The sequence below is a fragment of the Staurois parvus genome, unplaced genomic scaffold, assembly GCF_062004578.1.
Source record: "Staurois parvus isolate SC_StPar_1 unplaced genomic scaffold, SC_StPar_1.0 ptg000114l, whole genome shotgun sequence".
Taxonomy (NCBI): domain Eukaryota; kingdom Metazoa; phylum Chordata; class Amphibia; order Anura; family Ranidae; genus Staurois; species Staurois parvus.
Window position 1 is genome coordinate 304,456 of NW_028317910.1, and position 574,023 is coordinate 878,478.

At 42.6% G+C, this 574,023-nt stretch overlaps 3 protein-coding genes and 1 pseudogene across 7 annotated transcripts; 1 reads left to right on the plus strand and 3 right to left on the minus strand.

The window, feature by feature from the left end:
- Positions 1-4,329: 4,329 nt before the first annotated feature.
- Positions 4,330-468,509, minus strand: ITPR2 (inositol 1,4,5-trisphosphate receptor type 2). Of its 4 annotated transcripts, XM_089671684.1 has the most exons (59): positions 468,084-468,509; positions 394,425-394,495; positions 351,148-351,263; positions 327,205-327,291; positions 326,634-326,792; positions 323,378-323,476; positions 323,211-323,294; positions 318,973-319,119; positions 318,562-318,657; positions 318,376-318,408; positions 297,183-297,224; positions 281,488-281,639; positions 280,058-280,157; positions 266,433-266,593; positions 264,172-264,313; positions 262,734-262,895; positions 260,472-260,644; positions 257,935-258,054; positions 255,150-255,335; positions 253,764-254,015; positions 249,475-249,619; positions 248,286-248,436; positions 241,618-241,805; positions 238,436-238,574; positions 236,869-236,926; positions 234,904-235,069; positions 231,933-232,109; positions 223,088-223,177; positions 222,867-222,992; positions 222,472-222,594; positions 221,485-221,685; positions 215,836-216,087; positions 214,418-214,543; positions 210,366-210,494; positions 204,169-204,289; positions 199,613-199,800; positions 199,121-199,263; positions 194,946-195,054; positions 168,401-168,514; positions 160,706-160,814; positions 159,307-159,494; positions 158,143-158,323; positions 151,569-151,828; positions 149,537-149,737; positions 148,108-148,218; positions 144,681-144,776; positions 142,836-142,955; positions 128,659-128,766; positions 122,222-122,414; positions 107,341-107,466; positions 76,064-76,239; positions 71,474-71,638; positions 70,507-70,702; positions 64,599-64,688; positions 55,034-55,164; positions 49,798-49,963; positions 44,005-44,165; positions 13,353-13,514; positions 4,330-8,021 (listed from the first exon to the last, which is right to left on the minus strand). In XM_089671684.1, exons 1-59 carry the CDS (start codon positions 468,173-468,175, stop codon positions 7,935-7,937), a joined length of 8,247 nt encoding a protein of 2,748 aa, XP_089527810.1. In that variant the 5' UTR covers positions 468,176-468,509; the 3' UTR covers positions 4,330-7,934. The 4 variants fall into 4 exon arrangements, with proteins under 4 accessions (XP_089527810.1, XP_089527811.1, XP_089527812.1 ...); XM_089671685.1 differs by lacking the exon at positions 318,376-318,408; XM_089671686.1 differs by lacking the exon at positions 168,401-168,514 and having other exon boundaries at positions 468,084-468,508.
- Positions 200,665-200,782, minus strand: LOC149467346 (U2 spliceosomal RNA; annotated as a pseudogene).
- Positions 468,510-489,333: 20,824 nt separating the features above from the next.
- INTS13 (integrator complex subunit 13) lies at positions 489,334-534,751 on the minus strand. Of its 2 annotated transcripts, XM_089671688.1 has the most exons (18): positions 534,344-534,751; positions 528,505-528,734; positions 527,075-527,149; positions 526,603-526,805; positions 524,304-524,384; positions 522,314-522,404; positions 518,128-518,256; positions 517,984-518,007; positions 504,553-504,637; positions 504,217-504,294; positions 501,006-501,095; positions 499,639-499,817; positions 498,216-498,386; positions 497,985-498,139; positions 495,954-496,178; positions 493,162-493,301; positions 491,318-491,453; positions 489,334-489,622 (listed from the first exon to the last, which is right to left on the minus strand). In XM_089671688.1, the coding sequence occupies exons 2-18, from the start codon at positions 528,727-528,729 to the stop codon at positions 489,583-489,585; spliced, it is 2,127 nt and encodes a 708-aa protein (XP_089527814.1). In that variant the 5' UTR covers positions 528,730-528,734; positions 534,344-534,751; the 3' UTR covers positions 489,334-489,582. The 2 variants fall into 2 exon arrangements, with proteins under 2 accessions (XP_089527814.1, XP_089527816.1); XM_089671690.1 differs by lacking the exon at positions 517,984-518,007 and having other exon boundaries at positions 534,344-534,749.
- Positions 534,752-535,104: 353 nt separating this feature from the next.
- Positions 535,105-566,928, plus strand: FGFR1OP2 (FGFR1 oncogene partner 2). Its single transcript, XM_089671691.1, has 6 exons — positions 535,105-535,226; positions 543,082-543,224; positions 549,927-550,044; positions 551,431-551,573; positions 558,500-558,613; positions 562,335-566,928. The coding sequence occupies exons 2-6, from the start codon at positions 543,090-543,092 to the stop codon at positions 562,470-562,472; spliced, it is 648 nt and encodes a 215-aa protein (XP_089527817.1). The 5' UTR covers positions 535,105-535,226; positions 543,082-543,089; the 3' UTR covers positions 562,473-566,928.
- The last annotated feature ends 7,095 nt before the right edge of the window (positions 566,929-574,023 follow it).

A 574,023-nucleotide genomic window follows, 5' to 3' on the forward strand; every position in this document is an offset into this window, starting at 1 on the left:
ATGGGTGGCACAACGTAATAGGAATCAGGGGTTCTTGGTATGAGGCTTTCAGAGCAAAAAAAAAAAGTCAAATAAAGCTCCCCCAAGTATTTTTTAACTCCAATTTATCCCTGTTAAGTAGACCCAGAAATTTGACGTTTCTGCTGCCTGAACCTTGCCACTAAACATAACCATTACAAATAGTGTATCCTGTGAATTGTTACAGATATGGACAGCATACAACTTATTTCCCTTCCAGTGATGCAGTGCCGGGTGCCCGAGTGATCAGTCGCTAGGCCTGAGGATTGTCATATGGTGGAAGATTGAGAACCTGCACAAGCTCTGTCTTGGCTTTTACACAAGGTTTTTATTCTCCACTCTTGTAGGTGAAAGTAAGTATACGCAGCTAGTCAAGTGAACCTGTTGCTTTGCTCTGCATGAGAAAAGCACACATTCATTTTGAAGAGACCAGGCCATTCATTTCAACAAACATTCAAAAGCCCCAAGACTGCTGCTGGGAGCCGCCATCTTGGATGTGATATCAATGCCAGCAGTTACAGAAGACTCAGAGTTGTCACTCAAATGACACTTTAGAGTATTCCCCTTCCATTCCCCCCCATTAAATTAAAGATAATGCTTGAAGATAAGGGGAGGGGCATAAGAGCTGGACAGGCACAGACAGTAATTAGACCCTCCCAGAAGGGAAAAGGCTATAATGTGCAATATACGTTGTTGTTGTTGAGTTTATATAAATACTAACCAACTCTCTGGTGTTGTAGCAAGCACCCGAACACCTAATCTCAACTAACCAACCCTTGACCCTAGCACTAACCTCAACGTCTCAATTCCTAAGAATGAATGCACTCCTACAGCAGCACACTTACCATATCTGGTGACTTAAGTATCGGTGCTAAATGCTTCCATGATCTACAAATGATTCTTTCATATAACAGGGGTCCTTCTTCACTCAAATGTTACTAAACCCACAACAGTAAAATCAGTCTGTATATGCAGTAAAGCATGCTTGTTATACTCACTGTGGAACCTAAGGGGTTAATCTTCTGCATTTATCCTGACGAAGTCATGTGTTACAGTGATGCAACGCATAGATACGCCGTGAAGCAGCTTCCGGTTCGCGGTGACGTACATCCGGTACGGCCGCCATCTTGGCACACCCAGAAAAGCCTGAAACCCATGCAGTACACCCGTGCATGGGGTCTGAGAATGATGTGAACCACTTCATTATGTGAGTGAGCATATTTTATCTAATTATTACGGATTGCCTGCTGAGGATATCTACCATTATTGGAGCAAGATCCTACAGTGATCTTAAAGGCGTGTTGGCCCATTGGGTCGCAGAGTGAAGGTGAGGGGGCATTTTAGCCACAGGAGGAGTGTGTTTACACCATCACTGGAGATCCCGTGTTATCACTTCCTGCATGAATTTTTCCTAAGTGGAGCACGAATACCTACCATTTACGAACTTTTTGGCAAAAATTATTTGTGGTTGGTCACTCTTTTATGTTCACTCATCACGCATATAGAGTGTGATTTAAGGGGGCCACTAGTGTAGTGAATAGTTCTGAAGCAGCAACAGGACTACAGTTCACTTATTTGCACATATATTATAAGCACGTGTGACATTAGTTGTTTGACTATTCTTTTATATCTCTGCATATTTATATCATACATCCCAAGAGTCTTATCTATATTCCCATCGCACACATTCCTGGAAATACAGCTCATCAATGGCAGGTACTGTAGTGACTACCAGCTGGGACTGGAAACGGCATAGGCAAATGTACATATTCGCCAGCACACCATGGATCTCCAATATCACGATCACATGCCTGATGAAGGGGTCCTGTGCTGCTCTGAAACATTGCACTTTCTTTTGTGATCTGTTCTTTTTGTAATAGAAACCTCTTTGGACTATATTGGAGATCCATGGTGTGCTGGTGAATATGTACGTTTTTCAGGAGGGAGGGTTCTCAGCTCAGCCAATGCCTGAGCTAAGGGCAGATGGATTCCAGAAAGTAAATGCTACATGAATCATCTACCCTTACCCAAGATGGCCACTGCCAGAAATGCCAGGGGGTGTTTTTCAAAATGATTTCTTAGCAAAATAAAGCATGGAGACATGGATGGATGGATGAGATTGCTCTGAATATTAAAAATGAATTAAATAGCATTTCTAGTTTGTGGTGCAGTGCAGTTCCACTTTAAGTTGGGTGTACACTAGTAAAATTTTCTTTGCCACTTTTTTTGTTGTAAGAATGTTGCATTAGCAGGGTCGAATTGACATTTGTTTTTTTACCATGGTGACAAGAAGGAGCGGGATGGAAATTTTCTCTTGAATGTATGAACTTCTAACAGTGTATGTGGTTTTCGTTCAAAAAAGTCCAACAATTCCATTCAGTTGAATGTTAAAAACAAACAAAACCTTGAACTACTTTTGAATGACATATGAATGTACTGAGAATTTGTATCCATAGTAAATTTTTTTTGGTTTATACCCAGCTTTACTCCTTGAGATCCCTGCTTACATCATAAAACACAATATCCTATTATTACCCATGATATCAGTTATGAAGTATGATTTAAGCATTACATCACTGGGCTTTGCCTGCCAATTGTTCTTATGTTCTTCCGTCTGCCACAATTTTCTTTTTTTTTCCCAAGAAAGATGATATTTTCTTCTAGTGCAATACGCTGGTAGACAGAAAACACATTTCCCTTGGCCATCTTAATACATATGTTACAAAATAATTGACATCATTAGTATTTTCCAGTTTCCTGGTAACAAAATTGAAGAAAATATCTACTTTTTAAATACAAAACAAAGCTGACAGGAAGGAAAGTGGTTCTAGATAGAAAAGTTGTATTCAGTAAAGAACCTTATTACTCTATCCAAATGCCAACTGAAGTCAAAGGGATCAGGCGACCAGGGGACCGCCGCAAGCCAGTTATTAAAAAATAAACAAAACCCACAACAACTTGGATCTACAGTATGTCAGCAGTGGCAGCAGATACATGTTTTTTATGACTTGGGTGGACTGTGGATATAATGGATTACTTTGGTAGAATGTTCACACACAGTTATGGGGCATTGCTAATACATGTATTCATGTCAAGTGAAGGGTGAGTTAAGATGACCCACACTGACAGTGCCTAATAAACACAGATGTTGATAAAATGTGTACTACAAACTGTCAAAAGTTTTTAGTTTTGAATAAGTAGGGAACAGATAGAACCTCTGTCTGTTTTTTATTGTCTGTCTGCATCCCTGCTGGGGAGATTTCCCTTTACTTCCTGTCTGGCTGCCCACTGAACTAAGGAGATATCTCCCCAATGGTGATATACACAGGGATGACACTGATGCTTGCCTATATATTCATGGATTTTTCACTAGTTCAGCCAATCAATGCAATCATTTTAATAAGATGAAATAACTGTTTGATGCACCGTGAGCACAACTTCACCATATTTGCCAAGCTAAGTGAAAATTCCATTTGCAAAATGTAAATTGACTTAACTTAGTGAATGAGGTGAAGCTGTGTTGATTTAATGAACAGTGTTCATTTATTAATTTGAGCGCAAAAATCCTGCTTTTTTTTTTTCTTTGCCAACCTTTGCAAAATAAAACTTGCCTTTCAAACTGCAGGCAAAAATCACAGAAACATCAAGTATCTTTTAATGCTTACTTGCAGTGTTTTTCTATTTTTCGTAAATTATTTTTTTCACTTGCCTGTGAACTTGCTAGAAAGTTTGACTACTCCAGGAAGATTCAATACCCTAGCACAGGGGTGGGCAAACTGCGGTTCTCCAGCTATTGTGGAACTACATTTCCCATGAGGCATTGCAACATTACAAAACTGACAGTTACAGCTATGACTTGCAGAGGTATGATGGAACTTGTAGTCCTGCAACAGCTGGAGAGCCCCTAGCATAACCCCCTTCCTCCTTACACAGCATAGCTCTCTCCTCTTCTAGGTGTGTCTAATTACAGTATGTGCTGGCCCAGCTCCTCTGCCCCTACATAAGCTTTTAGATAGCTGCTGGGGTTGGAGTGAAGGATAATACTATAGAGTGCCACATGAGTGACAGCTCTGAGCCTGCTGGGTCTTCTGACATGAAGATGATGGTGCATATCTACTCAAAGGGGGTTTTTACAGGTAAATATCATGCCTAAAATATGTTAAATGCATATATACATTTTAAGGGAAGAATTGTTGAAATGAAATGTCTGGCATGGAGCCTCCTTAAGAAAAGAAACCCCACAATCTGCAGCAGTCAGTGCAATTTGTAAAAGTGAGTGGGGCTGAACCAAACAGAAAAATGAAGAATATATACAGAAATACAGTTTATTGAAAATGCAGCTTTGTTAGTGCAATGCCACTTATACGTTGTGGGCTACACATAAGGCAGCCCAGATGTACAGACACAAATATTGTTTCTATTTGTTCATTACACTGATACAGCCAGTCCAGTTAATTTGGTTACAAACCTCTAAAATTATCAGATCGGCAAAAAATATTAAAATTGACAGCTGTCAACATATTCATATTCTCCCTGAAATCTTAGAATTTCCCCCACTAAAATATCTCCCTGTCCTATTATTTTCAATAGGAAGTTCCAGTTGACAAATATTGCAAATGACATTCTCAGCTACTTTTCCCTTATGAGTTCATCCTAAAGGGATTTCTCACTTATATGGATACAAAGTCCTAATTTAAGGATCATGAAGGCACAAGGGCTTTACCATTGGCTGGTACCATAGGCAGGCAAGGAGCGTTCACACACATCTGCCAGCGCACAATTCTTCAAGTGGTTCTAAAGGCTGAAGGTTTTTTTTTACCTTAATGCATTTTATTGCATTCAAGTGGTTGTAAAGGCGCAATGTTTGTACCTTCATGTATTCTATCCATGAAGGTAAAAAACCTTGTGTGCAGCAGCCCCCACCAATCCTTACCTGAGCCCCCTTCTTCCAGCAATGATCTCAACAACCTTTGCTGTTTGGGGACACTTCCTCCTCATTGGATGAGACAGCAGTGTCTTATGGACGCATAGCGCAGGGGCTCGGGAACAAGCACGCAGCTTGAGTGGCTTTCCCTGGGGTCACTGCTCGACCTGGGTGGACCCGAGAAGAGGAAGATCTGGACTTCTCTGTGCAAACTCACTGCACAGAGCAGGTAAGTATAGACATGTTGTTATTTAAAAAAAAAACCCAAAGCTTTAGTGTCACTTTAAGGTTAAAACCCTTCTGGGTGCAGCTTCCCCCCAGCCCCCCTTATATTTTCTTGAGCCCCAGTGATTTGTATGAGCGCAGTGGCTCTCCTGGGTCTCTCCCTCTCCTCATTGGCTCACACAGCATTGGGAGCCATTGGGTCCTGCTACTGTCAATGACAGCCAGTGAGCCAATGAGGACAGAGAGAGTGGGGCAGGGCCAAGCTGTGCTCGGTGTGTGAATGCACAATGTCCATTCACAGGAGTGCGGCTCAGGGAGAGAGCCTGCTTGAGTGCCCCCATAGCAAGAGGCTTGCTATTGGGGGCACTCGGCAGGGGGAGGAGCCAGGATCACCAGCGGGGGACCCAAAATGAAGAGGATTGGGGGTTCCGTGCAAAACCATTGCACACAGGGGGTATGTTTGTTATTTATTTATTTTTTAATGACAACCTTTAGGAAGAGTTGAGTTAGATGAAAGCAGGAGATAAGAGTTACACAGGAGCAGAGTTCTCCAGTAGTAAAGAGTAGTTCAGGAGAGTAAAGTGAAATAGAGGAAAAAGAAAAGGACTCCAGCAGTGCATAGTATTTAAAGAGAGGAGAGGTAAATAGAGAAAGGAGACGATTCCTCCAGTAGTAAAGAGTATTAAAGGAGAGAAGAGATGGATAGAGGAAGGAGCAGAGTCCTCCAGCAGTGCAGAGTATTTCAGGAGAGGAGAGTTAAATAGAGGAAGGAGCAGAAATCCCCAGCAGCGCAGAATATTACATGAAAGGAGAGTTAGAGGAAAGAGTAGAATTCTCCAACAGTGCGGATCATTTTAGGAGAGGAGAGTTAGATAGAAATAGGAGAAGAGTCCTCCAGCAGTGCAGAGAATTTCTAGAGAGGAGAGTTAAATAAAAGAAGGAGCAAAGTCCTCCAGTACAAGAATATTTCAGGAGATGGGACTTAGAAAATAAAGGAGCAGAGTCCTCTAGCAGTGCAGAATAATTCAAGAGACGTGAGTTAAATAAAAGAAGGAGCAGAGTCCTCCAGCACAAGAGTATTTCAGGAGATGGGACTCAGAAAAGAAAGTAGCAGAGTCCTCTAGCACTGCAGAATAATTCAAGAGAGGTGTGTTCTCCAATGGCACAGATCATTTTAGGAGATGAGAGTTAGAACCAATGAGGGCAGAGAGGGTGGGGCAGGGCCAAGCTGTGCTCGGTGTGTGAATGCACAATGTCCATTCACAGGAGTGCGGCTCAGGGAGTGAGCCTGCTGGAGTGCCCCCATAGCAAGAGGCTTGCTATTGGGGGCACTCGGCAGGGGGGAGGAGCCAGGACCACCAGCAGGGGACCCAAAATGAAGAGGATCGGGGGTTCTGTGCAAAACCATTGCACACAGGGGGTATGTTTGTTATTTATTTTTTAATGAAAGAAAAAGGAGAAGAGTCCTCCAGCAGCGCAGAGAATTTCAAGAGAGGAAAGTTAAATAGAGGAAGGAGCAGAGTCCTCCAACACAGCAGAGTATTTCAGGAGATGGGAGTTAGAAAACAGAGTCCTCTAGCACTGCAGCATAATTCAAGAGAGGTGAGTTCTCCAATGGCACAGATCATTTTAGGAGATGAGAGTTAGAAAGAGGAGGGAGCAGAGTCCTCCTGCAGCACAGGGTATTACATGAAAGGAAAGGTGGATGATGGAACAGGTGGTAAAATACATGTACAGATCTTTCAATGTTTTATAGTGACATTAGTTTACCTAACATGATTAACTTTCACTTATAAACTTCAAAACAAATTGTCATAAACATCCAGAGACCATTGTATACGTGATTGACCCTTCTAACCATGACAGATAGCTCATAGTATTCCTAGTTGGTTGTATGGATTGGGAGACTAAGCCCCACACTGGACTTACAGATAAAACTACAAAGCCCAATAAATATAAGAAAAGCAACTTGTATATCTGTACAAATGTTTCCTGGATACAGACATTCTGATATGAGATGAAGACTTATCTCTGTGTATAAGGCACAGATAAAATGGAGGCTCCTTTGTCAAGTGTCAGGCTTACCGGCTTTCAGTCTCTCCGAGTGCAAACATGATACAATCCTAGAAATGGAAAGCATAGTTCATCTTCACAAAACACATTTTGAGTTTGTATTGGAAAGTTCAGCTGTAGAAGATTTTGTGGCACATTTCAGCATTTGTACATGTTTGCTGTCCCATATTTACATATTTTTCAAGCAACTGGATTGATTCTTTTTTTGAGACAGGAGCTGTGCTCAAGAGCTCCATTGATTAGGCCAGTTTTATGATAAGGTGTTGCTTTCAAGCAGGCTGTAGTCCCCCAGTTTTGTCTTGAAAGAAGGAAAAAGGCATAATCATTGTGCTGCAATAGGAAGCAAAGCCTGCCTATGTAATAAACACATATGGCTGCCCCATGTACATAAATAACAAAGAACTATAAATAGAAAAATATCTTTTCTTAAAAAAACTTTAACATTATAAGATTCCCTTTAAAGGAACCAATATGCAATTATGTCTCAGAAAGTGATCCCTCTTGAAAAGTTCATGTAGCGGTTCCTTGAAAAGTGCAGTCACTGGTCCCATGAAGAGGACTCTGGTCCTGCTGGTCACAGACCATGTTAGAAAAATCGCACATGACTCAGATCCATCTAACAAGGCCACCTATTTGTCTCTCACTCCGTGCCTGATCATACATAGATACTACTCTTGTCATCATCTGTGCCAGCTCAGTGTGGTGGGAGGTGGTGGTTCACGTGGGTCGGATTTGAGCCAAGGAAACCCAGGCGTTGCTTGTTTTTCCTCTGCTCCGTCATCTGGAAAAATGAAGAGTTTGAGAAAAATATAAATTGGTTACAATATAAATTGTATCATATTTATTATTATCTTAAAGGACAACCCATTGAGTGTGGTCTGCCTGGTATAATACTTACCTTCCTGCCTGGCCCTGAGATTGTGGGCCCTTCCTGGCCTTGTACAGTCTTTCCAACAAAACTGTCCTTTTCTTACAGCACATGCATATCACGGCCTCATTTATTCCTATGGATGAGCCATACTCATGGCAGCCTCCAGCTATTTAGCAGAGTATGTCTCATTCATAGAAATGAATAGGGGCATGGCACACTAGTGAGGCAATTACTGGAACATGGCAGAGCTTGGCCAGCCAGTCAGAAGAAGTCGGGCCCCAGTAACAAAGGAAAACAATATCAGAGAGGCACAGAAGAAGCTTTCTGGGTAATAATGGTATCTTGGGGTACATGCTCTTAGTCAGCACATTTATTCCAAAACCTAAAGTGTGACTCTGGGCAAAACAGAAAAATGGCCTATATTCTGCAGTCTAGCATTAACACAGCAGTTTTTGTTTTTCTGAATTCCCCCATAACATAATTGTATTACCTGTTCATCCTTGCCAATAGATTTGTTGTTTTCCCACATCCTGCAAGAGGCCAGGCTATCCAGCAAAAGTGACAGTTACAGGGGCTAGGACAAACCATTCAACAGTGCTTACAATGGTCACCTTTTATTATTTATAAGGCTTAAACCTTGCACCTCTGTTTGTCTTTTACCTAAAGTCCATCTAAGACTACCCAGTTCAAAGGGTGACCTTGTTACAGGTAGTGCAAAAATAAGGGAGGAGGGACAGGGCCGACCACACACGTTCAAAGTATTTAGATGAAGGTGTCTTCGGGCGTTTGTGGTATGCCCAAAGTCTACAACTGGTTAAATGGGCTTTAAAGCGGAACTAAACCCATTCATTTATCACTTTTGAAAACAAAAGTGACATCTCCAGTCTGTGCTGGGAATGTAAATGTTGCATTTGCTTGTGTTGTCAAGCAAACTGTCATATACCATCAAATGGCTGGCGTCATAACTGATCACATGTGCAGCAGCATGGCAATTGAAGATCGCACAGAGGCTAAGATGGCAGTTTCCTCGGCTGAAAACGATAGGAGTGTAGTACCGGTGTAAGAATCTAACAAATTAAAGCCAGCTAACGCTTTTTAGCTGTTACAGTAACTGTTTGTTTTTTTTGGGGGGGAGGGGTAAAAGGTTTGAACCATATCAATACATGCTGACTATTGTAAGCACCTCAGGCACCTCTGCTCTGTAACTGTCACTTTTGCTGGAGGGTCCTCACTGTTACAGGAAGTGGAAAATACCAGATCTACTGACAGGATCAACAGGTTATAAAACTATGTTATACAGAGTCTTAAACAAAGACTGCTGTGATAATGCAAATGACAGACTCCATCATAGATGTCCTTTTCTGTTTGGCCCAGAGATATACTTTAGCTGATGCTTTCCATGATGGTTCTGGCAGATGGTTATGTAAGTGCATCAGGTGGGTAATAAAATGCTGATTACAGACACTATTGTACTGAGAAGACAGAAGTTTAGTAAAAGAATAGATGACCCCTATAAATTGAATGCATTTTCTCCAGACATTGAAGAAAGAAAGACACTGGATAATCTGTGTGGGCTGCAGGCAGCCGTTCCCGAATCTCTCCCACGTCTCACAAGGTCAAGCTGCTGCACATACACAGCGAAGTTTAGTAGAGAGCTTTTCTGCGCAGACTGTGCATTATCATACCGGTCAGCAGGTTCGTGGTACAGATATATTTAGCGACTATTAGTCAGCTTGTTTGGTTACATCTGACTGTGCAGACGCTTTCTTTTCGTTTTTAACATTAACCTTGTATTTGGTCAAAGTACTACATTTAATGAAAATGCAGAAATAAAGTTTACTTGGTTCTGCAGAATGCTTTTTATATGTAGACTAGGTCCAGAACATTTTATTTATGAGACAAGTAATATCAAGTCTGTAATGGGAAGATAAAGGCCCATCCACCCAAAACTTTAGTTTCTGGTAGATGTTGGAGAGTTTACCCTGACAGTCTCCTTCATCACAGGGACTCTTATTGGTGAGATCTCTGTGAGTTGCCAGCTCTATACACCTGCTGTTTCCATTATATGGGGTTCCCACCATCTTTGTGCTGAGTTCCATGGTCTGCACACCTCCTGTGCTCATTATGAGGGATTCCCACAGTATCTACTCTGGGTTTCCAGGTCTACACACCTGTTGTATTTATTAGGAGGGGTTCCCACCATTCCCTGCACTGAGTTTCTGGGTCTGAACTCCTGCTGTCCCCATTGGGAGGGATTCCTACCATCCCTCTGTTGAAATATTGGGTCAGAACAGCATCTATGCCTATTATAAGGGGTTCCTATCATCTCCATGCTGAGTTCCAGTGTCTGCTCACCTGCTGTGCCCATTATGAGGGATTCCCACAATATCTACTCTGGGTTTCCAGGTCTACACACCTGTTGTATTTATTAGGAGGGGTTCCCACCGTTCCCTGCACTGAGTTTCTGGGTCTGAACTCCTGCTGTCCCCATTGGGAGGAATTCCTACCATCCCTCTGTTGAAATATTGGGTCAGAACAGCATCTATGCCTATTATAAGGGGTTCCTATCATCTCCATGCTGAGTTCCAGTGTCTGCTCACCTGCTGTGCCCATTATGAGGGATTCCCACAATATCTACTCTGGGTTTCCAGGTCTACACACCTGTTGTAGTTATTAAGAGGGGTTCCTCCCATTCCCTGCACTGCGTTTCTGGGTCTGAATTCCTTTTCCCATTGTGAGGGATTCCCACCATCCCTCTGTTGAAATATTGGGTCAGAACAGCATCTATGCCTATTGTAAGGGGTTCCTATCATCTCCATGCTGAGTTCCAGGGTCTGCACACCTGCTGTGTCCATTATGAGGGATTCCCACAATATCAACACTGGGTTTCCAGGTCTACACACCTGTAGTATTTATTAAGAGGGGTTCCCACCATCCCTGCACTGAGTTTCTGAGTCTGAACTCCTGCTGTCCCCATTGTGAGGGGTTTCCATCATCACTCTGTTGAAATATTGGGTCAGAACAGCTTCTATGCCTATTATAAGAGGTTCCTATCATCACCATGCTGAGTTCTCACCCATGCACACCTGCCCTTCCCAATTTGAGGAGTCCCCACCATCCAAGTGATGGGTTTCTGCATTTGTATACTTGCTGTGCCTAATATAAGGGGTTCACACCATCCCTGTGCTAAGTGCCTGGCTCTGCACACCTGCTTTGCCCTTTATGAAGGATTCTCATAATCCCTGCTCTGCGCTCCAGGTCTGCACACTAGCTGTGTGCATTATAAGGTGCTCCCACCATCCTATTACTGATATATTGTATATTCTGACGAAGCCCACGATGTAGGTGAAATGTGTTGATACGTACAGCCACATTGGGATCTCCCAGCTTGTGTTCCCTGGCTTAATGACTTGCCCTGCAACTGATGAATACTTTTAAACCACACGCAGAGCAGGAGGAAAGCTGGATTTATCATTATCAAGTATTGTGGGCAGTCAGCATTATGAGATGCTCGGATGAGTATTAAGTCCGATGAACTATGTATACATACTGGAGTGAAGTAATACATCTATCTATATCTGGAAATGTGCTATGATGTGTATGTGGCATTGCGATGGTATATAGAAGGAACATACTTTACACATTTGCATGTTAAAGTTTCAATATGAGTGGATTTGATGAATAACTGTGTATTGGGTTGAAGTGGAACACAACCCCAGCGGGATGTAAAGGTGATCACAAACAGAAGGGAAAGCTTGATCCCCTATATATGGGAGGAGATATGAAATATTGTTATGTTACACTCACTTCTGTTTGCATGGAACCGTGGATAAAGGGGTACCACCAGTCCTCCTGTATGGGCCCAGGCCAGCAGGGGGGCCCAGGCAGCTGGGTGAATCTGATGTGGGCAGGGAGGGTGATCGGCATGGTGTGTGGGGGGGGAATTACTAGAACCGACCCCCTGTATGGCTCTCTCTCCCGCTGGTTTTCAGCTGCAGCAGAGAGACCCATACAGGGGATCAGTTCCAGTAATTGCCCCCCCACCCACTATGCTGCTCACCCTCCTTGTACACAACTGATTCACCCAGCTGCCTGGGTCCCCACAGTGCCAGCTTCCCTCCTCTCCTTCCCACCGACAGATGCAAGCACACAATAGGATCCTTCAGGATGGAGAGTGGGGGAAGGGTCTGATAATTATGTCACATTAACCAGCCCCTTCCTTTCCTGAAAGAACACAATGAGTGATCGGTACTGATCACTCACTGTGTTCATTCATAACTGAAGCATAGTAAACTGTGTTTTTTTCTTTTTGAACAGGGCCCTTTCAGGTTGGCTGTATGGGGCCCCGTGGTTTCTAACAGCAGCCCTTCCTATAGGAGTGGGCCTGCCAGTCTCAATAATTATATGGCTTTATATACTGACCTCTTTGCTGAAGTCGGAACTGTGGTTATATTTTGATACATCATCTATACTTTGTTACATCATCTACACGTCTATCAGTCCATGTAGATGATTATCAGCCAATATTGTCCCATATGGCATGTCTCATATATATTTTTAAAAATATATATTTTTTAAAATATATTCTTCAGATTTTTTTAACATATAAAAAAGTCATTTTAACATGTATTTTTACATATATCTGTAAATGCATTCCAAAAATGTAGATTTGTATTTTTAAAGACATACAGTATATTTGAAATGTATTTTTAAAAAAAAATTTCATATATTTTGTAATAAAAAGGCATTTCAACATACAGTATATATATATTTATTGAAATATATTTTGAAATATATTGAATATGGCCAAAATTGTAGTATTTCAAATATATGTCAATATATTTGGGAAGAATATTTCTAAAATATATTTCAAATATATTTTTCTTCCATATGGGTATGTAGGTGGATATAGTACTTATTGCCAGGGGTTCCCTGAGACCTAAAAGTTACTTCAATGGTTCCTACAAATGGAAAAGGCTGAGAAAGGCTGGGCCAAAGGCACATTTAAACATGTATGGCATTTTCTTATTAGGATCACAAGGGAAATGAAGGGAAAAGGTTTGGTTTTAGATATACTTTACCACTATTTTTTTTTACTAAAAAATTTTTTCTGACAGTTACTCCACCCTAAACGTGTCATGGTTCATTATTTTCACTGGAGGGAAGCTTATGAAGGATCTGGCTCCCCAGACTCACACAGAAGTGGTGGTGGTCACCCCTCAGGTGTACGTCTGCCCTTACCTGCTCTTTGAGTTCTGCCAGCTGGCCGGACAGTTGCTTCACCAGACTCATGGTGGACTCCAGCTTCTCCTGCAGGTTGCGGATCTCATTCTGTTCGTTTTCGCCTTCGCTGCTGACAAGGGACATGGCCCGCATCCGAGGGAACCAGTCCAGGTTCTTCTCCTGGAAAACAGCGAAGAGGAGATTCATTTATCACACCGGTTCCCCAGCAGGACAATGCAGTCACAGCATCAATCAACACAGCAGCTCAGCCTGAGAAAAATCTCTTTTTGAACGCTTCATTAGTAAGTGGTAACCCTTATCAATCAGCTGGAAACCAGCTTACTGCAGCACCGGCGGATAATTCTGATTGGTCGCCAGGGATTTACAGACTTTAGACTAGTAAAGAGTACCTGTCAGACGTAAAACAGCAGATGCTTGAATGGTTGTTCTTAGTCCAACAATAAAAAAAAAAAAAGAATCATTTATCGTAAGTGTTGCATTTATGTTGTACTTGTAGCAGAACTAAACTGTTTCTGACCACCACAAGCTGAAAACACTATTAATTCATTTTTATTATTTTAAGTAAACTCACCCATCAATCCATGTCTCCATGCTTTATTTTGAGAAATCACTTTGAAGAGCATTCCCTTCCCCCCCATCCCAGCATTTCTAGCTATGGCCATCTTGAGTAAGGACAGATGATTTATGTAGCATTTACGTTCAGAAATCCATCTGCCTTTAGCTCAGGCATCCAGGCGAGGAGGTGGTTAGCTGAAAAAGACCTTCCTCCCCTCAACCTGGGATGGGTGACTGGGATAGATGATGGATAATTTTGTCCTAGGTCAGAAACCAGGAAGGAGCTGAACAAAGGTAAAAAAGAAGCTTAAAATAAGTAAAAATCTATTTACTAATGCTAGAAGCACAAGGATTAAAAATAGTTCATGTTGATTGAGAGAGTTTAGTTCCACTTTAAAGAGTCCCTGTCTCCAGACCATTCATTTTTACAGCAATCTTCCCATAACATTATACAGATGTGTCCAAGTAATGTTTTTTATTCATGTTATTTACTTGTAAAAGCCACCCTTGATTAGACATCCAAGAGCTCCTAAACTACTGCTGGGCACCACCATCTTGGATTAGATGTTAGCAGCCCCAGCAGACTCAGAAATGTCACTCAAAGGACACTGTGTAGAATTCTCCTTCACTCCATCCCCGACAGCTACATAAAGGTTATGTAGGGACTTGAAGGGAGGGGTGGAGGAGCTGGGCCAGCACAGAGAGTAATTAGACACAAGAGAGGGCTATGTTGTACAAGGAGGGAGGGGCAAGTGTTAATGTATTGACTGTTACTGGAGAAGTCAGATTTTCTAGAAACTTCAGAGGCACATTACCTACATTAAAATAATTTGTGGAAAGCTGCAAGTAAGCATTGATTTTTAGTTTTATCTGCATTTTTTAAAGTTGGTGACACAGTCTCTGTAGGTAGACTTGCCTGTACAGTAAAGCTTTAATACTGACATATACTGCTGTCCACATAGCCAGTCTTTGCTGTCTTAAAGAGATACCGCTGCCTAATAAATCTTCCATATCTCACATTTCCAGGGGTGTTGGAAGATTGCTCCCCCTCTGCAAACTGTGGTTCTGTCTGCTGGACTCTATTTCACTGCAGAAAAGAGTAGAGAAAAAAGGGTGGAACCACAGGGGGAAGCAGTCATCCGACACTCCTGGAAGTGTCAGTTACTGATTTTTCAAGCAGTGGTATCTTTTAAAGTCAGCAAAGATCAGCACCAGAATAAAGGTTGCCATACATGGATTTCAATCTATGTATGGGCACTTTGGGTGTACAGAAATTGATCTACTCATCCACTTCTGTACACCCACTCTGTTGGATTTTCCTGCCGGCAGTGCTGATAAGTGTATTCTGATGGCGGGGAATACAATAGGTCAGTGGGGAGGATTCCTCCAACCACACTGAGCGTGTGGATGAGGGAATCTAGTCAGTTTTATTTTTTCATTCAACCTACTGGCTGAACAAAAAAAAAAACCTGTCTCATCTAAGGGCGGCTTAAGTCAGCTTTTCTTTACAGGCAGGCCTTATGTAGAACAAGAGGGATGTGCTAACTGACAGGAAAGTCTTGCTGACATTGTCATGTAGTGTACTTTGTGTTCCATGAGTTCACTCTATACACTGGACAATAACTGGCCAATTAGTTCTAAAGCCCCTGAGCATGGGAAGTGGCCATCTGCGACTTGCTAACAAACGGATTTGGGTGACTCACAGCACAACATTCCTGCAGAAATGCACAGAGCCTGGTCTCCCACCTGTAACGTGCGGTTTAGATGTAGCTGAATGATTGAAAAGAAGCAAATGAGATAGACTGTGTAGGCATGGACACAATGGGGTTTATTTACTAAAGCTGGAGAGTCCAAAATCAGACTCCCTTCTGCATAGAAACCAATCAGCTTCCAGGTTTCATTGCCAAAGCTTCATTGAACAAGCTGAGGTTAGAAGCTGATTGGTTTCTATGCAGAAGGGAGTCTGATTTTGAACTCTCCAGCTTTAGTAAATAAACCCCAATATGTACTTGGGAGAAGGACTGATCTTTCCGATGGGCTGGTATCATGTGTGCCACATACAGTACGTAGAATATACAGTACAAAGCTGTGATCTCATGGGAAGATTCTAGAGACCTATAAAGGAAACCCAAAATTAAATCTATTTTCCATGTTAAAGGGAAATTTTATTCCCTCAATCAACATTGGTGGTTGAAATCTCTTCAAAAATCTCCCCTGAAGAAGCCCGTGAGAGTGAAACATGTAGGGAGTAACTACTATTATATTATCAAGTCTGATTTTAGGTTCCACCCCAAGTACTGAAATTGTTTTTATGTTTCTGTATTATTTTCTTTGTTTTAAAAAAATATATGAAATAAAATTATATATCTTTTTAATATGATTGGTATTCATGTTCATGCACCCTGAAAGTCCTATCCTTCCTATTGAATATCCTTTATTGTTAATCCTTATGTTGCCAACATTAGTAAATAAATAGGAAAATAAATAATATTTACTTGTTTTAAACGTTTTGTTTTATGTTTCTTCAGTTACTTCCCGGTATCTTGCCTACAGTACAGTAAATTATGTAATACATCCCAGGAACCTCCTGAAGAGGAACAGGGGTTTTCTCAGATAAGCATACCATCCTGCCTGCATGCCTGAGCTAAGGGCAAATGGATTCCCAGAAGTAAATTTGACATGAATCATCTGCCCTTACTCAAGATGTCCACAGCAAGAAATGCAAGCGGGTGTTTTTCAAAGTGATTTCTCAGTAAAATAAAGAAAGGAGACATGGATGGATGGATGAGTTTGCTTTGAATATTACATATAAATTTAAAGTGGTTGTAAAGGCTGAAGGTTTTTTACCTTTGCAGGTAAAAAATCTTCTGTGTAGCTCCCCTAGCCCCCTCAATACTTACCTGAACCTCACGCGATCCTCGGCTGCCCGGGTCTCTGCCTCCTCATTGGCTGAGACAGCAAGCAGGAGCCATTGGCTCTCGTTGCTGTCAATCACAGTCAGTCAGCCAATGAGGAGCAAGAGGGGGTAGGGCCAAGTCATGGCTCCGTGTGTGAATGGACACACGGTGCAGCGGGTGCCCCCATAGCAAGCTGCTTGCTGTGGGGGCACCTGACAGACAGGAGGAGCCAGGAGAGCCTGTGAGGGACCTGAGAAGAGGGGGAACTAGGCTGCTCTGTGTAAAACCACTGCTTATAGTAAGTATAGACATGTTTGTTATTTAAAAAAAAATAACCTTTAGAATCGCTTTAATAGCATTTTCACTTTCTGGTGTGTAGTTCCACTTTAAGTACTGCATGCTAAGTAATATGTCAGTGAAAGACTTCCAGTTATTTATTACCTCTGACAAATCACATACACCCCCCTTCCCCCATAAAAGGTGTAGCTCTTGAGAAAAATGATACAGGCATGTCAGGAATTTATTTCTGCAGATTTGTAAAGTCATTGAAAGATCTTTACAGAAGAGAGTACTCACAAATTAGAAAATCACTTTGCTTTTCACATGCAGGAATTTACCTACTTAAACTGGAAAACACCACTTAGGGAAGGGAGAGGGTGATAAAAGGTGGAAAAAATACAAACAATGAGAATTCTTCAAAAGGTTTCCAAACTTTTTTATATATAATAAAGTTAAAAAAGTGTGGAAACCTTTTGAAGAACCCTCATATTTTGCATGGCTTACGCTGCACCTCTAAAAGGTATTATTATTCCATTGTATTCCTGTGCTACAATCAAGTGTGAAGTTAATACTAATAGATATTAGCATGCAGAATGAAAAGAAACTCCCAAAAAACAGTTTCCCCCCCAACAGGACATTGTATTCTGACAGCGGGACCCAGCACTGTCAAATTACACTTAGCAGCACCAGCAGCTGATTGGCTGCAGTCGCTGGTCGACAAACGTTTCCCCAACTTATGTGTATAAAGTGCAGTAAAGCATCCAAGAGTTTACACATAAGTGCAAACAAAGCATAAAAATCAGAGAAAAAATAAATAAAGTCCATACAGTGTAAAATATAAGTGCTGGTGCAAAAAATGGTACAAAATATAGTCCATATATGTGCCAGTGATACTGCAAGACACAAAACAACAATGAATCCAGCTCCAAAACAGTGCCAAGGGATCCAGTGAACCCTCCACCACCACTACGCACTCACCAGAATACTACTGGTATAGTAGCAATGATCGATGGTCAATATTCACAATCCTGGGCTGAAGATTTTCCTAGAAAGAAAGCTCACCACAAGGAGCCCAAAATAACATTTATAGTGTAGTATTTATTTAAAAGATGAAATAAAACTTTCCACGTAGAAACAGAATGTACATGTGTAAATACACACTAAAATGGCCGCTGCTCCAGATCATGGACATGGCGGAGTGACATCAGCACGTAGGCTCCACCCCCCAACTTGTCTGTTTGACAAAAGCCAATCTAATTACAAACAGGGTTGTCACACATTGATCAATATTCAGTCAGTCCCTGCTGACTTGGCCAAATTTCGATCCATCTATGGCCAGCCTAAATTTGGGTACACAAACCGACAGATCACTGTACTAACACAAGCAATGTTAGTGTGGCGATCTCCCCTGCTTTACTATTCTATTCTGACAGGGGGACTCCCCCTTCCAGAACACACTGATCAGCACTCGCAGCCATTGGCTGCGAGTGCTGATCGGATGCTGGCCAGAAGCTGGTTTCCAGCATGCCCATTTGACAGAAGCCGGTCATGAGACTGGATTTTGTGGAACAGACAGCTGCACACAGGCCTACTCATTTCAGCCAATTTTCGCTCTGTGTACAAGGCTTAGCACTGTGACTGCACAGAGCTCCTATCAGTGAGATCTTACAACACCCCAGGAAAAAAGCTGTGAAGTTATTCAAACTACATTTGTCAGGCCTTAAATGGAAGATATTATCTTTGCAGTGAAGCAGTTTTCTGGGAATAATCTACGGAACAAGTCCAGCAACTTCACAGTACTGAGACACTTGCTTAACCTATTACGATCTTGTGATAGCGGAGCTACATCCTGATGAGAGGGGCTTTCCAAAACATGACACAGATCTACTCCTTCTATTGTATCTCAGCTTGTGCTTTATACACATTTCCCATGATACCTGCACACAGACAAAGCTGGGCTTTCATGGCAGCCTCTTGACAATTGTTCTAGGCAAAATATTTTTTTTAAGTGTCTGCTTTCAGATTTTTTTTTTAATCTTTGGACAGAATTGGGATTGGTTTAAATCTTTGTCAGATTTGTTTGTTGAGTGTCTCTGTTAGGGAGATTTTTCTTCACTTCCTGTCCTGGAGACACAACAGGAAGTGAAACTAAATCTCTCTATAGTGAGGGAAACAGGTGGCCCCATTAGAATATTTACAGTCACCTTCTGTATTGGTCACAGTTGCAAAATGGGGGATTTGCCGTCATTATATGCCCTAATGACAACGGTCATAAGAGCAAATAAGGAGATTGAATCACCTCCCCAAAGAAACAGACAGAAATAAAAGCCTGATGGGAGATCTAACCCCCCACCATTCTAAAAGTTTAGGCTGGAAGTACTGTACACTTTAAAGAACGCCATCTCTTTTATTTATTATTATTTATTTTGATTATTTCAGGTACTTATACAGCGCTGTCTATTTGTGCAGCGCTTACATATATATATTGTACATTCATATCATCCCTAACCCTCTGGGGTGTACAATCTAAAGTCCCTAACTCACATTCATACATACTAGGGCCAATTTAGACAGGAGTCAATTAACCTCCCAGCATGTCTTTAGAGTGTGGGAGGAAACTGGAGTACCCAGAGGAAACCCACGCAGGCACAGGGAGAACATGCAAACTCCAGGCAGGTGGTGCCATGGCTGGAATTTGAACCAACCACCCTTGTACTCTTCATGTAAGTCCTGGAGCCCGAAAGCCTGGTAGGTGAAAAAAAAAAACTGTTTAAGCTGCAATACTCACCTGCAATCTGGCACTACTCCAACAGTACCTCTTCATTGCCACAAGATGTCCTTAGTCCTCAGGGCTGAATAACACCCAGCCTAACACTACCCAGAAGACTGAGGAAATACTGTGAGTACAGGGTGTCATGGTTCTGCCACCATTGAACACGACACCCTGCACTCACATTTTATTAATGCAGAACGTTGCACAGATGTCAAAAAAAGAAAAGGACCTTCTGCATCATAGGACTGGCCAGAAGACATCAGAAAACAATAAGTCAAAAAAACATAAAATACTGTGCAGGAAGGGGGGAGCACTGGGGGAAAGGGGGCACAAAGGCCTTAAAGACCCTTAAACTAAAACCTATACTACCACGTTGCCGGAAAGGAAAGAGGAACTCCGCCCAAAAAACAATTCCTCTGCAAGGTAATGTCATGTGCTAGTATGCATTGCATACTAGCACATTATATAAAACTTACCTTAAAACGAAACCCTCCAGCAGTCTACTGTCAGAGCAGCAGAGGCTTCCATCTTCACCTGTCTTCCTTCCTGGTTCGCAAGCTCCAGCCATCTGACAGGCCAGGCCGCGATGACGTCACTCCCACACATGCGTGCAGGAGTGCTGGGCACAGCAAGGGTATGCGGTTCCTTCAGAGCACATGCACTGACTCTAAAAAAGAGAGAATATCTCCTAAACAGTGCACGTGTAGCAGATATTCATTTTACTTACAGGTAAGCTGTAATATAAGCTGTAGGTAACAGTTGAAAAAACAAGTTTTCTAACACGTTACTTCTGATTTTAAACTCTTCTTGCTTTGTTTGCTGGGATATTCTGAATTCGCCAGCCCAGAAAATTAAACATTGTCACTACTGAGGTTATTTACTAAAGCTGGAGAGCGTAAAATCTGGTGTAGCTCTGCATAGAAACCAATCAGCTTCCAGGTTTTATTTCCAAAGCTTAATTGAACAAGCTGAAGTTAGAAGCTGATTGGTTTCTATGCACAGCTGCACCAGATTCTGAGTGCTCCACTTTTAGTACATCTCCCCCAATGTGAGCCTCATGCCAGGTCCCACGCCACGCAGCTCAGTTTACATTTTGGCACAATGCCTGTGTGCTGGGATGACTGCACTCCTGTGCATGCACGGGACTGAGGTCATTCCATGCTGGCCAATTAAGATGGCTGGAGAATTGCCACCGGAAGAATATATATATATTATTATTTTTAATTTTTTATTACATTTTTTTTTTTTTTAAGATTTTTTAAATATTTTACTATGACCAAGTAGTACAATGTTACCATAGTAAAATTGTACTACTTTGGGGAAGTGATCAGTATTTTTTTTTTTTTTTACACAATTTGCTTATAGCAAAGAATTACTTTGCTATAAGCAAGCATTTACCTGAATGAAATCGATTCATTCAGGTTTTTTTTTTTTTGCTTAGCTGTGATTTGGCCACAGCTAATCACATGACATGTGCATGTGACCTGCTGTGACCATTCACAGCTAGGCACTAGTATACAATGGATGGCATGAATGAAGCCATCCATTGTATACAACTGTCATGTGACCTGCTGTGATTGGTCACAGCAGGTCACATGGTACCGGCAACGGGGGCTGGTACTCACATCTGTCATCGGCCGTGTCCGAGGTACACGGCCAGTGACAGATCGCGCCGCTGCGCGGCTCTGCAACCGCACGAACTGCGCATGTGGCGTGCACCTGGACAGCTAGAGCATTTTTGCGGCCGCCAAACGGCTATAGGCCGGGCGGCTAATGGTTAAACTACTTGCATTTAAAAAATACTTTTAGGGCCCAGGCACACTATTGTGTTACGGCAACACATGCTGTCATGCACTTTACTGCAATGAATGTACATAGCTCCCAACAGTCCCTCAGTTGGAGGGACTATTCCTTTTTTGACACCAAATCCCACTGTCTCTCTATCCTCCCAATTTGTCCATCTTTTTTGGTCTGATCGTTGAATGTCTATAAAAATGCATTATTCAACTACCATTTAGCCTCTATATTATTGCATTTCTAACATTTAAAACTAGTACAAAGGAAAAGTAGCGGTGAACATGTTGTATTTGTGGGTTTAATCAATAATTTTGTTTTTATTAACTCTTCCTGGTCTGCATAAACGGACAATGTCTTATGCCTACATATTTTCTGCTGAAAAAATGGTGTCCTTTCTCATCTTGAAAGTTTGGGTGGTATGCATGTTAAATGTGTTGGTGCAATGCAGTACCATTCAGTCCTAATGGCATCTCAGTGCAACTTGCTGACAGATGTGCACTGCAGCACAGCGCAATACATTCATGTGCATTATGGTATGCTTCCAATTTCTGGTAGTGGACTGCAATGCAACACACATCTGTCAGCAAGGTGCACTGGGGTGCCATTCACAATGAATGGCATTATAATCCACCAAAGCATGTAACTTGAGTTGCCATGTGTTACTACATCACGGGAGTATAAATGAGTCTTTAATGATGTAATACTAATTACAGAGCCATATTAATTTGTTTCTTGTTTACTTGTCTGGAGTTCAGCTTTAGGAAATCCAACATTTCTAAATAATATTATTATAAAGAGGATTTATTTCCATCCTGTGTTACAGACTCACGTTACAGTCAGGATGACGTGCGCCAGCCTCCAGGATGAGGAACGTGACGCAGTTTTGGCAGGGGAGACAGAGTTTATGCTCGGCGAGCAGATGCTATTGATATAAATAGTAGAAAAGAGTTTCTCAAACTAAACAAACAATTTCATAAACCAAATGTGAGAACAGTCTGGAGATTATTGCATCAGCCCGACAAGCTTCTCTTCTCTGTCGCTCTGCGACTTCCATTCCCATCTGGTTGTGGCTGAATGCACGCCGCTAAGTGGAAATAGTTCACCACAATAGTACAGATTATGTATCAATGGGCTTATTCAACAGTGTAGGAAGCAAGGCATTGTGTGTTACTGAATAAACCCAGACAGTAAAGAGACCCTGTCACCTACTTACAAAATCACCCATAAAAGCACAGAAAAATGAAGTATTATAATCGATTTCTTCCAGTTTTTTTCCTGTTTATAATCAATTATTCACTTGTAATGTGCCTTTGAAATTGCTGACAATTCCAGGAGTGTAAATTCCCTAACTTAGCCCCCTCTCCCCTTGCATGTCATAGTTTCAGGGGGGCTAAATAATCTCCGTGCTGGCCCAGCTTTTATGCCGCTGCTTTCACCTCCCTACTTAACCTTCTATGTAACTGCCAGAAAAACAGTGACTGGGAATACCATAGCACCCTGGTGCCTATGCTGCGACCCAGGGGCCACATGTGTCCCTTAGGTACGTAATGTTTTTGATCTTGGTCCCTGCAGATAGTAGTTTGTGTTTTCCTTATCCTAGCTGATTACCTGGCAAGTGAAGAAATAAATATACTGTAGACTAGGTTTTAGTCTAATAGGTAAAAGTCTTGGTTTATGGCTTTATACTGTACTTTTTTCTTTGTTATTCACGGATTTCCTCTTTTTATGCTTTTCTTCCCAGAAGTCCGACACCATCTTTGTTCATGCATTACCCATGGTCATCATCTACTTCCTGTATCTGTCCTTTCAGTCCCAAATCCAATCGCTGTCCAAATCTTGTAGACTTCACCTCCTCAACATCTCCAAGATACGGCTGTTCCTAACCACGGAAACCACTAAGCAACTTATTCACTCCCTTGTTATCTCTCGCCTTGACTATTGTAACTCCCTCCTTATTGGCCTACCTAATCGCAGGCTATCCCCTCTTCAGTCTGTCATGAATGCTGCTTCCAGACTCATCCACCTTATTAACCGTTCTGTATCAGCCACCCCTCTCTGCCAATCCCTCCACTGGCTTTCCGTTGCCCAATGGATAAAATTCAAAACATTAACAATAACATATAAAGCCATTTATAACTCTGCCCCAAATTACATCACCAATCTTGTCTCCAAATATCACCCAAACCGTACTTTCCGCTCCTCGCACGACCTCCTGCTCACTAGCTCCCTTGTCTCCTCCTCCCATACTCATCTCCAGGACTTCTCCAGAGCTTCCCCCATCCTCTGGAACTCTCTACCCCAATTTATCAGACCATCGCCTACTCTGCTCACTTTTAGGAGATCACTGAAAAGCTATCTCTTCAGGGAAGCCTATTCTGCCCTCAGCTAATAATGGAATCTTCTACTCCTCCTACCAGTCCATCCCCCACAGTTACTACCTTTTGTACCACTAGCCCCTCCCTCCTCCCCAACACATTTGGGGGGGGGGGGGTTCTATTACCTGTGTTGCAGCTTACATTGAATATACAAAGACTACTCAAGCTTGATGACCCCCTTGATTGAGGAGACCCCTACTCTGTGGAGAGTTGCCAAACTATGACTGTTTTTAGCCCACCTAAAGATCTTCTAGTATCTACAAAAAAACTTGGGTGCAGTACTTCGTACCTACCCTAAATTGGATCATCTTCTTCCTGGACTGAGATGCCATCTCAGAGATAACACAATCACATAAATCTTGGTGCTTGTGCAGTTCTTGGCTGTGTTCACAAATGCCTGACACAGGTGCTGCAGCCTCTCATCTTGTGACTTGCTACAAAGTTAAAAGTTGCAGATTCTGATCACTGGGGGAGAGGAGACTGAGGAAATGCTTCTCCCTGCCTGCAGAAAACTGATGACATAATCTTAGCCTAGGCAAACTGACTGGACTGGAGGCCAAGGATGGCTTTTGAAAAAAAAAAAAGGCAAAGATTTGTTAGAGAAATGATATCTTTGACTTATATTGTGAAATGTCAGGAATGTATTAATGCAGACCTATAATCCACTTTAAGATGCTCATAATACTATGTAATTAAATAGTGTTAGGCTTGTGTCGGTTTACATCTGCCTACCTCCGATTCTGATCTAAGTAAAAAAAACAAAAAACGGAAGGGTCCCCCTCTGTCTAGGTGGGCTGGATCAGAGGGTAGTTGAGTGCAAATGGACAGCGGAGTGCATTTACATCTGGCTTCCCATAGAGCATTGTGGGCTCTGTCCGTGTCCGCTGTGCATAAACTGAGCAGACATGGACTGCGCATCTGCCCACTCTGATCAGCAGGGGACCAGCGGACAGATTCCTTGTTGATCAAAACAGCAGTCTTTCCCATCCCACACTTTAGACATTGAATTAAAAAATACAGGGCTTTTTTTCAGCAGGAACACGGGGGAATACAGTTCCAACACCTCCAGCACTGAATTTATGTAATGGCAAGGGGTACTGACAGATCTATTATTTCTGGCTTCTAAGAATCTATTTTCACTGAAGGGGATCTATTTTTGTGTGATGGTCTATTGTTGCAGGGGAGGTCTATTGTTGCTGTTGGGGTATTTATTGATCTATGGTTGATGGGGGTCAGTTGTTGCTGGAAGGGATCTACTGTTCAGGAAGTGATCTATTGTCTATTGTAGCTGGCTGCTGATGAGCCTATTGATGCTGGCTGCTGGGAGATCTGTAGTAGCTGCTGGGGGTCTCTTGTTGCTGGGGTGGTATTTTGTTTTGGGGTCCAGTGTTGCTGGAGGAATTTATTGTTGCTGGGGAAGGGGGGGCTATTGCTTCTGGCTGCAGGGGATCTTTTTTTCTGCTTTTTTGTTATCATTAATGATACTTGGCTCTGCATTCTCTAAAAGGAGAGGTACTGGGAGGTGGGTAGGGGATGGAACCAAGTGACAGTGTTCAGAGGTGGGTAGGGGGCGGAGACAAGTGACTCAGAAGGGGGGAGTTCCTGCACCTCTTTTTTTTTAGTAAAAAGGCCCTGAAAAAATATATGTGTGGCAGTACAGTGGCTAAATGGTTATGTCTGCAGCAGTAGGGTTGTTGGTTCGAATCTCAATCACATCAGCACCTGCCTGGAGTTTTCATGTTCTCCCTGTGCCTGTGTGGGTTGCTCATGGTACTCGGTTTTCCTCCAACACTCCAAAGACATGCTGGTAGATTAATTGGATCCTGTCTAAATTGGCCCTAGTATGTATATGTATGAATGTGAGCTAGGGACCTTAGATTGTATGCTCCTTGGGGGTTAGGGACTGATGTGAATGTATAATATATATATCTAAGGCGCTGCATGTACCTGTAATAATTATATCCGATACAATTTTAAGGTGCTTTCCACTTTTTAAGAGGAACTACAGTTATTTCTCAAACAAATACTGTAGCTCCCACGCGTGAGATGTGCTGTGCTTTGAGAGTGATCCCGCAGGCTCCTGGGACATGTGACATATCCCAGGAGGTTGCAGGCAGAACTTCTGTAGTTCTCTCCTAGGCAAGAATTGCAGAAGAAGAAGTGAGTACCTGTCAAAAACAGGTACCTACTCCCAGAAAAAAAATGTATATATAAAATGGTGGAGGGGATGGAGGATGAGTAGAACTTTTATCAACATCAGAAAAAAGACCAAGAGGTCCATCAAGTCTGCCCAATTTTTTTTTTTTAACTTTTTTTTGTCTGCGTATAGATCCACAGTATGTTTGTCCCAAGCATGTTTGAATTAACTCACTCTTGACTGACTCACTACCTCGGCTGGAAGTTCCAAGCATCAACTACTCTTTCAGTAAAATGATACTTTCTAAAGACTGCTTCACACCACAGAAACACAGTTGAGATGTGCTTCTGCATGTGCGTTTTTCACACGTTTTTGATATGGTGCATTTTTCCCCTCTGTTTTTCTTCATCTTAAATAAGAACATGTGCATTCTGGTGCGTCTTACTGCACTTCAGTACAGTTCTCTGCAGAAAAAATGCATGTTCTACTTTTTCCGCACTGGAACACACTGGAACTGACTGCGCTGGTGTGAATTATGCCATTAGAACCCAAATAACCTACTCTCCATGCGTTTTTGACGGATAAAAAAAACACACCTTACTGCATCTGGTATAAACCGGCCCTTATTCACATCCCATATGTACTTAAATTTTTCAATCATGTTTCTTCTTTTCCTTCTTTCCTCCAGACTGAACATATTAGCGTGGTTGTAAGGGCTGAAGGTTTTCTTTAACTTCATGCATTCTATGCGTGAAGGTAAAAAAACCTTCTGTTTGCTGCTCTCTCCACAGCCTCTCCCTTATACTCACCTGAGCCCCTTCTTGATTCAGCACGGTGCACGGGAGCCTCAGATGTACCGAATTTCTCTCTACTCATTGGCTGAGACATAGCAGTGGGAGCCATTGGCTCCCTTTGCTGTCAATCACAGACAGTAAGTCAATGAGGAGAGAGTGGCAGCAGGGCATAGCCACAGCTCTAGGTGTCTTATGGACACATAGAGCGGGGCTCGGGAGCAATCACGCACCAGTGTCCCCATAGCAAGCAGCTTGCTATTGGGGGCACTGGTCAAGGGCTAGCAGCCAGGAGCGCCTGCAAGGGACCCAAGAAAAAGAGGATCGGGGCTGCTCTGTGCAAATGCATTGCACAGAGCAGGTAAGTATGATATGCTTGTTATTGAAAAAAAAAAAACAACTGTTAGAATCACGTTAAGTTCCTAATGTCTCTGTCGATAGGTTTCATCTGTCAGACCTTTCACTGTTTTTGTTACCCGTGTCTGGACTTGTTCTATCATCAATATCTTTTTGCAAGTGAGATCTCCAGAACTGGACACAGTATTCTAAATGAGGTCTCGCTAAAGATCTGTATAGTGGAATCAGGACCTCCTTCCTCCTGCTGGTGACCCCTCTATTGATAACTAAAGATCTAGATAAAGGAATCAGAACCTTCTTCCTCCTGCTGGTGAACCCTCTAGTGATAACTAAAGATCTATATAGGGGAATAAGGACCTCCTTCCTCCTGCTGGGTATCCCTCTAGTGATAACTAAAGATCTATATAGGGGAATAAGGACCTCCTTCCTCCTGCTGGGTATCCCTCTAGTGATAACTAAAGATCTATATAGGGGAATCAGGACTTCCTTCCTCCTGCTGGAGACTCCCCTAGTAATAACTAGAGATCTATATAGGGGAATCAGGACTTCCTTCCTCCTGCTTGTGACCCCTCTAGTGATAACTAGAGATCTATATAGGGGAATCAGGACCTCCTTCCTCCTGCTGGTGACCCCTAGTGATAACTAGAGATCTATATAGGAGAATCAGGACCTCCTTCCTCCTGCTGGTGACCCCTAGTGATAACTAGAGATCTATATAGGGGAATCAGGACCTCCTTCCTCCTGCTGGTGACCCCTAGTGATAACTAGAGATCTATATAGGAGAATCAGGACCTCCTTCCTCCTGCTTGTGACCCCTCTAGTGATAACTAGAGATCTATATAGGGGAATCAGGACCTCCTTCCTCCTGCTGGTGACTCCCCTAGTGATAACTAGAGATCTATATAGGGCAATCAGGACCTCTTTCCTCCTGCTAGGATTCCTCCAGTGATGCAACCTAGAATTCTAGTCACTTTTCCCACTGCATGGCCACACTGTTTGCTTATTTTGCAGTTATCTGAAAAAAGTACCCCCAAAATCATTTTCCTCTGTAGTGCTGGCGAACACTGTATCCCTAAGATTGTCCTCTATCAAGAGTTTTTTTTCCTTTTTCTTGAGTGAAACCATGCAGTAGCTTTTGGGAACTGACATACAGGCATACCTGTGTTTCCCCGAAAATAAGACACTGTCTTATATTTTTTTGGCTCAAAAAAAAGACACTAGGTTTTATTTTCGGGGTAGGTTTTATTTTTTAAATGTCCAGGTGTGGACAGGGGGTGCAGAGGTGAGCTGCAGGCAGGTGTGGATGAGGGTTACTATAGAGAGGGCCGGCTGATGACAGTTGTGAGCTGCAGTCAGGTGTTGCAGGGGTGACTTGACAGGTGACTTTCAGACAGGGTGCAGATATCAGCCACAGATAGGGTGCAGGATGAGTTGCAGACGGGGGGATGCAGAGCTGAGCTGAGGCCGGGGGGGGGGGGGGGTGCAGAGGTGGGATGCAATTCAGCTCACCTCTGCACCCCCCAGCCACAGCTCACCTATGCACCCTGTCTGCAACTCACCTGTCAATTTACCTCTGCAACACCTGACTGCAGCTCCCCTCTGCAACACCTGACTGCAGCTCACCTTTGCACATCCTCCCCCCTCCCGCTCCCCCTCCACTGCCCTCATATGGTTAGCTAGCTTTGCAAAACACAGCTGTCAGCAGCCGACCCCTCTCTATACTAACTCCCGTTTGGGGTCCTATCTTTCCACACAGTGCACCAAGCACACTTACTCACCATTCCACCTCTTCCCCACTGGCCAGTGATCACCCCTGGGGCATCAGCTTCCATGCATTAGGCTTCAGGAGGAGATGCCCCGCCCCTAAACACACTGCATACTGCACCCGCAGATATCTGTTCCTTCCCTGTCTCACACTGAGTACAGAGGTAGGGAGGTTCTGTGGGAGCGGATGGTGCTTTCACTTCAGCCGCACTTCTGTGTTTATAAGAGACAGTAGATATGGGTGTGCGCAGGGCCTGTGCCGGAGGTGGCGGAATGGCGTTCCGCCATGTTCCGGCTGAAAAAAAAAGCCCTGATCACAACTAGGTCTTATTTTCAGGGTAGGTCTTATACTTTAGCAATTCCCAAAAATAATACTAGGTCTTATTTTCAGGGTAGATCTTATTTTAGGGGAAACAGGGTACCTCGGTTTACGAATTTAATTCGTTCTGCGGGACTTTTCGCATAGCAAAAAATTCATAAACTGAAACGCTGTTTCACATAGAAATGTATTGAAAACCAATTAATCCATTCCAGAGGTCAGAAAAAAGCAGTAGATCCAATGTCAATCAATGCCGCCAACCCAAAAAAAAATAAAAAAAAAAGGCTCAGCTTCCGACGATGGCTCCTGCCGTCTACCTGCTCCGGTGGTTTGACAGTTCTTAAATATGTAAGGAGCGGGGCCACCCGGGGACATCACCCGAGTGACCCCGCCCCATGTGACATCATTGATGTCACCTGGGGTGGGGTCATATGCCTCATGTACCCAGGTGGCCCCGCCCCTTACATATTTAGGAACTGTCAAACCACCGGAGCAGGCAGACGGTGGGAGCCATCGTCGGAAATGGAGCCTTTTTTTTTTAATTCTTTTTTCAGGTCAGCGGGCATCATGATTAATGTTGGATCTACTGCGGGGGACATTCTTTTAGTTTTTTCTTTTAATAAAGAACTTGTCAAAGACCGTGTCCTTTTTTTTCACACTACACTTTTTGTTTTTTGTGAATTAGTAGCGGGACCATGTACCCCATGCTCATTCACATGGGGAGGCAGGATCTGGGGGCCCCTTGTTAAAGGGGGCTTACAGATTACGATAAGCCCCCTGCCCGCAGACCCCCACAACCACCGGCCAGGGTTGTGGGGAAGAGGCCCTTGTCCCCATCAACATGGAGACAAGATGCTTTGGGGGGGGAGCCCCATGCCCCAAAGCACCCCCCATGTTGAGGGCATGTGGCCTGGTATGGTTCAGGAGTGGGGGGGGCACTCGCTCACCCCCCCCTTTCCTGACCTGTCAGGCCGCATTCTCGGATGAGGGTCTGGTATGGATTTTGGGGGGGACCCCCACGCCATTTTTTTTAAATTTTGGCATGGGATGGATGGGAGGGGGGACCCCACGCCATTTTTATTTATTATGGTGCCAATTTTTAAATGTAATTACTGCTTCTTCTTTTTTTCTTCAATATAGCTCAGAGGTTCAGCTGTCATTTCCCCCCAGCTAAAAGAGAAAGTTTCCTTTTAGTTTATTTCCCGGAGTTAAAAGAAACAATGTTTCCTTTTAGTTTTTTAAAAGAAACAAAGTTTCCTTTAACTCCGGGGAAAGTGACAGCTAATTCTGTGAGCTATAGTGTAGGAAAAAAAAGCCGGCAATTGCATTTAAAAATTTGCACCGACATACACTTCATATTGCAAAAATAATTTGTAAAAAATTCATAAACCAAGGCATTATTTTCAATGGATTTTCATTCGTAAGCCAAAAATTACGTTAACCGAGATACACCTGTATATGTAAATATTTTCCAGAACTCAACATTACAAGAACAGCATGTGGAGTAAATAAGCCAGACCGGTGTTTAAAAACCTTTTGTACATTTTCCCACTGAAACCCTTCACAAAGAATGCACGGTGGTAAAATAAACGCTATAATTTAGCAAAATGATGACCGTCTTTGCAACAAGAGATACTACGCAGTGTATTTACACCAAGATGAATATACTGTAGGTCATTCTGAATAACTGCCCAGCATGCTCAGGAACTGTGTTGAGCAACAACTCAGACAAGAGATAATCTTTACAATGGAGATACATAAAATGCTTTTTCCATACGTCACTGCTCTGTCCACGTGTGATCCACCTGCCCGGGGACAGATAAGACTGTATAACACAGTTTATCTTCAGGTGGAAAGTCAGGCATCTACAGTCAAGGGGTCAGAAAAGTTTAATGGGCTGTAAAAATAAGGTTACAGCACGTGAGGATATTGTAGGCTCTGGAGTGAAAATTGTTTTATAGTCACTTGCAATCTCACTGTCCGTGTAGAAGTTACCTAAGTAAAATCTTAAAATAAAGGGCAGTTCCTGGAGGAACTACACTTAGACCTCCACTAGAAGGGCCACCTTCTGCAATCTCCAAATTCATCCAGGCCTTCAGCTGTAGCTTCAAACTGTGCATACAGGTAAAAGTGGTATCGTCATCTGTCTATGAAAGAGTTTTGTTCCTCTGCTATCTGCATGAGTCATCTCTGACAGGCTGTGCTGACTCCAAGGGAATGAAGGAGGCAGGAGCTCCAGCACACAACAGGCAATTAATAGCCTTAGCTGTGCATGTTTTTCTATGAGATTGGGATGGGGGTGTGTCCATTACACTCAGGGCTCAGATTACACTCAGTTCTCTATGATCTGTGCTTTGTGTGACATCAGATCCCCACTCCCTGCCTTCTGGAGCTTAGAAAATCTGTGTAAATTCCAGACTTTGAACTGTTGTAGAGGAGAGAGGACTGCATATAAATAGGTAAAACTTATGTAGGTTTTTTTTACATCTCTGTTTATCACCTGAAGCCAGTCCCTTTACTGTGTATATGTAAGGGTGTACAACCACTTTAAAAGGTGAACATGTTGGCACCCACCTCCCCCAACACATGCCATGTTTGGCATGGCAAGGCTCTAATTCGCAGGTAAAGTGCAGTCTGCGCTCAATAACTCACTGAAAACAGTTGTCTTAGATAAGAAAGTTTACAAGCCTGCCTAAGTAAATAACTGATATATCACAATATACACCTTTTATTATTAAAAATCAATCCACAAGTTCTAGTCCAGCAACTTTGCCTAGGCTGAGATGAAGTTTATGAGTGTTTTTCAGGCAGGAGGAAGCATTTCCTCAGTCTCTTTTCTCCCCAATGATCAGACTACAACATTGTAACTGTCTAGCAGGTCACAAGATGAGCGACTGAAGTAGGGGCTGATCTGCGTCAGACATTTGCAAGCACAGACAAGAACTACATAGCCACCATAATTTACATGACTGTGTCATCTCTGAACCTGCATCTCAGTCTAAAAATAAATATGGTGATCCTGTGTGATGCCTGAACAAATAAGGTGCTGTCTTTCTGGAGCAAAAAGCAAATGAAGGCATTGTCAGGAGGAGTACTGCAATCTCTGTGAAAGGTAATAAATACCTGGAAGTCGTACATTGAATATGAATGCAATTAACAATATAAATATTTGTTACTAGGTTCTTTTTAATTTCAGTGGATTTTTCTACAACTTTCCATTAACAGCTCTGTAATTTATTGATACTTTACTGTGGGGATTTGGCTTTGCTATAACCTTTGCCTTTTTAAGCATTTCATATAGTAGCAAGCAATCTATTGAAATGCCACAGCTTGCTCTGCATTTACTGGAAAGAAAACAGCTCAAGGTCTTCATCATATGAAAGAACACATTCTGCTGTCTGGCTCCAGTATGGTCTTATAATGATATAACTGAAAATGACACATTCTATTCCATCAGCAGACATTAAAGCAAGGCCCTAGAAGTGGCTGAGCAAACCTTGACACACCTACTAGGAGTGACCCAAATATTTACTATAAATTCTGACTTAAGCTTGAAAAGTCAATCTCTAGCACTCCCATTGGTTTTGGATGAAGTGCCACCTTGAAGCAGAACTCCAGGATAAGCAAATATCATCTAAATACAAGAGTTTTGTATTCTTCCTTGAATCTTGATGAGCTATGTGTATTTCTTCTAGATCTGTGCAGTAATCTAGTGTAAAACGTTGCCTCTGTGCAGCAACTTCCTGTAATGAAGACCGGTCACTGCTGCTCCCTTTTTTTGTGCAGGGTGACTGGTCTTGTCTCCACCCCTCCTATAATTTTCTGCAGGCAGTCTGTAGTGGGTTGAGCTATGGGGTCCCTCCCACAGCTCTGGTATCTGCAGAGGCTATATACAGCACAGTGATTATGTCACCATTACTTTTAGAAGGTAATATCTAAGTTTGCAAAGACATTTGGTACTGACAAAATGGATTTATATCCTTTTGGATTGGTTAAGAGAATTTGTAAAGCAGAAGTCCAGCCAAAAATATTAAGAGGAAAATTGACAGCCCATTAACCACTACAAGTCCAGACACTTTTACCCCCAATTTTCAGCTTTCAGCACTAGCACACTTTGAGTGACAATACTCAGTCATACAACACTGTACCCATATGAAATTTGTATCCTTTATTTGAGACAGATAGAGCTTTCTTTTGGTGGTATTTGATCACCACTTGGCTTTTTATTTTTTGCTATATACATGAAAAAAATACTGAAATTTTTAAAAAACAAATAATTTTTTGCTTAGTTTTTGTTATGAAGTTTTGCAAATAGATAATTTTTCTTCATAAATTTAGGCCAATATGTATTCTGCTATATTTGTGGGGTACAAATAACCCAAAACAGTTTATAGCTTTCACACAAACGAAATAATATAGAGTATCCAAACTATTGGATATATATTTGAAAATTGATCAGTTGAGATCCTAAAATTCCGGACGCTGGTATGGCATATGGCAGTGATCAGGATGCTGGTATGGGGTATGGTGATGAACAGGACATTAGCATGAGGAATGGCAGTGATCAGGACGCTGGTATGGGGGCATGGTGATGATCAGGACATTAGCATGAGGTAAGACGGTGATCAAGACGCTGGTATGGCAGTAGCCAGGATGCTGTTATGGGGTATGGGGGTGATCAGGATGCTGGTATGGGGCATGATTGGTCACAGCAGGTCACATGGTACTGGCAACGGGGTCGGTACACAGATCTGTCATCAGCCATGTCCGATCTACACAGCCGGTGACAGATCGCACCGCAGTGCGGCCCCGCGGGCATGCGCAATGCGCGTTCCAGAAGGGACACCATATGGCGTCCACCCGGAGGGACGAGCTGTTCACCCGGCCGCCATCTGGCTATAGGCCAGGCGACAACTGGTTAAAGTGTTACTAAACCCAGGACTCTGCATTCACTATATCTGGTCTCCCACAGTACGCACAACATGGAAATGCAATTATTTTAGTAAATCTTAACTGCTAATTCCTTTTCTCATCAGCAGTTACAGCAGTCTTGTGACTTCCATCAGTGTCCAGCCGAGCACTGGTTAAAGTTTGTAGGAGGCGTTTTCTCTAGGAGGATGCAGAACCCTTGACCTCTGTCTGGACAGTGATGATTGGTCCTGTGATGATCACATGCACTCTCCGAAGAAAAAAAAAAAACCTCTCTAGCACTACACACCAAACTGAGATAAGAGGGGAGCACTGGAAGAATGGGAGGATCAGAGAAGTCAGGATCAAACAGCATTTTTACACAATGCAGAGGATTAACCCCTTAGGTTCCACAGTGAGTATAACAAACATGCTTTGCTGCATATACAGACTGATTTTACTGTTGTGGGTTTAGTAACACTTTAAAGTCCCAGTGAGTGATCAACCAGGGACTAAAGATTGAAGAAATGATTCCTCCTGTCTGCAACAAATTACTTCTTAATGGCAAAACATACAAACATATGTATAGTTTATATGTAATGGCACACCTGTAATTTATTCACACAAACTTCTTAAAGTTACTGGCAGGACAACTTTAAAGGTGAACTCCAGGCAGATATAAACGGCAAAACATGAATACATTCTGTGCTCATTAATAGACCATTAAATGTGTTTTTGAATTTGATTTGGTATCAGCTTCTTGCAGTTCCTGTACAGCAGAACTTAGACTGGGAAAGGGAGAATCAGCAAAAGGAGCCAACCAGCTGTGCTGCAGTGTTCATATGCAAACAGGACAGGACATACAGGATGATAGAAAGAGAGAGCAGAGGGACAGAGAAATTAGCTCATCAGTCTACTGCTTCCACTTCACTGTCCAATCACAGGGCGGGGTGGACAAGACCTGTAAGTGCTAAAGAACCGCACCAAAGAAAATCCAAGTCTCCTATTCTGCCAGACCGGGCTATGCTGTGTGTCAGAGTTATGCAAACCTCAGAACTAGAAGGACAGAAATACAAATCCTACTGTAGGTAAACAGCTCTCCTGTGCATTTTATCTGTGTATTTAGCCCTTTCCATTGGGTACAGCTTTAAAGTGATTGTTCACCTCAGACATGAAGTATGAACAAAGCATATCCCTCTATAGTGTGTACTTGTTTCAGTTAAGAGCACTAAGGGGGATATTTACTAAAGCTAGTTCACTCATAATCTGGTGCACCTGTGCATGGTGGCCAATCAGATTCTAATCACAGCTTGATCAATTTAACTTTAGTAATAAGACCTGGAAGCTGATTGGTTTCCATGCAAAAGTGCACGAGATTCTGAGTGAACCAGCTTTAGTAAGTAAACCCCTAAGTGTCATTTCTGCCTGCTGCATAAATCACGTCTGAGAAGTTTTCATGACACCAGGAGAAAAATGGTGACAGGTGAGGGATCATCAGCAGATTGACAGCCTCAGCTCTGTTTCTGTGAGCTGCATGGAGGGGGGGGAGGGTCTCTTCCCTCCAATCAGCTCTCAGAGCTCTCCTTGCTGAGCTGTTCAGTGTGATTTCAGCTCTCTGTCCCCCTTTTTCTGAATTCTCAGACAAGTTTTTATAAATTTAGCAGTTTGAATGGATGAAGAAAGAGAAGACTCAGATAAACAGGTACAACTTATGTAGGAGAATTTGTTTAATCTCTGTGTATTATCTGAGGCCAGTCACTTCACTGGGTATATGTACGGGTTTACAACCACTTTAAATGTATTTCAAAGCGTTTCTGTGCCAGACAGCTCCAAATATAAAGGGGTTGATTTACTAAAACTGGAGAATGCAAAATCCAGTGCAGCTCTGCGTAGAAACCAATCAGCTTCCAGGTTTTATTGTCAAAGCTTAATCAAACAAACTGAAGTTAGAAGCTGATTGGCTACCATGCATAGCTGCACCAGATTGTGCACTCTCCAGTTTTCATAAATCAACCCCAATGAGTTCCCCACATTTTTCATAAATTAAATAAAAAGCCTTTAGATTTTTTTTTTGGATCCTTTCCTTCCCACCAGTAAAAAAATTCTGTGAAAAAAAGAGGTTTCCCACTTCTGTATTTTCCCTGTTTGTTTCAGAAAGTGTGAGTTATGTCAAAGCAAGATCACGCCAGTACCAGGGAATAGCAGACTATGCTCTTTGGTACAGTGAAGACCTTGAAGCTCTTCTCTTTCCAGGAAACTTGCAGAGAGTGACAACGCTCCAATGGGCTGAGAGCTGAAATACGGCAAAAGTTTAAACCTGGCAGACGACAAAGGTTACAATGCTGTGCAATCCCAGGAGACTAGCAACAGTAAATTCCGAGGGTGTTTTGTTGTGAAAAAGTTATTGAAAAATCCACTGACGTTAAAGCAGTGCTGTTATACAGAGTAAAGTTTACTTCCACAGCAACTAATGTTACAGTTGACTCATATTTCAACTTCTTGAAGGTAAACTCCACCTCCAACCCTTGGCCTTTCTAGAACTCTAATCTGGAATTAGGAACTTTAAAGCTGAAGTTTAATAAATTTATATGTTACTTCCCCCATTCCTCCTTTCATCAGCATGTTAATGAAATGTTTAACCTCTTCCCCTCAGGCAGGTTTCACCCCCTTCATGATCAAGCCATTTTTGCTATTCAGCACTGTGCTACTTTACCTGGAAATTTATATAATTTTTTTACACAAATAGAGCTTTCTTTTGGTGGTATTTGATCACCACTGGGTTTTTCATTTTTTTATTATATAAACGAAAATATACTGAAAATTTGGAAAAAAAAGCCCATATTTTTCTTAGTTTGTTATAAAGTACTGCAAGTGATCTATCTTCAGAAATGTAGGCCAAAATGTATTCTGCAACATTTCTTTGATAAAAATAACCCAAATCAGTGTATATTATTTAGTCTGGGGGAAAGTTATGGAGTCTAAAAACTATAATATATATATATATATATATATATATATATATATATATATATATGAAAACTAATCACTCCTGATGTACGGACTCATTTCTTGAGGCCCTAAAATGCTAGGATGGTACAAATAACCCTCAAATGATCCTTTTTTGGAAAGTAGACAGTCCAAGGTATTTAGTAGGAGGCACGGCAAGTCTTTTTTTAAGTTGTAATTTTTTTCACTTTTTTGTGCATACTGTCACCAGTGGAGTACAGCGTCATCATATAACTGGTTTGGCGGTGACCATGGATACTGACTGGTGGTAGTATGTAAAAAAAAAAATGTATTGGTTTAAACATTTTTTTTTCTTTTTTTAACATTATTTTACATACTTTCATCAGAGTAATTCAGTGTCACCATAATGACACTATAGGGGGTGATCAGGGATTTTTTTTTCTTTACACTGTGATTGCTGTTACAGTGATGATCACTGTAACAGCAATCATATTAAGTGTCATGAATGGATTTCATTCATAACAGCTGTGCTTATTCTAGTGATGATGTGATTGACCCACAGCTATCACATGGTACAGGGTGCTGTGACTGGCCCAGGTACCATGTGATAGGTGTGGGCCAATCACAGCATCACTATAGGAATCACAGCTGTTATGAATGAAAATCATTCATAACAGCTTTGCTGACACTTTGATCATGTGCGGCTGGGTACCGGGAACTATATACCACTGTGTCCAGTGTGGATGTGATCAGCAACGTATATTTATGTTGCTGAGCCTGGCTATGCTGCCCATCCACAGTAAAAGTACTGTGAGTGAGCAGAAAGCGGTTAAACAAAACCTGTTTTCATTGCATAGCTTTAGTCCCCTGTCATCACCGGTTCTCTTTACTTCTATATGCAATGCAGGCAGATCATATCTCTTGGGCGGTTATGTACATGAAAATACTGGTGCTTCCTGAAAACATCACAGCACTCTGCCTCAGTAACCCTCTCAAGAGCTTTCAGGCCTGATGTCTCTTGAGAGGACCCAGCATCAGATATGTTTTTCATGTTAATTGCAGTTTGCATTTCCAGGCATTTATTACTCACATAGATCACATCACTTCTAGGTTAATGCACTGGAGGAACAATCAGTAAAAAATCAACGCAACTTTCTGGTGGTTGTAGAAGTGATCATTCAGCTATAGCAGCCAGGAGTGTGTATGAATACTCCAACAGCTGCCAGTGTAAACCTTACGCTGGTGGCAGTGAAAGGCTTAAAAAAATCAAATGAAAAATCAGCTTTGATGCAATAATTTACTTCAAAGTGGAGATTTGCCCTGCAGTATTTCTTTTCCTCCACAAGATGTCTCCAGTTTTCTGGGTTTAATAATGGTCAGCATCATTCAACCCACTTCCTGTGAGCCCAGGTTGTCATGAACCTACTGCCAGACTGTATTAGACAGTGAAGGTGAAGCAGCACAGGGATAAGTGATTCAGTCTGTGATCTGCTCCTGTCAGACTCCTTGTACTGCTTCTCTCTCTCCAAGTCTAAGCTTTGCTGTACAGAGACTGCATGTGGCTAATACTAAATCAAATGTAAACCATATGTATTTAAAAATATATATATTTAATGGTATGTTAACAAATACAGAGTCCAGAATACAGAAATAATTCTGATTGTAATATTGTGGATACCCTCCACAGTGTAAACAGCCAGGTACGATAATAAATAGTAAGCTATTAAAAATTAAAATGTGTTAATTGCAGCAGAGAAGAAAAATGACAGACTGCAACATCAACGTGTTTTTTTTTTTCATTTTTGGGAAAATTGCGTTCTGCCATTGACACCACCAATTCTGTTCGCTGTTTCAAGCGCCGTTTAACATAATTACAGTTACTCATAATGTGACGAGGGGTCGCATCAGTCTTTAAATATAATTACGCTGAGAAGAATCTGGCTGTTCATATGTCTCCCTCCTACACGACGCAATTATAGAAACCCACCAGAAAAGACGTTTACGCCTTGTAGGACAGGCAATCTGCGAAGTTTCTCCAAGTCGCCGTTAACTGGGTCAGTACGACGACCAAAAATAACTCAGAAGCACGCGATTACACCAAAGTTCTCTTCTGTCTTGCATAATCAGAATTTGTTTGCTTGTGGCTATATTAAAGCTGAACTCCAGGCAAACAATTAAATACACCGATAAAATAAATATAAGGGTGCTGTTTACCTAACAAAGGATCTGTATTTGTGCCCATCCAGTCCTGAGATTAAATAGCTCCGTCACACAGCACAGTTCTGTCTAACAGGGCAGGGTACTTGATTTTTTCCTAGTGTTTTCTGATTTTTACACAGTTTAGTAACACTTAATTTGGCGATAAATGGATCGAAATTTGGCAAGTTCAGCAGGGACCATGTATGGCTATCTATCGGTCAGCTGATTGACATGTGTACAATTAGTCTGCCACGTCTTTTATGAACAATCAGTGCTGCTTGCTATGACTGGCAACACTGATCATTGCTGTCTTCCGCAGGGAACACAATAGAGCAGCAGGAGTGATTTCCCCCATCCAGATTAATTGTGTGGATGGAGGAATCGGTTCATTTTTTTCGTTCATCCAGCAGATTGAAAAAATGAATCATGTATGGCCCACCTTACGAGTCTCCTCCCCACCCCCAGCTTGTGACTGGATCGTAAAGCTGGTCATACAGGCATCAATTTTTTTAGATCGGCCAGAGGCCTGATCGAAAGAAACTGTACGGATACCCCCATCTACACATTTGAAGTCCTTGCTGCACTATTGTATTCTGACAGTGGGGACTCCCCCGATTGGCTGCAGCACTGATGGAACACAAATTTTCCAACAAGCCCATTTGTGATAAGTCGATCATTAGATAGACTTCTCATGAATGAAAACAGCCATAGATGGATTGACATTTGACCCATCCCTACTGAACTGGCTGAATTTTGATCCATCTGTGGCCAGCTTAAAGGAGAAGCAACAGACCCATGAGCTCATTTCTCTGTCACCCTGCTCTCTCCTCCTACCTCTTTCCTTTTTAGCATATGAGCACTGCAGCACAACAGATTAGCTCCATATTATTTATTTCAGGTACCTATATAGCGCTGTCAATTTACGCAGCATTTTACATATATATTGTACATTCACATCAGTCCCTAACCCTCAAGGGGCGTACAATCTAAGGTCCCTAACTCACATCCATACATACATATACTAGGGACAATTTAGACAGGATCCAATTAACCTAGCAGCATGTCTTTGGAGTGTGGGAGGAAACCGGAGTACCCGGAGGAAACCCACACAGGCACAGAGAGAACATGCAAACTCCAGGCAGGAGGTGCCGCCGCTGGGATTCGAACCAACGACCCTAGTACTGCCAGGTTGAAGTGCTAACCCTTTAGCCACTGTGCTGCTCTGTTTCTTCCTCCCCAGAGTTCTGTACAGGGACTGTAATAGGCTGATATCCGGTAATTTAAGGTACTGATACAAAATTCAAGTACTAAAGCTGGCCATAGATTGAGTGATTTTTTTTTCCCCCTGCAACCACGGGTTGCAGAAAAGAAAATGCTCGATTTCCCCATCAACACAGTTAGTGGTAATGGAGGAATCCCTCCACCGGAGGGACTGTGTTCTCCCAGCGGGGTAAGCTACTAGCAATAATAGCATGTAAAATCAGACAGGCTGGTTGTACCCAAGTGGATTGATCGATCAACTTGGACACATTCAGCCTGCCCACACATGGTGCAAATCTCAGTTGGTCCCTGCTGAATCAGCCAAGATTGTAACCGCCTATGGAAGGCTTTAGAGTGAACACGTTATTAAATATAAGTATATACAAAAATACATTTAATGATCTACTCGGGTCTGTTCACAACATTGTTGCAGCATATTGCGTAACCATGGCAATGCTCATTAAATGCATTGGTGCAGTGCAGTGCCATTCATTCTAAACCTGCAGATGCAATGCACAGCAACACACTCACTACAATGTGAATTGCAGTGCACTGCCAAAAAATGGTGCATGTGCAATTTTTTTCACAATGCTGCTGCAACAAACATATGTCGGCAGGTGCATTGAGATGCCATTCAGAATCAATGGCACCGCATCACACCAACACATTTAATGTGCGTTGCCATGCATTACCATTGCGAACAGCACCCCAATGCACCTTGCTGACAGGTGTGTGTTGTGTTGCAATCCACTGCTAGAAATATCGTATGCACCATTTTTGAAAGCATACCATAATGCACGTGAATATGTTGCCATGCGTTATGTTGTGCTGCAGAGCACATTTGTTAACAAGTTGCAATGAGGTGGCATTCAGAATAAATGGCACCACATCGCACCAAAACATTTAATGTGCATTGCCATGTGGTTCCGCAACAAGATCCTCTAAGCTGGCTACAGATAATTACAGGGCTGCATTTATTTGTGCCTTTTATATCTGCCTGGAGTTCAGCTTTAAGAGCCTCCGTGAGATTTTTTTACCTTTATCTCAGTTGTCAAAATCTCTCTTCCTGCCAGGACAGGAAGTGGTGAGACATCTCTCCAACTGATACACATTTGTAGTAGAATCAGAGAATGGGGGGAATTTATCAAAACTGGAGCAGCTGTACATGGCAACCAATCAGCTTCTATCTTCAGCTTGTTTGAAAATGATTGAAGTATATGTACATGGCAACCAGCAGCTTCTGATTCTGGTTGCTCCAATTTAGATAAATACCCCTAAAAGCTTTTACTGCTGTGCATGCCTTTCTTTTCTGGGAACACATGCTATAAGAGAAAATTAGATAAAGAAAGTTAAAATAGTTTTAGTTTTCATTGTCTCTGGTATAAGCCATCATCCATGCTAAAATTGCACTCCCCCCCACACACACATATACTCCTGTATAAAATAAATATTGCCAGTAGTCACTTACCGTCTCCATGCTCCAACTGTCCCTGCCCTCCTCCTCGGTCCGGTGTCAGTGGTCAGCTTCAAGCACAGCAACACTCTAACCCACGTCCTGACAGCCCAGCCTGCGTGGGCCTGCTTAGTCTTGGAAGAATACCCACCCCCTACTACTGCCAGAGGAGGGGAAGTTTCATTACATAACCTGACCAGCTGGATAACGAATAAAAAGGTATGTACACCTTTTTTTTTTAATTAAAGAAAAAAAAACAAAAACAAACTGGGAGGACTTTAGGGTTGGGGGAAGGTAGGTGACAGGGGGTGCTTAAATGATGGGGTTCTGCTTTATTGCATTCTAACTAGTATTAAAGTCATGCTGAAATTACATACAATAATAATGCCTGAGAGACTTTAGCGTGCCGTAGCCTCCCTAGCGGTCTGATTATGTCCATATTTCTGTGCTCAAGTGGTACATTTTTTTGCATGGAAATATGTATTTTTTATTGTAGGCCTGTAATTTTTAGGAATAACTCACTGATATCTGTCCGAACAAGAGTCTAGTAAACATTCCGGGTATGTTAAAATTTGAAACACGAAATCATAAATTATAATTTAATAAATAATCATAAAAAATAACAATATAATACTAATAAATTTAATTAAATAATATAATCAAACCAAAACACTGAAATTTGAAATAGAGCGCCAAGTTCGCACATCACTGAGCAAAGTCGCAAAATCGTTTTCAGTGTCTGATGACGAATTTCCCCCACTAATCATTATCACTCAATTCTGCAAGTGGTTCTGATTTACTATCGCTGTTCTCTAGCTGATCTAAACCCGCTTTTGACCTAAAAGGGACGCTTTTTGGATGCCATGGACATTTCTCAGTTTCCAGGCAGAAAGAACAGTAAAAATGCAGGCAGGGCACAGGACAAAGCACTCGGGACAAAATGTATGTGAAATGGTTTGATACAGTAATGTTTTACTATGTGATTTTAGTGAATGTCACTTTTACAACTTTCAAATTTCCCGCCAGTTCCGTCCCCGTATGTCCCGACGTTGCAGAAGACAGATGCCGACATCCGCCGGAGGAAATTGCAGGGGACACTGCAGGAGGGACATCGCGGGAGTGAAGAACAAGGTACGTGAAGAAGAGATCCCGGAGCAGTGCTGCAGGTTATTCCTGAGTGTAGCTCGGGGTTACCGCTTGTGGTACTGAAACTTTACCCCGAGCTACACTCAGGAATACCGCCAGGGAGGTTAAAGTGGTTGTGAAGGCTGTTTTCTTGTCTTCAAATAATGTTACACATGTTATATGAATGTAATATGAATTGCACAGAGCAGTCCCTTATCTCTTCTTCTGGAGTCCCCTGCTGGCACTCTCCGCTTCTCCTCTCCTCCGCATGCCTCCTCACAAAGCCGGCTGCTGTGGGGGCACCTGTTTGGGGATGTGCTCCAGAGCTGGGCTTTGTGCAATAATAGAAAGACACACACAGCCCAGCTAGGCCATGCTCCCATCCTCCTATCACAGGATTTGACTGACAGCCTATGACTCCCGTTGTTCTCACAGTTTCCTCTGAGACCAGGAACAGTGAGAAATGCTGCTTCCCAGGAGACAACACTGGATCCAGAGAAGGCTCAAATAAAGTGTTTGAGAAGAGGCAGGTTTGGAGGGTTTTTTACTTTAAATACAAAAATGCATTACGATAAAAAAAACTTCTGCTTTTAAAACCACTTTAAGCTCAAATTTAGGTGCCTTCAGTTCTTCAGTTAACTTGATGAGCTGAAAAGATATGGTGGTCTGAAAATAAAGGTCCAAACTACTTACAGCAATCATTTTAGCCACAAAGCTTTCTGGTCCTGTATACTCCGTTGGGTCCTTCACCTTGATCAGTACGATAAAGTACAGGTAGTGCCACATGCAATGCTCTGACAGGATGTGCTCTTCAAAGGAAACTGTTTTGTTGTCAAACTTGTCTCTCTCCAGACCTGCAAAAAAGGAGAAGGCAAATCATAAAATAAAAATAAAATATCCAGATTAATAACAAAATATCAACAGACTATTTATTTCAACAATAGTCTTCCTATAAGAGTATATGTGCATGTAACTTGTTTTATACATGTTATTTACCTGTAAAAGCCTCTCTTTATAGACGTCCAAACATCCGGAGACTGTTGCTGGGTGCCACCGTCTTGGATCTAATGTCAGCAGCCCCAGCAGACTCAATGGTCACTTAAGTGACACTCTATAGCAGGGACGGACTGACAACTCATGGGGCCCCCGGGCAATAGGGGATCATGGGGCCCCTGTGTTCTCACCCACACCCAAAAAAGCCTATGAAAAAGCAAATGAAAAGGTACCAGGGGCATCTCATCGGGCCCCCTACTGACCCCGGGCCCTCGGGCAGTGCCCGAGTGTTCAAATGGTCAGTCCGCCCCTGCTCTATAGTACTGTTCACTCCTCCCATGGCATCTACATAAAAGGTTTTATAGGGAGGTGATGGGAGGGGCAGAGGAGCTGAGCCAGCACCAACAGTTAGACACTCCTAGCAGAGGAGAGGGCTGTGACACATAAGAAGGGAGGGGGTTCTGCTTGGGAATTAACTGCTCATGGAGTATTCGTATTATCAGCAAGTTCAGGGGCACATTACAAGTGATTAAAAAATTATTTATGCAAAGGTAAAACACTGCAAATAACCATTTCAAGTGCTTGATTTTTATGTGTTTTTATCTGCAATTTTCTTCTTATAATTATTAGTGATAGGGTCTCTTAAAACAGCAGCAGCAAGTGACAAACGTGAATCTACTACTATCCAGGGAATACTGCATTTGTATTATAATAAAAAAACCTCACTCGGTTTACTTTAAATCTCTGGCTAAAGCTCACCACACATGATACAATCTGATTGTACAATTATTTTAGATCTACCAACAAGGCTCACAATTGATATGATCCAAAAATATTTAGACACTATAAAGGTGAATAAAGCACCTGGACCAGATGGCATGCACCCACGGGTCCTTACAGGATTGAGCTCTGTCATTTCAAAGCCATTGTTTCTAATTTTTAGGGACTCTTTAATGACTGGCATGGTACCACTGGATTGGCGTAAGGCCAATGTGGTGCCAATATTTAAAAAGGGGTCAAAATCATTACCAAGTAATTATAGACCTGTTAGTTTAACTTCTATAGTTGGGAAGATACTGGAGAGTTTAATAAAAGACCACATAGATGAGTTCTTGCTGGAAAAAAATATTTTAAGCAACAGACAGCATGGATTCATGAAAGACAGAAATTGTCAAACAAATCTGATTTCTTTTTATGAGGCGGTGAGCAAAACCTTGGACAGAGGGGTGGCGGTGGACGTGGTATACTTGGATTTTGCAAAAGCGTTTGACACAGTTCCCCGCACATGGCTAATGTGTAAGGTAAAGTCTACGGGCTTGGAAAAATCAGTATGTAAATGGATATAAAACTGGCTAAAATATCATATATATTCAAAGAGTAGTGGTTAATAATTCATACTATGAATGGTCTAGGGTTGTCAGTGTTGGGGCCCTTACTTTTTAATATATTTATAAACAATATAGGGTCTGGGATTACAAATCCCATTTTAGTCTTTGCAGATGACACCAAGCTATGCAGTGGAATAACGTCCTTACAGGATGTCTCCAATTTACAAGCCGACCTCAATGCACTGTTTAATTCGGCAACTATGTGGAAAATGAGGTTTAACGTTGATAAATGTAAGGTTATGCACTTGGGGGCTAAGAATATGCATTCATCATACATACTAGGGGGGTACAACTGGGGGAATCAATGGTGGAGAAGGATCTGGGGGTTCTGGTAGATCACAAGCTTAATAATGGCATGCAATGCCAAGCTGTGGTTTCTAAAGCGAGCAAAATCCTCTCTTGTATTAAAAGTGGTATAGACTCCAGAGAGAGAGAGATATCATTCTACCCCGGTACAAATCATTAGTGAGACCAAACTGATAAGTGGCATGGAGGGGCTCAGCTATCAGGAAAGATTAGAGGAACTGAATTTATTCTCTCTTGAGAAGAGGAGATTAAGGGGGGATATGATCAACATGTATCAATACATCAGTGGTTCATATAGTAAACGCGGTGTAGAGCTATTCACCCTGAGGTCATCACAGAGGACAAGGGGGCACTCTTTACGTCTGGAGGAAAAGAAATGTAATCTCCAAACATGGAAAGGTTTCTTCACAGTAAGAGCTGTGAAAATGTGGAATAGACTCCCTCAAGAGTTGGTTCTGGCCAGCTCAGTGAATTGCTTTAAAAAAGGCCTGGATTCTTTCCTAGATACACAGAATATAACTGGATATATCATTTATACGTAAAGTTGATCCAGGGAATATCCGATTGCCTCTCGGGGGGCATCAGGAAGAAATTTTTTCCCCTGCAGGAGAAAATTGGATCATGCTTTGCTGGGTTTTTTGCCTTCCTCTGGATCAACTGTGGGTGTAGGATTATAACTTTTTTTTTTTTTTTTGTGGTTGAACTGGATGGACTTTTGTCTTTTTTCAGCCAGACTAACTATGTAAGAATATAATACTGTTTGATTGGATAGATTAGGTAGGTCAGTAATATTCCATGGTTTTGGTAGATATAAAGTGGATTGTACAAAGACTGTACACTCAGATTGTAACTATGGTTAGCCTAACTGTTTGATTAAAGTAATTTTCTTGAGAGGGGATCTCCCCAAGAGGGACAAACAGCAAAAAAGGACCTAACGATTTCCCTCTACCCAAGGCTAAACAAATTTCTAACTGGAGTTCAGCTCTCAGGTAAATTGAATGAAATGTATGATGCCTCTGCTCAGGTTGTGTAAAGCACAGTAATGATGGCCCTACTGCATTTACAAGGTAAATATCTGGGTTTGCAAAGACATTTGGAATACACAAAGCGGGTTTATATCCTTCATGGCTATTGGCCAATTAATTTAAATTAAAGTTTTTGTGCCCAGAGATCAACTTAACTAATATGCTAACACAGAGACAGACATTGTGATGATTCATGGAGGTGATTCACAGTGCTGAATATCCAGGCAGATATTCTATATTTATATATCAATAAATTCCTCTAATCCCAGATAATGATTCATACCTATTACATGTAATCACTTTTGTCCTGGCAATTATGTGCAGCTGAGGACAGTAGTGACATTGCTACTGCCAGCAAAGCGGTGCTCAGGTAATAGCGGAAAAATCCCCAAAATGTCTGGCTAGATCCCGCAGCTGCAGACTCTTATCACCATCTAAAAGCTCACCACACATGGTAAAGTTTGAGTGTATAATCTCCTTTAGATCTACCAACAGCTATATAGTGCAAAGGCCTGCCAGATTGGATACAAATTGAAAAGACAGTTTAGGAAGGACTTCATGTTACAAGTTTTTATATTAGGCAAAAGGTTAATGATAAAAAGGTTGTACTGTCAGATTGCGAAATGTATGGGGGCCATAGAGGTGCCAATACAAAATGCAAGATTCCATTCAAGAGCCCCAAAAATACAGACACGTGCATATTTTTCCAATAGTTTCTTAGGCTAAAGTAAACAAAAATGATTGGACAGAATATTTTCTCATTTACTTTAACCATTTCCATACCGGGCACTTTTACCCCCTTCCTGCCCAGGCCATTTTTCAAGTTTCAGCGCTCTCACACTTTGACAATTGCGCAGTCATACAACATTGTACCCAAACTAAAATTTTATCCTTTTCTTCACACAACTAGAGCTTTCTTTTGGTGGTATTTAATCACCGCCGGGGTTTTTATTTTTTGCTAAATTAACAAAAAAAGACAGAAAATTTTGAAAAAAAAACACGTTTTTCTTTGTTTCTGTTATAAAAGTTTGCAAATAAATAATTGTTCTTCATAAATTTAGGACAATATGTATTCTGCGACATGTCTTTGGTGAAAATAACCCAAATTAGGATGTATTTTTTAGTTTGTACGAAAGTTATAGAGTTTACAAACTATGGTATAGATCTGAATATTGATCAATCCTGAAGTACTGACAACCAATCTAATTTCTTGAGGTCCAAGAATGTCAGAATAGTACAGATATCCCCAAATGACCACTTTTTGCAAAGTAGACAGTCCGATGTACTTCATAAGAGGCATGTCGAGTTTTTTGAAGTTGTATTTTTTTTTAATTTTTGGAAAATTAAAAAATGTAAAAAATTATTTTCACAATTTTGTTTTTACATGCTGTCACCAGTGCAGTACAGTGTCATCATATAACTGGCATGGCGGTGATCAGGGACACTGACTGGTGACAGTATGAAAAAAAAAATATATTTGTTTTTATTTTTTTTATTATTTTAAATTTTTTATTACATTTTTTTTCTTTTTTTTTCAGATTTGTTTTTCATATTTCACTATGTCCAAAGTAGTACAATGTTACCATAGTAACATTGTACTACTTTGGGGAAGTGATCTTTTTTTTTTTTTTTTTTTTTACACAATTTGCTTATAGCAAAGAATTACTTTGCTATAAGCAAGCATTAACCTGAATGACATCGATTCATTCAGGGTTTTTTTTTTTTTTCTTTTGTGCTTAGCTGTGATTTGGCCACAGCTAATCACATGACATGTGCATGTGATTGCTGTGACCATTCACAGCTAGACATTAGTATACAATGGATGGCATGAATGAAGCCATTGTATACAACTGTCATGTGACCTGCTGTGATTGGTCACAGCAGGTCACATGGTACCAGCAACGGGGGCCGGTACTCAGATCTGTCATCGGCCGTGTCCGAGGTACACAGCCAGTGACCTAACGTGCCGCTGCGCGGCTCTGCAAGCGCGAAAACTGCGCGTGCCCGGGAGAACGCCATATGGCGTCCACCCGGAAATCTACAGCACTTTGCCAGCCGCCAAACGGCTTTTGGCCGGGCGGCTATTGGTTAAGCTGCTGAAATCTTTAAAGTAGATGTGGCCACTAAAATGTCATATAACATATTAATATTACAAACATAGTTACATAGTTAGTCTGGCTGAAAAAAGACAAAAATCCATCCCGTTCAACCATTAAAAAAAAAATGTAATGTAATTTAATAGTAATTTGCATTTGTTGTTTAAATCTGCAGCTTTCATTAAAAATGCATGGTGATCCTGCCACAAAGGTCCTTGTTCGGGCCCCCCCTGTTATAGGGTGACAACTCTCTGCCCTGGTCTCCCAATTTTGTTCCTACCAAGTGGCCCTGCCATTTGGTGTTTTGATTGAGACAAGGGATGAGTGGATACTAATCTGAACCCTTCTGAGCTATCCTGTCAGGAAGCTGTCACGGCGGACCGCCAATCATAAGCAGACAAAGCATCCCCTTCCCCAAAGTCGCATGTATACAAAGGGTGGGTATATGTGCATTTGCAGGGTGGGAAATGCGGTTCGGACATAAACAAAGTCAGTTGGAGACTTACAACTGTTTTCAGACACAACACAAAATGGTAATTCTATAGATGGGTTGTAAAATCCCTTTAAAATTATTTATTTGACAGAGAAGCAAAAAGTTATCTAAATTTAAAGGCCATCTATAATAAGGGTCCCTTTATAAACAGCTCCTCCAGGAGCCACTCCACATCAGAGGCTCACCGCAGATGAAGCAAGTTGTTTTCAGAATTTCCTCCTTTTTCTGCTTCTCACTTCTCAGATCAGCAAAAGTGTCAATGATGACACCAAAGATGAGGTTCAGGACGATGATGATGACGATGAAATAGAAAAGGAGGTCATAAACAACTCGTGCAGCAAACAAAGGCTCCTGAAATATAGGAATGGTATGGCCGTGATTAGGAATGTTTATACAGTATATGATATATTTATATATACAGTATAGTTTATATTTGGGCAGTTTAGACACAAAACAGTTGTATTTGGTACTGTGATATGCAGAAGGTTTCAGATGGAGGCCCAGAGCAAGTTTTACATTTCCAGGCTTTCTTTTTGTAATATTCTTTTGGCAAAATTATTTTCTATGGATTCTCTGCACAAATAAAAAACATAAAAATGCATTTGTTTGTGTTTTGACCAGTATTATTATTAAAAAAAAAAAAAAAAAAAAAAAAGCTTTACTGTTTATAAAAAGTGTGCATTTTATTTTGTAATTTCTGCCATTTAAAACAACCCCTAAGTTTCTGGTGGGAAAGCATGGCAAAGTCATTTGTATAAGAAAAAGACTTATTTTCAATTTTGTGCATTTTCCTGTTTTGTGACACTGAAAAAAAATAACAATTAACACAAATGAAAAAAAATGTATATTAATGGTAAAAATTAGAAATTGAAAAAATTATAATAGTAAGGAAAAGGGAACAAAAGAGTTAATTAGGGTTGAAAGTTACTAAGGGGTTTAATAAGAATGCATTTTATAAAAAAAAAACAAAAAACTGTAACTGATGGCATATGCAGATTTAAAGTCATACTTTTGATATTCACATGAAAAAAAATTGTTAATACAATAAAACAATCCATTGTTACATTGTATTAACTCAATGACACCTGCAGACTATCTGCAAGTGTTGTTTTACATAGGGGGGTCTGTAATTTGCCAGATGGTAATTGTCAGTAATAGCGGTGGGGGAGTGACAGCAAAGGGGAGGAGCTCAACATACGACTTACATCCTGAAAACTTTGTTGAAATATTTTAGGACATACATCTTGCATGCTAAAATCCTTGCTGTGAATGCCTCATTCATGGCATGCCTTAAATGCAACTGTTTTGGGAACCCATTAAGAGCTGGTTCACAATATATGCAGTCCAGTGTGTTTTTTTTTCCTGCATTAAAAATGCATGCACAGTGTTTTCCATGTATTACAATGACTGTAGTTCACAGCAGAGCAGTCAGTTCCAGTACAGAAAAAAAGCAGAACACGCTACATTTTTTCTGCACAGAGCTGTACTGGAACACAGCAAAACGCATCACAAATGGAGTGTGGTGTGAACGGTAAGCAAAAAAGCATCCGAAATGCATCTGGAGTGAGTTTTTGTGGTGTGAACTGGGCATAAAGCAGAACTAAACCTATCGATTTACCGTATTTTTGGCTCCATAAGACGCACCTAAGTTTTAGAGGGGAAAAACAAGAAAAAAAAATATTCTGAACCAATGGACTGCAGACACAGTACAGGGGATGACCAAAGACTGCGGACACAGTACAGGAGATGACCAGAGACTGAGGACACAGTACAGGGGATGACCAGAGACTGCGGACATAGTACAGGGGATGACCAGAGACTGAGGACACAGTGCAGGAGATGACCAGAGACTGCGTACACAGTACAGGAGATGACCAGAGACTGCGGACACAGTACAGGAAATGACCAGAGACTGAGGACATAGTACAGGGGATGACCAAAGACTGCGGCCACAGTACAGGAGATGACCAGAGACTGCCTACACAGTACAGGAGATGACCAGAGACTGCGGACACAGTGCAGGAGATGACCAGAGACTGCGGACACAGTGCAGGAGATGACCAGAGACTGCGGACACAGTGCAGGGGATGACCAGAGACTGCGGACACAGTGCAGGGGATGACCAGAGACTGCGGACACAGTGCAGGGGATGACCAGAGACTGCGGACACAGTGCAGGGGATGACCAGAGACTGCGGACACAGTGCAGGGAATGACCAGAGACTGCGGACACAGTGCAGGGAATGACCAGAGACTGCGGACACAGTGCAGGGAATGACCAGAGACTGCAGACAGTGCAGGGAATGACCAGAGACTGCTGACCTTTGGGGAGGGAGGGGGAGCGGGTACCTGAATTTGACAGGTACCTGCTCCCACTTCCGCGGAGTTGTCCTTCCTTCCTTCTTCCTGGGCCGGCTTCTGTGACAGCCGGGTGCCCACTGCGCATGCGCGAGAAGCGCTGCGCTTTGTGAATGGCCCGGCACCTTCTGGGACCTGTCGTGTCCCAGAAGACATCGGATCATTCACAAAGTGCAGCACATGCGCAGTGGTCACCCAGCTGTCACAGAAGCCAGCGCGGGAAGACTGTGCAGCGCTGGAGCGAGGAACAGGTAAGGCCCTGCAGGAGAGAACAGCTGAGCGGCCGGCCCGGTATTCTGACATGGTGGCGGCAGAAATACCGGACCGGCCGCTTTATATTCGCTCCATAAGACGCACTGACATTTCCCCCCCTTTTTTGGGGGGAAAAAAGTGCGTCTTATGGAGCGAAAAATACGGTAATAGTTGCAAAAAACAGTTCCATTCCCAACATGCTGGAGATGCCAACTGTCACATTTGCTTGTGCTGTTAACCAAACTGTCAAACCATCAAATGGCTGGTGTCATAACTGATCACATGTGAAGAATCATGGAAGTTGCAGAACAAACAAAGGCTAAGATGGCAGCTTCCTTGGCTGAAAATGGTAGGAGGGTTTAATTCTGCCTGAAAAGCAAAAAAACTAAAATTTAATACGTTATAGCTTATCAATCACTGGATGTGGTGGCTGCCTTAGCTTTCTTTTTTTTAAGTGTTACTAAACCCACAGCAGTAAAATCAGTCTGTATATGCAGTAAAGCATGCTAGTTATACTCACTGTGGAACCTAAGGGGTTAATCCTCTGCATTGTGTAAAAAAGCTGTTGATCCTGTCTTCTATAACCCTCTCCTTCTTTTACTGTCCCCAATCCATCTGCAGATAGTACAGAGCCCTAGGAGGGATGTGATTTGCATGTGATCAGCACAGGGCCAATCCGCACTGTCCAGACAGAGTGTCAGAAGTCATGCATTCTTATAGGATATTCAGAGGAGAATGACGTCTCCTCCTACAAGCTTTAACCAGTGCTCTGCTGGACACTGATAGAAGTCACAAGACTGCTCTAACTGCTGATGAGAAAAGGTATTTAGCAGTTAGAGCAGTCCTGTGACTTCTATCTGTGTCCAGCAGGAGAGTGCATGTGATCAGCACAGGACCAATCAGCACTGTCCAGACAGAGGTCAAGGGTTCTGCATCCTCCTAGAGAATACGCCTCCTACAAACTTTAACCAGTGCTCGGCTGGACACTGATAGAAGTCACAAGACTGCTGTAACTGCTGATGAGAAAAGGTATTTAGCAGTTTATATTTACTAAAATAATTGCATTTTCATGTTCTGTGTACTATGGGAGACCAGATATAGTCCTGGGTTTAGTAACACTTTAAATCCCTTTTTTATCTGGTGATCGGCTGGAAACACAACTCTTGTGGCTACATTCACTCCTTCACAGTATCTATAGTGGAGCAATATAGCCACCCCTTGACAGCAGCAATGTCAAACAATAGAGAGGGTAGTATTAGACTTTATATAAGTGACTTACACTTTAAAGCCAAGCACCAGCTATCATCAGAAGTTACAACTGATTTTTTTCCCTTTTGGGATAAAAGTTTTACATAAGTGAAAAAAAGTTGACCATTGTAAGCACCCCTGCCAGTGTGAAATGATTTGTCTTAACCCTTTAACTGCCACCTTTGCTGCACAGCCTGGTCTGTTAAAGTTGAAAAAACACCACAATTGGCCACATCTCCAGGTAAAAAAAAAACTATGTCACAGGAAAACTCAGGAAAATAAAGACCGCTGTGATACTGCTACAAACAGTCTGTATCATATATGTCATTTTTTTTTGGCCATAGTTACACTTAGAGGGTTAGATTAAGTGTTAAAGGCTAATGTTAAGGGTTAGGTTTTGTTTTAGAGTTTGGGTGACAGATTACGGTGAGGGATCAAGGCATAAGGTGGGGGAAGGGGGGGGGCGGGCATTTTATCTGCTGAAAGAATCCATATCAAGAACTAACAGTACAGAATTCCTGGTTCTGAAACCACCATAACATGATATGCATACATACACTCACCAGCCACTTAATTAGGTACACCCGTTCAACTGTTTGGTAACACAAATTGCTAATCAGCCAATCACATGGCAGCAACTCAATGCATTTAGGCATCTAGATGTGGTGAAGACGACTTGACATTCTTGTTCAAACAGAGCATCAGAATGGGGAAGAAAGAGGATTTAAGTGACTTTGAATGCGGCATGGTTGTTGGTGTCAGACGGGCTGGTCTGAATATTTAAAAAAACGCTGATCTACTGGGATTTTCATGCACAACCATCTCTAGGATTTACAGAGAATTGTCCGAAAAAGAGAAAATATTCAGTGAGTGGCAGTTGTGTGGATGAAAATGCCTTGCTGATGTCAGAGGTCAGAGGAGATTGGGCAGACTGGTTCGAGATGATAGAAAGGCATGCTCATCATGTCAATATGGACCAAAATCTCTGAGGAATGTTTCCAACACCTTGTTGAATCTATACCATGAAGAATTAAGGCAGTTCTATAGGCAAAAGGTGGTCCAACCCAGTACTAGCAATGTGTACCTAATAAAGTGGCCGGTGAGTGTATCCCAGGTCTGATCACCTTCTGTGTCCATTGTGAGGGGTTTTCACCATCCCTGTGTTGAGTTCTTGGGTCTACACACCTGCTGTACCTATTACGAGGGGTTCCCACCATCCCTGCTGTATGTTTATCTATTTTATGTTATTTAGAATGTAACAGGAGGCGCTGAACCACAATAGGGAATAATTACTGTTGGCATATCAAAAACTTATAAGAAGGTGGGTTGACTCAGCTCACAAGGCTACACCTAGAACTAAACTATCACTTTTGGGTAGACTGTCAATTTACCTATTATTTTTGGTTTGATTATTATTATACAGTATTTATATAGCGTCAAAAGTTTGCTCAGCACTTTACATTATAGTAGATTAAAATGAAATATGAAAGAATCACCTTACAACAAAAGAACAATAGGAATGTTCCACCCTCATTCAGTGCACCCCGGATACTTTGTGACTTACATCTTTGGAAGGTTTCCGGAGGACGTCACCCACACCTCCACCGTTGCGCAAGCCCTGGTTTAGGACGGTCACTATGCACATGAGCAGTGTGTCACACGCTCGCTCCGAATCGTCTTCCTCCTCATCCACATCTGTAAGAGACAAGAAGGACAAGACTAAGGCACTGCTGTTCATTTTAAGGGGAACTTGTTATGACCATAAGTAGGTAGGCTGCCATTACTGACCTTTCTTTTTTAAAGCCCCCCTTTTTGTTTGTACGCCAATAAAGCTCAGTTGCACTGAAAGGTGATTTTAAGTGGAGACTGCAAAGGATGTTCTGGAGATGCTAAAGTTGTAAATGGTGGTGTGGTTCCTTGGCTATGCATTGTGGCGCCATGTGTTCAGTGGTGATTACAAAGACTGCGCTTTACTACTTTTACTGTCTCAGTGCAACCCGGTGTATCAGATGTTACTGAAGAAAACAGCAGCTTTGCTAAAAGGCTAACTGAGCTTATCTCAGCAGTCACTGTAGAGTTCCTTTGGTGATGACATATGCTATTGCAGCTTAAAGGCACAGGTTGTGGTGCTGTCATCTTCATCCTGGCTTTACCACAACAAGCATGCAGCCAGTGAAACTGAAAAGTCTGAACTTTCCAGACAGTATTAGCAAGCCTAATAATAGTTCATACAGTATAAGGGTGATGATAAACAGCAAATGCGTGTCGTGGGCTCTGGCATTCCCCATTCATCAGGACTTGGGTGTTGTGTGAACTTAGAATAAGAGGATCCACTTCAGGTTATTATAGGGTGGGACAGGCTGACACTCACTAGGTGCAATAAATGGCTACATGAAGCAGCATAACCCTAATGCACGGGTGTCAAACTGGCGCCCTCCACCTGTTGGCCAAACTGCAAGTCCCATGAGGCATTGCAAGATTGACAGTTACAAGCATGGCTCCTAAAGGCAGAGGCATGATGGGACTTGTAGTTTGGCAACAGCTGGAGGGCTGTCAGTTTGACACCCCTGTCCTAATGGCATGACTTCTGTTTACTGCCTCCCTTAAAGAAGAAAATACAAGCAGCATTCCCTGATCTAGCTATAGCCACTGCAGACAACATTTGTATATGAATTACAACAATCAAAATAAGCATCTAAGAAAACAAGTGAACGTATTGTTAAAAAGTTTGTAAAGAAGCAAATGTTGACAAAATCAAAATACGGCAACATTCCCCGTTAGAGGCATTCGTTACCAGATAAGAAGATTGCAGGAATAATTTACAGCACATGTGAGTGACAGGATGGCGTTTGGATCCACAGCCTACGCCAGGATAAATATAAAATCTATTCAGCCAGGTGACTTTCAGACTATTAATAAGTGGAGGATACATGGATCATGTCTGTTTCACAGGCTCTATGCCACAGCCACTCAGGCGGGGTAAACATATGTGTTTACTGTGAGCAGAGAACGTGGGATGAGAGTGATGGGAGACCAGACATGTGATCGCCGACTTCAACTGTCAACTCCAGCTGACTATCTGGAATATGTTGGAAGAGCTTTGTAACATTTATCCGTAATTCTTTACTAAGGAAGTAATACACCAAGAGTGCTGGTCACCAATCTCTAGGCTGCATTCTCAGTGATGTCAGTGGTCTCTAGTGAACGGATAGGCTGCATTCTCAGTGATGTCACTGGTCTCTAGTTAATGGATAGGCTGCATTCTCAGTGATGTCACTGGTCTCTAGTGAATGGACAGGCTGCATTCTCAGTGATATCATTGGTCTCTAGTGAATGGACAGGCTGCATTCACAGTGATGTCACTGGTCTCTAGTGAATGGACAGGCTGCATTCTCAGTGATATCACTGGTCTCTAGTGAATGGACAGGTTCCTATCTCAGTGATGTCACTGGTCTCTAGTGAATGGATAGGCTGCGTTCTCAGTGATGTCACTGGTCTCTAGTGAATGGACAGGCTGCATTCTCAGTGATATCACTGGTCTCTAGTAAATGGACAGGCTCCTTTCTCAGTGATGTCACCGGTCTCTCGTGAATGGACAGGTTGCATTCTCAGTGATGTCACCAGTCTCTCGTGAATGGATAGGCTGCATTCTCAGTGATGTCACTGGTCTCTAGTGAATGGACAGGCTGCATTCTCAGTGATATCACTGGTCTCTAGTAAATGGACAGGCTCCATTCTCAGTGATGTCACCGGTCTCTCGTGAATGGACAGGTTGCATTCTCAGTGATGTCACCAGTCTCTCGTGAATGGATAGGCTGCATTCTCAGTGATGTCAGTGGTCTCTAGTGAACGGATAGGCTGCATTCTCAGTGATGTCACTGGTCTCTAGTTAATGGATAGGCTGCATTCTCAGTGATGTCACTGGTCTCTAGTGAATGGACAGGCTGCATTCTCAGTGATGTCACTGGTCTCTAGTGAATGGACAGGCTGCATTCTCAGTGATATCACTGGTCTAAAGTGAACGGATAGGCTGCATTCTCAATGATGTCACTGGTCTCTAGTGAATGAACAGGCTGCATTCTCAGTGATATCATTGGTCTCTAGTGAATGGACAGGCTGCATTCACAGTGATGTCACTGGTCTCTAGTGAATGGACAGGCTGCATTCTCAGTGATATCACTGGTCTCTAGTGAATGGACAGGCTGCATTCTCAGTGATGTCACTGGTCTCTAGTGAATGGACAGGTTCCTATCTCAGTGATGTCACTGGTCTCTAGTGAATGGATAGGCTGCGTTCTCAGTGATGTCACTGGTCTCTAGTGAATGGACAGGCTGCATTCTCAGTGATATCACTGGTCTCTAGTAAATGGACAGGCTCCATTCTCAGTGATGTCACCGGTCTCTCGTGAATGGACAGGTTGCATTCTCAGTGATGTCACCAGTCTCTCGTGAATGGATAGGCTGCATTCTCAGTGATGTCAGTGGTCTCTAGTGAACGGATAGGCTGCATTCTCAGTGATGTCACTGGTCTCTAGTTAATGGATAGGCTGCATTCTCAGTGATGTCACTGGTCTCTAGTGAATGGACAGGCTGCATTCTCAGTGATGTCACTGGTCTCTAGTGAATGGACAGGCTGCATTCTCAGTGATATCACTGGTCTAAAGTGAACGGATAGGCTGCATTCTCAATGATGTCACTGGTCTCTAGTGAATGAACAGGCTGCATTCTCAGTGATATCATTGGTCTCTAGTGAATGGACAGGCTGCATTCACAGTGATGTCACTGGTCTCTAGTGAATGGACAGGCTGCATTCTCAGTGATATCACTGGTCTCTAGTGAATGGACAGGCTGCATTCTCAGTGATGTCACTGGTCTCTAGTGAATGGACAGGTTCCTATCTCAGTGATGTCACTGGTCTCTAGTGAATGGATAGGCTGCGTTCTCAGTGATGTCACTGGTCTCTAGTGAATGGACAGGCTGCATTCTCAGTGATATCACTGGTCTCTAGTAAATGGACAGGCTCCATTCTCAGTGATGTCACCGGTCTCTCGTGAATGGACAGGTTGCATTCTCAGTGATGTCACCAGTCTCTCGTGAATGGATAGGCTGCATTCTCAGTGATGTCACTGGTCTCTAGTGAATGGATAGGCTGCGTTCTCAGTGATGTCACTGGTCTCCAGTGAATGGACAGATTCCATTCTCAGTGATGTCACTGGTCTCTAGTGAATGGACAGGCTGCATTCTCAGTGATGTCACTGGTCTCTAGTGAATGGACAGGCTGCATTCTCAGTGATATCACTGGTCTCTAGTGAATGGACAGATTCCATTCTCAGTGATGTCACTGGTCTCTAGTGAATGGATAGGCTGCGTTCTCAGTGATGTCACTGGTCTCTAGTGAATGGATAGGCTGAGTTCTCAGTGGTGTCACTGGTCTCTAGTGAATGGATAGGCTGCGTTCTCAGTGATGTCACTGGTCTCTAGTGAATGGACAGGCTCCATTCTCAGTGATATCACTGGTCTCTAGTGAATGGACAGGCTCCATTCTCAGTGATGTCACCGGTCTCTCGTGAATGGACAGGTTGCATTTTCAGTGATGTCACCAGTCTCTCGAGAATGGATAGGCTGCATTCTCAGTGATGTCACTGGTCTCTAGTGAATGGACAGGCTGCATTCTCAGGGATGTCACCAGTCTCTCGAGAATGGATAGGCTGCATTCTCAGTGATATCACTGGTCTCTAGTGAATGGACGGCTCCATTCTCAGTGATGTCACCGGTCTCTCATGAATGGACAGGCTGCATTCTCAGTGATGTCACTGGTCTTTAGTGAATGGACAGGTTGCATTCTCAGTGTTGTCACTGGTCTCTAGTGAATGGATAGGCTGCATTCTCAGTGTTGTCACTGGTCTCTAGTGAATGGATAGGCTGCTGGACAAAGTTCGATCCATGTATGACCTAGCTGGTTGTACACGTCTATCTATGGATGAGTGTACAATAAGCCTATCAGGTTGTTCCTGAATGATCAGTGTCACCGGCTATAGCTGGCAACACTGATCATTGCATTCAGCTAGAAGGGAAGGCTCCCCGCTGGCAGAATACAGTAGCTCAGCAGGAGTGATTCCTCCATGCACATCGAGTGTGTGAATGGGGGAATCAGGTCATTTTTTTGTTGAACCGCTGGTTGAGCAAAAAAAAAGAATCATTTATGGCCTGCTTTAATCTACAATACTGTAATCATTTAAGACTGGTTGCCTTTAAGAAAGTGAAAAGGTAATGTTCTCTGCTGAGGAAGGTAATGGAAAGAGATATTGTAGGGACTGAAGAAGACTGGTGTCATAATTCGGATAGAAATCCAAAGTAGGGTGGCCTCTTTTCCTGTCAGGAAGGTGTTAACGTGTTTTCCTGCCGCTTCTCCACACTTTTTACATAACGGAGCTCAGCAAAGTCACATGTAAAAGTCATCTGAGTACTATCAATTACTCATTGTGAGAGAGAAACCACAGGCAGCGTGCAGAATCCCATCTGTGAAGGTGACTGGAGGAAGATGCGGTCCACAAACAAAAAAACCCCATAAGCCCTTGAGAGGAATCCTAATTTACCCCTGAGCGTCTCGATTCACTCTGCCTGTCAAATTATCTTGTTTATGTCGTTTGCAAAACAAAAAACAAACTCGGATAAAAACAGGATTAGAGAGAGGGAGGTTAACCCCTTCACAGCCAGCGGTCAAAATGGTGACGCTGAGGCTGTTGTACTGGGAGGAAGAAGTCTCTCAAAGCATGAGGCGTTGCATGCCTCATTCCTGTGGCTTTAACACCCACACGCCACACATAGGCATTGCTGGGCAGTTGACGTGTCCATGCTGAGAGTGCAATCACTGCGTGCTCCAAGCAAAGAGACCGAGTTGTCATAGACAGTCCTCATTATCCATCACTGGCGGGACCAGCTCCCAATCATGTGACTACTGTGACAGCCAGAATACAAGTGTACAATCCAAATGCACACGTTCCTGCGTTAAAAATGGCTGTGTATATAAGTGGGTGCTGCAGCGACCGTCGGCTGGAACGGAACAGAATCAGCAAGGCAGAATGTCACCAGCACACCGAGGATCACCAATATGGGTCCAAAAGTTTTAATGAATGATCACATAGTTACAGCAAGACAACGTTTCGGAGTCTTGCAGGACCCCTTCATCAGGGATGTCTGATGAAGGGGTCCTGCGAGACTCTGAAAACATTGCCTTGCTATATCTATGTGATCGTTCATTAAAACTTTTGGACCCATATTGGTGATCCTGGTGTGCTGGTGACATTCTCCCTTACTGTGACAGCCAATCACACTAGTCAGATGATCTCCAATCCTTCTTGCCCCTGGGAAGACCTTTTTAAAGGACGCCAGGGAGAACGGGAGGTGCAAAATGCTTGGTAATACGTCAGGGGCCATTAAAATCACTTGCGGTGCAAAGGCACCTCAAACGTATTTATCAAACATGTGCATTTGCCACCACAAAATGCTTGGTATCGCAATTAATATGTGGTTTGGTGCGGCATGACTTTAAAAAGCTGTGCCTGCCGTACTTTTTGGCATGTTCCATTGCATTTGGCAGCCCAATAAATGAGGAAGGGTTGTAACAGCGCAAACACTGCAAAGTCCTGGGAAATGGTAGTATGGGATGATCTTGGTATTAGTGGCTACTGTATGAAGAGCGTAAGTGTGGCACTGAGGGCAAGGCTTCCAAATAAGCTGTAGCAACTTCTGTAGATGAGAAAAAGGAGAGAAAGGATTTATTACATCCTCTCTTTTTTCCATTTGGTTTTTTTTTTTTTTACCCCCCCATTTAACATCCATGACTTTACACTATTCACCTGACAGCAATGGTCAATCACTGGTTAATTGGTTAATTGATCAATTAGATTCACGTTCCCTATATATTCACCCCTGTTCATCCACCTCCCCCTGCTTGAAAAAGGAGTGCACTTCCGCCTTCCACGGCCAGTGCATGCTCCGAAACGCGTTGCAGTGCACCCTGGGATCTGAAGTCATCACGGCCATGCCGCCGCTATTTCCAGAGTGCGTTCCATCCGGCTCTGAGGGAGGACGTGCATGCAGGCCGGCCTCACCGCTGTTCCCCCTCCAGCCACCATGCTGTTCCAGCCGAGAGCTGACCTCCCCACATCGCAGTAAGATGACGGCTCTTCACCCGGGTTACCACCCCACCGTTAACTATTGCTAACCACGGTTTTTAAGCTTATGATTACTTCACTCATGTGAGTGTTTCTACATTTAGACTTGAATTAAAAGACTTATTGCACTTAGAGGCGCTTCTCTCCTTTTTCTCATCTTTTTACCCAATAAATGAATGGGCTGCCATAAATGCAAATCTGACCATGCAAAAACGCACATGAAAACTTGCACATTGTGATGCCAGCTGGAATCTTGTCCAGAATAACTGGTGGCTGGCTGTGCGGATCTCCTGAGCCGTGCATCCTGAAGTACAAGTCCAATGTATGGATCGGGACACAATCTGTCTGTGCTCTTATCCATGCACTGGACCCACGTGGCTGTACACTTGTGTTTGGAGATGTGTGCGATTGGCTCCATCTTTGATTTGAACAGGCTGTCTGCATGCTCCTACAAGGAACACCTGTGCATCCTGGGCAGCTAAAGATGGCTCTTCATACAGGTGAATAGATCTGTACTACACCCATGTGAATGGGGCCATACTACTCACAGTGATCACAGTACAACCTCTGACAATGCCTTCATATGTGTTTTTTTTTCTCCTAAAGGAGCCATCATTGTTCTGGCATCACCATCATATAAATTCTGTTACCTGCACAGTTCTTTCCTGTGTTCACAAAATTCTGACACCGATTAGCCACTGTTCCAGCCTCTCACCTTGTGACTTCTTACAATGAAGTCTGATCACTGGGAGAAAGGAGATGAAGGAAATGCTTCTTCCGGCCTGCAGCTGACTGGTGACATCATCTCAGTCTAGGCAAAGCCACTGACTGAAGCTTACTGGTGGCTTGTTCATGATAAAAGGTGGAGCTTTTATGAAAAGAGGATTTATGCAGGCTTGCAAAGTTACTGTAAGGTCCACTTTTATCTGCCATCTATGGTGTCTTGCTACTGAATACAAGAGGGACAGTGTCTGTGCCGCTAATTAGCTGGTCGCGGGAAATGCGTAAGAAGACTTCTGGGACATTTCGCTGATTTACAGCGTCAGTCACAGCTTGTGGTGGAGCTTATGAACAAGCTTCTAATTAGGTTGTCCTCTCTTTTGAAACGGAGGCTTAAAGTGACTGTAACATCAAATATGTGTTTTTGATTAACTGTCTCTGGAACTGATAAAAGCAACGAGGTCGTAGGCGGGGGGGGGGGGGGGGGATGGGATAACAGAACAGTAATATGTCACCTATAAAGTTTATTTAAAGACATAAGGCTTGTGGCATCAACCCCTGACTGCGATGTCATAGAGGTGGGTCCATCTCAGGCACAATCATTCCCATTGTGAGGTCAGAAGAATATAACAGAACAGTCCAGTTTCCAATCACTGGAGTGGATTCACAAGAAAAATAAAACCAGGAAAAAAGCAGAAGCCACAAAAGTCACAAAAGATTTAAAGCAGAACTCAACTCAAGCCAAAAATGAGATAAAAATGAAGAACTTATTAAAAGATAAAACAACAAAAGCTTCTTTAGCTGCAATATTCAGCTTCAATTCAGAAATTTCCCATGAATTTTTCTGTCACTAGATGTCCTTAGTCTGATGGCCAACATCATTCAATTCATTTTCCCTGAGCCCAGGTCATCCTGGTCAGCCTGTGAATGGACATTGAAAGGAGAAGCAGCACAGTGATGAACTCATCTCTCTGCCACTCGGGTCTTCTCCTTCCATCAGCATGTTTCAGTATATCAATGCCTTGTGCTGCTTCTTCTTGTCCCAGTCTGAGCTCTCACTTGAATGGACTATAACAGGGCGATTCCATTTAAATAAGGCACTTAAGTGGCTTGTATTTCATAAAATACATTTAGTGATGTATTAGAGATTACAGAGCTGTGTTCATTTATGTATTTTATATCCTTCTGCAGTTCAGCTCTAAAATTTCTTTGCATGGAAAATTTAACAGAAATTCTGATTGGTTGCCCCTGGCAACAAGCTTTCCATCTATGTAAGCATTTGTGGCACATCAGGGTATGTTGCACTGACCATTCATTCTCAATGAACCATCAACATGTACCCAGGAGCCAAAAACATGCATCTACCCCCATTTGTTTTTGTTAAACGCACCTATATAAACGCATGCATTCTTATGACACAGCAATGCTCCCCGGTGCACAAATGGGGCATGTGCACAATGTTTCAGCAGGTGGCACTGCAGCAATTGAAATTAAAGGGTAAGTGATTTTTCAGATGTGGGTAGATGTAACCTACCAGCTTGTTAAATCATCTAGGGACTCTCAAGCACACCTTCAGTGACTTCCCAAGGGGTCCCACTCTTTCTTTTGGATTTCTAATATATGTTATATCCTGAGGATCCAATAGTATGAGTTGGGAACACCCTAACCTGGGCAGAAACACCAAAAACCACAAGGTTGCCACAAACTGCACTAACATCCCATTTATTACATTTTACAGAGCTAACAGTACTCTCATTGGTAATGTCTTCATCTGCATTTCTCTCCAGAAGAGAGCAGCTATTGTTTAGGCATCATCCAGGGTCCATCTACTTCCTGGACTGAGATGACACAATCCTGTCAATTCTGGTATTTGTGCAGTTTTGGCTGTGTTCGCAAATGTCTTACACAAATCAGCCCCTGCTGCAGACTTTTACTTTGTGACCTGAAGCAAAGTTTCAATGTTGCAGTCTGATCATTGCAAGAAAGGAGACTAAAGAAATGCTTCCTTCTGTTTGCAGTTCTTTCTATGATAAAGGAGCCTTTGAGAAAAATTATACTGTTTCTGTATAATGGACATGTCAGGAACGTATTCATGCAGACTGGTAAAGTTACTGACAGGTGCACTTTAAAAGCAGAAAATGTTAGAGATTGTCTTGAATTGGACAGCTAAGGAAATTGAGAAAAGGATGGCTGAATTCTGAGTTCTGGGTGCAGGACGTATATTGGAACTGACCTGTGATGGATATGGTTGGTGACGGACAGTCTTCCTTTGGACAGGAGCTCATCATTGCTGTTACAGAAGAGGCGCGGAGGCCACCGTTATCTGTTAATGGGAGAATGTGAAGTGGTTAACCTTTTCTGTGCAGAACAGGTCCTGAGTAAAAAGCTAAAAGAGGAACACTGCTAAAACCATTGCTCTTCTTTTCTTACTGTGTTATGTGTTTTCTGTTTACAGGCTTCTTTGTTCAGCGGTTATTTTTTTTTTCTGTTGCTGCAAGATATTACTTTACTATACGGAGTTCCAATTTTAAAACTGTTATTCTGCTTATATTGACCTTTCCCCTCAACAACATGTAAATGACATTTTAAATAAGACCTTTCTGATTGCCATTACATACCTTATTTTAGACCCAGTGACATCATCACTGGGTTTCTGTGCTTCTTTATAGAGTGCAGTCAGATCATGGCTGGTGGGAGGGGCAAAGCTTCCTTAAAACAACACAGCACCCTGTCTCAGTACTGCTCACAAAAGCTGTCAGCTCTGATACAAGCAGTTGGCTGGTTCTTGGGAAGGATTATGCAAACATCAAAATGCAGTGATGAGAGGGTATCAGTCTAGAGGAGTGGGCATTCCTAGGCAGGCTTCATTTGCATGCAGACTGTGCTAGATAATGCCCACATTTATTGCTAAGCCTCTAAGATTGAAAGAATAATATGTACCTGGCCATCCTTTGACATTAGAATGCTTTGTTGCTTGTGTTTAAAGTGGAAGTCTGGACAAAAATAAAAATTCATATTCTCGACATCTCTGCACTACAAGCAAGATTTCCCATGTTTTATCCCTTTAAAATGCTGTGCTGCAAGTACAGAAAAAGCCTGTTGAACCACCAGAAATCCAGTAACTTTCAAGCTTCCTGCAGTAAGTTGACAACACAGTGCCTTGCTACACTGAAATCCCAAGCAGTGTTGTCAGTCCTGTCTGCTCTGGGTTCTTTAATTTGCACTACAGAACACCTCCCTCTTATGTTAAGGAGATCAGTAGAGGGAGACATGTTCTGTAGTCCAGCAGGGTAAAACTGAGCAAGACTGTCAACACTGCTTGGGATTTCAGTCCAGCAGAGGCATTGTGCGGTCAGCCAAAATAGGAAGTTGGGAGTTCAGTGGATTTCTTGCAGAGGTATTTTTACGTACTTTAATTGCTTTTAAAAGGTAAAATGTAGGGAAATATAAATGTATTGCAAAGCTGTACTAAATATGTTTGTTTTTGTATTTTGCCCTGACATACACTTTAAAGTGGTTGTAAGCCCTTACATATACCCAGTGAAGTGACTGGCCTCAGGTGATACATAGAGGTGAAACAAATCATCCTACATAAGTTGTACATGTTTATCTACTGCTGTATGTCCCCTAAATCCATCCAAAGTGCAGAATTTGCATAGGATTTCTCAGCTCTGAAAAGCAGGGGGAGGGAGATGAAGTTACATCAGTGAGGAGAGCTCTGATAGCTGACTGGAGGGAAGGGACCCCTTCACACAGCATACAGGAACAGAGCTGACGCTCCAACAGACTGTGCCCTCTTTTGTCACCATTTTTCTCTGGGTGTCAGGAAAACTCATCAGAAGTGACTTGTGCTTAAGAGAGGAAGGAAGTGGCACAGAGAAATTACACTTATGGGTTAATTTACTAAAGCAAAAATCAGGCTCACTTCTGCATAGAAACCAATCAATCCAAGTTTTATTGCCAAAGCTTAACTGAACAGGCTGAGGTTAGAAGCTAATTGGCTACCATGCACAGCTGCACCGGATTATGAGTGCTCCGGTCTTAGTAAATCTACCCCTTAGTGTTCTGAATTGAGACAAGCACACACTATAGAAGGATATGCTTTGTTCATATTTAAAGCGGAGGTCTAACCTTCCGCTTTAAGGTCTCGGGGAGTGGGGGGGGGGGGGTCACCTGAATTAGACAGGTACCCACTCCAACCTCCAACTTCCCAGGTTCCACCTAGGCGATTGGAAGCGGAAGTGCTACCCTTCCTTCCCCATAGTCTTCTGGGACACATGACGCTACTCGCACATGCCCAGTAGGCACCCGGCTATGAAGCCGCAAGCTGTCACAGCTGGGTGCCCACACCGAAGATTCCAGCGCCAGGGACACAGGACAGTCGGTAAACCCAGCTGTGGTGAGAATACAGCTGGATCGGGGGACAGGTAAGTGTCTGTTTTCTAAAAGTCAGCAGCTACAGTTTTTGTAAATGCTGACTTTTATTTTTTTACATTTTGACTAGAGCTCTGCTTTAATGTCTGAATTTTACAACCACTTTAAGGCAAAGTATGTGCAGTAACCCAAAGTAACCACATTATTGTTTTACTGATATGAATTTAGTAATCTATATTCTGAATGGCTGGCATATCACCATTACTCTTTGCACTGGTTATTGGAACAATTCTGTATGAATATTCTGTTTCAGCAAAGCCTGAGTGGTGGAGTTCTACATGAAGGTCTTAGGGTCAGATATAAATCTGGATTAGATGGAGAGAGCAAAATTCCTGATAAAATACTTTTGTTTTCTATTCACTTGTCATTAGGCTATTAACAAGTAATGGCTGGATGTCCTGCTGGTCAGATGAGCCTGCGATTGTAGCGCCTCTGTAATAGATGGTGTTGTAGGAGCACACTGGCGGGCAGACTACACAGGGGTCTCTGTCTGCCCCCTCCAAGCTACCCACGGCATCTTGTAAAATTAGCTCTCAGACTGCTGTTATTGGAGCGGCTGCCGCTGGCCGGGGGAGTCCTCTGGAGAGTTCTAGGATTAAAGAACTTCTCACAAGACTGGTGTACTGCAGAACAGAATGACCCAAGCCTGAGGTTAACCTGTTCAATGCCAGATGATGAAGAGTACCTGTCAACTAACCCCTCAATGCTGGATAATGAAGAGTACCTGCCTACTAACCCCTCACAGCTGGATTTTGATGAGTACCTGTCTACTAATCGCTCACTGTTGGATAGCTATAGTTAGCCTATGGCTGTGAATAAAAATAGTTCCTGTCTAAAAACACACTTCCTGTTGTGTATTAAAGAACTCCTTAATACTATGGTTTCAGTGCCACAGATTTTAATGTGGCACATCTTCAACACTTTCTATTCTAAAGATCCTAATATTAGCCAAGGCTTAGCACTCCCGCCTTGCAGCACTAGGGTTGTCGGTTTGTATCCCAACCATGAAACTCCATTCCTGGATGTTCTTCCTGTGCCTTTGTGGGTTTCCTCGGGTACTCTGGTTTCCTCCCACATTCCAAAGATATGCTGGTAGATTAACTGACCCCTGTCTAAATTGACCCTAGTATGTTTATGTATGAATGTAACTTAGGGACCTTAGATTGTAAACTCCTTGAGGGTTAGAGACTGATGTGAATGTACAATATTGTTATTATTATACAGGATTCATATAGCTCCAACAGTTTGACCAGCACTTTACAACATGATATATATGTGTAAATTGCTGCATAAATTGATGGCGCTATATAAGTACCTGTTATGAATAATAACTAAATTAGCCCCATTGCCATGAGCCAGAGGATTTAATAACGGCCTAGTGGTCTGTGGGTAATATAAAAGCCTGGACTCAATGGAAGGGACAATATAAGAGGAAAAACATTGTGGTAAATGAAAAGGAAAGGTCTGGAGATTACAAGATGAACTGATTAGAAATCAGAAAAGGATATATTTGTAAGTCTTTATTGGGGCCTAAGCCCTACTCCATAGAAGTCCTAGTTTTCATACACTGCACTGCTGATGGCCAAAAAGCCTGAAACAGTTGTATGCAGTTCAGAATAAATGGCTCTATAATATTAGACCATACACCAGTGGTTCTGGATGTGCATAAGGCTGATGATCTATACAGGAATGAATTGCATGGCTTTGCCCATTGGAAAAAATCTAACTCTTAGTATAAATCTTACTCTTATTTTTGAATTTTGTGATAAAATAAGAGATGTAAAAACCTTCTATTCTTAAAAAGGCCTCACTGCGCTATGCACAGATTTACTTGGAACACTTTTTAACTTCTTTGGTCCCTTCTTACCATAACCTTTATGATTCTGCTATCTCAGTAAGCAATCAATAAGAAATGTATCTTTAATTACACTGTGATTTAATAAATTACTATATATATATATACAGTCATGGCCGAAATTGTTGGCACCCTTGATATTTTTCCTGAAAATCAAGTATTTCACACAAAAAAGGTATTGCATTAACACATGTTTTGCTATACACATGTTTATTCCCTTTGTATGTATTGGAACAAATATAAAACAGAGGCAGAAAAGCAAATATGACATAATGTCACACAAAACCCCAAAAATGGGCTGGACAAAAGTATTGGCACCCTTAACTTAATATTTGGTTGCACACCCTTTGGAAAACATAACTGAAATCAGTCGCTTCCTATAACCATCAATAAGCTTCTGACACCTCTCACCCGGAATTTTGGACCACTCTTCCTTTGCAAACAGCTCCAGGTCTCTCTTATTGGAAGGACACCTTTTCCCAACAGCAATTTTAAGATCTCTCCACAGGTGTTCAATGGGATTTAGATCTGGGCTCATTGCTGGCCACTTCAGAACTCTCCAGCGCTTCTTTGCCATCCATTTCTGAGTGCTTTTTGACGTATGTTTGGGGTCATTGTCCTGCTGGAAGACCCAGGATCTTGGACGCAAACCCAGCTTTCTGACACTGGGCCCTACAGTGCGACCCAAAATCCTTTGGTAATCCTCAGATTTCATGATGCCTTGCACACAGTCAAGGCACCCAGTGCCAGAGGCAGCAAAACAACCCCAAAACATCATTGAACCTCCACCATATTTTACCGTAGGTACTGTGTTTTGTTCTTTGTAGGCCTCATTCCGTTTTCGGTAAACAGTAGAATGATGTGCTTTACCGAAAAGCTCTATCTTGGTCTCATCTGTCCACAAGACGTTTTCCCAGAAGGCTTTTGGCTTACTCAAGTACATTTTGGCAAACTGTAGTCTTGCTTTTTTATGTCTCTGTGTCAGCAGTGGGGTCCTCCTGGGTCTCCTGCCATAGCGTTTCATTTCATTTAAATGTCGACGGATAGTTCGCGCTGACACTGATGCTCCCTGAGCCTGCAGGACAGCTTGAATGTCTTTGGAACATGTTTGGGGCTGCTTATCCACCATCCGGACTATTCTGCGTTGCAATCTTTCATCAATTTTCCTCATCCGTCCACGACCAGGGAGATTAGCTACAGTGCCATGGGTTGCAAACTTCTTGATAATGTTGCGCACTGTGGACAAAGGCAAATCTAGTTCTCTGGAGATGGACTTGTAACCTTGAGATTGTTGATATTTTGCCACAATTTTGGTTCTCAGGTCCTCAGACAGTTCTCGTCTCCTCTTTCTGTTGTCCATGCTTAGTGTGGCACAGACAGACACACAATGCAAAGGTTAAGTGAACGTCTCTCCTTTTTATCTGCTTTCAGGTGTGATTTCTATATTGCCCACACCTGTTACTTGCCCCAGGTGAGTTTACAGGAGCATCACATGCTTGTAACATTCTTATTTATCCGCAGTTGTGAAAGGGTGCCAATACTTTTGTCCAGCCCATTTTTGGAGGTTTGTGTGACATTATGTCGAATTTGCTTTCTTTCCTCCCTTTTTTTGTTTTGTCCCAATACACACAAAGGGAATAAACATGTGTATAGCAAAACATGTGTTAATGCAATACGTTTCGTGAGAAATACATGATTTTCAGGAAAAATATCAAGGGTGCCAACAATTTCGGCCATGACTGTATATATATATATATATATATTAAGTCAAAGAAGTGTTCTTAGCAAGCCTTTAAACGAGTCCCCTAACCATTCCTAAATTAGGAAGAGATACACCGTCATGTCTTCATACCGAGATCTGGTGTCCTGTTCTTCAGTCGGTCTACATCCATGATAAAGTCGTCTTTAAGAAAGAGGAACCCAATAATTGAGAAGAGGTACACAAGAATGAGTGCCAATACTGCGGTCAAGATGATGGAACGGCCATTTCTGGTGACACTCTTGATGACGTTCAGCAAGGTTTCTTCTCGGTATACAAGGTCAAACAACTGTAGAAAAGTCAATATTTCTTATGTTATCCCTGGAAAAATAAATTAGCCTGTATGGGGATAACTGTTATGTCTTCATAGATATGTCACCCAAAACATGTAAAAAACCAGGGGCTGACTCACCACCAGGCCGCACCTACAATAAATTACACTATAGGGCCAAACGTTTGTGGGCACCTGATCATCACACCTATAGGAGCTTGTTGGGACATTCTATTCCAAAACTTTGGGCATTAATATGGATTTTCTTTGAGGTTACAACAACCTCCACTCTTCTGGGAAGGGTATCCTCAAGATTCTAGAGTGTATCTGTGAACATTTGTGTCAAAAGCATTTGTGTGCTCAGGCACTGATGTTGAATTAGAAGATCTGAGGTTAGGGTTCTGTACAGATTGCTCAAGTTCCTCAACACCAAACCCATCAAACCATGTATTTATTGAAATGGCTTTGTACAAAGGGGAACACATCATGTTGGATCGGATAAAGGACCTCCTCTAACTGTTGCCAGAAGGTTGGAGGAATACAGTTGTTTAAAATGTCTTTGTATCCTGCCAACAGTACCCATAACCATAAACAGCTGAACTCAAGGACTTGGGGGGGTGTACTGCACACTTTTCACCACATACTGTAGTTGTCATGGTAAGGGGTAAACAAACTTGACCATATAAATTATAACTTTTAGGTGGTGCAAACCTTTAAACATAAAATATTCATTCTTGATCAGAGTGCAACTGTGGTTCTGAATTCACATATCCCACACAAAATACATACCAAGAAGCTATAGAAGAACTCGTGCACAAAAAGGCCCAGCATGCACACGATTACATAGACCACGTGATATAAAAACGCCATGTCCATTATAACAGCTCGGTAACCTCGGGTGAAGGTGCCACGGTTTCCCACGAAACTCACCAGGAAGACCACTTTATTGCACAGCTGTCGCAAAGAAACAGACAATTACCAGCCTGGATTAGCCACTTAAAACATTTGATAAAAACAACAATCGGCTTTATGCACCTCGGAACAGATCACCGCACAGAAATAATGGCTGTTTCCAGCATGTTTATCGCTAGCCCGTCACGCTGCCAAGGCACAAATAATGGTGATTTGACGGATTGAGCAAGGAGCCGGTTAGAATCCATTTAGCTAAAATAAAAATGTAATAATTCTATCACAAATCCTGTGTGACAGTTTAATATCCAGGTAGGGCACAAATTCTCTGACGCTCAACAAAAGGCACCAATCTGTCTTATTCACTCCCCAAAACTCCGATATGACTGTGTCGCCGGGCTTTAAAGTTCTGGACAACGCAGTGAAAAATGCATGTTTTGTTTACTGAAGCTGTATCGAAAGTGTTTGTATGTGACATTTACTCAATAAGTAATCACGGAACAGAGCAAAGTGAGACAGCATGAGGCTGAGAGTTAATATCAAACCACAGCTTGCTTTCCGCGAGCCGAACAGCCGTGGAATTTGCTGAATCTGTCTAGAAATAAAATCATGGCTAAGACACAGAAATACATATTATACAGTTGCAGCACAGAAAGTTGGGCTTACTTGATCAAGCTGATATCACAGTTTTTATTTTGTTTAGTTCAAAATAATTTTGATCCTGGGGCTGGCTCTCTTATTAAGAGAATGCTAAGAGTTTTGTCCAGGTAGGAGTAGTGACAAGTGCTCTCTTCATTTGCTAGTTGGGAATGACAAAGGTGGGAAAGTAAGCACTGAGCAGGAAGTCAGACCTTTGAATTCCGACTGTGAAGGGGATTCAGCAGTTGCTTGTTCTTTTAAAAAAGAGAATCCTCATTATCCCTTCTGGTATATCAACAAATTCTATATGTATTTTAGAGGCTGAGGGGCAACTGTGTGGGAAAAGTTAAAGCTGGCAATTAGCATTTGCATAAACGATTAAAGTATAGCTAAAAGCAAAAGCTTTTTTTTTAGTTTTGGATAGATGCCCCCCCATTAGGGAGATTCATCCTCTTTATTTGTCCTGTTTACCATTATCATTGAAAGTGAAATTAAAAGAAAATCCCAAATATTGGGTTGTCCCCAGAAAAGTAATAGGGAAATCTTCCAACAATGGGGGCACTAGTTCTGGTGACCTGGGGGTTCCCAAGTAATTCCCTTCATTTGCAGGGATTTCCTCTCACGTCCTGCTTGGCTATGGGACAGGATGTGAAGGAAAATTTCCACAATGGGACACACATGGCCAAAAAAAAAAAATAATGACAAGGGTTATAAACCTCCCTTGCTCTATGCAAAATGAAAAAAAGGTTTTGCCTATAGTTCTACTTTAATACAAAAATGTGAAAAAAAAGAAACTACTTTTGAACATAGATAACAGTAAAAACCGAGGATAGGGGGTGGGTGGGAAGGAGAGGGGGGAGGGATAGAGATAGAGAAAGCAAAGGGGGGGGGGGGCAAGAAAAGTGTGGAAATTCAAGCTGAGCATATCATAAAGAAGAAGAGACAGTATAACCATACAGGCTATGGTGAGAAAGGTCTAACACAAACAAAAAGCCCTCCAACAAGATCTACAAAACCTTATTGAATCAGAAGGGATTCACATGTCTCCTTCCATCACATATCTCAAATTTAAGTGGGACTTTAAGGGGAAATGGCTTGTTGGGTCCCGACTCCACGAGTTCTAGTTCTACTAAGAAACCATGCACTGCATTGATGATGTCAAAAAAAGCCTGAAACAGCTGTATGCAGCTTGGAATAAATGGCTCTATAATATTAGACTATATTTGCACCATACGCCAGTGGTTCTGGATTGGGCACAGAGCAATGATTTGCATGGCTCTGCTCACTGTCCTGAAATGAGGAATAATCCTCCTATTTTTGGATATGTGATGGACATGTGAATACCTTCTGTTCTACGGATTCTTTACTTGCAATTCTACGAAAAAAATAAAAAACAATGATGCAGTCAGAGGTCACCATTACTGAAAACTGCATCTCAAAACAGGAAGGCAGCTAAAGTTAAATTAAGTTTTCCCATAAAAAACTAAACTTGACCCCTCACCCTTCCAGCCCTGAGCCTCACTGTTGATCAATGAGGCCGCCATTTACTTTCAAGGACTAACAAAGAAGTCTAAAAGACACAACTGGGCCAGACTTGAGTTTTGCAGGAAAAGTCAGTATCTGCATATAAATTTAGCTGCCTATATTTCATGGTTTGCTGATCATTTTGGCATGATGTTATAACCAACAATAACCTCTGCCTCTGGATCTTTGCCTATGCTCAGTTTTAACTGCCCAGAACTATGGCTAGTTTGCTTTAAAGTATATATAAGCCCAAACCATTTTTTTTAATTTTTGTTCAATGTACAAAAATGTTTTAAAAAAATCCAATTGACACTTAACAGCACATATTTTTGGTATATTTTTTTTAAATGTCTGTATTTTAGACATTGACACCTTCTGGCTGTACGTGTCAAAGTGCCTTTCTCTGTGTGAGTCAAGGTGTTGAGCTGGCAGGTTTGTTTTGTAAACTAACCAATGTCTTCAGTCCTATTGCCTGTCATAGTAATTACATGATCAGCATGCAATCAGACCGAAGTCTGATCACTATTGTGATCAGTGACTGCACCATCAGAAAACTTGACTACCATACTTCTGTATGGGGCATGGTCCTGTAAATGTAAATCCTAACAATGAACTTATCTTATTTGCTCCCTTTTGGTCTCATAAATAAACCCTTAGAAGTACTTTGTTCTATCTGTTCAATAAATGCAGAAAAATACCTGTTGATCCTGCCAGAAATATTGTGAGCTGATAAGTTCTCGTGCTCTCTGCCTGAGCTGCACTTTTATTGGTTCCCATCTATTAAGCAAACTGCACCTCCCCCCCTCCATGTTATGGATGAGGAGAAAGGGAGGTGCTCTGTAGTCCTGCCCTAGGGTGGCAACGCTGCTACTCTTCAGTGTGTTGTCACCCCAGGACAGGAAGTGTGTTACTGGCAGGATCATACAGCAAAAATAAAGGATGGAAAGCCTGAAAAAAGAAAACAAATGCAGCTACCTCATTTAAAGCTGAACACCAGAAAAAAATAATATTGTCTAAATACAAGAGGCAAGTGTATTCTTATTTGAATATTAATGTACTTTGCTGTTTTTTAGAGATCTGTGCTGTAATCCAGTGTGAAAAGTTGCCTCCTGTACTCATCCTCCAGGGTGACTGCTCTTGTACCCGCCACCTCCTATAGTTATCTGCAGGCAGCTTGTAGTGGATGGAGCTGGTGGTCCCCTCCTAAAGCTCTGCTCTCTGCACAGGCTATGTACAGCACAGTAATGATGTCACTGCAAATATTATATTGTATTAACTGGATTTGTAAAGGAATTTGCTGCACATAAATTATTTTTTTGTTCTTGGATTTAGAAACACTTTAATCAACAGATTGCAGCAGCCAGACAGGTTCTTAGTACACAAATAAAGCCTCTCCCCTTCTTCTCCCATTCATTGTGTCATGGCAAGGAACTGAGATTGCAGGATACATGTCCCACAATTGCTAGGGATGGGACTGTAAGGCTACGTTCACACTAGCGTTGTGTGCAGGCGGCAGAGAGGCGTTTGGGAAGCGTTTTTACCGCTTCCCAAACGCCTCTGCCAATTCTGCACATTACAGCACATGGTGCTGTTCTAACAGGAGCGTTTGCGTCGCGTCGCGTTGCGGCAAAACGGACGCCTCTGGTCGAGTCAGGAGGCTTTGAAGCCTCCTATTCTCGTCTATGGTGCCGCTCCGCAAAGCCCGGCCGGCGTTTGCGGTGCGGTTGCGACGCGTTTGCGGGGCGTTTGCGGAGCGGTAACACCACTCAAATGCATTATAGGCGTTTGTGGGGCGTTATTAACGCTCGGCAAATGCCTAGCAACCGCCGCTAAACCGCGCATGCGGCGTTTGCGGAGCGTTTGCCGAGCGTTAAAAACGCTCCGCAAACACCGGACCAACGCTTGCCAAACGCTATAGGGGCGTTTGGCAAGCGTTGGCAAAACAGCCTAGTGTGAACGAGCCCTTAAAACTACTTGGAAACTGTATAAAGCTGATAGACCTTATCCTGTTATCAGATCCGGGAGGATTATCGGTTTTTTTTTATGATTTGTGAAGTAGCAGCAAACCCATGAAGTAGTTATAAAGTCCTGCAGGTATTGAAAACTTCAGATATTCTGCATTAGAGGGATCTGAAAGAATTCCCCTGCAGCAGATCAAAGTGCGTGAATACACCGGCCCCTGGCTGTTTGGCTGGCTGCCGTCTCTTCTTATTGTTGTGAATGACTGCAGGGAGACGACCAGAACCTGAAAAAAGTACACAGCGGCTTCTGTATGTACCTATTCGCATGGATCAAAGGCATACTTACGTTCGCGGCCCCAAGTAATATGAGAGTTGGGCCCAGCCCCAGGGTATAAATGGAGCGCAGCATCACCGACACCAGGAATGGACGAATCCCAATTGGTTTGGGAAAGACGAACAACATGGCCGTGCAGATGCCAACTGCTATCCAAAGCAAGACGGAGATCCACGGGGGCAGGGTCCCTGCACAGAATGAGAGAGAAAAATATTCAATTATCGCAGAAACTTCACAACAAACATCCACTTTTGTTTACACTGGAACTGCAAGCAGATCAAGACCGGACACAAATTGATGCAGCTCTATTTTCTTAATAGATCATTAAATGTATTTATTAATGCAAGCAATGTAAATACACAAATCTGACTAAGTATCAGCCTTGTGCAGTCTCTGTACAGTAGAGCTCAGACTGGGAAGGGAAAAAGCAGTACAAGGAGCCAGTCAGTTTATGAGCATGCTGATACGAGGTGAGATCAGGGTGAAAGTGAGATCAGCTCATCACTGTGCTATACTCCTTCACTATTCAGTCACAGATTTCGGGAGGGTGTCCATGACAGTCTGAGTTTGGAAGAAATGGGTTGAATGATGCTGGAGGACTTCTAGTGATGGAAATGGAATGTACTGCAGAGCACAGCCCTGAATTGAAGGTATTGCAGCAAAAACTGATCTTTTCTTACTTAATCTTTTAATGGGCTATTCATTTTTTATGTTTTTATTGCTTTACAATTAAAAGCTTTACATTCAAAACTAACATATCATTGACTAGCACAGATATGTTGCAACTTAAAGTAAACCTTTCTTAACAGAACAAGGAGGACTGCTACTGCTGACCTTCTTTTGACAATGCCAGCTGCCTGGCTGTCTTAATGACCCACTGCAATCAATACTTCCACTGACCTGGTACAAGATTGTCAGAAAAAACGTTAGTCTTTACTGTATATGAATGCCTATTCTGGGGTAATGAATAAAAGTACTAAAGCCAGAGGATTGACATGACAATCAAGTAGCTAACAATTTCAGAGAGAAAGGTGAGCAATGGCAGAGCTTTGTTTCTCTCTAATCAGTATTTGCTCAGTGTATACAGACAGGCTCCCTCACTTACCACTGCCGGTTTTTAAATACAATTGCTGGCTTTTTATTTTTTTCTCTTTATAGCTCCGAAAAAAGGAGCTGTCAGGGTGGGGTCACCCAGTGAACCCGCCCCTCTATTTACTTTTGTAGCAGGGCGAATGACAGCTCCTTCTCAGAGCTATAAAGTGCAGAAAAAAATCCCAGCAATTTAAATGACATTTAGGGATGGCAAATGAGGGGCCTGTCTGCATACACTGCTCCCTCACTGTATACACTGCTCCTTTCCTGCCCCCTCTTTGCACGCACTGCCCTCCCACCTCCTCCCCCCTAAAAAGAGGACCTGTCACATATGCTATCACATAGGGGACTATTGATCCCCAATGGGATAGTAATAAAATCAAAAGTTAAAAAAAATAAATAAAAAACACACATTAAAAGTAAAAAAAAAAAAAACATAAAAAAAAAAAATTTGAACCTCCCCACCCCCACATACACATACATTTCGATTTTTAACCAAGTGCATCCTGAATTTTTGGTTTCAAAATTTTCATTTCGGTGCACCACTACTCATGACTAAAAGGTGGAAACGATCACCACCTCTATATAGCAAGCTGATTCCATCCCCAACTTCCTCCATAAAGAAAGTAGCAGAAACATTTTAAACCAATACAAATTATGAAAACAAAACAAATAGCCCAGTATACAAATACAAATCACTGCAATGTAAAGTTACACTTTAACACTAACATCTGTTACAAAGTATCATAAAAAAAATCTAAAAAATAAATAAATATATACATACACACACACTATATAGCCAAAAGAATTGTGATGCCTGCCTTTACACGCACATGAACTTTATTGGCATCCCAGTCTTAGTCCATAGGGCTCAAGGTTGAGTTGGCTCACCCTTTGCAGCTTTAACAGCTTCAACTCTTCTGGAGAGACTGTCCACAAGGTTTAGGAGTGTGTCTATGGGAATGTTTGACCATTCTTCCAGAAGCACATTTGTGAGGTCAGGCACTGATGTCGGCTGAGAAGGCCTGGCTCGCAGTCTGCGCTGTAATTCATCCCAAAGGTGTTCTATCAGGTTGAGGTCATGACTCTGTGGAGGACAGTTAAGCTCCACCACCCCAAACTCGCTCATACATGTCTTTATGGACCTTGCTGTGTACATTGGTGCGCAGTCATGTTGGAACAGGAAGGGGCCATCCCCAAACTGTTCCCACAAAGTTGGCAGCATGAAATTGTCCAAAATGACTTGGTATGCTGATGCCTTAACAGTTCCCTTCACTGGAACTAAGGGACCAAGCCCAACCCCTGAAAAACAACCCCACACCATAATCCCCCCTCCACCAAACTTTACAGTTGGCACAATGCAGTCAGGCAAGTACTGTTCTCCTGGCAACCGTCAAACCCAGACATGTCCTTCAGATCGCCAGAGAAGTGTGATTCTTCACTCCAGAGAACACGCCTCCACTGCTCTAGAGTTCAGTGGTGGCGTGCTTTACCCCACTGCATCTGACCCTTTGAATTGCACTTGGTGATCTAAGGCTTAGATGCAGCTGCTCGGCCATGGAAACCCATTTCATTAAGCTCGCCTATGCACAGTTGCCGTGCTAGTCGGAAGACCATACAGAGATTGGAGGACTTCAGCTATTGACTCTGCAGGCAGTTGACAACTTCTGCGCACTGTGCGCTTCAGCATGCGCTGACCCCGCTGTCATTTTACGTGGCCTACCACTTTGTGGCTGAGTTGCTATTGTTCCCAGTTGCTTCCACTTTGTTATAATACCACAAAGAGCTGACTGTGGAATATTTAGTAGCAAGGAAATTTCACGGATGGAGTAATTGCACAGGGGGCAACCTATCACGGTACCACACTTGAATTCACTGAGCTCCTGAGAGCCACCCATTCTTTCACAAATGTTTGTAGAAGCGGTCTGCATGCCTAGGTGCTTGATTTTATACACCTGTGGTCATGGAGGTGATTGGAACACCTGAATGATTTGGAAGGGTGTCCCAATACTTTTGGCAATAAAGTGTGTGTGTATGTATATATGTATATATATATATATATATATGCAATGTTATATGAGGACTCCTATAGGTATCTCACTAATAGAGTGCTCCTCTAAAGGTGTCAACCTGCAGAAACAACACAGCGGTAGATGCGGAAACTTAAATATATTCAATATGTACATACATGAATATTAAGAATTTTAAATATAAGCATGTCTAACAAGAAAACCAACCCCATGAGTACTGATCAACTCAAAGGATCCCATCTATGCATCATAAATAATTGACAAAGATGTTGGATGACAGTAGCCTAGTGGCTTAAGCTGGCCATAGACTGTTATTTTTTTTCCAAACTGATTTTTCAGATTCCTCCATCCACGCAAACAAGGTAGATGAAGGAATCCCCCCCCCCCCCCCCCACACACACACACACAGTGGGGCGACTGTCTGCAGCTGTTGATCAAGAAAAAATTTCTAATATGTTCCTTTGACATATTGCGTTTGAAACTTTTGCTTTAAGAACATTTGTTTGATTTTCAAATCATTAAAGGGATCAAATGGGTGGTTGTTTTTACTGCAGTGACAAGAAATTTCAAAAAACCATGATGGCAAATTTTTCTCAAACTAACAAATTTCTAATAGTGTTCAGTATATGGGTTTCATTTGGTAAAGTCAATGCATTCTAAAATCAATTGTTAAAATCAAACTTTTTTGGAGGTTTTTTTTTTAAACGACATTTATCAAGTCACTGATTGGAATTTTACGGAACCAGACCCCGACTGCACTAGGGTATTTCTGTTAGACTCCCGCTTCCCTGTCCGAACACAGATCCACGGACACCACCGCTGGTCATACAAGACGAGAAAGCACCAGGCTTGAAGGATTCCAGGAGATAGACTGCTTTATTTTAAACATAGATACAAGATATATCCACAGGGCAGGGAAATACACACTCAGTAACAGGAAACACATCAGCAGGCAGCCCCATCAGGGGGAAGGGCTGCTGCAAACACCCCCATCAAGCAATACACAAACACATACATCCCATAATAGTTTGCTCCCAAGCAAGACACACAATAGAACAATGGGATGCAGCGGCATGGCAGTGAACAATGAACAACCCCCACCTATACATGTCTACACAAAAGCAGGACATTCCACCCTGTACCCCTAACAGGCACAGGGTGACTTACACATAAGAGGGATATGGGGAGCTGAGACAGGGGTCTCCCCACCTTTCTAAAGGGGGCTGTGTTCCATGGGCCCCCCACGCAAAGTGACTCCCGTCACATATCTCCCCTTTCGGCAGGAGACTAACACAGGAGTAAACCCCTGACGGGTGGACTTAGTTAGTCTGTACTTCCAGTCCCCCAATGCCAGCAACCACACAGTACCCCAAGCATATTGTCCTAAACATAGCATTACTCACCTAGCCAACCTCTGACTCTCTCGTAGAACATACCCGCCGCTGGGGAGAAGTATGGACTGGTCCTTCTCCCTGAAGTCCTCTCAGCTGCTGGAGAGAAGACAGGGTGGCTGAGCCGACTCCATCATGCTGTTGGGGATCTGGGCCGACTGCCCAGCATCTCTGGGGTATCCAGGTGGTGACTGTAGTCTCATCCACTTTGACTTGATGGACATCCCCCAGTGTTTGCAAAGTAAGGCTGACATCCTCTTGTCCCAATGCCAGACCGTTTTCTGGGGTTGTGTCAGTAGAGACCAAAGTCCCATCCATGGACATCAGCTCAAGCTGCCGTTGTCAGGTGCCAATTGTATCCTCTTCCTGTAGCTCCTGTGGTGCTGATTGTTGTGGGCAGAGGTCAACAACGCCATGCCCTGGTGCCAGCTCTTCTACTGGAGGCACGCCGGCTGGTTCCACCTCAGCAGAAATGTCAATCAAATCCCCAGTCTCTGGAACTGGTGTCTGGGGATAGGGGTTCACCATCTCCTGTCCGTGAAGCCCAGAAGATGTTACCAGTGCTGGGCAGAGTTCAGTAATGTTTGGCCCTGTTGTCAGCTCTTCTGCTGGAGGCTCACCAGGTTGTTTTTCCTCAGCAGAGAAGTCTATCAAATCCCCAGTCTCTGGAATTTCCACTGCCGATTCTTGGGTATGCGGCTGAACATGGTTTAGCAGTTGCCTGTATGCCCTTTCCAGACCCTGTTTTTTCATCAGCAGGTATTCCAGATCTGGTTCAAGCTCTGAGACCCCTGTGAGACTGAACATAGCCTCTCTGTCTTCTTGCAGGTCCTCAAGGGTAGGTTCTCCTTCATCGCCAAACACAAAAAGATCTGTAAGGCTCTCCCACAGCAATCCAGGGCCACCAAAGTCATATCCCTCCAGACAGCACTCTGTTGACACCCCTAAATATTTCTGCTCTACATTCAATTGCAGAGCCCGATATCTGTTATCCAGCTCTATCTCCTGCTGGACCAGCCTGTCCAACTCAGTCACCCATTGCTCCTGGGGTCGCTCTCCCAGGAATGGCATCCGTAACATCCAATGGTCCCTGGCCCGTTCCCCTGGGGTTGGATAGCACTTGCCCTTGTCCATAACAGCAACCTGGAGGGCTCCTCTCCAAAGCACCTCCCAAATCCGCTGCCTGAGCTCCAGGTACTGATCCGCAGACACAGTCCTGGGGTATGCTGCAAGAACGGTCTGCAGCAGCTCTGGGAACTCTGATGCCAGGTCCATATCTCCACTGGGGTGACCAACGTCTCCTTTCCTGATCTTGAATCCTGGTGGTGGTTTGGACGTGTTCACAGCTTGAAAGCACAATCCCACCGCTTGCCACCAATGTAACGGAACCGGACCCCGACTGCACTAGGGTATTTCTGTTAGACTCCCGCTTCCCTGTCCGAACACAGATCCACGAACACCACCGCTGGCCATACAAGACGAGACAGCACCAGACTTAAAGGATTCCAGGAGATAGACTGCTTTATTTTACACAGATACAAGATATATCCACAGGGCGGGGAAATACACACTCAGTAACAGGAAACACATCACCAGGCAGTCCCATCAGGGGGAAGGGCTCCCGGAAACACCCCCCACCAAGCCAATACACAAACACATACATCCCATGATAGTTTGTTCCCAAGCAAGACACACAATAGAACAATGGGATGCAGCCACATGGCAGTGAACAATGAACAACCCCCACCTATACATGTCTACACAATAGCAGGACATTCCACCCTGTACCCCTAACAGGCACAGGGTGACTTACACATAAGAAGGATATGGGGAGCTGGGACAGGGGTCTCCCCACCTCTCTAAAGGGGGCTGTGTTCCATGGGCCCCCCACCCAAAGTGACTCCCAACCCCACGAGTACTGCTCAACTCAAAGAATTCCATCTGTGCATCATAAATAATTGACAAAGATGTTGGATGACAGTAGCCTAGTGGCTTAAGCTGGCCATAGACTGTTATTTTTTTTCCAAACTGATTTATCAGATTCCTCCATCCACGCAAACAAGGTAGATGAAGGAATCCCCCCCCCCACACACACACAGTGGGGCGACTGTCTGCAGCTGTTGATCAAGAAAAAATGTCCAATATGTCCCTTCGACAAAAGTCAATCAAACTGTTAAGCAGAGACTGCCACATACTAATCAAAATTTGGCTGGTCCCAGCTTTAGTGGTTAGCTCCAGTACTCCTCAAATACTCCAAAAGCATGCTGGTAGGTTAGCTGGCTCCTGTCTAAAGCTAGCCATACACCAGTAGAATTGCGTTTGAAACTTTTGCTTTAAGAACATTTGTTTGATTTTCAAATCATTAGTGGGATCAAATGGGTGGTTGTTTTTACTGCAGTGACAAGAAATTCCAAAAGACCATGATGGAAAATTTTTCTCAAACTAACAAATGTCTAATAGTGTACAATATATGGGTTTCATTTGATAAAGTCCATTCATTCTAAAATCAGTTGTTAAAATCAAACTTTTTTGGAGGTTTTTTTTAAACAACATTTATCAAGTCACTGATTGGAATTTTCGTATGAATGTTCTTTCAAAAATCTACAAGTGTATGGCCAGATTAAAGTGGCCCTAGTGTTTGTTGTCGATAGATGAGTCCATTTTGTTAAACCAGTTGGTTGAAAGAAAAAATTACCTGATTCCCCATCCAGACATTGGAGTTGGATGAGGGAATCCTTCCCTCCCTCTTGTTTTGTCTTTATATTCTGAAAGCCAGGAGACTTCCCTGTTGTCAGAATACACAGATCAGCACTGCTGGTTATAGCCTGCAGTGCTAATCTAGTAGCTAAAATCCAACAGGGTGGTTGAACATAAGTCAAACTGTGAATCGGCTTCCGTTCTATAATCTTGTTGGTTTTTAGCCACCAGATCAGCTTAAAATAAAAATGTTGCATTTTAAGCTCCTCAAGGGCGGGGACTGATGCGAAAGTATTTTATGTAATGTTCAAAATGACCAGTAGATATAAGCAGCTAAAGTTTAGGCAAACCTTGTTCAAATGGGTGCGATATTCAAAAAAGAATCTCCGCTGGGGAAGCCATTTTGGTGCAACCCAAGCAATGTCATCACAGTGACACAATGTTCAATAAATATGAAACTGTGTGTTACACCTAATGGTTGGAGGTTCCTTGTGTATAAACCACATCAATCCCTCTCCTTCCATATGGCACCCATGTGAGCGTAGCTGAAAAGCTGATGTTAGCCCCACCAGCTTCAGAGCATTTCTATTGGTCCCCACTCACCATCACTGTAAAGGTCCAATTGGGTTTATAGGAAAACCAAGATTAGCTTATAAGTTCAGCTGTTTATATTAATGGATCTAATAATTATTTGTATATGAGGTTTTCACCAAAGCTAAACCCTGCTTGTGCATTTATCGCATCATTTTTTTCATTTTTAATAATGCCAGTTTGTGATACACTAACTTTAAAGTGTATCCAAACCCACAAAAAATGTATCATATTTCAGCTTACCAGTCCTTATGTTGTGGCTGCATTCATTTTATATTTTTTAAGCCTTTTTTCATTTATTTTCATCTGGTAGAAACACACTTCCTGTCCTAGTGTGACATTTTCCCACGGTAACATATCTAAGAAAGAGCAGTGTTGGACAGGACTACAGAACACTTCCTCATCTCCATTACATAGTTATGAAGGGTATTGTAGTTTACAGAAGATAGATGGGAAAGTTAATAACAAAGTTATCAAGTTCAGTGCACACAAAGTTGAAGCCCAAGCCAGGGATAAGCAAATATTGTATAAATACAAAAAGGTATGTGTATATGTGTATTCTTACTTGAGTGATGGTGTACTCTGTGTAGTAGTCCAGTGTCAAACTTTGCCTCTGTGCAGGAACTTCCTGTAATAAAGACCGGTCACTGCTGTTCTCTCTATTTGTACAAGGTGACTGGTCTGGTCTCTGCCCCTCCTGCAGCTGTCTGCAGTCAGACTGTAGTGGGTGGACCTGCTGGGCCCCTCCCACAGCTCTCTGCACAAGTTATGGACATTTACAAGGAGATATTTGGGTTAGTAAAGGCTTGGTGCATACAAGGTGGATTTACGTCCTTTGTGGCTACTAAGAAATGTAAGGAACATTGAAACTTATATTCACCTCCTCGTAACAATCTTCATTGGCCTCTACTGTGATAGTGTATGGTGTATACTGTACCACATCGATACTGACCTGCTTTTATTTCTTGAAAGGTTGAGCCTGTTTTACTGAAGGACTGCTGGTTCTATACAGCTGTCAGTAGAACCCTTTTGTGTTACTTTGTTAAAGCAGTAATAAACCCAAAAGTAATCATTTACTATATTGCGGCTTAACAATTCTTAGATGCAATTGCTGCACTAATTTCCTTTTTTTAGGCTGTCTTTCCTCTATTTTCATCTGGTGATTCAGCCAATAGGTCTGTTTTCTTTCAACAGAAAAGCTCTCCTGCAGTTACAGGGATGGGAAAGAACATTTAACACTGCCAGGGGCTCTTAAAATGATCAGATTTAATTTATGTAATACCTTTATCCCAAAAAGAAAAAAAACTGTTGGCTGTAACTGATATGAAGTATTAGCTGTGGTTCAGCTTTAATTTGTTAGCGTATTTAAATCTGCTAGTACTTCTAACACTCCCCTCCCCCCAGACTGACAAAGCTGCTGTCCAAATGTGCTCCTGGTGATCTTTCATCCAGAGTGGTGCCACAATAATACAGGAGGTGTGTTACTGGTCAGATCACCAGGTAAAAAAAAAAAAAAGAAAACTAATGCAGCCCCCACCACAATGCAATACATTCCCTTTTTGGTTTTGGGTTTAATAGCACTTTAAATCCTTAAAACTTTAATAAACAAATATTTAAAAAATGAGTGACACTGAATTTTTGGATGCACCAACAGTTATTTTTCTGCACTTGAAAAATGTTCTTAGTCTGAAAAACAAAACTTAGCAGCCACCACATCTCAGGACTGCTATGCTACAATCTATTACATTTTTGTTCTTGGGTTTAGACATACTTTAGGTGAACATTACAGGTCCACTTTAAGACTTTGGCTTTGTGACAATCTGCAGACACGTTGTTACAAGTGTACCCAAGATATATTTATATTCTTAACGATATGAAACAGTGAAATCCCGAGCGGGGCCAGACAAGTTTTAATCACATCATTACCAGGGAGATAAAACAATGGGAATTCAGACGCAAACGGGACCCGGGACCTCTGTACGCAGCGTCACTTGTCACTGCGCCTTTATCGGCTTCTTTGGTTCTATAAGGAGAAGTCGGAGCCGTGACTATATTTAGGATTTAAAGTGACAATCATTTCCCTTAACGGATCCACAATGCCACTGAGACTTTTAATGAAACCCAGTTTAAACGCGATAAAATGTGCTGCCAACATGACACGTCCTATCTTCGCCTGTGACCTGTCACTCTCGTTTCCTGCAGAAGTCTTAATAGAAAGCGACTGATCAATTTCCAGGCCTAAAACTGTGTTTTCCTATAAAGTGATGTTTTACATTCAACTTCTTCATTAAAGTAAGAAAGTTAAAACTTGCTTGAAAGAATAAAACTTTTATTAAAGGAGAACTCCGCTAAGGACTGTCAGAATCTTAGCTGACCAGATGAACAAAATAAAACTATTCTGCTCTCTTACTGTATCTCTTGCCGTTTATGGGTCACCATGTCTTTAATGATCAGATACAAGTGGGGAAAAAGAAGATCAATAGGAGTGGATTCACTAAAGGCAAAAAGACTTCAAGTGCAGTTGCTCCAGAGCTTAGTAAATGAGGCGAAGCTTTACATTGCAAGGTATACCCAAACACATGCAAGGAAAAAAAGAAAGACAAATAAAAAAAAACAGAATTATTGCTTGCACATAATTGGATGATTAACTAAGCTCTGGAGCAACTGTACTTGCAAAGTTCACAGTCTAATTGCCTTTAGTAAATCCATCCAACTGTGTGGTTCCTCCACCTCGTCCTTAGCATGGCAGAGTTGAGCAACTTTGAACCAGGAACAAATAAAACTGCTCTGATGACACTTATCTGTATTTATCTCCAGAAGAACAGAGTTATCTTTTTTTCCAGGAATCATCTGCGGATCCCATATACTTCCTGAATGAAGATGCCACAATCATACAATTCCTGGTGTCTGCAGTTCTTGGCTGTGTTCACAAATGTCTGACACAGACCAGCCTCTCACCCTTTAACTGCTACAAAAGTAAGTGATCACTGGTAAGAGTAAGTTAATCTTTTGCCTGCAGCAGACAGGTGAGAGGATAATTTTTAAAGTGTAACTTAAAACTTTTTTTAAAATTGGGATAGAGTAATGAAGAGTTTTAATACCTGGCAGTTTTTTTTTGCCATCTGTATCTTATTGGGGAGATTTCCATTCACTTCCTGTCCCATAGCCAAAAGAGAAAGTGAGAGGAATATCATCCAAAGTGAGGGAATCTCAGTGTGTTACCAGGGTGATCAGAACTAGTGTCCCCATTGGAAGATTTCCCCTCTATTAGTGTGCCAATCTAAAATTTAGGATTTTCTTTTACTTTCACTTTTGATAAGAAGGGTAAACAGGACAAATAGAGAGAGTCAGTCTCCGTAACATGGGCACAGATGGCAGTAAAAACTGACAGGTCTGCTAATAGCTTTGCACTCTATCTAAAACTAACAGAAAAAAGTTTTGCCTTTAGATAAGGCCTTGTTGACATGGGCGCGGCGTCAGACCCCAGTCCTTCTCACCAACTTGTGACCAAAGGACTAGCCACTCTAAAACCGCACTGCCACTTGTGTAACAATGCCACTCTCAGCTGCACCCTACACAAAGATTTTCCAGGTCACTGGACCCCAGTCTAGGTGCCAACAGCCTGAGAGTGATTGTTACTGGGTCAGGTTAACTACGCAATTAACCCTTCACACTGCCACCACCACCTTTTTACAGAGAAGGAGGAAACTCACAAATCTTAGCAGTAACACTATGATGTTTGAATAAGCGTCTGTATACATACTGTCACCGCAGACAGATGTATCCTGAGGTTTTAAAACACACAGTAGCACTCTTCAGAGACAGGGATTCTTACTTTGCATTAAAGAGCTTTAGAAACAATTCAACACTTTTTAGAAAATAGGATTTATTACTAAAAAGGTCAAAATGGTGCAATAAAAATATTTACAGAAAAGATGTAACCAATATATATATATAAATAGAGAGAGCAATAACACAACAGAGAGATAAAAGAAAGAAGTTTAAGAAGGTAGAATACTTGCAGAAGTCCTGGTTTAAGCAGAGTTCAAGTGTCCTGAACGAAGGGAACCTTTTCTCCCGAAGTTGGTTCCTGATGTTAAAAGGGAGAATCTCTTCATTTCTCTCTCTCCAGGCATGACAGCTTTTCTAGTGTCCCAGCAGGGGGTGTCTACTGAAGCCAAGGGCCAATCACCTCATTTGGGGAGGGGGGGTTAGGCGGAGACCCAGGCTGTGACCAAAATCCCTCGCAAGTTTATACCATGGTCAATAACCTTCCATAGGTGCATGCAGCAGCCTAGCCACTGGCAGGTTAATATGCAGAATGATATTCTGAACGTCCAGACACCAAATATGACATATTTGGCTGTGACGGATAACAAGATATCGCTTTCTACTCTCTGGTAGACGTTATCTAGGGGTGTAAGGTATCAGGTGACTCGCATTAAACTGACCTATCTGAATATATGCTTTGTTCTATTGTACTTTGTTCCTGCCAGGATTTATGAAATTGTATGAAAAAGTGGTTTCAAGTGGGATGTATGTTTTACTGCCACTCTGGAATGCTTTCATGTCCAGTGACTGACAGATTTATAGCTTTACGACCAGGCCAAGGCAAGGGTATGACAGACATCATGGAACCAGCTAATTGGGTTTACAACCATGAAGTGTATCCAGCTGTGCCCAATGCCCTTGTGACCCCAGCATACACACACACCACATGCCATTCAAAAAAAAGGGAGGGGAACTGATTTGGAGTGAGAATGACATTTGCAGAGTATGATCCAAATTATGGTTGTCATTGTCCATATTTGTGCGCACAATTATCACACCACCCATAAGGGGAAGTTCCACTTTAATGCTTTGTCCCCCGCTCCCCATTAAGGATTGGCACCTTTGGTGAGAGGGTACCCAAATTTGACAGGTACCCGCTCCCACTTCCGCTGCGATCACCTAAGCAATTGGAAGTGGAAGTTGTCCTCCCCGTAGTCTTCTGGGACATGTGACAGGTCTCAGAAGACTATGGGGCCATTCACAAAGCGCAGTACTTCTCGAGCATGTGCCGTGGGCACCCGGCTGTGAAGCAGCAAGCTATCACAGCCGGGGTGCCCACACTAAAGATGCCCACGCCAGGGAGAGAAGACGGCCGGTGAAGCCAGCGGTGGTGAGGACATCGCTGGACCAAAGGACAGGTAAGTGTCTGTATTTTAAAAGTCAGCAGCTACAGTTTTCGTAGCTGCTGACTTTTATTTTTTTTTTAAGCTGGAACTCCACTTTATAGTGGTTGTAAACCTCACACATGAAATATTAACAAAGCATATCCCTCTATAATGTGTACTTGTTCAGAGCACTAAGTGTCATTTCTGTCTACTGCTTCGTTCCTCTGCTATCTCCATAAATCACTTCTGACAAGTTTTCCCGACACCAAGAGAAAAATGGTGACAGGGAGGGACCTCCAGCAGATTGACAGCCTCAGCTCTGTTCGGGTCCTTTTACACGGGCGTTCTGTATGTCCGTTTTTCATCTGTCCATTTACAGATGAAAAATGGACATCCATGTATTTCTATGGGCTAGCAGATGTAAAGAGATGATCATTTGTTTACGGATGAAAAACTGATGTGAACTGATCTGTTTTTTCTTCGAAAAAACATGACTGAGCTGATGAAAAAAAAAAGAACGCCCGTGTGAAAGGACCCTTCCTGAGCTGTGTGGAGGGGAGGTGTGTCTCTACCCTCCAATCAGATCTCAGAGCTCTCCTCACTGAGCTCTGCAGAAGTGCTGTAGAGAAGAGAACAGGAACAACTTATGTAGGAGGATTTATGAAATTGTATGAAAAAGTGGTTTCAAGTGGGATGTATGTTTTACTGCCACTCTGGAATGCTTTCATGTCCAGTGACTGACGGATTTATAGCTTTACGACCAGGCCAAGGCAAGGGTATGACAGACATCATGGAACCAGCTAATTGGGTTTACAACCATGAAGTGTATCCAGCTGTGCCCAATGCCCTTGTGACCCCAGCATACACACACACCACATGCCATTCAAAAAAAAAGGGAGGGGAACTGATTTGGAGTGAGAATGACATTTGCAGAGTATGATCCAAATTATGGTTGTCATTGTCCATATTTGTGCGCACAATTATCACACCACCCATAAGGGGAAGTTCCACTTTAATGCTTTGTCCCCCGCTCCCCATTAAGGATTGGCACCTTTGGTGAGAGGGTACCCAAATTTGACAGGTACCCGCTCCCACTTCCGCTGCGATCACCTAAGCAATTGGAAGTGGAAGTTGTCCTCCCCGTAGTCTTCTGGGACATGTGACAGGTCTCAGAAGACTATGGGGCCATTCAAAAAGCGCAGTACTTCTCGAGCATGTGCCGTGGGCACCCGGCTGTGAAGCAGCAAGCTATCACAGCCGGGGTGCCCACACTAAAGATGCCCACGCCAGGGAGAGAAGACGGCCGGTGAAGCCAGCGGTGGTGAGGACATCGCTGGACCAAAGGACAGGTAAGTGTCTGTATTTTAAAAGTCAGCAGCTACAGTTTTCGTAGCTGCTGACTTTTATTTTTTTTTTAAGCTGGAACTCCACTTTATAGTGGTTGTAAACCTCACACATGAAATATTAACAAAGCATATCCCTCTATAATGTGTACTTGTTCAGAGCACTAAGTGTCATTTCTGTCTACTGCTTCGTTCCTCTGCTATCTCCATAAATCACTTCTGACAAGTTTTCCCGACACAAAGAGAAAAATGGTGACAGGGAGGGACCTCCAGCAGATTGACAGCCTCAGCTCTGTTCGGGTCCTTTTACACGGGCGTTCTGTATGTCCGTTTTTCATCTGTCCATTTACAGATGAAAAATGGACATCCATGTATTTCTATGGGCTAGCAGATGTAAAGAGATGATCATTTGTTTACGGATGAAAAACTGATGTGAACTGATCTGTTTTTTCTTCGAAAAAACATGACTGAGCTGATGAAAAAAAAAAGAACGCCCGTGTGAAAGGACCCTTCCTGAGCTGTGTGGAGGGGAGGTGTGTCTCTACCCTCCAATCAGATCTCAGAGCTCTCCTCACTGAGCTCTGCAGAAGTGCTGTAGAGAAGAGAACAGGAACAACTTATGTAGGAGGATTTGATTCATCTCTGTGCATCACCTGAGGCCAGTCACTTCACTGGCTATATGTAAGGGTTTACAACCACTTTAAGCATACATCCATGTGAAGGGCTATGTTTACGCATATGGGATGTATATGTGTTTCATTCCACTGCATGCAGGCAGTCCCATTCATGACTACTGGGAAGCAGTGGCTGCATATACACAGCTATGGCTCCCAATTTGGCATTCCCAAATGCAGTCTGAGTTTAGGGACATGCACCTGCAACCAGACAGATGGCAAATTACCATGAATTGGACTGTCTGCATGCAGATGCATGAAACACCTGGGTAGGCAAACACGACCCTTCACATGAATGTACGCTTAAGTACGCCCATGTGAAATCGGCCTAAAATTGGATTTTCTATCACATTCTGTATTGGTGACAATGGTCAGCAGGACAAATAGGTGAATCTCCCCAACAGGAGAACAGAGAACAATAAAAACCTGAAAAGAATTCCAATTCTTCTCTACAATATCCAACACAAAAAAAGAGATGTGAAAAACTTGACCATATGCTGCTCCCCCCTCCCAAACCAGTGTCTGCATTCAAACCAATCATTAATATTTATGCCTGAAGCTGGACATGAAATCATTTTGGCTGAAGCATGTCTTCACATCTGACTGTCCGCTGACGTCTATGTCTATGTTTTAGATGGTGAAGGAAGCCAAGTCCTTCAGCAGCACTTAGAAGTGATGTGAAAGTCAGTGGTGTAGGAGGATCATGATACCAAATAAAGTCCTACATTAAACAAAGTTCACACAATGTGTCGTTTGTTATTGTCAGAACCAGTGAAGAAAGGAAGGACAGGTCACTGGAGGGAAGAGTAAGTATAGTAAGGAGGAAGTATCTCAATGAGATGGAGAAGAAGCGAACTGATGATCTGCATGGCCGGAGACAGAGGAGGAGAAGAGGAAATTCCCATTCTCTGGAAAAGCAGAGTTCAAGAAATTCCCTTACTGCTGATGTAATAGGACACAAGACTTGTTCTGAGAGCCAGGTCACGACTACAGTGAAAATTAACCTTGGTTTAGGGAAAAGCTACTCTAAGTGTACAGTATGTAAACCCAATATAGACTATGGGACTATAGAGTAACTCCATAGGTTGCTGCAAGAGAAAGGTGCCACCCTGAAACAGAAAGCCTGGGGCAGCAGTCATGGCATCAGCTTAAAATTGTTGTAAAGGCTGAAGGTTTTTTACCTTCACACATTCAATTCATGAAGCTACCGTTTGTGTGCTGCTTCCCCCACAGCACCCCCCCCCCCCCCCCAATGCTTACGTGAGCCCCCTCTTGATCCAGCAATATGCATGGGAGCCTCAGCTGTCCCATCCCGGGACTCCCTTTTCTCATTGGCTCCCGTTGCTGTAAATCACAGCCAGTGAGCCAGTGAGGAGAGAAAGAACCGTGGCTTTATGTGTCTTATGGATGCATAGAGCAGGGTCCATGAGTGAGCACACACCAGTGCCCCTCTAGCAAGCTGCTTGCTATTGGGGGCACTGGTTAAAGGCGAGGGGCCCAAGAAGAATAGCATCATGGCTGCTCTGTGCAAAACCACTGCACAGAGCAGGTAAGTATGACAAGTTTGTTATTTTTTGTTTTGTTAAAGCGTAACCTTTAATACCACTTTAAACTGGAACACAGGCAAGGAATAAAGGATAAAGAGCTGCATACCTAGTGATTAAATCAGTACTAGGGGTTTAATAACTAAGGGTTTAATATCACTTATGCCAATATATGCCATTTCAAAAGCAATTTTCAATATTTTAAGGTTCCCAGACCACCATATTACCTACAAAAACAAGTTTGGCAGACTGGTGTATTACACCAGTGCCTGGTTGAAAGCCCAGAGTGGTATTAGTACTTTATACAACCTAAAGTGGTGTGGTAGCCACAATCACTAAAACATCATAACATTTATTGTTTATATAATTTCAAACATAGTTTTCAATAGTTTAAAATCTGTAGCTTTCATTAAACTTATCACTGCTGGTCCTGCCACGAAGGTCCTTGTTGAGGTACTTCCTCTGTTAGGGTAACAATGCTCTAACCCTTTCTCCTAATTGTGCTGCTGTGTTGTCACCCACTCACAAAGATTTCCAATAAAGACTACAAGTGGCTGTTTTAAAACACATTCTGCAGGCATGGTCCACAGACAATTTGCGTGAAGGGCCAATTATCTGCTGGTAATCGCTGCACTGGTGATTACATGCAAGCGGCAGAAAATAGATGCAGGAACTGTCAGGCTCCTGTTGCTTTCAATAGGGATTCCCATCCACACCTACTCAAATGGATCCCTGCTGAGTCTCCCATACAAACAGTCCATTATGCCACCCATAAGTGTGAATAGGACTTTATTCCTCATGCCCTAGAGTTAACAAGCATTTAACCCTTGATGTCTCTGTGTTTGTGGGGGCACTGCAAGGGTAGTTTTTTTTTATTCCTGGTCTTTAAAATAGATCTAAAAATAGATTTTGGATATATGTGTACTTTATTTTTCCAATTTTTGGACATATGACCACATGTACACATATGAATATCATGCAAAATTACATTACACGATCTGGGTTGCCCTCATCCTGAAGAAGTAGGCAAGGCCCAAGAAACGTGTAGAGGTATCAAATACCCTATAATATGTATTGTACTATATCATTCAACATATATAAAACATACAGCCATGCTATATATCTGATTGCTAACGCTCTTTTATGGTTGTTGGGAAGTTTGGTGGGCTTCCTGTTTTATGGAAATGATATGTTATAATGATTATAACAAACAATGTACAGTTTATTTGATTGCCTGCTAAGCTATCATTTGTTGCATGTGTTGATCTGCATGACTACCTCTTTATTATATTTGTGAAATTTTGACTACCTAATAAACCTGATGAGAAGCCCAATGGCCAACTGAAGGAGCATGCACATAGCAGGCTGACAACACTGTTGCCAATTGCAATGCAGTAACTTAAGGTTGTCAGCTTGCCATAGAAAGTGCTATTACTGGCGGGATCTCTAGGCAAGAAACTTTGCAGCAGATTCCCATAACATTATTTGCTTAAGCAAACTGTATATAGTGAGATATAATGGCTAACATACTAATAATTAAATTGGGGGTTACATACACTTAATTACATATGGTTTTTCACAGCCTCTATACATGCCTGCTTTCACCAAAATACATACATTTAGGATCTTACATCTTTTACCTAAACACATTCATTTAGGATCTCACTGCTTTCATCTGCAATAGTTTGCAGCGTCCGTGTGCATGAGCCCTAAAAATAAATCCCACATGATAAATAAATGACACAGATCCTAAGACGCTGCAGGTTCTCGTGTCTCCGTACCTCCTTCCTCTGTTAACCAGGGTGACTACAGCGATCATGAGTACACGTGAGAAAGTCGCCTCTAACCTTAAACTGGTAATGAATATTTATGTCACTTCTGCACAAACAGGGCCTCCTAATAAGACAGAAGACTCTTGTTCTGTACAGCTCGGAGACCCAGGGGGCCAGTGCCTTGGCTCAGGCACGTGCAGGCACATGTGGAACACAAGCTGTGCAGACATCATGTGACGGGGTCCCTGAATGAGCTATTATGAGTGGACGATGCAGAGCAGACATCCGGCTCAGCTGTTTGCTACCTGCCAACCCTCCCGTTGGAAACACGTTCAAACACAAAAGGGAAAGAGATTTGGACTAATCAGGCAGCATTAATGTAATGTAAGAAACTCTGGTGTTAATGATAATCTGCACATCATCTGCAACGAAATAACTACTAAAAAATCTCTCAATATATTTGACAAACGGTTTCCTGGATCCGTGCAAGCTGAAAATATGCAAACTAGCAACTCACTGCCCAAAGCACTGGCATATTTAAAATGTATGTATAGGCCGAACGTTTTATAGCATTGGATAGACTGTGGAAGGGTTAGGACCAGATTTCTATTGCTATGTTTCATGCTCTCTATTTGTCCTGGTGACCATTGTCATCAGTACAGAAAGTGATGGGGAAGGCAACATTTTTCAGCTGTCTGCAGAACAGAAGGTGATAAGAAATCTTCCAATAGGGACACCTGGTGACAACCATCTAAGATGGGAATCCCTCATACTTTGTAGAAATTCCTGTTGCAGCTCCAGGAAGTAAAAGAATATCTTTCAATGGAACACAGACAGCAAACGATATATTGGTCTACTCTACTAAATCTTAAAACAATAAATACTTTTTAGTTATACTTACAGTACAAAGTAGAACTCCACCTTAAACTTCTTTTTCGTTTTGAAATTGTTAAGCCTCTCACGCTTTTTTTTCTCATTTAAAGATGGGGATGAAGCACTGAACTCAACTCCGAAACCACAGAGGGAGATAGCCATGAGCTTTTGGCTTTAGTCCAGTAGACATCTCTTTGCTTCCTTTGTCTAAACCCTGATGAAGGAGGATTTTTGGCCCCCCAAAATGCATTGGCTGCCTTTTGCCTTCCTTTTGTTAGGTATGATAACTACAATAAAAGGATCTTGGGCCCTCTCTTTTTAATTTTCATGCAGGCTCTCCTTACTTTCTATCCTGGAGAAAACTGGACAGGAAGTGAGGAGGAATCTCCCCACTAGGAACACAGACAGCCATAAAAATCAGACTTTATCTAAAGCCGACTATATAGGGAGTGGATTTTGTCCGGTTCCTAATGAGAAAAAAATTTGCTCAGTAGGTGGATCTGATGGCCGCCTCCCGTCCAACATCCTTCCATTGAAAAATCAAAGGAGTCAAGTGCAAAATAGACATCTGAACAGTGCCTACATCCAATCAGAGAATTTGACACCTGGTGGGACCAGCTGTCAAAATACTATAGCCACAGCTGGAGGTTCATCCATCAGCTCTGCGTATTGTGGACTGAGGAATCTGTTAGATTTTTTTCCATTCAGACCACAGTCTGGATGGAAAAAATATATGCATATGGCCAGCTTTAAGCGGTCTTTCACATCCTTCTTGTCCTGGGGGAACCCTTGAAAAAGTTGGAGATCTCAAGGAACCCCTGAAATAAATTTTCTGATCAACATCTTAGAGCACCTTAGTCAGTTGTAGATCTAACAAGAATCATCTGTAGATATAGCAATAGATGTAACAATAAATTGAAAAATAATGCAAAACTCACATTGCAGCAAAACTGGACAAAGATTCGGAATACAGCACATTTAACATGTTCAAACAAATAATAAATTATGATACCAAGCCCGAAGAAAATGCTTGGGGTAAATTAGAGAATAAGAATTGACAGTGCAATTCTAAATTTAAGAGAAAAATAAATAATTACTAATTTTTCTTTATCCGTGTAGGAAATAAAATAGCCTGAGAGAAGCAGCAAAGACACATAGGTAGGAGTAAGATATCCAATATATTTTACAGCCCAATTATAATTTTATTAAATATGAATCAAAGGTAGATTAAAGTGAATTGAAACTAGAAAATAATAGAAACTTTATCACAATAATATTTGGTTACATAATATAGTCATTAAAACCTAATTAGTGGGGTCATGACCTGAGCAGCATGGTGTGAAGACGTCTGAGCACTTAGCTCCGGCAGCCCTGGACGGATTCTTCCACACTGTAGTTGTCTCCAGCCTCCCCCCCCAACTTATGCCTTCAAAACGCTGCACCTCCTCCCACCCTCCTGGAGGTGGTGAATTGCGGGCAGGCGGGCTCCAAACCTTTTTTACCCCACACTCAGCCAGCTCCAGGGCTGCAGCCAAGATGGCGCCTGGACACGAGACTTCCCAGAATTCCTCTCCTGCTCGCAGTGGAGGCTCTACTGTACCATCGATCTCCTCACAGGTACTGTGCCCTAGTCCTTCATCTCCCTCCTGCTCTGTGGACAGGTCTCCCCTCTAATGGAGCTTGACACTGCTGATGCTGACTGGGACATTAGGGAACATATCAGAGCTCTCCCTACTAAAGTGGACATTCAAGAACTTATTGCAGCTGTGGAGCTCTCTTGCAAGCAGGCCATAGAAGGGATTAGGGAGGACACTGTGGCTTTTGGGAACAGAGTGGAGGCTTTGGAGACTAATCATGAAGATGTTCTACAGACTATTACTACTTTGCAGGAGACTGTTATACACCATGAAAATTTGTTCATCACCTTACTAGACCAATTGGACGACCATGAGAACAGGGACAGGAGGCAGAATATCCATATTCGTGGTCTCCCCGAGGCGAACCGCGTGCCTGACCTATTGCCTACTGTACAAGGCCTGTTTCGACAGGTTTTGGGAGACTCTGCTCCTGAAGCGACTGAATTTGATAGGGTTCAAAGAGCCCTCCTGCCTGTTCCTCAAGCTGCTGACAAACCACGGGACATTATTTGCAAATTGCATAGATATCCTGTGAAAGAAGCGATCATGGCAGCTGCTCGCAACTTGCCACATATTGATTTTGATGGGGCCACTATAGCGCTTCTCCCTGACTTGTCCAGGAGGACTCTCATGCAAAGGCTTGCTGTTCGCCCCCTGCTAGATGCCTTCTGTGCAGTCAATGTGCCTTATTGCTGGGGCTTGCCTTTTTGACTGACGGTATCCCAAAATGGCAAGACTGCAACTTTGCATACTAAAGATGACCTATCGCACTTCCTTACAACTCTGGACCATTCACAGACTGATTTTCTGGATTGGAGGTTGTATAGTTCCACCCTGCTTTCCACATCTAGGCCCTGCAGAAGAAATCACACAGGCCGTAGGGGCCCAGCTTCTGCCTCTTCTCCCCTGGAATGATTTGTTCTCACCTGCATTCGCTTCCCTGGAAGATTGTGGTTGAACTTAAGTGCCTTTTTTTCTTTTGTTTGTTTAAGACATTTCCTTGCGCTTCTGCTGTGCTTGTTTGTTAGTACTGTATGTGGAAATGCATTTGCCGACTTTCCATTTGCACTAGGTCTCCTACTGTTGCACTTCGTTTCATAACAAACCTGCCATGGCATTTGTTTTCATTTTTAAACCGCTGCTGTTTATACTGTTTTGTATATTGTTATATTATACTGGATTTGTCCAGGGGTTGCTAAGTGATGCTTTCGCTGTGTCTTTGGCCATTTCCCCCACATTAGGCCAGTCCTCTGGTGGAAGACTTATACTCTGCGATGTTGCAGTGGGGGTGGCGCCCTCGGGGAGAGGCCTCTTTCCTCTCTCCACTGGTGTCATCTCTCTAGAAGGTCCGCTTTTTCCTCTGTGGAACTTGTTATTATTCTTTTTCCTTTTTTTGTTTTGTTTTACCTGGTTCACCGTATTTTATATCTGAGTGCTTGAAGGGGTCCATGTTTATATGCTTGATTGTGTCTCTTCAATGTACTTAGTTGTGTAGATTTGGGGGAGTGGTGCACTACAATTAGTTAGTTGTGCATATCCAGTCATGAGGTTCCTATAGCTAACAAATTGAGTAAATTGAATTTTTTGTCCTATAATGTTAGGGGGCTCTGTTCGCCACAGAAGAGGGGTCGCCTTTGGCAGGAATTGCGTCATCGGTCCCCTGGTGTTATGTTTTTACAGGAGATGCAGTTCACTGCCAACTCTATTCCCCCTATGCCCCTTGTGACTTTTGACCTGCAAACTGATCCAGAGGGCCGTTTTTTATTCCTTAAAGGCTTAATACCTGGTCATACATATACTTTTGCAGTGCTTTACGCCCCAAACTCACGCACTGTTAATTTTATATCCACTACTCTTAAGAAATTGAAGGTCTTTTGGGGAAGGAGTGGTGATTCTAGGGGGTGATTTTAATATTTCCTTGGACCCTTCTTCTTTATCTTATCGAGTGCTAAGGCATGTTAAACAGGTTGTTTGTGCTCTTCATTTGGTGGACAGCTGGCGGGTGATGCATACTCGGGATAAGGATTATAGCTATTATTCAAAGATGCATGATTCCTACTCGTGTTTAGATCTTATTTTTATTGATCAGTTCTATTTGCGTAATGTGGTTTCTTCTTCAATTGGTTCCATAACTATCTCCGATCACTCTCCTGTGATGTTGTCTATTCGCCCGCCCCCAGCTGCTTACCAGACTGAAAAGGTGTGGAGACTTAATGAGATTCAGCCGTTTTCGAAGCAGTCTCCCGCTCCCTACAATTTTACTTTGAAACTAATTCCTCTGGAGACATGTCTACACAGACGATTTGGGAAGGCCATAAGGCTGTGATTAGGGGTGAATTGATAGCCCATGGCTCCCGGATTAAAAAGGAAAAACAGAGGGAGAATGTGGAATTGTTGCATAAAATTCATGCCCTAGAAATTACACATAAACCATGCTTTGACCCTTTAGATGTCCAGGCTCTAGAAACCTTACACGCTACTCTCTCTCAATGCTTGGATCGTAGAGCCAGGAACAAACTTACCGTATTTTTCGCTCCATAAGACGCACTTTTTTCCCCCCAAAAAAGGGGGGAAGTGTCAGTGCGTCTTATGGAGCGAATATGGAGCGGCTGGTCCAGTATTTCCACACGGCCGTGTCAGAATACCAGGCCGGCTGCTCAGCTCTGCAGCGGGACCTTACCTGTTCCTCTATCCAGCGGCGTGCTGTCTTCCCGGCTTCTGTAGTGTGGGCGCTCGGCTTGACAGCCAGGTGCCAAGTGCGCATGTGCAAGAAGCAGTGCTCTTTGTGAATAGTAAGGCGGCACCTGGGACACATGACAGGTCCCAGAAGCCGCCAGACCAATTACAAAGCGCAGCGCTTCTCACTCATGCGCACTGGGCACCCGGCTGTCAAGCCGAGCGCCCACACTACAGAAGCCGGGAAGACAGTGCGCGGCTGGATACAGGAACAGGTAAGGTCCCGCTGCAGAGCGGACACTAACCAAAGAACAACTCCGCGGAAGTAAGAGCGGGTACCTGTCAAATTCAGGTAACCGCCCCCCCCTCCCCAAAGGTCAGCAGTTACCTCCTGTACTGGCCACAGTCTCTGGTTATCTCCTGTACTATGTCTGCAGTCTCTGGTCATCTCCTGTACTATGTCCGCAGTCTCTGGTCATCTCCTGTACTATGTCCGCAGTCTCTGGACATCTCCTGTACTATGTCTGCAGTCCATTGGTTCAGAATATTTTTTTTCCCGTTTTCTGCCTCTAAAACCTAGGTGTGTCTTATGGTCAGGTGCGTCTTATGGAGCGAAAAATACGGTACATAAACGATTCCACTCTCCCTGAGTTTTCTTCTGGTATCATTGAATATCTAGAACGGCTGATAACCGTTGGGGAACTGGAAAAGGCTGTTGCTGTCCTTCCCTTGGGCAAAAGCCAGGGACCAGATGGTTGCACTAACAAATATTACAAGAAATTCTTTTTGATCTTAGCTAACCCACTTTGTAGCTATCTTAATTCTATCACCACCAACAATCCCTTGCCTTCAGAGGCTCTCCTGGCCCATATCACCATATTGCCAAAACAGGATAAAGACCCTCAATATTGTGCTAACTATAGGCCCATTTCTTTGTTGAATTCTGATACTAAGTTATAGGCCAAACCTTTGGCGGTGCGCCTGCAGGACCCTGTTGCAGACCTAGTTCACTCGGATCAGACTGGTTTCATGGTGGGCCGTGAAGCTAGAGAGAATACTATCCGGGCCTTACATATATTACATTGGGCCCGGCATGGTCCTGATCGTACACCCTGTGTTGTGCTTTCCATGGATGCTGAGAAGGCTTTCGATCGTGTGAACTGGCCCTACCTGACAGAAGTGTTATGAGGCTTAGGCCTTGGTGACCGGATGAGAGGTTGGATTTTAGCCTTATATCGAGAACCTAAAGCCCATATTCATAATGGGACTAGGCAAGGTTGCCCATTGTCCCCTTTAATATTTGCGTTAGTTTTGGAGCCCTTTTTACTTAGAGTTCGAAATCATCCAGATATTGCGGGGATCCGTATTGGGTCCACAGAACATAAATTGTCGGCCTATGCTGATGACCTTCTTTTTTATTTGTCACAACCCCATGTCTGTGTCCCAGTTCTTATGAAAGAACTTTTACAGTTTGGAATTTTATCCAACTTTAAAATAAATTATAATAAGTCTGTTTTGCTTCCCATCCATGTTCCCCCCCGCTGGCTGAATCGCTGCAACAGTCTTTTTCTTTCGTGTGGTGGAGGGACTCTCTATCGTATTTGGGGACCCAAATTTCTCCTGATCTACAACTTTTATATGACCTTAACTATGGCATATTACTGACTGCCATTTTACAGGACTTACAGCACTGGCGTATACACCCCCTGACCTGGTTTGTAGGGTGAATGTCTTAAAGATGACGATTCCTACCAAGGATTATATACATTTTATATACTATAGCTATTACCTTGCCCCAGTCCTTCTTTAAGTGACTCCGTAGAGCATTTCTGACTTTTATTTGCAATGATAAACACCCCAGATTAGCATATGATATCTTACGCAGACATAAGCAGGACAGTGGGGTGGGTCTTCCTGATGTGGCTTTATATTATAGAGCCATGGCTTTGGTGGACATTTTTAACTGGTGGCAAGATGTCCCGACTAAACAGTGGGTTTCCCTAGAGAAAACAATGGCAGGGAGGAATTTGGCAGGTGCCCCCTGGATCCCGACGGCTTACAGGGGACTGACTGGACTTCTCCCCTGACTCGTACCATGCTGGCAGTTTGGGACAGATTGAATGGGTCTGGATTATATGCCCCTGGGACATCCACACTAGCTCCACTGGGGGGGTTACCCTTGGTTCCCTCCAGGAGAGGATACTGGATTCTTCCGCTCTTGGGGAGTAGATGGAGATTTTTCCTGTGCCAAGTTTGCTCCTCAGGGTACCCCCCTGCCTATCCAAGTATTGCAATCTCAGTATGGGATTTTCCCACTTGCCGATTGGAGGCACCATTATATGACTAATTTCTTAACTGGGTTGAACCCTAAGCCACGATCTAGACATAGCCTTACACCATACGAACATATGAGCACTAAACTCCCGAACTCTACACATTTGTTATCCCAAATGTATAAATTAGTGTTGAGTGCGCATTCGACATCGGTCCTGTATTACATAAGGGAATGGAAGAAGGAACTGTATTTGGAACTTACACCTCCACAGATACTTAGGATTATTAACATGACGCATACCTCCTCTATCAGCTCCTGTATTCAGGAGTCTTCTTATAAAATTTCTCACTCGTTGGTATAGAACCCCATCCCGTCTAGCTCAGATCTTCCCTACTGCCAATGCTCATTGCTGGAGAGGTTGCAATCAACATGGTACCTTTCTCCACCTCTTGTGGACCTGCCCAAAAATTTGCGGCCTTTTGGGGTGCAATTATCCCGTGGATCCAGAAATTGACCTTAAACCAGATAGCCAGATCTCCCTTTTGCCCCCTCTTTCATGTGACTTCTATTTCTATGAAGTTGTATAAGAATAGAGTCACTCCCCACCTACTGAATGCGGCTAGATCCTTAATTCCTAGGTTTTGGAAACAATCTGCTTGTCCCACTCTTTCTGATTGGAAAAGGGAAGTTGATGCAATTATGGAAGCAGGGCGATGGGTGCACTTGGTCAAGAGTCGCATGGAGAAATTTAAAGCCGTAAGGCAGGGTTGGATGTACTACTCCTCTGAGATATCAGATGACTGATTACTTTTGGCAGACTGGATTTATCGCATACCCCTATATTGTTGTTTATATTCACCCGGGTAATGTTTATTGTTGAATGTTTAGTGTTTACTATATATTTTTTTCTTTTTCTTCCCTTTTTTGTCTTTTTTCTTTCTCTTCCTTTTCTTGGAATGTTGCAGTCTCTGGGTGCCATTGGTATCCCAATTCTGTACAGCTCATGGTCAAGCTTTTTGATTTATATTGTTGCCATGCACTTTTTTTCTATTTAACTGACCTATTTGTACGTACTTACTGACACCATTGTATATTGTTTATGACCAAAAAATGTTAATAAAGATTGATTATAAAAAAAAAAACCTAATTAGCAATGGAGAGATTTTATCCAAAATTGACTCAGATAAATGCACTCTGTTGCCAAGTACATTTTAATGGCTATATTATGTAACTTAATATTAACGTAATGAAGTTTCTGTTTTTTCTAGTTTCAATTCACTTTAGTCTACCCCAATTAATTTTTATTAAAATTGTTTGCATTTTATTTTATTCTTAGAAATCACCTTGTCCATTTAATTTTAAAGCCATGGTCCATTTGAATGAGCCTCAATTTGCTCCTATCTGGTCTCCATTTTAACAATACAATTGGTCATTATATAACAGTGTTAGAATTTCTGATTACTGATGAATTTAAAGTAGGAGGAAAGGCTAAAGATTAAAGCTAGCCGTAGACTGATTGTAATTCAGTTGCCTCAACAGGGCCTGGACGAATTCCAATTGGTGTGTTGCCATTCCAGCTCAACGGAAATTGTTCGTTTGATTGACTTCAGTTGAAGTTACATGCTGGAAGACTTTTGTTGATTGTCTGACGGTAAGTCCCACTGTCAGAATGCAATGTCCTGGCAAGGGGGATTTCTCCATCCACCTTGTTTGTGTTTTTTTTTGTGGTTTTATTGTTCAGCCTGTACACTAACAGTGTATGGCCAGCTTAACCCTACTTTACTCCTCTGTATTTATGTGCTGTTGCGAAAGCTGATAGCAGAGAACTCTCTGCCCCTCTGTCAGCACCTACAGCAGGGGATTCCGGCAAATAGATTCAGCCCTGTTATTGGCCAGACACATTACACAGAAGAGCTAGAGCTTTGCAGTCATGTGACCACTTAGGAAAAAAAGGTATGTAAATAGAGATTCATGCTAAAATGTACATGGGGCAATAGAGAGGTAACATTTTAAAGCCTTCTTTAGCATTTTCTTCTATTTTACCTGTCTTTTGTTTATATATAAATTGATGAATTTTAGTATGAATTGACTGACATAGCAATTTATATTTTTACATCCTATTTTGTAGGGATTTCTACTCACTTCCTGTTTGGCTATGGGACAGTAAATAAAGGGAAATCTCTGCAATGGGACACAGATGGTCAAAAAAAAAATCTGATGGGGATTATAACCCTCCCTCACTCTATCCAAAATGAAAAAAAAGTTTTGCCTATAGTTCTAATTTAATGTAAAAAGTTGTTAGACTCTTAAAACCTTGGTCTAGCGCTCTCATTAGACATTTTGCAGCAACACACAACTGATAAGAGTTCTAACCCCTTCCCTTTATCCAAAATAGAAAAAAATAAATAAAAAAAAAGGGATACAAAAAACCTCTGAATACACTATAACGTTCCTTGGATTACCAGCATTGTAACACCCGCACTTCTTTTTTGCACGTTAAAAATGTCTCTAGCAATGATAGATTAGAACTGCTGTCAGGTTTTTATTGCTTTTTTGTGTCTTCCCACTGGGGAGATTCACCCTCTCTATAAGCCACTGGGACAAAAAACAAGAGAAAATCCAAATTCCAAAATTCAAACATAATCATATTCATCAAATCAAGCAAACATCTTTCCCAGAACTCTCAAGCAGACCAAAATCAAGAGACTTTCTAGAAACCTAAGAGACGTTACCTGGGATAGGTATTTCTCCAGCAGAAGTAACAATTTTGCCTGTGCCATGTCTAGGATGGCAAATACTCCAGGCATTGCAACAAAATCAGAGCTGACTTCTGAAGGTTCAGCACCCAACCGAACCTTTCCAGGACCTGCACCGCCTGATGGATATTTGATGTCAAGGTCTAAGCCAATTGCATTCTGAGAAGCAGGTTGTGCAAGGTACCCACACAATGGGTTCACCCTGAGCCTTTAACAAACCCCAAACTGGAGCAAACACTCAGGGTGAGAACTGAACAGTATTGCAATAAACTGGTAGTGGTGGTCCTCCACTACAAAACACACAAACCATCTGTGAGGCTGGAAGACTGGAATGTGCCTGTAGGCATCCTTGATATCTTCTGATGCCAGGAAGTCTCCCTGATAAAGGAAAGCAATTACCAACTGGGAAGACGCCACCCTGAATTTTTGTAACCTCGGGAATTTTAGGAACCCTTGAGGTCCAGAAGAAGCCAGACATCTGTGTTTGGTTTGGGAACAGTAAACACGTTGGAATAGAAGCAGAGGGACATCTCCTTCTCCAGCATGGACATGATGACCCCTTGAGACAACAGCTTTTCCAGCGCTGCAAGGAAAACCACCCATTTTGTGGCTCCAATAGACCTTTGAGTGCATAAAGCACAGAGTGGGTAAGCAGTGAAACTCCAGCTTGTAACCTCTGGTCACCACACTGCACACCCAGTCATCAGTGACTTCCTGAGTTCAGATGACAGTGAAGGCTGATAGACATCCTTCCACCCATGTGAATGGGGATGCCTCTTCACTTTGAAAAGGTCTTGCCTCTGGACTTGGAGAACTTGGAGATCCAGTTCTTCATATGAAACTGGGATGTGAGCTTATGCTTAGAGTCCAAGGTTTGCTGGTGATGAAAGGATCTCTTCTTGGATGCCAAAAGTGGCACTGTCACCTTCACCTACTTCTTTAGGGGTAGCAGAGTACTTTTATTCACAGTCACTTTCTATGTGAAGGCATTAAAGGACATTTCAAACAAGTGCTTGACCTCAATAGGTAGCCTCTCAACTTGTTTCTTGCAGAGAAGTTCTGCTGACCAGAGCCAAAGGATCTGTCTTCTATAAACAGACATAGTGCCCACCTCCAAAGTTGCTGTATTGAGTCTTCCAAAGTATCCATATAGAAAATAAGGCTCTCAGAAAATCTTCCAGAAACTGGCAAATGGCCAAGTCCCTTGGGTCTGATATTTTGGAGCCAAGCAAACTATGAGGGCTTGACAAACTCCCTCTGCAGCTACCTCCAGCTGCAGAGCTGCTCCAACCAGAGAGAAAGATGCCTAAAAGAGGGCTTCTAACCTCTTATGTGTGGCATCTTGAGCGAAAAACTTAGGTGGTGATAAAACCGTCTATGGGTGAGTTTATTCAGCATACATCACTTCCTGCAAATAAGATGCAATGATAAAGATTTGAAAATCTTAGGAAACGTCCAGGACCCAAATCCCATGACTTTAGGAAAAGAGGACACAAGAAGCGGTAAATTCAAATTTGCATTCACCAGGAAGCTCATCATGGTCTTCTGCATTGAGACAGCCTCAGACCTTGAGACTCCTCCTGAGAGGACTCCTCCTCCTCATGCAGAAGGTATTCCTCTGACATTTCTTCCCTCTGCAAAAGACAGGGAGGGGAAGGAGAGTGCTAACATCCATGATGGATTGTGCCCCTGAAATACCTGATAAGGGCATAGCTTTGATCTAATCTGATTCTTAGTGGAGCCATTATTGGGCAAACTATGCCAGGGGGTCATCCCTATGTGAAAAAGAAATTTGGAAGCGCCCCCCCCCCCCTCATCATCCTTCCACACACATCTCTATCTGCACAGTGCCATGGCTTGTTGAGGGGTAAAAGGCCTGTAACTCTGACAATGGGAGTGGTCACCCAGCTGAGAGGAGTGGTTGTGAAGGCCAGATACTTATGTGGCAGAGTCGCCCCCACAGAAGTGTCCCAATACTTGCAGAGACACCGGTGAGCAGAATATTTGCTGTCAAAGGCTGCTGTGGTAGAGCATCACATGAATCTGTGCAGGACCTAGGGATGTAGGCAACCAATTGGGATTAAGCCTTTCCCTTCCCTAGGAGAGGTGTTCAGAACAGGCTGTGAAACAATGGGACTAATGCCCACAAATAGCATCTTCAGAAAGATTTCACAGGAACAGCCATCACCTAAGAACACAAAATTGGGGCTTTGCTGAGCTGGGTGGAGTTATGTTTAGGCAGGGAATCCTGCCTTTTTTAGGTCCGTGTCAATTTACATGAAGGTGGCAGCATAACCCAAGTGGTCATAAGTAAAATTACATCCCGTGTCCTGTGAATAAGAAAAACTTTTTATCCGCAAACTCTCCTCCTTCTCAACCCCAAACCTGAGACACTAAAAGCAAACAGTGGCATTAGGTCAGGGCTTTGAAACCTCCCCCAGCAATCTGCCCTAAGATATACAAGAAAAAATGGGCTTTCAGAGCTCCAATGTGTACCTGAAATTCTGTTTAGAAAACAAAAAACACCCAGATCCAACACTAACATTTAAACCATCCTCAAATGCTCACCTAAACCCTATTGCAGAATATTCACCTTATACTTACAGCAGAAGCAGTCACACCAAGGGAACCATTTCTTTTAAGCAAAAGCATCACAGCTAAGAACTAATAATCTGAAAGAAGCATAGCCCTAGATACTTCAGAAGCACTGAACAAAATTACTAGGGTATCAAATGCGTATAGCTCTTCACTTGCTCACATTCAGAACAGAAATTGTACTCACCTTCATCTCCATCATCTCCAAATGGATAGAACAAAGCCACAGCCAGGTTGATGAAAACTGCCAGGTTGAAGGAGATGCTGCCCCAGAGGGAAATGTGTCGGGAGAACCAGAAAAGAGCTTGGTTACCTGAGAAGGAAGAGAAAAGTCATCAAGAGTGAGCAATTGCAAATCACCCCAAAAGTCCTGCTAATTATAAAGCCTCAAACTAATTACAGGAGTTTTTCACTTTTGCCAATAAAACACCTACTCCATTCACGTTGTATGATTTGCTCTCCATTCCTTCAAAAAAAACCAAAAAAAAATACTTGGGTACCTTCATAGCAAGTAGTTTCATAAAGCATTAAAAAACAGCATTCACTCTCCTTGAAAATACACATCAAGAAAAAAAAATACAGATAAAGATAAAGGAATCTGGTTTTACTCATTTCCCCAGGGCTTAGTGAATGCCATGAAGCCTCGTTTTGCAAAGAATACCCAATCAGATACAAGGAAAATAAAAAAAACAGCCTATTTGCTTGCACATGATTGGATAATGGAAATCAGCAGAGCTTTACCACATTCACTAAGCACTAGGGAAACTGCACTTGCAAAGTTCGTAGTCTATTTACCTTTAGTAAAATCAACCAAATTATTTACTTTTGGTGGCCCTACACCAACACTCAGACTTTTTGAATAACTACCGTATTTGCCGGCGTATAAGACGACTGGGCGTATAAGACGACCCCCTACTTTTCCTGCTAAAATGTAGTGTTTGGGCTATACTCGCCGTATAAGACTACCCCTCTTCCAATGCACACCAGTGGGAGGAATAGTGCCCCATCATTGATGTCAGTGGGAGGAATAGTGCCCCATCATTGGTGTCAGTGGGAGGAATAGTGCCCCATCATTGGTATCAGTGGGAGGAATAGTGCCCCATCATTGGTATCAGTGGGAGGAATAGTGCCCCATCATTGGTATCAGTGGGAGGAATAGTGCCCCATCATTGGTGTCAGTGGGAGGAATAGTGCCCCATCATTGATGTCAGTGGGAGGAATAGTGCCCCATCATTGGTGTCAGTGGGAAAAATAGTGCCCCATCATTGGTATCAGTGGCAGGAATGGTGCCCCATCATTGGTATCAGTGGCAGGAATAGTGCCCCATCATTGGTATCAGTGGCAGGAATAGTGCCCCATCATTGGTGTCAGTGGGAGGAATGGTGTCCCATCATTGGTGTCAGTGGGAGGAATAGTGCCCCATCATTGGTGTCAGTGGGGGGTGGAATAGTGCCCCATCGTTGGTGTCAGTGGGGGGGGGGGAATAGTGCCCCATCGTTGGTGTCAGTGGGGGGGAGGAATAGTGCCCCATCGTTGGTGTCAGTGGGAGGAATAGTGCCCCATCGTTGGTATCAGTGGGAGGAATAGTGCCCCATCATTGGTATCAGTGACACCAATGATGGGGCACTATTCCTCCCACTGAGACTTGCTGACCCTGTTCTCGTATGGTGCTGCTGCAGCCAGCATATGTGGTTGCAGCAGCACCTCTACACAGAACACTTACCTGCTGCTCCGGCACTCAATTTTCGCGGGGCCGCTCGGCTCCGCCCCCTCGCCGGTGATTGGCCGCCTGTGTGCCTTTCCTGAGCTACAGTTCTGGCGGCCAATCACCGGTGAGGAGGCGGAGCCGAGCAGCCGCACGAACATCCAGTGGCCGAACTGAAGGAGACGCCGCGCTTCCTGGACCGGATCGTCGTGGGACTGGATCCAGGTAAGAGACATCAGCCCCTGCAAACCCCTGTACTTAATGCCGCAGCCCCCCTAACATGTGTACCGGCGTATAAGACGACCCCTGACTTTTGAGAAGATTTTCAAGGGTCAAAAAGTCGTCTTATACGCTGGCAAATACGGTAGTTTAGATTTAATAGCCTCACATGTTTTGCCTTTTTTTCAGAGGACAAATGCTGTATACTAGTAAACAATCAACGTTGACATGCTGGCCTTCATTAAAGTTGAATCCAAGTCCAAATTTTATGTTGCTGAGAAGAGATAAAACAACTTTTGTGTGTCTATTGCTCACAATGATCCACTCTGACAAGTTATCCTGGTGACCATTGTGTCCAGAACAGAAATTACAGGGAAATCCAAAATTTTACAAACTGTCACTGGAAACAGAGCTCTGGAGAAATTATCAATTTGGATGCCTGTCCAAGTGAGATTTCCATTTACCTCCCAATGTGTCTTTGATACAAAAAATGCCCCCAATTGGGACACAAAAAAAATGTAAAATCTATCAATAGAGATACAGGGGGACAGTAATCCTATTACCACAACATATGAAGAAATAATTTGAACTGAATCCTCTACAAATTAAACTATTAAAAACACCTAAATAGAGTTATGATTCTGGTTACCAGTAATGTATAAAATAGTATAGTATAAAATGCCCAGACATACCGTCATGGCCAAGAATATTGGCACCCTTGCATTTATGTCAGATAATGCACCACTTCGCCAAGAAAATTGTTGCAATTACAAATTTTTAGGCATTCTCATGTTTATTTCTTTTATTTGTATTACTATGACACAAAAAAGTGGAGAAACAAAAAGCCAAATCTGACACATTCCACGCAAAACCCCAAAAATAGACTGAACAAAATTATTGGCACCCTCAGTCTAATAATTGGTAGCACACCCCTTGGAGTTTCTTATACCTCTCTACTGGAATTTTGGACCACTCTTCCCTTCCTTCTCCAACTGCTCCAGGTCTCTCAGACTGGGAAGGTTCCTTTTCCCAACTGCTGTTCTGAGATCTCTCCACAGGTGCTCTATGGGACTGAGATCTGGACTCATTGCTGGCCAGTTTTGTACTCTCCAGCGCTTTGTCTGAAACCATTTCTGGGGGCTTTTTGAGTCATTGTTTTGAATCATTGTAATGCTGTAAGACCCATGACCTCTGATAGAGACCCACCTTTCTGACACTGGAACCTAAACTGCACCCCAGAATTCTCTGGTAGTCTTCAGATTTCATAATGCCATGCAGACGGTCAAGATATCCAGTGCCTGAAGCAGCAAAGCAACTCTAAAACACGTTTGACTGTAGGGATTGTATTTTTTTCTTTAGAAGCCTCATTTCTTTTTCTGAAAACAGTAGAATGATGGGCTTTATCAAAAAGCTGTAATTTTGTTTCTGTCCACAGCACATTCTCCAAAAGGATTTTGGCTTCCTCAGGTATGTTTTGGAAAACTCCAATCTGGCTTTTTTATGTTTCTGTGTTAGCAGTGGGATCCTCCTAGGTCTCCTACCATAGCGTCCCTTTTCATTCAGATAGCAATGTATAGTGCGAGCTGACACAGTTGTACCCTGTGCCTGAAGGTCAGCTTGAATTTGGAAGTTGATCAAGGTTCTTTAGCCAACATTCAAACAATCCTTCATTGCAATCATTGATCAATTTTTCTCTTTCATCCAAGCCTAGGGAGATTAGCTACAGTGCCATCGGCTGTAAATATCTTGACAATGTTGTGCACAGTGGACACAGGAACATTAAGATCCCTGGAGATGGACTTGTCATCTTGAGATTGTTCTCAAATCCTCAGACAATTCTTTGCTAATTCTCTTCTCCATGCTCCTTATGGCACACAGAGACAAACAACAGAAAGGTTGAGTCAATGTTTCACCATTTTATCTGGTTGCCGGAGTGATTTCCATATTGTCAGCACCTGTTAATTGATACAGGTGAGTTTAATTACAAATTACAGGAGCATTACAAACTTGTAATGCAGTTATTTCTTAAAATATTGAGAAGGTGCCAATAATTTGGTCCAGCCTATTTTTGGGGTTTTGAGTGGAATGTGTCAGATTTGGGTTTTTGTTTCTCCAATTTTTTTGTGTCATACCAATGTAAACAAAATATATAATCCTCAGAATGCCTAAACATGCAGGTAGATTTTGTACACTTACTTTGGTCTTGACCGATATCTGCTTATAGGTCCAAGTAGTTGACGTGTTGACCTCCATGCTGAAAATTGTTTGTGTATATGTGAAAAATTATTCCACCAGGCTGTCATTGTTTTGTAGTTTTGTGTATTGTGGGTACTGTACACCCACTATCATTACTGTATATGTAATGGAACTATATGTATTCAATTGAGCTCAATAAACAGAGCTTAAAAGATATACGTTGCCTATTTTCCATCATAATTTTCTTAGAATACCACTTCAGTGCTCAGTATTCCAACATAAAAAGCATAAGTCAAGGTTCATATGCTGTTAATCTAATTGTAATAAGTGCTCAAAATATCTATATGCGTGGGCAACTCTAATTATATGTCTGTGCATATTTGCATTATATAAAGACATTATTGATTTATGATTTCCTGGTAACTAGAATCATGACTCTTTTTGGGATCACTCACATAGGCAGCAAGCGCTACTGTTCTCTGACAAGCGGTCAGCGAGAGTCACCTTTCCAGAGGTGGTTTGGAGACAGTTTACAGGCATTAGGGAGGTAATAATGCTGCCTCCTAAATGCTTGTTTTTTTACAGCTATTTTTCCATAGAATGGGAGTTTTACAATGAGCTACCACACCACAACCCCAATAGCCACATTTAGGGTTTGGTTGAGGCACAGTCCAACTGACTTCATTGGGCGAGTTGACAGGCACTTCTACATGTCAAACTCGTCATGCTGAGTAAGATTGGCACACAGCGCACTAAAGTATCACTGCAATGTGTACTCACCCTTCCAGCTACCATGTTATATTGATGGTTGGTGGGTGGTTTATGCTGCCCCTCCCTGCCTGTCTATGTGAACTAAACCTTTACATCTTGCTCTTTAGTAGGGATAAAAATCGACCCTATCCAAAAAACAATTTAAAGTATAAGTAAACCATAACAAAGATCAGCTGTTTGCACCCTTTTGGTCTGGCTTATTATATTCAGTTGAAAACATTTAATTATATCTCTTCAGTAAAAATGCCTGCTGATCTGCAGCCTGTGTACTGCAGATCATTCTCTCTCACTCTCTCTCTCTCTCTCTCTCTCTCTCTCTCTCTCTCTCTCTCTCTCTCTCTCTCTCTATATATATAGGGAGGTGTTCTGTAATCCAAGTTAGGGGTCAGCAGGCTGAATCAGCACTGAATCCGCACCACCAGTGCACTGGACATATGTGAACAGACACAATAGGAAGCTTTGTTTTTTCAAATTTTTTTCATTTTTTTTCCTCGGTACAATCCACATATACGTGAACGGGCACTCAAGTTTTGAAGACTGTTTGTGTGGAAGAATAGGCCAAAATCACACTTGATCAATGCATGTGAATAGTTTCTCCACTCAGGAGGTGTCTTGAAGCTGTCATTACCAACAAAGGATTTTGCACGACGTATTAAATAAATTTCAGTCAACATGTTCAATACTTTTTCCCTGTGTCATTCCATTTTATTACACATAACTTAATTTCTGAACTTTTATTTGTTTTGGTTTCTTTGTATGTATGGAATGCATGGGTTGTTACCAACATGTGGTGAAAATGTCAATAGCACCTTTAGAAATATATTTACCTAGAAAAAAGGTGACGTGTTCAATACTTATTTTACCCTCTGTATATGGTCTAAGGCGTTCCCTGGTAATATCCTGTGCGGCGGAGTGCAACTACTAACAGAAGTACATGCAAAGACATACTCCAACTACCAGTTCTAATAGACTTTCTGCTCAGCTCTTTGGATCCTTATGTGGAAATGCAGTTATGCCAGGATTGGCTGCTCTGCTTTACTTTTTTTTAAGGTTAATTTGGTGTCTTATTTCTGTATATTTCTTTATGTTTTTTACGTATAAAAATTTTTTCAATAAGTATAAATAAGAGCAAGGATCTCAGAGGCCTCCAGAGAACAAATGACTAGTTGAGGTCTAAACGGAAGCAGAAACTGCTTTAAATTGAATACAAAAATATTTACAGGGAACCTCCATCTGAAGTCAAAATAAAGCAAATTACAAAAATACACTTTGTTTTAATTAGAAAGGGTTCTACATTTTTAGCAAGGGTTGAAAAACCAAAGGATCAATTGTTTTCCTTGCATTTCTACTTCCTCCAAATGATGCAGATTGGTAGTGGAACGCTTCTAAAAAGGTCTCGTTTGCTGAAACTTAAAAAGCTTAAATATACTTTGTTTTCATTTAGAATTGTTTCCTGTCGCACCACAGTTATCAATCGAATTTAGTCTTTTGTTCTCCAAGGTGTCATGTTTAATTGATTGTTGACTGTGTGGACAACTGGTCATAGCTGAGGGTCTGTTTCTATATATTATAAGGCCAAAGTATTTGGACACCAGAACAAGCACACTTAGCTCAGTGCACATCCCATTCAAAAACCATGGGAATTAATACTGGATTGTCCTGCTTTGTGACTATAACAGCATACACTTTCCTGAGAAGCCTTTCCACAAGATTTTGAGGCATATTCTATTCTGTCTATTCTGCCAAAAGTGCATTTGGGAGGTCAGATACTGATGTTGGATGAGAAGATCTGGCTCACAATCAGTGTTCCAATTCATCCCAGAGGTGTTCAGTAGGGTTGGGGTCAGGGTACTATTCAGTCCACTTCAGTTCCTCCACACCAAACTGGTCAAACTATGTATGGAGCTGGCTTTGTACACAGAGGCACCATCATATTGGACTAGAAAATGGCCTTCCCTAAACTCTTGCCTCAAATTAACCTAACCCTCCACCCCAAAATTATTTATTGTATCCTACCAGTCCTTAGATGTGATGGCTGTATTTGTTTTCTTTTTCAATGTTTCCCTTTATTTTTATTTGGTGATTCTGAAAGTAACACATTTCGTGTCTTAGGGTGACAACGCTCACTGATAGTTTTGTATCAGGACAAAGAACCCTGCCCCACTCAAATTCCCCACAATATAGAAGGGCATGGTTTGGTAGCTTTAATAAATGGCTGAGAACAATTATTTCTGGCGGGGTCAACAGGTATTTTTGAACAGTTATAACAAAATGTGTTTAATGGTATATTTAAATAAGAAATGTTCATTGCTAGGGTTTATTTATACTTTAAAGTTGAACTCTGGGATCAGCAAATATTGGGATTGATTTATTCAAACTGGATGCAAAATCAGGTGCAGCTGTACATAGGAGCAAATCAGCTTCCAGCTTTCTTTTTGTCAAAGTTTACAAGCTGAACTTAGAAGCTGATTGGCTACCATGCACAGCCACACCAGCTTCTGCACTCGTCAGTTTTAATAAATCAACCCCATTGTCTGAATATAAGAGGCATGTGTATTCTTAAGTTTTGGTGTACTTTGTTTTTTCCAGGTCTGTGCAGCAATCCTGTATCAAACTTTGCCTCAGTGCAGGAGCTTCCTGTAATAAAGACCAGTCACTAATGCTTGATCTCTTTGTTCATGGTGACTAGTCTTGTCTCCACCCCCTCCTGTAGTTTTCTGAAGGCAAGTTGTAGTGGTCTCTCCTATAGCTCTGCAAAGGCTATGTACAGCGCAGTGTCACCACTGTTTCTTAAGGTGTTATCTGGGTTATCAAAAGCATACTGTGCACACAAAGTAGATTTTTATCCTTTGTGGCTACTGAGGAAGATATTTAAATTAAGTTTGTGTGCTTGGAGTTCAGTTTTAAAGAGCAGAATTGTCTAAAATGTCTTTGTGTGCTGTAGAAACAACTGAACTCCAGCATTGAGAGAAGTGTCCACATACTTTTGGCCACATTGATAGATGTGGTCAGGTGTTAGCAAACATTGGGGCATAAAGTGTATCATGTCTTTTATGAAGGTTCTACTGTGATTGGAGGTTTTAGAGAATTACAATATATACTGAGTGAAAAGAGAATGGTCATTTTAACATCAATACTCTAAAATATACCATGTATAGCCATAATATCTAATATGTCATATTTTCAATTGATGTGGGGTCTCCTCTTTAAAGCCAATGTTTACCAATTAAGTTTCCGGAATCAGAAATCTGCTGCATTCGGGCAATCACGTTGGGGATTTGCTGGCGGAGCAGGTAGGACACCTGCATTCACTAATTCATGAGCAGGCAGGCATGACAGGGACCAGCTAAATGACAGATCTTACTCTGCTGATCTCCAGGTAATAAAGCAGCTGGAGCTCCAGCAGGGAAGTTTTCATTTAAATAAATATGTTTCATTTGGAGGTATGAAAAACCATGGAGAGAAAACCTGAGTAACGCCAATGTGGGCATGATTATGGAAGGCCAGGCCATTATGCTAAAGCGCAATCCATTACCGCTTACTGCTAATTTTTAACCAGTCAGATTGCAGCTATCAATGCTCCAGGATAAACAGAATGTAATGGTTTAATCCTGATTTAATGCAGTTCCAACAGCACCCAATCACATGCTTCCTTTTGCTTCCTCTTAGCTCTTTATGAGGTCTTAGCTCTGTATGAGGTGGCCCCCAAGGTCTTTGTCTTTGGGGGTGGACAATACTAGAATTTAGGATTATTGGCTGAGGTGTACACTTGGGACTAATGGCTGCTGTTTTCTCCACATCGACTCTTTGCCTAAAATGGCCATTTCTGTATGGTCGGAGACATCCGCTTTGAATAGCTATGTAAGCATTGTAGTAATTAGAGTAAATGACAGCAGCTGAGTGTATTTAGGGCGCCACCTTATATTTAGATCGCCTCGTTAGGAGGAATGAGCAAATAAATTTAGTAGTGGAGAGTGTCCTGTACTGATCTTGATAAGGCCCATAGTCAAAGTAGATGGGCGAAATGCGTCGACAGTAGCTCCTTCATTACGATGCCCTGGGACTTTGTTTCAATGTTAAGCTACTTATAATTTATCTGTCCGGCTTACAGTAGCGGAACTGTGATTAGCTTCATCAGATTGAGGTCTGGATTTGTCATGAACCTGGGACGTGGGGTTAATGCAGAGATACGACGTTGGATTGTCCACGTGATTGCTGTTTGCCTCGAGACAGTGATAGCTGCCTACATACTATCCCTCTTGTATTGAACTGTATTGTTGCTGTATTGTCTCCCGTTATATTGTAAAGTGCTGAGCACAAGACGGTGTCGATCCTATCTCCTACTGGCATGTGGACACTATGCGTTTAGTACGCTTGGACCCCGGTGGCATCTGGGATGTAAGTGGGATCTTCGTCTAGCTTTATCCCCTTTCTATTTCACCGAGGGTCCCTGCTGGACAAGTCAGTTTGTTTGGATCGCAGTCTCAGCACTTTGCTATCTTACCCGTAACCATTGTGGCCTGATGGTCATCTTCTGAGGCATCCTTCTGTGTTATACTCTGGGCACCAATGCACAAACTGCCAAATTTGACCCGATAACAGCCACGTTCCCCAATAAAATATATTTCCTCCTGAAGGTTTGTAATGACTATATCCTCTAAGTCATCAGAGGGTACTCTACCTATCAGCTTCATTCCATTATGGCTCTCATCGTTTATTTGATGTCCAGATATGATTGTGCTCCTATGATCTATTGGCTACTTCCGCACAGCTTCTATTAGGGTGGCTGGACATTAAGCTGAATCTGATCCTTGCCTGAAGCTTTAGTTTCTTCATATTGTACAAGGCCTATACAATTTCAATACTCTAATACATATGGTTATGTCTATACCTGATTTTTAACCTCTGCTGTGCATGCATCAGGATCTGCTATCCCCATCTATGCAATATCGTGACTCTGTTCCCATAAACCCTTGATTGGGGGTTACTATTGGGTTGCTTTTTGTTGATTCAGAGTCTATTGACATATCATTCAGGGAACTTGACACTGTCTATTTTTAACGACTAACCCAGGATTTCCTCATTTTTAAGTGCCAACGTCATCATGTTTTTAATAGGTGACGAGTGGAGATATTATTTGATTTCTTTATATACAATTGCATAAACATTTATATGTGGTTTCAATAAAGTTATTATTTCAGTTAAACTGCTTGGGTCATTTAGTAAGTACCTTCTTTGCTTATGGGGCCTTTCCCCCCCATAAACATGTGTTGATCAATGCAGATCTACAGAGCTCAATACATCTGATGTGAAATAGCCCTCAAAGTGAAAAGAAGAAAATTCACCTCAAAGTCCTTAATCCTAAAGGCTTGTTCAGATGAATTGCAGTGCAGGAACATGAATGGGAACGAAGCGGTTTCTGCACCATATGGAAATGCAGTGCCATCAGCAGACATATACTACTGCTGTTTTGGCACCCCCACGCATCTACCTCAGTGTCAGGCAGCCCGTTGGAATTAATGATCTGCTGAAAAAAACGCACACCCGAATGTGCCTATATGGTTTGAATGAGCCCTAAAAGTAAACAAATTATGTACTAAGCTTGCTAACTATAGTAAGGAAGGAATGCATTACACATCAGCTGCTAGATGTTCAGGTGTCATGATGTTTTTTTATCAGGTATTTCCAATGGTGCTCACTAATTCTTGCTGCTCTCACCTTTTCAGCTATCAGATGTTTACACAAAATTTAATTTACTTTGCAGTGGATCATTTCCATGTAAAATGTCCTTGCTGAACATGTGTAGATAGATCTGTAGAGTACAGGAGATAGGCGCCATCACTTGTTGGGCACTGCTTTGCTTGTGCCGCTAGGGGTGGGGCCAGTGTGACTGATGGATTGCACCGTTGGCCAGTCAGAAAGTTTGGCTCACTCCTCCCACCCTGAAAAGATAAGTCTGAGCAGCCAGCAGGTGAGGAAGTCATGAAGGGGTGGGAGTTAGGAGAATATGCAGCGTCCCGTGAAAGCTGTGGGGAAGGAACCCAAGTGTGTCAGTACACTGTGCTTGGATTACATTGAGTGGAACTCAAGCTGGTTCCCGTCTGCAGCACTCCAACACTCCCGTCTGCAGCACTCCATGTCCAGGGCACATGCCGCACCCCTTTGGCCTAGAACTGATGGAGGGATTTTGGAAAAAATTACCATTTCTGCCAAAGCCAAAACTCTAAATTACTATTCTTGTGCTGATGCGCTTGATAATTCGAATACTCTTATTTTTCACCCTATTTAAAAATTGTGGGTTGGGGTATTTATGGTTGTTACATATTATTACATTTGCTATTCTTAAATTGCTTGCTTGAAGTTTCTTTCCTTTTCATTAATAACTTTTGTTCACTTGCAATGTTCCTCTGAACCTGTTAGAAAATTTTACTACTCTAGTAAGAGTCAATCACCTAGCATAGCCCCTCATTTTGTGCATTTGTGTTTTAGCTGATTTATTACTGTCTTGCTGGCCTAGCTCCTCCACCCCACCCCTCACCTCCCTACATAATAGGGGAGGAGTGAAGGGGAACACTACAGGAAGACAACTCAGAGTCTAATGGGGCTGCTGATATAACATCCAAGGTGGCTGGGCCCATCAGCAGTCTCAAAGAGGCTTTTAAAGGTAAAATATTTGCATAAAATATGTTAAATGCACATCTTACTGGAATCTTTCTGTTTAAAATGACAGTTTGGCCACAGGCATTTTTGAGGGGGGGGGGGCTATTTAATTAGTGCTCCTTGCATTTGTAAGGTCTGCTATAAAGTCATTCTAAAGGCGCAGGGTTTTTAACCTTCATGCATTCTATGCATGAAGTTAAAAAACTTTCTGTGTCCAGAGGCCCCCCCAATCCAGCAATATTCACAATAGCCTTGGCTGTATGGGGACTCTCCCTCCTCACCGCCAGTGAGACAATGAGGAAAGAGCGGGGGGGGGGGGGGAGGGCTGTGGTTCTATGTGTCTTATGGATGCATAGAGCAGCAGAGCAGAAACTAGCACACAGCAGTGCCCCCAGGGCAAGCAGCTTTCTCTGGGGGCACTGCACAAGGGGGAGGAGCCAGGAGCACCGGTGGGGGAACCAAAAAGAAGAGGATCGGGGCAACTGTATGCAAAAACTACTGCACAGAGCAGGTAAGTATGACATGTTTGTTATTTTTTTTTTTTAAATGAAGCTTGAGTATCATTTTAAGGGAAGGTTCACGATAATGAGAGGGGTTACAATGTGACTGCTGGTAAATCTAAAGATTATTATTATTATTATACAGGATTTATATAGTGCCAACAGTTTGCTCAATGCTTTACAATAAATGTACAACCACATTGTACAATAAATGTAAAGATGAATGTACAACCAAATTGTAGTGTAATTGACCACCTTCAAACTCATCCAAACCGCATAAACAGAAACCCAAATTGTTGGTCCCAAAAATACAACACAAAAAAAAAACTGCAATGTTTCTAATAGTTAAAAAATAAATTCTAATAAATGCTTCTAAGTGTAATATCCAGAACACTGTTACATTTTTATAGCATCTCTCCTCACATTCTTATTTTTGGGATGCCACAGTCCAGACACAGTGGCCGCTACATCTAAAATAATTTGCAATTAATGAGCAAAAATAAGTGACTTTTTTTGCTCCTACTAACAAGGTTTTAATTATTTAAGTCGAGGCAAGCGCCCCTTGTCAGCTGGAGGGGCGACAGTCTGCTCCCGCCCGTCTCTGGACCGTGGAGGCGCTGATGAAGTACGGCACGTTTATGAACAGAATGCCAAAGAGATCTGATTAACTAATCAAATATTAAAAGGTACAATGTGTACCGAGCCCAGGCCGCGTCTTTCTTGTTCCAACCGTGAATACAAAAAAAAGAAAAAAAAAAAACCTCAATGTGTATGCAGAATACCAAATATAAATTAAAGAAACGGTATCCAGCTGTGCTCCAGGCCCCTCTGGAGAGAAGACAACTCTCGCCAAAGAGATCTAAAGACGTTGACAAGTTGCTTTAATAATTAAGTCTGCAATTAAGTCAATGAAAAAAATAAAAAAATCACAGTGTGGGAAACATAGGAGGGGCTTACAGGCACGCTCCAGTGTAAACTGAAAATGGAAGCATGAGATAAATATGGGGAGAACTCTTTATCTGCTTGTTTTTTTTAATCCAGGTGCAGCTATAGCACATGACCCTACTTTGTCAGATATATGACCTTGTTACATTAGGCCTCCTATATGTGAGAGACAGCAAGGAGCTTTTTGTGGGAGTGTTCAAGGATCACTACTGTACTAGGGGTTTCCAGATCTCAATACTACTGACAAAGGTAAGTGGTATGGGCCAGGGCACAACAGTAGTGCTTGGATGAAATACTAAAGCCCAGAGCAGGAAAGTGTTGCAACCTAAAGCTACTGTAAACCTGATCACTAAAATCTCATAAAAGCTTTAACTTGTTAATGTCACTTCAAAAGTCATTTTCAATATATTCGAATTTACAGCTTTCATTAAAATGACCTTGTGTGATTCTGCCATGAAGGTCCTTCTTCAGTCATTTCCTGTTATACAGTGACAATACTCTCTCCCTGTCTCCCAGATGTGCTCCTGTGTTGTCACCCTGTCACATGGGCTTCCGACAGAGAAAATAAGCCATTATTTCAACACACATTATGCAAGCATGGCCCACTGTTGTCAATAGGGATGCACCGATATCAGTGTTGGTGTCAATACCGAGTATTTTCACGAGTACTCATACTCATGAAAATGATCCCAATACCCAAATCGATACTTTGTAGTGTGATTTGCATCAATACAGAATGTATGGATGTAAATTGCAATGCAAAGAATAGAATGCAATTTGAACAGGAATATGATTCCTGTCCAAATCGCATGCGGTTTTGCCACTGCTCCTGTGTGAACCTAGGCTTGTCATAGCCTTCATTCACACAGGAGCGGTGTGGGAAACCTCCCTGCACCGATCCCATGCTGAGTGAGTGAGCGGAGGGTGGGAGAGAAGAGTGTGTGGGGATATATACACTGGCGTCGGCTATAAGCCGGAGGATGGAGGCAGATGCTCCGGAAATCCCCACAACTTTCTCTCCACTCCTTGCAGGGATGACAGTACGGACTAGACAGCTTTTGACTGGTCAGCACCGTCACAGTGCTGACCAAACAAAAGCCATCTAGCCGTACTCTCATGTCTGCACTGAGAGGAGAGAAAGCCAGGGGGATTTATTTCAAATCCCCACAACTTTCGCTCCTCTCCTACAGCTGAGATAATTTGCAATGCCGCAATCAGCATTGCCGCAGCTTTCTCTCCTCTCCTACAGCTGAAAATGCAGAGCATCTGCCTCCATCCTCTGATGGCTGACACCAAGATATACATCCCCACAAGCCCTTCTCTTCCACTCTCTGCTCAGTATAGGATCGGTGCAGGCAGGTTTCCAGCACTGCTCCTGTGTGAACTCAGGCTATGACAAGCCTGGGTTCACACAGGAGAAGTGGGGAAACAGCATGCAATTTGGACTGGAATCGCATTCCTGTTCAAATTGCATGCTACTCTTTGAAATGCAATTTCGGTCGATAAATTTTGTATTGATGCAACTCGCACCGCAAAGTATCGATACTCAGTGTCAGCGTGTGCTTGAACGAAAGTATCAGTACTCGATGACCAAAAAATGGTGTCAATGCATTACTAGTTGTCACCATAAAAAAGCTAAAACCATATATTTTATAAAAGAAGTTAAAAACAAAAGCTGTTGTTTATGATATGCCTTGCTCTAGGAAACTAAATGTCATCCAGCTCAGGTTTACAGCGACTATTTTTCAGTTTTAATTGGAATGTATCTTTAAAAACTTTGAGACAGACTTTCCCAAAATTTGGAAGTGGGATCAATAATGAGTATTTTTAAAACCAATGTGAGTTTGTTATCACTTTTCAACTATCTTCTAGAAATTCTAGTTACACCAAACACTGCAATGATCAATCTGGCTTGTGGATATGGTTTAATTTATGGCCAACTTTTAAACCAGTAACCCTTTGCCAAAGCTCATCTCAAGGCTTCTGGACACAATAAGCCTTTGTCAAGGGAAGTATCCTAGATAATCACAACCCTATCATAACATTTATCCAGTTAGGACGAATCTACTCACTTCTGATTTTCTTCTGCCATTTCATCTCATTATAGAGGTCCTCTGTCTGCTGGAAGAAGTCATTAACTTTGCTGCCCTGCTCGTCCCGCTCAGTGCTGTTGAACACTCGATGCATAGACTCTTTGGTGAGATACTCACAGATGTTTGGCACAGGGAACACAATCTGCTCCATGGTGCGATCATGGCGGACAATCTGAAAGAACAAGCAACATAAAGCAATGACTGCCTTATGAGGAAACTAGACAAAGCATGAAACACTTCAGTTGTGTGATGAGTAACTTGTGCTTAAAGTGATTGTAAAGGCGTAATCTTTTGTTATACTTACTTTTTGCAATGGTGCTCCCTCATAGCATGTGCAGCCTCAAAGCATAGCAAGCCGGTTTCTATGGTGGCGTGTTATGGAGCAAACCTCATCTTCTGGGGTCCCTCTCTGGTACTCTAGGCTCCTCCTTTTCTGTGTGTGCCACCATAGCAAGCGGCTTGCTATGTTATGGGGGTGCACATGCGGGCTCGCTCCCGGGCCGGGCTGTGTACATTCATAGACACACACAGAGCAGCTTGGCCTGCTGCCTCCTCACAGGATTTGATTGACTGCCAATGGCTACTGCTACTGTCTTTGTGCCTGTGAGAGAGAGTAAGTGAAGACAAGCACTGTTGCAGATGGGCACAGTGCTGGATCAAAAAAGGAGCCAGTTAAGTATTTAGGGGGTGGGGGATGATCATGGAAGGTTTTTTTTACCTTAATAGCGATAATGCATTTACAGCCACTTTAAATCAAGTTATCAGTGTAGTTAAACCAAAGGGATCTATGAGTTTGCAGCCTTCTCTTTCAGACAGGGCATCTTTATAATAAGCGCAAAAACAAATGGAAAGCACACCAGGATCGACCATAAAAATAAAACTTTATTAGAAGTTCTACCTGACATGTTTCAGGACTGACCCTCTTGTTCAAAGCGCTGTAGCTGCTGTCTTCACCATGTTGCTAATGTGTAGCTGCCGTCTCCAGCGTGATTTCTAGTTGACGTGTCTCAAGGGCAGACTCTATCATTTAGAGCTCTGTATGTGCTGTATCAAGCATGTTGCTAATGTGTAGCCACTGTTTCCAGTGAGGGTCCCAGTTGACGCGTTTCAAGGGTGGCCTTTTTTGCAGAGCACTGTAGCTGCTGTTTCTAACGAGTTGCTAATGAGTAGCTGCTGTCTCCAGCGTGGGCCCACTTTGACACATTTTAAGGGTAGACTTTCTTCTTCAGACCTCTGTAGCCGAAGTCTCCAGCATGTCACTAATGTGTAGTCACTGTCTCCAGCATATTTCCTAGTTGAAGCACTTCAAGGGCAGATTCTCTTCTTCAAAGTTCTGTAGACGATGTCTCCAGCATGTCACTAATATGGGCGCTGTCTCCAGAGTGCATCCTAGTTAACATGTTTCAAAGGTGCACTTTCTTTTTCAGAACTCTGTACCCTCTATCTCCAGCATGCCACACTTTAAAGGGCATATTCTCTTCTTCAGAGTTCTGCTGCCACTGTCACCAGCATGTTGCTATTGTATGACTACTGTCTCCAGGGTGCATGCTAGTTGACATATATGTATCACGGAAGGGCAGGCCCTCTTCTTCAGTGCTTTGTACCTGTTGTCTACAGTGTGTGCCCTGGGTGGCTACATTCACTCCTCCACTGTGTCTATGGAGGGAGTCATGTTTGTCACCAAGGCTGACCTTCAAATATGTCCAAGCTGTGTAAATTTCAGAACTGGATTGTCAGATAAACAAATCCTGGTAGGTAAAACAGTTTCATATTCCCATATGCATTTGATTCTGTGTTTAACTGTTTGCCCAGAGTTCAGCAGCTGTTTGCCCAGAGTTCAGCTTTAAATGATGACCACAATATATCTCATATGGCACGGATATGGTATAATATAGCACAGAACGTGGTTATTACACAGTTAACACCGAATCTCCTGAAGGATGGCTATAAATCAGACTCTCTGTGCAGTAGCAAAATGTAAAAGGGACATAGGACCAGGTGCATCTGCCAGAATATAATTTATATATCTACAAAGCAGCCCCCCGCAGATCACAAACCGTCAGCGGAGAGCCTAGAATGGACACCCGCAGTGTTTAATAGCTGCATTCTTATGAGGGTGTTTTATTTTATTTAAAGGGTACTGTGAACTTACATTTATAAAGAATTGGCAAAGTAGGATGACAAACACATGTCAATAATGTTTTCCTAAAGCCCAGTTGAAGTCTCACACCTCTTCCTCTGTATAGTCACTATATCGATCTCTGTTATGATTTAAAACTGATGTTTGATTGAGAATGCCTTAAAATACCTTTTCTTGCAGCTTCCTGTGCTCCTCTTCCAGCGCTCTGTGCTGGCAGAGCTAAGTAACAGCCACGCCCCATACCATGTGTCCTCAAGCAGAAGAAGAGAGGGGGGTGTCAGACCAGGTCAGGTAAATTATGGTGTGCAATGGTCACTTTGGTAAAATTATGCAGTCTATTGGACTTTGATGCCTACTGCACAAATAAGGAAGAGGAGCATTCAGAAAGTATTTGGCTAGGCTCTTCTTAAATAATAAGTTCACCTTTTGCTAAAAAATAATAAATGGACATTTTGTTGCAGGAGCCTGTAAACCATTGCACCAGCAATCAGCAGATCACTGGTACCATGCAGGTCTCCTGCAGTCCTATCAGAACACTGGATATACTAACAGGAAAAATCACTGAACTATCACGGCGCTCCACAGCGCCATGGTAGTTCATTGAGAACTACAAGCTAACAGCTACTAAGGCTGTAGGGACTTGTAGTTTCTTCACCGAGGACTGTGAATGAGTGACATGGCCGGGCAGGCGGAGCCAAGTTTTTTTTAACCACTTCCCAACCGGCAATAGTATATATACATTCCTGGTTGGTAGTGGATACCGGGGATATGGCTGCAGCAAAGTGCTATAACCCCAGTATTGTTTTTTCCAGCCAGTGATTTCCTTTCTACTTAAGGTGGTCTGAGTGGTGGATTTGACGCTAGATCACTGTTAGGAGTGGTGGGAGAGGACACCCCCCCCTCTGTCACTTTCCGGTGATTGCTGGACTTACTTGGGTGATCGGTTAGAACCCATCTAACGATCATGGCACCTGGGCACAGTGACATCATCACATCACTTCCGGTTGCGGCCGAAAGTAAACAGTGCCATTTTTTTGTCCCTAAAGCACTAGATCAATGCTTAACCTAATGCTTTACATTGTAGAGGAGAGATGTGGGGTCTTATTGACCCCAGATATCAACATAAACAGGACCTGTCACTGCTTATTGCTATCACAAGGGATGTTTTGGGGGGGATAGTGTAAAAATAAAAAATGTAATGAAATAAATAAATAAAAAAAACTTTTAAAGGGCCTCTGCCCCCCCCCCCTGTTCGCACGCAGTGGTGAACGCATATGTAGGCCATGCCCCCATATGTAAACGGTGTTCAAACCACACATGTGAAGTATTGCCGCAAGCATCAGAGCAAGAACAATTATATTAGCACTAGATCTCCTCTGTAACTTTAAGTTTAAAGTTGGTAAAATGTAGAAATGTTTAAAGAATTACCCATGTACCGAAGTTTGGCGCCATTCCACAAGTGTGTGCAATTGTAAAGCATGACATATTGGGTATCTATTTACTCAGCATAACATCATCTTTCATATTTCAGAAAACATTTGGTTATATATTGTGTTTTTTTTTAATTCATTAAAGTGTAAATTGCATTTTAAAAATCGCTGTGCAAATACCGTGTGAAATAAAAAACTGCAGCGCCTGCTATTTTATTCTCTACAGCCTCTGCTACAAAAAATATATAATCTTTGGTGGTTCCAAGTAATTTTCTAGCAAACAAAAACATTGATTTTTACATATATGAGAGAAGTGTCAAGAATTGGCCCTGTAATGAAGTGCTTACATTTTGACAGGAAGCGGGAGGAGAAGATCTCCTGCTAGCTGTCAAAGCGAGGGAGCAGGGGTCAGTCTATTCATAACAAATTACATGTTACACCCTGAATATCAATGTAACATGTTATGAAAGGTCAACTTTTCATTTAACCACCTCAATATTGGACACTTTTACAGCCTTCCTGCCCAGGCCAATTTTCAGCTTTCACTGCTGTAAAACTTTGAATGACAATTACTCAGTCATGCAACACTGTACCCAAATGAACTTTTTATCAATTTTTTTAATCAGAAAGAGCATTCTTTTGATGGTATTTACAGACCAGTAAGTTTTTATATATAAGCAAAAAAATACTGAAAATTTTGAAAAAAAAAAATATTAACATGTTTTTGCAAATAAATAATAATAAAATTTAGGCCAAATTTTATTCTGCTACATTTCTTTGGTAAGAATAACCCAACTCAGTGTATATTATTTATTATGTGTGAAAGTTAGAGTCTACAAAATATGGTAAATATATTTGAAAACTGATCAATCCCGATATACTGAGTGCCTATCTCATTTCTTGAGTATCTAACATTTGTTTTACATATTGCCACCAGTGCAGTACAGCTTCATAATATGACTGATGTGCTGGTGATCAGGGATACTGACTGGTGACAGTATGTTAAAAAAAGAAACATATTTCTTTTTTAACATATTGTTCTCCAGACTGACAGTCATCCATCAAGGCATCTTAGTTATTTACATGATTTGATGCCATCCCACTGCTTGCATCAGGACTGAGAGTGCTTGAGAGAAGTACTGAAGCAGGGGGCTGTGATATTTTCAGGAGACTATATACAGAATCCTGCAAATCCCTCCCACCAGCAATGATCAGCCTACATTGCATAGAGAAGCACAGACACCCAGTGATGAGATCGCTGGGTCTATAATTAGGTGTGTAACGAAAAAAGAAAAGTGGTAATTAAAAAAAAAGAACTGAGGTAAAATATAACCTGATTAAACTTCAGTTTTACAGTCAGGTCCATAAATATTGAGACATCGACACAATTCTAACATTTTTGGCTCTATACACCACCACAATGGATTTGAAATAAAACGAACAAGATGTGCTTTAACTGCAGACTGTCAGCTTTAATTTGAGGGTATTTACATCCAAATCAGGTGAACGGTGTAGGAATTACAACAGTTTGCATATGTGCCTCCCACTTGTTAAGGGACCAAAAGTAATGGGACAATTGGCTTCTGAGCTGTTCCATGGCCAGGTGTGTGTTATTCCCTCATTATCCCAATCACAATGAGCAGATAAAAGGTCCAGAGTTCATTTCAAGTGTGCTATTTGCATTTGGAATCTGTTGCTGTCAACTCTCAAGATGAGATCCAAAGAGCTGTCATTATCAGTAAAGCAAGCCATCATTAGGCTGAAAAAACAAAACAAACCCATCAGAGAGATAGCAAAAACATTAGGCGTGGCCAAAACAACTTTTTGGAACATTCTTAAAAAGAAGGAACGCACCGGTGAGCTCAGCAACACCAAAAGACCCGGAAGACCACGGAAAACAACTGTGCTGGATGACCGAAGAATTCTTTCCCTGGTGAAGAAAACACCCTTCACAACAGTTGGCCAGATCAAGAACACTCTCCAGGAGGTAGGTGTATGTGTGTCAAAGTCAACAATCAAGAGAAGACTTCACCAGAGTGAATACAGAGGGTTCACCACAAGATGTAAACCATTGGTGAGCCTCAAAAACAAGAAGGCCAGATTAGAGTTTGCCAAACGACATCTAAAAAAGCCTTCACAGTTCTGGAACAACATCCTATGGACAGATGAGACCGAGATCAACTTGTACCAGAGTGATGGGAAGAGAAGAGTATGGAGAAGGAAAGGAACTGCTCATGATCCTAAGCATACCATCTCATCAGTGAAGCATGGTGGTGGTAGTGTCATGGCGTGGGCATGTATGGCTGCCAATGGAACTGGTTCTCTTGTATTTATTGATGACGTGACTGCTGACAAAAGCAGCAGGATGAATTCTGAAGTGCTTCGGGCAATATTATCTGCTCATATTTGTTTCATTTCAAATCCATTGTGGTGGTGTATAGAGCCAAAAATGTTAGAATTAGGTCGATGTCCCAATATTTATGGACCTGACTGTAGAAGACAACAGTTTACCCTCAGAGATATCTTCTCACTTCCTGTTGTGTCACTGATACAAGAAGAGAACATACAAGAATAGAGCCTGACAGAAGTTATAACCATTCCTTACTCCATCCAAAATAATGCAAAAATTGACTTTGAATACACTTAAAACCAGCTGATGGCTGCAAAAAAGGAAAGTGAGAGTGCTGTAAGTGGCCTTAAAAAAAAACAGTTTGACATGCCGCATGTATATGACCGAGAAACTAGCCATAAGTCTGCCAAACTCTGTCTTGTGTCTTTGAATGAAAGTACCGAGAGGTTTTATGCAGCCCCGGTGAATTCCCACCACATCAAACCCTTTCCTTTACCTCAATCTGAGCCGTATGGTTAGCGTAGTACTTCAAAGCTTCATCACCGCCATCTGGGTCGTTCCCTGGCTTTAGCATTTGCTGTAATGTCTTGGAATGTCGTGCCAACTGGAAAACAGGAACATTTCATTCATGTGAATGAGACGTGCAGATATTTTGCCAAGGTGAACATTTTGCTGCACTGAACTAATATTGAAGAGACATAGGCTGTCAGTGGACAGTTAGGAATCATTTCAGGTCTCCAGAGCATTTTTTCAGAAGTGTCAAAATGGATCATACAGTAACTCAACAACTCTGCAAAAATACATTTGTTAAATGTCACAATATGCAGCAGCAGGATATTTTTTTTTTCAGAAAAGCTCCATATTTTATCACTAAAAAGAGCTCTAGCCAGTGATTTTGCCTATGTCAAGATGACATCATCAGTCTGCTGCAGGCAGGTGGAAGCATTTCCTCAGATGCCTCACCCTACTGATTAGACTACAACAATGTAACTTTGTAGCAATTCACAATTTAAGAGACTGCAGCAGGAGCAGATCTGTGTCAAACATTTGTAAACACAGCCAAGAACTGCACAGGCAGCAGAATTTTCATGATTATGTTATCTCTGAGCCAGCATCTCAGTCCAGAAAGTAGATAGTCTCCCCGAATGATGCCTGAACAGAGATGGCTCTGTCCTGGACAGAAAATCAGATGAAGGCATTGTCAGGGGAAGTAGTGTGATTTGCCATTATATCCTCAAGGCAATAATGTTTACAACAGTTGTGTTACTTTTTCTACCAGCCTAATCCTGGTATACTTCATTTCTTTCAATGGAAGAAAAGGAGGATGTGACGGGAGTGACTTTTGGGGGTGGGGGGACCCCTGTATCATCTCCCCATATTCCTCTTATGTGTAAGCCACCCTGTGCCTGTTGGGGGTACATGGTCGTCTGTCCTAGTAATTTGTGTGGACCTGTATTGGTGGGGTGTGGGGGTTGTTCATTGTTCACTGCCATGTGCTGCATCCCATTGTTCTATTGTGTCTTGCTTACCAGAAAACTATTATGGGATGTATGTGTTCCTGTATTGTCTACTGCCACATGGTGTATCCCATTGTTCTATTGTGTGTCTTGGCTTGGTGGGGGGTGTTTCTGGCAGCCCTTCCCCTTGATGGGACGGCCTGCTGATGTGTTTCCTGTTACTGGTTGTATTTCCCCACCCTGTGTATATATCTTGTGTTTGTGTTAAAATAAAGAAGTCCACTTCCCGTCTTAAGAAGAGTCTGGTGCTATTTCCTGTATGGTCAGTGGTGGTGTCCGAGTTCCCAGGGCTGCTGCAGACTGTTCTTGCAACATACCCCAGGACTGTGTCTACAGATCAGTACCTGGAGCTCAGGCAGTGGATTTAGGAGGCGCTTTGGAGAGGAGCCCTCCAGGTTGCTGGTATGGACAAGGGCAAGTGCTATCCAACCCCAGGGGAAAGGGCCAGGGACCATCGGAAGTTACGAATTCCATTCCTGGGAGAGCGACCCCAGCAGCAATGGGTGATTGAGTTGGATAGGCTGGTCCAGCAGGAGATAGAGCTGGACAACAGATATCGGGCTCTGCAATGGTACGCAGAGCAGGAATATTTAGGGGTGTCAACAGAGTGCTCTCCAGAGGGATATGACTTTGCTGGCCCTGGATTGCTGTGGGAGAGCCTTACGGATCATTTTGTGTTTGGCGATGGAGAACCTAGCCTGGAGGAGTTGTGAGAAGGCAGAGAGTTGTGAGAAGGCTATGTTCGGTCTCACAGGGGTCTCAGAGCTTGAACCAGATCTGGAATACCTGCTGAAGAAAGAACTGCATCTGGAGGGCATACAGGCAACTGCTAAAACAAGTTCGGCAGCATGCCCAAGAATCGGCAGTGGAAATTCCAGAGACTGAGGATTTGTTAGACTTCTCTGCTGAGGAGGAACCAGCAGAAAAGCTGGCAACAGGGCCAAACATTACTGAACTCTGCTCAGCACTGGTAACATCTTTTGAGTTCCACTGACAGGAGATGGTGAAGCCCTATCCCCAGACACCAGTTCCAGAGACTGGGGATTTGATTGACTTTTCTGCTGAGGAGGAACCAGCCGGCACACCCCCTGCAGAAGAGCTGGCATCAGGGCTTGGCGTGGTTGACCTCTGCCCACAACAATAAGCACCGCAGGAGCTACAGGAAGAGGATGCAATCGGCACCTCACAACAGCAGATTGAGCTGATGTCTGTGGATGGGACTTCGGTCTCCACTGACACAACCCCAGAAAAGGGTCTGGCATTGGGACAAGAGGATATCAGCCGTACTTTGCAAACACTGGGGATGTCCATCAAGTCAAAGTGGAGGAGACTACAGTCGCCACCTGGATACCCAGGGATACTGGGCAGTCGGCTCAGATCCCCCACCGCATGATGGGAGTTGGCCCAGCCACCCTGTCTTGTCCCCAGCGGCTGAGAGAACTTCAGGGAGAAGGACCAGTCCGTACTTCTCCCCAGCGGTGGGTATGTTCTACTGGAGAGGCAGAGGTTGGCTGGGTGATTAATGCTTTGTGTGGGACAATTTGTTTGGGGTACTGTGTGGGTGCTGGCATTGGGGGACTGAAAGTACAGACTAACTTTGGAGTCCATCCTTCTGGGATTTACTCCTGCGTTAGTCTCCTGCTGAAAGGGGAGATATGTGACGGGAGTGACTTTTGAGGGTGGGGGCACCCCTGTATCATCTCCCCATATTCCTCTTATGTGTAAGCCACCCTGTGCCTGTTAGGGGTACAGGGTGGTCTGTCCTAATATTGTGTGGACATGTATAGGTGGGGTGTGGGGGTTGTTCACTGTTCACTGCCAGGTGCTGCATCCCATTGTTCTATTGTGTCTTGCTTGCCAGCGAACTGTTATGGGATGTATGTGCTCCCGTATTGTCTACTGCCACATGGTGTATCCCATTGTTCTATTGTGTGTCTTGGTTTGGTGGGGGTGTTTTCGGAAGCCCTTCCCCCTGATGGGATGGCCTGCTGATGTGTTTCCTGTTACTGGTTGTCTTTCCCTGCCCTGTGTATATATCTTGTGTTTGGGTCAAAATAAAGCAGTCCACTTCCTGTCTTAAGAAGAGTCTAGTGCTGTCTTTTTCCTGTATGGTCAGCGGTGGTGTCCGTGGTCGGTGTTCGAACAGGGAAGCGGGAGTCTAGCGGAAATACCCAAATGCAGTCGGGGTATGGTTCCGTTACAGAGGAGCCTAGACTCATGGTGGCGTATATTTTTCAACCCCAAATTTTGCTGTTTTTTTACAGCGTTTTTCCCCCAGTCTGTCCACCTTTCAACAACTTTTCAAAAACTTCCCACGTGAAACTTTTACCATAAAAAAAAACGTGCGGCAAAACGCAATAGCAATTATTTCGCCATTTTTGTGGATAGGCCCCCTTAGCCTTGATGTGCAAACAAAAGCAACAGCACCCTGCGAATGTTGCAAAGAACAAAAGATTTCGATCGCTCTGCATCAATGTGAGCCAGAAGACCGGTATCTTTTATCTGCTTCTCGGGGTTGCAAATTATAATGGTATTTTGAGAGAACTACGAGTTATTCAAGGTAAGGCACAACAGGGAATGGTCTAATCAGGTCTGCGGGGACCCAGAACTTCCCCGATCAACGTCTACTTGGCAGAACTTTCAATTAGCTGCGCGGACTGAAATCCTAGCAGAGAACGTCTCGCACGCGTCGTCATGAAAAAGAACACCGATTGAGATAACACAGGAGAGCAAAGGGTGATGCAGGGGAAGGATTAATTACCTGGATCAGAGCTAGGCAGTAAATTGCATGACCTCACGTGACCTGCTTATTTCGAGTTCTAAGTGTGTAAAACTCTACATCAACAAGGCTGGGGCCTGGACCCTGGGGACAGTAACTTTAATATAAATATATTCATCAATAGCTACAAAGAACCTTGCGCACACCAAATGATTTTACGAACTCAGATATTATCTTGTAAACATAGTGGTGACATTATCGTGTTGTATGTAGTCTTTCCAAAAAGAGGAGCTGTGGGAGGGACCCAGCAGACCTCACCCTCTACAGGCTGCCTACAGAAAACTACAGAAGGGGGCGGAGACAAGACCAGTCACCCTGCACAAGGAGAGAGAGCAGCAGCGACTGGTCTTTATTACAGGAAGCTCCTGCACAGAGTCCAAGTGTCACATTGGGTTGCTGCACAGATTTAGTAGAAATACACAAAGCACTGATGTGGCTTAAAGATAGGCCTACTATCTTATGCCCGTCCCTGTCATTAGTGTGGTATAGTCTAACAAGGGCGCAGAAGTTTAAATCCCCACACAATCCCTTGGCACCCTTCCTGGGGAATCCGGACTTCACCTTGGGCCTTACCCCATGAGCCTTTGAATGGTGGACCAATAAAGGAATAATACGTATTGCAGATCTATGCGATGCTAGGTGACTGCTGTCAAAGCAAGTATTGAAGAAATAGTACCAGATGTCAGAGGCTGAAAGTTTTCATTATATCCAAATATCTCATTACTTTAATACTTTAAAGAGTACATTGGATCTTGGGACTATGACATCTATGGAGTACCTGTGTAATAAATATGATAAGTTAAAGGGCTGCATATCTGAAATATATTCTATCCTGACCTCTGTGAATACGAAACAGTTTTACATGCATCAATGGGAAAAGGATAAGGGTGAAATATTGGATTTGGATGATTGGTATAAGATGGTTCACTCTGCATCTAATATAATTCATATAGACCACACTTAAGTCATGCAAACAATCAACTTAATGACAATATGCGAATATTAGTGATAACAATGGACAAATGTGTTAAATATTGGTATTCACTCCCAACATGTGAATATAGTGCAATAGTGCTTTATCCTTAATGGTGAACCTCCGTACTGAGGTGACAAGTGCTTCACTGTGCTCACACTGGTGCCCCACATGGATTTACACTCACCGTCATCCCATGACCACCTCTAGGTTGATCAAATGCGCTTTTGGGACTATCCCAGTATGCAACGTGGTATTGTTGACTGATGTTCCTTCACACCCTTAACCGTTTTTGCTAATGGTAACCGTTGACCCTCCACTGGGGCTGCATCAATGTTAGAAAGCTCCTCTCCTCCACAGGCAGTAATTCAAATTCTCAGCATAAAATAAAACAAAACCGGACATCCCATAGTGTAAAACCGTATAAACTTTAATAATGGGGTCAAACAATAAAAATGCCACTCACAAAAAAAGTGCCTTTCCTGGCACTAGATGTATTCAGCCTTGGTATATATAAATGGAAATTAAAATGGCTGCTGCGTTCCGGTGTGCGTTCCAAAGGGCGGAAGTGACGTCGGCGGAAGTTGCATCATCAAACCTTGACGCGTTTCGATCAATAGATCGTCATCAGGAAGTGCAAAATCTGCCATTTTGAAGATGGTATTTATACCCTTCAGTCAGCAATCAATTGCTTGATCACACTACAGCTGTGGCACCCGTTTTTGGTCAATAACTGCAACATTGCTGAATACAGTCAGCACCCAATAGAATATGATTAAGCTACCATATTGATGCTAATTGTACATATGCAGAATCAATTTAGAAAGTTTACACATAGTGGCGTTCCTAAAGGGGAAGGTTCCTTACTACATATCTATACACAGAAATAGGAAAAAGGCATTTATAAATGGTGGAACAGTGGGTACATGACGGGAAATGATATTTGCTACATACCTGTAGACAGGAATAAGGTAAAGAGTATTTATAGCATGTAAAACAATAAATATATGGAAATGAATAACTACTGTATCCACAATGGTAGACAATTTAATTTAAAAAAATAAATAAATAAATAAAAATGATAAAATTATATATTTGTTTTTATATTTTTTAAATTTTATTTTATGAGGCACTAGGGTCCCCAGTTCCAATACTGGACAGGACACTATAGGCATGGAGTTTGCATGTTCTCTCTGTGTTTGTGTGGGTATTATTATTATACAGTATTTATAAAGCACCAATAGTTAGGGTATCCTCCTGCTATCCAAAGGCATGCTGGTAGGTAATTGGCTCTAGTATGTGGAATGGCAACTTTGTATACTTCTTTAGGGTAAGGGCTGTGGTGAATGTACTGTGAGGCAGGCCATACATGATGTAATTTTTTTTCCTGCAAATGAAAATCGCTCAATTACCCCATCAACACAGTCAGTGCTGGTGGGGGAATCCCTTCCGTGAAGCTATTGTGGTTTCCTGGCGGGGGGGGGCATCCCCGCCGGGAGAAAACAGTAATTACTGCTAGTGGCTATAATAGCCGCTAGCAATAATTGCATGTAAAATCCAACATGCTGTTGTATATAAGTCGTAGAACAATAGATTTGGGTGCAATCAGCCTGCAAATAGATGGTTCACATCTCAACTGGTCCCTGCTGAACCAGCTGAGATTCAAACCATCTAAGGCCAGCTTAAGTTATCAGCACTCTTTATATACAGTATCTGTAATAGATAAATACGGTCTAGTCAGCAGACTAAGAGTGGGGAGGTGTCAAAGCCGTTTTTTCTACAATCACCCATCAGACAGGGGAGTACCATGACCTCCATTACTGGGGGAAAAAGATATAGAACAGTTCCCACTGTGGATGCTCACAGCTGTAACACTATGACAAGACATCTATATGAGAAACAGCACTGAGATCCTGAGATTAGGATTATTTCTTGGAGTTCAACTGTAAGGAAAAAACAGACTGAATTCCCTGGACATTCGCCAAATGGAGAGGACATAGCAATGTACAGAACGGGTGGTGGCGCACAACTGCAGCAGCTGGAGCAGTCAGCAAGCGGGAGCCTCACACCTCCACACTCCGCAGCAATTTAATTAGGTGCTGTCATTTCAGTCCCAGACTGTGAGTCACACTGTTCTAGACTGCTGTCTGCTCCAGTGAGCGAGACTCACACACAAAGTTCTGCGCAAGAGACAACTTTCACCGACACCAACAACAACAATTCACCGAGATCAGCCTGCTAATACTGCCTCGTCTCACCTGTTAAAGGCAAACTCCGAGTGATAAAAAAAAAACTTTTTTTTTTCATCTGCAGTTTTCTTAGCATCTCCTGTGAATTGTGACTGCTTTACTATGATGCAGATTTGATGAAAATTCCATAATGGAGAGAAAGTAAGAAAATGTAAAACAGTGTCATATCTTGTGGACTTTTTATAGAACGTGTTTGATTTTAGATGCTTGTTCATTGTTCCCAATTAATGTTTCAAATGCATTTTGGAGTGGGATTGTGCTATCTGCTGAAAAATACTAACCGCAGCTTACAAAGCCATCCACAACCTCATCCACAGATACCGCCCAAATCTCCCACTCCGCTCCTCCCATGATATCCTCCTCTCTACAGTTGTGACCAAAATTATTCAACCCCCACTGAAATTGAGTGTTTTGGCCAGTTTGACATTGCTTTTGATCATTCAGTCATCTTGCTTACATTTACATTAAAGAGGCACTTGTAGGTCAGACAAATATAACATAACAGTTATAATGAAATAACCACAAATGTCTTTTCTGTGCTCACAGCATTATCAGTTTTATTCAACCCCCAAGTGACATTCAATCTTAGTACTTAGTACAGCATCCTTTTACAGTTATAACAGCTTTTAAACGTGAAGCATAGCTTGACACAAGTGTCTTGCAGCGATCTACGGGTATCTTCGCCCATTCTTCATGGGCAAAGGCCTCCAGTTCAGTCACATTCTTAGGCTTGCGCACTGCAACTGCTTTCTTTAAGTCCCACCAGAGGTTCTCAATCGGATTTAAGTCTGGTGACTGCGATGGCCACTCCAAAATGTTCCAGCCTTTCCTCTGCAACCATGCTCTAGTGGACTTGGAGGTATGCTTGGGATCATTGTCCTGTTGAAAGGTCCAACGTCTCCCAAGCCTCAGGTGTGTGACGGACTGCATCACGTTTCCATCCAATATCTCCTGGTACTGAAGAGAATTCATGGTACCTTGCACACGCTGAAGCTTCCCTGTACCTGCAGAAGCAAAACAGCCCCAAAGCATGATTGACCCTCCACCATGCTTCACAGTAGGCAAGGTGTTCTTTTCATCATAGGCCTTGTTCTTCCTCCTCCAAACATAGCGTTGATCCATGGGCCCAAACAGTTCTAATTTTGTTTCATCAGTCCACAGAACACTATCCCACAACTTTTGTGGTTTGTCCACATGGCTTTTGGCATACTGCAGTCGACTCTTCTTATTCTTTGGAGACAGCAAGGGGGTACGCCTGGGAGTTCTGGCACGGAGGCCTTCATTACGCAGTGTGCGTCTTATTGTCTGGGCTGAAACTTCTGTACCCACATCTGACAAATCTTTTCTCAGTTCCTCAGCAGTCACACGGGGACTTCTCTCCACTCTACGCTTCAGGTAGCGCACAGCAGTCGAAGTCAGCATCTTCTTTCTGCCACGACCAGGTAGCGTTTCAACAGTGCCCTTTGCCTTGAATTTGCGAATGATGCTTCCTAAGGTGTCTCTTGGTATGTTTAACATCTTTGCAATCTTCTTATAGCCATTGCCCTTCCTGTGAAGAGAAATCACCTCTTCTCTTGTCTTCCTGGACCATTCTCTTGCCTTCACCATGTTTGTAACCACACCAGTAAATGTCTAGAAGGAGCTGAGTATCACAGTCATTTTAAAGCTGCCTAATTGGTGCTTATTATGCTTGATTGCTGCTCGGTGACATCCACAGGTGTTTTCAATACCTGATGGAAAGCACCTGTATGAACCTCTGTTCTTCAGAGTGGTAGTCTTTAAGGGGTTGAATAATTGTGGCAATGAAGAAACCACATAAGAACCATTTACTACTGTATTACATAAACAATTGATGTCATTTTAGTTGCATTTGGGTAGTTACAACGTCCTTGTAGGATTTGATTCTGAATACAATTCCAAATGTACACTATAGTCCCTAAACCCCTTTACAGCATTGGGGGTTGAATAATTTTGGTCACAACTGTAGCTCCCTCATCACCTCCTCCCACGCTCGCCTCCAGGACTTCTCCAGAGCCTCTCCCATCCTCTGAAACTCCCTACCACAGCATGTCCGGTCAGCCCCCACCCTGTCTGCCTTTAGGCGATCTTTGAAAACGCAGTTCTTCAGGGAAGCCTACCCCACCTCCACCTAAGAACTGTACTTGAATCATCGCCGCCAGATCATCCCCCGCAGCTATCACCTTTTGTTTCACCTCCCCCTTCCTTTAGATTGTAAGCTCCACGAGCAGGGCCCTCCTGTTCCTTCTGTACTGAAATGTTTTATAATTTTACTGTCTCCCTTATATTGTAAAGCACTGCGCAAACTGTTGGCGCTATATAAATCCTGTATAATAATAATAATACCTTCAAACAGATGGTTGGTTATGTTATTTTTTCCCTAACAATCCTATCACGCTGCGACTGTTTGTTTTGTCAACTTTTTATTAAACGTTACTAAAAATTGGCCTTTATTAAAAGATTATTAAGGCAAAAAAACAGAACCTGCCTCTTCAGCATTATGGCCAACTGAGCTGGGTTGTCATGTTTGTGGGCCAAACGTAAAAAAAGGCAGCACACCAAGTTAAGATCCAGATTTAGAGTTTACTAGAGTCCCATTTCAGAGAAAAAAAAACACCTTTTTGAATGTGCAGCAGTGCTTTTATTAAGGTGACAAGCAAAGGCCACTTTCATAAACAGGACCACCACGCCCTTGAAATGTTGGTGTTTTATATTCTCATATGGGACTCTAGTAAACTGTTTATCTGGGCCTTACCTTGGCATGCTGGCGTTTCCTACTATTGGATTTACATGGTACTGCGTTTAGTCATTCACCCACCCTTATAAAGAAGTTTGCAGGAAGTTTGTCTGGTATGATTTGATGTACTTTATGTCTGTGAGCCAGGCAACTGAGATTGGTTGGACTGTTCATGATGTCCCACCTGCTTTGGATACCTAGGAGTTCCTTAAACTGGTTATAAACACTTACACATACCCAGTGAAGTGACTATCCTCTCTGATACACATCCTCTTACATAAGTTGTACCTGTTTATCAACAGCCATCTTTCCTCTACATTCATTCAAAGTGCAGAATTTACACAGGATCTCTTAGCTCTGAAAAGCAGGGGGCGGGAAGCTGAAGTTACATCAGTGAGGAGAGCTCTGAGAGCTGACTGGAGGGAAGGGACACCCCATCCCCCTTCACACAGCACACAGAAACAGAGCTGTCAATCACAGGCTGTGCTCTCTCTCTAACCATTTTTCTCTTAGTGTCAGAAAAACTCATCAGAAGTGACTAATGCAGATAGCAGAGGAACAAGGCAGCAGACAGAAATTACACTTAGTGCTCTGGATTGAGACAAGCAGCCACTATAGAAGGATATCCTTTATTTATACTTCATGTTTGAGGTTTACAACCACTTTAAAGCTAGCTATAAGCATGAAATGACAGTTGTTCAAATGTATATTGGCAATAACAAGCAGCAATCCAATGCACTACATGATCAAAAATATGTGGATACCCCCTGCAAATAATTGAATATTGTACTTTTCCAAGATTGTGGTAAGTGGTGAGGCCCTTATTTGTTTCGGCATAATTGTGCGCAAGTACACAAATCCAGCTCCAAAAAGACACGGTCTGACCAGTTCGGTGTGGAAGAATTTGAATGACTTGCACCCTACTAAACACCTTTGAGATGAATTGGAATACAGATTGTGAGCTAGGTCTTCTCATCTCACATCAGTACCTGACTTTACAAACATTTATTTGGCTGAATGGGCAAAAAACCCCTCCGACACACCTGAAAATCTTGCGTAAAGCACGCTCAGATAAGCAGGGGCTCTTAGAGCCGCAAAAAGAGAACAACTCCATATAATTGTCCATGGTTTTGGAATAGGTTGGTCAACCAGCTCTAGGTGTTATGGTCAAGTGTTCACAAAATTTGGGCCGTATAGTGTATTGTACAGAAAGCCACCGACCACTCCTTGTTGAGATCACCTACGGTGGAGATTAAAAGACCTCAACTAGATGCTCCACCAGATGCTATTGCTTCCAAATCAGATAGTAGCAGAGTTCAGTTGTGTTATAGTACTGCTCATCTCCATTCTAGTAAACCATCTCGGTCCACTGGGCTGATGGCTGGCGCTTCTGTCTGAAGGCAGTCAAATACAGGCCTCCATATCCATTTGCTATTATAGATTTATGCCTGCTCTCACCTCAAAGTCTGGGCCTTTTTTTTTCTTCCAGCATGACTGTACCTCTGTATGCACACAGCCACATCCAAGACATGGTTTGACCAATTTGGTGTGGAGGAATTTCGAGTGGCCTGCACAGAGCTCTGACCCCAACCCTACTGAACATCTTTGAGATTAATTGGCATGCCAGGTCTTATCAAGCATCAGTACCTGACCTCTGAAATGCCTTTTTGGCTGAACAGGCCTACTGTATATTCCTAAGCAGTTACTTGTCACATAACAATAAGCCCAGTGTCTTTCTGGGGGCACCAGACACAGCCAAAAAAAACAAGTTGTGGGGACTGCAAGCCTGAAGAAAGGTGCAAGGAATCTACCCATTTCCCACTAATAAGAAGTAGATGCAATACAGGGGGTTCCAGGACGCTGCACTAATAGATACACCTAATACTGTATGCTGACAGGTTTGTGCTGTATATGTGAGTTTATAGCTGTTTTCAGTGCCACAGGTTTGCTTTAAAAAGAAAGCACTGTACTTCACAGAGGGATGTGGTCCAGCTCTGTGTGTACTAGGCCCTGATTAATCACACTCCAGGACCTCTGCGATATATTTATGTCTCCTGCACCCTGCGGGTCAGCCAATTACAAGAAATTCTGCCCGTTTCTGGTAAAGAGAGCAGCAGGTGGGGCACTGGAGGAGAGAGCTGCGTATAAACACAGCCTTTCCAACCCCCCCCCATCACCACCCTCCCCGCCACCTTCCCCTCGGGGAGGAAAAGACACACAACTTTCAAGTGCAACTGTGCCAACAATACAGTGTCTGCACCACGGATAGAAATAGAACAAAGAGGACCTGAAACTGAATCCTGATGATAAAATAACTGATACCAGGCATGTTCCATCTGGAAAAGGGGAACTGTTCTTGGCCTGGCTGATACAGGACGTGGTGGAGGCGGCAAGCTTTGGTGTGGCTCCGGTCTACGCTACACGTGTATGTGGGGTGATTTCCTCACCGCAAACATCCATGATTTCATTCATTTTTTGCTAATTGCTCTGTAATTATTTTCTCCACTCATTGCCTTTTTTAAAGGGGAACTATATTGTATTTTCAATACGGACCTATTTTGGGTTATTGTGTTTGCTATGCCAATTTTTTTAATTAGATGTCATACACATGTCTAGGTGCGCTCTGGAATCCTACAGTGTAACCAGCACCCTTGAGAGCTATCGGCAGCTTTAAAGTCATCCTGTGCTTGGTTATTAGCTTTAACAAACTTAATTCTATGGTCACTTTGTAAAACACACACACATTTGTTCATATGCAGTCTCTGCTTTCCTGCTTTACAGTGCTACATGACAATTTTACTTTACTGCTTCTTTTCACAACACAAGTCGACTGATTCACTTAAAATCAACAGTATGGTTGCCCTCAAAGGGCCATTTCCTACTAGTAGACTAGATATCTACTCTTTAGTGTGCAGGGTTTAGGGATGTGCAAAGTACAGAGTGCAGGGTTTAGGGGTGTGCTATCTACAGAGTGCAGGGTTTAAGGGTGTGATACATACAGAGTGCAGGGTTTAGGGGTGCGCTATGTACAGAGTGCAGAGTTTAGGGGTACGCTGTGTACAGAGTGCAGGGTTCAGGGGTGTACTATGCATAGTGTGCAACATCTCATTACCACTTAGCCTCCTGGGTTCTGACCTCTGCATCCACCACTCTCTCCCCATCCCCTCACCTCTGCACACAAATGCCTCTACAGCCCTCGTCCCCCCCCCCCTTTCTCCTCCACAAAGCTTCCTCTAATACCCACTAAGCTGCTCCCTCCTTGTGTATTGGGCTCTAGTACCTTGGCGGATGATCTGACAGCCCCAGTACCAGGGAATTCATTTCTTCCACTTTGCAGGGAGATTCTTTTGTCAGATGTGTAACCACCATGCCCTGCTGTACCCCGCTGTGAGCACCACCGAGTGCCTGAATGAATCCAGGAGCTGCTGAGAGCATAGATGTCACTATTAACACAGAAGGTTCCTGTGATAACAGGTGACAGGAAGAAGAGCTGGGAGGTGGCAGCTGGCAGCCGCTTTTTGGGCCACATAACAAGGCCTGACGGGCCTTGTGTTTGCCACCTGTAACAAGAAACCAATGGCCTCCTGTGTTACTGGTAATATGTGCTGTGGTTGAGCCATTGGAAGAAAATATATAGCACCCTCTAGTGGCTAATGAATGCATCTCTCTATTTAATACAATGACAAAAATATGGAAGAGCAAGTATGTAAAAAGAAAAAGTGACCATAGGGCAAACAATGAAACCATATCTCAAAAGATATTCTCTGATGCTTAAAACAATTACTGAAAATATACTATACTTTGCATTTAAAGAAAAAAATCTAGCCTTTATGCTGAACTGCAGTCTTCCCTTCAGTGTGGAGCAGTACTGTACTGAAATTGCTTACTCTGATTTAACTGCACACTGCTGGATTCTCACAATGTGCATTAGATTCTTTAGCAAGTCAGATAGAGCCCACCTCTGTCCCTGACTTGAGGACGTCCAGTATCATCCAGCTCTTTCTACTCCAGCCTGGCTGTTCCCAACAGCTTTACAAATGCTTTAAGATGATTGGCTGTCAGTGGGACATGGGCTGTGTCTTTACCTATCTTTGCATTGCCATAACTGGTACATGACGAATAGCAAAGAAACTCCTACTGTTTTATGTGCCATATCTTGTGCAGACCTTCCCAGCTACAACATACTAAACAGAAGAAAGGTCTACATATGGCTCCCTTCTTTTAAATGCTTATACATGAGCAAGACAGTTTAGTTGGGGCCTTGCAAACATTTTTAATTATTTTCATAAAAAGATGTGAATTAGATTGGGTTAGTGTTTTGAGCTCAGTTAATGCTTTATGGAATTATTCCTTAATCTTTTCAAGAGTCGAGCAAAACTTTAATAAAACAGCTTGCATACCTGGTGAGCCAAGATGTAAATGTTGTGTCCGACACACCTTGGTGACACTTGATCATCCGGGCCCTGGTCATCTTGGTCACCCTCCAGTCCCTGGTTATAAGCTGCCTTTATTACATCCACCTGTATAACAAGATGAAGAATGATGGATTACTGGGATACCAATCAAAATCTGCACATATATGGGACCTCTTTATAAATGGGCAAAATAATTGTTCTTAAAGCAGATCTCCAGTTTGAAATGTATTTGAATTATTTTTGCTGTAGAGGAGGTCCTGACTCTACTTCTCTTCCTGTGCATTTCAGTTCTAAATCCTGCACACACGGCAGCTTTGTGTGTTCTCCTCTAGCAATAGTTTTGTGGGAACTTCCAACTGCGTAAAGTCCAATGCTCACCACCTTTCTCGTTCCAGAGATCTTTCTGCCATAGCCCCATTCATTCTTTTGGGTAGCTACCTCCAGTTTTCCCTAAAACTGGCCATAGGTGCATTGAAATTTGGCTGGGCCAATAGGGACCAGCCAAATTTTGGTCAATTTATGACAGTTCCAGCTCGACAGAAGTCAATCTAATGATTGACTTCTTTTGAATTGGACTGCAGGAAAACTTTCATTCAATCAGCGACTGGAGCCAATTGGCTGCAGCGCTGATGAGTGTATTCTGAGGAGTGTCCACTGTCAGAATACATTAGCACAATGGGGAGGATTTATCCATGCACCTTGCTTGTGTGGATGGGGAATCTGTTCATTTACTTTCAATCGGCCTATTGCAAGTATCTAGGTATTGTGGCCTGGTAACCAAAATTGCTACAGTCTCTAGCCCATGAGGCATAGTACAGAAAAAAGCATAGGTGTTGTGGGCTAGGGTAGTTTCATACAATGGGGTCCAAAACCCATAGTGCTACTCCAGCACCCCTGGGACGCCACCCCTAGGGGGTGATTGACAACCGGACCCTCAATTTTCCCAGCTAAGCAAGGCAGCACTGCTCAAATCAGGAGGCACTAGGCCCCTTGGAATCCCCCACCAGGGAATTAATCCTGAACCCCACAGGAAGAACCCTGTTCATACCAGCAGTGTAACTATACAGCAGCAATCCTGGCCATAAAACCAGAATGATGGTGGAGCAACACTACTGGACAATGATAGGAAGATATACTGCATTTGATCTTAGCTAAAAGGGAAGGCCGAAGAAGCAGGAGCTAGGCCACGTTGGGATTACACGTTCACTGGAATGGGGACGGAGTTATATATTAGACTCGACTGCCTGCACTTAAGGAAGTTGGTGTAATTATTATGGTACAACAAAGGTACCAAAACCAAAGGTAAAATTGCTTTGAAGTAGCTATGTACTGTGTGAAGTGGCACGTGCACCCCCAAGGTGCCACTACATGCTTTCAGCCAGTTTACAGAGCAGCCTGGAAGTATCAAAAATTGCATTTAATATGCAAATACCGAGTTCCAACTAAAAGGTAACACTTGGCCCTGCCCTCTCCCGTGTCTCATGATTGGCTGGTCAATTTGATAGACAGCCTCAGTGACCAATTAAAAGGCAAAGCAGACAGAGACAATCTCCAGGCACAAAATCTGTATTGTAGATTGGTGCAATCCAGGTATTACGTGTAAATTATAAGCAACATTAAGGAAAAAAAAAAAAGAAGTGAGATATTTCCACAAAATACATTTTGCTATTTTGCACCTCTGCTGAAATACGACAAAAATGAAATGAGCAATTTACCACAGACACTTTAAGAAACAAGGCTTAATTGCCAATGTAGCAATAAATAAAGATTGATTGCACATTTCAACTAATTATAAGAAGGCCCTGATAATACAAGATCAATATTCCTTACCAGTTCTCCAGGTCTCATGTTAAACAGGATCCTCTCAGCGTTCTCACTGTCATGGCGGCTCTCCATGATGGCCAGAAGAAGTTTGGAGGCATTGTTCTAGAAGGAGTAGAGTAAAAGTTATGTTGTGATGAACCCACGTGGTGCTAATGTTAAAGTGCAGCTCTGCAATAAAAACTCTTTTTAGATATGGATGGATGCTGATGGATTAGAAGCTCTGTCAGCTTTATATTGCTCTCACTGTCTCCACTGAGGAGATTCACCCTCTCCATTTTTCCTTTTGTCACTGTCAGCAGAATCAACATTTTAAAGCTGATCTCTAGCCTTATCTTCAGTCTTGCACAGTTGTACAGACTCCTTTCCTATATTGAAATTGCTTACTCCAATTTCACTGCACACTGTGAGCTTTCCCAATGTCCACTGGAAGCTGCAGCAAGTCGCTCTAGAGCCTGCTTCATTTTCTGGATGGAGGACATATAGCATTGACTAGCCCTTTCCTTTCCAGTCTGACTGTTCATGGCCTGCCCATTAAATATACTCCATTTCAGTTTTTTCAATCATGGAGGCTCAGCACTGCATTTTAGCTAGGGTGGTCTGCATGCAAATGAGAACTGTCACTTTGGATAGATTTCCTCTCACTTTTTGCTGTGTCTACAGCTCAGATCTCCCACACAGATGACAAGGGAAAAAAAACCTGACAAGGGTTTTAACCATCCTCTGCTCCACTTTGAATGCACATTAATAAATGTAGATTGATACAGTGGAATGGCTTTCCTTGCCCTTCCTAACTTGTTACTTGGCCATACTCAGGATAACATTTTTTGGCAAAGCAGGAACTCTGCAGATCTGCCAGAAGCTTCCAAACAGAGATCTAAATTTTTTCTAATAGTGAGTGTTTTGGATGGTATATTACATAATTTTTGATCTACTTTACCAAAATATACACATTTGCTATTATTTTTTAACTCATATCTCCTTAGTAACAAATTTTAAAAAATGTAACTAATTTTACTAAAAATAAAGCACTTATTTAAATCTGAACTCCGGGCACACAGCTAAATACACAGTTTAAATACATATATGGGAGCCTTGTGACCTGCCAAAGGATTTATATTTCTGTTGATTCAGTCCCAAGATTTGCACAGCTCTATCACCAAAGCACTTTTTCTCTGCTGCTTTTAAGCAACTAAGCTAGGTCAACTCCAGGTTTTCAGCCCATGACTGAACAGTGAGGGAGAAGCAACAGACTGATACCACCTCTCTGCTCTGTCCTCCTATCAGCTTATTCCTTGTCAGCACATACTAGTGCAGCACATCTGATTGGCTCCAAGATCTCTCAATATTATTCATCCTTATGCAGCTGCTCATTGACAGGATACAGGAGAGGGGTTTGTGCATGCTCAAGAGAACAAAGTTGATATTAGGGAGCCATGTCCTTTCAAAATTTGGCCGGTTTTGTTATGTGGTGTGGCAGAAATATAGCAAGATTTTTGTTTATACCTCCTCCAACAACATATCTAGTTATACAGTATCTCCCAAATATGCTTTTACTTGGTTTTTATGACTTCTCTACCAAGAAATGATAAAATTTGAAGATATGTCTCTCTATTCTCCATCTTAACCACTTGCCTTTTGGGCACCCCCTTCCTGCCCAGGCCAATTTTCAGCTTTCAGCGCTGTCACACTTTGAATGACAATTGACAACACTGTACCCAAATTAAATTTCTAGCATTTTTTTTTAGACAGGTAGAGCTTTCTTTTGGTGATATTTAATCACCACTGGGTTTTTTATATTTTGCTAAACAAATGAAAAAGATCAACAATGTTGGAAAAATAAAAAGATTTTCTTAGTTTCTGTTATAAAATTGTGTAAGTAATTTTTCTTCTTCACTGATGTGAGCTGATGAGGCGGTACTGATGTGGAGGAACTGATAGGTGACACTTACAGGCTTCACTGATGAGCACTGAAAGGCAGCACTGATGGGCACTGATAGGTGGCAATGATGGGCACTGATAGGCAGAATTGATAGGCAGCACTGATAAAATATGTAGGAAAGAAAAAGGAAGAGGGATGGGCGCTAAAGAAGTAAATATTGCCAAAAACCATAAAATCTACAATCATAATTATATGATAAAAAACAAATAATAAAAAAATACAATGTGAGTCCATCAAATGTCCATGATGTGAACTGCATGTAAGCACCAGTGGCAGTACCCTCCAGAGTAAAGCTGAGGCTCTGTAAGCTGTATAAGACTAAGTGCAGTATAAAAACAGTTCCGAATATTGAAAATAAGCAAATTGGGAACTCACTATAAAGCAGATGAGATAGGACATATAAAATCATGTAGGAAGGTTCCCAAAGTGATCCGGTAGATGGAATTATCGTCCAGGTCCAGACAAGAGCAGCGGTAGGCGGCTGAACACTGCTGGAACCAGCATGGAATGCAAAGATGAGGTGGTACTGAGAGAGATGACACCGAGGAGATGTCACTCCGTAAAGGGAAGGTAATGCTTTTCGAAGCTTCTGCTTCTTCATCAGACCTGGTTCTAGCGGCATTCGGCTGCCTACCGCTGCTCCTGTCTGGACCTGGATGATTATTCCATCTACGGGGTCATCTTGGGCACCTTCCTACAAGATTTTATATGCCCTATCTCATCTGCTTTATAGTAAGTTCCCAATTTGCTTATTTTCAATAACCGGAACTGTTTTTATACTGCACTTAGTCTGGCGCCCCTCTCTGCTCCTTTCTTATACAGCACTGATAGGCAGAACTGATGGGCACTGATAGACGGAACTGATGAGGAGGCACTGATAGGCAGGAGTGATGGGCATTGACAAGCATCACTAATGGGCACTGAAAGACAGCACTGATGGGGCTGCACTGATCTTCAGGGCACTGACATCAGTGTAGATATCCCCTCTGAGGATTGCCACTTACGGACTCTCCTCACATGCTGTCAGCATGAGGAAAGGACTGCCAATAACCGCATTTCCTGTTTACATATGATCAACTGTGATTGGACACAGCTGATCACATGGTAAAGAGCCTATGTCATCAGCCCTTTACCGCGACCAGTAAACCGCTGTGTCTGAGAGACGCGCGTGGACGCGTATGTGCAGCAAGAATGGGAGGACATAATATGACGTCCTCCCAGAACAACAGTGGTCCCACCCGGCCATCATAGTACTATAGGCTGGGCTGGAAGCAGTTAAAGGCCATACAAATACTAACTGCTTTCACATAAATCAAATCTATCTGCATAAATTCTTGTGTAGCTGGGCAGATTTGGGCCTCTTGTATTTCTGGGTCCCATAGCAGTTGCATGGTCTGCTATGACTATAGTTATAGTTATACCCTTGGCTACTCAGCTGATTATCCTCACACCTCGATACCATGCAGTTGCACACAATACGATAACATTTGGTACCTTTAATTGCAGCACCAGGTCCATACGGTACTTCCCCAGCGGGTTGATGTCATTCAGAATCAAGGCAATGATTATGTCAATCCCATTGGACTCATGAGTCGCTATACATGTCTGTAAAATGCAAATTGTTCAATTTCTGTGATTAGGAAGAAGTACAACTCCCATCAAAAACAAACATATAATTGTTTAAAAAATACACCTATTAAAAGGTGCAAAAATGTAAATTTTGCACTGCACCCCCCTCCAACTAACTGCCATTTATATGTGCAGAAATTTGAATTATTGTTCATTTGTCTTCTCCTCCTCCTCCTCACGAGCAGGGCGGACTGACCATTTGGAAACGCGGGCACTGGTCAGTAGGGGGCCCCATGAGATGCCCCTGGCACCTTTTTCATAGGCTTTTTTGAGTTTGGGCAAGGACACAGGGGCCCCATGATCCCCTATTGCCCGGGGGCCCCATGAGTTGTCAGTCCACCCCTGCTCACGAGTCATAACATAGTATTTTAAGCCAGGAAAAATCAGCTTTCATGATGCAACAGTGACTTTTGGTTCTCCTTCAAGAGCAAAACTGTAAGTTTTATTCTTGTTCACATTGGTTCAAAGCTGTAATTGCAGTGAAAGGTGGTTCTACAAAGTATTAACTCAGGGGGGCTGAATACAAATGCATGCCACACGTTACACATATTTATTTGTAAAATATTTTGAAAACCATTTATCATTTTCCTTCCACTTCACAATTATGTGCCACTTTGTGTTGGTCTATCACATAAAATTCCAATAAAATACATTTATGCTTTTGGTTGTAACATGACAAAATGTGAAAAATTTCAAGGGGTATGAATACTTTTTCAAGGCACTGCAATTGCTTGCTCTATTTCTCACAGTGTGCATTAGAAGTTGCAGCAAGCCAGAGTTCACCTCATTTCCTGGCTGGAGGACATTCAGCATGATTTAGCTCTATCCTTGCTAGCCTTACTCTCCTTGGTCCACCTCTATCATTTACTGGATTTTAGATCTTTCAATCATGGAGACTCATCATCACATGCGGACATTACCAAGGGCAGATGAACACATCAAGTTGCATAACCCTTCATAGGGGCCAGCCCAATGATTGCATCATGGCTGAGGTCTCTTGATAGGAGGAATATTGCAGCAGGGTGGTGTGATTTTTTTTTTTTTCAAAAAGCTATGTAGAGCACCCTGCTGACCCCTCCGACCAGCCATGATCTGCTTCCATTGCAAAGAAAAGCACAGATACCCAGAGATGATATCACTAAAAATAGTCTAAAATAAGATATGTCATGAAAATGGAAAAGCGTTATTTAAAAATGTCATTAGCTTGTTGATGGAGGGAGGAAGCAGGAACCAGGGTAGGAAAAATATACCGTAAGCTTCGGTTTTAAGTCACAATATCTTGCAAACTATATACCTGATTCTCATGACAGGGTCCTTGGCAATATTCTGTTAAGCTCTCTAGTGTTTGGTTCACCAGTGCCACGTTCCGTTCATTGATGTACAGACCGAGGAGACCTAGACCACCTGTTGTACTCCCACAAATACAATCCAAGAACTGGAGCGTCTCGCACACTAGGTTGTAATTGGTCTTGTTGTTTTGGTTCCTCAAAAAGTTCTGAAAAAAGACAGCTGAACATTAGATGGTGTAGTCAAAGAATGATCCCCATTGATGAGATGAATTGTAATTCCCCATGTCCAGACAACAGCACTGCTGTTTGTATAACAGCAGTTATAAAGATAGACACAATTCTACTATAAAGCATACCCAATCTTAAAACCAGCCCAGGTGATCAGTAGCAGAAGGGAGGTCTTCATCCATCTCACACATGCCCTCACAAGTCTCTTACTGTACGACTTTGATAGGTCTTTACTAACTTCAGTAAAAGTGGACATCTCAGTAATTTCACATGTCTACATAAAAAAATTCCTGACAGGTCACGTTATACATTAAGAGCACTATTAGATTTAAATAAGCCCAACCTTTTATCAATGAAAGCTGTCATTGAGCTCCAATCTAGTGGCATAGTCTGACAATGTCATCAGTCTGCTTGTCAGATATACAGTGTGCGTGTGTGAGTGTATATATATATATATATATATATATATATATATATATATATATATATATATATTCCATACTATTGTTGTCCATTGGCCAAATGTAAATTATTTTATGGACTCTGTACACATTTTTAGCTGCTCCCATTGTTTTAGAGGAGTTCTGGTCAAACACTGCACCCAAGCTATGTTAATAAAAGTCTACATAGGATCTTTTGACATATTTACCTATAGCATGTATGACACTACAGTGACATGTAGCGTTTGAGTTAGAAAATGATTCTCTCATAGAATCTGATGTAGAAAGAAAGTGGTAAAGGGATGCACCCATGTGGGAATGGCTACCAGGACTTTGTAAAAAAAAAAAAAAAAAAAAGACCATCAGCACTGAAAGAGGGGCTCCATAACAACAGAAAAGCTAAAAAGAAACATCTGTGCCAGAGGGGCCTTCAAAAGACCAAATATTGCCATTGTAAAATTAAAGAAACAGCATATTTGCTTGCACATAATTGGATGATGGAAGTCAGCAGAGCTTCTGCTCTTTTACCAAGCTCTGGAGTAACTGCACTTGCAGAGTACAATTGCATTTTGCAAAGTGCACAACCTAATTGCCTTTAGTAAATCAACCCCTATGCATTACCTGGAAACATTTTGCCAAGATGAATGGGCAGCTATACCACCTTTAAGAATTTGAGGCCTCATAGACAACTGTTACAAAAGACTGAATGTTGTCATTGATGCTAAAGAGGGCAATACACAGTATTAAGAACACAGGGTATGCAGACTTTTGAAAGCGGTCATTTCATTTGTTTACTTGTTGCCATGTTTTGTAAGTGATAAAAGAAATGTGTTTTGCCTTCCCACTCATGTTTTCTTTAAAAATGGTACTTACTGTATAAAATTCTCCAAGGGTATGCAAACTTTTGAGCACAACTTTACTACAGGGTTTACTACTTCCTTACTTTACTGGAAAGTAACCTAAAAGATACAAAGCAAAACACTGCAGCAGGCAGGAAGAAGCATTCCTACAGTGCCCTCTCCCCAGTGATCAGACTGTACACTGTAACTTTGTAGCAAGTCACAAAGTGAAACTCTGCAGCAGGAGCTGGTCTATGTCAGATATTTGTGAACACAACCAAAAACTGCACTGGCACAAGACATACATTATTGTGTCATCTGAAAGATGTCTAAACAAAGATGGCTCTGTCCTTCTGCAGGGAGAAGCAGATGAAGGCATTGTCAGGGTGAGCGCTGTGATCTCTGCGAGAGGTAATAAATACTAGGGGATGTTACACTGACATATTATTGAGTAAGCAAGCTCTTAACATGAAAACTATATGTGGTACTAGGTCCACTTGAGGTCTGCACAGGCTTCATGTCTTCCCTACCTGAAGGCCAAGGTTGTGGTTCTCGCAAAGCAGCTGGAGGAACCTCAGGATTGGCTGCATGATCGCTATGACAGGGCTCATGGTGACCGACTCCTCTGCCGCCTTCTCTTCGCCTCCTCCATTATCTCCTCCAGAGCCCATCATATCCATATCTGGATCTATTGCTTTCCGGTACACGCAGTAAGCCTTGGACGTCGCTGTGGAGGCCTCCGCCAGCTGTCCCTTCATCCCATCTTTGAGGTGAAGCTGAGGATCTCTCACTGAAAAAAAAAATATATTATGGGTTAGGGAGAAAAATCCCACAGTCTCCCACAGCTCTGCTCTCTGCACAGGCTATGTACAGCACAGTGATGTCACCACTACGTTTACAAGGTAATAACTGAGTTTTCAAATGAGTCTGGTGCACACAATTTTAAAGTATATCTAAAGACAACTTTTTTTTAAAAAAAAGCCTAAGTTTAGTCAAAAGTTAAAAAAAAAAAACTGCACAATGAAAAGTGTCCCTTGTGCAGCTGACTACAGTTTTAGCTGAAATCTGAAGTCCTCTGACACCCCCCATAATCTTCTGGTGTTGCAGAGATTAATATGAGCCAAGGGACCTGTAGTAGGCACTTGCCAACCCTTTCCACCCCCCTCCTCTTCCATTAATAGACACTTTATTAAAGCTTCCATTAGTGAAAAACAATCTATGAATGGAGGAGGTGGAGCTTTCATTCATCTGCCTATCCTCCATTCATATATAATTTTTATTTGGTAGAAGTTATATTACAGTTTCTTTAAATGGTGGAGGGGGGGGGGGCAGAAAAGACAAGAGAGGGTTAATTTCCCCAGTTGGCATTTCACACTTGACAGGCCTGCCAACCCTTCTGTGCTCTATTTAAAACTGGACTCTGGGCCGGAACAAAAATAAATGCTTGTTATGTCTAAGGGTCCCAGAATAAGCAGAAAAACCTACCCTATTCTGTGTTCTAGCAGGCTCCCTTCGGTCCAGGCAACCAGTCCAGAGTTGTCACCTTTCTAAGCTTGCTCCTTCACAAACAATGCAGATTTAACATCCCTGCATTTTATGTAATGACACTGAGAAATCCCCCACAGGGAGAAGAGCACAGCACTGAAGCCTGCTGGAACAGGGAATAGGGTAAGTAATAGAGCCTCTACCTAGACATTTAACCTTTTGTAGTGCAGGGGGACCTCATTGCAAGGTTATTTTTGTTCCAGCCTGGAGTTAAGCTGGATGTTTTGCCTGAGATACGCTTTAAAGGGCCACAGTTACGCTCAACTATACAGTTGTCAAAAGAACAGGAGATGGGGGGAATTTTCCAATGGGACACCAGTTTGAGTGTCAGGACCTGGATTACCTGCTGGTGGCACTGTGACTCCTTGAGCAGAGGGTTGTAGTTCCCGGGTCCACCGGCAGGTGTCTACCAGCAGCCAGCAAATCCCAGTAATCAGTCTCCACCTGATGCTGGCTGCTGGAAGGGTATTTAGTTCCTCCTCTACTAGTGCCTTTTGCGTCATGTTTTGCCTGCCAGCCAGCCAGCCAGATGCATGCTTGCAGTCAAATTCTGGGCCTGATCCTGCTCCTGTCTTGTACCAAATTCCCTTGTTCCTGATTTTAGTCCTGGTTCCCCCTTCCTTACATCTCCCGTATTCCCTGTGATCTATGCGCCTCATTTTGTATATATTATATTATAGTTAGGTTGTTCAGTATTTTGTCACTCGGTTTATTGTTCAGCTGTTTCTTCACCTTTACGGTGTTTCCTTTTGGCTGGTGTGTGGATGGATTTTGGTTTCACTGTAAATAAATCTTACTTAAATCATACACAGTCTGGTCTCAGTTTCCTAAATGTAGCCATGCGGATTTGGCCATCTCTGCTGCTGATCCCTGACACTGAGTGATGCCTCTTAAAAGTGGGATTTGACCTCTTTTGGGGGAAATTTCTTCTTACTTCATGTTGTGTCTCCAGGGAGAGAAAGTGAGGGGAAATCTACCCTATGATGACTCAAAAGCAACATAAACCTTGAAAAAGACATATTCAAGAATTTAATTCATGTGAGCAGCTCTGGTAAGGGTGCTCACATAAAAACAAGGCACCCCTTTGGTGGATACCCAGAATGTGATTCAGAGCATAAACACACAACAGGAGCATCAAACCAAAAAAGAGTGATAGGGTGTGGATCGCTTAAGTTGTTGCTTGCACAGAAACAACCAATGTATTTTGGTGCCCCCCCCCCCCCTTTCATTAGGGCTCAGTAACTTTCACCAGGTAGATCTACACAGCAAGCTACAGAGTTGTTTGGTAACGATTTCATTTACCTGAGTTAATTTAACACCTAGTCAAAGTTGCTGAGCCCTGGTGAAGGGGGAGAGTTTGTGGCCCCCGAAACACACTGGCTGGGCTGTTTTATGTGATAATATTATGAACTATTAAAGCCATCCGGACTCCTTTACCATTTGATTAGGTGCTCTTACAGTACGTTTATGCTCTGAGCAATAAAAACCCAACAGAAGTACCAACCCTTTATCTATTCCAAGCCAAAAAAGATGACTGGATTACATTTTGTAAACAATTTCAGGATTTCATTTATAACAGTTTTTTCTTCTTTGCAAAAGCAGTCCATGCGAATCATTGTTATGTAAAAATTCCATCTCTTCAAAAGTTCAATTACCAGTTGCTTCCTTTTCCCAATTGACACTAATTATTTATGGTAATTACTGTCCGTAATGACTGCCACATAATTAGTTATGACAACACAAGGAAATAAAACCTTTGGAGGAGTTACCTGCGCAGTGCATAGAGAAGCGCAATCATAAAAATGCTTCTGATAAACATGAGCTTTATTATCGTGGGCTGCGGCGCAGTAAATCGTTCCACTACCTCAAATTAACATCTGCTGGCTAAACATGCAGATAGTATTGTCCGTATTTATTTACCAGCGTATTTTTGAAAACTAAAGTGATGACTAACAATTGTTATTTGATTAAGGATTTTGCACAACATTTTCTCGACTGCATGTCAACAAAACGCATGGACTCATGTGACAGGAGACAGCTGTACACATGAACATGATGTGTTTAAAAGAAATTTTAAGAGCCAATAGTTTTAAGAAAGGAACGTGTGAAAAACTGGATGTGAAAAGTTATTCATGGGTGGAAAGAAACATTGTTTGTTTTGCATTCATAAAGCTTTCTCAACACTTTGCAAAGCAAACACATGTCCTTTATATGAACAGCCATTTGTATACTACACGCAGTTGCGTTGTTTCAAGCCAGTGGCAAAGCCACATCGTGTGCAGTGCAAACTGACCCCAAGGGGGAATGGGTCTTACTGTGCACTCATTGCACACATGGAGATAAATGAGTGTCTATACCTCCTAACTGTCTCGGATCCTACAGGACTGTCCTAGGATTTGAACAAAATTGCAGAGCCCTGCAGGTCAAGGACTGATCCTAAGTGTGTTTAATGCAGGCCATAAACGGGGAGAAAACCGGCTGTTTTTTTTTTTAGAAAAATGAAAAATCGGTCGTTCAATCAGCTGACGTTACCACCATTGGTAAAAAAAAGTCGTCTGATTTTCATCCCGTCTACGGCCGGCAATTATATAGAATATGCAGAAGAAGAAATAGAATATGCAGAAGAAGAAGAAATAGAATATGAATAAAAAGAAGAAATAGAATATGCAGAAGAGAAATAGAATATGAATAAGATGAAAAAGTTGCAACATTGTATCTATTTGTATCCATTTCGGATACAGATGTTTTTATTCGGGTACAAATAGATACAATGTTGCTATACTTTTAAATGTCAAATATAATATCGGAATGAAATTCTTTTTTTTTCTTCTTCTTCTTCATATTCTATTTCTTCCTCTTCTTTTATTCTATTTCTTCTTTTTATTCATATTCTATTTCTACTTCTCATTCATATTCTATGTTTTTCCTTTTTTTCTTTTCCTTCTTTCATGTCACTGCTCATGCGCATTTTTTTAAATCGGAAAACGATTGGCAGATTTGTCCATCATTGCTGCGAAAATCGGCAGAACGACAAATTTGGCGGATTTTTTTCTAGCACGACCGATAATCGAAAAGGGCATAAATCACTAAAAACGGCCGACCGATTACCGCACTAACGATCCGAAAATCAGCCAATTTTTTTTTTTCGTATGATTTTCATCCCATCTATGGCCCGCATAAAGCTTATGCTGCTGCTGAAATAAACCTCACAACCCAACTGCAAACAATCCTGCTGACACTAATGCTGGGTGGGAGGGAATATTAAATCCTGCTTGCACCAATACTAAAGGTGGCAGTTAATTGTCTCCCACTGACACCAGTGCTGGGGGGATTCTGTCTTTAATCCCACTGACACCATGGCTGATTTTTTTTTATTTAATTCAAATGACAACAACACTGGGGGAATTTATCTGTATCCCACTGACAGTATCAACTGTACTTTTTCATCTCCCACTAACCAACACTAGGGTATCCTTTCTCCCAATGATGCCAGGGCACTTTCCCCTCCCACTTACATCAGAGTATTTTTACCTTCCACTGACTATTATTATAAGGGGCACTATGTTATTTACTCTTGACCACATCTCTAAACATTGCTGTATAGTAAATAGTATTGAACAAAAGACAATTTTTTTGTCCCAACAGTTGCAGGTTTTTATATAGTGCCTGTTTTAATTAGAGAAAGTGTTAGCTCCCTATTTACATTCTGTTTGCAGACAAGCATATGCAATGGAAACATTTAATTTAAAAAAATATATCTATTCTTTGTGCCAAGGTTTCTGTATGTCTGTTAACTTGTTGCTTGTGTCTCAGTAATTAAGAATGATTTTGTAGGTACCAGGAGTGTGGCATTTGTGTGTAATATATGCAGCAAATACATTCAGACTCTACTTAACCATACCCCTTTAAGCTGCAGCCCATATTCAGTGCAACGTAGCAATGCTAACCTTTTAGCATGCCACTTATCACCCAGCCATTGGGGCGTTCCTTCTTGTCCTGTTCTAAAGTTGGGAGGTATTCCAGCTTCTAACAGAGAGCACAGCACATTCTTCAGCACCCAGTTGCTTACAGGGACAAGCAAACAGCGTGCACATTTAAACTATGTACATTACATAAACCTGACCCCAGCACTATGTACATTACATATCCTTACTTCACAATATGTGCATTATGAACATCTGACCCCCGCATTATTTACATTATACACCACTGACTCTTGTACTACATATATTATTTACACCTGACCCTTGAACTCTGTGTGTTGTCCACCCCTAACTCTGCACTATTTACATTACATACTCCTGCACTGTACACTTAGGCTCAAATTTTAAGACCCCCCCACACTATTAACTGAATTTTGCCACAATCACAAATGCTACTGCTCTAGCTGTCACCACAACATCAATTGCTGCTGCTCTAGATGTCACCACAACCACAAATGCTGCTGCTCTAGATGTCACCACAACCACAAATGCTACTGCTCTGTCACCACAACATCAATTGCTGCTGCTCTAGATGTCACCACAACCACAAATGCTGCTGCTCTAGATGTCACCACAACCACAAATCCTGCTTCTCTAGATGTCACCACAACCCCAAATCCTGCTGCTCTAGATGTCACCACAACCCCAAATGCTGTTGTTCTAGATGTCACCACAACCACAAATGCTGCTGCTCTAGATGTCACCACAACCACAAATGCTGCTGCTCTAGATGTCACCACAACCACAAATGCTGCTGCTCTAGATGTCACCACAACCACAAATGCTGCTGCTCTAGCTGTCATCACAACCCCAAATGCTGCTGCTCTAGATGTCACCACAACCCCAAATGCTGTTGCTCTAGATGTCACCACAACCACAAATGCTGCTGCTCTAGATGTCACAACCCCAAATGCTGCTGCTCTAGATGTGACCACAACCACAAATGCTGCTGTTCTAGATGTCACCAGAACCACAAATGCTGCTGCTCTAGCTGTCATCACAACCACAAACACTGCTGCTCTAGATGTCACCACAACCACAAATGCTGCTGCTCTAGCTGTCACCACAACTATAAACACTGCTGCTCTAGCTGTCACATTCTTTTTTCTTTCTTGCGGAGGACAGCTCATCTTAGAATCATACACATAGGCCCACTGCATTTAGAAAATGCCACTGCTTCGAGCTGCAACACTTGGCAGATTTGGCAAGTTTTGCAACTTGCAAAACTTCCCAAACATGCCTATTCAAGTTAACAGAAGTGTGTTGCAAATATGTTCTAAATGCTCAATACGTGCAATGTGGTAACATTCATTTAGAATAGGACCTCAGTGCATACAGTACTTACAGTATCTGTCAACACACCAATGTCACAGAGCACTATAATGTACATACCAAGTGCTGTGGAGAGCTGTGTGGGCAAGAATGCTGCAGGTGCCGATATTTGTGCATTTAGGTGTGCTGCTGGCACAATCCATAAAAATAGGATGCTGCAATGCAATGCACCTCAACACACAATAAAAAAAAATTGTCTGTCAATTACCCACCCCCAATCCCCTACAGTTTTTTTCCATATTACCTCTCTTCTTGGGTACGGACATTGACTCATACTCGTCGTCCTTCTTCTTGGTGCCCAGGTCAATGGTGTTGACAGTCACAGTGGCTCGGATCTCCTGCTGGGCAGCCTTCATCCGGTCATACAGGACCTTGAAAAACTTCTCTGATTTTTTCTGCTCATTTAATTGGTAATAAAATGAACTCTGTGGGAAAAAAAACACACCCTGTTGTATTAAGTTTAAAAGCAGTTCGGAAATTTTGGGACTTGGTTGTGCTGTCTGGAAGGGGTGCCAGGATTACAATATTTTCTTAACCACTCCCAATGCATTTTAATTGTGTGTGTGAAGTTTATCCTTAAAGTGTAAGTCTGGCCAAAATTGTTTTTTCGTTTTGTTTTGGATACACTGAGAAATTGGGAGATTTATTCCTACTTTCTTGTACCAAGGACAACACTGTAACCAGGACAGGAAATGAGGGAACATTCTCACAGTAAGCAATAAAAGGCTGATGGAGGTTGTAGCCTTCTACTCCACTAACAAGGAGAGCTTTTGTTGTTGATGCGTCCCCCTTGAAAACTGATCCTGACTTTTTGTCCTGGTGATACATTGGGGTTTATTTACTAAATGTAAATAGGTTGTACACTGCAAATGCACTGATACATCTGAGGGGAACATGCAAGGAAAAGAAAAAAAAAGCATTTTTGCTTGCATATGATTGGATGAAATAAATCAGCAAAGCTTTGCCTCATTTTAGAGCTTCCCCTTGGATATAAAGCAACTGCACTTGCAGTGCACAGTATATTTACCTTTCATAAATCAACCCCATAGTCAGTGGCACAGGAAGCAGAAGAAAAGTTCCCAAAGGGGTGACACAAAGAGATAAAAACAGAAAGAGGAACTCTAAATCAAAAACTGAAGAATAAAGTCTGGGCTAGGGACACTTTAGATGTATTAAAAAAATATGCCAGTTTCTTTAAATTTATTTTATCTTTGCAAGTTTTCAGTGCTAAGCTCCATTTGAGATGGTAAAAAATACATATTTTGGGATCTGGCGTATTTACTAAGGCCTAAGGTTGGTGATTTTAAGATTGGAAGTGGATAGGCCAAGTGATGTTAGAATGTGTCAGAGGACAGAGGCAGCCATATTGGAAAGTGGGTGGCCTATCAAGGGGTGTTTTTGTTCTTACCTGTATTTGGGTGTTTCCACCCTCCAGCAGCGCAATTCCGAGTAAGATTCCTTCAGAAAATATCCGATCATTCTTGGTGCTAACAATGACGTCTATGACTAATTCAGAGGCACCTTCCTTGTCCAGAAGACACTGAATATCTGTCGTGGAAGCTCCCAATTTCCTGTCGCTGTCCGGGCCAGAGTAAGCTGTTAGAAAGCAAACTATGAAGTTAGTATTTGGGATCCTCTGTCTCCCCCGTTGTGTTTTGTTAAAGCTGAACTCCATCCTTCCTTTCAGTCTTGCACAGTTGTACCGGCTTCTCTCTGTACTGAACTTGCTTACTCTGATTTTACTGCACGCTGTGAGCTTTTCACAATGTTCACTAGAAGCTGCAGCAAGTCAGATAGAGCCCGCCTCATTTTCTGGCTGGAGAATATCCAGCATCATCTACCCCTTTCTTCCCCAGCCTGCCCCTTTCATACATTGGATTTGAGTTCTTTCAATCTTGGTTGCTCAGTATTTCATGGGTTTCACCTAGGGTGGTCTGCATGCAATTACAGCCTGCCTAGGAATAATCACTCCTCCGGATTGACATCCACCCATCAAGGCATCTGCTATTTGAATAACTCCTCCCAAGAGCCAAACCTCTGCTTCCATCAGAGCTAAGGACCTTTGAGAAGTACTGAGGAAGGGTTCTGTCATGTTTTCGGGAAGCTGTATGTACTGCACCCTGCTAGCCCCTCCCACCACCCAAGATCTGCCTGCATTGCCTATAGAACATAGAGACCTGATGATGCTGTCACTGGGTCCATAAAGACATATAATGAAAATGCAAATGTTTTATTTAAGCTTATTCACTAAACGGAAAAGGAAGAACCTTGGAAGGCAAAATAAAAGCAGATTAAACATTGGCTTTAAAAGAATAAAAGGTTGGAGAAATATGGTGTAAGGCAGGACAGAAATATTGCTATTGGCATTCTGGAGAGCAGCAAAAACCCTGCAGTATATCAACCTACAAACTAGGATTTTACTTTTAGAGTCGATCTTTAGGTTCACAGCGGCTGGCTGTGGTCTGTGAGCAACAGATGACACAGGGCATACACTACTGCTCTAGTGAAGATGAAAAGAAAACCTCCGAACAAACATATTCCATCAGTAGGTAATAAATATGATAAAATGTAATAGGAAACAATCCGATGGGGCAGCCCAGGTGTACACTATGGCCTAAACTTACCAATAATTATATCATTTATAAACAATATTTATTATTATTATTAGTGTTAATACTTTCATTTCTTTTTCCATCGTTGTCCCAGGAATACTGTGACACACTTTTGAAACTTTAGCAATTCATTTACTAATATCAAACCTAATGAGCCTCATAAGCCCTAAAAGAAGCCGCGAGGAAATGACTTACCAGCTGACGCCCCAGATTTCCCATATCCTGCTGACAGCGGCCCATTCACAGAGGAGCCGTAATCACCCTTGAAGTAACGATTCAGAAGAATTTTGCGCAGTGTGACACCCTGCACGATGGAAATAAGAATTCTGTGTAAGCATCTGACACATCAATTCACAAATACACAACTAATGAAATTGATCCTCAAAGAAAACTTCTGGATACAAAAATTAAAAACAAACATAAATGTTTATTAAAAAAAACAAATAGACTTAGGGCTCATTTACACTAGCGGTTGAGAGGGGCAGTAAAATCCCATGGTTGAGACATATTTTCACCATCCCTCAACAGCTGGAAAGACAACAGCGGGGGGGGGGGGTATATATATCAAAACTACAATGCTTTGCAGCTGCAGCAGGGATTACACCCCCCTTGTTGCGTTTGACAGGCACAATTGCTCGCCGATCGTGAATGGATGAGGCCAGCTGCGACCAATCAGTAGTCTGGTATTTAGGTGGGTTAAAACAGATGGTGAGGAGGCAATAAAACATCTCCTAACCACCTGTTAAATGACCTCTGAAGAGCTATGCAAACAAGGATTGCTTCTCACATAGCCCTGCAAGTGTAAAGAAGCCTTAAGACAAGGCAAGAACAACAATAATAATAATAAACATCATAAGAGGCCAAAAATAGAAGCACATTTGCACAAATGTACAGAAGACAATGTATGAAGCTCCTTTTCAAAGCACGCTATCATCGCTCAGTAATATTATTAAGGTGGATCTGTCATCAGACATATTTTAATGTTAAAAACATACAGGCTCAATAACATGTCAGTGTAACACTTCCAGGTATTTATTACCTCTCACATAGATAACAGTATTTACTATCTATCACAATGCCTTCATCTACTTTCCCCTCCAGAAATATGGTCATATTTGTTCAGGCATCAAACAAGGTCACTATCTATACAATGACAGTCATGTAAACTGCCTGTGCAGTTCCTGGATGTGCTCACAAATGTCTGACACAGATCAGCCCCTCCTGCAGCCTCTCACTTTATGACTTGCTACAAAGTTACAATGTTACAAACTGATCACTGAAGGAAAAACGACTGAGGAAATGCTTCCTCCTGCTTGCAGCTGACTGATAGCATTATTTCAGCCTAGACAAAGTAATTGCACTAGAGATTAAAAGAGAAGTATGGATTTTTTTTAAAAATCATACTTACCTAGGTGGATGCAGCATCGATCCGATACTGCATGTCTCCCACCAGCTCTAAGGAGAGAACTGAGAAATCAAACACTGCTGATCACTCAGTTCTCCCTGAGAAGACAGTGGTGACTGCCAGGGAACAAGGGAACAACCTACGTGAATTTTCAAAAGTTACATTTCAAACCTAAGATGAGAACACTAACAACTTGTTAACACCAACCCTTATGCATTATGCTCCGTATAGCACGTGCACATTGGGGTGCATTGTGAGTGATAGAGTAATGCATTGTCACAGTGAATTGCTTGTTTTACATGCCTGTTTCTTCATTATTTTTGCATCTTCACACACGATTCTCTATGCAAGTCCAGGAGGGAGGGACAGTCCCCATTGTTCATCAATGGTTTGAGGATGTATATGTGAGCTGAGGGAGGGGGGGTGTGGAATGGTGCTGGGACCTCGATTTTAAATAAAACAAAATGGTCTATATCAGGTGTCTCCAAACATTTCAAACAAAGGGCCAGTATACTGTCCTTCAGACTTTAGGAGGGTTGGATTAGGGCCAGTGAGGATAGAAAATGTCCTGGCCCCAGCAACAGTGAGAATAAACATGGCCTCAGGGTTGGTCAGTAGGAGGAGGAGTAGTGCCCCACCATTGGTATTAGTGGGAAAAATAGTACACCGTCATTGGTTGCATAGGAAGAAGTACTGCCCCATTGTTGGTCTCAGTTGGAGGAATAGTGCCCCAAGGGCTGGATAAAGGGTAACAAAGGGCCACATCCAGCCCTCGGTTTGGAGACCCCTGGTCTATATGATGTGGTGGGGATTGTATATAACGGTTATGGGAGGGATGTGTTGGTTCTTGCACTCTATGTTTTTTCTACGGTCATAAAATTGCACTGAAGTGTTTTGGAAAAAGCTAAATAAAGAATTGTGGAAAAAAAACAATGCATCTGTTTACATTTCTTAACTTTACTGAAGTGCCAAAAAATGACGTTTCATTCAACGCTCTGCACTGCAAAGCAATGCATCGAGGTCATGTGCGTTGTGCTCCATAAAAATGCAGACACAACACACACCACTGCACATGTATGGTGGAAAATAGGATACACAGAGAACAATTGTTTTCTATGAGCCATTATTGATTAATGCTGACCAATGCAGCTCAAAGCACCTGTGAATGAGTCCCAGAAAAGGACAGGCAACCACACAGCACAAACGACAGGAAGAAATTTAGTAACACTCAGTATCAGGACATGTCCCCCAATTCTGTCCAGATGTAAAATTCTCACATCTGACCGCAGCACCCTTGTAACTTCCAGGGTCAACCTTTAAAAGTTGTATCCATTCAAAATCATCAGACGAAATTGTGAAAACTTTTCAAACATTTTCTCTCAGAACTGTGATCACACCATGAGACACAATCCCAGACAATTAACTGTTTAATAATGCGCTAGACTGTGCCCGGAATATCTGACTGCCCCCCTTCCCCATTGCTACACGTTTCAGCGCAGCCACCAGACGTCTTTAGAGCAAAGCCCAGGGAGACAGCGCAGACGGGAAGAATGAGCCGGATTTGTCTGCCTCTTCCCAAGGTCTGGCCTTTAAAGGATAATAAATGAAATCAGTTGCAGGGCGTGCGTCTCTTCTGACCTGTGTGGGCTGACTCGGCGGCGAACGCCATGTAGGACACACAGTTACCATGGAGACAGCACACGACTTTAAGTGTAGGAGTCAGGCATTGTAAACACGGCGGGGGAAAAAAAAATTCAGTCTCCCCGACCAAAAAGCCACCCTGAATCTGCCGCAGTGTCTGGAGTATAAACTCATACAGAGACAGATGTGAAGTAATATATTGCTAAAGGGACAAAATGACCCTTGTTTGTTATATACTGTATATTCAGGACTATATATACTGTCTAGATACATAGATAGATCTTTCATGGTAATGCTGTACAACATTAACACCTTGCTAATCTTTGTTGATTGAAAGTCGACCCAGAAAGGTCTGTCTACTCTTTGCAGTCTTTAATGACGTGAAACGTCCACAAACCTCCTGATAACTATGTGACCTTTGCTAGATTGTAGGCCAGAAGAGAAAAACTTGGAGCAGCAAGATATCATCTATAATAACAAACAGGTCATTTTTCATCCAAAACTAATAAAGTGACAAAGTAATACTGACACATTTCCCAGTCATTCTTGTGAAATGGGATTACAGGTCATTTTAAAGTAATTATAATCGCAATCACGAAAATCTCATAGAATCTTTATATGTTAATTTCACTTAAAAAAATCTAATCAAATAATACTCAATGACCCTTGTATGACGGTCCCTATTCATACATTTCCTGCTGTAGGGGGACAACGCACTGTCCCTGTCTATCAAATCTGTTTCTGCGTTGTCACCCTGTCACACAGGTCTCCCATGGAGACTATAAGTGGCTGTTTCAGCACACATTACACAGGCAGGGCCCACTATTGTCACCACACCCTGAGAAATATAAAACACAAAAAAACTGTGCTTGGATGTAACTACAATCTGAATTATTCAAGAATGCAAATTAATAGGGAAAAGCAGCTTGCACACAAAAGGTAAATATAAAGGTAAATAACAAAAAAGGCAGTACTAATAAAATATCAACATAAAAGTCCAAAATAAAAGTCCAAATAATTCTCAAGTGAATGAGACAGGTTGCAGAAGATTCTGGCATTCCGTCACCAAAGACACCCGAATAGATAAGCCCCTTACTGGACATTAAGACCCTAATCGGTCAACATACGCAGTAAATTGGAAAACACTGAAGCAAGTCATTTTCACTAGGAATCCTCCTTTAAGATGATGAATAATCCTCTTCTTTTAAGATCTTCAAAAGCAGGAAAAACTCCCATCCGATAATCAAATAAGGGATATAAAACAAAAGCAACTCATAGTGTAGTAATTCAGTACATTTTGACCAATTTAACCACTTGCCTACTGGGCACTTATACCTTCTTTACCAGGCCAATTTTCAGCTTTCAGCACTGTCGGACTTTGATTGACAATTGCGTGGTTATGCAAGATTGTACCCATATGAAATTTTTATCATTTTTTTTGGTGGTATTTACTTGTCGCTGGGTGCTTTACTTTTTGCACTATAAACCAAAAAATTGCAAAGAATTAAAAAAAAAAGTTTCTTTGTTTCTATTATAAAATTTTGCAAACAGGTAATTTTTCTCCTTCACTGATGTGCGTTGATGAGGCAGCACTGATGGGCACTGATAGGAAGCACTGAAGGGCACTGATAGGCGGCACTGATAGGCGGCACTAATGAGGTGGCACGGATAGGTGGCACTGACTGGCATCACTGCTGACACTGCTAGGTACTGACTGGCGGCACTGTTAGGCATTGACTTGCACAACTGCTGGGCACTGACTGGCACAACCGCTGGGCACTGACTGATGGCACTGACTGGCAGCACTGCTGGGCTGCACTGATGGGCACTGGTGGTCACAGGTGGGTGGCACTGGTGGGCACAGGTGGGTGGCACTTCTAGATGGCACTGCTGGGCACAGGTGTGTGGCACTGCTGGGTGGCACTGGTGGGCACAGGTGGGTGCACTGCTGGGCAAAGGTGGGCGCACTGCTGGGCACAAGTGGGTGGAACTGGTGGGTGGCACTGCTGAGCACCGATCATCAGGGCACTGATCATCAGTGCCCGGATGATCGGTGCCAATCCCTGCTCTAACAACTGCCAGTTCTCAGCAGTACTTTCCTCACGATCTGACAGCGTGAGGAAAGTGCAGCCAAGAACCGGCAAATGCATTTCCCTGTGATCAGCGTGTCATTGGACACGGCTGATCACGTGGTAAAAGGCCGATGTGATTGGCCTTTTACCACATCACATGATCAGCTGTGCACCCGGCGATCTCCGTGATCGTTGTGTCCAACGGACACGGCTGATCACGTGGTAAAAGGCTGATGTGATTGGCCTTTTACCACATCACGTGATCAGCTGTGTCCGTAGGACACAATGATCACGGAGATCGCCGGGTGCACGCCCCCAGGGGCGCGCAGGAGAGCGCGTTCTAGAAGGATGTCATATGACGCCCTCCCAGAACTGGCCGGCCGCAGTGTAGCCGTCATTCGGCTATCTGCAGTCGGCAACAGGTTAATAAAGGATCGACGTACATCAAGCAATAAAACAACCAGCATTGAATGTGAAATGTTTCAAACCGAAAATATGGCCGCCGTCCCTCGAGAACGTGGTGACATCACACGCCGAAGCTCCATCCAATGCGTTTCGTCATCAGGAAGACGTTGCTTTTGTTTTATATCCCTTATTTGATTATCGGATGGGAGTTTTTCCTGCTTTTGAAGATCTTTATAGAGAAGGATTATTCATCATCTTAAAGGATTCCTAGTGAAAATTACTTGCTTCAGTGATTTCCTATTTACTGCATATATTGACCGGTTACGGTCTGAACGTCCGGTAAGGGGCTTATCTATTCAGGTGTTTTTGGTGACGGTATATGACTCCAGAATCTTCTTCTGCAACCTATCTCATTCACTTGAGAATTATTTGGACTTTTATTTTGGACTTTTATGTTGATATTTTATTAGCACTCCATTTTTTGTTATACACCCTTAGAAATACCTCGCAAGCATTGCTGTTGTGCATGGAATTGGTTGCGAAAAGGCTGCACGAGATCAGTAGCACTGAGTGCTGGTTCACATTTTTAAAATGCATCTGGAACGCATGTACAGTTATTAGACGTATTCTGATTTACACAAGTTTTATTACTGAGTTAGTACTGCACTTTTTTCAGATTTTTTATATACTTGAGGGTGTGCAACATTTGTTAAGTGCTGGCTGGCTACTTACGCAGTTGCATTACAGTTTTTTTGGCATGTACAGCAATTGCTTTGTATTCCAATGGCTCTAGTTTACACCAGTGCATTCAGTTCCAGTGCTTCCCAAACAGTAAAGTATGGTGCAGTTTTTTCCCCCGGAACACATCAAAACATGTCAAAATGCACCTGAACCCACACTGCCCCGCAAGTAAAAAATTTTTAAGTGTCAAAATAAAAAATCTGGAAAAAAGGCGCTGGAATACATTGAAAATGCATCAAAATGCAAAAAATTTAAGTGTAAGTGAATACTTTTAATAGGCATCCAGAACGTCAAAATTGTGGTGTGAACCAGCCCCGAATTTAACAAAATGTAAAAAAGGCCAACTGTTCGTAACACACAGTGCTTTAGCAAATTATATGTTAGGCTTTACATCTACATTAACCCCTTCATGACCAGCTGACACAAGAGAAGCTCCAATCTACTCATCATCCTATCCTAATCTGCATTTATCATCCGTCCCCGATTGCCCTCGCTCAGCCGCTCACCGCAGGCTGCTGTGCCGAAAGGTGTTAATTGATAATCAGCGTAATAACTCTCTTCCCAACATCTTCCTGAGAACAGAAAACTTTTTATCTTGCTCGCATGGAAGAACGAAGATGCATTACGATTAATAGCATCTCCTGAATTTTACCCAAAGTGCTTCATCATGTGAAACCCGGCGAATCATCTGCCGTGCTAAAGTGCTACCTACTTTAAAAAAAAAAGAAAAAATAAATCCTGAATTTACAATTTACTAAAACAAGTGCCTCATTTTTCTGGGAAACATTATTCAATATCCATAATACGTTTAAAAAAAAACCTTCACACTTAATGTCATCTCTCCGGATTGCCTAGATGTGATTTAGAAGAGTTTACAAATTGCGCTTCTTTAACCCTTCGCTGGGGCTTCCGAATCGTCGCCCATCACGACTCCGCCACTGCAATCAAGCCCTGTCGTTAAGCAGCCGGCAATCACAAGGGATTCTGATGAATCTTTTTTTATTTTATTTTTTTGGCGGTGACATTAGGGTGGCTTTGTAGTACAATCAGAGGCAAGCACTCGACTTTCTAATTACGGCTATGTGAATATATATTCGAGCGGGCAAAATTAAGGGGCCACTGTAAGTTTTTTTTTTTCATTTTGAAGCATCTGCTTCTATCTAATCATGCTTTTTTTTACCTGTCTAAACTTCAGGAACAAAGTAGCAAAATAGGCTGAAAAGGAACATGCTGCTAGTTACATGTGCAACAATTTTAATTATGGCTCCAGTCTGTGACTCCCTACACTATAGCATGTTAATGAAAGCCTGTTGCAAACTTTGCTGGTAAATACATAGAGAAGTATTATTTGTGACTTTTGTGCGAATGCTGAGACATTCACAAAAATAAAATTATTTTTAAAACAAATCCCAAAGTGTACCTTCTGGGAGAAAATGGAAAAGAAAAAAAAACATCTCAGACTGCAAAGTAGTCATGACATAAAGCAGCTGAACCAAAAGTGATGCAATAACTATTATTATTATACAGGATTTATATAGCAACGACAAAATGACAATCCTGAAGCATCTGCCTCATTTCCCACCATGGCACCTGCGGTATACTTATTCTGACACAAAAAAACTTTACCATGGCAGTGGTCCTCAATATGACAGTCTCTTCTTCTCTGGTACTATGTAGCTCTTTCTTGTCAACAGCAGTCTCTTGTAACACAGGGTTATTTAAAATAGGCTTTAGGTAGAGCTGTGGATAAAAACTCTGTAGATCAGACAAAGGTATGCCAATACTAACACCTCTTTCTTGTGACAAAGCGGCCCTTTGTTAAAGTAGAAGTTAAGTTTAGTTTTGGATAGGGTTATGGACAGAAACTCTGCAGGATCAAGCACAGTAACTGGACTATGACTTCTTATTTTGTGTAACATAGCAGTCTCTTGTAACACAGTAGTAAAGTAGGTTTTTGGTAGGGAAGGGTAGTGGGAGCTGCCATGTGACAGCCCCTTCCTGTGACATAACAATCTCTTCACAGTAGCAGTTAAAGTGAGATTTTGGTTGTAAAGAGAGTTTGTTTTGAGAATTGTAAACAGTAACACTACAGAGCACTGCATTGTATCAGTTAGTCCTTTAGGTTTCACTAAAGGGATTGCCAGTAGGAGGTCCAGATTCCTCTATATTGATTTTTTGTTATCACTAGAGGGATCCTAGCAGTGGGATGGAGGTCCTGACTCCTCAATATCGATATTTTGTTACCCTGGAGGGATGACCACCAGGAGGTCCTGATTACCTTGTATAGATCTTTAGTTATCACTAGAGAGATTCTCAGCAAGAGGTCCAGATTCCTCTTTATAGATATTTAATTATCACTAAAAAGATTACTAGGACGAAGAATGTCTCAATTTCCTATATTAAAAAAATGTAGTTATCATTAGAGGGATCACCAGCAGGAAGAAGGAGGTCCTCATTCCCATCTATCAATTTTCAGTTACAGTATAAGTAGAGGTCTCACCAACAGGAAGAAGGAGGTCCTGATTACCCTATATAGATTTCTGGTTACCAACAGAAAGATCCCCAGCAGGGAGAAGGAGGTCCTGATTCTCTTATATAGATCTTTAGTTATCACTAGAGAGATTCTCAGCAAGAGGTCCAGATTCATCTTTATTGATATTTAATTATCACTAAAAAGATTACTAGAACGAAGAATGTCTCAATTACCTATATAAAACATTTTAGTTATCATTAGAGGGATCACCAGCAGGGAGAAGGAGGTCCTGATTCTCCTATATAGATCTTTAGTTATCACTAGAGAGATTCTCAGCAGGAGGTCCAGATTCATCTTTATAGATATTTAATTATCACTAAAAAGATTACTAGAACGAAGAATGTCTCAATTCCCTATATAAAACATTTTAGTTATCATTAGAGGGATCACCAGCAGGAAGAAGGATGTCCCGTATCCCCTCTATCGATTTTCAGTTACAGTATAAGTGGAGGTCTCACCAGCAGAAAGGAGGAGGTCCTGATTACCCTGTATATATTTTTGGTTACCGATAGAGAGATCCTCAGCAGGAAGAAGGAGGTCCTGATTCCTCTATATAGATCTTTAGTTATCAATAGAGAGATCCTCAGCAGGAGGTCCAGATTCCTCTTTATAGATCTTTAATTATCACTAAAGGAATCACTAGGAGGAAGAATGTCTTGATTCCTTATATAAAAATTTTTAGTTATCACTAGAGGGATCACCAGCAAGAAATCATGATTTGCCAATATATTATTATACAGGATTTATATAGCGCCAACAGTTTGCTCAGTGCTTTATAATATAACGAGAGACAATACAGCAACAATACAGTTCTTACAATCTAAGAGCTAATATAGATATTTAGTACAAGTGGGATCACAAGCAGGAGGAAGGAGGCCCTGATTCCCCTAACAGATCTTTAACTATCACAAAATGGATCACTGGGAGGAAGAAAGTGTTGAATTCTCTATATAAATCTTTAGTTATCACTAGAGGGATCCCCAGCAGGAGAAAGGAGGTCTTGACTCCCCTACAGTGCCTTGAAAAAGTATACATAACACTTGAAAGTTTCCACATTTTATCATGTTACAACCAAAAACATAAATTTATTTTATTGGGATTTTATGTGATAGACCAACACAAAGCGGCACATAATTGTGAAGTGGAAAGAAAATGATAAATGGTTTTAAATTTTTTTTACAAATAAATATCTGAAAGGTGTGGCATTCATTTGTATTCAGCCCTCCCCAGGGTCAATACTTTGTGGAACCACCTTTCACTGCCATTACAGCTGCAAGTCTTCTTGGGTAGAGACTACCAGCTTTGCACATCTAGAGAGAGTGAAATTTTTGCCCATTCTTCTTTGCAAAATAGCTCAAGCTCTGTCAGGTTGAATGGAGAGCATCTGTGAACAGCAATTCGAACACATGAATATGCTTTGATGTAAACCATTCCATTGTAGCTCTGGCTGTATGTTTGTCCTGCTGGAAGGTGAACCTCCGCCCCAGTCTTTTGCAGACTCTAACAGGTTTTCTTTTAAGATTGCCCTGTATTTTGCTCCATCCATCTTCCATCAACTCTGACCAGCTTCCCTGCCCCTGCTGAAGAAAAGCATCCCCACAACATGATGCTGCTACCTCCATGTTTCATGGTGGGGATGGTGTGTGTTCAGGGTGATGTGCAGTGTTAGTTTTCTGCCATACATAGGGGTTGATTTACTAAAGGCAAATATGCTGTGCACTGCAAATGCACTTCAAGTTCACTGCAAGTGCAGTTGCTTTAGAGCCAAGGGGAAGCTCTGAAATGAGGCAAAGCTCTGCGGATTTCTTTCATTCAATCATGTGCAAGCAAAAAATGCTGTTTTTTTATTTTCCTTGCATGTTCCCCTCAGATCTAGAGCAACTCCACTTTCAGTGCACTTGCACAGCCTATTACCTTGGGGTAAATCAACCCCAGAGTGTTTTGCTTTTAGGCCAAAAAGGTCAATTTTGGTCTCTTCTGACCAGAGCCCATTCTTCCACGTTTGCTGTGTGCCCCACATTGCTTCTTGCAAACTGCAAACAGGACTTCTTATGGCTTTCTTTCAACAATGGCTTTCTTCTTGTCACTTTTCCATAAAGGCCAAATTTGTGGAGTGCTTGACTAATAGTTGTCCTGTGGACAGTTTCTCCCACCCGAGCTGTGCATCTCTGCAGCTCCTCCAGAGTTGCCATTGGCCTCTTGTCTGCTTCTCTGATTAATGTTCTATTTGCCTGGCCTGTCAGTTTAGGTGTACGACCATGTCTTGGTGGGTTTGCAATTGTGCCATACTCTTTCTATTTTCAGATGATGGATTGAGAAGTGCTCCGTGAGATGTTCAAAGCTTGGGATATTTTTGTATAACCTAACCCTGCTTTAAACTTCCCCACAACTTTATCCCTGACCTGTCTGGTGTGTTCCTTGGCCTTCATGATGTGGTTTGTTCACTAATGTTCTCTAACAAACTTCTGAGGGCTTCACAGAACAGCTGTATTTATACTGAGATTAAATTAAACACAGGTGGACTCTATTTATTAACTAGGTGACTTCCGAAGGCAATTGGTTTCACTAGATTTTAGTTAGGGGTATCAGAGTAAAGGGGGCTGAATACAAATGCATACTACACTTTTCAAATATTTATTTGTAAAACATGTTGAGAACCATTTATCATGTCCACTTCACAATTATGTGCCACTTTGTGCTGGTCTATCACATAAAATCCCAATAAAATACATTTACATTTTTGGTTGTAACATGACAAAATGTGGAAAATTTCAAGAGGTATGAACACTTTTTTCAAGGCACTGTATATAGAACTTTAGTTACAGTATCACTACAGGGATCCTAGCAGGAGGATGGAGTTCCAGATTTCTCTATATAAATATTTCATTATCATTGGAGAGATCACCAGCAGGAGGTCCTGATTTGCCTATATAGATCTTTAGTTATCACTAGAGGGATCACCAGCAGGAGGAAGGAGGTCCAGCTTCCCCTATATACTGTAGATCTGTTTTTATAATACTCTGTTCAGTTCTGGAGATTGTAATTTAAAAAACATATTGACAAACTGGACCAGTGTAACTATACTATAAAAGCTATACCTGAAATTCAGCTTTAAGAGTGGGAATAAGGTCCAGGAGGGCAGTATTTTCAATATGAATCTACAATTAAGAACAACATTTATCCTGGAGTTGGAATTAAAACATTCCTGGGACAAACAAAGATCTGTGCTTGAACAAAAACATAAAAAAAGAAAAAAAATTAAATAAGAAGCAGACTCAATGATTGGCCTTTTTTTGCCATTGCTCTAGTGTTCTATGGTTGTAGAATCGTTAAGAGATCTCTTGTAACATAGCAGTCTCTTGTTACACAGTGGCAATTAAAGTGAGGTTTGGCAAGGCTTGTAGACAGAAGCTGTGGATCAGGCACAGGGATCAACATGTGATAGAAACTCTGTGAATGTAGCTCAGGGCTTTCCATGTAAAAGTGTTTTCTTGTAACATAGCAGTCTATTTTAACGTAATAGTAGTTAAAATGGGTTTGTGTGGGTCTGTAGACAAACTCTGCAGACCAGGCTTGTATGACACATATTTCTGCACATTTGCATGTTCCTACATATGCACAAGGGCCCGCACAGTCAGTTCATGATTGCTACATGTGCAGGAATTGAACAAGGTTTTCAGTGCTTTTCAATCAAGTAAAAACTACTTGAAATTCAAGGTCAGAAATAAAGCATCACAAACAATAAGATGACAACTATTGCTGCCTAAGCCCCCAGCATCTCTCAAGCATCTGTTCGAAGATCTTCTCTTTAAAGCCTTTAACGGTGCAACTTGCCAACGTGCCCAAACACCTGGCCACAGCATGCATGAGGGTGTTGCCGCGATCCAACCAGGCGCACGTGGCTATAGGATTCAAGAAGACGGAGGGAACAAGGGAGCACAGGGAGGGGATAGAAATAGAGAGAAACGAGGCAAAACAGATGCCAATAATGAAGAGATTTATCTTGGTCCTGGCAGCCATAGCGCGCGTCCTGGCAGCACTGCATCGAGAGCTGGCACCGGGAGGAGTCACAGAGGATCTCAGAGATGATTTAGGAGATAAAAGAAGCACACTTTGCTCCCACAGCGACTGGAAGATGCAGAGCTCGGCGGATGGTGCTGCTGACTTTGAAAAATGTTCCTGTTCGACCGGTGCTACGGAAAACCCTGACTGCTAGATTTATGGCCGCAAGCACCGAGACATTCATACCTCGGTGGGCCTGATATTTAACAACGATGGGGGAAAGATGTAGATTGTTTGTTCCCCTTAACTCTGCAGCACTAAAGCAACAAAGCACGAAAAAAATTACATGAAAGCCGGAGTGAAATAAAAGTAATACTAGAAAAGCAGATTGTCACAGACTGGCGCAGAATCACCATCAGGTCCCCGGCCAAATAATATTTAGGTTGCTCTGGAGGGAGGACATGGCGAGCTCCGAAAATAAATCAGGAGCAATCCAATTTATTTATTCGTTACGCTGCAGAGACAAGTTAGGCCATATAACTTACCAGAAGACATGTCACACTCACCTGATATTCACCATTAACCTTTTCCAACCAAAAATAGCATGTGTTGCTAAGCAAATTAATCTGCAATGAGATATCAGGTGAATGATATGAAAAGGCCCCACTTGTTTTCCTGCCCAGCTTTATCGTTAAAAGATTGCATCTTAATCTCCACTAGTAATCATACTAGATATACAAGATGCAGACTATACAAGATAATGATTTAAAGTTTGTTTGCGAAATGTATTGAAACACATCAAAGACCCAGCAAACTCTGTATATAATATAGATAACAAGCCCTAAGTTCTTAATGTATAAGTCTTAGCAGTCTCTTGTCGCAGATCAGATGTACTCAGCAATACAAAAATTCCCCATCATACTCTCCAGCCCGTCTGCACAAATGGTCTAATTAAACAGTTTCAAAATGTCATGCTAAAGTGGTTGTAAACCTCTGAAATGAAAAATGAACAAAGCATATCCCTTCATAGTGTATACTAGCCTCAGTCTAAAGCACCTAGTGTGGTTCCTATCTGCTCTCTGATGAGTCACTTCTGACAGGTTATGCCACAAAACCCCAAGATGGCCCTGTCCCCTTCCAGCACAGAAAAGGTGAATGTTTTCCTATGGGACTGTGTAGGAGGGGGCGTGTTCATTCCCTCCACTGAGTTCTCAGATTACACTCAGCTCTCCTTTCTGCCCTGTGCAGTGTGTGACATTAGATCCCCTCCCCCTGCCTTCTAGAGTTGAGAAATGCTGTAAAATGTGTGCTTTGGAAGGCTATAGAGGAGAGAGATTTGTAGATAAACAGGTATAACTTATGTAGGAGAATAATTTCATTTCTGTATATCATCTGAGGCTAGTCACTTCACTGGGTATATGTAAGTGTTTACAACCTTTTTAAGTAATCTCCTGTTACAAATCATAAAGTCAACAGACGTCTCTTGTCACATGTCAGAAGTTTTTAGCAGAGTGAGCCCTGATCAATAATATAGTAAACTGTTCCCAATAATGTCCAGTGTACCCATGTCAGCAGTCTGGGAAGGTGACTTGTCTTCTGTAGTCTACAGTAACATTAAAACAGTGCTTTTTAACAAAGCAACAATCTCTTGGCATGTGTCTGTCATCCTCAGAACACTGTTGCAACATGACAATGGTCTCCGGTACTGTCTTGTCCCATGTTGGCAATCCTCATCAATTACATGTTGACATTCCTCAGCAGTCTCTTGTAACTTAAGAATCACCTCCAGCAGTGTCTTGGAAACAGTGGTTAGCAGTCTCCTGTTGCAGGTTAGTAGTTCTTAGCAGCCTAGTGTAAACCTGGACACAAACACATGGAAATTCTGCAGGTTTAGGGAGTGTCCGACTTGTCAATCAGTGTGTGGCCATCTGTGCTCGATAGTGGTTGATTGTTTGACTGACGTCTGTCGAGAAGGACATGCTGGAAAACATTTCAGTGGCTGACAGTCCTGGTGTCAGAATACAAGGTCCTGGCAGGGGGGCTTCCTCCATTCACCTTACATGTGTGCCTGGTGGCTGGACAAAATAAAACTATGCATCTTGACCAGCTTAGCATGGGAACAAAGCTCAGCAGTCCCTTGTCACATATCTCCAGTACTTGGTCTCTTGTAACATAGAAAAAGTCTTCAGCAGTATCTTGGCATGTGTCTGCCATCCTCAGCAGTCCCTTTGGCATGGAAACATTGTCACCAGTCTTGTGTCCAGTGTTAGCAATCCTTAGCAATTATATGTTGACATACCTCAGCAGTCTCTTTATAACTGAAGAATCATCTTCAGCAGTCTTTTGTAGCAGTGGTTAGCAATCTCACAGGTTAGCAGTCCTCAGCACCTTGGTGCAACATGGGAACAGTGCTCAGCAGTCCCTTGTCACAAATTGGCAGTACTAATCAGTCTCTAGTAGCACAGCAATTGCCCTCAGCAGTCTTTTAGCACATGTCTCCCTTTCCTAGCAGTCTCTTGTAGTGTGCAAACAATACCATCAGCCTCTTGCCCCATGTTGGAAATCCTAAACAGTGCTGACAGTTCTCAGCAGTTTGTCATCAAAGTGGTTGCAGTTCTACAGTGGTATTAAACCTAAAGCCAAAAATGTAGAAATCATTAAAAATGGAAATTCATTAGATGTGGTTGCTACATTATTTTTTTTAGGCTTCTTTTCGCTCTGGTTTCATCTGGTGATCAGGCCAGTAACACAACTGTTGTATTAGAGTGCCCCCACTCTGGATGAAGGAGCACAGAGCCACCTTTATACAGCACCATTGTCAGTCTGGGGGGAGAGGAGTGTTAGATGTACTAGCAGATTTAAATGCACCAACAAATTGAAGGCAAACTCTGGCTAATACTTTATATGCAATTGCAGCAGTGTTTCCTTTTGGGATAAAGGTTTTACATGAACAAATAAAAGCTGATCATTGTAAGCATCTGTCAGTGGCAAATGGTTGTGCCAACCCTCTTAACTGATACATTTGCAGGACAGCTTGTTTTGTTGAAAAACAACAGACTTACTGGCAGGATCTCCAGGTGAAAAATAAAAGAAAGAAAGCCTAAAAAAGAAAACTAATACAGCCATCACATCTAAGAATTGGTAAGCTGCAATATAATGTTTTCTTTTGGGCATAACACTGCTTTAGGGAGTATCTCATTACATGAGAATAGTATTCAGCAGTCTTATTAAATGTCCGCAGTTCTTAGTGGTGTCTTGTAATATGAGGATATTCCTTAGAAGTATCTTACAATTTAGGAATAGTCCTTAGCAGTCTTTTGCTACATCCTGGCACTTCTCAGAGGTCTGCTCTAACATAGAAATTGCCTTCAGTAGTCTGTAATAACATGCCACCAGGCTCTAGTTTTGTGGCAGCTCTCCTATTAAACAGTATAGCAACTGGACTTCTACTCTCTGCAGGATGGGTCCAACTCCAACTGCAAGTACAACCACCAGGTTGCAGGTATCTACCCCCTCCTTCAAAGAGCTTCCTTTATTGTGAAGCTTCTCTGCAAGCTGCCTTCTCTGACCCATTGAAATATGCTAGCACCAGGGCAATGATGCCAAGTGAAGCTGACAGAACTCAGGTTCACTGACCCAGAACTGTTATACAGCAGTTTAAATTTGTGTGATGTTTCCTTTAAGGGAGAAATAAAATCCAACAAAAGCAGTGCTCAGGATTTTAATGGCTCCATGTGCTTCATCAAGTCACTGGCGAATCTTCAGCCTGGAGACATGGAGGGTGTTAACAGGTCACTTGTGATTTTAGGATTCCTGCTGGTAACACTGCACTTGCTGCCAAACCTGCTGACAAAGAGGCCTTTCACTGAATCCCTGAGCAAGCCAGAGCAAGCACTCGTGCCGGCCTCTGTCAAACTTACATAAAGACAAATAGAGCTTTACAGGCACTCTGTGTGCGAACCTGAAGTAGTTAAAAGGCACACCGTGGTCCGGCAGTATGATTTAGTATTTAAACTGACTCAGCATAGTCGCTGATTGATATTATTTTCATCTTCTGCCGAGGTATTTTGTGTATACCTGAGAATCACACCTATATGCTCTTGTTGGACATTCCATTCCAAAAGCATGGCCTGTAATATGGGGTTTCCCCCACCTGCCCCATGGAATTGGCTGCATTTTCCAATGGCTCCTTCAAGGATGAAGGATTTTAGGGTCACCCACAGCTCACATTTCTGCTGGTTCATAAGGAACCAATACTCTGCCCACTTTTAGGCGATCTCTAAAAACCTCTCTCTTCAGGGAAGCCTATCCTGCCTTCAGCTAATAACCGAACCTTCTATTTCTCCCATCAGTCCATCCCCCACAGTTATTACCTCTTGTACCACCAGCCACTCCCTGTTAGATTGTAAGCTCCCAAGAGCAGGGCCCTCCTTACCATCTTGTATTCTATTGAACTGTAACGTTGCTGTATTGTCTCCCTTTATATTGTAAAGCGCTGAGAAAACTATTGGCACTATATAAATCCTGTATTATAATAATAAATAATAATCTGCTTTGTGTATGGCTAGCTAAGTCCCTATGGTTGTTGGTATCCTTATCTTCTGAAGGGCCTACATCTGGAGCCTATGAAAATACAGTGGTTCCAGCACCACCCTCTCTCTGAACACACAGTAGACCATAGGATGCAGGTTGCAAAGCATCATGCAACAAGAGGTTGTAGTTCTGTTTAGAGATCCAGTAAGAACATCTATTAAATCTTCTCTTAGATGGATTACTTGTAAACTAAGGTGCATTTGTTGTTTGCCTTTAGCAGTCACACCTTTCCCAGACCAGCACTTCACTGACTAATGTTTCTTACCTGCTCTTTAATGCTGGTACACATGGTAATTTTTTCTTATTTCTGTTCAACCCAGCGGGCTGAATAAAAAAAAAAAAAACTGGGAAGGTACTAACTATGCGATGTTAGTATAGCGACCTCCTGCTGTGTTGTGTTCTGACAGGAGAACCGAACCATCACCCCCCAACCCCGCCATAACACACTGATCAGCGCTTGGAACACTTGAGAACTCTGATTGGATGCTGATCGCCTGCTGGTGTTCCAGATCGGTTCTGTTGGACAAGCACCTGTACACACGGTCCAAATGTTGGCCGGTTTGTACAATATTCATCCCGTTTGCATGGAGCTTAAAGAAGAAGTACAGCCAAAGCCTGAAGCCCGCTGTCGGCTGACATCACTCAGCTAGTCCAAACTGGTAAACGATCCCGACTTCAAAGTCGAGATCCACCCCAGAGTCTGGAGAGGCACCGCGTTAATACCATTAGAGTTTATTCTAGGCGTTTGTGCGGTTTTAACGCTTGGAAATGGCTTATAAAACGCCTCAAAACCGCCCATAGGGCATTTGGGGAGCACTTTTAACGCTTGTAAAACGCCCATACTAAAGCTCATTAACGCCTGTGTAACGCCCATACTAATGTTATAGGGGCATTTTTGAAGAGTTAGAAGTTTAGACAAGTGTGAACAAGCCCTTAGACAGTCTGACATCAGGCCACCCCTATTCTATGCCCCCCTCCAAAAAAGCAAAAAAAAAAACAAAAAACTGATTTAGGTATCCTTTAAGATACATATTTGCGGAACATTCATCCAGTTCTTTTATATAAAGAAAACTTTTATGTCTTTCATAATTCCATTGGCTCTTTAAATGAAAGATAGAGAATGCAATATTCTCGGTGCTCTTGAGACCCGTTGCATAATGTTAGCCCCCTCGCTCTCGCCGACTCCGTATTGTATACAAACACACGGCGGATCGGCAACAATCCGCGTATTCATGTGCAGCTAATAAAGCCATTTGCTTTCTAGCGTAGAGCAGGAGAGGGGAGAGAAGAGAGCTTATCTCATGCAGAGTCACGATCGTTCAGAGCCGCCTAATTGAATTTCAGGGCCAGGAGCATTGCACAACACGTGACGCGTCTCCAGTGAAGCGCGGTGCCAGACACTGCGGGCGTTACATAATCACATGCTGTTGTTGCCGGCTGATTTGGGGGGGCAGCCTCGTTCGCCTCATCGACTTGGCAGTCTAACGTCTCCTCCAATCGTGCCCCGAGGCCCGAAATCCGCACACCCCTCTTCACATGTGCAGTCACATGTCATGTGGCAAGGAAGGGGGGCGCTGCGCACAGTGGCAAACAAGGACGAGAACAAGGCTCAGTGTTTTCAATGGACTGAGAAACGGGGGAGGGGGGGTTGTCTAATCACCGGGAGGGATTTCAGATGGAGCAAAGGCTGGAGATACAAAGGAGAGACTGGACGTGGGGTGGTCGCGGAGGGTAGCGCCTGCAGGGCGACAGAAATAAAGCAAGAAGACGGCATGTGAAAGATACCTAAACTAGAAAGAGGAAGCAAAGAAAATAAACAACCTTATTGGTAAAAGCGTCTGAAGAAAAACAGACATAGGCAATCGGGGGCAAATATCAGGCTCAGAGAAAATATAGATATTTAGATAACTTTAGTTACTGTATATAGATATCAGGATAGATACACAAATAACAGGATAGTCGTCTATATATTTGGATATGTAGATGGCCATTATGGTGTTATTAGCAGTGCTTGTGTTTCTTCATTGTTTGCATAATCTACAGGGATTGAAAAATCACCAGCTTTATTTTTAAATTTCAACTGTGTGCAAAGTGTTAATTCACCTCAAAGGAACTCTATCTACATCACACACAGATGATACATTTCATTTACATTATGCTTGAAGCTGAACTCTAAGCAAACCACTAAATAAGCAGATGGAATACATATAAGAGAACTGTTGATTCTGCAAAGAATTTGTATTGCTGTCCATCCAGTCCTAGATTTACACAGCTCTGCCACACAGCACAGCCCTGTCTGGCTGGACAGGAGACCCGATTTCTCTCTGCTGCAGCTAGTAGCACTTACAGGTCTTGTCACTTACTAACCTGTGAAGCAGTAGACTGATGAGCTCATCTCTCATTAATTCTTCTCTCTCCTCCTATTGGCTGATCCCTTGTTAGCACACAAGCACTGTGGTACACCTGCTTGAGTCTTTGTACTGCTTTGTCCAGTCCCAGTCTGAGCTTCGCTGTACATGGGACTGTAAAGCTGGTCATTGATGATATGATTTTCTTACTTTCCACCACGGGTGGAAGGAAAGAAAATCGCTTTATTCCCCCATCAACAGTTAGTGCTGGCGGAGAGCCTTCCCTACTAGCAGAACACAATGATCACTCTTGGCAGTTATAGCCAGCAGCAGTAATTGCATGCAAAAAATCCAATAGTCTGGTTGTGCTGAAGTCAATCAATAGATCGACATTAGTAAAACCAGCTTGCCCATAGTTGGATCGAATCTCGGCTGGTCCCTGCTGAACCAGCCAAGATTTGATCCAACTATGGCCGGCTTAAGAAGCTGTGACCAAGTCAAATTCAGTAACTGAATACGGAGCCGCCCTAATTTGTGCCTTTCACATCTGCCTAGAGTTTAGTTTTAGAATAAAACTAGAATGTTTTAGTTTTTCAACTGATCTATGTTTTTTTTTTACTATACAGCAGGTAAAATAAGAACACATCATCATTTTTCTCAGTAAATATATTTCTAAAGGTGCTTTTGACATGACATTTTTACCACGTCTTGGTAACAACCTATGCAATCCATACATACAAAGAAACCAAAACAAATAAGTTCAGAAATTAAGTTATGTGTAATAAAATGGAATGACACAGGGAAAAAATATTGAACACATGAAGAAAAAGGAGGTGCAAAAAGGCATGGAAAGCCAAGAAACCAGCTGAAATATATCCGTAATTAGAAAGCAATCCTGCCCCTTGTCAGTGCAAATTAATATCAGCTGGTTCAGTTTCAACTGATGGCCTATAAAAAGGTGTCTCATTACCAAGGTGTCACACAAGAAACATCTCATGATGTGTAAAAGCAAAGAGCTCTCTCAAGACCTTTGCAACCTTATTGTTGCAAAACCTACAGATGGCATTGGTTACAGAAGGATTTCTAAACTTCTGAATGTTCCAGTGAGCACTGTTGGGGCCATTATCCAAAAGTGGACAGAATATAATTTCACCACAAGCCAGCCACAACCAGGTGCTCGTCGCAAGATTTCTACCAGTAGAGTGAAAAGAATTATCAGAAAAGTTGTCCAAGAGCCAAGGACCACTTGTGGAGAGCTTCTGAAATATCTGGAATTAACAAGTACAATTGTTTAATAGAAAACAATAAGTAATGCACTCAACCGCCATGGCCTGTATGCACACTCACCACACAAGACTTCATTGCTTAATAAAAAGCATGTTGAAACTCGTTTAAAGTTTGCTGCACAACATTTAGACAAGACTTTGAAATACTGGGAGAATATAGTCTGGTCAGATGGGACCTAATTTGAATTCTTTGGATGCCATGATACACACCATGTTTGGAGGTCGAATGGCACTGCACATCACCCCAAAAACACCAGACCAACAGTGATGTTTGGAGGTGGGAACATCATGGTGTGGGGCTGACTATGCTGGCAAACTTCGTATCACTGAAAGAAGGATGAATGGAAAAATGAATGGAAAAAGATATTCTTGATAAAAAATCTGCTACCATCTCCCAGGATGATGAAGATGAAAAAAGGGTGGACATTTCGGATTGGATCGGATCGGAAAGGAAATAAAGCTACTAGAATGAGCCAGCCAATCACCTGCCTTGAATCCAACAGAAAATCTATGGAAAGAACCATGGATCAGAGTTCATAGAAGAGGCCCACGGAACCTTCAAGATTTGAAGACTGTGTGGAAGAATGGGCCAAAATCACACCTGAGCAATGCATGTGACTATTTTCTCCATACAGGAGGTATCTTGAAACTGTCATTACCAATATATATATACAGTGGATATAAAAAGTCTACACACCCCTGTTAAAATGTCAGGCTTCTGTGATGTAAAAAAATCATTTCAGAACGTTTTCCACCTTTAATGTGACCTATAAACTGTACAACTCAGTTGGACAACAAACTGAATCTTTTAGGTGCAGGGAAGTAAAAATAAAAAAACTAAAATAATATGGTTTCATAAGTGTGCACACCCTTAAACTAATACTTTGTTGAAGCACTTTTTCAATTTATTACAGCACTCAATCTTTTTGGGCATCATCTATGCACAGCCCTCTTAAGATCACCCCACAGATTTTCGATCGGATTCAAGTCTGGGATCTGGCTGGACCATTCCAAAACTTTAGTCTTCTTCTGGTGAAGCCATTCCTTTGTTGATTTGGATGTACACTTTGAGTCGTTGTCATGCTGAAAGATGAAGTTCCTCTTCATGTTCAGCTTTCTAGCAGACGCCTGAAGGTTTTGTGCCAATATTGACTGGTATTTGGAACTGTTCATAATTCCCTCTACCTTGACTAAGGCCCCAGTTCCAGCTGAAGAAAAATAGCCCCAAAGCATGATACTGCCACCACCATGCTTCACTGTGGGTATGGTGTTCTTTTGGTGATGTGCAGTGTTGTTTTTGCACCAAACATCTTATGGAATTATGGCCAAAAAATTCAACCTTGGTTTCATCAGACCAGAACACATTTTCCAACATTTTTTTGGGAGACTTCAGATGTGTTTTTGCAAAATTTAGCCAGGCGTGCATGTTTTTCTTTGTAAGAAAAGGCTTCTGTCTTGCCACTCTACCCCATAGCCCAGACATATGAAGAATACGGGAGATTGTTGTCACATGTACCACACAGCCAGTATTTGCCAGATATTCCTGCAGCTTCTTTAATGTTGCTATAGGCCTCTTGGCAGCCTCCCAGACCAGTTTTCTTCTGGTCTTTTCATCAATTTTGGAGGGATGTCCAGTTCTTGTTAATGTCATTGTTGCGCAATATTTTCTCCACTTGATGATGACTGTCTTCACTGTGTTCCATGTTATATCTAATGCCTTGGAAACTCTTTTGTACCCTTCTCCTGATTGATACCTTTTAACAATGAGATTCCTTCGATCCTCCGATACTTTGGAAGCTCTCTGCGGACCATGGCTTTTACTGTAAGATGCGACTAAGAAAATGTCAGGAATGATTATGAATGTGATTGCTTAATTCTGAACACAGCTACACCCACAGTTATAAGAGGGCGTGCACATTTATGCAACCAAATTATTTTATGATTACTTCGCCCCCTAAAAGATTTCAGTTTATTTTTCAATTGAGTTGTGTAATTTTTTTACATCACAAAAACCTGACATTTTAACAGGGGTGTGTAGACCCTTTATATTCACTGTGTAAATGCTATGTGTGTGTGTCTATATACAGTTGTGTTCAAAATAATAGCAGTCAGATATCACTAACCTGATCAATCACTGTTTTTGGTAGAAATGATATTTCTACATGGCAAATCATTTACTAGCAGGTGTAGTAGAGTAACAGAAATCCAACAGACCCAACAGTCATGACATGCATGCTGCTGATTCTGTGTAATTGAATCACTAATTGAAAGGGGCATGTTCAAAATAATAGCAGTGTGGAGTTCTATTAGTGAGGTCAGTCATTCTTTAAAAAACAGGTGGCAATTATTGCCCTTATTTAAGGAAGGAAGGCAGCAAATGTTGTACATGCTGGTTACAGTGCATTTCTCTCTGAAATTCTGAGGAAAATGGGTTGTTCCAGACATTGTTCAGAAGAACAGCGTACCTTGATTAAAAAGTTGATTGGAGAGGGGAAAACATATAAAGAAGTGCAGAAAATGATAGGCTGCTCAGCTAAAATGATCACAAATGCTTTAAAATGGCAACCAAAACCTGAAAGACGTGGAAGAAAGCGAAAAACTACCATTCGAATGAATAGAAGAATAGCCAAAATGGCAAGGACTCAGCCAACAATCATGCCTTATGCTGAAGAGGAAATGCCCTTGAAATGAGTGTTAAAACGAGACAACGACCCCAAACACACCAGTAAACGTGCAACATCTTGGTTCCAGACCAACAAGATTGACATTATGGAGTGGCCAGCCCAATCCCCAGATCTTAATCCAATAGAAAACTTGTGGGGTGACATCAAAAATGCAGTTTCTGAGGCAAAACCAAGAAATAGAGAAGAACTGTGGAATGTAGTCCAATCATCCTGGGCTGGAATACCTGTTCACAGGTGCCAGAAGTTGGTTGACTCCATGCAACACAGATGTACAGCAGTTCTCAGAAACAGTGCTTATACAACTAAATATTCATTAAGTGATTCAAAAGAAAGCAAAATCTTCAAACATTTCTCAGTTTATATAGTGAATGTTTGAGTTTGTAAAGAAGAATACAAACACTGCTATTTATTTGAACAGTCTAATATTCACTTTTCTTCAATTTTTTTTTAGAGTAACAACACAAATTTGATATATTTTTCTTCATGTGTTGATTTGGAATAGAATGTGTAGTGTTCCCAATGCATTTGTGTGTGTGGAAATAAAAGCTATTAGAAGGATTTTGAGCTTTATTCACTTTTTTCAACACACTGCTATTATTTTGAACACAACTGTATATATATATATTTATTTATTTTTTAATTATTATTATTTCAACTGGGTAATTGGTAACAGAATCAAATTCTTTTATGTTTTATGGACTTTAAATGCTTAGGTGCCATCATTTTCCTTGCATGCACTGGTTCTCTTGTGAGGTTGCTTCGAGCTCCAGTGTACATCATTCATTCAAGACAGTAGCCACTCTGCTCTGAGCAGAAGCCACAGGATCAGCACAAATGCCGGGATAACTAGCGACCTGTAAAATAAGTCATCGCTGGCCCACATCTATAACACAACAGGGTCCCTTTAATGTCACTCTGAACCTGGAAACACTTTGAGCACCTTCTGCTTCAGTTTACTTCTATCTTCCCACATTGTATATTCCAGAAGCTGTAATTAGTTTTAAACTCATCACGAAGATGATTAGACAGTCACTTTTTCCCCCTGCGTAGAGGCCCTTTTAGCATTAATGTTAATTACAATAAATTAATATGTATATAATCCAACCACAGCCATAAAATTTAATGGCGGAACACGCTCGGAGGAAATGGGTCCACGTTTTACGAGTTCAGAATTAATATTTTAGGAAGAAATGACATCTTCTAAGTAGATAAAATGTACAGGGGCATTTGGTGTCGGTCCACCCTAATCAGTTTTAGCATTGTAAATTTGCGCTGTGACCCTTTGTAGCCAGGAAAGGCAATCTTGAATGAAGCTAAGCAGTTCTATTGCTCAATTTGGAATGCTTTATTTTGGCAAATAGATGTATCTTTGAAATATGTTGTATTTATCAGAAAGTCCCTTACACTCACTAAAATCTGTCCTTATCTTAGATCTTAAAGGATTCAAAGGAAGATCTCACAGATCCTAGTAATGTACTTAGCTTACCATCATTACAAGAGTTTTTGGCGATTTTATGGATCAGACCTCTCAGTGCTGAGAGCACTCACCAATCCCGTAGCTCTTGTAAGTCTCTCTATGATGTAAACTGTCCCTGACACCAAACCCTCTCCCTGCCTGAACCGTTGAGCTACATTCACCTTTGCAGAGGTTAAAACAGTGTGTGTTAATGCGTGTTACTTTGCGTATTAATGACTTTGCGTATTAATGCAAGTTGTGTTAGAGCAGCCCATTTTTCAAATTGGTCTCCCTAGCGTACTAAAACGCAAAAAAGGTGCATGTACTTTTTCTTGAAAGATGGCACACCACAAGGCATGGCATTGCACTGTGTATTGTGGTGCATCAAAATGCATGTGCACTGGCAAGATGAATTAGGATGCCAACAAGAATTATTGCCATTGCAGCATCACAACACAAAACACATGTGTTATGTTAACATGCATGTTCCTGTAGCGCAAAGGTGTGAACGGAGTCCTAAAGCCATTGCCATTATCTAACACATGTGCTGTGGCAAAAGGGTGGATTTAAATGCTCACACGACGCATGTATGCATCACTGGGGGCCAATGTTTCTATGCTGAGAGCACACTTCCAGCACAGAGACTGAGCTATGAAAGACAGCATGACTGGCTCCTGACCACTGTGACAGCCAATCAGCTGATATTTTTCACCCCCCACCCTCGGAGTTCAAAACCTTTTAAAGAGACACTAAGGGTTGATTTAATAAAGGCAAATAGACTGAGCACTTTGCAAGAGCAGTTGCTCCTGAACTTAGTAAATGGGCAGAAGCTTTGCTGACTTCCATCATCTAATCATGTGCAAGCAAAAATGCAGTTTTTTTTATTTTCCTTGCACGTGATTGGGTATTCTTTGCAAAGTGAAGCTGTATCTCATTTACTAAGCTCTGGAGCAACTGCACTTTCAGAGTGCAATAGCACTTTGCAAAGTGCACAGTCTTTTTGCCTTTAGTAAATCAACCCAAGGGTAAACGTAAAACCTTAACTAAAATATCACCCCCCACACCAAAGTATAATTTTTCCAAAAAGCTCCATCTCTTATTGTTAAAAGCCGCCACGGTGACTTTGTCTAGGCTGAGATGATGTCACAATTCTGCTGCAGGCAAAAGGAAACATTTCTTCAGTCTCCTCTTCAACAATGATCACAGCGCCACATTGCAAGTTTGTAGCCTGTCACATGGTGAGAGGCTGCAGAAGGGGCTGATCTGTGTCAGACATTTGTCTAATCTCTGGGCTAGCATTTCATTCCAGAAAGTAGATGGTGACCCAGGATGAGAACTGAACAAAGATGTGGCCATCCTTCTGGAGGTGAAGGCATTGTCAGGGAGAATACTGTGATCTCTGTGAGAGGTAATAAACACCAGGAACTATTACACAGATTTACCACTTAGTATGCATTTAGTGAACATGAAAAAAACAGATCTAATAGTTGGTCTACCTTAATGTGAAACTAAAGTTGCAATTACTTACTTCAGCTCCATTGCCGGCGCCAAACTTTTTTCACTGCCTTCTTCTGCAGGCATGCATAGCTCAGTGTACATTTTAAAAAAGATTGCAAACAGGCAGGTAAGTTTGTTTTATGGCAGAGGAGACATAGCTTGTCTCTTCTGCAATAAATAGCCTGTCAAAATAGCCTGTCTTCTCGCAGTTTGTTTTTATACACTTTAGTTCCACTTTAAGAATATAGACTGTGTATATATATATATATATATATATATATATATATATACACACACACACACACACACACACACACACACACATACATACATACACACATATACATACATAGTTTGGTCCATATATACAGTGCATCCAGAAAGTCTTCATAGCGCTTACCTTTTGCCACATTTTGTTATGTTGCAGCCTTATTCCAAAATGGATTACATTCATTTTTTTCCTCAACATTCTACAAACAATACCCCATACTGGCAACTTGAAAGAAGTTTGTTTCTTTGCAATTTATTAAAAATAAAAAAAACACATGTACATACAGTAAGTATTCACAGCCTTTTCTCAATACTTTGTTGAAGCACCTTTAGCACCAATTACAGCCTCAAGTCGTTTTGAGTATGAAGATAAAAGCTTGGCACACCTATTTTTAGGCAATTTCTCCCATTCTTCTTTGCAGTACCTCTCAAACTCCATCAGGTTGGATGGGGAGCATCGGTGCACAGCCATTTTCAGATCTCTCCAGAGATGTTCAATTGGGTTCAAGTCTGGGCTCTGGCTGGGCCACTCCAGCACATTCACAGAGTTGGCCTGTAGCCACTCCTTTGTTATGTGGGCTGTGTGCTTAGGGTCGTTGTTCTGTTAAAAGATGAACCGTCGACCCAGTCTAAGGTCCAGAGTGCTCTGGAACAGGTTTTCATCAAGGATGTCTCTGTACGTTGCTGCATTCATCTTTCCTTTGATCCTGACTAGTCTCCCAGTTTCTGCCGCTGAAAAACATCCCCACAGCATGATGTTGCCACCACTGTGCTTCACTGTAGGGATGGTATTGGCCAGGTAGAGAGCGGTGCCTGGTTTCCTCCAGACATGATGCTTGGCATTCAGGCCAAAGAGTTCAATCTTTGTTTCATCAGGCCAGAGAGTTTTGTTTCTCTTGGTCTGAGAGTCCCTCAGGTGCCTTTTGGCCAACTCCAGGTGGGCTGCCATTTGCCTTTTACTGAGGAGTGGCTTCCATCTAGCCACTTCACCATACAGGCCTGATTAGTGGAGTGCTGCAAAGATGGTTGTTCTTCTGGAAGGTTCTCCTCTCTCCACAGAGAAATGCTGGAGCTCTTTCAGAGTGACCATCAGGTTGGTTACCTCCCTGGCTAAGACCCTTCTCCCTCGATCGCTCATTTTGGCCGGGTGGCCCACTCTAGGAAGATTCCTGGTGGTTCCAAACCTCTTCCATTAACAGATTATGGAGGCCACTGTGCTCATTGGGACCTTCAATGCTGCAGACATTTTTCTGTATCCTTCCCCAGATCTGTGTCTTGATACAATCATGTCTCTAAGGTCTACGGACAATTTCATGGACTTATGGCTTGGTTTGTGCTCGGACATGCACTGTTAACTGTTAGACCTTATATAGACAGGTTTATGTCTTTCCTAATCATGTCCAATCAGATGAATTTCCCACATGTGGACTCCAATCAAGTTGTGGAAACATCTCAAGGATGATCAGTGGGAACAGGATGCACCAGAGCTCAATTTTGAGTGTCATGGCAAAGGCTGTGAACACTTACGTACATGGGTTTTTTTTTCGTTCTTCATTTTTAATAAATTGCAAAGATTTCAAAAATGAACTTCTTTCACATTGTCATTATAGGGAATTGTTTGTACAATGTTGAGGGAAAAAATTAATTTAATCCATTCTGGAATAAGGCTGTAACATAACAAATGTGGCAAAAGTTAAGCGCTGTTAATACTATCTGGATGCACTGTATTTGGACACAGCCACAATTTTAGTTTTTTTCATGTATTTACCAAAATATATTCAAGCTATAGTTATATAATGGATACGGGCTGAAAGTGCACACTCAAATTGGAGGAAGAGTTTAGGAATTACAGCTCTTAAGAGTAGCCATCCCCCTTTTTTCAAAGGACCAAATGTAATTGGGCAATTGAATCAAAAGCTGTTTCATGGCCAGGTGTGGGCTACTCCTTTGTTATTTCTTCTTTAATTAAGCAGGTACAAGGTCTGGAGGTGATTCTAAGTGTGGTGTTTGCATTTGGAATCTATTGCTGTGAACCTACATCATGTGTTCAAAGGAGCTGTCCATGCAGGTGAAACAGGCCATTGTAAGGCTTAAAAAAATGAACCAAATCCATCAGAGAGATAGCAGCAACATTAATAGTGACCAAATCAACAGTTTGGTACATTCTGAGGAAAGAAGAATGCACTGGTGAGCTCATCAACATAACAAGGTATGGACATCCACAGAAGACAACAGTGGTGGATGATTGCAGGATCCTCTCTATGGTAAAGTAAAACCCATTCACAACATCCAGACAAGTGAAAGACACTCTCCAGGAGGTGGGCGTATCATTGTCAAAGTCTACAATCATGAGAAGACTTCACAAGAGCAAATACAGAGGGTTCACCACAAGGTGCAAACCATTCATAAGCCTGAAGAATAGAAAAGCCAGATAAGACTTAGCCAAAAAGCATCTAAAAAAGCCAGACCTTTTCTGGAAAAGCATTCTTTGGACAGATGAAACTAAGATTAATCTGTACCAAAATGACGAAGAGAAAAATGTGTGGAGAAGGCTTGGAACAGTTCATGATCCAAAGCACACAACGTCTTCTGTAAAACATGGTGGAGGCAGTGTGATGGCATGGGCATGCATGGCTTCCAGTGGCACTGGGTCATTGGTGTTTAATGATGATATGACAGAAGACAGAAGCAGCCGGATGAATTCTGCAGTGTTTAGAGATATACTGTCAGCCCAGATTCAGGCAAATGCAGCAAAGTTGATTGATCGGCACTTCACAGTACAGATGGACAAGGATCCAAAACACACTGCAAAAGCAACCCAGGAGCTTTTGAAAGAAAAGAAGTGGAATATTCTGCAATGGCCGAGTCAATCACCCTATCTCAACTCAGCTGAGCATGCATTTCACCTGCTGAAGGCAAAAGTAAAGGCAGAAAGACCCACAAAGAAAGAACAACTGAAGACAGCTGTAGATAGAGCCTGGCAAAGCATCAGAAAGGAGGAAACCCAGTTTTTGGTAATGTCCATGGGTTCCAGACTTCAGGCAATCATTGCCAGTAAAGGATTCTCAACAAATATTAAAGATGAACATTTTATTTATGATTATATTCATTTGTCCAGTTACATTTGAGCCCCTGAAAATGGAGAGACTGTGTATAAAAACGGTTGCAGTTTCTAAAATTTGTACTTGATATTATTGTTCAACGCATTGAATTAAAGCAGAAAGTCTGCACTTCAAATTAATTCGGATTGTTTTATTTTAATTTATTCTGGCGGCATACAGAGCTAAAAGTATGAAAATTGTGCCTGTGTCCAAATATATATGGACTTAACTGTATACACATACACACAAAATCAGAGTCCTTCTTTAATCTCTGCCTCAGTTATAAAGTCTTTTAATTGTAAAAGAAGCAAAAGAATTTAAAAATAGTTCTGATTACTGAAGAAGCAGATAACCTACAGACAGGAAGTCTTAGTACAGTGTATGTTTTTCCTCTCCTGACCCTACAAGATTTTGCACACTTCGATCCATATTCCCAGAAATGATTGAAGCTTGCTGGGAGTCGGAATGACAAGTGATCGAGTAATGTGCGACAGGAGAGAGATTGCAGTGAGAGGTCTGCTGACACGGCAACTCTGCCCGAACCAGAACTCAGCGCTCAGATGGAAATTATTCTCTTACATAACAAGTGCTTACAGCTGAGATTACTGATCCCACATGCACCGTACCTGGAAGGCGTGACTAAATCAATTTCCTGGATATTACAAATACATGTAAAGTGTATCTGAAGCAACTTTTTTTTACTTCTGGATCTAATGTGGAAGGATCAAAACCCGTTTTTTATTTTTTGTTTTGTAACAGAATTCGGGGTTGAGGGAGATAGGTTGCTGACCTCCTCCTGAAAAGGAGCGTCAATAAGTCTACTTCAGTATACTTTTTTTCATGTGCTCAGTTTGGATTGCCCAGGTTTGTAACAGGTTTATGTCAGGGCAAGCTGAGTCACTACCGGGAAGGGGAGCTGAACTGCTGAGTCTCTGATGGGAGGGGGAGCAGGGGAAGCTGCCGAGACATTGTTTGGAGGGGAAGCTGAGCTGTTGAGTCACTGGAAGCTGAGCTGCTGAGTTAATGTATGTTTGGGGGGATTGCCCAGGTTTGTAACAGGTTTCCATCAGGGTATGCTGAGCTGCTCAGTCACTATTGGGAAGGGGAGCTGAACTGCTGAGTCACTGATGGGAGGGGGAGCAGGGGAAGCTACTGAGATACTGCTGGGGGTGGGGTTAGAAGAGCTGCTGAGTCACTGCTAGAAGAAAGGAGATGGAAGGGTAGAGCTACTGAGTCATTGCTTGGAATGGGGAGCAGGGGAAGTTGAGATGCTAGATCACTGCTAAGAGGGGTGAGCAGGTTGAGCTGCACTACTGAGACACTGTTGGAAGGGGGGAAACAAGTAGACCTGAGCTGCTAGTCAATGCTAAGAAGGGGGAGCGGGGGAGCTGTGCAGCTGAGACACTGTTGGGAAAGGAGAACAGGGGGGCTGAGCTTCTGAGTCACTGCTGGGAGGGGGTAGTAGGGAGAGCTGTGTTGCTGAGAAACTGTTGCGAGGAGGGCAGGAGGACCTGAGCTGCTGAGTCACTGCTAAGAAGGGGGAGCTGAGCTGCTGAATCACTCTTTGTAGGGGGATCAGGGAGGATCGCACTGCTGAGACACTGTTGGGAGGGGAGAACAGGGAGAGCTGAGCTGCTGAGACACGGTTGGGAGCGGGGACCAGGGGAAACTAAGCTGTTGAATCATTGCTGGGGGAGGGGGGAGATCAGGGGGAGCTATGATGTTGAGAAACTGTTGGGAGGGGGGGGGCAGGGAGATATGAGCTGCTGAGTCACTGCTTGGATTGGAAAGCAGAAAATGTTTGAGAGGTAAACTTGAACACCTTCAAGTTCCTGCTGTGAACTTTTAGGTTTGATTCTTGTTAAGACTTTGGAAAAACTTGATTGTCCATAACCTAACAGGTTCCCTTAAAAACACCCTACAGCTGTGGTTCGGGAATGTTAAGCACAAATAAAAGTACAAAGAAAAGTTTTGTCACTTTACATAGGTGCTAGCAGTATTCAGCAGGCTTTTAACAAGTTTGGGTAGTACGGAAAGCATTCTGAGACCAGTGATTGACAGGTCTTGTCAAAGTGTAAGAAACGGAAACTGACAAGTGATACACAAATGTCCGACCATGACACTCAGCAATATCCTGTGAAAGACTGCAGGTAGATATAAAAGAAAACTCATATTGTCCCCATGTGCAGGTACAAAATAATCAGTAAACTATTCAGAATGGTTATGTCTGTGTCTATGTACCTCCCTGTATTCTTTCTTTATATTATATATTCATTTTCTTTATATTTATTTTCCTTAACCCTGCAGACCAAAAAAAAAAGGTGAATTGCTCTCAGACAGCATAAAGTTTTTAAGCACAACTTTCTAGTATGACGAGTGCTTTCTGGCTGCAAGAAAAATTAGTCTGTTTTTGTTTTACTTGTTCTTATTTGATGTATTTAGGAAATTCAACTTGTTACTGGGCTAGCAAGCCACAGTGTGGAAAATACAAGTAATCTCGCAGTAACCCAGTAATGCACAATGATCTGTTCCGAATGACCGAGAACTAGAACATCTATATCAGACTCCCGGCTGTCTCCAGTTGAGTGCCTTTCAGCCACCACACATAGAGAGACGGTGGCCACTAGTGGCCTGTTCAATTACTGCAGATGAGAAAACTTTCCATACCTTTAAATCAGGGGTCTCCAAACTTTCTAAACAAAGGTCCAGTTTACTGTCCTTCAAACTTTAGGAGGGCCAGACTGTTGTCAGTGGGAGAAGAAAATGTCCTGGTGTCAATAGGAGCAAACAATGCCCCAGCATTGGTATTAGAGGGAGTAATTGGGCAGAACAGTGGCTAAATGTTCAGCACTTCCGCCTGGCAGCACTAAGGTTGCTGATTCAAATCCCAACCACAGCAACACCTGCTTGAAGTTTGCATGTTCTCCCTGTGCTTGCTTGGGTTTCTTCCCACACTCCAAAGACATGCTGGTAGGTTAACTGGATCCTGTCTAAATTGGCCCTAGTATGGATATGTATGAACGTGAGTTAGGGACCTTATATATGTAAAGTGCTGCATAAATTGATGGCACTATATAAGTACCTGTAATAAATAAATAAATAAATAATAGTGCCCCATTGTTGGTATCAATGGGAGCAAAAGTGCCATATCATTGGTGTCAGTCAGAGGAATAGTGTTCTTTCGTTGGTGTCAGTGGGAGGAATAGTGCCCCATCATTGGTGTTAATGGGTGGAATGGTGTCCTGTCAGTGGGAGGAATGGTGCCCCATTGTTGGTGTCAGTGGGAGGAATAGTGATCCACTGTTGGTGTCAATGGCATCAACTATGCCACAGTTTTGCTGAAAGTGGGGGGGATAATGTCCCAAGGGCTAAATAAAACCAAGCAAAGTGCTGCATCTGGCCTCCAAGTGCAGTATGGAGACTACTGCTATAAATAGTAAGCCTAAACGTACTTTATCTAAAAGAGATTGATCTGTGAATTTGGTTAATTTTTTTTTACAATTCATGATTAAAGTGAAAGCAGTAAAAGTACATCATTCTGATTTAGTGTCAGCCAATTGCAGTCCATGTGCAGCAAAGTCCAGACCAGGAGAGGCAGAAATAGCACAAGGAGCCAATTAAGTGTGCAGCAGTGCTCATGTGCTATAAGGAACATGATGTTAGGAAAAGAGATCTCACCAGTCTGCTGCTTCTCCTTTCACTGTTCAGTCACAGGCTAGGGATGGAACAGGACTTAAAAGTGACAGTGAATACAGTAGAAAACATTCAGGTCTCCTAGCAGACAGGGCTGCTAGGTTTGGCAGAGTTGTGTAAATCTCTGAAATACAGTAGATGGAAAGAAATACAAATCGTTTGGCTGTAAGAAAAATTAAAGTTTGAAGAACAGTTAAAGAACCCTACTAAGGATAAAAGTCACCAGTAAACACACACCCAACAGCCACCCCGTTAGTTACACCCATATAATAGCAAGTAGGATTCCCATTGCTTCTAAAGAGCCGAAATTCATCATGCTATGGATTCAACAAAGTTCTTCCGAGGTTTTGGTTCGCTCGATAGCATCATAGTGTTACTGAGTACTTACTGTATACAAATTAGATTCACACAGCAGTTTAGCTGCATATAATTTGCTGCATTCTGAGGCAACAAAACTCTGTGCTATGGCTGCATACACTGCCTGATCAGCTGCAGCTAGGGTTAGTAATGAGTAATGTTGACCCTGGATATACACTTTGCTGATACAAGAAAACACAGTGTCATGGTGTCTTAGCTCCACGGTCGCTGTCCTCTGCTTCCAAACACCCAAAATAAAAGCAGGATGGCTATAATGGTGGGACTGGGCCAGACGGAGGAAGACAGGGATGCATATGCATATTTTGTACTTTATAAAAGTCAGCGCTGTACCTGCTCAGCGAAGCTGTCTTTTTTGTCCAACATCTCGCGTAGCGTCTGCAGGATTTTGATACAAAGTTTCTCTTCCTTTTCCATCAGCTTCTTTGTGTGATTAATCAACCTGTGAAATTGTACATTAGAGGTTTTCAGTGGAACCTTTAGAAACAAATTCATGATTTCTGGTCAACCCAAGAGCCAAGATGAATGTGAACATTCACTACACTAAATATGTGAAAATAAAGCACTGGAAGGACACCATGCTCTTTCCTTTGTCTTGCTCTCCTCTCCAGAAATATTCTGAGCTGCTGGAGGACTTTGCTACTTCCTCCAAGGCTACACTCACATGGGGCATATGGTGCATTCAGTGGATGCATACAAACTGGCCGCTTAGCTGTGGGTTGTCAGAGGTTTATATTCACATGTGATCTCTTGGATGAGCAGTTAAATGGGAACAGCAGTGACACCGGCCATTGAGTTGTGAGTGAAGGCAGCCCCTGCCTGCAGCTAGTTGGCCTTGTGAATGTCACCAAATACTCTACACTGCTGCATGACTCTGCTCCTCCCTCCATCTAACTATTCTCTCCTGAAATACTCTACACTGCTGCATGACTCTGCTCCTCCCTCCATCTAACTATTCTCTCCCGAAATACTCTACACTGCTGCATGACTCTGCTCCTCCCTCCATCTAACTATTCTCTCCTGAAATACTCTACACTGCTGCATTAATCTGCTCCTCCCTCCATCTAACTGTTCTCTCCTGAAATATTCGACACTGCTGCATTAATCTGCTCTTCCCTCCATCTAACTGTTCTCTCCTCAAATACTCGACACTGCTGCATGACTCTGCTCCTCCCTCCATCTAACTATTCTCTCCTGAAATACTCTACACTGCTGCATGACTCTGCTCCTCCCTCCATCTAACTATTCTCTCCTGAAATACTCTACACTGCTGCATGACTCTGCTCCTCCCTCCATCTAACTATTTTCTCCTGAAATACTCTACACTGCTGCATGACTCTGCTCTTCCCTCCATCTAACTATTCTCTCCCGAAATACTCTACACTGCTGCATGACTCTGCTCCTCCCTCCATCTAACTATTCTCTCCTGAAATACTCTACACTGCTGCATTAATCTGCTCCTCCCTCCATCTAACTGTTCTCTCCTGAAATACTCGACACTGCTGCATTAATCTGCTCCTCCCTCCATCTAACTGTTCTCTCCTCAAATACTCGACACTGCTGCATGACTCTGCTCCTCCCTCCATCTAACTATTCTCTCCTGAAATACTCTACACTGCTGCATGGCTCTGCTCCTCCCTCCATCTAACTATCCTCTCCTGAAATACTCTACACTGCTGCATGACTCTGCTCCTCCCTCCTAACTATTCTCTCCTGAAATACTCTACACTGCTGCATGACTCTGCTCCTCCTTCCATCTAACTATTCTCTCCTGAAATACTCTACACTGCTGCATGACTCTGCTCCTCCCTCCATCTAACTGTTCTCTCTACACTGCTGCATGACTCTGCTCCTCCCTCCTTCTAACTATTCTCTCCTGAAATACTCTACACTGCTGCATGACTCTGCTCTTCCCTCCATCTAACTATTCTCTCCTGAAATACTCTACACTGCTGCATGACTCTGCTCCTCCCTCCTAACTATTCTCTCCTGAAATACTCTACACTGCTGCATGACTCTGCTCTTCCCTCCATCTAACTATTCTCTCCTGAAATACTCTACACTGCTGCATGACTCTGCTCTTCCCTCCATCTAACTATTCTCTCCTGAAATACTCTACACTGCTGCATGACTCTGCTCTTCCCTCCATCTAACTATTCTCTCCTGAAATACTCTACACTGCTGCATGACTCTGCTCTTCCCTCCATCTAACTATTCTCTCCTGAAATACTCTACACTGCTGCATGACTCTGCTCTTCCCTCCATCTAACTATTCTCTCCTGAAATACTCTACACTGCTGCATGACTCTGCTCTTCCCTCCATCTAACTATTCTCTCCTGAAATACTCTACACTGCTGCATGACTCTGCTCCTCCCTCCATCTAACTATTTTCTCCTGAAATACCCTACACTGTTTTCTGCTCCTTCCTGCACCTAGCTCTCTGCTCATGATATACTGTGCACTGCTGGAAGACTCTGCTCCTTCCTCTATCTAAAAACCAAGACACACACCAAAATTTGGCTGGTTTGGCAGGAATTGGCCGAATTTCTGTGCGTGTGCACCATTGTCTCTTCAACTACCAGCTCCTGTCGAATGGTCATGCTGGAAAACCAGCATTCAATCAGCCAATGGCTTCAAGCGCTGATCTGTATATTCTGATGGGGAAGGGAGGAGTCCCCACTGTCAGAATACAATAGAACATTGGGAGAGATCCCTGTTCCTGCATCCTCATCGCTTGTGTTGATGCGGGGGTCTGTCAGATTTTTTTGTTCAACCCAGCGTTACTCTTCTCTCCTGAAATGCTCTATGCTGCTAGAGGATTCTATTCCTTCCTATATTAAACTCTTCTCCCCAGAAATACTATATGCTGCTGAAGGACTCTTCTCCTTTCTCTAACTCTCCTCTCCTAAAATACTCCATAAAAGCATTCCTTGTGACTCCTTACTCTGTCTAAGGCTGGCCATACATGAATCATTTTTTTTTTCATTCAACCAGTAGGTTGAACAAAAAAAAATGAGCTGATTCCCCCATTCACACATTTGAGGTGGATGGGGGAACCCCTCCCACTGAGGTATTATATTCTGACATTGGGGAGCCTTCCCTGGCCTCAGAATACAATGATCAGTGTTGCCAGCTATAGCCAGTGGCACTGATTGTTCATGAAAAACCCGACAGGTTGGTTATACACAAGTGATCAATAGATCGACTTGTGTACAGCCAGCAAGCTCATACATGGATTGAAATTCGGCTGTTGAAACCAGCTGAATTTCAATCCATGTATGGGCAGCTAAATTCTTCTCTCCTGAAAAATTATGCACTGTTGGAGGCAGGGGCGGACTGACCATTTGGAAACTCGGGCACTGCCCGAAGGCCCGGGGTCAGTAGGGGGCCCCATGAGATGCCCCTGGTACCTTTTTCATAGGCTTTTTTGAGTTTGGGCAAGGACACAGGGGCCCCATGATCCCCTATTGCTCGGGGGCCCCATGAGTTGTCAGTCCGCCCCTGGTTGGAGGAATCTGCTCCTTCCTTACTTAGTTCTTCTCTCCTAAAATATCTTTTCTAAAGCTGTCCATAGATGGAACAAAGTTTACTGGTTCAGCAAGGGCCAGCTGAATTTTAAATACATCTATGGCTGCCCAAGTTCAAGAGCAGTTAACCTAGTAATCAACTCCTCTCAAAAGGGACTGTTTGTTGGAAAATTTGTATTTGATCAGCACATGTATCCAATTGGCTGCATCGCTGAGCAGTGTATTCTGATGGTGTGAGAGTCCCACTGTCAGACTAGCACAGTGGGGAGGTTTCCCGCATCCACCTTGATTGTATGGATGGGGAAACCTGTTCAGTTTTTATCAGCTGCCTGGCTGTTAAAAAAAAAAAAAAAAATCCACCTATGGCCACCTTAACTCCCCTCTCCTAACATATTCTGTGCTGCTGGAGGAATCCTTCCTCATCTAAAGTTGGCTATACACTGATCAAAACTTGGCCGGTTCAGCAAGGACAGTCCCCACTTGCAGATGTCAATCGTTTGATCAACTTCTGTTGAAGGAACAGGTTGGAAAACCTGTTCAATGGCTGAATGAAAAAAAAACTAATCAGGTACAGCCAGCTTAACTCTCCTCTCCTGTAATAATCTGCACTGCTGGGGGATTCTGCTCCTTCCCCTATCTAACTCTCCTCTCCTGTAATACTCTATGCTGTCACATGACTCTGTTCCTTTCTCTAACTCTCTTCTCCTAAAATACTTTGCTCTGCTGGAGGACTTGGCATTTTCCTCTATCTACAATATCTCTCCTCTACTGAAATACAATGAGCTGCTGAGTACTCTGCTGTTTCCACTTATTTAAAATCTGCAAGATTTGTATTAGACATCCAATTATTTAAAAATCATGTTGCTAAAGACTTCTATCTTGTAGCCTGTGGAAAAGCAACCAAATGTTCTGTACAAACAAACAATCCCAGCATCACAGATAAAAAGAAATTATCCATCACAAGAAAAGAAAAGACCTACTTAGACATGAAGGCCCCACAGCGGATCCGTGCATCGCTCCCATCGGGAAAGAGAAGTTCGGGGCTGTGAAGAACATCAACAAGGACTGAGAACTCCGCCAACACCATGGAACTAAACTGGTGCTCCAATGAGGCCACAACATCCTGAAAATAGAACAGAAAGTAAGCCCAAATTTTCCACCTAAAATAAAATCACAGATGCATTGCATGACTTATTTATTTTAGATTAAAAAATAAATAAATAAAAAAACCTTAGTTTACCCTAGTCAGCCCTAATTAACTCCTTCTTGCTGATTTTTCTTATTTCTGTTTCTGTAACCATTAATATTTTTAAAAAATGTATTTTTGTTTTCTGTATTAATTTTTAGTGTAGCAATAAAAAGCGCACTTTTTTTAGATGTCTTGATATTTTATATCTTGCATAAAATTAAATCATTTTTGTAAGAAAATATTGTCAATCCCACAGACTTTGGGGCAGCTATATCAAGAGTACCTGCAGTTTCTCAATGATGTTGCGGTAATCCCAGGCTGGACCTCCCAGCATCTCTTTGCGGGGCCCGGTGCGCGCACTCATCCTCCAGCCCATGGCAGCTCTCTGCACCATATTAGTGTGACTCTTCAGGAAAAGCGTGTTCACCTGGCTGTCCAAATCCACTGGAATTGCTATCCCTCGGTTCTTTGCTGGTGGGGAAAACACAAGGAAAACATTTTATCACCAAGTTCTCCAATCATTTTTTTTTTTTTTAACGAAAAACCCATAAGTGAATCACAAAAAACGTGCAAGTGCGAAACACCACACAAAAAAGTGCACTTAGGGGTGTGCTTTGTCCTTCCCTCGAAGGGGATGGACCTCTACCCTGATCCCCCGGGGCACGAAGCTCCTGACAGGAACAAGGTTCCCATTTGGTCCACCTAGCCAAAAGGCCTGGCGGACCACTGTTCCTTGCGGCCAGCCGAAGCCAGCCACACAGTACTTGGCCAGGGGGCTCTCCCGAAGAGAAAACCCCCTAGGGACAGGGGAGGAAGGAACCAAAAGGCCAAACATCCTCCCCTTAGACTTCAGGGTAGGCCCGAGGACCCACACCCTCTATCCTGTGAGGAAATAAAACACACACATAAGAGTGAAAGTGACAAACCTGTGAGAAAAATAAATAAATAAATAAATAAAGTGGTTGTGCAGATTATGCACAGACCAGGCCCTGAGGCCTGTAGCAAAAATTGCTCCAAACTTAGCCAAAAGGCCTGGTCCCGAGGACGCTGTGCAGAAAAAGTGTTTGAACACAGTGACCATGTGCCTTTTCACACGTTGAGGTCCCACACCCAAGTGTTACTAAGAGCACCCCTGAGGCGACCACTCAGGGGGCACTAGGTTCGCAGACTTTCTGCCTTCTTGGCCCCTGGCCAGACAAGGTAGATCCGCTCAAATCAGGAGAAACTGGGCCCCTCCGGTCTTCCAGGGGGAACTACTCCTGGGTCCCAACAGCCTGTGGGTGCCTCGGTTTCTGTTCCAACCTGTACTAGCCGTCAGGACCCCCATCATACCAGCAGGGGTACTATACAACCAGTCATCCCCGCAAAGCTAGAATGACCGTGGAGCACCCCCACTGGACAATGATAAGAACAGATACTACACTTGATCTTAGCCAAAAGGCCGAGAACCAAAGTTCTCCAATCATTAGGACACTGACATAGCACTTTGAAGTGCTAAGCTCCAACCTTTCCTTCAGTTTTGCACAGCTGTACAGGCTCCTCTCCTGTACTGAAATTTCTTAAGTGTGATTTCACTGCACATTGTGAGCTTCGCACAGTGTGCATTAGAAGCTGCAGTAGTGTAGATAGAACCTACAGCAGTGGTTCTTAACCTGGGTTCGATCGAACCCCAGGGGTTCGGTGAGTCAGTCTCGCGGGTTCGGCGGAGGTGAAGACCCACACCCGACTCATATGATTCGTGATGACATGCCCCGCTTGTCCATCATTGGCTGCAGGTGGTCACGCAACATCGCTTAGCCCAGTGGTCGGCAAGCCGCGGCTCGCGAGCCACATGCGGCTCTTTACACGCTTTAATGCGGCTCTTGTGTGCCGGGCGCCCGCTCCCCTCCCTCCTCTCGGGCGGCAGGGACTCTGCAGCGTGATCCAAAAAAAAAAAACAGCCAGGGCAGCGCGCTCAAATGCAATGACTGGCCAGTCTCGCTGCCAGTCATATCCTGATAGCCAGTGATTGGCTGTCAGGATGTGTGTAGGCGGGGCAGCGTGACGAATGTGAGAGGAGCTAGGCTCCTCTCACAGTCCGCCCTGAAGACCGGAACGGCGCGGGAATACGGCGAGAGGAACGCGCGGAGCAAAGGTAAGTGAATTGACACAGGGGGGACTTGGCTTACTACTTGCTACTTACTTACTACTACTATATAAGGGATGAATTAATATGGGGGATGAATTACTATAGGGGGGATGAATTACTATATGGGGGATGAATTACTATGGGGGATGAATTACTATGGGGGATGAATTACTATGGGGGATGAATTACTATGAGGGATGAATTACTATATGGGGGATGAATTACTATGGGGGATGAATTACTATATGGGGGATGAATTACTATGGGGGATGAATTACTATGGGGGATGAATTACTATATGGGGGATGAATTACTATGGGGGATGAATTACTATGGGGGATGAATTACTATATGGAGGATGAATTACTATAGGGGGGATGAATTACTATATGGGGGATGAATTACTATAAAACAGTGGTTCTTAACCTGGGTTCGATCGAACCCCAGGGGTTCAGTGAGTCAGTCTCGCGGGTTCGGCAGAGGTGAAGACCCACACCCGACTCATATGATTCGTGCAGTAAATATTCATTATTATGTTTTTGTGTGAAAATCATGTTTTAATGGTTTTGTTCTTTGTTCTTAACGGTTTTGTTCATTTTGTGCACCTATGTATAAATATATACCTATGTTTTGAATTTTAAAAATCATATTTTATTTTTCCAATTAAGAAGGGTTCGGTGAATGCGCATATGAAACTGGTGGGGTTCAGTACCTCCAACAAGGTTAAGAACCACTGACCTACAGTATGTCCTGGCTGGAGTATGTCCAGCATCATCTAGCCCTCTCCTCCTCAGTATGAATGTCGCTGGTTTGCTACTGTTTATTAATTTGATTTTAGTTCTTTCAATGATGGGGACTCAGCATCACGTGTGTGTTACCTAGGGAATGTGGATGCATATACAACTTTTCTAGGAACACCTACTGCTCCAAACTAACACTTGTCCATCAAGGTATTCTGCCATTTATTTTACTCCTCCCAAAAGTCAGCCTACTGCTTGCATCAGAGCTGAGGGTTCTTGGGTGGGAGTACTGAGGCAGGGTACTGTGATGCATTCAGGTAACCTAAGTACAGCATTTTTCTGGTACCTCCCACCAGACATATTCTGCCTGCACTGTATAGAGAAGCACAGAGACCCAGTGATGACATCACTGGGTCTAAAATAAGGTACTGTATTAATTAAAATAATTAGGTTTTATTTAGGAATGTCATTAGCATGTTGACAAAGCGGAGGGATGAAGCAGGGAACGCAAAATATAAACAGATGAAGAATCAGCTTTAAGGTGTGGGGATGGATAGAGAGAGATTTCCTCTCATTTACTGTTCCTGTTAGAATAGTGAAACCATAAAATAAGTGAGGGAAAATCTATAACAGAGACACAGACAGAAATAGAAATTGGACAGAGATTCTAGCATTCCACTACTCTACAAAACAAAATCATTTTAGAAGAGAACTATTTTAGGGGAGAACTAAAACTTCTGACAATTATATTGTTGTCCATGCCTTCCGGCCCTAGAGAAACTGATCTCCCTTCATATTTTTCATGGGTATCATAGAGAATTAATGGAAAATCTCCCTAGCATAGTCTCATCCCCTCTAACACCACCCCCCCTTCCCCACCCAAAAGAAAAAAATGGCTGGAGTTTTGTTGGTTCAGCCAGCTGGTTGAACAGAAAAACTGAACCAATTTCTCCATCTACACAATCGAGGTGGATGGGGAAACCCTCCCTGCTGTGTCTTTGCATTCTCGCCATCAGAATACAATAATCAGTAGTGCAGCCCATTAGCTGCATGCGCTGATCAAATGCTGGTCGTTCAACAGAAGCCAGTTTAAAGATTGCCTTCTCGTCAACAGACAGGGCCACACATCGAAATTCCATGCTGCTGCAGTGTTCCAGTAGTGGGATGGAGACTTCCTGTCCTGCTCCTGGAACAAAATAAAGTTGGGCTGAACAATGCTCAGCCATTCACAGGAAGCTTTGTGTTTTCTGAATGAATACAAGGCTTCCTTTAATTGGTGGTGCGGTGGTTGACGTCACAATCTCCACTTCAGCCAATCACAGGAAGCCTTGTATTCATTCAAAAAATACAAGGCTTCCTGTAAATGGCTGGGCGAAGCTCAGACAGACCTAGTTTTGTTTTGGAAGAGAAGATAGGAAGTCTGCATCCTGCTGCTGGAACACAGCGTTGTATACTGTACGTTACTGATGCTACATTTCTTTTATGCAGTGCTCACAGCTGATGCACCTGTTAGTAAAATTTGGATCAACTTGGTCCAAACAAACTATTTTAAAGTAACAGAAAGCTAGAATTCAGCTTTAAGGTTTTAAATTGAAGCCAGGCACAATAATATATAACTGCATATTAATCAGCAATGGCAGCATGATTACCAAAAAAATGGAACAGTTAAATAATGTCATGAGGCAGGCTCTTGCAAAACCAATTCTAAAGCATTTGTGTAGCTGTGATGGACAGAAGAATAGGGCATGGAGAGACTGCATGTGTATACACAGCACACAAGGCTCAGTATACAACCTGACAGGTACTCTTTAAGCTCTTTCAGTATTCTTAGAAAAGTGGTGAAAGTTTAGAAGAAGTTTTCCATGAAGAACCCTCGGCTCCTACTGCAATTAAGCACAGACAGAATCCTCATCCATGCGGCCGTCTCCATTCATCAAGGTAAAGTGTTCCTGCAGCTGTTCGCATACTCACCCACTTCTGCCAGTGTTTTTATACACGACTCCACCGAGGATTTCTGAGACGGGTTCGGCCACGTACAGTTGTAAATTCGAAAGGCGGATTGGAGGAGTTGGATGAAGACGGGCTGGTGGGTCTGCGGAGACATAAAGCAAAGAAATACACCATCTGCGCATTAAATCTCAGCGATTACTCTGAAGCATCTCCAATAGCTGCTGGCTGACATGAGGGCGGCCATTTTACAGCTTAAATTATAACCACCTGCAGGATATACAATGCATACCCAGATATATGGGACACTTAAAGTGAAAATACACCTTTTTTCTTAATGGAAAGTATAAAATATGATTTTTGTACTGACCATAAAATACTTTTTTCCATGTTCATTGAAGGGTACAGCGGAAATCTTGATTTCTGACCATTGGGATAGTGAAAAGACAGCATTAGGAAATATTACCCTAATGGTCAGAGATCAAGAATTCCACTGTGCCCCTCAATGAGAAGGGAAAATGATGATTCTAGTGCAGGTAGGTAAATAGCTTAGGGATGAAACACACCTTTGAGAGTATGTGCGGTAATATGCATGTCAATGTAGGCTATGTGCGATCATGCATCACTGTAATTTAGTTGGTTCAGTTGCTGCCATTCATTTTAAATAGCACAGCATCACACTAGGGCAGTGTTTCTCAACTCCAGTCCTCATGGACCCCCAACAGGTCATGTTTTCAGGATTTCCGTTATTTTGCACAGGTGATTTGATCAGTTTCACTGCCTTAGTAATTACCACAGCTGTTTCATCTGAGGGAAATCCTGAAAACATGACCTGTTGGGGGTCCATGAGGACTGGGGTTGAGAAACTGCTCTAGGGTAACACAACTCTAATGTACATGCTTTGCAGAGCACCATGATGCACAGTAACACGCTGTATCAAAAAAAAATGCACAATGTCCACTGTTTGGTCTGTTTCTGTGCATTGGTAGCCTATTCAAAAATAGGCTGCCTTAACACAATGTGAATTGCCACATGACACAATGCGCATTCACATAACACGAAGAAAAGTGTGAATGGGCCCACTGAATGTCAGGCAGTAATAAAATCACAATTTAGTGCACCTCTGTATGCATTAATTAATGGTTAAATTCATTTTTTAATGCAAATAGTGTACCTGTATGTGACTTGCTACCAACCTCTTGACATCACTGTACATCACAGCTCAGACTGGGGGCAGAAGCAGCACAAGCAGTCAGATCAATTGTGCTTCAGTGCACACAAGGGTCATAATAGCAGGAGGTGAGACCAGAGTGATGGAGAATAATCTCATCATTCTGCTCCTCCTCCATTCACTGTCCAGTCGCAGGCTGGGAGAGGGACAAGACTGGTAAGTGTAAGGAGGCAGTCTATTCATTTGAACGGGCTACCTAATGCCAGAAAGCACCAAAAAAAGATGCATGTACCATTTCTGCCAGTAATTCATCACATATCTGTTTGCAAAGGGAGTGGGGGTTCTATTTAGAATGCATAGCACTGTATCTCATGACGTGGTGAAGAACAAATCCCACAATACAAGAAGTATTTCAGATTATCAGACACTAAAAAACTTTTACTATCCAAAAGTAGTTGTTTTTTTTTTTTTGCTCTCTCTTAAACCCTCAGTCTCCTAATTAATCGCTGATAATCAGGAAAAGACTTAACGAGCTTGAGTGAGAATCTGTATTCCTCGAACATGTTTCGAGTCTTGATAGATGTGCCCAGCTGTTCATTAATCGTGCACCGCTCCGTGGTCCTGAATGTATTTAAATATTGCCTGGCTTTTATAAATCACCGATCGGAATGTGAGAACATGGACAATTATGTCTCCTGACAATGATCGGGGAGACGGGAAGAATTTAACTTGGGAATAAAATGAGCAATGGCCTCGGCCCAGGTGTCTGACAGGTGAGAGGAATTAGGGAGGTTCGGGACAGCATTAAGTGATGAGATGCGGGAGAGCAAAGATGTCAGATATCAGCACCACTAGTTAAAAGAATCCTGTGTTAAGGAAGCATGGAGGCTGCTGCTGGTCACCTATGTATCCTTCTGAAAATTCTAGTTGCCTGGCTCTCATGCAGTACCAGTGGCTTAAGTAACTCCTGATACATGGACATGGAACAATAGGCGCCCATTCACACTATGCAATATGTTACAGTGCATTGAAGCTGAACATCAGGCAGATATAAGAGATACAAGTTGGTACTGTAAGTATTTGAATTTGACTGGCTATCAGCCTTTTGCAGCCTACTGTACAGCAAAGACCAGAGTGGGACAGAAAGAAGCAGAATAAGAAGCAAGTCAGTTGTGCCTGCTGATAGGAGGAGAGAGCAGAGTAATAAGAGATGAGCTCAACAGCTTGCTGCTTCTCCTTTCACTGTCCAGCAGGCTGGGGAGTGGACCAAATTGAAAGTGAAACCACAGCAAAGGAAAGTCAGGTCATCTCGTCTTCTAGTCTTGTCTGTGATGTTTGGCAGAGCTGCATAAATCTTGGAACTGGAAAAGTAGAAATGCAAACCTTGTGCCAAGTAAAAAAAAACAAACATTTTTAGTTGTTTGCGTAAAGTTCAGCTTTGAGGAAGACCATTCATTTTGAATGGACTGGCAGCACACCTTAAAGAAGCTATAAAGACTTTTTTTTCTTAAAATAACAAACATCTTATACTTACCTGCTCTGTGTAATGGAATTGCACAGAGCATCTCTGAACCTCCTCTTCTGGGGTCCCCCACCAGTACTTTCAGCTTCTCCTCTTCTGTGTCTACCAACATAGCAAGCCACTTGCTATGGGCAGACATGCAGGCTCACTTCTGGAACCGGCTGTGTGCATCCATAGAAGCACACAGAGTGGCTCGGCAACACCTCCTTCTCACAATATTTGATTGATTGTCTGTCCTGTGAATGCAGGGAGAGGGGAGAGAACCACTACAGGTGGGCACAATGGTGGATCAAGTAAGGCCTCAGGTAAATATTTGGAGGGGGGGGCGGGGGGGGACTATACTGCTACTGGGATATTTTTTTTACCCCAATGCACGGAATATATATCAGGTAAAAAATGTCTTGGCTTTAGAACCAATTTAACAGACCAAAAAATAGATAAGACCCCTTTTTACAGGATAGTAAATCTAAAAGTATTGGAATTGATATGACAGACAGGCAACTTGTATTTTTGAAGTGGGGAAATCAACTGTTGCTTCCATACTTGCTTCAAAACAAAGGCAAGCTTCCTTTAACATCTACCCATAAAACTATAGAATATAAATATATAAACTGCTCATTCACTCAACTAGAATGCAAGTTTAAATCCTATTCCTTGATCATGTACACGTTAAACACACTAAGCTCAATATAAACCTGACAGAGGCTCATTAGATCATACATGCACTCAGCTGTAACTAACCGCACTCAATCACGTTGAACTGCTGGAAAAAACTTACCGCCTTAATAGATATTTTGATTTTGTTCCTGAATCACATTCATATATATTACACACAATGAAAAATAGTCATTTTTTCATAACTGCTTTAACATTTCACAAAATGAAAGCAATAGACTGAAAAGGAACTAGTGACAATATTGTATTAAGAGACATATCCAGGAGACAGAAAGAAGAAAATAACTATTACACCCCAGTCACATTAAAGCCGATACTGAAATCGAATGACTTACAGTGATGTCACACAATTTCAAAATGGGGTGACCTGCCGAATTCCTTGTGATTTGCAAGACATCTGACACAGATGTCTATGCAAATCGCAACAAAAGCATGCACTACTTTAGAAATCGGTGCGGCTCCGACCAAGTAATAGCGGACAATAGGGTGCGACTTGGCATACAAATTGCAAGTCGCCTGGCATGCAAATCACATTCAAAATCGCACCCGATGTGACCGGGGGCTTAGGGTCTGTTCACACTATAGAAACGCAGTCCAGATGCGTTTCGGATGCATTTCTGCATGCGTGTTTGTGGTGTGTTCCAGGGCGTTTTGGACGCATTCTCATTCATATTTTCCCCCTCTCTTTTTCTTCAATTTAAATAGGGACATGTGAGTTCCAGTGCGTTGTTGGTGTGTTCCAGTGCGTTTATGTGTTTTACCGCATTCCAGTACAGTTCTGTGCAGGAAAAATGCAGTCTGTTCTACTTTTTTGTCTGTATCCAGAACGCACTGCAACTGCAAGCACTGATGTGAAATATGACATTGAAAACCATATAACCTACTTTCTGGGTGTTTTTGATGCAGAAAAAAAGCACAATGAAATGCATGTAGTGTGAACTGGCCCTTAAAGGAAACTTGCACCTGATTCCAGACACAGCCTCACTAAGACCCCACTATTAGTTTAACCACGTGAGGATTCTGAACGTAAAACATACTTTCTAAAAAACTTCAACAAACTTTTTAGGAAGCATCTCTTATGTCCAGCTCCTCTCCCACTGCTGTCTCTGCCCGCTACTATTGCTGGCAACTGCTTTCTATTACAAAGTAGGAGTGGCTATAAAAATGCAGCCACCCATGTGTAAAATGACACTTGCAGGCAGCCTGCATGTGCCACTGAGTAAATACAATGGGTTTGATTTACTAAAACTGGAGAGTGCAAAATGTGGTGCCAATTAGGTTCTAACTTCAGCTTGTTCATTTAAGCTTTGACAAAAAATCCTGGAATTTGATTGGCTTGTATGCAGAACTACATCAGATTTTGCAAGCTCCAGTTTTAGTAGATCAACCCCAAGGTATCAATGTATTCTTGAACTGTATTTACTATTTCATTCATCTGTAGATCAAAAGTGTGAATTTTGATCTGCACATGACCACTTAAAAAATGTACAAATAAATAACGTAATTTAAAATAAAATGTATTACACTTTAACCCCTAATAATCCTGTTTGTATTTCTATTTTTTTAAATCATTAATATTTAAGTTTTGATTTTTTTTTCACTGTGGCAAAACAAGAAAGTGTGTAAAATGTAAAAAAACAAAATTTGTTCATTTAAAATAACTTTGTAATGTTTTGTACAGTATACCGTATTTTTCGCTCCATAAGACGCACTTTTTCCAACAAAAAAATGGGGGAAAATGTCTGTGCGTCGTGTGGAGTGAATATAGAGTGGCCGTCCCAGTATTCCCGCCGCCACCCGCCATGTTAGAATACCGGGCTGGCCGCTCGGCACCATTGTGGAGAAGAACCCACTCCTCCATCTTACTTGTTCCTCTGTCCAGCGGTGTCCTGCTTCCATCGGCCATCTTCTCTACCTCGCACTGGCATCTTCAGTGTGGGCATCCGGCTGTGACAGCTAGCAGCTTCACAGCTGGGTGCCCACTGCGCATGCGCGAGAAGCGCTGCGCTTGTCACGCGTCACACAAGACTGCAGGGAGGGGGGGGAACTCCCCCAAAGGTCCGCAGTCTCTGGTCATCTCATGTACTATGTCTGCAGTCTCTGGTCATCTCCTGTACTGTGTCCGCAGTCTTTGGTCATCTCCTGTACTGTGTCCACAGTCTCTGGTCATCTCATGTACTGTGTCCACAGTCTCTGGTCATCTCCTGTACTGTGTCCGCAGTCTCTGCTCATCTCCTGTACTATGTCCGCAGTCTCTGGCCATCTCCTGTACTGTCCGCAGTCTCTGGTCATCTCCTGTACTATGTCCACAGTCTCTGGTCATCTCCTGTACTATGTCCGCAGTCTCTGGTCATCTCCTGTACTATGTCCGCAGTCTCTGGTCATTTCCTGTACTATGTCTGCAATACATTGGTTCAAAATTTTTTATCTTGTTTTCTTCCTCTAAAATCTAGGTGTGTCTTATGGTCAGGTGCATCTTATGGAGCAGAAAAAATATGGTTATTTTAAAGTGATTTTAACTGAAACAACTTGAATAAAACATATATTTTTAATGTACAGTAAATGTTTTTAAACACTTGGGAAAGGCACAATATTTAAATATTTAAGTAATTTTGTCTATAGATTCTAGAATATAAAATAATTTTTGGAAAGCAATATTGCCAAAAGAAACCTGCCCCCCCCAAAAAAAAAAACCCTTAAATTACTTTGTTATCTTACGTAATGACAAAGTTATCACCAAATAAACAGGCCCATGGTAGAAATGTAAAACCTGCTTTGACCGAAAGGCATATACGTGTATGAGAGCTGAAGTGGCAAACCGATTAATGGACAGTTATTTTAATCCCCTCTCACCTGAAGACTAGTACTGTTATCTGAGAAGGGGGAGTTAAAAAATCCACTGACGATGTTCATGACGGCCTCAGTGACGTACTTCTCTAGAGCCGTGTCTGCGTGTTTCCGATCCGTGGTTGTGTTACAGACCTTTAATGAAAAAAAAAATACAAGGTACACACAATAAAACAAAGTGCAAAGAGTCTCTACTGGTCCAATAAGATACAATAAAAAAAACTTCACCCTAAACTAATTTTAAAATTGATTCACGAATACAATATGTTGCTTTATTTTGGCTACAGTAATTAAGGGGTAAAACTGAACTCTGGGAATTATTCAAAATGCACCCTTGCAGTGCCGCCCCCCCCCCCCCCCCCCCCACACACACACACACACACACACACACATCACCACGCACTGAAAGAGCTAACTGCTCACTAAGTCCTCATGCACACTTGACTTTTTACAGCGGCTGTTTGTGGCTTTTGATGGGTTTTTTTTTACAGCTAGTAAACCCCCCAGCATGTTATCCTATGTGTCCATGCACACATAGACTGTAAGCAACGTTTTTTGGCAGGGATGTTTTTTGCCTGGAAAAAAACCCCAAAACTAGTGGGTTTCTAGATGAGTTTTTTAGCTGTAAAAATGCTCTAACGCTGAAAAACGTGGTAAAACGCGGTGAACAGCTGTTTTTGGACTTTTTTTGGTAAAAAAAACACGGAAAAATGCGGGAAACCACTGCTAAAAGCTAATGCAAAAACTCTTAAAAAAGCTGGGAAATCAAGTTTTTAACGCGTCTTGACACAGCTAACGTTACCAGCGTTCTCAAAACGTCCAGTGTGCATGAGGACTAAGTCTTGGGGGAATTCAGCACTCTTCTCCTCTAGGAGATGGGAGTAGGCTCCACAGCCTCCGTGTTGTGTACAATGCAAGGCTATAAACCCTGCATTGTACCTCAAGGAAGCTGAAGTATAGCTGCTGCCGGCAGCATCTAAGAGCGCTGCTCTTAGGTTGCACAGATTAAGAGAGCCTGCTAGAGCGGGTGATGTGGCAAGTATTCTGTCCATATTCTCTCCATATTCATACGCACCCTAGACTTAACAAGCAGTTACCATTGACTGTGTGGAAGAGTCCTGACACAAAGCATTCTATTAAAATAAGATGCCATGGAGCCTATCAGAGTGATGCTAACTTGCGGTCAGTCATAATGACTTCAAGCAATCTGCAAGCGGTTTATAAAAAAATAAACTTGATTTATCTCATAAGTGCTGCCAGGCTGATGACACAAACAGAGAATAGATAAGTTCAGAAGTAAAACATTTCTTCATTTCAGATTGATTCACTGAATTACTCATTTTTTTTTCATTGTACACTGTGTGCACAATTATTAGGCAAGTTGTATTTTTGAGGATTCATTTCATTATTGGACAACTACAATGTTCTCGGTCAATCAAAAATGTTAATAAACCTCAAACCCGAATATTTAAAGAAAGTAAAAATTAGGTTTTGGCTTTCTTAGGAGAATCTATGTGTGCACAATTATTGGGCCACTATTAGTGTGCAGAATTATTATGCAACTAAATGAAAAAATGAAAATTTTCCTATCTCACTTGTTTATTTTCATCTGTTAAAAGTGAGAATAATAAACTCAAAATTTACAAATAAACATTTCTGACATTTAAAGAAAAAAAAAAATCAGTGACCAATATAGCCACCCTTCTTTTCAATAACACTCATAAGCCTTCCTTTCATGAACTCTGTCAGTTGCTTGATCTGTTGACAATCAATTTTATGTGCACCAGCAACCACAGCCTCCCAGCCATTGTTCAGAGAGGTGTACTGTTTTTCTTCACCGTAAATCTCCCATTTAAGAAGAGCCCATAAGTTCTCAATAGGGTTTAGGTCAGGTGAGGAAGGGGGCCATGTGATTATTGTTTCATCTTTAAGGCCCTCACAGGCTATCCACATAGTGGAGTACTTTGATGCATGCTATGGAGCATTGTCCTGCATAAATATCAGTCTTTTTGAAAGATGGGAGACTTTTTCCTGTACCATTGCTTGAAGAAACTGTCTTCTAAAACTGTCAGTAGTTTTGGGAGCTGATTTTGAGTCCAGCTTCAACTCGAATAAGGTCCAACTTGCTCATTTTTAATACCAGCTCATCCCAGAACCCCACCTCCACTCACTTTGCTGGTGTCTGAGTCGATGTGGAGCTCTGTGCCCATTACTGATCCAGCCACAGGCCCATCCATCTGCTCCGTCATGAGTCACTCTCATCCCACCAGTCCATAAAACCTTTGAAAAATCTGTCTTCAGATATTTATTAGCAGTCTTGACGTTTCAACTTATGTGTCTTGTTCAGCAGTGGTTGGGTTTCAGCCCTCCTTACCTTGGCCATGTCTCTCAGCACTGAACACCTTGTACTTCTGGGCACTCCAGGTAGGTTGCAGGTCTGGAATATGACAGCACTGGAGGATAATGGGTTCCTGGTAGCTTCACAATTGATTCTTCTGAAATCATTGGCAGTTAATTAGATTTTTTCTTTGTTCTCAACACGTTTATTGTGACCTGGTGACTATGTTCAACAAAACGTTTGATGGTTCTGTGATCATGCCCCAATTTCCTAGCAATTTCAAGAGTTCTGAATCCCTCTGAAAGACTTTTTACAATTGTTGACTTTTCAGAGTCAGTTAAATCTCTTTTTTGGGCCATTTTCCTGAGGAAAAGAAGCTGCCTAATAATGCACACGTTGATATAGGATGTTGATCTCCTTAGGCCACACCCTCCTTCATTACACAAATACACATCACCTGATATGCTTAAATCCAATAGGCATTCACGTTTATACAGCTTGGAGTTGGACATTTTATCCATAAAAATGATGATTTGGTCAAAATAATCACTTGCCTAATAATTGTGCACACAGTGTATTCGTAGCAAAATTTGCTTTGTTTAGTTTTGTTTCTTCATTTTCGATTCTAATTTTTCCAATGGATTCAAAGTATTTGAATTGAAAATACTGAATTGATCCAAATTCATTGTGAAGAATAGCTGGTTCTATTCTATTCGAAATTTGAATTTCAGAAGACGGTTATATTCTATTTTATTCTACCATATTCTTTTTCTATTCTATTGTTTTCTATTCTATTCTTTTCCTATACTTTCTATTTTTATTTTCTATTCTATTCTGTTTTACTCTTCTCTTTTCTATTGTTTTATTCTATTCTTTTCTAAATAAAATTTCGGAAGATGGCTATATTTCTTCTATTTTCTTCTATTCGTTTTCTATTCTATATTTCATTTATTTTCTATTCTGCTTTATTCTATTCTTTCCTAAATTAAAATTTTGGAAGATGGCTATTTTCCTTCTATTTTATTCTATCCTATTACTTTTTTTCTACCAATTTTATTCTTTTCTATTCCTTTATTTTTTATTCTTTTCTGTATTACTCTATCCTTTTCTAGTCTATTACTTTATATTCTATTCTGTTTTACTCTGTACTTTTTTCTATTCTATTCTGTTTTATTCTATTTTATTGTTTTCAAAATTTGAATTTCGGAAGACGGCTATATTCTATTTTATTCTATTCAAATATATTCAGTTTTTTTCTATTCTATTCTTTTCTATTCCTTTACTTTCTATTGTATGCTGTTATATTCTATTCTGTTTTATTCTGTTCTATTCTTTTCGGAATTTGAATTTCGGCAGACGGCTGTATGCTAACACTAATACACATAGTCTTTAAGGAAACCGGCAATAGCCAGCAATATGTTTGAATTTAAAATTTGTTTTAGAATTTGATTTAGTTTATTAAATTCAGTTCAAATTTGATTTGAATTTTAGATGAAATTTTGTTTTGTTATTTCGGATTCATTTAAATTTGTTACTATTGTAATTTGGAAATTCAGTTACATCCGAATCTAATAATAACAAAAATGTCATCCGAATTTCGATTGGAACGAAACAAACCGAGAACTGTATCAGTGCTGTGTATATTTAGGCAGTTAAGCTTAGTTGCATTTGGACAGTGAAGTGTCAGTGCTCTTTAGCTTGTAAAAACGGTGTAACTCACTCTCGCCATATCCACGAGGAAATTCTCAAATAATTTCCAGATATGGTTGCTGGTGTAAATCTCTTTCATCTCCACCTCAGTGTCCACGTAACAGTGGTTGACAAAGTTGACATAAGCGATTTTGACCTAGGAAGAGAGGACAATAAGTGGGCACAACACCACAGATATGTCGCTTACTTTGAAACTGAGATCTTAAAGGCCAGTTGAAGTCTAACAACTTTTTATCCCCACCAACACACCCTCCCCCCCCACCCCAAACACACGCAGCTAAATTTGCTGCTTCTTAAGCCTCATACACAGATCACAAGCGTTGTTAGTACAGCACTCTTCTGCTGTGCTATTGTGTTCTGATAGGGGACTGTCCTCCTGCCAGAACACACTGGTTAGCGCTCGCCAGATCTTTTTCGGTCATGCCTCTTTGACAGAAGCTGGGCAAACGTGCATACAGGCCGAATGTCAGACGGTTTCTGTTGAACCGACTGATACCGTCCGATGTTTGGCCTCTGTGTACTTAGCTTAAGGCTCCATTCACATTTGTGCGACTTCAAAATTGTGCGATTTTTATTGCAACTTGATGTGACGTTGTCGTGACTTGATGCGACTTTGGATGAGTGTGACTTTGGTGCAACTTTAGTTTTGACCATGGATGATTGTTTCTACTGTACAACGTCGCATACAAATCGCATGTATATCATTCAGGTGAGACTTTCATGCAACTTTGAAGGGTTTACATTGAAGTCAGACCAAAGTAGTGCAGGAACTACTTTCAGTTGCTGCGACTTGAAGTTGCACAGATATGAATGGAACTAATTGGGAAACATGGGGTGCAACTTATCATGTGACTTTGGACCCCAAAGTCACATTACAAGCCGCACTCGTGGGAATGGGCTCTAGCTCTCATACCACAGTGCCCCTCATCACTAGTGTACTTACACAGACTTGTAGTCCAGAAGAAAGGTTAATAGATTACAGAGTGCACTGAGGAGAGGGGTCAAACTCTGGTGCACCTGACAACTACAGTAACAGGAAAGTGAATCAAATCAATCAGTAGTCTATCTAACAGTATCTCTATTTCTAGGTTTTACCAAACATAACCCATGTTAGGAAAACACTTTTCTATATACTGATTCTAGATGGAAGGTGACTGCCTACTAGAAACATGTATATAAACTCCACATAAAGTTTATCACTGATGGGAACTGATTACCAGTGCTGCAAGGTAGCAAACATCTGTTGTATACCACCATGCAGTGGCAAATAGGACTGTTCTTCTACAGGGAATCTGAAGCCATATAAATCACGCAAAGGACTGAATAGTTAGCCAGCCAGTAGGCTAAATCCTCAGTCAACCACCAAAATGGTTGCCATTGTGCTCTGGTCAATGTTAATGTTTTAAATGGAGGACAATTATGGCCTACCTCTGGAATACAGTCATCATGTGTCACCACCCGGACAATGTCATCCAGGGGCAGGAGAGAGTTGCACTTGATTTCAGTGTAGACATTCTTGCCCTCCGTACAGGCTGCCAGGAGCTCCACCAGGGTGATGTGATATGCCAGGGGCCCGCTCTCGTCTGCACGGTCTCGCTCAGAGCACATCATCTGGAGGAGGATGGGGAATGAGGCCCGGTCATTGTAGAAGATAAGCACATCTTCCCCGCCATTGATGAGCTGAAATAAAGATCAATTCCAAGAATGGTTGGTGTTAGCTAACAACTGATAAGCTAGCTGTTCCACTTAATTTGTAATCAAAGTTAACCATAATTTATAGATGATGTCAGTGTTTTTACACGTTGGTCAGTTGTGTGTAACTATCACAAACTTTGCAATTACTCTGGTTTCCTCCGACACTCCAAAGACATGCTGGTAGGTTAATTGGCTCCTGTCTAAATTGGACCTAGTATGTGTATGTATGAATGTAAGTTAGGGACCTTAGATTGTACACCTCTTGAGGGTTAGGGACTGATGTGAATGTACAATATATATATAAAGTGCTGCGTAAATTGATGGCACTATAAAAGTACCAGAAATAAATATCCAAGTATAACCTATGCTATTAAATGTTCAGTAATCTCTTCAGTAGTTTTCAGCTTTGGGATAACTGTACTGGTATCTTTAGGCATAGGAAGAGTTGTTTTTTGATACAGAGTTTCCCAGTGCAGGATAAGTCAGTTTGTAAGCATAAGGTTTAGGTTACATAGCGGAGGGTTAGGGTGAGGGTTACAGGGACGGTTAATGTTAGGGTTACAGGAAAACTTGTTGTTAGGGTTAGTGTTAAGGTTACAGAGAGTGTTGGTGTTTGGGTTACAAAAAGAGTTTGTGTTAGTATTACAAGAAGGGTTAGTGTTAGGGTTACAGGGAGCATTAGTATGGCAAGAAGGGTTAGTGTTAGGGTTACAGAGAGCATTAGTATGACAAGAAGGGTTAGTGTTAGGGTTACAGGGAGAGTTAATGTAAGGGTTACAGGGATGGTGAGTGTTAGTATTACACAGAAAGTTGGGGTTACAGGGAGTGTTAGGGTTAATGTTCACTTTACAGAGAGGGTTAATGTTAGGGTTGAAGGGAGGTTTAATGTTAGGGTTTCAGGGAGGGGTTAATGTTAAGGTTATAGATAGGGTTGGTGTTAGTATTACACAGAAGATTAGGAAGCAGGCTTAGTGTTAAGTGTTATAGGGAGGGTTAGCATTTGTTTTACAGACAGTCTGGTGTTAGGATTACAGGAAGGGTTAGTGTTTGGGTTTGGGGGAAGGTTAGTGTTGGGGTTACTGGGAGGAATAGTGTTAGGATAACAGAAAGAGTTAGTGTTTGAGTTACAGGAAGGGTTAGTGTTTGGATTTGGGGGAAGGTTAGTGTTGGGGTTACTGGGAGGATTAGTGTTCGGATAACAGGAAGGGTTGGTGTTTGGGTTTGGGGGAAGGTTAGTGTTGGGGTTACTGGGAGGATTAATGTACTGGCTACAGGAAGGGTGATTGTTAGTATTATACAAAAGGTGAGGGTTACAAGGAGGGTTAGTGTTAGATTTAAAGAAGGAAGAATTAGCATTCCGTTCACAGGGAGGGTTAGTGCTACTATTACAGAGAAGATTAGGGTTATGGGGAAGGTTAGTGTTAGCATTATAGGGGGTATTAGTAATATAGGGAGGATTAGCATTCGGTCTAAAGGGAGGGTTAGAGTTTGGGTTACCAAGAGGGTATGTGTTTCAGTTACCAGGAGGGTTAATGTTCGAATTACATGGAGGGTTAGTTCTAGGGTACAGGGAGGCTTAGTGTTTGGGTTACAAGGATTGGTAATGTTCAGGTTACAAGGACTGTTAATGTTTGGGTTACAGAAATTGTTAAAGTTTGGATTACAACAAGGGTTAATGATAGGGTACAGGAAGGGTTAATGTTTGGATTTTAGAGAAAGTTAGTGATAGTATTTTACATAAAATGAGGGTTACAGGGAGGATTAGGGTTAAAGAATGAGTTAGTATTAGAATTACATGGAAGGTTAATGTTGAGATTACAAAGGAGGGCTAGTATTAGGGTTACAGGGAAAATTCATGCTGGGGTTAGAGGGAGGAATAGAAAGTGTTAGGATTACAAGGAAGGTTAGGGTTACAGGTAGCATTAGTGCTATGGTTAAAGTTAAGGGTACCTAAAGCATGAGTGTTCGGGTTAAAGAGAAGAAAAGTGTGTTATGAAAACTAGATTGTAAGCTCCTGTGGGAAAGAGTCTGATGCGATCGGCACAATGTACTCCAATTTGCAGAACATGTAGAATTCTCATATTCTACAAGTTTGAGAACACAGGTCTGTATAATGTATAGCTTTCCCTTAAACCAACTTCTGTTCAGGCTGAGACTATAATTAAACCAAAACAGCCCATAAGATAGAATTTAGTAATAACTACGGCAAAGGGGCGCCTGACAAAGCCACACGGAGCCTAATGGCGAGGAATTGTTATGTAAATTCGAGTCTTGTAATAGTTAAAAGGACGGTGAATCAACCTTCAGCGCCAAATGAAAAGGTTGAAAGGAACTCGGCGCTCAACAAAGGTTATCTGTGTAAGAAGTTTTCAATTCCTTCTGAAAAAGTTACAGCGCTTATGGCAACCGGCACTGTGTGTTTTTTTTTGTTCCATCCTTGACTCATTAGCTTGATATTTTTTTTTTTCTTCCTCAACGTCTTTTTGTCTACATCTGCTACAAAACCGTCCGCTTTTGGCAAGAGCTAGAAAACCACTTTTTTACTATTAATCTTTAAAAAGGGGAGAGCGAGTCTGAAAAAATAAAAAAAGAAATTAGTTAGCATAACTGTATGCGATATCTGGTGTCATATGTCAGTCATCTTAATTGCTAGCGGAGAAACTGGAAGTTTTATGTCAAGATGGCTGAATATTACATGTCATTCAGCGGCGGATAGGGCTGCTTGAGAAAGAAAAGTTAACGTTTTTTGTGCAACTCTCGGAGTTCTGGGAGAAGATAGGAAACTGGCCGGCCTAATTTTTAGACTGCTGTGAACTGGGTGTGAAGTAACCGCTCAGCAATTACCGGCCAACTTTATATAGGTAAAATGTGTCTCATCTTTTCCAAAAGCATTGGAAGGATTCAAGGATATGTCCAACTCAAAGGTCAGTAGGATAAATCTGGTTTCTGGCATCTCCTGCTGACAGCTGAGCTGACAGAGCAAGCACTGATTCTGCAAGCCTGATTTTAGCTTTCAGATAGCTTTCACTACTTGTGAGATAAACTGCAAGAATAAAACAAACTTATCTGTCTTTCATAAATTACTAATTCCACCTCCATAAACAAAGACAGACGTTTGACGTCCAGTCTGAAGCTGGGTACACACTAAAAATCGGTTGGTTCAGCAGGTACTGGCCAACTTTCTGTCAGTGTGTACAGCTGTCTGTCCAACAGAAGCGAGTCAAACAACCAACTTTTGTTGAAGGGACATACTGGAAAAGCAGCATCTGATCAGCACTTGCAGCCAATGGCTGTGAGTGCTGATCAGTGTACAGAATACAAAGTGGTCACTGTCAGAATATTAATGCCTCGTACCAGGGGCGGACTGACAACTCATGGGGCCCCCGGGCAATAGGGGATCATGGGGCTCCTGTGTCCTTACCCAAACTCAAAAAAGTCTATGAAAAAGGTACCAGGGGCATCTCATGGGGCCCCCTACTGACCCTGGGCCCTCGGGCAGTCCCGAGTTTCCAAATGGTCAGTCTGCCCCTGCCTCGTACACACTATAAGAAAATCGTACGAAAAAGGACCGACCGTCCGATAATCGGATCGTCAGTACACAGCTTTCGAGAGCCGATCACAACAATTGTACAACAATATTTGAAGGGACAAGCGCAAAAAATTTTCTTGTACGACACCAGATTGCACGATTTTCGAATAATCAGTACAGTAGTCGTCTGAAAATACAATACAAATACAACGCAATACATGACATCACTTTTGAATTTCTTTTCTTTCATAGGAAAATTTTCGTATCTTTAGTAACCTTTTCCCTTTCGATGTGAGACTAGCAGGCGAAAAAAAACGACCGATCGTTTGTCCGATATTCTCATCGTGTGTACAGGGCATAAGATACAGCAAGAGAGATCACTGCATCAACATCGCTTGTGTTGATTCAGCAATCTGACAGGAAGTATGTTTTCACAGGATCACCAGGTGAAAATAAAGGAAAAAAAAAAGAGAAAAAACAAATGCAGTCATCACATCTAAAGACCGGTAAGCTGCAATATATTACGTTTCTGTTATTCGCTTTAGATACGCTTTAAAGCCATAACTTTTCTTGAAAAAACAAAAAATGGGTTGGGGGCAATTAGTTGTCTCTAAAGAGACAGTGGAGGGTATTTTCTAAAACTGCATGGTGCAAAATCTGGTGCATCTCTGCACAAAAACCAACCATTTTAATAAATCACCCCCAGTGTCATTTTGCACAGACTGGATAATGGTACTTAAAATTATGTTACTTTAAAAGTATGTTTTATGTTTGATTTTAAATAGCATTTATTTACCCATCTTGTTCCCAGAGGGAGGAGACTACTGTAGGCTTTTTACTGGGAGCATAGAGAAAGCCCTATGAAAAGAGATGAATGTGACTTTTGATGGAGAGGTGATGTGACGTTCTTTAATAAATCAGGTTTCTGATTATTACATATTAATCAGAACATTACAGCAGCATCAATCACCAGTCTTCTTCACTTTTAATAATTCCCTCAGTCTGTGAACAATGTCAGAATTCCTGTGTAAATGTCTCACGTAGCGTTAAACTATTAATAGAGAATAGATTCAGTAATTTGAAACACCAGGGCTGGATTTCTGCATCCCCAACATGGGCCAGGGTCTAGGGCAACTAGGCTGTCATTGGAACACACATCTGCCAAGACATCTTGATGATTGGATGCTTAAATCTAAAATCAAACTGCCAGCAGAATAGGGCAAATTTTGAAGTGTATAAAACAAGGGGTGGAGCAACAGAAGAATGAATTGGTAAGGAAGTTGGATGTAAAGTCCTCCATTCTTATCGGTATTAAAGATTAGTATACAATATGTTTTGGGATTTCCAAATCAATCATACATTAATTTATTTTGTAGCACAACACTGCTATTGCCCTACGTATAGAGAGCTTTCCCACTAACTGTGTGTAGGGAAATGGCTCTTGAGAGATGTAGTTCGGGGGGCAGACCTATGTCAACAGGAACTAACTTACCAGCAGCTGCACAAGAATTTTAGGCCTGTTGATGACATCACACTGATTAATAAAAGCTGTTTCTTGCTACAGGAACAATATAAAAGAAAAATATGCACAGGCATTATCTAGACAGGGACTAGGAGGATCTGGGGTAAATTGGCTGGACAAGCATAGTTCCACAGAGCATTTGTGTGACAACTGGATTTTCGGACCCCCATATTTACTTCCCTGACAAAGTTAAAACCAATGCTCTTCGCTTTTGCATACATATTAGTAAAAGGCATTAGAAAATCTTTTACATAAAGGTAATTTGATATTATTGATTATTTTTCATCATGAGTAAAATATGTTGAGGGTGCAGAAGAGGAAATATGCTCACCTCGGTCATCACAACATCTTGACACTTCTTCACATACTTCCCGTCCGCTTTCACAATGGTCTGCAGGAAACGCAGGTACTCGACATGGCGGCCGTGCGTCTCCACGCAGTGGACAAAGTGTTGGACTACGCGATCGCTGATTTCATTGCACAAGTGATAGTTATTCATGAAAATGTTTCTCATGGTTTCTGCTTCCAGGAGCTGAAATGTTAAAACAGAATTGTACTAAGTACCATTTCTATGTACAAGGACTACAAAATGTTGTATAACCTCATGAAACATTTTTAGAAAAATACTACAACTTAATTCAACATTCTGGGTGTCATCTCATCCTACAGAGAAACCAAGCAGTAGGCTCTTGTAACGCATTGGTCATTGATTAATGCAGAATGTTTGGAGATTAAGTGAATGGTGTCTGCTTTTAAAGTGGTTGTAAACCTCAGACATGAAATATGAACAAAGCATATTCCCCTATAGTGTGTACTTGTCTCAATTAAGAGCACTAAGTGTCATATTTGTCTGCTGCTTCCTTCCTCTGCTATCAGCATGAATCACTTCTGATAAGTTTTCTTGACACCAAAAGAAAAATGGTGACAAGGGAGGGACCTCCAGCAGATTGACAGCCTCAGCTCTGTTTCTGGGAGCTGTGTAGGGGTTGTGCTCCTTCCCTCCAATCAGCTCTCATCTCTGAGCTCTGCAGTGTATAATTTCAGCTCTCCACTCCCTTTTTTCTGAACTCTCAGACAAGCTTTATAAATTCTGCACTTTTAACGGATGTAGAAAAGAGAAGATAAACAGGTACAACTTATGCAGGAGGCTTTGTTTCATTTGTGTATCACCTGAGGCCAGTCACTTCACTGGGTATATGTAAGGGTTTACAACCACTTTAAGTAGAACTTATACTTTTAGAATTTAATAACAAAAAATAGATTCACTTTAACTCTGATCCATCCTTATCTTGTGATTGGAGATGTTGCGGTCTCTTACCCCTGGCGTGAGAAAGAGGTTCAGGTTTTTATGAAGCAGGACTTGATTCTGTGGGTTCCCACGGCAAAAGTTTTGTAGGAAGTTATGAGCGAGGGTCATAATCTCGTTCATCTTGTCGTCAGTCTAGATTAAAAAAAAAAAGTAAAGAAGACAAATTGTCTAATGAAGCTCTTAGCACAAACTGGGATCAGTTTTTCATCTCATTGCCAACTTTGCTTAGTAAAATGCAATAACTATGTTTCTGCCAAGTATGTGTGCCCTTGGAAAATCCCACTTTTACCCAAAACATACATGTACTTTTTGGCTCCTAAAGGGTGACCCCTATGCAGTCAATGAACTCCAAGTTGTAACCTCAGTTTCTGGTGGTAACAGCATCTGCTTGATGAAGTACATACCTTTTCATAGGGAATTTGCAGAAGATCAAGAACAACGGAATGTGCTCCCATATTCTTCAGAAGTCTCTGCTGCTGGCTACGGCCCTTCTTACTCTGTGAACACAGCTTGCTTAGCCGGATCAGAATCTGCAATGTCAATATGGAATGTTACTGGTGATAAAAATCCTTACCCCACTACAAAAAAAACCACAATGCTTTAATTCTAACAATGAGAATAGTACCTCTTTGACAATCTTGTAGTTGTTGGCTTTGTTGCTGTCGATCTGAGGCTTCTTGGTTCCATCTTCAACAGGACCCAGAATACTTGTGTCCTGGAATGAAATACAGCATGCAGCCATTTTTATTTTGACTACACTTAGGCTTCAATTACAAGTTCAGCTGCGCTTAGTTTTCACTTAGACCCCCTGTAAAAGTCTCACAAATACCTGTTGATTCAACGAGAGAAGTCCAACTAATTCAGCTTCCTATGGTGTGGCAACGATGCAGCACTGCACCCAAATTCAGAGCAGAGTTGCCACTCTCTGCTTGCACTACAATGGGAAGCAGGGGGCATGGCTATCAGCGTTATCACTGCTGGATTGAAAGCACTGCCTCTGCTGCTGAAACACTCCCACTGAGAGCTGCAGTGTCTGGGAGGGAAGAGTGTGAGACACAAATGAAGAAGGGTTTGGCTCAGCCAGGAGAGGTAAAGAAGTTTTTTGTTTAGTTTATGAGGCTTGTGCATCACATAGTAACTGGATTTGAAACTTATGCAGACTGTCATACATACATTGCACTTCAAGAAAAGTTGAACTGATCAGAATTTCTCACATTGCCATGTACAGTACATGGGTTACATTAAAAGAACTTCACTGACTGATTTCACTTGCTGGATGGGACCATTTTTTAAATGTAGTTAATAATACAAAAAGTCTTGTGTACAGAGGAATATGTGGAAGGATTCTTTCCTCTGTCAGGTGTTTATTTCTATTTTTGACCCTGTTGAGATTTCACCTCACTTCCTGTCCTGGTGACCACATAGGAAGTGAGCAGGCCTTTCCAACAAGGACAGAGAAAGAACAAAAAAAAAAAAAAAACCTTAAAGAAGTCCTCATCTAACCTTATCCCCTTAAATAGATTTTGGTTGTTATCTATTTTGTGGAATACACAAAAAGTGAAGGAAATATTTCACCAATGGTTTCAGATACAGCAACACAATACCAAGAGAGCCTCTAACTCTTTCTCAGTTTGTCCGAAACTAAAAAAAAAAAAAGAAGCTGGGTACACACTTAGTTTTTTTGGTGTTCAGACAGAGGGCAGAACGAAAAACAACTAACAGATTCCTTCATCCACAGAAACGATGCAGATGCAGGAATCCGCCCCACCAGGACATTGTATTCTGACAGCAGGGACTCTCTTCTGTCAGAATACACCGATCAGCACTTCAGCCTGGCTAATTAAACAAAGTTTTCCAGCAGTCCTGTTCAACAGAAGCCGATCTATTGATTGGCTTCTGTCTAACAGAGAGACTATACATGGATTGAAATTAGAGTAGTCACTGCTGAACCAGCTGAATATTGATCCATGTGTACCCAGCTTAAAGTATATATAAACCCAACATTTCACATTCCTGATATGTGCTTCCTGTACCATGTACTTGTATGAGAAATATCCTGTTCTCTTTGTATTACCTACTTTGTGTGAAACCCATGATGTTCCTGCCAGAACCTCTGCTTTCTTATTAAAAACTGACCACACTGAGGACAAGAGCACAGAGTAGTCAGTTCTGTGCTGGAACTCAGCCTGCTCTCCTCCAATGATCAGTCCTGACACACCAACCCTGAACAGCCTTTCACTGGGAAAATCAGTGTGCTACTGTTTCTCTCTCCCCAGCTCTTATGCAGCTGAGAACAGAGGATAGTGATCACCTTTAAAAAAAAGGGGGGGGGGGTACTTATAATGTTTTTTATAACTATACACAAATGTTTTGCTTTTCATTTCTATTTTAAACTGAATGGGTTATTTTTTAAGGTGACGGTTTTCTAATTGTGTTTTACTAATCCCCAATATATCTCTTATTTTTAAAACAATTACATGTCTTGTAATTAGAGCAAAGTTTATTTTTAAAGTATACATAAATCCTAACAATTAACTCTGATCTCTTTCAGACTTTTAAATAGATGATTGAACATATTTTGTTTTATAAGTTTGAGGAGTGCAAAAAATACCTACCTGCCAGAATTCTTGTGAGCTGATAACATTTTGTACACTCTTCCTGTCCCAGCGTGACAATGTTGCTTCTCCACAGTAAAATGAGTGAGGTCTCTCACTATAGGGCAACATTTTTCAACCAGGGTGACCAGGCACCCTGGGGTGCCTTCAGGGGTGCCTTGGCCAAATGCCTAAAAATTGCATGCAAGCCAGTGGAAGGATCAAGCCTGCCTGGCCAAAGCCAAAGATTTTCATGGTGAACCATTACTACCTTCCATCTACCGGCGTGCTAACAACCAATGATATCATCAACTTAATAAGGAGGAAGTTGGGTGCCTGCACAGCAGCTTTGATTGCCCCTTCCCTACCCCTACCCATCAGTACTGGGGTCACATTAGCTGATTGACAGAGATGAGAAACATTGGAATACTAGACAGTACCAGCGTGCAAAGGTGTATTTGCTTTGGAAAAATAAATCATCTCTTAGGAGTCCTACATGTGTAGATGTTGCCGAGTTATGTAAAACTATTAGTTTAGGTTTTTTTACATTTTATATTGGGGTGCCTCAAGATTGTCCATAATTTTAAAGGGTGCCTTGATGAAAAAAGGTTGAGAGACACTGCTCTAGGGCAACCCATAGACGCATCATTTATCTTTTCTTTTCGTTCATCCAGCAGGTTGAACAAACAAAAATGACTCGATTCTCCCATCCACACACTCTGAAAGAATCCTCCTCGCTGAACTATTGTATTCTGACAGCAAGAAGACTCCCCCACTGGCAGAATACACTGATCAGTGCTGCCAGCTATAGCCAGCAGTGCTGATCGAATGTGGAAAAACCAACAGGGTGGTTATACAGAATTCGCTTGGTAGAGGAAGTGTGTTATGAATGCATAAAAAAGAAAACTAATGCAGACATCACTTTTAAGGACTTATATGGTGCAATTCTGCAATTTTTTTTCCCATTTTTGGGTTTATATACTCTTTAACAATTACAAACTCCTCAGTGAAGTGGACCAGTGTCCTGGAGAGCTTACAGTCTGAGAACAGGAGAAGGTCAGATGCATTTGTATTATAATTACGGAGGCACGAGATTCCATATCACATACACTCCTCCATTGTGTTATTCTCACTGTGATTCATCATTTCTCACTTAGCTGTCTCTAAAGTTCCAATTAAGGTGCATACCAGACTGCAGCAGAGGTCTGTTCTTGCATGGTCTGTGACATTATCACTGCAGCCTTCACTTTAAGAAGTAACGTCACAGAAACATGCTACAGAAAAGGCTTGGTTACACTTGTAATTTTTTTTATTACTGTATCACAAAAATTTCTATATCATACAGGCACTAAATGTAAAGCTGAACTCCAGGCGCAAAAACTTGATTTAAATACATTCCTTAATAGCCAGAAATTATATATATCAACTTTGTATCCACCTAATCCCTTTGCAAACTCAGATATTACCTTGTGGAAGTAGCAGTGACATCATCACTGTGCTGTACATAGGCTGTGCAGAGAGCAGAGCAGTGGGAAGTACCCAGGAGGCTCCACCCACTGCAGGCGGCCTGCAAAAAACTACAGGAGGGCGGAGACAAGACCAGTCACCCTTCGCAAAGAAAGAGCAACAGTGAATGTTTTTTATTATAGGAAGCTCCTGCACAGAGGAAAAGTTTCACGCTGGATTACTGCACAAATCTGGAAGATATACACAAAGCACACCAAGGGGCATATTTATAAAGCAGCTAATCTGCCTCTTGCATTTAGATAATATGTGCCTATCCTGGGCTTCAGCTCTAAAGTATAATGTCACCCAAAGCAGTAGTAGAAAGAATCTCTCACTGGCTAGTCAAATCTATAGGGATATGTGAAGTGACTTTGGTAAAATTCATTTTGCTGCAAAACGTTTGACTTTGATTTTTGACTTTTGATTCTAGAATTTTTCTGAAGTAGAAACTCAATCTGATGACTCCAAAGCATTTTGGGGGAATTTCAAGGGAGTGAAAACTTACGATTTCTCTCATCCCCACATACCATGGAAAAAATCTACAGTTATTTCCATCATGAGTATAACACTGGCTTTCAACACACAGTCTCTGTCCTCCTGCTGTAATCATGATAAACATTTAAAGAGAGTTTCATTTTTCATTTTAGATTTTTTTTTAAACAGTGGGAGGAGCTGAGAACCCAAGAACTTTTAAGCACTCCAAATGATATTTTAATGGCATACACTAATTACTTCTGCATTTGGTTGAGTGTGATGAGAGTGTGCAATAAATGAACCATATAAAATAATGCACTGTGATGTTAAGTCATTAACCTTATCAGTGTGTTATTTGATTTTAGTGCAGAGACCTCGGCACTGTCCTGACACACTGTAAACAAAGGCAGAAACCCTCACTGCATTACAGTGGGTATAGAAACGAATCAACGTATCACACCCCCCGTTTAAAATAATTACATTTTGTTGCTTTGCAGCCTGATATGAAGACAGAAACAGTCTGTTTTTTTCCAGCTGTATTTACTCAGTGCAACTAATAACATCCAAGTGAAAGATATAACACCGACATGTCAGGAAAAAAAAACAAAACAGAATCGCTGAGTTGGAAAAAGGATCACCCCCTCCTAAAAATGTCTTGTAAAGTCCATCAGGTGTAGCTGATCATCTTCTCAATGGCACACAAACGATCTGACTTTCAACTGTGATCAGCTGTGGTTATTTTTATTAGCTCAGCATGAAACAAGCTTTCCTGGAACATTTCAGTTCCTGGTCGTGTAACTGAAGAAAACAATTAACTATGGGTGGCAAGGCACTGTCAAAAGATCTCCAGGATAAAGTTGTGGACAGGCACAAGACAGGAGATGGATACAAAAAAAATTTCAAAAGGCTTTATCAATGCCTAGAAACACTGTGAAGTCTAGTGTTAAGAAGTGGAAGGTTTTCAGTACAACAAAGACCCTCCCTGGATCAGGACATCGCTCCAAACAGGATGAAAGAGCCAGGAAAAAACTGGTCACAGAGGCTACCAAGAGGCCTACAGCAACTTTGAAGCATTTGCAGGAAATTATGACAAAGAGTGGTCATTGTGTGCATCTGACAACAATATCACAAATTCTCCATAAATGTGGCTTGTATGGGAGGGTTGAAAGAAAAAAAACTCTCCTCAAGAAAGGCCACATGCAGTCATAACTGAGCTTTGCCAAAACGCACCTTGAAGATTCTGAGTGAAAAATATACTTTATGGCACCACTCCAATCTGTGGATGGAAGGAAAAAGATAACCCCATTGGCAAGTGAGAAGAGGGGAGCACGAGTCCGAGCAATTCCAGTGTCAGCCAATGCAAGTGAAGGGATGGACACTGCTCAACCGACCCCAGGAGTCCAATGCTGAGGAATGGCCTCAGCCGCCGTTCTGGACACGCTCTCACGCGTTTCACCTCACCCTTCGGGGCTTGGCCACAGAGGTCTCTATGTTATGGTAAGATGAAACTAAAATGTAATTATTTAAATATTTGGCCTCAACACTAATCGATATGTCTGGCGGATCAGCAGCTGACCAATCAGATGCCATCTAGCCCGAACTGTCATCACTGGAAGGAGAAGAAAGAACGCAGCGGGGATTTCAAATCCTCACTGCTTTCTCTCCTCTCTCACCACTGACACTCAGTATAGGATGCCTGCAGAGAGGTTTCCTGCACTGCTTCTGTGTGAACTCAGGCTATGACAAGCTTGGGTTTACACACGAGTAGTGGGGAAAAGTAATGGGATTTGGACAGGAATCGCATTATTATTATTATTATACAGTATTTATAAAGCGCCAATAGTTCGGGCAGCGCTGTACATTACAATGGGAGACAATACATGAGGCAGTACAATAACAATACAATGCGATACACGAGGGGTTCGAGGGCCCTGCTCCTTGGAGCTTACAATCTAAGAGGGAGGGGATAGTGGTACGGGAGGAAAAGCTGTGGGGGATGGAGTGGTAGGAAGAGTGGAGGAGATCGACAATTAGCAGGGGGCGGGGTAGGCTTCCCTGAAGAGGTGGGTTTTCAGGGTGCACGTAAAGGAGAGGAGAGTAAGTGATAGTCTGATGGATTGAGGTAGGGAGTTCCAGAGGATGAGTGATGCCCTGGAGAAGTCCTGGAGGCGGGCATAGGAGGAGGAGACCAGGGAACTAGAGAGAAGGAGGTCTTGTGAGGAGCGGAGTGTGCGTTTTGGGTGGTATTTGGATATTAGGTCGGTGATGTAGTTTGGGGCAGTATTATGGACAGCTTTGTACGTCAGTGTTAGCATTTTGAATTTGATCTGTTGGGCAATCGGAAGCCAGTGGAGGGATTGGCAGAGGGGAGTGGCGTGAACGGAGCGGTTGGTAAGGTGGATGAGTCTGGCTGCCGTATTCAGGATCGACTGAAGCGGGGATAGCCTGTGGCGAGGAAGGCCAGTGAGGAGGGAGTTGCAGTAATCGAGTCGTGACATGATGAGGGAGTGGATGAGCTGCTTAGTGGTTTCTGGGGTTAGGAATGGGCGTATTTTGGCAATGTTGCGGAGGTGGAGTCTGCATGAGTTTGTTAGCGATTGGACTTGGGGCTGGAAGGATAGATTGGAGTCAAGAATGACACCAAGTACTCTGGCTTGCGGGGTGGGCCTGATGGTGGCATTGTTGGACGTGATGGAGAAGTCATTGGGGGGGGGTGCGCGGGCCGGGGGGAAAACTAGGAGCTCGGTTTTGGAGAGGTTCAGTTTAAGGAAGTGGAGCATTACTGTTCAAATCGCATGCTATTCTTTGCAGTGCAATTTGCGTCCATTAACACAAAATGCACTGCAAAGTATGGGTACTCGGAATTGGTGAGTACTTGACTGAAAGGATCAGTACTCGTACTCGCCAATAAAAAAAAAGGGTATCGGTGCATCCCTAATGTTTTTCTATACCCACTGTACATTTTAACACTGACCTCTTTAATACCATACCAGTATTACTGATGTGATTGTATAAATACTATCTGAAATGTACACATGCCTGGATAGAAATTGGCACCGTCACTCTTTATGGCTGTTTGTGTGTAATGACTACGTAATCAGGGACAACTAAAAATAATGTACTGTATAATAAAAATACTGTAAATTAAGAACTGCATCACTATCTGCAAATCATTATTTTCTTAGAGTTAGGCATGCAAGTATATGTATATGCAGGGCTTGACAAATCTGCTTTTGAATCAAGGAGCCAGCTAAAATAGTTAGGAGAGCAAGGGTTGTCAGCATCTGGGGCAAGGCAACTTTTGGGCAACAAGCCTCACACAATGCGATTTGTGGTGCAACAATCACGGCAAAATCTACAACGTTTTAGGTGCTATTGAAAATAGTGGCACCTGAACCTACATTTTGTGAACACAGTGATTCTGTCACAATCCCAAATAGCCCAAGAGTGAATGGAGCTGCCCTGGTTCACACATATGTGATTCTGGATGCATTTTCAAACACACAAATTGGCATGACAGGCTAGATACTACGTGTTCCTATTGAGGTGGTTCACACAGATGCGATACATGCATCGTGTTTTGAGTGTCATTACAAAAAGGGTCCTGTGCAAGTTTGTAGCAGTGCATTCCAGTCTCACGAGTGGTAGAGTGGCATGCAGGGATAAGTGTTCACATAGGATTGCTATTGACAGGGGTTTTTGTAATGAAGTCAACGGGAGGCGTTTTTGCATTGAAGTCAGTGGGAGGCAAATTTGCATTGAAGTCAATGGGACGTGATTTTGCAATGAAGTCAATAGGAGGCATTTTTGCATTGAATTCAAATGGGACATGATTTTGCAATGAAGTCAACAGTAGGCATTTTTGCAGTGAAGTCAAGTGGGAAGCAATTTTGCATTGAATTCAATGGGAAGCAATTTTGCATTGAATTCAATGGGAAGCAATTTTGCATTGAAGTCAATGGGAGACATTTTTGCATTGAAGTCCAGTGGGACACAACTTTGCCTTGAAGTTAATAGGAGGCGTTTTTACATTGAAGTCAAATGGGATGCAATTTTGCATTGAAATCAACGAGAGGTTGTATGTGAACCCAGGTGCCAGGATGCAATTTCTAGTCACCATGGTGACCTGGTGCCTGGAATTTGTCGAGCCCTGTGTATATGTATATGGTTTGAGGAGTCTTACAACAATTTTAAAGCGTGTTTTACTATTACATGTGAAAAATGACCATCTATGATAGGAAACATGAGCAGGGCAACAGCAGGATTGTCTGGCTGGAGTACAGCTTTCAAACAGTGTACCAAATAAAAGTGTGGTGACTAAGTAGCACAGTTAGTCAAGTTTGAAGAAAAAAAAATCCAACCAGTAACTGAAAATCTCCCTAAACAGAGACATATACCCACAGTTGATACATAGGAAGGCAAAAAAAATTATAAGTCATGGTCCAATTTGTTCCAACAGAGGGAAAACATTTCCTTCCTGATCCCTCAAGGCAATCAGATATTCCCAGGATCACCACCCTCAGGTGGTGTGTCTTTAGATATATATAAACACTATTTAGGAATGCAAATTTATTAGTGGCATTACACTGAGCATGCCATTTGGCAAGTTAATTGAAGTACGCCAAATTTGGCTTAGGCATCTAGGCTTTGATGACCATGAGTCATCAAGGGGTTAAGCAACAAAAAAAAAATGGCAGCTCTAATAGATCTTGGAGCTTTGTTGAAACCCCTCATACTAAGTTACTGACCCGCTTCTGTTCTCAGTGCTCTGTCAGTTTCTCGCGCTGATAATTGTACGTGTTGGGGGTGTAGAGATCTTGTCTCTGCCATTTACAGACCTTTGTTTAATCAGCCAGTAAATGAAATAGAAGCCAAGCCGCTCAGCGCTTAATTCACCTCATTAATCTGCTCTTTGCCATCCTTGGCCTGCCCGTCTCCCAGTTCCTCGTTCTCGTAACTATTGCTCTTTTCAACCCAAAGTTCAGACTTCTCCACCGTCAGCCGTAATTGGTCCAGGTCAGCCTTGATCTGCTTGTAGTTGTCGACATCCTGATTTGACACCAGCAGCTGAACCTGAACAGAAGAAGAAATATTATTTGGATAATGTGAAGATACAAGATCTCACTCTGCCTGTAGGAATGCTCAGAACCATGTAATATAATCTGTGGACGTTGTCCAGCCTAATAGCCAATAAAGGCAGGGATGTAGTTATCATACAGGACAGCTAGGCAGTTGCTAAAGGCCTTTTTACCCATAATGCCAAGTGCAATATCAACTTAATGCAACCCTAAATGGGTCCTGACATAGAGTTGTGACGTTGTGACATTATTAATGACATTGGGACTTTATATGAGATGGAATGCCAATACGAAGGGCACTGTCACTAGCACTAATGTACGGAGTACACTGAGAATACACTCCTGAGAGTAGAAACAAAAAGAAATCTAAATACAAGATCTCATTCAGCAGCATGTGTTATTACATGTGGATCTCCTGCAGTCTAATAGCCAATAATTGTTGTAGCCATTATATAGCCAACCTAAGCTGATGCGTAGGCCCTTAAAGTGTTACTAAACCCACTAGGCATGCTTGTTATACTGACTGTGGAACCTAAGGGGTTAATCCTGAGCATTGTTTAGAAAGGCTGTTTGATCCTGTCTTCTTGATCCTCCCCTTCTTTTATTGTCCCCAATCCATCTACTGACAGTACAGAGCTCTATGAGTTACTCTGCACATGCTCAGTTTAGTGTGTTTTTTTTCCCTTTGGGAGGGTGCATTTGATCAACACAGGGCCAATCAGCACTGTCTAAACAGAGGGTCAGGGATCATGCAGCCTCATAGGACAGTCTGAAAATGAAAGCTACTCCTACCAGCCTTAACCAGTGCTCAGCTGGACACTGATAGAAGCCATAAGACTTCTATATACTGCTGATGAGAAAAGGTGTGTATATATATATATATATATATATATATATATATATATATATATATATATACTGCATTCCTATATTGTGTGTACTGTGGGAGATCAAACATAGTGAATGCAGGGTCATGGGTTGTCATGGGTTTAGTAATACTTTAAAGCTGAACTCTGGCCTTTTTTTTGCACAGTTAGGCGAGCTCCTCTCCTGTACTGAAATTGCTTAAACACAGTGTTCATTAAAAGCTGCAGCAAGTCAGATGGAGCCTCATTTCTTTGCTGTAGGACATCCAGCATCATCTACCTTTTTGCTCCCCAGTCTGACTGTCCCTGATCCACCCCTTCCATTCAATGAATTTCAGTTCTTTCAGCCCTGGGTGCTCTACATGCAAATATAAGCAGCCTAGGAATGCCCACTCCTCCAGACTCATGCCAGCCCATAAAGTCAGTTTGATATTTGCCTAACTCTGAAAAATCCTATGAAAATCCAGTCCACTGCTTGCATCAAGGGCTCATGATAGGAATACTGAAGGAGGCTATTGTGATGTTTTCAGGAAGCTAAGTACAGCACCCTGCCATCCCCTCCCACCAGTCATGATCTGCCTGCATTGAAGAGAGAAGCACAGAGACCCACTGCTGCAATATTTGGTCTAAAATGGGTTGTAATAAAAATGAAAAGTTTTATTTAAAATATTATCAAGCTGATGAGTGGAGGAGGGAGTGACAAGACAAAGCAAAACAGAAGCAGATTAAACGTTAGCTTTAACCTACGTTGTCCAGAAAAGCGCCAAGTGACCTTTGTACCCTTTTGAAGGTTTGCAGTACCTCTGCCCTCTGACTAAAATGCTTGAAGAGCAGTTGAAGAGCCCCAGAGAGCCTCGTGTCCTATGGCAACCAATTGTGGTCATAAGGGGAACATAGTCAATGCCGGTCTTCTGTCCAGTGTTTTCCTATATAAGTGGTGGCGGACGGGCGCCTTTGACATCTGATGAAACGTGATGGGCGGAGCCAGGGCATAAGTCACCTTGCGTGCGTGCATCTTCGCAGCCATCTTGGCAGCCATGTGGGAATTGATCTGGAGTTTGTTTGTATAGTGCTGTTTCATACCAGGTACTTTGTAAGTGCAATTTTGTTTTAATACAATTTTTAGTTACAGTTTTATGCTATAGATAGCTTTTTTGCTTCCCACATGTCACAATTGGATGTTTGATACATCAAGAATGGGTGTTCTCTACAAAGCACACCAAGATTTAAGGTGTCATATCTGATGGTGTGGAGGGAACTGTGATGGACGATATTTGATACCATTGAGCGGTTTTTGACTACTCAGTAAAATGGGGGTCAAACACATCTCGTAAGCCTTCTTTGAGCACAGTGTGGGGGTGACACTTTTGCATGTGTTGATAACACGTTTTCATCATTCCATCACTTGAAGAGTATCCAGTTATTCTATAGAAGATTTTCACACGGAGATGAAACTTTTATAGATAACCTTTTTATTTATTTATTAGCATGAAATATTTACACTTTATATTTATTTATAAGTATGAAATATTTACACTTACGAATTGTTTATCTTGCTGATTTTTAGTGATATATATGTTTTGTTTATTCACATCTTTACGTGGTATTAGTTGAGCATTCATCTTTTTTTGAGCGCTACACTGTTTTCTGGACAAATTTGATCAATTCCAGTATTAGGATTTTCTGTTAACTGCTGGGTTGTGCAAAAATACTTCTGAACTAGCGCAAATTACTTTTGCACATTTATAATAATAAAAATAAAAATATTATGAAGCTGATGAGAAGAGGAGGGAGGGACCAGAAAAAGCAAAAAGAAGCAGATTAAACATTAGCTTTAACCTGTCTAGAAAAGTCATGAGTTGGGTAAGTGGAGCAATCAAAACAGAAGTAGATTTTGTGATGTTGGTCAAGTGACCTTCGTACCTGTTTGAAGGCTTGTAGTACCTCTGCCCTCTGACTAAAATGCTTGAAAAGCAGTTGAAGAGCCCCAGAGAGCAGCGGTGGATAGTCATGCATGATTAGGTGAATGAGAACCCGTAGGAAGGTCCTGCCACCTTCGTCGTCCAATTCCACAGGATTCTTTTCCTTGCTAGAATTAACATTAGAAAGAATATCAACAACTATCATTAAAGTGTACATCTAGGCAAAATAAAAAAGTATTCAGCACAGCTCTGCATTGTACACACATTTCTCTATGCTGAGCCTCTCTAAAAATGCTGCAAGCACAGAAAAATACCTGCCAACTCACCAGAAATCCAGAGAGCTCCTAGCTTCCTGTTCCTGGCTGACAACACTGCATTTGCTGAGGCAAAATCATAACCACTGTTGTCAGACCTGCCTGCTGGACTATAGAATTCTGTCCCTGACCCTCTCTCTCCCTTTCCACATGCTTTTAATTAATTTCTTTACCAGCAAAATAGTGCTGCTCCCTTGACTTCAAAGAGCTTGCCCACACGTGGCGTGTAGAGAAAAGGCTCTTGGGAAATGTAGTTCTGAAAGTGTGCCTACACACACACAGGAACTGAGCTCCCAACAAATGCCTCTACAAGAAATTTACAAGCCTGGAGATGAAGACACAGGAAAGAAAGCAGTTTCAAGAACAAGGTAAGAGAAAAATAATGCTGGGGATTGACAATGCTGGATATACACATTCATAACTAACAAGGAAAGTGAATGTGTTTCAAAAGATTGTATGTTTAAACTCTGGCAAAACTCCAAACTTTATCACTAGTCCATAGAGAACATAGTCTTACCCTCTTACCCTCTGATACTACCTCAGAAATCTAGTGAAATCGGTATAGGAACAGCATCCCATTAGCTGCAGTAACAGATGTCTCACTATTAGTATTATATTAGTAAGCTCCTCCTTTAAAAAGACAGAGTTCTCATCGAAAAACACAGAATTGGTGTATTACTATCATATTTATTATAATAAACATATGTTAAGATTAACTGGCCTAGTGTGTGTGTGTGTTGGAGAAATTAGCTTGTGAGCTCCTTGGGGGCAATGACTATAGTGATGGCTCTGTGCTCTTTGTTAAGGACTGTGTAACCCACTGGCATCATATAAACAAGACATATTAAATGTATTTACTGCTACTTGGCTTTTTCAGCTGTCAACAAACAAAACTGAGTATATGCTGCTGGGGAAGTGGAAGGGAAAGTGATTGTAAAGGCTCAAGGTTTTTTACCTTCATGCATCTATGCAATAATTAATTTTTGTCCAAATTCACCCATCCATCCATGTCTTCATTTAGAAATTACTTTGAAAAACACCATCTAGCATTTCTGGCCATGTCCATGTTGAGTAAGGGCAAAATGAATAATGTAGCATTTACTTCCTGGAATCCATCTGCCATTAGCTGAGGCATGCAGGCAGGATGGTGTGCTTAGCAAAACCCCACCTCCCTTTCTGAAAACTCCTGGGATGTATTACATCATTTTTCTAGGCCTGGAAACCAAGAAGGAACTGATGAAATGTAACAAAATACTTGTTTTATACACTGGTATTGGAAGGAAGGATGGCCCCTACACATCAGTGACATCAGTCGGGCCTCTAAGAAATTTCATGGAGGTGGGTGGGCCATGGGCACAAACAGGCAGGCCAAGTTTTGTAATTGATACCTTAGTGAGCTGTCATACAATGTCTATGGCAGCAGTGGCCCACCAGAAGATCCTTCAGCAGGCCAGTCTGAGCAAAAATGCATGTCACATGATGTTCTTACAGAAGCCATTGAAAATGACAACATGTGCCCATCCAGGCACCAATGCCTTTAGTTGTATATACCTGTTCTGACCCTTCAACACTATCCTGAATTTAAAGGCAAAAAGTTTTGATTGTAGCTTTACTTTAAGTGCAGGTACAGGTGGACTGGTGCATTAACTCACCTTCCAGCAAACATGGTCTCAGCTCTTGCTGCTATTTCATCAATATCAGGAACAACGGCTAGAAAAAAAAAAAATGAAACTTGTGTCAATCTTAGACTATGGAGAAGAAGTTAAAGTATATGTAATCCCTCATCTTGTAAAACAACCTATTCAGTTTAAAATAGAAATGAAAAGCAAAACAAAACATTTGTGTTTAGATATAAAAACATTCTAAATACCATGTTTCCCTTTTTTGGGAATCACATACCCTCTAAGCTCCTTATACAGCTGAGAACACAGAGGAGAAATGGAATCCTGTTGAACTTCTCAGTGAATGGCTGTGCGGGGAGGGGGTGTTGGCGTGTGAGTAGAAGTCTTATCATTGGAGGAGAGCACACTAAGTTCCCAGTACAGCTAGAAAATTGACCAAGCTTTGCTCTCATGCCCAGTGTATTGATTATTTGATTGGAATAAACGAGTAACATTTAAAAACATACTACACTATGGGCATCCTTCTTTCTGGCTCTACATGAGCCAACACCATCACAGAGCCCATTCTGGAGGACGGCTGAGTGGCGGCAGATGACCCAGGGGAAGTGAGGTTTTCTGACCAGACCTGGCTGTACATATCCTTAAGGGGACCTCCGGCTGATATTATACATACAAATGCGTACTCTGATTGCACATCTGGTGAGTGCGTAATCCTAACATATTCACAGCACACCACCTGGATGATTACCATTTGGAGCACTTATTTGAGACCAATTCGGATCTTCACCATTTATCTGTGGACACTTGTGCAATATTAATTGATACATAGATCCATTAGCACCATTGTGTGCTCACCATTATCACTTTATCAGTACCTTATTGTGATTATTTGCACTGTATTTGCACTTCGCCACTTATGATTCGTTCAATATTTATTATCATTTTTGTGCATTGTACATCATTGTGACAACCTTGATATTCTAGCGCTGCACCTATATATTTATTTGAGTACTTTGGAAGGTTGTTTTTGGTTGCCTTTTATTGGTGCAATAGCTGCTGATGGTTTTAGTGCTCGCTTTTCTTCTGTTTTATACATTTATTACAGTTGCTGATCTGCTGTAATAGTGAACACATGGTTCAGTGATTCAAATCATTTTTCACATGGTCAAGCAGATATTCATTTGTTGAGATGCTGAATTTTCCAAATAGATAAAGTAGAGGATTCCCTTTCAAAATATTTAAAGGGGTATGCCACTTTACCTGTACATTTAAGTGATGCTCTCATGAGCCTTGTTATAATTAAAAAATAAAGGTGCCATATCCTGTAGGATACAGGTTTCCATGTAATCATTCACTGAGCTGGGATGGAATTTCCTAGCCGATCGCTATTTTCTGCCTAGACAAGCCAGTGCTTGAGAGCTCACCCCTCCTGCTCCATCGGTAGAAGGGTGAATGCTCACCCAGTGCAAACATGTTTTCTTTTTCAGTGGTTGGACAGTGCATGAGATGGCCACCATCTAGTAAAAAAGTTAGGCCTCTGCTGAGAAGACATTATGTACTGAAAACACCTAAATGACAACAGAGAGCTGCCACCCACCTGCTAGGGTTGGCGTGTCTGGTGGTGAGGTTGTTGAAATCGTTGAGTTGTCCACAGTGCCTCCATTATCTCCAAACTCCTTCTTGTAGATGGACAACATATATGAAATTCTATAATCCAGCCGTACACTGAGAATAAACTGAAGCAAGAAAATGGCTGTCATTTCATTGTATAATAATCAGAAAGCTTTTAAACAAAAGTTTCTCAAAAATGAAAGCACATCTCACATTATGCTGACTGTCTAAAGACACTAGAATAAAGGCAGAGAGGGCAATTCGTTTTTTAGGCCAGAGTGAAAGGTTAGGTTTAGGATAAAGAGAGAGAGCCTTGGCCTTAGGGTCGAATTATGAAAAATAAAAAGCAACCATGATCGCTCTTATGCAAGAATCTGAATATTCCCCTTTAACGTGCACGGTCTAACAAAACTCTTTATTCAGTTTTGAATAGAATAGAAAAGGGTTAAAATCTGTTAGTTTACCTATTACCGTCTGTCTCCCGTCAAAAAGATTTCCCTTCACTTTCTGTTCTGGATACCCAGTGGGAAATGAGAGGTAATCTTAAAAAATTTCCTCTAAGACAGTTGTCACTGCAACACATGTCCCCTTTAGACAATTTCCCCTTAATTCTTGTTCCAGTGACCACTGTAACATATTAGATTTTCCATCACTTTCTGTTCGACTCTATTTGACAGTGATCACCAAGACAAATAGACAGTGAATCTCCTCAGCAAGATAAAAGATACAAATAACAAAAATCCAAGGGGTTCCAATCCTCCTCTACTATAGCCAAGACTAAAAAAGTCTGAATCGTGGGTCGGCAACAGTTCGATTACAATCAACCAGTCAATCAAAGCCATGTGATTGGTAGATCGCATCCTCACTGACTTGATCAGAAATGCTACCTTCCCCCCATCCTTTATGCAGAACAGAGCAGGGAAGGTGCGGCATGACATTTCTACTTTTTCTGCAGAGTTTCTCCCCCCTTTCCTCCTCTGCCCTATGCTCTTTTATGTGGCATTGCATGCGATGGGGACCAGTGCAGCAGATGAGGTAGCTATGACTCTCCACTACTTCCCTGTACTGCTCTGCATATGGCGCAGAAGGAAGGTAAGCAATTCCTATAGGGGACATGATGATGGCACTAGGGGGGCATAATGGTTGCACTGGATATATATTGGTGGCATCGTGGGGACATAGTGGTGGCACTAGACATATACATTGGTGGCACTGTGGGGACATAATGGTGATACTGGAGTGACTGTGTGACACAGGGACATAATGGTGGCACTAGACATATACATTGGTGGCACTGTGTGGACATAATGGTGATACTGGAGTGACTGAGTGACACGGGGGCATAATGGTGGCACTGGGGGGATATATTGATGGCACTGGGAGGACATAATGTTGGTACTGGGGTAGCAGAGTGGCAAGGGGGGGGGGGACATAATAGTGGCACTGGGGGTACTTACCAACGCGATAAACAGCATATTAATGTGGAGCAATATAATGGGGGTATTATTATACGGGCACACCGACCACCAATAAAGGAGGGGTTGTTACTAGGGTTCTGTAAGAAAGCATTTGGTTATTTTTATTTATGGGGAATCATTTAAATGCGTTTTAGTTGAGGGTTATTAGTTGGTTTACTATTTTTATTATATTAAATGAGGGTATTATGAATATAAATGAAATTGAGGGTATTAGTAAGTACATCATGTCACTAATAGATGATTTATGAGCACTTGGTAAAATATATTTTTTTAGAGGAGTATTTCATGTGGAATTATTTTGATATTTATTTGGAGGAGATTGATTAGTTGAAACTATCTATTTAAATATTTTTTGGTATTTATACACTTTTATTAGTTATTTGTATCATAATTTGAATTAATTTAATGGTAATAATTTAATTATTATTTATTGAGAAGTATTTAGGAGCGCAACATATATTTGTAGGGGTCCCCATTGACCACCAACATAAGGAATACATTACTTAGGGGAAAGGGGGGCACAACATCAACCAATGCATGATTTATATTATCGACCTATCATCACTTACAAATCATCTCCTTTAAAATGTAGATCTTCCCCTCTCTGCTGGCTGCTGTTCTAAAATGTTATTACTGCACAATTTCATTTGTAAAAAAAAATCACTTTTAAAACACTTATTTAGGTTTGTCATGTCTGAGTCTGACACTTGACATAGACAGTCAGGGGTCAGATGTCACCTGAAGTCTGAAAGGTGTGGCCCTGTCAACTTCCTGGCCTTATTATACATTGTCTCCCAGTTCCAACATATCAGTGTCAAACAAGTAAAACAATGGGGGAGATTTACTAAAACTGGTGCACTCAGAATCTGGTGCAGCTGTGCATGGCAGCCAATCGGCTTCTAACTTTTGCTTGTCCAATTTAGCTTTGTCAATGAAACCTGAAAGCTGACTGGTTTCTAAGCAGAGCTGCATCCGATTTGCACCATGCAGTTTTAGTAAATAACCCCTATGTGTCAGGTCAAGCAGTGGTGAAGGCAGTAACTATCGGTGACCTTTCACCCCTGACTTTCAAGAACAGGACAAAATGGGTAAAGATAGAAAAAATAGGCAAACATTATCTTTCATAAGCCAGCAGGTATGACTATATTAGCTAAAGAAGAATTAATTGATTTGAAAAAGTGAGAACTTTCTGTTGCTGGCACAGTGGTCCACAGCAATACTTACTCACCCTGCAGACTCACACAGCTGCAAACTCTGGTACTGCTTCTCTTTAAGATAGTCTCTGTAAAGAAGGGTGGGTATTGTTGTTCAATTGACCACAGGGGCCTCAAAAGTGGCACCCCATTAGACTATGCCAGGTGACTAGATTTGAATTAGGCAACAGGCCAGTCGGCTTTGGCTAGCCACAAGGAAAGGGGTCCGCCAGGCCTTTTGGCTAGGTGGACCATGAGAAAACCTTTGTCCCTGTCCAGAGCCTTGCTTCAGGGTAGAAGTCCTACCCCTTCAAGAGGTGAACTAAAGCACACCCCTAAGTGCACTTTTTTGTGTTTGTGTTTTGCACTTGCACGTTTTTTGTTCACTTACAGGTTTTTGTTTTTCGCATGGATGTTCCCTACTTGTAGGATCTCAATCATCTTCAGTTCAGTTGAGCTATGGCATATCATCCTAATACATATTATATATTCCCTACCTGTAGGATCTCAATGATCTTCAGTTTAGTGTCCATCACGGTTATGTCCTCGCTGTCACTAGTCTGCTTGCTGGTGTGCAGACTGGGCTGAACATCTGGAACTGCAATTGGAAGGACAGATCCACGGCTGAGGACCATCTGGGTCATCATCTCTCCAACCCCATGGATTGTTCTCATGACATTATTCCCTGAAATCACAACATGGAGACAATTTCAAATTTTGAGATTGAAATATTTGAAACCCAATCTAACTTTTACATTCAGTGTGCCTCAAAACAAAAGATGTGCAAAGCCCTATAGCTTGTTTGCTTTACAGAAAACAACCACAGAGTAGAGAAGCCTGTCCCCAGGCAAAATGCTGTAGATTCTGTGTTGTAGCAGAGGTCTCTCTGCAGAATTCCAACACACCCACTTCATCAAGGCTGCACAATTTTTGTAATGCCATAATACAAAAATTAAAATTCAAATCTAGCCATTTTTGTTTAACAATACATTTTGCTTCTTCGCCTCAAAGACATTTGTCGTGTTTTCTCTAACAAAGTTTAGTGACTTAAAGCTGAAGTTTAAAGCGAAGCACCACCCAAAAGGGGAAGCCTCACTTGTTTGCACCCTCTTCTCCTTCACTGCCTGCCACATTTGGCCCTTTTTTTTGTGGGCGGGGGGGGGGGGGGGGTACCTGGTTTTCTGTCCCTCTCCTTCTCCCGCAGTCTTCTGGGACACTTCACAGGTCCCAGAAGACTACGGGACCATTCACAAGGCACAGTTCGGCACACAAGGCACACATTTAGAGTAGGAAACGGGCCGTGAAGCCGCAAGGCTTCACTTCCGGTTTCCCTTACTTGCTATGCCGGGAACCCAGAGACTAGTGAAGAACTTGACCATGTGAGGATGGCGCTAGACAACTGAACAGGTAAGTAGCTGCTTTTAATTTTTGGGGGGAAGCGTGGAGCTCCTCTTTAATCTGCTCACATGTTGCTTTCTCTGGTTCCCCCCATCAACATGCTAATGGCATAATTAAAAAAAACCTTTTCATTCTCATTTCATACCGTATGATGTCTGTGCTTCTCTATGCAATGCGATGCTGAACCTTAATGATTGAAAGAACTGAAAGCCAATGAATGAAAGGGGCGGGCCAGGGACAGTCAGGATGACGAGGGAAGGGTTTGATGATCCTGGATATCCTTTCAGCCAGGAATGAGTTGGGCTCTCTCTGATTTGTTGCAGTGTCAAATTCACACTACTAGAAACTCACAGTGTGCAGTGAAATCAGAAAGCAATTTTAGTACAGGAGAGAGGAGCCTGTACAACTGTGCAAGACTGAAGGGAAGGCTGAAGTTCATCTTTAAACTTTGGTACCACAATGTAAACTCAGCAGAACAGCCATTAAGATTTGTTTTAAGTAAATGGAAGGGTTAGGTAAAGAAGTCAGACACAAAATTTGGTTTGAACAGTGCTGAGCAACATTTTGTAGATGTCTAGTGGTAGCCAACAATTATTAGCAAAATATAAAGGACAAATCTCTATTTTTCAGCTTAATTCCCACATAGACAGTAGTGAGAGATTACAGCTTGTACCTGAAAGCAGCCACTAACCACTGTTCATAGAAGGCCATGAGTGCATAAATTATTTTCCCTAAAGCTGGTCTCCAGGATATGCAAAAATTGTCTAGATACACGATTCGTGCTTATTCCTAGTTAAATCTTGGTGTATTTTTTGTAATTCATCCAGGACTGTGCAGTAATCCAGTGTGAAACGTTTCCTCTGTGCAGGAGCTTCCTATAATAAAGACCATTCACTTCTACTCTCTCTTCTTATGCTGGGTGATTGGTCCTGTCTCTGCCCAGAGCAAACTAAATGTAATCCAGTTAGGGTTTACATCTACACTCCAAATTATTTAAAGTGGTAGTAAAGTATTGGAATGTAAAATTCACTTACAGGCAGGATTTGTCATAAAGGACCCCCCTGACTGTCAGCAGGTAATGTGATCTGAGCTGTACATGTCAGTGCATACAAGTAGAGTATGACTTAAACCTGCCAGGGGACCAGCTATTTTGTTTATAGTAAATGACTTTAATGTATTTAAAATGGCGATAGCAAAATTGACTAATATATATGTAAAGATTACCATCCCACAATCACCTGCACAGAAGTACTGTAATCAGACAGTGGGAGTGGAACGTCCTGCACTGTGAGCCGATATGTGCTGCACAAGGGTATCAATCTAACATGTTTCAGGCACAGGGGATGTGTAAATTTCAACAGTGGCTGCACAAATCTACTCATACCGTGAATGATAAAACAGTTGAGATATGTATATAAACCTGGACTCCAAGCAAACAGCTAAATGCACAGATAAAATACATATAGTATAAGGGAGTTGTTTTACCTACCAAAGGGTCTGTATTTCTGTCCATCGAATCCTAAGATTTACACAGTTCTGCCACACAGAACAGGTCTTGTTCTTCCCTTGGCCTGTGATTGAATAGTGAAAGGAGAAGCAGTAGACTGAGGTGCGAATGACTCTGTCACTCTGCGTTCTCCTCCTATCTGCATGCTTTTTGCACTGCAGCACAACTGATTGGCTCCTTGTGCTACTTCTCCCTGTCCGTGTCTGAGCTCTTCTGGACAGCATAATACTCTGATACCAAGTAATACTCAGAAACTTTCACTGTTTGTATTTAACACGCATTTAAAGATTTATTAATGAATATAGAGCTGAATTAGTATGTATCTTTTATAACTGCCTTGGGTTCAGCTTTAGGAAGGAGTACTTCTTTAGGAATTATTGGCTCTTAGGGAAAACTTCTTTCCCTTTCTCTTTTCCAAAGAAGCCAAGTAGTATTCTGCATGATACAAATCGACAGTTTAAACTCGGGCTAATTAAGCGCCCAGAAAACTATTAAGACATGCAAGCAACGCAGCAAGCTGTCTGGAACGATCTAGTTTGCCTTTTCATGCGCACAATGAACTGGCGGTTCTTGATGCAAGGCTAGCTAATGACTGGCAAGACAATGGATGCCCTGGAGCCACTGCCGATGATATCAGCTCATTAACCTGCCAGCTGTATGAGTGACACATTCTACCTCTCAGGTTGAAAAGATATGATAAGAGCCAGCGACACACAAAGGGGAATACATACCATTTCAGACTCGCAGATAAGGAGGAAGGGAGGAAAAAAATGAAAAACGGCAAAAATTACAGCTGAAAAACACCGGGCAAGATTTATGGGCCACTGAGATGACTCAATAGCGCTAATATGGATATCTGAAGAGGCGGTGGACAATGTGCTGTCCGCGCACCTTCATGTAAGACAATGAAAGATGAATTTTAAGGACATGGCGGTGAAAATTAAATTTATCAGATTCTTTCAGCCTGAAGTTCAAAAAGTGCTGATAAGCCACAGAGAGAGAGAAAGAGATCATTAAGATCCTATAGTATTGCATAGAAGGTATTTAAATGTTCTATAATTGTTCTCAGATTAGCACAGAGGCCGGGGGCGGTGAAGGCATCCAGGTTACAAGTTTTGATAAGTAATAGGTAAAAGTTTTTTGAGACAATAATCAGATGGCATCAGAGAAGATTTCTAAAGATTATTATAGAACTTTTCAGATCAATGTTTGGGCAATGCTGAGCTCAGCTAAATCAAACTAACAGAGTTGTGGTACGGAGGGACCTTATCAATGTCAACTTCCTTTCAGAAGCTTTACAATCAGGCCTGGTGTAAAAGCCGCTTCTTCTGCATATGGGGCTCAAATGCACTTCCAGCACTGTCCTCCCACAAAACAATTCTTGCTGCTTAAGCGGTCAATCGCTATCAGGGTACCTTAGCCCTATCCAATTAGCAACTTTCAGAAAAGTATTAACTGGTGTTCTATTAACAAATCAGATTTGACACTCAGAAGTTATTTTTTCTGAGGTCAGGTTCACTTTAAAGTGGATGTAAACCCTAAAGCTAGTCATAGAGAAATAGAATTTTGTTCACTTCCTGCCGAATCAGCCAAAGTTCGATCTACAATGAAGTATATTTGTGCTGAAAAGTAGCACGTCCACATTTCTGACCGAGGCAAGATGTTCTCCAAGTCCCCTGCATGTGCGCAGATGTGCCACAGGTCCCGAAAGAGCCCTGCAGCACATCTATGCAAGCGTTAGGTTTCCCATCCATCTGTAAACGTGCATGGCTTCCCACATACGCGCAAAGACTGCTAACAGGCTAGTTTGAAACCTTCCCTGTCTGCACATGCATGGAAAACACCCTGCTTGTGTGCAGATGTACCCATGGGCTCTGCCAGGACCTTAAGCTCGGGCAGAGATCATGGGCACATCTGTGTATGTGCAATAATGGCAGCTCTGATAAAGTGGTTTATCATCTTTTTTTGTTTTATGGTTATTTGGATGAGTCAGGGACCCATAAAGTAATGGACCAACAGAACTAGCAAAACAGCCTGACAACCAGTCTATTCAGAAAAGGTCACCAATGGGGCCTCTACTTTTCTGTCCGAAAAAGTTCATTTAATAAACGCATTACTGTATTTGTTGGGTTTTTTTAGAACCTCTATTAGGTTTTTAATGCTTTAAAAGAAAAGGGGATATGGTAACACCAAATATTTAAATAGGGATGATGTTTATTAGATGCAGAGCTCTATGAAATATGTTTCGGGGGTTCAGTATGCCATCCTTCATTACGGCTTAATAATTTCTGAAGGGTATGTAAACTCTAACAACGAACTTCACTTATTTGCTCCTCTGTTAAGTTTACAGTTGAAATTGTTTTGTTATATCTGTTTGATAAATGCAAAAAATACCTGTTGACCCTGCCAGAAGCTTTGAGATGATAATTGCCTGTGTCTTCTGCCCATACTGACTGTTATTATTATTCTCAGCTATCTCTGAGGAGTACAGATTACACCCCCCCCCCTTCCCCCCGTTATAGAGAAGAATGCTCTCTAGTACTAACACCCTTCCTGTCTTGGGGTGACAATACTGCTCTCTCATAGATACAGTACAGTGAGTGTTGTCACCCTAGAACTGAATGTGTGTTACTATCATGATCACTAGGTAAAAAAAGAGTCAAAAAACAAAACAAATGCAGTCACCACATCTAAGGCTGTAAATTATATTGTTTTTTAGATTTGGATAGAGTGGTAATGGGTTGGAACCCTTGTCAGGTTTATATTGGTGTCTGAGGGAGGTTAACCCTCTCTATTTGCCCTGATCACCAAATTCAAAATTGTAAATTGCCACCAGAACAGGAATATAGGTGAAATCTTCCAATGAGGGCACTTGTTCTTATGACAACTACGAGGGGATTTAATCATGCTACTAAAATCAGAAGTGGTTTATAGTTTGGAGTAACTATTGATCATTAAACAGAATGAACACTTGACCCCCTATGATATAGGAATATAGGCTACACAGGAAACCTGTAGTATCAGTTATGCTCAAGGGAAGAAGTCGGAAGTGACGAAACGCGTCAGCAAAACCGGAAGGAGCAGCGCGGCCATCTTAGATGTGGTTCTTGAATAGGATGGACGGTTTTACCCTTTTATATGTAAGCAGATATTAAATTTTGAATTTTCATTCATTTACTCCACTGAGTCTTCTCTTCTCTGCCCTGTGAGGAGTGGGGAGGATTCCACTGCGTACTCCCTTAAGAGGAAAGCCATCTGGCATTTGGGATTGTGTGAAACGCCTGTGCAAGCTGCAAGAGGGTAATATCATGTTATCCTAGCAGAGTGGTGGCACCAATTTGGACTAGTGCACCTTATCACTAGTTGTATATTTTGGATTTGCTGTGATTTCACCTGTTGGAGTGATTAACTCACTATATCACAAGTTGAGTTGTGTAAATTTATTAAACTTCACGTGTGGGGCATATAGGTGGGTTCACCTCACACACATTGTTTATAATATTGTATAATTGGAGTTATTTATATTTATAATTTTTGTTTTATTTTACAAATATATTATCTCCTTTTTATTTTTTTTGTATGTCACGAGTGTTTTTGCATGACATCACAGATTATTATATTATTTGAAAGATAATGCACTATATTTAGTTTAAATTTTTTTGAGGTATCTTGGATTGAAGTGGCGAAGTAGATACTTATCACATTTGGAAGATTGAATAGTGTGGACATTTTGTGGACTTTGCATTGTGGACATTTCTTTGGATTTATCTTGGAGATTTGGAGTAGAATTTGAGTTTTGGGGAAAGATTGCAGAAAAGATTTATGATATTTGTAGTTTCAAGGGTGAAAGATTTACTTTTCTTTGGGGATGCACAGAGATTTTTGATTTGTCGGTCCAGTCATATCTGCCTTATATGGTCCTGAAACTATGGCTTTTTTTAGTGAAACGTAGGTTGATTTATATAAATTATTCAGATTTAGTAAAAAAACAGCCACTTGCATCTCAAACATATCTCACACTGACTAGAAATGAATGTATATGTATTTTGAACTGATCTCAGATTCAAGTCATTTTTCTGAGCTTACCTTGCTTCTTGGTTTGCAGCCTGTGTAATGCACCAATGACTGGACTGTGCAAAGCTCAAATATCAGTTTGTGGGTGGAGTTGCCCTATATGTTTTTTACAGACACTGATCATCCTTGTGCCTTTACATTTGCTGTTGGGACAGGAAAACATCAAAAAGCTGGTTCAAATCTCACCTCCATCCTGGAACTTGCTCAGCCGCTCTAGGTAGGAAGACATGGGGCTCTGGACAATGTCAAGAATAGCAAGAAGAGTCCGAGTTAGTCGTAGCAGCTCGCTAAAACTATAGAATCCAAAATAGATGAGATTTCGGGCCAGATGGACAACCTGGAGGAGAATGTGAAGGTTAATGGAAAAAACACTAGGCAAAACCATTTTTGGTCACATTCAGTCAATGCTCATGAAAGGAAACGTTTTTGTTAGGAGATGGTCACAGATGCCACTAGTGACCCGATTATCACTAGCGGCATTCAGATCAGGTGTATAGCTGCAAAATTGGTGCAAACCTAATTTCAATAAAGGTTCGTTTCAGCCTGCACTATATGGCCAAAAGTAATTGGAAACCCATTCAAATGACTGAGTTCAGGTGTTTCCAGTGAGGAGTTTAGACAACAGTGTGCTTCCAACCATATGGTAACAGTTTGGGGAAGGTCCTTATCTGTTGAACCTGACTGTGCCCAAATTTACAAAGCCAGCTTCCTAAAGACAAAAACTGATTGTGAGCCAGTTCTTGTCATCCTGACCTCCCAAACGCTCTTTTTGCTGAAAGGACACAAATTCTCATAGACATTTTCCAAAATTCCAATAGAAGGAGGTTGCAGTAGCAAATTTTATATCCATGGGCATCATTTTGGAATGATAAGCCCAACAAGCTCATAAACGGGTAATGGTCAAGACCTGGGATAAGTTCAGGTGTATTCGGACAGATGTCTGAACATGCATTAGCTATGCCGTCAGGAAGCTGTAACTGGAAACTGCCAATAATAAGCAGCCAAGGCATTCCCCATCCACAGACACACATATACAAAGGGCATGTATACGCATGGCCAGGGGTGGGGAATGCCTTGGCCACTTATGAATGGCAGTTTGCAGTGATAGCTCAGATGGTTATGGACTAGTACAGTATCTGAACACACCTGAACCCATCCCTAATCAGCATTTATAGAGGACTAAAACAGCAAATTATGTACAAAAAGGATGTGGGGATTGTGTTGGACCTCTGACATGGGTTTCAGGTATGCATTTGCATAATACATAAACATTAGAGGAGCCCCAGAGGTGCAAGGAACATTTCAATAGAAAAATGGTGCATAACATGTTTGCTACTGACAGGTTTCTGTTGAGACACAGACATAATCCCAGTACCTCAAAGGTTAATTTATTTTTCTCCTTGTCACCAAAGGGGAAAGGCTGATTCACAACCTCTTTGAGATATTCTTCCACAAACTCCATGGTCAGAGCAAATTTCCTCTTCATGTCATCCCGGGAAGAGTCAGTGAATGAGTCATAACTGAATATGATAGGAGATGGAAAACATTGTTACAGCTTGATCTACATAAAACTACAGACTTTCCAATAATTATCTATATGATGGCAAGAGGTGAAACTCCATTATATGGATACTGATATTTTTATTATAACCTCAGCTACTATGTAACGGTATGAGCAATGCAAAGCAACACAGTTTGCCATTGTTACATATTTACTGGGTTAAACATGTTTTTGCATGTCACATGTAGGGCAGCCCATTCATTTCAATAGGATGCCCTACATGTAAGACAAATTGCACAAAAGGAGTGCAAGAACCTTTTTTTAAATTGTGCTGCGCCATTACGTATTAATGGCACCACCGCATGCCTGCAAAAGGGATGCAAATTTTTTGCGCGTTGCAGGAACACAAGTATTTAAGGTTATAAGCAACGATCACCATTTACATGTTTATTAAGGGAAATACACAGGTTGCTAAAGCTGACCTCTCCTTTTGAAAATAATAGGTTGGCTAGTGCATTGCCAGGCTCCTGTAGACTCTTTTGGTCCAGCTCTATGTTTGCACTCAGGTACAGACCTACAGTTAGTGAGATGGAGGAAGTGTCACTAGACAGTTTGGTGATTACTGCACCTATGTTACATTGAGAACTACAATCCCTTCTGTTGCAGTTGTAGACAGCACATGTAGTTTATTCATTCACAGATCTCTGTGAATGAATAATGCAGATGTGTGTGCAGAGCCACAAAAATTTCAAAAGTGACAGTGGCTGCGAGGGAGAAGAAGTCCAGCAAACTGTCACTGGAAAGAAGGAGGGGCTGTATGGGAGTGGAGGGGTCCTATTTGCACCATGTTACACTTTGAGTGTGTGGCTCAATCAAGTCTTTTTTTTTTTTTCGTTCAAAAAGAATCATCTATGGGCTGCCTTACACTCAAATACGGATGTAACATGTAACATGGTACAAAAGGAGGACTAAGCCTTTAGGGACCTATTACACAGAACAGTCTACCTTTAGACAGTAGATCTTTACCTGTCTATCTTTAGCAGTACATTTGTTCTTTGTGCCAGAGGTAAAGCACTGGATATTGAGATAAAAATCTTCAGGTCTACTAAACTAATTAAACATAACCCCTACAATAAATTACACCCCTAAGCTCCCTTAACCCTTCCTTACCATGAGAACTTAAATTGGTTCGAAAGGCTCAAGGTTTTTTACCTTCATGCATTCTATGCATGAAGGTAAAAAACCTTCTGTGTGCAGCAGCCCACCCAGCCTCCCTAATACTTGCCTGAACCCCACTGCGATCCAACAATGTGCACAAGAGCCTCGGCTCCACAGGGATTCTCTTTCCACATTGGCTGAGACAGCAGCGTGAGCCATTGGCTCCCTCTGCTGTCAATCAGAGCCAGTGAGCCAAAGAGGAGAGAGCAGAGGGTAGGGCCGAGCCGCGGCTCTGTGTGTGAATGGACAAGCGGAGCAGTAGCTCGAGAGCAAGCCTGCTTGAGTGCCTCCATAGCAAGCTGCCTGCTCTGAGGGAACTTAGCAGGAGGGAGGGGCAATGAACACCGGCAGGGACCCAAAAAGAGGAGGATCAGTTCTGTTCTGTGCAAAACCACTGCAAAGAGCAGGTAAGTATAACATGTTTGTTATTTTTTTAAAAATGCTGCCTTTAATATCACTTTAACACTTTACCTATAATGAGCCCTAAACAGTTAACCTCTTGCCTTTCCTAACATTACATACTTGACCCTAAACCTATCCCATAATACACACCCCCAATCCTAACACTAACCTAACCCCTAACTTGAGCACCCAGGGCCCCGCATTCCCTGTATCTGGTCTCCCACAGTACACAGAACATGGAAATGCAATTATTTTAGTAAATATAAACTACTAAATACCTTTTCTAATCAGCAGTATATAGCAGTCTTGTGATTTCTGCCAGTGTCCGGCCAACACTGGTTAAAGCCTATAGGAGGAGTTTTCATTCTCCTCTTACTGTAACGAGGCAGAATGACCCCTGACCCTCTGCCTGGACAGTGCTGATTGGCCCCGTGCCAATCACATGTACCCTTCTCAAAAAAAAAAACCTCTCTAGCTATACACACCAAACTGAGCATGTGCAGAGTGCCTCCTAGGGCTCTGTACTATCAGATGGATTGGGAACTATGGAAAAAGGGGAGGATCAGAGAAGATAGGATCAAACAACCTTTTTACACAATGCAGATGCTTAACCCCTTAGGTTCCACAGTGAGTATAACAAACATGCTTTACTGCATATAGAGACTGATTTTACTGTTCTGGATTTAGTAACACTTTAAGCCTCCTCCCAACACTTAAAGTGGAAGGAAAGGCTATTCTTTACTATGCTTAAACCTGCTCCCACCTTCTTATAAATCTTATTCTCATTATCCTGGGAAAGGAAGACCCTCATAGTTACTTATTCTGAGGGCGCCCCAGTCACATGATCTCCTCGCATCAGGAGGAAGGTCAGGGAAGAGGAGGGGCAGCTGAAAACAGAAGCCCCATAGTAAGCCTATGGGTGACATAAGGACACAGGTATTGCTGTTGTTGTCTATGATCTCTCCTTTCCCCTGAAGCTGGCCACTGGGGAGACATATGACAGTACTGGAGCGCCCTCAGAATAGGTAAGTAGAGGCATAGAATAGGAGTTAGATGGGGGGAAGGTTTAGGCATAGTTAGGTATAGCCTTTCCTTCCATTTTTTAAGACCTAACACAAATCTAACCCATCACCTAAGCCGGGTGTCGGCAACCCGCGGCTCCAGAGCCGCATGCGGCTCTTTTTCACCTTGGCTGCGGCTCTGGAGCACACTGCCCACCAGGTGACAGGCAATAGGGCAGCAATGGGCAAACTACAGCCCGGCGGACCTTTTAATCCGGCCCGCGGAGCTAGGCTCCCGCTAGGCTCCTCTCACAGTCCGCCCTGAAGACCGGTGTAGCATGAAAATCTGTCTCCTATGAGGATCTGTCCCCCTCGACGTATCTGCACATGTGCCGGAGATCGCCGATCGGCTGCTAATGCCTGAAACTGGCACATGCGCAGATACGTCGAGGGGGACAGATCCTCATAGGAGACAGATTTTCATGCTACACCGGAACGGCGCGGGAACACGGCGAGAGGAACGCGCAGAGCAAAGGTAAGTGAATTGACACAGGGGGGACTTGGGGACTTAATATGGGGGATGAATTACTATATGGGGGATGAATTACTATAGGGGGGATGAATTACTATAGGGGGGATGAATTACTATATGGGGGATTAATTACTATATGGGGGATGAATTACTATATGGGGGATGAATTACTATGGGGGATGAATTACTATATGGGGGATGAATTACTATGGGGGATGAATTACTATATGGGGAATGAATTACTATATGGGGGATGAATTACTATGGGGGATGAATTACTATAGGGGATGAATTACTATATGGGGGATGAATTACTATGGGGGATGAATTACTATGGGGGATGAATTACTATATGGGGGATGTATTTTCAGTGTTAAAAATGTGGCTCTCAAAATAAATTTCAATCGTGGTTTTGGCGAGATTTGGCTCAGTTGGAAAAAAAGGTTGCCCACCACTGACCTAAGGCTATGATTGTGATTATGACGATACACTGTGGCCCTGATTAACCCTTTGCTTACTGGGCCCTTAAACCCCCTTCATGACCAGAGCGCTTTTTGCAATATATGCAGTGTCGGATTTGTTTTAAATGTTGCAATGGTTTTGCGGCTCCCAGTCTTTTTTTCCCTCTCGGAAACGGGTCCAAGTGGCTCTTTATGTCTTAAAGGTTGCAGACCCCTGACCTAAGCCCTAAAACTAATCATCTCCTATACTGCTGCAACACTGAAGCTCCCTTTTAACAGAAACCACGTGATCAATACCAAGTCATTGGAGTCACTGGAGGATGCCCAAAGTCTCACCTTCTTCATAGTAAATATTTTACAGCTTTACTATCTATTGCTACAGTTCAACAGTCCCATTCAGAAGGAGTCGATCATTAGATCAACTCCTCTCGAACAGGAATGGCCATAGATGGATGAAATTTTTAGTTGGTCCCTGCAGGGCCGGTGGAATTTTGATCCATCTATGACTAGCTTAATTCTGATCTAGGGAGACTGAATTAGTACACTCACTCATGGATGCTGATTCGTGTGGGAATTTCTGTCCACAGTCTGGCGTACTTCACAGGAACCACTGTTTCTTGAGGATCACGGTCCACGTGGATGTGCAGCATAAGACGGCAGAAGGAGGCACGTAGGTCATAAGGGAGGCTTTCGTCAGACATACAGCGAAGAATCAGATCTACAGAAAGCTGGGTGGAGATCTGGTTGATGGCAAGATACTGGCGGTCCAGGCACATTCGTGCAAACAGATTTAACTGATACCTTTGCCAAAAACAAACAAACAAACAAAAACTTAAAATTGTAAAGAAAATGTCTTTTAATTTTTTTCTTTTTAGATTATCTGAGAAAGGTTATTGCTCCAGAAAAGAGTAAACTTTTGGACAATTGTTTCATATTTCATATTAGGATAAGTAGAGGATTGTCTTGCAATTTGTGTTACTCCATCTGTATCTGGATTTCACAAAATCACAAGAAAAGGAATAACAATATCATCCCTAAATGGGGTGGGGGTCTTCCACGCCATCTTTCTGCACATACAATGCCTTCTCTACCCTGGCCATTTGACAACAATTCAAATCTCCATCTTTCTACCTCAAGTGATTAACACCTAAAGCCAGACACAGATGGATCAAATCTCAGCCGGTTCAGCAGGGACCGGCAGAGATTCAATCCACCTATGGGCAGGCTGATTGTACCCAAGTTGATTGATGTCAGATTCTTAGCATGCAATTATTGCCAGCGGCTATAGCCACTAGCAGTATTCACTGTGCTCCGCGGGAGGGATTCCCCCTTCAACACTGACTGGATGATGGGGGAATTGAGCGATTGTCTTTCCTGTAACCCATGGTTGCAGGAAAGAAAATCGCATGATCTATGGCCTACCTAACTCAAGCATTGGGCCATCATGAGATAAGAATATGTAATTAGTATTGGATGATTTCAAAGACTGTCACATCTCCCATCCTGTTCATGGACAACCAACATCTGCCTTGGCACTTTTAAGGGTGATAATATTAAGCTGAGTGACCCGTGTTGCTATAATTACTGGTGTTCCTAACACCTACTAAACCTAGGAAATCATTAGAAATGTCCTCAACATTACAGAACAACTACTAACTACTACTAGGTATACCATGAACTGGAGGAACAGCAACCTTCACAGACAAGGAGCAGTAAAGCACAACAGCTGCAAAGCAGGAAGCAGAGCCTGAGTAAGTAATGAGCAAATATGGCTGCCCCCATGTACATAAACAGTATGACTTAAAATCATACACTGAAACAAGGTTTTACAATGCTAATACCACAGAAAAGGTATTCAATTCAAGCATATACAAGTGTATCTACAGAAAACGGAAAGACTACACATCCCATTTAAAGGTGTATCATGGTATTCACCTGTAGTAGTTTAACACTTCCAGGTCAGCTTTAGTTCCCTCTTTAGCTTCCTGTGCCAGGTGCCGGATGGCTTTACCATGTGGCTCTTTATTGCTGTCAATCCAATATAACCAGACTTCTTCTTCATCAATGTCATCCGCGAGCACGGAGCACTCCAGGGGATTGTCCATCTGCATGGAGACCAGTCTGGAAACACAATAAGTCATGCCTGTCAACGTCAAACTAAGGGATGCAGTACAATCTAGCAGTTCTTTGTACAGCAAACCAATAAAGTGTTGCAGCGAGTGATCAAATTATATTGCAGGTTGGTCCACTAATTGTATTATGGCATTTAGAGGAAAAGTCAGAACTTTGGTATTTACATTTGGGGTGTGTCAGCACTTTTAGGGCATGCACTTGGAAAGATTTTAGATGGAAAAAAAAAAAAAGTTTGCTAAGGAATCTTGAGGTGCCTGCTATTAGACAATTATGTTAAGTGCATCCATTTTGATACTGTCAGATTTACTAAAGCAAATAAAATTGCAGAGAGATGGAAAGAGATCTCATTTTGTTTTTTGTGGCCCTGAAGCATTCGGTTCTGTCCTCTGCATAAATATTCCAAAGTTAAAACATCACTTAAAAAGTTACTAAACCCACAACAGTAAAATCAATCTGTATATTCAGTAAAGCATGCTTGTTATACTCACTGTGGAACCTAAGGGGTTAATCCCCTGCATTGAGTAAAAAGTATGTTTGTCTCTGATCCTCCCCTTCTTCCACAGACCCCAACCCATTTGCTGATAGAACAGAGCCTTGGGGGCAACTTACAGATGCTCAGTTTTTATTCTTGGAAGAGTGCATGTGATCAGCACTGGGCCAATCAGTGCTGTCCAGACAAAGGTTTAGGGGTCCTGCGGTCTCATAGGACAATCAGGAGAGAATGAAAACTCCTCCTACAAGCTTTAATCAGTGCTCTGCTGGACACTGATAGAAGTCACAAGACTGCTCCAACTGCTGATGAGTAAAGGTAGATAGCAATTTATATTTATAGTACTAAAATAATTGCATTTCCATGTTGTGTGTACTGTGGGAGACCAGATATAGTGAATGCAGGGTCATGGGTTTAGTAACACTGTAACCTCTTGCCGACCGCGCATAGCGGAATGACGGCTTCACCGCAGCCGGCCAGTTCTGAGTGGACGTCATATGACGTCCTCCCAGAACGCGCTCTCCTGCGCGCCCCAGGGGGCGCGCACCCGGCGATCTCCGTGATCGCTGTGTCCTACGGACACAGCTGATCACGTGATGTGGTGAAAGGCCGATCCCACCGGCCTTTTACCACGTGATCAGCGGTGTCCAATGACACGCTGATCACAGGGAAATGCAAGTGCCGGTTCTCGGCTGCACTTTCCTCACGCTGTCAGATCGTGAGGAAAGTACTGCCGAGAACCGGCAGTTGTCAGAGCGGGGATCGGCACCGATCATCAGGGCACTGATGATCAGTGCCCTGATGATCGGTGCCCAGCAGTGACACCCGCAAGTTCCGCCCAGCAGTGCGCCCACTAGCCCCGCCCACCCGTTCCCAGCAGTGCCCCCACCTGTGCCCAGCAGTGCACCCACCTGTGCCCAGCAGTGCACCCACCTGTGCCACTCTGCAGTGCCACCTACCTGTGCCCAGAAGTGCCACCTACATGTGCCCAGCAGTGCCACCCACCTGTGCCCACCCACCTGTGCCCACCAGTGCCACCCACCTGTGCCCACCAGTGCCACCCACCTGTGCCCACCCACCAGTGCAGCCCAGCAGTGCTGCCAGTCAGTGCCACCAGTCAGTGCCCAGGGGTTGTGCCAGTCAGTGCCGCCAGTCAGTGCCCAGAAGTGATGCCAGTCAGTGCCGTCTATCAGTACCCATCATCAGTGTCACCTATCAGTGCTGCCTATCAGTGCTGCATATCAGTGCCGCCTATCCGTGACCCCTAATTAGTGCTGTGTATCAGTGCCGCCTATCCGTGCCACCTCATTAGTACTGCCTATCAGTGCCCTTTAGTGCTGCCTATCAGTGCCCATCAGTGCCGCCTATCAGTGCCCATCAGTGCCGCCTCATCAACGCAAATCAGTGAAGGAGAAAAAATACCTGTTTGAAAAATTTTATAAAAGAAACAAATAAACTTTTTTTTTTTTTCAAATTTTTTGCACTTTTTTTAATTTATAGCGCAAAAAGTAAAGCGCCCAGTGGCGATTAAATACCACCAAAAGAAAGCTCTATTTGTGAGAAAAAAATGATCAAAATTTCATATGGGTACAATGTTGCATGACCGCGCAATTGTCAATCAAAGTGCGGCAGCGCTGAAAGCTGAAAATTGGCCTGGTAAGGAAGGGGGTATAAGTGCCTGGTAGGCAAGTGGTTAAAGACCAGAAATATTGCTTGGTATAAGATATTATTTGAATGGTACATGAATATTTTGAAAAGCTAGAGGATTGTCTAGCCCCCAATTTGGTTTGTTATAGGTTGGCCTAGTGCTCTTGCTTGCTTGAAAACAGTTACATCTAGCATTGTGAATGCTATCACAATCTAACTCAGTATAGGTTACATAGTGGTGTGAATGTATTATGATTTGCTACAGGATATGAAAAAGATAGAAAAGGCTGCATTTCTGCACGCCCCCACACCCCACATTGTTAAAACCAAAAATCTGGTTACACATTCAAAAAAAAAAAAAATATATAAAAGGCACTCAAACCCTGAAAATAAGGTCCTGGGAGTGAGCTCTCTATGTGAGAGTCTGAATTACAGCAGTCAGGTACTTACTTGGTCTGAATAAGGATATCAGCGTTTCCTGGGCTTAACATGAATTTACAGATCAGTTCCTGAGTTACAGGTATGGCAGTTGTGTTTGATACACACAGATCTGACAAATAATCAAGGAATCTAAAGAACAAGAACATGAAATCTTTATTAGGTCATACATCCTCAAGCAAATCACACCTTTGCATATAATAGAAGAAAAGGGCCCATTCATATAGGTTTCCATTTATATCTATGGAAGATGGGCTGTCTATAAAACACAGCTAAAATGGGTTTGCCCATTATGATGATGATGGGAATCCCTCATAATGGGCAAAGCAGGTGTGCAGACCTGGGAACTCAGCTCAGGGGTGATGGTAACCCGTGATACTGGACACAGCAGTTGTACAGACTCAGGAACTCAGCACAGGAATGGTGAGAACCCCTCATAATGGGACACAGAGCTTTGCAGTGTGAATGGGACACAAAGAAATCAATTGTTTTCTCTGTCCTTGCAGTGACCAAAGTTTACAATGCAGTAAAACACTGGCCACTGCACATAGCGTGAATTCAGCCTTAGGGCTTATGCACACAGGGCTTTAAAAAAAGCAGCTGTTACAGGCATTGAATGTATTTTTTTCAGACTGTAAAAGCATCTCTATTTCAGGCTTTCCATGTCCATGCACACATAGACATTTACAGTTGTATTAGCAAAAGAGCTTCTACAGGCTGAAAAAAAAAATGAAAACACCAAAGGAGGGTTCAGGAGAGAAGTTTTTTGAGCAGAAAAAACGTGGAACGTGCCTAAATTAATACTCTGGACAATAGAAAGCATTAATGCTCAAACACTAGACGCACTTAAACGCTTGTGCAATACCCGGCTTTTTAAGGAGCTTTTTTTCCTGCCAGGAGTTCTGGTGTTCAGAGGGGTTAAACAGATGTCCTGTGCATGAGACCTTACAGTGGTATGCCAGCCAAAACGTTTTCTTTTAAACAAAGTTTTAAATGGTTGCAGACTTGGTTAGTTGTCTCTAGACTAAAGAATGAGGGTAAATCTCCCAAATTAGAACAGATATTGTAACTCTTCTGACTATCCAAAACTAAATAATAAAAAGCTTTGGCTGCAGTTGGACTTTTCTGTTGCGTATTATATCTCACTGGATGTAGCAATTTAAAGTGCTATTAAAGGCAATATTTAAAAAAAAAAAATTGACATATTTACCTGCTCTGTGCAGTGGTTTTGCATAGAGCATCCCCGATCCTCTTCTTCTCAGTCTCCCGCCGATGCTCCTGGCCCCTTTCTCCTGCCAAATGCCCTGTGTGTCCATTCATACACAGAGCCATAGCTCGTCCCTGCCTCCTTTCAATGGCTCCCATTGCTGCTTCAGCCAATGAAGAGGGAAAGTCCCAGGAGAGCTGAGGCTCTCGTTCACATTGTTGGATCGTGATCGGGCTAAGGTATTAGGGGGAGCTGGGGGTAGAGGGGGGAGCTGCACACGGAAAGATTTTTACCTTCATGCATTCTTTGAGCCTTTACAACCACTTTAAAGATACCCTTTCATCACACCATTTCATTTCAACGAAAATCTTCTCATAGGATTAAATGTGCATTGAACATATTTTATGCATGTTGTTTACCCCAGCAGACTCACAGCTGTCACTCAAGTGACAATCTATAGCAGGGGTCTTCACACTTTCTAACCAAAGGGCCAGTTTATTGTTCTTCAGACTTTAGGGGGGCCGGACTGTGGTCAACAGCAGTGGTAATTTACCTGTCACCAGTGGGAGTAAACATTGCCACATTTTGTATTAGGGGGAGGAACAGTGCCCCATTGTTGGTATCATTGTGAGGAATACTGCCCCATTGTTGGTGTCAGTGGGAGAAATGGTGCCCTATTGTTGATGTCAGTTGGCAGAAGAGTGTCTTGTGTCAGTGGAAGGAAAAGTGCCCCAAGGGCCGGATAAAGGCAAGCAAAGGGCTGCTCCAGCCCCGGGCCACTGGAAATCACTACTCTATAGTATTCCCACTAACCTTGAAAGCTACAAAAAGGTCATGTAAAGAGGTGAAAGGAGGGATGGAGGAGCTGGGCCAATACAGAGATTAATAAGACCCCCCAGAAGAGATGAGGGCTATGACGTGCACGGAAGGAGAGGGTATGCTAGGGAATTCACTCTTCCCGATAAAGTCAAATTTTCGAGCAAGTTCAAAGGCACATTATAAGTGGGTAAAAATAAATAATTCATAAAAAGAAAAAGCATTGCAAGTAAGCAATTTAAAATACTGGATTTTTTTTCTGTTTCTGTTAAAATACTGAATTTTTCTGTAATTTTACCTACACTTTTTAGGTTGCTAATTGGTCTCTATAGTTTTTTGTGTAAATGTGGAAAACTGATTAAAATTGATTTGAAATCTAATAATACACTGACTGATAAGAATATTTAATTAAATATAAATATATTTTAAACGCTTTATACAGTGGTTAGTGTTTCACAGAAACATGATGAATGCATTATTTTGTGAACTTTTATACTCATTGATATTGAGACGCTCTTGCACTGACCTCGGCTCTCGGTTCCGTCTCAATAAATTCACGAAGGTCTCAATCTCCTTGGCAGTGATGTGTTTCTCCAGCAGTTTGCGGTTGTTGTGTAAGAGAGCAGTGATGGTGTCTTCTGCCAGGATGTCGTATCCAATCTGTGACTGCATGATGCAGAAATGCTTGGCAATATATTCCTGGGAAGAGAAGAATGTAAATTGTGTTAGTGTCTGTGATTATGGATGGAAGGATCTGGACGGATGTCCATGCTGTTGCCGCCTTCATTACTAAATGCTCTATTTGCAGTCCTTGTGACTTTATCCCACCCTAAACTAACACACTGCAAGCCCTCGGGGTACTGATATAAATTCTAACATGTGAAAAGCTGCTTGCATAGAAAGGGGACACAAAGTTTGAAGAATCACATGACCAAGCAATAAAAAAACTCTCTTATAAAAAAAGTTAGAAATGTTTAACCTCTTCCTGCCCACCCCAGCATCTCTTTAAAAGGTTCTAAATGCCTGGGGTGAAGGGGGAGTAGGAAGGATCAGCGATCATGTGACTACTGTGATTGGTTGTCACAGTGGTTACATGATTGGGAGCCGTTCCCTTTGGCTATTGCTGGTGGGAAACAAAAGCTGTCTTTACCAGTTTGGTCTTTGTGCCGGGAGCACCCAGTGAATGAGTTCTCAGCACTGGAACATCGTCTGCCCAGTGACGCATGTGTTCAGCGTGTTGGCATCAAAACCCACCCTTCTGTATTAAAGACCGGTCACTATTGCTCTCTCACCTTGTGCAAGGTAATTGGTCTTTCCTCTACCCCCTTCTGTAGCTTTCTGCAGACAACCTGTAGTAGGTGGAGCCTTCTGGGCCCCTCCCATAGCTTTTCTCTAAGCACAGGATATATAAAGCAGAGGGATGATGTTACTGCTACTTTTACAAAGTAACATGGGTTACATGCACAGGTATTTGGTCCACACAAAGTGGATTCTTTGTGACTATTGTGAAATATATATAAGTGAAAGTGATTGTGTTGGTGTTCAGGATTAAAATAATTAACATAATTAAGTATTTACCATGAAGAAAGCATGCATAACAAGAAAGTCAGAGTAAAGTCATAGCTTCTAATCTGCATACTTGTTTCAGGTACTGTAAAGAGCCATGTACACATGATGAGAATATCGGACAAATGATCGTCCGTTTCTTTCTTTTTTTTTTTTTGCTAGTTGAAAATGATGAGGTTACGAAAGTTACAAAAAATTTTGTTTGACAGAATAAAAAATTGGAAGTGATGTAATATATTTGTATTGCATTTTCGGCCGAAAACTGTACTTATGAATAAAAAATCATTCAATATGGTATCGTACGAGAAAAATGTTCATGCTTGTCTCTTAATAATCCAATAATTTCAAACAAAAGCTGTGTACTAATGATCAGATTACCATATGATCACTTCGAAAGCTTTATTTTTCGTACAATTTTCTGATTGTGTGTACTAAGCTTAAGTGGCTTGGAAAGTGCTGGATCACCATAAGAGCCATAGAATCAGTATTTCAAAAGGGATCAGCAACAGAAGCTTTTACACCTCCTCAGTGCAAGTTTCCTAAAAGCGAAACTCCGGTCAAAAATTACCATGTGGATGTCTCCCCTGTATATTCATAATTTAATGTTCATTTAGTCTACGGGAATTTCTTACCGTAAGCCACAGACGATTTGAATCTTGGCCGGGGACAAGCAGGGACTGGCTGAGATTCGAACATGTATAGATGGACTGAATGTACCCAAGTTGACCGCTCAATCAGCTTAGGTACAACCAGCCTGTTGGATTTTACATGCTCTTATAGCCGCAAGCAGTAATCACTGTGTTCTCCTTGGCTGTATGGGGACTCCCCCTCCTCATTGGCTGAGACAGCAGCAGAAGCCCATTGGCTCCTGCTGCTGTCAATCACAGCCAATGAGGCAACAGCAGGGCGGAGCCAAGGCTCTGCGTCTTACAGACGCATAGCGCTATGGCTCTGGAGCGAGTACACAGCAGTGCCCTCAGGGCAGCTTTCTCCGGGGGCACTGCTCGAGAGGAAGGAGCCAGGAGCACTGGCAGGGGACCCCAAAAGAAGATCAGGACAGCTGTGTGCAAAGCTACTGTAAGAGCAGGTAAGTATGACATGTTTGTTATTTTATTTTTACAAATTAAACTTTAGTATCATTTTAAGGCATAGGATCAACACAATTAAATATGCCTGCATACAACTAATATGGCCTGAAAGCTTCTCTAGCAGGAACGCTAACCTGGTTCTTCCGGTAGTCTTGCTGAGAGTGCCTCAGGACACGGTAGCAAAGTCGCAGGATGTACTTGTAAGGGGCATATCTCTGATCTCCCAGATCTTCAAGACGCAGCATGGAGCCTTCACCAGCTTTGTCTTTGAATGGTGCCTTCAAGATGCCAAAAATCTGAGGAAACACATTAGAAAACAAAGCAAGTGTTGTCATTCCTTGGATAAAACAAAGGCAACAGTTTTTTCTTCCAAAATATTCAACTGTAACTGTGTTTCACACTTCCTAACTCATGAACTGCCCAGAGAAAGAATGAAAGGAATTAACAAAATGACTACTCTTTAGGAGTCATAGGAAGCTTTTCAGGAAACCAGAGACTCAGTCTGAGTCTTATTAGCATAGTGAATTGAAGAAGGTGTCCCTAAGCCCAAAATGTATTATAGATAGCCAAAACAAACGTTAAAGTTGCTAATAAAAGATCTCTGAATATCTTCTTTGCATTATACATAGAACTTGCTTTTCATGTACAAATCAGATATCCACAGTGGACACCTCTTGATGCTGCACACCATCCAAGCATTTAGGTCTGCTGTTAGGATACATCTCTTTTTTCATGCTTTCTTTCTCTTGGTTTTCTGATGGGAACTCTTATTTCAAGGGTAACTCAACTGTTAACAAATTATAGGAAATTTCTGTAGAAGCCTTTTCATAATTTAGGATTAATAATTAAGGCCTAATTCAATCTATAACCATCTTTGGTTTCCAAAACTATCAGAAAATGTTTCCTTGCATAGGAAAGTCCTGTGCATTGTAGGAGTAAATAGCATAAATGTCATTAACTGTTCATGTGATTGGCTCACTGCTGCTCAAGTGACTATAGTAGGCAGACACATCACCCCCACTTAGAACTAAAATGAAATAAGAGATCAGCGTAATCCACATGTTCTGGTACAATGGCTGATGGTTTGTGCAATGAAGTCTGAGAACATCTTCGGAAAGTAACAGACTAGGGGAGATTATTTTTGCTGAGCATACATGGAGTTACACTTTAAACTTCCAAATAGTTGTTCTTTAGTCTAATTAAAGTTGAATTTCGGGGCTATAAATAAAGGCAACAGTCAAAATAACACACCTGGAACATATAAGCAGATGTTAGATACACAGGGATGAATGTTTAAGGTTTCCAGGGCACAAAAAGGGCAGAAAGGTGCCAGGGGAAGTGGCACTTTGGCAGCCATGCAGGAAAATCAAGATGACATATAAACATGCCACAATCTGATTGGCTGGATATACATGTAACCCTATTTTAGCCAAGAATGCATTCATTTTACTTTTTTGTTTCTTTTATCTATTCATTTGGAGTTGCCAGTTATATCAACCAAAAGGTTCCACACATGCACTTTTCTGCATTTCATGTGAATGCATGGCTTTCTTTTAATTTCTGATTGCCCACCTGAGCTAAAATATTCTGCTCCCTCATTAACTTTTGCCTTTCTCGGTTGGGTTTGGTGACGACTACATCCAGCACTTCCTGTCCATTGTTTGGGACTCCAGCAACAAAAAATATCAGATCTTCCAAAAGTTTGGTTACAAACCTGAACAGAGAGAAAACAATAATCATACAGAGGACAACACATGGCAGACCAACTTCTGAAAACATTTAACAAACCACCTATTTAATATATACTCGCTTTGTGAATTTTGTAAACCGAGACAGAATGAATTCACTTTATTTTGATTCACATTCAAAAATGGGTGTTTGTGCTGTTTAATGGGACAAAAAAGAATTGCTGTCCCGACTGTAAAATCTTCTTCTTAAAGTCAATGGAGGGACACAGGAAGTCTTCACCTTCGGGTTACACTGCCGCCTACAGGATGATCAGACACTGGCAAACACACAAAAAAAAAACCATAGGCCAGCCCAGAATAAACATTCCTACTATCAGTATGCCTACATTTTGTAGCAAAGTAGTACTGACAGCATAGCCATAAAAACTGAAGGTTGGACCTATGTCTCTCAATGGACTCCAGGAAATGGATTTTCCGGTACAAAAATTATGATTTCTTTCTCCTTCATTGAGAGACAGAGGAAGTCTTCACCTTTGGGACATCCAAAAGCAGTTAAACTGAGGGTTGGGCGACACAGCAAACAATTATCAATAGCCCAATGTGAACATAAGAAAAAAACTGGGAACTGTATCTGACACCAGAAGAAGCCACAAACTCCACCTGGTAGCAAAAAAAATGTGAGAACAGAAGACAAGATGATAGCCTTGCATAAAGAACCAATTCCTGAAGCAGGAAGATAAAAAGAAAAAAAAACTCACAAAACTAGTGAAATATTTCCTGACAGGGAAAAGAGAAAAATGATCTGTAAGACCATAAACCTTGAAGCTGTTGTATCTGATCCATCCAAAAGATCCATTCAGAATGGTGGTATAAGAACTTGATTATCCTTCAGGGTCCATCCAAGATAGCTAAAAGGGAGTCAGTAGCTGAGAGATAGAGACTCACTGCCTGAATTGTCAATCAAAGAAGAAAAGCTCCTCTCTGAGAACTGTGCCTGAGGCCACTGAGGAAAAGTTCAAAAGCTTCCTATATCCGAAGAAGGTTGTAGGCCCCAACTCACCTGATCCCATTACAGGACCAAATTTAAAAATGAAGAAAAAAAAAAGTTCTATCTTCTGAAGGGTTCTAGAAGTATAGTGGGCGGAAGAGTAAAACAACAGCTTGGATATTCATGGGTCTCCAGCCAATCCCTGGGGAGGGGTGCCCAGAAGGAGGAGAGAAAGTCCATAAATACTGGCAATCTAGCAGCACATTCTAGGGCCCAGCCATTAGGAAGAGATCACTGTGGTGAGACAGACTTGGTCAGCAGGGAGTAAAGAGCCAGGAGTTCTGGAATAAGGAAGCTCTATGTGCTGGGACTGAGAACTTTTTGTGAAAGACAGCCAGGAGCTGTACTATTACTACTATTACTTTCAATTGAGAGAAAGTACATTGCAGCCTAAAGTTGTGTAACATAGCTTGCATTCAGTCCAGACAGCCAGAGATTTAGCAGTTCTCAGTTGTTCAAATGCTACAGTTCGAGGTATAACATGCTCCTATCCAAGTTCATCTTTCCCCAATAAAACTGAGCATGTGCAGAGAAGGGTGAGACAGTGTGCTACTGGATTTTAAACAGTATAGGCATACATTTTTAATGTTTTACATAAAAGGGGCCAGCCGGAAGTGATCTACCAGGACTTAACTTTCTGATCAAAGTTCCTCTTTAATACTGATCATATCAAGGACAAATGTCAGTTTTATTTAAATATTGTGACACTTGGGGTTACCTGAATCATTTCTCATTATAATATCTTGTTTCCAACAAAAGCTGGAGTGTGGAATCATCAATCCACTGCTTATTTAATGATTTGATTAAAAAGTGATTTGATTACAAAAAGAGGCACAATCATATTCACAAATGACTGCAGAACTAAAAATAATTAGCAGCCAGCAAACAGTGCCAACATTCAGTACTACATGGGTAGGCAAACCTGGCACTCCAGCTGTGGGAAAACTTCAAACCTCTTGCAATGCTGAATTGGACTTGACGTTACAAAACAGCTGGAGTGCTGAGATTGCCTATCCATGCAGTATAATATAACAGACTGACAGATTTAAGGAAAAAATATCCACGGGTTTGCCCAAGTAAGAGCAAAATGGCCATACCTTCGCTCATTTTGAGTGATGGTTCCATACTCCAACTTCTTGACTGTGGAGGCTAAAACTTTGTTGGCATCATTGGCAAAATCCAAGTCCCGAACCTCAGACAGTGGAACAGAGATGATGGCAAAAGCTTCCTTATCTTCCTTTGTTTGACACGTTCCGATCTATTGGATTGATTTACATGAGAAAACTCTTTTCACAAGCAGTACATATATATTTATATAAGGTCTTTACTATAACTGTAAATCCAAGATTACTTTTATAAATGAGCAAGCAGAAAAATTCTTAAAATACTTGTAAAATAATGAAAACATTTTGAAGGTTGTCTATACATAAATGCAACTTCTGCCCCAAACAGCGTAATTTGCTATAGTTCTGGAGGCTCCTATCATCAATTCAGGACACTGCGGATTTCTGAAATGGCTTTCTGATCAAGGATTACACCGACCAATCAGGAATAAAACAAAAGTTTTATATTTAGCAGTGATAGCCTACACATTCCAGGAGTCACCTAAACCCAACTTCTTCAGGGCGCTGAAGCAGATGCATGCAGTCTACTTTTACTGCTTCACTGAATGACTTAACATCAGCTTGAGATTGGATAAGCAGACAGCCAAAAGGTTGCTATAATCTATAAAGGAGAAGATTATCAACAGCAGTCCTTGCTGTCCGCTTATTAGCAATGTTAAACACCATCTCAAGCTGATGTTAATCTGTCTTTCACCAATGCCAGTACATTAGCTACCACACATCTACTTCAAAGTCCTGAAGAAGGGGAATAATTCAAGAAAAGCCCTGCACACAGCAGGAGCTATGATAAAGGCTGTTCCGGCTGAACCTCATTAGCGTGCTGCTTTCATGGAGCTTTTTGCTTTTTGATTAATAAACATAAGAGGAATTGGAGCTGTGTGCAGGACTTTTCTTGATTTATTGCACTGTGTGCAGGCAGACAGGAGTCCCAACCTTGCACCGGTTATTCCATGTAGCTTAAGTGGAGTGGAAAGTAGATCAGGTATACTATATATCAACCTAAAGAAGGGAGATTTATGTGATTCCTGAAATATATTTGCTATTGACTCTAAGAACAAAAAAATAAAACATTTAATTGTACCTAATAATCCAAATCTTCATCCAAAGTCTCCTAGCATTTGCATGGCACCCGTCCTCCAAAGAGCTGCCTAATACCCAGACTTCCGTTACAGGTTTACAACACAAAACATCACAGCATTTTCAGATCCAGCTTCACACCCAACCTGATTGCCAATAATCAGGCAGCAAAACTCCCTGCCCTCAAGATGATGTAGCAGGCACCCAAAGCAATCAAGAAGTTCAGCTGGTTGACCACCAACAATACAACATCTCCCAGAAAAGGTACCGGGTGGAGGAAAGTGTGTCACATATCAGCCAATGTCTGTAGCAAGACCACATGCTGCTGATCATACAGTACCTAAGTCATCCAATTAGTGGAGATTTGATTGGTTGGCTGTGGGATGCAGGATGCTTGACAACTACTCTGTTCCAGAATACAGAAAGGAAAGAGTGGTCCATTGTAGCAATGGTAAATGGTAGTCAAAAGTTACTTTAATGGACAGACTTAATAGATTTACTACAATAAACTCCAACCCCTGCCCAACACTTTTTTATTTTCTTTTAGTTCTGGAAAAAGTGGGACAGAGCTTCTGTGAGGCTTTTATTGCAGCCTGTGTCCACCATTGGAAAGATTCCCCCACACTTCCTGCCAGGACCAGAAAAGACACATTTTGCCAACAAAGACACAAATATAATCACATTTTCAGTAGTGTGGGAATGTTCAAATTTCTGACAATGTCTTTATTGTTTTATTTCTGATAATGTTTTTTTTTACAATGATGCCTGCATCCCCCTTTTGTTTTCAGAATGATATAAGGTGAGAGAAAATCTCATCAATGAGGACACAGACAGAATTAAAAATGCGAAGGAAAGTTTACCCCCCTTTATTCAAAACTAAAACACAATTGACTGGAGCCATCTAATCACTTGGTATCTGTGATTCTCTATGCAAGGCAGGCACACTATGGTTGGTGAGAGGGGTTGACAGGGTACTTTGCATAGCATCCTGAAAACATCACTGTACCCTGCTTCAGTCCTTCCTGATGCAAGTAGTGGACTGGATCTTAAAGCGGAACTTCACCCCAAAGGAGGAGTCCTGCTTTTTGCCCTCCTCCCCCTTCCTCTTCTGTTTTTGTCACTTTTTTGGCTGGAAGAGCACCATGGCAATCCACCAGAAGTTCTCCCCATGCACCCTGCAACCTTCTGGGACATGTCACAGGTCTCAGAAGTACATTCGCAATGCACAGTGTGGCTCACGCATGCACAGCGGGCAGTCAGCTGTGCAGCTGCAAGGAATCACAGCCAGCTGCCCATAGTAAAAATGCCAGTGCCAGGGACCTGAAGACCAGGAAAGAAGCAGTTCAGGTGAGCACGGTGCTGGACCTTTGGAGTGGACAATCCTAAAAGCATTTGCATGCAGAGTGCCCTAGGTAGCACCCACATGTGTTGCTGAGCCTCCATGATTGAAAGAACTGAAATCCAGTGACTGAAAAGGTTGGGAGTGGGACAGTCAGCCTGGGGAGGAAAGAGCTAGATGATGCGTAATAATCTTCACACGGGAAATGAGATGCGCTTATCTAAAGCTTCTAATGCACATTGTGAGAAGCTCACAGTATGCAGTGAAATCAGATTAAACAATTTCAGTACAGGAGAGGAGCATGTACAAGTGTGCAAGACTGAGGGAAAGGCTGGCGTTCTGCATTAATTGAATGAAGAAGCACCAAATTGTAAGAGGGATAGAAAGGTGTGGTCACTGGATTTATAACCCATTCAGACAAATCATCTGCAGGTAGACATGTCTACCATCTGCATAGGGTGGGGAAATCATTCAGACACCCACAAATACCATTACATACAGTATATGAAAAAAAGTATTATTATTATTTTTATTAGAGATGAGCGAAGTATTCAAAAATTCGATTCGGCTGATTCGGCGAATTCGCGGAATAAATTCGATTTGAGTCGAATATATTCGCTGCGAATTTAACTTATATAAAAAGGGTGTTTCTAGGCTTCAGAGAGCCTTTATATTAGTGCAGAACACTGTACCTTTAATTTAAATGCCCTTGGAGTCTGCTGGGGAAGAGAAATAATACTGTCAGTCAGTATGACATGCAGATGAGTGCCGTCGATCTTAGAATCACCGCACACTTCACTCATTTGGGCAGTCACGGGGCCAAAACCAGAGTGTGGAGCCACAGTGTGGCGGTGGAGGCAGCAGCAATGAGAGGCCATACAGCACCCTATGACAAAATGGAACCCACCAGCAGTGTGAGGAGACCTGAAAGTGGCACATGGCAGAGTGTGGCGATGGAGACAGCAGCAATGGGAGGTCATACAGGGACCCATGAGACACTCTGGACCTGGCAGCAGCATGAGGAGGCGGTACAGGGGCCCATGACAGATTACGGGCCTGGCAGCAGCATGAGGAGTCGGTACGGGGGCCCATGGCAGATTACGGGCCTGGCAGCAGCAATGGGAGGCCCGTAATCTGCCAGCACCCTATGACAAAATGGAACCCACCAGCAGTGTGAGGAGACCTGAAAGTGGCACATGGCAGAGTGTGGCGATGGAGACAGCAGCAATGGGAGGCCGTACAGGGACCCATGAGACACTCTGGACCTGGCAGCAGCATGAGGAGGCGGTACAGGGGCCCATGACAGATTACGGGCCTGGCAGCAGCAATGGGAGGCCCGTAATCTGCCAGCACCCTATCACAAAATGGAACCCACCAGCAGTGTGAGGAGACCTGAAAGTGGAACATGGCAGAGTGTGGCGATGGAGACAGCAGCAATGGGAGGCCGTACAGGGACCCATGAGACACTCTGGACCTGGCAGCAGCATGAGGAGTCGGTACGGGGGCCCATGGCAGATTACGGGCCTGGCAGCAGCAATGGGAGGCCCGTAATCTGCCAGCACCCTATGACAAAATGGAACCCACCAGCAGTGTGAGGAGACCTGAAAGTGGCACATGGCAGAGTGTGGCGATGGAGACAGCAGCAATGGGAGGCCGTACAGGGACCCATGAGACACTCTGGACCTGGCAGCAGCATGAGGAGGCGGTACAGGGGCCCATGACAGATTACGGGCCTGGCAGCAGCAATGGGAGGCCCGTAATCTGCCAGCACCCTATCACAAAATGGAACCCACCAGCAGTGTGAGGAGACCTGAAAGTGGAACATGGCAGAGTGTGGCGATGGAGACAGCAGCAATGGGAGGCCGTACAGGGACCCATGAGACACTCTGGACCTGGCAGCAGCATGAGGAGTCGGTACGGGGGCCCATGGCAGATTACGGGCCTGGCAGCAGCAATGGGAGGCCCGTAATCTGCCAGCACCCTATGACAAAATGGAACCCACCAGCAGTGTGAGGAGACCTGAAAGTGGCACATGGCAGAGTGTGGCGATGGAGACAGCAGCAATGGGAGGCCGTACAGGGACCCATGAGACACTCTGGACCTGGCAGCAGCATGAGGAGGCGGTACAGGGGCCCATGACAGATTACGGGCCTGGCAGCAGCAATGGGAGGCCCGTAATCTGCCAGCACCCTATGACAAAATGGAACCCACCAGCAGTGTGAGGAGACCTGAAAGTGGCACATGGCAGAGTGTGGCGATGGAGACAGCAGCAATGGGAGGCCGTACAGGGACCCATGAGACACTCTGGACCTGGCAGCAGCATGAGGAGTCGGTACGGGGGCCTATGGCAGATTACGGGCCTGGCAGCAGCAATGGGAGGCCCGTAATCTGCCAGCACCCTATGACAAAATGAACCCACCAGCAGTGTGAGGAGACCTGAAAGTGGCACATGGCAGAGTGTGGCGATGGAGACAGCAGCAATGGGAGGCCGTACAGGGACCCATGAGACACTCTGGACCTGGCAGCAGCATGAGGAGGCGGTACGGGGGCCTATGGCAGATTACGGGCCTGGCAGCAGCAATGGGAGGCCCGTAATCTGCCAGCACCCTATGACAAAATGGAACCCACCAGCAGTGTGAGGAGACCTGAAAGTGGCACATGGCAGAGTGTGGCGATGGAGACAGCAGCAATGGGAGGCCGTACAGGGACCCATGAGACACTCTGGACCTGGCAGCAGCATGAGGAGGCGGTACAGGGGCCCATGACAGATTACGGGCCTGGCAGCAGCATGAGGAGTCGGTACGGGGGCCCATGGAAGATTACAGGCCTGGCAGCAGCAATGGGAGGCCCGTAATCTGCCAGCACCCTATGACAAAATGGAACCCACCAGCAGTGTGAGGAGACCTGAAAGTGGCACATGGCAGAGTGTGGCGATGGAGACAGCAGCAATGGGAGGCCGTACAGGGACCCATGAGACACTCTGGACCTGGCAGCAACATGAGGAGGCGGTACAGGGGCCCATGACAGATTACGGGCCTGGCAGAAGCATGAGGAGTCGGTACGGGGGCCCATGGCAGATTACGGGCCTGGCAGCAGCAATGGGAGGCCCGTAATCTGCCAGCACCCTATGACAAAATGGAACCCACCAGCAGTGTGAGGAGACCTGAAAGTGGCACATGGCAGAGTGTGGCGATGGAGACAGCAGCAATGGGAGGCCGTACAGGGACCCATGAGACACTCTGGACCTGGCAGCAGCATGAGGAGGCGGTACGGGGGCCCATGGCAGATTACGGGCCTGGCAGCAGCAATGGGAGGCCCGTAATCTGCCAGCACCCTATGACAAAATGGAACCCACCAGCAGTGTGAGGAGACCTGAAAGTGGCACATGGCAGAGTGTGGCGATGGAGACAGCAGCAATGGGAGGCCGTACAGGGACCCATGACAGATTACGGGCCTGGCAGCAGCATGAGGAGGCGGTACAGGGGCACATGACAGATTACGGGCCTGGCAGCAGCAATGGGAGGCCCGTAATCTGCCAGCACCCTATGACAAAATGGAACCCACCAGCAGTGTGAGGAGACCTGAAAGTGGCACATGGCAGAGTGTGGCGATGGAGACAGCAGCAATGGGAGGCCGTACAGGGACCCATGAGACACTCTGGACCTGGCAGCAGCATGAGGAGGCGGTACAGGGGCCCATGACAGATTACGGGCCTGGCAGCAGCATGAGGAGTCGGTACGGGGGCCCATGGCAGATTACGGGCCTGGCAGCAGCAATGGGAGGCCCGTAATCTGCCAGCACCCTATGACAAAATGGAACCCACCAGCAGTGTGAGGAGACCTGAAAGTGGCACATGGCAGAGTGTGGCGATGGAGACAGCAGCAATGGGAGGCCGTATAGGGACCCATGAGACACTCTGGACCTGGCAGCAGCATGAGGAGGCGGTACGGGGGCCAATAGCAGATTACGGGCCTGGCAGCAGCAATGGGAGACCCGTAATCTGCCAGCACCCTATGACAAAATGGAACCCACCAGCAGTGTGAGGAGACCTGAAAGTGGCACATGGCAGAGTGTGATGATGGAGACAGCAGCAATGGGAGGCCGTACAGGGACCCATGACAGATTACGGGCCTGGCAGCAGCATGAGGAGGCGGTACAGGGGCCCGTGACAGATTACGGGCCTGGCAGCAGCAATGGGAGGCCCGTAATCTGCCAGCACCCTATGACAAAATGGAACCCACCAGCAGTGTGAGGAGACCTGAAAGTGGCACATGGCAGAGTGTGGCGATGGAGACAGCAGCAATGGGAGGCCGTACAGGGACCCATGAGACACTCTGGACCTGGCAGCAGCATGAGGAGGCGGTACAGGGGCCCATGACAGATTACGGGCCTGGCAGCAGCATGAGGAGTCGGTACGGGGGCCCATGGCAGATTACGGGCATGGCAGCAGCAATGGGAGGCCCGTAATCTGCCAGCACCCTATGACAAAATGGAACCCACCAGCAGTGTGAGGAGACCTGAAAGTGGCACATGGCAGAGTGTGGCGATGGAGACAGCAGCAATGGGAGGCCGTACAGGGACCCATGAGACACTCTGGACCTGGCAGCAGCATGAGGAGGCGGTACGGGGGCCCATGGCAGATTATGGGCCTGGCAGCAGCAATAGGAGGCCCGTAATCTGCCAGCACCCTATGACAAAATGGAACCCACCAGCAGTGTGAGGAGACCTGAAAGTGGCACATGGCAGAGTGTGGCGATGGAGACAGCAGCAATGGGAGGCCGTACAGGGACCCATGAGACACTCTGGACCTGGCAGCAGCATGAGGAGGCGGTAGGGGGGCCCATGGCAGATTACGGGCCTGGCAGCAGCAATGGGAGGCCCGTAATCTGCCAGCACCCTATGACAAAATGGAACCCACCAGCAGTGTGAGGAGACCTGAAAGTGGCACATGGCAGAGTGTGGCGATGGAGACAGCAGCAATGGGAGGCCGTACAGGGACCCATGAGACACTCTGGACCTGGCAGCAGCATGAGGAGGCGGTACGGGGGCCTATGGCAGATTACGGGCCTGGCAGCAGCAATGGGAGGCCTGTAATCTGCCAGCACCCTATGACAAAATGGAACCCACCAGCAGTGTGAGGAGACCTGAAAGTGGCACATGGCAGAGTGTGGAGATGGAGACAGCAGCAATGGGAGGCCGTACAGGGACCCATGAGACACTCTGGACCTGGCAGCAGCATGAGGAGGCGGTACGGGGGCCCATGGCAGATTACGGGCCTGGCAGCAGCAATGGGAGGCCCGTAATCTGCCAGCACCCTATGACAAAATGGAACCCACCAGCAGTGTGAGGAGACCTGAAAGTGGCACATGGCAGAGTGTGGCGATGGAGACAGCAGCAATGGGAGGCCGTACAGGGACCCATGAGACACTCTGGACCTGGCAGCAGCATGAGGAGGCGGTACAGGGGCCCATGACAGATTACGGGCCTGGCAGCAGCATGAGGAGTCGGTACGGGGGCCCATGGCAGATTACGGGCATGGCAGCAGCAATGGGAGGCCCGTAATCTGCCAGCACCCTATGACAAAATGGAACCCACCAGCAGTGTGAGGAGACCTGAAAGTGGCACATGGCAGAGTGTGGCGATGGAGACAGCAGCAATGGGAGGCTGTACAGGGACCCATGAGACACTCTGGACCTGGCAGCAGCAAGAGGAGGCGGTACAGGGGCCCATGGCAGAGTGGCGAAGCGTAAGCAGCTTAAATTGAAGGCCATACAGAGGCCTATGTTAAAAATAATAACATGTTTGGGGCATGATTCATGGCGGATTTAGTCAGTTGTGTCAGGAACTGGTGGTTTGAAATCCAGACTAATCCACGCCTGATTCATTTTCACAAACGTGAGTCTCTCCACACTTTGGGTGGACAGTCGTATCCTCCGCGGAGTTACAATACCTCCTGCAGCACTAAACACGCGCTCCGATGCCACGCTACTGGCCGGGCATGACAGCCTTTCAAGGGCAAATTCAGCTAGTTGGGGCCAAAGGTCAAGTTTCGTTGCCCAGTAGTCAAGGGGATTGTCTACCTCGGTTGGCAGGGTGCTGTCCAAGTAGGCCCAAGCCTGTTGTTTGAGGTCCTGCTCCAGGTCCACCTGATGCTGCTGCTGCTGCGGCTGGTTAGTAGTTTCCTCACTGCGCTGGTGAAGAAAGCTACTCATCATCGACTGCAGACTGAGGCAGCCGCTGCTGGTGGAGCTGCCACTGCTCCTACCACCCCACCCCTCCCCTGCTGCCATGGCAGCGGAACGCGAGCGCACAGGGCCCACAGTGTCTGAGGATGGACGTTGGCGCAGAAAGGCAGAGACCAACTGACTACATAGGTGGTTTTTATAGTACGTTATTTTGGCCTCCCTCTCAGCAGGTGTGAAAAAGGCCACCATTTTTGAACGGTAGCGAGGGTCCAACAAGATGGACAGCCAAAAGTCATCCCTCTGTCTGATGGTTATTATTCGGCTGTCGCTACGCAAGCAACCGAGCATGCTATGGGCCATTTGTGCCAAGGAATGCGAGGGACTCCCTGCCTCCATCTCCACAGCATACTGCCACGGTGCGTCTGGGTCCTCTGTCTCCTCCTCCTCCTCTACCAGATGCTCCTGCTCCTCCACTTCTGTCCGCTGAGTGGAAAAACCACCCATTTCACTCAATAATTCCTGAGCACCAATGTCCTCCTCTACCTCCTCCTCTTCTTCCTGTCCTGCCCCCACAGGGGTCATGTGGCGTTGAGATCTGTGCGCCACGTCTACCGCACCCTGACCAGCCATTGTTAACAGCATTTGTTCCAGGACGTGCAACAGAGGAATGACGTCGTTCATCCCATAGTCCTGCCGACTCACGAATAGCATGGCCTCCTCAAAGAACCTGAGCAAGCGGCAGGTGTCACGCATGAGCTGCCAATGGCTGACATCTAAGTTACACAGGGGAGTACCTTTATCCGCTTGTAACATCAGGAAATCGGTGATGGCCTTGCGCTGTTCGTAAAGGCGGTCTAACATATGTAGGGTTGAATTCCACCTTGTTGCAACGTCGCAGATCAGGCGATGCTGTGGAATTCCGTTCTGCCGCTGCAGCTCAAGGAGGGTGTGCTTTGCGGTGTAGGAATGGCTGAAATGCATGCAAAGTTTACGTGACATTTTAAGGATGTCTTGCAGTGGGATGGTGGATTTTAGGAACCGCTTGACAACCAGATTGAACACGTGAGCCATGCATGGCACAACCTTCCTTGATGCAGAGCAGACACCATGTTCTTTCCGTTGTCGGTCAACATGGTTCCGATTTTCAGTTTGCGCGGAGACAGCCATCTGTCGATTTCTCTGTTCATTACACTCAGAAGTTCCTCCCCTGTGTGACTACGTTCGCCAAGGCATACCAGGTGCAGCACAGCGTGACACCGTTGCGCCCTGCACATGTGATATGCCGGTCGGGTAATGGGACTTGGCACGGGGGTGGCGGCTGAGGACACGGCGGAAGAAGAGGTGGTAGAGGCGGACATCTTTTCTGGACCAAGGACGTGCAAACGTGGAGGCAAAAGCGGCGTGACCTGTCCAAGTTGCTGGTGCGGCTGTGCCGGCACCACGTTCACCCAGTGGGCCGTAAATGACATGTACTGTCCCTGACCGTAGTTACAGCTCCACACGTCGGCGCTGCCGTGCACTTTGGCAGAGACCGACATGCTCAAAGACTGGCCCACCATCTCTTCTACATGTGAATGCAGGGCTTGCACTGCCTTTTTGGCGAAGAAATGCCGGCTTGGCACTCTCCACCGCGGCGCGGCACAAGCCATCATTTCTTGGAAAGGTGCTGAGTCCACCACTTGGAAAGGGAGGGACTGCAGCACCAGCAACTTGGACAGGAGGACGTTCAGCTTTTGCACCGTCGGGTGCGTGCTCGCAAACTGTTGTCTCTTGGAAACGGATTCCAAGAAAGACTGCTGACGGAATCCGTGAAGAGGAGTAGCAGGAGAAGGAGCATCTGAACGAGCGGAAGATGCCAACGAGCGACAACTCCCCTCAGCAGAGGTGTTGGAGCCTTGACTGGCTGATAGAGGGCGATTGACGTCGGGTGACGGAGCAAGTAACGGAGCGGGTGATGGAGCGGGGGCTGGGGCAGGCAGAACCGCCGTATCTTTATCACGGTTTTCCCAGGCCACCGAATGGCGACGCTGCATATGCTGACGCAACGCTGTAGTCCCAACATGGGCCCCCTGGCCACGCTTGACTTTCTGGCCACATAGTCGACATACGGCTACGTTTACTTCCTCGGGCGGCTTGACGAAAAATTGCCACACCGCCGAGTAGGAAACTTTGCCCCCGCTACTCCTCACTGGCTGACTGCTACTTCCTCCGTGCACACCGGCACCACTACTGGCCGTGGTGGTAGGCTGCAGTGGAGCTGGTGCTCTACTCCGTGGCCGTTTGCCTCCACTGACACTGCTGCGACCCTGCTGCCTCCTGGGCAACCCACCGACTGTTTTGCTCGCTGCCAAGCTGGCACCCTCTTCTCCTGATGATGTGGAAGCAATAGCCTGATGACGACGAGGCTGCCAAGTGCGATCAGCCTCATCATCATCAATTAGGGTCTCCGCCTCACTACTAGCCCCCTCGGCTGCGTGTGGGTCAGGAGACAGACCTGTCTCTAGACCGGCTACCGAGCCACTCTCCTCGCCAGTACTTCTTCGCCTGGCTGCTGAAGAGGCGGGTGTCTCCCCCCGTTCCTGACCGCCCTCTGTTAGCTCTTCCTCACTGTACAGTGGGGCTGAGCCCACAGCATGCGATACTTCGCTTGGTGAAGGAACACCAAAGGACAGGGGCAGGTAGAGGACACGTGATTTCAGTGGGCTTGCTCCCGGGCCATGATAACTAACGGTTGTGTCTGACGTACCCACCGACCGTTGGCTGTAGGTGTCAGAGGTGACCTGGGAAGAGGAAGACGACCGAGCCAACCAATCGATGACGGCAGGGTTGTCGGTGGAGACACGACCGCTGGATGACACCGGGAGCACTGGCCTCTGGCTGCGACTAGTGCTGCCTCGACCCCTTCCTCTGCTGCCACGTCTGCTCGCTCCTGAAACATTGCCTCCTCTGCCACTCCTCTGCGTGTTGTCTGACATACTCTTTAATTGAACGATTCTGTGTCCCTGAGTAACGATTCTGTGTCCCTGAGTAAAAATTCTGTGTCTGTCCCTGAGTAACAATTCTGTGTCCCTCAGTAACAATTCTTTGTCCCTCAGTAACAATTCTGTGTCTGTCCCTGAGTAACAATTCTGTGTCCCTGAGTAACAATTCTGTGTCCCTGAGTAACAATTCTGTGTCCCTCAGTAACAATTCTGTGTCCCTCAGTAACAATTCTGTGTCTGTCCCTGAGTAACAATTCTGTGTCCCTCAGTAACAATTCTGTGTCCCTCAGTAACAATTCTGTGTCCCTCAGTAACAATTCTGTGTCTGTCCCTGAGTAACAATTCTGTGTCCCTGAGTAACAGTTCTGTGTCCCTGAGTAACAATTCTGTGTCCCTGAGTAACAGTTCTGTGTCCCTGAGTAACAGTTCTGTGTCCCTGAGTAACAATTCTGTGTCCCTGAGTAACAATTCTGTGTCCCTGATTAACAATTCTGTGTCCCTGAGTAACAATTCTGTGTCCCTCAGTAACAATTCTGTGTCCCTCAGTAACAATTCTGTGTCTGTCCCTGAGTAACAATTCTGTGTCTGTCCCTGAGTAACAATTCTGTGTCCCTCAGTAACAATTCTGTGTCCCTGAGTAACAATTCTGTGTCCCTCAGTAACAATTCTGTGTCCCTCAGTAACAATTCTGTGTCCCTCAGTAACAATTCTGTGTCTGTCCCTGAGTAACAATTCTGTGTCCCTGAGTAACAGTTCTGTGTCCCTGAGTAAAAATTCTGTGTCCCTGAGTAACAATTCTGTGTCCCTGAGTAACGATTCTGTGGCCCTAAAGTCTCTTTGGCCCTAACTCTGTCCCTAATACAGAGAGGTCTGTCTCTCTTGAATGACCGGAGGCTAATGGAGAATTCTAAGATGGCCGCAATTTATAGCTCGACCATTACACAGTGCTGGCTGGCTGGCTGCTGATTGGCTAATGCGATCACATGTCATGAATGAATGCATTATGGGTCAGCGCGCCTTGTCTGCGCGCCTTCCCAGAGATCCCCGCTCTGTCGCCACACATGTCGCCGCCATTTTTGGAAAATTTCGATTCGCGCATCCGAAGTCTGCTAATTTTCGGATTCGGCGTCGAATATTTCCCAATATTCGAAACGAATTCCACTTCGCCAAGTTCGATTCGCTCATCTCTAATTTTTATAATACAGGATTTATATAGCGCCAACAGTTTGCTCAGCGCTTTACAAAATAAAGGGAGACAATACAGCAACAATACAGTTCAATACAAGAGGGTTAGGAGGGCCCTGCTCCTTGGAGCTTACAATCTAAGAAAGTATATTGTGTTTGTGTTGCATTTATTACTGAATTTTACCACTAGATGTCCTTTGACTTGAATCTGCAGATCCTTCCATCTGCTATCATTGTGAGGGGTTTCTATTCATCCTGTTGGATTTTTTTTATTTGAATTCATTTATGAAGAATAGTTAACTTTTACAATATACAGAGCTCTTAAACATAAAAGAGCACTATCCACATATCAAAAATGATATGTGGTGGAGTGGTGGTGGAGCACAGTGGTGGAGTGGCGCACTGAAGATTACACAGTATTTACACAAGATCCTTTTTTTATTATGATATTATGATTTGATTGTAAAGAACATTGAGACAAGCACAGGATATTAATAATGTCACATATTTAGCTCTATTTGAATCATTTTTGATATGTGGATAGTGCACTTTGATGTTTAAGAGCACTGTATGTTGTAAACGTTAACTATTTGAAGACATACTGTGCTGTGTGCAGCAGAGCGTTTATTCACTAAGCGCTGGTGAATTTGGTATAGTCATTTATGAAGAATGCATCAGGAGTGTGGGGTCTGTAAGTAAGGTGAAAGAACTACAGAGCAAGGATCACACCAATGTAACTCCTTGACATTGAACTTGCCAAAATCCTGTAAACACTAAACTATATACTTTGAGTGGTCTAATACTTTAATTCTGCCAGCAATCATCTCTTACCTTCAGCATAACAGGTCTTTCCTCATCCGTGTCAATGGGAATACTGGTACTGGTCACCCAAGTGTTCGTACAAAGATGGCGCAGTCTGACGTAAGAGTTCCTACATTGGGAAACAAAATTGTTCCTGAAAACCAAAGCTAATAAAATTATTCAATGTATATCATATTACAAGGAAGTGCAAATAATATTTTTGCTGTTAAAGCTGAACTCTGGATTCAGCAAATATCATCTAAATACAAGAGGCATGTGTGTTCATATTTAAAGTGATTCTAGAGGCTTAAATTAAAAAAAAAATGTCTATATTGCACAGATCAGCCTGGATCCTCCTCTTCTCAGGTTCCCTGCTGGCGCTCTGGCTCCTCCCTCCTGTTGGGCGCCTCCACAGCAAGCAGCTTGCTATGGGAGCACCCGAGCAGGCGCACTCCCCAGCCACTGCTTCATGTGTCCATTCACTCACAGGATCGCGGCTCCCCCCACACTCTTCTCATTGGCTCACTTGCTGTGACTGACTATTTCATCCAATAAGGTGAGGGAGTCCTGGCATAGCCGAGACTCCACTGCACATCGCTGATCGAGAGGGGGCTTAGGTGAGTATTAGAGGGGGCTGGGGGGGGTGCTGCACAAAGAAGGTTTTTTACCTTCATGCATAGTATGCATGAAGGTAAAAAACCTTGAGCCTTTATAACCACTTCAAATCTGATTGTGCTTTGTGTATTTCTTCCAGATCTGTGCTGTAATCCAGTGTGAAAGTTTGCCTCTGTACAGGAGCTTCCTGTAATAAAGACCGGTCACTGCTGCTCTCTCTCCTTGGTCTGACTGGTCTTGTCTCTGCTCACTGTCTTGTCGCAGCTCACTGAGAGGCTGAGCCAGGTGCCACTCCAGACTCTGTTGGTGGAACCCGACTTTGAAGTAGGGATCTTTCCCCAGTCTGGACCAGCTGAGTGACGTCATTCTACAGTGGGCTTAAGTTCATTCTGCACTCCTGTGATCCACAGAAGTACTGCCAAAAGAGCTTTGGCTGTACTTCTCCTTTAAATAGAACAGAAGCACTAGAACCTTTGTCCGTTTTTTACTGCTCTCCATGGTCCCAATGGGGACATTTCCTTGCTTCCTGTCCTGGTTTTGTCAGCAGAAGGACAAGACAGTAAAAGAAGAAAAAAAAATGAATAAAATACTCTTCTTTTTCTTAGCAGATAAGGGGAAGACTATAACTCCCATCAGCTTTTTGATTTTGTGTTTACTTTGGAGATTTTCTCTTACTTCCTGTCCAGGTGAAACAATGTCACCAGGACAGAAAATCATGGGAGATCTCCTCAGAGAGACCTCAGCAAAAAAAAAAAAAAAAACCTGTGCTAAGTTTTAACTTCTCCACTCTATCAAAAACAAATAAAAAAAGGTTTGGAAAAAAATCTGGTGCGCTCTGGCTTTACCTGGGCACCAAGCAGTCAGCTCGCTGCAGAGTTGTGGCATCCAGCTCAAAGAGTGATGCAATGTCATTCCCGTGCGGTACGGACACCAGCGTGAACATTATCTTCTCTCCTGCCTGCCATTTCCTCTTCGATACGGGCAATTCACCTTCCTTCTGTAAAGTGAACACAAATACTGAATGGTAAACTCTAGATATCAATGTAAAAGGCATCAACTTGAAGCTTATTGAAACCAAAACAGTTGGGTTGGCTCCATTAGTTTTATTTGAATGGACTCCCGTGCCCCAGGACACGCACGGAAGAAGTCCCTGCACTTCTACGGAAATCGCAGCCCACACAGGAACCTCGGTTCCCAGTACGGTTGCAATTTCCAGTGCAGGTGGCATTCCATTAGAATTAAGGGTGCCTGCCCGTGGGTCCCGCATTCCTCTGTGTGGGTGGTACGGCTGCAGGTATTTATGCGGGTTCTGCAGCGGCACCACCCGCACATATGTGAACCGAGCCTGTCGCTTTGTAGTTCTAAATGAACTACCACGGAGGGCCGTGGAAGTTCATTGAATCTTCCTGTCAATGAATCTGCTTACCTGTACATCCCGTACGGGCAAGCAGATATACTGAATCCTGTGCGTTTCCCACACCGCATTGCAATTGCATGAAAAACACAGTGCGATTACCAGAATTCACATTGTAAGTGTGTGAACACCCATGTGATACGAATCAGGTGCGGGAAAAAAAGGGCCCTGCACCTTTTTGGTGTTGATGCGATGCGATTGGAGTCATACAAAATGTATGACTCAAATCACACTGCACAGACAGCACATGTGATTTGCACAGAAATGTGGTTCCTGTGCGAATCACATGCGATGTGCCACACTGCATCAGTGTGAACCAGGGCTCACAGGTTTGCAGGAGATCTGCATGGCAACAGTGATCTGCTAATCGCTGGTGCAATGCTTTACAGACTCCTGCAACTAAAAATAACAGATGCACATTTTTTTACCTGCACCTGTGTATTTATTATTTTTGGTCAAAAGGTGAACTTATCCTTTAAACTTTGACAATAAAACCTGGAAGCTGATTGGTTTCTAAGCAAAGCTGTACCAGATTTTGCACTCTCCAGTTTTAGTAAATCCCCTCCTTGGTGTACTTTGTGTTTTTCTTTCACATCTGTGCAGTAATCCAGTGTGAAACTTTGCCTCTGTGCAGAAACTTCCTGTAATAATGACCGGCCATTGCTGCTATCTCTATTTGTGCACACTGACTGGTCTTGTCTCCGCTTCCTCCTGTAGTTTTCTGCAGGCAACTTGAAGTGGATGGGGTCTGATGAGTCCCTCCCACAGCTCTTATCTCTGCATATACTATATACAGTACAGGGCACAAGATAATATCAGGATATTCTGTACATATCAGAAGGATGTTGCAAATTAGAAAATGTAGCAAATATCAAATATTCATATTTTCATTCCCTGGCTAGACTTTTTGTTTTGATGTCTGCACCTCCATGCAATTGGGCTCCTGCAGTGCCCATTATGAGGGGCTCCCACCATCCCTGATGGAATTTTATTTATTTTATATTATGGAGAATGTAATATGAGAAGCTGGAGCACACAAAGTTGGGGAGGGACACCCAAAACTCCCAGGTAGACAGGAGCATAGCTTGGAATTATGGCAGGGAGATCTCTCTGTGTGATTATCAAAGACATCTGATGTATTTGTGCCATATCAGGCAAATATACAGACTGACTTGAGCTATCCTGCACACTCGAGACATTTCGTCTCTACCCCTGTCCTGACCCAGGACCTTGGGGCTGCAAAACACACGTCAGCCATTTGATCACTGTCGTATAAGGTCAAACTGGGGAGGCTTTAAAAAATTGTTAAATACATTTAAACATAAAACAAGCATATGGTCCTCAGAGTCTGAGATGTGGAGGGATGACGTGTGCTATTATTGCCTTTAGCGGTCAGGGGAGGGGGTGTTTTAGCAAGCAGCGGGTGTTGCAGCGCACGGGCACAGTAATGCCTCTGCTCATATTGCAGACCCCTGTGAAGCCTCTCGCTTCCACAAACACCTTCGCTGTTGACTCAGCCGTGAGTCATCTCCCATTTTTAGCAGAGACATCACGCTCCAGCACTCAAGACGCCCTGGAAGACACAGGCTGTGTGATTCCCCAGCTGATTCAGCCTCAGAGGCAGCCGAGCTGGCACAGCCTGTGTTACTGTGAGCGGAGTTCCCCCAACCACTTAACCCCTGATGCTGCAACGCCTGACACTCTAAAATCGCCCAATTATCCTGCCACCCGAAAATGGCACGTTGCATTTTTTTAACTTTGCAGATTGCTTTGGAAAGGAAGGAGGGCTAGGATTAGTTAGGGGAGCCACTTTTTAGATAAAAGGACCAGTAAACCTAAATCAGCTTCCTTGGGGCTGTAGAGGAGTTATTAATATTTAACACATGAGGGTAAAAGTACAAGTACAGAAATGAAGATACTGTGTGCTACATGTACATTGCCTCTGACACCAGGGTGCAAGTGTTGCAACATACTAATGCGGTATATTTATAAAGCAGCAAATGTGACTTTTATTGAACATTTACTAGTGGTAATCAATCACGGTCATTTAAAACACATGCATCAGGAAGATTAACCTGCAGTAAATGCTTGATGAAAGTCAGAATAAATTGCTTCATAAATTGACCCCAAAGTGTAGAAAAACCCAAGAACAATCATTTCGTATATTGCAGCTTACCAATGCTTAGATGTGATTGCTGCATTTGAAATCTTTTTGAGGTTTTTTCCCCTTTATTTTCACCTGGTGACCATGCCAGTGTCTAGTCCCTAAGCCCTGGTTCACACTGAATGCGACTTTGAAATTGCGCTACCTCACTTGAAGTAGCACAATGTCAAAGCTTCAGATCAGTGTGATTTGTGCCTCCGATTTCACTGCGGCTTGCAACTTCATTTAACAGAACTCAGTGCAAGTTGCAATGAAATCGGAAAAAAGTAGTGCAGGAGCTATTTTTGAAATTGCGCTACTTCAAATAGCACTGATTAAGAATAGAAATACATGAGATGCAACTTTAGGTGCGATTTGTAAATCGCATGTCGCACCTGAAGTCGCACTGGTGTGTACCAGGACTAAATCCCCTGACAGTTTTTTTTATCTAATGGGAAGATGCAAGGTCCCCAGCATTTCAAATAAATGCGTAACACATATTTAAAGACAAAACAGATATCACATAAGTCAAAGAATACCAACATTTTGGGACCTCACAGGGTCCCTTCCTCAAGGTGACATGCTGGTGACCTAGGCACTATGTTGCCTTAAAATGATAATAAAGACTCTATTTTTAAATTTAAAAAAAAATGGTTTTCCACAGAGCAGGCCCGATCATCCTCTTCTTGGATCCCCCTCCGGCGCTCCTGGCTCCTCCCCCCTTCAAGACTCCCCCCCAGGAACCCGCTTGCTAAGGGGGGGATTTGTGTGGGTTTGCTCCTGAGCCCTACTGGCTGCGTCCATAGACACAGACAGCAGGGCTTTGCCCCGCCCCTCGCTCCCTCCTCACTGATTCTGATTGACAGCTGATGGCTCCCGCTGCTGTCTCTGAGCCAATGAGGAGGCCGAGAGCTGGGACAGCAGTTGCTCTTATGCACATCGCTGCATCGGGATCAGGCTCAGGTAACTATTAGGGGGGGTGGGGGAGAGCTGAATAGTGAAGGTTTTTCACCTTCAGGCATAGAATGCATAAAGTAAAACACATTCAGCCTTTGCAACCACTTTAAAGAAGGGACTCAACAAAGTCCCTGAATGTTGGCATGCTTCTAAGTGACTTTTTTTCACAACAAACATGTGCTATGTATTTACTTGGAATTCTGGTAAACTTGCAACTTCTCAGTAACACTGATCTATCCATTGCAATTACTTCCAGCACCCACCAATCCAGGTAAAGCACTGTGAGGACTACAGCTTCTAAATTTGGGTTATTGAGTCTCTTCTACACTTTGGATTTTGATAATGAGATCTCTGCACACCTGCCATGCCTAATATGAGTGACTCCCACCATCCCTGTGTTGAGTTCCCAAGTCTGCACACCTGCTGTGTCCATTATGAGGGGTTCCCACCATCCATGCACTGAGTTCCTGTGTCTGCACAACTGCTGTGCCCATTATGAGGGGTTCCCACCATCCATGCACTGAGTTCCTGTGTTTGCACAACTGCTGTGCCCATTATGAGGGGTTCCCTCCATCCATGCACTGAGTTCCTGTGTCTGCACAACTGCTGTGCCCATTATGAGGGGTTCCCACCATCTATGCACTGAGTTCCTGTGTTTGCACAACTGCTGTGCCCATTATGAGGGGTTCCCTCCATCCCTGCTGGATATTTATTTTATATTATGGAGAATACCCATCTCCTCCATAATTTATATTTTATATTATGGAGGAGATGGGTAGATTCACGTGTAACACCTGTACAAGAAATGAGTTGAAAGGTACAGAAAGGCACGGACAACAATAAAAACACTAAGACTTTCTGACCTTTCCTCACTTTACTAAATATGTTTTTGGTTTGGTCTGTGTCCCAATTGAGAGATGGCCCATCATTTTCTGAAAGAAAATATCCCTCTAGGTACACAGATGGCAATATGAATCTTGTTTAGTGGGCTTTTCTAAGACCTTGAAATGTGTTGAAGGTAGATGAGGAGCACCGTTAAAGATCGTGAAAAAACAAAGTGTTTTTGGAGTTTCAGGAATTGAAAAGCAACCCATTCCTCAAGGCTTCTGTGGATGATTTAATGGAAAGTCAGGTTAGAGGTTCAATCAGGTAGCCTAATAGATACTATCTTGATGCTATCACACTGGCTGAGTAGCAAACAGACAATAAAAAATCTGACCGAGGTTCTATCCTTTCCCTACCCTATCCAAAAAGTTTTGTCTGCAGCTGGGTTTTAACATTCTGGTGCAAAAGAGCTATTGACATGAAAGAGAACAGCAAAACAAACTGCACTCGGTATTCATATTGATGCACCGAAAGCTCGATGATGTGCAGCCGAGATCACAGAAAGCGGACTCTGTATATACATTATAGTCACTGCTTTCTATGCTTTTCCATTTCTCTGCCTTGAACTGTCGCTTTCCTCCTGTGCTAAGTATAACTCCAGAAAGATAAGATGTGATAATCTACGTATAAGGCGACAGTCCGCCTCCTCATACACCCACAGTGCTTCTATATTACCTTGTCATTAACAGTGTGTAAATATAATAAAGTCCCTTGATTGTACTCATGATGACGTCAGAATGTAAAAAAAAAAAAGAAAAGAAAAAAAGATTATCCTGTTGAAGGACTATGGAAATTACCAGAATTAGTCTCTTGAGAATGTTCAGTCAGCTGTGCCTTATATAAACAGGCCTGAACACTTCCCAAAAATGTTAATAGTTTTACTATTTGGATATGGTAAGCTGCTGTTATCTGTCAGAGTTGCCCATAAAAAGTATTTGCAAAGGGTTAAAGAAATGTTAAAAACTAGACTAGAGGCAAAGATCCCAAAAGGGGAAGTTCTGCTTTAAGGTCTGCTCCCTCGCTTCATGTAAAGAAATGGGAGCTTTCGGGGAGCAGGGGGAGTGGGTACCCGATTTTGAAGGGTGCCTGCTCCTACTTCCGCTCTGACCACCTAGGCGATCAGGAAGTTCTCCAGCCCCCTCTCCTCAGTCTTCTGGGACATACGACAGGTCCCAGAAGACTGCAGGACCATTCACAATGCCCAGCACTACTCACACATGCGCAGTGGGCACCCAGCTTTGAAGCCAGAAGCTGTCACAACTGGGTGCCCACAGATAAGATGTCGAAACGTGGAACAGGACTCTGCTGGAAAAAATGGATAGGGTGACCACACCACTGGATTGTGTGACGGTTGAGTGGCTGTTTTTTACAAGTGAGCAGCTACAGTTAGGGTTAGGATTGAGGGCTCTGAGTGATAGGTTAAAAGAAAAGTGTGGGATAGCAAAAAAAATAAACATTCATACTCATCTACAGTATATGGCTGCAGCATCGATCCAATGCTACAGCTGTCCACATGACTGCTGATCAATTAGTTCTCAGTCTTCACTGAGCAAAGAGCAGTGACTCTCACTCACTGGCTCTCTGTTCTGCCCCTCCAGTGCTCACTGGAGCACCAGACTGTGGAGTGGCTGGCTTAGGCTCTCAGCAGGGTGCTGAGAGGCTGAGCCAGCTGCCATTCAGGCATCTGGGTGGATCTCGACATTATTGTCAGGATCCTTGCAGAACCTGATCCAGTTCTGTGACATCAGCTGACAGTGGGCTTTAGGTCACTGTTGAATGAATCTGGGTCACAGGAGTGAGAGAAATAAGTGCACTCCTGTGACACAGAAGTATGGACAAAACAGCTTTGACCATACTTCTCTTTTAAAGTGTGAACTCAGTTGAAACCTTTTAAAACAGTTTTATATGAAGTGGGAAGGGCTAGAACCCCTGTTGGGTTTTTACGGATGTCTGAGGCTCCGTTAGAGAGCTCTTCCCTCACTTCTTGTCCTTCTGGCAATGTTTTGCCAGACATAAAGTGAGGGGACCTTTCAAACAGCAACACAGTGAGGAAATGTTGTCACCAGGACAGGAAGTGAGGAGAATCTCTCTAACAGAGGCCCAGACAGTAGAAAAAACTACATAGGCATTCTTTTCCTTCGCCACTCTCTCAAAAGCTAGAAAAACGTTTTTTGGCTTGACATAAGCTTTCAATGTTAAGACCAGATTAGGTGTTAAGAGTTAGGTTAATGTAGGGTTGGGTTAAGGTTCACATGTTATGGTTTCCATTTATTATTACAGGTGCTTATACAGCGCTGTCAATTTACACAGCACTTTACATATATATTGTACATTCGCATCAGTCATAACCCTCAAGGGGCGTACAATCTAAGGTCCCTAACTCATTCATACATACACATAGTAGGAACAATTTACACAGGATCTAATTAACCTACCAGCATGTCTTTTTGCAGCGTGGGAGGAAACCGGAGTACCCGGTGGAAACCCACGCAAGCACAGGGAGAACATGCAAACTCCATGCAGGAGGCGCCATGGTCGGGAATCCAACCCATGAAAGGTCAAGTTTAAAGTGTCCAGGATTTGGCCAGTAGATTGTGAAGTCTTATTTACAAAAAGGTAAAGGAAAGATATAGATAACATTTAGGGTAGAGAACACAAAAGGAACACCTTTTTTGATTGTTCTTGGTGCCAAAAGAACTACTGTGGAGATCAGCTGATGCTTAAGGGCAATGTATTATTGTACAATTACACTTTATTTACTGGAACCTTTAAACACTAGCATCAGCTGCATACAACAATAACACACTGATACTTGGGGGTCCCAGAACAATGACACACTGACACTTGGTTTCCCTGAGCAATGACACAGACACTTGGGATTCTAAAACATTGATGCATTGACATTTTTGATTAAAAAACAATGACACACCGACACTTGGGGGTTTATTTACTAAAGCTGGAGAGTGCAAAATCAGACTCACTTCTGCATAGAAACCAATCAGCTTCCAGGTTTCATTGCCAAAGCTTCATTGAACAAGCTGAGGTTAGAAGCTGATTGGTTTCTATGCAGAAGGGAGTCAGATTTTGGACTCTCCAGCTTTAGTAAATAAACCCCCTGGGGTCCCAGAACAATGATATACTGACACTTGATGTCCCAGAAAAATGACACACCGATATTTGGTGTCCTAGACCAATGAAACTGAAACTTGGATCCTAGAACAATGATACACTGACAATTGGGGTCCCAGAACAATGATACGCTGATAGTTGATGTTTTAGAAAAATGACGCACCAATACTTGGTGTCCTAGACCAATGACAAACTGACACTTGGATCCTAGAACAATGACACACTGACACTTGGTGTCATAGAGCAGGGGTCTCCAAGCTTTCTAAACAAAGGGCCAATTTACTGTCCATCAGACTGAAGGGGGGCTGGACTGTGGGCATTGGAAGTAGAAAAGGCTCAGTGTTTGCGTCACTGAGCCTCATTGTTGGTGTTATTGGGAGGAATTGTATACCATCTTTGGTGTCTTTGGGAGTATTTCTGCCCCTTCATTGGTGTTGGGGGGGGGATTATGCCTTATTGTTCATATCAGTGGATGAAAATAGTGCCCCAAAGGCAACCAAAGGGCCACATCTGTCCCCCCCGGGCCACAGTTATGAGACCACTGTCCTACAACAATGACACATAGACTATTGGTGTCCAAGAACAATGACACACTGACACTTAGGGTCCTAGAACAATGGCACACTGAAGTTTGGGGTTCAAGCATAATGACACATTGACACTTGGGGTTCTGGAACAACATACTGATAATAGGGACTTAAAAAATGATACAGACACTTGAGGCCCAAGAACAATGACATGCTAACACTTGGGGTCCTAGAACAATGATATATGGACACTCAGGGGCCCTACAACAATGGCAGATTGACACTTGGGATCCTAGAACAATGATACATTGATACATTGATGTTTATTTACTAAAACTGGAGAGTGAAAAATCTGGTGCAGCTCAGCCTATAAACCAATCAGCTTCCAGTTTGTTTTTTTTGGCAAAGCTTAATTAAACAAGCTGAAGTTAGAAGCTGATTGGCTACTATGTACAGCTGCACCAGATTTTGCACTCTCCAGTTTTAGTAACTCAACCCCTTGAACAATGACACATTGACACTTGGAATCCAAGAACAGTAACACACTGATACCTTCGGGGGCCCTGGACAATGGCTGTGGTTTCAGACCTTAACACATTTATATTTGGGGTCAACTGAACAATGACACACTGATACCCCAAATCCCAATTACAGAGAATGCCACCAGTGGCCATATTTTTTCTGGTCTGTAGTCAACTACCAGACTGAGAACAGACATAACACAAGTCCTGGCTGGTCTTATAGACGCACAGTGAAGCCGCATACATCAATTCCAAACTGATAAACCAAAAGAAAATACACATTTTGTTTTTGTAACACTTTTTATGTTTAAAATGAAAAACAAGTACGTAAAAAGAAGTGAGAGAAGAGCAATGGAATCTTCTAGAACTGCTGAGCTGCTGGGACTTCTGGCTGTGCGCTGTGCAACTCTACTCTCCAGAGAGGTATAAAATAAACTCCCTGTCCTGCAGCCAAATGGTACAAGGCCATGGCAGGACAAAGCTCTTCTATGAGAGGTACAAGCAAACAGCAACCTTATCCAATCCACCTCAGCAAAGCCAGGCACCCTCCTCCGTAATACGGAGGCCGAAGGACTGTCGCCGCCAGAGTCAAAAATAGCTGAAGGCTATTCAACACGGATTTCACCGCACATATTTATATATTTGATGACAAGTAAAAATTTCAGTATTGACAACACAGAGCCCACCAGCAAAGAATACATGTGCAAATCACAGTTTCCATAAAAGCCTAACTCCAATCGAAACATTTTTTTTAGTTTTGGATAAAGTGAGGAGAACTTAAAAATTCTGCCAGATTCTCCCATTGTGGAGATTTTTTCTCACTTCCTGCCTCTGTGGCACCTGTATACGAAATAGGGGATGGGGAAATGTGTTGTCACTGCCACAGGAAGGCACAGACAGCAATAATACACTGTCAGAAGTTCTAAGTGTTCACCAAAGACAAGTTTGGGTTGGTGTATTTTTTGGAGAGATATCCCATGAGTTGATGTCCTGACATGAAATGAGGGGAAAATCTCCTTAGCAGACACAAAGACAGGAGTAAAAACTCTTCCATGCTCTATTCAAAATGAAATAAAGGCTACATATGTTCCCTGGTTCAGGCAGACTATATATCCAACACTCCTGGAAGTGTTGGATAGCAGCTGAACTTACAGCTCTTCAAGAGAGCAACAATTTAACCACTTGCCCTCCAGAGGATTTACCCCCACCCCCTTCCAGACCAGGCCATTTTTGCGATATGGTGCTGCGTTACTTTAACTGACAATTGCACGGTCATGCAGCACTATACATAAATTAAATTTATGTCCTCTTTTTCCCTACAAATAGAGCTTTCTTTCGGTGGTATTTGATTACCTCTGCATTTCTTATTTTTTGTGCTATAAACAAAAAAAGGCACACAATTTTGAAAAAAAACCAAAAAACTATATTTTTTACTTTTTGCTATAAAATATATCCAATAAAAAATTTTAAAAATCAAATCTCTACATAAATTTAGTACAAAATGTATTCTGCTACATGTCTTTGCTAATCAAAATCCCAATACATGTAAATTAATTTGTTTACATGAAAGTTATAGCGTCTACAAATGGCGTTATATATAAACTGGAATTTTTTTTTTTCTTTAATACTAGTAATGGCGGCGATCAGCGATTTATAACAGGACTGCGGCGGGCATTCTGACACTGTGGGGGAACTGACTAACTGCCACTGACATTCCAATGACACTAATACAGTGATCAGTGCTAATAAAAAGTACTGACACTATACTAATGACACTGGGCAGGAAGGGGTTAACATCTGGGGCGATCAAAGGGTTAACTGTGTGCTTTTTTTTTTTTCTTTTCCATCATGTGCTGTGTGCTGTTTTACTACTTCTGCTGTGCAGAAAAATACAAAGCAACATGTGCTTGCTGGCAGGAGCGAGACCCGTGTTGTTTACACACAGGTCTCTCCCCTGTCACTTTTACTTGGCAATCGCCGGGCGGGGAATCTCCAGCCCGGACCCAGCGATTGAAATTCCTAGCCGCCAATGGTGGTGTGGGTGCGTGCGCGCCCCCTACTTGGAAATGCAAATCACATATAAATACACGTGATTTTGCACAGCCCTGCCGCCCTGTAGCAGTAGTTCTACTATAGGGCAGAGGGGAAGCAGTTAATGCACAGTATTAAATTACCTCTTTTAAAGGGTGGCTCTGCCTTAAAGGGTATCTAAACCCCAGAACAATATGTGAATTTATTGCAGCTAACCTGTTCTTAGATGTGGTGGATGCATTCGTTTTCTTTTTCTGTCAATACATTTTTATTGAAAAAAATTTCCAGGTATACATTGTAACTGCTGTCATGTTTACAAACAAATACATGAGATCAATGGCTTACAAGCCAAGGCGGTTGTACATCATATACAAAAACTGTAACAAAAACAAGTTGTTTCAAAATGGTTTGTTGACCATGTTACATCAAAAGAAGAACAGCATAAGTAACAACAGAGAAGCCATACGCCCTGATTGAGGAATCAGGTGTTGGTGAATGAGACACCAATGTATAAAGTGCAGTGTTCAAGAAACAAAATGAAAAGTGCATAAGATCACAAATCGTCCATTTGGAAGAGCCTACAGAGTGAGAAAAAAAGAGAAAGGAGGGGAGATCGAGAAGTGGGAGGGGACATCAAAGGTACTTGAGCCTGGCCCTGGGTCTCGGTGTTTATAGCAATGTGTAACTGGCTATTGACATAGTAGGATGGGCATGTTTGATCCAAGGGGTCCATATTTTAGGGATTTATCATATGTATCTAAAAGGATACTGGAAAGCTTTTCATTAATTAAAAGGGAATCCAAGCGGCAACTGACTTCTGTAAAAGGGTGTGAACTGTTGTTTTCAAGCTTTTGCTACGGTTTGTTTTGTCGCCAGTAGTACATAATTAGCCAGTTTAAATTGGTATTTAGTGAGGCCCGGCGATTTCAGATGTAACAGGACATGCCACGGGTCTTCTGGGAAGGGACAGGTTAATATTGATTGTAGGCGTTTAAGGACTTTTGTCCAGAACCGTGCAAGCATAGGGCATGTCCACCACACATGGAGAACATCTCCCAGAATAGAGTATCCCCTAAAACAGGTAGCGGGGGCAGAGGGATGAAGGTGTGCCAAGCGGGAATCGACCAGGTACCATCTTGTGACAGTTTTAAAGGCTGATTCAATAGTGAGAACATTAATATAGCAAGAAATCAGTGTAATCCAAATCTGTGACCAGCAGTCCCCCAACCCTGGTGCTTTTAAGAACCCTTTCCCACCTGGAAACGCAAGCATGATTATTAGGGTTTTGGAGGATATTCAACTGCAAGTAGAGAGTGGATATAAGTTTTGGGGAAAAGGGCATCTGATAACAGATATGTTAAAAAAAACAGCTGGGTCGTCAGGATTTTGTCAGCGAGCACTGAGGACAACCAGTGTTTAATCTGTAGAAATCTAAAAAGTTCAGTATGGGGGCCCGGTATCTATCCCTAATTTCTGCCCAGGTGTAAATGGAGCGACCAGTGCAGAATGAATGGACACAGTGGAGTTTGTGGGAAATCCACCAGTGGAAGGCACTGGGGGACACAAGTCCTGGCGAGAACAATGGATTGCCTAAAAGGGGGAGGAGTGGAAGATGGGGGGGGATAAGGCACATTCATTTTCTTTTAAAGAGTAAATAAACTCCTTTTTGCAAATTTTACCTACAGGCAGGGGCGTATCTGCCACGAGGCAAACAAGGCATTTGCCTTGGGCGGCAGTTTACAGGGGGGCGGAGCCAGCCCCCAGGCAGAAGGGACACTTTGTGTCAGCGGCAGGGCCACCATGGGTGTGGGTACAACCAAGTCACGCTGGCACACAAGTAGGGTCACCCGGGCTAAGGGACCGGCTGCAGAGGAAAACGGAGTGGTGGGCAGATCCCCGGTGTGCACTGGGAGCACGTGAGGGCCGGGGCCCACTGTCAGTGTGCGCCAGGATGTGCAGGATGGCCAGGAGGTGCCAGTGGAGGAGGAAGAAGAAGATGACAAGGTCAGGGTGGAGGAGCCCTCTGGCTCTTATGCAGCTTCCGCTGGAGATCCTGGGAGAGATGGGACACAGGCACCCCTCCTGGACACCATCTGGAGGAGCCGCTGCTGGACAGGTAAGAGCTTGGAGGACTGGTGCTTCCCCACTCCTGTCTCACTGTCTCCCCCCCCCAACACACTGCCCCCCCACCTGCCACACTTCCCTCCCCCCATCCCATTGCCCCCCATCCTTCATTCTGCCCCCTCCTGTCACCCTGCCTCACACCTGTTTCACTTTTTTCCCCCCCGTCCTGTCCAGCTGTCCCCCACCTGTCCCACTGCCCCTCACATGTCCCGCTGCCCCCCTCCTGTCCCGTGCCCCCCTCCCCCCCCCTGTCATGCTGCCTTTCACCTGTCCCCCTGCCTCCCCACCCATCATGCTGTCCCCCGTCTTGATGCTCTCCGTCCCGCTGCCTCCCATCATGCTGCACTCCCCGTCACGCTGCCTCCCTCTTGTTCTGCTACACCCCCCCCCCCATGTGTCCCGATGGCCTACGCCTGGCCCTATGCCCCCCCCCCCGTCATGCTGCCACCTCCTGTCCTGCGGCCCCCCATCATGATGCCCCCCTCCTGTCACACTGCCCTCCATCATGCTCCTGTCCTGAAGAGGTGGATCTTAAACAGGAAAGGGACAAATTTGATGGGGGGTTCACAATTTTAGTCTTGCCTAAGGCAGCACAAAACCAAAGTACACTATACTATATTGCCTACTGGTAAGCTTTTAATAAGGCCTACCTTTATACTGTAAATATCTCCTAAATGTGCACAGTTTAGGAGATATTTACTCTAGAAGCGCCAGGGATGTGCCGTCCATTGAGAGCTGTGCAGCGGCTGAAACTCCTTTTGCGCATGCATGAGAGTGATGACATCGCGGCCTGGACAATCAGATGGCCGCAATTCCCGAACCCAGAAGGAAGGAAGGCCGGGTTAGAATGGAAGCCTTGGGGAGCCGTGACAGCGCTCTGCTGGAGAGCTTCATTTTCAGGTAAGTCATTCATAATGTGCTAGTAAGTGATGCATACTAGCACATTATGCTCTTAGCTTGCAGGAAGGAGATTTTTTCGAATTTTTTTTGTGGTTTACTACTGCTTTAAAAGCTAAGTATATTGTCTAGAAGTACAGAAAAATACCCAATGATCCTTCCAGAAATCCAGTGTCCTGTGCTTTCACAGCTATAGTAAACTATAAACACCTTCACCCTGTGTAATGGAAAAATGGATAGGTGTTGAAGTTCAAATTTGGAAAAAAGCCTAGAGTGACAACGTTGCTGCTCAATAGATACAGCACATGGAGTGAGCTTTGTCCCCCTAGTACAAGAAATGTATTACAGGCAGGATCAACAGGTGAAAATAAATGAAAAAATGGAATGGCCAGTTCAACAGGAACCAGACGAATTTTGATCCATGTATGGACACTGTAGTTGCGATTGATCAAAGCTTCAGGCTATAGCAGGCAACACTGATCAGTGTATTCAATAGCTCAGCGGGGAGGAATCTCCCATCCACATGGAGTGTGTGGATGGGGGAAAGGAGTCAATGTTTTTAGTTCAACCTGCTGGTTTCCTTGCTTTAATTACAAATTAAATTAAAAACAAATCAGCACAAGAGACACTACTTACAGTCAACAGAATGTGTCCCACATGCTTTTGGCTCCACTATTAACTGAAATCCTCCTCCATCGACACAGTTCCTCTCTACCTGCCAACATAATCTTCCAGTGTAGCAGAAGGTAATAGAGTGGATGGAGCTGTAACAGGCACTCATCAAGAATGTATGACTATCTCAGCTCCTCCATTCATGAAAGCCATATTACAGCTTCTATGAATGAAACACGATATATGATGAAAGATGGGTGGATGTATGTAAGGTCTGCCTAACTCCACTCATACTTAGTGTTTCCTTCTTAAAAACTACAGCATGGCTTCTATGAATGGAGGAGGATTTTAGCTAATAGCCAGCAACACAAAGGACACATCCTACTGTAAGACGGGCAATAGATTATGTTTTTTTTGGGGGGGAGGGGGGGTTCGATTAACCAGCGGATCGAAAAAGAAAAAATTGAATGGCTTTCTCCATCCACACAAGAAAGGTAGAATACTGCCCTGCTGAGACATTGGGGTTGACTTATTAAAAGTGGAGTGTGCAAAATCTGGTGCGGCTGTACATGGTAGCCAATCAGTTTCTAACTTCAGCTTGTTCAGTTAGGCTTTGACAAAAAAGAACTTGCAAGCTGATTGGTTTCTATGCAGAGCTCTCCAGTTTTCGTAAATTTCCCCCATTGGTTTCAAACAATGGGGATTCTCCACTCTCAGAACACACTGCTGAGCTGCTGACTGGCTGGTCATACACTAATTAATGATTGGCAGGTCCTTGTTGAACTAGCCACGTTTTGAGCCATCCATGGCCAGCTTAAGCAATGTCCCTTGTGCTAATTGTTTGTCATTTGTGAATAAATGTAGGTTTTAAAACGGAAACATAATGCTGCCATCAGATCTAGGGACTGGTAAGCTGCAAATAGCTTACATTTCTGTTCTTGGGTGAAGGCAGTAATTGTAAAAACAGCCTTCAAAAACACTACAACTAATCGCTGTCCAAATCCATCATGAATGCTGCTGCCAGACTCATCCACCTTACCAACCGCCCGGTGTCTGCTACCCCTCTCTGCCGATCCCTCCACTGGTTTCCGCTCACTCAACAAATACAATTCAGAATACTAACAACATACAAAGCGTAGCAGTCGCATGATCACCGGGCCCCCGAGTCACCCTAGGACAGGAAGTGTTACTGGCAGGATCACATCTAAGGACTGCCGAGCTACAATATATGACCTTTTCATTCTTGGGTTTAGACACATTTTAAACAATATTTAGACTGGATGCAAAAATGGATACTTACTGTAACTTTGCCATCGTTGACATCCCGATAATCTGGGTTGATCTGAAACAGACAAAAGATTTTTTATCACATATACAAATATAAAACATTCTTAATTGAACAACAAAAAAATCTCAAATCACAACCTAAAGTATAATCAAAGCTATTGTTCTTTAGTTTAGAAGAGAATGTACTGTATGTTCATTCTTATTTGACTCTGTGGGTCATCTCCACCTCATCTAATCACAGGAAGCCTTGTATTCATAAAATACAACGCTTCCTGTGAATGGCTGAGCAGTGCTTAGGTAGAATTGATTTTGTGTATGGGAAAGGAAGTCCTCTTTTTGAAGCCAGAACACAGCACATCAGCTACATACAGTTTATACAGGGTCTAATCTCTCCACTCTCCATCCAAAAACTATGAATAAAGTTTTAACTGGCATTCTACTTTAAAGTGTTACTAAACCCACAACACTAAAATCAGTTTGTATATGCAGTAAAGCATGCTTGTAATACTCACTATGGAACCTAAGGGGTTAATCCTCTGCATTGTGTAAAAACACTGTTTGATCCTGACTTCTCTGATCCTCCCCTTCTTCCAGTGTTCTCCTCTCATCTCCTGATAAGACATATTGTGTGGAGTCACTCTGCACATGCTCAGTTTGGTGTGTATTGCTAGAGAGGTTGTTTTTTTTTTCTTGGGAGAGTGCATGTGATCAGCACAAAGCTAATCAGCACTGTCCAGACAGACGTCAGGGGTCCTTCATCCTCCTAGAGCAAAATGAAAACTCCTCCTACGAGCTTAAATCAGTGCTGGTCTGGACACTGATAGAAGTCACAAGACTGCTCTAATTGCTGATGAGAAAAGGTATTTAGCAGTTTAGATTTACTGCACTTCCGTGTTCTGTGCACTGTGGGAGACCAGATATAGTGAATGCAGGATCCTGGGTTTAGTAAAACTTTAATTCTACTTTCATCTGGCTATGCCTCAAAATCTACTGATCGTTTCATTATGACATTTTCCTCTAAAGGTCACGTCAGCTAATGTTTTTTTTCATCAAAAAAGAAATTTGACCTCAGCATACAGAAAGGTTTCTTCACAGTAAAAGCTGTGAAAATGTGGAATAGACTCCCCGAAGAACTAGTTCTGGCCAGCTCAGTAGATTATTTTCAAAAAAAGATCTGGATGCATTTCTAAATGCACAAAATGTAACTTGATATTAAGGCCCCTTTCATGCGAACGTTCCAATTGGGTCCGCCTGTCTGTTTTTCTATGGTCCGTTTACACCCACCTACATCCAATCCAATCTGATCTGCCAAAAACAGATGGATGGGGATTTGTTCCACTGCCGTCCAACAGATAAGATCAGATGACAGTCAGGTGTGAACGGACAGGTGGTCCGTTTACATCTGACCGCCCATATAGAAGTGTGGGCTGTGTCAGTGTCGGCTCTGCAAAAGCAATGTAGACATGGACCTATCATCCGGCTGCTCAGCAGGGATCAGAAGACAGATCCCCTGCTGAGCAAGTGAATCGCAGACAGATTTTGCCCCATGGGAAAGGGATTGTTGATCCAGGAAACATCCGATTGCCACCTGAGGGATCATTAAGGATTTTCTTTCCCTTGGTGGAGTACGTTAGATCATGGTTTATTGGGGGTGGGGGGGGGGGTGTTTCCTACTTCTGGATTAATTGTGTCTATAGGATTGTGTATATGGAAGTTTTGCATTTTTCTTTTTTTTTCCTCTTTTGGTTCAACTAGATGGCCTTGTGTCTTTTTTCAAACTCACTATGTTACTACATATATGCTTGGTTTAAATTATCTAAGCGACAGCTTTTCTCCAAAGGGGAGGCATGAAAGTAGATGTAAACTCTAACTGAATAAACTGTAGTCTGAAAAAGAAACATGTATCATAAACAACTGCCTTTTCATTTTAATAAAATGTAGACTTCTTTTTTTTAGAAAATAGTTTTTTAGAATGTAGAATTTTATTTATTCCAACCACAAAGCGGTGAAAATGTAGATCTTTTAAAGTCTTTTTTTTCATCCTTTGTTACATCACAGTACTGCTGAACTCCTGCGGCCTCTTTGTAGCTATTTTTTTGTCAACATGCACTGTCTATATGGCTTCACTGCATTTATCAGGGTGGGTTTCCTGATGGTGACAACAGTGGACCATTCCTGAATAATGTGTGGAAATGGCAACTTGCAGTCTCCTTTGGAAGCGAGCATGTGACAGGGCGACAATGCAGGAGCAAATTTAAAGACCGAAACAGAGCGTTGTCATCCTATAACTAAAAGTATCTGGACGAGAATCTTCATGGCACTATCACCAGGCATTATTTTAATGAAAGTTGCAGATTTACAAGATATCGAAAGCTCCTTTTGAAATGACATCCACATGTTAAAGATTATATGAGTTGTTAGTGAATGGGTTTACCTATACTTTAAGCTGACAATAACTACTTCACAGCTATATGTATTACACGAGGACATGAAGCAGTTACATTGTCATTAACTTTCAATTCACTAGAAGTAAAGAAGCGTCCCCAAAATCTCTTGTACTTGTAGAACGCACAGCGGGGGCCTCGGTGAGGCTTAAGACAAAGAAACATCTAAGTCTGGTTACTTAATGAATACACGAAGGTGTGAGTAATCCTTTCCATTTTGTATCATCTGTGATTTCATTTGTTCTGTGTCATCCTTGTCGCACGGAGAGAAGGTCAGTCGGGGGTGAAAGTGTATACAGCGCACAATACCGGCTTCTTTTGTAACAATTTATCTTATTTTATGGATACAAAAAACAGGAAGAGAAATAAAGTATGGGTATTTTACCACACATTCCATTTTTATTAAAGGAAACTATTGTTGTCTTCTATGTGATCAACTTAAAAGAAACTTTTCAAAAGAAACTTGCTGAAGTTCCGACTGTCTGCTTTTTCTGCAAGATGGTTGTGGGTCAGTATAATGGCATCTTCAATGCAAGTCAGCAGTAGCGGCTCCCTTATGTCACAGAGCTGGTTCATTTTAGGTCTGAACTCTAAACAAACAGCTAAATACACCGATACAACACATATACGAGAGCTGTTTTACCAGTCAAAGGATTTGTATTTCTGTCCATCCAGTCCTGAAAATGAACATAGCTCTGCTACACAGCACAGCCCTGTCTGCCAGGGGAGGAGACCTGATTTTTCTCTGTTGTAGCTAAAGCGAAGTTCTGCTCACGCTGTCAAAAAATAAAAGTCAGCAGCTATAAAAACTGTAGCTGCTGACTTTTAAAAAACAGCGACTTACCTGTCCCTCGGCCCCGTGGTGTGTCCCCTGCAGCCTGTTTCACTGGCCGTCCCGTATTCCATGAGGCCGGCATCTTCAGTGTGGGCACCCAGCTGTGATAGCTTGCGGCTTCACAGCCGGGTACCCACTGCGCATGCGTGAGTAGCGCTGCGTTTCATGAATGGTCCTGTAGTCTTCTGGGACCTGTTACATGTCCCAAAAGACTACAGGGAGGGAGGGAGGACACCTTCCACTTCCGATCACCTAGGCAATCGGACCAGAAGTGCGAGCGGGTACCTGTCAAATTCGGGTACCCGACCCCCAAAGGTGCCAATCCTTAAAGAGGAGCGGGGGAGCAGTCCATAAAGCAGAACTTCCCCTTTTGGGTGGAGCTCCGCTTTAAGTAACACTTACAGTTCCTTCCCCAGCCTGTAACTGGACAGTGAAAGGAGAAGCAGAAGACTGACAAGCCCATGCTTTCTGTCACTTTGCTCTCTCCTCCTATCAGTAAGTTCCTTGTCAAAACATAAGAACTGCAGCACAACTGACTGGCACTTTGTCATCCTTCTCTCTCTCCTCGTTTCAGCTCTGCTGTACAGGGAACTGCAACAGACTGATACCAAGCCTTATTCAGGTATTTACACAGCTTGCATTTAATAATTAATGAATACAGAGTTGCCTCAATATGTGTCTTTTACATCTGCCTGCAGTTTGGCTTTAAATCTGAATTCTGAACAGTTTATTCCTCAATAGTCACAAAAGATATAAATCTAATTTCTGTGCACCAATTGTCTTTAAAAACCCAGATACTAGCTTGTAAAAGTAGTGGTGACATCATCACTGTGCTGTGCATAGCCCGTGCAGAGAGCACAGCTTTGAGAGGGACCCAGCAGATCCCACCCACTACAGACTGCCCTGTGGAAAACTACAGAATTGGTGGAGACAAGACCAGTCACCCTGCACAACGAGAGGGAGCAGCAGTGACCGGTCTTTATTACAGGAAGCTTGTGCACAGAGGTAAAGTTTCACACTGCATTACTGCACAAATCTGGAAGAAATAAACAAAATATATAAATAAAAGTGGTAGAATCCACAAACCCCTGTCAACTAACCAATTCCAAAATAGAAACCACTTTCCACCCTAGAAAGTTACACACATCAAAAATAATTATCTACAAGGAATCCTCCCCCCTCTAGTGATGTAAACCCTACTCACTCAGTAATGCCATAAACAATAATTCAAATAATCAGTGAATTATCCCATATGTGCTCTATATAACAGTGTCCAATAGAATTCCAAGAATTATAAAAAAATATGAAAAAGTGAAAAATTAATACAATGTCCCACTCAAAGTCACTCTTTGTATTGTTTGAAGATCCTCACAAGTCAGCTGTCACTCAGATCCTCAAAAAAATCAATAAAAACTCCACAGTGGAGTGGAAGTGGAAGGTGTCCTCCCTCCCTCCCTCCCTTAAGATTAAGTCCCGGATGTGACGAAACGCGTCAGGGGGTGTGACGTTGGACGTACAATAGCAGGAACCGGAAGTAAAACGGCGGCCATCTTGGAGTGGGGAATCGTGAGGACATCCACCCAGGAGCTGCGGGGCTATCCCCAGGCAGGGGAGTCTTTCTTGGAAATGCGCGATTGTCATTGTATACATGTAAGCTGATATATTAAAGTATATTTTAAAGATACTTTGCGGATTTACACTATTATTGTCCCTTGTTTCCTGGATGGATCGGAGTGACCAGGGAACTGGCTGATGATACCAGGAGGGGATGAGATTGGAGAGTGGAGACAAGGAGACTAAATTGTATCTTATAAACGCTCTTGAGATTCTGTTTTTTGGTAAGGGTATATAATCTATAAGCATGAGAATTTAGACACCATTGTAGCGAATACACTGAGTATATCACATCACTGTTGTGACACAAGTTGCTCTGGTTGTTTTTCTCACGTTTTTGCACTTATATGAAACACGTGTGGAGTGCTATATATACTTTATTGATAATGCACTATGTGGAGTTTTTTTTTATTTTTTTGAGGATCTGAGTGAGAGCTGACTTGTGAGGATCTTCAAACAATACAAAGAGTGACTTTGAGTGGGACATTGTATTAATTTTTCACTTTTTCATATTTTTTTATAATTCTTGGAATTCTATTGGACACTGTTATATAGAGCACATATGGGATAATTCACGGATTATTTGAATTATTGTTTATGGCATTACTGAGTGAGTAGGGTTTACATCACTAGAGGGGGGAGGATTCCTTGTAGATAATTATTTTTGAAGAAATAAACAAAGCACACCGAGATGACACGCCAAGTAAGAATACCAATGCTCCTAGCATTTGGACAATATTTTGTTTTCCCCTGAGTTCAGCTTTAAACTTTGGCCAAAACATAGAAACATGTCCCAATGGGCTAATGCTCACCAAGACAAATGGACAGTATGAATCTCCCCGATGGGCACTCAGAAAGCAATAAAAACTGAGCAGGGGTTCTGATCCTTCCACATTGCATCCAAAATTAAAAAGAAAAAAATAATGGCTGAATTATACAGTATTTTGATCAGCACCACTATCATTACTCCTCATGTCTTTAGCAGCAGCAATGGCTCCAAATCAATCCCAGCTTAGTTCACATAAAATGTTTTGGCTGAAGTTACCCTTTAATGCAGAAATAAACCCTCCTTGAATGGTATTTAGTTTACTAAAGCTCTGTGTACTATAAACCATTGTCATTTTTCTGAATAATATATTTTTAAAATGTTTTGACCCCTTCCTGCTGGCATAATACACATATGGGTCCACACGTCTGCATGTATATATGTTTATTATTATTATTATTATACAGTATTTATATAGTGCCAAAAAGTTTGCTCAGCGCTGTACATTATAGTGGGGGACAGTACATGAGACAGTACAATAACAATACAATACAAAAGGGGTTCGAGGGCCCTGCTCTTTCGAGCTTACAATCTAGGAGGGAGGGGAAAGTGGTACAGGAGGAAGTGGCTGTGGGGGATGGAGTGGTAGGAAGAGTGGAGGAGATCGGCTATTAAGTGAGGGTGGGGTAGGCTTCCCTGAAGAGATGGGTTTTCAGGGTGCACCTAAAGGTAAGGAGGGTAGGTGACAGTCTGACTGATTGGGGTAGTGAGTTCCAGAGGATGGGGGAAGTCCTGGAGAAGTCCTGCAGTCGGGCATGGGAGGAGGAGACCAGGGAGCTAGAACGTAGGAGGTCTTGTGAGGAGCGAAGATTACGAATAAGGTGGTATTTGGGTATCAGGTCGGTGAGGTAGTTTGGGGCAGTGTTATGAATGGCTTTGTATGTCTGTGTTAGTATTTTGAATTTAATGCATTGGGTAATCGGGAGCCAGTGGAGGGATTGGCAGAGGGGGGTGGCAGAAGCAGAGCGGTTGGTAAGGTGGATGAGTCTGGCCGCTGAGTTCAGGATAGACTGAAGCGGAATAGCCTGTGTTGGGGTAGGCCGGTGAGGAGGGAGTTACAGTAGTCCAGGTGTGAGATAATAAGGGAGTGTATGAGTTGTTTAGTAGTGTCTGGGGTTAGGAACGACCGTATTTTGGAGATGTTGCGGAGGTGGAGCCTGCATGAGTTTGCCAGCGATTGGACATGGGGTTGGAAGGACAGGTTTGAGTCTAGAGTGACACCTAGGACTTTGGCTTGTGGGGTGGGACTGATGGTGGCGTTGTTGGTCGTGATGGAGAGGGTGGGGGTGGGGGCGCGGGCTGGGGGGAAAATTAGGAGCTTGGTTTTGGAAAGGTTTAATTTGAGGAAGTGGAGCGACATCCAGTCTGAAATGTCGTTCAGTAGGTGGGTGATACGGGCGGAGACTGAGGGGGTGAGGCCGCTGAGTTCAGGATAGACTGAAGCGGGGATAGCCTGTGTTGGGGTAGGCCAATGAGGAGGGAGTTACAGTAGTCAAGTCGTGAGATAATAAGGGAGTGTAGATTTGTGTGTCATCGGCGTTTAAGCCAACTCCACTGTTCTGTGCTGAGAGCGCGCTCACTACATGCTCTCAGCCCAGTGACCAAGCTGTCACCAACAGATCCCAGTCACTGTTAGCCAAAGCCAATGAGTGTGGCTCCCGATGGGCAGAGCAACCGTTTAACACAGAGGAACCCCTGAAGTATTTTCACTTCCCGGAAAATCTCAGCTGAATTATTACATGCAGCTCACAGTATTTTAGCATTGTTGAGTAAGTTGTAGATATAATAGAAAATATCTTATTGCTGCTGATCTCCTGCAGCCTCTTTGCTGCCACTTCTTGTCTATGTGCACTCCAGCAATGGCTGCATGGCATATCGAAGGGAAGGTTTCCTGATAGTAACAGCAGTGGATCATGCCTGTGTAAGGTGTATCAGCACAGTTGCTTGACAGAGTAACAACACAGAAAACTATTTGGGAGTCAGGGACAGAGTGATTGGGTTTACATCCACTTTACGCCAATGAGGGTTCAACTGCAGTGAATACAGAGACGTGGCAGGGAGCAGAGGGAAATTGCGCAGCTGTTTGTAACACAAGCCCCTGTAGGTGCCCAGTTTCCTCCTGATGGTAAGGGACTCTGGCCAGGGGCATCAGGTATGTAAATCAATGATGAATCAAGGGAGAAGGAAATGTTCTTTTCTCTGCAGCTGGCATGTGCTGTAGCCACCTATCTAGATCTGGATCCATAGAGTAGTACAACCTAGAAAAGTAACATTTTCCTAAAGCAAATAAAAAGAAAAAAAAAAAAGTCTGTCCTGGGAAAACTGGGTCCAGGCCACCAACTGTATTATATTTAACACGGTGTTATAAGAAGCCTGCTGGGAACTGTCAACTGGACACTTCTTATTTAGGAGCGGAGGACTCTATAAATAATAGTGCTAGTTAACAAGCAGAGGATTCAGAATACACTACTTCTTCCATGTCGGTTGGGGCAAAGCACACACTAGTCAATGCTGCCATCTGCTGGACACTCTGCTTATGTGTCTGAGGTCTGTCTCCCCAGTGCAGATGTGGCTCTGGTTGAATAGCTTCCTGTTCTAGATAACCAACGGGTTTTCTTGACGGGTTGCAGCTAAATGAGAAGAGGGGAAATTCAGATTCTTCCCAGTGTAGCCAGAGGCTGGTTAGGGTTCATTCACATGAGAAGCTGGGGGGGTTCCTTTAAAAGCAGGCAGCATTAAAAGCAAGCCACCGACATAAACAAAGCAATGCAGCTGCTCAGGGTTAAGCCCATGAAGTGATAAAAGTTAAACGGCCTGTCGCATTCAGCCACCGAACACAACCTATTAAAGTGAATGGGGCTGAATCACAATCGCCCTGTAATTCATGTGGTTGCAGCACTTTGAAGGTTAAAGCAGATGGTGAGGCAGTGAAATATTTCCCCCGACTCTTGTCAAACACCCTCTGAAAAAGGATCCACTGCTTTTCAATAGGGCAGCGGAATAGCCACATACACTATATTGCAAAAAGTATGGGGACACCTCTCCAAATCATTGGATTCAGGTGTTCCCATCAGCTCCATGACCACAGGTGTATAAATCAAGCACCTAGGCATGCAGGATGCTTCTACAAACATTTGTGAAAGAATGGGTCACTCTCAGGAGCTCAGTGAATTCAAGCGTGGTACCGTGATAGGTAGCCACCTGCGCAATAAGTCCACCTGTGACATTTCCTTGCTACTAAATATTCCACGGTCAACTGTTAGTGGTGTTATAACAAAAAGGAAGCAACTGAGAACAACAGCAACTCAGCCACCAAGTGGTAGGCCACGTAAAATGACAGAGCGGGGTCAGCGCATGCTGAAGCACACAGTGCACAGAAGTCGCCAACTGTCTGCAGAGTCATGTGGCCTTCAGATTAGTACAACAACAGTGCATAGAGAGCTTCATGTAATGGGTCTTCTATGGCCGAGCAGCTGCATCCAAGCCTTACATCACCAACTGCAATGCAAATCGTCGGATGCAGTGGTGTAAAGCACGCCGCCACTGGACTCTAGAGCAGTGCAGACATGTTTCCTGCGGTGACTATTCACGCTTCTCTGGCAATCCGATGGACGTGTCTGGGTTTGGCGATTGCCAGGAGAATGGTACTTGCCTGACTGCACCGTGCCAAGTGTAAAGTTTGGTGGAGGGTGGATTATGGTGTGGGGTTGCTTTCAGGGGTTGGGCTTGGCCCCTTAGTTCCAGTGAAGGGAACTCTTAAGGAGTCAGCGTACCAAGACATTTTGGATAATTTCATGCTCCTAACTTTGTGGGAACAGTTTGGGGATGGCCCCTTCCTGTTCCAACATGACTGCACACCAGTGCATAAAGCAAGGTCCATAAAGACATGGATGAGCCAGTTTGGGGTGAAAGAACTTGACTGGCCTGCAGAGTCCTGACCTCAACACGATACAACACTTTTGGAACGAATTAGAGTGGAGACTGCGAGCCAGGCCTTCTCATCTGACATCAGTGCCGGACCCCACAAATGCGCTCCTGGAAGAATGGTCAAACATTCCCATAGACACACTCCTAAACCTTGTGGACAGCCTTCCCAGAAGAGTTGAAGCTGTTATAGCTGCAAAGGGCGGGCCAACTCAATATAGAACCCTAAGGACTAAGACTGGGATGCCATTAAAGTTCATGTGCGTGTAAAGGCAGGTGTCCCAAAACTTTTGGGTACTTTAGTATGAGTCCCCCTGTAACATAGTTTTATTACCTGTTGATCCTGCAAGCAGATTTGTTATTTTTCTATTTCTTTTAATAGGGTGACAATGCTGATTGTTATGCATAGCAGCATTGTCACCCAGTGAACAAGTAGTTGTTAGAGGAACATGCAATTTAAAATGGAATTTAAGGCACAATTAGACTCTGAAAATAAAAAAAAATAGTAGGCGGTTGGACTATTTGGCAGAAGAGACATGCAAAGTCTCTTCTGTCAAAAAAAATTCTTGCTCTTTCCCCCAGAAACGTTTTATTTCTGTGCATACTGTCCATGTTAAGCACCCAAGCACTGTACACTCTCAATTCATTCCTGGCATCTGTAAGATGACAGGAATGGGCCAGGTGCCTGGAAGGATGTAGCTCCTGTGCGCATGTGCAGAAATTACATCATCAGTTGCTGCCTAATGGCCAAAGAGTATGGGAACTTGGAAGCAACAGCGGCAGAGATGGTGACAGTGGGGGGCAAGAAAGAGTCTGGGACTTCTTTTCTGCGTTTCTTGTGCATAGGGCAGCCTATTGCAATTTGTGAACAAAGCCTTATAGTGTGCTTAGAGCAATGCACATGACTGCAACCAACATGCATGGGTCGATTTATATAAACAGAAGTGAGGGTGAAAAGAAAGGTTTGGGAGACCATAGAAGACATTACACTGAGGCAGAAAACCACAGAAAGAAATAATTTCATGAAAAATAGCTTACAGGGCCATTAACTAGTGAATTATTTTTGTAGAATAAAGATATCATTTAGTGTCACTTTAATCTATATAATACAGGAAATAAAACTATGTTACAGGGAATACACAAAAGAAAAGAGAGCTGTTATAATGCTAGTGAAAAAACTACATTATATATGTCTTTTTTTACCTATATTTCTACTTTTTTGTTGCGCTCAAATCATGAATAAATCAATTATAAATCATGACTAATACAGAGGAATGAGCAAATCTTTGATTGATCTCTTAGATTGTAAGCTCCAAGGAGCAGGACCCTCCTATCCCTCTTGTATTGAACTGAATTGTTGTTGTATTGTCTCCCGTTATATTGTAAAGTGCTGTTGGCGCTATATAAATCCTGTATAGTAATAATAATAATCTATGTGCCCCCCTGCCCCATTCTATTTCCGTAATGCTAAGCAAAATACCAGGATGACACCCACAAAGCAAGCCCCACATGGCTAATAAGTCTCCATTTAAAGGTAACCCACCACTCTTGTTCACACTATGGCTGTTTTTCTGTTTTCTTGCACATCACTGCACATGTTTAGCAGGAACAAGACACATAAACAAATGTTTTCTATGTGCCCTGCTCACACTATGAAAGTGCAGTGGTGTGCAAGAAAAAACAGCTCAACGAACATGGTGTAAACCAGCAATAAGTACTTAAAGTGGAATTTAAAGGGCAATATTAAGGACCATCTCCACAGCTAGGTTCACACTAGTTCACAGTCTGCGGGCTGGTTGCAAGGCAGGAATCGCACCTGTTCCCACACCCGCAACCACCCACAGTCAAATCGCACCGCTCTTACCAGACGCGCAGAGCTGCCATTCATTCTGAATGGCACCCCCACACATCTCAGCCTGCAGTGCGTTTTCAGGTGCAGGAACCGCAGGGAAACCACATGGTCAAAAAGACCCAGCCGTTGCAGCTGCATTTTTAAAAAGGAGTATGCACTTTTTTTCCTGCAGGAAACATGGCCGCAGCAGCCCACACAAATGAACGGCCTACAACAGTGTGAACCAAGCTAGGCTCAACTGAATGCTCCCTTATTTTTGTGATTGATAATTTTATTCTATATATTTTCTCATTTTATCATGTTTACCAGTTTTTTACCAGTGAAAATTCACTCTCTCAGTCAACATGGACTATTTTTAATCCTTATGCTGCTAGCATTAACAAATAGATGGGAAAGTATATTATATTTACTTGTTTTCAATCTTTTTTTTTTTACAATTCAGTTACCAAGTTTCCAGGTCTTGGCAAATTGTCATACATCCCAGGAGTGTCCAGAAGGGGAGGAGGGGTTAAGCACACCCTCCTGGCTGCATGCCTGAGCTGAAGGCAGATGGATTCCCAGAAGCAAATGCTACATGAATCATCTGCCCTTACTCAAGATGGCCATAGTCAGAAATGCTAGGGGTTGTTTCTCAAAGTGGTTTCTCAGCAAAAGAAAAAGCATAGAGACATGAATAGATGAGTGGATTTGTTTTGAATATTAAAAATGAATTAAATAGTTTTTTTGGTTTGTGGTGCTCAGACACAGAGTAGTTCCTCTTTAACTTTATTCCGAATATATTTTACTGGTTCCTCCTTCCCCCACCCCCTCCTAAACATGCTAATGAGATCGTACAATAAATCCTTTCTGCTTTCAGTACGTACCTTATTTTGGACCCAAATATTAAAATTCCTGGGTGGATGTCAGTCTGGAGGAGAGGGCATTCTTAGGCAGACTGAATTTGCATGCAGACCACCTTATGCAATGCCCCCCATGTGATGCTGAGCCTTTATGATTAAAAGAACTGAAATCTAATGAATGAAAGGATGGTCAGGGTCAGTCAGGCTGCGGAGGAAAGCTCTCGATGATGCTGGGCATCTTTCAGCCTAGAAAATAATTGGCTCTGTCTGACTTGTGGTGGCTTCCACTGCACATATTGAAAAGTTCACAATCTGCAGTGAATTCAAAATAACCAATTTCCGTACAGGAGAGGAGCCTGCACAACCATGTAAGACTGCAAATGATTGACACGCAATTGTGCCCGTGCCTGTACTGTGTGTGCATCCACTTCTATGGGCTGTCTACAAGCAGCTCTCAGGTGGATGCACGTACATCTACCAGCAGCTCTGCACAGAGGACAGCACTATTTTGACATCTGAATGAGGACTAAATTTCAATACAAGCAAATATTTTTGCTGTCCTTGCATTCTGGTCTTTGCACACTAGAGGGAGTAAGAGGACTAAGGAAACTACAGGGCCACTTTGTACATATGAAAATGTCCTTGCTGCTAGTAATAAAAAACTGATATAGAATCGCTCTGGAAAAGTGTATTTACACCTTTAAACACACATTGGGGGAGATTTACTAAAACTGATACAGTGAGAATCTGGCACATCTGTTCATGGTAGTCAATCAGCTTCTAACTGCAGTTGTTCAATTAGGCTTTGGTAATAAAACCTGGGAGCTGGTTGGTTTTTATGAAGCATTGCACCAGATTCTGCACTCTCCAGTTTTAGTAAATAACCCCCACTGACATTTTCCAGGTACACCCAATCAGACTGTCAGGCAGCCTCTCCGCACTTTGCTATCTTGCACAGCTATGGCCACTGATATTATCTGACACTTCTGGTTATGCTGGATGTTGTGACACCCTTCACCCCATGTTCTGGGGTTCCACTTAGAAGTTAATATGTCCTGTAGATATGTAACTGCCAGTAGGTGGAACCACAGCACCCAGGAAAGGGGAGGAAACATTTGACAAACCCAGAAGTGTCAGATAATAGCAGGACAGGTACTGAGAGCATTAGCTATTTTCTTTTAAACATTACTTCAATCAATGTCTATTAATCTTTCAGCCTGAATTAGTTAAATACACAACAAAAGCTGTTCAATGTCTTACAGCTTGCTTTCTTTCTAAATGAGCCAGAGTCTGAGTAGAAAAGCCTATCCCATGCCAGCATGCTGCAGAGACAGGCCAATGATATCTGTGTGGAAGCAGTGGTCTCTCTGCAGAGGTCTCATATACCCCTGCTGAACCAGCACTAGAGCTCCCCAACTACTAAAGCTTGTAATGCTTCCTGCTGATTGATGTTTTCAAGAAGCTAGGTACAGCACCCTGGTGTCCCCTCCTACCAGCCATGATCCACCTGCATTGCAAACAGAAGTACAGTGACCCAATGATGATATCACTGGGTCTAAAATAAAGTAGGCTATGAAAACTTGTTGATGAGTGGAAAGAGGAACCAGGAAGGGCAAAATAATAAGCAGATTAATCTTCAACTTTAAGGGTCAGAGTCAACAATTTTCCTGCTGCTTTCCCACATCTCTTGCAAAAATATTTTCAAAATAAACCCAGACTCTTTTTTTTCAACATTTGATATTTTGTTGAATTGTGATTTTCACACATGCCATAAAACTAACATCTCAGGATTGATAAGCATGTTTATGATTCCTATAGATTGTGGCAGTGCAGATAAAGCCAACAGGTAGAACTCACAAAATGCAGAAACTGCCTCTTTGTTCCGTGACCTTGCAGTTCCCGCAGGGTCAATATTACTGGCATGGAAAAAAAGCCTTAATCTAGATATTAATAGAGCTTTCAAGGGGTAGACTCTCGTGTACGGCCTGTTTACGCAACATTATCATTCAACAATTGTGAGGGGGGGTGTTGATCCTGTAAATACTTTTACAGAAAGTGGAATCATAAAGAAATTATTGATAGAAGGATACAGGCAGAATAATGGAAGTCTCAGGATTAAAGTATAGCTACAGCTACCCCCTCCCCCCCCTTTTTTTGTTTCCCTTACAGAGCAGGTAAGGGTTAAACCCTCATTGACTGTTTTGTTGTCTGTGTCCCATTGGGGAGATTTCCCTTAACCTCCTATCTCAAATACATAATACGTCTGAATGAAGACTGAGATAGAAAAATGGCATTCATATGCCTTCTGTCCAGCCTACCATACACCGGAACCCACACTCCTGTTAAATCAGAACCTGCGGCTGTGTTCATACAGCTGCTGCATTCCCATAGTGTAACAGGCAGCTCCAGCCACATTAACAAACCACTCATTCATGCAGTCAGTGTACCTGTGTGAATAAGCTCTTAAACATGTTGTTTTTTTAACTATTTTTTACATTTTTTAACAGCCCAGGGGGAAGCTTTGGTGAAAATATCAGGGTTTACATAGACCACTGGGGGTTTATTTACTAAAGCTGGAGAGTCCAAAATCAGACTCCCTTCTGCATAGAAACCAATCAGCTTCCAGGTTTCATTGCCAAAGCTTCATTGAACAAGCTGAGGTTAGAAGCTGATTGGTTTCTATGCAGAAGGAAGTCTGATTTTGGACTCTCCAGCTTTAGTAAATAAACCCCCTGATGTCTCACTTTTTAAGACAGAAAGAGATTGAGGACATAGATTCCCAATCCTTTCTCTGCATCCTCAGCTGCACTGAAAATGGATGAACAGGAAAAAGAGGCTCCCTGGGCATTCACAAACTTTAACATAGCAAATACCTGAATGTGAACCATTTTAACTAGCAAAGCATTTGTAATTCTTTTCAACCTTTGGATCCATACACTCCTGACATGCAGCACAGCCACATCCTCAACTTGCACTACAGTAGCAGCACAGAATGATCAAGAACACAACCCCAGCTGCTAAATGGACAATAAAGGTCATCTTTTTGCTAATTCTGCTCTCCCTTTCAGACAGAAGGTTCCCTCACAGACCATGTGCATGCAGCAAGTCTGATTAGATCATATGTACTGTATATGTAAAGAAATAAAAACCCACATATGAATACAAAAATTGTATTTTTTTTCATCCAACTACATCTCTGAATCTGTTACATATCATTCTGTAAATTGGTGCTCTTTGGCATAGCTATAAGCCAAACTTTGTTGCATACACTTACTGTATATCATAATGATTTAAAGCTGAAATCCAGCCACAAAAGCTTTGTTTAAATACATTCCTAAATAACCACAAAGAATATAAATCCACTTTGTGTGCACTAAGCACCTTTGCAAACCTAGTTATTCCCTTATAAAAGTAGCTGTGACATCATCACTGTGCTGTCCATAGACTGTGCAGGGAGCAGAGCTGTGGGAGGGCCCCAACAGGCTTCTCCCACTAAACAGGTGAAACTCAAAAAATTAGAATATCGTGCAAAAGTTCATTTATTTCAGTAATGCAACTTAAAAGGTGAAACTAATATATGAGATAGACTCATTACATGCAAAGCAAGATAGTTCAAGCCGTGATTTGTCATAATTGTGATGATTATGGCTTACAGCTCATGAAAACCCAAAATCCACAATCTCAGAAAATTTGAATATTGTGAAAAGGTGCAATATTCTAGGCTCAAAGTGTCCCACTCTAATCAGCTAATTAAGCCATAACACCTGCAAAGGGTTCCTGAGCTTTTAAATGGTCTCTCAGTCTGGTTCAGTAGGAATCACAATCATGGGAAAGACTGCTGACCTGACAGTTGTGCAGAAAACCATCATTGACACCCTCCATAAGGAGGGAAAGCTTCAAAAGGTAATTGCAAAAGAAGTTGGATGTTCCCAAAGTGCTGTATCAAAGCACATTAATAGAAAGTTATGTGGAAGGGAAAAGTGTGGAAGAAAAAGGTGCACAAGCAGCAGGGATGACCGCAGCCTGGAGAGGATTGTCAGGAAAAGAACATTCAAAAGTGTTGGGGACTTTCAAAAGGAGTGGACTGAGGCTGGAGTCAGTGCATCAAGAGCAACCACACACAGACAGATCCTGGATATGGGCTTCAAATGTCGTATTCCTCTTGTCAAGCCACTCCTGAACAACAAACAACGTCAGAATCATCGTACCTGGGCTAAAGAAAAACAGACCTGGTCTGTTGCTCAGTGGTCCAAAGTCCTCTTTTCTGATGAGAGCAACTTTTGAATTTCATTTGGAAACCAAGGACCCAGAGTATGGAGGAAGAATGGAGAGGCACACGCTGCAAGATGCTTGAAGTCCAGTGTGAAGTTTCCACAGTCTGTGTTGATTTGGGGAGCCATGTCATCTGCTGGTTTTGGTCCACTGTGCTTCATTAAGTCCAGGGTCAACGCAGCCGTCTACCAGGAGATTTTGGAGCACTTCATGCTTCCTTCCGCAGACGAGCTTTATGGAGATGCTGACTTCATTTTCCAGCAGGACTTGGCACCTGCCCACACTGCCAAAAGCACCAAAACCTGGTTCAATGACCGTGGGATTACTGTGCTTGATTGGCCAGCAAACTCGCCTGACCTGAACCCCATAGAGAATCTATGGGGCATTGCCAAGAGAAAGATGAGAGACATGAGACCGAACAATGCAGAAGAGCTGAAGGCCGCTATTGAAGCATCCTGGTCTTCCATAACACCTCAGCAGTGCCACAGTCTGATAGCTTCCATGCCACGCCGCATTGAGGCAGTAATTGCTGCAAACCAAGTACTGAGTACATATGCATGCTTCTACTTTTCAGAGGTCCGATATTGTTCTATGTACAATCCTTGTTTGATTGATTGCATGTAATATTCTAAATTTCTGAGATTGTGGATTTGGAGTTTTCATGAGCTGTAAGCCATAATCATCACAATTATGACAAATCACGGCTTGAACGATCTTGCTTTGCATGTAATGAGTCTATCTCACATATTAGTTTCACCTTTTAAGTTGCATTACTAAAATAAATGAACTTTTGCACAATATTCTAATTTTTTGAGTTTCACCTGTAGGTTGCCTGCAAATAATAAAAGGAGGAGTGGAGAAGTGGAGACAAGACCAGTCAACCTGCACAAGAAGAAAGATCAGCAGTGACCGGACTTTATTACAGGAAGCTCCTACACAGAGGCAATGTTTTACGCTGGATTACTGCACAGATCTGGAAGAAATTCACAAAGCACACCAAGATTCAAGAATGAATAGATAGCATTCTTGTATTTAGACAGGAGTTGCTTATCCCAGAGTTCAGCTTTAAATCTACTTGCACCATATGTTTAGTGGCCATTGAAAGGAAACCTCCACTTATCCATTCCAAATACAATAAAAATGTGAGTGGGGTTTGACATAACTAAAATCCACATTGACGCACCATACTCTGCCTGTCTCCCAAAGCTGCTGTAATCTGAAATGTTTGCCAACTGCAGTTTGCTCTCTTGCACCCACTACTCTATATCCACAGCAACCAGTAAAAATGAGAAAAATGTACAGAGCCTTAGGACAGAATAGCATAAGAAAATATACAAATAAAAAACACCAACAAAAAGGGAAAGACAGACACGTTTCAAGAAGCCAATGTGAAAACCATAGAAGTGGATACATTTATTGCTGACTCCATGAGGAATTGGCTCTAGTTTCAGTTCTGGATATAAAGACACAGCACAGCGAAGCAGCCAGTTTTAAGGCAAACTTTGCATGCAAATGAAAAAGCAACACAAGGCGTAACATTTAGCACTCAGCTTGGCTTGGCCCGGCTCCAGCTACGTCAGGCTCTGGCCAGCATGCTGAGACAATACTTTGTAATTTGGGTGACATTGAAAAACTTTCCACGTTTCTGAAGAGATGGCAATAAAACAGATCCTTTAGGAACTCGGAGATCAGGAATGCTTTGGTAATAAAATGTAATTTACGTCCATAGCACCACTTTCCATGCTAAAAGTCACCCTGCTACAAATAAATTTCATTTTTAATTTGCTATTTTTTCACCTAGAAGCAGATAAGTAGACATATACACTGATCAAAAAATTTAAACTTTAAAATCAGAATATAGCATCAAGTCAATTAAACTCCTGGGATATTGATCTGGTCAGTTAAGTAGCAGAGGGGGTTGTTAATCAGTTTCAGCTGCTTTGGTGTTAATTAAATTAACATCAGGTGCACTAGATGGGCAACAATGAGATGACCCCCAAAACAGGAATGATTTTACAGGTGGTGGCCACTGATATTTTTTTCCCTACTCATCTTTTGTGACTGTTTTTCACTAGTTTTGCATTTGGCTAGGGTCAGTGTCACTACTAGTAGCATAAGGCAATACCTGGACCCTACAGAGGTTGCACAGGCAGTCCAACCTGGCCAACACTCATGGGAGCTGGGAATCATTGAACTACACACTGCTACTCCAGTGATCTTCACTTGCTTTTGGGTCCAATGCTGAGCGACTGGCCAGCTGCATTCTGAACACTGGAGGTTAACTGCTCAGCATGGGCGCCATTTATAAAATGCTTTGCATTTTATGAATGACTGCCAAGCATTCTCTGATTGGTTGAGATGGAGAGGTGAGGTTGTGTTTTGCAGTTTTACAGGCTCCTCTACTGTACTGAAATTGTTTATTGTGATTTCACTGCACACTGTGAGTTTCTCATAATGTGCATTAGAATTAGCACCAAGTCAGTTAGAGCCCACCTTATTTCCTGGCTGGAGGATATCCAGTACCAAAACCCTGCTGGCCCTTCACACCAGCCATGATTGTTACTGGGTCTAAAATTATTAAATGAAAACAGAAAGGTTTTATTTAAGAATTTTGTTCAAAAGTTGATGGTGGGGAAAAGAGGAAATAAGGTGCCAACAATATGTAAAATACAGTGCAAGCAGATTAAACTTCAGCTTGGATTTATTCCAGTATGGTATGCAATGGGAATATAGTTTGTATGAGTCGAGAGAGAGAGAGAGAGAGAGAGAGAGAGAGAGAGAGAGAGAGAGAGAGAGAGAGAGAGAGAGAGAGATCCATATATATTAAGACACAGGCACAATTTTAGTTTTTTTTTCAGGTATTTACCAAAACATATTCAAGCTACAGTTATATAATGGATATAGGCTGAACGTGCGCACTCTCAGATTTAATTTGAGGGTATGTGCATTCAAATTGGAGGAAGGGTTTAGGAATTACAGCTCTTAAGAGTAGCCACCCCCCCCTTTTTTAAGGGACCAAAAGTAATTGGACAGTTGAATATAATCATAAATAAAATGTTCATTTGTAATATTTTGTTGAGAATCCTTTACTGGCAATGACTGCCTGAGGTCTGGAACCCATGGACATTACCGAAGACTGGGTTTCCTCCTTTCTGATGCTTTGCCAGGCTCTAACTGCAGCTGTCTTCAGTTGTTCTTGGTTTGTGGGTCTTTCTGCCTTTAGTTTTGCCTTCAGCAAGTGAAATGCATGCTCAATTGGGTTGAGATCAGGTGATTGACTCGGCCACTGCAGAATATTCCACTTCTTTTCCTTCAAAAGCTCTTGGGTTGTTTTTGCAGTGTGTTTTGGATCCTTGTCCATCTGTACTGTGAAGCGCCATCCAATCAACTTTGCTGCATTTGGCTGAATCTAGGCTCACAGTATATCACTAAACACTGCAGAATTCATCCGGCTGCGTCTGTCTTCTGTCACATCATCAATAAACACCAATGACCCAGTGCCACTGGAAGCCATGCATGCCCATGCCATCACATTGCCTCCACCATGTTTTACAGAAGACGTTGTGTGCTTTGGATCATGAGCTGTTCCAAGCCTTCTCCACACTTTTTTCTTCCCGTCATTGTACTACAAATTAAACTTAGTTTCATCCATCCAAAGAATGCTTTTCCAGAACTGGTCTGGCTTCTTAGATGTTTTTTGGCAAAGTCTAATCTGGCTTTTCTATTCTTTAGGATTATGAATGGTTTGCACTTTGTGTTGAACCCTCTGCATTTACTCTCGGGAAGTCTTCTCTTGATTTTAGACTTTGATACGCCCACCTCCTGGAGAGTGTCCTTCACTTTTCTGGATGTTGTGAATGGGTTTTTCTTTACCATAGACAGGTTCCTGCGATCATCCACCACTGTTGTCTTCTGTGGACGTCCATGCCTTTTTATATTGTTGAGCTCACCAGTGCATTCTTCTTTCCTCAGAATGTACCAAACTGTTGATTTGGCCACCCTTAATGTTGCTGCTATCTCTCTGATGGATTTGTTTCATTTTTGAAGCCTTACAATGGCTTGTTTCACTTGCATGGACAGCTCCTTTGAACATATGATGTAGGTTTGCAGCAATAGATTCTAAATGCATATACTACACTTAGAATCAACTTCAGACCTTTTACCTGCTTAATTGATGAAGACATAACAAAGGAGTAGCCCACACCTGGCCATGAAACAGCTTTTGATTCAATTGTCCAATTACTTTTGGTCCCTTAAAAAAAGGGAGGATGGCTACTCTTAAGAGCTGTAATTTCTAAACCCTTCCTCCAATTTGGATGTACATGCCCTCAAATTAAACCTGAGAATGTGCACTTTCAGCCCATATCTTATATAACTATAGCTTGAATATGTTTTGGTAAATACCTGAAAATAAACTAAAATTGGGCCTGTGTCTACATATAAAAGTATATGGACCTAACTGTATATATACCCACTGCTCAAAAAAATTAAAGGAACAGTTTGAAAACACATCAGATCTTAATAGGGAAAAATATCATGCTGGATATCTATCTATACTGATATGGGCTGGGTAATGTTGCTATGTATAAAATATCCATACCTGGAATTCTTCTTTAACTTTCTGTCTGTCACCCTGTTGGGAAGACAGGGTATCACTGGTAGTAAGGGGAAATATCCTTGGTAGGATCACAGACAGCAATTAAGACCAGATGGAGAATTTATGCCTTCTCCACTAACTAAAAAGAAGAGAGTTCTGGATAGAGCTGAGCTTTAATAAATGTCTCACCTCTGCAGCCAGGTAATTTCCAGTAGCCAAGTGTTTAAATCTGAAAAGGCTGTTCCACTGCCCGGCTCCTCCTCGGCACGGATCGTGATGCACGACCTGCAAGATCAGAACAGAGAAGCAATGATTATTATTTTTATTTTTAATGATGTCACTGGATCAGTGTAAAACAAGGAAAGCAACAGGTAACCCATTGTAGATTAGCTATAGTTATTTGTAAAACTAATTTTCTGCAGTTTCCAGCTGCAATGCAAGAAAATACAAAAACTTTTGTTTGTTGAGGGTCACTCTGCCTGCAAACTTTTACTTTGCTCAAATCTCTTTATCTCCCCTGCTATGTTACCACATGGACTGAACTCCGTATCCATGTCAGTGCTCTAAGCATGCCAATAAATTTTAAAAAAAGAGAATTACCTCAATTTCCCATAAGGCCTTGGAGCTGGTCGCTGATGTGGCAGACTGGCGTAAGGTGGTACGGAGAAAGATATGTTGCTTTTTCTCATATTCATCACAGGTCAGAAATTTCTCTTGTTCTGCATGAAAGAGTCTGACCACGTCACCCTGTGGAAATAACAGATTGCATTAGTTACATTACAAAGGATTCTTTAACCCTCTTTATGTCTAGGCTGCAATTTTAATTTGGACTAAAACACCTTTCCTCTTTCTCATATACATAACCTAGGGGGAGGTGTACTGTAGTTCATGGAGAAAAACTGGGAAGGCTGATAACACTGAGATTTCAGTTGAGTGCACATGAAGTTACAAGCACACTCTAAATCACATATGCACAGTACCAACAGTTCGATTTTTAACGGCCAAGAAACACATTAACTTTTCAATTTTGCCAATTTATCAGGGCCAAGTAGAAAAAATATCCCTTAGATTGGTGGTCAGTGAGAAGAATGTCCCCCTTACAGTGGTGGTCAGAATGCAGGCCTTACAGTCAAGCCACAAAGAAGCCTTTACTGCGCCACTGCTGTAAAAAAAAAAAAACAGGTTGCAATATGCCCATCAACACCTTGACATGCCTCACAGCTTCTGGCACACTGTAATCTGGAGTGACGAGACCAAAATAGAACTTTAGGGTCACAGCCTATAGCCGACAAGAATACCATCTCAACTGTGAAGCATGGAGGTGACTCACTGATGTTTTGGGGGTGTGTGAGCTCTAAAGGCACAGGGAAACTTGTGAAAATTGATGGCAAGATAAATGCTGCATGTTATCAGAAAATACTGGCAGACAATTTGCATTCTTCTGTTTGAAAGCTGAACATGGGCTGTTTCTGGACTTTCAAGCACGACAATAACCCTAAGCACAAGGCCAAGTTGACCCTCCAGTGGTTACAGCAAAAAAAGATGAAGGTTCTGGAGTGGCCATCAAAGTCTCCTGATCTTAATATCATCAAGCCACTCTTGGGAGATATCAGATGTGCGGTTCATGCAAGACAACCAAAGACTTTGCATGACCTGGAGACATTTTGCCAATACGAATGGGAAATTCTACCACCTGCAAGAATTCTGGGCCTCATAGACAACTGTTACAAAAGACTGCAGACTGTCACTGATGCTAAAGGGGCAGTACACAGTATTAGGAACTACAGGTATGCAGACTTTTGAATAGGGGTAATTTCATTTGTTTACTTGTTGCCATGTTTTGTTTTATGATTGTGCCATTCTGTTATGACCTACAGTTGAATATGAATAAATTATAAATTATTATAAATAAAAGAAATGTGTTTTGCCCGCTCACTCATGTTTTCTTTAAAAATGGTACATACTCTACCAGTTTTCCAAGGGTTTTTCAAACTTTTGAGCACAACTGTATATCCAATTAGGCAGGCTCTCTTATTACATAGTTGTTGATAAATCTAAAAGACAATCAGATTGAACCATGTATGGCCAGCTTTAGACCTCAGCATTAGCCAATGACTAACTGGTAAAGCTGGTCATAGAGAATTAACAAACAGTTCCCTCCATCCACACAAGCAAGGTGTATCAAGGTATACCCCTGCCATGACATTGTATACTGACAGGGGGACATTCCCTGCAGCTGCTGATCCTCAAAAGTTTTCCAACATTCCCGTTTGACAGAAGTCAATCTAGCAATCAATGTCTGTGAAACAGGGATGCCCATGCATGGATCAAAGTCTGCCAGTCCCAGCTGAATGCTCCAAATTTCGATCCATGTATGGTTAGCTTAATACAAAGCATGCATCTCCACTCATAAAAAAATCAAACTGGTCCAAAGGGTCTCATTAAACGTTGATTTATCCTGTTGTAGGGCTTCTCTCTAGATGTTCTGGCTGAGCCCTGTTTATTTAGCATGGGCTCCCTCTCCGAGACTCTGCAGTTTACACTCTGGTGACAAGGTTGCTGTGGCAACTTCATTACTCACGGAGACGCCCTGCACATTCTTGTCGTGTCACAAGCTGCAGGTAGATTTCATAATCATAACACTGACAGGGAAATGTCAACCAGATCCTTGTGATAAGGAGACCATCTGAAGATACGGATCTTCTCATTCCTAGAGACTGGTTCAGTGATTTGTGGACGGCATATCCGTTTTCATGTACAATTTAATGGTGCATCCTCTGATTGTGCAGAGTACAGAGATACTACCAAATGCCCAGCTTAAAGTAAATTGACCTTTTAGGAAATAAAAAACGACTTTTTTCAACTGGTAATTCTGTCCAGAAAACACAGCCACTGGCCAAAGTCCATGCAGTCCACCTTAACCCTTTTATTACCAGAGTTGAATGGTGCCCAGGCCAAATTTAGCAGTGGCAGAATGTGCTGGCTAACTTAACAATAACTCTATGGCTAATTTCACCTCCTAAATGATTGTTACATAATTATTTGAGGGGAGTACTTATAAGTACTGTACATTCGCACAAAGGGCCGTGTTTACTTGCTGTTTGCATTCGGGGTCTTGCACCCACACCTGCTAGGCTGTCAAACTGGAACCATTGGCTGTGTCCGTGCAACCACTGCATCCCAACAGACAGGAATGAGACCGCCTGCACACAGATGTAACACATATCGCACAGATGTGCGCTAAAGTACACCCGTATGAACAAGGCCTAAGGCCTGGTCACACTATATTTCTTTGGTAATATGCAGCAACGCACTTTAGTTAAACTTTTCATAAACCCTGATGAGGTGGGGAGGGTGACTAAAACATGTGCACAGTAACCAATCAGCTTCTACCTTCAGATTGTTCAATTAAGCTTTGGCAATAAAACCTAGAAGCTGATTGGTCATTATGCACAGCTCACCAGATTTTGTGTTCTCCAGTTTAAGTAAATCCCCCCAATGTGTATGTGAACTAATACCATACCCCTCCTCCTTCCACCTTCCCGATCCCAGCTATATTTACTTTTGTTGGTGCTGAGCTGTCAGTGCCTATGCCTGTCTAGTGGTCTTGGGATTTGAAATCCCCGGTCTTCTCCCTCTTCTCTGTGCAGTGCTTCTGGGATGATTTAAAAGCTATGCTCTGTGCAGGCGCTGAACAATCAAAATCATTCTGATCCATCCCAAAAAAGCTGCACAGAGAAAAGGGAGTAGAGTGGGGACTACACGGGCTGTGTGGGCACTGACAGCTCAGCATCCACAGAGGTAAAGGAGCTGCACGGTGACAAATGACTAAAAATGTAAAGAGCTTCAAACGACCCTTAATAGTTTGTAAAAATGTACAACTCCTATCACAAACATTTTAAAAATAACAATGAATCATGCACTAAAAACTAAAATATAAGCCCAGCTTTCGCTGCAAATATTCAGTTTCAGTCCATAGGTTTCCCCCACAGTGTTTCTCCATTCAGATGGCCAACATTGTTTAACCCACTTTCCTTAAACCCAGATTGTCCTGAACGCACCTAAGACTATGAGTGCACAGTGAGAGGAGAAATAGCACAGTGATTAGCTCATCTTTCTGTCACTTCTCTGCCCTCCTATCAACATGCTTCTCTCTGTCACTCTGCTCTGTCCTCCTATCAACATGCTTATCTCTGTCACTATGCTCTGTCCTCCTATCAACATGCTTCTTGTCAGCACAGGAACTGCTTTGCTCCTTGTATGGATTTTCTTCACACTGCAGCCCTGCTGTACTGCAAGAGGCTGACACCAGCTGAAATTAAGGTGCTTACACTGCTTGCATTTAAAAAATGCATTTTGCATTGGTAACAAAGCTGTGTTCGATATTTATGTCCTAGAGTTCAGCTAAATATTTTTTTTGTTGAAAGGTCTTTAACTGCTTCTGTCAAAGTACCACTCTCTGTGCCAGGCACAATGACAGCTGAGCAAGCTGGGACTGGCTTGTTTGTAAACAAAGCCATGTGATCAAAATGTTTGGCTGTGACTGATCACACCATCATGATGCATGCTGATAAGTTGCTGGTCATTGTAACTGACACAGCAACTGTCGGATATCACGCTGTCACCAAACTAGCAATGGTCCAAGATTTCTATTAGAAACCATTTTCATAAACTGTCTGCTTTTTTATACTGCAGGAAAAAAGCCAGTGTGAGAACGGGTCTAAAGAGGAAGGGGTTACTTGACGATGTTGTGATGTCCTATTTTCACGTCACAAGTTCCAGGGATTGCCACTCCAGAAGAACACTCCTGATTTTATTTTTAGCTATTAGAAACTCACCCCTTTCAGAACATCTTCCCGATAGTCGCTGTACTTCATAAACAATGTAACTTTCCAGCTTGTGTTACAATTAACAGCGTTCACCTGAAATAAACACGCAATGATTTTAATACGTATACAAAGCACACCTAACTGTCATGATTCCATACAGAATTGGACTACATTACCTCCTTACAGCCAGGGTTATCCAGAAGTTCTATATTACTGGCGTGAAGAGGCTGGCCAGCGTTCACCGGCATCAGAACTACCTTATCGCCTACGACCACCTACACAGCACACAAGGAGAGAATCAGAGGAGAACCTAAAATGGAACTAAACTTATGTAGTAAAAAACTACAAGCAGGCAACTCTTTATTGCTGAAGAGACATGCTATGGGGTTGATTTACTAAAACTGGGGTGTGCAAAATCTGGTGCAGCTGTGCATGGTAGCCAATCATCTTCTAACTTCAGCTTGCTCAGTTAAGCTTTGACAAAAAAAAAATTGGAAACAGATTGGTTTCTCTGCAGAGCAGCAGCAGATTTTGCACTCTCCGGTTTCACTAAATCATCCCCTCTGTCTCTTCTGCAATAACAAACACCTACCTGCCTGCTCGCAGTCTTCTATTGAATGTACACCTAGGTGCGCATGCACAGTTCAGTGTGAATTCCCAGGACACTCCAGCTGTGCCAGGATAAATGGCCCCCATGCGCGTTATGGTGTCATTTCCCCACCAGCCAATCAAGAAGCCAAAAACCTGACACCTGGAAAGGGCCTGGAAGAAGACAACAGCGGCTGCTCACGGATGTAACTGCATTGCTGAAAGGTGGAGGTGAGTATTTCTGGGGATTTAGTTTTGCTTCAAAGAACATAGGAAGTCAGGCTGGCCATACACTGTTAGTTTTCTTTCATTCAAGAAAATATTACTCCAGCCACCCAAACAAGGTAGATGGAGGAATCCCACCAGCCAGGACATCCCAGTGACACCCGATGATCAGCAATCATTTTTGACACATGCCTTCTAAAGAAGTTGATTGAGGCCTAGTTCACACTAGTGCAGGCTGTGCAGCACGCATTTGCTCGGGCACGGAAACCTATTCATTTGAATGGGCTGCTATGCCATATGTCCAGCACAAAAAAGGTGCATGCACCTTTTCAAAAACGTATCTGCAGGGAAACCACATGATCTTTTTGACCATGCGGTTTCCCTGTGGATCCTGAACCTGCAATCGTGCTGTGGGCTGAGATGCCTGGGGGTGCCATTCAGAATGAATCGCAACCCTGCGTGTCTCGCAAGAGCAGCGTGGATCAGCTGTGGGTGGTTGTGGGTATGTGAACAGGTGCGATTCCTGCACCCGCATCTAGCATGCAGCCTGAGGGCTAGTGTGAACCCAGGGTAAATCATTGATTTCTGTTGAGTGGAGGAGCCCCACACCAATCAACATTCAGCTTGTCCAGCAGGTAATTTCAAGTCAATGTATACCCAGCTTTAATAACTTCAAAACATTTGTATACAGACTTTTAGTCACCTGACCACCAGAGGGTTTTACCCCCTTCATGACAGACCATTTTTTGCTATTTAGCACTGCTCTACTTTAACTGGTAATTGTGTGGTTTTGCAACACTGTACCCGCATGAAATTTACACAATTTTTTCACACAAATAGAGCTTTCTTTTGGTGGCATTTAATCAACACTGGGTTCTTAACCACCTTCCGCCCGCCCTATAGTACAATGACGGGCGCAAGGTGGTTCTCTCGTTCTGATAGGACGTCATATGACGTCCTATCATTCTCACTGCGCATGCACGGCTCAGGGAGCGCGCAGCGTGGTGATCGTCGGTGCGCTGTGTCCCTCGGACACAGCAGATCACGGAAAGAGCCGAAGATGTCAGTCCGGTCATGTGATCAGCTGTGTCCAATCACAGCTGATCACATGTAAACACGGAAATGCCGGTTATCGGCATTTCTCTCCTCTCGAGCGGTCACGCTAACAGCTTGAGAGGAGAGAAGAGCTGGTAATCGGCTTTCCGCGGAGGGGACTGATGATCAGTGTGCCCTGATGATCAGTGTGGCCCCAGAAGTGCCACTTGTCAGTGCTCATCAGTGCCACATGCCAGTGCCCATCAGTGCCACGTGCCAGTGCCCATCAGTGCCACATCAATGCCACATATCAGTGCATACCAGTGCACATCAATGCCACATATCAGTGCCCATCTGAGCTGCCTTTCAATGTCACCCATCAGTGCCAGTCAGTGCCACCTATCAATGCCAATCAGTGCCACCTATCAGTGCTGCCAATCAGTGGCACCTATCAGTGCCAGTCAGTGTCGCTTATCATTGCGCATCAGTGCCAGTCAGTGCCGCCTATCAGTGCCAGTCAGTGCTGCCTATCAGTGCCAGTCAGTGCTGCCTATCAGTGCCAGTCAGTGCTGCCTATCAGTGCCACCTATAAGTGCCATATATCAGTGTCATATATCAGTGCTGCCTTTCAGTGCCCATCAGTGATGCCTGTCAATGCCCATCAGTGCAACCTACCAGTGCCTCCTCATCAGTGCCCATCAGTGCCACCTATCAGTGCCCATCACTGCAGCCTCATTAGCGCACATCAGTGAAGGAGAAAAATCACTTATTTACAAAACTGTATAACAAAAACTAAGAAAAAATGTTTTTTTTTTCCAACATTTTGAATGGTTTTTGGTTTGTTTACGAAAAAATAAAAATCCCAGAGGTGATTAAATACCACCAAAAGAAAGCTCTATCTGTCTCAAAAACATGATAAAAATTTCATATGGGTACAGTGTTGCATGACCGCGCAATTGTCATTTAAAGTGTGACAGAGCTGAAAGCTGGAAATTGGCCTGGGCAGAAAGGGGGTACAAGTGCCCTGTAGGCTAGTGGTTAATTTTTTATTATATAAACAAAAAAAGACTATTTTGAAAAAAAAACAATATTCTTTCCACCTTCTATCTAGATACACAGAGCCAGCAGGTGCACAGAGGGACGGCCACATCACACATAAAACAGCAGACTTCTTTATTGAGGAGCCTGTTATCCTTTTTAACAATGTGACTTGCAAATCTTGTGTTTTTAATAAACAGTCCTTATGCTACACTTAGTAGGGGCTTCCCTCTCTCCTCTGTTTATTTTATTGTGCCCCAGTTGGAAAATGTCTCCAACAGAGATACAGACAAAAAAAAAACATTTTTATTATATTGAGGTGTAATTTGAAATTCTGACAATGTTTGTATTTTCCATCTGTGGCTTCCTGTCTGTATGACAACCCCTCTCCTCGTTTCTTATCCTTGTGTCACAGTAAAAGGAAGTAAGGGCCCTCTCAGACAGGCCTGGATAGATGAGAACTTTCATAGATATTAACAGACAAGTCTGTAAAATGTGCAATGTTTGTTTTTTTGTGAACAGTAAATTGGATCTTCAAACACCCACATTGTCTCCCTCACTCCTCAACTTCCAGAATGGCTGAATGTAGAACCAGGAGCCTTCGTTCCCTGCCGCGTCGAGGGACACTCGCATTGCATTCTTCTCCAACAGCGCCGGCAGTCGCTTGTTAACTGTGAGGTATTTGTTACTCTTAATGTGCAGAAGCTGTAAACACAGGAGTCACAAAATGGAGTCAGACATTGGACTGGATGCAACACCCCAATTTCAGAAGCACAGAATATTTCAGGAGGGGGGCGTGCTGACCATGGCATATCCACTAGTGTTAATATAGAGGATGTGTGGTAAAGAAGAGGAGGATGGAGGTAAGAGGACAGCCCTAGGGTTTATTTACTAAAACTGCATCAGGACCAAGGCAATAAGCAGTACCCACAGCATCCACTCACAATCCATGTTGTACTGGTCTATCTTCTGAATTAAGATTGACTACTGCAGGAGCTGCATTTTGCTTTTTGAGCGGTTTGTGAAATAAACCCGACAAGACTGAGAGAAAGAAGACTGGACCCCCAGAAGGGTAAAGTGTGAATCGACTACATTGTAATATTTCGGTAGGACCCACCTGTATGACATTGCTGTACTTTACAATCTCTCCTAGAAGCTTTTTGTTCTCTGACTCGTTCTGTTTCTGTTCAAGTTCTGCAGCATGCTAGAAATACAGAGTACATGTAATCAATAATTACACAGGATAATGGTATTATCATTTAATTAGTCATTGGGAGGAAAAATGGAGAGAGAAAAAGGTGGAGGGAAAGAGGAGAACAAAAAAGGAAGAGAGAGAAAGCCACCAAGACAAATAATTATTCTTAAAGTGATTGTAAATGCACAACTTTATAAATTAAATTAACAAACATGTTATACATACCTGCTCTGTGCAATGGTTTTGCACAGAGCAGCCCTGATCCTCCTCTTCTCCAGTTTCCCGCCAGCGCACCTGGCTCCCCCCCTCACCGAGTGTCCCCATAGTCTGCTTCTAGCTATGGGGGCACATGTGCAGGCTCAGTCCTGAGCCCCACTCTGTGTGTCCATTGACACAAAGATCATGGTTCGGCCCACCCCCTCCTCACTGGCTGTGACTGACAGCAGCAGGACCCAATGGCTCCTGCTGCTGTCTCATAGCCAATGAGGAGGGAGAGAGCCAAGAGGGATGCTGCTCACGTGCACATTGCTGGATCAAGATTAGGCTTAGGTAAGTATAAGGGAGTGCTGGGGGGGAGCTACATGCAGAAAGTTTTTTACCTTAATCCATAGAATGCATTCAGGTAAAAAGAAAACCTTTAAAACCACTTTAAAACATAATAAAAGCTTCAAAACGTTAAAGTAAAACTAAAAGTAAGGTAGGGGTTTAGGCCCTGTCAGGTGTTTTTGCCATCTGTGTCTCACTGAGAAGATTTAACTTAATTTTCTGTCTCATAGCCAAAACAGGAAGTGTGAGGAAAAAAATTAGGGACTCTCTCTTTCATTCATCAGAGTCACCAGAACTAGTGCCCCATTGCAAGATTTTCCCTTTATCGCTTTTCTGTGGATAACCAAATCGATCAGCAGGACCAATAGATTGGGTTTATTTCTCTAAAGCTGGCCATACATGGATCAAAGTTAGACAAAGACCCACCAAATCTCGATCCATTCATGGGCAGAGCCAGCTTCCCACTGGGCATGTGCAATGTGAACGGACCCACAGTGTTCTGGGACCTGTGAAATGTCCCAGGGGCTTGCAGGCAGGGAGGGGAGGCAAACATCTGTTCAGATTTCCTAGGCAGTGGAAGTGAAAGAGGGAACGAGTACTTCTTAAAACTAGGTACCTGTTACCAGAAATAAAAAGCTGCCAAAAGTGGTATGGGGTGGGGGATGTAGATGAAGTTCTGCTTTAATAACTGGACTGGCATTTCTGACCTTTTTACAACAATGCTAGTTTTCTGGCTGGCTCTGACTTCAGTAATGTCTGAGTCACTGGGACAAGCATTGAGGTTAGAAACTCACAGTCAGACCTCAGATGCCCCCCGACTGGCTGGGAGATCTGCAGGTGGCTCCCGCGCTGCCACAATGAAGAAGGGAGGGGGCAGCAAGATGGCGGCTGGCACAAGCTCCCAGAGCTCTTCAGCTACAGAGACAGCACAGCCTCCACCACAGCAGGTCCAGCTCTTCTCTAGTCCTGGGATGCACAGTGATGACTCCCCTGGCTCCCAGGCTCACGCGAGTGTTCACTCCACTCCCTCTGGGTCTCTCTCTCTAGCCCTGCCAGGTTTCCCCCTCAGGCTGCAGCCCTGTCACCAGGCCCCGATTCCCAGGCCTCCTCCCAACTAGACAGGGAAATGGCTGACATATTTACTAGCCAGCTTAGCGGCCAGGACTCAGCTCCTGAAGGCCCAATGGACTCTCTTGCTTATCCATCTGTGCCCTCACACTACTCAGTGGACTCCATTCTTATTGCTCGTTTTGCTGATTTACTTCAGAGGGAATTGGAAAAAGCTACCACTAAATTAGCATCTGACTTAAAACAGGATTTTAGGGAGAATGGAAACCACCTGGAGAACATTGAAAATAAAGTTGATGATACAGTTCACAGAGTGTCGCAGAATTCTAACAGGACTGCTGACCTACAAGATCGCCTTGATGAAGCTTATACGAAAATAGACGATCTTGAGAACCGCACCCACCGGTACAATTTCTGAATTAGAGGCCTACTGGAAACGGTCAAAGATATTGCTTCAGTCGCCCACTCCCTTATACTAATGAAAAGAGGGAATGCTGTTGCACTTAGGGAAAAAAACCAACAAAACCAAAAAATATATATATATATTAACACAAAATAAAAATGCCACTCATAAAAAAGTGCCCACTTCCATTCATATACAACAAGGCTGAATACACCTAGTGCAAGGCAAAGGCACTTTTTTTGTGAGTGGCATTTTTATTGTTTGACCCCACTATTAAAACTTATATGGTTTTACACTATGGGATGTCTGGTTTTGTTTTATTTTATGCTGAGAATTTGAATTACTACCTGTGGAGGAGAGGAGCTTTCTAACATTGATGCAGCCCCAGTGGAGGATCACCAGTTACCATTAGCAACAACGGTTAAGGGTGTGAAGGAACATCAGTCAATAATACCACGTTGCATACGGAGATAGTCCCAAAAGCGCATTTAACCAACCTAGAGATAGGTGGTCATGGGATGACGGTGAGTGTAAATCCATGTGGGGCACCAGTGTGAGCACAGTGAAGCACTTGTCACCTCAGTATGGAGGTTCACCATTAAGGATAAACATATAGAAGGGAACCCAGCTCACAACAGAAAAGACAAAGCATCTGGGTGACAATCAATCAATCAATTCCCCACAGCAGCTGCCGCGGTGGCGGTAGATACATCATCAAGCCAGCATGACCAAATTTTATAAAATTTGTTTGGGCATCCTCTGTTAAAATAGGTAGCCTGATAAAGGGAAAAGTTAGAGTTCACCAGACCTTTCCAGTAGGTCACAGTGGGGGGAGATCGTTTTTTCCAGTGTAGAGTAATCGTTTTGCGAGCATAAAACAACAGGACTATTAAGGTAAGGTGCGCTGAGCTACAGCAGGAGCCAGCGATTCTATCAGTCTCAATAAACAGAATTTTACGTCCAGGGGAACACTAATATGTACTACATCTTCAATTGTACATAATACCTCCTGTTAAAAAGACATTATAACAGGATAGGTACAAAAAATATGAAAAAAATCCCCGTCTGCATGAAAACAATGCCACCATACCAGAGAAAATGTGGGGTTCTTTCTAAGTAACCAATACAGGGTAAAGTAAGCCCGGTGTAAAATTTTAAATTGAATTCATTTATCTCTGGCAGAAACTAGGGGAGAAAAGGGATAATCCCAAACCTCGGACCAATTTTCATCATCTAAATTAGGAATATTCGTCCTCCACTTCAAACGTAAAGATACCAAGTCAGGGCTGGCCGCCACAAGAAGATATCTACACCCTGTTCCAAATTATTATGCAAATGATATTTTTCTCATTTACCTAAATAATTGATGTAAATAACAGTCAGCATAATTCTCATGTTATCAACTATTAAGAGTACAATTCACATTTTATTGAACAAACCTCCTAATGATAACAGCATTTTTTTTTAACATAAATAACTTCCAATGCACTGTTTCAAATTATTACGCACAGGAAGTTTCAAAACACTTTACAGGTTGTAAAGAACTGAAAATTGTCATTTGTTGTGTTTGCAGCATATTTACTGAAATCAAAAGCTATTTCAATCAAACTTTTAACAACATTTTAACTTTTTAAACGTTTTAACAGGTCACGTTTTAACATAGAACCCCTTATTTGATAGCAGCTTCACAAGTCTTGCATCCATTGAACTTGTGAGTTTTTGGACAGTTTCTGCTTGAATTTGCTTGCAAGATGTCAGAATAGCCTCCCAGAGATGCTGTTGGGATGTAAACTGCCTCCCACCCTCATAGATCTTTTGCTTGAGGATGCTCCAAAGGTTTTCAATAGGATTGAGGTCGGGGACGGATGGAGGCCACACCATGACTTTCTCTCCTTTTATCCCCATAGCAGCCATTGATGCAGAGGTATTCTTTGCAGCATGAGATGGTGCATTGTCATGCATGAAGATGATTTTATTACGGAAAGCATAGTTCTTCCTTCTGTACCAGGGAAGAAAGTGGTCAGTTATAAACTCCACATACTTTGCAGAGGTCATCTTTACACCTTCGGGGACCCTAAAGGGGCCGGCCAGCTCTGTTCCCATGATTCCGGCCCAAAACATGACTCCACCGCCTTGCTGACATCGCAGCCTTGTTGGAACAGGGTGGCCGTCCACCAACCATCCACTACTCCATCCATCTGGACCATCCAGGGTTGCAGGGCACTCATCAGTGAATAGGACTGTTTGAAAATTAGTCTTCATGTATTTTTCTGCCCAATGCAGCCATTTCTGCTTGTGAGCATTGGTTAGTGGTGGCCAAATAGAAGGTTTATGCACAGTTGCAAGACTCTGGAGGACTCTACACCTTGATGTCCTTGGGACTCCAGAGGCACCAGCAGCTTCAAATATCTGTTTGCTGCTATGTAATGGTATTTTAGCAGCTGCTCTCTTGATCCGATGCATGGATCTGGCAGAAATCTTCCTCAATGTGCCTTTATCTGCACGAACCCGTCTGTGCTCTGAATCAGCCACAAATCTCTTAATAGTGCGATGATCACGCTTAAGTTTTCGTGAAATATCTAATGTTTTCATACCTCGTCCAAGGCATTGAACTATTTCACTCTTTTCGGCAGCAGAGAGATCCTTTTTCTTCCCCATATTGCTTGAAAATGGTGCTCTGCTTAGTAGTTTTTCCTTAAATTGGGCTCACCTGCCAATCTAATTATCACAGGTGTCCGAGATTGTTTTCAGTGATCAAAAGAGCCCTGACACACAATGCCATCAATGAGTTAAACTGAAAAACAAAATATTTAATCTTTGTGACACTTAAATAGAATTTGCATAATACTTTGGAACAGGGTGTATATAGTACTGAAAGGGTTTTTTTCATGCATGTTACACGAAGGACAGACTCCAACTCAGAATAGGAAAGGGAAAGCGGTCAAACAGGGAACTGACCTCTAAAGGCATGGGAGACCTGAAGGTATCTGATGTAGGAATGCAGGGGCAAATTGAATTTAGCTTGAAAAGTGGGAAATTAAAGGAGCTCACCACGGCCAGTGATGTGCTCCAAGGTTTTAATATGGTACTTAGCCCATAATTGGGGGTCTGGAAGGGAGGCAAAATGAGGAAGAGAAGAATTTAACCACAGCGGAGTATGCGGGGAGCAGTTACCAGGGGGGAGAGACTCCAATCTAAGCACTGCATCCCAGGCCTGAAGGGTGGTACGCATAGATGGGGTGAGAGTATGTGGTGATCTAGAGCCCCTAAACACTAGAAATTGTAGAGCTTCCACGGATTACAGAATCACTGCCTCCAAAACAGTAGAAGTGTTGGGAGAGGTCTGGCTGCATCCACCAATGTACAGTAACCAGTTGAGCAGCAAGAAAATACAGAAAACAGTCTGGCATAGCCAGACCTCCCCTGTCCATAGGTCTAGTAAGAGTAGAAAATTTAAATCTGGGAGGCTTGGGACCCCATAGAAAGGAAGAGAATAAGCGATTCAGTTTTGCAAAAAATGACTTAGGAAGCCACTGAGGGTAATTGCAAAACAAATAAGTAAACTTGGGGAGAATTTTCATTTTTAACAGATTAATGTGACCAATCAAAGAGAGGGGTAAATTGCTCCACGCTTTCAATTTTAACTGGACCTCAGACAAAACGGGGTGGAGATTCAATTCCGCATACTCCATAGCTGACCCTAGGAGTATACTCCATAGCTGATTCATAAATTTCCAATTACAGTGCCACAAAAATTCCTTAAGTTACTTATTTATATGCTGCTGGCAGCAAGAATCACTATAGCTAAATACTGGAAAAGATCAATTATCTCACTTGAATATGTTAAGAACAAATTGAACTGGATCATGGTTAATGACAGGCTCACCTGTATTTTATACAACAATACTGACAAATTTGATAAAACATGGGACCCATTGATTCAATACATTTCAGTGCCTTGATATTTGCCAATTCGACCCTCTTATCTCCCACTCACTTCTTTTTCTTACTTTTTGCTGTTCACTTTTTTTCTTTGCTTTTTTGGGGCTCACTGAGCCTTCTCTTTACTCATTCTACAACATCTGTCATGTTTTCTACAACATTCGTTCTGTGTGATTCACGTAGCTACAGCCACTGCCTTTTATATATCTGGTGGACTTACTTTTGGAATTTTCCATTTGCCCTACTCAGTTGTTTTCGCACAAACTCCCTAGTTTTCTAAGGCATGTTTGCTGTTTGTGAAATTGGGTGTTCTTTTGAGATGTTCAACATCTGTTGTTATGACATGACATTTGAAAAAATTTCCATAAAAACTATTCAAAGATAACGTTTTCAAAAAGTCTCATAGCCACAAGCTGATGTTGAAAAGTTATCATCAGGAAAATGCAGTATAACGTTATCGTTACTATTTACTATAACTGCTTTGATTATTATTTTCTCTTTCATTCATTTTGATTGACCTACTGTCCCAACAATTCCACCAGTTGTCTTCCAAAAGATTCCTTTGACCTCATGTACACATGAACTCTCCATGACGGTTAGCTCTCCTGGCAGAAGAAAAACGCTAAATGCAGCAACGTTTAGCTGCGTTTAGTGCTTGGACGTTTATTCATTTGATTGGTCACAGTATTTTCAATTGACATGAATAGACGCGCAAGCGCTTTTTGACCAAAACATTCCTCTCCTGAATGCAGAAGAATTGTGTTCAGGAGAGCAAGGCTTAACTGCCCCTAAACTCTGCTGCTCCTAAACTCTGGTACAAGCCACTGGGCTGATTTACTATAGGTAAATAGGCTGTGCCTCGCAAGTGCACCTGCAAGTACAGTTGCTTTAGATCCAAGGGGAAGCTCTGAAATGAGGCGAAGCTCTGCTGATTTCTTTCATCCAATCATGTGCAAGCAAAAATGCTTTTTTTTTTCAATTTCCTTGCATGTTCCCCTCAGGTCTAGAGCAACTGAACTTCCAGTGCACAGCCTATTTACCTTTGATAAATCAACCCCACAGGCATTTATTGAGTGGAGTTCAGGGGATTTAGCAAAAAACACCAAAAGCTCCTAAACAAGAGCAGTGTAAATGAGGCCTTTGTGTGTGGCAGAAAAGAAAGATGAGCCAATATATTAAAAGTACCCTGGAATTGGTATAGATACTGTATACTGTTTAATAAAAGGGTAGATTGTAACAAAATCCATATTACAGAGTAACTAAAGCCCATGCTTTTCAGGCAGAAATCCAATCTACATAAAAAGCCATGTGTATTCTTACATCTTGGTCTCCTTTGTGTTTTTTTCCAGATCTCTGCAGTACTCTCACATGAAACAAAGCCTGTACTTTGCCTGTGAAGAAGCTTCCTGAAATAAAGACCGGTCAATGCTGCTCTCTCTCTTTGTGCAGGGTGACTAGTCTTGTCTCCACCCTCTCCTGTAGTTTTCTGCAGGCAGGCTGTAGTGGGTGGGCCTGTTAGGCCCCTCCTATAGCTTAGTTCTCTGCACAGGCTATGTGCAGCACATAAATGATGTCACTGCTACTTTTACATAGTAGTATCTGTATTTTTAAAATATATTATAATAAACGTTTTTGTGACTGGAGTTCATCTTTAAGTTTCAGAGTAGGGAAGGATTAGAACCCCTGTCAAGTTTTAGTGCTCGTCAAATTGACATGTTTATGGGGTCCAGCTACTGTATGTATCAAGCAGAAATAATAGTATGCTCACTTGACAGTACGGAGATTTCACAGCATCCCATGGGTATAAACATGAGGTTTAACAATAGGTATGCAAGCACTCAACTCCATCAGGAGAGGCAGTTCCGGTCTTTTAATGTTGTATTCCAAGGCATCCTCAAGCAATGAGAGGCTGATAATGGTCACAGGCATTTCTGACCATTGGCATGTAATTACACATGCAGCGATTACCTGTAAATGATTGGCCCTTGACACAGACTGTTTGTGTCCAGGGCTGATCATTATTATTATTATACAGGATTTATAGAGCGCCAACAGTGTGCTCAGCGCTGATCATCTGTCAGGAAAAGGCTCACCACTGGTGGTGCTGTGGCTCACCTGCTCTGTTGGCTGCAGTACCAGCTCCTACCAGAGAGTGCCGTTCAGCAGCTAGGATCTCACCTCCTGCAGTCAAGCTATCACCCGAGGCTGATTGCAGGAGGTGTATTTAAACAGCAACCAGGCCTGCGATCAGTGCCTTGGTGTTGTCCTTGTGCCCCTGTTACCTGCTGACCTGTTACCTGCTAAACCAGCTTCTTGCTAAACCTGCTACCTGCTCTGTGTCCCGGCTTCCCCTGCTCCCCATGTTTGATCTCCCGTGTATGACCCCGGCTAGCCTGACTACTCTTGTTGCTGTTTGTGTTTGTATTGGGTGTAGGGTTTGTATTGAGTCGTTGTTGTTTGCACTGTGCGTTGTTACTGTGTCTCACAAATAAATGGTATTTTCATTACTCCTGAAGCCTGTTGTTCCCTATGTCAGTCCACATGTCTCTGGTCATAGCCAGGTTCCTGACATCATCCATACATGCACCGGTCATGAATGCCTGCAAGTGCTGTCAGTCTCTCATTGGTTTGTATTAGGCTTCCAACCCACAGCTGTTTGCAGGAAACCTGGCTGAGTCTCCTTTAGGAGATCATAGTTGGTCCCAATTGTACCTGTGAATGAGGCCTATGAAATACAATAAGACAGCAGAAAAGCATTTGATAAGTCATTTTCTGGTAAATGCACCAGTTTTTGAAGTGGCCCACCATAAATTATGAATTATATCAGTGTGTTAGTTTAATTATTAACACAACAAATGTACGAAAACAGGCAAATATTCAAGATTGGTGGCAGACCATAGCAACCAGCAAGAATACGAAGTGCTGCGGCACTCACAAACATTCAAATGGTACAATATGATGATGATGAAATAATTTACACACATTCACATGGTGCAACATTTAGAAATAAAGTTAAACGATGTTCTTAAATGCCTCCCAATGTGATATAGTACACTTATGATGCATTTCAATGGCCTACTTATTGCACAAAATACAACATGTCCTGTTTTCTAAAAAACACTCCACGTTTCAGTTACTGCAGACACAAGTCTCTGAGTTTTTTTCTTCCTCTTTTGGCCATTCTGCATTCAGTTCCCATCAAGACTGAGGGAAAGAGGCAACTTTCCTGTGTGACAATATTTGAATGGGCGGCTTTCAGTGTATTTGTCGATTAAAAAAAAACAACAAAAAACAAAAGATAAAAATCAGACAAGCTGAGTGGCGATGGAGAAAAAAGGACGGCATGGAAAATGTCACGACACCCACACAGGGAGGCCGTGAACTCCAGCTTGGCTGGCACAGTGAAGACGTATTGTGAGTCACACCTCGTAGAGGCTTCCTCCCTGACCAAGGCTATGAAACGAGCAGACGTATTTCTCACATGCCAATGGAGCAAATGCAGTACCCTGTTACTAGGTCCAAAATCATTGGCCTGGCCAATTAAACAATATAAACAAAATAATATCTATAATATAATATCTATACAATAAAATATCTATACATATACAGTATTTATATATATTACAACTACTATGTCCTCAATTTACACATTACATTATTATTATTATTATTATTATACAGTATTTATAAAGCGCCAATAGTTCGCTCAGCGCTGTACATTACAGAGGGGAACAGAACATGTGACAGAACAATACCAATACAATGCAAAACATGAGGGGATCGAGGGCCCTGCTCTTTCGAGCTTACAATCTAGGAGGGAGGGGATGGTGGCACAGGAGGAGATAGCTGTGGGGGATGGAGTGGTAGGAAGAGTGGAGGAGGTCAGCAAGTTAGCAGGGGGTGGGGTAGGCTTCCCTGAAGAGATGGGTTTTCAGGGTGCGCCTAAAGGAGAGGAGAGTAGGTGATAATCTGATGGGTTGGGGCAGGGAGTTCCAGAGGATGGGTGACACCCTGTAGAAGTCCTGGAGGCGGGCATGGGAGGAGGAGACCAGGGAACTAGAGAGAAGGAGGTCTTGTGAGGAGCGGAGTGTGCGTGCTGGGCGGTACTTGGATATTAGGTCAGTGATGTAGTTCGGGGCAGTATGGTGGACAGCTTTGTACGTCAGCGTTAGGATTTTGAATTTGATCCGTTGCGCAATCGGAAGCCAGTGGAGGGATTGGCAGAGGGGGGTGGCGGAAACGGAACGGTTGGAAAGGTGAATGAGTCTGGCAGCCGTATTCAGGATCGACTGAAGCGGGGATAGCCAGCGGCGAGGCAGGCCAGTGAGGAGGGAGTTGCAGTAGTCGAGTCGTGATATGATGAGGGAGTGGATGAGCTGTTTAGTGGTTTCTGGAGTTAGGAACGTGCGGATTTTGGCGATGTTGCGGAGGTGGAGTCTGCACGAGTTTGTTAAAGATTGGACTTGGGGCTGGAAGGATAGGTTGGAGTCCAAAATGACACCAAGTACTCTGGCCTGCGGGGCGGGTTTGATGGTGGCGTTGTTGGACATGATGGAGAAGTCAATGGGGGGTGGTGTCCAGGCTGGAGGGAAGACAAGAAACTCGGTTTTGGAGAGGTTCAGTTTAACCCCTTGACGCCGACGTAACACAAATATGCGGCCTCACGGACCTGGGCTTTTTTCCGTGGGGCTGCATATTTGCGTACCTGTCTTGGTGCTGGGAGCGCGCCGCTCGGCGCGCTCCCAGCACCAAGACCGCGGTGTCACTGAGAGCCCCGGGTCCCGTTCTAACGATCGGGACCCGGGACTCCCGATTCCGGGTCACGTGATCGCTGTGATAGCCTCTGATTGGCTATCACAGTGATCAATCACTGTGCAGCCCGGCCCCCTTGTTTTCTCTCTCTCTATAAATGGAGAAGAGAGATACATTGTATCTCTCGAACTCCTGACACAGAGAAAGAAAAAAAAGTTTGTAAAAAAAAAAAAAAAAGATAAATAAATATTAAAAAATAAAAGAAAAAATAAAGAAAAATACCTAGATCAAGATTTGATCTAGTTCAGTACCAGGGTTAGTGTTTGGGTCAAGGTCAGAGTCAAAGGTCAGGGTCAAAGGTCAGGGTCAAGGGCAAAGGTCAGGGTCAAAGGTCAGGATTTAAAAAAAAAATTGGTATCAGTGTCAGTTAGTGTTAATGTCAATGTCAGTGACAGTGTGTTTTATATAAAAAAAAAAGACAAAAACAAAATGCGCACTGTTGTTTCTGGACTGTACTACGGGTACAAACAACAAATAACATACACATATATGGTATCGCTGCGATCGTCAAGAACTGGAGAATGTATTTTGAGTTGTTCTTTGGTGGTAGGTTATGGTCGTAACAAGAAACACACAGTTAAATTTAAAAAAATGATTTTTTTTACTATTTTGGCCCAGTTTTCCTTTAATAATAAAAAAAAATTAGGAGCTATCCATGACCATTTACCACCAAATGAAAGCCCAATTTGTCCTGAAAAAAACAAGGTATAATCCACCTGGATGTACAAAGTAGTTGTGACGATATGTACGGTTTTACTAACACGTCAACGTTGCAGAATTGTGCTTAGGCATTTAGATTTGTTTTACCCTTAGGCGTGAAGGGGTTAAGGAAGTGGAGCGACATCCAGTCTGATATGTAGCTCAACAGGTGTGTGATTCGGGCGGAGACTGAGGGGGTGAGGTGGAGGGTTGAGAGATAGATTTGTGTGTCGTCGGCATAGAGGTGGTAGTTGAAGCCGTGAGAGTGTATGAGTTGGCCAAGGGAGGAGGTGTAGATGGAGAAGAGAAGGGGCCCGAGGACAGAGCCTTGAGGGACCCCGACAGAGAGGGGGAGAGAGAGGGAGGTGGTGGCATTATAGGTAACGCTGAAAGAGCGTTGTGACAGGTAGGATGAGAGCCAGGAGAGAGCAGAATCTCTGAGGCCGAGGGAGTGTAGTTTTTTGAGGAGGAGGGGGTGGTCGACTGTGTCGAAGGCCGCAGAGAGATCAAGGAGTAGGAGCACTGAATAGTGGCCATTAGCTTTGGTGGTTAGCAGGTCGTTGGAGAGTTTGAGTAAGGCAGTTTCGGTGGAGTGTAGGGGACGGAAGCCGGACTGTAGGGGATCGAGGAGGTTGTTGTCGTTGAGGTGAGAGCATAGGCGGGCGTAGACTAGGCGCTCGAGTTTAGATGTAAATGGGAGCAGGGAGATGGGTCTGAGGTTGTTTGGGTCATTGGGGTCCAGGGAGGGCTTTTTAAGTATGGGGGTGATGTGTGCATGTTTCAGAGGGGAAGGGAAAGTGCCGGAGGAGAGGGAGAGATTGAAGATGTGGGTGAGGGAGCGTAGGATGGATGGGGAGGGAGGTTGTAGGAGTTGTGAGGGGATAGGGTCGAGAGGGCAGGTGGTGAGGCGGGCATCAGAGAGGATCTTGGAGACTTCTTCGATGGTAGTAAGATCAAAGGTGCGGAGTGTTGGGGGAGCTTCAGTATGAGGAATGTAGGGTGGGGTGGGAGAGGTCAGAGCAGTGGTGGGGCCGTGGGAGAGGGGTGTAGAGGGGGTAGCTGAGTGAGGGGGAAGGGGGTTGGAGGGAGTTTGAGCAGCGACGAAGTCCCTGTGGGTTATGTCGAGGGGGAGGGGGGATGAGGGGGTAGCTGTGTGAGAGGGGACGGGTTGAGAAGGTGTGTGAGTTGCGGCAATGTCCTTGCAAATTGTGTCAATCTTGTTTTTGAAGTGATTGGCAATCTCAAGGGCAGTGAGTGAGGTGCTGGGTGGAGGTGGGGGTGGCGAGAGTAGAGAGTTGAAGGTGGAGAAGAGTCGTCGAGGATTGGAGGAGAGGGCCTTGATGAGGGTCAGGAAGTAGGCTTGTTTGGCAGTGTGGAGGGAGGAGGTGTAGGTGTGGAAGGTAGATTTGTATCGGGTGAAGGCTTGTTGGGATTTGGTTTTGCGCCATAGTCGCTCCAGGGCACGACTGTGTCGTTTGAGGGTTTTGGTGTGATCAGTCTGCCAGGGCTGGAGCGGTCGGGGTCTGATGTTGCGTGTGGTTAAAGGCACTAGTGAGTCAAGGGCTGTTGACAGCGCATTGTTGTAGGCGGTCATAGCCAAGTCGGGGCAGGACAGGGGGAGGATGCAGTCATGGAGTTGATCAGCTGCGGAGTGGAGGGAAGCAGGGTTAAGGTTGCGGAGGTTACGGCTGGTAGAAGTGTGACATGTGAAGGGGTAGGCGTTGGAGGATGAGGAGATAGAGAAGGTAATCAGGTTGTGGTCAGAGAGAGGGAAGGGGGTGTTAGTGAGGTTGTGGGGAGCGCAGCGGTTGGAGAAGACAAGATCAAGATTACATATTATATATTCACATCAGTCCCTAACTCTCTCTCTCCCACTCTTTCTCTGTGTGTATATATATATACAGTTGTGTTCAAAATAATAGCAATGTGTTGAAAAAAGTGAATAAAGCTAAAAATCCTTCTAATAGCTTTTATTTCCATGCACACAAATGCATTGGGAATACTACACATTCTATTCCAAATCAAAACATGAAGAAAAATATATCAAATTTGTGTTGTTCCTCTAAAAAAAATTGAAGAAAAGTGAATATTAGACTGTTCAAAAAAACTTCTTCTTTACAAACTCAAACATTCACTATATAAACTGAAAAATGTTTGAAGATTTTGCTTTCCTTTGAATCACTTAATGAATATTTAGTTGTATAAGCACTGTTTCTGAGAACTGCTGTACATCTGTGTTGCATGGAGTCAACCAACTTCTGGCACCTGTGAACAGGTATTCCAGCCCAGGATGATTGGACTACATTCCACAGTTCTTCTCTATTTCTTGGTTTTGCCTCAGAAACTGCATTTTTGATGTCACCCCACAAGTTTTCTATTGGATTAAGATCCGGGGATTGGGCTGCCCACTCCATAACGTCAATCTTGTTGGTCTGGAACCAAGATGTTGCACGTTTACTGGTGTGTTTGGGGTCGTTGTCTTGTTGGAACACCCATTTCAAGGGCATTTCCTCTTCAGCATAAGGCAGCATGACCTCTTCAAGTATTCTAATGTATTCAAACTGATCTATAATCCCTGGTATGCGATAAATAGGCCCAACACCGTAGTATGAGAAACATCCCCATATCATGATGCTTGCGCAGCCATGCTTCCCTGTCTTCACAGTGTACTGTGGCTTGAATTCAGTGTTTGGGGGTCGTCTGACAAACTGTCTCCGGCCATTAGACCCAAAAAGAACAATCTTACTTTCATCAGTCCACAAAATGTTGCGCCATTTCTCTTTAGGCCAGTCAATGTGCTCTTTGGCAAATTGTAACCTCTTCAGTACATGTCTTTTTTTCAACAGTGGGACTTTGCGGGGGCTTCTTGCAGATAGCTTGGCTTCACATAGGCGTCTTCTAATTGTAACAGTACTCACAGGTAACTTTAGACCTTCTTTGATCTTCCTGGAGCTGATTGTTGGCTGAGTCCTTGCCATTTTGGCTATTCTTCTATCCATTCGAATGGTAGTTTTTCGCTTTCTTACATGTCTTTCAGGTTTTGGTTGCCATTTTAAAGCATTTGCAATCATTTTAGTTGAGCAGCCTATCATTTTCTGCACTTCTTTATATGTTTTCCCCTCTCCAATCAACTTTTTGTATTTCAATAGTTTTTATTAATTCATACCAATTAACACAGGAGCAACAAATCACGCCCACGCAGGGGCTATCAACTGCACATAGAGGAACTAGAAATTAGAGAAATCAGTGCTCTAGCACCAACAGGGCAAAAGATACGCCCACGCAGGGGCCATCAATGGCACTTAAATAACAAAACATAAATATAACACTGATAATAACTCAGACTAAAGGCAGCTATCTACTTCCACACCAAAGCAAACAGAGAAAAAAAAGGGGGGAAAGGAAGGAGAAGTACAGAAGAAAAAAGGATAGCCAAACCAAGAGCAGGGATCCAAGAACGCCAAAGTCGAACAACATCACATCCCCAGGCTAGCCGGGGGGAGTGTGGGAAAGGTATATTGCAACCACGGCTCCCATATTTTCAAGAATTTACATTGGGAGTCGTTGCAGATACTCTATATCTGTTCATTGAGCATTATATTGGTCATACGATCTCGCAACCCCTGAAGAGGGACAAACGGGATCCTCCAGGCCTGAGCAATTGTTCTAGAGGCCGACAAAAACAAATAGGAAGCCAACTTCTGCTGGTGAGCCAAGAGGCCCGGTATGGGACAATGAAGCAAAGCATACTGAGCATCCCGTCGTATAGAAAGATGGAACAAGGTGAAAAGGAGGCCAAACACACGAGACCAAAAACAAAGCAGCCTCGGGCATGACCGCAAGATATGCAATACATCACCACGATGGCCACAACCCCGGAAGCATCGATCACTGCAGGCAGGGTTCGCCTGTGCCAAACGAGCCGGAGCCCAATACCAACAAAACAACACCTTGTAGGCCGCCTCCAGCATGGTCATATTAAAAGAGCATTTAGCTACAAGCGACCAGGCCCTATTCCAGTCCTCCGGATCCACAACCACTCCCAGGTCGCGCTCCCACTGAACGACATATGAAAGAGAAGTATGCGACAAGCGTCTATTCAAGGCTGCATAAAGAAGGGAGATAAGACCCGGGGAGCCCGGATGCTGTTGGCAAAGCAGTTCAAAGACAGATTTCTGGTACGGGAAAACAGAAGTGCCCCGCAATGAGAGCAGCCAATGCCGCAATTGAAGGTAATGAAAAAATTCCGCTGAAGGGACATCCTGTGACTCCCAAAGAGAATTCCAGGTGGGGAAGGACCGAGAGGTCAAAAAGTGTCGTACTTGTGAAAAACCATTGGCCACCCACCAAGAAAACGCCCTTGGTTGATCTAAACCCAGTGGAAAGAGGGGGTTTACAATCAACTTTTTAATCAAGGTACGCTGTTCTTCTGAACAATGTCTGGAACGACCCATTTTCCTCAGAATTTCATAGAGAAATGCACTGTAACCAGCATGTAAAACATTTGCTGCCTTCCTTCCTTAAATAAGGGCAATAATTGCCACCTGTTTTTCAAAGAATGAATGACCTCACTAATAGAACTCCACACTGCTATTATTTTGAACATGCCCCTTTCAATTAGTGATTCAATTACACAAAATCAGCAGCATGCATGTCATGACTGTTGGCTCTGTTGGATTTCTGTTACTCTACTACACCTGCTAGTAAATTATTTGCCATGTAGAAGTATCATTTCTACCAAAGACAGTAATTGATCAGGTTAGTGATGTCTGACTGCTATTATTTTGAACACAACTGTGTATATATATATAGTAGTTGTGTAATCAGGATCTATCAGGCATTTTTTTCCTGCATTTGCAATTCATTTGAGATGCACAATGGTCGCAGCTCAGGATATTAATGGCAATTCTGAGTTTGCATGTGACCTCCTGTTAACATATGTTTGCACTGCAGATAAGGCAGGTCAAACACGATGTTGCTTCATTTTGCGTTACAATGTTTGTGTTTGAGCTGCACTGCCTAACGCAGTTTTTGTCAATTACTCCTGTCTACATTTTTCTTATTACTTTAACAGCTAACCAAAAAAAATATATTGTTCCATTAGACAAAAACTGAGACACAGCAATTAAAGTGATTGTAAATGTAGCACTACCCCCTCAAGGGCCGCTGTGTAATTTTCAGGTTTTTGGTCTTTCTTGACCCCTCTCTGGAAGCCCAACCCTTGCTGACACCACCTTAAACCTCTGGTCAGAAGAATCCTGTGGCTGCAACCATAAATTAGACTCACAGTTTAGAGTAAACTGATATTCTGGTTGTATTGAGATCAAATGTAAGCACAGTAAAGCAATAGGAAAATATGTGCATAAGATAACAGCTATCACAGCTATCTCAATCAGTTCTAGAAATCCTGCAATTCAGAATTTAAACGATAGCCACAGCCCTGCGATGTTTCTTCCCCAGTGGGTAAAAAAAAAAAATAGCAAGCAAAGTGGCTAACTCACTTTTGGGCTCCCAGTGGCTGAGGGTCTAATTCTGAGAAATAGAAGAGATCTTCAATTAATTAGGCCAATGTCCCTTTAACTGCACTGTCAGATCTTCAGCATGCTCAAAGGGGCCCTAGTTGGTACACATAAATATTCAAATCTTCCTTGAGGATAAGGTAGAAATTCCTTAATAGAGGGTGAACATAAAGGAAGGGAGCTGTCCCTTTAAATTATATTGAGTTTGAAAGGTATCCTTTTGACACATACAGGGTGAGGTGCAAAATTTGGCAGAAATTAAAATTGAGCAGGGACATACTTCTGTACTTCTTCCTTGGACCACTGTGGCAAATTACAGCAAAGAAAGAGAATGTTGGTGAATGGGGCGGACTGTAAAGGGGAGCACTAATATAACGGGGCCTGCAGAGGGCAGATAATGTAGTAGACCCTTGTGATTGGATATGCTGGAATTGTAATACAATGTAGGCCGAACAACTCAGGCCTTAACACTGGTAACTTGAGAAACAATGGTGGTCAAGCTGAGTAGAAAGTAACTGGATTTGGTAATGTCATGTGCAACTTAGCTGGCTTGAGTATGGAATTCTCCCACCCAATCCTTGGTATCGATCAGGTGGTAGATGGTCTCTCTGTAGATGGGGGCCCCCCGTTTAATCGTGGCTTCTCCTTCAGAGATCATTCATCACAGTAGCACGTGCACTTGCCTGCTCACAGCGTTGTCCGCCAGGCTTGTCAGCAGTGTTGGCAGTCAGCAATTCCTCCTCTGTCCTCCACTCTCTATCAGGCCCAACTTGGACCTCCAGCATCCCGCACGGTCTTCTTGCAAATGCTCTCCAGCTCTTTCTGTACACTTAATGTCCTCAAGTTTCCAGGTTTCTGTATTTATTTGCCCCTGCCCATCTGCCAGCTCCTCTGGGAAATGTAGTTTATTAACTCCCTGTCAAGCAGTGAAGTCTTGCAATCAGCCTACGTATCCCACAAAGTTTTTCAACAAAGTCTGTATAACTGGGCTGCAGGACACTGCCATCTTGTGTCTATTTAACATCCTGCAAACAGTAATATGGCAGGATGTTACATAAAGCATCCCTTTTTTTATATTAAAATAACAAACATGTTATACTTACCTGCTCTATGCCCCTTCTACCCCGCTGAGTGTCCCCATAGGAACAAGGGTGGGGGGGTTGGTGCTGTGCTAATCAAAAATCTAAATAAATGGATTAATGCGTAAGGCCCCTATGGGATGCTGATCTTTTGGAGCTGAGCACCTTTGAAGTGTGTTGGCCCTTAGGGGTCGCAGCGTGGAGGTGAGGAGGCATTTTAGCCAGTGGTGGATTTTTTGTTAAGTCGATCACTCTCACTATCACCTATCAAGTCTACTTGGGAATTTAATATGGGACTTTACACGCAGTAGTTTATTGTGAACTTTACACCATCCTTTGTGTTTATTCACATTTTTGTGGCATTATTAGTGACGTGTTTGTTTTTGTGCTTATTTTTTTCACCCATCATTCATTTATTTCTGACATTCATGTCATCCATGCTCATTTATGATATATTCCCAATTATACATCACTTTTGGGGTTTTTTTGTGAACTCATGTGCTGATTATTGCTATACGGGTTCATCATTATATTATTTTTACCACTTCCACTCACATCAATATGTTTTCCCTTTTACATTTTTCATATACAGTGGGGATCGAAAGTTTGGGCACCCCAGCTAAAAATTTGTATTAATGTGCATAAAGAAGCCAAGGAAAGATGGAAAAATCTCCAAAAGGCATCAAATTAAAGATTAGACATTCTTATAATATGTCAACAAAAGGTAATTTTATTTCTATCATTTACACTTTCAAAATAACAGAAAACAAAAAAGTGGCGTCTGCAAAAGTTTGGGCACCCTGCAGAATTTATAGCATGCACTGCCCCCTTTGCAAAGCTGAGGCCTGCCAGTGTCATGGATTGTTCTCAATCATCGTCTGGGAAGACCAGGTGATGTCAATCTCAAAGGTTTTAAATGCCCAGACTCATCTGACCTTGCCCCAACAATCAGCACCATGGCTTCTTCTAAGCAGTTGTCTAGAAAACTGAAACTGAAAATAGTTGACGCTCACAAAGCTGGAGAAGGCTATAAGAAGATAGCAAAGCGTTTCAGATGTCAATATCCTCTGTTTGGAATGTAATTAAGAAATGGCAGTCATCAGGAACAGTGGAAGTTAAAGCAAGATCTGGAAGACCAAGAAAAATATCAGACAGAACAGCTCGCAGGATTGTGAGAAAAACAATTCAAAACCCACGTTTGACTGCACGATCCCTCCAGAAAGATCTGGCAGACACTGGAGTTGTGGTACACTATTCCACTATAAAGAGATACTTGTACAAATATGGTCTTCATGGAAGAGTCATCAGAAAAAAACCTCTTCTACGTCCTCACCACAAAAATCATCGTTTGAACTTTGCAAATGAACATATAGACAAGCCTGATGCATTTTGGAAACAAGTTCTGTGGACCGATGAGGTTAAAATTTAACTTTTTGGCCGGAATGAGCAAAGGTATGTTTGGAGAAGAAGGGGCACAGAATTTAATGAAAAGAACCTCTGTCCAACTGTTAAGCATGGGGTTGGATCAATCATGCTTTGGGGTTGTGTTGCAGCCAGTGGCACAGGGAACATCTCACAAGTAGAAGGAAAAATGGGTTCAATAAAATTTCAGCAAATTTTGGATGGTAACTTGATGCCATCTGTGAAAAAGCTGAAGTTAAAGAGAGGATGGCTTCTACAAATGGATAATGATCCTAAACACACCTCGAAATCCACGGGGGATTACATCAAGAGGCGTAAACTGAAGGTTTTGCCATGGCATTCACAATCTCCTGACCTCAACATAATTGAAAATCTATGCATAGACCTTAAAAGAGCAGTGGATGACAGACAGCCCAGAAATCTCAAAGAACTGGAAGACTTTTGTAAGGAAGAATGGGCAAAGATACCTCAAACAAGAATTGAAAGACTCTTGGCTGGCTACAAAAAGCGTTTACAAGCTGTGATATTTGCCAAAGGGGGCAGTACAAGATATTAACTCTGCAGGGTGCCCTAACTTTTGCAGACGCAATTTTTTTGTTTTCTGTTATTTTGAAAGTGTAAATGATGGAAATAAAATCTAACTTTTGTTGACATATTATAAGAATGTCTAATCTGTAATTTGATGCCTTTTGGAGATTTTTCCATCTTTCCTTGGCTTCTTTATGCACATTAATACAAATTTTTAGCTGGGGTGCCCAAACTTTCGATCCTCACTGTATATTCAGTTCACTTATAGCATCACTATAGCCAGTAGCGTCCCGAGGCAGTTGCAGAGGATGCGGTCCGCACCAGGTGACACCGACCGCACGGGGTGATGCCGGACCCACTCCACAAAAAGGTAAGTTGTGAAGCAAGCCGACGATCCCCGGCTTTCTATACAACTTACCTTTTCTTGGAGTAGGTCTGGTGTCACCCCGTATAGGTTGCATGCCGACGATCCTGCGGGGATCGTCGGCATGCAACCTATACGGGGTGACACCAGTGTAGCAGCAAGATGTGTCTCCCATGTAGATATGTCCCCCCTGAAGCAACTGTGCATGTCCCAGTTTCAACCAGGACATGCACAGTTGCTTCAGGGGGGACATATCTACATGGGAGACACATCTTGCCGCTATACTGGACCTGCTCCAAAGGTAAGTTGTAAAGAAAGTCGATGATTCCCGCAGGATGGATCAGATCTGCGGATTGAGCATAATGGATCGGAGTCCGATCCGTTATCCTCAATCCGCAGATCCGATCCATTCTGCGGGGATCGTCGGAGGGGGTGTCACCAGGTGTAACCGCACCGGGTGACACCAACCCTAGGGACGCCTCTGACTGTAGCACGTCTTGATTAATCACGTTTAGTTGAGGACATGTTTGTTTGTGTTGTTTTCACATATGATAGAGAAGGACTGAGAGTGGGGTAAGAGAGATAGGGGGGGTGAGACAGAGGGGGTGGGGTGAGAGAGAGGTGGTTGGGGGGGGTGAGAGAGGGTTAATGAGAGAGACAGGGGGTGTAAAAGAGAAAGAGGGGTAAGGGGGTGGAGAGAGAGAGAGTGGGTGTGAGAGAAAGAGTGGGTGAGAGAGAGGGGGGGTGAGAGAAAGAGGGGGGTGAGAGGAGAAATGAGAGGGGGGGGGGGGAGTAAAGAGAGAGGGGGTGAGAGAGAGGTGGTGGGGGATGAGAGAGGTGGAATGAGAGATTGAGAGAGAGGGGGTGAGACATGGTGGGGAGGGGTGAGAGAGGGGGGAAAGAGAGAGGGCGTAAGAGAGAGGGGGGGTGAGAGAAGTGGTGGGTGGGTGAGAGAGGTGGAATAAGAGAGGGGGTAAGAGAGAGAGAGGGGGTGAGAGAGGTGGTGGGGGGGTGAGAGAGGTGGAAAGGGAGAGGGGGGGTAAAAGAGAGGAGGGGGGGTGAGAGAGGTGGAATGAGAGAGGGGGTGAGAGAGAGGTGGTGGGGGTGAGAGAGAGGGGGGTGAGAGAAGTGGTGGGGGGTGAGAGAGGGGGAAAGAGAGAGAGGGGGTGAGAGAGGGGGAAAGAGAGAGAGGGGGGTGAGAGAGGTAGAATGAGAGAGGGGGATAAGAGAGGGGGTGAGAGAGAGAAGGGGGGTGAGAGAAAGAGGGAGGTGAGAGGGGAAATGATAGCAAGGGGGGTAAAGAGAGAAGGGTGTGAGAGGTGGTGGGGGGATGAGAGAGGTAGAATGAGAGATAGAGAGAGCAAGAGGGTGGTGAGAGGTGGTGGGGAAAGGTTAGAGAGGGGCAAAGAGAGGGGGGTGAGAGGTGGTGGGGGGATGAGAGAGGTGGCATGAGATATATATATATAGAGAGAGAGAGAGGGGGGGTGAGAGAGGGGGGTGAGAGAGGAGGTGGGGAGATGTGAGAGAGGGGGAAAGAGAGAGGAGGGTAAGAGAGAGAGGTGGTTGAGAGAGGAGGAATGAGAGAGGGGGTGAGAGAGAGGTGGTGGGGGTGAGAGAGGGGGGACAGAGAGAGGGGGGGTAAGAGAGGGGGGGTGAGAGAGGTGGTGGGGGGGTGAGAGAGGGGGAAAGAGAGAGGGGGGTAAGAGAGAGATGGGGGTGAAAAGAGGTGGAATGAGAGAGAGAGGGGGGGGGTAAAAGAGAAAGGGATGAGAGAGAGAAGGTAGGGTAATGAGAGAGGTGGAATGAGAGAAATAGAGGGGGGTGAGAGAGAGGTGATGGGGAAGGGTGAGAGAGGGGAAAGAGAGAGGGGAGGTAAGAGAGAGGTGGTGGGGGGTGAGAGAGATGGAATAAAAGAGGGGGGGTAGGAGATAGAGAGACTTCTATCACAATCTGTAATCATTCAGTTCAATCTGAAAATTCTCCTTTTACCTCCATCCTTGCCACTCTCCTCTAACAAATTCACTTTCCTCAACTTCTGCCCACTGCAGTTTTCTTCACTGGATATTATAGGGAGGAATCTAGGGGACGCTTCTCCAGTTCTATCTGACAGATGGGAAGAGATGTGGGTCCCAGCCAGAGATCGCAGCGGGGCAGTACGTGAATGCTGGGCACTAGCGATGCTACTGGTGACCCGCCCCCCTCCACATTATGATGTATCTCAGCCCTGGGAGAAAAAGTATGATGGCTGGGCATGGTGGTCAGGGTGGAGGCAGAAAGGGGGACTGATGGCTTTTGGGAGGGGGTGCAACTAGGAACTGCAACACCACCAGGTCCGGCAATGAGTCTCCCATGAGGCTGCCTACTGGCCGCATCACTATGGGGAGCGTGGGGTGTCTCCTGGGTGCGGTCCGCACCCCCATATCGACACCACTGACTGCAGACATGCTGGGCCAAGATTGGGCTCAGATAAGTATTTAGTGGGGCTGTGGGGGAGCTGCATGTAGAAGGTTTTTTACTTTAATACAGAGAATGCAGTAAAGTTAAACAAAACTTTTACCTTTACAACCACTTTAATGGCTCATGGGTCAAAGCATTGTCCACTTTCTGGGCTAGAAAGATCAATGCTTTGGCAAAGGCAATTTTCTACATGAAATATGTGCTAAAAGCCATAGAATTAGATGATGTGTATCAAGCAAAATGCAATTTTGGATGAGGTAGACCAGCACTGGAGGTCTATATTTGACTTTGTTTGCATTAAAACCAATAAATCTTATTAGCGGTATCTAGTGTATACTGCTGTTTGGTCTTGCATCTTTGTTCTGAATTTTTGGTCCCTTACAAATTGTGTCTGCATTGAACTACATATGTCCCTCTAATCCTAAACTACTTTGTACTACTGTAATTTAAAGTGGTTGTAAACCCTTACATTTATCCAGTGAATTGCTTAGCATCAGGTGATACACAGAGATGAAATAAATCTTCCTACATAAAATGTACCTGTTTATCTGTGGTCCTCTCACCTCTACATCAGTTCACAGTACAGAAATTACACAGCTTTCCTGAGCTTCAGAAGGCAGGGGGCTAGGATCTGATGTTACATACTGCACAGCACAGAGAGGAGAGCTGAGTGTAATCTGAGACCTGAGTGGAGTGAAAAGACACACTCCCCTCTACACATTCTCATAGCGAAATATAGATAGCTGAAGCTGTCAATCACCTGCTGTGTGCTAGAGGGAGGACGTCATTGCTCCTGGGATTGTTTGGTGTCTGGATAAATGATCAATGACTCATGCAGATAGCAGAGGGAGGAGATAAAAGCTGGAACGCACACTAGGTGCTTTGGATTGAGGTAAGTACACATTATAGAAGGATATGCCTTGTTCAATTTTCATTTCAGAGGTTTACAACCTTTTTAAATCTAAAAGTTTCTAATAATAGTACATAAAAACAATCTGTGAATCTTAAAAAAATTCAGTGACTCACCTGTAGTTTCTTTAGAAGTGCGGCTTCTGTGTTGTTCCCTTGTTTTGCCTGTTTGGCTTTCCAGAATTGCTTCTGAGCTGAGTACCTGCTCATAGGGCACACCTTGAACAGACAGTCTGCAAGAAAAGATTCAAAGAAAATCTTATCACCTTCTAATGAAACCAGCTGGAAATGAGAGAGAAAGAAGAAGAAGGACCTCAGGCTAAAATTGAATGCTCAACTCCAACCAATTTTTTTTTAGCTTTAAACAGAATGGAGAAAAATGAAAGCTTAACTCCAGGCTTGATTAAAAAGGAAGCCCCAGCCAGTAAAAGTAAAGTAAAAAAGCAGCTCTGGGTGCGATACTCACCTCCTCTCCAGTGATGTCCCCTGAAGTACCTTTTTCTCCGCCACAAGATGCCCTCTGTCTTCTGCGTTAAATGATGCCCAGAGTCATTCAAAAAGGAAGGCAGAAGATATACTGGAAGTGTAGGAAGTCACCATGGAAATTTGCACTCACAGTGTAATGATGCTGCCAACAGCATCAATGAGGACAGCCTGCAACCAGTAAATGATCCAAAGGGGGAGAAGACCCTGCGTGCCACATGACCAACCTGATGGCTTCAGAAGATAGTATGTAAAATATGCTGCTGACTGCTTTTCTAAAAATGCCAGTTTCCAGCATATATCTGAAAGGCTCACTGACTCCTCCTTATCTTGTGGATCAGGCCAAAGGTTCAATAAGTCACAGCAGGCCTCAAGATCTGCACATTCTGCTGCGCTGCCTTTTTTGATATCTCCCAATGCTTTGGGAATCCTTTATCCTCTTTTCCAAAACAGATTATGAATACGTAGTAAAAATAAAAAAATTAAAAAAAAGAGTAAAACATCAGTTTAAATTTAAAAATACCCACAACCATTACACAAGGTTCCCACTATGAATCGCACAGCAACCGCACTGCATTCCTATGCAATTCACATGTGATTCAGTGCGGTGCAATTTGAGTCCATTCATTTTGTATGGGCTCACATTACACAGCATCTGCACCAAAGTCGTTAATGAAGCAATTTTGGGAATACACTGCAGCTGGATTGCATGATCATTTTGTACCATGCGATCCAGTACAGGCAAACGCACTGTGTTTGCAACCTGCAATTGGGGTGTCATTAAAATTGCCTTGCCTTGAATGTATTGCAAAAAAACAGGCTTATAGTTTTCCCTTAACATGCTTCTTACATAGTTACATACAGTGGTTAGTCTGGCTGAAAAAAGACAAAAGTCCATCCAGTTCAATCATTATAAAAAAAAAAAAAAAAAAAGTTATAATCCTACACCCACAGTTGATCCAGAGGAAGGCAAAAAAACCCCAGCAAAGCAAGAAAAAATTTGGTCTTGCAGGGAAAAAAATTCCTTCCTGATCCCCCCGAGAGGCAATCGGATATTCCCTGGATCAACTTTACCTATAAATGTTATATCCAGTTATATTCTGTGTATTCAAGAAATAATCCAGGCCTTTTTTAAAGCAATCCACTGAGCTGGCCAGAACCAACTCTTGAGGGATTCTATTCCACATTTTCACAGCTCTCACTGTGAAGAAACCTTTCCATGTTTGGAGATTAAATTTCTTTTCCTCCAGACGTACAAAAAAATCCTAGTAACTAAAAGCATCTGGGAATGTCACCTGCGGGCTTGGTACTTTATTATAGCTCCACATGATCATCCTCCAGGTGCTAATTTCCTTTTCCACAATAGACATGCATAGTTATTGACACTCAACCATGCGCTCTGACACACACATACACCAAAACCTAATAGCCAGGCCTCATCTAGGAGCCCCCAACACAAATCATCAATCAAGACATTCCAAATCATCTTTGAATTCATCCCAAACTCCTATTCATCACCTACTCCTATAAAGAGGACCTGTCACCCCATTAGAAGCTACATTATGACCTTTTGGAACATGTTCAGTGATGCTCAAGATGTCTAATTAAATGAATTAGAAAAATGATCCTTGTATTAGCCAAGAGAGTTTTTAGAGATCCAGAAAAGTATGGGGAGGTCATCCAATAACTCTCTGAGGGCCCCATTGTGCTCTTGGACAACCCAAGAGCAGATTAACATGGTGAACATCAATGTGAAAGTTATTTCCTGATGAGTGGCTTATTGTGATATTTGCTGTACTCTCTACATAAACTGTATCTAATCAGCTCCTTCAGCTGCTCTATTCCCATGTCACATCAAAGGAGCCCCGGCCTCTGTTATACATTACCAGCTTTTCTCTTAGATGTGATATAAACCATCCTACGGTTAAATTATTGCAATGATGACCCACAAGCCAAATGATGTTCCTAAACAGAAACAAGAATCTTTATAGAGCTTAACTCTTGCTTCTTTTTTAACTTTGGATAGGGTGGGGAAGGATAAGAACCTGAGTCCTGTAATGATGTAGGGGTGGAAGATGGAACCACAGTGGGGAACGCAGGCTTCCGACACTCCTGGAAGAGTCGAACGGCAAAGAGTTTTTCTAAGGCTACGTTCACACTAGAGATGTGTGCAGGCGGCAGAGAGGCGTTTGGGAAGCATTTTTACCGCTTCCCAAATGCCTCTGCCAATTCTGCACATTACAGCACATGGTGCTGTTCTAACGGGAGCGTTTGCGTCGCGGCAAAACGGACACCTCTGGTCGAGTCAGGAGGCTTTAAAGCCTCCTATTCTCGTCTATGGTGTCGCTCCCCAAGCGCCCGGCCAGCGTTTGCGGTGCGGTTGCGACGCGGTTGCGGGGCATTTGCGGAGCGGTAACACCACTCAAACTGCATTATAGGCATTTGTGGGGTGTTATTAACGCTCGGCAAATGCCTAGCAACTGCCGCTAAACCGCGCATGCGGCGTTTGCGGAGCGTTTGCCAAGCGTTAAAAAGCGCTCTGCAAACGCCGGACCAACGCTTGCCAAACGCTATAGGGGCGTTTGGCAAGCGTTGGTAAAACAGCCAAGTGTGAACGAGCCCTTAGGCTGCAGAACTGGAGCAGAGCAGAGGTAGGAAAAAGGGGTTGCATGATAAGTGAGTATATACTGCCCCCTATAGCAGGGGATTCATGGATTTAAAGTGAATGTAAATCCTAACAATAAATGTCTCTTATCTCCACCCTTCTGGTTTGTTAAATATACAATTGAAACAGTTTTTGTTATATCTGTTTGATAAGTGCAAAACTAATAATCCTGACAGAAATTTTAACACCGCTCCTACCTGTGCTCTCTACCTGTACTACGCTCTTAACATTTAGGCTGCATTCATACTTGTACAACTCAAAAGTTGAACAACTTTGGTGCAACTTTGATGCAACACTGATGCAACTTTGGATGCGTGCAACTTGGATGCGGCTTTGGCTTTGACCAATGATAATGGACAACTGTAGTATGTATAACATTCAGATGCAACTTTCATGTGACTTTTGCACAATATGGCACTCAAGTCGCAAGATAGGCGGACCAAAGTAGTGTAAGAACCATTTTAAAGTCGCTGCAACATTAAGTCAAACATATTTGAATGGTTGTCATTGAAAAACATCTGGGGCGACTTGTCATGTAACTTTAGTGTCCAAAGTCGCATGACAAGTCGCACAAGTGTGAATAGAGCCTTACATTGTTTTCAGCTATCCGTGAGGACTGCATTAACCATCCCCTCTACATTTTGTAAAAGAGTAGAGTAGGAGGTGTTTAAGTCCAGATCAGCTTTGATGCCTGTATGTTTCTTCATGAACACAGTAGTGGCATAATCACCAGGTGAAAATAAAGGGGGAAAAGCCTGAAAAAATAGAAAATTAATTTTTGTTCTTGGACGTATATATGGTTCAAGCTGACCCCTTTTCACATTTATATCTACAGGTCCCCTTTAATATTTGTACCCACTGAGAAAATTAATACAGCCACCACAACAAAGGACTGGTAAACTGCAATATATTACATTTTTATTATTGGGTTTAGATTTACTTTAACACTTTACAGATTTGAAATGTCCTGTTTACCCCCTTTTCGACCGGGGTACATCTATAAATGACTGATCACAGGTCCATTATTTATCCAGTGTCATTTACAGAGACAGTGTACCAAGCCAATCTGAGGGACTGGGTACCCTGTGATTGGTTATCACAGCGAAAACACATACTATTGTTTACAGTGATTATGTCTCCCCTTCCTCTTACAGCAGAGATGAATGAATCAGCAGCCATGGATTCCCTAATCCTCTTTCACTTAGGCCCTATGTACACAGAACACTTTTGAACGATGGAAACTGACTGCTGGAAAAAGTAGGTTAAAAAACGTCTGTTTAGCCGCGTTTATGTGTGTTTGCATTTAGAAGCCTTTTTTAAGGATAAGCACAGGAGAACCTCCCAAATGCCCAGAATGCACTGAAAAGTGGTAAATTATTAACTATTTCAGACTGTTTCAGAGAAATACAGAGAGTAGAAGCAGAGACAGCAGTATGTGTTGAAATTAGCTTAGGCGTGAGTTGCTCATTAATATTTCTTTTGTTTCCAAGGGTGGGAAAAGTTTCTGGTGGAGTGAGTCATTAAGGTCACCTGGCAGGGGGCTTCATGAGGAATTTGGGGTGTGAATGGTCATTAACATATCTTTTGTTTCCAAGGGTGGGAGAGGTCTGAGGTGTGAATTGGTCATTACAATGTGTGACAAGCTTGATAGGAACATCCTGTGTTCAGTGTTTTGTCCATCTGAGTACCTTGAAAACACCTTGCATGCATTTTTCATGATGAAAAAAGGCTCTGGACAGCATCGGGAACTGGAAGAGTTAAAAAAAAAATTTCAGACGCAAATGCTTATAAGCGCGATTTGCCGCGTTGCCAAGCATTTTGTGAAATGCGGATAAAATCAACTGCTGAATGCAAGTTTTCTGCATTAAAAAAAAAACGACTGTAAACTCAAATGCCTGTAAACAACTGTAAATGAAGATGTGTACATGGACACATAGGAAAACATTAGGGTGAGTTCAGGGGCTGCTGAAAAAAAAACGCTGAACAGCTCCTAAATGTGAGTTTATCAGCTGCAGTGTACATGAGCCCTTACACAGGGATTGGGTTTTTTTTTTTAACCTTTTCATGACCCCTTCATCCTCCTATACACGATTTCCATGCTGCCTGCAGTGACCTAGATAACAGCCTCTCACCTCCCTTATCCTGCACATCTGAACCCCATCACTTCCTCCCTCCTCTCTGTAGGATGCTTTACATTTATTGCATTTAGGGCACCATTCCCAAGCCCCCTTATCAATACTAGCATGTTTCTTCATTTCCAAAAAAGCTTTTGACATAAAATTAGATCACCTAGTGGTATCTGCTTTACAAAAAAGAGGGGTTTGTACTGTCTGCCACTTTTATTTTAACAGAATGTAAGAGAAGCAGATTTTCCCTTTTTTTATTTTATAATGTGCAGAAATATTACAGTGCTACTGTATATGTTCAACAGAGTTATACTGTATATGGTACATTGAATTGGAAAGGATTTACTGCATAGACAAAGAACAAAGGTTTATGACATTGGTTTTAGTATACACAATGGAAAATAGAAAGAGGTTTCATTCGGGTAACAGATAGAACAGTAGAAAAATATTCCTCTGAGTGGTCAGATAGGAAGATAACATATCCACTTTTAGCCCTGGCTCACACTGAATACGGCTTCAACTTCAGGTGAATTTGCACGATTTTAAAGTTGCATGTCAGTGCGATTTCAGGTGCGACTTGTATGATATCTGTGTGACTTCATGCACAGATGTCTATGCAAGCCACACCCGAAATTGTCAAAAGTGGTGCAAGAACTACTTTTCAAATCAATTATGGTTTCATTGTCCATAGATTGTGCAAGATTTTATTTTCTTCCACCACAGACTGAAAAAAAAAATTGCTTGATTCCCCCCATGAACATAGTCAGTGTTGATGAGGGAATCTGTGCTGACAGAAAACAATGATTAGTGCTATAGCCAGTGGCATTAATCATTCGAGAAAAGGCAGACAGACTGGCTGTACACAAGTTGATCAATAGATACAACCAGCTAGCCCAAACATGTTTTCGAACTTTGGCTAGTCCCTGCTAAATTAGTCAAATTTCGATCCATGTATGGCTGGCTTTACACTCTGCCTTTGCAGATACTTATGCAGGCCATAACAGCTCAAAAACCGTGCGTTTTGTTGACCGATAAACGAAAAATCGTCGTTCGTTAAACCGACGTAACCACAAACGATTACGAAAATCGGCCTACCAAGTCATAAAGTTCACCCCATATAACAGGCAAAACATCTGTCACGGCTCATGCGCGTTTTTTTTCCCGTAAGAACAATCGTATGATTTGGCCATCATTGACGCAAAAATCGGTCGTTTTCCACGAATTTTCCAATAAGACCGATAATCCAAAAGTGGAAAAAACACGAAAACCAGCCGACGAATTAACCCACTAACAGTGCGAAAATCGGCCGATTAATCTTTCGGACGAAAAATCGTCCGATTTTTGAAACGTCTATGGCCAGTAATAGTGTACATGCATAGGTTTCCCATGGAGTCTTGTCTGAAATCTCTCTTCCTTTATTTATCCCCTTTCCACAAATAATTACAGTATATTGGGAATGATACGCTGTACATCATTTCAATGCCTGTGTCTTAATAGTGCACAATGTGTGAATTGATCTACTAACCACTGGCACCGTTACTCTTCAAACAATTGCTGCTTTATGATGCTTTATTTGTTCTTTTTTTTATGCCACCTGTTCCCAAGGCCGGTCACCTTGATTTGACTTTGTGGTTTAGCTGACGTTGTCAGTGAATTTACTATAAATAGTATTGCCATGTAATGTGTTTTATGTGCAATTATTAAATGTAAACCGTTCTTCCTGCATTATAGCTGTGCTTGATGTTAAATTCTAAAGGGATATAGTAGAATAAGTTAAAGTGTATCTCCATCTCAAAACCATTTTCCTAGCTTTAGATTTAGTGGGGAAGGATTACAATCCCTGTCATGTTTTTACTGCTAATGGCATACCTCCCAACCTCTCCAGATTCTGTGGAACTGTCCTGAGATTTAAAAAAAACCCTGTGTCCTGCGAATCCAGGATGAGCTCTGAAGCCTAGCGTCAGAACAAGCTCTGCCACTGGATTCAAGTGATTCACCTGGCAGGGGCATGCTAGTGCGGGCACCCACAGCACCTGCCCCACATATCTTGTGGGGTGCCGGGGTCCCAGCTGCTGCAATCTCCTCCTCTATGGCATCCAGCATCTCTCTCCACCAGTTTCCTGTTACAATATTTCACTTTGAAGTTGATGGAAGCCTCCTCTAGGTTCCTCCTCAGCTATCATGTACACAGGGCAGGAGAAGGTGCCAGGGAGGAGGAACATCACTCTGGAATAGCCATGCTGATCTGAGGTCTGTAATTAGTTTAATAGGGGTGGAGAAATTAAAAGGTGGAACACAGTGACCTGGGGGGTGGGGAATACAGGTCACAAAGATTTATGCTGGGAGGAGTGACTTGGGGGAGGGGATATAGGAGGGTATTAGCTGGGGGGTGCTTTAGGGGGGAGGTGGGAGAAGGGGCAGATTTGTACTAGGAGGAAATGTGTTGGGGGGGGGGGGGGGGGATTGTGTGGGAAGAGGATTTTTGTTGGAGAGGATTGGGAGAGGGCGAGGATTTGTGTCAAAATGAGGGGTTTGTGCTGGGAGGGGGGATTTGGAAAAAGTAGGACTTGTGCTGGGGGGGGGGGGAGGGTTTGAAGGGGTGAAAGGGGAGGGAGAAGAAGAGGATTTCTGCTGGGGGGGTGGAGAGGGGAATTGGGACGGGGGATCTGTTCTGGAATGGGGGATTGTGCTGGGGGGGATAGGGGAGGAAGAAGAGAGGATTTGTGCTGGGAGAGTTGGAGAGGGGAATTGGGAGGGGGGATCTGTTCTAGAATGGAGGATTGTGCTGAGGGGGATAGGGGAGGAAGAAGAGAGAATTTGTGCTGGGGGGGGGGGGAGAAAGGGGGATAGTTATGGGATGGGGAATTTGGGGAGGTGGATTTGTGCTGGAGAAAAAGGAAGATTTGTGCTGGGAGGGAGAATCTGGGGGGGGGGGGCAAATATTTGTTCTGGGAGGGGTGAGTATGTAGATTAGTGCTAGATTTTTTTTTAGGAGGGGAGGAAGTGGGGATATTTGCTAAAAGGGTAAAGTAGGGGAAAGTATTGCAGGGAGAATTTTGCACTCTCCTGACCCCTACACTGTGACTCTTTTAGTTTGTGCTCCTGACCCCTCCTATGCATTAAATTGCCGGCAATAAAAAAATGTGAAAAAAATGGCATGAGGTCACCCCCAAAATGTATACCCACTGTGACGCCACCAATCCAGCATGCCCTGGTCGGTGACATCACGCGGGTCGGGGTCTCCCGGAGACGTCACTGGATGGACTCGCCCCTTATTTACTTAAGAGCTTCCAGTTGGCGGAAACCTTAGTCAGGACCAGAGGGGTTTTTTTCTCCTTTCGGGTCGGTGATGGCAGCAGGTGTCGTGATTGACGATGGATATACACCAGGGGACATTTTTTTTTTTTTTATAAATAAAGGATTTGTCAAAAACTTGTGTTGTATTTTTATTTACTTTTTACACTTTTATTAGCGAATGGGTAGGGGTACTATGTATCCCTTGTTAAAGGGGGCTTCCAGATTTCAATAAGCCCCCTGCCTGCAGACCACCAGAACCACCGGCCAGGGTTGTGGTAAAGAGGCCCTTGTCCTCATCAACATGAGGACAAGGTGCTTTGGGGGGGACCTTCCCTGCCCCAAAGCACCCCCCTATGTTGAGGGCATGTGGTCTGGTATGGTTCAAGAGGGAGGGCCCTCACTCGCCCCCCCCCCTTTCCATACCTGTCAGGCTGCATGCTCGGATAAGGGTCTGGTATGGATTTTGGGGGGACTCCACTCTGACTTTTTCACATTTTTTTATTGCCAGAAATGTTATTTTTACATTCAGCTGATGATTCATCTGTTGTTAAGGATGCTGCGAACGGCTTACCAGCCCTCTCCTTAACAACCAGTGAAGAGTAAACTCTGTTAAACGCTGGCACCAGCATTAAGCAGAGTTTAGTAGAGTTAAGGAGCTGTCAGCGTTCTTTCTTCCAAAATGCTGCTGCCCCAGAACGTACTGGCAGAGGGCTTTTCTTTTCTGCAACTACACTCTCCTTCCAGAAAACACTGCTAAAAGCCTATGTGTGTTTGAACACATAGGATAACATTTAGGGGAGTTTAGAAGCTGTTAAAAAATGTCTGACACCCAAAATGGCAGCTGTAAAAATGCCCAGTGTGCATGAGGCCTTAGAGGTATGAGCAATTTTGATTGTACCAATTAGCTCAGGTATACAGTATATAACCGGTGGTTACTATTTGCCTGTACCATTCCTTTGATCATCAGTTATATTCTTTTTCATGTAGTGTTCTGCTAAAAGGTTACAATCAACAAAAATCATAACAACAGAAATATAGAAATATTAATGGAAACTAGGTTTGAGATTCTGTTTAACCAGTCTTGGTAATGCAAGAAGACTGGAGGTGTATGGGGGTCCAGAAATGTTTTTTATATGTTAAATAATATTAAACAAAAAGCCAGTGAGTTTCAGGGAGTCCAGAAGGCTCTCTTTATCAGGACTTAAAGGGCAAACTATGAAAAAGGATTAAAAAAAAATCTGCAGCAGGAGATGGAGCATTCATAAAACAGCAAAGGTGTTGTCACTGTCAGGATTACAGGAAGGAAAATTTTATTTGACAGATTTATAAACCCACTACTGGCGGCAGCCGCTCAGAGAGAGGTTGCAGAGCACTTTACATCTCTCTACTAAACAACACTGGAATAAAATGCAATTTCCAGAAAAAAAATGAATACAATGTAAATGTTTTATATCCAGGCTAATTATAAGTGCTTAATAACTGAATAAATGATTAACTTGAAAGGGCTAACAGGATTATCTTCAAAGAATTTTGATAACAGTCATTTACAGTAAATGTTAAGGGCAAATTGTGTTTTCCTGGCTGAACAGTGTGTGAAAACATTTTATGTTTGTTTCTCAAACTTAAAAAAACAAAACAAAATAAACACACTCAAACTTTTCTTAAGAATCCTAAGAGGAACTTTGGTCTATTTCCTTGCTTTCTTAAAGTAACCCTGTCGCTCAGGAAATTAAAAAAAAAAAAAACACCTACATTTTTAAGAAGCAGCTTAATACTTGCCTTTCTGGTGTTATGCAAGTTAAAGCCCAACTCCAGGAATTAGAAAAAAAATCTACCCTTGCAGTGCACTCCACACTACAAGGGTTAAAGGCTGGTTGTCCAGGGGATATAGGCATTGTTACTTACCCTATCCCCCTCTCTGACCAGCTCCAGCACTGCCCTCTTCTCCACAAAAGGATGGATGGAGAGCTCTCACGAAATTCCGCTGCTTGCTACATCAGATCTGGGAGGAATCCTTAATGGCATATAGAAGACAACAAGGTAGGCAAAGTGCAGGAATTAGTATAAACAATGTGTCAGTTATCAGAGCTCTGTCCATAGCAGAGGTACTCGGAGACCTGGCATTCCTGCCAGTACCTTGCATGGCCGCAGAAATGCACACTGGCGTACATCTATGCTCACTGGTGCACGGATGAGAGCTGAAACACGCATGCGCACAGTTACACACGTATTAGCCCAGTTTGGCGCCAGATGACCTTTATAAGGAAGCCCATCACTCAGTCAAATTGCTGGTTGATCTCTGGCTCCCCAGTACCTTTGTCCCATGTTCCCTGGCTATTGTGATCTGCTGTTACCAACTCAGCTTGTTCCTTGACCTGTCTTCTCTGCCTTTCTCCTCATCTGATCTCGGCTTGGCTAATGTATTTCCTCACTTGCTCATTGTGTATGACCCCGGCTATCCATCTGACTACGTCTGCTCTATTCCCAACCTGGCATCTGCCCTGGCTCCGAACCGACTACTCTGCTCTCCTCTGCTACTCTGAAGGTCTGCTATCTCTCACAGCGTCACCTGTCTGCAGATAACATTCCAGTGAATCAGCTGTGCTCCTGGGTGTACCTCTGACAAGCATCCTCAGTCAGATCATCTCTACAAGCAGTCCTGCAGGTGATCCGTGCTACGTTTGGCCTGACTCCTTCTGTCCAATCTCCAGGGGAGTGTGGAACTTAGACGCAAGGGAAGCCCTCTTTCCATTGGTCTCAGGCACCAGGTACATGATACAAACAAATATCCAAACTTTCATTTAAGTAAGAAAAGTGCTGCTTGGACATAGAGGGAAATGACAGTATGTGTCTGAGAACGATGAGCCCAGACTAAAGACTGGCTACAGCTGTCATTCACAGGAAACTGGACTTACCATGTAAGGATGGAAAGCAGCAGCATCAACGGCCATCCTCAGAGAACATGGCATACAATGGGAAGCAAAGGGGGCATAAGCAACACATTTCAGAGGCCCTGCCTCCTTTATCAGGTACTTGATAAAGGAGAGATTATTTCTAATTCTTAGAGTGGGGCTTTAAATGTTTGCTCTCAGAGCTTCAGGTGCTGCTGCTATCAAACACTTCCAGGGGGCCTTGGAAGGCTACATCAACATTATTTATTTATTTCAGGTACTTCTATAGCTCCGTCAATTTATGCAGCGCTTTACATATATATTGTGCATTCACATCAGTCCCTAACCCTCAAGGGGTATACAATCTAAGGTCCCTAACTCACATTCATACATACACATACTAGGGCCAATTTAGACAGGAGCCAATTCACCTACCAGGGTGTCTTTGGAGTGTCAACATTATTATTATTATTATACAGTATTTATATAGCACCAATAGTTTGCTCAGCAATGTATATTACAATGGGGGACAATACATGAGACAGTACAATAACAATACAGTGTGATACACGAGGGGTTCGAGGGCCCTGCTCCTTGCAGCTTACAATCTAGGAGGGAGGGGATAGTGGTACGGGAGGAAAAGCTGTGGGGGATGGAGTGGTAGGAAGAGTGGAGGAGATCGCCAATTAGCAGGGGGCGGGGTAGGCTTCCTGAAGAGGTGGGTTTTCGAGGTGTGCCTAAAGGAGAGGAGAGTAAGTGATGATAGTCTGATGGATTGGGGTAGGGAGTACCAGAGGATGGATGATGCCCTGGAGAAGTCCTGGAGGTGGGCATGGGAGGAGGAAACCAGGGAACTAGAGAGAAGGAGGTCTTGTGAGGAGCGGAGAGTGCGTTTTGGGTGGTATTTGGATATTAGGTCGGTGATGTAGTTTGGGGCAGTATTATGGACAGCTTTGTACGTCAGTGTTAGCATTTTGAATTTGATCCGTTGGGGAAGCTGAAGCCAGTGGAGGGATTGGCAGAGGGGGGTGGCGGAAACGGAGCCGTTGGTAAGGTGGATGAGTCTGGCTGCCGTATTCAGGATCGACTGAAGCGGGGATAGCCTGCGGTGATGGAGGCCAGTGAGGAGGGGATTGCAGTAATCAAGTCGTGATATGATGAGGGAGTGGATGAGTTGCTTAGTAGTTTCAGGGGTTAGGAATGGGCGTATTATGGCAATGTTGCGGAGGTGGAGTCTGCATGAGTTTGTTAGCAATTGGACTTGGGGCTGGAATGATAGATTGGAGTTAAGAATGATACCAAGTACTCTGGCCTGCGGGGTGGGCCTGATGGTGGCATTGTTGGACGTGATGGAGAAGTCAGTGGGGGTGGGTGCACGGGCTGGGGGGAAAACTAGGAGCTTGGTTTTGGAGAGGTTCAGTTTAAGGAAGTGGAGCGACATCCAATCTGATATGTCGTGCAGTAGGATAGTGATTCGGGTGAAGACTGAGGGCGTGAGGGGTGGAGAGATAGATTTGTGTGTCGTCGGCATAGAGGTGATAGTTGAAGCTGTGAGAGTGTATCAGTTGGCCAAGGGAGGAGGTGTAGATGGAGAAGAGAAGGGGCCCGAGGACAGAGCCTTGAGGGACCCCGACAGAGAGGGGGAGTGAGGAGGAGGTGGTAGCATTATAGGTAACGCTGAAGGAGCATTGTGATAGGTAGGATGAGAGCCAGGAGAGAGCGAAGTCTCTGAGGCCAAGGGAGTGTCATTTTTTGAGGAGGAGGGGGTGGTCAACTGTGTCGAAAGCCGCGGAAAGGTCGAGGAGTAAGAGCACTGAATAGTGGCCATTAGCTTTGGCGGTTAGCAGGTCGTTGGAGAGTTTAAGTAAGGCAGTTTCGGTGGAGTGTAGGGGACGGAAGCTGGACTGTAGGGGGTCGAGGAGGATGTTGAGGTGGGAGCTTAGGCGATTATAGACTAAGCGCTCAAGGAGTTTGGATGTAAATGGCAGCAGGGAGATGGGTCTAAGGTTGTTCGGGTCAGTGGGGTCCAGGGAGGGCTTTTTAAGTATGGGAGTGATGTGCGCGTGCTTCAGAGGGGAGGGGAATGCGCCAGAAGAGAGGGAGAGATTAAAGATGTGGGTGCGGCAGCGTAGGATGGAGGAGGAGGGAGGTCGTAGGAGTTGTGAGGGGACAGGGTCGAGGGGGCAGGTGGTGAGGCAGGCTTCACTGAAGACCTTAGTGACCTCCTCAGTGGTAGTGAGGTCGATGGTGTACTATAGTAACATAGTGACCAGTGGGAGGAATCACAGCACTCAGGACATACTGGATAACAAATATTTAATTCACCACTGATCAGAGAGGTAAGTATTAAATCCTCGCCTAACTTTTACTTTAAATCAGCTAAACAAATTTTAGGTGAATTAAAAAAGTCTTACAATTCCTTTTCTTGCCCACTTTCCCTTCAGAGGATTTACTCCCCTTCCTGACCAGGCCATTTTTTGTGATACGGCGCTGCGTTACTTTAACTGACAATTACGCTGTCATGCAATGCTGCACCCAAGTGAAACTTACATCCTTTTTTCCCCACAATAGAGCTTTCTGTCAGTGGTATTTGATCACCTCACCTATTTTTTTGCGCTATAAACAAAAAAAGACCTGTAATTTTGAGAGAAAAAAAAACTATATTTTTTACTTTTTGCTATTAAACATGTCCAGTAAAAAAAATTAAAAATCTAATTTCATCATAAGTTTAGGCCAAAATGTATTCTGCTACATGTCTTTGCAAAAACAAATCCCAATACGTTTAAATGTGAAAGTTATAGCGTTTACAAATGGCGGTATAGATACTGGAATTTTTTACTAGTATTGGCGGCAATCAGCGACTTATAGCGGGACTGTGGGACTGCTGTGGGCATTCTGACACTGAGGGCAACTGACTTGGTGTCACTGACATCCTCAGTGACACCAATACAGTGATCAGTGCTAATAAAAAGCACTGACACTGTACTAATGGCACTGGGCAGGAAGGGGTTAATATCTGGGGCAATCAAAGGGTTAGCTGTGTGCGGTTTCACTATGTTGGCTGTGTGTGTGCGCTTCACTGTAAATACACTGCTTTGTATGGCTCTGCTATGCTCAGGAGCTGACACGGAAGAGATCTGTGTTGTTCATACACAGGTCTCTCCCGTTGGAGATACTCGGCGATCACCGGTTGCCAACAAGTAATCACTGGCCTGGACCCAGTGATTGACAGCCGAGGCCGCAAATGGTGGCACGGGTAGGGCACGCCCCCTTCCCGGAACTGCAAAATCACGTATATTTACATGCGATTTTGCACACCCGTGCTGCCCTGTAGCAGTATTTCTGCTACAGGGCGGCGCAGAACTGGTTAAGAAACAGTCACAACTGGCTAAAAGTCCTCATGCACACTGGGCGTTTTAAAAACAATGTATAAAGTCATTAAAAACATTTTTCCCACATTTTTAGCATTTTTGCATTAGCGTGTAGTTTTTCCGCATTTTGAGATTTAACCCCTATAGCGTTTGGCAAGCGTTGGTCCGGCGTTTGCGGAGCGTTTTTTAACGCTCTGCAAACGCCGCATGCGCGGTTTAGCGGCGGTTGCCGAGCGTTAATAACGCCCCACAAACGTCATAATGCAGTTTGAGTGGTGTTACCGCTCCGCAAATGCCCCGCAACCGCGTCGCAACCGCACCGCAAACGCTGGCCGGGCGTTTGCGGAGCGGCACCATAGACGAGAATAGGAGGCATCAAAGTCTCCTGACTCGACCAGAGGCGTCCGTTTTGCCGCGACGCAAACGCTCCCGTTAGAACAGCACCATGTGCTGTAATGTGCAGAATTGGCAGAGGCGTTTGGGAAGCGGTAAAAACACTTCCCAAACGCCTCTCTGCCGCCTGCACACAAGGCTAGTGTGAATGTAGCCTTAGTGTTTTTTACATGAAAAAAAAAAAATTTTTGCTCGAAAAATTACCACAAATGCCAGTTTGACGCATTTTTCCACATAACCAGCGTTAGAGTGTTTTTGCAGCTAAAAAACTCCTCCAAAAACCCACTAGTTCTGGGGTTTTCTTTCCCAGCCAAAAACCACCCCTGCCAAAAAATGCTGATTAAAGCCTAATGCAGGCCATAGACAGGTCGAAAATCGGCCAATTTTAAAAAAAAAAAAAAAAGAAAGAAAAATCGGTCGTTACCACAAATGTTAAAAATAATCGGCTGATTTTTGTCCCGTCTACGGCCGGCATTAACCCCATAACTTCTGTCCCTTGCAGAGACAGGGGAGCACACCATACAATGTGACAGCAATACGTAAGAATAAGAAGAATAAAAGAAGAAGAATTCCAGTCCACTATTATATTTTATATGAAAAAGTCTTGCGGTTGCAACAAATGTATCCATTTGTATTCAAATAAAACCATCTGCATCCAAATAAAAACAATGTAATACATTATTTGGATTACAATGTTTTTATTTGGATACAAAAGGATACATACCGCAAGACTTTTTCATATAAAATATAATAGCAAACTGGAATTCTTCTTTTTCTTGCAGGTCACGGCTCGTGCGCAGATTTTTTATCGGTAAAACGATCAGCCGATTTGCCCAACATTGCCGGGAAAATCGGCCGATCGTCAAAATCGTCTGCAAATTTTCTAACATGCCTGATATAAAAAAATGTGCAAAAACCCCGAAAAACGGCCGACCAATTAACCCACTAACGGTGCGAAAATCGGCCGATTTTTTTATCAGCCGAAAAATCAGCCGATTTTCGACCCGTCTATGGCCGGCATAAGTGTTCATGAACACATAGGATAACATTCTGGGGAGTTTACTGGCTGTATAGAAAAACCCCAAATGCCAAAAACAGTTGCTGTAAAAACGTCCAGTGTGCATGAGGATTAAAAACCTGTCTCGTGCCAGCATGTTGCAGAGAAGGACCCTTGCTTGTTTGGAAGCAATGGTCTCCCTGCAGAGATCCAATACACACCCCGGTTGAGTCAGAGCCAGGGCTTTCCAATCAGTTGGAAGCATGAGCTGATTGCAGAGCCATAGGTCTGCCCTTTGTAGTATATTGTGTGATATATATATATATATATATATATATATATATATATATGATATTGAAACACATACTGTTCATTCTTTGACAGGCCAGTGACAAGACCACTGTACACATCAAAAGAACTCTGTGCTATGTCCTAGAATGTAAGCTCCAAGGAGCAGGGCCCTCAAATCCCCCTTGTATTGAACTGTATTGTTGCTGTATTGTTTACATGTTTAAGGATGATAAAAAATGTGATTTGACCATACAAGAAGTATTTATTGATGGTAATTAGACTCTAGGGGGTAATTCATGGAAAATGGTGAAAGGATGACTCGTGTATCTGATAAACACTATAGTGACCTCAATTGTTATCTAGTAATGACAAGTGAAGTCTTTTCATGTGAGGTCAAACATACTACTAAAAGTGGCCAATCAGAGTGCTTGCCATTATACTGAATGGGAAAAATGTGTATATCGAGGAAGCTTCTTTTTTGGTTAAGAGACACAGGTGAAAGGACACAGGAAGGTTCTCTGACGGGTTCTAATGATTGCCTGTCATCTGCCTTGTCTGTACCTCCGCTGGGAAAGAGAGCTTCTTACTTTCATTAATATGGGAGCACAGGTATAGATCATAACTCACTCCAAGAGATAGACAAACGAAACCAGCGCTCCAATCTTCATGCTCTGAGGAAGGGGGTTCAGCCCCCGAAACGCATCAGCTTATCCGCATCATTAGACACAGTTGTATTGTGATTGTCTTTGTGGATCACCCATATGGCCTATAATCACGTTGGTTTGTGAGTATACATCCTTTTTTATCTAATAAATTACGTGGTATACCATGGTAATGCACGATGAGAGTGCGCCCTTGTTTGTTTTCGTAGATCATAACTCACATTATTCCATGCATGGAAGCTACCTAGGTGCATATTATAGATCGGACATATGCTGGACGGTGTAGTATCGCTATGCTTGATATGAAGCATCTTAAATGGGACTTTGAGGGCTGTTGTTCATTGTAATATTTACAAGTATTCAGCTGGATTTCTGTCATCTGTAACAAATATCTTTATCCGAATAAATGCATCTCTCTGGAAAAGAACTGTAGTTGTTTCGGGAAAAGTACGTATATAAATATACACCCTGGTCATACGTCCTCTATCACTGATATAAGACAACAGATTTGTCTTATGAACTGTTTTTTGTGTGGACTTCATAATTTTAAGACAACACCCTGCTGGTCAGGTCAGAAATTCAGTGCTATCCTCTGTAGTGTCGTCTCTAATTAGTCCCGTCCCCCCCCCCCAATTCTTATTCTGAACTACAGAACATTTATTCTGTTGTGGAAATGAGGAGAGTGGATTTAATTTACCGTATTTGCCGGCGTATAAGACGACTTTTTACCCCTTAAAAATCTTCTCAAAAGTCGGGGGTCGTCTTATACGCCGGTATACGGCATACTGACACTTTTTAGGGGGGCGGCGTTGCCGCCGCCGCCCCCCCCTTCCCCCAATGGAAGGGACACTAAGTACAGGAGTGGGCAGCGGCTGTTTCTTACCTGGTTCCGGTCCCACGACGATCCTGTCCAGGAAGCGCGGCTGCGCCTTCAGTTCGGCCACTGGATGTTCGTGCAGCTGCTCGGCTCCGCCTCCTCACCAGTGATTGGCCGCCAGAACTGTAGCTCAGGAAAGGCACACAGGCGGCCAATCACCGGCGAGGGGGTGGAGCCGATCGGCCCCGCGAAAATCGAGTGCAGGACCAGCAGGTAAGTGGTCAGTGTAGAGGTGCTGCTGCAACCACATATGCGGGGCTGCAGCAGCACCATACGAGAACAGGGTCAGCAAGTGTCAGTGGGAGGAATAGTGCCCCATCATTGGTGTCACTGATACCAATGATGGAGCACTATTCCTCCCACTGATACCAATGATGGGGCACTATTCCTCCCACTGACACCAACGATGGGGCACTATTCCTCCCACTGACACCAACGATGGGGCACCTTTCCTCCCACTGACACCAACGATGGGGCACTATTCCTCCCCCCCACTGACACCAACGATGGGGCACTATTCCTCCCCCCCACTGACACCAACGATGGGGCACTATTCCTCCCCCCCACTGACATCAACGATGGGGCACTATTCCCCCCCCCCCACTGACACCAATGATGAGGCACTATTCCACCCCCCACTGACATCAATGATGGGACTCCATTCCTCCCACTGACACCAATGTTGGGACACCATTCCTCCCACTGACACCAATGATGGGGCACTATTTCCCCCACTGATACCAATGATGGGGCACTATTCCCCCCACTGATACTAATGATGGAGCACTATTCCTGCCACTGATACCAATGATGGGGCACTATTCCCCCCACTGATACTAATGATGGGGCACTATTCCTGCCACTAATGCCAATGATGGGGCACTATTCCTGCCACTGATACCAATGATGGGGCACTATTCCTGCCACTGATACCAATGATGGGGCACTATTCCTGCCACTGATACCAATGATGGGGCACTATTCCTGCCACTGGTGTGCATTGGAAGAGGGGTAGTCTTATACGGCGAGTCTAGCTCAAACACTAAATTTTAGCAGGAAAAGTAGGGGGGTCGTCTTATACGCCCAGTCGTCTTATACGCCGGCAAATACGGTAGTAGTTTAACTAAAGACTGGCCAGGACTGACCATTTCTTGTGATTTCCGTACACCAAATACTGTGTGCTGTCAGCTCAAAACAGGAAATAAGGAACTGAGTGCATTGTGGAAGATCAACAGGTATTTTTTTGTACTTACAGAAAATAAATAAAAGAAAATGTGCATGTATTGCAGAGATGCACAGCATATGTTTTTGTTTTATTTTTTTGACAAGCCTTAACGGAGTTTTTCAATAAGGCAATACAATTACTACTTTCAAAAGTACACTAACCCAAACAATAGGAATTGCTATTAGCATACTGAAATAAAGAAAATGCTTACATCTGTTTGCTTGCCATAGTTGGGAGGACTTTGCACAGTTGAGGCATTTTTCACTATCCTAATAGATTAATCTGATTATTATATAACATAGGGAAGAGTCAGAGGAAATGGCAGTTCTCTTCCGAAGAATTGCAACTAATTTACGTAATAATACCATCCAATGCTGAGATCTGCTAGAAAGATTGTTTGTTTTGTTCCCAATCTTGATAGAAAATTATAAAATGAACATGTATCACTGTTTTGGAAATACATGCACTATAATATACTATTTGTGCACTTCTGATTGGATTTTATGAACTGTCCATTTTCTAGTGAAAAGACGTTAACACAATCTCTGCAGGGAACAAATATACCTACAGTATTTTTCTGCAAATGTAAACAAACCTAATATTCTTAAATATAACACAAGACATCTGGGATAATAGGATTTTCAGTTGATAGGCACAGCACACTGGCATAGTGGTTAAAGTTGAGCTCCAGTCATTTTGGGGTTTATTAAAAGTCAGCAACTAAAAAAAATTGTCACTCGTCTGTCCCAGGATCCAGCAATGTGCTCACCTGAGCCGTCCCTTCACTCAGTCTTTTATCCTTGGTGCTGGCATCTCAACTTTGGGCACCTGGCTGTGATAGCTTGCGGCTTCACAGACAAGTGCACACTGTATTGTGCCCAAAAGACTGCAGGGAGGGGGGAAAGCAGAACTTTTACTTCTGATCACCTAGGCAGTTGGAACAAAAGTGGGAAAGGATACCTGTCAAAATCAGGTACCCCCCCCCCCCCTTAAAAAAAGTGCCATTTGTGGAAGAGGAGGAAGGGAAGAAGCCTAAAAGCAGAACATCACCTTTTTCCTGCATTACAGCACTGGGGTCTTCGGTTTGAAAACCAGCCTTAACACTATCTGCATGGAGTTTTCATGTGTTTGTACAGGTAGGAGTACTACAGTTTCCTCCCATACTCCAAACACATGCTAATAGATTCATACGGTTCTGTCTAAATTGCCCCTAGTGTGTGTGTACAATATATTAACCAAATTAACCAAAAGTATTGGGATACCTGCCTTTACATCCCAGTCTTAGTTCATAGGGTTCAATATTGAGTTGGCCCACCCTTTGCAGCTATAACAGCTTCAACTCTTCTGGGAAGGCTGTCCACAAGGTTTAGGAGTGTGTCTATGGATATGTTTGATCTTTCCTCCAGAAGCTCGTTCGTGAGGTCAGGCACTGATGGCGGACGAGAAGGCCTGGCTCACAGTCTCCGCTCTAATTCATCCCAAAGGTGTTCTATTGGGTTGCGGTCAGGACTCTGTGCAGGCCAGTCAAGTTTCTCCACCCCAAACTCGCTCATCCATGTCTGGAGCATAAAATTGTCCAAAATGTCTTGGTAAGCTGATGCCTTACGAGTTCCCTTCACTAGAACAAAGGGGCCAAGCCCAGCCCCTGAAAAACAACCCCACACCATAATCCCCCCTCCACCAAACTTTACACTTGGCACAATGCAGTCAGGCAAGTATCGTTTTCCTGGCAACCACCAAATCCAGACACCTCCATCGGATTGCCAGACAGAGAAGCATGATTGGTCACTCCAGAAAACATGTCTCCGCTGCTCTAGAGTTCAGTGGCGGTGTGCTTTACACCACTGCATCCAACGCTATGCATTGCACTTGGTGATGTAAGGCTTGGATGCAGCTGCTCAGCCATGGAAACCCATTCCATGAAGCTCTCTACACACTGTTGTGGTGCCTATCTGAAGGCCACATGAAGTTCGAGGTCTTTAGCTTTTGACTCTGCAGACAGTTGGGGACTTCTGAGCACTGTGCGCATAAGTATGAGCTGACCCTGCTCTGTCATTTTATGTGGCCTACCACTTCGTGGCTGAGTTGCTGTTGTTCTCAGTTGCTTCCACTTTGTTATAATACCACTAACAGCTGACTGTGGAATATTTAGTAGCAAGGAAATGTCACGGATGGACTTATTGCACAGGTGGCAACCTATCAAGGTACCACGTTTGAATTCACTGAGTTCCTGAGAACGACCCATTCCTTCACAAATGTTTGTAGAAGCAGCCTGCATGCCTAGGTGCTTGATTTTATACACCTGTGGCTATGGAGGTGATTGGAACACCTGAATCCAATGATTTGGAGAGCTGGCCCAATACGTTTGGCAATATAGTGTATGAATTCATGTGAGACAGGGAGCTTAGATTGTAAGCTCTTTGAGGACCGGGACTGTGTAAATAGCCAGCACTCTATAAATGCCTGTAATAAGTAACAAACCCTTTAAATAAATATCATCTTTTAAACATTTATTGTCGCCAGCTAACAGCCTCCCTATTCTAGCTTAAAGTATAACTAAAGCTCCGTACACATGATGAGAATATTGGACAAATGATTGTCTGTTTTATTTTGTATGCTAGTCTCAGATCGAAAGTGAAAAGGTTACTAAAGTTCCGAAAAGTCTTGTATGACAGAATAAAAATTCAGGAGTGATGTAATGTATTTCTATTGTATTTTCGGATGAAAACTGTGCTGATTAAACGAAAATCATACGATCTGGTATTGTGCTTGTCCCTTCAAATAATTTCCGATGAAAGCTGTGTACGAACGATCAGATTATTGTATGATCGCTTTGAAAGCAGTATTTTTTGTATGATTTTCTGATCATGTATACTAGGCTTAAGACCTGGATAGATTGCAGAGGGATTAGAAATCCTGTCAGTTTTTATTGCTGTCTGTGTCCCCATTAAGGAGATTCACCCTATTTGTCCAGTTTACCATTATCATTGAAGGTGAAAGTAAAAGAAAATCCCAAATTTTGGGTTGTCTCCAGAAAAGTAACAAGAAAGGAAATCTTCTAGTGGGGATATCAGTTCTGGTGACCTGGGGGTCCGCAAGAAAATCTCTTAATTTGCAGGGATTACCTCTCACTTCCCGTTTGGCTATGGGACACAAAAAAAAAAACCTGATGGGTTATAATCCTCCCTTACTCTAAAAGGAAAATAGAAATAAAAAATTTGCCTATAATTCTACTTTTAGGTATTTTTCCCTGCTATTTCTTAAAGAAAAAGTCATCTTGCGTGTACTATGTGTTTTATAACAACTACTAATTTTCAGTTATAAAAATAAATAATAGTTGTGCATGATCATTTACAGAAATACTGTATACTGTAAATAATTTGTGAAATGATTCCTTATAGAGTCTGCGATTAAAATACATATAAAGTCATAACTAGATCAAATAAATAGATTGTAAACTCATTGATGGCAGGGACTGATGTGAATGTACAATATAGGCTCTATGCACACTGGGCGTTTTAATAATGCTGGTAATGTTAGTTGTGTAAAGTCACGCTAAAAATGTACGTTTTTCAGTGGTTTTTATCATTTTTGTATTAGCGGTTATCAGCGTTTTGCTGCATTTTTTCGTGCTTGCATTTACCATTTTTGAGGAGTTTTTTTTTACCATAAAAAAATATTTTTTTGGTCAAAAAAACCTCCAAAAATGCTGGTTTGCCACGTTCAACCACAATTTTCAGCATAAGAATGTTTTTACAGCTAAAAAACTCCTCTAGAAACCCACTAGTTCTGGGAGTTTTTTATAGCCAAAAAACGTTGATTACAGTCTGTGTGCATGGACACATAGGATAACATGCTGGGGAGTTTACTGGCTGTAGAAAAAAACATCAAAAGCCAAAAACAGCAGCTTTAAAAACGTCCAGTGTGCCTGAGGACATATAGTCATGGCCAAAAATATTGGTACCCCTGCATTTCTGTCAGATAGTGCGCCACTTATCCCAGAAAATTGTTGCCATTTCAAATGTTTAGGCATTCTCATGTTTATTTCTTTTGTTTGTATTGGTATGACACGAAAAAGTAGAGAAACAAAAAGGCCAAATCTGACACATTACATGCAAAACCCCAAAAATGGAGTGGACAAAATTATTGGCATCCTCAATTTAATATCTGGTATACCACTTCCTGTAACCATCAGTAAGTTTCCTACATAATGCCATGCACACGGTCAAGACATCCAGTGCCTGAAGCAGCAAAGCAACCTCAAAACATTAATGAACCTATACCATGTTTGACTGTAGGGACTGTATTCTTTTCTTTAACCACTTGCCCTCCAGAGGATTTACCTCCTTCCCGACCAGTTTTTCCATCCAAAAATAACAAGGACAAATACCAAGAAGTAAAGGAGGAGTTTTCTGCAGAATAACCAGAAGACTGAGGTAATGCAAGTCCTAGAACAGTGGTCTCCAAACTGCAGCCCTTCGGTTGTCTTTATATAGTCCTTGGGGTGCTATTAACAGCAGCAATGAGGCATAATTCCTAGCACTGATATCAACAATGGAGCACTACTTCTTCCACTGACACCAACAACAGGGCACCATTCCTCCTCCTAATACCAAAGATGGGGCATTGTTTACTTCCACTGATGCAAGAACAATTTCTATTCCCACTGGTCACAGTGCGGCCTTCCTAAAGTCTGAAGGACAGTATATTGTCAGATTGTTTAGAAAGTTTGGAGACACCTGTCCTGGAAAATAAAGAAAGCTTTTTCTTTTTCTGCAGCAGAGGTACAGTTGTGCTCAAAAGTTTGCATACCCTGGCAGAAATCGTGAAATTTTGGCAATGATATTGAAAAAATAACAGAACATGCCAAAAAACTGTCTTTTATTATCACATTGTTGTTTGGCTCCTTTTGAAATCATAATGATAACAGAAACCACCCAAATGGCCATGATCAAAAGTTTACATAGCCTGGAATGTTTGGCCTTGTACAGACACACAAGGTGACACAGACAGGTTACAGAGGCAATTAAAGGTTGATTTCCCACATCTGTGGCTTTTTAAATTGCAATTAGTGTATATGTATAAATAGTCAATGAGTTTGTTAGCTCTCACATGGATATACTGAGCAGGCTAGATAATGAGCCATGGGGATCTGAAAAGAACTGTCAAAAGACCTGTGTAACAAGGTAATGGAACTTTATAAAGATGGAAAATGATATATGTCCAAAGACTTGAATATGCCAGTAAGTACTGTTAAATCACTTATTAAGAAGTGGAAAATCCAGGGATCTCTTGATACCATGCCAAGTACATGTAGACCATAAAAGATTGTAGCCACAACTGACAGAAAAATTGTACAGGATAAAAGAAAATCCCACAGGCAACCTCGGAAGAAATACAGGCTGCTCTGGAAAAAGACAGCGTGGCTGTTTTGAAGGGATACAATATGACGATACTTGAACAAAAATGATCTGCATGGTCAAGTTGCCAGAAAGAAGCCTTTACTGAGCCAATGACACAAAAAAAAGCCTGGTTAGGAGTGTCAATGTGTTGTGCATATTGTCACCGGGTTTCTTTTTGGCATTGGCACAGGAAAGACTTCTTTCTGGCAACTTGACCATGCAGTTAATTTTTGTTCAATTATTGTCATATTGTGCTCCCCCAACACAACCATACCATCTATTTCCACAGCAGCCTATATTTCTCCGAGGTTACCTGTGGGTTTTTCTTTGTATCCTGAACAATTCTTCTGACAGTTGCGGCTCCAATTTCTCTTGGTCTACCTGACCTTGGCTTGGTATTAAGAGATCCTTTCCACTTCTTAAAGTGGTAGTAAACTGCAGGTAAAAAAAAGTTAAAAAATCCACTGCAAGGTAATGTCATAATGTACTAGTATGCATTGCATACTAGCACATTATGAAGGACTTACCTTAAAATGAAGCCCTCCAGCGGTGCGCTGTCACCGCTGCAGAGGCTTCCATCTTCACCCGTTCTTCCTTTCAGGTTCTTGTGCTCCGGCCATCTGACTACCTAAGCCACAATGACGCCACTCCCGCACATGCATAAGGGAATCCCGGGCCACGGCACAGTACTCTGAAAAAATGACAAGGGTATGCCATTCCTTCAGAACACATGCTCTGGCTCTAATCAAGAATGAATATCTCCTAAATGGTGCACGTATTCATTTTACCTACAGGCAAGCTTTATTATAAGCTTACCTGTAGGTAAAAGCTAAAAAAAGAGCTTACTACCACTTTAACAAGTGATTGAACAATACTGACTGACATATTCAAGGCTTTGGATATCTTTTTATATCTTTTTCAATCTTTATAAAGTTCTATTTTCTTGCTACGCAGGTCTTTTGACATTTCTTTCCTAATCCTCATGGCTCAGTATCTAGCCTGCTCAGTGCATCCATGTGAGAGTAACAAACTCATTGACTATTTATACACTGACACTAATTGAGATTTAAATAGCCACAGATAAGAGAAATTAACCTTTAATTGCCATTTTAACCCGTGTGTGTGTTTCATCTTGTGTGTCTGTGCCAAGGCCAAACATTCCAGGGTATGTAAACCTTTGATCAGGGCCATTTGGGTGACTTCTGTTATTATGATTTAAAAAGGAGCCAAGCAACTATGTGAGAATAAATGACTTCATATTATTATACAGGATTTATATAGCGCCAACAGTTTGCTCAGCGGTTTACAATATAACGGGAGACAATACAGCAACAATAAAGTTCAATACCAGAGGGATTTGAGGGCCTGATCCTTAGAGCTTACAATCTAGGATCATTATCCTTAAATAAAAGACAGTTTTTCTGGCACGATCAGTCATATTTTCATATCAATGTCAAAATGTCGTGATTTCTGCCAGGGTGTGCAAACTTTTGAGCACAAATCTACATTAATGATATATTGGTACATAGAGAAGCTGGAATTTAAAAAAAAAACCTATTTGAACCTGGTGCTTTGCCCTAAATATTGTCTTGCAAAGCACAGGTTCATTTCACATAGCTATAGTTTTATAGTCTGATTGTACATTCTCTATACAGTCTACTTAAGGCCTCTGCAGTGCATTGCTGCAGGGTGCCATCACCCCCTATGACATCATTGGTGACATAGACAAAACCTTCCAGGCTTCCTTGCCACCTTTGCTCCAGTCCCTATCCATACTGACCAGCAGTGATGGACAGAGTCACAAAAGGGCACCTATGGCAGACGTTTTTTGGGCTTATGAATAAGTACTATAGTTCATCCATATTACATTTATCTAGTTTACTACATACTAAGTTATAGGTGTGTTCATTTTTCTTAAGTTACAAAGAACACTAAATATAATTTTCCCGAGAACTTATATTGTCTTATCAAAGCTCCGACATCTTCCTTCTGACTGTACACACCTATATGAAGAGGATCACAGGTATTATAAATTTATATGCCCTATTTGTCCAAGGCAATTGTGTAGCATGAATTTGAGTAAATAGTTCAACATAAGCAAACCATAAGCCGCATACTCTAGGGCTGTTTGCCTGGGTTTACCAGGGAAACAGGGATAATGAAACCACATATAAAAGGGATTAAGACCTGTTACATATACAAGAACTGGCTCTTTATAGTCAGAGCTATATTTGTCAAAGAGCCTGGAGAATAAAGTGTGCTTGTTGTAGCACTAGATTCTTTTGCTAACTGTGGATGCCAATGAAGAACAATGCAATCAGCAACCAGTGTATCTCCCTTAGCCAAAATGGCTGACTTTGCAGAGCTGTTGTGTAAACTCCTTAATAAATAGAAATATACTTATGTATATACCACATTTTCTATATACATGAGAGCTCCGAAAAATGCATTGGTTGGTCAGATTACAATACCCCTCCAAATTGTAAGAGTTGGGACTATAGGGCAGCATAAATTAATGAGACAAAATATTTGTAACCAGACTGTATATCAAAATCACAATGGTTAATTTGTACAGAAATATCTTAAAAAACAATCTGCAGACATATAGGTGGTCATAAATATACAAAATGACACTCATGGATACTTGTAATAACAGCATAATAGTCAAACATCCGGGGGTCTTTCGAGATTAGAACTTCTCTTCTTCAGGGATGCAAGATCACTATATATGTATTTTCTATGATATAAGAATAATGTACATTAACATCTTGATGAAGAAAAAGACTATAAATAAACAAAAAAAAAAAAACCCCAAAACACCATACTAACCCATGTATACAAATTTATTAATGTGAGCATCTAGGCACTTTTAAAATAAATGATGTAGAGCTGCTGTAACAATAATGCTACTGCAACGCACCATCTGTTTACCACCACGGGGGTCACCATAAAGGGCCAGGAGTAAATCCCCCATCCAAGCCGTTGGACATTAATAATAATGTAGCTATTAACTATTGACCAATAAAAAATGAGACTTACATTGAAAGGTAGAGATTCTCATATATGGACGTTGGTCCAAAAAAACCCTCAAAAGGAATTATCAGTAGATGAAGAAATACTAGTAGGCTGGCAGTTAAGATGTATATCCAAATACAGGGGCTGCACAAATTGAGAACTTAAAAGATATAAAGAGAAAAGGATCCATATAAAATAGATCAATGAATAAAGAACTTAAAACAGTGATTAGAAATAATAAATATTGGCTATAGAAACAAAGAATAAATAGAGTGGAATACTGAATGGCTAATTCCTGGTAATATACAGTTGCAAGAAAAAGTATGTGAACCCCTTGGGATTACGTGGAGTTTTGCATGAATTAGGCATAAAATGTGCTCTGAACGTCATCTAAGCCACAACAATAGAAAAACACAGTCTGCTGAACATAAAACTACACAAACATTAGATGTTGCCATGGTTTAATTGCACATAACATGTAAACATTCACAGTGCAGGGAGGAAAAAGTATGTGAACCTTTGGACTTAATAACTAGTTGACCCTCCTTTGGCAGCAATAACCTCAACCAAACGTTTCCTGTAGTTGCAGATCAGACCTGCACAACGATCTGGAGTAATTTTGGACCACTCCTCTTCACAAAACTGTTTCAGTGTAGCAATATTCTTGGGATGTCTGGTGTGAATCGCTCTCTAAGGTCATGCCACAGCATTTCAATCAGGTTGAGGTCAGGACTCTGACTGGGCCACTCCAGAAGGTGTATTCTGTGCTGTTGCAGCCATTGTTTTGTTGAATTACTTGTATGCTTTGGGTCATTGCCCTGTTGCATCACCCATCCTCTGCGGAGCTTCAGTAGGCGGACAGATGGTCGTACATTTTCCTGCAAAATGTCTTGATAAACTCTGGAATTCATTTTCCCATCAATGACAACAATCCGTCCAGGCCCTGAGGCAGCAAAGCAGCCCCAAACCATGATGCTCCCTCCGCCATGTTTTACAGTGGGGATGAGGTTTTGATGTTGGTGTTCTGTGCCTTTTTTTCTCCACACATAGTGTTGTGTGTTCTTCCCAAACAACTCAATCTTGGTTTCATATGTCCACAGTATATTTTGCCAGTAGTGCTGTGGAACATCCAGGTGTTCTTTTGCAAACTTCAAACATGCTGCAATATTCTTTTTGGACAGCAATGGCTTCCTCCATGGTGTCCTCCCATGTACTCCATTCTTGTTTAATGTTTTCCTTATTGTAGATGTGTCAACAAAAATGTTAGCATGTGCCAGAGATTTCTGTAGGTCTTTAGCTGACACTCTGGGATTCTTCTTTACCTCATGCAGCATTCTGCGCTGTGCTCTTGCAATCATTTTTACAGGACGACCACGCCTAGGGAGAGTAGCAACAGTGCTAAACTTTCTCCATTTGTAGACAGTATGTCTTACCGTGGACACATGAACATCAAGGCTTTTGGAGATACTTTTCTAACCCTTTCCAGCTTCATGCAAGTCAACAATTCTTGATCGTAGGTCTTCTGAGAGCTCTTATCTGCGAGGCATGGTTCACATCAGACAGTGCTTCTTGAAACCAGTAAACCCAAAACAGGTGTGTGTTTTTTAAGGGCAGGATAGCTGTCAGCAACACAACCAATATCATCACACTGATTGGAGTCAAGGTTGGCTCACTCCTGGCTCCAATTAGCTCTGGGAGAAGTCATTAAGCTAGGGCCTCACATACTTTTTCCTCCCTGCACTGTGAATGTTTACATGTTATGTGCAATTAAACCATGGCAACATCTAATGTTTGTGTAGTATTATGTTCAGCAGACTGTGTTCTTCTACTGTTGTGACTTAGATGACGTTCAGAGCACATTTTATGCCCAATTCATGCAAAACTCCACGTAATCCCAAGGGGTTCACATACTTTTTCTTGCAACTGTATCTTGTACCAATAATGTGCAGCACCTTTAGCAACATCATACGTCCATGCTCAGTAAGACAACAATGGTCAAAACGAGCCAGCTATATAAAGCCTAGAAGGTCTGAAAGATGACCAATCTAATTGCACAAAATATTAAGGCAAAGCCTAGCCTTGGAGAGGGGCCAATCCCGGCCACAGGCACACCCTCCAAAATGTTTGTTGTATGCATTTAGGGATGATGGCAGCAGTTCACCTTCACCACCATTATATAAATTATTTTACTCCAAATTATTTGAAGTCAGGTGTTTCCAGTGAAGGGTATTCTTAATGCTACAGCATACAAAGACATTTTAGTTGTATAATTCCAACTTTGTGCCCTTGTGTACAAATTCAACTCTATAAAAATATGGTTTGACCAATTTGGTGTAGATTAGAGGAACTTGAGTGGTCTGCACAGGACTTTGACATCTCCTAAATTCCTTTAGAATAAATAGGAATGCCGATTGTGAGCTGGGACTTGTTCAGTATCAGTATCTTGCCTCACAAATGCTCTTATGGCTGAATGAGCACACATTCCTACAGACCCACTCCCTACTCTTCCCAGAAGTGTGGAGGCTGTTATAGCTGCTGTAATATGGCAATCTGATCTAGCCATTTGTAGAAGTAAAACAGTCTGTATTGTTTCTAAAACAACCGCTTTCTACAGCCAGACAAAAAACAAAACAGCCCAAGCTCCTGGTATAAAAATCAAACTTTCAGCTCATTACCTTTAAACCTTGTCCTTTAACAGGGTTACATCCTCACCTGCACAGAGGGATTCAAAAGGCCAGGTCACCAGCTGTTTAGCAAGGTCTTAGTCACAGCAGTCCACCACTCTGTCTCCCAAATGTGTCCTGCCTTACACTTCACCTCACACACACTGGCTGACTATTTTCTCTTACCTTTTAAGCCCCCCTTGCATGTGGGTTAACCCTTTCAGAACCAAAGGCATTTGCAATCAGAGTTGGACGCTATTTCCCACACATGCTCTCTCTGAGCCTCTGAATTCCAGATCCCATATAAGGACTTATCAATCTTGGATAAACTGTAAGTCAATTTAGCCCTTTTCAACCAAAACTCCTCACCCTGAATGAGTAAGAACCCCTAAGTACTCCAAACCTGCATTCATAGTGTTCACCTTAAAGTGACCACAATCCAAAAACAGGAAATATACCTGCCTTCCAGGACCCATACCTGATGTCCTGTACATATCCCCCCTCCCTGCCTCGACGTTGAGGTGTCAGAGACAATGTGGGACACCCTATAGTGTACCCCACAGAGGGCAATAGCATTTTGATGTTGCTTCCCCCGCCTGTGTTCACCATGAATTTTAACTTTTCTAGGGCCAGATGGTTATGGTTACCCCAACATTTGTGTCTGTGTTCTGCCTCACCCATGTCAGTGGGACACAGTCCGACACCAGATGAAACTTTCTGTCAAGGAGAATATAGTGAGTCCAGAGCCCCCTTAATGACAAGGCAATCTTGGTCCACTAGAACATAATTTCTCTCAGTGGCAGTCAAACTTCTACTGAGAAGGAATATGGGGTGCTCCTCCCCACTGACCTCTTGGAACAGAAGGGCTCCTAAGTCTTTGCTGGAGGCATCTATTTGGACAATAAACTCTTTTGAAAAATCTGGAGCAACCAGCACTGGATAATGGGAAAGACTGTTTTAAGCTACAGGAAAGCCTCATCAGCCTTGTCAGTCCACTTGACCCTGACGGACGTTTACCCTTTTTCAGGTCAGTCAATGGTGCAGTAACAGTAGCCAAGTTGGGGACTACTGACAGTAGTAGTGAACGATGGCCAAAAAATCTCAGACCTGTTTCTTGGTGACAGGGTGGGTCCAAGCATGAATAGCCTCTATCATGTTCATCTTTCACCAAAACCCTACCCATAATGTACACCAAGTCCTTGGTTTCTTCCATTACAATGGCTCACTTTTCCAGATTAATGGTAAACCCATACTTGTTTACAAAGTCCAAGACAGCCTGCACTCGGAGTAGACGGGACTCTTAGAGGGTGCTAAAGATGACTATGATGTCCAAATATAAGGTGAATTTCCAATGCAGGCATGGGGTTATATCCATCGCCCTCTAAAAAGTAGCCAGGGCAGACTGTAATCTTTAATATTGGAAGTGCCTTTCTGGAATGGAAAATGCAGTCTTTTCTCTGGTTTCCTTAGTTAAAGGTATCTGCCAGTAGCCTTTGGTGAGGTCTAAGGTGGTAATATACCTGGCTGTTCCCAACCTTTCTATCAGTTCATTTAGTTGGGGCATCAGATATGCATCAAACTTTGATACCTCATTGAGCTTCCTAAAATCAGGGTTCCACTGAGCTTTGGTACCAACACAATCAGCAATAGATAAATGTATAAATAGCTCTGCGCTCAGGATGACCATAAACAAAAAGTGACCAATAAATTAAAAATATATCAGTGACTGCTACAATTAAAAATATGTGCATATAACCACAGTGCATAATCCATATAAACCCTTAACCACGCATGTCACATGATCAACAAATATATAACCATAAATATGAAATCAATCCTGTAAAAATAAATATATAATGTCCAAATAATTATTAAAAGTGCTAGTGCTAAAATGACACCAGTTTTGAAAAACATAATATAAAATGCCCCAATTGGTGCAAATGTGCTGGTTCTGAAAGGCTAATAACGTGTTCCACTTAACAGTGCTCCTGTGCCCCACATGGAATCACAATCACCCTGTATTAGTGACCACCTATCTCTAGTATGGTCAGCAGCGCTTGTGGGGCAAACCCCTTTGTCATCCACTCCAGCAAACCTTCAAAGCCATGCAGTTTGGGAAGGCAAGTTTTCTCAAAAGAGAAGAGAGGATCCCACAGCGTAAAACCATATAATAAATTTATTAGGTAAATATAACAAGTTACACTCACATAAAACGGTGCCCTATTGACCGGCACCCAGTATATTCAGCTCATGTGTGAAGTAAAAGATGGCCACTATCCACATCTGACGCCGGAACTAAAGATGCGTTCCACCGCCCGGGAACCACGTGACCAACACAATCAGGCTCGACCACTCGTGCTGTGATTCCTCAAGGATATTGAATTCAGGCATTTTCTGAATTGTCTCTGATACTGCTTTCCTGTGTGCCTCAGGAATCCAATAGGGTTTACTCAGACCTTTACATTAGGTTCTATGACAATGCCATGCTCTGTTACCCTGGTAAGGCCTGGCAACCCTGAAAAAAAATTCTCTATTCCTCTATGATGACTCTTTTGCCTGCTGAGTTTGTGGCTTGGACATAGTAATGGCAATAGGAACTAGGTCCACCCCTACAGGAGGTTCTGATTTACCTGCTGTTGGTCTTTCCAGAATTTCAACAGGTTCTTGTAGTAAATTTAGTAAGGCTTTCGCTTCCTAGATTGGTGTACTGTATAATTAATTCACCAGCCTTTTCTACCACCTTAAAAGGCCCCTGCAACCTTGCCAGGAACTTACTCACCACTGTGGGTATAAGCACAGCCACCCAGTCCCCAACCTGAAACTGGTTAAGCTTAGTTGACCAATTGTACACCCCTCCACTGATGGACCACCTGGCACCCAGCCTGGGTGCCTCCACCATACAGTGCCTCCTGCCATTCAAACCCTTCCAGCAGACCTATAGCTCATACCAGACCTTTGCCCCAAGCATCATACACAGAAAAGATGTTGAAGTACAAATGAATGGAACTACTCTATTAAACAGAAATACAGGTTTTTATACACTTCAACAATAGGGGCAGTAATCACATGAACAATAAAAAAAACAAATATTACACATTGGGATGAACATCCCCACAATGGTTAGGTAAGGGGGTAAAGTTGACTAATCACATCTTCAGGAGGATTAGCTAACAGATAGAAACAATAGGTAACTCAATTAACAATAGGAATTCACATGTATGTGGCACACAATGGGGAAATTACACAATGGGAGAAAGATACTTAAGAGCAAACACATAACACAATAATAAACAGATTACACCATGAGGTTATTTTGAGCTGATTATAATCTTTTGCTTTAAGTCTATACCTCAAAAAAAAACAAAAACACAGATCTCAAAGCTGTATCCGGGTCCACCATTTCTCAGAGTCTCATAGCACACATCTCCTAAAGAACAGAGCTCCCTCAAATGCCAGGGCCCATAGTCAAAAGGTTATAATTAAGCATGAGAGTGTGTGAAACGCGTTAACAGGTCCTGTATTCATGTCCTGGTGTTTTGTGTGTCCTATGGATCAATAAATACACACTATATTCATCTATCCTCCAGTGTGCGGCTGACCCTTCTTCCTATCCCATAGTCAATAGGCAAGAGGCTAGCTTGCATTCCCCTCCAAAAGCCCCTGTCCTGGTTGGGTCTGTCACACTTCCCTTGTGCCTTCTGTAAATGCTCCTTTGCCAGAGGAATCACCAGCAACTTTCTCTCTCATTTGGGTAATATGCTCTACCACCATTTTCGTGGAGAATATTCACTTTCGCAGGTTTCTTTAACTAGATCAAGCAACCTATGAGGTCTCTGCCCATACACCAACTCAAACGGAGAAAATCCAGAAGATGCTTGAGGTACATCTCTAATGGCAAATGTGAGCACTGGGATTAAGCAGTCCCAATATTTTCCATCTTTTTGCACCACGCTATTGAACATAGATTTTAGACTCTTATTGAGCCTTTCTACCTGCCAATCCTTCTTCGGATGATAGACAAAGGTATGAAATTGTTTATTCTGGAACAACTTGCGTATGTCTGCCATTTCCTTTGATAAAGATCTCTTTAGGAAACCCAATCCTTGAGAACATGTTAAATAGCTCTCAAGAATTGTCCTAAAGGCTGAGGTATGTTAAGCCATTCAAAACATGTTGGTATTTTTGGCAGACTTTTGGACAGCTAACTAAATATGTTGTCTTCAGGTCTTTTACACTTCAAATTTATTCAATTATATTTGGCTGGAACAAAAGGGATCTACTGTATATATACAGAACAGGTTAAATTCAAGAACATTCCCCATCCTGGGCCTGTCCTGATTTGCCAATACACCTTGGCAGCATTCAAGAGGTCTACGGTAAATGCAATGCAAATACATTGACCTAGTAAACCCTTTTTATTGCTACTGGACACATTTGTATGGGAAATAAAGAATTTACCATGTAGGAGTAGGAAATACAAACTTGCAAATCCCATGCAATGTTTATAAATAGTAGAAACTGTGACCCTGAAAAAAAGTGACAGACCAGGCACTGTATGAACCTAGTGATTGCACAATGCTCTAATCACCTCTTTTATAAACTGGACCTTAACTCCTCCACGGCCTGTTCAACGTCCGTCTACTAAATAATACCAGATATAGTCTTAGATATAACATGATTAAATGTTCATTACTATGAGATATTATGAATCAGCCTGCATCCTGAAACTGCTGAACCCCTATAAGGAGTAAAAGCTCATGGAAAATAAAGCTGTATTTTAAAACAAAGAACTATAGTACCAATGACCTCCTTGTACAGCCTCTTATTTGGGTCTCATTTTAACTAATTTAAAGTGCAAGTAAAGCCAAAATTTAAAATGAATGTGTATCTAAAGCCATTTTTACATCCTTTTAAATGATAGAACTACAGTACTGATGACCTTTCTGAAGAGCCTCTTATATGGGTCTCATTTTTACTAATATAATAAGTATGTGAAGCCAAAAGTTAAAATTAAAGAGTATCTAAAGCCATTTTTACATGCGTACAAATCAGGGGTGAAGATAAAGGGGAGATATGGGGGTCTTAACCTACCCCCCTTCCCTAGAGAATTCATTCACAGCTACTTTTAGAGACTGAAGCCATGCAGCCCAGGCATTCCACTTTATTATGTACACTGGGCTGTGTATGACATGTTCCTTACCAATGCAATCTGTATATTGCTTCTGACCACTGCACTCTGTACTTTGGGCTGTGTATGGCATGATGCTGACAACTGCACTCTGTACCTTTGACAGTATAATACATGCTCCTGACTAATGTACCCTGGACTGTATATGACATGCACCTGACCACTGCACTCAGTACCATAGGCTGTATATGACATGCTCCTGACCACTGCACTCTGTATGCTGAGCTGTATATGACACGCTCCTGACCACTGCACTCTGTATGCTGAGCTGTATATGACACGCTCCTGACCACTGCACTCTGTATGCTGAGCTGTATATGACACGCTCCTGACCACTGCACTCTGTATGCTGAGCTGTATATGACATGCTCCTGACCACTGCACCCTATATGCTGTGCCATAGGTTACCGAAAACACAGTAAATAGACTAACGTTTTAGGCCCTTCCCAATTTCAATGTAATTCTGCCACACCCATATTTAGTTGACAGCGATGCCTATTTGCTTGAGGCTGAACCCCTTACCCCAGGAAAAAAATTGACAGTTCTATTAATAACACAATGCCTAAATTACAGTTTCATTTTGTTTCACGGTTTATTTTTCCAATGGCAATTAAGCCTAGGTGAGAGTTTTGTTTTGTACATAGCATATGTAGCATTAGTAGTTGACAGAAGGGAGATAACAACTGAATGCGGACCGAGTAACAGTTCTAACCAAACTGCCAGCCAGTCCCCAGTAGAGTTTCCCCCTCCTCCTCCTCTGCAGTCACAGGGTGTTAGGACTACCAGTAGAAAATGTTTTTTTCTTACATTTTTGGTCTTTTTTTTGTTAATATAATAAAAAATAAAAACACAGTGATGATTAAATACTACCAAAAGAAAGCTTATGTGTGTGGAAAAAAATATATAGATATCATTTGTGTACAGTGTTGCATGACCACACAATTGCCAGTTAAAGTAGTGCAGTGCTGAATAGCAAAAATGCTCTGGTAATGAAGGGAATAAAACATTCCAGAGGTCAAGTGGTTAATAACCAGTTTGAGGGGTATTAGTTTTGCATTTTGGGGTTGTTATTGTTGTAGAAAAGCACAGTAATTAAGGATTTGTATGAAACCTTTTAGTTAGAAGGGAAATCTCTTAATTTTGTCTTTTCAAACATGAACTTCATTTAAACTTTCCCACAACACATGACTGTCAAATAAACGGTCACAATAAAAGATGTGTGATTTGAAATGAAAACCTGCAGGGACAGCTATTTAAAGCTTTCTCCAGGCTGAGAAAATTCCTACAAACTTTCAGAGTAAAACCTATTTTGTCTGAGGTGATTGTAGCCGTATTAGTGCATTTGCGACAGAAGCAATTGAGTACTGTCCGCGATACTTTTTTTATTTGCACTAACATACAATTTTGAGGACAAGCTTTCAGGGAGTGTCCCCTTCTTCAAGGTCCAAGGTATAGTACTGCTTGGACCTTGAAGAAGGGGACACTCCCCGAACGCTTGTCCTCAAAATTGTATGTTAGTGCAAATAAAAAAAGTATCGCGGACAGTACTCAATTGCTTCTAGAGTAAAATCTAAAAATACATAATCTACCTATTTCAACTGATTACAAAGGAATAAATTCCAACACAAACTCCATGTGTTCAGAAAAGCACATGACATGAGATGCAGGCTGCAAAAGCGTTCAGACCAGCCTCATACGGTGCAGACCGGCATGCAGAAACATGTCCCCCAACAATTACTCACCAAACAGAGCCACAGTAAAGTACTAGAGACTACAGTGTAGTTTACACATTTATTGTCAGTTATTGCAACTTCCAAACAAAAGACATTTTGAATGAAAGTTTTACTTTTTATACTTATTTGCTCTTCCACATTTTTATGATTTTATTTCACATTAAGGATTGCAAGTTCTCCGTCTTTACTGTATATACACTTAGCTTTTTTTCTACATGATCAGAGATGACCCTGATTGCGGCCTGTTCTAAGAAACACCAGGTACAATGTTTTAAAAGCCCATTTCTTTATGTCCTGTGGTTCAATAGAGAAGAGTTTAGCTCCTCTAATGAGAAAAACTGTCTATCACCATCCAGTAATGCCACTGCTCTGTCCACGTTAGGGTCATGTAACTCCAGCTGCGGGTGTTGATCTTGTCACAATCATGCCCACAGGGAGAGGCACGGTTCTCCATTTTGCTCCAAATTACTGCATTGTGGTATTTCTCTTAAACTAATATGCAGTCACCTGAGAGGAGGAGGTGTAGTATTGTGCATATAAGAGCCAGGCACAGGTTCTCCCTGTAGGAAGAGGAATGCAAGCAGCGTATGATGCTGAGTCCCTGCCTAACAATTCTTTGCCAAATAAGGCTTGGCTTGTCCATTGTGGGAAGCGACTTTGTGTAGGGAAAAGAAGCTGTGAGTTTTTGAGAGTAGTCAAGACAAGTGAGGACCGTCTTCGATATAACATCTATCGGACAGAAAGCAAAGGAGAATCTTGCGGCAACAACGAAACCCAATGCAAGACCAGAAATCCCTTTTTTAGCTCATCAGACAACTGCTTAACTCCAGGCATTTATTTGGCAAGTACTTATTTACCTAAACTTCTTTCTGTTATCTGTTTGCTGTGCTGTTGTGCTCTGTATATTTATATATATATATTGGTTACATCTTCTTTCTGTAAATATATCTACTGCACCCTTTTGACATGTTAGTAATAAATCTTACTTTCTAAAAGTGTTGAATTGTTTCTATAGCTCCTGAATGTAACTTACAAGTCCCTGCCGCTGAAGAACGCCACTATGAGTATTTATCCCTCTGTATAACCGGTCTGTAGAGATAGCAGGATACTGACGGTTAACCAATCATCCTAGTGCATTGCTGAGTTTCCTCTTTCTCTATATAAAAAGGAGGTGGTGGCAGTGTGAAGGGTTAATTGCGTAATTAACCTGAACCAGTAACAATCGCATTCAAGCTGCCAGTACGTCGATCGTTGTCCAATTAACTGGAACATCGGTGTGCAGGGTGAAGCTGCGTGTGGCATTGTTACATACGTGACATCGCGGTTTTAGATTGGCTAGTCCTTCGGTCACGAGTTTGGTGAGAAGGGCTGGGGTCTGACACCGCGCCCGTCACAGATCTCACTCTGGGTTTCATTTCCTAGCACCATACTTGTGCAGTAAAGGATACATTCCAAAGGTAAAGTGTTACTAAACCCACAACAGTAAAATCATTCTGTATATGCAGTAAAGCTGCACATGCTCAGTTTGGTGTGTATTTCTAGAGTTTTATTTTTTTACTTGGGAGAGTGCATATGATCAGCACAGGGCCAATAAGCACTGTCCAGACAGATGGTTAGGGGTTATGCAGCCTCATAGGACAATCAAGGGTGAATGAAAACTCCACCTATAAGCTTTAACCAGTGCTCTGCTGGACACTGATAGAAGTCTCAAGACTGCTCTAACTGCTGTTGAGAAAGGGTATTTAGCAGTTTATATTTACTAAAATAACTGCACTTCCTTGGTGCATGTACGTTGGGAGACCAGATATAGTGAATGCAGGGTCCGGGGTTTAATGTCACAGATATGGGTCTGACAGATATGTGTCTCTTCAATGTGTATATGAGGTTTCTCTTGTTTGCATGGCAATTAAAACAAATGAAATCTTCTCCAAAAACTGACCTAACGTCATATTTACTTTTCTGCAAATGTTTTTTTTTCATACAAGAGCATGTATTTTGCCCACTCTGGGTTCTTTATTGGTTCATGCACACTGGTTATTATAAGCAATTTTTATGCCTTGTATTAAGCTTCCAGCGCTTTTCTGAGCCCAGGGAGACACGTGTGGTTTATGTACACTAGGCATGAAAAAATGTCAATAATAGACAGTTTACATGAACCCTTAGCTCCGGTTCACACTGGTGCGCCTTGTCATGCATTTGACAGTTCCAAATCGCATGACAAGTATCACCCTACTGTCAGGAGTCACACCAAACTTGAAAATAGCTCCTGCACTATTTTCAGTGATTTCAGGTACAGCTTGCATACACATTTGTGCTTGAAGACGAACAGATATCAGGCAAGTCACACCTGAAATCGCACTGACCTACGGCTTTAAAATCGTGCTTCTTCAAGTAAAGCAGTGCGATTTCAAAGTTGCATTCACTGTGAACTAGGACTTAAGCCTACGTCACATGATACATGCAGAAAAACTGAAAAAAAAACAAGCAAATTTCACTTGCAGAGACGTGCTTACAACAGTTTTCATGTGTGTTTCAGTGAATTGTATATACCTTGCAGATTTCTGTGCAGAAAAAAATATGCATGTGATACTAGTGTTGTGGCGTGAACAGGGCACATAGAGAACTATTGTTTTCTTTTTGTCCTTGCAGAATGCATGCAGAAAAATGCAATTCTCTGCACCATGGTGTGAACAAGGCCCTAAGGTGATTCTAAAGTCTTGATGTTTTTTACCTTAATGCATTCTATGTATTAAGGTAAGAAACCTTCTGTGCTGCAGGATTCCCCCAGCACCCCCCCAAACACCTTATTTTTACCTGAGTTTGATGCCATCCAGCAATGTGCACAAGGGTAGAGGCTCTCACTGTTTCCCTCCTCACTGGGCAGATTGATAGCAGCATGAGCCATTGGCTCCCATTGCTGTCAATCAAATGAGGAGGGAGCGGGGGACGAGGCTGAGCTGCCCGCTCTGTGTTGGGAGTGAAGCGACTTTCCATGGGTGCAATCACCGGAATGGAGGAGCCTGGAGTGCCAGCAGGGGACCCCAGAAGACTAGAATTAGGGCTGCTCTGTACATGACCATTGTACAGAACATGTAAGTATAACATGTTTACTATTTTAATAAAAAAAAAACGGAAGGTTAAATGTCACTTAAAAAGATAAGTTCACCTTTCTCAACATGCTACATGTAACATGTTGAGCATCCACCACTCCAAGAAAGCCAACCACTTAAAGCGGAGTTCCAATGAAACTATAAAAATATTAAAAAAAATAAAAGTCAGTAGCTACAAAAACTGTAGCTTCTGACTTTTAAAAAAATATCCCCTCAGCTATCAATCGATCCAGTGGTGTCCCCTCCGCAGGCATCTTCAGTGTGGGCACCCGGCTGTGACAAATTGCGGCATCACAGGTGGGTGCCCACTGCGCATGCGCGTGAAGCGCTGCGCTTTCTGAATGGTCCCGTAGTCTTCTGGGACCTGTCACATGTCCCAGAAGACTACAGGGAGGGAGGGGGGAAGGAGAACTTCTGCTTCCGATCGCCTAGGCCAGTGGTCTCCAAACTGCAGCCCAGGGGCCACATGTGGCCCTTCGCTTGCTTCTATAATGCCCTTTGGGCACTATTCCTACCACTGACATCACCAACAGGGCATTATCCCTGTCACTGATACCAACAATACAGCACTATTACTACCAATGACCCCAACAATGGGACACTATTCCTGCCAACGACACCAATGGCAGGGCACTATTCTTCCCAATGACACCAACAATGGGGCACTATTCCTTCCTCTGGTCCCAACAGTGGGGTAATATTCCTCCCACTAATGCCAATGATGGACCATTGTTTACTCCCATTAAAGCCAGGGCATTTTCTACTTTCACTGGCCACAGTCCGGCCTCCTCAAAGTCTTAAGGACACTAAACTGGCCCTTTGTTTAGAAACTTTGGAGTCCCCTGGCCTAGGTCATTGCAGCGGAAGTGGGAGCGAATACCTGTCAATTTCGGGTACCTGCTCCTCCCCCACTCCCCAAAGGTGCCAATCCTTAACGGGGAGTGGGGGACCAGTCCTTAAAGCGGAACTTCCCCTTTTGGGTGGAAGTTCACTAAAAAACGTGCTATTTACCAAATGCATTAAATATTTATATTTTGCAATATTTATAACTTAAATTTAGCAATATTTTAGTGGGTTTTTTGCATTTTTTTTATATACAAAACACTGCAGTCCAGGAAAATAGTTCTGTAAATAAATGAACAGAAATATTACAAAACTGCTAAAAAATTATAGTGTGCTTTTGCTCACAGAACAATCACCCTCTGGTGAAATGCTACAAATTATTTTCATTCCTGAGCTCAGAGGAGAACATTTCCACTCTGATACATTGTATACTTTTAAGTTACTGGCCAGTGCAGAGCTTCCCTCATTGTTATTTTGAACATTGCTAAAATACTGACTGCCTTCTGCCAGGTGATAGATAACAAATCTGGGTGTTCTTTAGGGAATTGACTTTAATGATTTTTTTTTTTTTAATGGTATTTATTCACATTCGATAATTTGCTTGATTGACTCTTTTATTATCTCATGCTATATTTAAAAAAAAATGGGTCACGTGACCTTCATATCACATGCAAAATCCTTTAGACTCCACAGTGAGCTAAGGACCACTTCCCTAATCCCACCTGACATCACTCAAGGCCTGAACCTTGGCACTCGAGCAGCCAATGCTGCATCATATGATGAAGTGAATGAAGTGGGTACCATCACTGGCTCCTGAGGGCAAACCGGGTGGAGGGGAAACGTGGAGAAGGTAAGTATTGGCAGTGGAGGGTTTTATCCTCCTTTATCCTGATTGGATAAAGAACAGGTTCACTTTAAGTACCCATGTTGAAGAATCAATTTATTCAAACTTTTTGTTGCAATATTAAAATGGAACTTCACGCTTTCAATCAACATTGACTATTTTAATCCTTTTGCTGCTATCATTAGTAAATATATAGGAACTTATTTTACTTGTGTTAAACATTTTTTTTAACATTTCTTCAGTTACTTCCTGGTTTCTTACCTATGCAAATTATGTCATAAATCCCAAAAGTCTTCTGGAGAAGAAAAGGGGTTTTCTCAGCAAAATACACCACCCTGCTTGTATACCTGAGCTATGGGCTGATGGATTCCGGTAATTCAATGCTACATGACTCATCTGACCTTACTCAAGATGGCCACGGCCAGAAATGCTAGGGGGTGTTTTTCAAGGTGATTTCTCATTAAAATAAACCAAACATGAAAGGATGGGGGAGTTTGCTTTGAATATTAAAAATGAATTAAATAGCATTTTTGCTTTGTCGTGCTCAGATGCATTGTAGTTCCGCTTTAAAAAACAAACAATCTCAAGCTCTACCCACTATAAAAAAAAAAGCAATGCCAGAGTTTTGTCAGCCTACTGAATGTGGCCGTAAATATCTGGTTGTCCTAGATCATTCTGGTAACTCCTGCTATGGCTCCTATGACTCAGCCAATGGGAAGGAGTAGTATGCATTTTCGTATCTCTGACTCTCTTCTCAGAAACTAAGCTGGAAAATCTCAATGTGCAATCAGTGATTCCAACAATTGGCACTTATCACCATACCTTTGAGTAGCTTTGGAGTAAAACCAAAACTTAGGCAATGCATCTTTAATCAGTGTCCTGAGTTTTAGGAGTTTAGTTTGGATTTCTAATGTGCTTCTCTAGTCTCCACTGCTGATGTTCATCATCTTGATTGAGTGAATTCTAGCTGTTTGACCTTTGAGATAACCCTCAACTCCAATTATAGCCCATTTTTGTTCTAAAGGCCAGCTGGTGGTCCTTCAGGCACTGACCCAACACTTGACCCCCAACTACAGGTATGCTCTCACACTTGACATAATATCTCATCAGCTTGCTTGACATTGGCCATTCTTCATTTCAACTTCTACCACAGCTTAGCCTTTTTTTGATAGACAAAAGAACACATGGTCACCTGGATACAAATGAAGAGAAACCGGTCTAATTGTTGGTTGGAGGAGGGGTCACCAAGCCAGACCAAGCAGCTCTCCCTTGCAAGAATATTGAGGTTAGAAAAGAGAACAATCACCATGAACCTTACCTCTGAATTTTTTGGGTGGATTGGCCAGGTCTCCAGCCTCTGGGTTAACCACACATCTATCATCCACCAACCTACAGATATAAAGAAGAGAAGCATCTTAAATACGATTTGAGTTCTGAACATCAGAGGATCAAATATTAACAAATCAAAAGTTCAAAACTAGCTAAGATTAGCATAATCAACAATGACACATTGCAGGATTGCTAAAAATATATGTAATCCCACAGATACATCTGTCTTTGGCTTGCTCAGGGCTGAACAAGCCAAAGACAGTCAGTGTGCCTAAACAATTAGGGATCTGTTTATAAAGCAGTGATGTGACTGTAACCAAAGTATCTCTGGTGGACAATCAATCGCTACCGTTTAAAACACATGTACCAGGAAAATTCACCTGCATAGAATGTTTGTTGAATGTAAGATTTACTGCTTTATAAGGTCTTGTTCACATGGGTGTATTTGAAACGATTCTAAATGTTCAATTTTTTTTTTAAATAACAAACATGTCATACTTACCTACTGTGTGCAGTGGGTTTGCACAGAGCAGACTGGATCCTCCTCTTCACGGGTCTCCCGCAGGCTCTCCTGGCTCCTCCTGTCTGACGGGTGCCCCCACAGCAAGCAGCTTGCTATGGGGGCACCTGCTGCTCCATGCATCCATTCACACACGGAGCCACGGCTTGGCCCCCCCCATCTCTCTCCTCATTGGATGACTGGCTGTGATTGACAATGGCTCCCGCTTCCTGTCTCAGCCAATGAGGAGGCAGCAGGGGCAGACTGACCATTTGGAAACTCGAGCACTGCCCGAGGGCCCAGGGTCAGTAGGGGGCCCCATGAGATGCCCCTGGTACCTTTTTCATAGGCTTTTTTGAGTTTGGGCAAGGACACAGGGGCCCCATGATCTTCTATTGACCGGGGGCCCCATGAGTTGTCAGTCCGCTCCTGGGAGGCAGAGACCCATGACAGCTGAGGCAGTCATTTACATCGCTGGATCGTGATGGGGCTCAGGTAAGTGATGAGTGGTCTGGGGGCAATGCTGCACTTCAGCCTTTACAACCTCTTCAGGTGCACACCAGCGCAAGGCCAGTGTTTGCCCGCACAGGGATGCACAGTTGTCTGCATGGACACGGCCACTGCTTCCAAACTGATAGCCGTGTGGGTGTGGATCCACAAACGCACACCGTCTGTGTTCGGGACTCACGTCCACTTGTTTGTGCGCTTAATTTCACCCATGTGAATAAGTGAGTAGGGTTGCTTGCATGAGGATGCAAGGGATACCTTTGCATCCCCGTGTGGGAAAACACAGCACCGATACTCTTGTTCCTTCTTCCGCAACCTGAGCTCCTGGCCCCATCTTCCTGCCAAGTGCCCCCCCAGAGCAAGGAGCTTGCTATGGGGAAACCTGAGCAGGCGTGCTCCTGAGCCCCTGCTCTGTGTGTTCATTCACACAGTAGCGCAGATCATCCCTGCACCCAGCTCTTTCCTCACTGGCTCTCTTGCTGTGATTGACAGTAGCGTGAACCAATGACTCCTGCTGCTGTCTCAGCCAATGAGGAGGGAGAGTCCATGAAGAGCCGAGGTTCTTATGCACATTGCAGGATCAAGATGGGGCTCAAGTATGTGTTAGGGGAGCTGGGGCTGCTGTACACGGAAGGTTTTTTACCTTCATGCATAGAATGTATGAAGGTAAAAACCTTGAGCTGTTACAACCACTTTAAGTACATGTGTGTGAACAAGGCCTAAATATGCTTAGTGTTAGCACTTATTTTCTTCCCATCAACCAATGGAAACACCAGTTCTGGTGACCTAGGCGGCCCCCAAGGAATTCCCTTAATTTGCAAGAAATTCCTCTCACTTTCTGTTTGGCTGTGGGACAGGAAGTGAAGGAAAATCTCCAAAATGGGACACAGATGACAAAATAAAAATCTGACAGGGGTTATAACCCTCCCTTGCTGTACCCAACATGAAAAAAAAATGTTTTCCCCATAGTTCTACTTTAAAGACATTTTAGACTTGTTGCCTACTTAAATACAAAATAAAATATATAAGCAGACGTTTTCTGGATGTTCGATGAGCACGGCAAATTAGGACCATACCATATGTATTCGACATCAGTGTATCATCTGCTAGATAGGTTCATGGATCCATCTGCAAGCATAGTTCAGCAATTTATCCCTGGTATTGTTCATTTGTTTTAATATATTTTCATATACCTAAGAGCCAAAGCCCACCATCCAAATACATAGCATGTTCGAAAACTCTTTACTACCTATTATCATTGCGTGAACTTCGGCACAAAAATGCCTTGAAAATAAGCACTGGGTAACTTTTGAATCTACAAAATGTGAAAAGACTGTTCCAGTTACATGGTTTTCATGTGAAGTCACATTTTTTGTCTCTTGCTCAGAATGCGGCCAGAGCACAGCCTTGGCTGGGAAGTGTGTATGTCGCAGATGCTGGGAGTGGCCTGAACGCAGTCAGAGATCTTGTGTGAAGGACGCTGTTGTCCGTGCAGAATTGGCACGTTTTGATGCAGGAAGGAAGGAGGGAGAAAAAACTCATAATTAATTTTGCCTGAATTAAGCCAAGGCTGGAACACAAGTCCCATTGCCTTGACAACTACACTCGCATGTTAAGTATCCGCAAGAGGAAGGAGAGGGATTAAGATGTCCATGGTCCGCACACAGCAACATTATTTACAACCCTTTCTAGGTGCAGATATGGTGGTTTATTTATTTATACCGATGGAAGAAATATTGCTTTCATTTTCTATTTGTCTAAATTGCAAATAAAAAAATGTTCTTTTTCTCTCCAGCTAATCCTTGCAGTTGTCAGTCTCTCCAATGCTGTGTGGCCTGCTTTACCCCAAAGAGGTGACCATATTTTCTGGGCTCAAATGTATTTCTTTTACAGCCCCAAGTCGTGATACGCACCTCAAGTCTGTGTGCTGACAAAGCAGCTTCCTCAACCACTTTTTTAAAGTGGACCTACCAGGGACAGATTTACAACTCATGGGGCCACCGGCCAATAGAGGATCATGGGGCCCCTGTGTCCTTGCCCACACTCAAAGCACACCCAAAAAAACCTATAAAAAAGGTACCAGGGGCATTTCTTGGAGCCCACTACTGACCCCGGGCCCTCGGGCAGTTCCCGAGTGCTCGAATGGTCAGTCCGCCCCTGGGACCTACATCAGATATATTTTATCATGTTATCTATGCATGCCAATTATTATGTCAGTGTAACACTTCCAGACATTTAATACCTCTCACAGAGAACACAGTACTCCCCCTGACCATGGTTTCATCTGCTGTCTTTCTTAAAGGACAGCACCATCTTTGTTCAGACATCATTCAGGGTCACCATCTACTTCCTGGACTGAGATGTCGACTCAGAGGTGACCCAACAATTGAAATCCTGGTGTCTGTGTAGTTCTTGGCTGTGTTCACAAATGTTTGACACAGCTCAGCCTCTCAACCTTTGGTTTGTTACAATGTTACAGTCTGATCTCTGGGGGCGAGGAGCCTGAGGAAATGCTACATCCTGCCTGCAGCAGACTTGTGGCATCATCTCAGCATAGACAAAGTCACTGAGTGTAGCTCTAATGTGGCTTTTGAACAATAAAAGGTAAAAATGATACAGTTGATGTATAATCTGACATGGCAGAAATTTATTTATGTAGACATGCAGGTCCACTTGCCCTCCATTTAAAAAATATCAGCTGCAGCACCTAATTATAGATCTGCACTTACAGCTTTCTCTTAGTCCCCTTCAAAGTCCCACAAATACCTGTCCATCCTGCCAGTGAAAACCAGATAATGCAGCTTCCTGTGATGGTGTGGCAAACCTGCTGCACTGCTCCTGAACTCAGAGCAGAGTTGTCACAATCATGTAGGCTGTGGCTGATTGCATACAGGGGGATGAGAAGTTATGGCAGGCGGCATGGCTATCAGCATTGTCACTGCCAATTGACAAGCCTCAGGTTTGCGAAATCAGCACTGCTTCTGATGCTGAAACCCTCCCACTGTGAGCTGCACTGTCTGGGAGGGGGAGTGAGTGAGACAAAAGTCAATGAGGATTTGGTTCAGTCAGGAAAAAGTAAGGAAGTTTTTGTTGACTTTATGAAAGCGACATTAACCTTTCATTTTTTTGTTTATTTTATTTTAACTTAAAATAACAAACATGGTATACTTACCTGCTCTGTGCAACGTTATTGCACAGAGCAGCCCGGATCCTCCTCTTTGGCGGGTGCCCCCATGGAAACTACAGCTTTCTTTTGGTGGTATTTAATCGCCACTGGGATTTTAATTACACTATAAACAAAAAAAATTGAAAAAAAAGTTTCTATTATAAAATTTTGCAGTCAGGTAATTTTTCTCTTTCACTGATGTGCGTTGATGCGGCTGCACTAATAGGCTGCACTGATGGGCACTAATGAGGTGGCACTGGTGGGCATTAATGAGGCACTGATATGCAGCAATGATGGGCACTGATAGGCGGCACTGATGGGCAGCACTGACTGATAGCACTGACTGGAGGCACTAACAGGCGGCGATGCTGGGCAGCATTGCTGGGCACTGTTGGATGGCACTGATAATCAGGGCACTGGTAGTCAGTGCCCTGATTATCACTGCAGATCTCCTCTGTCACATTTGCCAGTTATCGTAAGTACTTTCCTCACACTGTGACAGCGTGAGGAAAGTGCTGCCAATAACCGGTAACTGTATTTACTTTGTGTTCTGCTGTGTCATTGGACACAGCTGATCATGTGGTAAAAGGCCACTGTGATTGGCCTTTTACCTTGTCATGTGATCAGCTGCGTCTGCAGGACACAGCGATCACTGACAGCACCAGATGCGTGCCGCTGGAAGCAAGCAAGTGGCGTGTCCTGGGAGGATGTCCATGGACTCCCTCCCAGAACTGGACAACTGTGCTGTAGCTGTCTTTTGGCTATAGCGCGGTCAGCAAGCGGTTAATGTATTTCTTGCATTAAGGTAAAAAATGTTTAGGCATTGGTATCCCCCCTCACCAGTTTTACTTACCTGAGCCCTCATTTGATCCAGCACTGTGCCCATCTGCAGCTCTTCTGTCCCCTCAATTTCTGATCTCTCCTGCCGCTGTCAATCAAAGCCAGTAATGAGGGAGCGTCAATAGACACAGACAGTGAGGCTCAAGAGCAAGCCCATATGAGTGCCGCCATAGAAAGTGGCTTTCTATGGGGACACTCGGTAAAGGGGAGGAGCCAAGAGCACCGACAGGGGATCCGAGAAGACAAGGTTCAGGGCCACTCTGTGCAATTGCATTGCACAGAACAGGTGAGTGTAACCTGTTTGTTATTTTTTTTAAAAAGAGCATTTACAATCACTTTAACCAGATGTACCTTTGCTTAGTTCAGGTTGGTGACTTACTAAATAGTAAAGCCAGGAACAGGTTGGCAGCTCTGGAGCTTACACAAAAACAAGTCTACAATGACAGCTCTCATATCAGTGTTCTAAACTTTTTTCTTTCTTCTGCTCTAGCCCATGTCTGCTGAATACAGATCCTAATAGCAGTGCTGGAAGCCACTTTAAACAAACTTTTGGCAGACTGATGACTTTATTGCTCAGTAATGCCAGCTAAAGCCTGCCAGAAGCTTGTTTAAAGTGGCAACCAGTACTCTCATTAAAGGAAACTGTAGTGAAAGAATATACTTCCTTCTTCTGGAAATACTAGTTGCCTGGCTGTCTACATCATTCATATGCTTCAGTACAGCTTCAAGTCTCTGATATGGAGCAAAAACGAAAATCAGCAGCCCTGGCTTCACTCTAACTTTTTAGTTTGCATGCCTGTTTCAGGTCAGGGAAGAAAAGACAGAGACAGACAGGAAATGATTATCCTTAGATGCAGATCTGCTTATAATGACAGACTGTTAATGGTTTCAATATTCACGCAATAATATATGTTTACCAATCAGCTGTAATCAGCAGATCCCGTGCAACATTGGTTCTGGATCATTTGACTTACAGTAAAGCTTTCCAAGTGTATGGAAAGCTTTGGAGTGCATGCAGATGGGAGATTAGCTTCTCCTCCACCAGCAACATGTGTGAACAGCTGTGGCCAGATTTCTATTCTGTAGGTTCTCTGACCAGTCCTGAATGCAGAGAGTTTTGCAGGCCATAGACAGGGTGAAAACCGGCCATTTTTTTTTAAAAACGAAAATTCGGTCGTTCAATCGGCCGACGTTACCACCAACGGTAAAAAAAAAAAACGTCCGATTTTCGTCCCATCTACAGCCAGCAAATATAATAGCTGAGTATTACTTCTGTCCCTGCAGAGAGCTCCGCTATTATATTTGACATTAAAAAGTATAGCGGTTGCAACATTGTATCTATTTGTATCCATTTCGGATACAAATGTTTTTATTCGGATACAAATAGATACAATGTTGCCACCGCTATACTTTTTAATGTAAAATATAATAGCAGACGGGAATTCTTTTTCTTCCTTTCTTTTTCTTCTTCTTTTTCTTGCACGTCACAGCTCATGCGCAGATTTTTTATCTGTAAAAAGATCGGCCGATTTGCCGATCATTGCCGCGAAAATCGTCAGATCGGCAAAATCGGTCGATTTTTTTTTCCCAACCTACTGATGAAAAAAAGTGCCAAAATCCCGAAAAATGGCCGTTCTATTAACCCACTAATGATCCAAAAATCAGCCTGCTTAAGCGTCCAGGGCCGGTGTTTCTGGCTGAATACAAAGTGCCTGCAACTAATTGTCCAGTATAGGACAATATCGGCCCTTCTTTCCCAGTCTGAATGAGGCCTCAGTGTAAGACCTCATGCACACTGGACTATTTGATAACGCTGGTAACGTCAGCTGTGTAAAGTGACGTTAGAAACTTTTTTTTAGCGTTTCTGCATTAGCGTTTAGCGGCGTTTTCCAGAGTTTGTGTTTAATATATGTTTTTTCTGATAAAAAAATAAATAAATTGGGGAAGGGGGGGTGGGGTGGAGGGGGCACGGCAAAAAAAAGTCCAAAAACACCGGTAGTGTTTCACCGCGTTTTGCAGCATTTTTCAGCATTAGAGCGTTCTTACAGCTAAGAAACTCCTCTAGAAACCCACTAGTGCTGGGTTTTATTCCAGCCAAAAAACGTTGATTACAGGCTATGTGTGCATGGACACATAGGAGAACATGCTGGGGAGTTTACTGGCTGTAGAAAAAGACGTCAAAAGCCAAAAACAGCAGCTGTAAAAATGTCAAATGTGCATGAGGACTAAAACAACTTGTACACTTGGCTCTTCCATGAAAACTGATTAGTTTACTGCCAGCATGTGCAGTTCAACATCTTATAATATCACGCATACAGTGTTGCAATAACATTTTATTAACTTTAAACTACAATTCAGTTATGTGTGATGCTCATTGAACAAACAGTCCTTTGCTAGCCTATAGCTACCTTAAAGCATAAACCCAAAAGACAACATTTATTACATTGCAGGTTACCAGTTCTTAGATGCGATGGCTGAATTACTATTCTTTTTTAGGCTTTCTTCTATTTTCATCTGATGATCCAGAACAAGCTCTCTTCCAGATGTATAGGTTTACAGGAATGAGACAAACCATTAAACACTGACGGGGGGGCTTACAATGATCAGCTTTTATTTATTTATGTAACTTTTAACCCAAAAGAAAAAAAAACTGTTTGCTGTAACTGATTATAAAGTGTTAGCTGAAGCTTGGTTTCAATTTGTTAGTATATTTAAATCTGCTAGTACGACTTAAAAAAAAAAATCATACTTACCTAGGTGGATGCAGCATCGTTTCAATGCTGCATCTGTACCCTGCTGGGTGCAGATGCTGATCGCCGAGTCCTCACAGCAGCTCTGAGCAGACAGCGATAACTGTCAGTCACCACTGTCTGTTCTCCCTCCCCACTGTAGTGTTGGGCTTTGGCTGTTCTTCTCCTTTAACACCCCCGCCACCACCAAACTGACAATGTTTCTGTCTTCTGTGCCCCCTGTGCTTATTCATCCAGAGTGTAGGCACTCTAATTCAGAAAGTGTGTTACTGGCCAGATCATTAGGTAAAAACGGGGGGAAAAAAACTAAAAAAAGAAAACTGATGCAGCCACGACCACATCTAATTATTGGTAAGCTGCAGTATAATCCTTTTTTTGTTTTGGATTTAATATCACTTTAAAGATATCTTGTCAGTCTCTTAACGACCACACCAGAAGTTTCCTGCAAGCCAATAGCTATGATACTCACCTCTCTGGCGGCCTGTGCCTCCTACAGTTTCTCTGCTCCAGTGTGGCAGTAGGACTTTTCAGCATTCGACACTTCTGGGAGTGTCAAATGCCTGTGTTCCTCATCACATGCTGTGGTTTTATTCTTCTAACCCCTATATCACTACAGGACTCAAGAGATGGAAGAAAGAGCTACAGCATGCGGCAGGGGACACAGGCATCTTACACTCCCAGAAATGTGGAACACTAAAGAGACTGACAGAGGTTGCAGAGTTGGAACTAAGAAACACGAAGAAATGGACCACTGGAGAGTTGAGTGCAATGGCTCTTGCAGGGAACATCGGGTACCATTTTCATTAGTGACTGTCAGGTTCTTTTGAAAATGTAACTCCACTCAGAGATTGTTCATCATTTTAGTGTGAAAGGGTTTGAACCTCTGTCAGGTTTTTATTGCTGTCTGTGTCCAGGCATCCCATGGATGGCAGTTAAATAATACAAAAAAAAACTCTAAGCCTCCCCCTCTGCATACAAAAGTAGAGGGAAAAAAAATGTTTTGGTTGCAGTTCTGCTGCAACAATCAAGCCCTGTGATTGGTAGAGACATGGACACAGTAGCGACTGAAGTTGCGTGGACTTTGAGGTGTGTGCAGTGGAGTGTGTTGATGTTGTTACACTGTGGCTTGAGGTTTTCTGCTGTTTGTTTAGATAAAAACTCACTCAACAAGGACAGGCTTTGTTTACTTGCTGAGAACTTTTGCAGGTTATGTAACAAGGAGGCAGTGATCTGGGCGTATATCAGGATGACGTCCTGAAAGATCATTTTGTAACACTCATATATGCTCACGTTTTACTTTTGTTTTTTTTTTTGTTTATTTTGTTTTTGTCACATAGTAGAATGTTACTATATCACTGTGTAAAGCATACTGAACCATCTTTATATATTTTTTTAAAGGCCTGAGTCTGTGCAGTCTAAATGCTGTACCTGGGAAGCCCAGCTGCAGCATACAATCTGTGCACTGCTGACCCTGGATATAGGCTACTTTCACCCTGATCCATAGCAAATATGCGGAAAAATGCATATGCATTTCTGCTGAGTTTTTATCATTTGTGGTGCATTTTCTACAGGACATGTGGCTCAAAAATCACACAAAAAATGCAACGCGGGGGCATTTTTTATGTATTTTTGCAGCATTTTCCATTGATTTCACTTTTTTTACTGCACCAAAACTGCAGCAAGCAGGATTTTAAAAAATGCAGCGGACCCACAGCGGTTCAGTGTGAAGAGTTCCGGAAGGATACATGGTCACGTGTTTTTCTTCCACTTTCTTACTGCAAAAGCAGAAAAAAGACAGACCAGTGTGAAAGCAGCCATATTCCGGTGTTAAGGTAAACACAAACACAGCTTATGGGTGAGTATAAGAAACATTTGGGCATTTTACATTTTTTTTTAAATACAAAAAAATTTAAAATACTGCACCTATGCTTCCCAGACAGGGAAAAGACATAGTAAATGGGCTGAGATGTCCATGTGCATGAGGCAGTGCTGACTAACTCCATAGTACCTTATATTGGCACATCCAAATCAGCACTTTCCCCCAAAACAGCTCACTATTTGACACTCGGTTCACACTGGTGCAGGTGGAAGCCGCTGCAGGACCTGCACTTTGTCCCGCAGCTGCAACCACCCGCACACAAAACGCAAGACCCACAGGTGGGTGCCATTATTCTTAATGCCATGCTGCCCGCACTGGAAATAGCACCCGCACTGTGCAGGTGATTTCTGGAAAGGTGCAGGGACCTTCTCTCTGCATTTGGGAGGATCGACAGCCCATTCAAATGAAAATCACACTTGTGTGAACTGAAGCTAAAGAGGTGGTGATGCACTTACAAGTGGCCTTACAAAGTTCCACATATAATATTTATTATATGTAATGCTACAGAAGACTGTCATAGACTAAACACTTAGCCCCCATTCACATTAGTATGCACAGAGATGGAAATCACATTACTTTCCATGGTGCCTGTTCACATCAGTGCAGCACAGTGGCACATTTTTTGCAAAGGTGAAGGTGCTTCTTTTAGTGCAGTGCAGTGCAGCCCATTTTTTGCCCCAAGGACTTCAATGGAAATGCATGGAAAGTGCATGGACATGCATTTTTAGGGCTCATTTACACCAGATGCAGTCAGGTGCATTTTTAAATGCAGCATATACGCTATATTGTTGAAAGTATTGGGCCAGCCCTCCAAATCATTGGATTCAAGTGTTCCAATCACCTCCATGGCCACAGGTGTATACAATCAAGCCCCTAGGCATGCAGACTGCTTCTACAAACATTTGTGAAAGAATGGGTCGCTCTCAGGAGCTCAGTCCATTCAAATGTGGTACCATGATAGGTTGCCACCTGTGCAGGAAGTCCATCCGTTTAATTTCCTTGCTACTAAATATTCCACAATCAACTGTTAGTTGTATTATAAGAAAGTGGAAGCCAATGGGAGCAACAGCAACTCAGTCACGAAACTGACAGAGCGGGGTCAGCGCATGCCGAAGCGCACAGTGTGCAGATGTCACCAACTGCCTGCAGAGTCAATAGCTAAATACCTCCAAACTTCATGTGGCCTTTAGATTAGCACAACAGTGTGTAGAAAGCTTCATGGAATGGATTTCCATGGCTGAGAAGCTGCATCCAAGCCTTACATCACCAAGTGCAATGCAAAGCTTTGGATGCAGCGGTGTAAAGCATGCCGCCACTGGACTCTAGATCAGTGGAGACGTGTTCTCTGGAGTGACTAAGTCCGCTTCTCTGTCCGGCAATCTGATGGATTTGTCTGGGTTTGGCGGTTGCCAAGAGAATGGTACTTGCCTGACTGCACTGCGCCAAGTGTAAAGTTTGGTGGAGGGGGGATTATGGTGTGGGGTCATTTTTCAGGGGTTGGACTTGGCCCCTTAGTTCCAGTGAAGGGAACTCTTAAGATGTTAGCATACCAAGACATTTTGGATAATTTCATGCTCCCAACTTTGTGGGAACAGTTTAGGGACGGCCCCTTCCTGTTCCAACATTACTGCACCAGTGCACAAAGCAAGGTCTATAAAGACATGGATGAGCGAGTTTGGGGTGGAGGAACTTGACTCCTGAACTCAACCCGATAGAACACCTACGGGATGAATTAGAGTGGAGACTACAAGCCAGGCCTTCTCGTCCGACATCAGTGCCTGACCTCACAAATGTGCTTCTGGAAGAATGATCAAACATTCCAACCTAAACCTTGTGGACAGCCTTCCCAGAAGAGTTGAAGCTGTTATAGCTGCAAAGGGTGGACCAACTCAATATTGAACCCTACGGACTAAGACTGGGATGCCATTAAAGTTCATGTGTGTGTAAAGGCAGGCGTCCCAATACTTTTGTCCATGTAGTGTATTCAGTATGGTCGAATATGCAAACTAAATGGGGGAGATTTACTAAACTGGTGCATGGTAGCCAATCAGCTTCTACAGTCAGTTTGTTCAATGACGCTTTGACAATAAAACCTGGAAGCTGAATGGTTTCTATGCAGAGCTGCACCAGATTTTGCACTCTCCAGGTTTAGTAAATAACCCCTAATGTATTCCAGTGAGCCTAGTTTATACCATTACAGTGCAGTGTGCCAAAGTGATGAGTGGGGGGTGTCTAAAATTGTGAAATGTTGGCAATGGCTTCAGTCCCATGAACTCTCAAACACTCAGCTCAAGCTACTGCATCAGGGAAGAGAGAGAGGGCGAGCATGTGCGGGGGCTTAAATACACATAGGCTGAATATCGCCAGAAATCAGCCGGTACAGTGGGAACTGTTTGACTTTCGGCCCATGTGTACAGCTGCCTATCTGACAGAAGCTGATCTCATGACCAGCTTCTGTTGAATGAGCATGCTGGGAAACCAGCAGCCAACCGGCATTTGATCAGCACTTGCAGCCAATGGCTGCAAGCTCTGATCGGTGTGACCGTGTCAGAACACTATAGCATCGTGGGGAAGATCGCTGTACTAGCATTGCTTGTGTTAGTACAGTGATCTGTAAATTTTTTTCTCATTCAGCTCGTTGGGTTAAATGAAAATAAATTTATAGTGTGTACCAGGCTTAAAGGATAAGTTCACCTTTGGAACATGTAACATGTTCCCATAGCCGCAGCCGTGACCGCTGCCCCCCGTCCCTCTGACAGATAGTATGGGGAGAAGTTTCCCTGTACTATCTGTCAGATTTGTAAACAGCGTGGCTGTGCGGGGCTCCACCCACATGGCCGCATCACTCATTCACAGAGTTCTGTGAATGAGTGCCTACAAGTCCCAACATCCTTAGAGGCTGTTGGCTTGTAGTTTTCAATGAACTACCATGGCACTGTGGAGCTCTGTGGTAGTCTATTGAAGCTTCCCATCAGTATATCTGCTTGGCCGTACATTCCGTCGGCAGGTCACCTACACAGGTCGGCAGGAGACCTGCATGGCATCAGCAATCTACTGAACGCTGGTGCAATGCTTTACAGACTCCTTTGGACAAAAATAATAAATGCACATTTTTTGCAAAAAAAATAGCATTTACAGTATTATTTTTGTTCAAAAGGCGAACTTATCCTTTCAGAGAAAGAGTTTACTCCTGTGATGGAGAAAGTGAGCAGTAATGACTAGGCCTCTGTTAGCAACGTCCTAGCAACGTCCTGGAAGAATTTTAGTCGGTCTTCAGGAGGTATGTAAATAGCCCACACCTATAGCAAAGGCATTATTCAACTTTAGTCAAAGCTGCACAGTTTGTGTTTATCTACAGACTTCCCTTATCTGCACAGGCAGTTTCTGGTAAAGGTGAACTGATCCTTTAAAAAAATGTGAACAGTGCAACGTGTTATAACAACGCATCACACTGCCCTAATGCCGGCCATAGACAGTTCGAAAATCGGCCAATTTTTGGTCCGAAAGATTAAATCAGCCGATTTTCGCACTGTTAGTGGGATCACTGGTCCGCCGGTTTTCGGGTTTTTTGCACTTTTGGATTATCGGTCATGTTGGAAAATTCGTGGAAAACGACCGATTTTCGTGGCAATGATGGTCAAATCGTACGATTGTTTCAACAAAAAAAAATATGCGCATGAGCCGTGACCTGGAAGGAACAGAAGTTTTGGTTGTTATATGGGGTAAACTTTATGACTTGGTCGGCCGATTTTTGTAATCGTTGGTGGTAACGTTGGTTTAGCGAACAACCGATTTTTCGTTTATCGTTTGAAAAAACACGGTTTTTGATCCGTCTATGGCCTGCATTACACAACAGACAACAGCAGGGGAGAATAATTAATGTGTTCCAGCTGGTGTGAACAAGTCCACGGTGATTTTTTGTTTAACAATGAATTTTGTCAGTGTCATCTCTGATACAAGCGGATGACCTAAAGCCAAAGATCTGCAAATGTCAGATACTTGCATTGCTCGATCCCTGTGCCACTTTATAAAAGAAGTCCATTTTTGGCACAGGATTTGGAGGATGCACTGTACCTGGCAGCAGGGCTATTTATCCATTGTGAATTTTGCTTTTCCTCAATGACATGAACTGTGAACATATGACAAGACAAAAAGCACAGGAACTGCTGTGTGCACCCAGATAACGGAAATATCGCACATTATCTCTGCAAGGAAGATAGAGCTTCACCAGTCTGTCTGTACGTGAGCCCGTGTACACTGCATGGGAATCCACAGCAACCAATCCAATTTCACATAGCACAGACCGTGTACACAGCATGGGAATCCACAGCAACCAATCCAATTTCACATAGCACAGACCATGTACACTGCATGGGAATCCACAGCAACCAATCCAATTTCACATAGCACAGACCGTGTACACTGCATGGGAATCCACAGCAACCAATCCAATTCCACACAGCAGAGACCATTTACACAGCATGGTAACCTATAGCAGCCAGTTAAATTCCACACAGCAGAGACTGTATACACAGCATGGTAACCCATAGCAACCAGTCCAATTCCACATAGCAGAGACTGTGTACACAGCATGGTAACCCATAGCAACCAGTTTAATTCCACATAGCAGAGACTGTGTTTGCAGCATAGCAACCCATAGCCACCAGTCCAATTTCACACAGCAGAGACTGTGTACACAGCATGGTAACCCATAGCAACCAGTCCAATTCCAAACAGCAGAGGCCATGTACACAGCATGGTAACCCATAGCAACTAGTCCAATTCCACACAGCATGGTAACCCATAGCAACCAGTCCAATTTCACATAGCACAGACCCTGTACACAGCAAAGGAAACCTATAGAAATGAGTACAATTTCACATAGCAGAGACAGTGTACACAGCATGGTAACTCACAGCAACCAGTCCAATTGCACATAGAAGAGACTGTGTACACAGCGCAGTAACCATAGCAACCAGCCCAAATCCAGAAACCAGTCCAGTTTCACACAGAATACATTGTGTATACAGCAAGATAACCCATATAATTCCACATAGTAGAGACCATGTACACAGCATAGTAGCCAATCTAATTCCACATAGTAGAGACACATAGTAGAGACCATGTAAAAAGATGGTAACCCATAGCAACCAGGATTTACCATTCTTCAGCTCAGAGCCACGAGAAGAATGATTTTCTAGTTGGTTGCATTGGATTGTCTTACATTCTTTGCTGGACTTATATACTGTCATCTTTATTTTTTTTTAACTATTACGACCTTCACAGAATTTAAAGTACATCTAAAACCAAATGTTTTAACATCTAAAACAAAACCCCTCTTAATAAGCCCTTTGCTCTTTGAACGGCGCTGTTCAATAAAGATAAATATGTAAATGGTCAATACTGTAGTAATGTGCAGACCAGAGGAACATATGGAAAATCATGTAATACAGAGGAACTAGAACAAGTATAAGCTGTAAAAAGCAGAAGTGAATTAATTCTGAGAGCGTTCAGCGCTGTAATATAATCCGCTGTCAGGTTATTGATTAATCAGGGACGCAGGTTTCCAGGCTACTGAGAACATACTAGTTCCCTAACAAGACCTGGAGCAGATCCATTGACTACACAATGTACTTCTGTCCTCTGACCTTACCTGTAATGGGAACCAAATAATATGAATAATATGTTGAAATTCTTTTGTATAAAATCCAGAGTACAGGCAACATAGTGATTATGCATGCTTTGGTCTACTATATACAAACCTTCCTTCACTTAGGCTAGGTTCAAACTGCTGCGTCTGATTTTGATCCCATTTTCAGTGCGATTATGAAGTGCAGGGGCGGACTGACAACTCATGGGGCCCCCAGGTAATAGGGGATCATGGGGCCCCTGTGTCCTTTCCCAAACTCAAAAAAGCCTATGAAAAAGGTAACAGGGGCATCTCATGGGGCCCCCTACTGATCCCGGGCCCTCGGGCAGTGCCTGAGTTTCCAAATGGTCAGTCCGCCTGAGTGCAACTTGGATGTGGTTTGCATATTCTATGGGGACAAAATCTTGCTGGAATCACACCAAAGTAGTACAGGAACCTTTTCTAAAATTGTGTTGTGCTGGGTGGCACTGATATGGGCAAGCACCATTGAAAATAATGTGATTTCCATTGTCATGCAATTCTGGGTGGCTCCAATCGCATCTGAAATCGCACTAGTGTAAACGGAGCCTAAAGTCTACAGTATTAGTAGGGCCTGTTCTGTTTATTACATTATTTTAATATTGGTTATATATAGGCCTCATGCACCTGGGCAGAAAATAACTTTTTTGTATGCCTCTGAACTCAGCTCTATATTAGGCAATGGAGCAGATTTACTGGTGCACTCAGAATCCAGTGAAGCTGTGCATGATAGCCAATCATATTCTAACCTCAGCTTGCTCAATTAAGCATTGGGAATAAAACCTGGAAGCTGATTGGTTTCTATGCACAAGTGAGCCAGATGTTGCACTCTCCAGCTTAAGTCTAGGTTCACACCTATGCAGGTTGCATTTGAGGTGTTTCTGCATTGTATTTTGTGTTTTTGAACTTGCGTTTTTGATGTGTTTTGCATTTTTTATTTTTTTTTCTTGTTGCTAGGTAGATTTTAAATGCAAAATGCATCAAAAATGTGGCAAAAAAACATAAAAAAATGCAATACATGCTTTTCTGCAGCGTTCCCATTGAAGTCTATAGAACCAAAAACGCAAATGTTTGCGTTTAAAAAAGCCCCTGACCCTTTCCAACAAACGCACCAGGTGAAAACGCACAGGTGTGAACATGTTCAATAGGAAATCATGTTAAATGGACTGTACTGCATTTCTGCAAAATGCTGCAGAAAACACTTAGGTGTGAACCTAGGGTTAATAAATAAACCTCAACGTGTCCAGGTACATGGTGGTGTTTAGTTTGCATTAGAGTTTAAGGGTATAAAAAAACACCCCAAACCTGCATTCAGAAAGAAGCATACTGGCATAAATTACAAACATCCACACGTAAAATGGCACATACGCACATTGAGTGCGTAATTTTATTCTACTGGCTATAAGAAATGAATATTCCAGCCACTAAAATGAAATTACGCTCGTATGCATCAAAAATATGTGCCAGGCCAAACATTTTTTTTTACACTGGATATTTCTGCCAGCTCCTGGTGTAGATGGGATTATTTTAAAACACCCTTGCGCATGCCTAAAGCTAAACATCAGGAATATGCTGATGCTTCTCTGTATTCACTAATACATTGTTAAAGGTTTTTTTTTTTATGCAAGCAGTGCAAATACCTGAATTTGATTTGTTATCAGTCTCTTGCATTCCATGTACAGCAGAGCTTAGTTTGGGGGAGGGAGAAGCAATCCAATGAGCCAATCAGTAGTGCTACAAGAAGCATGCTGATAAGAGGAGAGGGCACAGTGAAGGCGAGATGAGCTCACCAGAATGCTGCTCCTTTTTCACAGGCTGAAGGAGGCAAAAAACAGGTCTCCTCCAATGCCAAATGAGGAAATGATGTGTAGTACAGCTGTGTAAATCTCAGGACTGGATGGGCAGTAATGAAAACTATTTGTCAGCTACCATATACAGTATAAGTTTCAGCTGTGTATTTAGCAGTTTACCTGACGTTTAGCTTCAAAAACTCAACTTTTTAACTATTTCGGCTTAGAATATCAGTAAAATAAGTGTAAAAATTGTGAGTATTCTTTAATTATTTAACTACACTACCATTATATTTATATCTATTATCTTATAAAATACGTTGGAGGATAATTCTCAATTCAGTCACAAGGCAAAGCAATGCTAAACAGGAGTAGTAAGTGGCATCATGGGGCAGATGTTTTATACGTTTACAGCTCGAGTCATAAATTCCTCCTTTGGCTGCATCAAAGTCGCCATTTCAATACCGGCACTGTCACCCCCTTCCTGCTCAGGCCAATTTTCAGCTTTCAGTGCTGTCGAACTTTGCATAACAATTGCGAGGTCATGCAACACTGTACCCAAATGAAATTATTTTTTTTTACACAAATTGATTGAGCTTTCTTATGGTGGTATTTACCGTAATTTCTTTTTTTGCTACATAAATGAAAAAAGACCGAAAATTTAACAAAATGTGACCAAAGCATTAGAATGTTACCATAGTAACATTGTACTACTCTGGGGAAGTGATCAGGATTTATTTTTTACACATTATGATTGCTAAGTATAGCAGTGAATTATATTGCTATAAGCAACATTTTTACTGAAAAAAAATCGACTCATTCAGTAAGTATTGTTGTGATTAGCTGTGATGGCCCGATCTGTACCATGTGACCAATCACAGCTAGCAACACAATTGTAAGCAATGAATGGTATAAAAGGAAGTCATTAATTGATTACAATTGCCATGTGATCTACTGTGATTGGCCACAGCGATCACATGGTATCGGCAACCAATTGGTACAATGACCGGTCATCAGCTGTGTCCGGTGGAAAAGTCCTGCCTGGCCATCATACTACAGTAGGCTGGGCAGGAAGTGGTTAAAGTGGAAATATGTTTTATTTTCAGTGTGCTGCTTGGACCTTGAAGAGGGGCGTACATCCCAAAAGCTTGTTCTGAAAATATGAAGTGAAAATAAAAAAAAAGTATTATGGACAGTACTCAACTGTTTTTCTTGCAAGTGCGCTAATAAGGTATATCACAGCCTACTCGGTGACGCAAAGTTTCTTCATTCACCGCCGTGCTCGTCTCCCATTGCTTCGGGTTGGTGCGAAGGTGCGCGACTCCGAGACACAGAGGAGGCAGGAAACAATAGGAGGAGCAGGCCGGAGCGCCAGGGATTCTGGTAAGAAGCTGGCCTGAGAACCCGGGGCACTGACCAGTGAGAGAACCTCTGCATGGCACAGGACACAGGCTGCTTTCTGAACGCACTATGGCGGACAAGGAAGCAATTAATTTATAGAGCCCACCTGATCCACCGCAGTATCCAGAGGAGGGAGTCCCTGTCTCACAGGCTTCTACACCCACCCATCCCTTAAAGGGGACCTCTGACTGACTGGATCCTTTGCCACCCGGGAGCTTCTGAGGCACCACCATTATCCAGAGGGAGGATTATCCTTGGCCTGGCTCATATCCGATTCCTAAAGGGGACCTCCACTGATTGATTTAATGCGTATTTGCATTACGCATCTGGTGAGTGCGTATTCTTACCTCACTACTCTGGAGCACCAGCACTGAAGTATTGCTGCTATTTCACCTATTATAATATAGTGCAGTGCTAAAATAAATATAGACCACTGAGAACAATACCTTCGGTGACATCAGGATATTTACATACAAATGCGCATTTTATTATGCGCTCTGGTGGATGCGCATTCTTCAAATTTTTGACTGCACAAGCACCAAGTTCCAGTTGAATACAGGATTCATGTTTTATGACACCAGTTACTATACAAACTATTTTATACAGTTATTATATTTTATTGTTCTCAGTGGTCCATATATATTTTAGCGCTGCAATTGATTATAATCTGTCTGTTTGAGGTTTTATTGGTTACCTGAGTGCTTAGCAGCTTTTAGTGCGCTCGCACTTATATATTATTTGCTATTTCACCTATACATACACACATTGTCACTTATGGACTAATACCGTTTAGTTGGCATTTAACTTATTTTATTTTAAGTGGACTATCTCATATATTATTTTAAGCGCTGCACTTTCCTATTTGATATCACAGATAATACTCAATTGTTTTTGTTGTAAGTGCACTAATACGGTGACAATCGCCTCAAGTATTTTCAGTAATAAAACTTTCACACTTGGCTGTCCATGTGTGCCACCAGCAGATAGCACTGGTGGAGTACCCCAGATGAAGAGGGTTGGAGCTGCCCTATGCAATACCATTTCACAGGAAAGTTTAAAACTATTTTTTTTAGGTAAAAAATGCCTTTACAACCTCTTTACCTGGTCATTAACTAGCAGAATTTAATTTGAATTTTTATTTTTTAAGAACCTTTGTTGGATTTTCTAATCACATATCTGGACAAATCAACATTTTCAGCTGCACTACCAAGAAAACTAAAAGGGACAAGATAAAAAATATTTCCTGAAAAAACAAATTTCTAACAGTGTAGAATATTTTCATTTTCAAAGAAAAGATTTAAAATCCATTTGAACACCATTTGTAAAACCGTTAAATGTTCTGAGAATTTTCAGTCCAGTTTGTTCAAATGTTCGTTCAAAAATCTACTATTGTATGTTCAGCTGTACAGCATAGCAGTAAATGACAGAGCCCTGAGCTAGCAGGTGACATACAGGATGACGTGACTACAAGCTCTCACTTTACAGCTCTGGCTGGATATGTAGTCATATGTGAAGCTGAGGTATGAGGCTCGGTATGACTAACATTGCTCTGAGAATGATTATTCCAGCCCCAGAGCTCTCACATCCCAGCTCGCTCACCCAGTCAGTCTCTCCTGAGTCACAGGAAACAGATGCAATATTGTAGATTTGTTCGGTTGCTCTGATATGCCGCCTTCAAACGGAAGTGAAAAAGTTACTGCGAGATAGCCGGTCACAGCATTGTAATAAGTCTCTCTGTGTTCTATGGAAATTGCTAAGAGAACTCCACAGGGTATTATTCAGGTTTAAAATAGATACAAAATAGAATGCATTGTAAAACTATTACTATGGGGGGGGGTTGGAAAACTTTATCCTTTTTGGATTTGATTTAATATATGTGAAAGTAATGCGCTCAATAGCCTTATCAATGCATGTTCTATGTATGGACATGTTTATTGCTATCTATGCCCTGGAGACCACCCAGCAAATGAGGGGAATCTCCCCAGCAGGGACACAGATAGTAAGAGAAACACAATAGAGATTCTAATGTTTCCCCACGCCATCAAAAGATACACTTTTCTACTTTAAATACATTCATTCCTAATACGTTTTTGAACTCATCAGTGTTGAATGTGCAAAATCTGGTGCACCACAGCACCAGAAACCAATCAGCTTCCAGTTTTTTTTGCCACAGCTTAACGTGGATGTAAAAGCTCAAGGTTTTTTTACCTTCATCCATTCCAGGGGCAGACTGACAAGTCATGGGGCCCCCAGACAATAGGGGATCATGGGGCCCCTGTGTCCTTGCCCACACTCAAACCACTCCCAAAAAAGCCTATAAAAAAAAGGTACCAGGGGCATCTCATGGGGCCCCCTACTGACCCCAGGCCCGCGGGCAGCGCACGATTGTCCGAATGGTCAGTCCACCCCTGATCCATTATATGCATGAAGATAAAAAGCAAAAAACCCTCTAAGTGCAGCAGCACCCTCCCCCCCCCCCAATACTAACCTAAGCCACTCTCAATCCAGCGATGTGCACAAGAGTAGCGGCTCTCTCGGGACTCTCCTTCCTCAATGGGTAAGACAGCAGTGGGTGCCAATTGGCTCCAGCTACTGTCACTCACAGCCAGTGAGCCAATAACACGTGGAGGGCAGGGCACGCAGAGCAATGGTTCAGGAGCGAGCTTGCTTGGGTGCCGCCGCTAGACAGGTGGAAAGGACCAGGAGCACCTGTGGGGTACCCAAGAAAAGGAGGATCAGGGCTGCTCTGAGAAAAACCACTGCACAGAGCAGGTAAGTATGTAGGAATGCAATGATAACAGTATTAGTGCCAATACCAAGTATTGTTATGAATACTCGTCCAAATAGTACCGATACCCTAACCCGATACTTTGCAGTGCAATTTGCACTAATGGATGCAAACTGTACCGCAAAGATTAGCGTGCGGTCTGAACAGGAATGCGATTCCTGTCCAAATTGCATGCGGTTTCCCCATACACTCAGCATGGGATGCCTGCAGGGAGGTTTCCCGCACCACTCCTGTGTGAACTCAAGCTATGACAAGCCTGGGTTCACTCAGGAGCAGTTGGGAAACCGCATGCGATTTGGATAGGAATTGCATTCCTGTTCAAATCAAACGCTATTCTTTGCTGTGCAATTTTCGTCCATTAATGCAAATCGCAAGGCAAAGTATCGGTACTCGGTATCAGTGAGTGCTCACCAATAACAAAACGGTATCGGTGCATCGCTCGTATTTTCTGTACTTGCTGAAAATGTTCATAATCTGAAAAATGAAATCTACTGCAGCCACCACATCAAAGGACTGGTAAATTGAAACAAATTACACTTTCGTTTTTCGGTTTACATATCCTTTAAAGTGTTACTAAACCCACAACAGTAAAATCAGTCTGTATATGCACTACAGCATGTTTGTTATACTCATGTTTGTTAGACTTCTTTGATCCTCCCCTTCTTCAAGTGTCTCCCTCTTATCTCCTGATAAGACATATTGTCTGGAGACACTCTGCGCATGCTCAGTTTAGTGTGTATTGCTAGAGATTTTTTTTTTCTTGGGAGAGTGTATATGATCAGTACAGTGCCAATGTCCAGACAGAGGGCAGGGGTTTGCTTCCTCCTAGAGCAGCAAGAAAACTCCTACAAGCTTTAACCTGTACTCTGCTGGACACTGATAGAAGTCACAAGACTGATCTAACTGCTGATGAGAAAAAGGTATCTAGCAGTTTATATTTACTAAAATAATTGCATTTCCATGTGTGTACAGTGGGAGACCAGATAGTGTGAATGTAGGGGCCTGGGTTTAGTAACACTTTTAAGTATAACTGATGTATTGTTTAATGAGCACTAATTCATTCAATAAGCAGTTAGTGAGTTCCCCAAAGCACACTAAGGCTGGCCATACATTATACTATTTTCTTGCACAATTTTCATTTACACTTACAAAAACCACATACCAGATTTTTTGCTCCATAAGATGCACCTGACCATAAGACGCACCTAGGTTTTAGAGGAGGAAAACAAGAGAAAAAATATTCTGAACCAATGGACTGCAAACAGGAGATGACCAGAGACTGTGGACATAGTACAGGAGATGACCAGAGGCTGTGGACATAGTACAGGAGATGACCAGAGGCTGTGGACACAGTACAGGAGATGACCAGAGGCTGTGGACAGTACAGGAGATGACCAGAGACTGCCGACATAGTACAGGAGATGACCAGAGGCTGTGGACATAGTACAGGAGATGACCAGAGGCTGTGGACACGGTACAGGAGATGGCCAGAGACTGCGGACACGGTACAGGAGATGGCCAGAGACTGCGGACACAGTACAGGGATGACCAGAGACTGCGGACACAGTACAGGAGATGACCAGAGACTTCGGACACAGTACAGGAGATGACCAGAGACTGCAGAGATAGTACAGGAGATGGTCCAGATACTGCGGACACAGTACAGGAGATGGACCAGAGACTGCGGACACAGTACAGGAGATGGACCAGAGACTGCGGACACAGTACAGGAGATGGACCAGAGACTGCGGACACAGTACAGGAGATGGACCAGAGACTGCGGACACAGTACAGGAGATGAGCAGAGACTGCGGACATAGTACAGGAGATGACCAGAGGCTGTGGACATAGTACAGGAGATGACCAGAGGCTGTGGACATGGTACAAGAGATGGCCAGAGACTGCGGACACAGTACAGGAGATGACCAGAGACTGCGGACACAGTACAGGAGATGACCAGAGACTGCGGACACAGAACAGGAGATGACCAGAGGCTGTGGACACAGTACAGGAGATGACCAGAGGCTGCGGACACAGTACAGGAGATGACCAGAGACTGCGGACACAGTACAGGAGATGACCAGAGACTGCGGACACAGTACAGGAGATGACCAGAGACTGCGGACACAGTACAGGAGATGACCAGAGACTGCGGACACAGTACAGGAGATGACCAGAGACTTCGGACACAGTACAGGAGATGACCAGAGACTGCAGAGATAGTACAGGAGATGGTCCAGATACTGCAGACACAGTACAGGAGATGGACCAGAGACTGCGGACACAGTACAGGAGATGGACCAGAGACTGCGGACACAGTACAGGAGATGAGCAGAGACTGCGGACATAGTACAGGAGATGACCAGAGGCTGCGGACATGGTACAAGAGATGGCCAGAGACTGCGGACATAGTACAGGAGATGACCAGAGGCTGTGGACATAGTACAGGAGATGACCAGAGACTGCGGACACAGTACAGGAGATGGACCAGAGACTGCGGACACAGTACAGGAGATGGACCAGAGACTGCGGACACAGTACAGGAGATGGACCAGAGACTGCGGACATAGTACAGGAGATGACCAGAGACTGCGGACACAGTACAGGAGATGACCAGAGACTGCGGACACAGTACAGAAGATGGCCAGAGACTGCAGACATAGTACAGGAGATGACCAGAGACTGCAGACATAGTACAGGAGATGACCAGAGACTGCAGACATAGTACAGGAGATGACCAGAGACTGCAGACCTTTGGGAATGGAGGGGGGGGAGCAGGTACCCAAATTTGACAGGACTTCCATGGAGTTGTCCTTCCCCCTCCCTCCCTGTAGTCTTTTGGGACACGTGACAGGTCCCAGAAGACTACAGGGCCAGTCACAAAGCGCAGCCCTTCTTGCGCATGTGCAGTGGGCATCCAGCTGTGAAGCCGCAAGCTGTCACAGCTGGGTGCCCACACTGAAGATGCCAGGAAGAGAAGACGGTGAGGACAACGCTGGACCGAGGAACAGGTAGGACCGCTGGAGGTCTTCAGGTTCTGCTGCACAGAGCCGAGCGGCCCGCCCCCGGTATTCTAACACGGCGGCAGCAACGACAGGGGGAATACCGGGCCAGCCGCTCCATATTCACTTCATAAGAAGCACAGACATTTTCCCCCATTTTTTGGGGGGAAAAAAGTGCGTCTTATGGAGTGAAAAATACGGTAATAGGAGGTCAAACCTAAACACTTTCAAGGTAAGCCTAAAGAAAATCAAACAAGAAAATTGTATAATGTATGGCCAGCTTTAGATTAGTTTCCGAACTGTATGCTATATATTCCCTATATAATGTTCTTTTTATTAATAGGGGATTGCTACGGAGCCCATCCAAAGACCTCAGCAGCAGTGCATTTGATCACTTTTATCCCAACAACTGCACACCTTACCATCCCTGGAATATAGGACTACAACGACAGAGAAAGCAGCAAAATCTCTCTGTGTGGACTGTAATTTAGTTTCTGACAGAAGCTGTCAGCAGACAAATTCCTATTAATGCCAAAAATGTCTCAGTAAAACCTCTGGAACAATGGTGACATTATTGTAGCAATGACAGGCAGCATTTGTCCAGCAGCAACACAGGTGCCTCGGCCTGGTCACAGTTTACGGAGCAGATTGACAAAGCAAGACCCTGCTGACAGTTCCTGTTGGCTGGATGTGGTTTCGGGAAAGACAGGTGCTCACAGATCTTCCTGTTTGCATTGCTGTCGAAGCAGAAATTTCTGCGGGACACGCTTGAAGTGAAAATGTCACTTTAAAGGCATGACTGCAAATATTTCCTCTATCAGGGCAGTAAATCTACCAGAATAGTGAATGTTAGAGGAGTGGAGTACAGCATGACTCTAGGAAATCTGAATTTATAGGATAAAGAAGTTGAGACATTTCTACAATTATTCTCATACGTTGCATATTAGAATGTTCAGAGACTACTATGTCACCACTATTTAAACTGAAACTCCAGCCAATGTTTTCCATTTTAATTTTCAATAGTGAGATTTGAACCCCCATTTGATTTTTTCTGCTGTCTGTGTCCATACACTGTTTCACATGGGCGGTTGTTCTGCCGCTTGTAATTGCATGTTTTTTTTTATTTAGAAATTCCAACACTCCTGGCACAGAGATCACTTGCATTTTTTTACTTTGCATTTTTCTGCGATTACGTGCATTTATATGCGGTTGCGTTTAGCTGCGGTAGTAAATTCTTGCCTTTTCTATAGCAACTCTTTACTTATTTTTTTCTTTGTACTGCGATTAATTGCGCTTATGTACAATTAGCTGAGGTACATCGCTCCTGGACGCTGTCAGCTTTATATTTCCTAAACACATAAAACCGTATGTGAAAGTGATGAAGGTGTATAACCAACAAACTGCGCTGAAAGTATAAATAAGTGATACTTATCACTATTAAATAACGTCTGTGTATAACCACTACGCTTCCATTTTAAAAAATAAGCAAATCATCAAGAAAAAAAATACTTTAGAAAGTATTCAGGTGGTGCATACATCAATTCTCACTGCAAAAACTCTATAAAAATATATATAGAGAGAGTGAATACAATTTTCCACACAAAAGAATAATTAATGAAATTACAATAATTCATAATAATTATATTCCAAAAAGAAAAGGCCAAATGAATCAGTCCACAAGATAATCACCCCGTGAGGAAAACTTGTGCAGAATGAATAAATACATAAATATATGTGCAGTGCTCCCCTCTCAGGTGTGCACTCATCAAAGAGCGTTGACTCCCACTCTCATGGTTGTGTTTTAATCAGGGGCAGACTGACCATTTGGAAACTCGGGCACTGCCCGAGGGCCCAGGGTCAGTAGGGAGCCCCATGAGATGCCCCTGGTACCTTTTTCATAGGCTTTTTTGAGTTTGGGCAAGGACACAGGGGCCCCATGATCCCCTATTACCCGGGGGCCCCATGAGTTGTCAGTCCGCCCCTGGTTTTAATAGACGATTTTTCAATAAATTAATCAGACCACTATGATGTTTTATTCTCCTTATATCTTGAAAAATGAGAATCCCAGGACAAGCGCTCCAGAACTCCAGTGTACAAATTCCTCCTCCTATAACTCCATACTCAAATGACCATGTAAGAGAAAAAAACGAGAAAGCTCCAAATGGTGCAGTACCAACTCGACGCTTCTTTATTGCCACAACAGAGTGCCACTTACAAGATGTAAAAAAGTGAAAAGTCCAAAGATGTTAGCTTTAGTAAGCTCTTACTGTAAGGAAAGCCGAATGAGTGGTTTCACCACCGGCGGCCCTCAATCTCTGATGCTCCCGTGTCACTTCTGGTTCTGGGCAGCGTCACTTCCGGTCGCTGCACAGCCATGCACTGACGCGTTTCATCACTTCCGACTTAATCATAAAACCGTATGTTATTAAAATGTTGCTAAACACAATGTGTAAATGGAGCCATAGGGATGCATTTTCTGCATTTAACTGCGGTAAATAAGTTCCTCTAACAGCATCTGAAAGCTGAAATGCAAGCGCCCGTGTGAAAGGGGCCTAACTCTCAATTGCTGGGCCTAATTTACTAAAGGATATGCACTACACAGGCACATTGATCTTGTGTGGACATGCAAAAGGTATCGTAAGTCAACTGAATAAACACACATGTTGCGCAGGCACCAGATACATCATAAGTATGTGGATTTTACTAACAAGTCTAGTTTGCTATGGAATGTATGGTCCAGCATCCAAACATGTGGCAAGACATCAATAAAAATTCTCTATAATGTTTTTTAAGTCTATCTAAATGCACTATTTATTTATTTTGCATACCATGTACAAATAAAACCGCCTACAGAGTACATGGATGTCATTAAAGCCCCTTCAGATCTTTGCCATCCATTAGAATGAGCTGCCAATGCACAGCAACAGATAAAAAAACACAAACAAAAGGCAGTGCACCACAACGCACAGCATGCCCTTTGGCTGAGGTGTAGTGTAGTATGTGTGTGTTGGCACCTACTTCAGATAGGATGCCTAAATGCACGGAACTGCAATGTGCTACGCGTAGTACCATATGATACTGCACATTACTACACATAGGTCTGAAGGGGCATCACAGTGAATTAGCAGTTAGAACTTTTGCTTTGCAGCCCTGTGGTCCTAGGTCAAACCCCAACCAGAGTATTATCTGCATGGAGTTTGCATGTTCTCCCTGTGCTTCAATGGGTTTTCTCCAGGTACTCAGATTTCCTTCCATACTCCAAAGACATGCTGGTCTCCTGTCTAAAACTGGCCTTCATATGATTATCCACTGATTGTGCCCACATCTCCCTCCTCTCCGCCACAACAGGAGATACAATCCACACGGAGAGACTGCTATAGGAATATTAATAAATAAATAATAATAGGAATTTCTTTTAGGACTCCTTAATTAGTGAAAAGGCTCAGTACATGGAGGGGTATCGTGCTGATCTTTGTGCACATGTACCAAAGTTACAAAATTCCATATGCAGTTGTTTTTGGAATAGAGATGCTGGTGATAAATACCCGTACATACGCTGTGCATACACGGACTTTTTAAGCTGTTTTCCTTAGCAGATGCTGGTCATTGTTTTTTTTTTATTTGATGTACAGTGGGGCAAAAAAGTATTTAGTCAGCCACCAATTGTGCAAGTTCCCCCACTTAAAAAGATGAGAGAGGCCTGTAATTGGCATCATAGGTAGACCTCAACTATGAGAGACAAAATGAGAAAAAAAATCCAGACAGACAATCACATTGGCTGATTTGGAAAGAATTTATTTGCAAATTATGGTGGAAAATAAGTATTTGGTCACCTACAAACAAGCAAGATTTTTGGCTCTCACAGACCTGTACTTTCTTCTTTAAGAGGCTCCTCTGTCCTGCACTCATTACCTGTATCAATGGCACCTGTTTGAACTTGTTATCAGTATAAAAGACACCTGTCCACAACCTCAAACAGTCACACTCCAAACTCCACTATGGTGAAGACCAAAGAGCTGTTGAAGGACACCAGAAACAAAATTGTAGACCTGCACCAGGCTGGGAAGACTGAATCTGCAATAGGCAAGCAGCTTGGTGTGAACAAATCAACTGTGGGAGCAATAATTAGAAAATGGAAGACATACAAGACCACTGATAATCTCCCTCGATCTGGGGCTCCACGCAAGATCTCACCCCGTGGGGTCAAAATGATCACAAGAACGGTGAGCAAAAATCCCAGGACCACACGGGGGAACCTAGTGAATGACCTGCAGAGAGCTGGGACCAACATAACAAAGGCTACCATCAGTAACACACTACGCCGCCAGGGACTCAGATCCTGCAGTGCCAGACGTGTCCCCCTGCTTAAGCCAGTACATGTCCGGGCCCGTCTGAAGTTTGCTAGAGAGCATTTGGATGATCCAGAAGAGGATTGGGAGAATGTCATATGGTCAGATGAAACCAAAATAGAACAGTTTGGTAGAAACACAACTCGTCGTGTTTAGAGGAGAGAGAATGCTGAGTTGCATCCAAAGAACACCATACCTACTGTGAAGCATGGGGGTGGCAACATCATGCTTTGGGGCTGTTTCTCCGCAAAGGGACCAGGACGACTGATCCATGTACAGGACAGAATGAATGGGGCCATGTATCGTGAGATTTTGAGTGCAAACCTCCTTCCATCAGCAAGGGCATTGGAGATGAAACGTGGCTGGGTCTTCCAACATGACAATGATCCCAAACATACCACACGGGCAATGAAGGAGTGGCTTCGTAAGAAGCATTTCAAGGTCCTGGAGTGGCCTAGCCAGTCTCCAGATCTCAACCCCATAGAAAACCTTTGGAGGGAGTTGAAAGTCCGTGTTGCCCAGCGACAGCCCCAAAATATCACTGCTCTAGAGGAGATCTGCATGGAGGAATGGGCCAACATACCAGCAACAGTGTGTGCCAACCTTGTGAAGACTTACAGGAAACGTTTGACCTCTGTCATTGCCAACAAAGGATATATAACAAAGTATTGAGATGAACTTTTCATATTGACCAAATACTTATTTTCCACCATAATTTGCAAATAAATTCTTTCCAAATCAGCCAATGTGATTGTCTGGATATTTTTTCTCATTTTGTCTCTCATAGTTGAGGTCTACCTATGATGCCAATTACAGGCCTCTCTCATCTTTTTAAGTGGGAGAACTTGCACAATTGGTGGCTGACTAAATACTTTTTTGCCCCACTATATACATTTCATAGCGGACCTAATGGGAACAGAGGTACAAAAGCTCCATTATCAGGATGTTCAATGTGTACAGTGAGCAAAGACCGTATACATTAAGGCTCCATGCACACGGGGCATTTCAATAACGCTGGTAACCTTAGCTGTGTAAAGTCACGTTAAAAACATGAGTTTTTAAGCATTTTTAGAGTTTTTGTATTAGCGTTTAGCAACGTTTATTTGTGTTTGCATTTTTTAGCGTTTTTTTACAAAAAAATATATTTTTTTTAGTCACAAACAGTCCAGAAACGCTGGTTTGTTGCAATTTACCGCATTTACCACGCTTTGCTGCATTTTTCAGCGTTAGAGCATTTTTACAGCTAAAAAACTTCTCTAGGAACCCACTAGTCCTGGGTTTTTTTTCCAGCCAAAAAACGTTGATTACTGTCTATGTGTGCATGGACACAGAGGATAACATGCTGGGGGGTTTACTGGCTGTAGAAAAAAATGCCAAAAGCCAAAAACAGCAGCTGTAAAATAGTCCAGTGTGCATGAGGACAAAACACCACCACCAGTGATCTGTATTCTTGCTCCAGCCCAGTGATTTAGGAAATATCAAAGACAGAGGATTAGCATGACAGCCAGTTGGCTAGCATTCTCAGAAGAAGGTGATCAATAAAAGCCCTGTGTTCTTCCTACTTTGGGTTTATTTTAAAGGTTGTGAAAGGTGTAAAGAGCAAGATTCCCAAGTACTCCACAGGCTCAGCAGACTCTGAGTCACTTTCCTTCCGCACATCAAATAGAGACTTCCTTCTGTGGTCTCAGCTACACATGAGAAATAGCCACACTTTTCATGTCTGAAACAGAATAAGGAACATGAGGAATCCCTTGAGACCTAGAACACAAACATACAACTGCTCACTTCTAAATGTGCAGCTCCACTCTACATTTTTTTTTCTTTTGGACAAAGCATGTAAGAGCTACAGCCCCTGGCAGCTTTTTGTTGCTCTTTGTGTTCCTGTTGAGTCCTCTTCACTTTCTGTGGGGGTCACCACTGCAGGAAGCGAAGGAGAATCTCCCTACAGGAATACAAGGGATGTATAAAGCCAGCAACCTCCCCACCCAACCTCAAAATTTTGTCATCTACAGGTTAGTTTTAAAGCATAGTTAAAACAAAGAACAAAACTTTAATATATTGTAGTACTAGATGTTTTGTGTACGGGTGTAAAAGTCGATGCACAGAACCATTACTGTTTACAAAAGTTCGGCCGCATACAGCCATTCACTTGGATGACAGGCTGTATGTGGCATATGCAGATCCATGAAGTAGGAAAACACCTGCAAATTTTATGACAAGCACGTTTTCAGCCTGTTACTGTCCATGTGCTTGAGGCCTCATATTCACATGATGTTCCGGCCAGTAACACACTTGAGAGCCACTAGTTTTGGGTCCCCCTTATCCCTGCACAGCCAGGCAACATGCATTTTCCAACTTCCATTCAGAGTCAAAAACCAGTCCATTGGCTTGTTTTTTTTTATTTTTTTTTTATTTAGGGGAAAACAACATGGATAGGGTCTAGGGGTATATGGGATGCCCAACTTGACTTGAAACCATAATATAAAAATTAAAAATACTAACCACAGCCTACAAAGCCATGCACAACACTGCCCCTAGCTACATCACTGACCTCATCCACAGATATCGGCCAAATCACCCACTCCGCTCCTCCCATGATATCCTCCTCTCTAGCTCCCTCATCTCCTCCTCTCACGCTCACCTCCAGGACTTCTCCAGAGCCTCTTCCATCCTCTGGAACGCCCTACCTCAGTATGTCCGGTCAGCCCCCACCCTGTCTGCCTTTAGGTGATCTTTGAAAACGCACTTCTTCAGGGAAGCTTACCCCACCTCCACCTAAGAACTGTACTTGAATCACCTCCACCAGATCATCCCCCGCAGCTATCACCTTTTGTATCACCTCCCCCTTCCTTTAGATTGTAAGCTCCATGAGCAGGGCCCTCACATTCCTTCTGTACTGAAATGTATTGCAATTGTACTGTCTCCCTTATATTGTAAAGCGCTGCGCAAACTGTTGGCGCTATATAAATGCTGTATAATAATTTTGAGGACAACTTCCTAAATACTGTATAAAAGTGATGGATCCTGGGCTTTCTACTCCCTCCAGAGTGGCATCAGTCTCTTGATGGATCAGTAACACAGTCTCTGCAAGGAGCACTTGGTCCCTTCTTTATATGAACCTCTTCAGACCCCAGCTAGAAAACTGCCCATCAATCCGACAGTCATGAAGACTATTCCAGTGCAAGAGATTCTAGAATTCAGACTTGTAGCACTGTCCCAGGGAGAACTGGTTGGGTATAGCACCCAGCAGCCCTCTTGTAGGTCTAGGGCAGGGGTGGGCAAACTTTTTGACTTGAGGGCCGCAATGGGTTCATATATTGGACACGGGGGCCGGACCAAGAGTAGATGAATGATGAGTATGTGTCATCCATAGTAAGTATAGTAATATTCTCCCATAGTAAGCATAGTAATTAATCCCCCATATCGTAATTCACCCCCCATAGTAATTAATCCCCCATATAGTAATTCACCCCCCATAGTAATTCATCCCCCATAGTAATTCATCCCCCATATAGTAATTAATCCCCCATATAGTAATTAATCCCCCATATAGTAATTCATTCCCCATAGTAATTCATCCCCCATATAGTAATTCATCCCCCATATAGTAATTCATCCCCCATAGTAATTCATCTCCCATAGTAATTCATCCCCCATAGTAATTCATCCCCCATATAGTAATTCATCCCCCCTATAGTAATTCATTCCCCATATTAATTCATCCCCCCTATAGTAATTCATCCCCCCTATATTAATTCATCCCCCATATAGTAATTCATCCCCCATATAGTAATTCATCCCCCCTATATTAATTCATCCCCCATATAGTAATTCATTCCCCATATTAATTCATCCCTCATATAGTATTTCATCCCCCACAGTACTATTCCCCCCCAAGTAGTAAGCCAAGTCCCCCCTGTGTCAATTCACTTACCTTTGCTCCGCGCGTTCCTCTCGCCGTGTTCCCGCGCCGTTCCGGTCTTCAGGGCGGACTGTGAGAGGAGCCTAGCTCCCCTCCCCTCACGTTCGTCACGCTGCCCCGCCTATACACATCCTGACAGCCACATCCGCGGGCCGGATTAAAAGGTCCGCCGGGCCGTATACGGCCCGCGGGCCGTAGTTTGCCCATTGCTGGTCTAGGGGATGCAGGACAGGGGCGGCCTGACAACTCATGGGGCCTCCGGTCAATAGGGGATCATGGGGCCCCTATGTCCTTGCCCAAACTCACAAAAGCCTATGAAAAAGGTACCAGGGGCATCTCATGGGGCCCCCTACTGACCCCGGGCAGTGCCTGAGTTTCCAAATGGTCAGTCCGCCCCTGGATGCAGAGGAACTCAAACTGTCTTGTGTCCTGTAGCTTTAGGTAGACTGCTTTCAGGCCTTTTGCCAAGCTAGTCTCTTTCCTGGCTTGCAGGCTGTTCTTCCTCAGTGGCCTGCAGGGCAGTTGAGCTTTCTCTGTCAACTTCCTTCTCTCATTCTTCCAACCTCAAGCCTGGAGGCAGAATCCGTTTATTCCCGGCTGCCCATAGAGCAGAGCAGGCTCTGTCTGTGTCCGCTCTGCAAAAACTGAGCGGACACAGACCTGTCATCCTCCCACTCTGCTCTGATCAGCAGGGGACTCGCGGATAGATCCCCTGCTGGTCTAATCGAGTCTACCTATGTGAAGCTGACAATGTGAAATCAGATCTCAACACTGTAAAGCCTAGTACACAGGGTCAGAATATCGGATGAAAAATACCACTTTCGAAGCGTTCGTACAATAATCTGATCGTTAGTACGTAGCTTTCGTCCGAAACTATTCGGAGGGACAAAACACAAATTTTTTTTAATTGTACGATACCAGATCGTATAATTTTCATTTATTCAGTACAGTATTTGTCCGAAAAAAAAATCAGAAGAGCACGACCACGCAGGAATTTATTTCAGAAATGAAAGAATGCATTACAATACAATACAACAGATTACATCACTTCTGAAGTATTCTGCCATAAGAGAATTTTCATAACTTTAGTAACCTCTTCATTTTCTACAGGAGACTAGCATGCAAAAAAAATGGATGATCATTCATCTGATATTCTCATTGTCTGTACCAAGCTTAACTCTGTAGCAAATCACAAGGTGAGAGGCTGCAGCAGGGGCTGATCTTTGTCAGACATTTGTGAACACAGCCAGGAACTGCACAAGAAGTAGGATTTATATGATTGTGTCATCTCTGAGTTGGCATCGCAATCCAGGAAGTAGATGGTTGCCCTGGACAAATATGGCACCATCCTTCTGGAGAGAAAAGCAGAGGACGGCATTGTCAGGGAGAACAGTGTGATCCCTGTGAGAGGTAATAGATACCTGGAAATGTGTAACACTGACATTACTTAGCATGCCATACTTAGCATGGAAAACATATCTGATGCTAGTACCACTTTAAAACCACCACAGAGGTACTATTTAAAGCTGCACTATGTGCAAACAGCTAAATACAAAAAAGAAGTACATTACATTACATTATTTTACCTGACATAAGAGTTTAATTTCCATCCATCCAGTCCTACGATTTACACAGCTCTGTCTCAAAGCACCAGCCTGTCCCAAAATAGCAGGACACCTGATTTTTCTCTGCTGCAGTTTAGTAACACTTACAAGTCTTGTGACTGGACAGTGACAAAAGAAGCAGTGGACTGATTGATTTATCTCTCTGTCACTCTGTTCTCTCCTCCTGTCAGCATGTACCTTGATAGAACTTGAGCATTGCAGCACAACTGAATGGCTTCTCCCTCTCTCAGTCTGAGCTCCGCTGTACAGGGAATTTAGGTGACTTATGCCAAGTAAAATTCAGTGACTTGCAATAAAAAATAAAGCAATTAAACTGTTACTAAACCCACAACAGTAAAATCAGTCTGTATCTGCAGTAAAGCATGCTTGTTATACTCACTGTGGAACCTAAGAGGTTAATCCTCTGTATTGTGTAAAAAGGATGTTTGATCCTGTCTTCTCTGATCTTCCCCTTCTTCCATTGTCCCCAATATAGCTTCTGATAGAACAGAGGCTTGGAGTCACTCTACACACGCTCAGTTTGGTGTGTATTGCTAGAGAGGTTTTTTTCCCTGGAAGAGTGCATGTGATCAGCATAGGACTAATCAGCACTGTTACAACAGAGGGTCAGCCTCATAGGGGAGAATGAAAACTCCTCCTACAAGCTTCAACCAGTGCTCAGCTGGACACTGATAGAAGTTACAAGACTGCTCTAACTGCTGATGAGAAAAGGTATTTAGCAGTTTAGATTTACTAAAATAATTGCATTTCCATGTTCTGTGTACTGTGGGAGACCAGATATAGTGAATGCAGGATCCTGGGTTTAGTAACACTTTAATTCTACTTTCATCTGGCTATGCCTCGAAATCTACTGATCGTTTCATTATGCCATTTTCCTCTAAAGGTCATGTCAGCTAATGTTTTTTTTCATCAAAAAAGAGATTTGACATCAGCATACAGAAAGGTTTCTTCACAGTAAAAGCTGTGAAAATGTGGAATAGACTCCCCGAAGAACTAGTTCTGGCCAGCTCAGTAGATTATTTAAAAAAAAAGATCTGGATGCATTTCTAAATGCACAAAATGTAACTTGATATTAAGGCCCCTTTCATGCGAACGTTCCAATTGGGTCCGTCTGTCTGTTTTTCTATGGTCCGTTTACACCCGCCTACGTCAAATCCAATCTGATCTGCCAAAAACGGATGGGGATCTGTTCCACTTCCGTCCAACAGATCAGATGGCAGTCAGGTGTGAACGGACAGGTGGTCCGTTTACATCTGACCGCCCATATAGGAGTGCGGGCTGTGTCAGTGTCGGCTTTGCAAAAGCAAAGCAGACATTGACCTATCATCCGGCTGCTCAGCAGGGATCAGTGAAAGGGATTGTTGATCCAGGAAACACCCGCTTGCCACCTGAGGGGTCATTAAGGATTTTTTTTCCCGTGCTGGAGTAAGTTGGATCATGCTTTTCTGATAGAAAAGAGGCTTGAAGTCACTCTACACATGCTCAGTTTGGTGTGTATTGCTAGAGAGGTTTTTTTTTTCCTGGAAGAGTGCATGTGATCAGCATAGGACCAATCAACACTGTTACGACAGAGGGTCAGCCTCATAGGGGAGAATGAAAACTCCTCCTACAAGCTTTAACCAGTGCTCAGCTGGACACTGATAGAAGTCACAAGACTGCTCTAACTGCTGATGAGAAAAGGTATTTAGCAGTTTATATTTACTAAAATAATTGCACTTCCATGTTCTGTGTACTGTGGGAGACCAAATATAGTGAATGCAGGGTCCTGGGTTTAGTAACACTTTAAATGTATTAATGAATTATTGTTACATTAAATTGTGATTTTTATCTGCTTTGAGTTCAGATCTTAATGCAGTTTTCCAATGTAGTAGTTCTAAGGGGGTTATTGAGTCCAGGGGTCACTCTGGGTGAAGTGTGTCCTATCTGAACCGTTGGAACTGTAGCAGAAACACAATTCCTGTAGATGGTAGGAATGGAGGAAATCCTTGCCCATAGTGAGTCTATTTCAGAACCCCTGCTTCTTCACATCCTGAAACTGCGCAACAGGAAGCTCAGCTCTCGTTGCCTGGGGCCAATGGGCTGAAAAGGCCTGAACTGGCGATAGAATTACAATTCGTTATGTTTTCTTTAAAAATAAACACAAAGAAAACACTGGGTCCCGTGACAGATTCTCCACTATGAGGCTTGTACGTTGAAATGGCTTCAATAAATTACATTCAGAACAGCCATGAAATTCCAGGCCATAAAGACAGCCAGGGGCAAGGCCTATGTGTTGCTCCATAACGACCTATAACCTTTTTTAATGCACAGCCGACTCCAACTACTCCCTATGCTACTGGGCCAGGTCTCTTTTGATGGCTTTTGTTTGGCACCATTTAGTTTGCATTTTCAGTTTTTTCTTTCAATTTAAGCTATATACAAAAGTGTTTTTAGGCAGTTTTTACAGAAAAAGTAATACTGGCACTTGAGTCCTGGCTACTGTGGGGTTACTATTATTATTATTATTATTATTATACAGGATTTATATAGCGCCAACAGTTTTCTCAGCGCTTTACAATATAACGGGAGACAATACAGCAACAATACAGTTCAATACAAGAGGGTTAGGAAGGCCCTGCTACTTGGAGCTTACAGTCTAGGAGGGAGGGGCTAGTGGTACTAAAGGTAATAACTGTGGGGGATGGACTGGTAGAAGGAATAGAAGATTCCATTATTAGCTGAGGGCAGGATAGGCTTTCCTGAAGAGATAGGTTTTCAGAGATCACCTAAAAGTGAGCAGAGTAGGCGACAGTCTGATAAATTGGGTTATAGAGTTCCAGAGGATGGGGGAAGCTCTGGAGACAAGCATGGGAGGAGGAGACAAGGGAGCTAGATAGCAGGAGGTCGTGGGAGGAGCGGACAGGATGGTTTGGGAGATATTTGGAGACAAGATCGGGCAGAGTTATAAATGGCTGTATACGTTATTGTAAGTGTTTTGAATTTTATCCGTTGGGCAATGGGAAGCCAGTGGAGGGATTGGCAGAGAGGGGTGGCAGATACGGAACGGTTGGTAAGGTGGATGAGTCTGGCAGCAGCATTCATGATAGACTGGAGTGGGGATAGCCTGCGATGAGGTAGGCCAATGAGGAGGGAGTTAGAATAGTCAAGGAGAGAGATAACCAGGGAGTGAATAAGTTGCTTAGTGGCAAGATTAAGAACGGCCGTATCTTGGAGATGTTGCAGAGGTGAAGCCTACAAGATTTGGACAGTGCTTGGATTTGGGGTTGAAAGACATAAGGGTACAGTGTTAGGTCGGGTACACATGTACTAAAAGTCAGATAGTTCAGCAGGAAAACCAGCATTCGATCAGAGCTTGCATCCAATGACTGCAGCGCTGATCTGTGTATTCTGAGGGAGGGTGCGTCCCCACTGTCAGAATTCAAATGCATTCACATCACTTGTGTGGATGTGGGGATCTGTCTTTTGTTTTTTCAATCAATGCGCTGACAGAATAAAAAACTGATTGAGGACTTCTCCAGGGCTTCCCTCATCCTCTGGAACTCCCTACCCCAATCTATCAGACTATCGCCTACTCTACTTACTTTTAGGTGATCACTGAAAACCTCGCTCTCAGGGAAGCCTATCCCGCCCTCTGCTAATACTGGAATCCACTACTCTTCCAACCACTCCATCCCCCACAATTATTACCTATTGTACCAGTAACCCCTCCCTCCTAGATTGTAAGCTCCAAGGAGCAGGGCCCTCTAATCCCTCTTGTATTGAACTGTATTGTTACTGTATTGTCTCCCACTATAATGTAAAGCGCTGAGCAAACTGTTGGCGCTATATAAATCCTGTATAATAATAATTGTGCATACCCTGCGCTTTAAACTGCCCATAAATGGGTTGTTCCTTATTTTCGATCAGTAAGCAGGAATAGCTATAGATGTATCGCAATTTGGCCAGTTCCCTCTGAACCAGCAAATTGCTAACCATCTATGGTCAACTTTATGCTGACCATAGATCCAGGGTAGGAAACCTTCGCATGTCAGCTGTGGTGAAACTACAAATCCCATCATGCCTCTGCCTCTGGGAGTCATGTTTGTGGCTGTCAGCCTTGCAATGGCTCATGGGATTTGTAGTTGCACAACAGCTGGAGGGCAGAGGTTGCCTATCTCTATCACAGATAGATTGAAATTCAGCCAGTTCAGAAGGGACTGGTCGAATTTCCGTCCATGTGTGGCCTCTCCCAACTTCTTTTGGAAAATGTTTCTTGATCAGCGTCTGCAGCCAATAGGCTTCGGCCTCTGATCAGTGTGTTCTAACAGTAGAGTCTTCCTGGTGTCAGAATACAATGTCTCAGCTAGGAGGATTCTTCTATCCACCTTGATTGTGTGGATGGAGGAATCTGTTAAATTTTTCTTTCGTTCAGCCTACTGGCTGAATTAAAAAAATAAAATGATCCATCTATGGCTAGCTTTTAGCCTCATTCACAGCAGAGGGCAGTGCAAACAAACAGTTTTTTCATGTTATTACCACCCACAGTGCCAGAGGACATGTCTGTATACCCGTCTCAGTCACCTTGCAACTCACCAAAACTTGTACAGCATGTCACCTTCGGCTGGCAGCAAAAGTGTGTCATTGTGACATCACTTCAAATGTGATGCAACTGCGTCTAATATATTCAGCTGCAGTATGCTGGGATCCCTCCTAGATTGTAAGCTCCAAAGATCAGGCCTTCCTATCCATCTTGTATTGAACTGTATTGTTGCTGTATTGTCTCCCGTTATATTGTAAAGCGCTGAGCAAACTGTTGGCGGTATATAAATCCTGTATAATAATAATAATTTCACTCAATAAACAAGCAGGAGGCGGCAGAGCTGTACAAAAAAAAAAAACTGTCCATGTGAACAAAACCTAAAAGTGAATCTGAAGCCAAATGTTTTATTTCTTTTAGGTAGAGTAGGGAATGAATACAAACTCTTTTGCTGTCTGTGTCCCTTTAGGGCACAGTGACAATGGTCACCAGGACGATTAGCAGACAAAAAGAAGCCTGACAGAGGGTCTAACTATTCCATCCAAAGCTTACAATGATGCAATTGTAATGTACATAAAATAACTTTTTAAGGTTACTTGCACTTTAAGCAAGGGGGTGAGAAAAGAACGCCTAGGTTTAGATAAGCTGAAATAAGTGTATAACCCTGGCAGGTTTAATGATCCTTTGCTACCAAGTGCAGCATGTTAATCTGCAGAATATAAGTATATCTTATTCCGAAATGTCATAACAGTTTATAATTAAGAGCTCATACGTTTACACTGGGAAGCAGCAGTCAGTAAATCTCTCCCTGAAAGCATCACAGCTGGAGGCTGTGCGGGGACAGGGCTCGCTGCACGGGACAAATTCAGCTCTAACAATTCTGTCTCTTTAAGAGCATCCAGAGAACTGATAGGGTAGGATGTCATATTATTATTATACAGGATTTATATAGTGCCAACAGTTTGCTCAGCGCTGTACAATATAACATGTGGCCCTATAATGTGTTCAAGGGCACCAGTATGCAGGCAACTTGCATGATAAGGGTAACAATGTGTATAATAATCTCTGCTAGGGACCAGCAAATTTGGATTTTAAAGCCAATGGAACAATGAGTCTTGAAATGTGAAAATGAACACAAAAAAGGTACAAAAAAGTACACACTGATAATCGGTGGGTCCTAGAACAATGATATACTGACACTTGGGGGTCACAGAATAATGACGTAATATTTAGGGTCCCAGAACAAAGACACTGACACTTGGGGAGCCCAGACTAATACATAATGGCACTTGGGGTCCAAGAACAATGATATGATGACACTTCGGGTCCGAAAATAATGACACAGTAATAACTAGGGTCTCACAACAAGGTAACACCAATACTTTGAGGTCCTAGAACAATGAAACACTAACACTTGGGATTACAGAAAAATTATATACTGACATTTAGGGTCTCATAAAAATGACAAACTGACACTTGGGGTTCCAGAACAATGACACACTGACACTTGGGGGTCCCAAATCAAAAACGCTTGGACGCTTGGGGGTTCTAGAACAATGACACACTGACACATGGGGTTTCAGAACAATGATCAACACAATGAACCAAATGCGATATCTCCTGCGCTCCGGGACCCAGACTGGTGGTAAGTAGATGGAATCAGACTCCAAAAAAGCAAGGAGGGGACCACCGAAATAGTTAAGGTCGTGCAGCTCCACACCAAGGCTGGGGAAGCCCAAACAGAACTGTGAGGAAGAACAAAAAAGAAAAAAGAAGCGCACCAACCTTGCGCATTACCTCAGTAACCAAAATTTATTAAATAAAAGAATGGTACTCACAAACAGCGAATAAAAACAGGCATGTCAGTCCTCAAAGGGACTTTAAAGGCAAGATGCAAATGCGAATCCCATCATGGAGGAAGCCACTCAGTACATCTGACGCGTTTCGAAGGACAAGCCTTCTTCCTCAGAGCTCTGAGGAAGAAGGCTTGTCCTTCGAAACGCGTCAGCTGTACTGAGTGGCTTCCTCCAATACTGTAGGTCTCATTTGGCTCAACAATGCCCCACAAGTACTTGAGATCCAAACAATGACAAATTGACACTGCAGACGCTGTCATTTAGGAATCCTGACATAATGACACTGCAGGTACAACAGAATGCTAACAGTCGAGGCCATCTCTGAACCTCTTAGTAACAATCTAAACAAGCTAAGCAAGCCTTCCAGGCAGTGGAGAGTCCTAAGCTAGTCCTTCTTGCCTCCTGTCCCATATCAAAACTTGATTTTTATTACTGCACTTTAATGGCACAATCAATGGACTTTTATGTTCTCTTTAACAAAGGTGAGGCTTTCAAACAAACCAAAAACAACTAATTAACTATAGATCAGAGACTTATCAAACAGTCTTATCACCAAAAATATATTAAATAAACATTGTAAAACCTCTCTGATGGCCAGCTCCTGTGAGAACAAGGCACAAGCTCACTGCGTTGTCCTTACTTCACTCTCTTCCGGGACATTTAATTAAGAAAAGGCCATTGCATACCTTCTCTGTAAACATCTGAAATCCTATTAAAATGTAGAGATGAATGTTTTGTGAACTGGGCCTGCAGTCATTGGAATACTGACACTCCATTCGCCATGACGCAGTGACGTCACACACATCACTTCTGAATACAGGTGCATTCCTGCAGTTCCTACCTGCCAAAATTATAATTTTCCACCAACTAGCTTGAGTTCTATAGGAGAAAATATGCCAAACACCTGGCGTTTTGACCTAGGGGATTGAGCGCCAAGCCTTACTAAATGCAATCTATGCTACATAATTCAGAATCCAAGGGTGGAGGCCCACTCCAGGGAGGAATATCGTCCCAAGGTAGTAAAGGGCAGCCTGACTTGTTTGCAATTCACATGAAAACTCAAAGCATACTTTTTAGAAAAGTACGCAACTCTTCACTGTAGAAGATACATGCTAATGTCTCTTCTGCAATAACATGCACTTAGGCAGGCTATACATTATACTTTTTTTGGTAGTTCAAACAGCAGGCTGAACAAAAAAAAATGTGCTGATTCCCCCATCCACACATTCGTGGTGGATGGGGGAATCACTCCCACAGCACTACTTTGTTCTGCTGGAGGGCATCCTTCCCCTCCAGCAGAATACAAGGATTGGTATTGCTGGTGGCACTGATCATTCAGGGAAAAAACAACAAGCTGGTTGTACAGAAGTTTTTACAACCAGCTAGCCCATACATGGATCAAAATTTGGCTGGTTCAGTTGGATTTAAAGCCATGTGTGGCCCGATTTACCTGCTTGCTCACAGTCTTCTATTGAATGTACACTGACTTGCACATGTGCTGGACAACGTCATTCTCCCACTAGCCAATCAGCAGGCTGAAAACCCGGCACTCAGAAGTAGCTGGGGAGAAGATGACAGCGGGTGGCAAAGGATCATGTAACTGTTGTATTTCTGGAAGGTGGAGGAGAGTGTTTGAAGGTTTAGTTCCACTTCAAATGATATTGACTCTATCATGGAATTTTTAGATTCTTTATCATGTTTTCCATGCAAAAACAAAAACTGTACAAAAAGATTAGATAGAATCTAGAATTTCTAATGCACTTGTGTAGTACGGTGGCTAAATGGTTAGCACTTCTGCCTGGCAGCACTCGGGTCATTGGTTTGAATCCCAATCACAGCATGTTCTCCCTGTACCTGTGTGGGATTCTTCTGGGTACTGTGGTTTCCTCACACACTCCAAAGACATGCTGGTAGGTTAATTGGCTCCTGTCTAAATTGCCCTAGTATGTGTATGTATGGATGTAAGTTAGGGACCTTACATTGTATGCTCCTTGAGGGTTAGTGACTGACGTGAATGTACAATATATACACTATGTTTCCAAAAGTATTGGGACGCCTGCCATCGCATGTACATGAACTTTAATAGCATCCCAGTCTTAGTCCATAGGGTTCTATATTGAGTTGGCCCACCCTTTGCAGCTATAACAGCTTCACCTCTTCTGGGAAGGCGGTCCACAAGGTTTAGGAGTGTGTCTATGGGAATGTTTGACCATTCTTCCAGAAGCACATTTGTGAGGTCAGGCACTGATGTCAGATGAGAAGGCCTGGCTCACAGTCTCCGCTCTAATTCATCCCAAAGATGTTCTATCGGGTTGAGGTCAGGACTCTGTGCAGGCCAGTCAAGTTCCTCCACCCCAAACTTGTTCATCCATGTCTTTATGGACCTTGCTTTGTGCTCTGGTGTGCAGTCATTTGGGAACAGGAAGGGGCCATCCCCAAACTGTTCTGTAAAGATGAGAATGTTGGGAGCATGAAATTGTCCAAAATGTCTTGGTACGCTGATGCCTTACTGTACTGATGTACTAACAGGCCGAGCCCAACCCCTGAAAAACAACCCCACACCATAATCCTCCCTCCACCAAACTTTACACTTGGAACAATGCAGTCAGACAAGTACCGTTCTCCTGGCAACCACCAAACCCAGACATGTCTATTGGATTTCCATACAGAGAAGTATGATTTGTCACTCCAGAGAACATGTCTCCACTGCTCTAGAGTCCAGTGGTGGCGTGCTTTATCACTGCATCTGACGCTTTGCATTGCACTTGGTGATGTAAGGCTTGGATGCAGCTGCTCAGACATGTAAACCCATTCCAGGAAACTCTCTACGCACTGTTGCTGTGCTAATCTGAAGGCCACATTAAGTTTGGAGGTCTTCAGCTACTGATTCTACAGACAGTTGGAGATGTCTGCGCATTGTGCGCTTAAGCATGCTCTGACCCCACTCCGTCATTTTACGTGGCCTACCACTTCATGCCTGATTTGCTGTTGTTCCCAGTTGCTTCCACTTTGTTATAATACCACTAACAGTTGACTGTGGAATATTTAGAAGCAAGGAAATTTCATGGATGGACTTATAGCACAGGTGGCAACCTACCACGCTTGAATTCCCTAAGCTCCTGAGAGCGACCCATTCTTTCACAAATGTTTGTAGAAGCAGTCTGCATGCCTAGGTACTTGATTTTATACATCTGTGGCCATGGAGGTGATTGGAACACCTGAATCCAATGATTTAGAGGGCTGGCCCAATACTTTTGGCGCTATATAAGTACATATAATAATAGATACTTTGAAGTAAATTTAACCACTTTACTACTGCGCTATAGCCGAATTTAAGCTACAGCACGGTAGTCCAGTTCTGGCGTCATATAACGTCCTGCTAGAATGTGCCCCCCCCACACGCGCCCCCAGCGGCACGCTCCCGATGCTGTTCACGATCGCTTTGTCTTTTGGACACAGCTGATCACATGACATATTGAAAAGTCAATTACAGCAGCCTTTTGTCATATGATGACACAGTAAAGCGCCAATGACAGCGGCCTTTTCCCATGTAATCAGCCGTGTCCAATCACAGCTGACCTCTATGTTAATACATTTGCCGGTTACACTGTTCAACAGGTAAAAAGTTTTGGGCATAAAATTAGCTAATCTTACATAATTTTGGGGTGCTGAAAACGAAAATGACCCTAAAAAATGTTGATTGGCTCTAGTTTCCATGATATATTCACCCATCTAATGACGTAAGCCATTCAAAATGATGATGATTTGTTAAGGCAATGGACAAGAATAAAGCAGGTTTCAAGTACCTGATTAGCAAATTTCCAGCACTTAGTGCTGCAAAAATAAAGTCTTTGTTGGGCCACAGATTCGTAAACTTATTCATGATGATGAGTTTCTTTCTCTGTTGCGTGGAAAGGAAAAGGCTGCCTGGACAGCATTTGTATCAGTGACATCAAATTTTCTTGGAAACAATAAAACACCAGACTACAAGAAAGTGGTAGAAAAACTCATCCAGACTTACAGAAATCTGGGTTGCAACATGTCTCTAAAAATTCATTTTCTACATTCGCATCTGGATTTTTTCCCACCAAACTGTGGAGCAGTGAGTGATGAACACGGAGAGCGCTTCCATCAAGACATTGCAGCTATGGAAAGAAGATATCAAGGTAAATGGAGCCCATCAATGCTTGCTGACTATTGCTGGACAGTTGTAAGAGATAGCCCTTTCCTCGAATACAAGAGAAAAGCCAAGAGAAGCAAAACCGACACAAACTGAAGACAAAACTAGTGAGAATCCTAAGTATTAAAATGATTCAACTTAGCTTATGGCTATAATTTTTCTTGGTAATCCTATGCAATATATTATGCCATTTAGGCTTTGTTATGTAGTCAATATCACTTGCTTTATATTTGTGGAAAGACATCTATCTATATAATTATTGTGCATTATGTAGTCATTACGCCTATAGTAGAAAACTTTCCATTTACAGAAAAACTAGAGCCAATTGACAAATTTCATTGTTATATTTGAACTCAGAATGTGAAATTCATTAAGAAATGGATCCTTTTGTTTCCAAAACTGGCAAAAAATAAAAATTTGTTGAACAGTGTTATTGGCAGTACTTTCCCCACACTGTCACAGTATGAGGAAAGTACTGCCGGTAACCGGCAACCGTCAAAGCAAGCATCTGCACTGATAATCAGGGCACTGATTATCAGTGCCCTAATTATCAGTGCAGCCCCAAAAGTGCCCAACGGTAGTGCCCATCAGTGCTACACTTCAATCTTGCCCCTGCCAATCTGTGCCCATCAGTGCCACCAGTCAGATCCACCAGTCAATGCCGCCTATCAGTGCCCATCAGTGCCGCACATCAGTGTGGCTCCTCATCAATACCCACCAGTGCAACCTCATCAGTGCAGACTATCAGTGCTGCCTATCCGTGCTGTCTCATCAGTGCCCATCAATGCAGTCTGATCAACATACATCAGTGAAGGAGAAAAATTATCTGTTTGCAAAATTTTATAATAGAAACCTTTTTTTTTTTTAATTTTTTATCTTTTTTCATTTATAGTGCAAAAAATAAAACACCCAGTCGTGATTAAATACCACCAAAAGAAAGCTCTATTTTTGTGAAAAACAATGATAAAAATTTCATTTGGGCACAGTGTTGCATGATCGCACAATCGTCACTCAAAGTGCGACAGCGCTGAAAATTGGCCTGGGCAGGAAGGGGGTGACAGTGCCCGGTAGGCAAGTGGTTAAAGCCAATAACACTTTCTTAGTTTTGGGCAGAGTAAAGGTGGCCATATGCAAGTGGAATTTTTGGTCAATAGTTTTCTTTTCAAGAACGTTTCTTCAATTCTCTAATCATTTGTTGGGTCAAACTGAAGTTTGTAAATATCGACTGTAGTGACAAGAAATTTTGAAGGAGTGGAATAAAAAAAAATGTTCTCGAATGAACACATTTTTACAGCAAATGTGGTTTTCATTCAAGAAAGCCCATTCACTCCAAAATTGAATGTCAGAAGCAAACATTTTGTAAGTACTTTCAAGCGACATTCATCATGTCATTGAATGTACTGATGGGCATTTTTGGATGAATGTTCGTACGAATGTTAATACGGCCATTCATTCAAAAATCTACAAGTGTATGGCTAGACTAGAGTAGGATTAGAACCCGTTTGTTTTTTTTCTTTTGCTGATGGTATTAAGGGGCCCCAAAGGCTTATTAGTGACATGCTATGAGCAGCCCTCTTGTACCCGTTTTAACAGGAATCAGTAGGGTCTCCTGAATGTATTCCTGGTCACTTACTCCTTTAGGTCACAAGGTAGTGAAAGCAGATCTATACTTTAGGGGAAAACACACACACACATTTTACAGTATAATCAAAACCAAAACAATTTTTTTCAATAAAGAGTTAAAAATCATGTTTGTGTATTTTTTCGACACCCGTGTTTTATTCAGATTTCCTTTAATATCCAGCCTTGTAGACAAAGCAGGAAGCAAGAAGAAATTTAGCTAAAATGACTTCCCCTCTACTTCTGTCCCAGTAATAACTTAAAATGTTTCCATTTTGGAGACACTGAATATTATGAGGCCTCATGCACACGGACATTTAGGCACCATTCACATGTGGGCAATTAGGAATTGCGGGCAGAACTGCATTTGGGTGGCATTCATCTTACAAATGGGAAGTGCGAATCCCCCAGCCGGGACACAGCTAACAATAAAAACCTGACAAGGATTCTAACCTTTCCCTACTCCATCTAAAATAGGGGTATTCAAACCATGGCCCGCAGATCACATGTGGCCTGCTGAACCCTCTGATATGGCCCGCGGCCTCAAACCAGGGAAGCACATACCTATGCTCTGGATTGGTGGGACAGCAAGCCCAGATCATGACTGATGGGTTGCCAGCCTGCTATCCCAGAGCATGAATGCATGGAGCCAGAGCCAGCAGTGGAGGAAGTAGGCAGCCGCATAAGCTGATACGTCCTCTGTAGGGAATGAAGAGCGATGCCAGCAGAAGCTGGAAGAGGAAAAGGTCGGTTTATAAAAACAAACTTACAATGGGCATATTAGGGTTATTAGGCTGCTTTCACACTGTGACTTTCCTGCGGGTTAGCTGCACAGAGCCATAGACTATTATATCTTGTGGGTTTGGTGTGCTTTCAGAAAGTGCACCACTCCGGCAAGATGTAATAGAAGTCTATGGCTAGGTGCAGCTAACAAGCAGGAAAGGTGCAGGTGCACTGTGCTGCACCCATGGTTGGGGTAAACAGCAGCGCATCAGTGCGAGAGCAGCCTATGGCTCCATGTGCACTGCAGCTGATAAACTCACGTTTAGGAGCTTTTCTGTGTTTTTTTCAGCAGCCCCTGAATTCTCCCTAATGTTTTCCTATGTGTCCATGTACACTATGTAGTTTACAGTCGTTTACAGGCAATTGAGTTTACCGACGTTTTTTTGAACGCACCAAACTTGCGTTCAGGCGTAGATTTTATCAGCGATTCAAACGCCAAACACTTGTAAACGCGGCTAACCGTGTTTATAAGTGTTTGGAAAATTTGTTTAACTCTTCCATTTCCAGATGCTGTCCAGAGCCTTTTTTCATCTTGAAAAATGCATGCAAAGTGTTTTCCATGTACTCAAATGGACCTAGTACACCATACTTTGAGGTTTGGCATGAAAGAAAATATGTTAGACACTGCTGCAATAATTTCTGCACAGAAATGAGCTGGAACACATCCAAACACCACAAAAAAAAAAAAAAAAAAAAGACAGCTAATCTCAACAAATACTGCTCTCTCTGCTTCTGCTCTCTCTATTTCTCTCAAAATGTCTGAAATAGTAAATTTTTTACTGTTTTCAGTGCATTCTGGGCATTTGGGAAGGTCTCCTGAGGTTATCTTTAAAAAATGCTTCTAAACGCAAACGCTCATAAACGCGGTATGCAAACGTGGCTAAACAGCAGTCAGTTTCCATCGTTCAGAAGTGTCCCGTGTACATGGAGCCTTATAGGGGGCTCAGGACACGAATGTAGGCCATAGACGGGTCGTTTATCGGCCAAATTTTTGTCCGCACGAAAAATCGGCTGATATGCACGCCATTAGTGGGGCCAGCCCATCAGTCGTTTTTCACGGATCTTCTCATTTATTTTGATCAGTCATGCTGGAAAATCCACGAAAAACGGCCATTTTTTCGTGGACATTGGTGGCAGCATCGGCAACGGAGCCGACCGATTTTTCGTTTATCGGCCGAAAATTCGGCTGATAAACGACCCGCCTATGGCCTGCATAAGGGCTAATTTACATATGCGGTTTTGGGGATGGTAAAACCCCATAGTTAATTGTGGCTCCTGACTGGTTAAGTCATGTCATTTAAGTTGCCCTCGTTCTTCAAAAGGTTGAGCACCCCTGATCCATAATGTAAAAAATTGTTTTGGCAATAGATACTGTCACGATCGCGGCGTCAGACCCCAGACCTTCTCCCCAAACTCGTGACCGAAGGACTAGCCAATCTAAAACCGCGATGTGACGTGCGTAACAATGCCACACCCAACTGCACCCTGCACAACGATTTTCCAGTTAAAGGACCACAATCGACGTACCGGCAGCCTGGGAGATTGTTACTGGGTCAGGTTAATTACGCAATTAACCCTTCACACTGCCACCACCTCCTTTTTTGTACAGAAAAAGAGAAAACTCGCCAATAACAGCTATAACACTATAATATTTGAAATAATCATCTGCATAACACGGTCATAACACAGGCCTGTTATACAGAAGGTTAAACAAACAGTAGTGTCTCTTTGGAGGCAGGAATTCATAAATTGCAATACAGAGCTATAGAAACAGTTCAACACTTTCAGAGAGAAAGATTTATTACTAAAAGGCCAAACGGGTGCAATAACAATATTTACAGAAAAAAGATGTAACTAGGATATATATATATATAAATATACAGAGAACCACAGCACAGTAAAGAGATATCAGAGAGAGGTTAAAGGGTTAAAGTACTTGCCAAAGTCCTGGGTTAGCAAATCCAAGTTTCAGAGCAAAAGGGCACGGGTCTCCCCAGGTGGTATGGATGTTAAAATGGGAGGCGTCTTCAACTTCCTTCTTTTAGGCCTGAAAGCCTGTTTTAAAGTCCCCAGCAGGGGATGCCTCTGACACCACGGACCAATACCTCATGGAGGTCTGGGTGTCGACCTAAACTAGAGCCAAAATCTTGTGTAGTTAATATTTGGGCTCATAACTGTTCCTATGCAAGTGACATCCCACCCGCGGGTAGATTATTATGCAGACAATTTTAAGCATTGAGTAGGTATGAATTATGAAAGTGTATGCTAACCGGTTCACAAGATCTATTTTTCTGCTTTCCTGTGTATGCGAGACAAGTCGAGTGACCCATCAAACTGTTCGGCTCTTCCTAGCCAATCTGACGGTATGTCTGGTTTTTATGTAAGTCTCTCATATTCCAAGATATGAGACATAGGGGAAACATGGATTTGGAGGAGTGTTATCTGATTCTGTCACCTATGCTGAGTTAGGCTCATTAGGTCAGAATCCTTTTCAACTCCTGAGAGAGCTTGCCTTATCTCTCAGGAGGTGTTACAATTGTCAGGTTCTGTGGACAGAGAGACTCCAACTCTCTTGGGGGCTCCTGTGACATTCCTAACTCACACACATACTGTCCATATGTCCCTGGGTCTCTCAGGAAGGGAGGAGGAAGGAGAATAAGGGAGAAATAGATACTCTTAATAAAGGGGAGTCTGCGTCCTTCACTGTGTGTTGCGCATGTTTGCAACAGATACACTTTTAAGGAAGTGAGTAGATACATGAGCTCTGTCCAAAATTCACTAAAACCTTCATTAACAGAAAACAACAAAATCTACTTTTTCTCTAACTGCTGCTTCATTATCTATTTATGAATTAATTAATACCTCCTGCCTTTATGTCTGTATTATTATTATTATTATTATTATACAGGATTTATATAGCGCCAACAGTTTGTTCAGCGCTTTACAATACAATGGGAGACAATACAGCAACAATACAGTTCAATACAAGAGGGATAGGAGGGCCCTGCTCCGTGGAGCTTACAATCTAAGAGGGAAGGCCTAGTGGTACAAAAGGTAGTAACTGTGGGGGATGGACTGGTTGGAAGAGTAGAAGATTACAGTATTAGCTGAGGGCAGGATAGGCTTCCCTGAAGAGATAGGTTTTCAGAGATCACTCAAAAGTGAGCAGAGTAGGCGATAGTCTGATAAATTGGGGTAGAGAGTTCCAGAGGATAGGGGGAAGCTCTGGAGAAGTCCTGGAGACGAGCATGGGAGGAGGAGACAAGGGAGCTACAGAGCAGGAGGTCTTGCGAGGAGCGGAGAGTACGGTTTGGGTGATATTTAGAGACAAGATCGATGATGTAATTTGTCTGTATATCAACTAACTGCTACACTTTGACAGTTGATTGTGAATGTTCACACAGCTGCCGTATGATTCCAAATAATATAAAAATAATCAAACATAAATATGTTTCAGGCCTAGACGACAATGAGAAAGTCATTTATCACAGAACGGCCCAGGCAGGTGAGTCTCCGGGAAGAGGCCTCAATGCCGAAGATCAGGTTGAGTGAAAGAAGTGCTTGTTTGTGTTTGTCTGTGGGATCCCGGCCAGACACGGTTTAAGGTTTCTATAAGACGCTGAGCAGCACATCCCAAACCTCAGCTTCAGCCCTGATAATTCCCGCTCACTTCCAAGGCTACAATCCATCACTGCAAGCAAAATACCAGTCCGTTGTTGGGTGGCCATGAGGTACCCAGAGCCATTAAGGGAAAGGTGCTGCTATTGTCCCCTGGTGCCAACCAACACAAATAATTTTAAGTGTGAGGTCTCCTTTTTCCAGGAAAAAGATTTTTAATTTAACTCTAGTGGGAAAAGATACTATTAAAGCTGGACGGCCAAATACACAGATAAAATACATATATGTGAGCAGTTTTACCTGCCCATTGATTTGCATTTCTGTTCATCCAGGCCTGCAATTTACACAGCTCTGCCACAAAGCACAGCCCAGCCTGACAGAGAAGGAGGCCTAATTTTCCCTGCAGTAGTTTAAGCTGGCCATACACTAGTCGATTTTCTAATGCAAACATTCATATGAACGAAACGTACGAAAATTCTCACTACATTCAACGATTTAACGAATGTCACTCAAAGTGCTTCAAAATTTTATTTGCTTCTAACTTTCCATTTTTTAACCACTTGCCCTCCAGAGGACTTACCCCCCTTCCTGACCAGGCCATTTTTTGCGACACGGCACTGCGTTACTTTGCACAGTCATGCAACGCTACACCCAAATGAAATTTATGTCCTTTTTTCCCACAAATAAAGCTTTCTTTTGGTGGTATTTGATCGTCTGTGCGGTTTTTATTTTTTGCTCTATAAACAAAAAAAAGACCGACAATGTTGAAAAAAAAAAAAACACATTTTTGACTTTTTCCTATAAAACATTATCCAGTAAAAAAATGTAAAAAACTAATTTCTTCATAAATTTAGGTCAAAATGTATTCTGCTATGTCTTCGCTAAAAAATATCCCAATACATGTATTTTAATTGGTTTATGTGAAAAGTATAGCGTCTACAAATGGCGGTATATATATTGGGATTTTTATTTTTTTTATACTAGTAATGGCAGCGATCAGCGACTTATAGCAGGACTGTGGAGGGCATTCTGACACTGGGTGGGAACTGACTGCCACTGACATCCCAATGACACTAATACAGTGATCAGTGCTAATAAAAAGCAATGACACTGTACTAATGGCACTGGGCAGGAAAAGGTTAACATCTGGGGCAATCAAAGGGTTAACTGTGTGCTGTGTGTGTTTTACATTATGTGCTGTGTGTGTTTTGCTGTTTACACACAGGTGTCTCCCTTGTCCGTTCTACATGGCAATCGCTGGGTGCCGGCGGGGAATCTCTGGCCAGGACCCGGTGATGGACATCCCTACCCGGAAATGCAAATCACGTACAGTTGCAAGAAAAAGTATGTGAACCCCTTGGGATTACGTGGAGTTTTGCATGAATTGGGCATAAAATGTGCTCTGAACGTCATCTAAGTCACAACAATAGAAGAACACAGTCTGCTGAACATAGGAAAAAGTATGTGATGCCCTAGCTTAATGACTTCTCCCAGAGCTAATTGGAGCCAGGAGTGAGCCAACCTTGACTCCAATCAGTGTGATGATATTGGATGTGTTGCTGACAGCTGTCCTGCCCTTAAAAAACACACACCTGTTTTGGGTTTACTGGTTTCAAGAAGCACTGTCTGATGTGAACCATGATGCGCAGAAAAGAGCTCTCAGAAGACCTACGATCAAGAATTGTTGACTTGCATGACACTGGAAAGGGTTACAAACGTATCTCCAAAAGCCTTGATGTTCATGTGTCCACGGTAAGACAGACTGTCTACAAATGGAGAAAGTTTAGCACTGTTGCTACTCTCCCTAGACGTGGTCGTCCTGTAAAAATGACTGCAAGAGCACAGCGCAGAATGCTGCATGAGGTAAAGAAGAATCCCAGAGTGTCAGCTAAAGACCTACAGAAATCTCTGGCACATGCTAACATTTTTGTTGACACATCTACAATAAGGAAAACATTAAACAAGAATGGAGTACATGGGAGGACACCACGGAGGAAGCCATTGCTGTACAAAAAGAATATTGCAGCACGTTTGAAGTTTGCAAAAGAGCACCTGGATGTTCCACAGCACTACTGGCAAAATATACATCTGTCCGCCAACTGAAGCTCCGCAGAGGATGGGTGATGCAACAGGACAATGACCCAAAGCATACAAGTAATTCAACAAAACAATGGCTGCAACAGCACAGAATATGCCTTCTGGAGTGGCCCAGTCAGAGTCCTGACCTCAACTCTATTGAAATGCTGTGGCATGACCTTAAGAGAGCGATTCACACCAGACTTCCCAAGAATATTGCTACACTGAAACAGTTTTGTGAAGGGGAGTGGTCCAAAATGACTCCAGATCGTTGTGCAGGTCTGATCTGCAACTACAGGAAACGTTTGGTTGAGGTTATTGCTGCCAAAGGAGGGTCAACCAGTTAATAAGTCCAAAGGTTCACATACTTTTTCCTCCCTGCACTGTAAATGTTTACATGTTATGTGCAATTAAACCATGGCAACATCTAATGTTTGTGTAGTATTATGTTCAGCAGACTGTGTTCTTCTATTGTTGTGACTTAGAGCACATTTTATGCCCAATTCATGCAAAACTCCACATAATCCCAAGGGGTTCACATACTTTTTCTTGCAACTGTATACATATTTGATTTTGCACAGCCCTGCCGCCCCGTAGCAGTAGTTCTACTATAGGGTGGCGGGAAAGCAGTTAACAAATGGACTTTAACTACATTCACTATTAGAAACCACATTCACTGCCAGAAATTGGTTTAATTTTCCAAATTGCTCCTTTAAATTTTCGCATCACTGCAGTCAAAAACAAATGTCAAATTGACCCCTCTTTTGATTAGAAAATTGAACACACATTCTTAAAACAAGAAATTTCCAATTAAAATTCTAGTATAAGGCCAACTTTACAGATCTACTCCCTCACCTGGCCTGTGACTGGAGAGTGAAAGGAGAAACAGACTAACAAGGTCATTTCTGTCACTCTGCTCTCTCCTCCTCTCAGCATGTCCCTTGTTAGCACATGATCACTGCAAGATAACTGATTGGCTATTTGTACTACTTCTTCCCCTAGTCTAAGTTCTCCTATACAAGGACTGCAAGAGACTGATACCAGGTCAAAATCGGGTGCTTACACCGCTTGTATTAAAAAAAACAAAAAACATTTAATTATGTATTCATGATTACGGACCCCATTAATTTGTATCATTTGTATTTGCCCAGAGTTCAGTTTTCAATGACAAAATCCTTCAGTAAATTGATAGTGAAAACATAAATAGGGATTACAGAAAGTAGGTAGATAAGGCAGAATATGCTGCCAAAATAAAGTCTCCATTTCAAAATTTCACAGTAATATTAGCTACAGAGAAAAATAAGAAAAAAAACTTACAGAGGTTCTAGTCTACTAAAGAAAACCATTTGTATTTCTGTATGTGTTGCTAGACCATTGCGCTCATGTCTTATCTGGTAAAATACTGTTAGCAGGACAGGAAGTGAGGGTAAATCCCTCTAGTGGAGATCAGTCTGCAATAACAGGAGCCAGGTTTTTAATCTTTTCCTAATTTATCCAAAGCTATAAAAAGTTCTGACTAGGACACCCACTTTAAAATGTTACTAAACCCAGGATTCTGCATTCACTATATCTGGTCTTCCACAGTGCACAGAACATGGAAGTGCAATTATTTTAGTAAATATAAACTGCTAAATACCTTTTTTTTCTCATCAGTAGCTAGAGCAGTCTTGTGACTTCTATCAGTGTCCAACTGAGCACTGGTTAAAGCTTGTAGGAGGAGTTTTTCTTCTGCTCTAACTGTCCTATGAGAGGCTGCATAACCCCTGACCCTCTGACTGGACAATGCTGATTGGCTCTGTGCTGAACACTATCCCAAGAAATAAAAACCCTCTCTAGCAATACACACCAAACTGAGCATGTGCAGAGTGTCTCCAAACAATATGTCTTATCAGGAGATAAAAGGGGTGCACTGGAAGAAGGGGTGGATCAGAGAAGTCAGGATCAAACAGCATTTTTACACAATGCAGAGGATTCCACAATGAGTATAACAAGCATGTTTTACTGCATATACAGACTGATTTTACTGTTGTGGGTTTAGTAACACTTTAAGTCCTGGTTCACATCTACGTGGGTGGTCGTCTGTGCAGGAATTGCAGCGTTTCCTGCACCCGCAGTGAAAACGCACTGCTGTGAGAAAATGAGCAGGGCTGCCATTCATTCCGAATGGCACCCCATGCATGTAAAAACGCAGCACGTTTGTGGGTGCAGGATCTGCAGGGAAATCGTATGGTCAAACAGAGCATGTGATTTCTCTGTGGGACGTGTTTTGAAAAAGGTCCATACATTTTTCTCTGCAGGAACCGCAGACATGGCAGCCAATTCAAATAAATGAGCTGCCGTGCCTGAACAAATGCGGTCCACACACACAATGTGTGAACCAGAACCTAAAGCACAACTCCGGGACAAACATATATTGTCTAAGTACAAGAGTCATGCATATTCTAACGTAAATCTGGGTGTGCTTTGTGCATTTCTTCCAGATCTAATATGAAACTTTACCTCTGTGCAGGGGCTTCCTGTAATAAAGACCGCTCACTGCTGCTCTTTCTTCCTGTGCAGGGTGACTGGTCTTGTCTCTGCCCCTCCTTTAGGTTTTTGCAGACAGCTTGTAGTGAGTGGACCTGCTGGGTCCCTCCCACAGTTCTGCTCTCTGCACAGGCTATGTACAGCACAGTGATGATGTCATTGCTACATTTACAAGGTCATATCTAGGTTTGAAAAGGCATTTGGTGCACACAATGTGGATTTATATCCTTTGTGACTATTGGAGAATATATTTAAATAAACGTTTCCAAGCTGAGTTTAGTTTTAAGCTTGAGCTATTTTGGTATGTAAACATTTTTACAACATGTGAGCCTTAAAAGCATAAGAAAAGTAACTGAGGGCTCAACCCACTGGCTGAATACAAAGACAAAATATTAATAGACAATATTTCATATTTTCTGAGGGAAAAATTACACATAATAGAAGAAAATATATCCACTATAACGTTCCCTTTAAGATCACTGTTTGTACTCACAGACAATAGGGTGACCACAAAGATGACATTTTTGTACATTTTTGAGAAACTATTCTATACTTTCACAGTATTGAAATAATCAGAAACTATGCCCTTGATACCACTTTCCGCAGTGCAATCCTATGTAGCGGTCCTTTATACTGCTCTTTTACCTTTTCCATGCAAGTACATTATAACTGATGTAGTACTAATCCTGGTGTAACTGCACTGCTGTTTATACAGTATAAACCACAATTTGCATGTTCTCCTCTGGAATGTTTCCACACAATTCCCCCTAATCCATTCATAACACGCGCGTGACTCAACTAACATAACTCCGCACCTTCCTAGAGAACAGGGAATGTCAGATCCTTTGTGATTGTAATACCTATAATCCAACAATACATAAAGCTGGAGTAATGACAGAGGCATGTAGGTCCCCAAACCACACAGCGATCGCTTATCTAAGCAGCCAGTCCTCCAGAGAAAATGATAAAACTCGCACGTGCCAGAAGACAACACAAGATTGTGTCATGGCTTTGTATGGTTGGTGTAAATCCATATGGAAAGCTTTGAGTGCAGCAAATGGTGATTAGTCTGATAAAGCCATTATGTCTTTTTAGTGATGACACAAAGGTGTGAAATAGGTTTGATATTCCTGGAGGTGTCGGTAACATGGAGCGTAATTTGGCATTGCTGGAAGATTGGTTGACACAGTGGAAGTTCCAGTACAACATTTCTAAACTTAACTCCTCTGATAGAATACAATTATGGGGGTACAGGTTTGGCCAGAACTACAGAGGAAAACATTTGGGGGTGCTTATTTCAGGTGATTGAAAAATGCAGGGGGAAGGAGGTCCTGATTCCCCCATATAGATCTTTAGAGATCACTAGAACATACCTCCCAATTTAGAACTTGAGAATAAGGGACATTTTAGGTAAGCAGGGATGACATAGCATGCCGTGGCAAAAAAGTGGGCGTGGTCAAACCTAACAATGGGAGGAGCTTAAGGAATGTGGTTAAACAAAACCTGATCTTCCTTGTACTTATAAAATATGCATTGAATGCTGTGCCACAAGCAAGAGTCTCACAGACTGTACATACTGTACTGCATCACTTACTACTGACCTCTGAACTCTGTCTCACTTACTAATGACCACTGAACTTTCCATTACTTACTACTGACCTCTGAATTCTGCATCACCTTCTACTGACCAATGAACTCTGCCTCACTTACTACTGACCTCTGAACAATGCCTCACTACTACTCACCTCTGAACTTTCCATTGCTTACTACCGACTCCTGAACTCTGCCTCACTTACCAATGACCCCTGAACTCTGCCTCACTTACTACTGACCTCCAAACTTACATATCTTACTTCTGACCTCTGAACTCTGCCTCACTTTCTACTAACCTCTAAACTTTGCCTCACTTACCACTGATGCCTGAACTCTGCCTTACTACTGACCTCCAAACTCTCCATATCTTACTACTGACCTCCAAACTCTCCATATCTTACTACTGACCTCCAAACTCTCCATATCTTACTACTGACTTCTTAACTCCGCCTCACTTAACCCCTGAACATTGCCTCACTTAGTACTGACCTATGAACTTTGACTCACTTACCACTGACCGCCGAACACTGCATATCTTACCACTGACCTCCGAACTCTGCATATCTTACTATTGACCTCTGAACTCTGACTCACTTACTACTGAAGTCCAAACTCTCCATATCTTACTACTGACCTCTTAACTCCGCCTTACTTACTACTAACCCCTGAACATTGCCTCACTTACTACTGACCTATGAACTTTGCCTCACTTACTACTGACCTCCAAACTCTGCATATCTTACTACTGACCTCTGAACTCCACCTCATTTACTACTGATCCCTGAACATTGCCACAGTTACTACTGACCTATGAACATTGCCTCGCTACTGACCTCTGAACTCTGCCTCACTTACAGTCAGGTCCATAAATATTGGGACATCAACACAATTGTAACATTTTTGGCTCTATACACCACCACAATGGATTTGAAATGAAACAAACAAGATGTGCTTTAACTGCAGACTGTCAGCTTTAATTTGAGGGTATTTACATCCAAATCAGGTGAACGGTGTAGGAATTACAACAGTTTGCATATGTGCCTCCCACTTGTTAAGGGACCAAAAATAATGGGACAATTGGCTTCTCAGCTGTTCCATGGCCAGGTGTGTGTTATTCCCTTATTATCCCAATTACAATGAGCAGATAAAAGGTCCAGAGTTAATTTCAAGTGTGCTGTTTGCATTTGGAATCTGTTGCTGTCAACTCTCAAGATGAGATCCAAAGAGCTGTCACTATCAGTGAAGCAAGCCATCATTAGGCTGAAAAAACAAAACAAACCCATCAGAGAGATAGCAAAAACATTAGGCGTGGCCAAAACAACTGTTTGGAACTTTCTTAAAAAGAAAGAACGCACCAGTGAGCTCAGCAACACCAAAAGACCCGGAAGACCACGGAAAACAACTGTGGTGGATGACCGAATAATTCTTTCCCTGGTGAAGAAAACACCCTTCACAACAGTTGGCCAGATCAAGAACACTCTCCAGGAGGTAGGTGTATGTGTGTCAAAGTCAACAATCAAGAGAAGACTTCACCAGAGTGAATACAGAGGGTTCACCACAAGATGGAAACCATTGGTGAGCCTCAAAAACAGGAAGGCCAGATTAGAGTTTGCCAAACGACATCTAAAAAAGCCTTCACAGTTCTGGAACAACATCCTATGGACAGATGAGACCAAGATCAACTTGTACCAGAGTGATGGGAAGAGAAGAGTATGGAGAAGGAAAGGAACTGCTCATGATCCTAAGCATACCACCTCATCAGTGAAGCATGGTGGTGGTAGTGTCATGGCGTGGGCATGTATGGCTGCCAATGGAACTGGTTCTCTTGTATTTATTGATGATGTGACTGCTGACAAAAGCAGCCGGATGAATTCTGAAGTGTTTCAGGCAATATTATCTGCTCATATTCAGCCAAATGCTTCAGAACTCATTGGACGCCGCTTCACAGTGCAGATGGACAATGACCCAAAGCAGACTGCAAAAGCAACCAAAGAGTTTTTTAAGGGAAAGAAGTGGAATGTTATGCAATGGCCAAGTCAATCACCTGACCTGAATCCGATTGAGCATGCATTTCACTTGCTGAAGACAAAACTGAAGGGAAAATGCCCCAAGAACAAGCAGGAACTGAAGACAGTTGCAGGAGAGGCCTGGCAGAGCATCACCAGGGATGAAACCCAGCGTCTGGTGATGTCTATGCGTTCCAGACTTCAGGCTGTAATTGACTGCAAAGGATTTGCAACCAAGTATTAAAAAGTGAAAGTTTGAGTTATGATTATTATTCTGTCCCATTACTTTTGGTCCCTTAAAAAGTGGGAGGCACATATGCAAACTGTTGTAATTCCTACACCGTTCACCTGATTTGGATGTAAATACCCTCAAATTAAAGCTGACAGTCTGCAGTTAAAGCACATCTTGTTTGTTTCATTTCAAATCCATTGTGGTGGTGTATAGAGCCAAAAATGTTAGAATTGTGTCGATGTCCCAATATTTATGGACCTGACTGTACTACTGACCCCTGAGCAATATCTCATTTACTTCTGACTTCTGAACTCTGCCTCACTTACTACTGACCCCTAAACTCTGCCTCACTTACTACTGACCCCTAAACTCTGCCTCACTTACTACTGACCTATGAACTCTGCCTCACTTACTACTGACCTATGAACTCTGCCTCACTTACTACTGACCTATGAACTCTGCCTCACTTACTACTGACCTATGAACTCTGCCTCACTTACTACTGACCTATGAACTCTGCCTCACTTACTACTGACCCCTGAGCATTATCTCACTTACTACTGACCTATGAATTCTGCCTCACTTACTACTGACCCCTGAGCAATATCTCATGTACTTCTGACTTCTGAACTCTGCCTCACTTACTACTGACCCCTGAACTCTGCCTCACTTACTACTGACCTATGAACTCTGCCTCACTTACTACTGACCTATGAACTCTGCCTCACTTACTACTGACCTATGAACTCTGCCTCACTTACTACTGACCTATGAACTCTGCCTCACTTACTACTGACCTATGAACTCTGCCTCACTTACTACTGACCCCTGAGCATTATCTCACTTACTTCTGAACTCTGCCCCACTTACTACTGATGCCTGAACTCTGCCTCACTTACTACTGACCTATGAATTCTGCCTCACTTACTACTGATGCCTGAACTCTGCCTCAGCTACTACTGACCTCTGAACTCAAACAGAGCAGCTCGGCCACCTCTCTCCCCCCTCCCCCCTCCACACAGGATTTGACTGACAGCAGCAGTAGCCAATGACTCCTACTGTTCTCAGTGTCTCCAGGAGAAGAGGAGAGCACTGCAGATGAGACAAAGCTGGATCTGAATCCCGAGAGGACTCAGGTAAATGTTAAGGGATGGGTGGGGAGGAGACAGTTAATGGGGTGTTTAATGCAAAGAATGAATTACGGTGTAGAAACACAGTTAGCCTTTCAACACTTTAATATGTACAGTTTTGGGGAAAGATGGCAAAGGGGGACATAACGGAGACCATTAAAGTATACATGAACCCTCACCTTGTAAAACGACCAATACCAATATTAGAAAATACCTTTTTTTCCTATTTTGATCACATTCCCTCTGTTCTCAATTACATAAGGAGCTCCGAGAGCGGGTGGAGGAGGAACAGCAGAACGCTGAACCTCCCGGTGAATGGCTGTGTGGTGGTGGTGGGAGGGGGGGAATTAGCAGAATTCAGATCATTAGAGGAGAGAAGAGTCTGTTCTCAGCTACAGAACTGTCCACAGTGTGCTCTCCTGCCTAGTGTGGTCAGTTTTTAATAGGAAAGCAGAGGAACTGGCAGGAACACCAGGGATTTCACACAAAGGAAGCAATACAAAGAGAACAGGATACATTTTCATAAAGTACATGGCACAGTAGGCACATATCAGTAATATTAAATTTTGGGTTGACATATTCTTTGAATACATGGAAGGTGTGAATAACATTCAGGTGTGCACTATTTTCTATATGAAGCCAAGATCAAGAACACGGGGGCATGGCCTCGCACTAGCAGAAGGAAAGTTCAAAACTAACCTTGGAAAGAGTAGTTGATGCTTGGAACAGACTTCCAGCAGAATTAGTAAGTCGGTTAACAGGAACAGTGAATTTAAACACTGCTGGAACAAACACAAGCTATTCTAAGATAAAATTATTAAAAAAGGGAAAAAAAAACCCAAAAACAATAAAAAGGGTATAGACACAATAGACCCCTTGGTCTTTTTTGGTCACCTTTCTGTGTTTCTTTACCCTATATATCAAAATAAAGGCAATTATTAAGAACAATGATTTGCACAATTATCTTTAATGAGATTTGCATGACTGGAAAGTACACTTGGTACCAGGAGCCCTTCTTCAAAATTGCAGATCAGAGTGTTCCCTGACTGGTATGAGCTGGGAGCTTGCTGTGACTGCAAGTGATTGTTAGTTTTGATTGGCTGCTGGAGTGAGAAGTCAGTTTGAGAAAGTACATACTACATTATATAGGTGTGAGCGTTTTGTGGCACATATGATAAAGTGTATCTAAAGCCTTTTGTTTCGTTTTGGATAAAGTGTTGAAGGGGTCTATCCGTCCAGGTGATCAGTGGAAAAAACAAAATTTTGAGTTGTTACTAGAAGAGGAGTAGAGGTGAAATCTTGTGGCAACTGCCTAAGGGGAAATTGTCTTCTCTTTGAAAAGATTTTCTGTTATTTCCTGTTGAGTCCACAGGATAAGGAGTGAACACTGAGAAAGTGAAGTGAATCACCCCAGTGAGACAGAAAAAAACAAAGCATTGGACAAGGGTTTTAGTTCTTTTAGATATACTTTGATGAAGACTTTCTCAGTCAATGTTTCATAGAGTTCCCCCAGAGCTTGTTTGGGGTTCAATGAGCAAAGAGCAATGTATATTTCTCAGATAGATAACCAGTGACATCATTGTTCTTTTTGACTATCTGTAGGGGGGATAGTCTTTCCACCGAGGAACCAATCTAGGAGCAGTTTTTTTCCCACTGAGTACTTCCTCCCACTGACCACCAATGTAAGGAGCATTTCTCCCACTGACTAGAAGTGTAAAGGGGACCTTTTCCCAATGACCATCAGATTAGAAGGGTCTTTCTACCACTGGTCACCAATCTAAGGATGCCTGTTTCCAATGACCACCAATATAAGGGGGCTATGAAATGACCACCAACATAAGGGAGCACATTTCCACCATCAATGTAATGGGCCATTTCTCCACTGACCATCAATGATTAATTTTCACTGTCTGCCTTTCTTTTCTGGTCATTGTCTGTGAAGGTTCTCATTTATCCAGGACATGATATAGCTAGCAGAAGCCACATTCAGCTGGACCTGTTCAGTAATGTTGAAGATATTTCACTGCTTATCCAAGCCACATTTTTATTTCCAATTAGTGTTAGGTAGTCCACAGATGATTCATTTTTCTTTCCTTCTACCACAGGTTGTCTCGGCCAGCAGAACACAATGATTACTGTTTAGAGTTGCTGGTTCAAATCCCAACCACGACACTACCTGCCAGAAGTTTGCATGTTCTCCCTGTGCATGCATGGGTTTCCTCCGTGTACTCCGCTTTCTTCCCACATAGACATGTTGGTAGGTTAATTGGATCCTGTCTAAATTGGCCCTAGTAAGTGTATGTATGAATGTGAGTTAGGGACCTTACATTGTAAGCTCCTTGAGGGCAGAGACTGATGTGAATGTACAATATATATGTGATGTGCTGCATACATTGACAACGCTATACAAGTACCTTTAATAAATAAAATAAGTAAATTACTGCTAATGGCTATAGCCATTGCCAGTAATCAAATGTAAAAAAATCTGATGGGCTGGTCATGGTCGAAATTTGTTCCTGCTGAAGTTCAATTCATGTATGGTTGGCTTTAGGAAGATACAACATTTATATCCACATAGGTGGCACCAAAACGCTAATCCCTTCACCATGAAATGTGCAGGTGTTGATTGTCCAAAAAAACTAGATGGGAGGTGTGAAACCACCCTGTTCTAATTACATAATCCCATTATTGAGATGTTAGCTCCTCAATTTACATGGCTAAAGGTATACATTTCTGTCAAACAATTGCAGCTAATCTGTACATGGACAAGGTGAAGAGAGCCTTGAATTCTTTCAGGGGAATAATACAATATGTTTAGTTCAGGTATGTAGATGTGGTTAAGATTAGAACATTGGAAATACAAGTTTTTAGTGAACACATAAACTCAGTGAACAAAAATATTGAATTTACACAAAAAAAGGCACAGAATACCAAATTACCCTTTTTGAGCTGAGTGTTACATGTCAATCGGAGGGGTGACTGGGACACGTATGTTCACAGCAAACCTACCTACACTGACCAGGATCTAATTTTTAACTCCCACCACCCACTGGAACACAAACTTGGGATATTAGGGCTCTGCAACATTGGACTGAGATGGTAACAACAAGCCAAGAATCTACAGACAAGGAACGCAGACAACTCAGGATTGTCTTAAAAGTGTGTGACTATCCAAAGACCGAGCCTTCGTTAAAACACCCACAAGGTCAAGCAAAAACATGGAACCATCAGAGGGGAAAAGCAAAACATACAGAGTAACATAGTCATCCTGTATGTAGCTGGAATGAAGGATCTTCAATGAACACTGCATCTCTGTGTCCTTCAAGTCCAGCAATACACCGAGACAGAAGCTTGTACGTCCTAAAGACCCAACATCCAAATCCAAGCAAAGTAACTTGATATACGCAAGATCCAACAGTCCAAAGCACTATACACCACTCCAGGTCAGTCCGCTTATCTCTAACCTCACAAACACAAAATGCCATTCCGGCTCGTACCACAGAACACAGACCATCAACAGCTGAAGGACCGCACACTGATATCACTAACATCCTTGAAATTTATTGAAAAAAGTAAAAAAATCCACTTAGAACTGCACACAAGAACAAGTTTTGATGTGTTTCATGGCATCTGGCTATGATCAAATTGGCATGAAATGTGTCAACACTTGCTCTAGTTGTGTATAATGCTATTTGGATTTTTTTTTTATTTTTTCAATACATTTTATGGATCAGTGTGTGGTCATCCTCCTGTTAATTGTCTAACTTGGTATATGCAGTGCAGTGTAGTGAGGAATGCAAATAACCGCACATTGGGGAGACAAAATAACCTCTCAACAAGTGAATGGCTCGGTATAAAAGGGAAAATTCTACGGGCCACAACTCTGCAGTGTTCCTGCACCTTAAAGCAGACCTTCGCCCAATAACATTTTTTTTTCTCTTGGCTCTTCCCTTTCCCACAAGTGGATAATAAGTATTTAACGTCCCTTTCACATGGGGAGGACTCTGATTGGATCAGCTGAGGATCTGTCTGTTGATCCCCTGCTGATCAGAGCAGAGTGGGCAGATGACAGGTCCGTGTTTGCACAGTTTATGATCCGATAGATGGAGGAGGACAGATATCCCCTTCCGCTTGCTTTTTTTTTTTTTTTTTTTAAGTGGACCGTATCGGATTGGAGGCAGCTGGCAGACTTGTGTCCATTTACACCTGCCAGTCCATAAGTCCATAGGGGTGCATGGAGGGTCCAATCGGGTTCTCCTTAAAAACTGACAGGCGAACCTGATCGGACCCTTCACGTGAAAGGGGCATTATTTGTGAAAGGCTTTGGACAGTTTTATTACTGCAGCACTTCTTCATTTCTCACCTGGGCAAGAATGATGTAGCGCCCCCACAGGGGATACCACACATGCATGCTGATGCCGGTGGTATCAAGGTCCCAGATACCAGCGCTGTGTACACATGCAAGGGAAACCTCAGCACATATGCAGATGTCTCTCCTGGGTCCTGAAGATCTGTCAGAGGCCTTAAAGTGGAAATTTAGTCAGAAAACTAAGTCCTGCTGGTTTAAAGGAGAAGTACTGCCACAGCTCTTTTCAGTCTGCACTCCTGTGACCCATTTTCAGCTGACAGCAGGCTGAAGCCCACTGTCAGCTGATGTCACTCAGTCAGTCCAGGCTGGGGAAAGACCCCCAACTTTAAAGTCAGGATTCACCTCAGAGTCTGGTGCGGCACTAAGCTGAGCCTCTTAGCGAGCCGCTGAGAGCCTGAGCTGGCCACTCTGTCCCCCTTCACAGCCCAGCACCCCGGTGAGCACTTGGGGGGGGGCAGAACAGAGAGCATTGACTGAGAACCACTGCTCTCTGCTCAGAAAGGCTGTGAGAACTCAGAGATCAGCGGTCATATGATCGCTGAGTTATCACACTTAGGGCCAATAGGGGACGGATGCAGCATCCACCTAGGCAAGTATGATTTAAAGTGATACAATAAATAATAAAGTGCAGTGCTAAGATTAATAAAAGTAAAGTCACAATAAAACTCGATATAAGATCAGTCTATAGGGTCAGCCACCTGATTACAGGAATTCCCCTTCTCTGGATAATGGTAATCTTCCCAGGTTCTGCAGGTTTAAAGGCTCCATAAAGAAGCCATAAGAAAAGTGCCCATAGTGAAGTATTGCCAAATATGTAAATTTATTAAATCCAGAAAAAATTGACAGAAGACAGTAAAACAGGGTGCACTGACCAGTAGTTAAGACCAGCATGTGGCTCCGGCGGCTAGACGTCACAGCATGTTGATTTCCTTAGGCCTTTCATGCAAAAGCATGTCTTCAGAGGAAAATCAACACCTCTGAAGAGGTGCTTTTGCACAAAAGGCCTAAGGAGCCTTTAAGCCTGCAGAACCTGGGAAGATTACCATGATCCAGAGAAGGGGAACTCCTGTAATCAGGTGGCTGACCCTATTGATCCTTAAGGACACCTCTGGAGCAGACATCATCCATTCACTGCAGAGCTGCCCAATATCAGATGGATGTTCCATACACATACATCACTACTCTGGAGTTTCTGAGACGGATATATTAATGTGCATAATCTATGCGCTTCGGAGCACCGATAGAGAGAGATTGATATTGGCACATTTTTGGATTCATTATATTCATAGAGACTGATCTTATATTGAGTTTTATTGTGACTTTACTTTTATTAATCTTAGCGCTGCACTTTATTATTTATTGTATATTTGAGGTTTTACTTGTTTACCTGAGTGTATCAGCTGCTATAAAAGAGAGCGCTCACTACCATTATATTTTATATGATTTAAAGTGATACTAAAGCTTAATTTTTTTTTATATAAAATAACAAACATGTCATTCTTACCTGCTCTGTGCAGTAGTTTTGCACAAAGTTGCCCCAATCATCTTCTTTGCGGGTCCCTCGCTGGCGCTCAGGCTCATCCCCTTCAAGCATGCCCCCAGGGAAAGCTGCTTGCAATGGGGGCACAGCTACATACTCGCTCCCGAGCATCTGCTCTACGTGTCTATAAGTCACATAGAACTGTGGTTTGACACCCCCCCCCCCCGGCTCTCTCCTCATTGGCTCACTGATTGTGCTTGACACATAGGCTAATGGGCTCCCGCTGCTGTCTCAGCCAATGAGGAGGGAGAGTTCCCCATACGGCTGAGGCTATTGTGAACATCACTGGATCAGAGGAGGCTCAGGTAAGGATTGGGGGCACTGCTGCACACAGAAGGTTTTTAATCTTCATGCACAGAATGCATGAAGGTAAAAAACCTTGAGTCTTTAGATCCACTTTAAGAAAAAAACCTATTACCATACTTCTCTTTTAACATCCAGTAATACACTGTCTCACCCTGCTATGCACAAGCTCACTTGTTCTCCATTTTTAGGCACTGCCAAATCTGTAGAGGCCAATCTTCTGACAGACTAAAGATTAAACCCATCAATGCCAGGAATGCTAACTCTCACATTTGCTTGTGTTCTCAACCAAACTGTCAAACCATCAAATGACTGGTGTTATAGCTGATTGGCAAACCAAACAAAAACCAATTAGTTATGGACTCAACCAGGATATTGGGTTTGTTTGTGTATATGGTTATATTAAATTATGAATAATGATAAATAGGAGGGCTGGTGGTCAAAAGCACACAACGATGTTCTAGCTGATTACATGTGCAGCACCATGGAAGTTACAGGTTAGATTGCAGCTTCTTTGGCTGAAAAGGATAGGAGGGTTTAGTTTTTTAACTGCTGCTCAGGGCTCTGGGCTTCAACAAAATGGCAGCCACCAGCAAGAAGAAACAGGAACAATGCTGGAGACAATTTACAGCACACAATAATTTTGGTAGCATAATTATTAATGTGGAATGTATGTTCCTTGCTAAAGAACATTATTTTTTATCATGTTGTTATGGGTAAAATTCTGCTTTAAGCCCTGGTTCACATATATGCGGCGGTGCGGGCTGCGTTTTGCGCAGGCACAAGAGCCCATTCATTTGAATGGACTCTCGTGCCCCGTGACACGCAGGGAAGAAGTCCCTGCACTCCTTCTGAAAACGCAGCCCGTACGTGAACTTCGGTTCCCAGTACGGTTGCGTTTTCCAGTGTGGGCGGTGTGCCATTACAACTAATGGCACCAGCCCGCGGGTTCGCATTTCTCTGTGCAAGTGGTGCAGCTGCACGGATTTTCGTGTGGATCTGCAGTGGCACCACCCGCACAGATGTGAACCTAGCCTAAAATAGAAGAAAACCCCAACTATAGCTATTCCTAAAGATAGCCCCTTCCCCCACCCTCCTACCTATCCTGCCTAACCTGTATAAAAAAAAAAAAAAAAGTGTCTTTATTATTATTTCTTTCATTTCATTGTTGTAACTGAAAAAAATGTTGTCTTATACAACAGCCCTGGGCGTCAAGCATGCTCTGTATGCCATATTTTTATATTCATTCATACAGTATATCTCATCTCTTTCTTCATGCTAAGGTATCATGACCTGCAGAGGTTCCCTGAACCACTAAAGCTCAGTTCACACCTATGCAGGTTGCGTTTGAGTTGTTTCTGCATTGCATTTTGTGTTTATTCCACGTTTTTTATGCGTTTCTTTTTTTCATTTTTTTTGTTCCTAGGCAGATTTAAAATGCAAAACGCATCAAAAGCGCAGCAAACCACACTACATGCTTTTCTGCAGCATTTCCATCGAAGTCTATAGAACCAAAAACGCAACTTTTTGCGTTCAAAATGTTCCTGACCCTTTTGAAAAAACACAATGGGTGAAAATGCAGAGATGTGAACATGTCCAAGGAAATCATGTTAAATGGACTGCGATTCTGCAAAACGCTGCGGAAAACGCTTTGGTGTGAACCTACCCATATGGAAGAAAAATATATTTGAAATATATTTTAAAAATATTTTTCCCAAATATATTGCCATATATTTGAAATGCTACAATGTTGGCCTTATTCAATATATTTCAATAAATATATATTTATACATATACACACACACTGCATGTTGAAATGCGTTTTTATTACAAAATATATGAAGAATATTTTTAAAAATACATTTCAAATATACTGTATGCCTTTAAAAATACAAATCTACATTTTTGGAATGCATTTACAAATATATCTAAAACTAGAAAAGCTACAATTTCTGGGGAAATTGTGTGAAGTGTTCTTGCCTCCACCAGTAGTCTACAACTGGAGTGTGCAAAGGTTGGACTGGGCAAAGTAACTTTATGGAGTGGGCAGAGTAACTGTGTGGAGTGTTTGGAGTGAGTAAAGATAGTAAACATTACATTAACCAATTGATTGATCAAATTTAAAAAGTGCACATGGCAAGCTTGATAGAGTGAGAAATGCATTTCAACTTTTAATTATTTATATAGCACATTTAATTGCAATGTTGTTGCCCAAAGTGCTTCACAGTTACATTAAAACATACATTTATAAAAACATTAGCAGCATTATCACCTCAAATACTTTCTACTGTAGAAAACTTATTTCCAAACCTTTAACCAGAAGCCGGCCAAACTGTCACAAATTCAAAATTGGATTTCAAATAGAGCAGAGAAGAGCGGTTAAAAACAAACCGCTCCAAATTGCTCACTTCACTGGCGTCTTCAAATGGTCGTAGTTTTAAAAACTGTAAATCCTACAGCGAAGAGCTTTATATTGTGAGAATCACAAGACCCAGACCTACATTTTGATGCATAGTATGTCTCTGAAATATTAAAAATGAAGGCACAGTTGCAGTTTAGAAATTGCCCTTCAAATTTGAGGTGGCTAGAGTGCAGTTTCAATGAATGTCAATGGGCGGCTTGAGTTGCAAACAAATGATCATATTGTAAAAACTATCAGGACTATGGCTTAGCCGTGGACATTTTTAGTGGCAGCAGGGATAGCTGAACGTTTTGATATAAGATTTGTGTAGATGGGCTTGAAAATGAGGGAGTGATGGCAGTTTAGAAATCATGTCCTGATTTTTCAGCTCACACTCTAGCTTTTGTCAGCTCCCACTCTAGTTTTGAACATTCCGCCATTCATTCCTATTTGACCAATTTCACCACAAAAATGCCGATATTTCGTGAACCATTCGGCGAAACGTTCCACAAAGTAATAGCACACCAATCGGGAACAATCCGCACGTTTCGGTATATTACTGTCTATGTAGTGTAAAAACTGTGGGAGGAGTTAGGGTGGTAAATTTTAGAAATGTTAGAATAACTTTTTTATATGTTAAAAAAAATCTGAAGAATATATTTAAAAAATATATATTTTTAACAATTTTTTTAAAAAATATTCTTTATATTTTTTTACCATGTAAAAAAGTAATTTTAACATATAGTTTTACATATATTTGTAAATGCATTCCAAAAATGTAGATATGTATTTTTAAAGACATACAGTATATTTGAAATGTATTTTTAAAAATATCTTTCATATATTTTGAAATAAAAACGCATTTCAACATGTAGTGTATATATATAGAAATACATTGAATATGGCCAAAATGGTAGCATTTCAAATATATGGCAATATATTTGGGATATTTTTAAAATATTTTAAATATACTTTTCTTCCATGTGGGTAGGGTTAAAGAATATCTGTATGTAAAATGTATAGTATATACAGTATATGTAAAGTATATCTAAAGCCAAAACTTTTTTTAGTTTTGGATAAACTTGAAATGATTACAATCCTCCAATTTGTACATTTCCCATTCATTTCTGTCCTGGAGACACAACAAGGAGTAATTGGAAATCTTTCTAAAGTGAGGGGAAATTTCCAGAATATATCTCCCTATTGGAATCCTTGCTGTCTTTTCTTCTTCTGGCAACAACCATTACATTCTGTATTTCCTATCACTTTCTGTCTCATTGTGAATGGCTACCAGGACAAATATTGAAGGTGAAGCTCCCCAGTGGAGACACAGACAACAAGAACCTGACCAAGGGTCTAACCCTTCCACAATATAAAAAAAAAAAACTAAAAGAAAGATTAGATGCCTTTTACATCTTAGCAGCTGTATAAACTCCCCGGATAATATGCTTCAAACGGATTTTATCTATGCAGCGGATGGGGAAAATCAGTTAATGCTCAGGAAATGTTAAACAGCCAATAATGACAACAAATGTCTGAGACAAAAAAAAGAGACAATCCAGGAAGACAGAGATACATAGCACTGTTTTGTATTCAAATCATGATATAAAAACATAAATGTATAAATAAGAAGGACAAGAAGGTCATATCAGGAACATTTGTTGCAATTTGTTTTTGTATTGCTGTTATTTCAACATCTATTATGCAACATCACACTTTAAATTGACCACGCACCTTCTTACACAATCGACCTATATTTTCCATTATTTATAGTAAATGACTGTTCTGTATTATCACATCTGTTTTGTTATTATTGATGTTAAATATCTCTGCATCATTGGTGACTGTGTTTAAAGAGAAGCTGTCAAAATATAGAAGAGGCCACAGCTGATTCTGTTAGAAAGTTACACACTCTGGGTCTGACATTCTCATTCTTGCTTAAGGTCCCATTCACATATTACATGAATGAGCGTTCCGGCTTGCGACTTTTCTTGTCAATTTTCAGGTGATTTTGTGTGTCATGCATAGGGCAGCTCATTCATTTCAATGGACTGTACTATGAGCGTTTCTTGCCCAAAAGAAGCTGCTGCTCCTTTTTTGGAAACAAGCTTAGTGCAATTTAGAAACACATTTTGCCTAGACTGCCGTGTGATTCTGTCCTGTGACATCAAGAATAATGGCCCCCAAATGCGTGTTTTGCCGCAATTCCAAATTGCACAGTGTGAACGGGGCCTTAAGCTAGGGTTCAAACTGCGGGGATACGATTTTGATCTGACTTTCAGTGCAATTATGTAATGGTGCTTATAAACCACTAGAATACGATTTGCATATTCTACAGAGCCAAAATCACACTGGAATGGCACACAAGGAAGATTTCTCAAAATCGCATTGCGCTGAGTTGCATCGATGTGAACAGACACCATTGATAACAATGTGATTGCCTTTTTCATGTGATTCTGTGTGACTCAAGATGCATCAGAAATCACACTAGTGTGCACCAGGCCTAAGGGCAGGTTCACACCGCTTTTACACACAATGTTGATTGTGTTTTCAATGGGTTACAGTGCATTTCTCCCTCTTCTTTATTCTTAATCTTTAATTCAGGACAATTTGTGTTCTGGTGTGTTTACATGTGTTTTTGATGTGTTTCCAGACTAAAAAAAATGCAGCAGGATGTACATCTGTTGAAAGCACAGGAACTGACCGCACTGTTGTGAACTAAGGCCACTGGAATACATGGCAAACAATGTGCATGCATTCTGGATGCGGTTTAAAAACAAAAGCATTTAGTGTGAACCAGACATTGCTGTTAGGTAAGACATTGTGATTAGAGGAAATGATGAAAGATCCATAATCCCCTCCTGTGACCTTCTCTGTTTAAGGCTTGCCAATCACATGCACAGAGCTCATTTATCACTGCTAGTACAGTGCCATGTGCTGTATATTCTGAGTTCGGGCAGATCAGTGTACGCATGGAGAGGGATCAGCGTACGCATGGAGAGGGATCAGCGTACGCATGGAGAGGGATCAGCGTACGCATGGAGAGGGATCAGCGTACGCATGGAGAGGGATCAGTGTACGCATGGAGAGGGATCAGTATACGCATGGAAAGGGATCAGTATATGCATGGCGACAGATCAGTGTACGCATGGAGAGGGATCAGTGTACGCATGGAGAGGGATCAGTGTACGCATGGAGAGGGATCAGTATACGCATGGAGAGGGATCAGTATACGCATGGAGAGGGATCAGTATACGCATGGAGAGGGATCAGTATACGCATGGAGAGGGATCAGTATACGCATGAAGAGGGATCAGTATACGCATGGCGACAGATCAGTGTATGCATGGCGACGGATCAGTATACGCATGAAGAGGGATCAGTATACGCATGAAGAGGGATCAGTATACGCATGGAAAGGGATCAGTATATGCATGGCGACATATCAGTGTATGCATGGAGAGGGATCAGTGTATGCATGGAGAGGGATCAGTGTATGCATGGAGAGGGATCAGTGTATGCATGGAGAGGGATCAGTGTATGCATGGAGAGTGATCAGTATATGCATGGCGACAGATCAGTGTATGCATGGAGACAGATCTGGGTATGTATGAAGAGGGATCAGTGTATGCATGGAGACATATCAGTGAATGCATGGAGAGGGATCGGTGTATGCATGGAGAGGGATCGGCGTATGCATGGAGAGGGATCGGCGTACGCATGGAGAGGGATCGGCGTAAGCATGGAGAGGGATCGGCGTACGCATGGAGAGGGATCGGCGTACGCATGGAGAGGGATCGGCGTACGCATGGAGAGGGATCGGCGTAATCATGGAGAGGGATCGGCATACGCATGGAGAGGGATCGGCATACGCATGGAGAGGGATCGGCATACGCATGGAGAGGGATCTGGGTATGCATGGAGAGCGTTCAGTGTATGAAGGACGAGGGATCAGTGTACGAATGGAGAGGGATCGGCGCACCCAGGGAGAGGTTTCTGCGCACCCAGGGAGAGGGATCTGCGCACCCAGGGAGAGGGATCTGCGCACCCAGGGAAAGGGATCTGCGCACCCAGGGAGAGGGATCTGCGCACCCAGGGAGAGGGATCTGCGCACCCAGGGAGAGGGATCTGCGCACCCAGGGAGAGGGATCAGCGTACGCATGGAGAGGGATCTGCGTACCCATGGAGAGGGATCTGCGTATCCATGGAGAGGGATCAGCGTACGCATGGAGAGGGATCAGCGTACGCATGGAGAGGGATCAGTGCATGCATATCAGTGTTTTCAAGGAGAACCATCAGTGTATGATTGCAGACCTATCAGTGCAGTCAGGTCATTTACAATGTATGTTGACATGGTGACAAATCAGTGTATGCACAGTGCAGTCATATGATTGGAGAGTGCAGGGTGCACATACACAGTGCTGCCAGATCAGAGAACACCATATCATCCAGCATGTTATCCAATGTACATGTGCCCATCCCCCCCTCACACACAGAACCCCTGAACCCTGCACACTGACAGTTGCGGCCTTTCACAGAAGTTCTGTAACTTCCTCTCGGTGCTCCTGTGCTCTCACTCAGTGTCACTGTCAGTGTCAGGGTGTCAGCTGGGATGCGGGACCCTTTCAGTGCCGGGTGTGATCTGTGTGCCCTCACCCACCCACCCCCAGGAGGGGAATGAATACAATGTCAGGCAGGGTGCCCTGTACTCACCCCAGGGTGCTGATGAACCCATTGACGGAGCCCTCGGCATAGAGGGACACGATGTCCCCGATGTATAAGAAGCTGGACATTTTGTCGGGCATCCTCACTCTGCCGGCAGTGGCGCCCCCTACAGCCGGGGCATGGTGCAGCGGCCCAGATCTCCGGGCCCCGATAGCTCAGGTCACAGAGGGATCGGCGTGTCCCCTGAGGTGTCACAGGAGCTCCTCACATGCCAGGAAGGTGCAGTTAGGGGTCCTCAGTGTCTAAGGGGTCTCCAATGGAAGTAAAAGGGGCTCTCCTGGGGAAAGTCTCCGGAGTGTGCAGGTGTCCCCGGCCAGGCTGGGCTCCAGTCCCCGCACTCCCCGGTCCCCGAGTCCTCCGCTCAGGGCTCTCTCTTCCCCCTTCTTCTTCTCCGGCTGCCCCAACTTCCCCGGTCCGGACTGCTCTCTGGCTCTGGGCGGAGCATCGACAGCCTGGCGGCCAATAGGTGGAGCGCCTGGAGGAAGAGGGCGGGGCGAAGCGGAGTCCGGAGGAGGTGAGCCAGGAACGTTCATTCATCATGGCAAGAGCTGGACTACCTGGGCGAATGTTATATACACCATAGGGACCACTATATACACCACAGGGACCACTATACACCACAGGGACCACTATATATACTACAAGGACCACTATACACCACAGGGACCACTATATATACTACAAGGACCACTATATACACCACGGGGACCACTATATATACTACAAGGACCACTATATACCACGGGGACCACTATATACACCACAGGGACCACTATATATACTACAGGGACCACTATATATACTACAGGGACCACTATATATACTACAAGGACCACTATATATACTACAGGGACCACTATATTTACTACAAGGACCACTATATACACCACAGGGACCACTATATATACTACAGGGACCACTATATATACTACAGGGACCACTATATATACTACAAGGACCACTATACACCACAGGGACCACTATATATACTACATGGACCACTATACACCACAGGGACCACTATATATACTACAAGGACCACAATACACCACAGGGACCACTATATATACTACAAGGACCACTATACACCACAGGGACCACTATATATACTACAAGGACCACAATACACCACAGGGACCACTATACACCACAGGGACCACTATATATACTACAAGGACCACTATACACCACAGGGACCACTATATATACTACAAGGACCACAATACACCACAGGGACCACTATACACCACAGGGACCACTATATATACTACAAGGACCACTATATACACCACGGGACCACTATATACACCACAGGGACCACTATATATACACTACAGGGACCACTATATATACTACAAGGACCACTATATATACTACAGGGACCACTATATATACTACAAGGACCACTATATACACCACAGGGACCACTATATATACTACAGGGACCACTATATATACTACAAGGACCACTATACACCACAGGGACCACTATATTTACTACAAGGACCACTATATACACCACAGGGACCACTAAATATACTACAGGGACCACTATACACCACAGGGACCACTATATATACTACAAGGACCACTATACACCACAGGGACCACTACTTATACTACAGGGACCACTATATATACTACAGGGACCACTATATACACCACAGGGGCCATTATATATACTACAAGGACCACTATACACCACAGGGACCACTATATATACTACAGGGACCACTATACACCACAGAGACCACTATATATACTACAGGGACCACTATACACAAGAGAGCTGGACTACCTGGACGAATGTTATATACACCACAGGGACCACTATATATATTACAAGGACCACTATACACCACAGGGACCACTACTTATACTACAGGGACCACTATATATACTACAAGGACCACTATACACCACAGGGACCACTACTTATACTACAGGGACCACTATATATACTACAGGGACCACTATATACACCACAGGGGCCATTATATATACTACAGGGACCACTATATATACTACAGGGACCACTATACACAAAGAGAGCTGGACTACCTGGACGAATGTTATAAACACCACGGGGACCAATATATACACCACAGGGACCACTATATATACTACAGGGATCACTATATATACTACAGGGACCACTATATATACTACAGGGACCAATGTATATACTACAGGGACCACTATACACCACAGGGACCACTATACACAAGAGAGCTGGACTACCTGGACGAATGTTATATGCACCACAGGGACCACTATATACACCACAGGGACCACTATATATACTACAGGGACTACTATATATACTACAGGGACCACTATACACAAGAGAGCTGGACTACCTGGACGAATGTTATATACCATACTATACACCACAGGGACCACTATATACACCACAGGGACCACTATACACCACAGGGACCACTATATACTACAGGGACCACTATACACCACAGGGACCACTATATACTACAGGGACCACTATACACCACAGGGACCACTATACACCACAGGGACCACTATATACTACAGGGAGCACAATATTCAAGAAGAGAGTACAACTACCTGGAGGATTGTTATATGCTATAATATACTTCAGGGACCACTATACACCAGAGAGACCACTATATACTTCAGGGACCACTATACACCACAGGGACCACTATACACCACAGAGACCACTATATACTTCAGGGACCACTATACACCACAGGGACCACTATATACATCAGGGACCACTATACACCACAGGGACCACTATATACTACAGGGAGCACAATATACTAGAAGAGAGCACAACTACCTGGAGGAGTGTTATATGCTATAATACATTACAGGGACCACTATATACAGTATGTAGCACTACCCCCTCAGGAGTTGCAAGAGAATTGGGTCCCTCTATAGTCCTGCACAGCCACTCTGTTGGGGATTGGCTGAGGTCCCTCAAGAAAGCAGCCAGCCACTCCACAGATGCAGCTACTGCCTCTAGAGCCTTACTCCAAAGCTCTAGAGCAAAGGGGAATTCCGGAGGGGCTGACCTGCAGAGCCTCTCAGCCCTGACCATAATTTGACCCCGGTCTGGCTATTAAAGCTGTGCTGCTGCTCTGCCCCTTTCTAATTGGAGTCTAGCTCCCCCTAGCTACCTAGAAGGGTGCTACATATACAGCAGGAAGCACTATATACTACAGGGACCACTATACACCACAGAGACCACTATATACATCAGGGACCACTATACACCACAGGGACCACTATATACTACAGGGAGCACAATATACTAGAAGAGAGCACAACTACCTGGAGGATTGTTATATACCATACTATATACTACAGAGACCACTATATAATACAGGGACAACTTCATACTACAAGATAGCAGAACTACCTGAAGGACTGTTATATATCATAATATACAGTGGCTAAATGGGTAGCACTTCTGCCTGGCAGCAGTAGGGTTGTTGGTTTGAATCCCAACCACAACACCACCTGCCTGGAGTTTGTATGGGCTCCCTGTGCCGGCGTGGGTTTCCTCCCACACGCCAAAGACCTGCTGGTAGGTTAATTGGCTCCTATCTATATTGGCCATAGTATGTGTATGAATGTAAGTTAGGGACCTTAGATTGTAAGCTCCTTTAGGGTTAGGGACTGATGTGAATTCACAATATATATATATATAAATTGCTGTGTAAATTGTCAGTGCTATATAAGTACCTGTAATAAATAAATAAAGTATATACAATAAGAGAGCACAACTACCTGGGGGATTGTTATATACCATAACATATAATACAGGGTCCATTCTATACCACAAGAGAGCTGACCTACCTGGAGGACTGTTATATACCATAGCATGCACTATGGGGACCACTATACACCACAGGGACCATTATATACTACAAAAGAGTAGAACTATCAGGAGGACTGTTATGGCTACAGCACTACCATAGTATATACAACCCCAATTCCAAAAAAGTTGGGACACAATGTGAAATCTAGAGAAAAACTGAATGCAATGATTTGCAAATCTCATAAACCCATATTCACAGTAGAAAATAGAAAACACATCAAATGTTTAAAATTAAAAAATGTACGATTTTAGGAAACAAATAAGATCGTTTTGAAATTGATGGCAGCAATGCATCTCAAAAAATTTGGGACAGGGCAACAAAAAATGGGCAAAGTAATGCAGGCCATAGATGGGGAGAAAAACGGCAGATTTTCGGCCGATTAACGAACTATCGGTCGGTCTAAAAAACTTACCTGACCACCAATTATTACGAAAATCGGCCGATTAATGAGTAACCTATAACGGGAAATGATGTCATTTTGTGGCCTTTGTGATCCTTTTTCGGAAAACGATCGTTCGTTTTTGACCATCAATGAGGATAAAGTCGGGCGTTTTTCGAAAATTTTCCAACATCACCGATAATCTGAAAGTCCAAAATACACGAAAAACGGCCGACAAAATCGTCCACTAACGATAAGATAATCGGCCGGTTTTATTTTCGGACGAAAAATCGGCCGTTTTTCTCCCCATCTATGGCCTGCATTAGTGATACTAACAAGGAAAAGCTAGAAGATCATTTTGCAACTAATCATGTTAATTGACAACAGGTCAGTACCATGACTGGGTATACAAAGAACATCTTAGAGAGTCAGAATGTCTCAGTAGTAAAGATGGGCAGAAGTTCACCAATCTGTGTCAAACAATTTCAGAATAACGTTCCTCGATGTAAAATTTGTATAGACTTTAAATATATAATCATCTACAGTCAGGGGTGGACTGACAACTTATGGGGCCCCCGGGCAATAGGGGATCATGGGGCCCCTGTGTCCTTGCCCAAACTCAAAAAAGCCTATGAAAAAGGTACCAGGGGCATCTCATGGGGCCCCCTACTGACCACAGGCCCTCGGGCAGTGCCCGAGTTTCCAAATGGTCAGTCCGCCCCTGTCTACAGTACATATAAGCAAAAGAATCCGAGAATCTGGATCTGAAATCTCTGTGCACAAGGGACAAGGCTGAAACTCAATTTTGGATGCCTGTGATCTTCAGGCCCTCAGATGGCACTGCATTAAAACAGGGATGAGCTCAGTAATACTTCCAAAAATCACTGTCTATTAACACAGTTCACCGTATCATCCATTAATACAGGGTACAGGTCTATCATGCAAAGTAGAAGCCACATTTGAACATGATTCAGAAACACTGCCGTCTTCTCGGGGACAAAGCTCATTTAAAATGGTCTGTTGCAAAGTGGAAAACTATTTTGTGGTCAAATGAATCAAAATTTGACTTTTTGGCAACCATGGGCCTCCAGACTAAAGAGGAGAGGGACCTTCTCACTTGTTATTATTATTATTTATTTATTTCAGGTACTTATATAGCGCCGTCAATTTACACAGTGCTTTACATATATATTGTACATTCACATCAGTCCCTAACCCTCAAGGGGCATAAAATCTAAGGTCCCTAACTCACATTCATACATACACATACTAGGGCCAATTTAGGCAGGATCCAATTAACCTACCAGCATGTCTTTGGAGTGTTGGAGGAAACTGGAGTACCTGGAGGAAACCCATGCAGGCACAGGGAGAACATGCAAACTCCAGGCAGGTGGTGCCGTGGTTGGGATTTGAACCAATGACCCGAGTACTGCCAGACGGAAATGCTAACCATTTAGCCACTGTGCTGCCCCCAGCGCTCAGTTTAAAAGCTTGCACCTCTGATGGTATGTGGGAGCATTAGTGAGTATGGAATGGGCAGCTTGCACATCTGGAATAGCACCATTAATGCTGAAAGATATATCCAACATATACTACCATCTAGACAATGTCTTTTTCACAGAAGTCCTTCCATATTTCAGCAGGACTATGCTAAACCGCAAACTGCATCTATGACAACAGTCTAGGTGTTTAACTGGCCTGCTAGCAGTCCAAACCTTTCACCAACTGAAAACACTTGGTGCATCTTGAAACAAAGAAGATCAGGACTGTGGAGCATTTAGAATCCTATATCAGGCAAGAATGGGACAACATTCCTCTCCCAAAACTCTAGTAGCTGGTCTCCTCTGTTCCAAGACATTTACAGAGTGTTGGTAAAAAAAGAAGAGGGGATGCTACACCGTGGTACCATGACCCTGTCATACCTATTTTGCTGCCACTCATTTCAAAATTACCCTTTTTGTTTTCATAAAATGGTACATTTTCTGAGTTTAAACATTTGATATGTACCAGGATCGACAACGGAAAGTGAGCACTTAGAGAGGGAAGCAGCAAGCACAGAGTTGGTGACAAGCCAAAAAATAAATAAATAAAGTGAAGAGGTGCAGCGCCTAAATAACATGCATATGAAATATAAATATAAGTAAATTCACATATAAATAAATTCATTCAGTATAAATTATCAGTGAGATAATCAACCTAGAAAAATTATAAGAGATCCAAATTACCACCACAAGGTGAAAAAAACCTTAGTAGATGAAAAAAAGTGCTCAGTCCAAGTACACAAAGAAAGTAAGCGAGCGCTAACAAAACTAGCAGCTGAATGCACCAAAAAGGAACTACGGGTCCTCTCATAAAAATCAAATGTATCACAAATAAGTGCAGCACATAAAATGAACCAATGAATGAGGTAATCTGGATCATATATGTCTCTCAATCAAAATAAAAACATAGTCATCACTCAAGAAGAACAGTAAAATATCACATGTGAGCACATAGGTGAGTCCCAATGTATAAATTCTATGACGTGAAAGTGCTATTTAAAAGTGAAGATCCAGCAGGCTGTGCACATATATTCTGAAAATCAGGAATCAACCATAAAGTGGAAGGTGATAATCATCCGGTGGTGTGCGATAGACTAGTGAGATTGCAAACTCACCAGAAGCGCAATCATATTGCGCATTGGTTAATATTAGCCAGTCTGGAGGTCTCCCTTCAATGGAGTCTGGTCTGGGATATTCCCCCTCTGATGGTATGGGCGCTTAGAGCGATGTCAATCAGAGGTCCCTCTCATGGATGGTATGAAATAGTGTGGTCATAAGGAAGTTTATTCCATCCTCCGAGTCGGATGGGACCTGGGTCCTGAGGGTTTAAGTGCTGATATCAGGAAGATGTGTGCCGGCTGACAGCGATAAGGAAGGCTGACAGAGGAGTGCTCAGTCCAAATGTCCAAGAATCAGGAATAAACTCTTCATACATAACAATTCATCTGTGTAGATGGTCAAACGGTGAAATCTCCTTGAGTGAATCCACCACTACTATGCACTCACCAGAAGACAGTATATAATTGTGCCCAATGCATAGCACAACCTTATGTATGAAGAGTTTATTCCTGATTCTTGGACATTTTTTTAGACTGAGCACTTTGTTTCAATCACTAAGGTTCTATTCACTTTGTGGTGGTAATTTAGATATCTTATCTTTTTTTAGGTTGGTTATCTCACTGATGAATTATACAGAATGAATTTATTTATACTTATATGTATATTTCATATGCATTTTATTTAAGAGCTGCACCTATTCACTTTATTTAAACATTTGATATGTTTGCTATTTTCTATTGTGTATTAAATATAGGTTTATGAAATTTGCAAATCATTGCATTCTGTTTTTATGGAGATTTTACACAGCACCCCAACTTTGTGAAATTGGGGTTGTACTACATGGACCTTTATATACCACAGGGACCATTATATACTTCAAGAGAGCAAAACTACCTGGAGGACTGTTATATCTACTACCATAGTAAATACTACACTGACCAATATATACAATAGGGACTATTATGAGAGAATGATCTATAAAGTACCGGAGATGGACTCACTCACTCCATGGCATCACAACAATTGGTAGGCTTCCTAATCATATGTTGCTATGGAGGTAATCAGGAAAAGAAAATTACAGTAAGTATTTGATAATTTCCCATTATTCTACAAGGGCCATTGCGCCTCTGTCAGATAATGCACCACTTCGCCCAGAAAATGTCTTATGTTTGCAGGGGTGTATTTACCGCAAGGCAAACAAGGCATTTGCCTAGGGCGACATTTTTTAGGGGGGCAGCACTGCCCCCTGGAAGAAGGGACATAAGCGGCATGGGGACCAGTTGAGATCCGAGAGAGGCTGTGGGTTGCTTGATGGTGTATGCAGAACCCAGCTGTTGTTCCTGGGGATTGCCAGAGTTGCAGGGCGGGGGGGGGGGGTTTGTTAGTGGAAGGCTCTTTCGGGTGGGGGGTCCAATTTTTGTGTTGCCTAGTGCAATACAAAACCTAAATACACCACTGTATGTTAGTATTGGTATGACACAGAAAAGTGGAGAAGCTAAAAGCCAAATCTGATACACTCTATGCAAAACTCCAATTATGGACTGGACTGGACTTTTTTATGTGAGTCATACCAATACAAACAAAAGAAATAAACATGAGAATACCTAACCATTTGTAATTGCAACAATTTTCTGGGCAAAGTGGTGCATTATCTGACAGAAATGCAGGGGTGCCAAAATTTTTGGGCATGACTGTATACAATAGGAGAGTGTTATATACAGTGCCTTGAAAAAGTATTCATACCCCTTGAAATTTTCAGTGTGATAGACCAACACAAAGTGGCACATAATTGTGAAATGGAAAGAGAATGATAAACGGTTTCAACTTTTATTTTTACAAATAAATATGTGAAAAGTGTGTCATGCATTTATATTCAGCCCCCCCGAGTCAATACTTTGTAGAACCACCTTTCGCTGCAATTACAGCTGCAAGTCTTTTTGGGGATGTCTCTACCAGCTTTGCACATCTAGAGAGTGAAACTTTTTCCCATTCTTTGCAAAATAGCTCAAGTTCTGTCAGATTGGATGGAGAGCGTCTGTGAACAGCATTTTTCAAGTCTTGCCAGAGATTCTCAATTGGATTTTGCCTGGACTTTGACTGGGCCATTCTAACACATGAAGATGCTTTGATCTAAATCAAGGGTCTCCAAACTTTCTATATAAAGGGCCAGTTTACTATCTTTCAGACTTTAGGGGGGCCGGACTGTGACCAGTGGGAGTAGAAAATATTTTGGCATTAGTGGGAGCAAACAATGTCCCATCTTTGGTATTAGGTTGAGGAATAGTGCCCCATCATTGGTGTCAGTGGGAGGAATAGTACCTCAGTGTTGGCATCAATGGGAGGAATAGTGCCCCATCATTGGTGTCAGTGGGAGGAATAATGGCCCACTGTTGGTGTCAGTGGCAGAAATGAGGCCCCATTGTTAGTGTCAGTAGGGGGAATAGTGCCCCATCATTGATGTCAGTGGGAGGAATAATGGCCCATTGTTGGTGTCAGTGGGGGGAATAGTGCCCCATCATTGGTGTCATTGGGAGGAATAATGGCCCATTGTTGATGTCAGTGGGGTTGAATAGTGCCCCATCACTGGTGTCAGTAGGAGGAATAATGGCCCATCATTGGTGTCAGTGGGAGGAATTGTCCCCCAATGTTGACATCAGTGGAAGGAATAGTCCCCCAATGTTGGTGTCAGTGGGAGGAATAGTCCCCCAATGTTGGCGTCAGTGGGAGGAATAGTCCCCTAATGTTGGCGTCAGTGGGAGGAATAATGGCCCATCATTGGTGTCAGTGGGAGTAATAGTCCCCAATGTTGGTGACAGTGGGAGGAATAATGGCCCATTGTAGGTGTCGGTGAGGGGAATGGAGCCTTTTATCAGAGGGAAGAATATTGCCCCTAGGGCTGGATAAAGATAAGCAAATGACCACATCCGACCCCAGGGCTGCAGTTTGGAGACCCCGATCTAAACCATTCCCTTATAGCTCTGGCTGTATGTTTCCTTATCCTGCTGGAAGGTGAACCTCTGCCCTAGTCTCAAGTCTTTTGCAGACAGGTTTTCTTCTAAGATTGCCCTGATTTGGCTCCATCCATCTTTCCATCAACTCTGACCAACTTCCCTGTCCCTGCTGAAGAAAAGCATCCCCACAACATGATGCTGCCACCACCATGTTTCACGGTGGGGATGGTGTGTTCAGAGTGATGTGCAGTGTTCGTTTTCTGCCACACATAGCCCTTTGCTGTTACGCCAAAATGTTCACTTTTGGTCTCATCTGACCAGAGTACCTTCTTCCACATGTTTGCTGTGTCCCCCACATGGCTTCTCACAAACTGCAAACGGGACTTCTTAAGGCTTTTTTTAAACAATGGCTTTCTCCTTGCCACTCTTCCATAAAGGCCAGATTTGTGGAGTGAACAACTAATAGTTGTCCTGTGGACAGATTCTCCCACCGGAGCTGTGGATCTCTGCAGCTCCTTCAGAGTTATCATGGGCCTCTTGGCTGCTTCTCTGATTAATGCTCTCCTTGCCCGGACTGTCAGTTTAGGTGGACGGCCATGTCTTGGTGGGTTTGCAGTTGTGCCATACTCTTTCCATTTTTGGATGATGGATTGAACAGTGCTCCCTGTGATGTTCAAAGCTTGGGATATTTTTTTATAACCTAACCCTGCTTTAAACTTCTCCACAACTTTATTCCTGACCTGTCTGGTGTGTTCTTTGGCCTTCATGATGCTGTTTGTTCACTAATGTTCTCTAACAAACCTCTGAGGGATTCACAGAACAGCTGTACTTATACTGAGATTAAATTACACACAGTGGACTCTATTTACTAATTAGGGGACTTCTGAAGGCAATTGGTTCCACTAGATTTTAGTTAGGGCTATCAGAGCAAAGAGGGCTGAATACAAATGCATGCTACACTTTTCAGATATTTATTTGTACAAAGGTTTGAAAACCATTTATCATTTTCCTTCCACTTCACAATTATGTGTCACTTTGTGTTTGTCTATCACATAAAATCCCAATAAAGTACATTTACATTTTTGGTTGTAACATGACAAAATGTGGAAAATATCAAGGGTTATGAATACTTTTTCAAGGCACTGTATCAGATAGGGGTCCAGTATATACTATAGGAGGGTGTAATAAATTGAACTGGGGTCCATTATATTCTGTGGGAAAGTGTTATATATCAGACAGGGGTCCATTATACACTATAGGAGAGTGTTACATACTGTACACTATATTGCCAAAAGTATTGGGGTGCCTGCCTTTACACGCACATGAACTTTCATGGCATCCCAGTCTTAGGCTGTAGGATTCAATATTGAGTTGGCCCACCCTATGCAGCTATAACAGCTTCAACTCTTCTGGGAAGGCGGTCCACAAGGTTTAGGAGTGTGTCTATGGGAATGTTTGACCATTCTTCCTGAAGTGCATTTGATCAATCACTGTTTTTGGTAGAAATGATATTTCTACATGGCAAATAATTTCCTAGCAGGTGTAGAAGAGTAGGAAGGAAGGCAGCAAATGTTGTACATGCTGGTTACAGTGCATTTCTCTCTGTAATTCTGAGGAAAATGGGTCGTTCCAGACATTGTTCAGAAGAACAGTGTACCTTGATTAAAAAGTTGATTGGAGAGGGAAAACATATAAAGAAGTGCAGAAAATGATAGGCTGCTCAGCTAAAATGATCACAAATGCTTTAAAATGGCAACCAAAACCTGAAAGACGTGGAAGAAAGCGAAAAACAACCATTCGAATGGATAGAAGAATAGCCAAAATGGCAAGGACTCAGCCAACAATCAGCTCCAGGAAGACCAAAGAAGGTCTAAAGTTACCTGTGAGAACTGTTACAATTAGAAGACGCCTATGTGAAGCAAAGCTATCTGCAAGAAGCCCCTGCAAAGTCCCACTGTTGAAAAAAAGACATGTGCTGAAGAGGTTACAATTTGCCAAAGAGCACATTGACTGGCCTAAAGAGAAATGGCGCAACATTTTGTGGACTGATGAAAGTAAGATTGTTCTTTTTGGGTCTAGTGGCCGGAGACAGTTTGTCAGACGACCCCCAAACACTGAATTCAAGCCACAGTACACTGTGAAGACAGTGAAGCATGGTGGTGCAAGCATCATGATATGGGGATGTTTCTCATACTACGGTGTTGGGCCTATTTATCGCATACCAGGGATCATGGATCAGTTTGAATACATCAGAATACATGAAGAGGTCATGCTGCCTTATGCTGAAGAGGAAATGCTCTTGAAATGGGTGTTCCAACAAGACAACGACCCCAAAGACACCAGTAAACGTGCAACATCTTGGTTCCAGACCAACAAGATTGACGTTATGGAGTGGCCAGCCCAATCCTCGGATCTTAATCCAATAGAAAACTTGTGGGGTGACATCAAAAATGCAGTTTCTGAGGCAAAACCAAGAAATATAGAAGAACTGGGGAATGTAGTCCAATCATCCTGAGCTGGAATACCTGTTCACAGGTGCCAGAAGTTGGTTGACTCCATGCAACACAGATGTACAGCAGTTCTCAGAAACAGTGCTTATACAACTAAATATTCATTAAGTGATTCAAAGGAAAGCAAAATCTTCAAACATTTTCAGTTTATATAGTGAATGTTTGAGTTTGTAAAGAAGAATACAAACACTGCTATTTTTTTGAACAGTCTAATATTCACTTTTCTTCATTTTTTAGAGGAACAACACAAATTTGATATATGTTTCTTCATGTTTTGATTTGGAATAGAATGTGTAGTGTTCCCAATGCATTTGTGTGTATGGAAATAAAAGCTATTAGAAGGATTTTGAGTTTTATTCACTTTTTTCAACACACTGCTATTATTTTGAACACAACTGTATATCAGACCAGGGTCCATTAAATACTATAGCAGAGTGTTGTATATCAGATTGGGCCCATTATATACTATAGGAGAATGTTATACTGTATATCAGACTGGGGTCCATTATATACTATAGGAGAGTGTTATATATCAGACTGGGGTCCATTATATACTATAGGAGAGTGTTATATATCAGACTGGGGTCCATTATATACTATAGGAGAGTGTTATATATCAGACTGGGGTCCATTATATACTATAGGAGAGTGTTATATATCAGACTGGGGTCCATTATATACTATAGGAGAGTGTTATATATCAGACTGGGGTCCATTATATACTATAGGAGAGTGTTATATATCAGACTGGGGTCCATTATATACTATAGGAGAGTGTTATATATCAGACTGAGGTCCATTAAATACTATAGGAGAGTGTTGTACAGTATATCAGACAGGGGTCCATTCAGTAAAACAAAGCAAAGAAATTCCAAATACACTTGAGCTCATTAGAGTCCTCCTTACATCAGAGTGCCCATCAGTGTCTCCATTACATTGGAGTCCCCCCCAGCCCCCTTACATCAGAGTCCTTCTTACATCAAAGGGCCAGAATAAATCTTACAGCAGGGTGGATTTGACCCGCAGGCCAAAGTTTGAAGTCCCCTGGTGTAGAGGGACGATGAGGGATGGAGGGAGCTGGTCTAAAACAGGGACAGTTGGAGGCTTTCATTCTATATAACAGGTTGTACCTGGCCAGCGCCCCTTGGCCCAGCCCCAGGGTTCTCAGCAAAACTAAAGATAATAAACTTGTCCTTCCATAATTATCACTGTAACTGATTGTTCTACTGATTTGCTGCAAGGGAAGGTAACCTGAATGACTGCCCGTCATGGTAACCTCCTTTACATGACATATTGTTCAATTCAATGTAGCGGTCACAGAGCCTGCAGAAACCACACCAAACTAGGACTTTCATTAGAGTTTTATTGTTAGAGTGTGTCTTAAAGCTGAACTCTGGCCTTCCCCTCAGTCTTCCACAGTTGCACAGGCTTCTGTTCTGTACTGAAATTGCTTTCTCTGATTTCACTGCACACTGTGAGCGCCTCGCAATGTGCAGTAGAAGCTGGAGCAAGTCAGAGCCTATCTCATTTACCCTGCTGGAGGACATCCAGAATCATCTAGGACTTTCCACCCCGGCCTGGCTGTCCCTGGTCTGCCCCCTTCATTCATTGAATTTCAGTTCTTTCAGTCATGGAGGTGGTACCTGGGGTGGACTGCATGCAAATACAGCCTGCCTAGGAACACCCACTCCTTCAGACTGACATTCTGTTATTTGCATAACATCTTGCATCAGTGCTGAGGGCTCTTGACAGGAGTACTGAAGCCAGGTGCTGTGATGTTTTCAGGAAGCTATGTACAGCCGCTCCCACACCAGCCATGATCTGCCTGCACTGAATAGAGAAGTACATAGCCCCAGTGATAATGTCACTGGATATAAAATAAGGTATATAATGAAAGTTTAAGGGTTTTATTTAAAAATGTCATAGTCATCTTGACGAAGTGGAAAGCAGGAACCAGGGAAGACAAATTTTGTCATATTAAAGTGGCTCTAAAGGTATCTTTAGAAATACTTATCAAAATACTAAATACTTATCCTGTATCAATCCAGCGCTGTGGCCGGCTGTACTGTATTTGTTCTCTTCTCTTTTCTTCTCCCCACCCTTACAAGCTTGGTCGAGAGCAGTAGGAGCCATTGACTCCTGCTGCTGTCTGTCAAATCCTGTGAGGAGGGAGTGGGGGATGGGCTGAGCTGTACTGTGTCTGCCTATAGATGCACACAGCCTAGCTCAGGAGCAAGCCTGCAGGTGTGCTCCCCATAGAAATCAGCTTCCTATGGTGGGACACTGAGAAAAGGAGGAGCCTGGACCAGCGGCAAGGTTTTCCAGAAGTGAAGGTTCAGGGCCAATGCAGAGCAGGTAAGAATAACGTTTGTTAGTTTACAAAAATATACTTTATACCTGTTTTAAGCCTCAGCTTTAAGAGTGAATATAAATCATGGACTCCAGCCACAGTGGAAATAAACTCCATTAATGATCCTGTATTATTAAATTAATACATTTATTATTGAGCCAGCATGCAAATATGTTCTGCAGCAATGATTCTGTGTGGACCACACCTTATATCAAGAGCTATTAGATCCAGCACTGAACAAAGATGTATAACAGTGATATCACTGTGCTTTGTTCCATTCACAGGTATTTTATTTAACAGTAATGGTACCAAATGAGAAAAAAAAAAAATCCAAAGTATTAATGACCATTCTCACCCTGAAGTCAGGAGACTGGGATGTATATAGATGTTTTCAGAGAACTTTCTACCAATATTTGACAATTCTTCTTTAGAATGATCATAAGTGTATGGATAATGACAGCTTATAAAATAAAGCTCATTTGAATCTACAAGCTGAACTCCAAGAAAAGCACTAAATACACAGCTGAAATACGTGATAATCTTTTTACCTGCAAGCAAATTTATATCTACTGTCCATTTGGTCCTGAGATTTACACAGCCTGCCACACAGCACAGCTCTGCCTTTCTCTCTGCTGCATTTCAGTAATGCCTCTTGCACACTTGCCATTTATACCTAGTGCATGAGGCTTTGGCGTTTAGGTGCAAGTGGAAAACACAGGCGCACCATCATGCTCTGTTGCTGGCAGCCTGTCAAACTTTATAGCTGGATGGAGATGGATGGTGCACCTTTACTTACATCTAGTGCAGTATGAGCACAGAGACGTATGAAGAGCTAAGAATATAGTGGCATCACCTATCCACTCTCAAGTCAGCTGACTGAACCATGAAGGAACTGAAAGACATTAAAAAAAAAAGTTAACAGTCCTGATCACTCTGTTTTCCCATCCTGCCAGCATGACATCAGTGTAGTACAGCCTGAGTGCTGCTTTGCAGGAGGTAACTGGAGGCTGATATCAACAGAGATGTACAGTATCTCAGAGAAGTGAGTACACCCCTCACATTTTTGTAAATATTTTATTCTATCTTTTCATGTGAGAACACGGAAGAATAGATGTTTTGCTACAATGTGACGTAGTGAGTGTACAGCTTGTATAACAGCGTAAATTTGCTGTCCCCTCAGAATAACTCAACACAGCCATTAATGTCTAAACTGCAACAAAAGTGAGTACACCCCTAAGTGAAAATTAGCTATTTTCCCTCCCGGGTGTCATGTGACTCGTTAGTGTTACAGGGTCTCAGGTGTGAATGGGGAGCAGGTGTGTTAAATTTGGTGTTATCGCTCTCACTCTCTCATACTGGTCACTGGAAGTTCAACATGGCACCTCATGGCAAGGAACTCTCTGAGGATCTGAAAAAAAAAAAAAAAAGAATTGTTGCTCTACATCAGTGTTTCTCAACTCCAGTCCTCATGGACCCCCAACAGGTCATGTTTTCAGGATTTCCCTCAGATGAAACAGCTGTGGTAATTACTAAGGCAGTGAAACTGATCAAATCACCTGTGCAAAATAATGGAAATCCTGAAAACATGACCTGTTGGGGGTCCATGAGGACTGGAGTTGAGAAACACTGCTCTATATAAAGATGGTCTAGGCTATAAGAAGATTGCCAAGACCCTGAAACTGAGCTTCAGCACGGTGGCCAAGACCACACAGCAGTTTAACAGGACAGGTTCCACTCAGAACAGGCCTCACCATGGTCGACCAAAGAAGTTGAGTGCACGTGCTAGTATCATATCCAAAGGTTGTCTTTGGGAAATAGATGTATGAGTGCTGCCAGCATTGCTGCAGAGGCTGAAGGGGTTGGGGATCAGCCTGTCAGTGCTCAGACCATACGCCGCACACTGCATCAAATTGATCTGCATGGTCATCCCAGCAGGAAGCCTCTTCTAAAGATGATGCACAAGAAAACCTGCAAACAGTTTGCTAAAGATAAGCAGACTAAGGACATGGATTACTGGAACCATGTCCTGTGGTCTGAGGAGACCAAGATAAACTGATTTGGTTCAGATGGTGTCAAGCGTGTGTGGTGGCAACCAGGTGAGGAGTACAAAGACAAGTGTGTCTTGCCTACAGTCAAGCATGGTGGTGGGAGTGTCATGGTCTGGGGTTGCATGAGTGCTGCCAGCACTGGGGAATACAGTTCATTGAGGGACCCATGAATGCCAACATGTACTGTGACATAGTGAAGCAAAGCATGATTCCCTCCCTTTGGAGACTGGGCCGCAGGGCAGTATTCCAATATGATAATGACCCCAAACACACCTCCAACACAACCACTGCCTTGCTAAAGAAGCTGAGGGTAAAGGTGATGGACTGGCCAAGCATGTCTCCAGCCCTAAACCCTATTGAGCATCTGTGGGGCATCCTCAAAACAGAAGGTGGTGGACCGCAAGGTCTCTAACATCCACCAGCTCCGTGATGTTGTCATGGAGGAGTGGAAGAGGACACCAGGGGCAACCTGTGAAGCTCTGATGAACTCCATGCCCAAGAGGGTTAAGGCAGTGCTGGAAAATAATGGTGGCCACACAAAATATTGACACTTTGGGCCCAATTTGGACATTTTCACTTAGGGGTGTACTCACTTTTGTTGCCAGCGGTTTAGACATTAATGGCTGTGTGTTGAGTTATTTTGAAGGGACAGCAAATTTACATGTTATACAAGCTGTAGACTCACTACGTCACATTGTAGCAAAGTGTCATTTCTTCAGTGTTGTCACATGAAAAGATAGAATAAAATATTTACAAAAATGTGAGGGGTGAACTCACTTCTGGGAGATACTGTATGTGTTTATGCTAGCTGCATGAAAAGACACGTCATTATTTTTATAGGATTCCACAGCTGTCTTAAATAACATTTCATCTGCCTGGGGTTCAGGTTTACATTAAAGATGTGCTTGTGTAGAAAATTTGTATATCTTTTTTAAAAACTAAAGTGGGGTGTGAAGTTTTCATTACACATTGTGGTAACTCACAAAGCACTAAAGCTACGCAGCTACACATCCCGCTAATGCAACACTTTTCAATGGGCCTTAACATAATTCATGTAACATAACCTGCTTGAACGCACAGCAAAGTAGTAAATGTGCCTCTAAAATGCTTATTAAGAAGATATTTTTGTTGTCTTTACAACAAAGCTGCCCGGGTGACACTGAGAGAACGTCTACTTCTCCTGTGTTAACCACTTGCCCACCAGAGGACTTACCCCCCTTCCAGACCAGGTATGTACACATACATACATACACAACACACACGCGTGATTTTGTGCAGCCCGCCGCCTTGTAGCAGTAGTTCCGCTATAGGGTGGTCAATATTGACACAGGAAATTACCTGCAGCCAAGATACATGCCTGCTAGATAGAGTCCTGGGAGCGCCGCAAGATCATGATTGCCCTATATCTTTAGCGTATGTAAAGTTTGGTTGTCGAAAGCACCAGTGATTGGGCATTACTTTCAAAGGCAGCACTAAGTTCCCCCCAAAAAAGTTGTAACAATGTGTAAAACCTACATAAAAACAGAATGCAATCATCTGAAAATCTCAAACGCATAATTTATTCACAATAGAAAACATGTTTAAACTGAGAAAATTTACCATTTTAAGAAAAAATAAGGTCAGTTTGAATTTGAAGGCAGTAACACATATCAAAAAAGTTGGGACACGGCCATGTTTACCATGATGTAGTGTCCCCTCTTCTTCTACCACTCTATAAACATCTTGGTACTAAAGGAGACCAGTTGCTGGACTTTTGGGACAGGAATGTTGTACCATTCTTGCCTGATATAGGATTCTAACGTCTCCTGGGTCTTCGTCGTACTTTTCCATTTCAAGATGTACTAAATATTTTCAGTTGGTGAAAGGTCAGGACTGCAGGCAGACCAGTTATGCACCCGGACTCTTCTACTTTGAAGTCATGCTGTTGTCATAAATGCAGTGTGCGGTTCAGCTTTGTCCTGCTGGCATATGCAAGAACTTCCCTGAAAGATGTGATCTGGATGGGTGAATATGCTGCTCTAAACCCCAGTTCATAGTAGAACATGGTATGGGGAAACTTGTGATTTGTGCGCATTTCCCGAACTGAGTTTCAATCGCACTGCCTTTGCAATCTGCAGCAGGTGTCAGCACAAAAACAACACCCCAAACGCAATGCTTTTTCCTGCATCGGATCGCATGGTACAAAACCACAAACTATCCGGTTGCAGAGTGTTTCTAAAATTGGTGCATGCACTACTTTGGTGTGATGTGGTGTAATTTGAGCCCATTCCAAATCAATGGACTCAAATTGCACCGTACTGAATCACATGTGAATCGCACAGGAATGTGGTGTGCGTTCCTATGAGATTGATAGTATGAACCTAGGCTAAAACCTAGATATACAGTATCTTTCAGCATTGATGGCACCTTTGCATATGAAAGTATGAAAATCCATATGGAAGTATTCCTGAGCCCATGGACGGATGTCCATCACAGAATCATGTCGATCGGTGGAAATGAAGTAAACATTTTTTGACCTTTGTGAATCCTTCCATTAGCCAACTGTATTTAAAAGAAAGGTATTTACTTTCATTGCTTGTACTTCCGGGGTTACATTTTAACACGCACATGCGTTTGAAAAAAATCTACAACTGTTTTCACTACTGATACTTAGAAAATCTATCAGTTTGGCTCAAAATATCTGACATGACTGTTAATCTGTTTGCCATAAAACGCTGCGTTTCGATAATCACAATTAGCCTTCTAACATTTCAAAAGTTGAAGCATATCGAATGATTTTTCAAACAATTTTCTAACTGTGTATGGCGAGCTTTATTTTACCAGCTTTTTGTTACCCTGTCCAAATTGAGACGTATTGCTGCCTTCAATTTACAAAATTACCCTATTTTTTTTTTTTTTGCATGAAATGGTACATTTTCTCAGTTTAGACATTTGATATGTTTTCTATTGTGAATAAAATATCGGTTTATGAGATTTGCATTCTGATTTTATGTAGATTTTAAACATCTTCCTAATTATTTTAGAAATGGGGCTGTAGAATTCCAAAAAAAGAGGTTTAAGGTGAGAGGCTACAGCAGGGACTGATCTGTCTTGATTTAACACTGAACACCAAGCTCTCCATGGTATTCTATTGTGCTCATTCAAATCTGTGCTTTTGCTCAAAGCTCAGAAAAAAAAAAAAAAGGTACAAATCCGCTGTTTGGAGCATGATCAGGCATGTTTGGCCCTAATAGACCTCAGTGGGAGGAACCTACAATACAGCCTTCAACAATCGTCATCTCCTCCTAGTAACTAGTTTTATATTGGCTACAACATTCAGCCTGCCCATACATGGATCGAAATTCGGATGGTTCCTGCTGAACTGGCTGAATTTTTTTTCCACCTATGACCGGCTTAACCCTCTTTCTACAGTTAGGACTGGACCAGCATCTGGCTTTCAGGAACATCAAAAGTTTAAGTCCCTGCTCTTTTCATTCTTTTTAGAGACCGTTGTCCTCTCTGTGATTAAAACCTTTATACAGAGAGGTCTCCCACATGGTTCCCCTGTGACTCTGTGGGATCTGAATCTGGTTTTCTCTGCACTTCAGAAGTTGCCGTTTAAACCCTTATGAGATAGTCTCTCTCAATTCTCACCCACAAGTTTGGTCTTTGGTCTTGCATAAGGCCAAGGCGGTGCTGAGGCACAGGAGTTCTTTCTGCATAAGGTAGTCTGTCTTTCACCTTAACTAGAGCCTTGGTTTCCTATCCAATGTCTAAATGTGGTTTGGGCTGTGCAAGTTTACTTCTCAGCCACTGTTTCTTTCAGGAAGACCGATTCCCTTTTTGCCATTCCAGAGGGACCTCGAAAGGGCACCCCAGCTTCTCATTCCACCATCTCTAGGTGGCTCAGACAGAACATCATTGAAGCTTATGGTCTCAAGTTTGGGTTCCACCCTTTGCGGTTAAAGTTCATTCTACTAGGCCTGTGAGCAATTGTGGGGCTTTTCGGCATCAAGCAACGGTTTCCCAGATTTGTATGGCTTCCACCTGGTCTTTTCACAAGTTCTCTAAGTTTTACCAGATGGATGTTTCTGCTTCATCTGATGCCAGTTTTGAGTGTAAGGTCCTTCTTCTGGAGGCTCTTTGATCTGCCAGCAGCCCCCAGTTTTCTTTTGTAACATTGAGCATGTTAACATTTTTTTGTTGCTTAACCCTCAGTTGAACTGCTTTTGGATATCCCAAAGGTTCAATTCTTCCTGTGTACCTCAATGGACAAGAAAGAAAATAGGATTTTTGCATTCACCTTAAAATCCTTCTCCTGGAGTCCACTGAGGGATAAAATTCCATGTCTCTGTGTTTATGACCATGCTCTTGGTACTGCTTTGCTGCAAAACTGAGGCATGCTGATAGTAGGAGAAAGGATTACCCTGGGTCAGTTCTCCTGCAGGCAGCAGTATAACCTAAAAAGTAAAGACCTCCTGTATACTTCAAAAGACTGCAACAAAAAGAATCCCATTTTTATATTAACATTTACACAATAAATGAAAACAGTTGATTTTTATAAAAGGGTACAACAAAACAACTTTAATATATATATATATTTTTTTTTTAAAGGTGGGAAGATTAGTTCTTTGTTATCCACAAAACCCTGATATCTTATTATTCTCATTGTATTAAAATAGGTTGCCAGGAGTCTGCACATTTACAGGTGATAGAAAATGCTAGAAATAAGCCAAAATGGTAAAAACTGATCCATGTTCTGTAAAATGACTGAATTCATCACTGTATATCAGAAAATAGTTCATCACTGTCTTCCAGCCTTTCCATTTTCATTGGGGTCCGTTCTGCAATGAAATAGAAAAAGTTCAACTTTATGTCTGGGCAACATCTGGAAAAAAAACTCCGCAATACGTGCATATTTTCCCATGTTGCGACACTTTAACCACTTGCACTCCTGAGGATTTACCCCCCTTCCTGACCAGGCCATTTTTGCGTTACAGCGCTGCGTTTCTTTAACTGACAATTGTGCGGTCATGCAATGCTGCACCCAAATGAAATTTACGTCCTTTTTCCCCATTAATTGAGCTTTCTGTCAGTGGTATTTGATCGCCTGTGTGTTTTTTTTTTTATTTTTTGCACTATAAAAAAAAAAAAACCCGGCAAGTTTGAGAAAAAAAAAAAAAAAAAAGCACTGACACTGTACTGATGGCACTGGGCAGGAAGGGGTTAACATGAGGAGATCAAAGGGTTATCTCTGTGCTGGGAGTGTTTCACTTGGGGGCGGTGTGTTCGTGCTTCACTGTAAGCACACTGCTCTGCATGGCTGTGCTGTGCACAGCCATCCAGAGCAGTGTGCCCGAGCCGACAGGGAGGAGGACTGTTAGTAAACAAAGCAGCCCTCCTCCCCGTCGGAGATCTTCGGTAATCACCGACCGGGACCCGATGATTGACAGCAAGAGCCGCGAATGGCATGGCGGGTAGGGAAATGCAAAATCACATGTATATATACTGTATATACACGTGATTTTGCACACCCCTGCTGCCCTGTAGCAGTATATCTGCTATAGGGCTGCGGGGATGTGGTAAACAATGTTTAAAAGTACAGAAAAATACCTGTTGATCCTGACAGAAATCCAGTGTGTTTCTAACTTACCGTTAGAGTTGACAACACTGCCTCTGCTGCACTAAAATCCTAAGCACGGTTGTCAGCCCTTTCCAGTTCACCTTGCAAAGCACAGAATGCCTTTCTGCTAAGTTATGGAGACGAGAAGAGATTTTACTTATTATTTCCTGCAATAGGGTGACAAACATGCTTCTTTACAAATACATTGAATGAGAATGGTCACCCCAGGATGTGTGTCACTGTCAGGAAAAGTAGTTAAAAAAAACTGAAAAAAGAAAACAAATGCAGTTTGTAATTTTTGTGCTCTGTTATGGATATACAAATTTAGACTAAAAAACCCACAAAAAACAAAAACAAACCACCTCATCCAATCAGAAAATGGCACCTGTGCCATGCAGCTCACCTTATGTGTTCACAATGCAGCAAGGCAGTCACTCAGCACGGGACCTGGAAGCTAGTGGAGATCACTGGGGTAGCGGTGTTTAGTACAGCGATTTCCAGCTTCAAGAGGGATCCAACGTGTTTGCTATATGCATAGTTACATTGGTCAAACCTAAACCAATGTTACTATGTAAAAAAAAATGTCATACCCAATATTCTTAAGGATATATTAATGAATACAGGCCTGCATTAATTTGTATATTTTATATCTGCCTGGACTTAAGCTTCAAATGTAATAAAGTTATTTCTTGGTTACATATTCTGCTTTACACAGACCAGACAGCATTGGGCTGATGCAGTGTCAGAAGATGAGGGGGCCTGCTGGGAAAGGAAGATGATGGACAGGCTCATACTGGCCCCATCCATACAAGTCAGCCTGACAAAGACACTGCTGCCTGTCTTCATCTCTCTGCAGACAGCCACATCTTCCGAAAGGTCCTCTCCAAACTATGCTCATCTTCCCTGCAGCTCTCACCCGTTCTCTTCCTTTAGGTGTTGGTACAGTTCAGCTTTGTTGTTGACAGAGTTCGCACGTCCATAAAACTCTTGATGTTTCCTGGAATTGGCAGCATTAATTCTTGAACTCCACAGAGACAGCAAAGACATTGGACCTGTAGACACCAAAATAAATTAAATTAACTTGGGAGTATTTTTCAAAAATCTAGGTCAAAAATAAAATGTTACAAATTTATATACATTTTCTTTAAGTACAGTGAAATTGATCTTTATCGTTATAAAATCAGGTATTTAATTAACCCTCTTCATGATCAGAGGCAACCAGGGCCTAGATGCCCTGAACAAATTTAGCAGCATCAGCATGTGTAAGTTACATTAGCTGTTATTAATTTGGATACCAAATATATTTAATAGTTTTCAGGATGCATAAGACTTAGTTGTTCACTGTTTTAATACCAAAAAAATATGTTTTTAATGCAGGCTGACAGATATGCAAAAATGTTAGAAGTAAATTAAAAATAAATAAATAAGTGTGTGTGTATATATATATATATATATATATATATATATATATATATATATATATATACACACATACATACATACATACACACACATATACATACTTTTTTTTTTTTTACTGTAATTGTATCTGACAATAATAGTATTAAACAGATGAACACTGCCACCTTCAAGTTGAAGTGATGTTTGCAGTGAACTGTTCAGCATTCGGTCAGCCAGTCATAGCTGACCTAGTGATCACATGATCATGAACCACTCCAATGGCCAGTGGGAACCAGAATTATTACTGACAGCCAGCTGGGTTTAGAAAGTAGGACGTTATTTTACATATCCTCAGCATGGGGCATCGAGAACAGTAATCTACAGAATGGGAATGGAAAGGGTTTAAAGAATATCTATTCTGCATTACAGTAGTTATAAACAAACTACAAAAGCAGACGGGGCAGTGCTGTATTTAAACTTCATGCTATCCTGAGACCAGATGAGTAAAGACTGACCTGACTCTATTCCTTTTACCACACAGTTGTTTTTTGAAAAATCTATAATGCACTACAGGAGGAAACCTGCTATCTACTCTATATAAAGAACCATAATATAACTGTGCAGACAAAGCCACACAAAAGAAAGAGGAGATGGTTTTGTATTGCATGATCTAGAGGGTTTTGTAACTTATCTAAATAACTCTGAGCTGCTTCCTTCCAGTTTTTTGCAGGCCGTATGCCACCTTATCCATTGACCTGAATGTATCAGTTAATAACCATGGACCTGGCCGCTGCTCAGAAAGAAGTCACGGTGCGGGAGCCCTCATTTCTGCACAGGTTACAAAATTTCACCATCAGCTCTTATCAAAATGTATAAAGTCTTGGGGCACTGTTAGTAATGACAGCAAACAACTGCTCACTGTCTGAACCTTATTCAAGGAAAATCTGCTCCACATTGGTAGAAAATGACATGAAAAAGATACTGATTTATAGATAGACATTTTAAGGTATAACAGACATTGTCCGCATCCCTAAATAAACAGTAAGAGAAAAAAAAGGTCTGTCATCTTCAACATCTGGAAATAAAGGGAGCGCACTGCTGCTGAAGGACTGCAAAGATAAAGATATATCCATCAACCTTATATGCAATAGTTTGTGTTCAGATTAGCAAAAAGAGGACCAGTCATTATGCGGCACTACAAAGCAAGAAGCAGAGTACTAATTTATTTTGATGGGCATTAAATTTGACATACAAGTGCTACTTTTTTAAATGTATACATTACAAGTTCATCACAAGAAAAATAAAAGTTTCCATTCAGACACTTTGATAAGGACAAATCCAGCAGTTTCCCATACTGACCTTTAGTTTTCTCTATGGGGGTGACATCCTCTATGGCAATATGTGGTTTTTTGTTGGGGGGCTCTGGAGAATCGGGCGAGTCTTTTATAATTTCAGCCTCTGCCGGGTCCTCTTTTTCCCGGTCTATTGACGATTTCATCCTAAAATACAAAAATGATTATATTTACTTCATCCAGAGTTATAGTTTCATACCTGAAATTCTCAATACACCAAGGAATTTATACCATACACAGGTTTCTCAGGGCTTTCGGCATTGGCAATTTCAGGGTCATTCCTCTTGTCTGATTCCATCATGATAAATATTAGCGTGAGGATTGAGGAACTGCCCTTAGATGTTGCAGTACATTACTGTAAGGGAGATTATTTTTTAGCAACTCTGTCATTCACCTAAAATAATCTAACTAGCAATTCCCTGCAATAGAAGAGCCAATAAACTCACCTCTTCAATGGCCCGTGCCATCTACCTTCCCTCAATTGCTGCAGCCTAATAGACTCTTCGGTATTTGAAACTTTTGGCGGTTTCAGATGCCTGTTTTTCCTGCAACATGCTGTGGCCCTGTGTTCTGACCCCTACATCACTACAGGGCAGGTAGACTCCATATTTTTCCCAATGTTCCTTTCATTCTTTGCAAGTGCAGTAATTGTCAAGGGACAGTTGTCTGTTTTTGCATTTCTCCTGGTGAATTCTCTGTAACTAAACATTTAAAGGGAAGCCTTTTTTGTAATCGCTGTGCAAGTAGGTGGAGATGGGAACTTGGGTGAGGGAATCTGAAGTCATTAGTGGGTGTTTTAAGTCTCCTACAAATGCCCATAGCTAAAATGTTGGGTTTGGATTTACTGACCCACTAAAGCAGAGCTATACTTTTAAACAGCCTTTTGAACAACTAAAAAGCCCCTCTAATCTTTCCTATACATACCTCAGGTCAGCGGGAGACCTGGTGCAGTATCCACAGACTACGCCATGTGGCACTCTTGTCCTATATTCAACCAGTGGGGCTGCACGGTACTGCGCATACGTGCCCTATCATCCACAGGGCCTACTGGAAAAGCTGTCAAGCAAGCCTGCAGGTAGGAGAAAGCCTTGCCTTTAAGGTCTATGGAGAATAGGCTTGTGGTATGTAGAAGATAAGGTAGCTTAATATGAAAAGTTATTTATAAGTATAGATATCCCTTATACAGAGTATGCCAAGTTATAAGTGAAGCATTTGGAAAATAATTGGTCAAGAAGGGTTTTCTGTGATCAGTCAGCAAATTAACCTTGTTGGTAAACTTCATCAATCCTAAGAACTCATGCACACTGGATATTTTTGCAGCGGCTTCTAGGGGGCGTCCGGCGTTTTTTTATTTTCCTGCCTCTAAACTTCCCTGCATGTTAGCCTATGTGTCCAAGCACACACAGGCTTTTTAGCAGCGTTCAGTAGCAGGAACTTTTTGAGGCAGTAAAAAAAAAACCCCACTGGCAGTGGGTCCAGGAGCAGCAGTTTTGATAGAAAAAAAGTTTGAAGCTGCTAAACGCACCTAAACGCCTAGCGTTTAGCACTTCATTTTACTAGCCATAATAATAATTATTAGGCTATATTATTATTCTGGCCAATTAAATGAATTAATGTTCACTCTCCTGACGCTAGTAAACGCGCCTAAAAACTTGTAAAAGCTTTACACACTTTTAGAAGCGTCAGGCTTTTTTTTTCTGCCAAAACGCTACTGCCAAGAGGAAAGACTTCTAGGAGAGTTTGCCAAATGAGTGCATGAGGTCTAAAAAAACGTGTTGTTAACCAGGTCTTTGTGTTACTGGATATGTCGTTTTATATCATAAAAATATTCTCAACCTGAACTAAAAACCATTGTTGTGATGGGTCAGCTGTGTTTTTCAAACACAACCTAATCTGCAAAAGTTATAACATCACCGCCTGGTCAAAAACATCTTGAGACAAGCAAATAAAGGCATGTTCTACATTGCACAGCACATTTGTTACACACATATTTAAGATGTATTCCTTGGACCCTCACACCCAAACTGCCCCCCCTTCCCCAACTTACCTGAATCACAACTTAGGTTTAATTTTCAATTTGATGCAGCTGTGAGTGCTTCCATCTACACAGCCACTGCATCCATTACCAGAGATCTTTGAATGGAGATACTAGAAGTCCCATCTACCACCCCGTGATGTCACTGCACTTGTAGACCATTAAAACTTCCTCCAGCTCCAGTCCATACTTGGGGCTTGAGGAACAGTCTGCAGGAGCCTGTACTGCGCTTGCGATCCACTGATTACAGTTCCATCACTCTACAGGCCCAAATGCAAAAATAATAAATGCTCATTTTTTAATATGGATGCATCTATTATTTTAGACCATGACTTTAAAGATATACTACAGTCAAAGGTCTATTACGATAAAATATGGGGGGCTGCATTTAAATCTAAACCCAAGAACAAAATTATAATATATTGCAGCTTACCAGTCCTTAGATGTGGTGACTGCATTGGTTTTCTATTTTCTGGGTTTTTTATTCTTTATTTTCATCTGGAGATCATGCCAGTAACATAATTCCTGTCCTGGGGCAACAACACTCAGTGTATTGATCAATGCTGTCACCTTAGGAAAGGAATACAGATTACCGACAGAACTCTCAACAGCCAGGAATACAAACCTGACAGAATTTATAACCTTCTCCTGCTCGATTCAAAAATAAAATAAAAATGTTTTGCCAAAGTTGGCATGGCATATTGGATGGCATCTTCTGAATCTTTCCAATTTTGTATCCTGTCATATGTGACTTTGTAACATACCTTTCAGATTCCGCCCACTTCTTATCGTGTTCATAATCCTTCCCAGCAGGCTTGTCCTCTTTGTCCTCTCTCTTTCTTCCTCTCTTCTTCCTTTCCTCCTCCTCTGGTGGTTTACTGCGACAGGCCAACAAGCACTCCATGACCCTTTGATGCCTGTCGGAGCTGTTGATATGAGCTCGCACCAGAGTCTCCAGCTCATTCCACATGATGCGGTACTGCTCATCCCTGCCAAAACAGAGGCACGGTAATGACATAAGCCAGAGACTGCAAAGAATATTTTAAACCTTTAAAACTTTTCAGAAAAAGATAAAAAAAACTTTATGGAATCCAAAGCACAGCAAAAAAAGTGACAGAAAACTCATGCACAAACTGGTTTTTGCAAAATTGCATATTTAGGAGCCCATTTAAAAACAAGCAGCTGAAATAAAAAAAAAATTCGAAGTAAACACCCATTTAGGTGTTAATAGAATAGTTGCTGGAACACCTACCATTTATGAGTAAAACACCTGCCCTATCATACTAATGTTTTGAATAATTTGATAGTTTTAAAATTGTTTAACCATATTGTTTATATCGAACGGCCGGACGGTGGCACTGCAGGGTCGGGTGGCCATTTATAAATGGCCTCCCCGCACCCTGCTTGTGCGCGCTCCCTGGGAACGCGCAGCACCGCGATGCGGTGCCCGCTGTGTCCTCCGGACACAGTGAAACACCGACCGTCGGACGGGACCTCTGTACGAGGTCCCGAGCATGTGATCACTAATTGGCCAATCAGTGATCACATGCAAAGTAGTAAGCAAGATGTCACTTGTGACATCATTGCTTACTACATGTGAAATCTGTGAATGATCACAGAGGTCACATGGTACAAGGCTATTCACAACAGCCTTGTACCATGTGACAAGCTGTGACCAATCACAGCTCACTCAGTAGTTTTCAATGGCTGAAAGAATGCAACCAGAGAGAAAGAGAAATGATTGCTTTTACATCCTATATGGGTGTAAAAGCAATCAGTGTAAAAAAAAAAAAAAAAAAATCTCCCCCCCAAATAGTAAAGTGTCACCATGGTGACACTGTACTGCTAGGGTAACAGTATGTTAAAAAAAATAAAAATAATAATAATATAAAAACATAAGATAAAAATGTAAAAAAAAATGTTTAAAAATTATAATTTTTGTTTATAAACTAATTTGACTTTTTTTTTTTATTAAAAGGATAACTGAATAAATTTTGGCTAAGACTTATGAATAAATATTTATTTGCAAAATTTATAAGAAAAACACTTTTTAAAAAAAATGTTTTGGACTTTTTCATTTACATAGCAAAAAAATAAATAAAAATCCCAGAGGTGAATAAATACCACCAAAATAAAGCTTTATCTGTCTAAAAAAAAAATGGTAAAACATTCATATGGGTACAGAGTTGCATAACCGCGCAATTGTCATTCAAAATGTGATAGCGCTGAAAGATGAAAATTGCCCTGGACAGGAAGGGGGTAAAAGTGATTTTTATAACCCTGCTTGATATACATGTGTGCCTGTACCATGTGTTTATCTTTTCCTGTACACTAAAATAAAAAAAAAGCATCTTAGAAAGAACAAAAAAACAAACAAAACAAAACAAAAAAAAAAAACCTGTGGTATGGCATACCACTAAAAAAAAACAAAAACAAAAAAACAGCCAATCCCCCCCATGATCCATAGTGCGATGATTTAAAACTGTGCACCGTGCTCCACTAGCTTTAGCTATCCAAAGCCAGAGGAACACAGTAGAAATATATGGGAGGAGGCAGCAAACATCCTGAACAAGAACACACCCAATCATTAGACCTGTCAAAATTAAATGACCATCTCTGCTCCAATCACGGAGCGCTCTATGTTGTATTAGGACCCGGTGAAGTACAAAGGCTACATACCAAATCCTTGTATTTTGTGACGGAGTCCTAAAATGCAGGACCTGGGTTGTATACCCCAATGGAATATAGCAGAGTGGATAGCGATATCACCATAAAGAGAAAACCCTCTACTTCACCTCTTTGGTCCTTTGCCCCGCGTGCCCGCTGTAGAAATGGGCAGTGGATCATTCTTCCTCTCCATATCCACCAGATTGTAGATGGTTTTCTGGCAGTTTAGGACATCTTCCTCAGTCAGAGTTTCCTTCACAATAACGCTGGCCAGTGGGACAACCTGCCAAAGACAGGGACAAAAATCAGGATATAATTGTATACCCCATTTAAGAACAGTTGTAGGAAGACACACCTACCGCCTGCATGTTAAAAATGGTGGTCTGCGAGATGATCATTGGCCAGTACCGTGTGTGTCGCTCAAGCTGGCATTTTGATCGCTCCAGGGGAACCTCCGGCGTTCCGTCTATCTTGTACCGTTGGTCCAGAAAGGGCATTAGTCTGTTTTCCCTCATGAACTCCCCAAAATCCTATGCATTGAAAAACACCATGGAAGTGACTGCAGTGAAAACACACACAAAAGTAACGTAAACATTTTAACATCAATTTGCTTAACCCTCTTCTACTGGCGGGAGCCGGCCATTTAAGGGTATCTTAACGGCAAAGGCATTTAGAGGGTTAACAGAACATGTGGTCTCTGATCATAAACAGTGACTGGGAACTGTCAGTGATTAAGTGGGCTCCAAACACAAAACAGAGATGCCAAATGAACACATACACTATATTGCCAAACGTATTGGGCCAGCCCTCCAAATCATTGGATCCAGGTGTTCCAATCACCTCCATGACCACAGGTGTATAAAATCAAGTACCTTGGCATGCAGACTGCTTCTACAAACATTTGTTAAAGAATGGGTCGCTTTCAGGAGCTCAGTGAATTCAAACGTGGTACCGTGATAGGTTGCCACCTGTGCAATAAGTCCATCCGTGAAATTTCCTGGCTACTAAATATTCCACGGTCAGCTGTTAGTGGTATTATAACAAAGTGGAAGCAACTGGGAACAACAGCAACTCAGCCACGAAGTTGTAGGCCACATAAAATGACAGAGCGGAGTCAGTGCATGCTGAAGCCCACAGTACGCAGAAGTCGCCAACTGTCTGCAGAGCAGCTGCATTCAAGCCTTACATCAGCAAGTGCAATGCAAAGCGTCGGATGCAATTAAGTAAAGCACACCTCCACTGGACTCTAAAGCAGTGGAGATGTTGTTCTCTGGAGTGATGAATCACGTTTCTCTGTCTGGCAATCCAATGGATGTGTCAGGGTTTGGCGGTTGCCAAGAGAACAGTACTTGCCTGACTGCATTGTGCCAAGTGTAAAGTTTGGTGGAGGGGGGATTATGGTGTGGGGTTGTTTTTCAGGGGTTGGGTTTGGCCCCTTAGTTCCAGTGAAGGGAACTCTTAAGGCATCAGCATACCAAGACATTTTTTGGACAATTTCATGCTCCCAACTATGTGGGAAGTTTAGTGATGACCCCTTCCTGTTCCAACATGGCTGCACACCAGTGCACAAAGCAAGGTCCATAAAGACATGGATGAGTGAGTTTGGGGTAGAGGAACTTGACTGGCCTGCACAGAGTCCTGACCTCAACCCGACAGAACACCTTTGGGATGAATTGCAACATTATATATTTACCAATTTTTTTTTTTTGTGCTAAAGTAATGAAAATAAGTAAAAAAAAAATATGTTGTATATTCCCTTTCAGTCTTGTGGCATTAACTTACCGTAATCCTATAATCTGTGACTCTTCCCCCGCAGCCCTCACTGATTGATGGAGGATCTTCCAGAATTGAGCGGGAGCTGCTCAGCACATGCAGGAAAATTTCCCCACCGTGGCTGCTCAGCATGTGACTGATCACTTTGGATCCGGACTTACGTGGCTGCTCCAGCAACACAGAACGGCCTGTGAAAAAACAATATATCTCACCTCAGTGATCAGATATTGAAAGGAACAACTGCAAGCTGAGTAGACGGAAGAAGAAAGTACGTATATGAGCTTCCAGGAAATAGCTTATGGTGGATGTGGTCAGTGTTGTGATGGAAAAATAGCATACAGGGAGGCGAGGCAGTGACCCCGTGTTTACAGAACATCAAAATCTGAAAAGTGTTGTCACTTGTTCCCTTTATACTCTACAGCCACAGAACAGAGATGGGTGATCAACACTGTATGTGCAATGTTTTACAATTCTTCTGGCGTGTTTTAAATATGAAGTTCAATCTGGTTATATTTTATCTTACCTGGTTCCTCCCTTTCTCCCCCCATCCCCTTCATCAACATGCCATTAGATTACATAACTTATTTTAGACCCAGTGACATATCAGTAGACCTGTGTGCTTCTCTATGCAATGTAGACAGATAATGGCTGGTGGGAGGGCTGACAGGGAAAATATCACAGCACCCTGATGCAAGCTGTAGGCTGGTTCTTGGAAGAAGTTATGTAAATATCAAAATGCCTTCATGGGTGGATGTCAGTCTGGAGGAGTGGGCAGGTTGTACTTGAATGCAGAACACTAGATAACACCCACAGGTGATGCTTCAAAATTGAAATCCAATGAAAGAAAGGGACAGGCCAAGGTCAGTCAGACAGGGAAGAAAATGGATAGACAATGCTGGACATTCTCCAGCCAAAATTTTACAGTTGTCACCAAAAACGAAGAGGGGGAAGTACACCTCTCATAGCGGCAACTGTCTAAGGAGTAAATTGAGGTAAAAAAACAAAAAACAAAACACATTCTTTATTAAGAATTAAAAAAAAAAAAAAAAAAAGGTTTTTATTTAGAACTTTACAAGGTGTGACCCAACTAACACAGAGTTGCCCCTTTTTGTTTAAACTGCAGAAAGTCTGTTTTTGACAACACTGTTTCATTTGCAGTTTTCTAACTCTAAAAAAAAGAAGAGCAACTGTCTTATACTACCCTACAGCCAGCGTTCATCTGCACCAGAGATAACATGCACCTGATTAAGGAGACAACTTGGAAGAAAGAGAAAGCTGCAAAGAGCTGGTAACATAAACAAATGTTTGTAAATACTAACTGACTTTTTAATCTACTGTACAATGGGAGCAAGGCTGCACGTCACCTCAGTTCTTACCATTTAACAGAAAGTTGGTAAGGCAGGAAGATGGTCGGCTGTTCACATCTACTGGTGATATCCGAAACGCCCCTGTGCAGTAGTGCAATTCTAAAAGAAGAAACAGAAAAAGAAAATTATATATTACTATGTAAACCCTTAACAATGAACTTCTCTTATTTGATTGCTTTTTGTTTTGTTTAACCCCTTCCTACCAGCTGTATGCATACAGTTTATGTGGTAGCATGACAGTGGGCCTAAAGGCCAAGCTGCCACATGTATTTGTAAAGCAGGTGGCCCCATCTACCCACTGAAGACCTGTTTAACCGCTAGCCTACAGGGCACTTATACCCCCTACCTGCCCAGGCCAATTTCCAGCTTTCAGCGCTGTTGCACTTTGAATGACAATTGCGCGGTCCTGCAACACTGTACCCATATGAAATTTTTATCAATTTTTTGTAACAGATAGAGCTTTATTTTGGTGGTATTTAATCACCTCTCGGGTTTTTATTTTTTCTTAAACAAACCAAAAACCACTGAAAATTAAAAAAAAAAAAAATTTTTTCTTAGTTTTTGTTATAAAAGTTTGTAAATATGTGATTTTTCTCCTTCACTGATGTGCGCTAATGAGGCTGCAGTGATGGGCAGTGATGCAGTGAAAGGCAGCCCTCATATATGGCACTGATGCACACTGATAGGCAGCACTGACTGGCACTGATAGGTGGTACTGATTAGCATTGATAGGTGGCACTGATGGGTAACACTGAAAGGCAGCTCAGGTGGGCACTGATATGTGGCATTGATGTCCACTGGTAGGCACTGAAATGTGGCATGGATGAGCAAAGACAGCTGGCACTGATGGACACTGATAGGTGGCACTGCTGGGGCTACACAGATCATCAGTGCCCTGATGATCAGTGCACATGTCCCCTCTGAGGGATGCCGATTACCGGCTCTCCTCTCGACAGCTCGTGAGGAGAGAAATGCCGATAACCGGCATTTCCCTATTAACATGCGATCAGCTGTGGCTCTTTCCATTGATCGGTGATCCGCTGTGTCCGAGGGACACAGCGCACCGCCGATCGCCGTGCTGCGCACTCCTGGAGCCGTGCATGCACGGTTAGAGTGGGAGGACGTCATATGATGTCCTCCCAGAATGAGAGAACTGCCTTGTGCCCATCATTGTACTATATGGCGGGCAGGGGGCGGTTAAAAAAGACAGTTAATCAGAGATTCAAAGCTGTCCTGTGTGTTATGTAAAAAGCAATTTTCTTCTGCATTAAAAAGCCTGCCTGTTCTCAAAAGTTTCCAGTGTGTGTTGACAGTTGGCATGACCTGAGGAAAAAAAAAAATAATGGGGCTTGGAACCAGGAAACACCCTAGCAGCAATTTTAAATTCAAGAGCAGTAAGAAGATGACTGAGTACTATAATACTTGCATGTACTCTACATGGCCAAAAGTATGGAGGACCTCCCTTCAAATTTTGAGTTTGTTACCAGAGACTGTTAATGCTACAGGAAAGCAAGACATTTTACACAATTGCACACTTCCACCTATTTATGGAAAGCCCGTTCAGTTTAAGGGCTCATTCACACCATGGTGCAGAGACATCAGTTTTTCTGCACACCTTCTGCAAGGGCACAACTGAATCAAATGTTCTCCATGTGCCCTGTTCACACTACAACACTAGTATCATGTGCAGATTATTTTCTGCACAAGAATCTGCAACGTGCATAATACAGATTGAAGCGCACATGAAAACTGGTGTAAACTGATGTCTCTGCAAGTGAAATCTGCGTGTCAGTTTCCATCAGCTTTTCTGCACATATGGTGTGAACGAGCCCTTAGGCTAAACATACACTAGTAGAATTTAATTCAAACTTTTTCCTTTCAAGACGTTCATTTGATTTTTCGCTCGTGGGGTCAAATTGGTTTGTTTTCGACCACAGTGACAAGAAAATTTAAAGAAGCAGGATGGATACTTTTTCTTGAACAAACTAATTTACAAACAGGTGGTTTTTGTTCGGTAAAATCCATGCATTCCAAAATCAGATTTCAAAATTTAAAGCAAACAAAAATTTGAAGTCATTTCTAATGACATGCGTCAAGTCATCAAATGTGCAGAGAATTTTCCTACAATCGTTTTGTTCATAAATCTACTAGGGAATAGCTAAGCTTTAGTATGACCGCGTGCCATTGCATAGTCAGCTCCAAAAAGACGTGATTTGACCAGTTTGGTGTGGGGAACTAAAATGTCCTGCACAGAGCTCTGATCTCAACCCTACTGAGCTTATTTGGGATGAACTGAAACTCAGATCGTGAGCCAGGTCTTCTTGTGCAACATGTTTATCCACCTTACAATTCACCAATTCTCACAGATGCACCAAATTCTTGTGGCAAGCCTTTCAAGAAGAGTGGATAGTTGTTATAGCTGCCAAAAGGGAGGGGGTTTGGAAGGGAAAATCCATAATAATGCCTATAGGTTTGAAGTGGGATATCCAACAAGGTCAAAGCATACCATTTAAGGAACCTACAGAGATTTAGGCTGATCAGTATGCTGCTGCTCCTTCATTGTGCAGTCACAAGGCTGGGGATGGAGAGGACATGGTTGTATTTCTTAAAAGGATAAATTTGGGATTTGGAAAAAAAACTAAACAAAAAAACCCCCAAAACACTATATTCACCTCTATGCTGCAGCATTGGTGTGATGCTGCAGCTGTCCCACATCAGCTCAAAGCCCAAGAACTGAGTGATCACATGACAGCTTATTCATCAGTACTCTGTCTACTCGTAGCAGAGAGTAGTGACTGTCAGCTGGCACTCATTTGAGCTGCTGGGCAGGGGAGGGGGGTGGGCTCAGCTGGCTTCGGCTCTGAGAGCCGGAGCCAGCTTTCAATCAATCAACTGGGTGAATCCTGACAATATTGGGTCTGGGTTACAGGAGAGCAAAAGTAAATGCAATCCTGTGACCTAAGAGAGAAGTATGACCTAAAAAGCTTTGGCCATACTTCTCTCTTAACTGAAAGTGCTGTCATCCACCTGTTTGTGCTTTTCAATTCTCAAGACTTGATGGACAGAAATACAAATCTATTGGCAGGTAAAATGTCTCTCTTATGTATATTTCTTTTGAGTATTTAGGTGTTTGCCTGGAGTTCTACTTTAAGTTGCTGTAGCTGTCGGGCAGCCCAGACTGCTGCATCCAGAAACATTACGTTGAACATTTTGCACTTACCAATGCTATTTGTTCTTGGTGTGCACCACTTCAGAGTGACTGTGTCTTTCAGTGTGGCTTCCCGACTGTTTACTTCTCCTAATGGGAACACAAAGAGGACCCGTCACTGTACACTTAACTGCTAAAACGATTGATCATTATATATATATATATATATCAAATCCTTTATCTATCCAGGGCATGTGTGACTATTAGTTTTGAAGCCAAGAAAAGTCCCAGCATGCATTGCCTGTTCACTGAGCAATCTGGCCAACTATTCTCTCTGTGAAAAGTATTTAATGCACAATTTTGATCCTCCAGGGAAGAAAACATGCCCTTATCTACATGTCAGCTTACCATTTTTTATAAACTCCATGTGTGCATCCTTGTGGTGGAGAAGCTCCACATCATAGTTGGCAGACGTGTTAGCGTGTTGTTCTTCCTTAATATACACAAAGAAAGCAAGACACTGTGAAACCACACCATCAAAGACAGCATAGCTGAAAAGTACATTCCAAGGAAATTCCTGCAACACCAACACTTAATTTTGCAGCAGATTTCATAAATTCTGCAAGAATAGTACAAAGTCAAATTCAGGAATGTACACAGCTTGGATTTAAAAAATATACATTTGATGCTATATTAATGAATACAGAACTACATTAATTTGTGTATGTTATATCTGTCTGGGGTTCAGCTTTAACACTGATGGGTTCAGGTCATCATAGTGGTTGACTTTATCAGGCTGCACTGAAAGTGAAGCAATCAACCTGCTGGAAACTGTAAAATGTTCCAATCTTTTTTAATTGAATTGGCTGTTTGAATTGCAAACTAAATGATCAATTTTGATAAAATAATTACAGGAAACTGATACACGAGTGGGCAGGGGAAGAACAGAGAAAATATACCTAAGCCCGCCATAGATGGTTTGATATTTGGCAAATTCAGCAGGGACTGGACAAGATTCAAACCATCTATGGGCAGGCTGATTTTACCCAAGTCGATTGTTGTAGGACTTGGGTACAACCAGCATGTCCTGTTTTTACATGTGATTATTGCCAGCTGCTGTAGCTGCTAGCAATAACCACTGTGTCTTCCCGGCAGGGACGGTTCGCCACACACCCCTGTTGGGAGAACGCAATAGCTCCAAGGAAGGGATTACCCCATCAACCCATAGCTGCAGGAAAGAAAATCATCTATGGCCTGCCTTTGAGCTGTTGACTTGCATCAGCTGACTTTTTTTGCACCGGAACACCAGATTCCAAATAATACATTGAACAGCAGATTGGCCTCTTTGTGCTCCAGTGAACCAAAAGGTGTGGAAATGAGCAGGCATTGTGGAATTATCACAGTTCATTCTGTATAATAAACATATGTACTTATAAGTACACATTTATCATAATGACTTAAGAAGAACAAAGACGGGAATATGAATGTAATCACCATGCATTGATCAAGAGGGTAAATACCCACCACCTGGAGCTCGGGAGGGTAGAGATCCAGGACCTAGAGCTGAGGAATGTAGACAGCGCTCCGGAGGGAGGAGCCCCTACCCCGTACAGCTAAGGAAGGGAGGGGACCCTACCCCGTACAGCTAAGGAAGGGAGGGGACCCTACCCCGTACAGCTAAGGAAGGGAGGGGACCCTACCCCGTACAGCTAAGGAAGGGAGGGGACCCTACCCCGTACAGCTAAGGAAGGAAGGGAGGGGACCCTACCCCGTACAGCTAAGGAAGGAAGGAAGGGGACCCTACCCCGTACAGCTAAGGAAGGAAGGCAGGGGACCCTACCCCGTACAGCTAAGGAAGGGAGGGGACCCTACCCCGTACAGCTAAGGAAGGGAGGGGACCCTACCCCGTACAGCTAAGGAAGGGAGGGGACCCTACCCCGTACAGCTAAGGAAGGGAGGGGACCCTACCCCGTACAGCTAAGGGAGGGAGGGGACCCTACCCCGTACAGCTAAGGAAGGGAGGGGACCCTACCCCGTACAGCTAAGGGAGGGAGGGGACCCTACCCCGTACAGCTAAGGGAGGGAGGGGACCCTACCCCGTACAGCTAAGGGAGGGAGGGGACCCTACCCCGTACAGCTAAGGAAGGGAGGAGCCCCTACCCCGTACAGCTCAGGAGGAAGGAGCCCCTACCCAGTACATCTCAGGAGGGAGGAGCCCCTACCCAGTACAGCTCAGGAGGGAGGAGCCCCTACCCAGTACAGCTCAGGAGGGAGGAGCCCCTACCCAGTACAGCTCAGGAGGGAGGAGCCCCTACCCCGTACAGCTCAGGAGGGAGGAGCCCCTACCCCGTACAGCTCAGGAGGGAGGAGCCCCTACCCCGTACAGCTCAGGAGGGAGGAGCCCCTACCCCGTACAGCTCAGGAGGGAGGAGCCCCTACCCCGTACAGCTCAGGAGGGAGGAGCCCCTACCCCGTACAGCTCAGGAGGGAGGAGCCCCTACCCCGTACAGCTCAGGAGGGAGGAGCCCCTACCCCGTACAGCTCAGGAGGGAGGAGCCCCTACCCCGTACAGCTCAGGAGGGAGGAGCCCCTACCCCGTACAGCTCAGGAGGGAGGAGCCCCTACCCCGTACAGCTCAGGAGGGAGGAGCCCCTACCCCGTACAGCTCAGGAGGGAAGGGATTAACCCTGTTGAGCTCAGGAGGGAGGAGATCCATCACTTGGAGCTCAGGAGGAAAGAGACCCACCACAGAGTGTAGGAGAGAGGGGACCCATCACTCCAAGTTTAACTACTTCAAGTCCAGACACTTTTACCCCCTTCCTGTCCAGGCCAATTTTCAGCTTTCAGTGCTATCACAATTTGAATGACAATTGCGCGGTCATGCAACACTGTACCCATATGAATTTTTTAGCATTTTTTTGGAGACAGATAAAACTTTTTTTCGTGGTATTTATTCACCACTGGGATTTTTATTTATTTTTTGCTATATAAATGAAAAAGTCCAAACATTTTGAAAAAAGTGTTTTTCTTACAAAATTTTGCAAATAAATAATATTTCTTCATAAATTTATTCAGTTATCTTTTTAGTAAAAAAAAAAAAAATAACCCAAATTAGTTTATAACCAAAAATTATAATTTTTCAAAAATGTTGTTTACATGTTTATTTAATTTTTTCATATTATCATTTATGGGTTTTTTTTTTAAAACATACTGTCACCATAGTAACACTGTACTACTTATGGGGGGGGGGGTGATGACATTTTTTTTTTTTTACACTGATTGCTTTTACACCATAAAGGCTCTAAAAGCAATAATTTCTCTTTCTCTCTGGTTGCATTCTTGCAGCCATTGAGAAATACTGTATGAGCTGTGATTGGTCACAGCTTGTCACATGGTACAAGGTTGTTGTGAATAGCCTTGTACCATTTGATCTCTGTGATCATTCACAGATTTCATACGTAGTAACCAATAATGTCAGAAGTGACATCTTGCTTACCACTATTCATGTGATCACTGATTGGCAATCAGTGATCACATGATCGGGACCTCACACAGAGCGATCCTCCGGACACAGCGGGCACTGGATTGCGGTGCTGCACACTCGGAGTGCACACAGGCTAAAATGGCAGGTGCTGTTTATGAACGGCAACCCGCTCCTGCACTGCTCCTGTCTGTCGGTTTATATACATGGGCTGGACGGGAAGTGGTTAAGAGGGAAGATTCCCATATGTGGTTCTGATGGGTTTTTTTGGTTCTATTTATCATAAAAGGACATACATTTGCAGTAAAATAAAAATTTTTGCTTAGGTTAAATCTTTTTAAGGCCTAAGGAGCCAAAACCCTGAAAATAAGACAGATGTAGAAATCTAAAAGAAACAAGTACTAGCTATGGAGATCAATGCCAGTATTACAGCCAAGCAGAAGCAGTTCCATGGCTGCTCCATGTGTGTTCAAAGATTATAAAATACCAGCTGCCAACATGTGCTTCCCAAGAGGGCTCCACACCACTGTCTGATGAATGCACAGCAGAGGTTCACGCACACAATGGCTGTCTTTGCTCTCCAGAGACTATTTTTTCCCCATTTTGAAATGGCCATAATATAAACAAAAATTTGCAATATGGGTTTCCCTTTAGTGGGAATGTTAGCAGGAATTTCCAAGAAATGTTTTAAGTCCTGAAATGCAAATGAATACCTTTATATATTGAAAAAAAATAAAAAAAACGGTTAAAGAAAAGATGGTCTAAGCACTGAACACTACACAGCAGGAAATGAAAGTGGAGACATTAGAAATGGAAATTTCTGTAAATTTTGGAGATTTTGCTATGGGGTGGGGTCCTCTCTGATGTACAGCTCTCTGGCCCTCTAGGAAGCTACAACCCTGTTCCGCTCACCCCATAGAAGCTGAGAATGCAGGGAGCTGTAGGAGCTGGGGTTCCTGTTCCTGCTCTATAGGCCTCAAGTGTAAAAGTGTGTGTGTGTTTCCAGTAGCAATTAAATACTACAATATATTTTTTAACTAGAGGAAATAAGGAAGAAAGGAATCAAGATGATTGCCTGCAGCAATACAGATTTGTTTTTTTTACAGAAAGCTTCAGATGGTTGTCAAGTAAATAAACACCCCTGTCTGTGGAGATTCCCTGTTGCAGAGATAGGCCCATGTCGGGCCAGTGATCCTAACACTAGTAGTAACTAGCTCACTACACAGAAACTCACCTGCACAGTGAGTGGTAGAAGCAACTGGTTCATTCCACTAATAGTGATCCTGTCATTGGCGAGTTGCTGCCAGCAACAGGATTGTTAGTCCACACGGGCTGTAGTGATGCAGAAGCCATGCTAGGCTTCACCAATAAGGGAGGAACAACTTATACTGTCTATACAGAAAAAGAAAACTCTTTGCTCATCAGGTAGAAGGAAAGGAAGAATGTGATTGGTGATATCAGCAATTCTTTCTTCAGACGCAGAGGCAAAAAGTGTGCTAAGGGGAACATTTCTTGTTGCCCAGAATGACCAGAGCCCTGTTCTTTTTCAAACCTGGACTGAGATTCTAGAAGCTGAATGGTTGCTGTGGGCAATAAGACGTTTCTGTTGTAGTGCATACAGGGGCGGACTGACCATTTGTAAACTCAGGCACTGCCCGAGGGCCCAGGGTCAGTAGGGGGCCCCATGAGATGCCCCTGGTACCTTTTTCATAGGCTTTTTTGAGTTTGGGCAAGGACACAGGGGCCCCATGATCCCCTATTGCCCAGGGGCCCCCCATGAGTTGTCAGTCCACCCCTGAGTGCATAGTTACCCCATCATGGGAAAACCCTGAGCAAAATTAGAGCAGTTGCCTGCAGCACCCCTTTCTTTCTTTCATATAGAAAATGAGAGAAGAGCCCTGATTGGCTGTTAAGCGCAAAGGACCCACTTCTATACATTCGCCTTTCAGTCTCTAATAACTCTCAGAACAGTAGTTACAGTATTTCCCTTCAGATTCAAACCTACTTTAAAAATTATTGTTAGAATATTGAATCAGATTTCTGACTGTGGAAATAATGACAGCTCTTTAGAACAGGAATCCAGTTGGGAAAAAAGACACAGTGCTGCAAACAAGGCTCAACCAGGGGCGGACTGACCATTTGGAAACTCGGGCACTGCCCGAGGGCCCGGGGTCAGTAGGGGGCCCCATGAGATGCACCTGGTACCTTTTTCATAGGCTTTTTTTAGTTTGGGCAAGGACACAGGGGTCCCATGATCCCCTAGGGCACTGCCCGAGGGCCCGGGGTCAGTAGGGGGCCCCATGAGATGCCCCTGGTACCTTTTTCATAGGCTTTTTTGCATTTGGGCAAGGACACAGGGGCCCCATGAGTTGTCAGTCCGCCCCTGGGTTCAACCTGCAAACAATAGCAAACTCTGCTAAAAACTTTATTTAAGCCCAATTGATTTCTTGCACCTTTTCTCTCTCTATGATTCTATATTGCCCTTCTGTTATAATTAAATGATTTTGCTTAGAAATGTTTTAAAGCAGAACTCCTGTTTACAATGTACTACTAAGCTGGGCTAGCACAGGGAGTAGTGACTCCATTCCATTACCTTCTCTGCAATATAGCCTTATATATTATTCCACACAGAGGAAATCTTCTCTACAAATTAACTTCTATATGAGCGACATCCAGTGTCACATTTCCTGGAAAAGAGCAAACAGTTGGCGCAAACACCTAGTGCATTATCCACGGTTTATTAAAAAATGTATAAAACACAAAACCATACTCACAAATGTAGCATGTATAAACGCTTTGTATGACAATGGAGATGGCCACAACATGGGCAAGATGTCCAACTGTCAGTGCAGTTGGGTTTCTAACGCGATTCGGGGACGAGTCCCTTTCCTCAGAGCTTGCAACTGAATATGTTCATCATTTTTTCATACCTTGACTACGATATTTTATACATTTGAATGTATTATATACATATATTTTTAGAGGATTTCTGTCATGATGTTTGACACACAGGTATTTGTTTTTATTGCATTTATATGCCAGTCCTTTGTTTTAATTAATTAACCCCAGTGACCCTCCCCCCCTTTACGAGCTCAAGGAAAGGAGCATTGCTCTTATTGGCATCAGCCATAGTTACTTATGTCATGACCTACATCCAGGTGGGTCACAAGCTCTGAGGAAAGGGACTCGTCCCCGAAACACATCAGTAAACCCAATCACACTGACAGTTGGACATCTTGCCCATGTTGTGGCCATCTCCATTGTCATACAAAGCGTTTATACATGCTACATTTGTGAGTATGGTTTTGTGTTTTATACTTTAATAATCCGTGGATAATGCACTAGGTGTTTGCACTTTTCCAGTTGTTGATTTTCCCCATCTGAGGGCTGCATCCCCAACACGTTATCCATAGGCCACCACTAGCATTGGTCCCTTGGCCTTCCTTTGGCAATTGATTCCTGGAGCCCTGGAGAACACATATGTTTGATAGCCATTTCCTGTCCAAGCTGGCTGTCCTGTTTACACCACCTTAGAGTTCTTCACACTACAGGGGTGACATAGTGATGCCTCCCAGACTGCTAGTGGGAAATACTAGTGGTGGACTAATGTCAAATACACTGCAGCCTCACACTCCTCGCTTCTCAATTTGCAAAGTATTCTGGGACTTATGATCCCTGGGTGGGTGTACTCCTCACTTGCAAGTTGTGGAGTACTGCTCCTTTATGTACAAGCCCACTTAAGGTAGATTACTGGAAATCAAGTATCAGTAGATGTTTACTTTAAGAAAAAATAGATTCTATATACTTAGAGGCAGCCCTGTTATAGCAGGTTAGATTGTCTCTTCAACAGGGCAGATCAAACAGCTCTCCCTACCTAACTACTGCTTTAAAGGGAAACCACAGTGGTTTGAAGGCACACACACACAAACACGATATAAAAAGTCTACACACCTGTGTTAAAATGTCAGGTTTCTGTGATGTAAAAAATGAGACAAAGATAAATCATTTCAGAACGTTTTCCACCTTTAATGTAACCTATAAACTGTACAACTTCGTTGAATAACAAACTGAAATCTTTTAGGTGGAGGGAAGTAAAATGAAAAACTAAAATAATATGGTTGCATAAGTGTGCATACCCTTAAACTAATAATTTGTTGAAACACCTTTTGATTTTATTCCAGCACTCAGTCTTTTTGGGTATGAGTCTATCAGCATGGCACATCTTGACTTGGCAATATTTTCCCACTCTCCCTTGCAAACACACTCCAAATCTGTCAGATTGCGCAGGCATCTCCTATGCACAGCCCTCTTCAGATCACCCCACAAATTTTCGATCGGATTCAGGTCTGGGCTCTGACTGAGTCATTCCAAAACTTTAATCTTCTTCTGGTGAAGCCATTTCTTTGTTGATTTGGATGTATGCTTTGGGTCATTGTCATGCTGAAATATGAAGTTCCTCTTCATGTTCAGCTTTCAAGCAGAAGCCTGAAGGTTTTGTGCCAATATTGACTGGTATTTGGAACTGTTCATAATTCCCTCTACCTTGACTAAGGCCCCAGTTCCAGCTGGATAAAAACAGCCCCAAAGTATGATACTGCCACCACCATGCTTCACTGTCGGTATGGTGTTCTTTTGGTGATGTGCAGTGCTGTTTTTGCACCAAACATATCTTTTGGAATTATGGCCAAAAAGTTCAACCTTGGATTCATCAGAACATAACACATTTTCCCACATGCTTTTGGCAGACTTCAGATATATATTTTTGCAAAATTTAGCCAGGCTTGGATGTTTTTCTACGTAAGAAAAGGCTTCCGTCTTGCCACTCTACCCCATAGCCCAGACATATGAAGAATATGGGAGATTGTTGTCACATGTACCACACAGCCAGTACTTGCCATATATTCCTGCAACTCCTTTAACCACTTCCAGACCGGACACTTTTACCCCCTTCCTGACTAGGGCAATTTTCAGCTTTTAGCGCTATCTTACTTTGAATGACAATTGCGCGGTCATGCAACACTGTACCCAAATGAATTTTTTACCATTTTTTTGAGATAGATAAAGCTTTATTTTGGTGGTATTTATTCACCACTGGGATTTGTATTTTTTTTGCTATGTAAATGAAATGTCCAAAAATTTAGAAAAAAAGTGTTTTTTTAATAAAATTTTGCAAATAAATAATATTTCATCATAAATCTTAGCCAAAATTTATTCCGTTATCTTTTTAGTAAAAAAAAAAAAAAATCCAAATTAGTTTATAAGCAAAAATTATAATTTTTAAACATTTTTATTTTATTTTTTTATATTATTATTTTTTATTTATTTATTTATTTTTTTTACATACTGTCACCCTAGCAGTACAGTGTCACCATGGTGACACTGTACTACTTGTGAGGGGTGATGAAGATTTTTTTTTTTTTTTTTTACACTGATTGCTTTTACACCCATATAGAATGTAAAAGCAATCATTTCTCTTTCTCTCTGTGTGAATTCTTGCACTCATTGAGAAGAACTGAGTGAGCTGTGATTGGTCACAGCTTGTCACATGGTACAAGGCTTTTGTGAATAGCCTTGTACCATGTGACCTCTGTGATCATTCACAGATTTCACACATAGTAAGCAATGATGTCAGAAGTGACATCTTGCTTACTACTTTGCATGTGATCACTGATTGGCCAATCAGTGATCACATGATCGGGACCTCGTACAGAGGTCCCGTCCGACGATCGGTGTTTCACTGTGTCCGGAGGACACAGCGGGCACCGGATCGCGGTGCTACGTGCTCCCAGGGAGCGCGCACAAGCAGGGTGCGGGGAGGCCGTTTATAGACGGCCACCCGACCCTGCAGTGCCACCGTCCGGCCGTTTATATACAACGGCCGGTCGGGAAGTGGTTAATGCTGCTGTAGGCCTCTTGACAGCCTCCCAGACCAGTTTTCTTCTCGTCCTTTCATCAACTTTGGAGGGACGTCCACTTCTTGGTAATGTCACTGTTGCGCCATATTTTCTCCACCTGATGAATGTCTTCACTGTGTTCCATGGTATATCTAATGCCTTGGAAATTCTTTTGTACCCTTCTCCTGACTGATACCTTTTAACAATGAGATCCCTCTGGAGCTTTGGAAGCTCTCTGCAGACCATGGCTTTTGCTGTAGGATGCAACTAAGAAAATGTCAGGAAAGACCTACTAGAACAGCTGAACTTTATTTGGGGCTAATCAGAGGCACTTTAAATGATGGCAGGTGTGTCTTGACTATTTAACATGATTTTGAATGTGATTGCTTAATTCTGAATACAGCTACATCCCCAGTTAAAAAAAGGGTGTGCACACATATGCAACCACATTGTTTTTTATGTTTACTTCCCCCCATAAAAGATTTCAGTTTGTTTTTCAATTGTGTTGTACAGTTTATAGGTCACATTAAAAGGTGGAAAATGTTCTGAAATTATTTATCTTTGTCTCATTTTTTTACATCACAGAAACCGGACAACAGGGGTGTGTAGACTTTTTATATCCACTGTATATGCATAAAATTCTAAGCACTATGGGTTAAGCTAGAGCACCATCTCTTAAATATGGGACTGGGTATTTTGATAGGGGCCGAGTCACTCTGGGATGACTCCTTTATTTCAGTTGACACATTTAGATGTAGCTATTGACCTCAATAAACATGCTTTCTACAACAACCTAGAATAAAGTAGCCAACAGTGCAAAAAGATATAGAATATCCAGCAGCTGGAAATAACACTGCCTGCCTGGGCAGATAAACTATTTATGCAAAAAAAACAGAACTCAATAGACCGTCCCTAATCCTTTCAAAGTCTATATGTAAGTAATAATAGTCCCCTTATACTCTCACCAGACACTTTATGCAATAAAGCCTTGTATATTAACACATTATCTTCTCCTTCTCTTTATCTCGGTCTCATACACTGTGCATACTCCCAAGTGACATAAAAAAAAATATTCCATATAGTGTAATATGTTCTAAAACTTATATAACTTTCTAATAAAATTATTGTGCTCACTTTGCAAGTGGCAAAATCTTTACACCATGTGATATCGATAACCGTCCACCTTCCTTAAAGTAGAACTATAGGCAAATTTTTTTTTCCATTTTGGATATAACAAGAGAGGTTTATAATCCATGTCAGATTTTTTTTACCCATCTATGTCCCATTGCCCTTCACTTCCTGTCCCATAGCCAAACAGGAAGTAAAAAGGAAATACCTGTAAATTAAGGGAATTCCTTGGGGACCACCAGGTCATCAGAATTAGTGTCCCCATTAGAATATTTCCCCTCTATAACTTTTCTGGGAACAACCCAAAATGTGAGATTTTCTTTTACTTTCACTTTCAATAATATTGGTAAACAGGACAAATAGAGAGGGCAAATCTCCTTAATGGGATAACGCAATAAAAACTGCCAGGGGTTCTAATCCCCCTCCGCTATCCAAAACGTAAAAAAAAAAAAAAAAAGTTGTGCCTTTACTTATACTTTAATATTTACTCTTACCCTCAATAGAGAGGTTTCTTTCAACAATATATATGTGTCTCTTTCAAAACCTCCATCTAGATATCCTCTTCAAGCAAAATTTACTCCCAAAAAGGAAAAAACTAATTTAGTAGAGTATGCCATTAAATCATAAATCATCCACACATTTATATTCCAAACACCTCACCCTTCAAGACCATGCACCTTACCAAACTCTGGCTGTAAACACACATTTCAAATAACTTCACAGTGTTCTCTGTCACTTCACGGTTCCAATTTCCTTCTGTGTTCTCTGCCTCTCCACAAGCTCCCGGCATAGAAAATTAACACAGAAAACCTTCTCCAAAATGGCTACCGCGACATTTCTGGTTTGCGGCTGACGTCACCTCTGACGCATTTCATCACCAATCGATTGGTGACGAAATGGTGACGAAATGCGGCAAGAAGTGATGTTACTTGTTTTACACTTTCAAAGTTAGTACAATAATTTTTTGTTTAAATTCATCAGAAAGTGAACACAATAATTTGTTATAAATTTATATCAATTTTGAAACATATTTATTTTTTTTATTTCTATGTCACAAGGGAGTATGCACAGTGTATGAGATGGAGATAGAAAGGAGAAGATAATTTGTTAATATAAAAGGCTTTACTGCATCAAGTGTCTGATGAGAGCATACGGAGACTATTATTACTTACATATAAACTTTTAAAAGGACTGTCTATTGAGCCCTGTTTTTTTGCATAAATAATTTCTACAACAACCTGGTTGGGGGAAACTTAACAGCCTATAAAGTAGGTGAGCTGGGTGGATTTCAAGTACTGATAGAATCACCCAGAGCCAAACTCTGACTTATTGATGTTTACATCAGAATCTGATGGGTGATGCTGGAAAATGTTGGATTGTATGTGGCTGGGTTGGAAGAGCAAATAGCAAAATATCTAAAAGAAAACAAAAAGGTCTTCTTTCATAAGCTGAATGACAGGCAGAATGCAGCGGTTAAACCTGCCAAAAGGATTTGTATTTACAGTGGGTAAAGAAAAAAATTCACACTCCTTTAAAATAATCACATTTTGTTGCTTTGCAGCCCGAAATGAAGACAGGCACAGTTTTTGTTTTATCCTGGGTTATTTACTCGGTGCAACTTAGAACATCCAAGTGAAAGATATAACACCACAAAATGTGATTATTTTAAAGGGGGTGATTTTTTTTCTATACCCACTGTATCTCTATCCAGTTCTGCTAAGTATGCTATACAGCACAACCCTGTCTGACAGGGCAGGAGACCACATTTTTTTCTGCTGCAGTTAGGCTACACTGATAAGTCGTATCCCTCCCTCCAGTCTCCCAGCCTGTGACTGGATAATCAGCAAATTGATGAGCTCATCTTTCTGTCACTCTGCTCGCTTCTCCTGTCTGCATGTATCTTGCTAGCACATAAGCACTGTAGCACAAATGACTGGTAGACTTTCTTTGCTTGCATTAAGCAAAATATCTCTCTCTTTCTGCATATGCTGAGCCAGTTCAGGTGGACTGCAGCTTAGGCCAAGAGCTTCATCCTACATATATCAGATCATAACTTTTGTCACTGCCACAGGTTCCAGGTTGTTTCTGTAAAGCATACAGTATGGCACCATTTACCATTTCTGAAGTAATGCCTTAATACAAATTATGATGCACTGGTCCTGTTATTAAATGGGGCCTGCTGTTAATAGTACACATCAGACTTCTAAAGTGTCCTCTGAAGCAACATTGAGTTTTCAGTTAAAATGAGCCAATTACATTCCAGGTGCATTAAACAAAAGGTGTGTAAAGTAGAAAATCCTGGTTTTGCCAGGATATTGCAGACAAGGACCCTTGCTTTCTGGAAACAGTTGTCTCTCTGCAGAAGCAAGACATGTATCCTGCTGCGTCAGAGCTGGCACTCTCCAAACAGCAGGGAGTATGAACTTTGCCAATGGCAGAGCTAGAATGCGGGCTAAGCAGGGGGAATGTTAAACATTCCTGGTGCATCAAAACAAAAAGGTGTTCTATATCTGTTTATTTCTTTTGAATGCAGCCACAGTAGGAGTAGAAAAGCCTTCCCTTGACAGCAGATGCAAAGGAGTACTCTTGGTCTCATGGTTTTGTGTGGAAGCAGTTGTACTTGTGCAGAGGTCTGATATTAGTCCTACTGAGTCAGACATAAAGCTATGAAACCAAAAAAATTCATTCTACCTGCTGACTGAAGAGCTCTGAACTAGCAGGGGATGTTTTGAAACCTCTGCAGAGAGATCACTGCTTCCATTTAGAAAGTGTCCTTCTCTGCAGCATGCAGGCAGGGGACAAAGCCTTTCTACTCCAGTTGTGGCTGCTTTCTAAAGACAACAAATGTAAAGACTTTGAACACATTTTGTTTTGATGCACCTGGAATGTATTTAGCCATTTCAACTGAAAGGTCAAAGGTCTTTAAAATTCTGGTAAGAAAAGGGCCTGACCGCAAAAATGTGCAGGAAAATTTTTTTATTGCCCCCTTCAACAAATGATATATTATTTGTCCTTTCCTACAGCATTGTATTCATCAAATTGAGAGTTTACTCGGTTGATACAGGCAACAAATACAGTTCTTCTTTAGGCGCTTTCCATGCATGAAGCCCAAAATGGCTTGTGGACATGAAAGGAACCAACCAACACAGATGTGAAAGCACAGGAATCACATGAGGGCAGACATGGCTACACGACCACAGGGTGGCGCTAATAACACAGGAGGTGGGGAAAGGGGGAGGGTGTCACTTGTTTGTAAGTAAGCAAAAAGTTGCCTGCGACACTGTTCTTGGGAACGCTTGCGTTTGGAGGGGGGAGTGTTTTCCAAAACGTACTAACCTGATCAGAGACACTGAGTGTGGGCTAGTGAAAAACAGAAAGATATGATATGGAGAGGGAAACAAAATGAAAGTAAAAAAAAACAAAAAAAAATTTTTTTACAAAAAAAGTGGTAGTGGGCAGGACATGACTAAGAGGACCTACCTTCATGGGGATGTTAGTTATGGTGGTGGAAGCCAGGTCGAAGTGCAGCTGGACTAAATTATTCAATTTTGTAGCAAGGTGCCTACCAGCCCGAACGCTGTGAACTTCGCTGGTCAATACGGATGACAGCTGGTGACAAAATGAGAAGAAGCACAGAAATCTGGATTTAAGCATGTGTACACAGGCATTTCTGGAACATTTATCAAGAGATTTGTTTTACTTGCTGAGCTTTTGGTGCTAAAAAAAAAAAAAAAGTCCCCCCCCCCCCCAAATGACCCCTAAACCTTAAATCTGAACTCCAACAAACTTTTCCCTTGCAGTGGGTCTGCTCCCACATGCATAGGTTAACGGCTTGTTTCTGTTCAGGGGATTCGGAGAAGCAGATTTACTTACCGGATCCTCCATTCCTGCAGGTTCCTATATGCTGCTAGATCAGTTCCCACAACCGTTTCTACCCAAAACGCCAGAGTTCTAAGGTCCACTGATGTCATGAAGACTGATACAGGGTTCATAGCTCTGCATTGGTTGAGAGGAAAATGAATGACAGTCCATACCCCTGGAGCGTGTGTGGGCACTGTCTGCTGGGGGAGCAGAGGATCTGGTGCTTAATAACAGTGCTTTTACTGTCTCCTGGACTAAACAAGAATGTAACTCTTGCAGTGCAGGTACAGCCCCATTGCAAGGGAGAATTGTTAGGAAAAAAAAAAAGAAAAAAAAAAGAAAAAAGAGGATTAAACATCAGCCCAACTCCAAAAAACCAGATTCCTCCATTCCCTCTCATCAACATAAAATGTTTTAGATAAAACCCTTCAATTTTCATTACATACTTTATTTTAGATTCAGTGATGTTATCTCTGACAGGGTGCTGTACATAACTTCCTGAAAGCATCACAGCACCCTACCTCAGTACTCGTCCCAGGAGCTCTTAGCTCTGATGCAGGCAGTAGGCTGGCTATTGGGAGAAGTTATGTAAATACCAAAATGCCTTTATGGGTGGGTCAATCTGGAGGAGTAGGTGTTCCTAGGAGAGCTGCATGTGCATACAGACTGCCCTAGGTCATTCCTATGAGTGATGCTGAGCCTCCATGATAAAAAGAACTAAAATCCAAAAAACAAGAACAGACAAGATGGGAAGAAAAGATCTAGATGATGCTGGATGTCCTCCATCCAGGAAATGAGGCGGACTCTATTAAACCTGCTGCAGTTTCAGATGCACGCTGTGAGAAGCTCACAGTGTACAGTGAAATCAAAATAAGCATTTTCAGTACAGGAGAGGAGACTGTACAATTGTGCAAGACTTAGGGCTAGAGTTCAGCTTTAAAGTATAGTTTAGGAAATATTTCAAATCCTGTTTTTGTTTATTTTTGTTACTCGTGTCCGGTTAGGGATATTTCCCTTCACTTCCTGTCCCACAGACAAAACAGGAAATCTCTCCAATGTAAGGAAAATTCCTTTAGACAGTTGTCACCAGAACAGGTGTCCACACTAGGAGATTTTGCTTATATTCCTGTTACAGCTACATCTCTAAATTTTGCATTTTCTTTATTTTCAGTCCCAGTGATATTAGCTAACTGCTAAACAATTGGAATATAAACAGAGATCCTCCTGCGCAAAAGGTGAATAACCCTACTGTAAGCTGCCAACACTTAATCTGTTACCCAAACAGTGAAAATACCAAAATTACATAAATAGTGCAGCGCTCAAAAACTAACCTATATATACAAATAACTGTGCTCACATGCAATAGTGACACACATATGGTGAAATAACCTAAATATCAAGTGCCACTTAATGATGATCTAAGGTGTTCATAAAGATATGAAAAACGCTTATATACAACGTGGTAAAGAATGCATAAAAACGCATAAATATCAAACGCATAAATACATATAAAAAATAATTATAAATAATTTATAAAGTGCTCCAAATGTGGTAATGTGACCACATTCAATCAAATATATCTTCCAAAAAATCAAGCAAAAAAATAGTCCATAAAAAATAGTGGCAAACACATGCAAAGTGAAAAAGGTGCAAAAATATGCTAAAAAATTGTGCAAAGAGAAAGTGTCCTTGTTCCACAGCAGTGCAAATCTTCCCCTCCTACGGCTAAATTGCCTCCTCACCTCCTTACATCGACCCCTAAGGGCCACACAGCATTCAGGATCTCTCTGGATCCTTATCTCCTGGAGATCAGCACTTCTCCTGCCGTCCTGGATCACTCTGAAGGTATTCCCATTACCCCCACTCAGAAGCTTCTATAGGATAATTACTCACCATCCAGTGAGCAAGAAAGAAAGAGATCCTCTAAGTGCAGTATTTATCAGAGCCAAACGACACTTTAATAACAATGGTTTTACACAAGCATATAGCCACTCACATGTTTTTCCATTCCTCTCGACATGTGGGTGTACTGCATGTAATTAGAAGGACTTCCTGGGTATACCAAGATGGCGGTTGGCACCGGAAGTGCGTCACCGCGTACCGGAAGTTCGGCGTACTGGCGTGCCTACGCGTTACGTCACTCTTACTCGTGACTTCCTCTGGGCTTTTCAAAAAAAAAAAGCCCAGAGGAAGTCACGAGTAAGAGTGACGTAACGCGTAGGCACGCCAGTACGCCGAACTTCCGGTACGCGGTGACGCACTTCCGGTGCCAACCGCCATCTTGGTATACCCAGGAAGTCCTTCTAATTACATGCAGTACACCCACATGTCGAGAGGAATGGAAAAACATGTGAGTGGCTATATGCTTGTGTAAAACCATTGTTATTAAAGTGTCGTTTGGCTCTGATAAATACTGCACTTAGAGGATCTCTTTCTTTCTTGCTCACTGGATGGTGAGTAATTATCCTATAGAAGCTTCTGAGTGGGGGTAATGGGAATACCTTCAGAGTGATCCAGGACGGCAGGAGAAGTGCTGATCTCCAGGAGATAAGGATCCAGAGAGATCCTGAATGCTGTGTGGCCCTTAGGGGTCGATGTAAGGAGGTGAGGAGGCAATTTAGCCGTAGGAGGGGAAGATTTGCACTGCTGTGGAACAAGGACACTTTCTCTTTGCACAATTTTTTAGCATATTTTTGCACCTTTTTCACTTTGCATGTGTTTGCCACTATTTTTTATGGACTATTTTTTTGCTTGATTTTTTGGAAGATATATTTGATTGAATGTGGTCACATTACCACATTTGGAGCACTTTATAAATTATTTATAATTATTTTTTATATGTATTTATGCGTTTGATATTTATGCGTTTTTATGCATTCTTTACCACGTTGTATATAAGCGTTTTTCATATCTTTATGAACACCTTAGATCATCATTAAGTGGCACTTGATATTTAGGTTATTTCACCATATGTGTGTCACTATTGCATGTGAGCACAGTTATTTGTATATATAGGTTAGTTTTTGAGCGCTGCACTATTTATGTAATTTTAGCTAACTGCTAAGTTCCTTCTGAGAAGGGGGAGTTGAGTCACATCTGGGAAAGTGGAGCATATGGAGATGAGCTATGGAGTAAATGCTGGGAGAACACAGCAAAAGGAGCTGAGCTGCTAAATCACTGCTGGGAGGGTAGAGCAGGGGGAGCTCAGCCTCTCAGTCACTGCTGGGATGTGGAAGCCGAGCTGCTAAATTACATCTTGGAAGGGGGAACTGAGCTGCTGAGTCACTGCTTGGAGGGAGAAAGCTGAGCTGTTGAGTTCACTATTGAGAGAAGTGGGGACTGGGCTTCAGGGGGGAGCTGAGTCACAGCTGGGAGAGTACAGCATGGGAAGCTGAGCTACTGAATTATTGTGGGGAGGACATAGCAGGGGGAGCTGACCTGCAGAGTCACTGCTGAGAAGAGGAATATGGCTGCTAATTTACTGCTGGGAGTGGGGAGCGGGGAAGACAAGCTGCTGAATCACAGCTGGAAGGGAGAAGCAAATGAGCTACTGAGAGAAAATGAAAGTGTTTTTGCTGTAAAAACTTTGAGAAGGAATTACTCCACAGCACCTGCAGCTACAGAGGTTGGTAACTCATGTAATTGCTTGTTATGAATATGCAAATGTTTGAATATATCCTGACCATAATTGCAATGCCTTGTGATATTTATCCAAAATATGCGCTCACTGAAAATGAACTGATGTAACTGAGCAGTATTATCACAGTTTCTCGAAAAAAGATCAAAAGCCATCAATTTCACCTACCTCTTTCTTAGGCCGATCAGACACAAGACTCTCATCACCAACTGGGTATGTGTGAATTAATACCAGCTCACACTTCTGAATCTGCATGAGACTACAACAGACAAAGATAGTTAATAATGGTGGGAATGGTCCCCATGTCCAGAAACCACATCCCAGACTAATTACTCATAAACAAGTACATGTATACAGGAGTTTTTGGATATCAAAATAAATATACCGTCCCTACCAAATTAAAATCATAAAAACACTCATTTTGTATTGTGCATGTATAAAAGATCAGATGTAAAAAAAAAAATATATACACTTTTGTGTCACATATATCAAGGTAAACTACCCTTTCCCATCCACTGCTATAATATACAACTGTTCAGTGAATTGTTACAGTGCTCACCAGTAAATGGTAGGTTGTTGCGTTTCACAAATATACAAGATCTGCTTCCAAGAAGCCATATGAAATGGATATATATGATACCGTATGCCAGCATGTATGACACTAAGCTTCTGCAGTGTATCCACGGGGAGACTGCAGAAAATGGCCACAAGATGATCCCATCCCATAGAGCTATAGTCCTTGATTCGCTCTTCTATTGGATTTCTGCGACTCAATCTAGAGGTGGGGTGACCTCCTCAAATCAGTGGGGAAACTTTTTTTCCCTATAGTATCTTATAAAAAGGGTTCCACACAACCAAAAATGGGAGGGTCCCAAAGAGAGGAAGATACTCCTATACCATAAGGGGAAATCATGAAGAGATGACACAACATCAGCTCAGTAAACAAAGAAAACTGCGCCACAGACAAAACCAAAAGAACCCAAAAATAAGGAAACACAGATGAGTGCGATTATGGCTGCTGCAATCTTCAAAATGTGTCTAACTTCCACATTAGTGAGTCCTATAAAAAGTGTATATAGACAGCACTGCCGAAAATGTGAATCAAAATTACTAAACAGTTTGTCATATGTGAAAATGAAAAAATAAATAAATAAATGAACACCACCAGAAAATCCAAATAATGTCCGATGTATCATTAGGCCATTCAAATGATAGTTGCTTGAAAACCAAGAGAAAGGTGAACAGGTGCTGGTGCCATTAGTAACAGAAAAAAAAACTGGTGACCACTTCCAGATGACCCCACATGGATTTGCACTCACCACAATAGATGGACCTTCTATTACTAGATAGGCCTTACTGCTCCTTTTTTGGTTGGACCCACTGGGGTTTATTTACTAAACCTGGTTGACTCAGAATCTTGTCCACTTCTGCATAAAAACCAATCAGCTTCCAGGTTTTATTGCTGAAGCTTAACTGAACATGCTGAGGTTAGAAGCTGATTGGCTACCATGCACAGGTGCCCAAGATTCTGAGTCAACCAGGTTTAGTAAATAAACCCCACTATGTCTTCTAACCAACTTGACCATTCATATGTATCAGGAATGAGATTCCTTCCCATGCAATACACTGCCACTCAAAACAGTATCAGGGAAAAGGTTCATTGCGCAATGCAACCAACTTTATTAAATCATATAAAACCTAACAATAACACCGCACTTACATCTATATGTGCCTAAGGACCAGCACCAGGTGGTTAAGATGGCCGCCACCACCCTGACACCAGAAGCTGGCTTGTACTCCAGGGATGGGATGTAATGTATCAGCTGGGGAACACTGCTTCAACTAGTGTCGTCTGTAATTGGATGTCTTCATACGTCTTCCTGAAGAAGTCCAATTTCAGACGAACATTATTTGTATTTTCTGGTGTTCTGTTTTTTTTGCATTTTTACATGTGGCAAAATGTTTAGTAGTTATGATTAACATCAGCTCAATAAATAAGGTCTTCTTAAGTGGACGGGAACAATAACCTGCAGGCCGTACAAATGCACTCTAGGGGTTTGTACCTAGAAGAGATCACCGACAGACAAAACATTTCTTGGGGTTCAAAAGTAATTTGTTTTAAATCTAAAACTGGCTTAGCCAAATTTTGTGTACATACTGATCAGAGCCAGCAGCCAGCTTGTTGTGTTCATGTATGGTCTCACTGACACAGTCCTCCAACATCTGAACGTGGCTATCACTGAGAAAACAAAAGAAAAAGAAAAAGGTGAAGATGGGCAAGTGACAATATGGCTTGAAAAACTGACAGCAATGACAACCAGAGGACAAAATTGACAGGATAATGCAAATGATTCATGTACAGTAAAGCACAGTGATATCAGATTAAAGTGTACCTTGACACACTGCAATGGAAACCCTCAAAAGTCATAATTTAATGTTATCAATGAGACAGTTGTGCAAGAGTCAAAGCCAAAGTCGCATCCGAGTCGCACAAATCAAAAGCTGCATCAAAGTCGCAATGGAAGTCGCACGACTTTGGAGTTGCACAAGTGTGAATTTATTTATTTCAGGTACTTACAAAGCGCTGTCAATTTACGCAGCGCTTTACACACACACACACATATATATATATATATATATATATATATATATATATTGTACATTCACATCAGCCCCTAACCCTCAAGGGGTGTACAATCTAAGGTCCCTAACTCACATTCATACATACACATACTAGGGACAATTTAGACAAGATCCAATTAACCTACCTGCATGTCTTTGGAGTGTGGGAGGAAACCGGAGTACCCGGAGGAAACCCAGACAGGGACAGGGAGAACATGCAAACTCCAGGCAGGTGGTGCTGTGGCTGGGATGGAACTTTATTGGCAGATCTCTGTGAATGATTGATGTAGCTGTGTTGTCAGAGACCTACACAGCTGCGCATATTTCCAAAGTGACAGCTGACTCAGTGGAGAAGAACCTCCGCCCGCTTGCTGCTGCGGGGGGAAAGCAAATTTGGAGGTGGGTGGTCCAATTTGCACCAGGGTATAACACGCTCCAAAAGGAGGATTTAGTCTTTAAACCTTTTACCATAGTGACAGGGCCACTATAAAGACCTTGTTATCAACTTACAAAATTACAGGTAAAAGCACAGTAAATGAAGTATGTTACATGATTACTTGCAGTGATTTTGCTTTATAAATTAACTGAAGTGAATATTTTTTTTCACTTGTAATGTTCCTTTGAACTTGGTAAAAAATGTTACCGCTCAAGAAGAGTTAACTCTTGAGCACAGCCCTCATCCTCCTTGTACAGTATATTAAAACCCTCTCCTCTTCGGGGATACTCCAATTACTGTCTGTGCTGGCCCAGCTCCACTGCCCCCTCCCCCCAAATAACCTTTTTTGTAGGTTCTGGGGAAGAACCAATGAAGACTACTATAGAGGGTTTAATTTGAGTGACACTTGAGTCCGCTGAGGCTGCTGACATCACATTCAAGATGGCAGGGCCCAGCAGCAGTCTCAGGGCTTTAGATTGTCTACAAAAGGGAGGTTTTTACAGGTAAATAACAGGCCAAAATACATTTAATGCACATATAATTATATATTATATATGAGCAGAGAGCAGAGATAACCCGGTGATGGACTGTGGAGGGGGCGAGGGTGGGAGCTGCTGGCCCTGGCTCTCAGTGGCATGCTGAGGGGCTGAGCCAGCTGCCGGTCAGGCATCGGGGTGAATCCTGACTTTATTGTCAGGATCCCTGCAAAGCCTGGACTGGCTCTGTGACATCAGCCCACTGATGACTGAATCTGGGTCAGGACTGCAGAAATAAGTGCATTCCTGTGACTCAGATAGGAAGTATTGGTAAAAAAGCTTTTTAATGCTCTTATGTAAACCCCAAAACAATAATGTATTATACAGTATTGCACCTTACTAGTCCTTAGACTTGGGAACTGGTTCTCTTTTCTTTTTCTTTTTTAATCTTCCTGTCCTAGGGTGACAATGTTCACTCACTGTACTCTATGTATGTCGAAGCAGTGTTGTCATCGTAGGCTGTGCTCCTGATTTGGACTACATACAGCTAACCTCCATCTGTACTACTAAGAGGAATGGTGTTCTGTAGTTTTTGAAGAATAGTTGGAAAGGCTGATAGCATTGTTGGAAATTTCAGTTCAATACACAGGACCTTACAAGGGAACTGTATTTCTTGCAGGACCAACAAATATTTTCTGTACTTGCTGAAAATGAAAAAGAAAGAAAATGCAGCCACCACATCAAAGAACTGCTTAAGTGCAAGATATTATATTTTTTGCGTAGGTTTAGATAAAATGTATTGCAAAAGTTTTCATAGATCAGGTGTGAGAGCCAGATATCTAGTACCTATGAGTTTAAACACAACAGTCCTGCTGGATGCCATGCACAACTCTGCCAAAAGATTTATTTCTAAGGGTTTGTACCTCTTGGCATTGGTGAGACAGATGATGCGGCCCCTGTTAGCCACACGGTCTGCATTCTCCATTAGCACCGTCCTGGACTCATGCTGACAATCTGTGATCTTACACAGGGACTCCACCGCTGCCACCAGCCCATGAAGGATGCTGCAACACTCTGGATCTGCCCGGGGATTCGGAGGGCCAATCGAGGCCAAGGCTGCCATTAACTAGAAGAAAATAAAATAGGAGTTGTTTTTAAAAAAGGGTTTGAATTAAGGAACCAAACACTCAGACAAGGTGGATACAATGACAATAAGCCACTCTGCAGGGTGCAACAATTGGGATTGATGCATCGATAAAAGGAGCACTAGCAACAGTCCATATAAGTGGCAGAAAAACTGAAATTAGGTTCATTAACAAAAGGAGTTCATAAAGTTAGTAAACTGAAACCAATTTCAAAATAGGTAGATTCATATATGGCAATTTCTCTCCTTACCTCCTGCAAGTTTTGATCCTCTTGAGACCAACTATTCAATATCCGGGAACAAGAATCACTGACTATAAAATTCACCTACAGACACAGAAAGCATTACATTTCACTGTTAGGAAATCCCAAGACATGGCAGCTAAATAAATATGTTGTCTTTACCTGCGGCAGACAAAAAAGTTCTAATTAAAGCTGAACCCCAGCCTTCCCTTCAGTCTTGCACAGGTCTATACTGCTGAACCGATTGACTTTTGGTATGTGTCTACCCGGCTTAAGGGACCTCAAGTCCCATGCTCCTCTGTGGTATTTCTGTAATGCCACAGGGAGCACGCACACCAGGCTGATGCATATAATTTAACAACAATCTCCTTATAAGCTGATACAGTATGTGCATTTAATGTATTTTAGATATTTACATCCCTTGCTTGTATAACCATCCAAATCCCCAGAGCACTGCAATCAACAACCCCAGCAGATTCTAAGCTGTCATTCAACTGACACTCTAATATTCCCCTTTATTCCTCTTTATGTAGGTGTATCACTCCCCTCTACTGGGATCCATCACCAAGTCTCCTCTTGGCCTCTGGCACTTTCAGGTTTCACCAGAAGCACTGGCACCCCGACAAATCAGGAGACAGCTCTCCTGATTGGTGCTGCCCTAAACTGCAAAACCTGATGAAGGGGTCCTGCGAGAGTCCGAAACGTTGCCTTGCTGTAACTATGTGATCGTTTATTAAAACTTTTGGACCCATATTGGTGACCCTCGGTGTGCTGTGACATTCTCCCTTGCTAAACTGCAAAGTGACATGTGGCTCAGAGTTCCAGCAATGTGTTGCCATGCTTTAGGCTGGGCCCCCATCTAAAGTCCTTATCTATTATCCTGTGTCCTCTGCTCCTGCCTCCAGCCTCTTGGTACCCCATGACTCCTAGTGTGCCCCATGATTCCAAGCACTTACTCTAATGGAACCTTCCATGCCAATGCCCAGTACTCCTGTAGTCAGCTTGTGGATTTACAGGCTGACATGCCCCCTACCCAGCTTGACATACAGCAGTCAATCGATTTGAGCTCAAGAGGAAGAGTAGCTAAAGCAGTCATGTGACTGCAGCAAACCAGAGGTACAAAAGAAATTTTGGAGGGTTTTCATATTGTTTTGTAATCTGCCCCTTTCATGATGACTTTATACACTATCGTCTTTACATCTACTAAGTAAATTTGTTGCTTTGCCCTCAATGGGCACAGAACAGATTTAATTCTAAACAGCCAGGGCTGGACGAATTCTTATATGATCCAGGACACAATCAGTTCAATCAAGACACCAACATTACATTTTTAAGATCCTGGAAATGGGCTTCTACTGATCCACAACAGAAGACTGGATATTAGACACAGATGACACAGCTGTTATTACATTGACTAGAGGAGACAATTGTGCTCTTACCAGTTTCTTGAAGGGGAATATATCATACATTATTCTACAATATTCCACAGATGCTTCCACAGCGCACGTCCACAGTGATTTTGAGATTGGTGCCAGAGGGATAATTCCCTGCGTGCGATTTTTGGTGAGCATATCAAACTCGACATGCTGTCTGCAGGATTCCGCCATGTATGGGCAGTGATCGACAACAAAAACTGTCTTGTGGGACTCTGAAAAGGTTTTCATCTTGTCTACAAAGGAACAGAAAAAATGAGCAACTCTAATCACTGTACCAATTTCAATATAAAAATGTCATACTAACTTAAAGCATATCAAAAACAAAACATTTTTTTCCTCCTGATTGGCACCCATTTTTAAATGGTTGAGCAATGCACTGCTAGGCCTTACCCGAGTCTCCTGCTGCTGTATCTGCACTCCAGTGTATCCAGGTGACCTTAGTGCATTCCTGTGTCTCCAGTGACTTTTGTGACCTCTGAGCCTCCTCAGCATCCTGTGTCACCTCTCATCCCAGGATTCCAGGGCATCCCCAAGTGTTTTGCTACCTCGAGACCCTGGTGCACTCTCAGCAGTCTTTGTTACCCCGTGACCCCCGGAACTCCAGAGCACTCGGAGTATCCATGTCATCCCATGATCTCAGAGCACACTGGGCATCCTGCATCACCCTGTGACCCCTGGGACTCTAGAGCACTCTGAGCATTCTGTGTCCCCCTGTGACCTCAGAGTTCTCTGGGCATCCTGTGTCACCCCCTGACCCCTGGGACGTCAGAGCAATCTCAGCATTCTGAGTCATTCTGTGACCTCAAAGCACTCTGGGCATCCTTTTTTACCCCCTGACTCCTGGTACTGTAGATAAATCTGAGAATTTTGTGTAACCCTCTGACCTCAGGGCTCTCTGAACATCCCATGTCACCCCCTGGCCTCTGGGACTCAAGATAAATCTGAGCACTCTGTCACCCGGGACCTCGGAACTCTCTGGGCATACTGTGTCACCCCCTGACCCCTGGGACTCCAGAACAATCTCAGCATTCTGCATCACCCTGTGACCTCAGAGCACTCTAGATATCCTGTGCCACCCTGTGACACCAGGGAAGCCAAAGTATCCTTTATCATTCTGTGGCTCCGGTGTGCCCTAAGTGCTTATGTGATACCTGCGTCCCCATTCAACCTCAGCTAGGCTTCCAATTCTCTTAGTGGATCCTGCATGACACAGGTAGCAAACAAGATGTGACAGGAAATCTATCCACAGTGAGAGGAATCCCTTTTCAGTTGTCACCAGAACAGGTGTCCCCAGTGAAATATCTCCCATCTATTCCTGTTCTGATGACAACTGTAAAATTTCAGAGCTCCTATCTCTCTCTCAGTGACACCAGGACCAGAAATGGGCTCAGGCACATTCGGACATTAGTCTAAACCTGCCTGAGCTATCCCGCCTGGAAGCTGCCAAAGCGGACAGCCAATCTTAGGCAGTGGAGGCATTCATCGCACTGCAGCGGCACGTACATGCACTTCTTGTTTATGTGTTTCTGTGGAGATGGAGCATGCTCTGCTATATAGGATTAGCTCTCTGCTTTGACAACTTCCTGGTGGAACTGCTCATGCTGCTTTGGAATTATGTCTGAACTCGTCCCTAACCGGGAAAAACAGAGGGGTGAATCTTCCCAGCATGCAGATAGAAATAATAAGATGTCAAGGGTTTGAATCTTTCCACACTATCTAAAAAAAAAAAGTTATAATTTTATAATAAAGAGCCACTGTGCCCATACAAGGCAAAGTGACAGTGCCTCTGTAATGAAGAACAGACCTCCTGCACTAAAAATGGAGCCCTATCACTATAGCTGCTAACACTAAACCTCCTACCAAAGTGAGTACAATGACAATAAATAATAAACAGTGCAGCACTAAACCTTAAATATATAAATAAATAAATATAAATAAAATATAAGTATGCAATAAATCAGTGCAATGTGCAAAATACGGGTTAAATATAAAGTGCAACACGTGTATTCCCAACGGAAGTCACATGTCTAGCGTGACGCAACGCGCCGGTACGCAAGGAGTATTTTGGGAGCGCGGTCACGTCATTTTCCGGAGTGGCGGCCATATCTGAAACCCCTATATTTAATACCTATGCAAGGCATTCATAGCATGAGGTATAGGAGCCATGTAAAAGAAGAACTAATATGTGAGTGGGCATTCTTTGTATAAGTTTTACTCAATAAATTGCGGTTTTACACTATGAAAGCTTTTTGTTTGTACATGACCTGGAGAGGAAGCTGCTGACTGAGTGTATATTTCTGGGGAGGATCCTGTGATACATCTCAGTGGTGTTTTATCCTAAGGCGAGCTGACCCTGCAGGGTCAATGTAAGGAGGTGAGGGGCCACTGTAGCCACTTTTGGATTTACACAGTGTGAAAACATGCATGAAGATTTTGTTTTGGACACTATTTATATGGACTTATTTACATTGAGTGGTCATTTACATTAGAGTGATTTTTTGATAGATTGATTGCTGTGATCACTTTGACACTTTGATTATTCCCGTTGGGAATACACGTGTTGCACTTTATATTTAACCCGTATTTTGCACATTGCACTGATTTATTGCATACTTATATTTTATTTATATATTTAAGGTTTAGCGCTGCACTGTTTATTATTTAGTGCCTCTGTAAAGGCCCCATATATACGCACCTTACTAGCGCTTGCATCAGAAATGTCAGTATACTGCCTCCCCTTTTACAAGGTGTGTATTACATACCAGTGACCCTATGGTGACAGGGTGACTTTAAAGCAAACCTATAATTAACGTGTTACTAAACCCGGGACCCTGCATTCACTATATCTGGTCTCCCACAGTACACACAACATGAAAATGCAATTATTTTACTAAAGATAAACTGCTAAATATCTTTTTGCATTAGCAGCATATAGCAGTCTTGTGACTAATCAGTGTCCAGCTGAGCACTGGTTAAAGCTTGTAGGAGTTTTCATTCTCCCCGACTGTCCTATGAGGCTGAAGGACCCCTGATCCTTTGTCTGTATGTCTGTATAGTGCTGATCACATACACTGTCCCAAGGACAAGAAAAAAAACCCAAAAACCTTTAGCAATACACACCAAACTGAGCGTGTGCATCTTGCCCCCAAGGCTCTATTTTATCAGGAAATTATTTAGGAACAGTAGAAGAAGGGGAGGATCATAGAACACTTGATCAAACAGCCTTTTCACACAATGTGTAGCATTAACCCCTTAGGTTCCACAGTGAGTATAACAAACATGCATATACAGACTGATTTTACGGTTGAGAGTTTAGTAACACTTTAAAGCGGAAGTTCCGCTTCAAGCCCTTCTCCCCGTTAAGGATTGACACCTTTGGGGAGTGAGTTTCCAAATTTGACAGATACACACTCCCACTTTCACTGCGAGTTCCTAAGACGATCGGAAGCGGATGTTGCCCTCCCTCCCCGTAATCTTCTGGGACACATGACAGGTCCCAAAAGACTACAGGACCGTTCACAGATCGCAGCGCTACCCGCGCATGCCTAGTGGGCACCTGGCTGTGAAGCCGCAAGCTGTCACAGCCGGGTACCTACACTGAAGATGCCGGCGCAGGGGAAAGAAGACAGCCGGTGAAACCAGCGGTGGTGAGGACACCGCTGAACCGAGGGACAGGTAAGTGTCTGCATTTTAAAAGTCAGCAGCTACAGTTTTTGTAGCTGCTGACTTTTATTTATTTATTTTAAATCAACTGGAACTCTACTTCAAAGAGACATAGCGAATGCCCTTACTGACTTTTCTAGAAGAGCTCTGTCATGCTGATCCTCTGGCTTTCATATTTTGAATCAATGACTTGGAAAATGTAACAGATCTGGGGTTTTCCTGACCTGTATACAAGTGAAGAGACAGTGACCCTAAGTGGAACTAAAGGCAAAACATTTTTTTTTAGTTTTGGACAGAGTGGAGATGGATTAGAACCCCTGTCAGTTTTTATTGCTGTCTACACCCGTTAGTGATATTCATCCTATTTGTCCCGTTTACCATTAGCAGTGAAAGAAAAAGAAAATCCCAAATGTAGGGTTGTCCCCAGAAAAGTAATAGAGGGGAAATCTTCCAATGGAGACACTAGTTCTGGTGACCTGGGGGACCCCAAAGAATTCTCTTAACCACATGCTAACTGCGCTATAGCCGAATGATGGTTACAGCACGGATATCCAGTTCTGGGAGGGCGTCCTATGACGTCCTCCCAGAATGCGCCCTTAGCGGCGCACACCCGGCGATCTCCGTGATCACTATGTCCTACGGACACAGCTGATCACGTGATGAGATAAAAGCCCAATGACACAGCAGAGCACAGAGTAAATACACTTGCCGGTTATCGGCAGCACTTTACTCACGCTGTCACAGAGCAGATCAGTGTCCTGCAGTGCCACCCAGCAGTTGAGCCCGTCAGTGCGGTCAGTCAGCGCCGCTAGCAGTTGCATCCGTCAGTGCCATCTATCAGTGCCCATCATTGCTGTATATCAGTGCAGTATCATCAATGCCTCCTAATCAGTGCTGCCTATCCGTGCCACCTCATCAGTGCTGCCTATCCGTGCCACCTCATCAGTGCTGCCTATCCGTGCCACCTCATCAGTGCTGCCTATCCGTGCCACCTCATCAGCGCTGCCTATCCGTGTCACTTCATCAGCGCTGCCTATCCATGTCACCTCATCAGCGCTGCCTATCCGTGCCACCTCATCAGCGCTGCCTATCCGTGCCACCTCATCAGCGCTGCCTATCCATGCCACCTCATCAGCGCTGCCTATCCGTGCCACCTCATCAGCGCTGCCTATCCGTGCAACTTCATCAGCGCTGCCTATCCGTGCCACCTCATCAGCGCTGCCTATCCGTGCCACCTCATCAGCGCTGCCTATCCGTGCCACCTCATCAGCGCTGCCTATCCGTGCCACCTCATCAGCGCTGCCTATCCGTGCCACCTCATCAGTGCTGCCTATCCGTGCAACTTCATCAGTGCTGCCTATCCGTGCAACTTCATCAGTGCTGCCTATCCGTGCCACCTCATCAGTGCTGCCTATCCGTGCCACCTCATCAGTGCTGCCTATCCGTGCCACCTCATCAGTGCTGCCTATCCGTGCCACCTCATCAGTGCTGCCTATCCGTGCCACCTCATCAGTGCTGCCTATCCGTGCCGCCTCATCAGTGCTTCCTATCCGTGCCGCCTCATCAACGCACAGCAGTGATGAAGAAAAATTACCGGTTTGCAAAATTTTATAAAAGAAACAAAGAAAAACTTTTTTTTTTCACATTTTTTGCCTCTTTTTTTGTTTATAGCGCAAAAAATAAAGCACCCAGTGGCAATTAAATACCACCAAAAGAAAGCTCTATGTGTGTGAAAAAAATTATACAAATTGCTTATGGGTACAGTGTTGCATGACCGTGCAATTGTCAAAGTGCAACTGCACTGAAAGCTGAAAATTGGCCTGGGCAGGAAGGGGGTATACGTGCTGGTAGGCAAGTGGTTAATTTGCAGGGATCCCCTCTCACTTCCTGCTTCTATGGGACAGGTAGTGAAGGGAAATGTCCCCTATGCTATTCAAAATAAAAACAAAAACAGGTTTTCCCTATAGTTCCACTTGTTGAAGCCAGAGGATCAGCATGGCGGCCAAGCAGGCAGTATTTCCAGGCGGGCCTCTGTAATCTGCCTCCTATTCCGTACATTCCCGTGCTGGATGGGGCTGCCACAGATACCACATGAAGCACCGATCCGCAGAGATGGCGGGGACCCCGCACTGTGTACACAGCTGACGTGATAGTACCTGCTGGAGCTCAGTCCTCTCACCTGCTCACAGGGCCCAGCACCGTGCTGGCGGGGATTTGGGGCTGTCACAGAGCACACGATGATGGGGTCACCTTTTCAGCCATTGCACACACCCCATATTCCTCAGCTGATCACAGGCTCAGGCACCGGCTGATCCCCCATTGATGGCGGCTTCGCGCTCTCACCTCTCTTGGCCCAGCACACTCACCGTACATCCCCGAGCTAGCCGGGCCGGGCCGTGCACGCGCACAGTCACTGCAACTTAACAAAATTGTTACAAATTGTAATAGTAATTAGATATTCGAAACCATAGACGGGGATTGTACCATATAACATTTGAAATGGTATTTTTTTTCTCGTTCAGGGAAGGTTCTTTTTTACTTCCTGTTTGGTCCCGTCTGCTTTCCGTACCTCAATAGCCTTAAACCGGCGCATGCGTGCCAACACTACATTATCTCATTATCATATTGACATATCATATAAATAAAGACGCAGAACTATAGAAAATGAACAATAATCATTCAGATAACATTTTTTTTCTGTTTAAATATCTGTGCATGCGCAGATCTACTTTGTATTTCCGTCGGGTGTGTACGATGGGCGGCGGGAACCAAACCTAGTAGAAACGCGAAGTAGCTGTGCAAGACAAGAATTGTTATTTTTTTTAATTTACTTTCAACTCCGTGTGTAGAATGGTAGATCGTTCTGCAGTCAGGCTAAAAAAATTACACTTTGGTTCTCGAGGAACGTTTCTTTCAGGGAGCATGCGCAGAGATTGGTCGCTCCGCGTGTACGTCATGGAATTCGGCGCTGGCTGGTGACTGTACTGTTTGGTGTTGGGAAGTGAAGAGAGGTGACTGAGCTCCTGAGGCGCCGAATGTGAACGAAGATCATCGGAAATTCGGTAATTAGAGGGGACAGCGGGCTATGATCAGTTCTGACAGCCTCTTATTTCAAGTCAGTAACAACCCCAAATCCAGACACCCCTCCACTATCTGCAGTTCCAGTCTGGTAGTCCTGTGGAGGGTGCAGGTGTGCCAGGACAGGGTGACAGATTGGAGTTGGTGACCGGATGTGGTTGGGTGCAATGGACAAAGACAACCAATGGTCACACACAGCCAGATTAGGATCGAGCCAACCAACCCCTGCGCAGGGTGCTCACTGATCTGGTCATAGGACCGCTCTGAGCCACTCAAAAAAAAAAAAAAAATTATTTTCTTTTTGCAAAGTATACCTAAACCCAAAATTGTTTGTTTTGGACGCAGTGCGGAACCTGTCAGGCTCTTTGTTGCCATCTGTGTCTCTGTGGGGAAAGTCCTCCTGACTTCCTATTACAGAGATGCAACAGGAAGTGAGTGGAAATCTCTACAATGTGATAGGAACAAGTTGTCCCCATTGGATTTTTCCTCACTTCCTGTCCTGGTGACAACTTTCATTTTGGATTTTACATTCTATTTCGATGTCACCAGGAACAATAGGAGGATTCTCACCAGTGGAGAGACAGACAGCAATAAAAACCAGACAGGGGTTCTAATGCCTCCACACTCCATCCAAGGTTAGTAAATACAAATGTTTAGATACATTTTAAAGTAGTATTAAACCCAAAAGCAAACATTTGTTGTTTTGCAGCTTACCAGTTTTTAGGTGTAATGGCTGCATTCGTTTCCTTTTTTAGAAACCTTTTCTGCTATTTTTATCTAGTGATCCAGTCGGTAAGTCTGTTGTTTTTCAAAAACTCAAGCTCTCCAGCAGAATGTATCACTTTACATGGATGAGACAAACCATTTACCACTGACGGGGGATTTAAATGGTCTGTTTTTATTTATTCATGTAAAACCTTTATCCCAAAAGGAAAAAAAAGTGTTTGCTGTAACTGATTATAAAGTGTGAGCTGCAGTTTGGCTTCCATTTGTTAGTGTATTTAAATCTGCTACTACATTTAACAATCCCCTCCACCCATACTGACAGTGCTGCTGTGCTTCCTATCTCATTCCTTCAGTGTTGTGTCTCACTAATACAGGAGGTGTGTTACTGGCCACCAGGTGAAAACAGAGGGGAAAAGAAAACTAATGCAGCCACCACATCTAAGCTTGTAATATAATATATTTTTGGTTTGGGGGGGTTAATACCGCTGTAAACACCACAGCTGCACAGAATAAACTTCAGGATGCTAAACTATACTTCCTGTTTAAGGGTGACAACTGCTCTATTTGCTGTCCTGTGTTGTCACCAAGTCACATGCTCCCTCACTGAAGACTACAGTTGACTGTGTCAATACACATTGCCCTCAATGTGGTCATTTACTGTTGTCACTATCAGAGAGCTGGTCCTGAGCAATGATGTGCAACGGACGCTGGAGCGAGTGCATATAGACAGGAAGTGGCTGGAAACGGCTGCAGGAGATCAGCAGCACTGAGATGGAAAAATAGATGAAAGAAGGGGAAACAGCATTTTATGGAGACAAGCTTGGCAATTGTTTCTGATACACAGTGCACAGAGCTAACTAAATATCATCTTCTTAGGGTTTACATCTACTGTAATTCTCCACCAAACACTGAAATACCTTTTGGAGGGTTACATGTTACATGTTCTTCTCTTTTTTAGGGTAGAACATGTAACATGTTCCTGCTCCCCGATCCCTCCTCTTTGTGACAGAGTGCGGCTGTAGGGAACTCTAACCACACGGCTGCATCATCCATTCACAAAGTTCTGTGAATGAATGAACTACAAGTAACGACTGCCTTTGCGGCTGACGGCTTGTAGTTCTCAGTGAACACGCACGGTGCTCTGGTAGTTCATTGATTCTTCCTGTCAGTGTGTAACTGTCTGCCTGTGCGAGCAAACAGATACACTGACAGTCTGCAGGAGTCCTGCATGGCACCAGTGATCTGCTGATCGTGGGTGAAATACTTTCCAGGCTCCTACAAAAAAAAAAAAAAGTGAATGCAAATTTTTTTTGCCTGCAAAAAAAATGTGCATTTATTATTTTTTTCTTTTTTTTAAAGGTGAACGTATCCTCTACAGTGTAAGTTAACCTTTTTACGACAAATGAAAAGAGGAGCGAACAAGCTCCATATCCCCCCCCCAGACGCCTCTGCACTTACCTCCGTGGGTGGTTAGCTGTCACTTCCAGCATGGGATCACTCTGATCCATCACAGAAGTCCTAAGGAACGATGGGGAAGAAGAGCGGGACTTACAAATCCCTGCACCGGGTGGGGAGGGTGTAGGGTGTTCATTTATTTATTCAGATACACTGAATATAACTGGATATAACATTTATAGGTAAAGTTGATCCAGGGAATATCTGATTGCCTCTCGGGGGATCAGGAAGGAATTATTTTCCCAGCAGGAGCAAATTGGATCATACTTTGCTGGGGTTTTTTTTGCCTTCCTCTGGATCAACTCTTGGTATAGGATTATAACTTTTTTTTTTTTTTCTATGGTTGAACGGGATGGACTTTTGTCTTTTTTTCAGACAGACTAACTATGTAATTATGTAATTTACCTTTTCATTTTTATCAGAAAAGGTGAACTTATACCTTAACTTTCCTTATGACCAAAAAGTAGATGGTAACCATGTGGGATGTTTAATGTACAAAAATTCTATATTGTAGTCTTGGTATTGTGAAAATGTATTTCATTTTATTAATAACCACTTAGATCTAATTCACATTTGTGTTTAGGCACCAAGCACACTTCCATGCAGGGGACTCAGAAGGGTTTCTGCAAACAGCTGCGGGCTGGAAGCAACGAGTGGCTGACAGTGCTCACAGCCATTTGTGGTCGTTTGCATGTTACCGAACATTCAGCAGTTACCTGTGGATGATCAGCCCTGGACAAAAACTGCCCCCAGGATCGATCAGCCATGGATAATCACTGCCCGTTCATAGAATCCCTGCTGTGTCTCCTGCATTAAATCGTAGTCAGTCCCTAAATGTAGGTGTGAATGAGAGCTTAAAGTGGAACTCCAAGAAAGAATAAAACCGTTTTAGAAGTTACATTGGGCCAGCTTAGTTACTACTAATGTCTAGAGGGATGCTAAAATTCTCAGCTGTGTTCCATGCCAGATGTGAGCTTAGTCGTACAGTGGTGATGGCGGCTCTCTCATTCTGCATCTCATCCCTTTATTATACAGGATTTATATAGCGCCAACAGTTTGCTCAGCGCTTTACAATATAACGGGAGACAATACAGTAACGATACAGTTCAATACAAGAGGGAAAGGAGGGCCCTGCTCCTTGGAGTTTACAATCTAGGAGGGAGGGGCTAGTGGTACAAAGGTAGTAACTGTGGGGGGATGGACTGGTTGGAAGAGTAGAAGATTCCAGTATTAGCTGACGGCAGGATAGGTTTCCCTGAAGAGATAGGTTTTCAGGGATCGCCTAAAAGTGAGCAGAGTAGGCGATAGTCTGATAAATTGTGGTACGGAGTTCCAGAGGATGGGGGAAGCTCTGGAGAAGTCCTTGAGACGAGCATGGGAGGAGGAGACAAGGGAGCTGGAGAGTAGGAGGTCATGCGAAGAGCGGAGAGTATGGTTTGGGTGATATTTGGAGACAAGATTGGTGATGTAATTTGGAGCAGAGTTATAAATGGCTTTATATGGTATTGTTAGTGTTTTGAATTTTATCCGTTGAGCAACGGGAAGCCAGTGGAGGGATTGGCAGAGAGGGGTGGCGGATACAGAATGTTTTAAAAATGGCTTGTATTCTTTTCAGTGAATACAAGGTGTTCTGTGTTTGGGTGCTGTGGAGATCGTGATGTTCGCCCACCCCTCCTCTTCCACTTGTCCAATCACAGTTCGTCTTTTATGCACTGAAAATAGTACAAAATATTTTCTAAGTAGACTGGGTGGTGAGTGACCCTCTATCTTCACTGTATGACATAGGAAGTCACAGCATCAGCACCCAGAAGATCAAAGCTCACACTGTGTCTGGCAAGGAACACAACAGAGAATTTTGGCAGTCCTGCTGACAATGATCACCAATGATTGTTGGTAAATAAGCTTGCCCGATTTAACTTCTAAAATGCGTTTTGGATTATCACTTTAAAGCCTGGTTAACAGTTAACAGTGATGCGGAGGGATTTCTATGTTTTCAAGTGCAGTTTCAGGAGCAATTGCGGTGCAATTCTCATGCGATTTTGCACAACTGTGATTTCTGTTCTGGCTACTTCTGTCAGAAACAATTGACTACTGATGTGATACTTTTTTTATTTGCACTAACATATAATTTTGAGGACAAGCTTTCGGGGTATGTCCCCTTCTTCAAGGTCCAGGCAGTACTGAAGAAGGGGACATACCCCGAAAGCTTGTCCTCAAAATTATATGTTAGTGCAAATAAAAAATGTATCACGTCAGTACTCAATTGTTTCTGTCGCAAATGCACTAGTGCAGCTACAATCACCTCAAGGCTACTTTTGTGAAATCAGAGATAGGTGTATCTTACACTGAAATTTCATAGCATTTGAACACCTATGCATTTTCACTGTGTTTCCATTCAAGTCTATGGGGCTCAAAAATGGACTGCATCACAGCAAACACGCACAGGACCCTTTTGGAAATTGCAGCATGTCTGGAACACATAGGGGTGAACAACCTCCATAGAAAGCCATGTTATCTCCCTCGACTTGCAAATCTATATGTTTTAGAAAGCATCAGAAACAAATCAGTGTGAACAAGGGCTAAGTTATCATTAAACTAATTTTAGACATTCTATAAACCTCAAGTGACATCCACACCTCAGCCTTCAACCATCCACTACATTCTACTACTAGACCATTAAATAATGTAATTATAAAGCTTCAACAACATCTATGTATATGGGGCAGTGATGGGGAGGTGTTGAAAAGTCTTGACACATTTTATGAACAAGAGTTCACTTCTTCAGGTTGAGTCTATAATTATACAAATACAAGTCTTGGTTGTTTTTCTATAAGGGATGTGGTACATTCAAAGGGGCTGGCATCCATACTACACCTAAACCCTTATAGAACTTTTCTTAATGTGTTTCAGGGATGCTGCCTGACCAACACAAGTATGAGCAAATGTTTAGGCATGTCTGCTTCTCTGTGTTGACATGTTGAGGTCGGAGGTCACATTTTCTCCCTACCTAAACATAGGCATCCATGAGGCTCATTGACAGCTCACTGACTCAGCTGTTTGTACACTTAGGGCCACACAGATTTTAGAACATAGTACGTTATTTAAAGCAAGTCTGCCATTTATTTATAACAAAAATGCAATAAAAAGTTCCTATATTAGGTTTATACTTGGCTATCCCTTCAGTGGTCACTGCACATCCAAGGCTTCCAGGAGTGTCAGCTGCCTGTATCCCCTCCATGTACTGTAGTTCAGGCTGTCGGCCCCTATGCACTAATGTGCCCTGTAACTTTAGTTTTGAAAATATTTTTATTGTCAGTTTTTTAAGACATGATTCACATTCCAAGGTCATTTTGGTATGGGTAGTACTATTATTATTATTATCCACGTGACCTGCGGAAGGTTTAACCCTCTTCATGATCAGAGCATTTTTTGCTATTTAGTACTGCGCTATTTTAACTGACAATTGCGTGGTCATGCGCTATGGTACCCAAATTAAATTTCTATCATTTTGTTCACAATGTTCATCAATGTTCTCACTTGCGCTGTCCCTTCACCCCTGCTCTCCTCCATGGCACCGGCATCTCAACTGTGGGCAACAGGCTGTGACAACTTGCGGCTTCACAGCCTGGTGCACACTGTGCATGTGCAAGTCGTGCTGCGCCTCCCAATTGGTCCGGCAGTCTTCTGGGACCTGTGAAAGTTCCCAGGAGTCTGTGGGAGGGAGGTGGGGGCTGAACAGGTATCAGCTCCCCCCCAAAGGTGCCAATTGTGGCGGGTGGGGGGAGGAGGAAAATAAGCAGAGCTTCCGCTTTTGAGTGGAACTTGGCTTTAAGGATTTAGAGAAGATCTGTAAAGAAGAGTGGACCAAAATCCCTCCTGAGATGTGTGCAAACCTGGTAACCAGCTACAAGAAATGTCTTACCTCTGTGCTTGCCAACAAGGGGTTCTCCACCAAGTACTAAGTCATTTTTTGCTTGGGGATCAAATACTTATTTTACTCACTGAACTGCAACTCCATGTATAGCATTTGTATCGTGTGTTTTTCTGGTTCATATTCCGTCTCTATCATTTAAAATACACCTATGATAAAAACTATAGACCTTTAATTTCTTTGTAAGTGGGCAAACTTACAAAATCTGCAGGGGATGAAATCCTTATTTTCCCCACTCTATGATGCTATACTGGTAATGGCCATGATCAGCGACTTATAGTGGGACTGTGATAGTGTGGCGGGCAATCTGGCACTAACTGACTGTCGTTGGGAGGTACACTAACTGAATAACTGATGCTGACATCAATAGTGACACTAATACAGTGATCAGGTATAGTACTGTACATTGTCAGTGTACTAATAACACTAGCTGGGAAGGGGTTAACATCAAGGGGTAGCCAACGGGTTGACTGAGTGCCTAATACGTGTAATGTGTTTGATATGTATTTTACTAAGAGATCTGGCTTTTTTTCTTCCCCGCTTTGCAGGGAGAAGAAACATCCAGATCGCTGATCTGTGTACAAAGCCCTCTGTGTTTGTAAACAACTGGACTCTGTGCTGTCTTTGGCTACAGCCAATCAGCAGGTTTTAGCCATAAATCATTGGGTGGGACCTGCTGACAAAATCACACTGTAGTCACTGTTCTCAGAAGTGCTATAAACTGGTGTGTAAGTCATACCAACAAACATTCCAGGTCACCAGCTATATATCTTGAAATTCTAACATAACTCCAGAGTTGATTAGTAAGAGAGGTCAGCTGTAGGTGAAAGATATGCCTTGGAAGAAAGAAATGAAAGAAGGTTGGCAGAGTTACTAAAGTATAAGTGTGTATGTGTCTTGGTCTGGGAATCTGATGATGGAGCACTGATCCCTACGGTGAAAGGAGAACCCATAATAATGGGGTTGTCACATGGCTAAAGGAAAGTGCATTCAGCTGTGTCAGGTGTTATTTTCCTCTCCTGAATGCCCTGGTGATGGTTTTTCTTCTCAGCCTGAAAACACGCCTCTTCTAATAGGCCTGTAAACACCTATGTGTGCAGGGAGACACTGGACCCCTTCATCAAGCATGTGATCATCATTTTGTGAAGCCATTCAGATCATTGATTTATGCTGCCAACAGCCAAATGCACTACCAGTGTAAGGGGGCACTTTTCCATTGACCATCATAGCACTGGCCACCAAAGAGGGAACACTACAAATTTCTGCATTTGTGTTCTGGATATTATTATAGTTTTTTTTTACATCCTGAGCATCCCTTAATACTTTATTTATTCTTTTTTTTTTTTTGTAACTTTCTTTTCATGCTATTGCATGGTTAGCTGTAGATATAGTAATTACTAGTAGGAGGTCCCTGTGACCTGAAAGTCATTTCAAGGGTTTCTCCAAGTTAAAGAGGTAAAAAGTTGTGAGAGGCAGTTTTTATGCTCACCACACACATTGTAATCTTGGTTGTACAATTTCCTTTAGATCTACCAACAACTATGTTACACAGGGGCCTGCCTGACTGGATAATAATTGCTTGGATTGAAATTGGTTAGATAGTTTAGATAGGTCTTCATGTTAGAGTTTTGATCAATCTAAAGTTGATTTTGAAAGATTGTGATGTATTGGGTGACACATTGCGCGTAATGAAGTATTTCATATGACTGTAAATTGTTTTCTAACAGCCAGCAATATGAGTTGTACGATCGAAAAGGTTCTGGCCGATGCAAAATCTCTGGTGGAGCGGTTACGGGAACATGACAGTGCAGCAGAGGCCCTTATCGAGCAGACGACGGTGCTCAACAAACGGGTGGAGGCAATGAAACAGGTCGGTGGAGTGCCATAACATGAATATTGCTGATGGCACAGGAGAGTACATGTGCTGTAATTTCAGAGGTCATACTGAGTTCTTATTGCAGTAATTTACTGGAAGTCATTTTTGATGGGACTTTCACATTTGTGCCTGCTTGCAGTTCTATCCTTTCATTGGTGTGGCTTAGTTGGCCTACCTATACACAGGCTATTTCCCTTTAGTCTATCATAAATGCTGCTGTCAGACTCATCCACCTTACCAATCATTCAGTGTCCACTACCCCTCTCTGTCAATCCCTTGAATGGTCTTCATTTGGCCAACAGATAAAAAGTGTACCTTCAATTTGTTTGAGCACTGCATTTTACAATTTGTAATAAGAGTATAGCATCAAGTCAATGAAGCTCCTGGGATATTAATCTGGTCAGTTAAGTAGCAGAGGGGGTTGTTAATAAGTTTCAGCTGCTTTTGGTGTTAATGAAATTACCAACAGGTGCACTAGATGGACAACAATGAGACAACCCCCAAAACAGGAACGGTTTAATAGGTGGAGGCCACTGACATTTTTTCATCTTTTTTGATTATTTTTCACTTGTTTTGCGTTTCGCTAGGGTCAGTGTCACTACTGGTAGCATGAGGCGATATCTGGACCCTACAGAGGTAGGCAGTCCAACTCCTCCAGGATGGAGCACCAATACATACCATTGCCAGAAGGTTTGCTGTGTCTCTCAGCACAATCTCAAGAGCATGGAGGAGATTCCAGGAGACAGGCAGTTATACTAGGGAAGCTGGACAGGGCCGTAGAAGGTCCTTAACCCATCAGCAGGAACGGTGTCTGCTCCTTTGTGCAAGGAGGAACAGGATGAGTACTGCCAGAGTACTGCCAGAGCCCTACAAAATGACCTCCAGCAGGCCATTGGTGTGAATGTCTTTGACCAAACAATCAGAAACAGACTTCATGAGGGTGGCCTGAGGGCTCGACGTCCTCTAGTGGGCCCTCTGCTCACTGCCCGGCACCATAGAGCTCGATTGGCATTTTCCATTAAACACCAGAATTGGCAGGTTCGCCACTGGTACCCTGTGCTTTTCACAGGTGAGAGCAGGTTCACCCTGAGCACATGTGACATATGTGAAAGGGTCTGGAGAGGCCATGGAGAACGTTATGCTGCCTGTAACATCGTTCAGCATGACAGTTTTGGTGATGGGTCAGTGGTAGTCTGGTGAGCCATATCCATGGAGGGACGCACAGACCTCTACAGGCTAGACAATGGCACCCTGAGTGCCATTAAGTATCGTGATGAAATCCTTGGACTCATTGTCAGACCCTACGCTGGTGCAGTGGGTCCTGGGTTCCTTCCGGGTGCACGACAATGCCCGGCCTCATGTGGCGAGAGTATGCAGGCAGTTCCTGGAGGATGAAGGAATTGATACCATTGAATGGCCCCCTCGCTCGCCTTACCTAAATCCAATAGAACACCTCTGGGATATCATTTTGCTCCATCCGACGCACCTCAGACTGTCCAGGAGCTCAGCGATGCCCTGGTCCAGATCTGGGAGGAAATACCCCAGGACACCATCCGTCGTCTCATTAGGAGCATACCCTGATATTGTCAGGCATACATACAAGCACGTGGGGGCCATACAAGCTACTGAGTACCATTTTAAGTTGCAATGAAATTTCAGCAAAATGGACTAGCCTGCTGCATATTTTTTTCACTTTGATTTTCAGGGTGTCTTTGAATTCATTCCTCTGTAGGTTGATCATTTTCATTTCCATCATTTGATGGGGCATCCTAACACATTACCCAGTCCATAGCAGTTTAGATATTCAGTATGAGATTTTTTTTGCCATTGAGATCTGATGTGTTTTCAAAATGTTCCTTTAATTTTTTTGAGCAGTGTATAAACAACATACAAAAGCTGGCCATAGATGAATCAAAGTTTCTCCAGTTCAGCAAGAACTGTCTGAATTTGAATCCATGTTTGGCCTCTCTTGTGTGACAAAAGTCAGTTTAACCATTTGAGCTCCGGAAGGTTCTACCATCTTCATGACCAGAGTATTTTTTTGCTATTCAGCACTGTGCTTCTTTAACTGGCAATTGTGCAGTTACGCAACACTGTACGACAGTGTTTCTCAACCGGGGTTCCTCCAGAGGTTGCCAGGGGTTCCTTGAGCAATGAGAAATTTTTGCCTCTCAGGTAAGTTCCCAATGACACCATTGATCTTTTTAGCAATCTGTAAGGGGGTAATTCTTCCCAATGACCACAAGTGTAAGGAGCATTCTTCCCACTGACTATCACACTAATGTATCATGAATTGTAGATAGTCATTTTAGCAGGGGTTCTCTGAGACCGGAAAGTAATGTCAAGGTTTCCTCTGCGCTGAAAAGGATTAGAGAGGCTGCTGTACGCAAATGAAAGTTTTTTTATCATTTTTTCCACACAAATAGAGCTTTCTTTTGGTGGTATTTGATCACCCCTAGGTTTTTCTGTTTTTGCAATATAAATGAAAAAAGATCAAATATTAAAAAATAAATAAATAAACGTCATATTTTCTACTTTCTGTTATAAAACATATCCAATAGAAGAAAAAAATGTAAAAATCTAGTTCCTATATACATTTGGACCAACATTTATCCTGCTATATGTGTTTAGATAAAAAAAATAAATAAATCAATAAATGTATATTAATTGGTTTGCGCAAAAGTTATAGCTTCCACAAACTATGGTATGTATACTGGAATTTACTCAGCAATGTCCCTATACTGTATTAGTGGGGATTAGCAACTTATAGTGAGACTGTGATAGGGTTGCGGGCAATTTGGTGCTAAGAGACACTATCTGGGAGGGTCACTAACTGACACTGACTTTGCTAGTGACACTAATACAGTGATCAGTGATAATACTGTGCACTGACAATCTACTAATGACACCGGCTGGGAAGGGGTTAACAAACATCTGGAGCACTCAAGGGGTCAACTGTGTGCTTAACAAAGTGTAATAATGTGCTGCTTTTTTCTCCCTGCAAGAAATAGGCAAATCGCTGTTCCCTGTACACAAAGTTTTTTTGTGTTTTTGTAAAGACAGAACTCTGTGTGTGATTGGCCACAGTCAGAATCATTGGCTGAAATCAGCTGCAAAAATCGTGCTGTGTCCGATCACAGCAGGGGGCATGCGCATGTGCATCCCACACTTGGAAGAAAGGTTGCAATGTACCAGTATATCATCCGGCCTGCCGGTGCCATCCACTCACAATACAACCACTGTGGGCGGGTGGCAAGCAGCTAATGGTCGGTTTTTGTCAAATGGACTTGTTGGAAACCTTTATCTCCATCAGCAGCTGCAGATCAGTGTATTCTGATAGTGGAGAGTCCTTGCTGTCATAATTCAATGTCTAAGCTGGGATGATCCTTCTATCCAGCTCAATTTGTGAGGGGAAAAAAAGAAAAAGCAATACATCTTATCCAGCTGAAGCCATCCACAACTTTCCCTCAACTATATCACCAAACTTATCCCAAAATCTCACCTAAACCACCCTAGTCACCCTACCCTAGACCCCTGTTCTCTAGCTCCCTTGTAACCTCCCATGCTCGCCTCTCGGAATCCTCCTGTTGTCTGAAGCCCCCTGCCCTAACATGTAAAGCTGGGTACACTGAGTTGTTTTTTTCTATTTAATCATGGGCTGAACAAAGACAAAATTTGGATTCCTACATCCACACAAGTGATGTACCCAGCTTAAGGCTATCCCCCATTCTGCCTGCTTTTAGGAGATCCCTGAAAACTCATCCCTTCAGGGTGGCCTACCCCGCCTCTAGTTAACAGCTGAACAGGGGCGGACTGACCATTTGGAAACTTGGGCACTGCCCGAGGGCCCGGGGTCAGTAGTGGGCCCCATGAGATGCCCCTGGTACCTTTTTCATAGGCTTTTTTGAGTTTGGGCAAGGACACAGGGGCCCCATGATCCCCTATTGCCCGGGGGCCCCATGAGTTGTCAGTCCGCCCCTGCAGCTGAAGTTTACTTTTTTAAACAACTTATTCCCACTCCGTTATTTCCTTTTTTATCACTTGATTTTTTCTTTAGATTGTAAGCTGTCTTGAGCAGGGCCCTCTTGTCTTGAATTGTATTGTAACTGTACTGTCTCTTTATTATGTACAGCACTGCTCAAACTGTTGGCACCGTATAAATCTTGTATCATAATAATAGAGAGGTTTGTTTTTTCTTCTGTAGTAGATGTAAGCAAATTTTGCTAAACAGTTTAATCACAAAAGCTGTCCACACACTGATGTCAGCATTTTCATAAAATGTTAGTGTACCGGATGTGTACAATAGAAGCTTTACCTAGGACTCCCCCCTGCTGCTGATACGTTTCACCCTAGAGATGGGCTTAGTCCTAGTCATGAAAAGGGATGTCTCACCTGGATCTTATTACATCACACGATGAGTCTTTTTAACTATTTATCTTGTAAGTGCAATATATCTATTGTTCACTAATAAATTGTCACTACTGCATTTAGAGGCGCCTTCCTCTCTTTTTCATGTTTACTGCATTAGAGCCTTGCTTCCACTCTAAGAAGAACTGCCTCAGTGTTACTGCTCCCATCCATCCATCCATCCCTGATATCCATCTGGCACCTTTATCCTACAGCTACGGAGGTTGGGCTCTAACAAGCGCGCCCTATATAATATACATTTTTTTAGTCCTAGTCATGTCTATGATTAAGCCCATCTCTAGTGTGAAACACATATTCGAGAGGTGGTAGGTCCTAGGTGGGGCTTCCATCAATGTGCATCCGGTCTTTGTGATTCAGCTTTCTATAGTTCATGTAGAAGAGCTCCATCCTACCTGCACCTGTTCTTTTTGGACACTGGCATGCTGTGTATTCTTGTGAGCTGCATTTTTTTTTCCTTCTCTGTTAAATAGCAGCTAAGAGTACAGGATAAGCCACACACCTCATTGTTTTCAATCATTCTGAGCAATCTGGTAGCCTAATTCTGACTAGATACACAATGATGCAGTTGTTCAATAAATTGATTTGGGGAAAGATTTCTGTCTTTTATAAATAGATTGTATTTGTCAAGGAGAGTTGGTCTTCATGGAAAATCTAACTGATTTCTACTTTGCTGTGTTACCTGAAACTGTCAGTCCTAAAATGTGATGGTTAATTATTATGTGTATCCTCTGCATTGCATGGAGAGCAAAGTACTGTGTAGCAAGGGTAAGAAGTAGAGCCTACATATATAATGAACAGATATGTCTGCTTCCATATACAGAAATAGTTATAAGCTGTACACAAATAAGGTTTCCAAATCATTTGCACATATTGTTGAGATTATTGGCACTATAGTGGACCTCTCAATATGAATACATTCTTGATATGTCAAAATATACAGCAGTAGGTATCTTTTCTCAAAAGCTCCACCTTTTTATCATTAAAAGCCATTATTGAGCTCCAGTGAAGTGACTTTGCCAAGGCTGAGACGATGTCATCGGTTTGCTGGAAGCATTTCCTCAGTCTCCTCAGTGATCAGACTATAATGTTGTAACTTTGTAGCAAGTCAAACAGCAAGGGGCTGCTGATCTGTGTGAGACATTTGTAAGCAAGGTCAAAAACTGCACAAGTACTATGATTTTGACAACTTTGAGCAGGCTTCTCAGTCCAGGTATCAGATGAGAGCCCAGTAGTATGCTGATTTCAGCCAAAAATTGGAGAAGATAACATTAAAAAGTCACAACTGAAAACAGTTTAAGTTACACTATAAAATAGCTTCTTTGTCTATCGATAAAACAGTTACATTTCAGGCATACCATGAATGATAACTGTCATAGATGTCTATGCTCTCAACTGAATTGTCAAGCCGTCAAATGAGTGGTGTCTGGACTGATCACATGTGCAATACCATGGCTACTGTGGATCAAACAGTGGCTAAGATGAAAGCTTCTTTGGCTATAAAGAATAGGATGATTTAGTTTTGCTGACCAGTCCCTCTTAAATATACAGCCATAATAACATAGTGCATATCTTTTAGGCTTTGTTCACACCATACTTGCAGAAAAACTGATGGGAAAAAAAACATGCAGATTTAATTTGCATAGACACGAGTATACGTCAGTTTTCATGTGTGTTTCAGTGAGGTTTATACACATAGCAGATCCCTGTGCAGATCCACGCATGACACCGATGTTGTGGTGTGAACAGGGCTCATAGAGAACAATTGTTTTCTTTGTGCCCTTGCAGAATGTGTGCAGAAAAACTCACATCTCTGCACCATGGTGTGAACCAGACCTTAACCTCTTGGCGCCAGCCGCATGCAAATGTGTGGCCTTCCGGCGTCTGGGCCTTCACGCCGAGCGGCCACACATTTGCATGCAATTAAGAAAAACGTGCTGAGAGCGCACTCCCAGCACACATGTCCAGTACTCACGGAAAGGTCCCAATCTCCTCTTTCGATCGGGACTTTTCCTGATCATGTGACCGCCGTGACGGCGAATCATGGCGGTCACATGACTTTAAAACCTGCCCCGCCTCCCAGCTTCTGAAACCCTTAAAGGGCCAGGAGGCGCCAGCGCCAAAGGGTTAAAGTCAATGAACGTATCGGTTGAAGTTACCATGGCTATTGGCAGTTATCTAGAGTTGCTCCATCTTTTGTTGGACTCCAAGCATTCTGTGTACTGTGCTGTGTATTGTTTGTGGTGTAATCACTGATTGCTCCCCTTGTAGTACCAAGATGAAATTCAGGAACTGAACGAGGTTGCAAGACACCGACCACGGTCGACGCTGGTGCTAGGAATACAGCAGGAGAATCGGCAGATCAGGGAACTTCAGCAAGAAAACAAAGGTTGGTTCTTTCACAGCCATTGACTTTTAACAATGTGCTTTTAAATACACTCAAATTTATTAGGGCTAGTTCGCACCACATGTGTTCCAGTGCTTTTTTTCTGCATCCAAAAAACATAGAAAGTAGGTTACATGGTTTTCAATGGCATAGTTCACACCAGAGCTTGCAGTTCCAGTGTGTTCCGGTTCCAGAAAAAAAGTAGAATATGCTCCATTTTTCCTGCACAGAACTGTACTGGAACACGGTAAAATGCATCAAAAACACATCAAAAAGGCAGACAGACAGTAAAGTGAAAAAAAACCCAGAAAGAAATATGGAATGCATCTAAAAAGCACCAGAACACATCAAAAACTTGTTAACCGACATGCAGAAATGCATCCGGAACAGATCTAGAGTGTGATTTTGTGGTGTGAACTAGCCCTTAAGGAGAACATGTTATTGAGACCTACCTGATGTGTTAATTCCAAGTGTACCAATTCTCCCTTATAAAACTATATCTTTATCACTCACTGCCCTGGAGTTGCAGCTCTGTGTAAAGCTGAATTCTGGCTATCGCTTGATTAATGCACAATTGTACATGCTCTTCCTCTGTACTTGATGGGTGAATCTCGGTCTGGAAGAGTGGGCATTTCTAGGCAGGCTACATTTGCATTGCATGCAAAGCATCCTAAGTAATGAGGAAAGAACAAACGGAGAGCGCACAGGCCTAGTGCATTACCATAATAAATGTTTAATAAGAAATAAATTAGGTGTTGTACTCATAAACGACAATATAGTCAAGGCACATTATAAAAGAACAGCTTAGTCAACACCACACTGAGTAACCGTCCGCAATAGGGAGTGTAGATGTCCAATAGGCTGACGCGTTTTGAGGACTTGTCTGTTCCTCAGAGCCCTCAGTATATTTGGATTCCCCTGTTCTATTTGAGGGCAGCAAGGTGCGCATGTTCCAGGACATACTTAATATGGTTGTAGCCTGCATCGAGTCCATCCCCAAGCGCAGGAGCATTTGTGTTTGCTGATCCTAAGTAATTCCCCTGTGTGATGCCTCTATGAACTGAATTTCAAGTAAATTAAAGGGATTGGCCAGCGATAGTCAGGCTGAATCATTTTACGGTCGGAACACAGTTCCGCGTACTGTACCTAGTTAATGCTACTACAGTTCATTACAGCACACATGGTAGCCACATTGTTTAGCAATGGAAATAGTTTATGTGGGCAGCTTGGCCCAAACAAACTTTTGAAAGTTAATTGAACAAAATTGGATTTCTGCTGTGACCATTTTTTTTCTCCTGTCTTTGTTAAACAGCCCCATGAGAATTATAATCTTCGTTTTTTATTCTCCACCCCAACCACTTCTCAATTTGAGTGTTTTTCTTTGTCCAGAGCTTCGCACTTCCTTGGAGGAACACCAGTCAGCACTGGAGCTGATTATGAGCAAATACCGAGAGCAAATGTTCCGATTATTGATGGCAAGCAAGAAGGATGACCCCAGTATTATTGTCAACCTGAAAGAGCAGCATTCCAAGGTAAGCCAGCGCCCAGTGTGTTCTAAAACACAGGGGATGACTATTAAAACCATTTTCAATACAAATTTAGTTTGTGTGGAAATGAATAAAGCTGATCTCTGGGCAAGACTTTTATCTAATTTTTGGAAAGGATGTTTCTTTTGACTTTTTTTCAGTACAACACAGCTGGAAAACCAGAAAAAAATATAGGTAAACAAGTAAAACAGACCATTGCTTCGCAGTAGAAGCCAGATCTCATAAATATAACAGGAATAATTTGAAGGGCACAATACAATACTGGGTACACAAATGGAAAGGACATTTCTTACTTTTAATGAATAATTAAAGGTAAAACTTTTTTAATTTTTTTAAAATTTTGGACAGAGCAGAGAGGGATTAGAACACCTGTAGGTTTGTATTACTGTCTGTGCCCTTGATAGGGAGATTCACCCTATTTCTCCTGTTTACCATTATCATTGAAAGTAATAGAAAATCCTAAATTTTGGGTTGACACAAGAACAATATAATAGAGGGGAAATCTTCCAATGGGGACACTAAGTCTGGGAATCCTGGTTACACTAGGGGTTTCCTTTCGCCTACCGTTATGGGACAGGAAGTGAAGGGAAATCTTCCCAATGGGACACAGATGGCAAAAAAAAAAAAAAACTATTAGGTCTTATAACCCTCCCTTACTCTATCAAGCAAAAAAAAGTTTTGCCTTTAGTTCCACTGTAAGCAATATGTTGTTTTTGAACGTGGTCATCCACCTTCTGATAAAAATCAATTTGAATCATGCAGTACAAGAGCACAGTTGGCTTTATTTTTGGCTTGTAATACTGGTGGCTGCTACTTCCCCTGGTCACCGGTCCTTTAACATCCCCTGTGTAGTTCCTTGTACAGTAGGTAGCAATGTAGATGGAGACTCAGGCAGCTCAGACTCCCAGGCTGACCCCCACTATCATAACATTGTTTGACCGGCCAGGAAACCTCTAGTCTGTCGTCCCACTATTACTAGGGATCGGTCAGAAACCTGCCCACAATCCCTACTTAATTCTAGCCCATTGCTGGCTACTGTTCCAGTTGATGGGGATTGTAGTTTTTCTTGCAGCCCTGCATAGAGACAGGAAAGGATGTACTTTCTGCACTGGTACTGCCTCCAGGTTCCAGGCATAGGTGCAGTTTCTAATTCGAAAAGATGACATTACAGATTCTATCAAAATAATTTTACACAGAAACTAGGTCACGATAAAAAATATATGTGTGTTCACTATGTGTATAGGGATGGTAAATATGTGTAATAATTATTAACCAGCCCAGAGTTCAGCTTTAATGTTTTTAAGACCCAGTATTTTATGTGCTTCCTGTAAATTGCTCCGTTAGAGTACTTATCCGTTTTGCAAGTTAAAATATGCATTTTTCCACAAAAAAAGAAAAAAAATGACATACAGCAAGTAAAATAAGTATTGAACACGTTACCATGTTTCTCAGTAAATATATTTCTAAAGGTGCTATTGACATGAAATGTTCGCCACATGTTGGTAACAACCCATGCAATCCATACATACAAAGAAACCAAAACAAATAAGTTCAGAAATTAGGTTATGTGTAATAAAATGGAATGACACAGGGAAAAAGTATTGAACGCATGAAGAAAGGGAGGTGCAAAAAGGCATGGAAAGCCAAGACACCAGCTGTAATCTGTCAGAAAACAATCCTGCCCCTTGTCAGTGCAAATTAATATCAGCTGGTTCCGTTTCAACTAATGGCCTACAGTTGCAAGAAAAGGTATGTGAACCCCTTGGGATTACATGGAGTTTTGCATGAATTGGGCATAAAATGTGCTCTGAACGTCATCTAAGTCACAACAATAGAAGAACACAGTCTGCTGAACATAATACTACACAAACATTAGATGTTGCCATGGTTTAATTGCACATAACATGTAAACATTCACAGTGCAGGGAGGAAAAAGTATGTGAACCTTTGGACCTAATAACTGGTTGACCCTCCTTTGGCAGCAATAACCTCAACCAAACGTTTCCTGTAGTTGCAGATCAGACCTGCACAACGATCTGGAGTAATTTTGGACCACTTCTCTTCACAAACCTGTTTCAGTGTAGCAATATTCTGGGGATGTCTGGTGTGAATCACTCTCTTAAGGTCATGCCACAGCATTTCAATCGGGTTGAGGTCAGGACTCTGACTGGGCCACTCCAGAAGGCGTATTCTGTGCTGTTGCAGCCATTGTTTTTGAATTACTTGTATGCTTTGGGTCATTGTCCTGTTGCATCACCCATCCTCTGCGGAGCTTCAGTTGGCGGACAGACGGTCGTACGTTTTCCTGCAAAATGTCTTGATAAACTCTGGAATTCATTTTCCCATCAATGACAACAATCCGTCCAGGCCCTGAGGCAGCAAAGCAGCCCCAAACCATGATGCTCCCTCCACCATGTTTCACAGTGGGAATGAGGTTTTGATGTTGGTGTGCTGTGTCTTTTTTTCTCCACACATAGTGTTGTGTGTTCTTCCCAAACAACTCAATCTTGGTTTCATCTTTCCACAGTATATTTTGCCAGTAGTGCTGTGGAACATCCAGGTGTTTTTTTTCAAACTTCAAACGTGCTGCAATATTCTTTTTGGACAGCAATGGCTTCCTCCGTGGTGTCCTCCCATGTACTCCATTCTTGTTTAATGTTTTCCTTATTGTAGATGTGTCAACAAAAATGTTTGCATGTGCCAGAGATTTCTGTAGGTCTTTAGCTGACACTCTGGGATTCTTCTTTACCTCATGCAGCATTCTGCGCTGTGCTCTTGCAGTCATTTTTACAGGACAACCACGCCTAGGGAGAGTAGCAACAGTGCTAAACTTTCTCCATTTGTAGACAGTCTGTCTTACCGTGGACACATGAACATCAAGGCTTTTGGAGATACTTTTGTAACCCTTCCAGCTTCATGCAAGTCAACAATTCTTGATCGTAGGTCTTCTGAGAGCTCTTTTCTGCGAGGCATGGTTTACATCAGACAGTGCTTCTTGAAACCAGTAAACCCAAAACAGGTGTGTTTTTTAAGGGCAGGACAGCTGTCAGCAACACATCCAATATCATCACACTGATTGGAGTCAAGGTTGGCTCACTCCTGGCTCCAATTAGCTCTGGGAGATGTCATTAAGCTAGGGCCTCACATACTTTTTCTTCCCTGCACTGTGAATGTTTACATGTTATGTGCAATTAAACCATGGCAACATCTAATGTTTGTGTAGTATTATGTTCAGCAGACTGTGTTCTTCTATTGTTGTGACTTAGATGACATGCAGAGCACATTTTTTGCCCAATTCATGCAAAACTCCACGTAATCCCAAGGGGTTCACATACTTTTTCTTGCAACTGTATAAAAAGGTGTCTCAGTCATTACCAAGGTTATCGCACAAGAAACCTCTCATGATGTATAAAAGCAAAGAGCTCTCTCAAGACCTTCCCAACCTTATTGTTGCAAAACATACTGATGGCATTGGTTACAGAAAGATTTCTAAACTTCTGAATGTTCCAGTGAGCACTGTTGGGGCCATCATTCAGAAGTGGAAAGAACATCATTTCACCATAAAGCGGTCACGACCAAGTGCTCCTCGCATAATTTCTGACAGAAGAGTGAAAAGAATTATCAGAAGAGTTGTCCAAGAGCCAAGGACCACTTGTGGAGAGCTTCAGAAAGGCCTGGAATTAGCAGCTACAATTGTTTCAAAGAAAACAATAAGTAATGTAAACAACCGCCATGGCCTGTATGCACACTCACCAGGCATGACTCCATTGATGAAGAAAAATCATGTTGAAGCTCGTTTTAAGTTTGCTGCACAACCTTTAGACAAGCCTGTGAAATACTGGGAGAATATAGACAGTCTGGTCAGATGAGAGCAAAATTGAACTTTTTAGATGCGATTAATACACACCATGTTTGGAGGTCATATGGCACTGCACATCACCCCAAAGACACCATACCAACTGTGAAGTTTGGAGGTGGGAACATCATGGTGTGGGGCTGATTTTCAGCATACGGTACTGGCAAACTTCATATCTTTGAAGGAAGGATGATTGGAAAAATGTACCAAGACGTTCTTGATAAAAATCTGCTGCCATCTACCAGGATGATGAAGATGAAATGAGGGTGGACATTTCATCAAGACAATGATGCCAAACACAAAGCCAAGTAAACTCAGTTGGTTTCAAAGAAAACAAAGCTGCTAGAATGGCCCAGCCAATCACCTGCCTTGAATCCAATAAAAAAATCAGTTCACAGGGGGGGCCCACGGAACCCTCAAGATTTGAAGACTGTGGAAGAATAGGCCAAAATCACACCTGAGCAATGCATGCAGCAATTTTTCCATACAGGAGGTGTCTTGAAACTGTCAACAAAGGATTTTGTACCAAGTATCAAATAAATTTCAGTTAGCGTGTTCAATACTTTTTCCCTGTGTTATTTTATTTTGTTACACATAACTTAATTTCTGAACTTATTTGTTTGGTTTCTTTGTATGTATGAGTTGTTACCGACGTGAAAATTTCCTGTCAATAGCACCTGTAGAAATATACTCACCATGTTTAAAAAAAATTGTGACGTGTTCAATACTTAATTTTCCTGCTGTATATTTTCTGAAAGCAGAGGACCTATAGAACAAAATAATGTCAGTTGCAATTTTTTTAAGCCACACTATATTTGTACAGCTGGTAATAAAATCTCTGCTTTCAGTAAAAAATACAATTAGATTAATTCAAATGCATTCTAAGGCTACATGTACACTAGTCTACCCATATCAAGGCAGCGGGAAAATCAAAACATGGCAAAAATGCATGTAAATGTTGTACTGCGTTTATGCACGTTTTACATTTTCATGCGGCTGGCAGCAAAAACCTTGGGGAGGTTTAACCTCACCTAAATGCCGCAGCTGCTAAACGCTCCTAATAGCCTATGTGTACTTGGACACCTAGGCTTTTATGGAGATGAGATTAGGAGTGTTGGCAAAAAAACCACCAAAAGCTGCTAAATTCAAGTTTAGGAGATGCCAGTGTATGTGAAACCTAACACTGTATCACTCATACACTGAGCAAGAGAAATAAGTGATCGGGTGGATTTACAGCTGCCTGAGTCACTTCTGTATAAAATAGGAGAGCCTGCAGTTAGACTTTAAAACCACTGCTGTGAGCGTGTTTTAACCCTTTAGTTGTTTTTTCTATGGAATTTTGTAGGTTTGCATAGTTGGTGGTTCTCAGCTTGGCTTGTAATAACATTTTATTAGAACGGTACAGATGGTGTGTTCAGTATATTATCCCAAAATACCAAGCTGGCAAATACTCCCCTTTACTGTCTCATGACCCATTAAAGCCTAAGTTTAGCTTCAGCACAAGGGAAAAACTTTACTATCAGTCTGAGGTGCCCCTGTGTTTATTTGGTTGAAATCCTCCTCCTCCAATTCCCCCCCCCCTTCCCCCCCGATGAAATGAATGAGACTCTGAATGGAGGACGTGTGGATGAATGATAGGTCCACCTCCCTAATTCAGAGACTGTTTTATATTCATAGAAGCTATAGTACAACTTCTATGAATGGAGGAAGTGGGCATAGTTGATGCTCTGGATGAGTGCAAATGGGCTTTTTTGGCTCCATTAACCCACACTCACAGGAAGAGGAATGAGATCAGAGGAGGAGGATTTCAGCTATACAAGGAGCCCAACAGTACATTTTTTGACTAGGCTTAGATTTTATCAACAAAGTGTAGATGATTTAAGGGTTATCTTTTTTTCAAGGCTTTAACAATTTTAAAGCAGACTTAAAGTGTTACTAAACCCACAACAGTAAAATCAGTCTGTATATGCAGTAAAGCATGCTTGTTATATTCACTGTGGAACCTAAGGGGTTAATCCTCTGCATTGTGTAAAAAGGCTGTTTGATCCTGTCTTCTCTGCCTCTCTTTTTGTAGAAATGTCCACCTGATACAGACTAAATCTAGTCACATGCACATGCTCAGTTTGGTGTGTAGAGAAGTTTTTTTTTTTGTTGTTGTTGTGAGAGTTCAAGTGATCAGCACAGGGCCAGTCAGCACTGTCCAGACAGAGGTCAGGGGATTTCCATCCTCCTAGAGAAAACTCCTTTTACAAGCTTTATTAACCAGTGCTCACCTGGACACTGATAGAAGTCACAAGACTGCTCTAACTGTTGATGAAAAAAGGTCTTTAGCAGTTTATATTTACTAAAATAATTGCATTTCCATGTTGTGTGTATTGTGGGAGACCAGATATAGTGAATGCAGGGTCCGGGGTTTAGTAATGAATAACAACAAAAGAGATTGAGGCCGTTTAATATTAACTTGTATCGCTGAACATATTATATCTGCTCAGTAACCAAACACAGCAAAAAAACTGTGAAAAAGAATTTGCAAACAGAAAGCGGTTACATTATGGACAGAAAATGATACACATGGGTATCGATACCTGTCCGTAATATAACCGCTTACTCTTTGTGAATTCTTTTTCATAGTTTTTTTTCCTGGATTTAGTAACACTTTAAACACAGAAAACAAATTTGGAGCTATTGTGGTTTTATTGTTTCTTTACACAAATAATGAGGCAATGAAATACCTGTAGGGTTGAGAGCAATACAACTCACTGTGGTTCATCCGCTGGCCCTACATCCTTTCAGGAGGTAGTAATAGGAAAAGGGCCTATGGAGGCACCACAGTGCTCATAGAGGAACCAGGAGTGTCGGACTCTGAAGATCCTTCTGTCAGTGGCATCTTTTTGGTACAGCAGAGATCAGTAATGTGGGTGGCAAGAAAGGTAACGGTTAATGGTCATCTGTCCAAGGAAGGTGCTTTTTTTTTTTTTCATTTTTTAATTCCAACAGCAGAGACTCCTTAATCTCCATGAAACAACTAAGGAAGATATCATTGTCTTTTTCTTAGGACTTACAGACTCATGTAGATAAAATTACGGAGATGACGGCGGTGATGAAACGTGCAATTGAAATTGATGAACAATGTGGTACCCAGGAATATGACAGGATCCTAAAACTTGAGGTGTGTCATGTCTGCGCACACATGTATGTATGTATTTATGTGTCCCCCTGCTCCTAACTGCCTCCCACTGTAGTCTGCATTGAACTTAAGAGAGTATAGGGTATACATATTTTCATTCTGTTGCTTGCTGATGTCAATAGAAGATCCAGTGTAATCCTGTAGGTGGAAATGCACAGTATGTTTATTTATTTCAGGTACTTATATAGCGCCGTCAATTTACGCAGCGCTTTACACATATATATTGTACATTCACATCAGTCCCTAACCCTCAAGGGGCGTACAATGTAAGATTCCTAACTCACATTCATATATACACATATTAGGGCCAATTTAGACAGGAGCCAGTTAACCTTCCAGCATGTCCTTGGAGTGTGGGAGGAAAACGGAGTACCTAGAGGAAACCCACGCAGGCACAGGGAGAACATGCAAACTCCAGGCAGGTGGTGCTGTGGTTGGGATTCAAACCAACGACCCTAGTACTGCCAGGCAGAAGTGCTAACCATTTAGCCACTGTGCTGCTCGATTATAATCAATAAATTCCGTGGCTCCAGTTCTTTCTTTGGCAATGTTCCGATAATACTTTAGAGATCCTCCACATTTGTCCCTCCCTATATGCGATTGGTGTTGGCTTTCTGCTTGCGATGCGTGTTTGTGACATCCCTGTTAGTGCGCAGCTGTTCCTCCTCCTCCTACCACTCATTCATGCTGTGTGTTCTGTGATTCGGGCCTTCTAAGAATACAGCATGTGAAGCGCATGCATAAGGAAAGCACACCCACAAAACACATCTAAACCAAGAAGCAAAAGAGGGGAAGGATTGCACTCTGTTACCGCCCCCCCGCCTCCTTGTTGGGACCTGTTGAGAACTGTCAGTAGTGCATTAGCAAATACAGGCCTTTTATTTCATTGCAAGATAAGACTATACATGTAATTCCAATGTCTCATACTTCTTAAGACCTCGTGCACACTAAGCTTTTGCTCCACTCTCCTGAAAGCCTTTTCTCCTTAAAAAAACATGCGCAAAGCCGCGTTCTGCACACACGTTTAAGAATTCATTGGCCAGAATATTTATTCTGGCCAGTGGAATGAATGAATGCTTAGACGTGCTTGCAAGTAATTTTTCTGGCCAAAACTCCTCTTTTGAATGCATGCTGTTGATGTTGGGGGCGGTTTTCAGCCTGTAAACCCTCCTCTTTTAATTCACCTGTAAATGACTATGTCTGCATGGACAATTAGGCTAACATAGAGGTGCGTTTGCAGGCAGAAAAAAAAATAATCAAACGCCTGAAAAAGCAGTATTTTTGAATGATTTCAACAAATGTGCTAAAATGGTCCAACTTAAAGCAATATTAAACCCAAAACCAAAAATGTAATATGACCAGCTTACCAAAAGATGTAGTGGCAGTAACACACCTCATTTATTATACAGACACCACTCTGGAGGAAGGAGTACATGGAGCAGAGTTGGACAGCAGCATTGTCAGTCAGGGGGAAGGCGAGTTTTAGACGTACTAGCAGATTTATATTCACTAACAAATAGAAACTGAACACCAGCTAATACTTTAATAATGACAACAAATCGTTTTTCCCTTTGGGGATAAGTTTTCCATAAATGAATAAAAGCTGATCCTTTTAAGCACCCCTGCCAGCGGTAGATGATGTGTCTAATCCCTGTAACTTCATGAGAGATGTTCTGTTGAAAAACAACAGACTTACTGGTTGGATCAGATGAAAATAGAAGAAAGCCAAAAAAGGAAGCAATACAGCCATCACTTCTAAGAAGTGGTAAGCTGCAATATAATAAATGTTTGATTTTGGGTTTATTACTGCTTTAATAGCCAGAAGACTAACATAAGAAAGTGTCTTTGGTAAAATTGGTTGAAATCCTTGAAAGCTGTAGGGGGGATTTTTTTTTTTTTTTGCTCCCCTCAAAAACATGTTTAAATTGTATGTAAAGCCAAAATTGTTTCTTCTCTCAGTTTTTGAAAGCGGTGACAGGTTAAAAACTTTGCCAGATTTTTTTATTACTCTCCATTGAAAAAATTCACCCTTTCTGTTTGCGCTGGTGAACATTGTCACCAAGGCTGAAACTGAGGGGAAAATCCTAACTTATTAGTTTTCACTAGAACAGGAATGAAGGGAAAATACATCCAATCGGGGCACCCAAGATGTTGTCTCCCTCAGTTTGGAGAGATTTCCTTTAACTTCCTGTTGTGTCGTCAGGACAGGCAGTGAAGGAAACATTTCCCAATGGGTACACAGAGGGCAGAAAAAAGACAACAAGGTTTTAATTCTCCCCTGCTATGACAAAATGGCTTTAGATATAATTTAAAGCTAAATTCTGGGCACAACTAATTTGTCATAAAAATGTAGATGTCCTGTTACCTAAATACCATGCAAATGTGCTTGCTCCAATAGAAGTAAGAAATTGTATGTGCTGTTTTACAGTGGCAGTATAGGGTTGAAGCTTTCCTTAGTTGTACAGCAGGGTGCTGCGGACATGACAAGACCGTTTTCTTGCTTCCCTGTCACTGACTATGCAGGGCCCACAGTCCTGGTCACACTAAGTCTGATAAGACATCCTAGTGTCTCGCTGTGCATTCATTGTGCACTATCAGAGCTAGCATGGATGGGACTGTGGAGCCTGCATGGTCAGGGGAAATGGACAGGTGAGTGAGAAACCCTCAGAAGTCAAGTCTGTTGTACAACAAACGTCTGCTCCTTCCACTGGCTCCAACTAGGGATACTCCTAAAGGATGCCCTGTAATGACAAAGGGAACTTTTATGTTGGATAATTCTGTTTCCTAGTTGTTCAGCTTTAAAGCGGAGTTCCACTCACCAAAAACTGTAGCTGCTGACTTTTAAGAAAAACAGCCACTTACCTGTCCCTCGGTCCCATGGTGTGTGGATTCCAGGAGGCCAGTATCTTCATTGTGGGCATCTGGCTGTGACGGCTTGCGGCTTCACAGCCGGGTACCCACTGCACATGCGTGAGTAGCTCTGCGCTTCATGAATGGTTCTGTAGTCTTCTGGGACCTGTCACATGTCCCAAAAGACTACAGGGAGGGAGGGAGGGGGGAGGACAACTTCCACTTCCGATCGCCCCCCACCCCCAAAAGGTGCCAATCCTTAATGGGGAGCAGCCCTTAAAGCAGAATTTCCTCTTTTGGGTGGAGCTCCGCTTTAAAGTGGATTTCCACTACTGTAGCCAAATTGGGAGAAAACCTATTATATATTTATTGCATGTTCTCATTCACATAGCATGGCTTTAAAAATTGCAGCTTACCTTTTTTACTTGCTCTATTCTGGAATCTCCAGCAAGGAAAAATCCTGCTAGTTCTCTTTGTTTTTGGGAAGCTGTGTTTGCCATAACTGACCCTGTGTGTACTGTGTAGGCAGATTTTCTCTATGGGTTGTAACACTGTCCTAATAAAGGGTTTAGGGGCTGGGCTTCTTGCATCGTATGTTAATGAGGACAAACTACTCTGACTTTGTTCAAAAAACCTTTCAGTGAGCCATGACACCTCCTGAGAAACATCTAAAAGGTTAAGAATTTTTTTTTGCTTTGTGATTCGGAACACATGCCAAACATATAGTGGGTTTTTCTCCAATGTGACTGCAAAAGTGGGGATTTGCTTTAATTTTATTTGAACCACGTTCTTAAGCAGTTTCACTATTTCACTTTGTCATCAAATCTTCTTTCTTTATATTGTTCCCCAACAGCAAGAGAATAGAGGCTTACGAGAGATTCTCCAGATCACCCGGGAGTCCTTCTTGAACCTCAGAAAAGATGAATCTCTAGAGAGCTCCTCCCTTTCTGCCCTGGTCAACAGCACGGACCATAATTTACGGAAAAGCTGAGGCCCCGCCTCCTTCCGCCTGGATGGAACAGAGCCTATTAAAGGAACAACAAGCCAAATTCTGTGAAATCTGATTTTTAAAGTGACTGCTGTCCTCTACTGGTACACTGGAAAACTGACTGATTCACCTGGGGCCCAGAGCCGCAGGAATACCTGTACGTTTCACCCAGAACCGGATGTCAATTAAGAGCGGAGACCTTATTTTACTGCTAGCCAGAGATGGCACAAGTTATTTATAGGGCATTGTAGAGTTCACCAATATTTTAGCTTTGGGGGGGGATGGGGACTTAAATTCTGAAGCGCTATTTTTTAAAGAACCGTGTAGATAAATTATGAAGTATTTTTATATCATGCGTACGGAAATGGTATGAGTGGAGTGCAAGATGGTCATTACATTCCTTTAAGTATGCTCTCAGTTCTGTATTTTATAGGGGGGGGGGATTCATAATTCCAGAAATCAGAATTGCTCTAAATGCGACAAAGTGAAGTTATACACTTTTTTTTCCAGTGGTGAATGAAAGCTTAGAAAATTCTTTTTTTTTTGTTTGTGACACCATTGTAGAGATTTCTTCTTGCTTCCTGTCTTGGAGTGCAACTAAAAGTAAGGGGGGCTGTCCCCTGGGGAAGGGGATTTCTCCCTTTTTGACAGCTGTGGCCAAAGCTGGTGTCTCCCTATTGAACAATTTACCATCACCTTCTAGAGACACAAAAGGAAATTAAAGGAAAGCTCTCCGAAGTGAGTGGAATTCCATTTTAGACTATGTCAGTAGACAGAGGTGACCCCATTGAAAAATGTCCTCTCCATTTCTGTCCTGGTGAAAGCTATAACATTTTTTAATTGCTTCTCACCTTCATATTCCAGTGGCCGCTGTCACTAGGGCAGGAAGTATGGTTGAATATTTTTTAGTGGGAGCACAGATACTTCTCTACTCTTCAGCTGGTGAATGAGAAGGCCTCCCCATTTAGGCCCCTTTGCAGGGGGATGCCCATTTGGGTCCCTTTTGTGGGGGGCTGGGGCTACCCGTTTGGGCCCTGTTATGGGAAACACTGTCTGCTCTTATGCAGGGGCCTGTCATGGGCAGCAACACCCTTCCAGCCTGACAGTACTGAAATGGTGTTGTTTTGTACTACTTTGTTAGTAAAGCTCCCCCTGGCATCCTAGCCGGAAGCTGTACATGGAGCCTTAGCTTTTTACTAAGTAGAGACCAACCCCTCCCCCATCATTCACTGTCAGATGTCATAACTTCAGCAGGCATGTTCTGGTTTGTTAACACTTTTGTTACCAATACAGGTTTGCTTTAAAGGTCAAATCCACCCAGCCCAGATTTTGGTTCTGGGTTGGCATTGAAAGGTTGAAGCTCTTCTATTTTTTTTTTCTCCCCATTGTCCTTATAATGCTCCATTGGCAGGATAACCTATTGGAATTCAGTGTCTCTGCCCTCCTACCCTGCCATGACAAAGCTGTCACTGTCTAGCAGCTGCACCCGCCAGTTTTTTGTGTATACGTTTATATTCGAGTCAATAATAACCACTGAGCGTATTATGGTCTCAGCAACTAAGTATATTTGGGACTTCTGGTTGGGAAATGTCACCACTGGTGCCTCTGGGAGATGGAAGAAGCTGCCATGAGATTCAGTTTGTCAGCAATCACCTCAATCTGAAAGGATCTCTGCAGTGAGAAGACACATGAACTGTTACTGAACTCTCCTTTAATGCAGGTTGCTGGCTGTGATTCTGATCTAAAATCTTTAGTTGTGTACACGTTACAAACATGGAGCTCAGAGGTTCACTTGCTGCATGCTTGTTTCAGGATAAAAAACGTGAAACTAACTGTAGCCAAGTATAGCTAAGCAGTTGGCTTTTTCAGGAGGAGAAAAGCATAGGTAGCCAACATATATCTCTCACTAAAGGTTTCCTTTTATAGTATGTCATAGCTGAAGTGTATGTAAACCCTAACAATGAATGTCTCTTATTCTCTCCCTTTTAATCTGTAAAACACATAATTGCTAATCATAAGCAGTATGATCAACCCTGCCAAGTTCATAGAAAAGGAAACTGGCAGCACTTTGTTAAATGCAACAATGTTTAATATGGAACCTCTTTAATAAAGCCCAGTCTTGTGAATGAAATATGACAGTGGAGGAGGTCCCAGAATAGGACTGCTTGTCATTTTGCCAGATCATTACTTTTCATCACTGAAATTTTGGCAGCCAGCTTTCTTTTCTTTTGGCAGTTTAGCTCATGTGGCCCTGTTCTTCCACAGCTACTGCACAGTGAGTAAGAGTTGTTACCCTAGTACAGGGAGTGTGTTAATGCCAGAATCATCAGGTTAAAAAGAAAGAAAAAAAGGCTGAAAAAAGAAAAGGAATGCAGCTACATCTAAGATCTGGTATTCTTCAATATATTACATTTTTGTTATTTGGTTTAGATACAATTTAAAGGAAACCTTATCACTGGGAGTAAGGTGGGCTTCCATTGCTGATCTCCGTACTGAAAAGGGATGAGTACTATAATTCCAAGTATCATTAAAGTGGAACTATACTCGCCTGTTATCCAGCAATGTAATGTCCCAGATCTCCCGGCCGGCATCCGGGTTTTAACCACTGACCGCTTTCATTGACCGGGGATGATGTCACTTCCGCACCTGCGTGGGAGTGCAGTCAGATTCGGCATTGCTGAATCTGTACAGTGAGCTGCGCGTGCACACCTTACTGTACAGGGATGAATAGGCAGGTAGGCAACTTTAATGCACAAGACACAAAGTATGTCTCTTCTGCGTAAAAAATCCTGTCCATTCTTCTATGGCAGCCTAAAGTTCCACTTTAAGCAGGGGTGCTGTAGGCAGGATCAGTTACAGACAGTCACAATTGGTGCTACATAAGCCCCATCCTTTATTTGAGCAGATAAACTGGCTTTCCAGCTAACTATAAAGGGTAGGTGATGGCACAGAAGTGGTTTGCACCTACAGAAAGCCACAAGGAGAGAGAGATCGGGGATTTGTAACACTGCATTATCTGTAAAGTATAGATGAAACATGTATTATGGGGACACTGGCATATATGAAAAATGTGTATTGCTTTTGGAGAGCCTTCTGTACTCAAAAACTGAGGGCTGTTAAACTCAGTTTTACTTTTTCTTGCATGGGAGGCCAAGTTGTTACATAAAAGGATCCACAGTGATGTAAACCCTTTCAAAGCCATAAAAATTCCCCTTCAAAAGTCCACGAGGCAGCCAAGTTGTGAAATCATTTTTACCTCTAGTTGTGACTGCCTTGTTGCAAGTGTTAAGGTCTTCTCAGTCCTGCGGCTGTGGAGAACTAGTCTGTAGAGCGTGCTGGTCGAATGCTTGTACATAAAGAGGCAACAGCCATGTTTTTGACTCTTCAACTTGTAGTTTAAATTAGATAAATACATCCCGGATGCATCAAAACAAAATGTGTGCAACGTCTTACAGGTTTGTTTTTTTATAAAGTCACGCACATCCTTAGTAGTAAAACCTGTCTCCTGCCAGCATACTGCAGAGAATAACCCTTGCTCTATATGCAGGCAATGGTCTCTGCAAAGGTTTAACAGCCTCCCCCAGATAAGTCAAAGTTGGGAGCATGAGCTATAGGTCTGCAGATAGACCGCTGCTTCCACACAGAGAGCTGGAGGTCCTATTTGCAGCTGCTAGCCAAGGAACAGCTTTAGAAAACTAAGTGGAAGATTTTGCACGCCTTTTTGTTTTTAGGCTCCTGGAATATTTTTGGAAGATTTAAATTTAAGCCAGCCATAGATGGTTTGAATCTTAGCCGATTCAGCAGGAACTGGTTGAGATTCGAACAATCAATGGGCAGGCCAATTTGTACCAAATTCAATTGCTGTACGAATTACAACCGGCCTGTCAGATTTTTCATGTGATTATTGCCAGCAGCTATAGCCGTTAACAATCATCAGTGTTCTTCTGGCAGGGACGCCCCCCCTGAGAGAACATAATACCTCCACAGGAGGAATTCCCCCATCAACACTGAATGTGTTGATGAAGGAATCGAGCAGTTTTCTTTCCTGCAACCCATGGTTATAGGAAAGAAAATTGCATTGTCTATGGCCTGCCTAAACGTTCAGGGGGCTTTAAAAGGATTCTCCCATTGGCCAGAATGTGCTAACAAGAGACTCTAAGTCACCATGAGGCTTGAATAGACCACTGAAATAATGTCAGTGCAGCCTCCCCTGCTCCATTAAATTAGCTGCCTAACCCCTTAGTGACATTCTGCTGCAAAGATAACTCCCAGGATGCTTGCCCTCTACTTCATAGGCCACAAGTATACTTTAGAGTAATTAATTTATTGTTGCTGTGGACTGTTAGTGTACATGTCATTCCTGTGTTGTACCCATATTGTGTGCCTGTTATTGATTGTGTTCAGATACCACTATTTTAATTGTAAAATAAACATGGTGCAATCTGCACATTTCAGTTTATTTATTCAGTATAATTGCTTGGCTATTTCACCATTCATTGGAGGATAGGCAGATGCTTTTGGTATAAGCCCCACCTATTAAAGGACACGTATCATCACTATCCACCTCCCATAGATTTTATGTTCCTGAGAATGCTGCAGTCCAGGCAGCAAATAAAAGTTGTAGTTAAGTAATTGACCATCCAGGAAGCACTGTGACTGCTAAAGTTCCCTCAAATCACCAGCATTCTGGATTTAATAAATGTATTATTTAAGATTCTGAAAGCTTCCCATGTCACTGCAGCCACTTGTCAAATGATATTTGTGGGAGAGACAGCAAGGAGCTCACAAAGGACATGGCTGGAGGTAAAAGATCGCCTATCCATTGGCTCAGGAATAGAGGAATAGGCAGCCAATCAGAGCTTCAGCCTCACATAAGTGTAAGCATGAGAGAAGCAGCCATTGGTTTGACCTTGCTGAAATAGCACAGTAAGTATTTCAAGCTTGTTTCAAAGAATAACAATGTTGTAAGTAAGGCCCCTCAACGTTGTTAGCAGACCCGATTGACAAGTTATCTTAAAAGGACATAATCAAAATTGCTATTCACCTCTACTCCACCGCTGTCAGAGTCCCTAAGGAAATGATTCGTTTCTCTGGCTTTGGGTGAACATGTAACTTTCTTCACTTCCAGATTGCAGTGCTTCTGTCTTAGTGGCTGATGATCAGGCTGTTGAAGGAGTTGAGTCATACAGGGTTTGGGCTTCCTGTTGTGGTGGAATATGGAGGGCTGGGGGGATACTGACATTTAGCCCTGTGGGCTCTAAATCTGTATGTACCTACAAAGACCTTAGCTTGGGTAGTCCAAAAGCTGAGCCCAGCCAGCGGTTATGGAGCATAAATGTGTTCATTAGTTCATCATAGAGGACCCATCACCTTGGGAAGGCTCCAGCTTTTTTACAAGGTGATTTTTTTTTTTTTTCTGAGGTCTGGGCAGGGGTACATGGCTTGATGGGGAGGGCTAGGGAGTCCAATTCATGACCTAAAGCTGGACTAATGAGTTGAAAGTCAACAGGGCAATGCTGTTAGGAGCCCCAGGCCCTAGAAAATCCATATGTAAACATATCCATATACCTGCAGAGACAGAGCTTCAGCACTATGCCTATTCCAAAGAAACGATGAGGCTCACCCATTGCGCTGAACTTCCAGCGCTGGAACTAAATACCTTCACTGAGCTCTTGGAGAGTTTGAGCAGATAAAAGAAGGTCCAGGAAGGTGCCTGCTTTCAAAGCAAACCTGTAGGTTTCTTCAAGTACAGAAAATTGCCCTGTGGGCCAATTTCTACGTGTTCAGTTTACTCCCAGAGCTCCACTTTGCATTATGCCTCTGCAGCTCCCAAATGGTAATTTAAAGCACACATTACAAGCCCTGCCCAACAGAGAGGCAGAAGGGGCAAACCTACACATGGTTATAACAATGCACCTTAACCTAAAACATGCAACTTGAATTCCTAGGTCAACTATAAGCATCCATTGACACCAGCCAGTGCTTTAAAATGCAGCGCAGTGTGGTGGAAATAACTACTCTGTACCACGCCATTCCTTTTTTTTTTTTTAACCACCTTAATTGAAATGTCAGACATTTCATAAAATTCAACTGGCCACCGTGCTGTGCGCTGAAAAAAAGTAGTGCACGCACTACTCTTTTAGCACACCACCTCAATGTAATGGTGTGAATTGGGTATACAGGAGGCAAGCTATTTTGTCTTATGTGGTGGGGCTGTGATTGAATATTTGTCCAGCACAGTCCCACCGCATTTGGTGAAAATGGAGCCTAATGTCTAACCGCATGTAATATAAGTATCAAACAATTGCCAAGTACAGTATATTTCTCTTGAGCTGGGTACAAACTTGACAGTGGTTTTTTTTTTTTTTTTTTTTGAACCAGGGCGCTGGTCCATTGCTGGTTTCCAGAAGGTCCATTTGACAGAAGCGTGTTGTTAGAACGATTTCTGTTGAACAGACAGCTGTACACACATTAATCCTAGGACCATCATTCACTGTTAACTAAATTAATAGCCTGTAAAGGTTTTTAAAGTGGCAGTAAAATCATTTTTCTATGTTTTACCCACAGGTAAAGCTGACCTGTTGATACTGTAAATATCTTCTAAACGTGCACGGTTTAGGAGATATTTACTTTAGCAGTGCCAGTGATGTCACCGGTGCATGCACACTGCTCTGTCAATGGATGGCGTACCGTCCATTGAGTGAGCCGTGCCACGGCTGAGACTCCTGTGTGCATGTGCAGGAGTGATATCACAGTGGCTCAGCCAGTCAAAAGGCTGCAGCTAAGGAACCTGGAAGGAAGACCAGGTGAAGATGGAAGCCCTGGGGACCCATGACAGCGCTCCGCTGGAGGGCTTCATTTTCAGGTAAGTCTTTCATAATGTTCTAGTATGCAATCCATTCTAGCACATTATGCTCTTAATTTGCAGGGAAAGGATTTTTTTTAGATTTATTTTTTGCAGTTTACTACGACTTTAAAGAGACACCTATGGACAATTTTTGGTCTGCAATTTAAGACTTGACATGTTGGGTATCTACACTGCTTGAAAAAAATTAAAGGAACACTTTGAAAACACATCAGATCTCAATGGGGAAAAATATGCTGGATATCTATACTGATATGGACTGGGTAATATGTTAGGAACATAAGGATGACCCATCAAATAAATTCTCAGCCTACAGAGGACTGAATTCAAAGTCACCCCAAACATCTAAGTGAAAAAATGATGCAGCAGACTAATCCATTTTGCTGCAATTTCATTGCAGCAACTCAAAATGGTACTCAGTAATTAGTATGGCCCCCAAGTTCTTGTATGCATGCCTGACAATGTTGGGGCATGCTTCTAATGAGAAGATGGATGGTGTCCTGGGATATTTCCTCCCAGATCTGGAGCAGGGTATCACTGAGCTCCTGGACAGTCTGAGGTGCAACCTGGCAGCATCAGTTGGACCAAGACATGATATCCCAGAGGTGTTCTATTCAGGTGAGTGTGGGGGCCATTCCATGGTATCAATTCCTTCATGCTCCAGGAACTGCCTGCATACTCTCGCCACATGAGGCCGGGCATTGTAGTGCACCAGGAGGAACCCAGGAACCACTGCACCAGCGTAGGGTCTGACAATGGGTCCAAGGATTTCATCCCAATACCTAATGGCAGTCAGGATGCCATTGCCTAGCCTGTAGAGGTCTTTGCGTCCCTCCATGGATATGCCTCCCCAGACCATCACTGACTCACCACCAAAATGGTCACGCTGAACAATGTTACTGACTGTGTTGGAAGACACAGCAAACCTGACAATGGCATGCATTGATGTGCCATCCTGGAGGAGTTGGACTGCCTGTGCAATATCTGCAGGGTCCAGGTATTACCTTATGCTACCAGTAGTGACACTGACCCTAGCCAAATGCAAAACTAGTGAAAAACAGAAAAGATCAGTAGGGAAACAATGTCAGTAGTCTCCACCTGTAAAACCATTCCTGTTTTGGGGGTCGTCTCATTGTTGCCCGTCTAGTGCACCTGTTAATTTCAATAGGACCAAAGCGGCTGAAACTGATTAACAACCCCCTCTGCTACTTAGCTGACCAGATCAATATCCCAGGAGTTTAATTGATTTGTTGCTATACTCTGATTAAAAAGTGTTCCTTTAATTTTTTTGAGCAGTGTGTATACTTGTCACAACCTCATCTTTTATATTGTACAAAAAAAAATGGGTATTATATTTTGTTTGCACAAATATAAACTTTAGTGTATTTTTACTAATATCATGTGACACACAAATTACTAATGCCACCATTTTATTCTCCAGGGTCTTTGTATTCACAAAATATATACTGTTCAGGTGGTTAAAATAATCTTCAGGCCTAAAAAGATATATACCAAAATGATCCTGGTAGACAAGAGGTTAATGATTATATGAGAGGTGAGCAATTGGGTTTAGGTGTACTATTTTAAACAGGTAAGTTCACTACATATATGGACAATATCAGTTCACACTGCAATTCTCTTAACTGAACAATTACTTTTTCCATCAGCTAAGCTGACAGTTTAATGGTTTCAGCTTCCCCAGCAAGTATGGAGATATGTTTTTTCAGAGGGAAAAAAAAAAAACACCCTAATGAAATCAGACGTGAACTGGGTGATTGCTGTAACAGTGGACTGTCTGGTGGAGAACCAGCTTCCTCCACAACCCCAGTAAGTGTCAAACAAACCGTTATCATGGAGGAAACAGACCACAGAGCTGGTTAGCACCTGCATGTGTGTGATAAGCAGTAGATGTGACAGTTCACAGAATGGAAAACCAAAGCTGACTTTTCATAGCCACAAACCGTTCCTGTTCATACAGGGTTTCATAAATACTCAAGAGTTTCCAAACAGTCATTATACAATTATTACATCATTTTAAGGCACCAAGTAAAACACTGTTTCAGTCTAAGCTACAAGGGTGATATTAAAGTAAATGCAAACCTTTATTGAAAGACAATTAACTTCCTAATTGACCCTCTGTAAATAAAACTCATAATACAATTGCCATTTAAAAAAAAAAAAAAACCACAAGATCTCCTTTATGACAAAAAGTACTGATTCCTTTATATTACTCTTGAGTTGGAGTGGTAATACAAGGGAGAGCGGAGATGTGATACTTAACGCCATTGGAGGGATATAAGCGGATATAACCACCTGGAAACAAAAGTCCAGCAACAAAAGTGAGCGTGCACCCAAATGGGATACTGAAGTTGGAAGACTTCTCTATTATTCGAAGCTACTTGGTGGTGTGAACATTAATTAAAGATTGTGGATTATCATGGAGTTGCATGCCTTTTGGTGCATTAATAGGTTTATATTCCTATATGTGAATGTACTGTATATAAGCAGTTTGATTTTTTTTCACATATAAAAAGCGATTGATATTCTGTTCATATTGATTGCATGAATATGAGCACAGGTGTTTTTCATATATTATGCCAGAGGTGGGGATTGTTTTGATCATTTATATAAATAAGAAAGATTGTGTTTTTGGATGTGCAGCCAGAGAGGAGAAATGATCAGTGTAAAAAAAAAAAAAAAAAAAAAAAAAAAAAATCTTCATCACCCCCAAGTAGTACAGGGTCACTATAGTGACACTGTACTGCTAGAGTGACAGTATGTTAAAAAAAAACCAATAATATACAAAAAAAAAAATTGTAAACTTTTTTTTTAAATAATTTTTGGTTAAACTAATTTGGGTTATTTTTTTTTTTTTTTTTTACAAAAAAGATAGCTGAATACATTTTGACCAAGATTTATGAAGAAAAACACTTTTTTTTTTCAAAATGTTTGGACTTTCATTTATATAGCAAAAATATAAAAATCCCAGTGGTGAATAAATACCACCAAAATAAAGTTTTATCAGTCTAAAAAAAAAATGCTAAAAAATTCATATGGGTACAGTGTTGCATGACCGTGCAATTGTCATTCAAAGTGTGACAGCGCTGAAAGCTGAATATTGGCCTGGACAGGAAGGGGGTGAAAGTGTCCGGACTTGAAGTAGTTAAAGAGGATTTTGGAACATTCTGCTGTGGAAAAAAAAAATGACTGACATATTTGATGAATTTGGCAAAGTGCCTCACCAAAGAGGCATCCACTTTCAAAAAGGGCAAATGTGTGCAGTGTCTTTTACAGCTTTAGCGGACCAGGCTTTGACAAACAAGATTCTGTGCATTTGAACAGAAATCAGAGCCATTCTGGAGATTTATGCCATGACTTGTTCTATGGCATTCACACAAAGGAGGAAGGCAGAAGATAACGACTTTAATTGCTCAGCCAAGGTACGGTCCTGGAATACAGGATAGGGTTGGCTGTTCATTGTTCTGTGGCCGTCTCTAACACAGCTTCTGGGTCTTCTTCATTACTTTCTATGGCTACCTCTCCTATAGCAGGCATATCACGATCAGACTCCGATATGAGGGGGGTTGGGAGAAGAAGCCTGGAGTTTTTTAGGCCTGCACAGGGATGGATGTATTAAAGTCGGTAGTTGCCCGAGGAATTGTGACATAAGTGCAGAGAAGTTTGCCTTAGTTAGGCACAGGAGTGTATTTACCACAAGGCAAACAAGGCATTTGCCTAAGGCGGCATTTTTCAGGGGGGGGGGGGGGGGGCAGCACTGTCCCTCAGAAGAAGGGACACACATGGCTTGGGGACCTGGTGGGTTCCAAGAGAGGCTACGGGTTTCATGACGGTGTATGCACAGCCCCAATCTTGTTCCCAGGGATGTCCGGAGCTGTGAAGGCGAGTGTCTCTCTGTGGCGTATGGTGGCTGGTGCATGGGAGGCAGTGGAGTGGAAGGCTCTGCGGGTGGGAGGGGGGTGCCAATTTTTGTGTTGCCTAGGGCAGCACAAAACCTAAATACAACACTGGTTAGGCAGATTGCGTGTTGCTTGCCTGAGAGAGCTAGAATTGGATGCAGAGACCAGTGTTTGATTAGGGCGTTGCACCATTTGCAAGGGAAGCATTGTCACTGAGCATTTGGCAAACCTTCAAGAGGTCTTCAGGGTCTGGGTTCCATAGGGATGGACCACGCTGCTGTTAACTACACATGTTGCACCAAGTGCCATGCAGGATCCAGTATCTGAAGCCACATTACTGTCCTTCCTCACGGCATGAGGTCCAGGTACAGCTAACAAGGTTTTACCAAGGAAAGCTCATACAGAGGTACGGACTAAAAGCCCACACTGCACCTGTGAAATACAGATCATGGATGCAATGCTTTGCAGGCTACTGCAGGAAAAAATAATAAATGTACATCTTTTCTGCAAAAATATGTGCATTTATTATTTTTTTCTGTAAAAGGTGAACTTAGCCTTTAAAGTGGTTGTAAATGCTTAAGATTTTTTTACTTTCATTCTATGCATGGTGCTACTGGCCCCCCTCTTGTCATGTGCCCCCACAGCAAGCAGATTGCTATGGAGGTACCCAACAGGAGGGGGGCCAGTAACACCGGTGGGGGACCCAAATACAGGAGGATCCGGGCTGCTTTGTGCAAAACCACTGCACAGAGCAGGTATGTATGTTTTTTTT

What these genes read in the sequence shown, in the direction of transcription:
- ITPR2 (XM_089671684.1), bottom strand. Translation starts at nt 468,175, where the DNA reads ATGCCCGACAAAATGTCCAGCTTCTTATACATCGGGGACATCGTGTCC. An exon ending in AAGACTACCGGAAGAACCAG is followed by an intron (nt 260,645 to 262,733) that starts GTTAGCGTTCCT and finishes TTCTCTTCCCAG; the next exon opens with GAATATATTGCCAAGCATTT. An exon ending in TATTGAGGACCACTGCCATG is followed by an intron (nt 160,815 to 168,400) that starts GTAAAGTTTTTT and finishes TCCATCGTGCAG; the next exon opens with GGTGTCACACTGCGCAAAAT.
- INTS13 (XM_089671688.1), bottom strand. Translation starts at nt 528,729, where the DNA reads ATGAAAACCTTTTCAGAGTCCCACAAGACAGTTTTTGTTGTCGATCAC. An exon ending in TAACTAACATCCCCATGAAG is followed by an intron (nt 518,008 to 518,127) that starts GTAGGTCCTCTT and finishes GTTTTTCACTAG; the next exon opens with CCCACACTCAGTGTCTCTGA. An exon ending in CCATTTTTAACATGCAGGCG is followed by an intron (nt 498,140 to 498,215) that starts GTAGGTGTGTCT and finishes TGTCTTTGGCAG; the next exon opens with GTTGTCCCACTGGCCAGCGT.
- FGFR1OP2 (XM_089671691.1), top strand. Translation starts at nt 543,090, where the DNA reads ATGAGTTGTACGATCGAAAAGGTTCTGGCCGATGCAAAATCTCTGGTG. An exon ending in ACTTCAGCAAGAAAACAAAG is followed by an intron (nt 550,045 to 551,430) that starts GTTGGTTCTTTC and finishes TTCTTTGTCCAG; the next exon opens with AGCTTCGCACTTCCTTGGAG. An exon ending in ACAGGATCCTAAAACTTGAG is followed by an intron (nt 558,614 to 562,334) that starts GTGTGTCATGTC and finishes GTTCCCCAACAG; the next exon opens with CAAGAGAATAGAGGCTTACG.